A 576,716-nucleotide genomic window follows, 5' to 3' on the forward strand; every position below is an offset into this window, starting at 1 on the left:
GCTGTTTTTTGTTTTTATGTGGTGGTGTTGGAAGTGATGTGAGAATAAAAATACCTCTGGGAAACTCACTAACTTATACTTTTATTCCCAGTGGCCCAGGGCATATTAAAAGCGAATGAGATTGATAATGTGTCAGCACTCCTATTTGCGTCTGATTTATCCTTTGGTCAACCTATTTCAGCTCTCAAAAAAATATATTAAAAGGAGCTTTCTTCAGGACCTCTCTATACTTAATGTGGTGAAAAGTGAAAAAAGTGAGTGGTAAAAATTATAACCACGTGTTGGTCAAGGTGACTAAACAGCAGAGCAGTTTTTATCTTTGGCTGAAATTTGTCAGTGTCAATTGTGGAAGTGAGCCTTTTCAGGGGCCCACTAGTGCAAGGGTTCGCCTTTCTTTGTCCGTTAGTCCCCAGACCAACAAAATAGAGACTGGCACGGAAGCTGTAATATCAAAACAGTTGTTTATTATCACTCATGAGTGGGACTACATCGATACAGAACCCTCGGGCAATGCATGAGGCAGTACAAGGAGTACAGAAACCATGGGTCTTTTATATGCATTAGTTACATTGTCAGCATGAGACCAAGGGGAGGTACTGGCACATACAAGAATAGTTATTGACTAACATGGGCATACAAACATGTCTTGGTCAGCAAAGTGGGAAGGGAGACATTTCTGTTTGCATCAGTTAAAACAGCCTGACATTTACAAACTAAGACAGGTGCATTCTGGCAGCTACAGGCCATTCTGAGCATGCACAAGGCTCTGGCTCCGCACTGAAGAAGTTAATTATAGTTGATGACTCAAGCGAAATACAAGGGCAGGCAACAGTGAAGACGGAAGAAGCTCATGGCTAACACATGACTAACTAAAATGGCTGCCACAACCAAAATGGCTTCAGCTCATGCTAACAGCGACCCTTTTAGCATTAGCTGAAGACATCTCTATGATTTAGAAGGAACAAAGAAAACATATTGCACATCAATTTTCATCATATCGCTAACTTCTTGGTCTAACACATATTGGGCGTTCACATTCTTTACGTTGTGTTTGGTGGGTATACAAGCAGAGATACAAAGGGAACAAAGCGTTGGTCCACATTGTATGCATAAGCAGCATGACAGTAGGATCGCAAATAATATACATAGAATTGTCAACAGTTTCCAGCCCCAGGAAATAAACAATGTCCATAACCAACCAGCTAAAGTCCATATTCCAGAATCAGGATGAATTTCAGCGGCTATCTTATGTAATTTAAAGATTGCATCAAAAACTGAAGGGGCGTGAACAGGGATGTAAACACAGCAACTGCTCCCGGTGATGCGACATTGCACCACCACGGTCAGCCAACACTACGTCGAGGACCATTCTATTTTGGAGCGCCACTATCCTCGCAATTTGCAGCTCTTCTGTGATGTTTCCAAGTGCCATAGCTGTGTGGTTGGTTACAGCCTCTACAACACGTGTCAAACGTCTGATTTTTCAGCTGTTTAAGGCAGCACCAACAAAGAAGTACAGTCCCAAATTGAAATCAACATATTGCTGCAGTGCAGTGTCAGTCTGATCCACCTCTTCATGATTTATTGTCCTCTTAAATCTGTTTTTGGAAACGTCATTGAACAGTTTATAGTCTTTATGATGGGATGCAGGTGCTAAAAACACACGGGGTAACAAAAAGGATATGAAACAGGTACCGGACCAGCCAATGGGTAAGTTGTAATATCCCTTATTTCCACATATGAAGTAGGTATTGTGTGATGACGTAAAACTGCTGTTATTCACTCCAGTAATATTTAATACCAGAGTACAGTCGCTTTTTCCCACTGGAACATTACCAACATTGTTCACACACAGGTCTGCTCGAGCCCAAGTAACAGCTATAAAAAAAGGTCCATTACCCTTGGCAGTTCAAGTGTTTGGAAAAACATAATGTGTAGAGGAATTTCCTCGGCGATACTCCTCCATTTCCCATACAGTTCCTATGGCCTGTTGCTCTCCTTCCTCATCAGGGTAACAGGCTCTGTTTAGCTGAAAGTTCAGTCTTCCTACACCATAGTCAGTGATGTTAGCAACATGAGTAGCCCATAGCAGCACAAACCAGGCTCTGCAGGAGCCGTTGTGTGAAAATGGCAGAGGAATAAAAGGTGTTCCTCCTTTCTTCTGATGAGCTGGCATCACTCCACACACCCAACAGTTGGTTATGTTCGTAGCGTTATGTGTGTGATGCAACATTTGAATGAACATGTTGTTGAAATAAGACTGCCTATGCTTCTGCTCATGATAAGGGAGGGTGAAGTAGTGGTGCTCAATGGGGACAGGAGTAGTGACAGCCAGCAAATTTCGAGCAGGAGCTACCCTCTCTACAACCCAGGTTCTCTGTGAGTTGGAGCATATTTTGGTTGAATGAGGACAAAAAAATAAAAAAATAAAAAAAATAATTGAAGTGAGTCCAATAATGAACATTATCTTTCGATCACAAATTCTTAATTTCTTTTCCGCAGGCATGTTTATCTCGATGTTGATCAACAAAGCAGATCTTCTCACTAAGGTCCTGGGCAGCCGTTGGTTTCTTCACTGAGGTTGAGACGGGTATCGCTATTCGGGTTCCCCCCTTTGCTACTCAGGCTTTCACTAACCCAGGACAGTGACTTAACCAGTCTCTTTCAACAACGAAGTTTTCCGGGGTCGCAGCTGATATCGAGATGTACCAGGGATCGTGTGGTCCGGGAAGACTTCCTAAGGTTCTTCAGGTGACGTAGCTTGGCCTCTCTCTGTGTCCAGGATGTCCCGATAGTCCTTCAGAGAAGCAGGTTCCACCAAGGTGGGCGGTACTTTCTTGCAGTAGGTGGAATGGATCTAGTTTTTCCGATTGGTTACTCGGACTGCAGTTCTGGTCGCCAAGAGCACCTGCTCAGGGCCGCGCCACCTCGGAGCTAGGGAATTGGCTCTCTGGAAGGACTTCATCACGTCAAAGTCACCTGGCCGCATACCATGGCCCTCACCCTTCGACCTGTCAGGAAGAGCATCTTGAACCTGTTGATAAATAGAAGACAAGCTGTCAGTCAATTGAGACAAATAGTCGTTCATCAATATACAAGGTACATCATGTATAGGGCATGGTTTAGGAGTTCCCCAAATATTCATCAGTCTTCCAAATACCACCTCATACAGTGTGAGGCCAGATTGTGTATGTGGCACCGATCTAATGTATAGCAAGGCCAAGGGCAGCGCATCAGGCCATTTCAAAGATGTGGAAGCCTGTATTTTAGCCAACTTAAGCTTGAGGGTAGAATTGTATCGTTCCACTAACCTTGCTGATTGTGGATGGAAAGCTGCATAGAACTTCTGCTTGATTCCCAAACCTTTCATAAGGTACTCTACAACTTGCCCAATGAAATGGGGTCCGTTGTCACTACACAAAACTCGACAAACGCCGAATCTGGGGGAAAACTCTTTTAGGAGCACCTTTGCTGTAGTAAGAGCTATATTATCTTTCGTAGCGTATGCCTCTATCCATTTACTAGAGGCACAGACCACTACTAAAACATACTTCAGGTTATTACAACGTTCTAACTGGATATAATGCATTTTCAGAACCTCAAAAGGTGCAGTTGGTATTGCAAACCCTCCTGTTACCCTTCCAGGATTATACTGGAGACAAATCAGACAAGACTGGACTATCTTTTTAGCCGTGCCGGCAATCTCTGGATGATCCCAAACTTGCGTAAGCAACTTTGCTATGGAAGATGTTCCAGCATGTGCCGGCCCATGTGTCAAGTGAATCATAGGGTGTAAATAGACTGTGTGTAATCTCCACCTGGTCATGTCTTTATTTCTCCAACAGCCCTCATCATCTAATGTTCCCTCCTTGGACCATTGGTCTAGTTCATCAGCAGAGGCAGATCGCTGCATGTCCAGCACTTCTTGCCTGGCATCATGCCAACGTTCAGCCTGTGACTTAACCACATACATGGATGTAGTACTTAGCTGCATTGCAGTCTCACGGGCTGTGTGATCCGCGAAGGCATTGCCCTGTCCTATTTTATCAGTCACTTTCTTGTGCGTGCTACACTTAACAATCGCTACTTTCTTAGGATATGTCAAAGCAGTAAGGAGATTATGTACTAATTGCCCATGCGCTATTTGTGTGATGTAAAGAAGTCTCTTTCCTTCCAGAGTAACCCAAAATCATGAGCCCCTCCAAAAGCATATTGGCAATCGGTGTAGATGTTAACAGACAGGTCTGTGCTAAGCTCACATGCTCTTGTCAGTGCTATCAACTCAGCTGCCTGAGCTGACTTCTGTGGGATGCGAGCTGTCTCAACAACCGTCTGAAGTGTCGTAATTGCATAAGCAGCTGATGTTGTGCCATCGGGCAGCTTCAAACAAGACCCGCCAACCCACAATTCCCCATCAACTTCAGAAAGAGGCATGTCTTGTAGGTCAACCCGACCCTTTGTCTGTTCCTCAGTAAGGAATATACAATCATGAGACTCTTGTGACTGAGACTGAGTAGCTGGAAATGGTAATAGTGTAGCGGGGTTTAAAGTCGAACATCTTTTCAGTGTGATATGAGGGGCCAAGAGTGTCAATTCATATCCTGTCAAGCGAGCACTAGTTAAATGCTGCGTTTTCGTCTGATTTAAAAGGACATCGACTGAATGAGGCACTAACACAAGCAATCTGTGTGATAAGACTATTCCCTCACTTTGACGTATGGACACAGCTGTTGCTGCCACCGCTCAAAAACACCCAGGCAACGCACAGGCGACTGGATCAAGGACAGCTGAGAAATATGCACAAGGACGTTGCTTATCACCGTGTGTCTGTATTAAAACTGAGAGAGCGCAACCATCCCTCTCGTGTACATAAAGTGTGAAGGGCTTAGTGTAGTCTGGTGTTCCTAATACTGGTGCAGAACACAGAGCTTGACGTAACTACTGGAAAGCATCCTGACATTCAGCAGTCCATGGGAGGGGCATCGGAGTGTCTTTAGTCAAAAGGGCCAACAAGGGTTTAACATTGTGAGAAAAGCTAGGGATCCACTGCCTACAGAAGGAAGTAAGGCCAACCAGTGCACGAACATCCTTCTGAGTACCCGGCACAGGCGTGTCTAAAATAGCTTGAATGCGATCTGGTGTGAGTGCACGTCCTTCCTTAGATAGGAAGTGACCTAAATAGGTAACCTGCTGTCTACAATATTGCAATTTCTTCAGAGAAACTTTGTGATGATGAGATGCAAGGAATGATAGTAATGACAGCGTTCCTTCTTCACACTGGCCAGGGGTATCAGCAGCCAACAAGATGTCATTGGCATATTGTATGAGAGCCACCTCTTTTGGTACAGAAAAAGAATCAAGCTGTCTTTTCAATGCCTGGCTATAAATGCTAGGACTCTCTGTATACCCCTGTGGACCTCTACAAAATCTGAAGGAACGATTATTCAGAGTGAAGCCGAACAAATAGCGGCTGTCAGGATGAATAGGTATCGAGAAGAAAGCATTCTTCAAGTCGATTACACTGAATGTAGTTGCAGTCGGAGGAACCATAGTAAGAAGTGTCGTGATGTCAGAGACTACTGGGTATTGGGGCACTACAATCTTATTAACCTCTGGTAAGTCAATGATAAACCTGTATATTTTAGTATCAGGGTCTTTCTTCAGAATGGGAAGGATAGGACTATTACAGATATTGTAAGGGACTTCTTCCATAACCCCCACTCTAATCAGATCTTGAACAATACGTATCAGTGCCACTTCACCTTCTCGAGATATTTTATATTGAGGCAGTTGAGGCAATGAAACACCCTCCTTTACTTGAATATGGACTGGTGGGATAACCATTAGTCCCACATCGATATCTGATGTAGCTCACAAGGTACTAGGTAGTGATGCCAAAGCAATATCTTCTCTAATGAGACAAGACTTCTCAACCATAGGATAGTTATCATTCAAAATAACACGCACACCTTCTGGGGAACAACGTATCATAGCATGAAAATGTTTGAGCATATCGAGACCCACAATGTTGTCCGGCGTGTTAGGGGAAAGCAGAAAAGGACATGCAGCAGAGAACTTATCAACATGAAATGCAAGTGGCTGTGACAGTGGGATAAGGGAAGGTATCCCATCGAATCCTATCGATGTTATCGTTAAGCCAGACAGAGGAGCCCTAGGAACCAATTGTTTAGACAGAGCGCTACGAGTAGCTCCAGTATCAACCAGAAACCGATCAGTAGAACCCAAGATGTTTGCATCGACATAGGGACCCTTCTGATCTACTGGGACTTCAACTGGTTCCTTACCCCATCCTAGGCATTCCTATGCGTAATCACAATCCTTGGGAATATCCATTGAATAATCAGACATTTGATATTGATTCCGCCTTTCAAAAGTATTAGAAAAATTTGGATCGTGTGCAACCGCCTCAAATCTAGGACGACTATCCATGCCTCCCCTATTGCCTGAATTCCCGGGACAACCTCTCATATTTCCTCTACCTCGCTGATACTGCTGACCGCGCAAAAGGGGGCACTCAAAACGCCAATGTCCAATCTCCTTACAATAAGCACACTGATCAGAAGACAAAGTTGCTCGAGGGAAAGGGGGTGCACCAGGACGATACATAGCACGTCCTCCTTTACCACCACCTCTAACTGATGGACCATAGACTTTAGCCAACATAATTTTTGTCTCTAAATCCTTAATCTTTTTATCCTCCTTGCCTTTCGCTTCCAATTCCTGACGCTCATAATACTGGGCCATAGTCAAAAGGGAGACAGGGGAAGACGTAGTCCATGAACTCTCACTGGCCTTTAGGCGACTAGCTATTTCTGGCAACATGTTCGCTACAAATTTGTCAACGAACAGATGCTTGCCTGTGTCATCAGTCAATGACTGCCCACTAATGTCATGGAATGTCTCCTCAAAATGTGTAAAGAAATTAGAAACTGATTCGTCCACTTTCTGCGTACAAGACGCTAATATAGTCCAATCTATCTTTTTAGGAGGTATAAGAGTTTTCAACTTAGTTATTATGGCCTTTGGGAGGTCTAATATCTCTTGTTGCAGTTTCTGTGCAGGTTTCCTTGCTGCATCTATTCTCTCCAATTCCACCCAAATATCTCCGAAAGCCATGTGGTCATCTACTTTCCGAATTGATCGCAACATATCAGGGGGCAAAATAAGCCCCAAAAACCTGTCAATATCAGGCAAAGTCATAGTGCAAGAACTAATAGCCCCTTCAACATCTTAATAAAAAGCAGCCGGATTTTTCCGGGGGGCAAGACAAAGCAGCTTTAAGAGCCATAACATCCGCTCTACTCCGAGGAGTATAAACCCAATTGTAAACAAAATATCCCTTTGCATCAGTTGAATCTTTTTCTGTCACATGTACCCGCACCCCTAGGAGGAACATATAAAGTCGCAGCTTCACACATTGGTTTCCCATGAACTACAGAAATATGGGTTTCCTTATCTGTCCCTGTATCTTCATCATGTGGCACAGGGGTCTGAACTGTTTGTTCAGCTGGAACTGTACCAGCTGTATTTTTCTCCTCTCGCAAACGGAATGCATCAGTTGATAGTTTAACCACTCATCTAATTAAATCGGCCACCTGGGAAGGGAGAAAAAGACCATCATTCAATTGTTTATGATCAGATTTTATATCAGCAGGCTCTAGATCATCGGAATATTTCCTAAAACTAAGTATTACTTCCCCTGTAAACGACTCTGCAAAATATAACTGCTCTGATTCTGGTCATTGCTGAACCATCACTATAAGGTCTGGAGCAGAGGTGGGACCGCAAGCTGCTTTACGAGCAGTGGATCTAAGAGTGACCGCACGCTCGGCAGACAGCAGAGAGCGTATACTTTCTACATCTATCCCTTTCTGACCTGAGAGAGATGCATGGACATCTAAATCGTCCTCGGGCAGAGGGAAAAGTATATGGAGGCGGAGATCGACCGAACAAACTTGAGTCATCCTGAGGTTTATTAAGGACAGGATAAAGGGGGCGCCGGACAGGGTATTGGCCATTTACCTCTAGACGACGCTCCCTAGCCTCTTTCTCTTTCATTTCCTTCATCTCTTTATTTTTCAGTTCCAGCGCTTTCATATAGATATTTTTGCGCTGTTCTTTATCTGCTATAGCTTGCTCTGTTCTCACTCTCTCATGCGCTTCTTTCTCCCACATTCGTACACAGTTAAACATATCTTGTCTGCTTTTATGCTTGAACACACATTGTTCCACATACTGAATCTTTCTAAGATCAAATGACCCATTCAGTGGCCATCGTAAATCAGGATCCTTTCTTGTGTATTTATTCCACAATGCACTATACATTATGGAAGAAATACAGTTTTTAACGTACATGTACCTATTCGGTGTCCCTTCAGGGAGAGGCAGCTGACTTTGTTCTAAATCCATTTTGGTACCTCCAAAAAAGCAACACATCCTACGAAGCGTGCTAGAAACAGGCTTGTCACAAATATTATAGTGAATATAATATTATAACAAAAGGGTACTAATCACAAATACAGTACTGTTCCAAATATTGAAAAGGTCGAGAAAAATCTCCTCATTGCCTGCCTATGTATGTTGCAACGTACATATTACCCAAATTAAGCCAGAATCTTGGCCAAGAACACCAGAAATCAAGAGTGCCGCTATGGTGACCTTACCAAACAAAAGTCTCCAGCCTCCAACTGCCAAGTTCTGAATTTGACCTAATGGTCACTGTAAGATGAACGCCAAAGGGATCTCAGCCGGGACCGGCCACAACCTGGAGGGTCAAATCGGGAAAATCGGAAAAGCACTTTGGTCTGCAAAGACCAGGGTCTCCACGTGCAGCGTACGTCCTCAGCGAGATTCCAAACCTCCGTCAAGACCATTCCATCGGGCAGCCTCGTCTCCGATGAGCCCCACGTGACGGGCACCAATTTGTGGAAGTGAGCCTTTTCAGGGGGCCACCAGTGCAAGGGTTCGCCCTTCTTCGTCCTTTAGTCCTCAGACCTACAAAATAGAGATTGGCACGGAAGCTGTAACATCAAAACAATAGTTTATTATCACTCATGAGTGGGACTCCATCGATACAGAACCCACAGGCAATGTATGAGGCAGTACAAGGAGTACAGAAACCAGGGGGTTTTCATATGCATTAGCTGCATTGTCAGCATGAGACCAAGGGGAGGTACTGGCACGTACAAGAATAGTTATTGACTAACATGGGCATACAAACATGTCTTGGTCAGCAAAGTGGGAGGGGAGACATTTCTGTTTGCATCAGTTAAAACAGCCTGATATTTACAAACTAAGACAGGTGCATTCTGGCAGCTACAGGCCTTTCTGAGCATGCGCAAGGCTCTGGCTCAGCACTGAAGAAGTTAATTATAGTTGATGACTCAAGCGAAATACAAGGGCAGGCACCAGTGAAGACGGAAGAAGCATGGTGTCCCTCACTATGTACGAGATCTCGCGAGATCTCAACATAGGATCCTTGTCATGAATCATGTGGTATGGGGCGCTGCCTATAGATAGCGCGTTCTCCATTGCCACGGTTCTTGGCTTTGTTTCTCCAATCGGGACATTGTATGGCTGTCCCTGGAATTTTGACTTCCTGTTTTACCCACGCAGCATCCCTGCCATGTACCTTGCAGTTACCAGTCTTGTGCCACTGCTGTTCGAAATTGGCCCGCTAAGACTGTCTCCTTGCCCTCAGGAATCCTGTATCTTGGTACACGTAAGTTCCTACCACAGCTTTTTGGATTTGCTCCTCGCTACCTTCTGGCCGGATTTGGCCAGCAACGCTTGTATATAAAACTATTTTTCTTGGTCCGTCCACTGTACGGTAGGTATGCAGGTTTAGTTTACTTAGTTCAAATGTTGTTTTTTCCCATCCCTTTTTCCTAGCATTTTCACCTATGTGTTGCTCCTGATTATCCCTTGGCTAAATTTCAGTGGTGGTCGGCACGGCTCGCGGGGGGATTGGAGGGGACGCAATGTAAAATGTCTTTTTTTTAAATTAACGCTTACCTTGCCACCGAGTCACGCGTCCCTCTGATCCTGCTCTCCTCCGTCGGACTTTAGGAACAGGAAGCACAGCCAGGGTTGGTTGAATGACGTTACAATGCATGCTTTTACCCCGCATGCCGTTATAACGCAAATTTTTACCCTGACTTGCTGTCGGGGTGCACTAGATGTTGGACTAGTATAATTTACTATTCCAACTCCAGTGTGGGGAACAGTAGGAAAGGTGTTGGAGTTAAATCCAACACCTTATACCCCCTGTAACAAGCCATTTGCGTTGTAACCGCATGCGGGGTAAAAGCATGCGTTGTAATGCATCCGTTCTAATGGCTATTTCCAATCTGGGACCCCTGACCAATCACAACGCAACAATGCAGCTTTGTGATTGGTAAGCACCCAGATTCCCCTGACCAATCACAACGCCACGTTGTGATTAAAAGCAGTGAGGCAACGCTCTTTCGCCATAGCGTAGTCGCCACTGCTGCATTTACAGACAAAACAAAAGTGACCCCGCACCGAGCAAAAAAAATATATGTATCTCTCTATAGTATTTCTAGATATCCTAGTATGTCATAACAACAAAGAACTTAGGGACATTTACCAAGCCAGGCGATACAATTATCGCCACTTTAGCGGCAGAAATCTGCTGCTAAAACGGCGATAATGGGCTTGATAATATGCTCAATGGAATTTCAATTGAAGCCCATGTTAGATGTCCTTCACATCTAACATGGGCTTCAATTGGAATTCCATAGAGCATATTATCAAGCCCATTATCGCCGTTTTAGCGGCAGTTTTCTGCCGCTAAAGCGGCGATAATTTTATCGCCTGGCTTGATAATATGCCCCATAGTATCTCAATAAATAGCTTCCCAGAAAAACAAGTTTGACAATCGCACAACTTGATTATAAACAATTTATTCTTTTTTGACTTTCATTCGAAGACACTTTATTCTTTTAAAACATCATGAAATTGCTTGCCGCCAACGCGTTTCATCCCTCATGGGACTTCTTCAGGGCTTACTCAAAACTTTTTGAATGACGATTCATGCCACACGCGAAAATAACAGCAATGACGGAACCAGTTATTGGTAAGACAGATATAAGGGTTTGTGTTCTTCACAATCTAGTATCTTGCTATTAAACCGCAATGCTTTCCAAAAATCTGTTCCCAATGGTTCGTCAATGGTAAAACGATCGGATTATTTGTAGAAACGATAAAGCATCCAATGTTGTCAGCGGTGTGTCCTATACTGGGCATATTCTTCCTAAGCACTTCATGTCACCATAAGTAATTAGCCATAATAAGGTCCATTAGTGGTGGGCATATCTCGTGGCTTTCCCGGCGCAAACATTCCTCCGATTTCGTGCATAATTGGTTTTGTTCCGATCAATGTCCTCTTACACACTGCTGGATGAACTTGTGTGTTCTGGCAGTGATGCTGTTGGTGTCTGTCAACTAAACGATGATGCATCAGGAACGTCAGTGGATTCCTGCTGCAGAGTCTTTGCTTGAGGTGTCTGGGCACTAAAATGACCAATCTGCCGGGGCTGGAATGGCGTCTATGATGTTGGTGACGTTATCCCCTGAGTCCGCAGTGCCTTGTCGGTGGAGCCGCTTCTTGACCATCTCTTGTGCGAGGAACCATGGGTGCTGGAAATGTCGCTGAGGCCCTTGTGCGGGGCTCCCACAATACTGTGTGAACTGTGCAGGGATGCTTGTGGGCCGCCTGGGGGCCACTGCAGGAGACACTGACAGGATCCGACGACATTGTTCGGGCAGCCACCCGGGTGTGTGACTAGATGGTTGGTGGGCTTGCCAACAGGACACAGGGGCACATGGACTCTCAGATAGCCCCGGGATATTTGGTCCCATTCCAATGGGAGTGCCTCAATCTCTTGGGTCTTCTGCAGGTGCAAGGCTCCACCCCGGCGACGATGTCGCTCCTTGGTCGAATGGGGTGATGCACATGGCAGTGATGTTGTGGTTGGCATTGAACCTGGACGATAGGTGGTGGCGACTTGCTGGGAGACAGGATGTCTGGAGGGACTTCGCAGCAACGTATCTTCGTCTTGCTGAGGCTGTTCTTCACCCATGGCAACTGCGGTCAGGAGCAGGGATGCCGTCCGACTTAGACTGCCGACGCTCAGGACTGGACGGTCGCACTGGGAAGCGTTGGAGACGCGGTTCATGCTAGCTGTAGCTTACATTTGGTTCTCCCATTGAGCTGTCTCCAGGGACGTTGGACCGCCTTGGTGGCTGTCTGGTGTCTCTGGGTGCACTCTTGTCTTGTGGTGGTGCGAGTCCTCATTCTTCTCCCCTCGGTCTTTTCAGCACAACTGTGTTCATCTGGTTCTTCACACTGACGGGATTGTCACTCTTCAGTTCTTCCTCAGGGTGCAGTGGCATGCACCATCTTCAAAACAGGCCAGCAGGGCCTATAAACTTCAACGGTCTCTGGACCATGTGGGCAACACTTCCTGTCTCTCTTCTCTCTCTTTGGTGCTGGGTGGCATTCAGCCAAGTGTTGTGTGTTCCCTCTTCAGGGAGCTTCTTGAAGCCCCCACTCCAGGTGTCCCCTCTTCTGGGAATGCCTTCCTCAGGCAGTAGGGAGCTGAGGTGGTGGTGGCGGCTTACCACTTGGAGTGTGCGACTCTCCTCTTGCCTGTATTGGGCCACTGGCGACTCCATTTTGAGGCAGTGTGGGGGAAGACACTTTTCTCTTCTTTCATGATGTGGCATCTTTCCACATTCTCTTTGCTGTGTTGCGGTTGCTTGCCAGTTGGGGACATGCAGCTCTCCTTCTGCCTGTAATGGGCCTATTTATGACGCAGTGTTGGCTCTGGCCCACTGCAAGGCGGTGCTGGTGCAGTGGAGAAGTAGAGGCTCTCCCTTCTGCATTCGGGCCATGCTAGGCCTTTACTTCCCTCACTTCTCTGGGGGAATGCTGGTTGCCTGGCAGGCAACCAGGCTATTTGTACATAATGTAGTCTTTTGGAGGGTGCTCTTGGCTGGCTCCCTGTATGCTTGATTCTTCTTTTCGGAGAGAGGTCGCTCGCTTCCGGTAGGACATGCTTCTCCTCCTTGTGGACCTCTCGTGGTCCCCGTCCCCTCCTCACGGATCCTCTCGGTGCTCCACTACCTGGATGGAGGATCACCTTCTTCCATCTTCTACGCTTGATGGCGTAGTGCCTGCACTGTTGTGGCGCTAGCTCCTGCCTCGGTTCAGGCATGCTTGGCAGGGTCGGTCACCTAGTGTGATACGCTCAATGCTGGGCCAACAGTCACCATTTGGTGCAGCGGCTGGCCGGCTAGCGCAGCCTCTTCCGTTTAGTAGTGCTTCTTCCTTTCAAGGAGAGGTCTCTCTCTCTTCCTGGCTCTTGCCCATGCTGTCAGGTTTCAGGGAGTAGGCTGCAGCGCAGTTTGACTTCATGGTCTTGGTCCTTCTTCATTGGCGCTCTCTCTTGGCACCTTGTACGCCCAGTCCTCTCTTTTCAGGAACTTCTTCTTGGGCGCTGCCTTTAATTTCACTCCGTCGCCTTTACTGTTCTCCTGGCAGCTTACTTGGCGGGGTAGCTTCGGGGTTCTTTACCTTTGCTGGGGTTCACACTCTCTTCCCTTCAGAGCACTGTGCAGCCCACCTGGGGATGTGTGTTGCAGTTTCCCCATTTGTGGTGGCCTCAGATAGCCACTGGGGGCGTGCACAGCGCATATTTTCCATGTGGCTTCCTGTTTTGTGGCTGGACTGCTTGGGGTTTCTCTGAGCTAGTGCATCGCTGGGCTTCTTGGCACTCTTTCAGCAGGGGTTCCCAGTCTCTCCCCCTTTTCGTGCAGCCACTGAAGTGTAGCCAACACGGGCCTGTGGTGCTCCTCGGTTATTTTTATCTATGCTTAGGCTAGCATGCTATTATTCATAATGGTGGCCTACTGTCACTCGGGGGCATGTGGTGCACTCAGCACTAGTCGTGGCTGCCTGTCTCTCAGCCTCTGCCCTTTGTCCTTGTTTGGCAGTTCAGGGTGCGGTGTGGAACTGTGGCCACCAGGTGGCACTGTGGGTGCTTTCAGAGGGGCCTCAGCAGCTTTCCTCTCGCCGCAGGCCCGTTTGACTGTCTTGCCGCAGGGCAGACAGGAATTGGTGGGCCATGGGGGGCGCAGATTTTCTCCTGGCTCTTTGACACGGGCTGCCAGAGGGCAAGTGCAGTCCCTGCACCTATGAGGGTGCTGTCAGTGGGGGGAAACATTCAGTTTTGGTGCAGCCTCAAGTTCTTGGCCATGCACATCTTTCCTGCGGGGATACAGTACTCACTTGCTGGCAGCAAGTCAAGCAGCTGGACGTCCCTCGTCGGGCCGCAGTACTTTTTGCGCCAACAGACTCCTTTCCTCAGGACCAGGTGAGTGAGGATGGGGGCAGGGAGACATTTACAGTGGTGCTGCAGTTCTGTATTATAGTAACTTCCACCTTCAGGCCCTGATATTAGGCGGTAGTTCTCTGAGCTTCATTCCAAAGACCCTCACCAGTTTCACTGGCTGTGGGCAGCGCTACATGAACTTCCTCGCGCTACTCGCTCAGCCTTGCAGCAGGTGTCTGGCAGTAGTTGCGACGTGGCGTGGGAGATGAGCAGACTCTGTTCTCTCCTACTTCCCGGTGGGGCCAAGATCTCTCCTCTTCTTGGGGCGACGTGTAGGCAGTCACTGGCCTGCTACTACGGGTGTGGGCTTCTCCCAGTGCTGGTGCAGCGTTTTCTTCTGTGCAGGCAGAGGCAGGGTTGTACCACTCACCAGTTGCAGCAGGGCAGCCTGTCTTTACTCGTAGGTTCGCCCGGTCGAGCCATCGCCTTCAAACCTCTCATAAGGCGGTGCTGCGGTGGGCCGCTACTGTGCATCAGTGAGTCGCTCTTACGGGCACTGTGACGTAACGGTGGAGCAAACCAACCTCCATGCAGCATTAACATTGGCACCAGGGATGCCACCAGGGATGCCACCAAAGGGTGCCCTTACGTCCCGCCATGTCGGGAGGACGTTCCTCTTCACCCACTCACTGGGACAGACCGTTTCAGGCGCCTCAGCACATTATGACGGGTACATGCACCGGCAATCCTTATTTTGAGAGTCTTGGGGCACAATCCTTTGACAGCGCTGTCCTGCTCTCGACCTCCGGGCACGGCCGCTGTCACCTTTCCACGTGGTAATTGCTTACCCGGTGGCCTGATGTGCAGGCAGGGACACCTTAGACACAGGCTCCACTTTTTCCCATGGCAAGCTTAAGAGCTGCTGCACACCTACACAGGGGCAGACCCGCTCGTCGCCATTGTAGTGATTTGGGAACTAGGCCCACATGCTACTATAATAAGTGACACGGACACAGGATGATAGTAGTTAACTGGCCACAAGCACGTGCACCCGGGCCCTTTTATTAGCAGGGTCACATCACTTGTGACACCTGTGATGGATGGGTGTGGGGTGCACGTGTGTCCACTCCCACAAGGGTGTGGCTGACCGACTCAGTGTCTGCTGAGACACTAGAATGTCTCCAGCACTACACTACCGTATCCAGGACGGTCAGTGACAAAGAGGGGGCATCCCCAGAGTAGAACCGTTCCTCATAGAGTATGCCACGCTGCATTTTGGACGATTGAGCCACAATTAGAAGGGGTCAGAGGGTCCCAGAATTTTGAACCACGACAGAGTGCCAAGTCCCATAATTGGAATTGGGAAGGGACACATGTCCCAGAGTTTGTGTCGTGTATGAGATGGCTGTGTTATATGAAGTCACTCATTATTACAAGTTTGTTGTTGATTGATTGTATGTGAATAAGTCATCCATTGACTTAGTGAATGAATTTGAACCACGACGGAGAGCCATGTCCCATAATAGGAATGGGGAGGGGACATTGGTCCCAGAATTTTGAAACACTGTTGATGTTGTGTATGTGGTGGTGGTTAATGGTTGGGCCACTCATCGGTTTGAGTCGTGCATGAGATGGCTGTGTTTTGTTAAGTCACTCATTATTAGGTATGGTTTGCTGTATTATGTGTGGGAATGTAACACCTATTGTATTGGTGTTTAGGTTTTTGGGTAAGTGTGAGTGGTAGATTTATTGGATGTGCGTGTTGAAGTGTTATGAGGGTGATTGTTTTCTGATCTACGGTGCGCACGTTGTGTCCTGATTTATGTATTGTTTTTAGGTTTGTTCCCCGTATGTTGCTCGTCGTACCGGTCTGGCCAACTGGTGTGATCTATGGCATATGTATGTGGTAGGATGGTGGTTAATTCAGGAAGTGTTGTGATACTTAGGTCAGAATGTGATGTGGTGTGAAATCTGTGTGCGAGATGAGATGTAGTATGATGTGATATGACGTTTCTTTTATGTGAGTTTGATGAGACGTGGTATGGTGTGACGTGGTATGGTGTGACAGGGTATGATGTGGGATGTTTATATTGTAATGCATTATTTTCTTACTATTGGTGCATTGTATTCAATTTCGTGACTATATGTTATTTGCCATATTGTCATTGTTTTATTGTTTCATCTAATTTATTTTACGATGCACTTGTTCCCCGTAAAGAAGGGAGATATGTTGTAACTTATGTTTCCCTGCTGCTCAGCTAGAATGACTGTGGTGTGGAATGTTGGATGGATGGAATGTTGGATGTCTGTGAATGTCAGTTGGGTGTGGGCTGAGCAGCAGGACAGCTGCTCCTGGTGGGGTTTCTCTTGATCACTTAACAACTGGAATAAAGATCTTAACCAATCTACTTAAGAAGATCGGACTATCATTTCATTGATTACAACAACTGCCTTCTCCCCATTATTTTCCCCCTCTTTTCCCCTCAGGGCAAACCGTCCATGCTGCTTATTCAGTGTGGAGGGCTGGCTGGAGTTGAGAGGTAGGACTATCCCCCTTTCTGCAGCTCCTGGTTTACAGGTGAGTGAGACGGCGACATCCAGTATGTTGCAAAAAGTGGTACAAGCTGTACTAATTGGTACTTAGAGGCCATGGGTGGAAAGTGAAAATGGAAAATGAGAAATAAAGAAATACAGATATTAAAACACTGATCAAAATGAACACAATCAGAGCAGAATTAATGAGGCTGTGAAAACCAGTTATATACGGTCCTTACTTGTGTGGATATTGCCCAGACTGCTGGAATCAATTGCCCTGCAAGAATTTCAGAGTATACAGTAAGAAAAGTAGAGTTAGCTGAGCCTCTAAATGCATTCATAAGCGCGCCCCCTTGGTTTATATTAATATTACGTGAATCTTACTGATCCAAGATGGCCACCACTGACGTTGCGATACGTGCCCACGTTGCAGGATGGTGTGGCATACTCGGCCGTGCACGTTGGAGGCTGAAATATGCAGACACAGTGCACGCGTGCCAGAGTGCTGTGGGGGAAGGGCCCGTGAGCCCTGCGCGGGAACCGGGCTCCCTCCACAACATCCGACACTGCAGCAGTGAGAGAAGGGGCGGGGCGAGGATCTGAAGCGAAGGAAGAGCTGTCATACTGGAGCAGGGTAGACGAGTTACATCGGTGGAGGATGTTCCGCGATACATCAGCAGTAGAACGTGGAATCCAGCAAGAGAGTAGACATGTCATGACTGCTCACAGTGCGTGCAGTCAGGCACCCTGTCAGCACGCGCACCATATGAAAATCACAAGAACAGTGCGTGCAGTCAGGCACCCTGTTAGCACGAGCACCATGCAAAGCACAAGAACAGTGCTACAGTGAGCATAGCTTTCCCCTTTTTAAGTTACTTCTGTGTGATATTTCCATGTTTTTATAGAGGATGTTTATGCCATTTCTGTACTGTAAGTTAATAGAACTGATGTTAGGGCACGGAAATATAGAAGTGCATGTACTCATTTGGTCAGAGTACCTGAGAAGAACTAGTACGCTCTCATTGAAAGTATTGCACCAGTACTTAGAGGTTCGGAACAAGTGCAGGTACTCCGTAATTGACAGTTCTGCCCATTTTAAAGCATTACTGGTGACGCCTGTGCAGAGATGGGTGTGTGTGTGAGCGACAGCCCTGTAGGGCCTGGAGCTGTCCTGTGACATGACCACACGGACACCTACATTCCTCCAATTACGAGAGGCCAAGATTCCTCCAGTACAAAACAAAAATCTCAGACTCAATCATTAGGACTGGTGTAGAACTGGAGAACCGATGATAGCTGCAACAGGGTTTTGTTACGCAAGTTCCTTGTTCATCATGATGGTGTTTCATGGTTCAAACACATGCAGAGATGTCCAAGGGGTTAAATGTACATGACACAACAATGTTTCTACAGTTCACAGCTGGCCAACCTTGCTGATTGATACCTTTTATAGTTCATGACTTTTGTCCAACAACTCAATAGGTGCAGCTCTGAAGAAACGTTGCTGGAGTTAGCATTAGTCACGATGCTTGACTTACGAAGATCGTCATTCTCAGATCATCCTCCGAATCCAGTGTCCTTCCATGGAGCAGAGTTGAGTCCATCTCTTTGGTGAAGCCATGTTACTGCATGTGTTAGAGCAGCATGTATTCGCCACTCCAAGGCCACTGATGAGGCACCTCCAAATTTCTTGCGATTCACTCTTTGAGGTGGTTCATTGTCAGAGTGTACTGAAGATTGGATTAGATAAATGGTGGGGTCAGCAGATTTAGCATAGATGGCCGGCTGTCACTTTGGAGTGTTAAGGATGCTTCTTGGCCTTTGGTGTGATATGGCCGGACGCCAGTCAGGTTGTGAGATGTACAGGTGGTAGCAATGTTGCACTTTAAAAAAAAGTGGCAAAATGGTATCACTAGATGGGCCACTCTTAAATAACGTGAATGTCTAAATGTAGGAAGCTGGCTCTGTATATCCTATACCAAAATGCAGTATATTGTGCACAGAGTCCAGTGGAACCCCAAAGGTAGGCAGAGGTAAAATTAGATAGCACCTTACTCTCTATTTGTGGTAGTGTGGGTGAGCAGTAAGGCTTTATCAGAGGGTAGTGTTGAGCAGTTGTACACCCTCAGGCAAGAAATTAAGTCACACTCTCAAAGACTGAACTCAGACCAAGTTGTTTGTATAAAAAATATGTAGTTATTTTATTTCTAGAATCAAGCCAAGCCTGGTGCAGGTAAGTGATGAAATAATACTTTGCAAAATCTTATACAGTGATTTACAGTTGAATGCAGGTTTAAATGCAGTTGGTTGAATTACAGGTAAGTCAACAGTTTGACATTACTTTTTAGTTACTTTATAGATTACTGTGCATGTTACTTTTTAGATCACTTTTTAAATTACTTTTGCTAATCGGTATGATAATCCTAGATAGCACACTGAGACATATCCTAGACAAAAGGTAAGTAATACACTTTTGGTACATTTTCAGTTTTTTAATGTTTCATACAAACTAACTCCACACAAGAATTTTCAAAGAAAAGCAGTCAATGCAATCCTATGGAAGGAAATGAAGTTATCGGTTTGCAGGTAAGTACTGGCTTGTGGGAGTTGGTATTCTGGAGTTAGACCCAGGGTTCCCCCAGGGTCGAGGATGCACTCTCAGAACACTCTCAGCGGCACTTGGGCGGTCGGTTGCCGAGTGCTTAGGCCCAATGTTATCCAATGGAGGATAGGAGGTCCTCCGGTTTGTGGCTGCTCACGAGCAGGACACAAGGTTGTGGGAGAAAAGCCCCTGGTGTTAGGCCCCGGGCAAGGGGGGATCAGTTTTAGCACACAAAGTGCAGCAGCTCAGGGGCGGCTGGGTGCAGGGTGCTGGTTTGGTGTTGGGTGCCCTGTTGTTTTTGATGGGGATTCTCTGGTTGCAACAAACACTGCAGGCTCGGGGACGAAGATCTTCCGGAGGTGCCCACTGGTTGGAGAGGTAAGTTTGGATGCCTGGGGATCCTGGGACACCATCGGTTGGGCCACACAAGGCCGTGGGACGTTGGGTGCAGGGGTGTCTTTAGGCGTCGGGTTTTCTTACTAGCTCCGGTCGCTGTCGGAGGGGGATCCTCCAGAAAGGGTCTGCAGGCGTCAATTGGAGATTCAAGGCATGTCAGAGATCACCAGATCCCAGGTGAGGAATGCCGGGGAAACCTCTTCGTGGTGTTGGGCCACTCTAATTCGGGCCGTGGGCGTCAGGCGTCGGGTGCAGAGTGGTGCAGACTCGTGAATTTGGCTGGAGCCAGAGTCTGTGGGTGAGCAAATCCGGTGCTCACAGGAGACAAAGTCTTGGTTTTTGAAGGCAGGGCAGGTCCTTCGGGTTCTTGAGGGCGCCTGGCTGCAGGACACACTGGGATTTCGCAGGAGGAGTTTGAGGTGCGGACAGGCCGGTAGGGCTGGGGCCAAGTCAGTGGCTGTCCTCCTCTCTTCTTAGTTCAGCTTGGCTTCTTCAGTCTTTCTTCTGGTCGGTTCTTGTCTGAGTAGGCAAGGTTCGGGGTTGCCCTTAAATACTAGATTTAGGGGCGTTACAGGTAGGTAAAGGTCGGGACCAATGGGTCCCTTCCTTGGGGTGGGTACACCCCCTATCATGACCCTCCAGTGGGAGGGGGGCATATGCATCTCTGGTTGGCTGGGTCCCCATCTGCAAGATGGAGGGGACTGAGAGCTGTGCTTCACCTTGCCTCCCCCACCTGAGTGGTGGAGTTGGCAAAGGTGGGCATACCTCCCTTCCTCACTTGGTTTTCCCGTTGATTCTGCCACCCAAAGTGGGGGTCAGAACCGGTGGGGGCCAGTTGCTGGAAGCAGCAAATGGGTGGGGTGGCTCACAAAGGCGGCAAGCCTTTGAAATCTCCCCTTCGTGGACCCTTTCCATCCTGGAGGAGGAGCTTGGCACCTTGTCCCAGGATGTGCATTGTTTCAGACCCCCAAGAGCAGCAGGCTCTCGACCCATAGCTCCAGAAACATGTCTGGTGGTGGCAGCTGGCAAGCAGCCACCTATCCAAGACACTAGTTAGGTCGTTTTTCAGGGGGCAGCTCTAAGATGCTCTCTGAGTGCATTTTTCATTAAATCCTACACTGGCATCAGTGTGTGTTTAATGTGCTGAGAAGTTTGATAACAAACTTCCCAGTTTTCAGTGAAGCCATTATGGTGCTGTGGAGTGCATAATGACAAACTGCCAGTACCATATACTCTTAATGTCATTACTGCACTTACAATGTTTAAGGATTGGCCTAGACACTGTAGGGGTACAGGGCTCATGCACCTGTATCCCCACCCATGGGATAGTGCACCCAGCTAGAGGGGTTGCTGACTTATGCCAGGGCAGTGGGTTGTAGGCATGGCACACAGGGATGTGTGCCATGTTGACTCTTCACTTTGGTCTGCACCAAAACACGCAGCCTGCAATCGCAGTGTGTGTAAAGGAACAGGGCCTCTAAGGGTGGCACAGTAAGTGCTGCAGCCCTAGATGCCTTCCCTGGCCACAGTGCCCTTGGTACATATGGTACCATTTACAAGGGACTGACGTGGCCAAAGAGTGCCAATTGGGGTTTGTCTTAATGCAGTTTTAGTGAAAGAACATACACCCAGGGTACCTGGTTGGCAGGAACCCAGGGCACACTCAAAGTACATTAACAGTTTGGCAAAAAGTGGGGGCAACCATGCAAAAAGAGGGCCTTTTCTTACACTGGATTGTCGCTTGTTGATGTTGGAAGGATTTACTTCACAATGAGACACCTAAGATGATGATTGCATAGTGAAAACTAACCTTTTCACAGTTGCAGAGTAAGTGTTGTAACTTCCACATGTGATTTCCTATCTGTAGTCCACAAATTTCTTGTGGTTGTTTTATGGACCTCAGGTCTGCTATTGCTTCTGAAGGTGCTCTTTCTGATGGTAGCAAGATGAACTGCATATTCAGGAGGGTCTGTAAGTATTTGCTGCTAGACTTCTTTGGCCTGTACAAAACAATGGTGGGTCTTGGTGTGGTTGCCAAGACGTACAAGGTAGCGAGTAACGGTATATGAACAGCTGCTGTGGGAAACTAGGGGTACAAACTTTGCTGCACGTGGGAAGCTTATATCTGATAGTGATATCTAGCCGCAGATTCCTTACCTTTGAATTTCCCAGGTGTCAAACTGGATCGGGAAGATTTTTCTTCGAGCGATACCCCTGTACGCCAGTAGGTGACATCAGTCGGCTCCGCATGGCGTCGTCTGCATCAGAAGTGACATCTGCCTCACTTATATAAGCGTCACCTCAGTGCATTTACATCACTTCTTTTCTTTCCTTTCCGCGCCAGTCAATGCTAATCTGTGAAAAGAGCTACCCTCTGTCACTTTTTGACAAGATTTTTTGACCTTTTGTTGACCTTTTTTTGGTGTGTAGGAAGTCATGTTTAGGAAGACTTCAGGGTTCAAACCGTGCAGCACCTGTCACAGCGCCATGTCAGTGATGTACCCGCATTTGGTTTGTATGTGGTGTCTGGAGTGAGACCACAATTTGAAGTTGTGCTCTGACTGCCGGGCCATGGCTCCCAAGGCTTTGAGGGAGCAGTTCCTAAAGCTGCTTGCGGCCCAGCAGGCGACACCGCATTGCTTGACTCCTCAGAGGTCATGGTCCCAGTCGCGAGAAAGGTCTCCCTCCTCCCCTTTCATTGGCTGACGGAGGAGCCTTGGCATTCAAGCCTCATTCTCTGGAACATGCGCCTGGGTCTCCCCGCTTTTCCTGGAGCCTTATTTCTTGATTGGCCTTACCCTTCCAACACGCCTTTGGGCGCTGGGAGTTAGATGAGGGGTCCAGCGGGTTCTGTGCCAGCAGTTCTGGCCCCAGCACCGAGGGCCCTCCATGGATCCAGGAATGGATCCGGACAGGCACAGGTTGTGCCATTGCGACCTTCCCCAACGTCAATGCTGCTGATACCACTGGTGCCCAACGACGTCGTCAACCCCCTTCTGATTCCCAATGACCCAGAGCCAGTTCCGCATCGACCAACACTGATTCTGGAGCAGACAGGACATTCAGTTCTTAGGTCACTTCCTGAACCTTATTCTAAAGGGCTAGAAATGGGAGAAGATTAAGAGGGGTCGTCGGACCCTTTAGAAGACCAGCCTTACGAGGAAATGGACTGGTATGAGGAATTGGGTGAGGCCAGGGGACTGGATTCTTCTCTAGATACTGGCATGCTTTCTCCCTCTACCGTGGCTACAGAGGAGGGAGTGTCTTATACTTTGGTGGTGCGAAGGGTGGCTGAGGTCCTTGACCTTCAGCTTTCTTCAGTGGCAGTTAAGATTAACATCTTGAAGGAGGTGCTTCAGCCAGAGGTTTCCTCCTCGGAAACCATGCACCCATTTAATGAGGCCCTCACGGACGTGCTACTGGGGACCTGGTCAAAGCCCAGCACAATGACTCCTGTGAATAGGATGGTTGTCCGCCGCCATCGTTTTGCTCCGGGTGACCCAAACATCCTCGCTACCCACACTACCCTGAAGAGCTTGGTAGTCCAAGCCTCTATGTCCCATGACACATTCCCTTTCACTCTCCTGGACTGGGAATCCAAGAGGCTGGACAGTTGGAGCAAGAAAAATTTTTCTTCCACTAGCCTTGCATTGCGGTTGGTAAACACTGCATGCTTATTGGGCCGTTATTCCCACTCTTTGTGGGAAACGGTTGCACAAGTGCTGCCACAAGTCCCGGAGGAGGCGTGGACCATCCTTACCCAACCAGTATCAGATGGGAGAGACGCAGCAAAGTTTGCCATTAGCAGTGATTTAGACACAAACAACTCCCTGAGCACAGCAATTTTATCAACCGTGGCTGTTAAACACCACGCCTGACTGAGAACATCTGGCTTTTCAGAGGATTCCCAGGCCTTGCCCAAGGACATGCACTTTGATGGCACCCGTCCCTTCAGAGACAAGGCAGACACAGCGCTGGATCGCTTTAAGGACTCACGAGCTACAGCCAAGCCCTTGGGCCTCTCAGTGGCCGCACGTCCTCAGTCTGTCTTTTGTGGCTATGAAAGGGGCTTACAGCCGCGCCAGTCATTTCCCACCCACAAAGCCACGCAAGTTCCACAACCCCTGCACGGTTGAGGGCTCGGCTAGTTCCGAACACATGGATCGGGCGGCAAGAGGTCCGGTCAAACCACTACCCCCTGGCAGCTTCAGACTCCCAACCCTCCTAGTCTTGCCCTTCCAGACCATGGATGGCCAGTTGGTGGCAGGATCCGCCATCGCCTCCACCACTGGCAACACATTACATCAGGCAGGTGGGTCCTCCAGATAGTCTGAAGGGGCTACTCCCTCCCCTTTGAGACCATCCCACCCTCCATGCCTCCATCCTACAAACCCCGTATGGAGGATCATTTGATTTTACTCCCAGGAGGAGGTCATGACTCTCTCGGCCAAAGAGGCCATCGAGAGTGTTCTGGCACCAAAGTAGGCTGTGGTTGTTATGGTCCTGAAAAAGGACCAGGGCCTTCGTCCTATCCTAGGCCTATGAGCCCTCAACTACTTCCTCAAAAAGGAAACATTCAAGATTCTCACATTAGCTCAGGTCCTGTCTGCCCTGGACCCAACAGACTCGATGGTAGCGTTGGACTTGCAGGATGCCTATTTTCACATTCCTGTCCTGCTGTCCATCGGCGCTACCTACGGTTTACGGTTGGCTGTGAGCATTTTCAGTTCACCATCCTCACTTTTGGCATTACCAGCGCCCCTCGGATGTTCACCAAGGTGATAGCGGTGGTCGCAGATCATCTTTGCAGATCAGGTGTGCCAGTCTTCCTCTAGCTCGCCCCAGGCTGCCGTATCCCACTTCCATACTATGGCGGACCTCCTGCATTCGCTGAGGTTCACTATCAGCTTGCCGAAATCACACCTGACTCCCTCTCTGATGCTCCTTTTCATTTGGGCAGTTTTGGACACAGTGCAGTTTCCGGCATTTCCTACCAAACGGAAAGTCCAGGATATTCAGGCTACGATTCCAATATTTCAGCCTCTATCATGGACTTTTGTGAGAATGACGCTCTGGCTGCTTGGCCTCATGGCATCCTGCTAGTGATGCATGTCAGATGACATATGCGGACTTTGCAGTGGGGCCTGAAGTTCCAGTGGGGTCAGCAACAGGGAAATGTCTCCGACATGGTCCAGATCTTAGAGGGAACTGCACAAGACCTGCAATTGTGGCTGACAAACTGTAATTGGGTCAGAGGTACACCCCGCTCCCTTCCCCAACCATATCTCCTAGTAGTGACAGATGCGTCACTCCTGGGATGGGGCGACCATCTGGGAGAGGTGGAGAACAGAGGACTCTGGTCTCCGGCGGAATCCAGATGCCACGTCAACATGCTGGAGCTCAGAGTTATCCATTTGGAATTGAAAGCCTTTCTACCCTCCTTCAAGGGAAGGCTAGTGCAGGTGTTCATGGATAACACCACCGCCATGTGGTATTGCAACAAACAGGGTGGGTTGGGGTTCCCTGTGTCTCTTGACTAGGCAGGAACAGCATGTCATATCCCTGGTGGCTCAACACCTGGCAGGTTATCTGCACGCCAGGGCGGACAAACTCAGCTGTCAATGCCTAGTGGGGAAAGCCTTGGTTAGATTTGTTCGCCTCTACCAAGAATGCAGAATGTCAGCAGTTTTGCGCTCTGGTGTTTCCAAGGCGGCTCTCGCTCAGACGCTTTTCATCTCAAGTGGAGCTCAGGGCTCCTGTACGCCTTTCCGCCCATACCACTCCTGCCCAGACTTCTCAAGAATATCAGGAACGACCAGCCCCCAGTCATTCTTGTGGCTCCGGACTGGGTATGGAGAGTCTGGTATCCCGAGCTTCTCCAAATGGGCATCGATCCTCTGATCAGGCTGCCTTTTCAGGAGGATCTTCTGTAGCAGTAGCATGGGAGGCTCGTCCACCCGAACCTGTCACCTCTACGCCTTCTTGTGTGGAGATTGAGCAGCCACAGTTGATAGCCTTCAACCTTCCTGCCGAAGTTTGTAATGTTATTTTGGCAGCCAGGCGTTCCTCCACCAAGAACGTGTACGCCTGCTGATTGAACAAATTTGTAATATATTGTACAGAAAAGTCTATTGACCCTCTGTCTGATTCCCATTCTGATGTTTTGCTTTTTGTTTTTACCCTTGCCCAACAGAAGTCTGTTCTGGACATTCTGAAAGGGTATTGTAGTATCTAGCAGCATCTCATGGAAGCCTGAGATGTTGCTAGGTGCTTAGAATGTTAGGCTCAGGGAAAAGGCAGTTGAGACCAGAGCCTGAACGATGTACAAGCTGTTTGTGGATGGGGTCTTTTATCCTGGATTAAACTTCTTATTCAACTAATTCACATTGTTTGGAGTTGGATTCTACATTTTGGCGACAGAAGGATGGGATTGACAAGCTTGTTTTAAGGAGGAAAAGATAAAGGGAGAAAAAGGACCTCAACACTTACATTTTTTTTTTGGGTGAGAAAAAACATCGTTCCTTATTTTGTTTAAAAGGAACCTGAATTTGATTTGATGGTTCTGACGAACTATGGCTTGGCAGCTTGGTACTTGCTAACAACGTTCGTGGCTGCTGTGTTGTGACTTTCAACCGTGATAAGTGCCTAACGAGTGAAGGCTGGGCTTTATTTGGCACCACTCATCAAGGATTTTATTGGTTGCAAAGACCTGCTTTAGCGTGAGAAGGGACGTTTCTGTGGGGAAGGCATACTTTGTTGTTGTTCGTTAAAAGCTTCAACGCTTCAAAACGGAGTCTCCTTACCGCGGGGCCTTTCTCGAGCTGCTACCATAGCTACCGCTCCACACCTGGAAGCAACGAGCGTCATCAAGCGTCAGTGCTCTCTTGGATGCGCGAAGCAGAGTCATCGCGCATTGGGCCGTGGAACGCAAGTGTGGAACGCACAACGCTGTATCCTGGTTACGGAGACAAACGTCAGCGCTCTCTCAGACGCGCGAAGTGGAGTCATCGCGCATTGGGCCGTGGAACGCAAGTGTGGAACGCACTATCTTCGTGCACTCAGACAAGTGGTGTAACAGTGGTGTAACAGTGGTTCGCACACTTCCTTACAGCGCGAATCACGCTCGTTTTTGGCTATCTGTGGCTGAGCACTTCCTGTCACCCCAGCAATCCGCAGACTGTTGACTTTACATCAAAGGTAAATTTTTTTTTTTTTTTCTCGACGCGGTTTCCAGCGCCTCGCAGGCCTCACGAAGTGATTGATGTACCAGGCAGTAAACAGTTTTGATTGCGTGTCACTTCAGTGATACGCACACTATCAAGGTACTATTGTGGCTGTGTTAACCACAAGTTTACGAGCGTGTCACTTCAGTGATGCGCACACTCTGAAGGTACTTTCGTATGTGTCTCATTTCAATGATACACACACTGGGAAGCTTATATTAGAGCTGTCAAACAGTACTTTAAGACTATCAGAAGCTCTGCAGTGCTTAAGTGGTTTATATTGATGGAACCAGATGAAAAGCTCTTTGTTTTGCCTTGTGATCCCAGATGTTATTGATAAAAATACTAGGGTGAAATAGTAGAGGGACAGATTTTTTTTTGTGTTTTTGTGAAAAAATTTTGTTTAAAAAAAAAAAAGGGGGAAGGTGAGATTCAGGTAAGAATTTGAAGTTTTCGCATTTGAGGGCTAAGTGCAAACATGCAGAACGTAACGGCACCCCCTTTCTTCCTCTCCACCCCGGGAGATCCACCCATAAAGTGGCAAAAATGGCGGAAAGTCTTTGAAAGATATGCCAGGGTGTGTGGAGCCTCCTTGAGTGCCGAAAGGAAAACTGCATTATTGCTTCATTGTTTGGGGTCGGAAGGTCAGGAGGTATTTGACCATCTCCCGGAGCTAGTGGATAGGAATTTGAACGAATATGAGTTATGTGTAGCTATGCTTGATAAACACTACCTACCGAAGGTAAGTACGATACTGGAAAGGTATCATTTCGGTAGGAGGTCACAAATGGAAGAGGAAAGCATAGAAAATTACATTACTGCTTTAAGGAAGTTAGCCTCTTCGTGCAAGTTTGGTGCTACCCTAGACGAACGTATTAGAGATCAGTTTATGTTAGGGTGTAACATTGAACGTGTTAGGGAAGAACTTTGGCAGAAAGACGAGCCAAACTTGGAAGATGTCTTAATCATTGCAAAAAGGATTGAGCATTCATTGAAGTGTGTAGAGGTAATAAAGAAGAATGGAGAGAAAAAAGACAAAGATTCGGTACAAGCAATAAAAGAAAATCCTAAAACTAGCAATGAAAAAAGGGATCATTTTAAGAAAGGTGTCCCTAGTGGAACTGCGGTAAAGTTCGATGCTTCTAAAGTGACATGTTTTCGTTGCGGTAAAATAGGTCATTTAGCAAATGATAAACAATGCCCCGGGTGGAGAGCCACGTGCAGTAAGTGCAAAAGAAAAGGGCATTTTACCGTGGCATGTAAAGAGAGAAATTCTAAGGGAAAGGTTTCTGAAATATATTTTGATGTAGAGGATACTTGTGATTCTTCTAGTGAGGTTGACTGTGGACAGATTCAAATCCAGGCAGTTCAGACTGAGGAAAACAAGAACTGCCCGACTGATGAAATATGTGTTGAAGGCAAGGCTACGAAAGTACTTTTTGACTCTGGTGCTAAAATCACCATAATTTCAAAAGAGTTTTATGTAAAAGAAATCAAAGATAAAATCAGAATTTACTCACCAGACATTAGATCATTTGCTTATGGAGGTGAACCCATCAAGTTGTGTGGGTACTTTTGGGGTTTAATTGAGTATAAAAATAGACTTACCAGTGGGAAAGTTTATATATCACAAAAAGGGGACAGCATTTTAAGCTGGTTTCACCAGAGAGACCTTGGTGTCATGCTAGATCCAAATTCGTCTCCACCTATTTTATTAAAAGAGAATTTTAAGTCTGCATATGTGGCCAAGGTGGATGCAAATTTTGAAAATCAATTTTTGGGTATGCTAACAGAACGCTTTCCCAAAGTTTTCAGCAGTAGCTTAGGCTGTCTTAAAGGTTACACGCATCATATTCGGCTGGTGGAAGGCGCCAACCCGGTGTCTTGCAAGGTCAGGAGTATTCCGGTGGCCGTCAGGGATTTAGTCCAGGCAGAATTGGAAAAATTGAAAAGAGAGGGAATTATTGAAGAAATTGAAGCAACACAATGGCTAGCTCCGGTCGTAGCCGCGAAGAAGGCGGATGGCTCTCTTCGTTTATGTGTGGACCTTAGAGAACTAAACAAGTGTGTGGTAGTCGACAAATATCCGTTACCAAAAATAGCAGACATGTTGATGTTGTTAAAAGGGGCGAAAGTTTTCAGCACAATAGATCTCAGGTCTGCGTACCATCAAATCAAACTGGATGAGTGTTCTAGAGACTTAACAGCGTTTATCACGCCGTTTGGGACGTTTCGTTTCTTGAGACTACCATTTGGGTTGGTCTCGGCAGCCTCGGTGTTTCAGAGGGCACTGGAATCTGTTTTGAAGGGACAACCTGGTGTCAAGGTTTATCAAGATGACATTTTGGTTTTTGGTACAGATGATAATGAACATGATGAGAGAGTATTACAGGTTTTGAAAAGTTTAGATCAGTCGGGATTGACGGTCAAAGTGGAAAAGTGCAAGTTCAAGAGAAGATCGATAGATTATCTAGGTCACACTATTGGAAATGGAGGTGTATTACCTAAGGAAAGCCTAGTAACTGCCATTCGAAACATGCCATCTCCAAGCAATAAAGAGGAGTTATTGAGTTTTTTGGGCATGGCCGAATTCTATAGTAAATTTATTAAGAATTTTGCTTCCCTCTGTGTTTCAATGAGAATGTTACTGCATAAAGGATGTGAGTTTGTTTGGGATGATAAGTGTGAAAAGGAATTTTGTTCACTCAAAAAGGAATTAGATCAAGCGCCCAAACTCAGCAGTTTTGACCCGGACAAGAGATCGGTATTAGTCACGGATGCAAGTGTAAAAGGTTTGGGTGCGGTTTTGGTGCAAAAGCATGATGGACAGGATAATGTCATCTTATTTTTGTCAAGGAGTTTAAGAGGTGCTGAAGTGCGGTATTCAGTTATAGAGAGGGAAGCCTTAGCAGTTTACTGGTCTATAAAGAAGTTGCGAAATTTGCTTTGGGGTGGTACCTTTGAGGTCAGGACAGACCACAAGCCCTTGTGTGAAATATTTAAGAATAAGGGCATAGATGCGATCTCCAGTAGAATTACAAAGTGGGTAGTCGCATTACAAGACTATGAGTTTGACATCAAGTACATCCCAGGTGTACAGAACAAGGTAGCTGATGCTTTGTCAAGATTGGTTGTGTGTGACAATTCAGGTACTGATGAGGAGGATGAAGAGGATGGAGAGATGGTTTGCTCCATTGAAGGGGGAATTATAGAGAAAGAAAGGTGGTTGAGGGCGGTTAGTGAAGATGATGTTTTGTCAAAAGTCAAAGTTTGTGTAAAGGAAGGTTGGAATGTGAAAAGTAAGAATGAGGAGGTGGATAAGTTTTGGCATGTTAAGGATCAACTTGCTGATCATGATGGCTTTCTAGTCAGAGGGGCAAGATTGATTCCTCCCATCTCTCTTAGAGATGAATTAATTTCTTTGGCCCATGATGGGCATCTTGGTATTTCTAAAACCAAGGAATACCTACGTTCCTCCTACTGGTGGCCAGGTATGGATTTGCAAATCGAACGGAAAATAAGAGATTGCATGCAGTGTGCACTTAGTGACAGAGTGAACAAGCCAAGAACACAACCTATGATAGTAAGGGAAAGACCTGATGCTCCTTGGAAGGAGATTGGATTAGACATTTTAGGTCCGATCTCTGTATTGGGCGTTGAGTGGTACATTCTTGTTCTAGTTGATTTTTTTTCTCGCTGGCCAGAAATAGCTATAACGCGGGGAATTGAATCTAAACATGTTAAGGAGTTTTTAAAGAAGATCTTTGATAGAGAAGGTATTCCCAATGTAATACTCACGGACAATGGAGTACAATTGGTCTCGAGGGAGATGGAGGATTTTTTGAGTTCTTATGGTGTTAAACACAAAAGGTCTTCTCTTTATCACCCAGAGACAAATGGACTCGTGGAACGGTTTAATAGGGTTCTTAAGGAAACCATTGAGATGGCAAGGTCAGCGGGTCTAGATTGGAGAGCAGAAGTGTTCAAAAAAGTTAGGGTGTATAGGCTTTCGCCTCATGCTGTCACAAAAAGAACACCTTTTGAGCTGTTTAGGGGTAGGTGTGCCAACTCTTTAGTTACACCTTCCTGGGTAAATGATCTACAGCCTAATCGTTTTAGGGAAAACGAAAAATGTAATTGGAGATTGTTAGAAAAGAAGAAAATTGAGGAGAGAAAGATTTTGCATGATGAAAAGAAATCTGTAAAAAAAACTATAGTGAAGGTAGGGGATTGGGTGCTAATAAAGAATCCCCGTGTGGGGAAAGCTAAAGGAGCTTTCTTAAAACCCATTCAGGTTATTAAGTTGTTTAACAATGCAGTCAAAACGGCTGATCACCGAGTGTGGAACTTGAATAGGGTGGTTGTGGTGAGACAGGACTTTGTTACGGGACTTAAAGAAGTTCCAAGGAATCCAATTTCATTGTCACAAGGGAAAATTCTGCAAGATGAATCCTTGTCACATGCACGGAGATCTTCAAGGATGACTTCTGCTCCAAAGCATCTGAAAGACTTTGTATGTTAATTTTTCTTATGTGTTTTTGGGTTCTATGCTTGATGTAACTTTTACAGGTGTTGTATGTTTTGTTTTTCATTATCTGTAAAGAAGGGAGATGTGTAGTATCTAGCAGCATCTCATGGAAGCCTGAGATGTTGCTAGGTGCTTAGAATGTTAGGCTCAGGGAAAAGGCAGTTGAGACCAGAGCCTGAACGATGTACAAGCTGTTTGTGGATGGGGTCTTTTATCCTGGATTAAACTTCTTATTCAACTAATTCACATTGTTTGGAGTTGGATTCTACAGGTATCTGTCTGCTTTCCTTTGGCTGCCAGACCAACCCTCTTTATATAAGTCACCCATGTACATAGATTCCCGAAAGGCCTTGTACATATGTTCCTACCTTTCCCTTTCATTATGCCTCAGTGGGACCTACATTTGGTTCTCACGTTCCTGATGTGCTCCTTTCGAGCTCCTGCATAATTGCCCCCTCCGACTACTCACCAACAAAACAGCCTTTTTAGTGGCAATCACATCTGCCAGGACGGTGAGCGAGATGCAGGCTTTATCATCCAAGCCTCCATTCTTGACGATCTTCCCTGACAAATTGGTGCTTTGCACTAGCTTTTCTTTTCTTTCTGAAAGTGATAACACCATTCTATGTGGGGTAGTCTGTCACCTTGCCCACTTTCTACACTCCTCCGCATCCCTCTAAAGAAGAGGAGCGACTCTACCGTCTGGACCCAAAAAGAGCGTTGCCGTTCTACCTTGACCACACAAAAAAGTTCCAGGTGGACGACCAACTCTTTGTGGGGTACGTTGGAGTGAAGAAAGGTCATGTGGTACAGAAGAGGATCATCTCACAATTGTTTGTCCTCTGCATAAAGATTTGCTACACTCTGGCAAAGAAGTAGTATCCTGAATGGCTTAAGGGCTCATTCCACCAGAGCTATGGCTGCTACAATTGCGATGCAACATGGAGTCCCAGTCCTGGACATCTGTCAGGCCGCAACGTGGGCATCCCTGCACACGTTTACCAAGCATTACTGCATGGACAGTCAAGTCTACAGGGACGGGCATTTTGGCTGCTCAGTTTTGCATGATTTTCTAGTCTAACCTGTCCCAGTCCCTCCTCAGGGTATGCGTATTGCTTGGGTATCTATTCAAAGTCAAGGAATCTGTGGCTAGATGTCTCTATCAGATTGATAAGTTAATTACCTTCGGTAACACATTATCTAGTAGAGATATTATCTAGCCGCCGATTCCTTACCAACCTACCCATCCTCATACTGTGGACAGGTTTTTAGGGTAAGGGCTAATCCCTTTTTAGGGCCCTAGTTTTCCAAACACATCAAGGTCAGTACACTTAATGGCTCCGCTCTTCCGTCATAGAAAGTCGTGAAAAGTAACTAATGTCAGTGCACCGAGATGGAGCCTCTCTAGGTGAAACGGATGTCTGGCACGAACGACTGCACGTGGAGCCAACCGACACCACCTACCTGCGTAGGGGTATTACTCAAAGAAAAATCTGCCGGATCCAGTCTGATGCCTGGGAAATTCAAAGGTAAGAAATCTGGGGCTAGATCAATGCTTAATCAGATAAGGCGTTACCGAAGGTAAGTAACTTGTCCTTCAGGTTCTCCTGCTAAGCTTTCTCCAAATATTTGTCACTCTTTTTCATTGTCCTGCCTGTTGCGGATGGATGTTTTTGCAGCATACTTTATTAAAGTTTTAGATCTATTATACATCAGTAGCAGAAAAACAGTAACATCCCTTACAGTAGTCCACAGTGAAACAGTTGACATTGGCATCCATGAAATAGTAGTTTTGCATAAAAATAGTCAGATGCATATCTCAAAAAGGCCTCAGTTTATGTAAACATTGGTCATAGACTTTGTCTGGGGATGCACCAGTAGTGGGCATGGGGAGAAGGGGTAAAAAGAAATTATGAAACAATAAATCAAAAAAGAAATGCAAACAAACTGCCACTGAGGTGCAATTACAGACCGTGATAGTGCCCGGGGGGCCTCAGGGTCCCAAGTCACATATAATGTGCCAGCCTGTTGTGGATGGATGCTTGTACTGACAGCCAATGAGACGAGTCCTTGAACATTTTTTCAGTCGTGATTGAACCTGATCAGAAGCCATATCAGCATTCATCTTCTGTTGTATTGCAGTGGAGTACTGGTTCACCAGTGTTGACTGGCTAGTCACTCCCTTAATTATTTTCTTGGGCCTTGGGCACAGCATCGTCTTTGTGGTCAAGCCAAGGGGGCCACTATCCACTATAGTAGTGTTGGCAATGAGGTAGGTCACTTTTCAGGATAAGCAGCTATTCTCCTTGCCCAAAGCATTGTAATGGTCTAGAACAGTTGCAAAACTCCTGAATTGCTTATGCACGTTAACTAACCTGCTTCCTTTTTCTAATAAGATCCTTGTGGAAACTTTTAAGGTCATAAAATAAACAAGATACGGACCCTATTATTTATCTTCTGATAAGTTGTGTGGGTGGGGGCATGGCTTGTACACACAAAATGACAGCAGAATTTTTTTCGAATCCCCAACTCTTGCTTGTAATCTGCTTGCAGCCATTACACTGCAGGCTAGACAGCTGTCTGTTATCGGCCAAGATAGGCAGTGGCATTTGTGTGGTGCTCGTGGGGCCCTCATCAACAGATCTCCGTGGTGAGCTCACTTCGTGTGGTGTGCCGGACCGCTTCAGCTTCATGGATTGGAGAAGAGGAGTCACCGGGCTCTCCCTCCACTCCCTAGACGCAGAACGTCACCCCTGATGGAGGTAGTGTGGACCAGGGGCGCTGCTAGAATGCAGGTCATCACCTCTAATACACAATGTAGTAATCTTATTGTGGTATACCCTGCAATACATGAGCAGGGGTCAGACAAGTGCAACCATGGTTTCAAGGCCCTCTCCACTCTCCAAGCAAACAAGTATGGCCCTTTCAGAGGCACAGAATACTGTGTAACGTAACCTGATTTTGGCTAGCCTTTCTGAGGCGCAAGATGGCAGCAAATCAGCAGTGAATGGAAGGATGGCTCCAGGCCGCAGATCCATGTACCAGCATAGTTGTGCATAACGCGAAACATGTGTTGTCAACTTCAGTGTCTATATCATTTTCAGGCCTTTTCTATGCATTATACTTAAATTACAATAATTTGTTGTATGGCAACTTCAGCTGTTGGTCCCGTGCTTGCTGTGCCACTAGATTCAACCTAGCCTGGCTGACGGGTGATACCCTGAAACCGGCTTCAGGGTGTTTGTTTTCCGGTCCAAGGAGGACATGGCCTGGCAGTGCGGGCTGGACTGTTCCCATGAGGAGCAGGGTCAAGACTGATTTGCATATGGACGAGTCCAAACTGGGGTGGCATAGTGAACAAAAGAACAATGGATCAAACCTAGGGGTGAGTGGTTGAAATGTTTCTGCTCTCTGTCCATCATCTTATTGTGTTTGCTATGTTCGCCCAGAGTGGCCAAGGGTATGTCGTGTTAAAATTAGGCCCCGGCCTCAATATGATGTGTTGGGTCCAATTTCTCTATACCTGTCTGATTACCAGTGTTCAAACAGGCAAATTGATTTCTGAATCTTTTCAAGTGCACACATTAAAGAAATCCAGGTACTCTCCCTTTCAAATGAAAAAAGTGCAGATACTCACCCTTTCAAGTTTAAGAAATGCAGGTACTCTCCCTTTCAAATGAAAAAAGATGCAGGTATTCCCCCTTTCAAATGAAAGAAGTGCAAGTACTCAGTACCTGACCGTACCTGTACATTTAAAGCAGTGCCAAAATTAATAAATGATGTCATTATCGAGGCACTAAGGGGCAGTTTAAGGAGCTGCTTGAAGAACATTCCATCACAGCTGTACATATCAAACGCATCAGTTTGTCCCCAGAGTGCAGCTGCATTAATCCACTTTGGCTTGAGCCCTATAAACTTCCACTGTCGGGCAAATTAAAAGCCCGCCCTTGTCTCAGGCATAACATAGAAGAGCCTCAGAGCGCTGCATCTCAATACTTCTTGGCCTATTTACTTGGTTTTCCATTTAAGGTCTTGAGAGAAGTTGAAACCTAAATAAATTAATTATTGCACCTGATCCAAAGAAGTGGAATTTATGCTAAAATTGGGTTTTAGGACGTTGTGTAGCCGAAACATCATTAGTTTAATTTTACTTGTGTTAACTGATAAACCAGTGCTGGAATATAACACCAAATATATTAAGTACGCTTTGTAAACCTATAAGAGTTGTCAACTCCAAAATGATGTAGTCGGCACACAAAGGTGTCACAATGTTTTCACCACCAATAGTAGTGGCATCATTAACAGAAGAGTCCTCCATTACCATATTCATCCACAGAGAAAATAGCAAGACATCCCATGGGCAAACCTGCTGAACTCCTTTGTGAACACAAAAAGGTCTTGAGGATTCCCCAGCAGTGCCCCATCGAATCCTGGCAAACTTCCTAAGGCAAACTCTAATCAACATCTATAGAATGCCAGGAGGGATGCCCTACTCAGATGGAGAAGACCATAGGGGATGCCTGGGTACATTATTGAAGGCACAGCAGAGATGAATAAATAGAAGATTTCCTTAACACATATTTTGATAATAGAAACATAAATCTAAAAGCCTGGTCTATTCTGCTAGTTTCTTTATTTTTCATAAGCCTGCTTGACAATGAGACAACATGTTTTTTACCCTCCACTCAGTTCTAAAGTTTGGACAATAATGCCCATGCAAACATTTTGCCTATGAGGCTAATGGGTGGATTGTTCGCTGGGTTGTTTCTGTCACTTACCTTAAAAAGAAGGAACATTTCTGCTCCAAAGCAGCAAGCAGAGACTGGTGCTCCATTTAAGATTACTTTGCTCATGAAAGTAGTATATCGACCTCCTAATATGGAATATGGTTTATACAAATCACTATTGCGGCCAGCTGCATTGCCCTTTTTTGGCCTATATATAGCAGACATAGGGCCTGGTTTAGATCTTGGTGGACGGGTTACTCCCATCACAACAGTGACGGATATCCCACCCGCAGAAATATAAATCCTATTATATTACAGAGGACAGGATATCCGTCACCGTTGTGACGGAGTAACCCATCCACCAAGATATAAATCAGGCCCATAATCTCCTCCGGAGTGGATGGCTCAAGTGGATCGATGATAATACGAATGAGAGAACTAGAAGTCACTCTCAGAGCAGAGCACCATACAGCCTCGGTAATAAACAAATTCAGGCTTCCTAGAACTGTTTCTTGCAATAATACGCCAAGAAGAATTTTGATCCCTAGCTTCCATCTGGCATATTCCCGCCCAGTTCTTTTTGTATTCATTTTTGTGTCGAAATCTTTCAGGATCAATTTCATAAGGTGTGGCACCTTTCATTGCTGCAATGAAGGCTGTGATCCAACAGTCATTACCAATACAGTGGTCTCTTACATGGTAAATGCGTTACTGGAATGTGACTTGGACAGGAGCTGAGCAATATATTTTACTAAAGCATTGTGCAGAGCTGTATATTGGTGGAGCTTTAAGCTAATCATGTCTGTTGAGGCTAACAATATGTTCAAAGAATTGTTTCTCAACCAAATAGTAGAGCTTAATTCGACATTCTACCATTTTAGACTCCTGAGGTCAGTCACTACCAAGAGATCTCTTTCTGCAGACATCATGTGCAAACTTTTTAAGCCACTCAGTTGCTCCAGGGAAAGAGTCAAGGTGTTGTGATCCCTTTTCATGCAGTACTGAACTAAGGGGCTCATTTATGAGCCCCTGCGTCACTTTTGCACCACTGGTGCGTCACTTTTTGTGACGCACCAGTGGCGTAAAACATGCGCCATGTCGCGCCATATTTACGAAGTGACGCATCTAGGTAGATGCGTCACTTCGTAAACCCCTGCACTACATTATACCTGCGCCAGGTATAATGTATGCAGGGTGGGCGTACCCCCGCAAGAAAGTGTTGTAAGAGTGGCGCAGCGAAATCTATGAGATTTCACTGTGCCACTACTAGGACGCCAGTGCGTCAAAACCTTACGCCTGCCTCATGGCAGACGTAAGGGTGACGCAGGCCCTTTCACATTTGTAATTGTAATTGTTTTTTGTAAAGCTCGTTATCACCGTACAGTCTCTAAGCGCTTTGAGAGGGTACTGCCTTGGCCCAGGTGGGAGTGGAGTACGTTACCGCGTGCCCCAAGCCTCCTGAAAAGAGTACTGTCTTGAGCTTTTTCCTGAACGGGAGAAGAGAGTGTTCCTTTCGTACATTCTCAGGCAACTTGTTCCAGATTTGAGGGATGCAAGTGGAGAACGCTCTTCCTCCAATGGAGGACAGGCAAGTGCGGGGGCAGACCAGCAGACTGGCCTCCGATGACCGTAGCGTTCTACTTGGGTTGTATTTGGCTAGACTGTCTTTAATATATCTCGGGGCTTGGCCATAGATGGCTTTATGTGCGATGCAGAGGCCTTTAACTTTATCCTCTGCCTGATTGGGAGCCAATGTAACTGGCGAAGGAGAGGGGTGGCATGCGTTTGTCTGGGCACTCTAAAGACCAGTCTGGCGGCATTGTTCATTACTATCTGCAATCTTGCCAGTAGCTTTCCTGGAAGGCCGAGGTAGAGGGAGTTGCCATAGTCTAATCTTGATATAATTAGGGCTGATACAGCTAGTCTAAGGGTGTCAAAAGTGAGAAGGGGGGCCAGTTTGCGTAGCTGTCTCAGCAAGCCTATACAAGTGCCCACTATTGCCGACACCTGTTGAGTCATGGATAGCTTGGCATCGATTTTAATACCCAGGCTTTTTACAGCCAAGGCAGGCTCTGGGCATTTGCCTAGCTCTTGAACCCAAAAGACATTGCTCCAAGGGTTGGCATCAGTGGTGATGGCCAGCACCTCTGTCTTATCTGGGTTGATCTTCAGGGAATTGGCCGTCATCCAGTTGACTGTGAATTTAAGAATGTTCTGAACTCTGGCATGGGCAATTGGAAAATTATCAATCTGAATGATAATTTGGGTATCGTCGGCGTAGTTGGGAGTCTAGTAGGAGGAAGGGTCCAGCTGCTTGAGGCTCTGTTAATTACATGCCAGCCCTGTTGCAAGAGCCCAGTGTTGCAAGTTGGGCCACCTTGAAGAGCCCTTATGCACACTGTAATGGGTTGTCGGCTACTTTAGACTCACAAGGTTGAAGACATTTATTGCATATACTTATTGATTTGGTATTTCACCTCTGCATTCTCAACCCCTTTTAATGGAATACTGCCTAGACTGTGTTCAATTGGAATGTTGTGTATTTGATCTCGAATCTGTTTTACTTGTATATACTGTTGGTGGACAGGAGATAACAGGATGGTGGCAGAGAATCACCATTGACCATGGGCTGTCCAAAAGAATAAAGGTCGAATTAATAAGTAACATGTCTCTGCATAATCACTACAAATTTAGTGATGAGCTCTAAACAGCCTAGCGGATCCATGCTGAGTAGATTGCTGGAATCTGTACAAGTCTAGTTTGAAGGATTTACTGTATCAGAGGAACATTTTGTGAGTGTGACCATTGAGACAAGGAAAGTGGTCTCCACGGCTAGTAGGAAACGTGTTGTCTACTCGGCACAAACCTCATTGAATGGAAAAAAAAACCGAACTCAGTAACAGCTAACTGCAACTGACATGACTCACGATTCTGCACCCCCTTTGTTGCTCGTGCACTCTCTTTGGAGAACCCCTGTGTGTTCCCGGCAGTGCATCGTCATGCTGAAGGACAGAACATGATGATGACACAAACTGATGCACAAAAACGGCGAATTAGCAGTAAGATATAAGGAAACAGGCACAGAAAAGCCTAGCAGGTGCCCCAATCCTCCTGAGACAGTAAGATATAAGGAAACAAGCACAGAAAAGCTTAGCAGTTGCCCCAATCCCCCTGAGACAACTTTTTCTAGCATTCCAACAGGGTCACTCGTACAATGTCCCATCTCCCCTCAACCTGATTCGGAGTATAAAAAACTCAGCTCTTCTCATCCCGGTATGGAGTTTGATAATTTCAGCTCTCAATCGAACAAGACCTACAAAGCCTTGTAATTCGCTATCAGAGACATGAAGAACTTCTCTTATCAGAAAGATGTCTATTAAAGTTAGAGCTCCTACAGAAATCCACTCATGAAACCCATAATAAACCAGTCTATCCCAATGTCATCATCAAACAAATTATACAATCCTCGCAATCAACTCAGATATCTGACAGACTTCGAGATACAAACCCTTTTGCTATCATATGAACCACCCCCTATTCCTCCCACCAAGCTAGACATTTATAACATTCAGCCAGTCCCACTTAATACAAGCAGAACAGCTAAGTCTAGCCACAGAATGCCTAACTGCAACAACCTAAAAAATGTAACCCTATTGCCCAATAAGCAAGACTCGCTAACGATCAAACCACAGCACCCCATTCAATGTCTACTACTTAACTGTCGGTCAGCAAAGAAACATACCGCAGACATAGATGACCTCATTCTAAACCACGAAACTGATGTAACCTAACAGAATCATGGCTATCTGCCTCATCCTCCCCATGCTTAGATCTATTAGTCCCCCCCCCCCCTATTACAGCATTGTGAGACTAGGCAGACTAAGCAAAAAAGGCGGAGGCATCGCCTGTATACATAGATCTGACATTGTTATTACGAAAGTACAATCAGACCCCCTAGAGTCTTGTGAATACCTCGGTTTGTACTTAAGATCCGCAGACAATCAAAGTTGCAAACTTTACGTATTTTACCACCCACCAGGCAAAAATTCCATGTTCATAGATCAGCTGATAGAAATCATAACAGCTAACTCTCCTACACATTCAAATGATATTTTCCTAGGAGACTTCAAACTTCATTGGGAGGAATAATCCGATAATCAGGTCAATCTGCTCAAAGCCTTCCTTGAAGAGCAATCGCTGGTTCAAGAATGCCATCTTCCAACCCACTCTAGAGCCTCCACCTTGGACTGGATCATCTTGAAATAAAAAGCGGTAGATAAAACCGAGATCATGCCTTGCGACTCGTCGGATCATCACATCATTACCTTCCCAATACCCCACTTAAAAACGAAAACCTTCTCGCAATCAATAAAACCCAGAAAATGGGTTTGTGACATCAGAGGGCTCAACATGGAAAATCTCGCAGCATGCTGTGAGAAAGATCTACAACCTCCTAATAACATGGTAGACGTCAGTGACCCAACGGAACACTACAATAATACGACAAGCATAATAGAGGATATAGCCCCTTTAAAACTCAAAAGGATCCGGACAAAGATAAAAACCCCTGGTTTAACGGATCCCTCAACGAAGAAAGACGATCACTCAGACTCACAGAGCGAAAATGGAGACAACACCCTCCTTCACCCCATCTAATCCAACTAAGACAAGCCAGAAAGGCCTACAATAAAAGCATACTTAACTCAAAAAAAGACTTCTTTAGAAAATAATTAGATAATGCAAAAAACAGACCGAGGAAACTCTTCAAACTGCTGAAAGACCAATCCAACAAAATGGCTAAAACTGCACCAACAGCCACAAAATGGATCATTAGTGGTGAAGATTTTTCCTCCTTCTTCAAAGCCAAAACCAAAGCAATGGAAATGGAGCTAAAAAATGCAGCTGAGGACCCCTTGATCAAAAAGAGCACCCCAACTAAGCCGCAATATCAACCATCTCCGGAAATGCCGAAAAATAATGCTGTATGGTCTGAATTTACCCAGTACGTTGAAATTGATATTGCAAAGATTATCTCAACAACAAAACCAAACAATCACTTCAAAGATCCCCTACCTGCAAATTGTTGGTCTACAATCAACCATCTGCTCATCCCCTCATGGACAAAAATTATCAACGCTTCACTATCCCAAGGCTCATTACCAGACTGCCTAAAAACAGGGCAAGTCACTCCAATCATTAAAAAAACCAACTGTTAATCCCTCAGACCTCAACAACTTTAGACCAGTATCTAACATACCCATGCAAGCCAAAGTCTTGGAAAAATGTGTTCATCAACAACTGAGTCAAAATATCTCTGCGTTCAAAATTCTGAATGACTTCCAATCAGGATTCAGACCAAACCACAGCACTAAAACAGCAATTCTACACATTGTGGACGACGCTCTACCTGCCCTTGACCACAACGAAACCTGTCTCCTAAACCTGCTCGACCTCTCATCAGCATTCGACATGGCAAACCATCCCAAACTACTGGAACGCCTGAAAAAAAGGATGGGCCTACAGGGTACAGTCCTAAAATGGTTTAGTTTGTTTCTAGAAAACAGATCGCAAAAAATCATAGTGAACCAATCATTATCTGTTTCATCTAGAAATCTTATCGGAGTTCCACAGGACTCAACATTTTCCCCTGCTCTTTTCAATCTTTACGTAGAACCACTAACAGAAATCCTACAACAGGCAAACATCGCCTTCCACATGTATGCAGATGATACACAGCTTTTTATCAAGATCACATTGATAGAAGAGATCGTTATCATGAACCAGGCACTTAAGAGAACCGTCCAGTGGCTAACTAATAATCACCTCAAGCTTAACCCATATAAAACGGAATTCCTTCTGATCTCCCCCCAGAAAAGCGCCATGAATATCTTGGAGTGAACCAAGCTGATCACGCTGCTTAACTGCACTCCGAGGCTTGTAGACTCAACCAAGTCCCTTGGAATTACTCTAGACAAAAACCTGAACATGCTAACTCACATTAACACGATGGCAAAAAATGCCCGTTTCCATCTAAGCTACCTTAGAAAACTGAAACCTTTCATAAATAACTCAGACCTGAAACAAGCAGTCCAGGCATTAGTCATATCAAGGATCGAGTAGAGTTGCACTACTCTAGCCAGGCTTCCCAAGATTTCAACAGCAACCTTAAAAGCTTGTCTCAACGTGGCCACAAGACTTATAACTGGCTCCAGAAAATTCGACCACACCACCCCTCACTTGAAAGCGCTCAACTGGCTGCCTTACAAAGCAAGAATACAACTAAGAATGGCATGTATCACTCACAAAGCGATACATTACAAAACACCAATGTACCTAGCCCAGAAAATCACACTATTAGGAGGATGCCGAGTTTCCTGGAGTCAAGAAGATCTATTACTGAAACCGGCCCTCTTCCGAAAGAAAATAACTTATGACCGAGTCTTCTCTGGTGCAGTACCAAGAATTTGGAACACACACCCCCGTAACATCAGAAAAATATTGTCCATTTCTGCTTTAAAAAATGAAGCCAAATCCTTTTTTAATGAGCAAATTCCTTCCTTAATTTCAGCAGACTTGATAATTTCAAAGATCCTTCTTTTCTCACACATATGCTAACACACAGTGTCGCATAACCTTTATGTTGGACTGGTATTTATGAGTGTTAACGCACAAATGTTTCCTCTACAAATCAATGTATAGTTACTCAGGTCCTGATATCTCAACTGTTGATAACAATTCGCTATACCCTGATTATTTCTATGAATTCACATATTGTAAGTGTTTTTTCAAGTTTAAAGACATGTAAATGTGAAGCGCTCTGATACCCCTTCTTAGGGTCATGTTCGCGTTATATAAAATATCTAAAATAAAATAAACAATGGAAACCATGTAAGCGCAACGGTTACCAGGATACAACTTGCCACTGACAGGATACAACGTGCTGCTTTTGCACATTAAAACTTAAGCCGAGTGAGTTCAATCTTCCTATCATTGAACGTGCTACTGACATCTGTGGAGACACCGATCTGAGTTGCATTTTATAATGCAAGGACATATATGGAACATACCTCATTATTAAGTGGTATATTTAACATATATTAGAATTTAGTGAGTTTTTTTTTTATTTACCTACAAAGCATTGGATAGACTCTGATGCATCAAGCTTAACATAAAAAAATATATTACACAATTACTTCTTACCTAAACTTTCTAAGTAAATTTACTTTTCTATTTAAATGTAATTTGTACACAATTATGTCTTCAGCAAACATGGCAAACCCACAACTTCTGAATATAATTCCTTCAAGGGAATTTCTTTCACTGTCTGGTGAACTGACCTGGGCAGAATGGAAAGAGTATTTTTTAATTATATTTCCACAATTGAGAATGAAAGTATAGTACTGTCACCTGGAAGAGAAAAGGGTTGTGTGACACTGCCTGTGACAAGAAAGACTACAATATTGATAATCATATGCAAAAATAAAGCATAGACAGGCAGGTGATACTGATGCCTTTGCCAATGCTATCCCTGACAGAGACGATAATTTTTCACAAACTGTGTGCACAGCGAATACACGTTATACTTTGTTTTAGATGAAAACAAGAAAAAAGCAGATCGATGGAAAACTATGTTTCTGCTATAAAGAAATTTGCGATAAACTGCGAGTTTGGCAATTTACAAGATAAAATTGTACATGATCAGGTGATTATGCAAACGAAAAACGAAAGTATATAGGACAATTGTGGATCATTGGAAATTTTCCTTCACATGATGTATTGTATTAGTGAAAAAGCTGAATTATCAGAAAGATGTGTGAAAGCCGCTCTGCATCCAAACACTAAGGGAGTATGTGCTACATGAGATACAATATCTGAAGGAAAAAGAAGTGATAAAGGGGCATATGTATCAAGCCCTTTTCCCATTCGCAAACGGGCCGATTCTCAGAATCGGCCCGTTTGCGAAAGGGAAAAAGCCTTTTGGGATGTATCATCCCAAAAGGCCATCGCAAAATAGGGAATGGCAAAATGTGCGATTCCCTATTTTGCAAATTCATTTAAGGAATCGCAAATTGCGAATCCTTAAATGCAATTCTGGAAGCACCCAAGTTGTGAGAATATACCTTAAGAAATCGCAAATTACCACCAACTTTAAGTTCGTGGTAATTTGCGATTTCCTAGAAAAATGCACTTTTTTGCATTTTTCAAATTGCCATGTGGCGCACACTCATGCCCTTAGGGCATGTATGTGCGCCCCATGTGCCTTTGTGAGTACCTATTGGGTACTCGCAAATGCGAATGCAGGGCTCGAAAAATCTGAAAAATGGTACTAGTCCTGCAGGTCTAGTACCTTGAGTCTCTGAAAGCGGAGCAAATGTGACAAGATAAGAAGATTTAAAGGCATCTTTATTGCTCATTTGCTTTGTGAGCAATAAAAAGTCCTTTAAATCTTGTTATCTTGTCACATTTTCTCCGTTTTCAAAGACAGAAGACAAAAGTTAGTATGTTTTCCTACTTGCCAGAAAGGGCGAGTAGGACCTCAAAATAGCTCAACCTCATTAAATTTACCTCGCAAATGCGAGCGGTCGAGTGGATTTGTCGAGCCCTGGAATGTCTTCTCATTCATTCCTACGGGCCTCTAGGCCGATATGAATGAATGGGAAGGTATTCCTCAATTGCAAATCGCAATTTTCGATTCGCTATTAAGAAATATGTAGGAATCACAATTAATATTGCGAAACCTACATACATTGCCTTTTGCGAGTCCTTAATATCGAATCGCTAAATTTCGCTATTAAGGACTCGCAAAATGGTTTCTTGATACATATGGCTTCTTACCACTGCAGTACTAGACAACACACAGCCAAATTTATTAGATGTCCAGCTCAGAGTGCCAAATGTTTGGATCATAGTCCATGAACAGATATGCCAGTAGGAGAACAAGAAATACCAGTTTTTTTGTGTTGCAGAGAACAATGCTAATTTGTCAGTGAGTGATAGTGAGTTAAAGAGCAAATCTGTAGATTTCACATTGAAAGCTGTGTTAAAGGGAATGAGCATAACTTTTGGAGGCGGGCCTTTGCAGGTCGTAACAAATTTAGTGTATCCGTATGTCATAATTGCGAAAAGAATATGTGAGCAAGAATCTGCATCCAAAATTGGGAGTGAATTACAGCACTCAGACATAAATCCTGAAAGCTACTCTGACAGTAGCATAGAAATGTTGAGATACAGTTCTCTGGTGTTTAAAATAGAGAAGATGTTTGTAGATTGTACATTGCCAAAGATGGTCCATCAGTTTTAAAGTAGAAAGCTTAGAGGGCATTACATATCATACTGGAACATAGTAGTGCAGGTCAGTGGCCTGAGATAACGAGGACACCAGGGTACAGGATTCAGAAAAGTTCCCAAAGGTGATTGGGGACAAAATTGGTATCCTCAAGGGATTTTCACATATAGTTGTACTGAAATACGATGCCCAGCCAAAAATGTATAAAATAGGAAATATATGCTTCATAGTTAAGGATGAGGTAAAAACTGAACTCAGGAAATCGCAATATGTGAAAATCATAGAGCCTATAAAATCATCCAACTGGATTTCACCTTTGGTCATGGAACTCCTGCAAGTGGAAAAATAAGACTGTATTGACCTCAGGTGTTTGAAAGGAGATTATTTTCCCTCATCTCATATTGATGAAATTAAATGCTTTCTTGGAATAGTACTACATAATGGTTTTCAACACTAGATCTTCCTACACCATATCACCAGATCCATTTACATTCTGACAGTCGTTCATTAACTGTTTATTACATAATTTCGTTGTTTTCAATACTGTTGTATGCCTTTTGGATTAGCATCGGCTGCCGCTATTTTCCAAAGGCTTATGACAGAATTGTTTGGTGATATGCCAGGTGTTGTTTCCATTCAAGATGACATCTTAGTTATTGGAAAGAACAAAACAAAGTAAATCATGCAAGATTGAGTAAAGTAATGGGACTGTAGTAGTCGTAAGGGAAATTGCCTCAGTATACCTGGTAGCACGATCCACTACTCCCATTGTTCCACTGTCACCACTGATGTGTAAATTGTGTTTCAGGTTCTGTTGTGGACCAAATCATATGACGGCGCTAGTTGGAGGGCGGTCACAACGAGGACGGCGTGGTTGCAGGATCGGGACCAGGACCAGGCACCTGGGCTGCGGCAGGTTAATGAGCTGGAGGCTGCTGAGAGCTGCAAGGTAGAGTCGCGGCTCGAAAGTGCCCAAGAGCTGTAGGCCTAGACTGACAAGCGAAACGGGGAGAGGATAAAGCTGCGGTTCCTTCCGACTGCAATAAGGTGACAGGCGTTGGGCCGATGTGGTTTGAGCATCGGAGGGGATGGGACGCCACCGTATCTGCCACCAGCTTACCTCCACCTTTACACAGCCACCATGCCCAAAAACCTCAAATCACAAAAACACGGACATTCAATTCCCATTTAAAGTCATATCTACTGCACCTGAACCATTACCAACAGCAAGAGCAATTTAAAAAAAAAACAACCACCAAAAGGGAAGGAGGAGCGGCTGTCGGTGGATCTGACGTTGGCCCGCTATTGGGGGAAAGAGCCATCTGGGGGAACCGCCGGCACGGTGCTGCTGAAACTGCTGGACCAAACCGCTGGATGCAATCACCGCACGCCTCCGCTCACCCAATAGTACCAGTACCTCACTCGCAGCGGGTCTGGGAGCAACCAACGAAGTCAATAGCATCAGAGGGCCTAGGAGGGTCAGCGGAGCAGAGCAGGTCAGGGGAGTCAGCAGTGAAGCAGCCCAGAGCGGTCCGGAGCAGATACAGCCTCAGGACCCAGGGATCCGGAGACCTGGAAACATTAGTGGGGGCCGAGACGAGGAAGAGGTTTTTCCAATCGCTGGGCCAGCTTTTGGGACCAGGAGAGCACAGGTGAGGCAGTGGGAGCTGGGGCAGCCTGCATTACAATGCTGCTCCTGTCCCCTGCGTGTTATCTTACAGGGGGTTGCGTGCTGGGGTTACACCCCCCATCTACCGGCACCCACCTCTGACCTTGACCACCCCACCTTGTTGCTGGTATGAGCATCAAGTGGTCCTTCTATGGACAAAGCGGACCAGGAGGGTCTCTGAGGGGCTCGCACGATAAAGCCTCAGGGGGTCATGGACCAAGGCTCAAGGTCTGAGGTCCAAGGATTGAGGTCTGAGGAAGTGAGAGACCCGAGGCAGTTGGTGTCTGTGGAGGCAGAAGCAGAAGTGGCCGGAGGTAGTCCGGTACGGCTTCCGGCTACTCCATAGCCTGCTACATCATCCCTGCCCCCTACCCTCTTCCACACCGCACCTCCCCCAGCGGCCTCAGTACCGCACCCCCTGAACTTCTACCAGCGCAGGAACTTGGGTTGAGGCAGAAAGCAGAAAGAGACAGACGGTGGAGGTAAACAGCAGCAAGCCGCGAGAAGGAATAAAGCCAAGAGAATTGAAAGACTGTCGACTTAGAATGCTTTGAGATCAGGGAGAGTAAGGCAGCAGGTAGTAACAAAGCCGAACAAAAGATGGATCGCAACTAACAGTGAGGGCACAGGCAAGAAGGAGGAAGAAATGGATGATCAAAGGAACAAATGGACCGAGAACATGTCACCAGCAAGGCCCACAAACCACGTAAGAAACACAGGCATGGATCATGAGGTGCCAGGATAGGCCAACAGCTCTAACACAGCAATGACAGAGAGTGAAAAAGAAAAAGGCTACAACCCCAAAGATGACACCCATAAGAAAGGCCAGGAAAAAAGGCTCACGAGTCATAGGAGCAAGGAAGAGAGCTATGTTCAAGACGCACAGGTGAGGGCACAACCTAACAATATAACAAACTTAAAGGAAGAGGTAGGGCTCTCCGTGATCACCCAACAAATCGAGTCAAGGTCAAAAACAACAACAACCGGGGTGAATGCATCACCTATGCAAGAGTCGCCTACAGTTCTTCCACCCACACCTAAGGCTACCGAGGGAATCAACGACCCCATCAACTAGGCAGTCTGTATAGATGGAGCACAGCACCCCAAAGCATTTTAAACTACAAAGAGTCATCCGGAGAATCATCCCAGGAACAGACACCCCCCCAGATCCTGCGTGGAATCTCTCAATCCCAAACCACCAATAAAAAGCAAGGGTTAATCACACCAAAAATGCAGGAACTTGATCTGAAATTATCTTACCTCACAACAGAAGAATGGGGGGAGCTGGTAGCAGCGTACACCCTGCTTTCTCCAGATGTATCGCAAGGAAAAAACAGCAAGTCACCTGAACCCAACACCAAACAAGACAAAATGCACGAGAAGGATAACATCTGGCCCTCACTACTTAATACCAAGCAATTGTCTGTAAACGCTAAGCAATACCAATCCGACAAAATGGACATTCAACTGTCAGTTCTAAACTCACTCTCTATTTTTGTTGCAAACATTGACACCAAACTGACACCAAACTGGCAGACCTCAATAACCTGAACAGGAGAGCCAAAACACAGTCACAGCTTACCCAGACCAGCTGCACCTGTGTAACAATCGTAGACAAATTGTCAACTCTGCCATCAGCAATGGGTAACATACTAGCCGATATAAGGAAGCCAATCACTAACGAATCAGCTAAAACAACACTGAACATGGAACTGCCGGTCTTTAACCTACCAAACTGGGAGAAACCCGCTGAGAGTCCGAACTTGGAATAAGGACAGACTTATGAGAAGATCCAGCCAATGGAGGAAGAAACCAATAAGTTATTTCCTCAAGGGGAGCAACCACCCGAACGGGGATTCCTGCAATGGTCAGCAAATCTCCACTGGGAAACCCTTCACTGGCAAATATACAAGCCCCTAAACAACAAAGGAAACAGAAGAGAAAGGGTCAGAAACGGAAAATGGATCTATTGAGGGAGACTTTAGGGATACTGCAATTTCATAAGAGCTACAGAATGAACCCAGGCATGAGTCAGCAGGGAACGCCTCTGCAGAAGGACGGCTACCCCCCCTCCCCCGGGGGCGAACCCCTTGCAAGAATCTAACACTGACATAAACCCCAAGGATGAGTCTCAAGAGGGAGAAGGAAATACACAACGGGAACTAGATGCAACCACGGGACCTGGCACAGATCCAGTACGGTCTGGCAAAAAGAACATTCAAGACCCCGTTGGAAGTACTCAACTGACAGTATCACCCAGAGATCATCAGACTCAACCAGAATCATCAACCATCGTGTTTTTTCCTGAGTACAAATCTAACGGCCAGGCAGACATATTAAACAGAGTAAACATCTTACTGCTCCTAACATCAACCATAAGTTTGAAGGACTTAAGTTCTCATGATCTGGAATCAATAGAATTTGTGGAGTCAACAGATCGTCCATAAATCAAAGCAACCAAAGCAGTTTGTGCTTCTCCAGATTTAGCCAAAAGGATCCTGAACGAGCAAGTATTACATAATGTCTGGGCCGCTCAAACTGTTGCCTTTTAACAAACCAAGATTCCCGGAACCCTTGCTAATCGAACCCAAGATCCAGACTAGACCCCGCCATGATCAGTCCAACGTCCGATCGTTCTCAGTGCTGTGGGGGGCTCGTAGCACATCCCGCAGGATTACAGTGCAGCCTGGCTTTAGGACAAATAAAACAGGATCCTCATGTTCACAAGAGTGGGGATCGCTATCCAAGACAATAAACACCAGGAACCACAACCCCTGACAAAACTGGACTACTATACTCAATTCACAAAAATACTTTGAATCTAGACATGGGAAATAAGACCACAGATCCAGAGTTGCAATCATACCTTTGAAAGTTTGATATAATCTCTTTACAAGAGACCTGGTCTGATCAACCAACTCACTTACAAGGATTTAATTTACACCACCTACCTGCCATCAAAAGTGCTAAATTTGGACATTAGCCACAGCGCTAATGAGAAACGTAAACGCTCAGCGCAACTGGCTGACCTGAAATCTCGCCAGGCGGTCTTGGCGGCGCGACTTATCCTTGACCCCAGTCTCTCCCTCCAACGCAATCTACTGCAGACACAACATATACAGCAATATCTCATGGGTGGGGCGAAAGAAATCTGGCTGGTGTCACAACATCAGATATACCAGTGGGGGGACAAATCAAGCAAAGCGCTGTATAGGCTATGCCAGGTAGATAAGTCCCCGCCAATGTCCCAATACTCCGCGGCGCAGACAGCGCCTTACACTCGTCCCCAGAGGCAGTCCCCGGGGAATTTGCACATTATTTCTCCGCATTATATGTGCATCACAAGCAGCTTTCAGCGGCTTTGACAGCTGAATTCGTAAGAGATATTCCCCCCCAGGAGACTCACGGACCAGGTGCAAGATCAACTGGATGCCCCATGACAACAGACGAAATAAGTGCTGCCCTGATCGCTATGGACCCAGGGTGGGCCCCTGGTCACAATGGATTCCCTATGGAATTTCTTAGACCGCACATACACACATTAGGCCCTCATCTACTGGCGGAGATACACGATGTCCTTGAGAAATGTATACTGCCCGAAGATTGGCAGCACGCAGAGATTGTCCTCTTTCTCAAGCCAGGTCGCCCTCCGGAAGATCCCTCCTCGTACCGCCCTATCTCCCTTATTAATTTCGAGCCCAAACTTTTGGGCAAGATCCTTGCTGGCCGCCTGCGGACTTGCATTCAACATCTGATCCACCCGGATTAATTTGGCTTTATGCCCCACCGGGCTACCCGTCATAATATTCGACGGGTTCACAATGCCAAGGAGTTTGATTCCCTTAGCTGGATGTCCCTCTTCCAACTTCCCGAAGCCATCAATTTTGGTCTGCGCTTTCTCGCATATGTCCGCTTCCTTTACACAAACCTAAAGGCCTCGGTCTGCATTGCGGGGCATCGATCGGCCCCCTTCCCTATTCACCGCGGTACAAGACAGAGCTGCCCCTTTTCCCCGCTTTTTTTCGCCCTGGCCGTAGAACCCTTAGCAGCGTGTCTGCGCAGCAACCCGGTACTCCGGGGTTTTGAATGGTCACAGTCAAGATCTGACCGCATAGCGCTGTATGCGGACGATGGCCTTTTCTTTTTGACTGACCCATTGATCTTGGGACCACGCTCCTACAGATCCTCCGTGTGTTTGGGAAGACCAGTGGTCTTCATACTAACCCCTCCAAATCTGTGCTATTTCTGGTGTGTGGGGACCAGGGACATAGAACCTGGGCAAAGCCGGTGTCTCACGCGACAGTGGGCTTCAAATATTGAGCATCTTCATGTCGCTCTGTACAAAGATATAGTGGGCACACAATATCAACCTGCTTGTCACTAATCTCAGGAATATGGTCCTCCCTTCTGCTCTCACTATACGGGCACTCAGCGATATTCAAAATGATCTCTCTACCCAGAATTCTGTACAGGCTGCAGAATTTCCCTCACAATATACCGCAAACCTGGTTTGCGCAAATCAATGCCATACACAATAAATTCCTGTGGAATGGTGGGGTTGTCCGGGTGGCGCTGCATATGTACGCAAAATCAACATACTGCGGCGGCCTCACAGATGCAGATGTAAATGCGTATTATGCGGCCTCCCACTTGCTAATTATAAATGAATGGTGGTATAGCTCCCCAACCAACCCAGCGTTCACGCTCGAAAATGCGGCGATGGAGGGCATCCCCCTTCTTCAGCTCCTATACAGTTCACGGAGCCTAGACTTCTTACTGCCTGCCAGTAGAACAGTGGTCCGGCTCTGGGGAAACACGGTTAGGCAATTGGGGTGGCGTGGCCACCTGACTCAGGTGACCCCACTGTGGCATGGTGCATACCTGCGCCCGGTGACGGCCCTAACAGGATTCTGTAAATGGGACCTGGTGGGCATATCCACTCTGGGAGATTAATGCAGGGCACTACTCGAAAATTCTTCCAACGGCTACAGGAGGAATGCCAGCTGCACAAGACACAATTCTACAAATATCTCCAGTTGCCCACGCACTGGGCCCCCTGATTCTTTCTCTGGATACCCTGCCCAAGTTCCACACCCTGGAGGGCTGCCTCTTAATAGGAGACCTGGGTGCACATAAAATCCGCCAGATCTATCAAACGTTGACGACACACACCCGAACAACACTGCACAAGACTAGAGGGGCATGGCAAGACGACATACCAGACCTGACTGACGATGACTGGGTTTAAGCCCTAGCTAACACTCGGGGCGCGGCAGTGTCATCACGCTGCTGTCTCATACAATTTAAGTACATACATCATGTATACTACACACGATCCCATGCAATGCGAAGGAGAGGAGGGGACTTTCATGTACAGTTTGGAGTTGTACAGCACTAGAGCCTTTCTGGCAGAAGGTCTCGTCCTATCTAGGCAAAGGTATTATTATGGAAATCTCCCATGTGACCCAAAGTTATTTCTACTTCACAGCACTGATGGGACAGGAGGAAACAATTACAAACAGCACCTACTCTTTTTGGCCCTCACTATCGACAAGCGTGACATTGCCCAGCGGTAGAAGGGGACGTCCCCTCCAACAATGGGTGGGTGGAGAAGGGACATGGACAGATGTAGGGGTACAGAGATTGCTGTGTTTCAGGCCTGAGGCTACCCCCAAAAAACACAGGAAAATATGGTCCCGCTGGTTGACATATCGGGCATAGACCTACCTCCCCTTCCATCTCAAGACCCCTGATAAGCATTACCCCCACAAACTAATGATCACTGTACAACCCACACTACAACATGTCATTGTTTGTGCCTGCATTCAGGTAAATTCTTTGAGATTTCTGGGATCTAGCACTTTCTGCGCTATGTTCATGTTGATTTACCTGCAAGTTTTGCAGGAGTTGCGAATGTATGTACTTTTGATTAATCTCGTCTCCAAAATGTAAAAGTAGGGCCACGGCACGGATTGTACCATGAAAACCCAATAAAATATGTTATTTAAAAAAGTGCCAAATTTGGCCACCGTAAAGGCGGTCTCACAACTTACACTTCTATAAAGAGCATCAATGGAGTTGAAGCACTGCCTATCAAACGAGCGCCCCCCAATGCAATACATGTTCTTAGAATAATGACACAAGGGGGGGACAAAAAACAATAACTGGTTCTAATAAACGTATACCTACATCCACGTGATAAGACCATGGGCATTAACCAGCTTGGAGAAGAACTGTTCAAAAGACTAACAGATGAACAAACCACCAACTTCATAATCACCGGTGACTTCAACCTACACATGCTGGACTAAACAGTTGACGATAATCACACAGAAGATCACCCCCTAACTTGGAACATACCAGCACAGGAAGGGAACATTAGAGGAATACATAACAAGCTAGCACAGAAACTTCTTGGGATCCTAGAACAGCTGAGCTTCCGCGCACGAAACTTTTGATTTCCGGGAGACCACCCGCCTGCCGCAACATTCTACAACACAGTAACAAGTACAATAATTGATTACACCTACATCTCCCTTCCACTGCTTGGTAAAGTAGTGGACATCCACATAGGAGCCTTGGACCACAGTGAACACCTGCCACAATAAACTACAATAAAGATGAAGGACACAACTCAATCACTGCCTGTAAACGTACAATCCCCTGTTCACACTACTAACAATAAAAAATTAAAATACAAAACTCACGACCCAGAAAGGCACCTGGCCTTAGCAAAATAACTCTTCCACGAAACTTAAACTGCAGAATCTAATACAGTAGCAAGCTGGGAGAGCTTTACGAAAGCACTAGGAAATGCATACGCAGACAAAAAGGAACAAAAAAACAGGAGTACAACCCATCCTCAAGTCAACCCACCGGTTAACACAATATCTATCACTAAAAATCACATTTGTAAAAGAATAGCTAAGGACAGACGAGAGGGCGCACTGGGCCCTAATGAGAAACCTGCCAATCCTGTTGAAACTCGATCAAAAATATTGGACCGAAGCACTGAAACCAGTCTTCGAAAGAATACTACAAACATCCTCAATTACAGCATCACGGAGGGGCTCCATCATCTCCCCAATATATAAAAAGGGCGACAGGAATGATCCAAAAAACTACCAGTTAGTAGCCCTGTTAAAACAACGCTGCCAAATACTATGCCGGGATAATCTTGCATGAACTAACAAACTGGGCCACAGAAAATGCAGTCATTCCATTAAATCAAACAGGATTTTGCAGGCACATGGGGACCATCACCAATACTCTAACCCTCTCACTGATGTTTGATGCCACAATGGCAGCCAAACAACCTTTGTATGCATGCTTAATTGATTGCAGCTCAGTATTTGACCACATCAACAGAAACTCTCAAAGCTCAACAAAAGCTCTCTAAGCGGACTACCCCGCCATTACTCTTAAAACAGCTAATGCTCTTACACTCAAACACGTGGGTGCAAGTAAAATTGGGTGCAGAAGACTATCTGACAAGGAAGATCACAACAACAGGGCGGAAGCAGGGCTGTGTGTTAGCCTCAACACTGTTTAACCTTTTCATGCCAGATCTGTCAGTCAAACTGGACAAGTGTAATTCACACGCCCCGAAAATGGGGGGCTCGGCCCTCTCAAACATACTATATGTGTTGGACGGGAAACATCGTTTACAACGCGGGGATTACATCGCGATGCCATTACATCGCGGTTTTTACAACGCAAGTCGTTACAACGACTTGCGCTAGATGGCGCTCTAGGACAAGGAATAGTATAATTTACTATCCAACACCTTCCCTACTGTACGTAGACTGAAGTTGGAATAGTAAATTATACTACTCCTAAGTCCTATTCCTTGTCTTAGAGCGCCATCTAGCGCAAGTCGTTGTAACGACTTGCGTTGTCAAAACCGCGATGTAGTGTACCGCGATGTAAATGTATGTGTTGTAACGTCATACATCCGCGTTGGACTCGGGGGCTCGGCCCTCTCAAACATACTATATGCGTTGGACTCGTACTTATCAGCGGAAGTCCACTTAGCCTTCAAAGTTTCCTTGATGCAACATTTAGCTACTTAGAAGAAAATGGACTGAACATCATCCGGGAAAAACCAAAGGTCATGACCGTGAACTCACGTCGAATTAAAGTACCCTACCGCTGGCATCTGGCAACACAACAGCTGGAAGCTGTGCAAGAGTATAAATACTTGGGAGTTATTATTGACAACAAAGGAGATTTTGCTGCCCAAAGAGAAGCCATAAAAAAAAGGGGGACAGGAAAAACCATGGCACTAAGAAATCTAAAACACAAGGTCTCCGGCACAAGCTTCTCCATGCTGACTCAGGTGATTCAGGCAAAACTTATACCATCTATCACCTACGGAAGCGAGGCTATGAGAGGGAGAGATGCAGACACACTGGACCGCACTATATCAAGAGCATTAAGAATGATCTTTGGTCTGCCCTGATACACATCCCCTGCACAACTGAGACTAGAACTCGGGATTCAGAGGCAAGAGTTGGCCCGTAAAGGGGCTTATATCAAAAGTTTGGTATAAGATTAAAAAGGGGGATCCAGGGGCCCTAAACGCCCATCTATTGAAAGAACTGCAAGCCGAGGACATGGGTCTTGCAAGGCGCTCCTGAGAAGACTAATTAGATCAATTAGGTCTACAAGGCCTCTGGGAGACTTCTGGGTCGAGGGAGAGCTTTAAAAGGCTAGTTAACAAAACCATCAAAAGAGTCTCTCTAATGGGGGGCGTGGCCTAGCGATCCAGCATGGTGGACATGAGTTAGGCAAGCTCCGTTCAGCCCAGTTCTAAAATCCTATAAAGATCCTGTTTCGCCAGACAAATTTTATACTAGAGCCCCCTGTGGTGGTTGAGATCTGTGTGGCGGCATCCGTACTCGGAGACAAGTGGAATCTGAGCAGTTTGCGGCGGAGGTTGGGGAGTGTGACAGAGAGGCCTTGTTGGCGGTCCTGCGGCGAGGCCCTTGGTGCAGCCGTGAGAGTAGATGGGAGCGGCGGTCCCGTATTGCCGGGAGCCCAGTGAAGACTTGCAGAGCTCGTGCCTAATTCCTGGCGGCTGGCCGGCTGTGGCGGTGGCAGCAGTGTGGCGGGCAGTTCAGCTTCTGGGACCCGGTGAATACTCCCGCTCGACTTCCCTTTCCCCCATCCTCCTGTCTTCACTACAGCGCTTGGTGGCCTGATCGGGCCGCAAGGGGGGGCATCCGTTCAGAGGGTTGTCCGGACATTGAGCTCCCTCGCCGGGACCGCCGAGGCATATGCTGTGCACTGCTGGTCTGGGGCTGATGCGCTGAGGCCTGGCTGGAGATCGGGGGGGCCAGTGCACGAAGCCTTGTCTCTTGGGCAGCAGCTGGCTGGAGCCAGCGGGACTTGTGAGGGATTACGGCCGTTGGGCGATGTGAGCCCTGTACGACTACCCTGGAGGTAGAGAAGCAGCGACGTCACGGGACTCAGGTGCAATACGGCCTGAGCCTGTATTAAAAAAAGGCCCCAGATTGTTCCAGCGGTGCTCCACGATAAAGGTGAAGAGGCAGCGCTGTGTGTGGGTCCTGGAAGCAGGTGTACATCATGGAAGGCACAGAGACCTGGGCAGCAGCGTGAGGCCCGGCCCGGCCATTTGCAGTGTGTTTGTAGATCACAGCAAGTTGAACAGTGAGTGGAGAATTGGCCAGAGCTCAAAGTGTCCTCTGTGGTGAAGAGCTGGGCCAGAACATCGCTTTGATGGCGGAGATCGGTGTGGGGGTCGGTGGGCCTTCCTGGTCATCTGGAAGTGGTACTTGAAGAGACGGTGAGACACCCATTAAGGGGGGGGGGGAGACACACCTGTCCGCGGAAGCGGCTGGGTTAGTGCCCGGTGCGGCCTGTGGGCGGGAGGTTTCCACCTGTGTCTTGCACTAACAGAGGCCTGCAGCTGCAACAAGCTTAACCAATTGACATTGTGAGAGTGGAGACCGGCAGGCGGCGTGCAGAGTCCCGGTGATTGGAGCTAGAGGTCTGGATGGGGGACGGCTGAACCGCTATTCTGGAAGACGGGCATCAGATTGTCGTCATGATGAAGGACAAACCGGTGGTAGGGTCCGCCAAGCAGAGCTCGTTGGACCGCATTACTGGGCCAGGGGCCTCTTCTGCAGACCAAGGAGGGGCTCAGAGGGTATCCCAGACAATGCCGCGCTCATGGTGGCCATCAGGCAGTCTAGGGCCGCTCTGGAGGCAAATACAGGAGAAGTGGGCTCTGACGTCACTCTCCTGCGGCAAGATCTCCGAAATGCAGAAGAACGCATTACAGAAGCCGAAACCAGAGTCTCTGAAGTGGAGGATTCAGTCACCACACTGCAGAAACGGGTCACATCACTGGAGTCGATTTCTAGAGGCCTGGCCTCACGGGTGGAGGAGGCGTAAAGGCAGGGCCAGAAGGAACAACCTTTGCTTTGTCGGTTTCCCCGAAGGTTTTGAAGCGAGGGAGATGGAACAGTTACTTACTCAGTGGCTGGTGAGCTGGCTCCCTTCGGAATCGTTGTCCGGTTGTTTTGTTATCAAAAGAGCACATAGGGCCCTGATGCAGTAACCGCCCCGTGTGCCAGACCGAGACCTGTCATTGCTAAGATTCTGAATTATCATTAGACTAGTCCAGCAGAAAAGACAATCCTTCATGGCAGCTAAGGCACGTCTCCGTGACCTGAAACTTCCCTATGCATTGCTGTATCCAGCCAAACCACAGGTGGTATATCAGTCCCGTATTCTCTTCTTTGAATCGCCAGAGGAAGTATTCAACTGGACAGATGAGACTGTGAAGCTTAGACGCCGCACGCCACCCAGGTTGGAATCTGATTCATCGTACAGTGAGGTCGTCCGCAAGCCACCCAAGCTCAAAGGCTCCAGGAGGTCGGGATCGAGGCGCCGCTCTAAATCCTGCAGTGATCCTGGTAGATCTACATCTTTGCACCACGGGGGTCTTCGGCATCGTAGCAGTGCCAAGATGTTCTCGGATGGGGAACTGCCGCCTTCTTTTTTTTTTTTAAACATTTTTTATTTGAAGACAATTGCATAGACAATGTAAATACATTCGTTTCTACCATTTCCTCACTCCCTCAATGCACCTCTAGTGCACATGAGTCCAGGGTACTTAAATTTACATGCCACCAGCCTCCCCCTCCAACAAACCCTTGTATGTCTCCGAATAAGGAGTCGCCGTTTCACTCCCGCTATTCTGGTCGCATCTCACCCTTTGTGAATGTTTCTGCATTCATCCCACCTGTGCCCTCTGTCTCTCCCCCCTCAGCTCTATCGTCGGTGAGACACATATATCACCCCTATACTTATTCCATTTTCCCCACTTGTGGTCCCATGTACGTGGGCATCCCCTCCCTTTGAATACCGCTTTCTCGGCGAGCATGGCATTAGCCATGTCTTTAGCCCAATCCCTCAGTAGTGGTATGCTGTCAATTCCCCACCTTTGGGCGATATTCCGCTTAGCCAGACACCACCCCAATGTAACCCATTCTTGCTCAATTTGCGTAAGGTCCGTCACTACCCAGACATTGAGAAGGCATATCGCGGGTGTCGGGTATATAGCTTTGCCACATGTCCTAACCATTTGCCTCGTGACATTAGTCCAATAACTCTGTATGTGGGGACAGTCCCATAAAATATGCAGGAATGTTCCCGTCTGAGCGCATTGTCGAAGGCAGAGCGAGTCGGGTCGCCTATTAAGTTTATGTAATAGAGTAGCATCAAAGTACACTCGGTGTAGGATTTTTAACTGCACCAGGCGAAGACGCATTGGGATAGCCACCTCCCTGGGTGATGATAATGCCTCCTGCCAGTCCTCTTCGGCCAAGTCCCCTAGGTCCCCTTCCCAGGCACTCCTAAGTTTTGACATCGGATCTACCCGATTATTGATTAGTTTACGGTATGTGAGTGATATGGCCTTTCGGATCATTGGGTCTAACAGGAGCCTGTCCTCCAAGAGGGAAGAGTCCGGAATGGGCGCGGTTTTAGTTCGGGCCGATTCTATGGCATGGCTTATCTGCAGGTAGCGAAACCCCTCCAAGGAAGCCAATTGGTATTTGGACTGAAGCTCCTGGAATGTTACCATTTTGCCTTTTTCCCATAGGTCGCTGACTTTGGAAATTCCTATCATTTCCCACTTATCGAATTCCGCCGATGTACTCAGTCTCCCCAGAATATCTGGCTCCCATAGGGGGGGTAGCCTTCGTCAAGCGGCCCCTCCAACCCATCCGCTTATGCACTCCATGCCACACCTCCACCGCGTGCGCCGTCGGGCCAGTAAGTCTCAATTTCTTATGATTGGTGTAGAGGGCTCTATTATAGCCACCTTTCCCCATCAACCAATGATCTGTACGGAAGCTCGGATCATCATGCCTCCCAAACACCCAGCTATTAATGGCCGCCAGTTGCGTGGCCTGGTAATACAGACGCAGGTCCGGCAATCCAATGCCCCCATCATACCATCCCATTGTTAACTTTGTCATGGCTATGCGGGGTGGTTTATTGTCCCACAGAAAATCTCTCAATACCATCACAATCTGAGAAAAATAGGAGTTTGGGATCGGATTGTGCGTATTCTGTAACGCATAAAGAAAGGACGGCAGGGCCAGCATTTTGTATAAGGACGCCCGGTCCAGCAATGTTAGTGGAAGAGATTTCCAGTGTACTACATCTGTTCGAAACCGCCTTAGTACCCCCCTGGAGATTCTTATCGGCAAACAGTGTGGTATTGGTGGTGATAAATATCCCCAAGTAAAGTAAACCCTGGGATGCCACCGGGATATCGTAGCCTCGGGGGCTTCATGGAGGGTCTCCCCACAGGGAATACATCTGGGATTTAGTCCAGTTGATTTGATACCCAGAGTGCGCCCCAAAAATATGGAATATATGGAGTACCCGCCGCAATGAACGGGCCAGAGAGGCAAGATATAGCAAAATAACGTCAGCATATAACGATATCCGGTCCTCGTGGTCTTCTGTCCATCTCATGCCTCTAATCTCTAGGTCCCCCCTTATCCACACCGCCAAGGGCTCAAGAACCAGGGCGAATAGCAGAGGCGACAGTGGACAGCCCTGTCTCGTGCCTCGGCTGAGGGGGAAGGTGGTAGAGCGGTAGTTATTTACCACGACATGGGCCCTGGGCTGTGAATATAGCAACCGGACCCATCCCATGAATTTAGGGCCAAAGCCCATTCGGTCTAAGACTGCAAACATGTACTCCCATGCCACCGTGTCAAACGCCATTTGTGCGTCTAGTGCCAGTAGCACCGCCTCTTCCTCCAAGGTATGTACTCGGCCTATGACTCTGTTAACCCTACGCAAATTACACGCTGTGTTACGTCCCGGCATGAATCCAGACTGATCCGGGTGGATCAATTCTGGTAGGTAGGGGAGCAGTCGATTCGCCAATAGCTTGGCCAATATCTTTGCCTCGATTGCGATCAGAGAGATAGGTCTATATGACTGGCAGGCTTGCCGGGCTTGTGAATTACTACTATCGCCGCCTCACGTATGTCGTCTGGCAGAAGGGCGCGCTCGCAGCTTTCGTTGTACAGGTTGAGAAGGTGAGGCGCTAGCATGGAGGCCATTGGCTTAAGTAACTCGATCGGGAGACCATTGGGGCCCGCCGCTTTTCCAGATCTAACATCTTGTATGGCCTTATGTACTTCCTCAGCGGTCAGCTCCGCCTCTAGCGCCAAGCCATCCTGCGGATAGCCCCCTCACCTCAATAGTTGCTAAAAGATCTGCCGCCCACACCGCCTGAGAGGCGGTTGGGGCCTCATAGATTGTTTTATAGTGCTGAGCGAACGTTTCAGCGATCTCCCGTGGATCAGTAATCAGGGTATCATCCGCCCCCTTGATTGCACGCACCCATCGTGCTGCCTGCTCTCTGCGTTCCAACCAAGCTAATAACTTTTCTGTTCCTTCCCCCTGTTCATAAATGCGATGTCGGCTGGCCAGTATTCTCCCACCTGCCTCCTCCAGCAGCAGCTATTTATAATCATGTCGTTTTAAATTTAGTGAGTGTTGAGTATCCGCATTCGGATCTCGGGAGTTCACCCCTTCGAGTCGAAGAATATCAGTTTCCAACTCCAGTACTCTTCTGCGGCGTTCTGCCCTGTATCCAGCAATCACTGACAACGCTCTACCCTTAATGACCGCCCCAAATGCCCCCCACAGTGTTATCGCTGATGTGACCGAATCAGTGTTTTCTGCAAAATAGTGTTTCGTGTCCGTCCTCAACGCATCCTTAATGTGAGTGACCTTTAGTGCCCATGGTGGAATCCTTATTGGGCCTGGTTGCGGTGGACGTCTCATACCCAGGGTTGCCAATACGGGGGAATGGTCTGAAATCCCACGTGCCAGACATTGGGAGTCTGAAAACTCGTGGATATGCTGTGCATGTGTAAACAGGTAATCTATTCTTGATTGACTCCCGTGGACCCCCGACTGAAACGTGAAATGTGTGTCTCTGATATGCGCCCAACGTCAGACATCTACCAATCCCAGGGCTTCCACAAAGTCACGCAGAGGGGACCCTCTTACTGAGTCCGGTCTAGGGGGGGGATCTATCCACTAGTCCGTCTATCGTCCAATTAAAATCGCCTTCCATCACTAGTGTGCCCATAGGAAGACTTAGAAGCAACGTGGCCACATCTAACAGCGTCCCCCGTTGAAGGCCAGGAGGTGCGTAGACTGAGACCACGTTAAGTACCATCCCCTCCCACGAACCTGTACAAGCTACATAACGCCCCAGCTGGTCTGTCCAGGTTTTATGGAGCACGTATGGACAGTTCTTCCGCAGGAGTATCCCTACCCCCTAGATCCAGACATGAAGCCAGAGTGTGCTAACATTCGGTACCCCTTTCGATCTAGGGCCCTACATGAGTTTCCCTGCAGATGGGTTTCTTGCAGGAGTACAACATCAAGACCCTGGCGATGAACATACTGCGACACCACTCCCCGCTTAATCTTGTCTCCTAACCCGTTGACATTCCATGTGACTAGCCTAAGCCCTTTCCTCGTTGTCATGGGGTTCTGGTCGTAACTGGTCGGCCTGCATCGGGGGCCCTCGATAACCAGGCCCCCTCAGTGGAGAGAGTTGCCTACCCGCTGGACGCTCCATGGTAGCTTTGAGGCACCAAATTCTGTCTGCTGTCGCCTGAACATTCTGCCCCAACCATCCGTGTCTGTCTGCGCTAATGCAAAATATTGCCAACATGCAACTCCCCACACTGCCCTCCCTCCCAACTGAACTCACCTTAAACTTTTGCCTTAAGAACAAACCCCCCTCCCTGCTTCCCTGCATTGCGGACCCAAAACTGCCCGCCACCCCAAACTTGCAGAGTGCCCGTCGCCCTCCCATTAACAGTTCTCGGGGACGCAAGTAACCCCACCCCCTATACGGTCATGCATCTACCCATAGTGTCTCGCCCCCCTCCGCCCGATCCCCGCCCTGACCTCTTGTACCCTCATTTTGGGTCCGGCAACCTCCCTTCATTGGACCCCCATAGCAATCACTGGTATACTTGTTTGATCTTATCGCTCCCCTCACGGACCTAGTCCAGTCCCGAGCTGCTCTGACTCCCCAGGGGACCACTACCCTCAGTGGCATACCGTTAATCATAATGTGTGCAGTGGAACAGCTCCAAAGCAGTTATGACACTTCAGTCCCTGCAGTGTCAGCACCAGTCCAGCCCCTTCCCACCCCCCCACGAGTCCAGGTCCCCTGATCTTAGTGCTGCTTTATTACATTCTCAAACTCCCCAGAGCCCCTCGGTCCCCCAGGCAGGCGGCAAAACCAAAGTGTCTCACCCGGCGCCTGGCTAGCGCCCTGCCGTCGGCTCCTGCGAATCCGTGCCAGAGTGTTCTCGCAAACGCCTATGCTGGCGCCAGTCCACATCGTCGTCCGCTCCCGAGGATGTCTTGTGAGTCTTTTTTTCCACCTTGCGCCAGCCCTCCAGCCATTCCCAGGCCTCCTCCGGCTGGGTAAAGAACCTGGATTTTCCGTTTGTTTCCACACGCAGCTTAGCAGGGAACATCATAGCATATTTTATTTCCTGCTCACGTAGTGCCCGCTTCACTTCCAGGAAGCCACGGCGCTGCCTCTGCACCCTCAGTGTAAAGTCCGGAAAAAACATGATTCGACTGTTCTCTATGGTGAGTGGTGGGGCCGCACGCGCCGTCTGCAGTATCACATCACTGTCCCGGAAATTAAACACCCTCGCCAGCAGTGGTCTTGGCACCGCCCCAGGCTTCGGACGGCCTCCAGGCACACGGTGAGCCTCTCTATTCTGAAACATTTTCAAGTCCTCAACGAACAGGTCCGCCGCCTGCCCTTCCGCTCGCTCCGGTACCCTAATGATGTGGACATTATTCCTGCGCATACGCCCTTCGTAGTCATCCAGCTGCAGGGCCATTGACTCGTGGGAGGAGCTGAGCACCTTGACCTGCTCCTGAAGCCGGGCTGTATCCGCGACCCGGTCCTTAGTTGTACTCTCGACCGTCCCCATTCTCTCTGTCAACTTCTTCATGTTCTCGCGACTCAGTGTCACCTCCGTGGCTACTGTGTCAATTCTCCCCTCCAGGGAGGTCCTTACCGCCATGATTGCCTCCAGCAGCTCCCTATTCGAGGGCTCCGTGGCGTCATCCGGTGCCTCGGCTACTGTTCTGTCCTCCGACTGGTGCTTCTGCCATGCGAATTTATCCAGTTTCGACTGGGTTGCCGTCCGGTTCGCCCTTCCGGTCGCCATCTTTTCCGGTCCTCCGACTCCCCCTCCGATGGACTGGGCACCCCCGCTAATCCCCGTCGCCAGCAGCGAGTGCCCCCACTCGGCCTGTTGGTTTTCGCAGGGGGTGCCTTACTTGGGGCGAGATCTGACAGGCGCCAGCCGCCGGCCCTCGGGGTCAGCCTTCTCCGCGGCGGCTTCCTTCTCAATTGGCAAGTGAGCGCCTCCCCGCCGACTCAGTGTACCAGGCGCCACGGCAGTTCCAATTGCACACAGGCCCCAGCCTGTCTCACAACTCCGGCCAATCAATCCGTACCCTGTCACCGCTTTTCGCTAGCACCCGAATCTTCGGACCGTGGATCCAATCGCCATGGCAGTGCGCAGCCCCCGGCCTTCCCCGCTGGGCCTCCGCCTGCCGCCAGGGACTCAGTAGCTTTAGGGTCACCCCCTCCTCTATGTCGAATCAGTGTCCCCACGGGCTATAGAGGCTCGGGTCCTCAATACCTCACTCCACTGGAGGCCTCTTTATGGCCCTTCGCTGCCAGCTCTCCGCCCGTGGTTTCAAGCTGCGGTCGCCACCCCAGCCGCAAATTCGCTAGTGCAATCAAGTCCCCTCCACTGCAAGCATCAAATTATCTCCAGCTGGGTAGCCTCTTAAATGGACTATCGCCTCCGCTGCACTGGGGCTCTATATGAACTTCTCTAGGCTTCTGGGCTCTCCCTTGGGCCGCCGCTCACCACCACTCCTTCTGCCGCCGAGGCCCAATCATCAATCCCTCAGGCTCCGCTCGCTGTGGCCCCTGGCCCTTCACCACTCTGCTGAGTCTTGCGTGTACTTCGTGTTGGGGGCACACCACCGTTCTGGCAGGCCGCGCCTCGGTGCTATCACGGCTCGAGCACACCTTCGCTCGCCACCCCCCACGCTGGACCATGCCGCATCCCCGACCTCGCGCTGTGCGCCGGCCGCGCTCCTCAGCACTTCCGCCGGCCCGGAGGTCCGCTCTCTTCGGGTCCACAGAGCTCGGTCCGATCGCCGATTTCGATCGGCACCAAAATTACACTAGGGCTCCACGGGTCGCCGGACAGTAGGCTCCCAGCTTCAGGGCATGAATCAGGCCGGCCTGGGCGATGTTTGCACGGATATTGCGGGAGTGGCGCTACGGAGATAAACTACCGAGCGGGCATTCCCGTCGGCAGTTAGCCACCCCCCCCAACTGCTGCCTTCTTGTGTCCAGACCGACTAAATGTGAGCAGGGGCTAGTACCACTGTTCGAATTTCAACAGCTACAGAGAACACCCGTTGACTATGGGCAAATTATTGGGGATCCATTGGACGGGGAGGGCGGCGGCCCCCATTGGGGTCCGCAAGCCACCTCCGCCGCAACAGATACTTCAGCGGTTTTGAGGTATGGGTGGGTTTGGGGATGTTGGAGAATATTTGTTTTATGCTTGCACTACACTTTTGTCACACATGTTTATTATTTGCACACTGGCTCACGGATGTCCCACACTTTGAGGTTCAGGGATCTTTTGATGGCGAGCATTACGGATAGGGTGCGACTCCATGCGGGCGACCTACGAATAATGAGTTGGAATGTCAGAGGGGCTCTGGATAAGGTTAAGAGGGGGGCAATTCTCCAACAGGCTCAACGGCACTGAGCGGATGTTCTGTTGCTTCAGGAGACACACTTAATGGGTACTAAAGCAATGGTTATATCCAGGCGTTTCATTCTGGCTTCACCAGGGGGTCGCATGGAGTCGCGATCTTGTTGCATCATAGAGTCCCCTATAAACATGTTAAGACATGGACGGACCCACAGGGGAGATACATTTTCATTGAAGGCAACATTTACAAGGTTCAGGTGGTTTTGGTTGAGTGTATGCTCCCCCTCCTCTACAATGGGCTTTGGTCGAGCGCCTAACGGCTCTATGGGCAGATATGCCAGAGGGGTTGGCAATAATTGGGGCGGTTGGAATGACGTAATGGACCCAGTGGTTGACAGGTGGAGATCGGGGGATACTCCGCCGTCCATCACAGTACTAAACTGAGCTCCTTAGCGATAGGACTGGGGTGGGTAGATGCCTGGCAGCGGCTGCAAGGAATGGAACTAGGATATACCTATTTTTTGACCTCACATGACTCGTACTCCCGTCTTGACTATTTTTTTGTGCCCTTAAGAGCTGTTGGGAGGGTAAAGGCTGCAGAGATGCTCTCAAGCGGTTTATCCTACCATTCCCCAGTGGTCCTCACGGTGCAACTGGGTCCTGGGAAACCGCCCTTTCGTTGGCGTCTCTCCTCATGGCATCTCGAGGATGAGAAATATCAGGAGCACATGGGGCAGGCAATTGCACATTATTTCGATACAAATATGGGGACGGTGGACGAGGCCGCAACGTTGTGTGAGGCCATGAATTTCACCCAGCGGGAGTGGACATTTCCTTCTGCGCTGCAGCACGTCACACTAGGCGGGAGGCTTTGCTGCGGGCGGAGGCCCACTTGGTGGAACTAGAGCAACGTAGTGGGGGAGGAAGGAAATTTAGTACGCCGACAGCTGGTACAGGCGCGACAAACACATGCAGATACCCTGATGGAAGAGGCCCGTCTTGCGTGGCAAGCGTCCCGTAGCAGAATTTTCCAATGGGGCGACACATCTAGTAAATTGCTGCATAGATTATGCCAAGGGACCTTGCAGCCCCAGGTTCTCTCAAGTATACCAGGCCCAGATGGAGGGGTCTTGAGTGACCCCTCCCTTATAGCTGAGAGTTTTGCACAATACTCTGCAGAGCTTTATGCCCCTAGAGAGCTCTTGCAGGAAGATGCGATCCATCGCTTCCTAGACGACCTACCACCCACCCCCTTTCTGATGATGCGCGAGCAGATCTGGAACTTCCGCTTACGGAGAAGGAGATTTGCTCTGCGTTTGGGGAATTGAATTCGGGAAAGGCGCCGGGTCCGAATGGGTTCCCATGCGAATTCTTTAAGAAATACTTCTCCCAGATGGGGGCACATTATCACCAAGTTCTCAAAGAAGTGAGGGACCGGGGATTTCTGCCGCAGGATTGGAGGCATGCGGAAGTGGTCGTATTAAATAAACCGGTCGGCCTCCGGACCAACAAGCCTCATCTCACTCTTAAACGTAGAGGCCAAGATACTGGCCAAAGTCTAGGCCAATTGCCTCCAACCCCACATAACTACATTGATTCATCCAAATCAGGCGGGCTTTATGCCCCTGTGGGCCAAGCGCCACAACATCCGGCGGGTGCATAATACCATAGCAGCTATTTAGGGAAGTGGAGTGCCGGCTGCCCTTTTGCTGGCAGACATGGATAGGGCGTTTGATTCCCTCCGCTGGGTATACCTATTTGCACTCCTTGATCGACTTACTATAGGCCCGCGATTCTTGGCGTATCTGAAACTGCTGTACACGGATCTCACAGCGTCGGAGCGGGTGGCGGGATCAGCGTCCTCTACATTTTCCGTAGGCAGAGGCACTCGACAGGGGTGTCCTTTGTCGCCATATCTATTTGCGCTAGGTACAAATTGATGCGCAGGTGATGGGGTTCGAGTGGGATCATGGGCTTTCGGACCGCCTTGCCTTATATGCGGACAATGTCCTTTTTTTCCTAACAGACATAAATAGGACAGGACCAAGGCTCCTCCGCATCATGCAAATATTTGGTGAATCATCGGTACTGTATATGAACCCGAGTAAATCTACACTGTGGGGAGGGGCAGATTTGGGTTCCTGGGCTAAGGTGGTACGGGCGTTGACAGAGGGTGTGAAATACCCGGGAGTTTTCCTTTGATAATTGCCGAAAGTAGTTTGGGACAGAAATATAGTCCCGGTCTGGAAACAAACAAGGGAGGATATGAAAACCTGGTCGCATATGCCCCTTTCTATATATGGCAGATCAGCAATTTTTAAAATGGTGTCACTGCCGCGCCTGCTCTAACAATTGCAAAATCATCCGTATCCAGTGCCCCCCCTCGTGGTTTCGCCAGGTGAACGCGGCGCTGGGACATTTCTTGTGGGCAGGGGGATTCTCCAGGGTGGCGCTGAGGACTTGCTTTCAGTCAACATATTTGATGAATGATTGATTGAATGTTTGATTCCAGCTGGAATCAAACATTGGGATTTTTGCAGTATTAACCCCTTCGCTGCGGCACGAATTCCGCCGCAGCGCTGGGGGGGTTTGGGGGCAGCACGGTGCTCATGACGGAATCGCTCCCCTCACGGACCTAGTCCAGTCCCGAGCTGCTCTGACTCCCCAGGGGACCACTACCCTCAGTGGCATACCGTTAATCATAATGTGTGCAGTGGAACAGCTCCAAAGCAGTTATGACACTTCAGTCCCTGCAGTGTCAGCACCAGTCCAGCCCCTTCCCACCCCCCCACGAGTCCAGGTCCCCTGATCTTAGTGCTGCTTTATTACATTCTCAAACTCCCCAGAGCCCCTCGGTCCCCCAGGCAGGCGGCAAAACCAAAGTGTCTCACCCGGCGCCTGGCTAGCGCCCTGCCGTCGGCTCCTGCGAATCCGTGCCAGAGTGTTCTCGCAAACGCCTATGCTGGCGCCAGTCCACATCGTCGTCCGCTCCCGAGGATGTCTTGTGAGTCTTTTTTTCCACCTTGCGCCAGCCCTCCAGCCATTCCCAGGCCTCCTCCGGCTGGGTAAAGAACCTGGATTTTCCGTTTGTTTCCACACGCAGCTTAGCAGGGAACATCATAGCATATTTTATTTCCTGCTCACGTAGTGCCCGCTTCACTTCCAGGAAGCCACGGCGCTGCCTCTGCACCCTCAGTGTAAAGTCCGGAAAAAACATGATTCGACTGTTCTCTATGGTGAGTGGTGGGGCCGCACGCGCCGTCTGCAGAATCACATCACTGTCCCGGAAATTAAACACCCTCGCCAGCAGTGGTCTTGGCACCGCCCCAGGCTTCGGACGGCCTCCAGGCACACGGTGAGCCTCTCTATTCTGAAACATTTTCAAGTCCTCAACGAACAGGTCCGCCGCCTGCCCTTCCGCTCGCTCCGGTACCCTAATGATGTGGACATTATTCCTGCGCATACGCCCTTCGTAGTCATCCAGCTGCAGGGCCATTGACTCGTGGGAGGAGCTGAGCACCTTGACCTGCTCCTGAAGCCGGGCTGTATCCGCGACCCGGTCCTTAGTTGTACTCTCGACCGTCCCCATTCTCTCTGTCAACTTCTTCATGTTCTCGCGACTCAGTGTCACCTCCGTGGCTACTGTGTCAATTCTCCCCTCCAGGGAGGTCCTTACCGCCATGATTGCCTCCAGCAGCTCCCTATTCGAGGGCTCCGTGGCGTCATCCGGTGCCTCGGCTACTGTTCTGTCCTCCGACTGGTGCTTCTGCCATGCGAATTTATCCAGTTTCGACTGGGTTGCCGTCCGGTTCGCCCTTCCGGTCGCCATCTTTTCCGGTCCTCCGACTCCCCCTCCGATGGACTGGGCACCCCCGCTAATCCCCGTCGCCAGCAGCGAGTGCCCCCACTCGGCTTGTTGGTTTTCGCAGGGGGTGCCTTACTTGGGGCGAGATCTGACAGGCGCCAGCCGCCGGCCCTCGGGGTCAGCCTTCTCCGCGGCGGCTTCCTTCTCAATTGGCAAGTGAGCGCCTCCCCGCCGACTCAGTGTACCAGGCGCCACGGCAGTTCCAATTGCACACAGGCCCCAGCCTGTCTCACAACTCCGGCCAATCAATCCGTACCCTGTCACCGCTTTTCGCTAGCACCCGAATCTTCGGACCGTGGATCCAATCGCCATGGCAGTGCGCAGCCCCCGGCCTTCCCCGCTGGGCCTCCGCCTGCCGCCAGGGACTCAGTAGCTTTAGGGTCACCCCCTCCTCTATGTCGAATCAGTGTCCCCACGGGCTATAGAGGCTCGGGTCCTCAATACCTCACTCCACTGGAGGCCTCTTTATGGCCCTTCGCTGCCAGCTCTCCGCCCGTGGTTTCAAGCTGCGGTCGCCACCCCAGCCGCAAATTCGCTAGTGCAATCAAGTCCCCTCCACTGCAAGCATCAAATTATCTCCAGCTGGGTAGCCTCTTAAATGGACTATCGCCTCCGCTGCACTGGGGCTCTATATGAACTTCTCTAGGCTTCTGGGCTCTCCCTTGGGCCGCCGCTCACCACCACTCCTTCTGCCGCCGAGGCCCAATCATCAATCCCTCAGGCTCCGCTCGCTGTGGCCCCTGGCCCTTCACCACTCTGCTGAGTCTTGCGTGTACTTCGTGTTGGGGGCACACCACCGTTCTGGCAGGCCGCGCCTCGGTGCTATCACGGCTCGAGCACACCTTCGCTCGCCACCCCCCACGCTGGACCATGCCGCATCCCCGACCTCGCGCTGCGCGCCGGCCGCGCTCCTCAGCACTTCCGCCGGCCCGGAGGTCCGCTCTCTTCGGGTCCACAGAGCTCGGTCCGATCGCCGATTTCGATCGGCACCAAAATTACACTAGGGCTCCACGGGTCGCCGGACAGTAGGCTCCCAGCTTCAGGGCATGAATCAGGCCGGCCTGGGCGATGTTTGCACGGATATTGCGGGAGTGGCGCTACGGAGATAAACTACCGAGCGGGCATTCCCGTCGGCAGTTAGCCACCCCCCCAACTGCTGCCTTCTTGTGTCCAGACCGACTAAATGTGAGCAGGGGCTAGTACCACTGTTCGAATTTCAACAGCTACAGAGAACACCCGTTGACTATGGGCAAATTATTGGGGATCCATTGGACGGGGAGGGCGGCGGCCCCCATTGGGGTCCGCAAGCCACCTCCGCCGCAACAGATACTTCAGCGGTTTTGAGGTATGGGTGGGTTTGGGGATGTTGGAGAATATTTGTTTTATGCTTGCACTACACTTTTGTCACACATGTTTATTATTTGCACACTGGCTCACGGATGTCCCACACTTTGAGGTTCAGGGATCTTTTGATGGCGAGCATTACGGATAGGGTGCGACTCCATGCGGGCGACCTACGAATAATGAGTTGGAATGTCAGAGGGGCTCTGGATAAGGTTAAGAGGGGGGCAATTCTCCAACAGGCTCAACGGCACTGAGCGGATGTTCTGTTGCTTCAGGAGACACACTTAATGGGTACTAAAGCAATGGTTATATCCAGGCGTTTCATTCTGGCTTCACCAGGGGGTCGCATGGAGTCGCGATCTTGTTGCATCATAGAGTCCCCTATAAACATGTTAAGACATGGACGGACCCACAGGGGAGATACATTTTCATTGAAGGCAACATTTACAAGGTTCAGGTGGTTTTGGTTGAGTGTATGCTCCCCCTCCTCTACAATGGGCTTTGGTCGAGCGCCTAACGGCTCTATGGGCAGATATGCCAGAGGGGTTGGCAATAATTGGGGCGGTTGGAATGACGTAATGGACCCAGTGGTTGACAGGTGGAGATCGGGGGATACTCCGCCGTCCATCACAGTACTAAACTGAGCTCCTTAGCGATAGGACTGGGGTGGGTAGATGCCTGGCAGCGGCTGCAAGGAATGGAACTAGGATATACCTATTTTTTGACCTCACATGACTCGTACTCCCGTCTTGACTATTTTTTTGTGCCCTTAAGAGCTGTTGGGAGGGTAAAGGCTGCAGAGATGCTCTCAAGCGGTTTATCCTACCATTCCCCAGTGGTCCTCACGGTGCAACTGGGTCCTGGGAAACCGCCCTTTCGTTGGCGTCTCTCCTCATGGCATCTCGAGGATGAGAAATATCAGGAGCACATGGGGCAGGCAATTGCACATTATTTCGATACAAATATGGGGACGGTGGACGAGGCCGCAACGTTGTGTGAGGCCATGAATTTCACCCAGCGGGAGTGGACATTTCCTTCTGCGCTGCAGCACGTCACACTAGGCGGGAGGCTTTGCTGCGGGCGGAGGCCCACTTGGTGGAACTAGAGCAACGTAGTGGGGAAGGAAGGAAATTTAGTACGCCGACAGCTGGTACAGGCGCGACAAACACATGCAGATACCCTGATGGAAGAGGCCCGTCTTGCGTGGCAAGCGTCCCGTAGCAGAATTTTCCAATGGGGCGACACATCTAGTAAATTGCTGCATAGATTATGCCAAGGGACCTTGCAGCCCCAGGTTCTCTCAAGTATACCAGGCCCAGATGGAGGGGTCTTGAGTGACCCCTCCCTTATAGCTGAGAGTTTTGCACAATACTTTGCAGAGCTTTATGCCCCTAGAGAGCTCTTGCAGGAAGATGCGATCCATCGCTTCCTAGACGACCTACCACCCACCCCCTTTCTGATGATGCGCGAGCAGATCTGGAACTTCCGCTTACGGAGAAGGAGATTTGCTCTGCGTTTGGGGAATTGAATTCGGGAAAGGCGCCGGGTCCGAATGGGTTCCCATGCGAATTCTTTAAGAAATACTTCTCCCAGATGGGGGCACATTATCACCAAGTTCTCAAAGAAGTGAGGGACCGGGGATTTCTGCCGCAGGATTGGAGGCATGCGGAAGTGGTCGTATTAAATAAACCGGTCGGCCTCCGGACCAACAAGCCTCATCTCACTCTTAAACGTAGAGGCCAAGATACTGGCCAAAGTCTAGGCCAATTGCCTCCAACCCCACATAACTACATTGATTCATCCAAATCAGGCGGGCTTTATGCCCCTGTGGGCCAAGCGCCACAACATCCGGCGGGTGCATAATACCATAGCAGCTATTTAGGGAAGTGGAGTGCCGGCTGCCCTTTTGCTGGCAGACATGGATAGGGCGTTTGATTCCCTCCGCTGGGTATACCTATTTGCACTCCTTGATCGACTTACTATAGGCCCGCGATTCTTGGCGTATCTGAAACTGCTGTACACGGATCTCACAGCGTCGGAGCGGGTGGCGGGATCAGCGTCCTCTACATTTTCCGTAGGCAGAGGCACTCGACAGGGGTGTCCTTTGTCGCCATATCTATTTGCGCTAGGTACAAATTGATGCGCAGGTGATGGGGTTCGAGTGGGATCATGGGCTTTCGGACCGCCTTGCCTTATATGCGGACAATGTCCTTTTTTTCCTAACAGACATAAATAGGACAGGACCAAGGCTCCTCCGCATCATGCAAATATTTGGTGAATCATCGGTACTGTATATGAACCCGAGTAAATCTACACTGTGGGGAGGGGCAGATTTGGGTTCCTGGGCTAAGGTGGTACGGGCGTTGACAGAGGGTGTGAAATACCCGGGAGTTTTCCTTTGATAATTGCCGAAAGTAGTTTGGGACAGAAATATAGTCCCGGTCTGGAAACAAACAAGGGAGGATATGAAAACCTGGTCGCATATGCCCCTTTCTATATATGGCAGATCAGCAATTTTTAAAATGGTGTCACTGCCGCGCCTGCTCTAACAATTGCAAAATCATCCGTATCCAGTGCCCCCCTCGTGGTTTCGCCAGGTGAACGCGGCGCTGGGACATTTCTTGTGGGCAGGGGGATTCTCCAGGGTGGCGCTGAGGACTTGCTTTCAGTCAACATATTTGATGAATGATTGATTGAATGTTTGATTCCAGCTGGAATCAAACATTGGGATTTTTGCAGTATTAACCCCTTCGCTGCGGCACGAATTCCGCCGCAGCGCTGGGGGGGTTTGGGGGCAGCACGGTGGCGCGGTGCTCATGACGGAACCGCGCCGTCATGAGTCACGGGCGAGCTGTGCTCATGACGGCGTGGTTCCGTCACGACTCCGCCCACTCTCTAATTCGCCCGCACAGGCGGGGAATTCGAGCCGCGTGGGAGGAGCGGCCGCTCCATGACGGAACCACGCCGTCATGAGCACACGGTGCCCGTGGCTCATGACGGCGTGGTTCCGTCAAGGGCACACAAGGGGTTAAAGGAATTAAGAAGCAAGAAGGAAGATCTCATTTGTATTTTCTTGTATTAGTAACTTGATCATTCATGTGGAAACACGTTATATACTTACGTAAAATAATTGATTACACGTGTGCTAAGGAGTTATACAATGTACACAAGGCTCAGGCCTGATTTCTGAGGAGTATCGTGGTTCTCCTCACCTTTTAGCACCGTGGGATATTTGATTTCATTATTAGAATATTAAGGCTGACATTCTCTGTGGCGCCTTTCCCTGAGAATAATACCACTACCCTAGCTTTTGGTGGAATAGGCTAACTAGGGAGACCCCGCTGTGGCATAATGGCCGTTTACCGTAGCTGGTGGCGCTAGCTGGATTTCAAGGATGAGACAAATTGGAATCTCCATTTTAGGGGATGTAATGAGAGGCTCGGTACTCAAATCTTTTCAGAATCTCCGGCGAGAATATCATATGCCAAGGACTCAGTTCTATAAATACCTCCAATTTCGGCATGCTCTTTACCCGAGTATTTCGGGGTTGGAGGCCCTCCCGGGGTTCAGTTCGATTGAGGCTACGATTTTCACGGGAGATTTGCAAGATCATAAGGTATCAAAGATTTATCAATCCTTTGTGACCCATAGATCCACTACACTGGATAAACTTAGAGACGCATGGGTTGGGGATGTGGGTGAGCTAGATGGTGATGACTGGGCGGACGCACTAGCCTCCCCTAGAGGGGCAGCGATAACGATTAGATTGCGTCTCATTCAATTTAAATAACTTCAACGGGTTTATTACACTAGGGTCAGGCTCTGGAGGGCGGGTCTGGTGGCTTCCCCGATGTGCCTGCATTGTGGACGAGAAGAGGGGTCCTTAATACATACTATTTGGCATTGTGCGGCGCTCACAAAATTTTGGAGAGGGGTGTTGGCCTGTTTGGCGGAGGTGCTGGGGTGGGAGCTCCCCTCCTCACTGAGATTGACAATTCTGCATATTATGGAGGGTGTAGGTGGCAACATATATGAGGCATTTATTACTACTGGGGCTGACCTTGGCCAAAAGAGATATAGCAAGGCTGTGGAAGGCGACGTCCCCTCCTTATCTCTCGGCATGGAAGAACGGGTTAGACTTTAGCATGGGGTTAGAGATTCCGATATTAAAGGCCAGGGGCTACCCACAAAAATACCCCAAAAAATTGGAAACGATGGGCGGATTACCGAGGCCTGGAATTAGACCCAGTGCCCCCAGTGGACGCATCCGTATCTGCCTTGATCTGTGGGCCACTGGGGTAGGGACTGGATGGGTGGGAAAGGGATGGATTCGCTGAAATGGGCGTAGTGGTGACAGCCGAACTGCAGCAATGGGTTAGTGCAACAAGAGGGGGCGTTCAGGGTGCTTAGGTTATGTTGTGTTTTATGATTTTGTTGATAAAACTGTATAAACAAACTGTCAGTCATTGACCTGCAATGTTTGATGTGGCAAGCGTTTCCTGGTTTAAGGAACACTGCACCGTATGTGACATTTCACACAATAAAAATGTGTTAAATTAAAAACAAATGGAGGACAAATCAACCTTTTTCAGGAGACTACATGGCTGGTTCACTATACAGAGCTACACTAAAGCCATGCCTCAACCATATCTGTGCATTGGCTTTTCGAAAGCTACCAAGGAGAAATTTCTGAGGCACCACCTAGGTATACTACCATCTGCACTTCATCTACCACCACAGCTATGCCCCTTGACTCCATCAACTTGCTGACTCTGTGGGGAAGGAAAGGAAGACATTTCACCCCTGCCCTGTATATGCAGGGAGCTACTAAGTGAATGGAGGGTATTACTCAGACCACTCTTTAATAGCAAAAAAAACCCATTCATGCAGACAAGCGGTGTAAGAAAGTTTCTCTGGAGAGGATGTCCAGCTGAGATAATAGACAAAAAAAAATAACATAAGGCAACACAGTAGAAGAACTGAGCACTCTTCAGGAAAAACATACTGGACAGGGGCCATCCAGGTGAACACCAACACAGTTACGACTTCCATGGAATGCACTACCCAAAAGTATGGAAATGAGCCAATCCAGCAACAACCCAAATTAAATTGCTGCTACCCCCAGGACTTTATCTCAACTACACAAGCTGCACCTGTAAACCCAACTTCTGCTGTTCTGCACATATATTATCATTCTTGTTCCTATTGACTGGGATCAGGGGCCACACTACCTTGGTGACTCCACAAATCTTAATTTTGTACCATTTATTTTAATATTTCTACTATGTAAACTATTGCTACCATAACTTTGCAAGAACCTGGTTACTCCATAAATCATAAACTTGTATTAGAATTTTTAAAACATTTTCCCTCTATTTTATGTAAACTATTGCAACAGTTTTTATTACGTCATGCAAATAAACAATTACTTACACTAATCCTGTTGCAATTAAAAACAACAGTTGAATCTAGAGGTAATACTGGATTGTAGTCCTGTGGTCACTTTTTGTCAGAGTGGTTCAGCAAATGCAAAGTCGTAGACCCCACCGCTGATCCACCAATGTAGGAAGCTGGCTCTTTATATACTATACCAAAGTAAGGTATAGTGTGCACAGAGTCCAGTGAATCCCCAGAGGCTTTTCAAAGGCTATAGTAGATAATACTAATGCTCTCTTTTGTGGTAGTGTGGGCGAGCACTTAGGCTTATCAGAGGGCAGTGCTAAGCATTTTTTTGTACACACACAGGCAAGAAATTATTACACACACTCAGTGACTAAATCCGAAACCAATAGTTTGTAAAAATATTACAGATTTTTATATACTTTATATGACCATAAACACAGATCTAGGATAAATGCTTTCAGAGATATAAATTTGCAAAGTTCAGAGAAATAGCAATAATTCAAGAGTTTAGGTTTTGGCAGACGTACAGCCAATTCAGTGACTGCCGCGGTCACTGCAAGTAAAGGTCTTTGGTTAGAATGCGGGAGACCACCAACACAGTTACCATTGCAGTCGATGGGTAACACACTCTGTCGGGGTGTTTTGGGTCACCACGATCACAGGTAGTTCTTCACTGGTACCTTGAAGGTCTTGGGGTGCCTAGGACAGGGGTACAGCAGGCAGTTTCAGGTCACCTGGATCGGAAGCACCGGAGGTCGTAGGCAGTTGTCTTGGTCATCACCAGTCGAGGTTCGCTACCGTGGATGGAGTAGGGCAGGCCGTCGCGGTTAGGGCAGTCGTGTCCAAGTTGCTACTTTGGGTGCAGTCGACGCCAGCAGCAGGAGAGTGCAAGATCACAAGAGTGGGGCTGTTTCAAGTGTAGGTGGTAAGTGCTGTGAGGAGCCCACACTGAAGGGGTCCGTCACTGGTGTGGAGGCCAACAAAACGTTGCTGCTGCAATTTGAGCGTTGGTGGAGAGTCGTGTCGACACGGTCTGGGCTGGTCTTCACCACTTGGCGGTTTCTTTACCAGTGGTGTGCCGGGGACTACAGCCTCTAGACCAAAGGAAGGTTTGTGGCAATTTGTGAAGACTGGAGGGACTCCAGGGTTCTTGGAGGCCTCGTAGGGTCCAGGAGAGATAGCAGGTTGCAATCGTTGAGTCCTTCAGCTGCTGGCAGGGTTTGTGTAGGTTTCTTTCTGCAGCAGGGCTCAGTTCTTGGTACAGTAGTACGTTTTCTTCTGTTTCTTCTTTTCGGCTGTCAAATCTGAGGATTAAGGTCCAGGGTTGCCCCTAAATACTAGTTTTAGGGGCACTACAGGGGTCAGAAGGTAGCAGCCAATGGGCTACTTACCTTTATGGTGACTACACCCTTTGTAGGCCCACTCTCTCTGGGGAAGGGGCATACCCCTAACCCTATTTGCTAAAATCCACTAAAACAATATGGAGGATTTTCACAGGAGGTGGTCACTTCAGTTCAGGACACCTTAGGAATGGTCCTGGCTAAGAGGGGACACGCCTCTCCTGCTTAACAATTTTACAGCCAACCTTGCAGCCAAAAGTGGGACTTGGTCAGGCGGGCATCTCCACTAGCTGGAGAGGCCCTGGTCAGCATAAAAAAGGGCAGGAAGCCTTTGAGGCTCACTGCCGTTCGCTGCTGTTCCTGCTTGGAGGTAGGTGTGAAGCACCACCACCCAGAGCAGGCTTTGTTTCTGACCCACAAGAGCAAAAGGCTCCCACCTCAGGGGGTCAGAAACATGTCTAGAGGCGGAAAGCTGGTGCAGACCAGTCAAGCACACACTAGTGGTTTGGTAGGTTTGCAGGGGATACCTCTGAGGTGCCCTTTGAGTGCATTTATTATTGAATCCAACACTGGTGTCAACGTGGGCTCATTAATCTGAGATGTTTGATGCCAAACATCTTGGAATTCAGTGCACTTATAATGTCTAAGACTTAGACACTGTAGAGGGTCACTGAGAGGGACTTTGGCCATGGATCCGGAGATCCCCTGTATCATGGCAGTGGTCTTTGATATAGGTGCTGCTCCTTCCCGTAGGCAGATATGCCCTATAGGGGCATATCTGCTCATGCAGGTATGCCTTCACATGAGGTATGGTGCACCCTGCCTTAGGGCTGTAAGGCCTGCTCTGGGGGTAACTTACCTATGCCTCTTGCAGGGCTGGAAGGCCTGGCACACAGAAATGTGTGCCAGGTCAAAAGTTTTATCTGCACCAAAACACGAAGGCTGCAGTGGTAGTATGCTTGTGCTAGGTGAGGGGTGCTGCAGCCCTTAGAAACCCTCTCTGGTCACAATGCCTTTGGCACCACTTGTACCTTTACAATTGTTTCCACAATTGGCACACCTCTGGCCTACATATAATGGGCCTATATGTAGGTCAGAAGTGTGCCAATTGTGGAAACAATGGTACAGTTTTGAGAAATTACACAGGCACTGGGAACCTGGTTAGCAAGAACCCAGTGCACATTCAGAGTAAGGTAAAAAGGGACAAGTAACCATGCTAAAAGGAGTACTTTCCTACAGGCGGGGACTCCTTGCAACCCATGTCCCCGGAGTGCTGTTCCTCTTCTTCGGGATTCCAAGGACTCCACTACTCCTGGTGTTGAAAACATTTTGCCTGGTGTCACACCGGGGTCTGTGGACGAATTCGTTTGTCGTGTTCCCCTGGGCTCGTCATGGGTGGTTTTGCCTTGTTTATCTGCAGTGTTTATCAGACGGGTTAGTTTACTGGCTGTTTATTGATGTTTGCTTTCTCTACTCCTAACTGAGGGGCCATGGGGAAGTGAGGGGGGTAGGGGGTTGCGGGAAGCAGTCTATTTGCACTGTTGTCTTTCTTGGGTGTAGGTTCTCCACCTATTGCTGGCGGCTCCAGCCCCACATGTGCTCCTCCGTTAAGGATCTAGATAGCCTTCTTGCCATTAGAGCGTTCCTTACAGAGTCCGAGGACTGCACCCTTCGAGGTCGCTGGCGGTACCAGCTCTATGCTACTTTCTTATTCTGCCTTCTTGCGGGGCGCTCTTATTTGGATTAGGCCTGAAGTCCCATCTGCTTGCATAGGATGGTTACTGACCCGGAGGATCATTACATACTGGTGCTGGGAAGTCTGGATGGCAGGGATGTTGCCCGAATGTGGATCAATCAGCATTTCTTACCAGTCTGACACCCACCCCTGATTTGTCCCCTATTGGAGGGTGTGACTTTAATTGTGTTGAGGATTTAAGTCTAGATTCTCATCTGCACCTCCGTGGTGCACCTGCGGGCTGGCTGGTGGAGGCGGCTAGATCATGGTCTGGTCAGTGGGATTTAATAGATTGTTGGCGGGTACGTCACCCGGAGGCTCGTGTGTAGTCCTATCGCTCTGGTCTCCATGATCTTAAGGTAAGACTTGGCAGGATTTATGTGTAGAGCACAGCATGATAACGATGCGGGGCTGGAATATTTAGCAAAAACGTATTCTGATAAAGCTTCCGTGCTGGACACGTTTTATTGGTCATCATATAGGCCCTTGTGTGCCTACCTGGTGTTTTGACCTGACACTTTTGGATGATCAAGCTTTCCAAGTTTAATTGGGGGAGCACTTCTCTCAGTACTTGACTGATAATGAGGGTTTGACCTCATTGTAACAGATAATATGGAAGGCTATGAAAGTGGTGATCTGGGGGTATTGTATTCCTAGCAGAGTGGGGGTTTACACTCAGCGCATTCAGTAGCAGGAGGACGTTCAGAATGGGCTGTAACAGACAGTAGATGGCTAGGGACGCTTGCTAGAGGAGCAGGAGAGACTGAGCTCATGGATTGCCTTCCCCATTTTGATTATAAGGCGTATGCAGCTAGGGCGCATGCGGAACAGGATAAGAGGGGCAGGATGGCGGCATGGCTTTTGCAAGGTCGATGGTGGTCAGTTACGAGGCCCTTCAGGGTGAGATGTATTTACACAAAAGGAGCTCAACGCGGTGTTATTGCAGCCCTATCGTGAGTTGTATTCCTCGAGAGCGGTGAACAATGAGGGGGAATTGCTGAATTATATAGCGGATGCGTCTCTGGTGTCCCACAAGTTGGCAATCAACTGGGTGTGGATGTTACCGAGCAGGAGGTTTGAGGAGAGATTAAGGAAATAGTGAGGGGTAAGGTGCCTGATCTCAATTGGTTTCCTTAGAATTTTATGCGGACTTCTTGTCGGTCCGTGTGCCTAGACTTGTGACACTTTTTAACGATTCCCGGCAGTGTGGTCAGTTTCCACACTCGCTGTGGGAAGCAGTTGTTGCGTCGCTCCCTAAGAAAGATAAAGACCCTCTTCTTCTTGATTCCTACTGCCCCCTATCTATGCGTAATGCCGATTACAAAATTGTAAGTAAAATCTTGGCAACTTGGTTACTGCCTAATTTGTGTTCTTTGGTCCATCGGGATCAAACAGGCTTCTTTCCCACAGGTAGCACTATGCCCAGAATCCGTCAATTGTTCCAGGTCTTACACCGTCAGGACCACCTCCCGCCCGAAGCCCTGGTTAACTTGGTTGATATTTGGAAGGTGTTTTACTCGCTCTGCTGGGAATTCCTTTATGCTACGCTTAGCATGGGTGTGGGTTTGCCCTTCGTCAAGTGGGCAAGGCTTCTTTACACTGGCCACCTGCCCAAAATCCATACTAGTGCTTTGATATCGGAGGCCTTTGCGTGGTGCGGGGTACTTGGCAGGGTTACCCCCTATCACCTTTGTCATTTGCATTGGCTATCGAGCCCTTTGGCTGCACGGTTCGCCGGGGACTACATTATCAGGGCTTGAGTACCTATCTCTCTCAGTATGTGGCTGACATGTTATTGTATCTCAGAAGGAGGGATATCGACCTTCTGCAGGCGGTTAAGGCATTATCGGACTTTGCGGCTCATTTAGGACTTGAGGTCAATTGGAACAAGTCCTGTGTTAAAAGCCCCAACGCTGAGGTGGGAGCTTGATATGATATGATACCTTGGTGCGGCTGTTTGCTGCTTCCCAGACTTATTATATGAGAGGAATTTCGGGCAGGTGTTGGCTGAGCTACGTCGCTCCATTGCCTTCTGGTCTACATTGCCTCTCTCGGTCAGTGGCCGCGTGGACGTTTCCAAAATGATCATCTTGCTGTGTCTTCTATATTTGTTTGAGGCACTTCCATTGGAGTTGCCCCCAAAATATTCCGGGAGCTGGATGGTCTGCTTCTCTCGCTTTATTGGGGCATCTTGTGTTGTCCTCTAGAAGTTGCATATGCCTGAGGCTGAGGGGAGGGCCTAGCTGCTACAGACTTGGAATTATATTACTTAGCGGCACTGCTTCAATGGGTGGCGCATTGGCAAGCCTTTCTATGGGATGGTGTGGAAACTGCTGAGGATGGCTCTCCTTCCAAGGATTGCTTATTGGGTTTTCTACTAAAGCCCACTCCTGCTTCTATAGTGCAGTCCTTGAATATCCGGATTTGGACTACGCGTTATGTTTGGGCTCATGCCATATGGCAGACTCACGAGCCACTTCAGCGAGCTTCTTTTGGTAATCCGGCCTTGGGGTCATCCAGGGTGTGGTCTGGTCTCCATGAGTGGCCAGTGAGGGGATTGATGTCCTGGGTAATCTTTTTGTGGAGGAAGAATTGTGTCATTTTTCAGATCTCCGGGAGTCTTGTGATATTCTGGTGGGCCATTTCCTCTTTCATGAAGTCCTGACACGCAAGATATAGGAGCCGTGGTGTGCTGGTGTTGCGGAACCTCCGGAACATGACTGCCTGCATCATCTCGTCCTTATTATGGGTCGCACGAAAGCTTTACATTACTCTATAGAGCTTTGTTGGAGGGGCGCCACCAGCTCTCACGACCCTCTGCTTACATTGGGAGGCAGACTTAGGGACACCACTCTCAGATTCCTCTTGGAGGAAAATACTGGAATCTAGTTCTGAAGTGTATAGAAATGCCTGCTTCAAACGTATTCAGTTCTTTTATTTACACCAGGTCGATTTCAGTCCCCGGCGTATACACGCTATATTTCAGAGTGTTGCCGGTGCGCTGTTGAGGACGCAGATGTTTTTCCACATGGTTTGGTGTTGCCAGATCTTATTACTCTATTGGACAAGAGTCCTCCAGGTGGCTCGGGGAGCCACAGACCGAGACTTTCCTCTGAGTCCTTCATTATGTTTGGTCAGCCTCCAAGAACGCTCGACGACTTGGAAGGTTACTGATCGGTTTTTACATTTGGCCTTGATTCTTGCCTGTAGTCAGCTGACCATGAGCGGGAAGTCGACCTGGGGGTCCTGATGTCTACTACTGGTGGTTAGAGTTGACAAGGTGGGCAGACTGTGAAAGGGAGGCGATTTGTGGGAAGGTACGGAAAGTGCTGATATTACCTGCATGGGATACCATCTTGTTAGCCTGACCGTGAATGGATCGTGGGGGCCGGGTGCTTGCAGATGGTTCCCCTTCTGGCTGGTCCGTACCAGCCTCGGATGCTGGACGCTTAATCTGATTTACATTCCTTAGTGATTTTCCCATCTCTTTGCTTCCTTGCTCTGCTTGTCCCCTCTTGTTGTGTGTGGGGGAACCTCGGATCTATGCTTGGTGGGTTTGCTGGGAGAAGGAGCCCCTGCTTGTCTTTTTCTCTACTCTTAACATTCCTGTTATGTGGGCTTGCTCATCCTTTCTATGATGGAGTATTTCTTCTGCTGGGTATGTTAATACTGTTATTGCCACTCACTGTAGCTGCATTGTGTTATTTAACTTTTGTTGCCATGTCTCTGAGCTAAGCCTGTTTGCAGTTATGTTCTTTTACACATTGGTTTGTTGCAACGTGCTGTAAAAATTCAAAAATATTTGTTTATAAAAAATGTTAAAAGCTACAGAAGGCAGGACATGAGGGGCTTCCACATAACGCAACAAATCACTTTACAATACATTGTTATTTTCACCTAAGAACGTTCTATTCAACTGGTAACCAAGCAAACATAAAAAACTGTTTTTTTTTCTTTTGCATAAAATATTTTAATCATGCCCAAGACATCCTATAAATCATGAAACGTGCCAAAAAACATGCTTACTGACACAATGTAACAAAATCCCATAAAGGACACTTTTGAAAAAACAAATGTTGAGAATTTCTTTTTTTTACAAGAGCAAAATGTAGAACAACAAAAACCAAGACCAGCAATAAAACCAGAAGTTACGCAGTAAGGTGCTAGAGCTAGGAAAGCAATGGGAGTCCTTGTGCAACAATCCTTTATCTGAATTCAAGAACGTAATTGAAACAGAACACATCGCCAAGTTTTTTAGGCCTGTACATGGCCTAGAACTAGCATAGTTAAGTCAACAAGTGTCGTTCATGATGATACATAACTAAGCAAAAACCAAAGGAAATGATGGACGGAGTGTTGAACATTGCAAGCACTCACCCCCAGTCAACTGATCTGGGTTTAATCCATCACCGTTCTTTAGCCCACTCTGCCACCCCAGTTCAGACCTGGCCATATGCAAATCAGTCTGACCCTGTGCCTCATGGGAACAGTCCAGCCCGAACTGCCAAGCCATGTCTTCCCTGGACCGGAATCAAGCATCCTAGGACCGGTTTCTGGCATTTCAGCCGTCTACATAACTTAACCAATATCATTCAAGAATGTAGTGATTGCTTAACACCATTGGTCGTCAAGAGAGGTTGAAGGCTAGATCAAGAAACCAATTTAAGTAGTAACAGTTCCAAGCAAGTCCTCAAGGGACGAGTGGTGTTGCTTTAACTACAGGTATAAAGATATGCCCCAGATCTAGAGAGGACCACCTAGGTTGTAACAGATCCCGCATGGATCAAGTAAGCATGACATGGTAATGCTGGGTGACACTATGCCTTATGGTTCACGTGGTGTCATAAAGGAGTAATTTCAATGCAACAGGAGTATCAGCAGTCAAAAACAACAAATCTCCATGCATAAGCAGTCCCAGGGGGAGAACACTTACAACACATACAACATAACAATGCATTACATGTCCACAACACAGCATCCTCTTCTGTTACTCATTCACTTTCTGCTTGTCTTTGACCATGTACAATACTCCGCTGCCTTTTGGGTACATTTGTGCTATAAAAATACCATATACATACATACAACCCAAGTGGATGTGCAGATGGGAGAATACGGGTATCACTCATGTTTGCCAATCTATTGCAATCCAGAAAGAACACATAGCACAGCAGTGCAATAGGATCTGAAGTCAGTCGCATTTCCCTTGGTTACACCTTCAGCAAGCAGAGTGAGTGTGCTAGCAGCTTGGCTTGATGCACTTTGAGGGTTTCAGTACCAGTCACTCAGAATTTTTTTATATACAGGAATTTCAGTGCTATATGGCCACTTTATCATGATCCTGGAAAAGGAATCACTGGTTTCGCGGGAGTAGTGTCTCTGCAGTAGGATCTGCCAGTCCAGTCTGGCTTCACATTCAGTTGTTTTAAACTACAGTCCTGATGCCACCCAATGGTCGTGTTCTACAGTTTAATGTACTGCATAAAAGTGGGGGTCAGCAAGACTAATGGATCACGGAATGTATCTGAACTGTTTGTGTACTTGTTTCCAGACAGTCAACATGGACCCAACAATCAGGTGATCTAGGGACGTCGACACCGCACAGTAGGCATTTATCAGAAGGACATTATCATGGCAGCCAAGCATCCTCCTCTTAATGTTAGACCATGCCATTGGTTCCTGTGGTGTACCATGGAAGTCAGAAATGTGTGACAATTTGTGGCCCAAATTAGTAGAACACCATGGGATGCAAACTGAAGCCTCTAGACAGATTATGCACCATAGTCGTCTGAGGTCTCAAACTTAGTATTCTGCCTACCCAAATGTATGCCTTAATGACCAAGTTGACTTGTGTCAGCTATGATATGTGAATTTGCAAAAGAAGTGTGCCAAAGATGTTGTAGTACCTGGGTGCCACAGTCATCAAGACAGTGTGCACTATTCTCCACAGTGATGGGTTCAGCTGGGTCAATTTTACAAAGTTATTCTTTGTTTTATATTATGTTTGTCCTTTTTCTCCAGGCCCCTCATTGAAGTCTTTCAGAAAATGGTTTCTCCAGGAGAAACAAACAAAAAAAAAGAATATAGGGCTCAAAACTCTTACTACAGTTTTACTTACAGTCCCCAGTCAGTAGAAAGGGGAGCCAGGCAGAAGACTGAAAAAATCTATGCTATGACACATGTCCGCTTTTTAGATCTGGCATAAGCCAAGATCATATGTTTAAAGAAAATATATAATATACATGTATATTGGACTATTAGTCATCCTCCTTCAACTCTTAGGTTGAGACAATCACATCCTGGAAAAGCACAAATTAGACTTTTTGTGTTATTGGCTTTCTGTTGGCTGTTTGGATGTGTCCTTCTACTTCCTTTTTGGATGCACGATAAACTTTTGTACATTTTCACTATAGCATCAATGTTTCAGATGCTTTTTGAGTGCTTCAATGTGAGCCACTCTACTAGCATATCACTTTTGCACACTAACCTCAACATGGATGAAGTCTTGCAATAACAGCAATAAAAGGAACTATCTCACGAAGCTCCGGGATACACCATTGGGTCAGGCCAGCAGGGCATTCTTTTCATCCTGCAATGATAATACTCCTCTGTTCAGAGGACCCTGTGAAAAGGTGTCCCTCCTTCTGGTTAGGGTGCCCCACAGCTCTATTTCATCCCGGTAATGGGTTCTTCCAACATGTTTTGACATAGCCAATGGCTCTGGCTTACAAGTCATAATTGTTTGTTATTTATTAGCAACCATAGTGCAGTGGGCCCTCAACCCTATGGACATTGAGATGTCCTTTTGCTCATCCATGACAAAGGCAGCTGACACCCTTTATGTGTTCACCAGACAGGTCTTCAATAATCCGAGCCTTGCTATTTGTCCTACTGGCTAAGAAGACTCCTCTCCCTTCTGGGCAGTCCTGCAGCTGCTGTTCTTCCAGGGTAGGGTGCAACAGTGGAGCACTCGTTCTTGTTTCCTGCCCTGAACTGTGCCCTCGAGGCAGCAGTGCACGTGGCAGACGCTGGAAGGTCAAATTTACTATTCTAACGCCAGTCCTAGAATATTTTGGGGAAAGAGCAATTTTCCCCAAAATACTCCAGGAGGCTTGTTTACTATTCTAACTCCTGTCCTGGAATATATTTGGGTAAATTATAAGGGTTGAAAAGTAGTAATTCTGAATTGTAGAAAGTGCTGCCCTGAGACCACAGCTCAGTGCAAAACAAAATATCTTGGAATGTCCAGTGAGGCAGATCCATTGTCCTTAGATTAGAAATAGTCTTGGAGGGACACATCAAAACAGAGTTCTGGTTGGAAGCAGAGTGCCTCTGACACAAAAGTATTTGGTTCCGGTGGGCAGATCTTATTCACTGTTGGAGTCAACAGTGGGAGGCCAACAACAATGAAAATATAAAATATGTTTCACCTTTAATTTATTTATTTTTTTTTTTTTTTTTAAGTACCCTGCTCCACTGCAGGGCACGTTCTCACATGCATTGGTATAAAGAAGGTGGGTGGAGTAGGCGACACCAACTAATCAAAGGGATGTTTATTCCATGAATGGCAGAGGAGTCTCACGAAGTATAGTTCACAAATAGGGGGGCCAGAGATGGCTCCAAACTACCCAAGACACCATTGTGCGAAGTTGGCCTGATGTATGATGTCACTAGTTATAGTGTACACCTTATATCAGTCCAAATACCCTTATGGTGATTGGTTGTAAAGTCAACCTTATAGACCAGCTATCCTAGTGGTAGCATGGACAAGAGCAGTCTTAGGCTAAACTCTGAATGGCATGTGAAGCCAGCTGTGATACCATATATAATCCCTTGAATACCAAATGAAAGGACACCACAACAGATATATATATAAAATAAAGTGTATTTATTCTAAGCAAACCCTCAGCACTCTTTATGAGATTAGAGGTAAGTACAACACAGTCTTATTTAAGCATACATTAAGTCACACAGGTAAGTAATACAGTTAGGCCCTAGGGGCCACGCAAACCATATACTAAGTAAGTGGTATAAGAACCACTGTCACGGAAATAGAATAGGCCTAGGGAATCGCTGGGGCTACACTACACTAGCGTTAGTTAGGAAGTGGGAGGCCCACGGGATTCGTGTGCAGAGTGGAAACACTCACGGGTAATGCGTAAAAGTCAATAGCAATAGTACAGTTTAGAAAACGGTAGATTTAGGACACTTCCGGAGTAGCTAGGAAGTTGAGACTTGAAAACTAGACACTAGGATAGTCACTATCCTGATGAGCACCGGAGTACCCAAGTTACCTAGCCCACAGGCTGCGGGTGCATAGGGGTGAAGATGCGTCGTTTTCGTCGTCGACTCCTATGGATGCCTGAAGAAAGATGCTGACAGGCAGTCAGTGAAGAGTGTCCGGTGGATCCCAAGGCTGGGATCAAGAAGAGAAGAAACCTGCAAGCAGAAGGGACAGAGTCAAGGTCACTAGCCAGTGACCACGTGGAACCAGGAAGGAACCAGGCGATGTCGTGAAGATTGCAGGTGAAGGTGAAGCTTGTCGCTGCAGCCAGGAGGACCAGGAAGCGTCGAGGACGACCAGGACCAGGAGGCGAGCTGTCCCACGAAGGCTCTTGCTGTCGGCGGCGTCGAAGTTGGACTAGGACTCACCAAGCCTTGGCAAGCGGAACCCACGAAGAACGAAGGACTTGCTTCTGGTGCAGACCAGGAAGGTCTGAGGTGCTTCTTCTTTGCAGAGAAGCGGGAGCCAGTCTGGAGGAGCCAAACCAGCGCAGAAGATTTCAGGGTGCGTCGTCACAAAGGCCACTAGCCAGCGGGCAAGCAACCGGACAGACGCGGCAAGCAGGAAAATGCAGAAGGGCCCCACGCAGGACTCGTGGAGTGTGGGGGGCTGATCTTCGGTGCAGATGGTGCTTGGGGTTGGGGCTTCTCAATCCCCGGTGCACAACTTCGAGGGTACCTCAGAAGCTGCGCTTTAAGTTACTAGCCACTTTTTCCAGGTAGCCGGTCCCACGTCGCTCGTCGCCTCCACGGATCTCAGCTCTGCTGCAGATGTGGATCAGGGTCGGAGAAGTCTGGAAGTCAAGGCTCTGGTCAGGCTCTGCAGTCGGTTCCTCGTAGAACGTGGGCAAAGCAAAGGGTAGTCTCTTGATGGTGCCTGTTTGCACAGGGTAGCCACTCCTTGGCTACAAGGGAGATTCTTCAGTCTTCTTCTTTCGTTGAATGTCGAAGGTCCAGAGTTTCTGTTCAGTTTTGCAGGTTCAGGATAATCTAAAGTCTTGAGGCCCAACTCCCACTCTTATACTAATCTGGGGGGCTGGGATACCTGCTAGGTCACGCCTTATGGGTGGGACCTGGGAGGGGGTGGTTACACCCACTTCCCTTTGTCCAGTTTCGCGCCAGAGCTGGGGCTGGAGTGCCCCAGCGCTGGTTTGAACTGGACTATGCAAGGAACACCTTGTGTGCCCCAGGCATGTCTCATTCCTTTCAGCCCACCCTGCCCCAATACACTAAAGGCTGTCTGGGGAGGTGCTAGCACCTCCCCAAGCAGGAAACCTATTGTCCAGGCCTCCCTGGCTGGGATCACTCCCAGCTGCAGGAGGTCAGACTTGTGTCGTGGCAGCAGCATCCATTTTGTGATGCTGAGGCTTTGGTCAGAGGCTAACAGTTGAAGTATGATTTTAACATGTCTTTCCCTCTAGAAGGGGGGAATAATATTCTCATGTCCAGAAATGGCATGGGGGTATTATTCCACAGTGTTAGACACCTTACATGACATGTTTCGATAAAGCCAAACCATAGTTACCATAACCGTCTAAGATTATAAGGCACTTTAAGAGTATATGGTAGGCTATATCATAGAACAGCTATAAGGACAAGGTTCCGAAAGCTGCAGACAGGCTCAGCTCATGCTAGAGCACCATCTCACATGTTACCAAGCACTCTGCCTCCAGGATTGTCAAGGCCTGCCATAGGAGTGACTGATAGGTACACATGTGTCTATATGTAAGTTAGGTATAGGAATACTACACCTAAGCAAGGGGTGATTACACGACCTTGCCCCAGCTGAGTGATCAGCCAGTTGTGTCAGAATGGAAGGCCAGGCCAGGGGTGGCATAATACATGCTGCAGCCCCTGGTAGGCCTAGGGTACACCTATGCCCTGGGTACCTAGGGTACACTGTACAGGGGCCAATAAGGTGATCCTATCCAAATGGGTTATGCACCTAAAGTACATAGTATTAATTTAGAGAGAGAACAGCAGGGCTGTGGGTCTGATTAGCAGGCCCACAGCCACATCTAAGTCGAAAACCAGTAAAGCAAAAGCAAAAAGTGGGGGTGAACATAGAAAGCAGACCCTACTCTCCTACACAACCCCCCCCCCCAAACTTAGGGACATTAAACTAACCTTGACCAGTTGAGTCTTCATGTTCTAAGTGGAAATATCTGGAGAGTCCATCTGCATTGGCATGGTCAGTCCCAGGTCTATGTTCCACTGTGAAGTCCATCCCCTGTAGGGAAATGGACCACCTAAGAAGTTTGGGATTTTCACCCTTCATCTGATTTAGCCACAAGAGGGGCTTATGGTCTGTCTGAATCTTGAAGTGAGTGCCAAACAAGTATGGCCTCAGCTTCTTCAGGGCCCAAACCACAGCAAAGGCCTCCCTCTCAATAGCTGACCAACGTTTCTCTCTAGGGGTCAGCCTTCTACTTATAAAAGCAATGGGCTGGTCTTGACCATCTACATTCAGTTGTGAAAGAACAGCTCCCACACCTAACTCAGAAGCATCTGCCTGGACAATGAACTCTTTGGAGTAGTCTGGACTTTTCAGAATAGGTGCACTGCACATGGCCTGCTTCAGGTCATCAAATGCTTTTTGACAGCTTACTGTCCACTGAACTTTCTTTGGCATCTTCTTGGAGGTCAAGTCATTAAGTGGTGTCACTATGGACCCATAATTCTTAACAAACTTTCTGTAGTACCCAGTCAGGCCCAAGAAAGCTCTGACCTGAGTCTGGGTAGTTGGAGGAGCCCAGTCCTTTATGGTCTGGATCTTGCTCTCCAGTGGTTGAACCTGACCCCCACCAACTAGGTGGCCCAGGTATACAACCTTGCTCTGCCCTATCTGGCACTTAGGGGCCTTGATAGTGAGGCCTGCCTTTTGCAGGGCCTCTAAAACATTCCTCAGGTGGACCAGGTGATCCTCCCAGGTGGAGCTAAAGACAGCAATATCATCAAGATAAGCTGCACAATAATCATCCAACCCAGTATCTTGATTCACCAACCTTTGGAAAGTGGCAGGTGCATTCTTCAAACCAAAGGGCATTACCACAAATTGATAATGTCCTTCTGGGGTCGAGAAAGCAGTTTTGGCCTTTGCACTCTCAGCTAGTCTGATTTGCCAGTAGCCTGCTGTTAGGTCAAATGTGCTCAAAAACTTAGCAGCTGCCAGTCTGTCAATGAGCTCATCTGCCCTAGGTATTGGGTGGGCATCTGTCCTAGTGACAGCATTGAGACCTCTGTAATCCACGCAAAACCTCATCTCTCTCTTACCATCTTGGGTGTGAGGTTTTGGCACAAGGACTACAGGACTAGCCCAAGGGCTCTCTGAAGGTTCAATGACTCCCAGCTCCAACATCTTTTGTACCTCAACTTGTATGCAGTCCCTGACATGGTCAGGTTGCCTGTAGATTTTACTCTTCACAGGCAGACTGTCACCAGTGTCCACCTCATGGGTGCACCAGTTTGTCTGACTTGGGGTCAGAGAGAACATATGTCTGTAGGATTGCAGAACCTGTCTGCAGTCCTGTTGCTGATGGACAGTGAGGCTGTCAGAAAAGACCACACCATCAACTGAGCCATCATCAAGGTTCTGAGTCAACAGGTCAGGGAGAGGGTCACTCTCTTCCTCCTGCCCCTCATCTGTAGCCATGAGTAGCCCCATGTCTGCCCTGTCAACATATGCCTTCAATCTGTTGACATGAAGCACCCTGTGGGGGCTTCTGGGAGTCCCAAGGTCCACCAAGTAGGTGACTTCTCCCTTTTTCTCAACAATAGTGTGGGGTCCAGACCATTTGTCTTGGAGTGCTGCTGGGGCCACTGGCTCCAACACCCACACTTTCTGTCCTGGCTGGTAAACAGTCAGTACAGCCTTTTGGTCATGCCAAGCTTTTTGGAGTTCTTGGCTTGCCTCAAGGTTTTTAGAAGCCTTCTTCATATACTCTGCCATCCTGGAGCGGAGACCAAGTACATAATCCACTATGTCTAGTTTGGGTTGTCTGAGAGGTCTCTCCCATCCTTCCTTCACCAAACACAGGGGTCCTCTTACAGGATGCCCAAACAAAAGCTCAAAAGGGCTGTAGCCAACCCCCTTTTGTGGGACCTCTCTGTAAGCAAACAGAAGGCAGGGTAAAAGGATGTCCCATCTTCGCCTAAGCTTGTCTGGTAATCCTTTTATCATTCCCTTTAGGGTCTTGTTGAATCTCTCAACAAGCCCACTGCACTGTGGGTGATAGGGGGTGGTGAACTTATAGTTAACACCACACTCCTTCCACATTGCAGTCAAGTATCCTGACATGAAGTTGGCACCTCTGTCAGAAATGACCTCCTTTGGAAAGCCCACTCTGGAGAATACTCCAAGCAGGGCCCTTGCCACAACAGGAGCTGTTGTGGTCCTCAGGGGAATTGCTTCTGGGTACCTGGTGGCATGGTCCACTATCACCAGTATGAATCTGTGCCCAGATGCTGTTTGTGGGTCCATTGGTCCTACAATATCTATGCCCACTCTTTCAAAGGGGACCCCCACCACAGGTAGTGGTATGAGGGGGGCCTTTGTGGTGCCACCTGATTTGCCACTGGCTTGGCAGGTGACACAGGAGCGACAAAACTCCTTAGTATCTTCTGACATATGGGGCCAGTGAAAGTGAGGGACAAGCCTGTCCCAAGTCTTGTTCTGGCCTAAATGTCCTGCAAGGGGAATATCATGGGCCAAGGTTAGAAGGAAGCCTCTGAACTTCAGTGGTATGACCAACCTCCTGGATGCACCAGGCTTGGGGTCTCTAGCCTCTGAATACAGTAGCCCTTCATCCCAATACACTCTATGGGTACCTTGAGCATTCCCTGCAGCCTCAGCAGCAGCCAGCTGTCTGAGGGGTTCAAGAGAGGGGCAGTCTAATTGAGCCTGCCTCAGATCTGCCCTTGAAGGTCCCCCTGTCCCAAGAAACTCAACCTGATCAGGTTCAAGTTCTTCTAGGACAGTTCCTTCAGGGCTCTCAGAATCATCCTCCTGGGAGGGCTGATCCACCACCTGAGGCAGGGGGGAAGGCACAGCCTTAACCCTACTGCTCTTTCTCTTGGGTTGTGACTGGTCCATAGTTTCAGGATCCAGCACTTGTTCAGTGGTGCACTTTTTGGCCTGTGACCTGGTCACAGCAAGGACATGTGCATCTATCCCCAGCATTTCTGCATGGGTCCTATACTCCACTTCAGACCGAACTGAAGTTTCAAGATCATTGCCCAGTAAACACTCTACAGGAAGGTCTGAACTAACAACAACTTTCTTGAGGCCAGTTACCCCTCCCCAGGAGAAGTTAACAATAGCCACACTATGGGAGGTAGTGGCATTGCTAGCGTTGGTCACTAGGTAATTCTCACCTAGTATGATCTGTCCAGGGTCCACAAAGGCAGGTGTCACCATTGTGACACTAGCTCCAGTGTCCCTGTAGGCCTGAGCCATTCTTTGGCTGATAAAAGGAGTCTGTCTGTACTTGCCCAGGTTACTGGGGCCTACAGTAGAGGACAAAGCCAAGTCCCCATCACAGATCAGAACAGCCTGAGTAGGTACTCTGACTAGGCCAGAATCCTCCTCAGTTCCCAGGGTTAACCCTACTACACCCTTTTGCTGGGAACCACCACTTACAGCTGAACTAGGGGGTACAGTTGCCTTAGGGGCAATGGTGGCTGGGGGCTTATCCTTTTTGGTGCACTCACTAAACCAATGTGAGTTGGACTTACAATAGTTGCACCATGGTTTCTTTTGGCCATCTTTCTTTTTATCCTTTTTGGGACCACCCTCCCCCTGAGCCTTTTGGGGGCCTGGTGAAGACTTCTGGTCTTTTTGTTTCTGATCATTACCCTTCTGGTCTGCCTTTTTCTGATCACCACCCTGGTTCTGGTTTTTCTGCTTAACTCTAGTCCTGACCCATCTATCTGCCTTCTTTCCCAATTCTTGGGGAGAAGTCAGATCAGAATCAATCAGGTGTTGATGCAATAGCTGGTTTTGACAGTTGTTAAGTATTTGCTCTCTCATGATCAAATTATACAATCCTGTATAGTCCTTAACCTTACTTCCCATTAGCCAGCCTTCCAGAGCCTTAGTGGCACAATCTACAAAGTCAGTCCAGTCCTGAGTCTGTGTCTTCTGGGTATCCCTGAACAACAACCTGTATTGTTCAGTGGTTAGGCCAAACCCATCAATCAGAGCACTCTTCAGGACAGTGTAATTATCTGCATCCTCATCACTAACTGTGAGGAGCTTGTCTCTTCCTTTCTCAGAGAAGGAGAGCCACAAGATAGCTGCCCACTGACTTTGGGGTACCTGCTGTACTTTGCAAGCTCTCTCCAAAGCAGTTATCCATTTGTGGATGTCATCCCCACACTTGTAGGGAGGGACAATCTTGCTCAGGCTTCTATTATCATAGTGCCTGTCTCTATCTCTAGGAATGTTGCTGCCACCAGTGGGTTCTAACCCACTTAACTTTTGTTCTCTAGCCAGAGCAAGCTTCTCTTTGGCAAGGGCAAGTTCTTCCCTCTGAATCCTCAGATTAGCCTCCCTCATTCTGGCTGCATGCTCCTTTCTCTCAGGTGAAGTCATTCCCCTGTGAGAGGAAGCATTAGAGATGCTAGAGACATGGGAGTGGGTGGATTCCCTTGAAGGGGATCTGTCCCTCCTGCTTCTCTGTGTCAGCCTACTTGTGGGTCTGTATGGGGGGACCCCATGCAAACTCCCATGTAAACTTAGGTTAGCCTGGCTAAGTCTTCCTACTTGGCCCTGGCTGTCTACCTCTCCATCTGAAGCCCCATCTGACTCCTCTGTGGTGGGTAGACCCTCCTCTGTACCTAGGGCACCTGCCTGAGATGCCCTAAGAGTATCATACTCCTCTAGGAGTTGTCTTAACTGAAGGAGGGTAGGGTTTGCACCCTGTTTTATTCCTCTGGAGGTACACAAGTGTCTCATCTCCTGGAATGTTAAGGTATCATATCTAGAGGGGGTCTTTTGCAGACCTGATCCTCCTGAGAGAGCATCTACTTGATCTCCTCTCAGAGACATGATCTAGTGAGGGTGTGGTGTGTGCACCTACCTACACTAGTTGTATCTACTAAACCTCTCTAGTAGTTGTAGTCAGGGTGTGTTACTCCCTTCAACCTACCACTACAAAGTCCAGTAGGACTTAAGTATTATAATCTATGTTATATGTACCTAGACAATATCTGTGTGATCTTTCAATTTCAGTATCTCAAGATTACAATGGTATTACAACAGCAAGCTCAGATCCCAACCGCTGCTCACCAATGTGAGAAGTTGGCCTGATGTATGATGTCACTAGTTATAGTGTACACCTTATATCAGTCCAAATACCCTTATGGTGATTGGTTGTAAAGTCAACCTTATAGACCAGCTATCCTAGTGGTAGCATGGACAAGAGCAGTCTTAGGCTAAACTCTGAATGGCATGTGAAGCCAGCTGTGATACCATAAATAATCCCTTGAATACCAAATGAAAGGACACCACAACAGATATATATATAAAATAAAGTGTATTTATTCTAAGCAAACCCTCAGCACTCTTTATGAGATTAGAGGTAAGTACAACACAGTCTTATTTAAGCATACATTAAGTCACACAGGTAAGTAATACAGTTAGGCCCTAGGGGCCACGCAAACCATATACTAAGTAAGTGGTATAAGAACCACTGTCACGGAAATAGAATAGGCCTAGGCCTAGGGAATCGCTGGGGCTACAATACACTAGCGTTAGTTAGGAAGTGGGAGGCCCACGGGATTCGTGTGCAGAGTGGAAACACTCACGCGTAATGCGTAAAAGTCAATAGCAATAGTACAGTTTAGAAAACGGTAGATTTAGGACACTTCCGGAGTAGCTAGGAAGTTGAGACTTGAAAACTAGACACTAGGATAGTCACTATCCTGATGAGCACCGGAGTACCCAAGTTACCTAGCCCACAGGCTGCGGGTGCATAGGGGTGAAGATGCGTCGTTTTCGTCGTCGACTCCTATGGATGCCTGAAGAAAGATGCTGACAGGCAGTCAGTGAAGAGTGTCCGGGGGATCCCAAGGCTGGGATCAAGAAGAGAAGAAACCTGCAAGCAGAAGGGACAGAGTCAAGGTCACTAGCCAGTGACCACGTGGAACCAGGAAGGAACCAGGAAGGAACCAGGCGATGTCGTGAAGATTGCAGGTGAAGGTGAAGCTTGTCGCTGCAGCCAGGAGGACCAGGAAGCGTCGAGGACGACCAGGACCAGGAGGCGAGCTGTCCCACGAAGGCTCTTGCTGTCGGCGGCGTCGAAGTTGGACTAGGACTCACCAAGCCTTGGCAAGCGGAACCTACGAAGAACGAAGGACTTGCTTCTGGTGCAGACCAGGAAGGTCTGGGGTGCTTCTTCTTTGCAGAGAAGCGGGAGCCAGTCTGGAGGAGCCAAACCAGCGCAGAAGATTTCAGGGTGCGTCGTCACAAAGGCCACTAGCCAGCGTGCAAGCAACCGGACAGACGCGGCAAGCAGGAAAATGCAGAAGGGCCCCACGCAGGACTCGTGGAGTGTGGGAGGCTGATCTTCGGTGCAGATGGTGCTTGGGGTTGGGGCTTCTCAATCCCCGGTGCACAACTTCGAGGGTACCTCAGAAGCTGCGCTTTAAGTTACTAGCCACTTTTTCCAGGTAGCCGGTCCCACGTCGCTTGTCGCCTCCACGGATCTCAGCTCTGCTGCAGATGTGGATCAGGGTCGGAGAAGTCTGGAAGTCAAGGCTCTGGTCAGGCTCTGCAGTCGGTTCCTCGTAGAACGTGGGCAAAGCAAAGGGTAGTCTCTTGATGGTGCCTGTTTGCACAGGGTAGCCACTCCTTGGCTACAAGGGAGATTCTTCAGTCTTCTTCTTTCGTCGAATGTCGAAGGTCCAGAGTTTCTGTTCAGTTTTGCAGGTTCAGGATAATCTAAAGTCTTGAGGCCCAACTCCCACTCTTATACTAATCTGGGGGGCTGGGATACCTGCTAGGTCACGCCTTATGGGTGGGACCTGGGAGGGGGTGGTTACACCCACTTCCCTTTGTCCAGTTTCGCGCCAGAGCTGGGGCTGGAGTGCCCCAGCGCCGGTTTGAACTGGACTATGCAAGGAACACCTTGTGTGCCCCAGGCATGTCTCATTCCTTTCAGCCCACCCTGCCCCAATACACTAAAGGCTGTCTGGGGAGGTGCTAGCACTTCCCCAAGCAGGAAACCTATTGTCCAGGCCTCCCTGGCTGGGATCACTCCCAGCTGCAGGAGGTCAGACTTGTGTCGTGGCAGCAGCATCCATTTTGTGATGCTGAGGCTTTGGTCAGAGGCTAACAGTTGAAGTATGATTTTAACATGTCTTTCCCTCTAGAAGGGGGGAATAATATTCTCATGTCCAGAAATGGCATGGGGGTATTATTCCACAGTGTTAGACACCTTACACGACATGTTTCGATAAAGCCAAACCATAGTTACCATAACCGTCTAAGATTATAAGGCACTTTAAGAGTATATGGTAGGCTATATCATAGAACAGCTATAAGGACAAGGTTCCGAAAGCTGCAGACAGGCTCAGCTCATGCTAGAGCACCATCTCACATGTTACCAAGCACTCTGCCTCCAGGATTGTCAAGGCCTGCCATAGGAGTGACTGATAGGTACACATGTGTCTATATGTAAGTTAGGTATAGGAATACTACACCTAAGCAAGGGGTGATTACACGACCTTGCCCCAGCTGAGTGATCAGCCAGTTGTGTCAGAATGGAAGGCCAGGCCAGGGGTGGCATAATACATGCTGCAGCCCCTGGTAGGCCTAGGGTACACCTATGCCCTGGGTACCTAGGGTACACTGTACAGGGGCCAATAAGGTGATCCTATCCAAATGGGTTATGCACCTAAAGTACATAGTATTAATTAAGAGAGAGAACAGCAGGGCTGTGGGTCTGATTAGCAGGCCCACAGCCACATCTAAGTCGAAAACCAGTAAAGCAAAAGCAAAAAGTGGGGGTGAACATAGAAAGCAGACCCTACTCTCCTACAACCATTAGCACAGGTAAGCTATCCAATGGAATATACGGAAGCAGCTCTGCCTGGGAAATGAAAATGCTTAATGCCAGTCTTCGGTTTTCCAACAGGTCCCTGGTCTGGATGTGGAGTGCATGTAGAAATCATTCAAGGGTGAATCTGCCATGGGTTCTCAGAGGTGCAATCCAACGGTTTGCTCGAAGGACAGGAAAGCCAGAATAACCATAATTTTGTTTTCAATTAAATATATACACGCAGAGGGCACTATTAGTATGTCACTTGGGTCATGCATTTCACGCATACCCACAACTGCACAACATACGTTCATAGAGAACTATGTGGTCCTGATAACGAGACTGGATATATCTACCAAAGGGTGAAAAGGCACCTCTCCCAGGGGTACAAGCAAATAGTCCTCAGCCCTTGCTATTCAATTGCCACAAAATACCCATCTCTGCATAGCATGGGAGGGGACCATATGCCCCCTCCACTGGGATTATGGAAACATATTTGCTATCTGCCCAATGCTCTGCTTGGGAGCAACAAATAGGTTGTGCAAATTTTCTGCAGCGTTTCAGATTTGGAGATCTCTTGGTAAAGAATATAAATAACATGCCAGACTAGGAATTGCACAGTGAGACATGATGCCACAGTTAATTATTCATACGGGGTTTCCTTCTCAGCAGCCCTTGCAGTAACAATTTTGGCATTTAAGTATTTATGAAACGTTTCAACTGCTGCAAATTTCAGGGAGGGTAACCCTTACGTTTATATTGGGTAACACCTTCCAGATGCTGTCAGTCTGTTACAGGATATCCCAGTATTTTCTGGGGAATGTAGGTATCCTGATATTGGTATCAGACAAGCCATTTTCAAGGGGGAATATTTAGTTTAATCCGTTATTAAATCATTATAAGATCTGTCACTACTAAAGAACTTTTGTACCAATATGCAGTGTTCAATCACCAATACGGATTGTAATAATCGGATTAAAATGCCTAGGCATATGCTTTAATGATAATTTAATTTATATTGTCCAACATGTACATTAATAAACTTATCATACTATTCTTGTGGATCTACATGCATGGCTTATGCATGTTAGTTTGTTCCATGTAGTAGTTACAAAGGTACCCAGAATTCACCAGGTTAAATGAATGCATTGAGAGATCATCATACAGACCTCATGACTATTAGCACAGTTGTTTTCCTCCAAGTCAATGTAACATGCATTCAAAGAGACAATAAGCAGCGCTTTCTCAGTTACATTACTGTAATAATGTGCGTTTATTAGTAGACTTGCTCTAAATAACAGGCTAATGGGCCACATTTATTTTTACTTGCAAGATATATATGTAAATACTTCTACTCCTTGCCAATTATTTGGAAGAACACACTGGGGGATGAAGAAACCCATCAGTGATTAACAATTTCCACTGGGCAAGCCCACTGCCAGATTTTTGCTTCATGGCCAATTCTAATGTCGACCCTTCAGTCCATTTGCACAAGAACCAGGACACAACATACAGTGTCAGTCACATCCACAGTGACCTTTTGAATATATTGCATGAGGCAGCTTCTTATGGTACCATGAAACTGTCGGGCGCATTTATGTTGATGCGTCACATGTACTGGAGGTAAAATCCTCGAGTACCCTTCACAATCAGCAACATGAGGTTTTATTTTGACTGTGTGTGGACTGCATTTTACCACAGGATTCCTGGTTTCTAATACTGTAGTTGCCTCAGGAAGGCATCTTGCTATATCCTCCCAGAAAAATGATCTTTCTAACTTGTTTGATGGACTACTGAGGCTGGCACGTAAGGGAGGGGTCTAACTGCACTTCACCCTGAAAGTGCTCAGGCCAAAGTGCTTCTTGTGTTGCAAACATAGGAATGAGGTAGGACTATCATCGGTGTCAGAAGACAGCAATAGTGCAGAGGTCAGTTTGTCCCAGGATTATTTTGAAGGCATCCTCAATTGCCTGTGCTCTGCTCAACGGGCTCCTCTACCAAAAGCTGAAGCGGAGGTGGGCTTTCATGTCACTAAACCAATGTGAGTTGGACTTACAATAGTTGCACCATGGTTTCTTTTGGCCATCTTTCTTTTTATCCTTTTTGGGACCACCCTCCCCCTGAGCCTTTTGGGGGCCTGGTGAAGACTTCTGGTCTTTTTGTTTCTGATCATTACCCTTCTGGTCTGCCTTTTTCTGATCACCGCCCTGGTTCTGGTTTTTCTGCTTAACTCTAGTCCTGACCCATCTATCTGCCTTCTTTCCCAATTCTTGGGGAGAAGTCAGATCAGAATCAATCAGGTGTTGATGCAATAGCTGGTTTTGACAGTTGTTAAGTATTTGCTCTCTCATGATCAAATTATACAATCCTGTATAGTCCTTAACCTTACTTCCCATTAGCCAGCCTTCCAGAGCCTTAGTGGCACAATCTACAAAGTCAGTCCAGTCCTGAGTCTGTGTCTTCTGGGTATCCCTGAACAACAACCTGTATTGTTCAGTGGTTAGGCCAAACCCATCAATCAGAGCACTCTTCAGGACAGTGTAATTATCTGCATCCTCATCACTAACTGTGAGGAGCTTGTCTCTTCCTTTCTCAGAGAAGGAGAGCCACAAGATAGCTGCCCACTGACTTTGGGGTACCTGCTGTACTTTGCAAGCTCTCTCCAAAGCAGTTATCCATTTGTGGATGTCATCCCCACACTTCGTAGGGAGGGACAATCTTGCTCAGGCTTCTATTATCATAGTGCCTGTCTCTATCTCTAGGAATGTTGCTGCCACCAGTGGGTTCTAACCCACTTAACTTTTGTTCTCTAGCCAGAGCAAGCTTCTCTTTGGCAAGGGCAAGTTCTTCCCTCTGAATCCTCAGATTAGCCTCCCTCATTCTGGCTGCATGCTCCTTTCTCTCAGGTGAAGTCATTCCCCTGTGAGAGGAAGCATTAGAGATGCTAGAGACATGGGAGTGGATGGATTCCCTTGAAGGGGATCTGTCCCTCCTGCTTCTCTGTGTCAGCCTACTTGTGGGTCTGTATGGGGGGACCCCATGCAAACTCCCATGTAAACTTAGGTTAGCCTGGCTAAGTCTTCCTACTTGGCCCTGGCTGTCTACCTCTCCATCTGAAGCCCCATCTGACTCCTCTGTGGTGGGTAGACCCTCCTCTGTACCTAGGGCACCTGCCTGAGATGCCCTAAGAGTATCATACTCCTCTAGGAGTTGTCTTAACTGAAGGAGGGTAGGGTTTGCACCCTGTTTTATTCCTCTGGAGGTACACAAGTGTCTCATCTCCTGGAATGTTAAGGTATCATATCTAGAGGGGGTCTTTTGCAGACCTGATCCTCCTGAGAGAGCATCTACTTGATCTCCTCTCAGAGACATGATCTAGTGAGGGTGTGGTGTGTGCACCTACCTACACTAGTTGTATCTACTAAACCTCTCTAGTAGTTGTAGTCAGGGTGTGTTACTCCCTTCAACCTACCACTACAAAGTCCAGTAGGACTTAAGTATTATAATCTATGTTATATGTACCTAGACAATATCTGTGTGATCTTTCAATTTAGTATCTCAAGATTACAATGGTATTACAACAGCAAGCTCAGATCCCAACCGCTGCTCACCAATGTGAGAAGTTGGCCTGATGTATGATGTCACTAGTTATAGTGTACACCTTATATCAGTCCAAATACCCTTATGGTGATTGGTTGTAAAGTCAACCTTATAGACCAGCTATCCTAGTGGTAGCATGGACAAGAGCAGTCTTAGGCTAAACTCTGAATGGCATGTGAAGCCAGCTGTGATACCATATATAATCCCTTGAATACCAAATGAAAGGACACCACAACAGATATATATATAAAATAAAGTGTATTTATTCTAAGCAAACCCTCAGCACTCTTTATGAGATTAGAGGTAAGTACAACACAGTCTTATTTAAGCATACATTAAGTCACACAGGTAAGTAATACAGTTAGGCCCTAGGGGCCACGCAAACCATATACTAAGTAAGTGGTATAAGAACCACTGTCACGGAAATAGAATAGGCCTAGGCCTAGGGAATCGCTGGGGCTACAATACACTAGCGTTAGTTAGGAAGTGGGAGGCCCACGGGATTCGTGTGCAGAGTGGAAACACTCACGCGTAATGCGTAAAAGTCAATAGCAATAGTACAGTTTAGAAAACGGTAGATTTAGGACACTTCCGGAGTAGCTAGGAAGTTGAGACTTGAAAACTAGACACTAGGATAGTCACTATCCTGATGAGCACCGGAGTACCCAAGTTACCTAGCCCACAGGCTGCGGGTGCATAGGGGTGAAGATGCGTCGTTTTCGTCGTCGACTCCTATGGATGCCTGAAGAAAGATGCTGACAGGCAGTCAGTGAAGAGTGTCCGGTGGATCCCAAGGCTGGGATCAAGAAGAGAAGAAACCTGCAAGCAGAAGGGACAGAGTCAAGGTCACTAGCCAGTGACCACATGGAACCAGGAAGGAACCAGGAAGGAACCAGGCGATGTCGTGAAGATTGCAGGTGAAGGTGAAGCTTGTCGCTGCAGCCAGGAGGACCAGGAAGCGTCGAGGACGACCAGGACCAGGAGGCGAGCTGTCCCACGAAGGCTCTTGCTGTCGGCGGCGTCGAAGTTGGACTAGGACTCACCAAGCCTTGGCAAGCGGAACCTACGAAGAACGAAGGACTTGCTTCTGGTGCAGACCAGGAAGGTCTGGGGTGCTTCTTCTTTGCAGAGAAGCGGGAGCCAGTCTGGAGGAGCCAAACCAGCGCAGAAGATTTCAGGGTGCGTCGTCACAAAGGCCACTAGCCAGCGGGCAAGCAACCGGACAGACGCGGCAAGCAGGAAAATGCAGAAGGGCCCCACGCAGGACTCGTGGAGTGTGGGGGGCTGATCTTCGGTGCAGATGGTGCTTGGGGTTGGGGCTTCTCAATCCCCGGTGCACAACTTCGAGGGTACCTCAGAAGCTGCGCTTTAAGTTACTAGCCACTTTTTCCAGGTAGCCGGTCCCACGTCGCTCGTCGCCTCCACGGATCTCAGCTCTGCTGCAGATGTGGATCAGGGTCGGAGAAGTCTGGAAGTCAAGGCTCTGGTCAGGCTCTGCAGTCGGTTTCTCGTAGAACGTGGGCAAAGCAAAGGGTAGTCTCTTGATGGTGCCTGTTTGCACAGGGTAGCCACTCCTTGGCTACAAGGGAGATTCTTCAGTCTTCTTCTTTCGTCGAATGTCGAAGGTCCAGAGTTTCTGTTCAGTTTTGCAGGTTCAGGATAATCTAAAGTCTTGAGGCCCAACTCCCACTCTTATACTAATCTGGGGGGCTGGGATACCTGCTAGGTCACGCCTTATGGGTGGGACCTGGGAGGGGGTGGTTACACCCACTTCCCTTTGTCCAGTTTCGCGCCAGAGCTGGGGCTGGAGTGCCCCAGCGCCGGTTTGAACTGGACTATGCAAGGAACACCTTGTGTGCCCCAGGCATGTCTCATTCCTTTCAGCCCACCCTGCCCCAATACACTAAAGGCTGTCTGGGGAGGTGCTAGCACCTCCCAAAGCAGGAAACCTATTGTCCAGGCCTCCCTGGCTGGGATCACTCCCAGCTGCAGGAGGTCAGACTTGTGTCGTGGCAGCAGCATCCATTTTGTGATGCTGAGGCTTTGGTCAGAGGCTAACAGTTGAAGTATGATTTTAACATGTCTTTCCCTCTAGAAGGGGGGAATAATATTCTCATGTCCAGAAATGGCATGGGGGTATTATTCCACAGTGTTAGACACCTTACACGACATGTTTCGATAAAGCCAAACCATAGTTACCATAACCGTCTAAGATTATAAGGCACTTTAAGAGTATATGGTAGGCTATATCATAGAACAGCTATAAGGACAAGGTTCCGAAAGCTGCAGACAGGCTCAGCTCATGCTAGAGCACCATCTCACATGTTACCAAGCACTCTGCCTCCAGGATTGTCAAGGCCTGCCATAGGAGTGACTGATAGGTACACATGTGTCTATATGTAAGTTAGGTATAGGAATACTACACCTAAGCAAGGGGTGATTACACGACCTTGCCCCAGCTGAGTGATCAGCCAGTTGTGTCACAATGGAAGGCCAGGCCAGGGGTGGCATAATACATGCTGCAGCCCCTGGTAGGCCTAGGGTACACCTATGCCCTGGGTACCTAGGGTACACTGTACAGGGGCCAATAAGGTGATCCTATCCAAATGGGTTATGCACCTAAAGTACATAGTATTAATTAAGAGAGAGAACAGCAGGGCTGTGGGTCTGATTAGCAGGCCCACAGCCACATCTAAGTCGAAAACCAGTAAAGCAAAAGCAAAAAGTGGGGGTGAACATAGAAAGCAGACCCTACTCTCCTACAACCATTAGCACAGGTAAGCTATCCAATGGAATATACGGAAGCAGCTCTGCCTGGGAAATGAAAATGCTTAATGCCAGTCTTCGGTTTTCCAACAGGTCCCTGGTCTGGATGTGGAGTGCATGTAGAAATCATTCAAGGGTGAATCTGCCATGGGTTCTCAGAGGTGCAATCCAACGGTTTGCTCGAAGGACAGGAAAGCCAGAATAACCATAATTTTGTTTTCAATTAAATATATACACGCAGAGGGCACTATTAGTATGTCACTTGGGTCATGCATTTCACGCATACCCACAACTGCACAACATACGTTCATAGAGAACTATGTGGTCCTGATAACGAGACTGGATATATCTACCAAAGGGTGAAAAGGCACCTCTCCCAGGGGTACAAGCAAATAGTCCTCAGCCCTTGCTATTCAATTGCCACAAAATACCCATCTCTGCATAGCATGGGAGGGGACCATATGCCCCCTCCACTGGGATTATGGAAACATATTTGCTATCTGCCCAATGCTCTGCTTGGGAGCAACAAATAGGTTGTGCAAATTTTCTGCAGCGTTTCAGATTTGGAGATCTCTTGGTAAAGAATATAAATAACATGCCAGACTAGGAATTGCACAGTGAGACATGATGCCACAGTTAATTATTCATACGGGGTTTCCTTCTCAGCAGCCCTTGCAGTAACAATTTTGGCATTTAAGTATTTATGAAACGTTTCAACTGCTGCAAATTTCAGGGAGGGTAACCCTTACGTTTATATTGGGTAACACCTTCCAGATGCTGTCAGTCTGTTACAGGATATCCCAGTATTTTCTGGGGAATGTAGGTATCCTGATATTGGTATCAGACAAGCCATTTTCAAGGGGGAATATTTAGTTTAATCCGTTATTAAATCATTATAAGATCTGTCACTACTAAAGAACTTTTGTACCAATATGCAGTGTTCAATCACCAATACGGATTGTAATAATCGGATTAAAATGCCTAGGCATATGCTTTAATGATAATTTAATTTATATTGTCCAACATGTACATTAATAAACTTATCATACTATTCTTGTGGATCTACATGCATGGCTTATGCATGTTAGTTTGTTCCATGTAGTAGTTACAAAGGTACCCAGAATTCACCAGGTTAAATGAATGCATTGAGAGATCATCATACAGACCTCATGACTATTAGCACAGTTGTTTTCCTCCAAGTCAATGTAACATGCATTCAAAGAGACAATAAGCAGCGCTTTCTCAGTTACATTACTGTAATAATGTGCGTTTATTAGTAGACTTGCTCTAAATAACAGGCTAATGGGCCACATTTATTTTTACTTGCAAGATATATATGTAAATACTTCTACTCCTTGCCAATTATTTGGAAGAACACACTGGGGATGAAGAAACCCATCAGTGATTAACAATTTCCACTGGGCAACCCCACTGCCAGATTTTTGCTTCATGGCCAATTCTAATGTCGACCCTTCAGTCCATTTGCACAAGAACCAGGACACAACATACAGTGTCAGTCACATCCACAGTGACCTTTTGAATATATTGCATGAGGCAGCTTCTTATGGTACCATGAAACTGTCGGGCGCATTTATGTTGATGCGTCACATGTACTGGAGGTAAAATCCTCGAGTACCCTTCACAATCAGCAACATGAGGTTTTATTTTGACTGTGTGTGGACTGCATTTTACCACAGGATTCCTGGTTTCTAATACTGTAGTTGCCTCAGGAAGGCATCTTGCTATATCCTCCCAGAAAAATGATCTTTCTAACTTGTTTGATGGACTACTGAGGCTGGCACGTAAGGGAGGGGTCTAACTGCACTTCACCCTGAAAGTGCTCAGGCCAAAGTGCTTCTTGTGTTGCAAACATAGGAATGAGGTAGGACTATCATCGGTGTCAGAAGACAGCAATAGTGCAGAGGTCAGTTTGTCCCAGGATGATTTTGAAGGCATCCTCAATTGCCTGTGCTCTGCTCAACGGGCTCCTCTACCAAAAGCTGAAGCGGAGGTGGGCTTTCATGTCACTAAACCAATGTGAGTTGGACTTACAATAGTTGCACCATGGTTTCTTTTGGCCATCTTTCTTTTTATCCTTTTTGGGACCACCCTCCCCCTGAGCCTTTTGGGGGCCTGGTGAAGACTTCTGGTCTTTTTGTTTCTGATCATTACCCTTCTGGTCTGCCTTTTTCTGATCACCGCCCTGGTTCTGGTTTTTCTGCTTAACTCTAGTCCTGACCCATCTATCTGCCTTCTTTCCCAATTCTTGGGGAGAAGTCAGATCAGAATCAATCAGGTGTTGATGCAATAGCTGGTTTTGACAGTTGTTAAGTATTTGCTCTCTCATGATCAAATTATACAATCCTGTATAGTCCTTAACCTTACTTCCCATTAGCCAGCCTTCCAGAGCCTTAGTGGCACAATCTACAAAGTCAGTCCAGTCCTGAGTCTGTGTCTTCTGGGTATCCCTGAACAACAACCTGTATTGTTCAGTGGTTAGGCCAAACCCATCAATCAGAGCACTCTTCAGGACAGTGTAATTATCTGCATCCTCATCACTAACTGTGAGGAGCTTGTCTCTTCCTTTCTCAGAGAAGGAGAGCCACAAGATAGCTGCCCACTGACTTTGGGGTACCTGCTGTACTTTGCAAGCTCTCTCCAAAGCAGTTATCCATTTGTGGATGTCATCCCCACACTTCGTAGGGAGGGACAATCTTGCTCAGGCTTCTATTATCATAGTGCCTGTCTCTATCTCTAGGAATGTTGCTGCCACCAGTGGGTTCTAACCCACTTAACTTTTGTTCTCTAGCCAGAGCAAGCTTCTCTTTGGCAAGGGCAAGTTCTTCCCTCTGAATCCTCAGATTAGCCTCCCTCATTCTGGCTGCATGCTCCTTTCTCTCAGGTGAAGTCATTCCCCTGTGAGAGGAAGCATTAGAGATGCTAGAGACATGGGAGTGGATGGATTCCCTTGAAGGGGATCTGTCCCTCCTGCTTCTCTGTGTCAGCCTACTTGTGGGTCTGTATGGGGGGACCCCATGCAAACTCCCATGTAAACTTAGGTTAGCCTGGCTAAGTCTTCCTACTTGGCCCTGGCTGTCTACCTCTCCATCTGAAGCCCCATCTGACTCCTCTGTGGTGGGTAGACCCTCCTCTGTACCTAGGGCACCTGCCTGAGATGCCCTAAGAGTATCATACTCCTCTAGGAGTTGTCTTAACTGAAGGAGGGTAGGGTTTGCACCCTGTTTTATTCCTCTGGAGGTACACAAGTGTCTCATCTCCTGGAATGTTAAGGTATCATATCTAGAGGGGGTCTTTTGCAGACCTGATCCTCCTGAGAGAGCATCTACTTGATCTCCTCTCAGAGACATGATCTAGTGAGGGTGTGGTGTGTGCACCTACCTACACTAGTTGTATCTACTAAACCTCTCTAGTAGTTGTAGTCAGGGTGTGTTACTCCCTTCAACCTACCACTACAAAGTCCAGTAGGACTTAAGTATTATAATCTATGTTATATGTACCTAGACAATATCTGTGTGATCTTTCAATTTAGTATCTCAAGATTACAATGGTATTACAACAGCAAGCTCAGATCCCAACCGCTGCTCACCAATGTGAGAAGTTGGCCTGATGTATGATGTCACTAGTTATAGTGTACACCTTATATCAGTCCAAATACCCTTATGGTGATTGGTTGTAAAGTCAACCTTATAGACCAGCTATCCTAGTGGTAGCATGGACAAGAGCAGTCTTAGGCTAAACTCTGAATGGCATGTGAAGCCAGCTGTGATACCATATATAATCCCTTGAATACCAAATGAAAGGACACCACAACAGATATATATATAAAATAAAGTGTATTTATTCTAAGCAAACCCTCAGCACTCTTTATGAGATTAGAGGTAAGTACAACACAGTCTTATTTAAGCATACATTAAGTCACACAGGTAAGTAATACAGTTAGGCCCTAGGGGCCACGCAAACCATATACTAAGTAAGTGGTATAAGAACCACTGTCACGGAAATAGAATAGGCCTAGGCCTAGGGAATCGCTGGGGCTACAATACACTAGCGTTAGTTAGGAAGTGGGAGGCCCACGGGATTCGTGTGCAGAGTGGAAACACTCACGCGTAATGCGTAAAAGTCAATAGCAATAGTACAGTTTAGAAAACGGTAGATTTAGGACACTTCCGGAGTAGCTAGGAAGTTGAGACTTGAAAACTAGACACTAGGATAGTCACTATCCTGATGAGCACCGGAGTACCCAAGTTACCTAGCCCACAGGCTGCGGGTGCATAGGGGTGAAGATGCGTCGTTTTCGTCGTCGACTCCTATGGATGCCTGAAGAAAGATGCTGACAGGCAGTCAGTGAAGAGTGTCCGGTGGATCCCAAGGCTGGGATCAAGAAGAGAAGAAACCTGCAAGCAGAAGGGACAGAGTCAAGGTCACTAGCCAGTGACCACATGGAACCAGGAAGGAACCAGGAAGGAACCAGGCGATGTCGTGAAGATTGCAGGTGAAGGTGAAGCTTGTCGCTGCAGCCAGGAGGACCAGGAAGCGTCGAGGACGACCAGGACCAGGAGGCGAGCTGTCCCACGAAGGCTCTTGCTGTCGGCGGCGTCGAAGTTGGACTAGGACTCACCAAGCCTTGGCAAGCGGAACCTACGAAGAACGAAGGACTTGCTTCTGGTGCAGACCAGGAAGGTCTGGGGTGCTTCTTCTTTGCAGAGAAGCGGGAGCCAGTCTGGAGGAGCCAAACCAGCGCAGAAGATTTCAGGGTGCGTCGTCACAAAGGCCACTAGCCAGCGGGCAAGCAACCGGACAGACGCGGCAAGCAGGAAAATGCAGAAGGGCCCCACGCAGGACTCGTGGAGTGTGGGGGGCTGATCTTCGGTGCAGATGGTGCTTGGGGTTGGGGCTTCTCAATCCCCGGTGCACAACTTCGAGGGTACCTCAGAAGCTGCGCTTTAAGTTACTAGCCACTTTTTCCAGGTAGCCGGTCCCACGTCGCTCGTCGCCTCCACGGATCTCAGCTCTGCTGCAGATGTGGATCAGGGTCGGAGAAGTCTGGAAGTCAAGGCTCTGGTCAGGCTCTGCAGTCGGTTCCTCGTAGAACGTGGGCAAAGCAAAGGGTAGTCTCTTGATGGTGCCTGTTTGCACAGGGTAGCCACTCCTTGGCTACAAGGGAGATTCTTCAGTCTTCTTCTTTCGTCGAATGTCGAAGGTCCAGAGTTTCTGTTCAGTTTTGCAGGTTCAGGATAATCTAAAGTCTTGAGGCCCAACTCCCACTCTTATACTAATCTGGGGGGCTGGGATACCTGCTAGGTCACGCCTTATGGGTGGGACCTGGGAGGGGGTGGTTACACCCACTTCCCTTTGTCCAGTTTCGCGCAAAAGCTGGGGCTGGAGTGCCCCAGCGCCGGTTTGAACTGGACTATGCAAGGAACACCTTGTGTGCCCCAGGCATGTCTCATTCCTTTCAGCCCACCCTGCCCCAATACACTAAAGGCTGTCTGGGGAGGTGCTAGCACCTCCCCAAGCAGGAAACCTATTGTCCAGGCCTCCCTGGCTGGGATCACTCCCAGCTGCAGGAGGTCAGACTTGTGTCGTGGCAGCAGCATCCATTTTGTGATGCTGAGGCTTTGGTCAGAGGCTAACAGTTGAAGTATGATTTTAACATGTCTTTCCCTCTAGAAGGGGGGAATAATATTCTCATGTCCAGAAATGGCATGGGGGTATTATTCCACAGTGTTAGACACCTTACACGACATGTTTCGATAAAGCCAAACCATAGTTACCATAACCGTCTAAGATTATAAGGCACTTTAAGAGTATATGGTAGGCTATATCATAGAACAGCTATAAGGACAAGGTTCCGAAAGCTGCAGACAGGCTCAGCTCATGCTAGAGCACCATCTCACATGTTACCAAGCACTCTGCCTCCAGGATTGTCAAGGCCTGCCATAGGAGTGACTGATAGGTACACATGTGTCTATATGTAAGTTAGGTATAGGAATACTACACCTAAGCAAGGGGTGATTACACGACCTTGCCCCAGCTGAGTGATCAGCCAGTTGTGTCACAATGGAAGGCCAGGCCAGGGGTGGCATAATACATGCTGCAGCCCCTGGTAGGCCTAGGGTACACCTATGCCCTGGGTACCTAGGGTACACTGTACAGGGGCCAATAAGGTGATCCTATCCAAATGGGTTATGCACCTAAAGTACATAGTATTAATTAAGAGAGAGAACAGCAGGGCTGTGGGTCTGATTAGCAGGCCCACAGCCACATCTAAGTCGAAAACCAGTAAAGCAAAAGCAAAAAGTGGGGGTGAACATAGAAAGCAGACCCTACTCTCCTACAACCATTAGCACAGGTAAGCTATCCAATGGAATATACGGAAGCAGCTCTGCCTGGGAAATGAAAATGCTTAATGCCAGTCTTCGGTTTTCCAACAGGTCCCTGGTCTGGATGTGGAGTGCATGTAGAAATCATTCAAGGGTGAATCTGCCATGGGTTCTCAGAGGTGCAATCCAACGGTTTGCTCGAAGGACAGGAAAGCCAGAATAACCATAATTTTGTTTTCAATTAAATATATACACGCAGAGGGCACTATTAGTATGTCACTTGGGTCATGCATTTCACGCATACCCACAACTGCACAACATACGTTCATAGAGAACTATGTGGTCCTGATAACGAGACTGGATATATCTACCAAAGGGTGAAAAGGCACCTCTCCCAGGGGTACAAGCAAATAGTCCTCAGCCCTTGCTATTCAATTGCCACAAAATACCCATCTCTGCATAGCATGGGAGGGGACCATATGCCCCCTCCACTGGGATTATGGAAACATATTTGCTATCTGCCCAATGCTCTGCTTGGGAGCAACAAATAGGTTGTGCAAATTTTCTGCAGCGTTTCAGATTTGGAGATCTCTTGGTAAAGAATATAAATAACATGCCAGACTAGGAATTGCACAGTGAGACATGATGCCACAGTTAATTATTCATACGGGGTTTCCTTCTCAGCAGCCCTTGCAGTAACAATTTTGGCATTTAAGTATTTATGAAACGTTTCAACTGCTGCAAATTTCAGGGAGGGTAACCCTTACGTTTATATTGGGTAACACCTTCCAGATGCTGTCAGTCTGTTACAGGATATCCCAGTATTTTCTGGGGAATGTAGGTATCCTGATATTGGTATCAGACAAGCCATTTTCAAGGGGGAATATTTAGTTTAATCCGTTATTAAATCATTATAAGATCTGTCACTACTAAAGAACTTTTGTACCAATATGCAGTGTTCAATCACCAATACGGATTGTAATAATCGGATTAAAATGCCTAGGCATATGCTTTAATGATAATTTAATTTATATTGTCCAACATGTACATTAATAAACTTATCATACTATTCTTGTGGATCTACATGCATGGCTTATGCATGTTAGTTTGTTCCATGTAGTAGTTACAAAGGTACCCAGAATTCACCAGGTTAAATGAATGCATTGAGAGATCATCATACAGACCTCATGACTATTAGCACAGTTGTTTTCCTCCAAGTCAATGTAACATGCATTCAAAGAGACAATAAGCAGCGCTTTCTCAGTTACATTACTGTAATAATGTGCGTTTATTAGTAGACTTGCTCTAAATAACAGGCTAATGGGCCACATTTATTTTTACTTGCAAGATATATATGTAAATACTTCTACTCCTGGCCAGTTATTTGGCAGAACACACTGGGGGATGAAGAAACCCATCAGTGATTAACAATTTCCACTGGGCAACCCCACTGCCAGATTTTTGCTACATGGCCAATTCTAATGTCGACCCTTCAGTCCATTTGCACAAGAACCAGGACACAACATACAGTGTCAGTCACATCCACAGTGACCTTTTGAATATATTGCATGAGGCAGCTTCTTATGGTACCATGAAACAGTCGGGCGCATTTATGTTGATGCGTCACATGTACTGGAGGTAAAATCCTCGAGTACCCTTCACAATCAGCAAACATGAGGTTTTATTTTGACTGTGTGTGGACTGCATTTTACCACAGGATTCCTGGTTTCTAATACTGTAGTTGCCTCAGGAAGGCATCTTGCTATATCCTCCCAGAAAAATGATCTTTCTAACTTGTTTGATGGACTACTGAGGCTGGCACGTAAGGGAGGGGTCTAACTGCACTTCACCCTGAAAGTGCTCAGGCCAAAGTGCTTCTTGTGTTGCAAACATAGGAATGAGGTAGGACTATCATCGGTGTCAGAAGACAGCAATAGTGCAGAGGTCAGTTTGTCCCAGGATGATTTTGAAGGCATCCTCAATTGCCTGTGCTCTGCTCAACGGGCTCCTCTACCAAAAGCTGAAGCAGAGGTGGGCTTTCATGTCTTTTTTGGCAGGTAGACTTGCTAAACTTGGTGAAAGGATTGTGTAACAGGATAAACTGTGGTCTAAATCATTTAAGACAATTTCCAAATCCCAGGTTGGGTTTTATTTGATCATATATACTACAGTGTTCAGAATCCTCAGGGTTCACAAATTGACATTGAATATACGGTCGTGGCACTTGTCCCACGGTATTAGATCACTCCTAGAAAGGTGTAGAGTCGATGCATCATAAGGAGCTTAATTTCTTCAGCATCTCCTATAATCCAATTCCATATCTGGCTGCCTCTCAGTGGTTGCCGGCCAGAAGAGGAAAGAAGCACTTGGAAACCACACTGCCCCTGTTTGTGTGGCGGGGTGGGCAAAAGAACGATGGATTTACCCCAGATCTTTTGACTGGGGGAGAATGTTTGCATTGTCAGCATTCCATCCATCATTTGTTTGCTGTAACACTTTTCGCTTTAAGTGGAATGGGTATGCCCAGACGTGGGTCCCTTGTTTACTGTGCTACTGGATTCAAGCTAGCCTGGCTGAACGGTGACATACCCTGAAACCGGTCCCAGGATGCTTGTTTCCGATCCAGGGAGGACCTGGCCTGGCAGCTCGGTCTGGACTGTTCCCATGGGGCACAGGGTCAAGACTGATTTGCATATGGCTGAGTTCAAACTGGGGTGGCGTAGTGGGCAAAAGAAGGATGGATTTAACCCAGATCTTTTGACTGGGGGAGAATGTTTGCATTGTCAGCATTCCGTCCATCATTTGTTTGCTGAAACCCTGTTCGTGTGATAGCATACTTGTGCATCTTTGCAGTTCTTCACAGTACAACAAATTCCTCAAACATACCGCCCTTTACACATGGCCCATTTATAATGAAAGTAAAAAGGCCCCAGTCTGGTGGAGGTCGCGAAAAGAAACGTACATGGGCAGCAGTGGACAGTTTCACCTCCACCCCCTCACCCCCAAACAAAGATACAGGTAAAGAGGTCTGAGCCTACCCCTGCGACCAAAATATGCTGAAACCACAATCAGTCTTGCATAGCCTGGCACCTTCAGTCTAGCATATGCTAGCTAGAGGGGACAGTAGCTATACTCAGAAAAACACTTTAAATGAACCTCACCCAGCCCTCGGTGATCTCTGCAGGATTGTCAAGTTCATTTTAGGGAAAACGCATGGAAATCATGGACTCATCGATGAATCCATGATAACGTCCTTCTACTCTCTGGTCTGATCTATGATGCATCTGATCTCATGACCGTCCGAAACTTCAAAAAATTGAAAATACCACCATTCTCGGAGGGTAGACTGCAGAAGCTTGTCAATCCCTACAGTGATAAAGACCCCCTGTGAATATTTTTTAAGACGGTTTTGTACATTGCTCTTCATATGGTTCTGGCCCATAATGTATCCAGTTCTAATCCTTTCTCTACCTTTCTGCTGGATTACTTCCTTCTGGCTCAAAACCTTTCATGCAGGCAACCATTTCAATTTGGCTTGTTAAGGTTGTCAGGCACTTTTCATTTTCGACCTGGAACACTGCCCCCTTTATTTGCGATACATTTCCTCCAGAAAACCCTCAAAATTTGTTCTGCTAGGCCCTCCAGTCTCTCCCTTCATTTTTCCATTTGTCTCTTTTAACGCCAATGCAACGGAGCCCCTGAGAGTAAGTACGTTCTACAAGTATCAAATTACTCATTTAAATAAACTAGTGTCCCACACATTATTAATGCAAGTACCCACTTATGTGACCTGTTCAGACCTTTATCTAGAGAGAGACAGTAGGTAATCAATGGTGTATAGGGGATAAGGCCTCTGTCCCATGATTATGAATGTACTGCAACTGCTGCCCGTCACCACACAGCCACCTTAAAGGCGCACTAGTACCCTAACTAATTAGAAAAGGAGTACACTTCCGGTGATCCATCCTCTTCAGAGCTCACCTCAGCAAACAAAAGGACAAACCTAATGATTTTGCCTTTGAAACATGCCACCAGGCCCTAAAAAATAAAGAGTTGCTACTTCCGGTTACTCTCCTCTTCCCAGAATTATGCTTATCAGTCTATGAGCTCACGACTCATGCAGTCGTCAATCTGAGGAGCCGTTGAACGGCTCTGCATGATGCCTGGCTTAGGGGATTCCAGGGAGTTCCGTTACTGCCCGCTGTCCAGCTGTACGATTGCTGGCTACCCTGCTGTGAGGTTGGTGGCTCGTGTACTCTTACAGCTTTGTCAAATTAAAGAGTTTATACCAGAGGTAGGAAGTGTGGAGTGTACTTGGTTATATTCACAACACAAACTGATACTAGGTTTGCTGCAACACTTAACTGCGCCCTCAACACCCCGTGAATAAGTTGCCTCACCAATGGACTTTTTTCTCACATTTTATTAGCATCTTAATGTACTTCATAAACCTGAAACCCCCAAACTTCAAACTGTGTCGAGACCTACGGACATCAGTACCAACCTAGTTGGTTGGCAGAGGCATGGAGGCGCAGTCCACTGAGTATCTTAAGTTAAGAGACATTTGTTTGCATTGCATGGTTATACAGTGATCAACTTCTGCCCAGTTCTAATTCCATCTTGTCTTCCAATCTCTTTTCCCAGCAAACTTCCCACTGCAACCATTTGCTGCACCTTCACAAACATCTTTATGTAGGGAAACCACAAGGGAATGATAAAAGACCTGCACAGCAAAGAGAAACCGCTGCATCCCATGCAGTCCATTTATCATCCAGTCCTTCATCCGTAATACTGTCTTTACATGAATCCTTTCAGACATGGACAGGTTGACATCAAACACAAAACAATCACAGTCTGTCCTGCACACCTCTGGTATTGGGAAGCTCCCGAAAGACTTTAATATGGATAGCAGAGTTGTTTCGTGTTCTGGCCATGGGCTCACCCTCATCCGCCTCAGGTTCCAGATCGTCCACAAGCTCCACAGTAGAGGTACTGGCAGCTACCTGGAGAGCACCAAAACTGTTAGCCTCTAGCTGCAGGGCTATGTTTATGGCACGATTAATGGCAAGTCCCAAACCGTGGATGCAGATGTCATTGAAGTTTCCGCTGTTCAGAAGCTTCTGGCAGCGACTGAGCTGGGCTTTGAAGTCAGTCTTCATGCTGACATAGACGTCATTCTTGCGGCGTGGGAGCTTGTGGGGCAGACGCTTGCGCAGAGTGTACTCCACCTGGTCCATCTCCATTTCGGAGGCGCTGGTAGTCTTGGGCTCTGGGAAAGATGCATAGTTTTCAGCCATGTTTCTAAATGGTATAAAAGAGAATAGCAATCAATAGGCTGCATTACCTGACCTCACCGACAGGTTTCATCTGCTTCATTGGCACTGAAGAAAGTGAATATGAAAGGTAGCCATATCTGTTGGCCAAATGTTTCTACTGATTAAGGGACTAGTTATTCAATGTCTGACAGTGATACTGGCAAGAAGGTTCAGCTAGTTACCGTACTTGCTGCAGACACTGAAAAAACATCTTCCAAACACTGTAGAGGGCTGTAGATGCTTTCTGCACAGCCCTACATATAATTATCTGGTCACTACTATGAAAGTGCAAGATTGCTCACTTGATTCATGCATTTTTTCCAGAGGTCACAATGTCAGATCTTGGTAAATAGTTCAATAAGTTCAACATCTGCTGCAAGCATGTTTGACTCCTTGTAGGGATAACAAACTTTAATTGTTCTTAAAATGAATGACATGGAGTTAGAACATTATATATTAAAAAAATTCCAAAAGGCAACGCCTCCCCAGGACAAATTCAAATAAACTGAGAAATGGGTGTGGATTTATTAGTAGTTCTTTGGGATAATATTAGGTGAGATGAATCATTTCAGCGACTTGAATACATTTTCACTAAGTAAGACAATCTTTCAGTACAGTTTTTCTGTTCAGCAAAACTTCCTAGTTACAGAAGTCTAAATCAAGACACTGTTACACAAAACAAAAGCATCTCTCTCCCTCTCTCACATGCTGAAGGTTTTAGAAGCTAACTACTGGAATTCCACCTTGAATTTGACTACTACTTCCAGTATGTATATCAGTTAAACTCAACACTTCTTTCGTTCCATTATAGGATCATAATCGAGGATTATTCGTCAGGTCCTATTATTGGCTAACTGGAGTGGTCCTGGCCCTCTGGACTGATGAACTACTTGCCTCATTAAATTGGTCTCTAAAAGAAGAAGTTATGCTAACATATCACAGCCAATGGTCAGGAGTGAAATGGGAAATGTTTAATAAATGCATTTAGGCTTTGGTGTGGTTCTTGACAACTCCCGATTAGACGGGACATAGGTATGTATGTGCATGTTTGTTGTGTAACTGCAAGCGAGGGAGGCAGTTACACAAAATCCCGCTAGTCTGCAAATCTTCAGCCAATCTGGCCAATAAATTGGAGATATTAGTTAAAGGTCTCATCTTTATTGTCAGGAGCCCATGTATTGGGTTTCATTGGCAGGAGCCACTGTTTTGCTGCACTCTTAGCTAGCAGCAGACCCAAAGACTCTACTTTGCCTCTCATTTTAGAAAAATTGGTTAAAGGAATAATCCCAATAGATTTTTTTAGGCTCTTAAAATACCATTTACCATGTGTCAACTCAACTTCCCAGAGTTTTCTTAACTTCTTCCCATACCTACATCAAGTGAATGTTGTAAACTCTTCATATCCCACGTTTCTGGTAATTCATCTGTATGTCTGGGTACACTTTATTAAGGAAATCTGGATTCAGATTTTTTTCAGGGGGTGAAATTCCTAACACCCTATGCCCAAGACTTACTGTTTGGGGTCAAAGAACACATTTATTTTGTCCACTGTACAATTAGGCCCAGTTTACTCATTCAAGAAGAAAAATAACTGGCACATTTCAAAAAGCGGCCAGCAGCAAATTGGTCTTGCTTTCATACTTCTGCATGTTTATTTGCATACAATCAAGGGAGCATTATGGGACAATTGTTACATATTGCAAACGTGTACACATTTTCAGACTGAAACCACGGTCTGCGATACAAGCTGGATTCACTGCATTTCCTTAGAGCACTTAGCCTAATAGAGAAAAGGATGTGCATTACTGAACATTCTATACAAGCTCACCAACATAAATAAGCATACAAATCTTGCCTCGGTTGCTGACAATGGCCTTTTACAGATTCATATTGTAAGCTGGCAACTAAATGATTTGTCTCACAGGGATGTTGCCGGCACAGAAGAAATAAAGCAATACTGTGTATTTTGTCACAAAATGAACGGATAAACCGAGATATAAAAAAGTTTTGCTTTCTCAATCTCTGTATGTAAGGTACGCTGACCTAGGGATGTAATTAAATAATCTTTTTACAGAGCATAGATAAAAAAAAAGCGTAGCTGAATCTTAAACATCGGGTATTATTTGCTACAGAACTCATATACGTTTACTACCGATAAACCTAAGTACTGAATTGGTATGTTGGGGAACAAATTCAATCTGTGACACCAAATAATAACTATTTGAGAGTCTGGTTAACTATTTCAGATTCTGTACAGTTGTTCAAGAATCATAGCTTATGCTGCAATTAAAAGTGGCTAGATTGAGGGAATCTGTATGCTTGAAAAAGCAGTTATAGGCTATTTTATGATCTATTTAAAAATAGTTTGGTTTTTAAGTCTTTTTTAATGGGATTTGTAAGTAATAATGTAATTCTTTTTTTTTTACCATTCTTAACCGATTTACAGTTACTCGTGTTCACACCTTTTGAACACCAGAACATGAAGTTAAAATCTACAAGGTTTCAAATGTTATCTTTGCAGGTTACATGCAGATGGTTGCATGGGACACACAACTGGTTGTGCTTTTTTACCGGCACTGGAATTTGCGACCTAATGAATGCATTGGGGGTTCTGCACAAACGGACCGACTACTGCATGCTACTAAGACACAAAGAAGAGATCTGCAGGTTACATGCAATACTTGGCAGTAGTTACGCTAACCGCTTAAGCGATTTCATGAATAAAACATACATTAGATCAAAGGATCTCTATACCAATTTATTAACCCGGAGAACCATCCAATCCAGTTACAACTCAGGATCACAAATCAATGCCTTAGGTGCGCAGTATTTTTTTGCTGTTGTAATAATGCGTATGCATTAGCAGACCATAGGCTGTCACGGTTATCCACTGCACTCGGAGCAGACTAGCGAGATTTAGCCCCAAGTATGTGTGTAGACCTCAGGTCTCACGCACCTCGGGTGACAAAAACTAAACAGATGTGTCGGCTGCTGACTCCCGCGGCTGAAGCCAAGAGGCAGCGCTGCCTTGTTTGATGGAGACGCGGCCCCTCGTGGGGAGATTCTGGTGGGAACCGAGCTCAGAGGACAACCTTTCATATAAGTGATCCGGGTAGTAACGCGCGCGCACGCTGCGTCGGCACACTACGTACGGGGCCTGGAACCGGGAGACACCGGCCTCACTCGTGACCGGCTCCGACCCGATAAGGCGCTGCACTCCTTGGAGCTCCCGCTGCCAGCGCCTGCGGGCCCTCCCACGGGGGCGGGTGACTTGGGTACCTCCGGCGCAGACCGCCTGCCGCCCGGCTCCAACTCAGCCAGAGCCTGCTGTGAGCGAGGCGCTGGAATACTTCAAACTAAGGGAGCCACTTCCGGTGACGAAACCCATCCGGCCCGTACCCAGTGTTTCCAGATTTTTTTTTCTCAACTTTCAAGCCCAAAAGCAACGGAAAAGTAGCCCAAAATAGCCCAATGCTGCCGCTTCATTAACTTATGTGTAGCCTGAGTACAACATTAAAAAATATACTTCTATTTCAAGGATTATATGTTTAGTACCCACATTAATCAGATTACCTATATTTTGTACAATAAAATCAAAGTTGGTCTGTCAATAAAGAAAAATGTTTTGGTAACAAAATATTTGCCTAAGATCACACAACTTAAGCAGGAAGCCCTGATTTATCAAGGCATTCTGGTTTCACTTTGTACCTGTGCATTTTTTGCTGGATTTGTTTAGTGTGAACTGGCACAGAAGGTATTGAAACACTTTACATGAGCCCCAGTTTGATTACAAAAGGTCACATTAATGTTTGCAGGCACCAGGAACACTATATCTATGCACTACTAAGGTGATGCCCCATCCATTTCATAACCACTGGTCCACTTTACAAGGGTAAACATTAGACAACACCTGGAACATACTGGGGAGATAGTAGTAAAGATACATATTGTATAGTAGGGAGAGAAGCCCATTATAAGGCACTGGATAACTGGTATCTATAGCCATATAAATCATAAGCACACTTAACTCTTTTGCCCACAAATTAAACCCTTCTAAACCAAAACAACAACTGCCATGAAAACAATATTAAGAAACCCACTCCGAATAAAGATAGGCGTCTAAATTGGGCTGAGACCCCTCTGTTGAAACATCAAACTGAGGCCGGCAGGGCACTGATGTGGAATTGCTTGGCAGTGGTGATAAACACTGGCAGCTTATTTGTATAAAGAAAACTGCCTTTTCTTGACACACTGGTACTTAAGACTGTGGAATACTTTAGTAATGGAATGTTTTCAAGCAGAGAAGAGAAAGAGGCAGACAGTCTCTCCCTGTGGAAACCCCTCCCAAGCCGGGTCCTCTGAAAGGCCGGTGTGCTCTGGCTATGTAAATGCCTTGTAAAACATCTATTCTATCCAAAGTGTAAATATCACTGCTTTCCAAACCATGTTCATGACATCCCACATCCTTCAATACTCACACTACCCTGATTCTGCTCCTCATCTATATTCCTTGTGCACTGGCAAAGTGCACTTTCAACCAGAAGGGCATCTTGGCACTAAATAACAGATGTTTGTTCTAACCAGACTCAATGGTACTCATTTTGTCCACCTCAAAAGGCTGAGAGGACCCACCTGGGTTTGAACCTGTGACCACGAGGTCAAGCACAGGCCCTGCAGTGGACACATTAGTCCACTAAGCCACCAGAGCCAGCGTGTGTTCACCACTGCGTGCCCTTTCATATCTTCTCTCCACTCCAGTGCAACACATTCCTGGTTCTCAACACCTCGCTCGTTAGGCGAGCAGCAGGGAGGGAGCCACCCACGTGAAAATAACAGAGTGCCGTGACTGGGAAAAAATATGACAGCACCACTGCCCCCCCTCCAGAGAAGCCAGGCTTCTGAACGATTAATGGCGGTGCCTTCCACGCCGTGAACTTGGAAGATAACTCAGTGGGTAGAGTGCACACTGGGGAGAGCGGGGTGTCACTGCACATTAATAGTTTTATTCTGTGCAGAGGAAACTGAATTCTAACTTACCAAAACAGATAGAATTAATTTTGTCACATAATAATGATGCCTATTACACAGGTGCCAATAAACAGTTTGTTGTGTAGGCTATCATGATGAAAAAATTCACAATATATTATGTTTATTTAGCTTGGCATCATCATATAATAAATAAAGTAGTCATTGATGTCAATGAGGGGTAGCGGCTGCTAACCCTGGATAGACCACCGGTGCGACAGCAACAGTAAGGTGTTAAGCCCTATTAACTGTTGTCTGTTGCCACACTTTGACAATTCCCTTGTTGCCACTTATATTTTATTTATTATTGTAAAACTGTATTTCTCTTGTGATGTTTTATTATTGATCTCGTGGACATCGAAGGAGTTTCAAATTTTGAAATAAACTTGACCTGTTCCTTCTAGTTTCCACACTTTGACAAGTTCCTATCAGCACCAAGCAATAGGCTGTGGGAGAGCTAAAAGGAGGGCAGTGAGTCAACAGTGTGATGTTATAAGGGAAGCATGAAGTCACTTCCGGTATTCGTGACATTTTGGTGAATTCCATAGGTCCGCTTCATACCCTGGCCATCGTATCATAACACTGTGCTTCTTGTGACATCAGCAGTGCTTGAAATAGACAGTCAGAGACAAAATCACTCCATAGAGTACCTGTTTGCTGAGAAGTGCTGGTACTCTTCCATTAAAAGTGTTTCATCAGTGCTGATAAGTGCGAGTACTCTCCCTTTCAAATTAAAGAAGTGCATGGTCTCGGTACCGGGCAGTACTTGCCCATTTAAAGCACTGGAGATCACAAGTATCCACAGATCTGATGTCACGGTTACTTTTAGGCGGAATGATGTGCCTGCCTGGCATTAGGGGTGGAATCCACATTAGATGCCTTGTGCCATTTTCACATTCTTCACCCGCCTCTTGCAGCAAGACAGAATGTCTGGCACCACGTACACATTTAATGCAAGAGGTATGTGTTACACCAGAAACCAATAAGGTGAAGTAGCAATAATGTTACTATTAGTTTTGACAGTTTTTACCTCCATGCTGGAGTTGTAATTAATGTTCCATCAGTGTGGCGGGCAGTATTTCTGCACGAGTTCCTTGTGGAGTACATATAACTTTGAAATTCTACCTTGTGTCCCACATTATACTCGTCGATTTAAAAGAACAGTCCAAAAATAAATGTATCACTATCTAGTGCAATGCATAGTTCACTGGCCTGGAAAATGTGAAAATTAATGTTGTAAAATCTCAGCTGTCTAAATTTGCTCAAAGTTATAAGCCCTTGCACATGCGGACGAAGCAATTAAACGTTAAACAGGGTTTCCTCGCCTGTGGGTAAATGCTAGAACCAGCACAGGCTTTCAGGGTTGTGCATCTTTGGGTGGAAATAGAATGCACCAAGGGTTTGGTTACCTACTATTCGATGTTAGAGATGCTCCTACACACCGCTTGACATGGACTTGACTTTTGTATTAGAATTGCTTTATGCTTGCTGCACGGTCGGAAACCTCTACTTGAACGGCGCTTTAGCCACACTGGATGAGGCGCTGACTCTTTTTTGGCCTCCACCACGACAGGTTTTGCAATACGCTAAGATATCTTTATGAATAACTATTGCAAATACATCACCTCGGAGCGCGACTCCTAGTGCACTCCCACACTGCCTCATAATGTACGCTCCCCACCCACACCCCACAAGAGCAAACAAGTGTGCTTCTCGTGAGCAGGCATGCACTGAAGCCTCAATGCACACATTAATGTTCACACCTCCCTTTCACTCACCTTTTAACTGGCTGGGGGCCAGCACAGTCTGCAGAGTTGACTCGAGACGAAAGCCGGAGCCCTTAGGTAAATAAAACAAATGCAGTGAACGGAAAAGGGCTGGGACCGGGAGGAACAGCTGACTGCAGGGCAAGCTGCAAGTTGAAGGAAGAGTAGCACGACATGTGGCAACAGGAGGCCTCAATCAAGGTGGACAGTCTGTGGTCCGTACTAGTCGCAGCAGAGGAAGTTCAAAAGGATGAAGTAGGGGGGGAGCCCCAAAAGAAGAAAGGCAAATAGGAATGGGGCGATCCGGTACCCCGTCCTCCTGCCTGCCTCGCCTGCGCCTGCATAGGACCCGGCACCTGCACCACGTGCAGCGTCAGCGCTCCTCGCGCCCCTGCTCACGGCTCCTCCCACGCCCCAGCACGACATGTGGCAACAGGAGGCCTCAATCATGGTGGACAGTCTATGGTCCGTACTCGTCGCAGCAGAGGAAGTTCAAAAGGATGAAGTAGGGGGAAGCCCCAAAATAAAAAAGGCAAACAGGAATGGGGGCGATCCGGCACTGTACCTGACACGCCCACCATTGATGAACTAATCAGACCCAGGATTGGGTCAAACTAACTCCAAGGCAGCTCAGCACATTACTGGGGGCAGGTCAGTGGTCTTGCAGGACCCTAATTGGGAGAAAATTCCCACCCGCAAAGATATATGGCCCTGCAGGTGTTACTTGTGGGCAAGGGCCGCAGGGCACAGACACCTAAAGTTAGGAAAGGGGTGTGGCAAGGCAACCATGGGCTGCAGTGCGGAGGCGCCGCACATAGCCTTGAATCTGTTGCACACTGGGCGGATTCTAGCCCAAATTTCAGCAGCCCGCCCAACACGATTTTTTCTTGCACAATTGCGCAAAATATCGTCCAATTGTGCAAGAAGTAGCCCAATCTGGCAACACTGCCCATACCCTGTGCCAAGAGCGCATCGCTTCCAAGTCCCGGTGTTACACCGGCGCTTCTCTAGTAGCGCCACTGCGCGTGCTGCTGTGCGACAGTGATTATTGCACTTCCGCCCACGAGAGCCACGTGCACCCCCACTGAATGGATTTTGGATTTGGATTTGGATGTGGATTTATAGAGCGCATAGCTACCCTTGGGCATCCCAGCGCTAAGAGGACCTAGTTTATTCCAAGTGGGGTCGGTGCAGGAAAATGTTTAGGGAAAGAGCCAGGTTTTTAATTTTTTTCGGAATGATAGTAAATTCTGCTCACTCCTCATGGGTAGTGGGAGGGAGTTCCATAGCGTTACTATGTGTTCGCCAAATGCCCATTGTTGGGGCCCCCCACTCCCCAGGGGGAGGGGGATAATGGCTGGACCGGGGGCCTTAGTGGAGGCCACCCCCAGGGAGCAGAGCCCGAACGGCAATGTGCACGATTGGGTGGAGATAAGGGAAGGGAGACAGGGAAGGGGCTGGTCCAGCAGATAATAGTGCTGGGCCAATTCAGCTGTAAATCTAGGTTTAGGAATTCAGCAGGGAGGTGGGGGGAATTTAAGGGTGGCCGTCTGGCAGAGGGCCCTCTTTCTCTTACAAGCATAAGGGGTCGGGGACTGGAGCAGAAGGTCAGCTACGGAAAGGGGAGTGCTCCAGGACACGACCGGGCAGGATGGGAGACGAGGTACTGTCTCACAGCGGTACGCTGGAGCTAGCAGCAAATGAAGAGGCTGGACCTAGCGGGGTGGTCCTGGGAGTGGAGTACCTCGGCGGCCAGGATGCGCAGCAGCTTTGGGCCCGCTTTGCAGCAACAGCAATGGCAAAGAATTGGGAAGGGTGGGAGCTGGCAATGGCTCAAATGCAAGTACACGCCCCCGAAGGTGGTGGACAATGCAAGGACATGGAAGATTGGCAGGGTACGTATTTACAACTAATGGCCATACTTATGCATTGACACGGGGGGAAAAGCGGTGTACGGAAAAGAAAACGAGGGGAAGGGGCGGTTCTGTCGCAGGAACGAAAAAGGCGAGGATGCCACCAGAGGACATAACAAAGGCAATAATGGGGGAGGACTCACAGGCAGCAGCAGCAGCAGTTTTGCACCCATCTGTGCCAAGTAGGCAAATGGTAGAGGACAAAGACCGGTTAAACAAGGAGGGGGCACTAACAATGGACATTAGCCCCTTGGGTGAGTTGTCAGAAGTCATTAAAAAACTCACTCATTGGGGGAGGAGCCTAGCGCGCAACCAAGATGGCCGCGTAGGTGCGAGGCTCCCGAGGACCTCCGCAACCTCCTACATTTATCCTGTATTTATCCTGCCTCGGTTGAGGGGACTGTGTTGGTGAGCCTGAGCTGAGGTGGTACCCGTTTCCCGTTCTCAAATCGGACCTCGGGTGCCGGAGTGAGCAACGATTGAAGTTTGCGGCCTTCTCCTCGCCGGACCCCGGATTTGCGCTGAGGGGTGACCTGGTGGCGAAGTGAACAACAACGGCGGGCTGGGCCTGGTGGGTCGCGTACCCCGCACTTTCGCTTTCACTTTCGCACCCCCTCGCCTTCTCTGCGAGTGAGATCTCGGAGCTCTTTGCGTTGGTGTGGCCTCGCTGGGGGACCCTGCCTGCCTGCCGGCTGTGACCCGCCCCGCCGATCTGGGGTGGCCCCCCTCGGAGCTTGTGGCCCCGATTGCCTGCCCTCTACGGCGTCGCTGGTGCGAGTGTGAGAACGGTGGCGATGGCCACGAAACAAGATGGAGATCGATCAAAGACTAAGTCGACCCGGCGTGGCGCCGCACACCAGTCCAACATCATGGACCGCTATACCCTTCAGAGGGGATCTCCTGGCGGACCACACAAGTCCTCTGAGGGCCCTTCTGATGCTCCGGACTTGCCCACGGATCTGACTCTGCAAGACGTCATGGGCGCCATTGCCGAGATGAAGGCCTCGGTGGGCCAGCGGTTCGATACCCTGGCACACAAGATCGACGCGGTCCTCGTGGATGTTGGCCTGGTGAGGGCTGATCTCTCTAAGACCAACGACCGGGTTGATTCTTTGGCCCACACCGCATCGGGCCTCACGACTGAGGTGGCGGCCCTACAAACGGAGGTGCGCCGACTTCGTCAGGCGAGTGCGCTTATGGATCGGCGCCTTGAGGATTCCGAGAGTCGGGCCCGGAGGAACAACATCCGCATCATCGGGGTGCCCGAGAGACGGGAGGAAGCGGCGGCGGATCTATTTGTGGAAGACCTGATCGCTACCCATCTCCAGCCTCGGGGACTGAGTAAATATTTTGCCGTGGAGAGGGCCCACAGAGTTCCCGGGGGAAGGCCGAAGGTCGGAGCCCCTCCGCGACCTCTCATTGCCCGGATTTTTAACTTTCGGGACAGGGACGCGATCTTGCAAGCCTCCAGACTGCAAGGGCCGATTAAGCTGGAAAATATGGAGGTGAACTTTTACCCTGATTTTACCCAAGCGGTCCAAAAGCAGAGACTGAGCTTCCTGGGGGTCAAGCGCCGACTTCGGGACATGAACCTAAAATATGCCATGCTCTTCCCGGCCAAGCTGCGAGTGGAGGTGGATGGTCGCACGCACTTTTTTGATCGTCCCGAAGCAGCCGGGGACTGGCTGGATACTCTGTCTGGGGATCGTGGTCGGGATGGCGGGGGGGGGGCGGCGGGAGGAGACGGCCCACTGGATCAGGACTGAGGGGTTGATATTGGGCCTCACTCTGGACGACTATGATGCCACTTTCGACTAAGCTTCTGTCTTTGTTCTTTCCTCTCCCATGGAGGTTGTGAGGGGTCTGGAAGGGGTACTCTTCCTCCTCTAGGGGGTCTAGCTAGTTTCATTATATAGGGGCGACAGGCACACTGCAAGTTGGGGGGGCTGTCCGGGCTCATGCAGGGGTGCAGGGAGGGGGGAGTTTTGTTGGGGCGGGTGGGTTGGGGTGGGGTGTTGTTCGTTTACACCACAAGGCAAATGTATCATTGTGTTATCTTTAAAGTGCTCTCTGGGGGACGAGCGATGGCTTCTGTTTATGATGGGGGGTAGGGGACTGAGTTTGTTGTCCTGGAATGTTAATGGACTGGGGGACAGGATAAAACGAGGTGTGGTCCTGCAGTTCTTGAAGCGAATTTCGCCCGATATAGTTTTTCTGCAGGAGACACACCTCATTGGCAACTCCTTTCGTGCTATGAATCGACGGGGCTACCGCCTTGTGGCCCATTCGGGCTTCACGTCTGGTTCAAGGGGTGTGGGAATTATGGTTAAGAACTCGCTCCCGTTGGAGATTGATGAGGTGCTCCATGACGACAGGGGACGCTACACAGTTTTGGTGGGCAGAATGGAGGGCAGAGTGGTTGTTTTTGTGTCAGTATATGTCCCGCCGGGGCTGCAGACGACCACCTTTGCGGACCTGGGGCGCCTCCTCCTTGGCCTTCCGGAGGGGATTCTAGTGGTGGGGGGGGATTTTAATGCTGTGGTTTCTGGAACTGTGGACCGTCACCCCCCTAGGGATCTCCCCCGGGCCCAGGCGTGGTTGCCTGGCCTCTTGGATACCTTGGGGCTGGTGGATTGTTGGCGTTTGAAACATCCCACGCAGCTCCAGTATACCTTCCACTCCGGGGTTCATGGTAGTCTTTCACGGCTAGATTATGTCCTGGTTCCGGCGGCTCATGTGGGGAGGGTGGGAGAGGTGAGCCATTTGGCACGGGGTATCACGGACCACTCCCCGCTCTTGTTGCGCTTTGATATTCTTGCGAGGGGAGAGGGTAGGGTGGTCCCGATTAATCCCTGGTACCTGCGTGACCCCACCATCCGCGCGGAGTTGGTTAAATCCCTTAAGCGCTACTTTGACGAGAATATGGGGTCTGTGTCATCGGCGGTCTCACTGTGGGAGGCGTTCAAGACGGTACACCGAGGAGAGGCCCTGTCCCTTATTTCCCACTCCCGGAGGCGCGAGCAGGAGGAGGTGACCCGTGTTGAAGCTGAGATAACCGAGTTGGAGGGTGATCTAGAATGTGGGGTGACGGATAACAAATTACATGTTCTCCGACTCAAGCAAGCAGCCTATAAGGCCCTCGTCACGGAGGCGGCCAGGGGCCTCAGTAGAGAGCAACAGGGGAGACTGTATGATGTGGGTGATAAGGCTGGTAAATTGCTTGCGTGGCTGGACAAAAAGGAGAGAGCGAGTCGAGTTGTCCCTTTGATTGAGAAACAGAATGGTGTGTGTGTCACTGAACCGGAAGACATTGTTTCTTGCTTTGCAGACTATTTCCGTGGGGTGTATTCCCCGGTGTCCTCCCGCTCTGAAGAGGATTCCCATGCCCTGCTCAGAGATATCGCGCTGCCTTCCCTTTCGGAGGAGGACAGAGTGTCGTTGGACGCCGCTCCAACTTCTGACGAAATTGCCCTCGCCATACGCTCGGTCGCTTCCGGCAGGGCCATGGGTCCTAATGGTCTTCCCATCGAGTTGTATAAATTGCGACCGGATACGCTGGCACCACATCTCCGTGCTATGTTCCTTGCGGCCCACTCGACGGGTTCCCTCCCGCTAGACCAGCGTCTGGCTACAATTGTGGTTATCCACAAGGAGGGGAGGCCGCGGGACCGAGTCACATCCTATCGGCCCATTTCGCTATTGAATGCGGAGCCCAAAATTCTTGCCAAAGTGTTGGCCAATCGGCTGGTCGGCGTAGTGTGTGACTTGATTCACCAAGATCAGTCCGGCTTCATCCCCCATCGCAACACAGCGCTTAACCTGCGGCGTTTGCATGGGGTGCTCGCACGTGTCCCGTACATACGGGAGCCGGGCATCTTGGCGTCCTTGGACGCCACTATGGCGTTTGACACACTGGAATGGCCATATATTTGGGCGACGCTCGCGTAATTTGGGTTTGGCCCTGGGTTTATCAGTTGGGTTAAATTGTTGTACTCTGGCCCGCTGGCACAGGTGGTCGTGAACGGTAGAGTATCGGCTCCATTCGAGCTGGGCAGAGGCACGCGGCAGGGCTGCCCGTTATCGCCGCTCCTTTTCGCGCTCGCCTTGGAGCCCCTGGCGGAGTGGCTGCGGTGGGAACCTTCTATTCGTGGTCTCCGCTGGACCCCCGAGTATGAGGACCGCGTATCTCTCTACGCTGACGATATTCTCCTATACCTGGCTTCCCCACGTAAGTCATTGATAGTACTGGTTGATGTATTGCATTCATTTGGTCTTAACTCCGGCCTTGTCATCAACTGGGCTAAATCGTGCGTCTATGTTCTCTCTGGGGAGGAACCTATCCTTCCGCGGGGCTGTCCTATCCAGATCGCCCCACGGGGATTTCGGTACCTGGGGGTCTTCATTACCCTGGATGCGGAGGCCCGATATAGTCAGAACTTGCTTCCCCCCCTCCAGTGCCTGAAGGAGGATGTCGCACGTTGGAGGCGCTTGCCGCTCTCGCCGCTCGGCCGGGCGGCATTGTTTAAGATGATGTCGCTGCCGCGTTTCCTGTACGCTCTGCAGAACACAATGGACGTCGTCCCGGCGCGCTACTTCCGCGAAGTAGAGAGTTTGCAGCGCCGCCTGTTCTGGGAGGGGAGACCGCGTACCGCACTGGCAAAGCTGACGCTCCCGTGGTATGACGGGGGGATTGCCCTCCCGGATATCAAGCGGTATTATTGGGCCTCCCAGCTGGCTGCGATTAATCACGGCATGTACGGGCCCGCTCTAAACCCGGCCTTTGAAATGGATAAGATGTTGCTGCCGGGTGGTGATTATAACCGTGCGCTTTACTCCAGCTCGCTCGACGCACGTCTGACGGGGCCCACGCGTGTCATGGTACAAGTGTGGCACGCGGCTAATGTAGCGATGGGGTGGAAAGATCGTTTGACCCGGGCGTCGCCACTATACGCAGCTGAGCAGTTGGGCACCCTGTGGACTTCGAAGGGCTTCGAGAGGTGGGACATGATAGGCATCAGCAGGGTGGGTGATCTTTGGACTAGGGGGGGATTCAAAACGTTCGAGATGCTGCAGACAGGGAGTACTTTCGGTATAGGCAGATCCGTCATGCGCTAGGCTCCGTCTTCCCGGATGTTGCCTCCATCCCGGAGTATTCCCCTCTGGAAGACAGAGTGCTAGATGGACATGTACCGGAAAGCACGATTTCACTAATCTATAAAAAACTTATTAATGACCGCGCGGGATTGCTAACTAGCCTTCGTGAGGCATGGGTTGCCGATGGCTTGGAGCTGGACGACGAGGACTGGGTCTCTGCGGTGGCCTCCCCGAAAGAGGTGGCCATACCGGCCCGCCTTCGCTTCGTCCAGCTCAAGATACTCCATAGGGTCTACGTCACGGGGCCAAGGCTATTGCGTATGGGTTATGCTGTGGACGGGCTGTGTAAGCGTGGGTGTGGTTCCTTGGGGACCTTTCTTCATATTTTGTGGGACTGCCCGGAGGTGGAGCGATTCTGGCGTGGTGTGCATGAGGTCCTGCGGGTGGTTACGCGTGTGTCGCTGCCGCCTGAAGCGAGGAGATGCCTTCTGAATGTGTGGGAACCAACCGACTACTCGGCGCCGCAGACGTGGTGGGTGACTCTGGGATACATGGTGGCCAAACGCGATATTGCCCAACTGTGGGGTTCCCAGAGGTCGCCGACCGTCTCGGCCTGGAAGGACAACATGGACTGGTGCATGTTTCGGGAAAAGGTGGTGTATGTTGCGAGAGGTAAGCCTGGGACATGGGTGAAAGTATGGGGCCCCTGGAACGCCTACCGCGGGGGAATCTGTACCCCGCCGTTATTGCCCGATCCGTCTCCGGCCCCGTCCCCTTAGCCGTTTTATCACCCCGGTACCGGGCACTGAGTCCACCTAGTCCCTGTCCTGACCTTTTCCCCCCCTTGATACTCCTATGGATTGGTAGGGTCCCCCTTCTAGGGGAGCACATGTTGCTGTTTCCGATTGTGGGTTGCCTTGTGGATTTGTTTTTTGTTGTTATTTATATCAAAAAGAAACCGTTATATGGGTTCCGGATGGTGTGGCTATCAACGCTGCTAACTCCTGTGCATTTCCCTTTGCCGCAGCATGTGCGCTATTGTTTGTACCATATGCTCCTTCTGTCTGCTAGCGGCCGGCCTGAAGGTTGTAGGCCCATCTGTGTATATTTTTTGAATTTTGTAATAAACGGTTTAAAAAAACAACAAAAAAAAACAAAAAAAAAAAAACTCACTCATTGGCATAGGCACATTGGCAAAAGGGGAGGCAGTAACGGGAGGTTAAGGGATCACGTCAGGCGGAGCACAGGATGGGTCCCCAGTGGAAGTCTGGGAAGGGGGCATTTGGGAGCACGGGGCACATGAGGGGGCAAGAAAGAGCGTATCGGATCAGTTGGTTAACGGTGACGCCATTGCACCGGAGAAGGCTCCCTTGCCGAATGAATCTCAAGCTACTGATATAAACACCACACCATCCAGTAAGGTAGGGGCGGGGGTGCCGGCTGAGACACGCTCCCAAGCATGGCATATCCCACTGGAAGTTAAAGAGAGGGTTTGGAAGAAGGAATTCATAGATATTTTTACTCTACTGGAACATGTGCACAGAGGGGCAGACACATTACGGGGATCCGGGCCTGGCAAAGAGAGCAAAGATAGGAAGAGGATCAGGCAAGAGGAGAATATTATCAACTGGTTGGACGCATTTGCATTTCCGGTAGCCATAATTTTAGAGAAATTTCCGGAGCAAGGTCCATCATTGAATAGGTACAACCAAGCTATCCTGGACAGGTTCAGGCGCTATGGAGGCATGGGGTGGCTGCAATATGATTTAGGTTTTCGACTATGCATGGAGGAGTCACACTCGATGTCTTGGGATCAAAGAGAGGCAAATGAATGGATGGAACAGATGGGGTCCAAAGCAGGTTAGGGTTTAGGGTTAGCTGGGGCAGGTGGTGGTGTACAGCAGTGGAGCACAACACTATTAGGGCAGGGTTGGCAGTCAAACAACACACAGGCACATTCGTTGGCAAATGCTCAATCCGGATTGTGTCAACAACTATTGGCAAGCTTCCCGCAACAGCAGATGGGACAGGTGCCGATTCAACCCGGGATCACCTATGCAGGGACTGGAATTGGGGGGGGTCTCAGTATCAAGGAGCAGGAATTGGGCTGGGTCAGCAGTCCACTTTGGGGGGCGGCAGGCAGCAACATGCTTGGTTAGGTCCCATGCAGCAACAGGCAAGTGGAGGACAGACGCTACAACAGCAATTGGGAACGGCAGGACCACAGTTCACACAGGTGGGGCCTAGCCAGCAGTCAGGCATTGTTTTTCCAATTTCCACCATGCAGGCTGGGGCGCAGCTACCACGGGTCATCAATGGACTATCAAGTTCCCAATTCAGCGGGGGCCATCAGCCCTTGAGGGCAGTGGGGTTCCCAGCTGGCTTGGTGCAGATTACTTCAGGGCAGCAAAGGGAGCAAGGTCAGGGTGGCATGGTGACAACCCAAATTACCCCAGGATCAGTTCAAGGCCAAGGACAGATAATGGGGAGTCACCAGCAGCCGCTCCAGGAGCAGCTGCAGGCATTTCGAGCACAAAGGGGACAGACTAATTCAAGCAGCTGCTGCAGCGTAAGTTGAGGGATAATACCTGTCGCCTGTTCAATGCAGGCAACTGCACCTGGGGGGGCAATGCAAATTTCTGCAAGGGTGCTCACGGTGCAGTGAAGACCATCCAGTTTTTTCATGCAAAGCCCACGCTTGACTTACACCAGGCGCGACTTTCGTGGGTCAGCCATAGTCCGGGCCTGGTAACAAAAGGCCTATCCCTAGTAAACACTTTTGAATCATTACCCAAAGGAAGAGGAGAGGGAACTACTTTTTTGGGGTTTCAAATAAGTGTTTAAAATACCTTACAGTGGCCCGTTAGCAGGCAAGTCATCTAGGAATCTTCGCTCAGCGGAGGAACTTCCAGAAACGGTTGCAGAAAAGATACAAAAAGATCTGCAGCTAGGAAGAATAGCAGGCCCATTTGACACCCCCCTTAAGCAATTTTATTATCTCGCCACTAGGTATTGTTCCCAAAAAGAAGCAGGCAAATACCGAATGATCCACCACCTCTCTTATCCCAAAGGCAACTCAGTAAATGACTGGCTAAACCAGGATATTTGTACATTCTCCTATGCTACATTTGATGAAGCCATCAAGTTAGTCAGCCAGGCGGGGACAGGAGCCCTCATGGCGAAAGCTGATGTAGAATCAGCTTCCAGGCTGTTACCAGTGCATCCCGACAGCTTTCATTTGCTGGGGTTCCAGTTCAGAGGAAAGCTGTACTACAACAGATGCATGCCCATGGGATGTTCAGTTTCATGTGCTTATTTTGAGGCGTTTAGTTCCTTTTTGGAGTGGGCAACAAACAAGGTACAGTCAGTTGGTGGCAAGCTACATTATCTGGATGACTTCTTGTTTGTAGGCAAGGCAAATTCCCCTGAGTGTGCCCAGGCATTGGCAGCCTGCACGATCATATCGCAGGGCTTGGGAGTACCATTGGCAGCAGAAAAAACGGAGGGCCCCACAACTGAGCTAACTTTTTTGCGAATAGAGTTGGATTCCATGGAAGGAGTGTCACGATTTCCAGTGGAAAAGGTACAGGACTTTGCAGCAGCTATTGAAAAGGTATTGGCAAAACAGAAGGCAACATTAAAAGATATCCAGGAGTTAATGGGTAAGCTCAATTTTGCATCCAGGGTCATTCAGGTTGGGCGAGTTTTTTCTAGAAGGCTGGCAGGGACTACAGCTGGCATTACTCAGAAACATCACTTTGTAAGGTTGAATAGGGGGCTGAAACAAGACTTGCCGATGTGGTTGTCTTTTCTAAAAGGTTTCAATGGAGTCAGAATATGGCCATCGCTCTGCACAGCAAATGAGAGGTCGCAACTGTACACAGATGCCTCCAGGCAAGGGGGTTTTGGGGCAATATTGGGATCCGCGTGGTGTGCCGAATAGTGGCCACCTGTTCAGCAACAATGTGGCCTCACACACAATATCACAGCATTAGAACCCTTTCCCATTCTAGTGGCATTGACACTCTGGTCGGATACCTTGGCTAACAAGACATTGGTCATCCGGTCAGGCAATATGGCAGCTGTCCATGCAATTAATAATCAGGCGGCGTCATGTCCCATAGTAGTAGGCTTATTAAGGCATATGGTGAGAATGTGTCTCCAGTATAATATCCAGATAACAGTGAAGCATGTGCAAGGGGTTCAGAACAAGGCAGCTGATGCTCTTTCTTGCCTGCAGTAGGAAAGGTTCCGGGTGGAATGGCCGGAGGCGCAGCAAGAAATGAATATTGGAAACTAATGCATTAGAAGGTCAACTACGAAATATGGCTGAAGAGGGTTTAGCTGTGGGAACAAGGCAACGGTACCGGCGTTGTGTGGACACTTTTTGGAACTTTACAGCTAATGTTTTCGAGCTTCCAGGCAATTTTCAGCAACTGGTGATGCGGGTCAAAGAGTTCGTGGTGTGGGCCAGGGGAGTGGGTAAATCTAGGTCATGGGTGGTAGAGCACCTATCGGCAATAGCATATCATTCAAAGCTAGAGGGTTTGGAGGATCCCACTAAAGGTTTTGTTCTTAGGGAAGCCTTGAAAGGTTGAAAGGGAGGCAACACAGATAGCTTATTTCCAATGGTTGGCCACAGTTTAGCATAAACGGTGACGCCAGCCAATGGAAATAAGGGGCGGGGCTTAAAGCCCTTTTCTAAAAGTACTCATCTGCATTAAATCTCGCCGAGCGAGCTGCACATGTGCGCAGCAATGCTAGATGAGACCTAAAAAGAGATTCCTTTATTTAAAAGCAATCACAGACATGGTTGTCTACTGTCCCCAGCAGGCTGCCATCACTGTGATTTTTGAGATTCCCAATGGGTCACAAACTGAGACCTGCCTCATTAATATTCATGAGGTAGGTCTATTTGCAACCCACTAGGAATCGTGGAAAGTGTAAAACACACTTTCGTATTCTAGTGTTTGCGATGACCAAATAGCGAGTCACAAAACTTCACAATTTGGTAATCACAAACACTAAGCTTCGTACATCTGGCCCTGAGTGTCATGGTAGAACGACAGAGTTTTTCAACAATAAGAAGCAGTGTGACGAAATTGTGTAAGAACATATAGCTGTGTTTTGTATGCTTTCAGTGTGTACTCAACTGTTTCTTAGAGAAAATACAAGCGTGCTTGATAGCATGCAGGAATCCATCCTTGTCAGAAATTGTACACATTGCCAAGGAGAGCTTGAACATTCAAGGCTTTGTCTATGGATGAGTCTAATCCTGGATCATCAGCAAGTGTAATTGGTGACAAAGAGGAGAACTCTAAGTTTGGTTCAAAGAAAAACGTTGCATGTGTTACATGTGGCTTTAAATCACATTTAGGAAATACTCCATATTTTTCCATAATTTGCAAAAGATGTATTTGGTGTAAAATTATAGGACATTTTCAGAGTGCCTGCAGAAGTGGTAATGAAGCATTTCGTTGAAGAAATTGACGAGAGTTGAGCAGCAATTTAATGCTCACTGCTGAAAGTCAATTGGGTAGCATGAATATGGGAACATTTCAAGGTCCACTAGGGAAAGTCCACGTTGTCTAGATGAGTGTGAACACCAGAGGGCACTCCGACTCGCCAATCACAGTCTTATCTAATATTTAATTTGGTGAGCGGGAGCCTTGGGTATTGGAAGGATAGCGAAAACACGGAGTGGAGTGGTCGGAATGCCGAAACGCCGAAGCAGCGAGCAGCGAGGAGGGAGGGGAGCTCCGTTTACATTCTCCGTTAGAGTGCTCCCCTCTAAACCCCTCGAGCCTGAGTCTTATCCTCCCAGCACTGAGAAGATGAACGAGGTGAGCGAGGCTCCCCTGGTCATAATTGCCCCCCGCAGCCTCGCCTTCATCGCCTCCATCCCGGTGAGTGTGGCCGCTGTCAGTCAGTGGCCTCTAAGAGTGTGCCACAAGTGCTTCGCGGAGGCGGCCCGGGTAGCTCTGGGCGCAGCATGCGGACACCTCTTTGGCCCCATTCGCCAATTTTTTCCAAAGAGTACTTCGGCCTTCAAAAGAGCCCATTTGAGGAGCTAATGGGTGAAGGAGCCCCAGAGGGAGAGAAATAGCGCAGACTGGTCAACTACAGGAGTCAATTACTGGCGAAACGTATTGGCCCTAAGAAAGATGTGAAGGTTACATTAATCAACCACATAGTGGAGCCTATGGTCCCCGGTTAACCGCTGAACCTTTCTCCAACCTTCCTCCACCTCCGGGGGTTAGAAGTAAGAGCTTGGACCAGGGGTCCCCAGTCTCAACTAATCCAGCATCTGAGTCCCTTTCTATAGAGCAACCGAAGGAAAGGCAAGGAGTGGCAAGCCAGGACCAGAGAGGTCGCCGGTAGCAGCCCAAGCCCGGCGCATATAGTGGATACTGAGGATTCTTGCACAGGAGTTTCGCACAGGATATCTCTGGATATTGCAGGACAGCAAGACCGCCGCCCAAGGACTCCCTCAAGTTTCCCTCAACACGAGGGAAGGTAAGAGTGCGCGGCTTACAGCTCTGGGCTTAACACCCAACACCTAAAATACATTGAGTGCCTGTAACAGGGGGAGGGGTTTGTCTAAGCTCGCTATTGAACGCTCCCCGCCCCAATCATTTATCCCAGCTGACCTCCCCCCGAGCTCCCACTATAGAAGATCTTATTGCATGTATAACGTAGGCAGCCCCAACAAGCCAGACGGGCCAGCTAATCAGCTCTGAGGGCCAAGAAAGATTTTACCTGTTTCAGACGATCGCAAGCAGTGCAGAAGAATACCCCAACCCTCCAGGTCCAACAACAGGGTGTAAAACATGGTCAAAAAGAGATGCCTGGCTAGAAGTAGCGCAAGGAAGGGTCTAACAGATCACTCAGTTGGAAGCATCACTGGCCCAAACGCCTCTGTTTGCGAGATGACCTACCTCCAATGACTTCTCTCCGCAGCAATCACACATAGGGGGCAGTGGGGGCCGTGGTCCAGTGAGCCAGGTAAGCCCAGTTAGCGTACTCCAGGAGGAATTCTCCAGATACAAACAGCTCACAATAGCCAAAGCCTTACTTTGGCAATCAAATAAAATGAAGTTACAGATTGACCTAATTCAGTCAATAGCAACAACGCTTGCGGACTTAGGAAAAAGGCTTACGCAGATTGAGTTTAAAATTAACCAGATTGACGCGGGCCAGTTTTGCTCATGTACTCAACTGATGGATAAACTGTCCACACGACCAGAAATCTTGTGGGCTTTACTTGACAATGCAAAAAAGAACTGCCCCCGGAATAACCCTCAACCAGACAACATAGCAGTGGCAGCTAGCACCTTTCCACTAACAGCGGAACCAGTAACCTATTTGGCAGCTAGTTCAAATCCAACAACAGTGGAACTAGCTTCCCACCTGGAGTTATCCAGCCAAGGAGAAAATACGGCCACAATCGTCTAAGCCGATGTAAGTACAGATGCCATTACAACCGTAAACTCTGTGAAGAAACTTCCGATAGAAGAGAGCCCCTCTCAGGACATCACAAACCCTCACACATTAGCCTTCGCTCACCAGAAGAGCAAAGTAGAAACAGAAAAAACTATCCAAAAAACAGCGTCTCCAAAAAAGACATCTGGGGATTTAGGCATAGGCTCAACCAAACAACAAGGAAATCCAGTTAAATTATTTTCAACCTTCTATCACAGCTATAAAGGAAGCAAAAATTCCAGCACCACCGAACCCTAAGCCAACGACCTAGGGGCCTGCGATCAGGAAAAGCAACTACCTCTCAAGCCAGAAACCACACAGGGGATCCAAAGAATGCCAATTTCAAATAGTACAAACAGTGGCAACTCAAATGACTCAACGCTGATCTCCCCTAACACCACGGAAACGCAAATGTCTCTCGGTGGAATGACACACGAACAACAGTCTAGGTCAGGAAAATCGATCTCTAATGCAGGAACCCTGACCGCATTACATGGAGCCCACCCTAGAGTTGTCCAGCCTTCAGCTGGCTCACTAATGACGGACAACCAAACTGAACACCCACAGGATACCGAAAATAAAGGCATACCGAATCCGTCTTTAACTAGCAAATCTCTGAAGTCAAACAAGGACACATGGGAGATCGGCTGCAGCTCTTTGCAACACAAACAAGGGACGGCAAACCATAATCATGCCCAACAACATTAATCATATATCCCTACCAGAAAGAGAAAGTACAGCACTCGCCTCCCAGCAACTAGGAGAACTAATACATAATAGTATGAAAAGAGTCGGGCGAATGGCGGAAGAAAAGTCCATGGCCGGCCTAGCATTCACCCCCCACTACACGTCCAAAGGGCCAGCGGATATTCTGAACAGAGGCAGCATTTTAAGACTATTTAAACACATACCATCACTGAACCATCTCACCACTACCGATCTTCAATCGGTAAAATTTGGCCATATCCCGGGCTCAAGAGTACCCGAATCTACCATAACCAACTGGGACTCAGTAACAACTCGAGATGCAATCCTCAAAGAGGCACCAACCTTTGAGGACTGGGGCATTGATCTAGAGCCCATACGACCCCGGAAATACCCATTGGTTCTAACAGAATTCCTCGGAGCCCCCCCAGAGGAAGCATATTGAAGGGAGCCTGGGGAGCCACCCACGATTGGTTAGTTGGGTCCACGGTGGAATCCAACCCCTAAGAATCCATTGCAGTTCAACACATCGGTCCATCACGTGGTAATCAGCAGCACAGGCCCAGGAGGGGTCAATACAGACGCCTACGCCGAGGGCCAGCAATTTCGACATTGTTTCCTAGCACAGTGGAACCTTTTCTCCTCACACCATCGACGTATTCTCAGATAAGTAACCCAGCACCAAAAGATCCATTTTCCATCATCAGTTGGAACGTGGCTGGGCTGGCTTCTACGTTAAAATCAAAACAGGGGTGGGACTTTTTGAAACACCAGCAACATCCTATGTCTCCAGGAGACATGGTCTCTGAACCCCACGACAATATATGGATTTCATGTAATTTTCCATCCAGCCACGCAAACAAGCATTTTCGGGAGGCCCTCTAAGTTCCTCTCGATCTTCCTAAAGCAGGGATATAGGAAGGTGGAATCTTACTGCATGGTTTCCCCCACTTTTTGCCTGGTGTTTTGCTGGTTTTCGAATACAAGTACCCCGGCACTCAAACGTAACAATTCTTTTGCTTTATATCTAACCCTGTTAAGCAAAAAACCTTATTAAGATATAACACTGGTTATAAACAGAGATGGATTCATACAAAAAGGTTATGTGTTTAATTTTTGTCAATGCATGAAATATAGACAAAACATTCTAACAATATAGCTTTGAAATACAGAAGACCATATAGACCCCTTAATTAGACATGAGCTTAGCAGTTGCAGTATCAGTTATGAAGGGTGTCTGAGGCTCTATGGTCTTGATCCCAAGAATGCAACAGCCGACACGTGTTTCGTCACATCAGTGACTTTCTCAAGGCTTAAGACAAGAAAAGGATGTATACAACAGTATAAATCTCTCTGCATTTTGGTTTTTGATGTTTGGAACAGCTACAGGACAAGCAAGATTTTATAATTTATGTAGGCAAGGCTTGCCCATCCGATGACCTCACAAAACTGGCAATCATCTATTGGACAATGCCGAGATATATTGACAAACGATCTAAAAGTTGGTTATGTTTCTATTCGAAAACGAATCGAATAATCTTCCTAACTCCGTACTTCGTACTTAGAAACCTTTCTAACGCAAAGGAGAGCCGAAGCCCATTTCCGGACATTTTGAAAATCTTTTTGCGGGGCCTATCACAGCCCATTCAGGATTTACATATTTTGGACGTTCCCAACAAATGTTAATAAAAATCGAGGGCACAATCGACAACTAGATCTGTTCAAACAACGAGTTCATGACAGGGATGATGTCTCCTTTGAAGCACGAAGTACGGAATCCTTTCACATTGCCCAGTCTGATTATGTACTGGTTACTGATGTGCGATCATTCAAACACTACTACCGTCTTTTTGGTTTTGCTGGTTTTCGACCAGCTAATCAGGACCCCAGTCTATCTGCTTTCTCCCTAAACTGGTTGTTCATGTACTTTAGGTACACTCCAGATTGGATTCTGAGGTACCCTTATCAGTCCCTAGTATATGGTATACTATGTACCCAGGGCATAGACACCCCAGAGGCCTCTCAGGGGCTGCAGCATGTATTATGCCACCCCTGGGACACCATTCAAAATGACACAACAGGTCTGCTGCAGCAGCCTGTGTAAGGTGGTGCATGCACCCCTTACTTAGATATAGGTTCACTATATCTATCCTCATCACTGCACATATTAACCTATCAGTCACCCCTATGGCAGGCCTTATCAATCCTGAAGGCTGGGTTTTATGTGAGAGGGTGCCCATACATGAGCAGAGCCCCTCTGCAGCCTTCGGAATCTATATTCCGGGGTTGTTTGTGATGCAGCCAACCCATATATTCTTAAGTGCATTATAACCTTGCAGTAAATTCCAACTTTAAAGTGGCTGCATGGAAACATGTCGTGTTTGGTGTCAAACACCTTGGAATCATACCTCCACACCAGTAACTGGTGTGGGAGGTATGATTCCGCCCTGCTAGAGGGAGAAATATGACAACACCGGTACACCCGGTACCAGCTTCACAGAACCCTGGCATCAGAAAATGGATGCTGCCAGCCACAGACACGAGTCTGCCCTCCTGCTGCTGGACGAAACTCTGAAAGGAGAGGCTAGACAATAGGTTTCCTGTCACAGGGAGGTGTGACCACCTCCCAGACAGTCTTTAGTGTATTGGGGCTGGGTGGGTGCACTCAGAGAGTGCTTTGATGTCTGCACTGGGGGCACATTTGGTGTCCCTGTGCATAGTACACAATGTTATGGTGGTAGTGATGGATATACCAGTCGCACATCAAATTCAAAGTTGTCTTATTAATTTGCTGTGCCCATCGAGGTAGAAAACATCCCACTACCATGGATGTGACAAAGAACAAGGCCCTCAAGGGGAGACTTGTTACACCAACGTTTTCTTTTACTGGGTACTACCCCGGCACTCTATCGTTAAGGTGGCAATGTCAGCCAAATATTTTCTAGGTTAGATCACATACAACCCTAAGTAACTATACAAATGGCCATTGCTGTCCCCTGAACTACCAACCATTAATGTACTTTGACACTTTTGTAATCCACAAGAAAAGACAGTAATGTCCCAACATATTTTTCTCATTAATATTCATGTAATTTAATAAGTCATAACTTGTTTCAAAAAAGAAAATTATAAACAATTGTCAGCTCTAAATGACGATGACAGAAAATTCTCATTTGCTATGCACAGTGTACAAAGTGAATAATCAATTATACACAATTAAGAAAGCCATTCTCAGTATTCCATTGTTTCATTTGAAAAACACAATGTACACAGTAATTACCCAATAAACACATCTAGTCCTGCGGAGACACACAAGAACCCCGTGTGGGGAGGAGAGTCAGACGTCGCCACCCCATCGAGGAAACAATCCAGAACAGCCAACACGTGTTTCGTTACGTAATGTAACTTTCTCAAGGCTGTAAATGTAATTATCACAGAAGATGCTTATATTAACATGTGAAATCGAACATAATGGTCTTTGTACAAAAATCTGTGCACTAGGGCACGAAGGTGAGTCGTCAGATACATTTCAAAAAGAAGAAGAAGAAAATTCTAAAAAGGAGTTGGTTATAAAGGATAAGTGATCAAAACCTTGGTGTTTTCAATAGTTCCTTTGAGAACCCAAGAAAAGAGGCCAAGAGCAGGAAGTCGCCCAAGAGAACCAATACCACAGTGCAGAGAAGATTTCTAAGAATCGTGTAAGAAAGAAAATAAAGTATGTGACCAAAACTTGCGTACATGTCCAATGACATGTGAGTGGGGTATCATGCAACATCCAAACGTAACCTTCACACTTGAGATAGGTGAGTCATCCCCCAATATCCTAAATAGATGACAGGTACCTTAAGTATTATAATACAGCAAGATGAATTTATATGAGTCCCGATCCAAGTAAGTTGTCGCCCGAAGATCGGCACAATAACTGTATAAAACCTGTATTACTGAGTCACCATCCGGTTGTCTACGGCAGACAAACATAAAGGGAAAAAACAAAAGGTTGTAAAATAAGCATAATGGAGACTGCAGTTAGTCTAATGCATGCCCAAATGTTCAATACACGTACAATGTTCAAGCTAGTGCCTAGTTGTTGTAAGATACCCCTAGTCAAAATGTTAGGTCCCAACAGTAACGATTCCTAGAGGACCATAACGAACATGCCAAGTATCGCAAAACTGGTGCAACTGTGCGCAACGCTGCAGCATTCAGAAACACGTATATGTCACTCTAATCTCATTTATCAAGGAGAGTGCGCAGAAAGATTTCTATCTGGTGGTACTGCAAGCCACAGTCTGGACCTTTGTGATGAAAGAAAGTATAGTACTCACATTAACCAACAGTGTGTGGTTTTACGTCAGAAACACTGTGATAGGTCCCTGGAAAGGGGGCAAGTAACCATATATCAGGAAAACATTTTTTTAAATCTGAGATAACTCAAGATATCAGTATCCACATTCTATTCAACCCGTATCCTCTGAGAACTTACTTCCAAACAGAGTGTACGAGCAGCAATTAGGTCGTCGATCCGTCGGAACTGCCACAGTTATTAGTTGCACATTATATCAGGCCCGTGAGTAATAATACCTAGTAACCCGTGGAGAAAGTGATCACACCCCTCTGGTCATAAACCTTGACCTAAACTGGCCAGGCGCCAGGAGATGAATTACACAATTTAGTTAGGAGATTCAAGTGGCACCCTCACCAACTGCCCCAGGTGGCCAAATGGCTCGAGGATGGGATACTCTGGGCGATGGACCAACCAGGGATCCAAATCCTATCAGCTTGGGACCCAAAGATTAGAACACTGATCGCAACTCTCCAGGGGCACACAGGACCCCGAAAACTAAATTGGCAACATCTTAACCAGCACAATTACCCCCAACAGCAACCGAGCATCAATCATACGCGGAAGAACTTGAGGAAGAGAATCCGTCTGCTCAAATTCAACATTAGATCTGGAAACGTAGCAGCAGTAAAGGAGGCACGGAAAGCCCACAGCAAAAACAGCTGGGCCGTTAAACGAGCAAAACTAGAGGAGGAGCGGAGAAAGATATTTGTGATGCTCAAAGAAGGATTCCTAGCACGGTTCTGGCAGTATGTAAATAAGCTAAAAGCGCCCGGGCCACTGAGGGCAAATGCAGTCTCAGCAACAGTGTGGGAAAACCACGTAAAGGTGTCAGTTCTTAGCTCACAACATCTCAGCCATCTTGGAACCAGCCAGGGCAAAAGTAGAATAACACCAAGCCCCAATTTCATCCATGGAAATAGTAAAGTTAATCAAATCCATGAAGGTGAGCGGAGCACCAGGCCCAAACGGGCTCCCTGCTGGGATTTTACAATCTGCCCCAGGCAGCTGGGTCAAGCTCCTAACCCCTCTGTTTAATACCGCATATACGCTGGGCAAGACACATGAATCCTGGAGAGGCTCAATACTGTGCCCGATCCATAAAAAAGGCAACCTCCTGAACCCAAATAACTACCGTCTAATCGCCTCACTAGACCTGGAGGAAAAAGAGTATGCCCAAATCTTACTGGAAAAGCTGGAAACCTAGGCAGAAGAAAATGAGCTGTTACCTTTTTTCCAAACAGGCTTCCGAGGAGGTACAGCAACTAATGACAACATAATAGCCCTATCAGGTCTCAGCCATCAAGCCTCACAGATGAATCAACCTCCCCTCTTCTGCTGCTTTGTCGATCTCACAGCAGCCTTTGATAAAGTGGACAGACAAGTCCTTTGGAGGAAACTGGCCAACTGGGGCATTCCATCCTTGCTCCTAACGGCCATATTATCTCTGTATTCGGACCTCTGGGTACGTGTGAAAACAGGACCCCAATCTCTGTCTGCAAAAATCTGCACGTCTAGAGGACTGCAGCAGGGGATGAGTTCTTGCCCCTTTACTTTTTAACCTGTACACAGCATATCTTGTCAAGGCCCTCTCCAACAGCTTAGTACTGATTACTCGTACACAAGGTTTCTCTTCGTTCGACAGATCGGAATTTACTTGAAGCATTGGATATTGTGAGATGTGAGACTTGGTGAAAAAATTTCTGGCTGACGGTGACCCGTAAATTCGGGTGTTATGGGACCATGATATTGGCGTTTAAGGACCGAAAATACATGAGAAACGATATTTGAGATTACTACTAGGGATTACACGGAGCTTTTGAAGGTTGAATATATTCCAGTTACTCAGCCCTGAAGAAGTCGTATGGGACACACCCGTAAAACGACGAAACGCGTTGGGATTGGAAGGATCTTACATGAATAATAAAAGAAGAACAGAAGTTCATATGTGTTAATATCGTTTACTGTGTATCTTTATTGTTAACAGCGTGTGCATCAATATTATTGCGTCTCCAACAGCTGTCTGGTACCTCCACGGTTAGGCCACTGCTCGCTACACATCCTTCAATAAGCGGATGACATTCTTATCATGGACCACACCAAAGTAGGACTGCAACGCGCACTGACCAGTTTGCACTCGTACTGCACCGCCAACCATTTAATCCTTATTCAGAAAAAAAAATATTCTGGTACTTGGAAAACAAAAACACAAAAAGTAAATCTCTTGCCTTATAGGAGCTATGACTATCATCTCAGCCCGAAAATACGAATACCTGGGGGTCTGGTTTATAGAAACTGCCCAACCCTCTGCGCACCAAAAAGACATGAACAGGAAAGCGACGGCAATTACCTATGGACTAATCAGATTAAACACTAAGCTAAAAAGTCTGTCAGCAGAGGGCATAAGAAAAGTCACGCAAGCGTCTCTTCTACTAGCACTTTTATATGGTCATCATACGCTTCCAGGGGGTGTTCAGAAAACCTGGAACAGGCTCAGCGTTTGTGCTACAATAAGATCTTCAACTCCCAAAATATCTCTTCAGGGCAAGACTGAGACTGGAGCTCGGATAGCTCTTGGCGCAGACCTTTTAAAATATTACATTCGGATTATTAAAGTTACGGGAAAATCCTTAAAGAACTGCCTCAAAGACATATTTGAGAAAGCCGGATCTCCGTGGCACACTCAGCCCTAGCCACCACAAAAATAAACAAAACAGCACTTGCCTTGCCTCATATCACACATCCCACCTGGAAAAAGTGTATAAACAAGCAAGTTCAAACAATTTCATTCCAGCAAGACCAGGAAACAATAAAAACATCTCGGCCCGATTCACAGAACTAACTTAAGACAAAATCCTAAACTTGCTACCATTTTGGTATTCACAGAAGGCACGTACTCATTTTGGTATTCACAGAAGGCACGTACTCATTTCGGTATTCACAGAAGTTAGGAGTCCTAACTTTAGGACTCCTAAATGCCTTCTGTAAATACCGAAAGTCTTAAAATTTGGATTTTTCTCAGTTTAGTAGTAGTATAGTTAGGACTCCTAACTTTAGGACTCCTAAATGCTTTCTGTGAATACCGAAAGTCTTAAAATTAGGATTTTTCTCAGTTTAGTAGTAGTAAAGTTAGGAGTCCTAACTTTAGGGCTCCTAAACTGAGAAAAATCCTAATTTTAAGACTTTCAGTATTCACAGAAGGCATTTAGGAGTCCTAAAGTTAGGACTCCTAACTTCTGTGAATACCGAAGTGAGTAGGTGTCTTCTGTGAATACCAAAATGAGTAAGTGCCTTCTGTGAATACGAAAATGGTAGTAAGTTTAGGATTTTGTCTTAAGTTAGTTCTGTGAATCGGGCCCCTCCGTTCTTGGCCTCGCTCACCGCATATCTAAACCTGAGCCATACCTCTCAGCGACACTGAACCCAAAGACCCGAAGAGAGAGTCTATACATGCGACTGCTGGCCCTGCCGATGGCAGATTTTAGCCCAGCGTGGGCGCACAAAAAAACAGGGGGGCATGCCGTCTATGTGCTTATAAACGTTAATCATGGCTGCATCTCCTGTGTTGTTGCCCAACCATAGCCAACGTGAGAAGAATCCTATTTAGGGAATTATGAGCAAAAAAGCAAGTACCTGCCTGGAGTATTCGGCCATATGTTTTACTAAAAAAGAACCACATCCTGGCTCGCTGCAGGCGTTTCATACAAAGCATCAGGGATGCACTCTATCCCCGCCCTGGGCCCCGACCTGGCCTTCGGATAGTCCAAAAGGTGTTCCCGGATTATTTAAAAGGGATGCCAGAATGACCCTCAGATTAGACCAGACCAAAGGAGCATTCTTGGCTACCCCTTTCAAGTCGGAGCACTCAGTATAACAACAGGCTGCTGTCCTCACTTTGGAGGAAGGATTAGAGACTGGAACCCCCCAAGAAATATTACTCATTAACCGACCCCTTCAAAGTGATCTAAATCCCCGGGACATCAGCTCCTGAATGGAACACAGAGGAAGCAGGGGAGATCAGGAGGACAGTAATTTTAGGTCCTTGGAGTGGCATCTGGGCGACGGGGCCCGGTCGCAGAGCGCAAGTCTAAATTAAATCCCAAAATAAGCTCAGATTGAATTTAGTAACTCGGACTCTACTAGAACTTTCAACCCTTTCGCCTGTGCTGATTCTGTACTACGGCTACTCCATTTTATGATGTACCAATGTTTTTATTTTTTTAACTTTACTACTGTATTGCAATGGTTTTAATTAACTTCTGCAAGAAATAAATAAATAACAAAATAAATAAAAAACATTGAATTATTTGTGGTGTAACGCTGGTTAAAAAAGTTTGATGTGAACCCCAGAGCATTTTCTCATTTTGAAATAACTATGCTGGGCTATTTTGAGAATCCCCTTACATTTTTGGGTCATTCTATTCACACCAGAATTTATGTGGCAGAAAATGGGCATGATATCATGGCGTGGAAGGTCTGGGAAGACTGGGCATTATACCCAACCCCGGCACTGATCTTGTATTTTGAGATACGCCTATTGTGAGCATGTTGGCTGGGAATGAATGCGTTGACACCCTGTAGAAGCAGCACCAGATAGTTTTTGTCCTCCACTTAGCTTTTGAACATAGGATCTTACTTAAAGCAGGATCCATACGAGTTAAACTATAAAGTGTGTCCAGTACCATTTTGTTTTAGGAACATGTGCAAAAACCTTTAGACACACTATGAAAAGATGGTATCATTGAATCAATTGATTTAATCAGAATGTCTTTTGGCTGTAGTAATCTAATCAAAACTCTGCAGACATTCGCTGGTGAGCAGATTTATGCTGCTTTAATAGGACCATTGTCATTGATTGCCTCCCCCTTCCTAAGATTCAAGAGATGTTGGCCTCTGTTGGTGGTGTTTTTTCTTTCTCGATTATTGATTTAAAATCATCATGACTCAGGGACAGAGCAGGCGAGGTTTGCTTATCCAAAGGCGGCAGACCTGGAGGAAGAACAGAATGAGAACGCTCTTGGCATGGAGAATGTGGAGACTGAATTAATGGGAGACTGCGGATAAGGAGTAGGTGGGTTCGGGTCTTCCAGGTCAGATACAGAAGGCCAGCCAGATGCAGTCGGATCACATCCTGGTTAATCTAAGCGGCCAGGTGGCAGTAGCAGATTGCCTTGGAATAGCTTATTTCTGTAGTTCCTGCTCGCTTGGTTCAGTCATGTTTTATGGCATCTCCCTGCACATTACTTTTTGTTCTACCTTTTCCTCTGTATTTCCTTTTGTTCTTCTTTTGTATGCATCTAAAAAGCTGCCCTCCATTGACTTACCCCTGTGTGTGATATTGGACGCAGCCACCGCTTCTCAGTATCTCCTGGTGCTCCTGAGCTGAGGTAAGGTCACCTTCCAGGGTTTTCTTTTGGCTTTCCCCATCCAGTGCATCAGGTAAGAGCAGGAGGGTTGGGTATTGTTAGGTATTAGTATCCTTGCCTCACCACTATTACTTACCGTCAGCCGTTGTCATAATAGACTTGATGTAACAGGGGTTTCTACAGTTCCTGTAAAGCCCCAATAGAGAGCATGCCAGCCCAAGTCATCTAAAACGCCTCAAAGACACATGACGTCCACTCCAGCATGCCCCTCTTGTTCCCAATCCCCATTTTCCTTCTCATGAATAGTAGGTTTAAGATTCCTGTTCCTCCAAGGTTCAATCCTCCCACAGAGTCATGACCCAGCATCAAGTCAAGTTATCGAAGGAGTCACATGACTTAACAACTGTTGTAACACCTTTTGGTGCCTACAAATAATCAAGACTCTGTTTTGGCTCATCATTAGCCCCCTGCATCTTTTAGAAATTAGTGGACGTGTACCTTCCAAGATGACATTAATATATGCCAGGACCTCTCAAAAGCATGATGTCTAATGCATTTTTGGACAGAATATATAGATACTGGGGGACAGAGGGATGACAGTCAACACAGAAAATGAAAGTTTCTAAGAGAGAAGGTTGACCTCTTGGTTCACTCTATCACTCCCGAAGGTACTCTCAAGACGGATCCATTAGGAAAGCATCCAAACGCCTGGGCAAGGATTCACCTAAGTCTTTTTGAGGCATAAGTGAGTGAGTATTATGCTTGGTTTGTACCCGGCTATGCATGTTATTTGGAACCACCTAGGAAACCAATAGGGAAAAGATAATATTTTTGTGGAATGGAGACCAGGAGATGGCTTTTAATTTGGTCGAGGACATGACAGTCAAAGCACCAGCTCTGGGACCAATTGACTGTAATGGTAAATGTTGGTCACAGTAGATGCCAGTTCGATTGGCTTGGGTGTTGTTCTCACCCAGTGGATTGGGGGAAAAGAACAAATGGTAGCCTTCCTTTCTCGTGCACTCAAAGCCTGTGAAGGGCGTTGGAGCCGGATTGAAAGAGAGACCCTTGCCAGTGTATGGGTGGGCTGTTAAAAGTTCGAAGACAATTGTTATGGGGTCAAGATTTTGATTTGTGTAAAGATCACAAGCCTTTAGTGTACATGATGAATGGGCATGATTTCAAGATTAAAGAATTAAGTCTTCAGTTTAGGTGCATGTCTGGTGGCAAGAATGTACGTGCCGACTGTCTCGAATGCCCTAAGAGGAGTCATCCGAGGAGCCTACCACCGATGTGTGGTTGCCACCGTTGATGCCGCTCAGGTTTGTGAGGGGGCCAGGTCTGAATACTAATGGCTGGGTGCAAGTAAATCCGATTTTTAGACTGACCTGATGAAGAAACAATTGATGATTGGCCATCTGATAGAAATATTGATAAATCTCTAAGAAGCTTTTCTTTGGTGTCTTGTAAAATTGTCGATCTAAGAAAACTTGCTTGTATGGCACGGCTTATTTGTACAACCTGTGGTATTAAGGGATAAACTGATCACAATAGCTGATAGCGGACATCTTGAGACAATTGAAACAAAAGAATTATTAAAAAATGGTATTACTGGCTAGCTACGGATAACACTGTTGATCCGTCTGTAGGCAAGTGCAAGGAATACCGCAGGTCACATAAGTGCTGGAAAGTCACATGAATATGACCACATGTCTGAAAAAACATTTATGCTGGTTCGTACAATCTATTTACTCATGACATGCGTTACTTGATTGTATTAACAGAATATCACTCCAAGTAGGAACATAATAGCTTTGATAACAAATCCACCACTGATGCAGTGATTGGTTTCCTGGGGTACATTTATTGTCGTTGAATAAATTCCACCAGGTATACTGGTCTCTGTCAATACTTCACAGACTCACACCTAAGTGGCGTGGGCGTAGAAGACATCCTCCTGGTTGTGAGTTGGTGATAAAGAAGATGGTTGAAAGACAAGAACAGAGTAAGATATATTATGCTTCAGTGCGCAGAACCGAGAGTAAAAAACCCCAAATAGGGATAGGGTTATTATAAAGAAACCTGTAAAAGTACAAAAAGGAGAGACATTTTTCTCTGAACCTGTACACGTTATGAAGGTTATTAACAGTTGTAGGAAGCCGGCTCTCTATACACTATACCAAAAAGAGGTATAGTGTGCAGAGAGTCCAGTGGATCCCCAGAGGGTAGATAATACTAAAGCTCTCTTTTGTGGTAGCGTGGGCGAGCAGTTAGGCTTATCAGAGGGCAGTGTTAAGCATTTGTTGTACACACAGTGGCAATAAATGACAAACACACTCAATGAATAAATCAATTATTAAAAATAATAGTTATATTTATTTTTCAGAATCACAGAACTTCATATTAGATAAATACGTTTTGCAATAGAAATACTTTTCAATATCAAAAGTGGACACAGTGCAATTTGCAGACTTTGGAATGTTAACCTAAACATTCATTGTGCATATAAGTAACATCGACTTACAAGACCAGTCTTCAGGAGCCACAGTCAGTATTGGGCAAGGTTCAGTTCAGCACCAACAGTACACCGCCAGCGACACAGGGGCGGCAAGGTGCAGGGTGCAATTATGCTGTCAGGGGCCTAATACAACTCAATGAAGAATGGGTCAATCGAACAGAGGCTGCTTACAGGTAACTAGCAGCTTGGGGAGCCAGTGTCTGGGGGTTGAAGCAAGCACTGGGCGGGGTCCAAAGCAGCACCATCACTACACCACCAGTGGCACAGGGGGGGCCGGGTGCAGTGCGCAAACACAGGATCGGGTACCCAATGAAAAGCAATGGAGAGAGGCGAAATTGGAAGAGGGCTGCATGCTCAGGCCGGGATGCTGGTCATAGGAAATCAACAGGTGGAGAGGTAAGTTGCGATGCTCGGTGACGGAGAGACACCTTTGGTCTTCTTCATCGAGGCCCATGGCGGACCAGTGCAGGTTTGTCTTTTGCCGTCGAAAATGGCTTACCGGAGCATGTCGCGGTTAAGGGGGTCTCCGTGCAGAGGCTGCAGGTGACGTTGAGGAGTCGAGGAGGACTCAACCCACGATATACTCAGGCTCTGGAGCGCTCGGGAACCTCACTGGGACTGGTGGGTCATTGGGACTATGGCCGGAGGCGTTGGGTGCAGAGGCGTAACCGGGAACAAGGTTTTCTGGTTCCCAGGTCCCAGAGTCTTCGCTTGAAGATGGTTGCTTTTGAACAGGTCCACTGTTCTTGGGAGAGCTTGATCTTTGTCAAAGGCAGGGAGTCCTTCCAAGGTTTTGGAGGTCACTGGGATGCAGGACGGGTCATCTTATGGGGCAGGATCATCGAGGGCTGCAGTGAGTTCGGTAGGGCTTGGCTAAGTCAGTAGTTCTCTGCAGTCTTCTGTTGCTAGCGAAACTCTGTAGTGTCCGGCTCTTCTTAGGTTGTCAGGAACTGAAGTTCAGAGTCTGGGGATGCCACAAAAATACTAGATTTAGGGGCTGATTGAATAAGTCCCACCATCTTCCAGATGGTGGGCACTGAGAAGTGTACTTCACCTCACCTCCTGCACCTGAGGGGTGGAGTTGACAGAGGGAGGCACACCTCTCGTAGAGTTTTCCTGCCTTTTTTTCTGGCAAAAGGGGGTGAACACGTGAAGGGGGGCCCGCTCCTTCTAACAGGAGAGGCTGGGGTCACGTTACAAAGGCAGCAAGGCCTTTGAAGCTCCCCGCCAGAGATGGCTCTTCCTGACCAGGGGGAGGTGTGGACTCCTCCACAAAAGAAAGGCATTGTTCTTGACCTCTGAGCTCGCAGGCACTCACCCGAAGAGGTCAGAACATTGTCTGGTGGTAGCAGGCTGGCTTTGGCCAGTTGGTGACCACCCTAAGGATTGGTAGGTTTCAGGGAATCCCTCTAAGGGGTCCTTTGTGTGCAATTTATAATAAATCTGACACTGGAATCAGTGCAGGTTTATTATGATGAGATGTTTTGTCCCAAACATCCCATGCTTCAGTGAAGTCATTATGGAGCTGGGGAACTCGTAATAATCAGTGTCCAGCCCATGTACTTACTATGACTTTCCTGGTCACTTACAATATCCAGTAATCAACAAGGATATTGCAGGGGCATATCTGCTCTTGCAGATATGCCTTCACATGAGATATAGTGCACCCTGCCTTAGGACTAAGGCCTTCTAGAGGGGTGGCTTACCTATATCTCATGCAGTGTAGGTGGACATGGCACACAAGGATGTGTGCCATGTGGACTCTTCAGTTTTGTCTGCACCAAGGCACACAGGCTGCAGTTGCAGTGTGCATGTACTTGGTGAGGGATCCCTTCAATTCATGGTGCAGCCCTAAGCGGCCCTCTTTAACCACAAGGCCCTTAGTACCAGGGCTACCTTGTACTAGGGGCTTATATGTGAGCTAAAGTGGTGCCAATTATGGAAACAATAGGTACAGTTTAGGGAAGGAACACTGGTACTGGGAACCTGGTTAGCAGGGACCCAGTACACTTCAGTCAAAGTTACATCAAAAGCCAGGCACAACGTGTGTGGAGGTACTGGAACAGAAACCCAGTCTCCTGCAACAGTGCAGTGCTACTTAAAGATAGGTGTGGTGGAATCAGTATTCAGTAGTATTGCTTAAAGATGGACAGGGATTTGTTTTGGTAGAAGATAAATATGAGGTGATGACTCATCATTGTTGGACCTTAGTGCTATTTTCTGTGGACACAGAAGTACTGGTGGCGCATTGATTGTTGTAGCTCAAGCTGAGTATTTTGACTTTTCAAGCATGGATTCTTCTGCCTCTGTGGATCAAGGTGCCCTTGTGGAAATGTTCCTGCAGATGGAATTGTTGACACAAGCTCCACCAGTGTGTACTCTGGAGTAGAGAATAAGGTCAGGTCTGTCACACCCTCTAGCAGTACTGAAAGACAGGTGAAAATGCCAGCAAGATTTCACAACTATGTACTGCATCGTCAGATGTATGCTATGCAGTTTATTGTGTCTTAGTTGGTTTATATTCATTTCTTAGTTTACAAAAGGGGAATGTTGTGAGGTGATTAACTTAAGGATATTTGAATGCTGTGTGTGTCATTTAGAATGTTCTTAAGGTGACATCCTGCTGTTCTGTTTGGAATGCAATTGATCATTCTTTCCTGGTGTGATTGGTTGTGTTGTGGTTAGATCAGCGGTGGATGCAGACCCTTATGGGCCATGCTATATCTTACATTATCAAGACCTCGGTTCAATGTTCCTGGTGAAGCCTGTTGTGTTTTCTGCATGTGGGCTTCACTACCCCGGCATAAAGGCGATGTTATATATCCCCCGGTATTATAAGGGCAGGAGCTACAAATGAATGACTGATTTGTTTATTTTAGAGATAACATGGCGAATGCCTGGATGGGGCGGTTGCTCTGATGATGTATGAACTGGGACTAGGAATAGGACCCCATGGGTAGCGGCTGGTCTATGTAGTAGAGATTATATAATGGTAAAGCGATATAATGCATATAAAACCAAGGTGTTTATCATATACTATAATGCAGGCAATACAGAAATAAGCTTGAGAAATAAGCTGGATGTGAGTAGGTTTTGGTAAAAACTCATGCAGTCAAGCACAATTTACAAGGAATACAATAACTCTTGAGTGGCCAACCATCACGTTTTCTGTGAGTTTGTCCCACTTTTGAGTAGTCTGTCCTGCTGCCCAAAATGAGCTGTTGCAGCAGGGAATCACATTGCCTGCGTTTTGGCACTCACTGTATGAACAAGAGTGGAGAATATGAGCTGCAAGGTGAGATGCTAGGAATGACCCGGCTGGTGTCCACCTCCCGCTCTTTCAGGTGCCGGGTTGATGGCTGGGAGGAAGGAGTTGCAGGGCAGGAGTCCAACAATTCAACTTAAGGAGCAGGTTCAGCTGCAGAGATGCAACTGCACAGTGTGACCACCTGTTGTTAAACAGCCATGAGTGTGTGAATGAGTACCACGCTGACTTCCTGCACTGGGAGTATGCCTATGGTATCCATTTCTTCCATTAACCCTGTTCCAAAGTGCTCACAGGTTGTCAGATGAGTGAACAGATGTACAGGGAGTATGATCTGGCAAAGATCAAACTATTTGTTAAAATAGGACATCTGTTACTGCTACATTCTACTGCTTGTTCCCAAGGCTATACATATACTATCATATTTAATGCTGATAAATATACCATGAGATTGGATACTGTCCCACAGCACTAGGTGATATCCAGCCCATTTTTTAACCAAACACTTTGTAGCAACTTGTAGAAAAGTTGTCTTTTTAGTGTCTTGCCCTGTATTTTTCATCTCTTTTGGGACCCAATATTTTTGGTGGCTTTAGAACTCTGTGCACTTTAACCCTGATAAAAGTGCCTGTGCTCCTCCTTTAAACGTGGCTGGATTGACATTTTCACAAATGGGATATTGAACTTTATCTGTAAGTCCCTAAATGTCTCTAGTGTACTGCAGCACTTATTGTGCCATGCGATAGAGTAACATTATAAAAAATTACATCAGGCCTACCTTCGTAGCCTGACTGTACCAGTTTAAAGACTGAAATACAACCTGTCGAAGTAAACCATTTTGACAGCACAAATATTAATTAGTAACCCTTATGTAGGCCTTATAGCCCACAAGGCAGAATGCATGGTATTTAAAAGTATGACATGTAGAAATGCAATGTTAACATGTCCTTACAGTGACTGGAACCCAAAAGCTATTTTCACTATGGCAGGCATAGCTGTCCTATGTAGAAAACCAGAGTACAGATTACAATCCTAATACTGTATCTTGGGAATGGGACTAGCTAGAAAAATAATTAAAACGCTATTTGTAATATTTATTACAAATCTAATTCAATGAAAACATTAGATTTGTAATAAATATTAAGAAAAGTGAACTTTTGGAAATTACCCTTTCCCAGCCTGAATGTTCTAGAAGCTAATTTACATTTGCTGTCCAGCTTCTACCGGGCTGGAATTAGCATTTGAATAGGTGTGAAAAAAGTGTGAAATGCCTTTAAGGAGCTGCACAATTGGTCACTGTGATTAACAGGTCGACCTGAATGGGCAGGAATGACTCCTTTGAGGTCAGCAGATTGGTGGAGGTTCTGAGCATCCTTTTTGAAACTACAGTGTGAAATCCTGCTTGAGTGTCAAAGTGTACTTGACAGGTCTTCTGAGTTTACATTTAACATTGGGGCACACTTAAAGGGTACAAAAACAGGATGCTAAGGCAATTATTGTGTATCCACTAACTGATTGCTGGAAAAACCTGCTTTTGTTCTACCAGACGTTTGTCTTTGGGTTTATTGTGGGTACAGTGACTACTCCAAACTAGATTTTAGTGTTAGATGTGGATGGGCACTAGGGTTACCATAATACGCTCCCCCCACACAACCCCAAGAACTTAGAGCCCATGTGGCTGAAGTATTTTGCCATCATGAAAGTGCCCAAAGTGGGAAGCCTTGGTCCCAGGAACTTTCACCCATTGGTTAGGACATGCCTAGGAGTCATTCCCACACATTAGCTTGGAGCAGGCATAAATGTGGCATCTCCAGGCACCCACTTCAGAACACAGCTGGACCTGGTGAAGAACAGAAGAGGACTTGGCCTACTGTCTGTGACCTGAGGGGGCTCTAAAGGACTGTACCTGCTCCCTCTTGTACCCAGGATGAATAAGTGGACTTCAAAGAGCATAAGGCGAACCCCCAGTTGAAGCTAAAGGGATACGACAATCTACAAGAGGCCTTTCCTGCAACTGCCCAGTCAACCAATGGCAACTTGACCTCAAATAGACTCTGCAGTCATCCTCTGACTGACAGTCTGTCAGAAGTGCCTCCCCTGAGGTCCTGGGGGGGGGGGGCTTTAGAAGTGTACTCCTGTGATTGATTAGGACTTAAATGATCAAATAGAAAGTAAAATCTTTGACCAGGACGAACATGGTTGGTGTATCCGACCCGCGCTCCATCATGGTCATCCTCAAATTGCACCTAGGTTCCAGTCTACAGTGACCAGTGACTATCATATGCACTCTGTGCTTTTTGGTGCTATCTCTACGAAAAACTTTAACAATTCAAATCTCAGCTTCCCCTTACTGGATTTTTGTCATTTGGATTTTTACATTTGATTCTATTTCTCTAATTTAGTTTGGGATTTTTATTATTTTGCACTTTGACTTAATCACTGTTTTGGTATTCCATAAATACTTTACACATTGCACTCAGTCAAACCCATCTCCTCCATGCCAAAGCTACCGGGGGATAAACTCCGGTTAATTTAGTCGCTTTAATGGTTCACCCTGACAAGGGTTGAGATTATTCCTTGAGGTGCGTAGTCGCCCACCCCAAATAATTATCCAATTTCTTACACAACTTTTAGAATGATTCTACATACTTCCCAACTCTCCAGAAAAGCAGATGAATACATTCAATAAGTGATTCCTGAGTAGCAAATAATTTGGCCAAATGGGGCCCCTAGACCACATGTGGTTTTGTTTTCTGCTCTCTCTAATGAACTGCCCATCTTGCTAGGAGGGGTCCTGTTTAAGTTGTTTTGTATAACACTTGTTACCCCTATTGAGTCTGTTTTAAATTCAGCCACTGTTTTCACATAATGGTAAAAAGTCATAAGTAGCTCTTTGGGCTCTGTGGCAGTACGAGTTCACTGGGCAGAATCCGTGGGGTATACTGTCCCGGTACTGTCCTGTTTACTTACTGGTAATCTTCATTATCGTTAGCCCTATTCATCCTCATCCCACTCATTCCGCCTCAGGATAGAAGAACAAACAGGAAGTCAAGGCTCAAACTCCGCCCGCCACAGTGGGTGCAATAAAGCCAACGCCTTCCATTATACTTCCTGAAAGACAGCAGTCACTGAGGCTGAGTGCGTCATAACTACTGTGACATGAATGAGTAGGACTATAGAAAATGAAAATTACCATTAAGAAAATGGGGATTTAGCCATACATCCCTCGTCCCTAGCTCAGTCATTACATTTCAGCAGTACCAAAGTTTTGCTTGAGTTCAGGTCTAAAACACGGAAATGTTTAATTATAGTCACTAACCAGTGCTCATCTAGAATTTAATGTATTAGCTTAAAGACCCAGTACATTATAACAAATCAGAACTCAGCACACTGTGTCTGAAGAAATCCTGGATCATTAGTGACTAACAAAGATGTGAGATGTTACGTAAGAGGCTTCATATCAAACTTCCCTGAGAGAAGCTTTCCGAATTTCAGGCCAAGAAGCTGCCATCTCATGATGGATATCCCGTGTGCTGTATTACAAGTTCCATTGGATATAATGGAATTATAATTTGGCGAATGTGAGATCTGTCATGTTAGTGATAGAGTAACCCTGTCCGCCAAACTCGTAATCAGGCCCTAAGTCCCAAACTCAAGAAATGGATCTGAGCAAGAAAGCGAAAAGGGACAACACCATAAAATACAAAAGCCAAATCAGAGTACCCTTAGCAAGGTCAGCATAACAGGCAAAGATGTGGAGAAACCGAAAAAGGGAAAACCATATCAAGCCAATAAAAAAACAGAGTCCAGAGAGCAGCGTAAGGGAAACTGTTAAAGAGGTCAGAATATCAAAGAACCGTAAAAGGGGAAAATAACAATAGCGAGAGATGGGAAACAGTGAACGAACGAGTGACAAAGCAAGAAGCACAAATGTTGCCAGGCAGCTTTCTAAGGTGTTTGTGAGGCTTAAATACTGGGGCTGCCTCTTGTGAACCAGAAACTCTGTCCCTGATCCAGGCTGGCTAGCTGCTCATGGTGGCCGGGCTACCATAGGGCAGTTCACCACAGCCTTACAGATGTTCTGATAGCCGTCCTAATACCTTACCGATTGTAACACCTTCACCCTGCCTTGTCCTTTGAAGAAGCATAAGGAAGCCAATGGTCTATATAGAGAAAGCTGTTTCCACTCTGTAGATTTAACAATGGAACCAGCCTGTCAGGTTCCTAGGAGGTAGTTCCAGTGAAAACCCGCACCATCCCTGAATACCTACACCAGCGAGCAGAGATGGACTAGTGACAGTCATTGGTCATTGGAGTCTGGGGAGATTGAGGGAAAGGGAGGGAGAGAGAAACACCAGACTCAAGCTTGCTTCCAGGTGGAATGGTTTCAGTCAAGGGATGGCACATTGCAATCTCGATGTTAGAGAGGTAGTTTACTGTCACCCCTGAAAAACAAAGAAGGTCAGGTTAGCATATCAAACCGGCAGGAACCAGGGAACCAAGAAGAGGAAGGACTGAAGAACCAAAAAGGAAAACACAACAAAGGTGAGGGACGGATATGAGTAGGTAAATGGGGAGAACCAATGCAACTAATGACATGTTGCGAGGAGAAGACTCTGAGGGGTCAATTCACAGAACTAATCTGAGACAAAATCCTAAACTTACTACTTTTGGTATTCACAGAAGGCATTTTTAAAAAAAAAATCTTTTTTTGACATTCCACAGATACATTAAACTATACAGTTATACAGTAGACATTTCAAAACATATGAGCAGGATGTCTGTAATTTGTGTTTTAGCCCTCCCTTCTGACTACACCCCCCCTCCCAGCCCACCCTAACCAACTCCCCCCCCCACCCCCTCAATGAAACCAAAGAGAGCTAATTGGGGTTACACCTGTAGTTGTTCTAACAAAAGACTTTAAATTACAATCAAAATTAAATCATGATAAGGACTAAACAATTAATGTCTTTACTTTAGTGTTTCCGCTACAAGCTAACTGACATGCATTAATAATATCAAGCTGTGGTCTCGATGGCCCAATTAGTTATTGGAGCCCAGATTTCAAGCCCCCTTTTCTTAGATTTTAAGCCGGATCGTGCATATATCGCTTTCTCCCAGCGGTAAATGGCCAGTAGTTTCCCCAGCCAGCAATATACTGAGGGGGGTTCCTTATCTAGCCAAACAGTGGCCAGACATAACCTCAACACCGCCATCGCCGCGAAGAGCATAGCCTGATTTGGGACTGACATAACTTGCTTGCTTACTCCAAGCATAATAACTTGCGGCGTAAGGTCCACCTCAAATCCCAACATATGTTTCAGATAATTGCCTACTTCTCCAACCAGACTTGCCAATTTCGGACAGGTTGCAAACATATGAACGCTATCTGCAGCATGACAGCTGCAGCGTGAAGAGTGAATCCCAGTAGAGCCGCCCCATTTAAAGATCTGCGCTGGGGTAATGTATAAATTCATCCAGGTTTTAAAACATTGCACTTGTAAGTTAGCCGAGAAGAATGCAGTCTGACTTATTAACAAAGAATCCTCACATTCCCCTACCCCTGCTTGTAGCTGTTCCTACCAGCAATCAGTATGTTTCACAAGATCATCCTCCTTTAAATTGCTAAGTAATTCATACAATTTAGAGATTGATGCAGGAGCCCCGAGAGCCACCTCCAATATAGGAACTTTATGTCCTCTGATTGTTTTCCTAGATAGAAAGTCCCTAACTTGTAAGAACTTTAAAAAATGATTGTTTCCAACCCCAAGTTTCTTCTTAATTATATCAAACGAGTATATTGTGTCATCTGCCATAAGATCACTAATATATCTAATGCCCTTGTCTATCCATATTTTCATATACCAGTCTTGGAAAATTTCCGGTAATAAATCATTATCAGCTAAAGGGGTATATCTATGTATCCTATTCATCTTTAATTTTTTCCTTACTGCCGTCCAAATTTAAAATACGCAAAATCAATGTGTTGCATAAAACAACCCTGGACTTCCTCCCCTAAAACTAACCTATATATTGAGCTATAACATGTTTCCTCTGTTATTGCACTCTCTTTTCCCAGTAATTCTGTCATATGCTGTAAAGCTATGGCCCAATAATAGATCTGGAGATCAGGGACGGACCACCCACCCCGGTCTTTAGATAGAGTCATATATTTTAACGCTCTACGGGGCCGTTTCCCTGCCTACAAGAATTTTGAAATTAATTGATTAAATTCAGAGAACAAGCCCTTGTTAATTTCCACAGGGATAGATCTAAACACATATAAAATTTTGGGCAAAAACAACATCTTTATAACATTGTATCTTCCCAGGAGTGTGAGATAGAGACAGTTCATTCTATCAAAGTCAACTTTAGTCTTATGGAGCAGAGGCTCCAGATTAATTTGTACAATTTCATCTACGTTAGCAGAGATCTCCACCCCAAGATATCTGACATTTCCCACTAAACGAGTATCATTCAGATCTACTCTCGAGTTCTTCACAATCAGTGTCTTGTTTCTATTAAGAAAATAACCTGATATTTTACCAAAATCGAGAGCTTCCTTTTCTACCTCCTTAATAGTCTCCGATGGGTTAGCTGTGATTATGGCCAGATCATCAGCGTAGACTAGCAGCTTTGTATCCCCGCCAATACATTGAATGGCCTGTATCTTATTGTTCTTGACAATTTTACAAATTAAAGGGTCTGTATATAATGCAAAAAATAATAGTGAGCAGGGGCACCCTTGCTGTGTGCCCGAGCAATCTTTATTACATCAGATGTGGCCGACATCAAGGCCATCCTGGCCACAGGAGCCTGATAAATACACCTAATAGCGCCGAGAAGACCTTTTCCCAAACCTTTCCTTTCCATAATAGACCATAGAAAGGGCCAGGAAACCCAGTCGAAAGCTTTTTCCGCATCGAGAAAAATTGCAGCCATTGGGTCTCCTGACACTTTTGTATAGTCAAAAAGCGTAATTATACGACAGATATGCTCAGTCGTGCCCCTCCCTGGTACAAACCCATGTTGGAAAGGGGAAACTAACTTTGTAATAACTGTGGCTCATCTTTTCACTAAGATTTTTGAAAATATTTTAACATCACTGTTTACTAACATAATTGGGCGATACGATCCCAATTCTATGGCTGGTTTTCCTTTTTTTTTTTTAAACTATAATATTGGCGTTATTCCAGGAATCGGGAGAGACCATATCTAATTGTGTTCTGTGAAATACCTCCAGCATTAGTGCCGAAAGTTGAGACTTAAACTTTTTATTAAATTCTCCAGGAATTAAATTGGTGCCCGCGGCTTTACCTGATGGAATTGAATCTATAGCTTCCGTTACCTCATCTAATGTTATTGGCTCATCCAGATTGTCTCTCTCCTCCTTGGATAATAGTCCAAGGCTTAACTCCTTAAGGTAATCCTCTATTTCTTCATCCCCGGCCTGATTATCCTCCGTATATAATCTTTGATAAAAAATTTGAAATGCACCGAGGAAAGCTCCTGGTTCGTTAACCAAACCAGCAACATTATCTCTAATTTCCGTAACCTGGTTTTGGACCGTCTTTTCCCTGGTGCGTACAGCCAGCATATGACCCACTCTCTCACTATTCTCATAAACCCTGCTGCTCCAGGCCAAATATTTCCCAGCCGATATATTAAAAGAAATCTCAGTAATGGCAGATCTAGCCGTAATAATCTTTGATTGAGCCACCACCGGATCACCTCCTACAATCAGGATCTCAATTAACTCATCTTCTGCCTTGGCCAAGACCTCATACAGAGTCTGTAGGTGGATTTTATCCTTTTTTTGGACCCGCCAGCCATATTGTGATGTTTCGCCTCTGACCCCTGCCTTTAGTGTATCACAAACTATGTCTAAGTTAGTACTTCTTAGATTCTCTTTAATAAACCAGGGATCCATTCCCCCAATTCTTATATATACCCCTCTTCAGTTAACAGAGCCCTGTTAAAAGACCACCGTGTCTGTAAGGGTTGGGTCCCGATATTAAATTCTAACAACAGGGGGTTATGGTCTGACATAACTTTAGGGAATTTACTTATTGTACAACCACTTAAAAGTTCGTGTGACACTAGAAAATAATCCAATCTTGCATGTGTTTTGTGAGGAGCAGAAAAGTACGTAAACCCAGGTTCCAGTTCCTTTTTCACCGCCCATACATCTACTAGCCCATGCAATGACTTAAGTTGTGCCAATGATTTAAAAACTCTGGGTTTACAACCGTGATATATTTCCCTACGGGTGGCGACCTGGCAGCTCATATTAATATTCAGATCCCCACACAGGATCAAAGGAAGAGGCCACCCCACTAGCTCCACCTTCAACCAATCAGAAATTGCCGGATCATCCAACACTGAGCCGTACACTGAACAGAGAGTAAGAATTTTGTCACCAAGGCTAAATTGCACAATAGCCCATCTTCCCATTTTATCTACAAGTGTACGTGGAAAACTGCCCATTCCCTTTCGAGCCAGAATTGCCACTCCTTTAGTCCGGGTATCTTGCATTATATTAGCAATAAGTTGGTAGCTGACCATCTCTAGAACCCCCTTCCTACAGCCTTCAATGTGAGTTTCCTGAAGATATAATATATCCACCTTCAAGAATTGGATATCAAAGCTAATTCTCCTTCTTTTTTGGGAGTCGTTTAGCCCACCGATATTGATAGATGCAATACTAATTTTCCCCATTGCGGAATAAATCGTAGTTCCCACATATATAGTGACACCATAAAAACATATACCACATTGAAAAAACCCAGTGCCCCCCTTCGTGCATCAATCCCTCCCTACCTCCCTGCCTCTCTTTGGTTCCTACCACCCCCCCACACCCACCTCCCCTTCCCCCTTAATAAGGCAAAAAAGGTCCACGGACCCTTGTGATGCCTCCTGCATGACGATGCACCCCTAGTCGTCTCCCACCACCTATGAAAAAAAATATGAAGAGGAAAAAGAAAAAAAAGGCATATTTGTAAATGTCTGCAAGTTTCAGCATAAGTTACTTCTTTGCAAGCTCCTGTAGATACTCTTGAGCCTGAATCTCTGAGGAAAATACTCTAATTGAGCCTTTGCAGATAACTTTAAGTCTAGCCGGGTTCATAAAAATACTTCGCATCCTAGCTTCTGGAATGGCGTAATTAATAGACATAGTCTCCATCTCCTCTCCACCGTGGTATGGCAAAAGTCCGGCCGAACAAAGAAAGTGTGACCCGCAGCCGCCCTCCTTGCATTAGGTCTAGCCTTTTCAAATATTGATTGCCGGAGAAGAAAATTGCCGAAAAATATGAGAACAGCTCTTGGTTTCTCATCTTGACCTGCCCTCTTCTTAAGCATCATAGGAAACCGATGCACTCTTTGAACCTCCGCCTCCCAATTACAATGAGCTAGCTCGGGGAAAGCTCTTTAAGCAGCTTCAAAGTAAATCCGCGTATATCATCCCCTTCAGCTTTTTCTGCAATCCCAAGGATTCGGAGGTTATTCCAGCGCTGCCTATTTTCAAAGTCCTCTAATTTCCATAGGACATCAGTCATCCTGCTTTCGTTGGTTGTGGAAAGTTTCTCCGAGGATTACATACTGGCCTCCAATTGACCAACACGTTCTACCAGCACAGTGATACGTTCTGAAATTTCTATACAAGCCTTATTCACCTTACGCACTGCGCCCTGTAATTTTTTGATGGCTAGGTGGGCCCTCTTATGCTCCTGATAAGCTTCCGCCTGAACCTGTTTCAATGTAGCATATATTAGTTCCATCGATGGATGCGGAGCCTGTCCCCCCAAAGCGCCGGTACTTTCTAAGATAGCTTCAGAAGCCTCTGTTTGGATTTTAAGTTGATCCTCCATTCCTCCCTCAAAATGAGAAGCAGAATAGCCCCTTTTCAGCTGACTTAATTGACTATTATCCGAGGTAAAGCCCCTGTCCTTATCAGACTCCCTTGAGCTCTTCTTCTTTCTTCTAATTGGTACATGTTTTTGGGTGTCAGGCTTCACAGGAGGGCTACCGCTTTCTTCCTCAGTAAGGTCATCGTCTGATCCATCTTGACCACTATTATTGGACAGTTCCGATTCATCAGTCAGCGAGTAGAATTTTTCACAGTCAGGTGTGCCTAAGGATCTGCCATCCACTTGGTTAAAAAGCCCTTTTTGCGCTTTAAAAATTGCTGTATGAGGAAATGGCATTCCAGCTTGTACCATATCATTATCTGCCTCTTTCTGAAAAATGCTCTCATCTTGAAGCACCTGCTCAACTATGTCCTGTATTTCTGAGTCATTCTGAGCGGTAATATCAGGACCAATATCAGACTTAGCAGATTCCACTGTCCCTGAGGGATTCACACTTATATTATCAATGTTAATGTTTGCCGCCCCTCCTGTCAGATCCGCTATTTTGGCGCAGTCACTGTTAGCTTTTGAGACAACGCTGCTTTTACCTTTTTTTTACCAGTTTTTCTTCTCTAATGTACTTGGGAGCCCGCGCCCCGCAAACATCCCAGGAACTGTTGGCATTTTGGGCCTGGTAGCCCTCTCAGTCTTTGACTCTCCGGCTTCCATTCCCTCCAAATCCACTTTGAAAGAACCATCCTTGTTCAGGCTGGATTGCAAATTGCCGCTTGACCCCAGGCTGCGATTCAGGTTTTTCGCCTCTGTGGCAGTACGCTGATTCTGTGATGATCCCTTAGCTCCTCCAGTCGTGCTGGGATCTTTTCCGAGCAGTTTCGTTTTTGGCGGCATGTTGACAACAGCAGCAGCAACGCTGCCCGCGGGAGGGTCAGACGTTCCTTTTGCCGATACAATGTATCAGCGGGCCCCTTGAAACCTCAGAAGCAACTCGCGTCTGAGATCCGACGCCGTCGGCTGGAAGAGTTTTAGTGCCCAGGCAGTCCGACTCCCAACCTCCGCTAGAAACCTCATCAGCCAGAGTGTCAGGGCTAATACGGTAAGTTATTACAACCGTTTTCAGTCCATTATCCTGATTTTCCTCCTCAATTAGTTCAAAAAGCAATAGTGGTAGGAGAAGCGACTTCTGCAGCATTTCACGCAGCCGCCATCTTGCCCCGTCTCACAGAAGGCATTTAATAGTAGTAAAGTTAGGACTAATAACTTTACTACTACTAACGAGACAAGATCCTAAACTTACTACTTTTGGTATTCACAGAAGGCATTTAAAAGTAGTAAAGTTAGGACTAATAACTTTACTACTACTAACTTGAGACAAAATCCTAAACTTTCTACTTTTGGTATTCACAGAAGGCATTTAAAAGTAGTAAAGTTAGGACTACTAACTTTACTAATACTAAATGTCTTCTGTGAATACCAAAAGTAGTAAGTTTAGGACTTTGTCTCAGATTAGTTCTGTGAATCGGCCCCTGAATCTTGATTGATCTTAAATAAGATTCTGCCACTGTTGACCCCGATGTGACCTTAACATCAGGAAGTGAGTATGCAAATTCATGCATTTTGTGGTCTAGTGTTCCTGGTCTCATGAGTTTCCATTGACTACTTTTTCACAGTTTCTAGTCCCTGAGCATGCCCTGAATTCTGACACAACTGTGGCATAATCTTTGTGAATGCCCTTGGGGTAGATCTGATTTGACATGGCAGAACCCAGAACTGATAATGCTTTCCCAGGAGAAAGAGTTTTTTCTGACCAAACTATATTGGAATGTAAACATACATCTGTAAAATTGTGTGTTATCATGAAAGCACCTTCGAGAAATGGTGAAATTAGGTATTTCAGATTTACCCTCTAGAAAAGCATTTTCAAGATCTATTTGTTGACGTTCGAAAGGTCTATTCCTACCCTGAATGCTTTTATAAATTTGGAACCCGAAAGATGATTGGATAAGTTCCTCTCCTCTTCTCCTCCTTAGTACCAGGATAATTGCCTTCTTCGTTCTCAGGGGATAGACTGTTGACAACATTGCTTCTTTCTTGACCTGGCTGTGGGGGCATGACATAGATGTGGTCTCATTCTCTGGTGTCTTGAAGATCCCTATTTGAAGCTCCTCTCTGATGACCATCAACAGCCTGGCATCTGAGGTCCATGCTTCCCATGCTGTCCTGAAATTTTGTATTTTTTCTCCAACTAGGCCTTTTCTGGTATAGCTATGAGCCATGTATCTTTCCTCGTAATTAAGGTTTTCCCTTTTGTTGTTTTTACAATTCCTGACTCATTGTCAGTGAAATTGCTCTCCCTCCCTCGCAGCTCCATCATTAAGTGAGGCCTTCCCCAAGCCCCTGCACTCTCGAGTAGTGGTGTTTGAGGCCCTCCTCCACCCGCAGGTTTCACCTGCGCCTCATCCCTGGTGGTCCAGTGGACCTCTGTCTCTATTCTCTTGCTCCGCTTTTTCTCTCCTTTTTCACTCGTGTTTTCCCTCACTTTTATCTCCCCCCTTCACTCTCCTTCTGGGTCTTTCCTCCATTTTTTTTGTTTCCCCCTCATTTCAAGCTCCCCCATTCAGTCTCCTTCTGTGTCTTTCCTCCGTTTTTCACTCGTTTTTTTACCCTCATCTCAATCTCTCCCTTTCACTCTCCTGTGTCCTCTGTGTCTTTCCTCCACTCTTTCTTGCACTTTTTCTGTCATTTTCCCCTCATTTCAAGCTCCCCCCTTCACTCTCCTTCTGTGTCTTTCCTCCGTTTTTCACTCGTTTTTTACCCTCATCTCAAACTCCCCCTTTCACTCTCCTGTGTCCTCTGTGTCTTTCCTCCCCTCTTTCTTGCACTTTTGCTGCCTTATTTGCACTTTTCTCTCTCTGTTTTCCTTTTGCCTTTTTCAGCCCGTTTTCCCTGCCGCTGCTGCCCCCGCGGCCGCTCCCCCCCAGCACGACCAGTGCGACCGGCCCAATCCAGCTTCCCTCCCCGCTCCTGCCTCTCAGCTCTCCAGCCCTCCCCAACCCCTACTTAATGGCGGCCACTGCACGGCCACTGCGCGGCCGCGCCGCTGGGGCACCAAAGGCAAGCTCGTCTGCGCTCGTCCGTGACCCGACTGCGACCAGCGCCAGGAACCCTGGATCTCTGCACTCCCAACGCTACGACCCAGCGGCACTCCACGCTCTCAACCCAGGCCACAACAACAACTGCAAGCTAGCATCGCCAGCCGACACCCACGGACCCTTCAGTTGTCACCGCTGCTGGCACACCTGTAGCACCGCCAAGACCACTGACCCAGCGCAATCCGCCCACAAGAACACAACCGAATCAAAGACCCTGCAATGCATCCTCCTCAACGTCCGATCCCTCCACAAACACGCCACTGAAATCTGGGACCTCATCAACAGCACTACCCCAGACGTAGCATTTTTTACCGAAACCTGGACCACACCACCTCGGGACCGGGCATCGCCATTGCCATTCCCCAAGGATACAAGATATCCAGGAAGGACCACCCCACCCGCCCGGGAGGAGGAATCGCCATCGTGCACAAATCCACTCTCCGCCTGAGCACACTCCCCGACGAGCCCACAGACCTGATGGAACACCTTCACTTCAAGATACTGACCAGCCCTACCTCCACCCTCTGATGAACCCTCATCTACCGACCCCCTCGACCCGTGGACTTTTCGACAACTCCATCACGGACATCATCTCCCCACATGCCATTGCGTCCACCAACTACACCCTACTGGGAGACCTCAACTTCCACCTCGACAACCACCTGGGTCCCACGGACTCAACAGGACACACCCTCAACCCCCTCTTCACAACAGGAAACTCCATCACCTTCAGCCACACCACCGAACTCCCATGGATTGACCATCGATGCGCCCACTTCACCTTCAGAACACCCACCATCCACAGACACCAGCACCTGCTCCCACGAAGAAACTGGACCAGAATCACCGACGACCAGCTAACCTCATCACTCAGCAACTCTACCCCAACCATTGCGGAAAACGACGACACCAACACCGCAGCCCGAACCATGCACAGATGGATCTCCGACAGCGCCAACACCATAGTCCCCTTCAAGAAAAACAACAACACCCATGCCAAGAAAGCTAGATGGTTCACCACCGAACGTCGAGAGTCCAGACGCTGTAGCCACTGCCTCGAAAAGGCCTGGAGGACACCAAATCCACAGAAGCCCACAAAACTTCAGAGCCGCCACCAACGCTCACCACCAACTCATCAGAAAAATGAGGAAAAAAGCAATTGAAGACAGAATCTCCACTCATGCAAACAACAGCAAAGAACTCTTCAACATCATCAAGGAGTTCGCCCAACCCACCAGCGAGTCCACCGACATCCCTCCCTCACGAGACTTCTGCGACAAACTCAGCACCTTTTTCCACCGCAAAATCAAGAACCCCCAAGACAACTTCGACGAAGACAACCAACACACTGAACCCTCACCAAACACCCCCGACACCCTGAAGCCAGCGATCGACAACTGGACAGCCCTCACCACCGAAGACACACTGAAGACGATGAAGTCAATCCACTCCGGGGCCCTCACGGACCCCTACCCCCACCACATTTTCAACAGAGCCGCCAACACCATCGCACCCATGCTCTGCCACACCATCAACCGCCTTGTTCCCTGACGACTGGAAACACGCTGAGATCAACCCCCTCCTGAAGAAACCCTCGGCGGACCCCACCGACCTCAAAAACTACAGACCCATCTCCCTGCTCCTGTTCCCAGCGAAAGTCATCGAGAAAGCCATCAACAACCAACACGCCACATTCATCGAAGAGCACAACATCCTTGACTCCTCCCAATCCGGCTTCAGAAAAAACCACAGTACGGAAATCGCCCTCCTCGCCGCAACAGACGACATCCGTACCTTACTGGACAAAGGAGAAACAGCAGCCCTCATCCTCCTCGACCTCTCAGAGGCGTTTGACACAGTCTCTGACCACACCCTAATACGCAGACTCCACGACGCAGGGATCCAAGACAAGGCCCTCGACTGGATCCGCTCCTTCTTCTCTGGCAGAACGCAGTGGGTCAGACTCCCCCCTTTCCTATCGGACCCTAAACCTACCACCTGCGGAGTCCCCCAGGGGTCCTCCCTCAGCCCTACGCTCTTCACCATCTACATGGCTCCGCTCACCCCCATCGTCAGAACCTACGGACTCAACATTGTGTCATACACAGACGACACCCAACTCATCCTCACCTTATCCAACGAGCCCAACACTGCCAGACACAACTTGCGAGAAGGCATGGTAGCCGTCGCCAAATGGATGAAAAACAGCTGCCTACAACTAAACACCAACAAAACAGAAGTACTCATCATGGGCTCAAACCCAGACGCCTGGAACGACACCTGGTGGCCCCCCGCCCTCGGAAGCCCGCCCACCCCCATGGACCACGCACGCAACCTGGGAATCATCCTGGACTCAGAGCTCAAAATGGACTGCCAGATCAACTCTGTCTCGTCCTCCTGCTTCCACACCCTCCGCCTCCTACGTAAGACCTTCAAATGGATCCCCCTCGAACACAGAAAGACCGTCACTCATGCCCTCGTCACCAGCAGGCTCGACTACGGCAACGCAATCTATGGCGGATTTAACAAAAACCTCCCCCACAAGCTACAGAACATCCAAAACGCCGCCGCAAGACTGGTCCTCAACCTGCCAAGACACTGCCACATCTCCCAGCATCCTGCGCACACTCCAGTGGCTCCCCATTAAAGCTAGAGTCACCTTCAAGATGCTAACCCAGGCTCTCAAGACCCTCCACGACATCGGACCAGCATACCTGAATAGCCGACTCAAATTCCACGCATCCCAAAGGACCCTACGATCAGCCCAGCTCTCCAACGCAGTGGTCGCCGCACCAGAAAGACCAGATCGGGAGGCCGCTTCTTCTCCTTCTCCTTCTGCGCAGCCAGAGCCTGGAACGACCTTCCGCTCCACCTCAGACAGATTACATCGCTCTCCATCTTCGCAACAAACCTCAAAACCTGGCTCTTCGACAGACCCCCTCCTTGATGGACTGGAACCTGCGAATAGCCCCCCCCACTCCTCCCAGCACCTTGAGACCATTACGGGTGAGTAGTCGCGCTTAACAAACACCTGATTTAATTTGATTTGATTTGATTTAAAATTCCTGATTCTTTATTTCTTTAAAATAGACTGTTAATGACCTGAAGCTCTTCTGAATGGTTTATGAAACTAAACCTTAACAGATGCTTGAATAGAAAAGCAGAAAGAACCTGAAGGCTCACGAAATGAAGTGGAATTTTTCTTCTCGTTCATGAGATGATGCAGTCTGTCCACTAGTTCTGATCTAAAACTAATGGTATTCTTTACTAGCCATTTACAGTGCAGCATTCTTCTGGGCAGAGTCAGTATGCCAGTCCGTCAAGAATAAATTCCTCCCTTTGTTATGGTAGCACCATCTACCAGAACCACATCATGCCCTACATCTAAATAGATGTCAGAAGGTAGATGTACTGGTCTTTCTATAGCTTCCACGAACATTGAATGTTCTGAGCCCTCATTTAGTGCTTTAAACAGTTCTTTAAAATCTGGTATAAAGGACTGGTTTGGGCGTGCCGCATACATTTCTAGCTCTCATGGCTAAATTGCACGCCTGTGTAACTTTTCTTACAGGCTGGGTCTATTTTCGAGTCATTCAGATCTTTTAGTATGTTTTCTTCTGCCATGATAGTTCATCCTATTAAGGTAGCCAATTCTTCCAACAGATTGAATTTAGACATAAACATGTAATGTAGATTTACGCTCGGTGTGAGAAGCTGGCTTGGTATATGCGGCACACTTATGTAAGTGGGCACCCTGCACCAATCCAGACAACCCTTATGGTGATTTTAGTGGTCTTAGACAACCTTAGAAAGCTCTCTAAGTGGTAGCTGTGGAGAGCAGCCTTCAGGATTAGTCCAGAAGGATTGTAAAGCAGCTTGTTTTGCCAGAACATAATCTTATTGGTATAGATTAAGTGAAAAATAACCACACAGTGTATTTATAAAAATATGTATTTATTATAAGACACTCACTAACACATACATATATCTCCTAGCCGGATATATACACAATGCACACAATACTTTGCAATAGAATGAGGAAAGTAGCACAGATACACAGTGGTCACTAAGGGGAGACCAAACAATATGCTAAAATGGTGGTATGAATACCACGGCTCAAGTTAAGAATATACCCAGTAGACGTAGAAGTGCCAGGGACCCAAGGAACCACCGAGTTAATTAACCAGGAACCCCACGGAGGCCGTGTGCAGAGTGGGAACACGACCGGAGGTTCAATACAAGTCAATGGGTACTTCGCAGTTGCAGTTTTAAAGAAGAAGGACCCTTTCCAGCGGACCCGGAAGAAACCCAGTGGAAGACAGAAGGTTGGAGAGCCACCCCACCTGTGGATACCCTAGGAACCAGGATACCTACACCAGGGAAGCCGGATGCATAGGTGTGAAGTGGCGTTGGGAACCGCCGTCAAACTCAATGACGGGCTTCAGCAAGATGTTGCTGCTGGAGAAGGTGAAAGTGTTCTCCGGTGGAACCCAAAGGAGGATTCAAGATGAGAAGTACCTGCAAGCAGAGGGGACAGAGTCTATGCCACTCAGGGGTGACCAGGAGGCACGGAAGATGAATGTCCACCAATGTCGAGTGTTTCAGGAGAGCTGACGGTAACCTTGAAACTGCAGCTGTGCGGACCAGGCGATGCTCTGGAAGACCAGGAGCCGTGCGTGAGCTGTTCCACATCGGATGTCGAGAGTTGAGGGGTCGGTGTCCGTCGGGAACACCAACAAGCCGTTGCGACTGCAAACAACATGGGAAGTGAAGAAGGCACAGTGTTGGGACCATCAAGACCCAGGTGACTCACCACAAGCAGGGGAGTCAGGGTAGGCCCGAGCAATCAGGGGAACCCACAGCAATCAAAGGAGACCCTCAGGAGGACCCACAGGCTAGAGGAACTGGAGTCGCAAGAGGACCTCGAGCAGCTCACCAAAACTGCAGGCCCATAGGGTAGCTGATGTGGTGAGGATGAAGATCTTGGTCAAAGGAGATGCTTGAGGCTGGGGCTACTTGGAGCCCAAAGATCTTGGAGGAAGGAAGCCACCATGCCTTTGCAACAGCAAGTCGACGTGGATCACGGGGGTTTGGTTCCTGCGGCTCTGACGAGGGATACTGGCCTCAAACTTGGTGAGAGGACAGGGCAGGCCTCCAGGAATGTGAAGAACTACCACCTGTGTTGCTGAGCCTTTCAGAGTTTGTGGGAGCCCAGGATCAGCAGGCCAGTCAGCTTAGTTGCTGTGCCTGCAGATGCAGGAAAGTGACTCCTTCACTTCAAGGGAGATTCCTTCAGGTGTCTTGGATGCCCACAAGCCTTGGAAGGTTCCTGTATGGAGCACAGTCCCAGATATTGCAGCAGACGAGCAGGGCGACGAGATCAGGAGCAGCAGGAGTCTTCCCAGTTGCAGCCTTGATGCCTAGAGTGAAGTCCAGAGTCCCTAGATGGTTGAAGAAGTCGTGTCTTGAAATGACTCTTCTCCCACGACGAATCTAGGGACACACCCTCAGGTAAGCCCTTATGTACCTTAAGGAAAGGGTTGGGGGGATTCAGGGTTCCCTCCCAGGGGAGGGGTTGGACAGAGGGGAGGATACTTCCATGTCCTTTGTCCAGTTTCAAGCCTGAGCGAGAGCCAAGGGCTCCCTGAGCTGATTTGAACTGGATTATGCAAGGAGGGCACCAAGTGTGCCCTTCAGCAGACTGAGTGGCACTGGCAAGTGCTCCCACTCGACCCCAATACACGAAACCCTGTCTGGGAGGTGGTCACACCTCCCTGTGATAGGATACCTATTGTTCTGCCTTCCCTCGCTTGCGCTTGGCTCAGCAGCAGGAGGGCCGAATCGTGTCTCTGGTCGGCAGTAGCCATGTGGTGCTGTCCGGGTCTAGAAGACTGGTACCGGGAGCACTGAGGGACTCCCGTAGGAGCTTTACAATGCTTGGAATCATACTTCCCACACCGTTGCATTGAATCATGCCTCCCACACTGTACAGTGTGGGGGTATGATTCCAACATATTTGATACCAAACATGACAAGGTTCTTTACAGCCAGTTTAGAGATGGTAATCGCGTAATGATGCATGGGCACTCCACGTATCGTAATGGCTGATGCACTTACAACCCAGGAGAATGGACTTAAAGGTTGTAGGGTAGTCCTGTTCATGCAGGGGCACCCTCACACTTAGAGCTGACCACACTGCCTTCAGGATTGAATGGCCTACGTTAGGGGTGACTCGTAGGTTTTAAGTGCAGTGACCTTAGATATGGGGAACCTATATCTTTCGTAAGGGATGCTAGCACCAGCTTATACAGGCTGCAATGGCAGGCTTGTAGTTACAGTTTGAGTGGTCTCCCATGGGTGGCATAATACATGTTTCAGCTCATGGGGGACCCCTGGTGTACCTATGCCCTGGGTACCTAAGTACCATATACTAGGGGCTGACAAGGTCACACCAGTATCCAATCTGGGATTTACCCAAGCACTTACCATAACCAATCTAGGGGAGAGATCACAGAGACTGGGGTCCTGATTAGCAGAATCCCAGTCAGACTAGTCAGAAAACATCACAGTACCAGACAAAAAGTGGGGGTAACCATGCAGAAGGATTCTACCTTCCTACATTATCCCCCTCCCCCCAAACAAAAGGAGTTAAGGCTAACCTTGCCCAGTTGAGTCTTTATTTCCTAAGTGGCCATATAAGGAAGGTCCTGCACTTGCATGGATACTCCTTATCTTATGGTCCACTGAGAAGTTCCACCCCAGTAGGGTCTTGGAGCCTCTCAAAAGTTTGAGATGTCTACCTGACAGCTGTTTGAGCCAAGAGAGAGGCTTGTGGGGTGGCTGATTGGGGAAGTGAGGCCCTAACAGGGTTGATCTCAACTTCCTCAGAGCAATGGCCACAACATAGGCCTTTCTCTCCATGACTGTCCTGTACTTATCCCTAGGGGTCAACCTGGGATTGCTTATAGCTTTTGGTTGATCCTGTTAGGTTGGAACAATGCAGGGCCAGTTAAGCTTTGGGACAGCCTTGTCCAAGGTTTTACGTTGCCCAACAGAGTCCATTTGGGGCAGGTCACTTGCTAGGTGTAAGAGGGATCCCTCAAATTGCTGAGGAGCATCCACCTCGCTAGCACTACTAGGCTGGGGGTCCCTAATCTGGGGAGGAGGGGATTCCTCTTGGTGGTGGGCCCTGTGGGGATCACTGACATCCTTGGCCTCTGCAGCCGTAGGCTGACTGAGGTCTGGTAGAGAGAGGCAGGATACCTGCTCCAGACTGGGTACCTCCTTGGAAGGTTCCCCTGCCCTTAGTGGCTCTGTCAGGACAGGCCTGACCTTCTCCGGGCAGTTTCTTTGCAAGGGGTAGGGTCAGTTCCCTGAGGAGGGTGACCCTCACCTAAAGTCTGGGGGGGAAAGACTTTCCTTCCTCCCCTGTGCTCTCTGTTGGAGCAGAGTGGGACATTCTTTCAGGCTCCTCTACTCCTGAACTTCGCTGTGGTTCGATTGGGGCCCTAAGGGTCACTCCAACCTTCTCAGGGAGGCCTAATATTTCTAAATGGGCCTTCAGTTCTACCTCAGCCTAAGCTGAAGGTTCCAAATCATTGCCCAAGAGGCAATCTACAAGTACGTTTGGGGACACTGCAACCCTTTTAGAGCCAGTGACCCCCCCCCCTCCCCTCCCCCCAGGCTGAAAATGACTATGGCCATGGGATGATCTGTCCTAACACTATCAGTATTGGTCACCTGGTGCATGTACCCAGGTAAAAGATGAAGTGGGAAAACCAGCATTCCTATCACCATGGTGACACTAGCCCCTGTGTCCCTCCAGGCTACAGCTTTCTGACCATTAATCAGAGGCTCCTGTCTGTACTTGCCCAAGGTATTGGGACTTACAGTAAAAGTGGCAAAGCCCATTCCACCATCACAGACTAAGGTGGCCTGTGGGGGATCGTCTAGGTCAGTATCCACCACCTCAGTACCCCCTAAGAATCCAACTAAACTTCTGGGTGTGCTACTACTTGGGTCACTAAGGGGTGTTGTAGTAGTAGTAGTAGTAGTAGCAGTATCCTTATTGCTGGCCTTGGGGCAATTGGAGCCATATTTCCTGTGGCCTTGCTCTTTGCAAACATAGCAATAAGCTTTCTTTCCAGGGGAAAAAGGTGTTTGGGATCCACCCCCAGAGAAAGACTTTTGGGGACCTTCAGAGGACTTCTCTTTCGACTTATCCCCACCTTTCTCTTGGGTTTTAGAAGTATCTTTCTTCTGGTCACCACCACCACCATGGGTCTTCTGCTTGACCCTGGTGCTGACCTATTTGTCTGCCTTCTTTCCCAATTCTTGGGGAGAGGTCAGCTTAGAGTCCACCAGGTACTGGTGCAGTAGTTGATTCTGACAGTTATTAAGGATGTGCTCCCTCATAATCAAATTGTACAATATTTCATAGTGCTGTACCTTGCTTCCATGAAGCCAGCCTTCCAAAGCCTTAATAGCACTGTCCACAAAATCTACCCAGTCCTGGGTGTGTGCCTTCTGGGTGTTTCTGAACTTAATCCTATACTGTTCAGTGGATAAGCCAAACCCATCTATCAGAACACTCTTCAGTACTGAGTTATTGTCAGCATCCTCTTCTCTAACAGCGAGGAGCTTATCTCTACCTTTGTAAGCAAAGGAGAGCCACAGGATAGCTGCCCTCTGCTCTTGAGGGACCCTCTGAACTTTACAGGCCCTCTCCAAAGCAGTGATCCATTTATGGATATCATTCCCCTTCTGGTAAGGAGGGACTAACCTGCTCAGATTCCTATTGCCAAATGCAGTTTCCCTGATTCTAGGAACACTGTTGCGGCCACTAAGGGACTCTAGTCCCAATTTCATCCTAGTCTTCTGGACCTCTAGGGACTCTTTGTCAAGGGCCAACTTATCTCTCCTGAGCCTTGCTTTCTCAAGTTCAAGTAGTTGGTACTCCCTGTCAAAAGATCTGTCCCTCTAACTAGATATGGAGGTCCTATAGAATGTCATGAAGCATTGGATTCCCTAGAGGAGGATCTAGACCTCCTTGGTCTACTCTGCACCCTCCCAGGAGAAACAAAGTGTGTCTCCTCTGTTCCATCTGCACTATGCCCAGAGGGGTCAGAGATTGGCAGGTTGGACTCTTTGGAGTCCTCCTGCCCATACTCAGAATTGAGATCATCGGGTAGAGCCCCTGATGCTCCCTCTTCAGGAGTATTCCCACCCACATTTTCCTGTTCTTCTGCCCTTACAGGATGCATATGATCCTGGTGCAGCAGCTCTACGAGCAGCTTAATGGATGGGTTACAATCTGTCTTTATCTTTCTAAGACTATACAGGGTCATAGTTCCTGGAACTTTAGACTACTGTACTTAGCAGACTGCGGTACACTGGTATCCCCAACTAAAGACATGGTTCTAGGTGCAGGGTTGTGATGCACCTACCTACCCTAGTGGAAACTAAACTCTCTGAGGTTGAAGAAAGGGTTGTGCTGGACCATTAACTTCCCAACCCTAAGTTCAGTAGAACTTACTTATTCTAAGCTGTATTATATGTGCCTAATATTAGTGATGGGTTTTCAATTAATCCACACCAAGATTATCTGGTAAAACAATGCAGGCTTGAATCCCAACCACTGCACACCAATGCGAGAAGCTGGCTTGGTATATGGTGCACACTTATGCAAGTGGGAACCCTGCACTAATCCAGACAACCCTTATAGTGATTTCAGTGGTTTTAGACAACCTTAGAAAGCTCTCTAAGTGGTAGCTGTGGAAAGCAGCCTTCAGGCTTAGTCCAGGGGGATTGTGAATCAGCTAGTTTTACCAGAACATAATCTTATTGGTATAGATTAAGTAAAAAAGAACCACAGTATATTTATAAAATATGTATTTATTATAAGACACGCACTAACACATACAGATATCTCCAAGCCAGAGATATACACAATGCAAACAATAATTTGCAAAAGAATCAGGTAAGTAGCACAGATACACAGTGGTCACCAGGGGGAGACCAAACCATATACTAAAAAGTAGTATGCGAACCACGAGTCAAGTCAAGACTATACCCAGAAGACGTAGAAGTGCTGGAGACCCAAGGAACCACCCGAGGTAAGTAACCAGGAACCCCGCAGAGGCTGTGTGCAGAGTGGGAACATGACTGCGGGTTCGATAAAAGTCAATGGGTAAGTCGCAGTTGCAGTTTTAAAGAAGAAGGACCCTTCCCAGAGGACCCCGAAGAAACCCTGTGGAAGACAGAAGGTTGGAGAGCCACCCCACCCATGGGTACCCTAGGAATCTGAATACCTACAGCAGGGAAGCTGGGTGCAAAGGTGTGATGTGGCGTCAGAAACTGCAGTCTAACTCAATGGCGGACTTCCGGAAGATGCTGCTGCTGCGGAAGGTGAAAGTGTCCTTGTCCGGTGGAACCCAAAGGTGGATTCAAGCTGAGAAGTACCTGCAATCAGAGGGGACAGAGTCTATGCCACCTAGGGGGGACAAGGAAGCACGGAAGACAAATGATCACTGATGTTGAGTGTTGCAGGAGAGCTGTCAGTGACCTTGAAACTGCAGCTGTGTGGACCAGGCAATTCTGTGGAAGACCAGGAGCCGTGTGCGAGCTGTTCCACATCGGATGTCGAGAGTTGAGGGGTCGGTGTCCGTTGGGAGCACCAACATGCCGTTGCGACTGCAACCAACATGGGAAGTGCAGAAGGCACAGTGTTGGGACCGCAAAGACCCAGGTGACTCACCACAAGAAGGGGAGTCAGGGTAGGCCCCGAGCAATCAGAGGAACCCACAGCAATCAAAGGAGACCCTCAGGAGGACCCACAGGCCGGAGGCGGTGGAGTCGCAAGAGGACCTTGAGCAGCTCATCAAAGATGCAGGCCCATAGTGCAAGTGATGCGGTGAGGACAAAGTTCTTGGACACATGAGATGCTTGATGTTGGGGCTACTTGGAGTCTGTAGATCTTGGAGTAAGGAAGCCACCAAGCCTTTGCAACAGCAAGTCGATGTGGATCAAGGGGGTTTGGTTCCTTGCAACAGCAAGTAGACGCGTGGACAGGGGTTCGGTTCCTGTGGCTCCGACGAGGGATACTGGCCTCAAACTTGGTGAGAGGATAGGGCAGGCCTCGAGGGATGTGAAGAACTACCACCTGTGTTGCTGAGCATTTCGGAGTCTGTGGGAGTGCAGGATCAGCAGACCGGCCAGCTTAGTTGTGGTGCATGCAGATGCAGGGAAGTGACTCCTTCACTTCAAGGGAGATTCCTTCATGTGTCTTGGATGCCCACAGGCCTCGGAAGGATCCTGTATGGAGCACAGGCATGGACGTTTTAGCAGACTAGCAGGATGACATGATCAGGAGCAGCAGGAGTCTTCCCAGTTTTAGCCTTGATGCCCAGAGCGAAGTCCAGCGAAGTCCAGAGTGCCCAGACAGCCGAAGAAGAAGTGGTGTCTTGAAATTATTCTTGTCCCATGACGACTCTAAGGACCCACCCTCAGGTAAGCCCTTAAGTACCCTAAGGACAGGGTTGGGATGATTCAGGGTTCTCTCCCAGGGGAGGGGTCGGACAGTAGGAAGGATACTCCCATGTTCTTTGTCCAGTTTCACACCAGAGTGGGGGCCAACAGCTCCCTGAGCTGGTTTGAACTGGACTATGCAAGGAGGGCACCAAGTGTGCCCTTCAAGAGGACTGAGTGGCACTGGCAAGCACTCCCACCCGGCCCCAATGCACTTAACCCTGTCTGGGAGGTGGTCACATCTCCCTGTGACAGGATACCTATTCTGCCTTCCCCTGCTCGAGCTTGGCTCAGCAGCAGGAAGGCAGAATCGTGTCTCTGGTCGGCAGCAGCCATAGTTTGTTGTCCGGATCTAAAAGACTTGTACCAGGAGCACTGATGGTCTCCGGGAGGAGCTTTACAGTGCATGGAATCATATGTGTGGGGGTATGATTCCAACATGTTTGATACCAAACACAACAGGGTTTGTTACAGCCAGATTGGAGATAGCCATCGCCTAATGACGCATGGCCACTCTATGTATCTGAATGGCTGATGCACTTGCAACCCAAGAGAATGGACTCCGAAGGTTGTAGGGGTGCCCTGCTCATGCAGGGGCACCCTCACACTTAGAACCGAGCACCCTGCATTCAGGATTGAAAGGCCATCCTTAGGGGTGACTTATAGGTTTTAAGGTTTTAAGTGCAGTGACCTCAGATATAAGGAAACATATCTGTTGTAAGTGGTGCTAGCACCAGTTTACACAGGGTGGAATGGCAGGCCTGTAGTCACAGTTTGAGTGATCTCTCATGGGTGGCATAATATATTCTTCAGCCCATGGGAGACCCCTGGTGTACCTATGCTGTAGGTACCTTAGTAGCATCTACTAGGGTCTTTCAAGAGTTCACTAGTAGACAATCTGGAGTGTACCTAAGTACTCATAAGGTCCAATTTAGGGAAGAAGCACAGAGACTGGGGTCCTGTTTAGCAGCATCCCAGTCAGACTAGTCAGTAAAACATAATGACACCAGAAAAAGTTGGGGGTGACCACAAAGGCAGATCCAACTTTCCTACAGGGTTTATCGATTTAAAAGCACCTTTTGATCTTGTTCCAAGGGGCCTCTTGTGGGAGTAATTGAAAAGGCAAGGTGTACCAGACGACCTCCTGGTACAAATAGTCAGACTCCATCAAGACAACTCCACCAGGGCCCGTTGGGGACCTGGGGGTGAACTTATGGATCTAATACCAATCAGAAGGGGGAGTAAGGCAGAGATGTGTGCTGGCACCTGTCCTATTTCCACTTCGTCATTGATGTTGTACAACAATTGCAGCACTGAAACCATGACTCCCCGAAATTAGGAGGGACATCAATACCTGCGCTACTGTTCGCAGATGATACTGTCCTCCTATACCAAATACCAGAGAGGCTGTAAACATTTCTAGAAAGTGTCAATGATTCCTGCAATATAAATGGTCTAGAAATTAATTCTAGCAAGACAAAATATATGGCCGTAAGTCCGCTCAAATCTTTCAGGTAAAATTATTCAGTTCAAAACCAAAAATTGGATTATGTGCCTAATTTTATTTTCTTGAGTATTATATTCGACATGAAAATGTCCTAGAAAGCACATCTAAACAAAGCCAAGACTGCCCTGCTACAAAACTCAATGGCCATTGTAAAAAGGCAAAAATCAACCTAATCTAAAGCAGTGTCACCAGCCTTGGTAGTGTACAAATAAAGGGCACAAACAGCAGCCCTTTATGGGGCGGAATTGTGGGGGGAGGCAACCAGGGACCGCTCCTTATGGACAAAAATAAATTCATAAGAATGTTACTTTACCTACCAAATCGACACCAATGACACAAGTGTATTATGATATTGGCATTAAGAGGATAGAACATCAAGCCACATTAAGACCTACTTTTTTGGGTCCGTTGATGGACCACGGAAGAGCTCCTTCACTACAGTGAGGGATTAAAGGACCTTTGAGAGTTAGACCGCCATGTTAAATTTCCATGGCTCCGTCATATATAGACCTGGTTTAACAAACTGAACCTGAGCTGTTTTTGGGATACCCCCAATTAATTGACAGTCCATTCTAAAATGGTTTTGAAACACTCTTATTGGAAATACGTATTAAATAACTTTCATAGCAACCCCAGAATAGGCAGGCTCACTTCACAATTTCTGAGTGTTTAATTGCTCCCAGGTTTCCAACCTTATTTAGATAATGCACAACCACAATTCTCATTATATATTAAGTTTTGCTTTGATATTCTCCGCACCAAATCAAACATGATTAGATGGACATCTGGTGACACAGCTGAGGGAGAGGCTCTTTGCACATTATGCACTTTAAATGCGGAAGAAAACATCGCACACATGTTGTTCCTTTGTACAGGATATATACCCCCCCCTAGAAAACAATGGATTAAACCCATGTGCTATAATATGGGGTCTAGGAAATATTTAGATACTTTACGAATCAAGAAATCAGACATATATCCCATATTATACTTTTTGCCTTAAGAATATCTCTTTGTAGTAAATTTAGTACGCATGAAAAAAGGCTTAAGATTTTAATGGTTAGATTAAAATACGGCCATTTATTTCTAATAATTGTTTTTAGTGTTATGTAGTTTTAAAGAATTTGTGATATGCTGTGATTGTTTTTAAGATTGATATAGTGCTTTGCATTGTATGAAATACTGTTGTATGCTTTTTAGGTCCAGCCTAGAGTCAGCGCGCATGCGCTGCTCTGCGAGGCTTCTTGTAAAAGAGTATGGAATAGAAGCCCCGTCCACTCTCCGCCCATATTTGTCATTGGCTTGTGTCCTTGTCCTTCGTAAATGCTGGCTTCTGATTCGTTAGTAGGCTTGTTAGTCCCTCCTTAGTACCGCCTTGTCTTCATTCGTAACCTCCCATGGCGGCTGGCCCTTTTACTTCGGTTGTTACAGGGTGCGTGTTATTTAGTCTTGTAAGCACTATTTGTTGCTTTGCCTCTGCTCGTGTACCAGCACAGCGGCCGCTTAATGGATGCCGCACTTCACGATTTGGATTTTCATTGCTCGGTCAAATGCAGCATGTCTAATGCTGTTTATGTATTTATGAACGGCGCTGCTTTAACTTCAAGCGTGGGCCTTTATTTATTTATAAATTCCCCTGCTTTCCATTTAGATTGAAGAAGCCAAGGTGAATGCCGTGCTTCAACATACACTTTTGTTTCTGCACGGCGCCGGCCAGCGAGTGTGGCTTTACTACCCGGCCCCCCCACCAACCTCACCGCCCTGCCAAGGAGAAGCTGCAGCAAATACGAAAAACAAGCATTTGCAATGCAATAGGTCTCGCATTTGTGAGAGTTTAAGCTATTGCATTGTAAATGACAATGCCTTTTATTTATGTTTTAAAAACCAAAACATAAATAAAAGGCAGTGTCATTTACAATGCAAATGGCTCAAACTCGCGTAAATGCGAGACCTATGGCATTGCACATGCTTGTTATTATGGTTTCCAACCGAAATAAAAACTATTTGATGAGGATGGTATGCCGTTGAATTCCGTTGTAGGTGAGATAGCGACATCAAGCGGTAAAACATGGTACTCCAGTCTAGGTTAAAAACAAAAAGCGAAACGAAAACAGCCTAAAACGCGGCATTGGGGGCAAAATCATATTCGGGGATGAAGCTTCCGATAGCGCATACAGCGCACTCATTAACTGATGCGCAATCTGCCGCCTGCGCCCTGTTCCCAGCTGCAGACCTCGGAATGAGAGGTAAGGCGTTGATTGCAGATGTTTACCTCTGTTCCAAGATGCGCCCAACACAAATGTGCACTTTCTTTCTTTGAGGGCACAGACTGCACCCAGTTTCTAGTTTCGCTTTGGGTGTAAACGAGGCATGAGAAGATGGAGTGATATTATTGTGATCAGAGTCATATTAAAAACTTGGGTCTTTTCCTCCTAAATCTCTGAGTACCATCCTCCCTTCCTAGGGCTCAAAAGGACTTTACAGCGCCAGGACTCCCATGGGTAACAGTGCGCTCTATAAGTAGCAATAACATAACATATTGGCCGGGCCTGGCACAGTACCAAGTACTCCTCTGTCAGGGCAAATCGTGTCCCATATACAATGCTGGCAAGAGAACGGCGCGCCCCTCCCAGTCCCCTGGTGTTGCTTTTATCATTCCTTACCACTGGCAAGCCTTGCTGAAGCCGGTGCACATTAAATGGTTCCCTGGCAGTAAGTACCCGGGCCTTGATTACTACACCTGCAAGCAGCGGAGTAAGGGCACTACCGTCATCGTAAGTAACTAAAACAAGTTGCGTCATTTATTTAAAAGTGCTCAAGAGATGTTTTTACCTGCTTTGTATAGCGTGACCTTGGCCCAAGGCCATTAGCGACCTTTTCCCTTTGTGTACAGGGCATGTCGCATCTTCAGTGACAGAGCAATGCTGCTGGCCACAGAAATGAGTAACTTATGCTTTTTCCTTCTGTAAGGGGCACACCATCCTTGAGTGTCCAATAATCGGTGGTTTGTGTATTTCTAAAGCACCTTTAACACTCAGGGGTGTAGCTTGGTCATTAAGAATGGGGAGTGTGAGCATCAGATTTCCCAACAATCATGCTGGTGTATAATGTTTACATTATATGACAAGCAGGGCACATGAAAGGGGCTTAAGCAGTGGCGACTGGTCTGGAACGGGAGTGGCGGGGCAGGGGGGTAAAAAAAAGTAAATTTCACTCTCCTTGGTCACCTTTCCACCACTTCGCTTCCCTGAAAGCAGGAAGTACACAGGCCCCCCTAAGCCAATCATAATGCTGCTGTCATCAGCATGACAGCAGTGTTGTGATTGGTCTGAGTGGCATGGTTCAGCGCTCAGACAGGAAGTGGGAGCTTGTGCATGTTCCCCACCCAGGCTGAGCAGTAAAGCCGGGTGGAAAAAATGCTATGTGCGCATGACTGTTTGGCCGGCTATCTTGGACCGGTCAAACCACCATTTGCACTTAAGTGCACCAACCAGTTTTTCCCCTGCTGGCTGTGACAACGGCCAAGCCCCGCCCCCCCCCAAAACACAGCACAGAAAAATGATAATAACATGTCATTTTATTTTTAGTTTTTAGGTCTCGCTGAGACAGCGAAAGCTGTCTCTTTGAGACATTTTGTAAGTGGGCTTTCAAAAGTGCTACCCACATGGTTTTGCTGGCCTAGGGCTTGAGTGCACGATGGCGTGCACGTGCACAGCTGCTCCTCTGCTTCTTGCATTCCCCCCTCCCTTCTCACCCAACCCTTTGATGCTCTGCTTGATTACTTTCACTTTAGCCGCTTTGACCCTTGCATTCCCCCCTCCCTTCTCACCCAGCCCTTTGATGCTCTGCTCGATTACTTTCACTTTCGCCGCTTTGATGTTTGATCGCAAACGCGATCACTTCCGCTTGGCATAGCCTGTACTTGTTCTCTTTGTCCTCACATATGCTCTTCCCTCTATGTTTTTCACTCTGCCCTCACATGTGCTTTTCCCTCTCCATTTTTCTCTCTTTCCTCACACATGCTATTCCCTCTGTATTTGTCTCTCTTCCCTCACATGTACTCTTCCCTCTGCATTTTTTCTCTATGCTCTCACATGTGCTGTTCGCTCTGTATTTTTTTCTCTGCCCTCGCATGTGTTCTTCTCTCTATATTTTTCTCTCTGCTCTCACATGCTCTCTTCCCTCTATGTTTTTATCTCCGGTCTAACATGCGCCCTACCCTCTGTATTTTTCGGTTTGCTCTCACATGAGCTCTTCCCTCTCTATTTTTCTCTCCTCCCTCACATGGACTCTTCCCTCTGTATTTTTCTCTCTGCCCTCACGTGCTTTTCCCTCTGTATTTTTCTCTCTGCCCTCACATACTCTTCCCTGTATGTTTTCCTCTTTGCCCTCAAGTGCACTCTTCCCTCTGATCACATGCATACACAACTATGCACACATACAAACACACACATGCATTTACACACACATATGAACATATACAAACACACACAGACATGCATAAACATATGCATATACATGCACACCAACACACCAACCCCACATACACATATAAACAAGCACGCACACCAACATACTCAAACACATATACATACACACAAACATACATACACAGACATAGGTATACACACAAACATATGTGTACACATCCATGAAGACAAATGAACACAATGACACACCCATACTTGCACACCAACACACACATGCATACACAAACATATACACATACAAACACACACACATGCATACACACACAGATATATACATATAGACACACACACTATGCACACAAACGCATCTCCCGTACTGTCTCAGGGGAAGAGTCGGTGTCAGCTGTCTCCTAGAGGGAGATCTCGCATGAGACAGTAAGACTCAGAGACATGTGGCGGTGGGGAGAGACAGACATGCCTCCCTTTAATTGTGTTGTTGCAAGATGGTGACTATCTTCTGCCACTGGTGCATTCAGATAAGCGGCAGGAAGTTCGTCGGACACATGCACTGGTTTCAATTTCGAGAAAGTGGGGTGAACGTTTCACAGATCGGGAGTGTGTGTCAACACGTGTTTCTCCTTCACGGCAAGGCCAATCAGTACGTTTTGTTTAACCGTGTGGTCATGAATCCTTTAATTGCATAAGTGAGCGGGTATGGATGTAAACAAAAATGTAACACTAATACCACATTTTCTGTCACTCTTGTGAACAGGTTTGCTGTGAATGTATGAATGAGAATGGGGTTTTAGAATACGTTGCATGGAAAGAGGGTCAACATGGTGTATACGTGTTTTTTAATTTTTTTATAATTTATTTTTTATTGCATGGTTAACGTCATGATATACCGGATTCGGATGCTTCATTGCAGATCAGTTGATTGGCCCGTGGTTATTTACGAGTTTGGAAAATACTTTTGTATTGTTTCGATTCTTTTTGTCTCTGCCCTATCTCTTGGCTGCGTCCTTACTCTCTCCCATCTTCTCTCTCCACCTCTTTGCTACATGTTCTCTCGTAATGTTTTCATTTTCCCCAACTCTCCTCTTTACTCTCTCTAATTCTTTTTTTGCTCCTTTTCTGCCTCTGTCCCTTCTCTCCTCTTTCTTTCCACACCTGTTCCTTCTCTAACCCCACTCCTCTTCCTCTGCCCGCCCCCCATCCCTCTCTCTCGCAGTACTGCAGCATAGGCAGCACCATGTCTCTGATGCCTTCTCAGTGTTGGGCCTGGGGGTGGAGGAGGTAAGTCAGCCCCCCAAGTGAATCCTATTATCAACAGATAGTGAACCTCTATTTACCAACAAGTACGAAGCGGTCTCGGGTGACGGCTGATGCGAACAGTGATCTGCTCTCGGGCCCGGCAGGGCCTGTGTGGTGGGGGCGTTACCTTACACTAGGAGAGGAAGTAAAAGTGATATCCTCCCCTCCCCCCCACTCCACCACTGTCTCTCCTCACCCTCCACCTCTCTCTCTCCTCCACTTCTGATTCCCTTCCAACTCGGTCTCTCCTTACCCTCCACCTCGGTCTCTCCTTACCCTCCACCTCGGTCGCTCCTCACCCTCCACCTCGGTCTCTCCTCACTCTCCACCTCGGTCTCTCCTCACCCTCCACCTCCGTCTCTCCTCACCCTCCACCTCCGTCTCTCCTCACCCTCCACCTCCGTCTCTCCTCACCCTCCACCTCCGCCTCTCCTCACCCTCCAACTCTGTTTCTCCTCACCCTCCACCTCACCCTCCACATGTCTCTCCTCATCCTCCACCTCACCCTCCTCACCCTCCACGTGTCTCCCCTCACCCTCCACGCGTCTCTCCTCACCCTCCACGTGTCTCTCCTCACCCTCCACGTGTCTCTCCTCACCCTCCACACGTGTCTCTCCTCACCCTCCACACGTCTCTCCTCACCCTCCACACGTCTCTCCTGTCTCTCCTCACCCTCCACACCTGTCTCTCCTCACCCTCCACACGTGTCTCTCCTCACCCTCCACACGTGTCTCTCCTCACCCTCCACACGTGTATCTGCTCACCCTCCACACGTGTCTCTGCTCACCCTCCACATGTGTCTCTGCTCACCCTCCATGTGTCTCTCCTCACCCTCCACACGTCTCTCCTCACCCTCCACATGTCTCTCCTCACCCTCCACCTCTCTCTCTCCTCCACTTCTGATTCCCTTCCAACTCGGTCTCTCCTTACCCTCCACCTCGGTCTCTCCTTACCCTCCACCTCGGTCTCTCCTTACCCTCCACCTCGGTCTCTCCTCACCCTCCACCTCGGTCTCTCCTCACTCTCCACCTCGGTCTCTCCTCACCCTCCACCTCCGTCTCTCCTCACCCTCCACCTCCGTCTCTCCTCACCCTCCACCTCCGTCTCTCCTCACCCTCCACCTCCGTCTCTCCTCACCCTCCAACTCTGTTTCTCCTCACCCTCCACCTCACCCTCCACGTGTCTCTCCTCACCCTCCACCTCACCCTCCTCACCCTCCACGTGTCTCTCCTCACCCTCCACGCGTCTCTCCTCACCCTCCACGTGTCTCTCCTCACCCTCCACGTGTCTCTCCTCACCCTCCACACGTGTCTCTCCTCACCCTCCACACGTCTCTCCTCACCCTCCACACGTCTCTCCTGTCTCTCCTCACCCTCCACACCTGTCTCTCCTCACCCTCCACACGTGTCTCTCCTCACCCTCCACACGTGTCTCTCCTCACCCTCCACACACGTGTATCTGCTCACCCTCCACACGTGTCTCTGCCGACCCTCCACATGTGTCTCTGCTCACCCTCCATGTGTCTCTCCTCACCCTCCACACGTCTCTCCTCACCCTCCACATGTCTCTCCTCACACTCCACACGTCTCTCCTCACCCTCCACACATCTCTCTCCTCACCCTCCACCTCACCCTCCACATGTGTCTCTCCTCACCCTCCGTGTCTCTCCTCACCCTCCACGTGTCTCTCCTCATCCTCCACGTGTCTCTCCTCACCCTCCACGTGTCTCTCCTCACCCTCCACGTGTCTCTCCTCACCCTCCATGTCTCTCCTCACCCTCCACGTGTCTCTCCTCACCTTCCACGTGTCTCTCCTCACCCTCCACGTGTCTCTACTCGCCCTCCACACGTCTCTTCTCACCCTCCACACGTGTCTCTCCTCACCCTCCACACGTGTCTCTCCTCACCCTCCACACGTGTCTCTCCTCACCCTCCACGTCTCTCCTCACCCTCCACACGTGTCTCTCCTCACCCTTCACACGTGTCTCTCCTCACCCTCCACACGTGTCTCCTCACCCTCCGCCTCACCCTCCACATGTGTCTCCTTCTCACCCTCCACATGTGTCTCCTCCTCACGCTCCACAGGTGTCTCCTCCTCACGCTCCACATGTGTCTCTCCTCACCCTCCACACGTGTCTCTCCTCACCCTCCACACGTGTCTCTCCTCACCCTACACGTGTCTCTCCTCACCCTCCACGTGTCTCTCCTCACCCTCCACGTGTCTCTGCTGCACGCCTCACACTGCTGCATGCCACACACTGCTGCACGCCTCACACTGCTGCACGCCTCACACTGCTGCACGCCTCACACTGCTGCATGCCACACACTGCTGCATGCTGCTGCACGCCACACACTGCTGCACGCCTCACACTGCTGCACGCCACACACTGCCACACACTGCTGCACGCCACACACTGCTGCACGCCGCACACTGCCACACACTGCTGCACGCCGCACACTGCTGCACGCCGCACACTGCTGCACGCCACACACTGCTGCATGCAACACTGCTACACGAAACATTGCTGCATACCACACACTGCTGCACGGCACACACTGATGCAACCGGCACACTGCTGCACGCCACACACTGCTGCACCTTGCTGCATTACTCACTGCTGCATGCTGCACGACACTGCTGCACGCAGCACACTGCTGCATGCAGCACACTGCTGCACGCCGCACACTGCTGCACGCCGCTGCACGCCACAGTGCTGCATGCCTCACACTGCTACACGAAACACTGCTGCACGCCGCACACTGCTGCACGCCGCACACTGCTGCACACCGCACACTGCTGCATGTCGCACACTACTGCACGCCTCACACTGCTGCACGCCTCACACTGCTGCACGCCTCACACTGTTGCACGCTGCACACTGCTGCACTCCACACACTGCTTTTATGCGAGTTTATGCTACTGACATTGTAAATGACAATGCCTTTTATTTGTTTTAAAACCAAAACATAAATAAAAGGCATTGTAATTTTACAATGCCAATAGCTCAAACTCTTATAAATGCGAGACCTATTGCATTGCAAATGCTTGTTTATACTGCTGAAGAGCAGTGGGGCAACATTCCTCCGCCTTATTGGAGGAGCTGTCGCTGGTGGAAAGGGAGAGGAATGCGGATTGGAAGGAGTACTAAGTGAGAGACACAATATTTTGTAGAATAACATTTTTTAGGACTTTCAAAACAGAGATGAGAGAGTGTGCATGCAGAAATCCGAGGTGAAATCCGACCGACACCTTACTGTACCGAACTGAAAGCACCTGTACCAACTATTCATCAGAAAATACATTTATTAGGGGGTGTAACAACACCCCAAACAACCCCCCTTAAGCTACGTCCCTGTTAACACTCATCTTTACTATAAGCAGATAATGTGTATATTTCCAGTTTCCATCTGTTTGGTTTTGTGTGTTCTAGGCCACGTCATTAGTTACATAGGCCACGCCTCATGTAAGGGTTTCCTAATTACGGGTCGTTGCCAAGCGCCAGTTAGAGACCTTTTCATCCCACTCAAAGCCCTGTAGACAGGTGTATCATTAGGGCTCCCGACGAACCTTCCTCGCTCTGTTGAGGTTGGACCGAGCATCTCACCCATTCCAGGCCTTGTCCGGGGCTGTCTCCCAGCAGGTCAATGAAAGGATCTACAGCCACAGAAACAACCAGCACAATATCAAAGCTGGTTTTACTGAGGATTAACATGATGAATATGGTTTTTGATTGACACAAACTTAACATAAACCCTTTCAAGGTATGCTCGACCTTTGTAAAGTTTCATTGTCCTTGCCATTAGGTCACTGTGCTTTTCTTCACCAAGTCCCTGGGCGCTCCAGCCTATATGTATGTGTTGGTGAGCTCTAGATCTTCTATAGAACCATCCTACACCCTACACCATACACCCTACACCCTACACCATACACCCTACACCCTACACCATACACCCTACACCCTACACCCTACACCCTACATCCTACACCCTACGCCCTACACCCTACATCCTACACCCTACACCCTAGGGCTTCTTGCCGGACAGGAGAATGTGGAACTTTCCTAAGGAACAACAGCAATGAAAGATCCTCTGCTCGCCAGAGGAACGAACGTCTTCAGTAGTTTCTTCAAATGATCTCAGTATTTCAGTAATTCTTTTATTCTTCAGCTTATGCTACAGCACATTATTAATATCCAATTAGACATATACACCTGTATAGATACAATAATAGCATCAAAACATTCATAATATAGAGATTAAAAACTACACTCGAGTAAAAGGGAGCTCCCCTCCCCCACTAATTGAGCTGCCCACTTACAGAGTACATTGTACTCAACCCAAACACAGCATTGCAATCCTTCTGTCTTATGCATCATGCATGCTGCAGAAATGGTTTTACCAGTGCTAATATGTAGGGGGATCCTGCAGGATCCTGGATCTGGCAGCAATTATTGAGTCGGGTCGAGGTTCTGTCCGGCCCGAGTGAAATATGTTGAATTTGTCTCTCCGCAATTTGCCACCACCAGGACACAGTTCAGCAGCGCCCGCGCGTTGTCCGCTTCTTGTTCGGGGCAGCAATATGCAGGCAACAAGGGGGCTCTCTTGTTTTAGATTCAAGCTGGGCCCAAAACAAAGGCATAATTTAAAGGGCCATCAACCCTCCCTTTATTTGAGTATAAGCCTGGTTGTGAGCTATGTGGAGTCTAACATGTACACGCCAATGCAATGGAGGGGAAACAAAGGCACCCAGCTTGGTATCACTTCACAAGTACTTAAGAGAAACAATGATTTGGAAGCAAGCTTTCGACTTCGCTCAACCTCTGTATATAAGAGATATGCACGCACTCTAACAGTGTCAGATCTATGGGTCTGTATGAGTATTTGCACGAATAACAATATAAATAGCACTTACTAATTTCTTTTTTTTAATTCATTTATAGCGCTATTCTTTCCAATGTAGGGTGTTATAGCGCTTTTACATCACCTGCACACATTCTACATTGACAATAAATCATACAAATATGTAAATCAGTGTACAGGATGTTACATAGGACAGTGAGGACTTCAAGGTGTAGGAGTCAAACACACTGTCTTTACTGTTAGGGATTATGAGCCAGATGTACAACCCTTTTTTGCGGCTGCAAACGGGAGATCCTCCCGTTTGCCGAACCAAAAAAGGGTATTAGCATGTACAAATGCTATTTTGCGACTCACTGACTCGCAAAATAGTATTTGTGACTCTTACTATTAGGAAGGGGCTTCCCTTCCTAATAGCGAGTCTACATGCTATGTACTAATGTTTTGGCCGCAAAACACTCGTAATTTACCACCTACTTCAAGTAGGTAGTAAACCACTCGCAAAAGGGAAGGGGTCCAGGAGACCCCTTCCCCTTTGTGAGTATGTGGGAAAATATTTTTTAAGAGCAGGCAGTGCTCCCAGAGACCACCGCCTGCCCTTAAAAAATGAAACGAAAACGTTTCTTTTTTACATTCTTTTAAATGTATCTTGTTTTCCTTCAAGGAAAACTGGCTGCATTTAAAAAAACAAAAAGATGCTTTATTAAAAAGCAGTCCCAGACATGGTGATCTGCTGAGCCCAGCAGGCCACCATCCCTGGGAGGGCTGGCATTCCCAATGGGCTCGCAAATTGCGAGAGGCTCATTAATATTAATGAGCCTTGTAATTTGCGACCCCATTGGGAATCGCAAGACAGTATAATAACACTGTTGTACATGCATAATAGCGCCTTGCAAATTGCGAGTCGCAAAAGACTCGCAATTTGCGGGGCGCTATTTTGCACGTCGTACACGTGGCTCTATATGTTAAGAGTGCGTTGTCCAGTGAAACATAGAGTCATGATTTAAAACGTAACACAGTGCTTGGGGTTCTTTGTACGAATAAGACTTTTTTATAACCAAAGAAAACCTTTTTTAGTAGCCTTATAATATCAACGGATTGAGAAAGAACAGTCAGGTTCTAAAACCATGCCTTGCAGTCGGCATGCAGGGCCTTGATGCCGGTTCACAGCTCAATGCGCTGTTTTAGAAAGACTGCAATCTATCAACTGCAAGTAATGAACAGATCTCTGTGTCAAGGCAGTGACCACTTACCCATCTACACAAAATCTGTCATCTGCATGTTCCACAATGTGCTTTGCTGGAGACAAACGAATCCACTGTGCTAGGCTATGAGCCAGAACTGTGCGAGGGATGTCAGATAAGGCCTACAGTCGTCTTTACGTCCTTCTTGTCAAAGAGGAAAGCCAGAGTAGAGCCAGACTGGAGGATGCATGGACTATGCCTGTGAAGTACTGGGTCCCTCAGGCATCCTGTCTCTCATTGTTTCTCTCAATCTTTCTGCACAGCACCAATCAGAGCTGAAAGTTGAATTCTGGTGCTGTGCAGGTGACACTCAGGTGGTGTTCCAATCCATGCAGGATCTGTAGAAGGGCTGCAAGAGAGCTGCAAAAATAAGGGTGGACGAATATCAGGGTTTAGTCTTAATGAGGCTAAGACTGAATATGTAATTGTTGGTACAGCTGACTGGCTGAAAGGTAGTCTCCAGATCAGGGGGCAGATTTACAAGCCCCTTGCGACACTTGTACGCTGCCGTTGTGTCACTTTTGTGACGGCGTGGCGTCGTAAACAATGCGCCACGTTGCAACACATTCACAACATGACGCATCTAGGGAGATGCGTCACGTTGTAAAGCCCTGCGCTACGTTATACCTGCGTCAGGTATAATGTATGCAGGGTGGGCATTCCGACGCAAGAAAGCCTTGTAAAAGTGACTCAGTGAAATCTACAAGATTTCACGGTGTCACTTCTACGACGCCACTGCATCAAAACCTTATGCCTGCTTGAAGCAGGCATAAGGAGTGACGCAACATAATAGGAATAGGCATTCCTGAGCATTGCTGGAGTTGTGTCGTGCTTGGAACACGATTCCAGCAATGCGTTGCCTTTACGCCAACAGATGCGTCACGCATCTGTCAATCCTCGCATCTGTCAATCCTTGCGCCACGGTGCGCTGCATTGTAAATGCGACGCATTCATGGTGGAGCAAGGTTTTTTTTGCGTGACGCAAATGAAATGACGCATCTCTGCTAATATGCAGAGATGCGCCAGTTCTTGTAAATCTGCCCCCAGGTACTTTAAAGGTTGGTGATTCAGGAATTGCTGTACTGTATAAGGTGCAGACACCGAAGGCCACGTTCGACTACCATCAGTCTGTGAAGTCACATATGTGATACCACCTCTTTAGTTAATTACCACCAGCAGCTATGAAGAAGATAGGACATTAGAAAAGACAATGATCGCCAGAGCCACAATTGGAAAAAACATTGATCTGTTTTTGTCTATTTTTGTTCCCCCTTTTTGTTTGTTGTTTTTTGCTATCTAAGTTGTGGTGTTATCACTTGCATTTGTGTGATATTCCTACATTATTGATTTAAAGGATTGATGTATAAATCTTATATGCTATGTACTGAATAATAAAGTATTAAAAAAAAAGATTTTAGTAACTTGTTTCTGTTCTATATCTCCTAAAACATGCACCCAGAGCGTCCGCAATCTACAGCGGACGGATCATACAAGCCCCTCATTCTAGAAGCTTCAATTAATTTATGTAGCCTTAAGAATACATTTCAAAAGCACATGACTTATTATCTGTTAAGGCGACAGTGTGTTGGAGACAGTGGTTTGTACTAGACCAAGCAACCAAGATCCTAAGACCATCTCAGAAAAAATATCCATTCTACTCAAAAGTATTAGGAAAACGCAACTGCTTGTTCCTAGAGGACCCCATCACCTGTTGCTCTTAGGCACATGGACATCTTCTGTCCTTTGGAAGTCGTTGAAACCCCAGTTCTGAGCAGATGTTCACTGCGCTGGCAGCAATGTGTAGTTTTAGCACTTTGTAGACGCATTTGATTGATTATGAAGTTCCCCAGAGGACAAGAATATTTACATTATTCACATTTGGGGTACATGCCAGGTGGTGGGACAGTTGACCACCTATAAAAGACACCTGCCTTCACCGCCACAGCGATCTGTGGTCCTGGGAGAATATGCAATCAAGGATGACACATTGGACATTTTCTCTCTTGGCTATGCAGGGGCCCCTGTCTGAGGGGCCCAGAGTTTCTGAGGTGGCCTACTTCCAGCACCTCAGGTTTGGATGGGTGTGTTTAAACCTATACGCCAGCATGCATCTCATAATGACTAACACACAGTACCTGAGCTTAGTCTCACGTAGTTTGGGAGTGATATAAGAATTGATCATCAGTAGTCTGGGATTGGAATGCACACTTGTGTAATTGAGTTGCCTCGGGGTTCGATGACATCAGGTTGCCGAAGAGTGGGGCCCTGGTGTGGTTGTCAATGAAGGTGGGAAAGCTTTGAGTGGGTGATGTTCGACATCCATGCCCAGGAAGGTCTTGACATCTATCAATATCGCACTTGGTGAAGCCCTCTATTTTGGACTTAGAAACCGTTATGGAAGTCAACTCCCTCAGCTGGGCAATCCAGAAGGTTGTGTAAAACCAGCAATTCAATGTTGTTGACTTCTTCTCAGTGTTGGTCCCAGTCTTCTGTTGGTTTTTCAGAGAAAAAGTTGTCAAAAACTTTTTAAGTCCCAGATTTTGAAGTTAGGGCAGGAGGAGTACACCTATGTAAGGGCCCCAGGACCTTAGGCACAGCACTTACGCGTGATGACTCACAGTAGGAGTATCCATCAGCAGGGTCGAGGAACTAATTGAAGAAAAAAATCATCAAGACGCCAAAGAAATCCAGCACCAATTCATAAACATAGACTGTATTTTTATGTATTTTTACACACCACAATGAAAAAGATCCACTTGAGGGTTCACTAGATATATCATTTAAAAGGTACAGTAATCACTCAACCGCAAACTAAAACATTTGGGGTAGTTGTAATGCGGTCCCTTAGAGTCACTTTGGGTGACCAACTTCAGTAGGGAGCCATTCAAGGGGACCAGCAAGGTCTTCAGAAACAGTTACCTCAGCAGGTGAAGCAGTCTTCTGTCAGTTCCAGGCACGTTTATCCTGTGCATGGCTTTCCAATGGAAGTGGTTCTGGTGCAAGGGATGAACAATTGTTACTTACCTGTAAACAGGTGGTTCTCCAGTATTGGTGTCTTTCATAGATTCACATGCTTGAATATTCCCCGTCGTCGGAGTGGGAGTCCCACGGTAAATAAAATAGCAATATATATATAGTATCCTATACATAAATAATCACATAAATAGGGCTATACAGGTGTAAAGTTAGCAAGTTAGTAGCCCAAAGTCTTCAGCCCGCCACCAACAACTGCTGTGGAGCCCCTGAGACCAAGACCTGATGCACACAGTTACACCCGACTTTGCTGAGCCCGGGAGTGTCATCAGAGTGCAGTTGGAACCTCCAAAGAATGAGGTAGAGACCCAGGAAGGACTGGCCTGTGACTGCCATACTGGATGACCGGTAGTCCAGTGGCGACCGGACTTCTGCCAGCACCAAGAGGACTTTGAGGGATATTGACCCTGTGACCAGGATAACCTCACCCCCTTTGTGGGCTGAGGAGTAGTCACAGCAAGACCTCCATCAACCACATTGCCTCCATGGCATCCTTTGAGTTTCTTCTGCATCCTTCTTCTCCAGTATTAGGGTGTCTTTCATAGATTCACATGCTTGAATATTCCCCGTCGTCGGAGTGGGAGTCCCACGGTAAATAAAATAGCAATATATATATAGTATCCTATACATAAATAATCACATAAATAGGGCTATACAGGTGTAAAAACACCAATAATGTACCTATATGAAAACTCCATAGGGATACATGGAGAGAGAAAAAAGACATTTGCAGTCTATACTGTCATTATGTTAGTCCGAACTCCGGCCAATCAGGCGCCAGCACCTCTCCAGAACCTTCTCCTCAGAGCTCCTCACCTCAGATTTTCGTAGCACCAAAGTGACTTTAGAGTGTATGAGGAGAAGAGAGCCTCTGAAGGGAGGAGGGAGGGTCGCATGTGAATCTATGAAAGACACCAATACTGGAGAACCACCTGTTTACAGGTAAGTAACAATTGTTCTTCTCCAGTATTAGGGTGTCTTTCATAGATTCACATGCTTGAATATAGAATAGCTAGCAGTAACAATTATCATTGTTTCCATAGTTATAACAGCACTAAACAGTTGTAATGCCAGTCAATATCCTTATATATATGATATTATTGAATATCTATATAAGTGTAAATGAACCATTATCTCAACAGTAAATGGAAACAATATGGAGGAGGGAAGGAAGAGGCTCACCTTATTTAAAAAGATTGCGTAGCACTGCCTGTCCCACTGCAGCGTCCTCCTCGCTTAAAGTTGCCAAGCAGTAGTGCTTCGTAAACGTGTGTCTGGTCGACCACGTAGCTGCTCTGCAGATGTGTTGCACAGGTACTCCAGCAAATAAGGCAGTAGATGATGATACTGCCCTAGTCGAGTGTGCTCTCACTGAAGACTGCAGAGGTTTGTTTGCCTTTTGGTGGCAGAAAACAATAGCTGCCGAAATCCAGCGTGCAATCGTCGGCTTAGTAACCTGACGTCCTTTATGACAGCGTCCATACGCTATAAAGAGTTGATCAGATTTTCGAAACAAAGCTGTCTTACTGATGTAGAACTTTAAACATCGCTTCACGTCCAAAGAATGCAATCTTTGCTCTGCAGGTGTCTGAGGATTAGCAAAGAAAGTCTTTAATATCACTGGCTCGTTAATATGAAAATCAGTAGGCACCTTGGGTAGGAATGATGGATTGGTACGCAACACTACAGCATCCGGTTTGAACTGCAGGAACGGAGGTTTGATGGTAAAAGCATGAATGTCACTGACACGACGTGCAGACGTTAGTGCCAGAAGTAGGGCCACCTTCCAAGATAGATATTTTAAGTCAGCCTTGTGAATGGGCTCGAACGGTGGTCTCATCAATTGCGCCAACACAATGTTAAGATGCCACAACGGAGGAGGGCGTCGAATTGGCGGAAATTTTCGAAATAAGCCTTTAAAGAATTGACGGATTATTCTTGAGGAACAAAGGGAATTTGATCCATCCTGTCGGAAACGGGAAATTGCCGCTAGGAAAACCCGCAAGGTTGCGTGAGACAGTCCAGAACTAGCTAGGTGCAAGAAGAATGGTAGTAATTGGTGCGCCGTGGAATGTATCGGGTGGACTCCATTAGAAGCACACCAGTGGCAGAACCTTTTCCATTTAAACTTGTACGTCCTGATCGTAGAGGGTGCTCTTGCTTGGGCCAAAATATCCCTACAATCCTGTGGGATGTCTAAATGGGCGAACTCATGGTGTTCAGGTTCCAGGCCGATAAGCTCAGTGAGGAGGGATTCGGATGACAGATTCTCCCTTCGCTCATCGTGAGCAGATCTGCCCGATGTTGCAGGAGGATTGGTTGGCATTGGGACAGCAGGAGCAGTTCTGAGAACCACGCCTGTCGGGGCCAGCGTGGGGCTATTAGAATCAGGTGGCAAGGTTGTCTCTTCATCTTCCAAAAGGTATGAGGGGAATTGGAGGAAAGGCGTACGCAAATAGATTGCACCAGTTTATCAAAAGGGCATTCCCCTGCAATTCTTTGTGGGGATGCCAGCTTGCATAATTCCGGCATTTCCGGTTCTCCGGCGTAGCAAAGAGATCCAGTTGCGGACGACCCCATAGTTGGAATATCCTCTCTAGAGTGGGTTGGTGTAATTCCCACTCGTGGGTTGATGAGGAGGACCTGCTCAGGGAATCCGCTAGGACATTGGATACTCCTGGTAGATGTACTGCTGTAATCATGATTTGATGACTGAGAGACCAGTCCCAAATTCTTTGAGCCAACCTGGACAGACTTGGGGATTTTGTTCCGCCCTGTTTGTTCACATAGTGCATACAGGTTGTGTTGTCTGTCTGTATTAGCACTGATTCTTCTTGGATCAAGGGTAGAAATGACTTTAGAGCGAGGTAAATCGCCATTAACTCCAACCTGTTGATGTGCCAAGTTCTTTGATGTGTTGACCATCTCCCTTTTACCGAGAGATCCTCCAAATGCGCGCCCCATCCCTCTAATGAGGCGTCTGTCGTGATTGTCCTGTCCGGCGGCACCGACAGAAAAGACGTGCCTTCTGTCAAGTTGGCTGGATTTGTCCACCATACGAGTGCTGACCTCATTTGATCTGTGACACGTACCCTGTCGTGGAAAGAACCCGTTACTTGACGCCACTGAACATCCAGTGCTTCCTGAATAGGACGTGTCCTCAGCCTGCAATGAGGAACCAAGGCAATGGAGGATGACGCCATCCCCAGAAACGATTTTAACAATCTCACAGAAACTGACTCTTTTGACCTGATCAAAGCAACCAGCTGTAGAATCTTTTGCAGGCGCTCTTGTGAGAGGAACGCTCTTGCTGATACCGTTTCCAGAGTTGCTCCCAGAAAATCCCTTTGCTGAGCAGGATGAAGTTGGGATTTCGCTGCATTTATGGACAGCCCTAATGAGCGAAACACGTCCTGGCACAGAAATATGTGTTGTCGCAGGTGAGTGCTTGACTGAGATTTCAGGAGAAAATCGTCCAGATATGGAAAAATTTGCACTCCCTGGAGTCGCAGAAACGCTATCACTGGAGCTAGTACCTTCGTGAACACACGAGGGGCCGAGCGCAGGCCAAACGGTAACACCTTGAATTGGTAATCGTGTTGACCCACTCAAACGCAGGAACTTCCGATGCCTTTGTAATATAGGAATATGAAAATAGGCATCCTGGAGATCGATTGTTGCCATGAAATCTTCCTGCGAGAGTAAACGCAAGATGTCTACTAGCGTCATCATACGAAAGGATTGGCTCTTTAGGTATTTGTTTAGTGCCCTTAGATCGAGGATGGGCCTCCACTCTCCGTTTTTCTTTGTGATCAGAAAGAATCGGGAATAAAACCCCTTTCCCCTCTGAGATATTGGCACCAATTCTACAGCTCCCTTTTGCTTTAGAAGTCGAATTTGATGTAAAAGTTCTTTCATGTGAGCTGGTGGTGGTCCGGAGGGTGGTGTGGAAGGAGGGAATTTGGTGAATTCTAAGGCGTGCCCTTTTTTCACAATGTCCAAAACCCAACGGTCCCTTGTGATGGAGGACCATTGAGAAAAGAACAGAGAGATTCGACCTCCAACCTTGCATGTCCGGAACGAGTCACTGCCTTTTAGACGCGTTTCCTCTGTATGAGGATTTCCCTCTATACGACTTGGAGGCCTGCTGTCGTGATGATTGCTGTTGCTGGCCATACGAATAACGGTTGGATCCTTGATTATAGGGTCTGTTTTGATTATTGCCCCTTCGAAAATTGGAGGAGGTGCCGCGTCCGCGTGCACCACGAAAATTCTGCCTTTGAAATTGTAGATTTCCTAAAGATCTAGCTGTCTCAGTATCCTTCTTTATGGACTGGAGTGCCTCATCAACGTGACTTCCAAATAACGCCTCGCCGTCATAAGCCATGTTAAGGATCATGGACTGTACCTCCTGACGAAAGGATGTTGATCTTAACCATCCTTGCCTGCGCAGAACAGCCGCTCCGGCAAGCTGACAGAAACCCGTGCAGGCGATGTCTACTGCACAATCAATTATCTCCGCCGATGCAGCTTCTCCCTCTTGGAGCAACTTCATTGCTTCCCCCTTAGATGGCTCCGGCAACTCTTGCAGTACATCTGAAATATCAGCCCACACTTGTCGGTCATAACGACCCAAGATGGCCAAGGCATTAGCTGCTCTAACCACAGTAGAGGCCATTGAGGAGAACTTACGCCCTATGGCATCCATTCGACGTCCGTCACGATCCGGTGGTGCGGTGATAGTCGACGCAGGATTTTTCGCCTTACGTTGCGCTGCCTGCGTAACGACTGACTCAGGTTTAGCCTGACCCGTGAGGCATGCTGGGGTTCCTATTGGTGCCTTATATTTCTTTTCTAATCGAGGTACCTGTGCCAGTAAGGTATTCGGTGTTTGCATCAACTTCTTGCCTTCTTCCCAAATAAATTCCACAATAGGAATAGCATGAGTCTGTTTAAAAGGTTGACTCTTGAAATCATAAAGGAAACAATCTTCCTCTCTGCGCTCCGTTGTTAGTTTAAAACGGTGCGACGCCCTCTCCATTAGTTGGTGAAAATTCGCTATGTCCACTGGAGGTGAATCCCCTGTTACTATCTGAGAGGGGGATGGTGTTTGCGCTTGGTAATTGTCCCACTCCGCCATATCATCGTCATCGTTATCCACATCCCCATTATCATCTGGGATTTCACCCTCTTCTGTTTCTTGAGGGACTTCCTCCGCAGGTTCATAGTGAGGCAACAACCTCTCTGGAACCTGTCTTGGTGGTGCAGACGGTAGCAGAGGTAAAGGACTTACAATTGGTATCGGTGGTATAGTTGCCGGAACCACAGGAGTTGCCGACACCTCAGAACGTTGTGGAGATAGAGGAAACCGTTGGTTATAGTCGTCCAACATACGTTGGAGATTAGTTATGAGCGACAATGGAAGAGTCGCCGTTGTATGCTTCGCAGGGACCTGCTGCCTGTAAACTGGATCTTCATCCTCACTGCTGTCATCCTGGCACTTAATTATTAAGTCGGATGGGCTTTGCGCCGTTCCAAAAGACTCCGGTAAACCCTCGGACTCCTGATCAGAATCCGTAGCAAATAAAGGTGATGGAGGCTGCGCATCCTCTACAGGAATACTCTGTTCCTGCCTATCGAGGCTAACACCAGTTGGTAATGGTGTCAAAGGAAACCCAGTGGATGATGAAAGCGACGCTGAAGTTGCGTGAGGTAGCTGTTCCCTCCTTGACCCTTGGGCAGATGATATCCTGTTCACCTTTATCTTTATGAAAGAACCTGCCGTCGACTGGTGCATGGTATGCACTGCGGACGTCTTCGGAGAAGGCCTCGTCGACGGAGCTATTATCAAAGGAACGATGGTCGACGGAACAGTCGTCGACGGAATCTGTGTCAACGAACTCGACGTCGACGGAGCCGCCGTCGACGGAGCCGCCGTCGACGGAGCCGTCACCGACGAGGCTTTAGTCGACGAGGCTTTAGTCGACGAAGCCACCGTCGACGATCCCGTCGACGGGATCTTCTTCTTCTTCGTCGACGGGGTGGACGCCGACGAGGTCGACGACGTCTTCGTCGACGACACGGTTAGCGTCGACGGTACTTTTACCTTCTTCGTCGACGACGATGTAATGGGCAAAATAGAAGTCACCGCCCTTGTAGTGCTGATGGTCACCGTCGACGAGGATAGCGTCGACAGAACACTCGTCGACGACGAGGCAGCTGAAGTCGTCGTCAGAGTCACCGTCGACGAACCTGATACTGCAGATCTCGTCGTCGGCAGCATCGTCGACGAGGCGGCCAGTCTTTTTCCTGAGGACTGGGAAGTAGACGCCTCTACAGCCTGAGAACTATGTCCCGAAGGCGACAAAACAGTAGGTGAGACAGCAGATGTGACAGCTGTCAGAGTCAAAGACAGTTTCTTTTTCTTCAGGAATGGAGATGGTAACTCCTGCACACTACTGCGCTTAGAGGCTGTCTGAGAACGGCCAGAAAGAAGACTTTCCATGTCTGAAACTGGGTCTTCTTTATCCTTGAGTCTCTGTAGCCATATTAAGAGACGGCCTTCTCTGTCTTTTAAAGTCTTTGTAGAAAAGGTTCTACAAAACTTACATTTTGCCACTTCATGATCTGGGTACAAACAGTAAATACACTTACTGTGTGGGTCCTCAGAAAATAAACGCAGCTTTCCACACGAAGAACAAGGTCTAAACAAAGAACTCTTACTTGAAGACATTCTGACTGACTAGAAAAACTGAGCAGAGCTCAGGGAGACTCCCTGTCACACGACGTGCGGTAGAAAATCTGAGGTGAGGAGCTCTGAGGAGAAGGTTCTGGAGAGGTGCTGGCGCCTGATTGGCCGGAGTTCGGACTAACATAATGACAGTGATAGACTGCAAATGTCTTTTTTCTCTCTCCATGTATCCCTATGGAGTTTTCATATAGGTACATTATTCGTGTTTTTACACCTGTATAGCCCTATTTATGTGATTATTTATGTATAGGATACTATATATATATTGCTATTTTATTTACCGTGGGACTCCCACTCCGACGACGGGGAATATTCAAGCATGTGAATCTATGAAAGACACCCTAATACTGGAGAAGAAGGATGCAGAAGAAACTCAAAGGATGCCATGGAGGCAATGTGGTTGATGGAGGTCTTGCTGTGACTACTCCTCAGCCCACAAAGGGGGTGAGGTTATCCTGGTCACAGGGTCAATATCCCTCAAAGTCCTCTTGGTGCTGGCAGAAGTCCGGTCGCCACTGGACTACCGGTCATCCAGTATGGCAGTCACAGGCCAGTCCTTCCTGGGTCTCTACCTCATTCTTTGGAGGTTCCAACTGCACTCTGATGACACTCCCGGGCTCAGCAAAGTTGGGTGTAACTGTGTGCATCAGGTCTTGGTCTCAGGGGCTCCACAGCAGTTGTTGGTGGCGGGCTGAAGACTTTGGGCTACTAACTTGCTCTAGCAGTCTTATTCAGCTGTTGTGTCCCTGTGCTGTGAACAGGAGGCCAGTCAGCTGGCCCTTGAAGTCTCTTGGCTTTGGCAGGATTCTTGAGATTGCTTCTTCTTGAGCAGGGCACAACAGGCACAGTCCCTCTGCTTTGCTAGCCACCAGGTGCCGCAGGTGCAGTCCACAATGGTGCAGCCACTCTTTTTGGCAGTTCCTAGGTGCAGCAGGGCAGTACTTCCTCGGTCCTTCTTCCAGTCCAATTGAGATCTGAGTTTGAGGTGCCATACATATGCTTAAAAAATGACCTCAGGGCAAGATAAAGTTGTTAGCCAATTGGCTACCAGGTTCCCCCCCACCCGATGACCACTTCGGGTGAGGTATGGCATCTGGGCATCGCAGGATGCACCATTCTGCCCATTACAATATGGCAGGACCCCTCTCGCCGGCACGTGGTACTACCTAGCCGAACCCAGAGGTATAGCTTCCAAGGGGGATACCTGGCCATGGAAAACTGGTTTAGCAACCAATTTCCCCTCACCCGTCCCTAGTGGCAGCCTGTCTGCCATTACTTTAAATTACCAAGTCAGGCTAGTAGTTTAGACTGCTCTTCCAGCCTGAAAATGGCAGTCTCGGAGTCTCGTTTTACTCGTGTCACACCTGGGGTGGCATAACCAGTGCTGCAATTTCTAGGGTTTACCCTCTAACTTGCATGCCAATTTTACCCTGGGTACCATTTACAAGGAGCTTACAGGTAAGTTAGCTTAGTCAATTGTGTATGAGCCAATTCAACATACCTGTTTAAGGGTAAGGGCACAGGCACTGGGGCCTGGTTAACAGGCCTCAGTGCACCATCAGAGTTGAAACACTAGCAGCATCAGTCCAAAAACTTGGGGGTGACCATAGAAACAGAGCCATTTTCTTACAGTGATGATTAAATGGATGTGAGACTGAAGCTTAAGATGGCTGAGAGGTAGACTCTTACTGAACTGCTTAGGAGTCTGGAATTTACACACATAAAGAATAATACATTTGGTAAGGATGAGCTGATAGCGGGTCAATACCATGCTGTGTCCACTAGATTCATAAACACTTCTGTTTAGGTGTGCATATTTGTGATGATACTCAAGCATAAGCAATCAATGATCTGCAGTGAGGAGGTATGTTTAGACAGACAAATTGTTAGGGCTGTGGAGCCTGACTGTCAAAGTAATAGGTGTTGTGGCATATCACACATAGATTAATTCTGAATGAATGTCAAGGAAAATTTAGGAACTGCAGAAGTGGTGTACCAATTCTGCCTAAATGACCCTGGGCCCGATGTAAATGTTGGCGGACAGGGAACTCCGTCCCCGCCAACATTATGGTCCACTCGTCCAATTTTGATTCAGGCAGACCATAGTTTGATGACGGCGGAGACTACTCAAACTCCTCCGATGGGCCGGCAGAGTAAGGGCCATCTCAGTTTGGCTGTATATTTGCCCACCTAATTTAGATGGGAGGACATACAGCTGTTTTATAATACCTGTCACTGCCAGGAAAAGTTTGGCAGTAAGTGGCATTGAAAAGTGCTCAGTGCCCCTCTTGCCATTAGAACAAACTCCCATGGCGAGGAGAAGATTCAGTTTTTTTATTTTCAAAAAGAAAATCTTGCTTTGGGATTAAAAAAATAAAAATAAAGGAAAAATTGTAAGTTTGCCCAATAGCTCCATCATGTTGATGGAGCCGTCTGTCAAAATGACATGCATTGACAGGATCCGAGGTGATGGTGGTTCCTGCCAATACTGGAAATGCCCACTGGGCCTGCAAATATTTCTAAATTTGGCAGGCGAGGACTCTCTCAGGGTGACGGTGTAATTTACTTTGTTGCCCAGATGGAGTTAACTCCCTCTGCCAAAATATAAATTAGGCCCTTTGTGATTATCATGGCTAGTGTACCCCTTTCTCTTCGAATGCTACTGATCGCTCACGGTAAATGGTGAAAAGGTGCAGCCAATATCCTGCATCCCGCAACACTCAAAAGTACTTCTTTGTCAGCTCTGGTTGTTAAGAACTAGTAAATCACACAACCTCTTATAGCGAGTATATCTAGGTCTGGATATTCCAATCCTGGAGAATTCTCTGAGTTGACAGAAAGTCTACCTCCCATTCATGACACTCTTGTTTCAGCCTGTTTTATGTATTCTTATTTGTTGCCTATCACCTGGAAGTGTTATGTGGATAGCGCAATGTCATGCATGATTACTCAATTCCACAGCTACAAGACCACTTATGATAGGAGATCTTACTCTCACCTGCTCCTTGAAGTAGAAGACAGGCATTGTGTTGGTTTTCACTGGCCTGGCTACAGTGGAGGATTGTTCTTCCCATGGTGGTTTGTTCTTGGCCCCAAAATATTTTGAAGTAGCAATAGTCTTTGTTTCCCTGATGTCCTCTAAAGGAAAACCCCTGTGAGGAGCTCCACGAACACACCTGTGGAAGCTTCTGTTGTGCGAAGTATGTGTGCGAAGGATACTGAAGTGAAGGCCTTCTGTGAGCATGTGTTTGTGATGCAGCCACCGAAGTGCGTCTGATGTTAGATTCTTCCCCAGGGGAGGGTTTCCGGGAGTTTGGCACAATGTGCAATGGTGTAGCTATGCGATTGACCAGGAGGAGAGTTCAGCACAGGGAACCTCAGGAGGTCCGATGGTTTAATTCAGAATGTACTAGAGCACATAAAGAATTAAAAAAGGGCGCTCCATGCTACACCGCGCAATAGTGTGTTGGTTAAAGTTGCAAGGCATAAGTTTAAACTTATGATTGAGGAAAGAAAAGCTGATATGAGACGCTCAGAATGGGAAGATCTGGAGAGAGCGGGAGCCCTAAAAGATACAAGAAAATTCTGGGAAGTCATTACCCGTCCGTTTTTTACCGAAGAAGTGAGGCAGAGAGACTCAATCATTTTGTCAGATGCTTGGGTAGCTCATTTGACCAGTATTTTTAACCCGCTAGGCAAGAGGGTAGAAAATATCACTAAGTCACCCAACTTAGTCTATCCATCACAGTACCTGAGGTAAAAGAGGCAATAGCACAGGGGATCTGTTTGAAAGCGCCAGGTCCAGATGGGGTGCCCCTCGACCTTGTTAAAACCAATTCTAAATTGTGGGCACCACTGTTGATGAATGTTTTTAAGGCAGCTATCATTGGTCCCATGCCCGCATCCTGGAAAGAGGCTCTAGTGGTCCCTGTTTTTAAAAAGGGCAATAGAAGTGACCCTGCATGTTACAGACCAATTTCACTCATTGATGCCACGGTTAAGGTGCTGGGCAGTGTCCTTGTAGGAAGGTGGATATCTGACTATGGTTACCCCCAACTTTTTGCCTAGTGTCTAGCTGGTTTTTCGACTTAGTTGGCCTGAGATCCTGCCATTCAGGGTCTCAGGCTGTCTGCTCTCTCTTTAAAATGGACTCCATGTGCCCTAGGTACATAACCAATTGGTAAGGATCACCTTATTGGACCCTGTACAGTGTACCCTAGGTACCCAGGGCATAGGTGTACCCTAGGCCTCCCAGGGGCTGCAGCATGTATTATGCCACCCCTGGTCTGGCCTTCCAATCAGACACAACTGGCTGATCACTCAGCTGGGGCAAGGTCGTGTAATCACCCCTTGCTTAGATATAGTATGCCTATATCTACCCTTATATATAGACACATGTGTACCTATCAGTCACTCCTATGGCAGGCCTTAACAATCCTGGAGGCAGAGTGCTTGGTAACATGTGAGATGGTGCTCTAGCATGAGCTGAGCCTGTCTGCAGCTTTCGGAACCATGTCCTTATAGCTGTTCTATGATATAGCCTACCATATACTCTTAAAGTGCCTTATAATCTTAAACGGTTATGGTAACTATGGTTTGGCTTTATCAAAACATGTTGTGTAAGGTGTCTAACACTTTGGAATAATACCCCCATACCATTACTGGTGATGAGGATATTATTCCTCCCTTCTAGAGGGAGAGACATGTTAAAATCCTACTTTGCTGTTAGCCTCTGACCAAAGCCTCAGCATCACAAAATGGATGCTGCTGCCACGACACAAGTCTGACCTCCTGCAGCTGGGAGTGATCCCAGCCAGGGAGGCCTGGACAATAGGTTTCCTGCTTGGGGAGGTGCTAGCACCTCCCCAGACAGCCTTTAGTGTATTGGGGCAGGGTGGGCTGAAAGGAATGAGACATGCCTGGGGCACACAAGGTGTTCCTTGCATAGTCCGGTTCAAACCGGCGCTGGGGCACTCCAGCCCCAGCTCTGGCGCGAAACTGGACAAAGGGAAGTGGGTGTAACCACCCCCTCCCAGGTCCCACGCATAAGGCGTGACCTAGCAGGTATCCCAGCCCCCCAGATTAGTATAAGAGTGGGAGTTGGGCCTCAAGACTTTAGATTATCCTGAACCTGCAACTTGAACAGAAACTCAGGACCTTCGACATTCGACGAAAGAAGAAGACTGAAGAATCTCCCTTGTGGCCAAGGAGTGGCTACCCTGTGCAAACAGGCACCATCAAGAGACTACCCTTTGCTTTGCTCACGTTCTACGAGGAACCGACTGCAGAGCCCGACCAGAGCCTTGACTTCCAGACTTCTCCGACCCTGATCCACATCCACAGCAAAGCTGAGATCCGTGGAGGCGACGAGCGACGTGGGACCGGCTACCTGGGAAAAGTGGCTAGTAACTTAGAGCGCAGCTTCTGAGGCACCCTCGAAGTTGTGCACCGGGGATTGAGAAGCCCCAACCCCAAGCACCAACTGCACCGAAGATCAGCCCCCCACACTCCACGAGTCCTGCGTGGGGCCCTTCTGCATTTTCCTGCTTGCCGCGTCTGTCCGGTTGCTTGCCCGCTGGCTGGTGGCCTTTGTGACGACGCTCCCTGAAATCTTCTGCGCTGGTTTGGCTCCTCCAGACTGGCTCCCGCTTCTCTGCAAAGAAGAAGCACCCCAGACCTTCCTGGTCTGCACCAGAAGCAAGTCCTCCGTTCTTCGTGGGTTCAGCTTGCCAAGGCCTGGTGAGTCCTAGTCCAACTTCGACGCCGCCGACAGCAAGAGCCTTCGTGGGACAGCTCGCCTCCTGGTCCTGGTCATCCTCAACGCTTCCTGGTCCTCCTGGCTGCAGCGACAAGCTTCACCTTCACCTGCAATCTTCACGACATCGCCTGGTTCCTTCCTGGTTCCACGTGGTCACTGGCTAGTGACCTTGACTTCTGCTTGCAGGTCTCCTCTCTTCTTGATCCCAGCCTTGGGATCCACCGGACACTCTTCACTGACTGCCTGTCAGCATCTTTCTTCAGGCATCCATAGGAGTCGACGACGAAAACCGACGCATCTTCACCCCTATGCACCCACAGCCTGTGGGCTAGGTAACTTGGGTACTCCGGTGCTCATCAGGATAGTGACTATCCTAGTGTCTAGTTTTCCAGTCTAAACTTCCTAGCTACTCCGGAAGTGTCCTAAATCTACCGTTTTCTAAACTGTACTATTGCTAGTGACTTTTACGCATTACGCGTGAGTGTTTCCACTCTGCACACGAATCCCGTGGGCCTCCCACTTCCTAACTAACGCTAGTGTAGTGTAGCCCCAGCGATTCCCTAGGCCTAGGCCTATTCTATTTCCGTGACAGTGGTCCTTATACCACTTACTTAGTATATGGTTTGCGTGGCCCCTAGGGCCTAACTGTATTACTTACCTGTGTGACTTAATGTATGCTTAAATAAGACTGTGTTGTACTTACCTCTAATCTCATAAAGAGTGCTGAGGGTTTGACTAGAATAAATACACTTTATTTTATATATATATCTGTTGTGGTGTCCTTTCATTTGGTATTCAAGGGATTATATATGGTATCACAGCTGGCTTCACATGCCATTCAGAGTTTAGCCTAAGACTGCTCTTGTCCATGCTACCACTAGGATAGCTGGTCTATAAGGTTGACTTTACAACCAATCACCATAAGGGTATTTGGACTGATATAAGGTGTACACTAGAACTAGTGACATCATACATCAGGCCAACTTCTCACAGTCCTCCTTACCTGTTAGGAGACCTGGGCAAGCACTGTAGGGGTCCTGTCTAAAATGCAATATGGGTTTAGGAGGGGATTAGGCACGACCAAGCAATGCCTTAACCTCTCCTTAATTATTAACAAATACACGAAGACAGGAAGGGTTCAATCCACTTGGCCTTCATGGATCTGCCCAGTGCCTTTGATACAGTTAATCAGGAGAAACTGTGGGCCGTGATGAAAGATATGGGCGTAGAAGAAGCATTGGTATCCCTCCTCCATAGGTTAAACCTCGGTTGCCGTAAGATAAGGCACCCGAGGGGAAAACAACTGAGCTGATTGCATCAACAGAGGGATTTCGCCCAGGGTGTACCTTAGCCCCCTTCTTGCTTTTAATATATACTAACTTTTTGGAAGCCAGTTTATTAAGTAGGAAGCTTGGTTTTCCTAATATTGGTAGCAAATATGTCCCTTATGAAGACGACACAGTGTTAATGGCAACGACAGCCAATAGTCTTCATAAATTCTTCAATATTTTTACTGATTTTATGTCCTCACTCGACCTCGAAGTTAATTTTACTAAATCATATATAATGGTATGTGGTCCCAAGACTACAAGAACTAGGAACTTTCTCGTGTGCGGCAAGAAAATATGAAAAGTAGACAATTATTTGTATCTGGGCAATCTATATAATAACCAGTTGAATTGGGAACCACTTGTCATAGCAAGAGCCCATCTTACAAAAAGGGCTGTTGATGGGCTATTTCGTTTGGCACGCAGATTGGGCCACAAGCCAGTGAGGGAATTAATCACTATATATAAAGCAACATGTCTTCCAATTGTAACATATGGGGCAGGGGTTTGGGGACACCACATGAGCCGCCAGCTACAAACATTGGAATATACATTTACGAAAAGGTTATTGATGACCCCGAATAGTGCCTCCAACTGTCTATGCCATCAGGAACTAGAGTTTGTAGAAGATCACATATCTAGTGCTCCGCTGTTTCTATGGGTAAAAATCTGGCTCTCAGAAGTGTTAATGTTCGCACGCAAACTAATTACTGATTGCCAAAATCTGGCTAATGCCCAAAAAATACCATGGCTTCGCTTTGTGAGGGACACTTATCATGAGATAGGGCTGGGGCATTATTATGACAACCCGGGAAATATCCCATCAAATGCTAAAGCCATTATTAAAGAGGCGTTCTTTTCGAGGGCCAATTCACGCCATCTTCTCCAAGACGAAATGGGTCCACTACTGTTGCCCCTTGCCCCGCTGCAATATTATTTAACTTTTACTACTGATTTGCAGACTAGATTTTACTTAACTAGATTCCGTTTATGCACTGTGCACTTCTTATTGGCATTTCCACGTCAAGGAGGGTGGGTTGATAAGCTCACACCCTGTCAGTGTGACAATTTAACGAGCCAAGCACTATGCACTTTACGTTATTCTGCACTTTATATGAAATGGGGAGGAGTAGATTTCTAGTTCCATTATTAAGGAAAATCGGTCCATGCACACGTTGATGGTTTTAACTTTTTGCACTCACTGGCTGCCCCTGATATCTGTATTGCGGTAGCCAATTATATACAAGTTTAGTTGGCTATCGGAAAACGATATGAAATAAGTGCACCTGCATAATGAAGGGATTTTCTGTATGTTGCCATAAAAGGACTATTTTAGATCAATAAATATTACCATGTTGCTCTAATGTAATTACTGTGTGTAAATAATTTGTATCTTTCTGGTATTTTATGATTTATTCTTCTCTCAATGTATTGTCTGTAGCTGTTAAATACACTGTGAACATTTTTTTGTAAACTTTTATGGCTCTGTCGAACCGAATAAAGTTGTTTTTGACTTGACTTGACTTGATGGGAGATCTTACTCTTAACTGCTCCTTGAAGTAGATAGAAGACAGGCATTCTGTTGATGATTTTCACTGGCCTGGCTACAGTGGGGGTTTGTTCTTGGCCTCAAAATATTATGAAGTAGCAATAGTCTTTGTTTGCCAGAAGTCCTTTAAAGAAAAACCCCTGCGAGGATCTCCACGAGGATCTCCACGCACACACCTGTGGAAGCTTCTGTTGTGCGAAGTATGTGTGGCAGAGGGATCCTGACGTGAAGGCCTTCAGTCAGCATGTGTTTGTGCTGCAGCCACCGAAGGGCTGTTTAAACTGTGGTGTGATAGGCAGGGTATTGTCCACTGATGTGTTGACATGTAGCCCCTGTCAACTTAGCTCTCACTGAATTGGTTGTAAGCCGCATAAAGTTATCAAGCTACTGGAAGACATCAGTCAAAAATATGACTTTTAAAGGCATGCTGTGCAAGCAGAAAGCTTAGCACAAGTTGCTAAGCATAGTAACACAGTACATAATTATATACAAAACAATCAAAATCAGAATTAAGCCAAGAATAAACGTAAGCTTCAATGAGTGAGTTCCATTTGTCCGTGGTATTCAGACCTTAGGTGGTTGCTGAACATTTCATAATCCATTTGGGCTCACATCTGTTAAGCAAACTCTGTAAATCACCTCCTCTGGGGGTAATTTCACATGGTCAGCCACTTCTCATGCAAACGACATTTCTGAATGGCTTACAAATCCACTCATTTCTGCACTTTTTGTTATTTCAGAATGATTCTTTTGAGTTTGTTTGGTAGTGACGCCTTTCAATGGTAAGTAGTGTTCAGTATTAGTCTTGGAAACCCAACCCAACCCCTACGGCTGCCCTACTAGATTTACCCTGTACTGTTGGTCCTTTCAAATGTCATAATTGTTCTGTCTGACAAACTATAGGCACAAAAATGTTCGTTCATGACGTCACACATACTTTAACTGACTTTACAAACAGTAACTCAGCTCATGTTGTATATGCGATCAAATGTCCGTGCAATCACATTGACATAGGACAACCGACCCAAAAAGGATAAGACAGGATAATGCAACATGAATCATCAAGTCGTCGAAGTAGAATCCCAAAGTTCTTAAATTGAAATGAGCACCAATACCCCTGGACATCCGGGAGTGTCAGGCCACGAGCCTTCCTTCTTAACTTTTTCCACGCGAGTCTGCTTCCTTTAGAAGCCCAGATAAAGCTGTTTAATTTTCCTTGAAACTCTAGGTCAAATATTTTGGAAAAGAGAGTCTACGTTTATCAAATTAAAAGGTTCATTTGGGTAAAATGTACCTACAATTAGGTTCACTCGATCACATATTTTTAAAGGGAGGTTACCCCATCTCTTGAGTAGCCCATCTATTTCTTTAATCACCCTTCTTGTATTGTCCTTCGATATTTCTTCAAATTGTTCCTGATATCCAGGTATCTCCGCTTGGATTGGCTTTTGTACATAGTGTTTCTCAAGTTCCAGTCCATTATCTCAGTCTTTGATTTATTTATCAAGTACCCAGAGAATCTCCCAAATACCTCCGTTATTTGTTCCATACAAAGTACCGCTTTACTAGGATCTTTAATATTATCAGCATAGACGCCAATTATATTTTTATAATACTTGGACTCAAATGGGATTATCCCTTTGTCTCTGCTAAAACCCTGAGACAGGGGCTCTAGATATTGATCAAAAAGTAGCAGAGAGGGAGGACATCCCTGTTGGGTCTCCCTGGAGATGCTCATTTTCTGGCTAGGCTTCCAATAAGTAGGATCTGCGCGGAAGGTGGATTGTGCAATTTATTAATTCCTTCTATAAATGCTGGGGGGGGACTAAATATTACAAATGGCTCCCAGAGATAAGCCCAGTTGACTATCAAATGCTTTAGCTGCATCTGTTGTTTTTCCTGCTAGCGGGTTTGAAATTGCAACAGCCAAATCAATGGAGGATATTAGAAGGTGTGTTGAATCATGCAATTGCCTACCCGGCACAAAGCCTTTCCGGTCAGTATGTATGATGCAAGTAATGACCGTTGCAAACCTGAGAGAATGCCGGCAAACATTTCATAAGCATTGTTAAGTTTGGATATCTGTCTGGCTGAATTGACATTTTTTTAGGTTTTAATATTGGCAAGGCAGTGGATTTATTTCAGGAGGACGGGTCGCCGATTTATTCATATAGACTGAGTTAAATGGATCCTTTCAAACAAGAACTATGATCTCTTCCAAGACTTTATAAAATTAACTTGGAAATGCATACAGGCCTGCAGCTTTACCATTACCTGACTTGTTCATTTGCACTCCTGTCCGGCTCAAGGGCAGTGCAACTAGTGCGGCCGCACTGGGCGCTGACCTACAGGGGGGGCAATGACCTCGGGGGGGGCTCTGTGTTTAACAATAACATATGATTCAAAAGCACCTGCTGCAGAGTTCCTTGCGCGTCCAGCTTTCAGGCAGCAATAAAAATGTCATGATAAATCTTGTGATTAATGTTCCTGCTGGAAAGAGAGGTCGAGGATTTATCTGGTGGCAGTACGGACTTCCCATAAAGTAGCGCAGAGGGTTAATATGCCTGCTACAGAGAACAGATCTGTATTTTATGTGGATAGCTGAGTGGATTAGTAGAGCCAGCCATTACTAGTGCTTTAAAACAAATGAAATGTATTTGAGAGAGGGTCAATGGAGACATGAGGGGTACTTTTGCTGGGTGGTAGTGTGCGAATCCAAGGAGGTCAAAGGGGGGGGCCACAAAATGTTGTCGCACCAGGCGCCACCAGCGCTAAAGCCGGCCCTGTTTGCGCTGATATATATTTTCTATGCTCATTTCCTCTAAAAGACCTTTCTTCTCCTCCCCTAACTGTTTTTCTTTTAGTTACTCTGGCAGCTCTGGGCTGTCTACAGCAGTGGTTTGTGTATGCAATGTTTTAAACACACTTAAAACACATGCCTCAAAATGAGCCGGATCCTCTGAAGTTACCTTTTTTTTCACAGTTAATTCACTAATATGATTTCTCCCTCTTTTGTAGGCCAAAAGTCTGCCATTTCGCTCCCCGAATTCAAAATGCGCCAGAATGATTGCTTGCCACTTTTCTTATGTCTGTTTTCTATTAACTGCTTAAAAATATAAAAGTATTCTGCCTGTCTACCAATTGTTGCTTCAGTCTGTAGTTCTTCTTCCAAGGTGAATTGCAACAGGACCCTTTCTAGTTCTCCTGTTTATGTCTCAAGCTACCTGGCATCTTGTGCTCTTTGGATTTTGTTTGCCACCTGCTTGCTAGGATAGCACGTATATTACGCCTTATATAGGCATCCCAAACAATACCAAGTTTGTCAGTCTTAAGATTGGTCTTAAAGTATTGCCATTCTCTACCTCTTGATCTCGGATTACTTACAGGTCGAGTTCTGTTTACTGTCCACCTAGTGTTGGTCCTAGTTTCCAGAAATCGCAATATTAGCAAGACAGCTGAATGATCTGAGCAGTGTGCTGGTATATGTGTAACCTCTTCTATATTATCTGCTATTATATTGTCAACAAGAAAGAAATCCAGCCTTCATAAGGTATATCCTGTTTTAATGCAGATTTTTTCCCCGCTAGATATTGCACAGACCAAAATCCTCCATTAGATATCTTAGCTCCCTCCTTACTTTAGCACTGTTTATCTTCCAACCGCGATTAGACCAGTCTAATTCCCCATCTAACAGATTATTAAAATATCCACCCAGTAGGATTCGGGTGGGGAAGTTCAATACATTGAAAGCAAAGGTACTAAGTGGAGAAGTGTCATCATCGTTTGGGCTGTAACATCTAGCAAATGTAAAATTTGTCTCCCCGACTACTACATTTCTCAGTGATCCATCAGCAAGATGCATCTGTTTTGAAAACAGGCGTTTAAAGCTGTTTTTTACTTTATTACAAACACCCCCCTCTTTGAGCACATGGATCGGTCTGTGCTTGCTACTTTATGTACCCAACTTAATTTACTGAAGCATGCCTCACATGCAAATGAAGTCAGATGCGTCTCTTGTAGTAGCAAGAGCTGAGCCTCACTATCTTGTAAGCACTGACTTATCATCCTTTGCTTTTTATGTGAAGGACATTGACTTTCCATGTTAATTGTTTCCGTTTTCAACTTATCCCCATCAACCTTTTATTGTGCTGCCTGTCCTTCTCCCCCTTCCCCCCATTCAGTGTAATGTAGATATGCTCAAAGCCAATCTGATTGTAAATGAGGTAAAGTGTTTTGTTTTTATTCCACTATGCTCCCCACCAAGTGTCCTTCCTCTGGGAACCCTCCCAAAGTCACGTTGCCTAAAGTTATAGTCCTTTTTTATATCTCTGCCCTGGGGATGACAATTCAATATTGCAAAACCTCCCCCAGATGAACACATAGAAAGAAAAAAGAGATGACAACTCTCTTGACTATATATTATGTCTGTCTATTGACTGCACCAGTCTTAACAACTTGATTTTATTGGGAAAATGCTCCATGCCCCCCTCCATTCTAAACTGACCTCTGGATATTTTTGAGCAGCTCATCTACTTGCTCTGCCTTCCCGATGGCATGTAGATCATTTTTTAACATAACCTTCAGCATAGCAGGAAACCTTAACCCCAGCTTTTCTCCAAGCTTCTGCAGTCTTCTCATCCGCTGACCAAGCTCCTTCTGCTGTTGTTCTGTAGCTCTCCATATGTCTGACCTAACGGTGTATGTGACATCTCTGCCCTCCAGCATTTTGGCTTTTAAAGCTAGTCCCAGAATCTGCTCTTAAGCTGTATACGTCAACAGGTTTTGAGTCTTAAGGTGTTCCTTTAGATTCTTTGGGCTTCTTTCTCCAGATCTACCTCAGGATTTCCATTAAGAATTCCATCCCAGAGGAGATTGATCACAAGGCCCCTAAGATCTGAGCCCTCAACACCCTGTGGGAAGCTCTAAATTCTTAAGTTATTTTGTCGAGAATGATTTTCCAGCCTCTCGAGATCTTTAGATAAACTCAGAGTTTGTTGTTTTCAGCATTGATTGGTGACCACACGCATACTATCCTTCTCCTCGGGTCCCCTGACTCCCTGTTGATCCTCTTCTGGTACAGGTCCCGCACACTGAAGGACAGCTGACTAAGCCCTTAATTTGAAACCAGAATGTCTGTGGTATGATCAAACCTGTGGCTGGTGTCACGGGTGCACGCATCCTCTGATCATCAAGCAGTTAGCTTGCCAAGTCCATCCTTATACTGTGTTTGCTCCACTACAAAAACATTTTTTTGTGGTCCATACATTACAGTCATAAGGATATATCAGCGTATCTGTTTAACTTTCACGACGACACTAGGTATACATTGAATATACATTTTGCAACACTCTGTAGAGGTGATTGTGTTATTGTGTCTCTGAATAATGGAAATGCCATTCAACAGGTTTATATTGAGTTTTATTTTGCAATTGGGTTATATAGATACATATTTACATAGTTAAAGATATAAAATAAGTACATCCCAGCCCGTAAAGTCTTTTTGTTTCCCATAATGCTTCCACATATGTAACTATTCATATGGACATGAATTTAGAGTTGCCTGGTAATGGAACTTCTTCCAATTTCATGAGGATTTTGCATTACATCCAAAAATTGGAGAATTTTGTGGCACCACCCACTCTAAATCAGTACGTGAGACTCTGATTCTGTCTTTGTTTCCCTTTATGACTGCCTCCCTGTGTCTGTCCCGTGCCCCTTTCATTGGGCACACCAGAGCCACTAGTGAATGGGTTGGACCATTGCACAACAGTATTTCCTGATCAGTAGGTACAGCTTCTTTTTCATGGGTAAGGAGCTCTGTTTCTCCCAGCACAGTGAAGCCAAGCTGCCTTAGTCTGTGGCAGTCAGCAGGGCACCACAGTATAACTGTTTTGTCAAATGGTAATAGAAAGTACATTTTCAGCCTTCGTGTAGAAAAGGCAGAACCATGGTACAGAAATAGGATCAGCTACTTAAGCCACATCATCCGTTTCTCTACCAAAAACATGAACCCCAAAAAGAGCTCTTCGAAGGCACCAGCATCGCCAGGACTTGATTCTGGTAAAGCCCAGCTCTGCTGAGGCACTTTAATCCTGGCTACTTTACCAGCCCAAGCGAATGTATCAAATACGACAGCAATTGTGTGTAGACCGCAGAGCCAGACCTGCTGCTGAATTCAATGTGAGCAAGGGTGTGCAAACAGAGGGCTCTTGCATCATAGGGTTTTCTCCTCCAGAAAAGACTCTCTGCCCTAGAAATCAGTTTGCTGTTTTGTCTGTCTGATTCTGAGGAATTGCTGCAGTGGGTCACCCTCTTCTAAGCACTTGACTCCGGGATGTGTGAGGTCCGGCGCACCAAGGTGATCCGGGTGGGGTCTTGGGTCCCTTCGACAACGATCTCTTTAGGTGTTTCTCTCCTGGTGAAGGTCCCCTTCACAGAGCCATGTACTGCATCCTTCAACTGAAAACAGACAGGAAAAGATAGGCAATGTCAGAAAAGCAGGGTTAGGAAGACTGCAGCAACATCTGAACAGCCCATGAGCATTATCCCAGAAGGAAAACAGTGTAAAGGCCCCAGCGTCAGCAATGTCATGGAAGGTTGTCAGTGTTAGGGCCACTGCAGTGCTATCCTTTGGTGACAATTAGACAGGGCCTTCATCAATGTTACACAAGGTTGTTAGCAAAGCAAGATAAGGCTTGCTGACAGTTCTGCTTGAGTGATCTCTTGGCAATGTTAGCCATAGTTAGTAGCAGGATAGCAGTATTAGAAAGTGCCTTCATGAGTGTTCTACTGGGGTGTCAAGAATGGTAGAGGAGTCATTCAGCAGTGCAAAGTAGGATTGTCCATTGGCACACGTATTGATTTTAAATTGAAATACTTAGCCATTTACTTAAACAGCAGTTCTTCCATTCATACATTCAGCTGTCAAATGGTTGAGAAGATAACATGAAATTCTTTCTCCAGCTGGCATTGTGAGCAGTTCAAGAATAGTTGTGGAAACAATCATCTCTGCCCAGGGGGCACAAAGGGAATTCCTAGAGGTTATAAAATACCCTTAGTTTCAAAAAAGAAGGTTGAAACGGTAGACTATTGGCGGAGGAATGCGTATGCGTAAGAGAAGGTGCGGTCCATCCTGAGACACCTTCCAATATAAATGAAGGGTCATTTATCTACTTTGATCACAATCCTTAAGGAAATTAAACAAAGAGCCCAAAAGGCACAAGGGCATTGTTTGAGCTAAAGCCCGCTCCCCCAAGGAATCTCAGGAGGGGGAATCAGAGTGAGCCTGGCACATGGCAAGAAGGCATAAATGTCCATGCTAAAAAAACTTACAGCAATGAACCCTGTGGATAGAGTCTAAATATCTTCATTGGAAAGGGTGCAGGACATAATCCAAGGAGGAGTACTGCACAGCATGAAGGAAATGGGCACTTTGAACCAACAAGGATCTACTTTGGAAGCACAGAGGGGAAACCTGAGTGCAGAAGCCAACTGGAGGAACCATTCTGAATAGTTTGCAGTTGGTTTTTTCACTCACCTTGTGACAAAACTTGGGTAGTTTGACCTGAAATAGAGGTCATTGCCTCTGACGTCTGCTCTTGGCTGCTATAAGCATCTCAAGAGGCTTTGAAATTAACTGTGCAGAGCTGGCTTTAAAAGTACATGCAATCAGATTGTGATCAACAGGGCCCCCAGGTCCTTTACATGGGGGGCCCTTGGGTGAAGGGCTGGGTGCTGTGGAATTATTAAACCTGGGCAAGAGGACATCGCGACTCATAGTTGATTAAAAGACAACTACTGAAGTATGTTGAGAGCCAAGGGGCATACCTGAACACTTCAGCTCCATTCCAGTCTCTGCATCTGCAGCACACCTATTTCCTGCCTTTGCCCCTGCAGCCCTATCATGACCTATTTTTCAGAGCAGCGATGCAATAAACTACTAACTAGGGGTCATGCCACTGTCCTATATGTACTTAAACTGCCCATCTCTTTGCCCTTTGCCACATTTACACATTTGCTTCTGATCTCTAAGCAGTAAGTGAGGCGAGGTGAAGGTAATATGTGAGAGATGCTGAGAGAGAGTAAGTGACGGAGTAGTTGTGAAAGGGTTTAAAATGTGTGCATTAGTGAGTGGGATGGAGACCAAGGCCTCAGTAGTAGTATTAGTAGTAGTAGTAGTAGTAAAGTAGTAGTAGTAATAAAGTTTGGACTTCTAACTTTACTACTTCTAAATGCCTTTTGTGAATACTGAAAGTTGTAAAGTTAGGATTTTGTCTCAGTTTAGTAGTAGTAAAGTTAGGAGTCCTAACTTTACTACTACTAAATGCCTTCTCTGAATACCAAAAGTAGTAAGTTTAGGATATTATCTCAGATTAGTTCTGTGAAGAAGCCCGATGACATTTCAGACATTTTTTAAGCAATGCTTTTTATTATTTAAACACTTTTATAACAAGTATGAGAAGGGTTCCAGTAGCCCTAAAAGTCTGGGCACATCACTGAGAAAGTTGTGCACACTCGCAAGTCGTTGCCTCACATAGAGAAAAAAAATGACAGGGAACATTGGGTCCAGTGTCTGCAACCTGATGGATACCTTTACTGTCTCAGGCCTCAGCTTGTAATATCAGTATCTTAGGATAGTGAGTAAATCACACTGGCCATAGCACCCAGGGCAGCAGCACTGACATTCTGAGCAGCCTCCTGGTGCAATGAGCTGACCCAGGCCTATTAAGCAGCCCTGGTCTATGTGAGGAGCGCAACTGAAAATGCATTGAGTGACCCCAGGTTGATTTGGGTAGCACCTCTTCATGTACCTGGAGCGACCTTAGCATATATGTGTGTCGTTTATGACCATTAACAAGCTAACATATTGAGCTGAACTCTGACTCATTTGAGCAGAATCTGTGTGAGGCTATTAAATTTAAACTCTCATTATCAGCCTGGCGTATGAAGCTTTTTTTCGATCAGTTCTGCGAATTAGGAGGCCGTTTGCAACAGCAGAAAGGCCTATTAGAATGAACAAAGCACAAAATGTGATTTGGTAATACATTATAGAATCACAATTTGGGTTTGTGTCCAAAGTCTGAATCGGTATTTGGAAGGGGCGTGTTTAGGGCATCCCTTCCAAATACCAAATTGAATTGGTATATATTAAAGTTTTGCATATCCAGTAGTAAAACATTAATACTTTACGACAACACACATGTAGTTGTAAGCCTTTTGTAAACTGGAAGGGGTCCCCAAGGGACCCCTTCCCCTTTGACAATGTTGAGAAAATATTTTTTAAGAGTAGGCAGTGGTCCTATGTGACCAGTATTTTGGGACCATTGCTTTGTACATCTGGCCCTATGCGCTATACTTTGATATAAAGGGCAGCACCATAGAATATCCATAGAATACTGGATCCACACGCTCAGATCGAACCAACCGGCGACATACAGAGCGGCTTAAGCTCATTCAATGTACCCTGCAAAACTGAAGGACCTAGCACACTTCTTTGACAATCCAGATGAAGTGTGGGAATGGCTGAAGATCTGAGGGGAGATGATACCACCACACTCCGGCCTCAACCAAAAACGTACCTGGGGCACCCGTGTCAGGGAAGGGTCCTGCTGCCACAATCTGTCCTGGGGGCGGTCCCAACACCACCCCACAGTTTGTGAGGACGGCACCATGCAACTCAGTACAGTGGACATTCTGCTAGCGGCCGATGGCATTGAATTGTGGGCCCCAAGTGTTGATGCATTAGAGGGAAAGTGGCTACTGCTCCCCTTTTGTTGATACATTGGTGAGCTGTGCATACGAGTGGGGGGATTAGATTGATGGCTGTAGTGAGATAAGGCGGAGATCGGCTGCAGTGTGACTCCTTGGGATACCAACCATTGATGTGCTGCCTGCAGGGGTGTGTCATTCCACGCCACTGCAATCGGTAGGGCACAAGTGAATATTGGCGGCACAAGCTCAGGGATGTCTGGATGCAGAACAGTCTCATCTGCAGGTAAATGACTGGCAGGGAAGCTGATCTGTGAGTGAGTTAGCTGGTCCCTGTTGACTTGCTTGGATGCTTTGCATGTCCTGGCACATGTGTGGGGTGGGCTTAGATAGTCACAAGTTTTAGCGATGTTTGTCCATCGGGGAGGGGTTTGTTATGCATTGCACGTTTTTGTTTTACAGTTGGCAGCAATTAGTGGGTACTCTGCATGGCAGGAAGTTGGAAGGGAACTACTACACGGCACACATTATGACATGATGAGGGCTGACCGTAGACTCTTGACATGGAATTTCAGAGGGTTAGGGACATACACTAAGCAGTATAGGGTACTCACCTTTTGAAGTGGCATAAAATCTCCTTAGCCTGCTTGCAGGAAACACACTTAGATGACGCAAGTGCTACATGCCTTGCAAAGAAATTCAGGGGGCAGGTATTCCACTCCTCCTACTTGCCATACGCCAGGGACACACTAATCTGGGTAGTGCCCAGTGTCCCATTCTCCCAAACATATATTGAGGCTGTTGTGGGAGGTCGATTTGTCCTGTTGTGGGGGACCCTGGACAGACGTCACTTGACAATCCTGAGCAGCTATGCCCCGAACAATGACGACTCTGCGTTTTTTAAAAAAACATACAAGACCTGCTACTGAACAATGTGGACATGCCACTTCTGTGACTCGGTGACTTTAATTGCATTCTAGACATTGACCTGTAGAGGGTGCCCCCTAGGACTGGTAACAAACATTTAATGACCACCGCGCTTAGTGAAGGGATGCTAAACCAGGGGTTTGTGGATTTTGGCTGATGAGCCACCCAGCGAGGCGGGTATATACCTATTCTCTCTGCCACGCGCAATACATACAGTAGACTGGACAGTATACTGGTGGCAGGATTCCCGCAGCTGGAAGACATTAAGGTGACCCACTTGACGTGTTTCCTGTCGAACCACTTCCCTGTAAGCTGTGCCTTACAGTGGGGTGACTCTGGGCGGAATCCTTGATCCTGGAGGATGTCAGCTGACACACACTTGATATCGGTGGATGACACCAGTGTTGCCACCAGGGCTGGGATAGTGGGCTTCTTTTAACAGCACTTGCAGTGAGTGTATGCCGCAGATCCTGCTATAATCCCAGACTGCTACGTACCATTCCTGTAGGTCCTGGACCTCCCACGACTTGCGTCACTGGCAGCGGAGTCCCTCAACGCCCCTATTGGACTGGAGGAGCTACGCACAGCACTGAGTTTGTTACCATGAGCCAAGGCGCAGCGCGGTGATGGCTTTCAGCGCGAGTTCTATCAGGTGTTCTCAAAGACAGTCACGCAGGGTCTCCTGAAGGTCCTCTTGCAGGTGCACAACAGCATAGTCCTGTCCCCATCAATGTGGGAGGGCGAGATCTGCATGTTCCTTAAACCAGGCGGAGTTGAGTATGACCCTGCCGTTTATAGGCCACTCACCATGATTAACGCTGATGTAAAAATACTATGCAAGTTACTCGCTAACCACCTGGCACCCCATATGACTCAGCTAGTACACAAAAATCAGTGTGGGTTCATCCCGGGCTGGAACACCGGCATGAATCTCGGATGTCTCGCCCATGTCATACATGAACTGCAGCACCTGGACAAAGAGCTGGTGATGGTCTCCATTAACCTAGAAAAGGCCTTTGACACGGTAGACTTGGGCTACCTGCGTGAAGTGCTAACAGCTATGGGTCTTTGCCTAAAATAGCAGGGGTGGGTTGAGTTGCTCTATACTGATACCAGCGCATGAGTCTGAGCAGGGCGAACCCGCTCGAAGTTGTGGGCGTTGGAGAGCGGGACACAGCAGGCCTGTCCCCTGTTGCCCTCCTGTTCGTGTTAGAACCCCTGGCGATCTGGGCACGTTGTGTTTGGTTGGACTGGAGCATACGGCTGGGTGACGCTCGCCACATCATATTGCTCTATGCGGACGACGCGCTTTTCTAAATTGCCATCGCATGCGTAGCACAGCCCATGCTGTTGCAACTCTCAGATGAGTTTGGGAACTTGTCTGCTCTCCGCCTCCACTGTAATACGTCCTTACTCTTTTCATTGACAGCACTGGTCTCTACGCTATTAGATCACCTTCCGAGCCTTGGCCTGCGTTGGGAACTGGCGACTTTCAATATTTGGAGATGCCGGTGGCTCACAATGAAACACTGCAGCTACGCCTTAATAAGGACAATAATGAGCACACTGGCTGTGTCCAAAATGGTGGTGTTGCGGCGATGCCTGTAAACGTTGCAGAACTCACCCTGACCCATGCCTCAGAAAGTCTTTAACCACTGAATTTTGTACTTACATCACTATTGTGGGCGGGCTGGCGCAGTAAAGTAGCCCTGACCACGTTTACCCAACGGTACGAGGAAGGGGGTTTGGTTTTGCCAAGGCTTGATCTGTAGTATTACACCGCACATCTAGAACATGTGGCCTGGTGGCTGGATGAGGGGGACAATTAGGGGAAGCATGTACTGGCAGGATCAGTGGAGGCAGACCGCCTCCCTGTGGTATTAATGGAGGGGGTGGGAGTCGATAGGAACCTCCTCTTTGTTGTTCGCCAGATGGCGCACATATGGCAATTCTATGTAGAAGTAGTTCTGAGGTGCGCCTCCATTTATCAAGAACTACCTCTCTGGATACTAGCGCCAGTTCGGCAGATGATGGACAATATGTCCTTTCAGGCCTGGAGGGATGGTGGGTGTGCACTATTGGGAAATGCATCCTGGTGAGTTTTTCATCACATTTGAACAAGTCTGTGAAGACTATATGCTGGGACCGGGACATTTCCTCCATCACGCTGGACTGACAGAGATGGTCAAACGGACCTGGCCCTCATTCCCCACTGCACCCCAGTCCACGTGTACTCTGGACGTCTTATTGCTCTGTGGCACGGGTAGACATCTGATCACACGAGAGGACATGGCTGGTCCACCGTCCTGGGCGCGTGCTGCGTGGAAGTCAGACCTGGACTCTAATTTGGATGACACTACATGGACGAGTATCTGCAAACTCACACATGCGGTGTCTTGCCACACCTGCTTTAAGCTGGTGCACTACAATTTCCTCCATAGGGCATATATGACTCCCAAGAGTGTCCACCGAATATCCCCCACTCAACAGGTGCCCATGCTGCAACTCCAGCGGGGTGGACTTCATGCACCTGGCATGAAGATGCCAAATGGTGCAGGACTTCTGGGTACAGGTAATGACAGACCTCCAGCAGGCCACGCACTTGCGAATTGATCATACAGCATTACACTGTTTGCTGGGCTATGTTAAAAGACCGAAGGGCCCTAAGATGATCTACAAATTCCTGCAATTGGCGTTAGTTCTGGCCAGGCGCAGAGTGGCCATCACATTGACAGGGCAGCGTGCCCCTGTAGTTGACCAGTAGCATAGGGATATCCAGGAGCTGGCACTGGCTGAAGAGGTGCACATGAAGCTGAGTAGGCGTGATGATAAACTGGAGGATAACATCCTGGTATGGTGGGATATGTGCAACACGTTTCTAGACCTGTGTAAAGACTCAGAGTCTGATGACAGCGATGACACAACTGTAATTGTGGGTGATGACACAAAACCAGGCGGTGGGGGGTAGGTCTATCCGCAGCAATGCTAGGGTGTTCACGATCCGTGTTTGGTGTGTAGACTCGCAAAATTGAGAGATAGAGAAAGGTTGCCCAAGCGTTTGTTACTTGAACGATGATCCTTTCCATCATGACCTGCCGTGTATAATGTTTAATGTTGCCCGTACTGCTGTCTATTGTTCTTTAAAACAGAAAAATAAAGGTTTATAAAAAAAAACCATTTAATAACTGGATCTCATACTGTACCAACACACTGGCTCCCCTGAGGAAAATTAGGCAAGCTAGAAGTAATGCTTAAGCTGGCTGGTACACAGAAGATTTAAGAAACTTCAACCGTCACAGTTAACAGCTAGAGAGAAGATGGACAACCAGTCAAGACAGCACCTCAAGAGACACCTACAAATGTGCTCTCAGAAGGTATCATGCCTAGATCAAAGAAGCTAGAAAAGCAACCCTCACATTGAGACTGGAATCCTGCTCCAACTCTAGCAAAGAACTTTTCAGCATTGTCAGAGAATTGGCCAACCCTTGGTCTAACACCAACACCATCACCCCCTCGCAGGACCTCTGCAACAGCCTCTCCGACTTCTTCCATAACAAAATACTCAAGATTTATAGTAACTTCACACCTCAACTCACCGAAGAAGACCTCATCGGGACACTGCCAACAACTCACAAATAATGCCCATCAACAAACAAAATGGAGCCACTCACCACAGAAGAAACTGCTGGAATTATGAAGACCATTCATTCAGGGGCCCCCACTGACCCCTGCCCTCACCACATCTTCAACCCGGGAAGAACATTGATCAGCACCAACCTCACCGCCATCATCAACACCTCGATTCTTGGCAGAACCTTCCCAGATAACTTGAAACACGTAAAGGTCACAACTCTACCGGAAAATCCTCAGCAGATACAGAAGAACTCAGCAGCTACAGGCCCATCTTCCTCCTACCATTACCGTCCAAAGTCATGGAGAAAGAGATCAGCAGGCAACTCTCTTCACCCCTAAAGCAGCCTCTCCTCCTGGACATCACTCAGTCAGAATTCCGCAGCAACCACAGCACAGAAATCGCCCTCTTGGCAGCAACAGATGACATCGGACTATCATGGACAGAGGGGAAACCACCATCTTCCTTGGCCTCTCAGTAGCCTTCTACACCGTATCCCACAGTACCCTCATCTCTAGACTTCATGACCAAGGAATTCAGGGATCTGCTTTAAGAAAGATCACCTCCTTCCTCTCCAACAGAACACAGCAGGTCAGACTCCCCCCTTACACCTCCAAACCCAAGAAGCTCATCTGTGGAGTCCCCCAAGGATCCTCCCTTAGCCCAACCCTTTTTAACGTGTACATGGCACCCCTCACCCACATCATAAGAGCCCACAACATCAACATTTTCTCCTATGTCGACAACACAAAGCTCATCCTCTCCCTCACCGATGAGAAAAACACCACCAGAATCAACGTAATCTCCTCCATGATCAATGTGGCCAACAGGATGCGGGGGGACTGCCTAGAACTCAACACGGACAAAACGAAGATCCTGATGTTCAGAAACAGGAGCTTCCCATGGGGCTCCTCCTTATGGCCAGCTGAACTGGGACTCAAACCCACCCACACAGAACACGCCAGAAACCTCAGTAACATTTTAGAAGATAAACTCGCCATGAATAAACAGGTGAACGCAGTGACCTTATCCTGCTTCCTCATTCTCATAATGCTCTGCAAAATTTTCAAATGGTTCCCCATGCACATGTGGCACTCTGGCACCCAGACCCTCATAACCAGCATACTTGACTATGGTAATGTGCTCTACATCCGCATCTGAAATCAGCTCACTCACTTACTCCAGACCATCCAAAACACCACCGCCAGACTCATACAAGACATTCCCAGAGGCACCCACATCACTCCCTACCTCACTGAACTACACTGGCTAAACATCCAGCAACGATGACAATTCAAGTTGCTCGTCCACGCCTACAAAGCCCTCCACAACACCGGACCTGCTTGCCTCAATGACTGCCTTCACCTCTACCATCCAACCAGACAGCTACGCCCAGCATAACTCACCCTTGGACGTGTCCCCCGTATGCGCCTATGCAAGTCAGGAACGTGCGCCTTATCCTACATTGCTGCCAAGACCTGGAATCAGCTCCCTCAATTTCTGAAAAAAACCGAAGACCTGGCTGTTCAACTAGGAGCTCCATCCAATCTACTTTCCTGCTCCAATGCCTGGATACCCTCACGGGTGATAAGTTGTGTGATACAAATTGACCAAACATAACATAAAATAATGTACATGGGACGTTCCTGGCTTGTGAAAGTACCAGTGCTGATGGAATATTAACTATAACAGGAAAACTGGACTGAGAAACACTGCGTGAGTCTGTATACTGTGACTGTATGTTAGTTTTCATGCTGCAGGACTCCAGATCGAATTATTCCTAGTGGGGCACACTGTATCACTTAAAGCACTGCTTCTCCTTTGACGGATATGAAACAAGTGCTATGCTGGGGGGGCACAACATATATATTTGATGCTATGAAGGAAATTAGTTCTGGGTAGACTGGCAGCCAATGAAGGATAGGAAAATGAAATTACTTTTAGTTAGAACTGCTTCTAAAGCCTCTTGCATTCTGACCCCTACATTTGGAAAATTGTGTTGACAAATGAGCATTTAGCCAAGTATTTTTTCAAAATGTTGTTGGTGAGGGACATGCCACCTACATGTCTCAAGGGACAGACTTGTTTGCTGCATGTGAAGGCTAGTATTTAAAAAAAAGGTTGTGGGATGCTATAAGTTCCAGTTTACAAACCAGCTAGGGACAACAATGCGTTTTGAGACTTCAAGGAAATATTGTTTGCTGAATTCAGGATGAAGCAACCAGGGTTGATTGCAAGGCCTTCTCTGCAGCCATAAACTCATCAGAAGCTCTAGATAAGCAGATTATTTTTGCATCTGAAAAGTCCAAGCAAAGCAGGCATGCTGAGGTGTGGCACCTCTTTAACTGTTCATGTAAAATAGTTTGTGGGCTCAATATATGTGGTAAAAAACAAAATATTAGAATAACACATACCTCCTTAAGGCTCACCACGCCAACCAGTCTCCCCGTTGATGTGACATATGCTATCCTCAGTCCCAGCAAGTTGAAAAGGTCATAACACTGTAGCCAGAAATCAGAGTAAGCAAAGTTAACGTTAAACCTTCTAATGGAAGTGCAGACAAAGCTGCATCTGCTGATGGTATGATCTCATGCTGAATTATATTTCGGTGAACATAGTCTACGGCATGTAATATAGTCTGCTGCAACGCCGGGTGTGTTCTATCCCGTTTTACCTCAAAGCAGCAACAAAGATAACATCAGGAAACAACATTTCACATATAATACAGGAAAACACATTACATCATCAGAGGAGCAGTGTACTACTTTATCATCAGAGGAGCACTCCCAGTCAATGTTCTACGGTATCATCAAAGGAGCACTCCCAGCCAGAGTCCTATTGTATCATCAGAGGAGCAATCCCAGCCAGTGTCCTATGTATCATCAGAGGAGCAGTTCCAGCCATAGTCACGATGCATCATCAGAGGAACAGTCCCAGCCAATGTTCTATTGTATCATCAGAGGAGCACTCTCAGCCAGTGTCTTATTGGATCATCAGAGGAGCAGTACCAGCCAAAGTTCTATTGCATCATCAGAGGAACAGTCCTAGCCAAAGTCATGATGCATCATCAGAGGAACAGTCCCAGCCAATGTTCTATTGTATCATCAGAGGAGCACTCCCAGCCAGTGTCCTATTGGATCATCAGAGGAGCAGTCCCAGCCAAAGTTCTATTGCATCATCAGAGGAACAGTCCCAGCCAGAGTCATGATGCACCATCAGAGGAACAGTCCCAGCCAAAGTTCTATTGCATCATCAGAGGAGCAGTCCCAGCCAATGTTTATTGCATCATCAGAGAACAACTCCCATTCAGAATCATGATGCATCATCAGAGGAGCGCTCCCAAGCAATGTTCTATGGCATCATCAGAGGAGCACTCTGAATTTTTAAGTTCTCGCTGGTGTGTCAACACCATTTATGTGTTCTGTTAGATGTATAGCTGCCATCAGAGTTTTTCAGAGCAGTAAAATAAAAGGGGGAGTGGGATAGTGGGCAGCTTTTATTGTATTCCTCTGTAAATATTATAAGATTCTGAAAGAAAGCCTCCTCAGCTCACTTGTGCTGTATGGGCATCATTTAGTCAGATAGCCTTGTCGAATTTCACTTCCTAATCCCACTCTATGTATTGTATGAATTGTGCAGTCCCATATGATCCGAGCGAACACCTTTTTGGTGCCGAGGGACAATGTTAGCGTTTCTACCTTTGCATCTTTAGAGATCCATCGTAGGTGTGATAGTATTCTCATGTCATTTCTTGAGGACCTACCTAGGGCGAGTAATATCTGCGTTTTGGCGAATAAGCGATGGGGCGACTATTCACCAACACTTTATATGGATAATGAGTAGTAAACTGGGGCAGTAGTTACTGCAGTGAAGAGAATCCGAGGATCCCTGGCAGGTTTGGTTATCAATGCTTTATTTGATATAGCTGTCAGCCAGCCTTTTGTGTCTGCTTCCTTGAAGTCTTCATATCTTCATTTTTGATGTCTTCCTTACACCACTTATAAAATTTGCTTGGGAAGGTATTGTCTGCTTCTGCTTTGTTATAAGACAAATCGTTTGCGGCAGTTGCAATTTCAACCTTAGTGATTTCACCTTTAATCTTACTTTATCCTTGAGTTTCAGGAGGTCTAAAACTTGAAAGAATCATTCCTCCATCTCCCCATCACCTACAGCTTCTGAGCTATATAGCTTTCTGTAGTAAGCAGAAAACCCATCAGCTATTTCCTGTGGTAGGTGCACTATATTCCTTTCAGCTTAGATGGTTGGTATGGCTACTGCTCTTGTTGTATGAGTTGCACTGCCAGCAGCCTGCCTGTTGTTTCAGCACGTTCATAGTGACAGGCTTTATGATGGTATAGTGTGTATTCGGCTCTTGAAGTGTAAACGGTATTAAGTGCCAGTTTGGCTGTCTCTAGCTCTTACCTGTTGCTATCTGCAAGAGTCATTGTATAAACCGGTGTTAATAATTTTACATCCCTTTAATCTTTCTTCTGTTCGCTTGATATGACTAAACCTCTCATGATTTGTTCCAATTATCGCTTCCCAAGCTGCACAAAGGACTTGCTGAGAACTCACTGATTCTTTGTTCTCTCCAAAGTAGGTCTGAACATTGACTAGTTTACATCATGAAACGTTCAGTGTCCATGGTTTACAACTGATACCGTAAGTCCCCATTCTAATAGTAACCTAGTGTGTGTGTTGTCTTATTGGGAGTCTTTAGGAGTCAATAAAATTTTAGAAGTCAGTGAATGTGATATGAGGACATAGTCTATTCTCGAATGGGTTTTATGTACATTTGATAGAATAGTGTATTCTTTATCAATGGGATGGATAAGGTACTTTATGTCTAAGAGGCCCTGGTCTTCCTGTAGTCCTCTCATCTCATCATTGCTCTGTCTGATTTGTTAGGGGTATCTATTGGCCTGGTCCCATCAAGGACTGGGCCTAGCACTAGATTGCAATCTCCACCTTGAATCTTCTGTGTTGACCCAAACTCAGAAAGCATCTTGGATAATCTGGAAATAAAGATTATTTTTGGGAAGTTGGGGCCACAGACTGATCCAACTAGGACTCTCTTTTTCCTTATGAGCATTTAGGTGAATTATTATCATCCTTCATTGTCTGTCTATGTCTCAGACAGCGTAAAGGGTAGGGACATATGTTTCACTAATATAGCCGGTTTGCATTTTTCTGAGATATTGGGTTTAGCTGATGGTTCTTTGGTGTCAGCAGGTAATCTGCTTTGATAGATAAGTCTGTCCCACCCAGTCACTTTTTAATTTCTCTGATTCAGATTGTGATAGGTGGGTTTCTTCGTCAGGCCTGCCCCCTCTGTTCTCACTGCAATTGCTTCCAGTGTAGCAGAAAGACAGGCTGATGTACTGCACAGAGAAATAAGGGAACAGTCTTCATGCCCCCTCTCTCCCAGAGAGAACTGTTAAGGAGTGGGGACAAGTTAGAGGTCTGTAATATATCTATGGCATCTGTGACTACTGCTTTGTCTGGGGTTGGGAGAGTGGAGAAATCCCGGCCTTGGGCTTCTATAGTGAAAATGCATATCCAGACTTCTGTGGAGGAGGACAAAAGTCTATCCCTGGTTCCCCAGATTAAAATGCCTGTTTCTAATACCCTGTTGGAGAAGAATCAGCTGTGCCTTAGGATTCTCTGTGTGGTATCAGTTGAGTTTGCTGTGAGATGTCCAGTCTGATTACTCTTTGACAGCTAGGAAGTCTTCCTCTGACGTCACCATGCTAGAAGTGAAAAGAGCCCCTTGACTCTCCATATAAAACATAGCGGCATGCATCATGCCACAGAGCATGTTTATTCTGTAGTTGCAGTGTGGCATGTCAGTGGAGATTTACTCTAACAGTTGCACTTATTAAGGACATGTAACACCTACAACTAAAACAAAAACAAGAAAGTGATTGTGCTGCTACAGCCCACCTGGTACAGAGTCTCCTTCTCCACCAGTCTGTAGGGTGCCGGGTCAATGATCAGGTCCTCCATGTGCACTGTCTCCTGTAGCTGGCGGCATTCCCACTCTTCCACCTGCAGCAGAAGTAGAAGACCTTTGAGTGCTGGAGTAAGGCGGTAACTGGGTAAATTAGCTAGGTGACTGTCAGAAGGACATTTAGAATGTCTTGTGATTAGAAATTAGAAAGAAAGTGAGCTGGTAAAGTGAGTTGGGTGATACAATCGGGGGATCGAGGAGCCAAGATGCCGTCAGGGTTTAGTAGTTAGGAAGCAGCTGAATGTCATAGATAAAGTGGGTGAGTAACAAGACACTCATTGGACCATGTCACCTCAAGCACCTTCCATCCCACTTTCATTTGCTTCCAGAGAGCCCACAGAGGACTGTCCTAGATATTAGGTCTAGGCAGCTCCCAGTGCCGAAGGTGCAAGGTTCACAATGGTGTGTCCCCAAACAGCAAAGATCCTTATTTGGTTGGGATAGAGAACATGAATGCCATACATTGGGGTATGTCTCGGGAAGCTGAGGGCTTTGATGAATTATTTTAATAATTTAAGTGAGAAATTGGAAGATGTTTAGTTTGAAAATAAAGCCAATACATTTGGCCGATACTATTAGATATACTTTTATGATTGATTTATGTGAAGCCTCTAACACACTTTTTAATACAAACTCTTAACTCACTGGAAGGCTCTCACTCCATAAGCTCTTTAACATGTTTGACTTGAGCCAAATGAGAGGAAGACGATCCTTTGTATGTAAAGCATAAGAAATAGTGAGCTTCCTGTAGGGGTTTGACTCTTTCCTCTGCTTGGCCCTTGTGGTCCTCATGCTGAGCTGCTGCCATTTTTAGTCAGCTGGGGGAGAAAGATGGGCATAAAGTTGAGCTGGGAACAGTGATGATAGTAACGTGAAGGAGTCCATGGATTTATCTGCAGTAAGTAAAGCATTTGCGCTCTTTCATAATAAGAATGACTTGTGTTGTATGTTCTGTATGCACCACGCTTCATCTGTTTCTAAGAGCCGTACATACCAGAAGTTATCATGACCCAGTTTATGGTTCTCGATTTACTTCCCTACAGAGTGATGGAAGATTTGCCTTACTGGGATTCAAACTCATGACCTTCAGCACACCGCATTTTGTCAGCAGCTAGTGCTCACCTCACTGGGCTGCCCTCTGGCTTTCCCGGAGTATCTTCACATTTCTAAGTACATTTGAAGCAATTAGGAAGCAGACAGAAATTTGGGAGATGGTAACAGGGTAGAGATAAGCCAGATTTAATATAGTAAGCTGCAAAGAAGGCAGAATAGACCAAAAGGAGCAAAGCTGGCATCCAAAGGATAATGCCTAAAAAGGCCTGGGATGCGGCTCCAGGTGAAATCCAAATGATAGCTCTGTGGTAAATCACAGATTTCTTCTGAGCTCTCGTGAAATTAAATCTTACACTTTGGGAGAAAGGGAATTCCTGATAACAATGCAAGAATCAACCCAGTGTACAGCATAGAATGTAGCTTGATATTTGGAGAATGTCCACTGTAGGGAACGAGAAGTCTGGTAGACAGTCCCATTTCTACAAAGAGGTCATTACAAGGACCCAAAGCCCCTAATCCGCACACTGCAGATCCAGAAATGGAGAGATCTATCTGCGGAATAGCAATCTTCATGCAGAAGAGTTTTGATGGTCTTGCATCTCAGGGTCCTGACTCACCTTATTTAAGGAATAGTGACTAAGTAGCTAGCGTTCCAGATGGGCAATCGATGCTCACAGACAGGTTCTAATTTATATGAACATCAGGGATGCTCAGATGGCGAGGCTGCCCAGCTTGGAGAAATTAGTGCAAGAAACCATCAGAATCATTTTCAGATGTTACATTAGACCAAAATCACCATTGTTAGCATATATTTAAACCTCATTACGCAACAAATAATCTTTGCGTGGACCTGCCCGCTGTAGGATGAATGACAAAATGTCACAACGAGATTGAGTATAGGGGTAGAACAAAGAAAATTTGGGGAGAAAGTCACTTTCTTTGAATATCTTTTCAGGTCGGGGTAATCAGCACTGTTTTGACTGGAGGATTCGGCCTTCTTCTCCTCCAGCTTTACTTTAGGGTTCAGGCAACCCACATCCATCTTGTATTCGGGGCTGTTTAAGTCTGCTGACATGAACTGGAGCAGGTGAGCTAACTACAGGTGAATTGTCAAGAAAACAGTGCTTCTCTTCACCTGGTTCTATGCAAAGTTCTCCATGAGCATCAGATGTAGTTGGAGAAGTACCAGTTTTAGGCTCTCATCTCCAACTTTACACCTCACACACAGAACAGAGATACCGTCTCAATATGTAGGTGGGAAAGCACTGGTAATGTTTGGTAGAAGATAGATCGTTTCCCATAGTTATTCATTGTCATCTCAAGACAATGTGTACTGAGGAGGGGTCAATTTCTGGAACATTTGCCAACAGAGGGAGATTCATTTGCTCTTGAATCTCTGTAAGGGAGAGGAGAAATCCTGCTTTGTTGGTTTTCAGTGGTCGGTGGTGAAAGAATGCTTTGCTGTGTCGGAGCAGAAGGCAAGATCTGGCCTGATAGGCACTCCCAAGAAAGAGATGGACCAACAGGCTGATGCTCGCTTGACGTAAGATCCTTGAAGGCTGGCACGAGTGGCAAGCAATGGAAAGTACCACTTATTAAAGCAAAGAGGGAAACAGACTTAAGATGCTCCCCAGGCATACACACTAAGTTGTTTGAACTTTCTGGGCTCTGGCCTCAGTAACAGTTCAGCCAAGAAATATTTCCCTTTTTTATCCTGACATAACCTACGTGCTAGCGATGTCCCCCGTAGTGTGACCCGAGGAGGATGGGACAGCTGAAAAGGGCATGAGGAAACCCTTCGATGTCCAGCTCAACGTTTGCTATGAAGCAGTAAATGTGAAAGGTACGCATGGCTTCATAATTAGTAAAATCACTTTAAATGGTATTTTGAGAATTCTCTTTGTGTTTATATCTCATTTATGTGTTGTTTTTGGATAGTGCTCACAAAGGGGGGAGGCGCTTCAGAGTGTGGAATTGGCCTCTTGAGAGCTTTATGAATGGAATATTAAGTAGGTAATATTAAGATACATCAGCATTGTGGCCAAAACATCAAGGAACAAAATAGCAGGATACCTAACTCCACCTATATGATGATCTATATCTATATATATCTATATCTTCAATGTAAGTAGATGTGGAGTTAGTGGAGTGAGAATCGTACATCCATACATACGCACCTATATGGACCTTCCTCGATATTTTGGTGCTAGATATTCCGGCTCCAATATTAAGTCTTCGCCACATCGCCCATCCAGGACTACAACAGTCCTATGACCAAGACCACAGCTCCACCAAAAAGGTAATGAACTTGGGTCTGATGGGACAGACAATATTTATACTTCTTAACTTTATAGGTTTCTTTTCTGAGTTCTGGAAAAGTTTTGTTTTTACCCATCCCGGAGCTTTCTTTACTTCCTGCACTTTCTTTCACCTGATGCTTTAGGCTATTGTAGTCCTCTTCCTTGTGTGAAGGTTTTGAAATTGTGGGCATGTTTATGTTTTGGCGGTGTTTGCATCATTATTATTTACGTAACTGGTTTTGAAGTGATATTTGTGTTGTTGCTAAGCCCCCCCCCCCCAATAAAAGGTAAAAGAAATGGCTTGGCCTAAGGGTTTAAAGGGACAGACAGGGTCATTGAGACATGTCAGAAAGGATGTGGAGCGGACATTACAAGCACATGTAGTCGGGGTGAGAGATAAAATTAGAGAGGCATTTACGTGGAAGGTAATGGGTAGATGTTAGGAAGGATTTGGCGTGGGGTGAAGTGGGGTAAACAGACGTGAGAGAGAGGCGGTGGAGTGGTGATGTAAAAAAGGACACACTTACCAAAAGTGCTTTGTCAACACTATTCATTCACAACATCATTTTACATTTACAAACCATTTCCAACAAATGATTCCCTGAACAACCACATTTAGAGAGAGCTCCAAGCACCTGGTCCCTTGTCTGCCCCCAAACACCACCAATTAAAGAAAGAACCAATGGCAGCAGAGAAGAGAGAATGAGACGCACCACACGAGAAGAGGAGGATGGAATAAACCCCAAACCTTTGCGGATTTAACTCTTTCAGTGCTGGCCAGATTAAACAAGTGGAGGGATGCGCTCTATGATGAGGCCTCGTGCTTTGATCTGCCAATGATGAGGCCCCTTGTAGACCCTGCACAGAGCTGATGAAATGTGGACTGTCACTGCCGTAGAGCCACACATATAGGGCCATATGTACAAACACATTTTCCCATAGATACAGAATGGGTAAATCCCTTTGATAGATTTGGCCCTTATTCCTGTGTTACTGCCAAAGACCTGTTGGTAGGGCAATCCCAGCGGGCACTTTACCACTACCGGGCCCCCTCTCTTAGGGACAGTAACACATGGAGAACAAAGATGTAAAATGGCTGGGTGACCTCTGGATCAGCAGTGGGAGACTCTCTCAGGAGACATGCTGAAGGACAATGCAACGGTGCTTGTAAATGGGGAACGGCCATCTCAGCACAGGTGGCAACGAGTGTGCAGGTAACAGAGACTTCACTGGAAGCAAACAGCGTGTAGGTAACAGGGAACAGTATGTGCACCCCACTTCTTGTTCTGGATGCACTTAAAGAGTTAACCGCGCCGTGGGCTTGGAAAAATCCCTCAGACAAACCTACCCCATACTGTATAGGGTTAAAAGAAACAAGGAATAGCGGTGAGTGTGAGGTGGAGAAAACATAAGTAACTTCAACTGAAAGTGGGATAATCAAAGCACCCCAACCTGTAGCACTAAGTCACACAAACTAGTTGACAGTAGTTCCTTAAAGCACCATAATAAAGATAATTTCTGAGTGAAATGGGCAGTATCAAATACATGTCTTGCAAAGTCACCAACATCTAACCAGCAGCTACCTCACCTGAGACGAAGAGTGTGCTCCTAAGAAAAGCACCCTTCTCGCTCCGTAGGAAGATGCCAGTGTAAGGAGGATAGTTAGTAAACACGCTAGATAAGTATCCTTTGACTCTCTCATGAAAAATGAACTGGGGTAACTGCTTCCTGCTGTGCATGATGGGATACTGGAGGGCTGTGAGCCCTTAAAGGTGCAGTGTCAGTTTAATGCTGGCTTTGGTGCAGTGTATATGTCTACACAGACCTGATTCCTTCCACCCCATTTCCGTAGAAAAAAGGTTTGTTAATTAGTTTTTTTTTTTTAAAGAAAGGTTTGTTTTGATAATATTATCAATTTGACGACTATAAAAGTAAATTAAAGGAATTGGCCGATTTAAGATTATATATGAAAATGTGGACTTCCGGAAGTAAGGTGAAAATGGAACACAAAGGAAGATAGAGGTGCTCCAGGAACCAGCACTTGGGTGGGGCTAGTCAGTGCTTATGATCATCAACGGAGATCCCCTGAAGGAGAAATATATTTACAAATACCTTTCTTCCACTGATGATTTCAATTCCAGGGTCTATAACTTGTGATGGTGCGGTCAAACCGCACTCAAAAATTACAGCACCTGATGTGTCAGTAATTCTGGGTGCGGTATAACCCCACAATTTTAATGTGGGACTAATACAGATCCTTGCACTAGGGAAATGATATTGCTGTGTTAGGTAAGGAAGCTTACTATCCAAAAATCCTGTTATAGGCTTCCTCTGTGTGATCTCACAGTCACATGGTTCTCCAAAACTCTCAAAACATAGACTCATCCTTGACATAGCCACACGGATGAGGAGGCCATCTGTAGACCTATGGTATTTGCAGTAAGCCCTCTCCGCCCACGCCAAATGCACCTCCTGTCACTAAATACAAGCTCTCCTTGCATAGAATCCCACAAGCAAATCTGTATACTCTGCAGAAAGAAAGATAGCTGTATGCTATTTAAAGGTGGTGCACCCTGCCCAGAGATATCTTTCCATGAACTTGGGAATTCACCACTGAATTCATGATGGATTAGACCATCACATCCTTGGTTATCGGAGGAAAGAAGAAGCTTATTACCTGTCACAAGTGTTCTTCCAATGGTATCTTCTCCTCCCTTCATCCATGTGTGTGTGTGTGTGAGTGTGTTTGTGTTTGTTGCCAAAATGGTCCGAAATACTTGAGCAGATTTAAAGGCAATACTCAAAGAGCACTTGAAAATGTATCTCATCAACCACATTCTGACACTTTTCCCACATATAATATGTGCATGAGCCACAAGCTCCAATCCTAGTGGATTGTATGTCAGAATATCATATACAGAAATATTGTCTGACATAAATATTGTGTCCTAAGGTTCATTTACAAAAATATCATCCCATTGTCTTTTATTAACTCCAATGGAGAATATTTTGTAGATGATATTTCAGACACGATATTTATATATTTCTGGTACCACAGCTTCTCCATGTCAGATTTAAGTCGCAAAGAGAGCACCACCTAAATAGTAATATCTACACCTCACAGACGTGAATCTATGACTGCATCAACACTGGAGAGATGCAGCTCCCAGTGGTTGACACGTGAATCTATGACAGCATTAACACTGCAGAGATGCAGCTCCCAGTGGGTGACACGTGAATCTATGACTGCATCAACACTGGAGAGATGCAGCTCCCAGTGGGTGACACGTGAATCTATGACTGCATCAACACTGCAGAGATGCAGCTCCCAGTGGGTGACACGTGAATCTATGACTGCATCAACACTGGAGAGATGCAGCTCCCAGTGGGTGACACGTGAATCTATGACTGCATCAACACTGGTGAGATGCAGCTGCCAGTGGGTGACACGTCAATCTATGACTGCATCAACACTGCAGAGATGCAGCTCCCAGTGGGTGACACGTCAAATCTATGTCGTCTATGACTGCATCAACACTGGAGAGATGCAGCTCCCAGTGGGTGACACGTGAATCTATGACTGCATCAACACTGGAGAGATGCAGCTCCCAGTGCGTGACACGTGAATCTATGACTGCATTAACACTGGAGAGATGCAGCTCCCAGTGGGTGACACGTCAATCTATGACAGCATCAACACTGCAGAGATGCAGCTCCCAGTGGGTGACACGTCAAATCTATGTCAATCTGTGACTGCATCAACACTGGAGAGATGCAGCTCCCAGTGGGTGACACGTGAATCTATGACTGCATCAACACTGGAGAGATGCAGCTCCCAGTGGGTCACTCGTGAATCTATGACTGCATCAACACTGGAGAGATGCAGCTCCCAGTGGGTGACACGTGAATCTATGACTGCATCAACACTGGAGAGATGCAGCTCCCAGTGGGTGACACGTGAATCTATGACTGCATCAACACTGGTGAGATGCAGCTCCCAGTGGGTGACACGTCAATCTATGACTGCATCAACACTGCAGAGATGCAGCTCCCAGTGGGTGACACGTCAATCTATGACTGCATCAACACTGGAGAGATGCAGCTCCCAGTGGGTGACACGTCAATCTATGACTGCATCAACACTGGAGAGATGCAGCTCCCAGTGGGTCACTCGTGAATCTATGACTGCATCAACACTGGAGAGATGCAGCTCCCAGTGGGTGACACGTGAATCTATGACTGCATCAACACTGGAGAGATGCAGCTCCCAGTGGGTGACACGTGAATCTATGACTGCATCAACACTGGTGAGATGCAGCTCCCAGTGGGTGACACGTCAATCTATGACTGCATCAACACTGGAGAGATGCAGCTCCCAGTGGGTCACTCGTGAATCTATGACTGCATCAACACTGGAGAGATGCAGCTCCCAGTGGGTGACACGTGAAACTATGACTGCATCAACACTGGAGAGATGCAGCTCCCAGTGGGAGACACGTGAATCTATGACTGCATCTACACTGCTGAGATGCAGCTCCAGGTATGTAATTTTTGGATTTTATATATAGTCACTTGAAAAGGATGCAAAATAATGATCACCCATGAAGATGTGACATTGGAACTCTACCAAAACAGTGTCTTAAACACAACTGTCCCACTTGTATCTCAGCTGTGGGTATCTGAGTCCAAGCCGCAGTGTTTAGTGTAACTCTGCAGCATTATCCGGATCCTGCGCTGCAGAGAAATGTCTGCATCAAAAGTCATGTCACCACCTTGTCCTTCGTGGTGTTTGTAAATATGGGTATTTACACAGCAGAAACCAAGCTGTAAGACAATGGAGAGGTAAAAGTGATGGCAACTTTGACTGGCATCCAAATGGGAAAGCTGTCTTTTTGACATCATAGCATTGTAGGAGATCAAATGGATTACTTCCGGTCAATATGTTCCTTTAAGGGAGAGTGATCACCTTCTTCTTGAAAGTGTTTGATGTTTTTTCTTAATTGCATTTCTTGTTTCAGGTCTCCCAATTTTCTGATTGCAAGTACTGGATTCACTACACAGGGTCTTGATTTTGCCTGCTGTGAAGGGTGGTGGTTGGTGGTGACAGCCTTGATTATGACACAGGTTGCTGTGAAGAAGTGAGCTCGCTCCTCCTTCTAGGGTACTTTCCTAATCCTTGGTGCCAGCATCTAATGTACGATACAAACCATCCTGCGATATCCCAACAGACAGAGATGGTCGCACCACAGACAATGTATTTGCCTTCTTAAATTCCTTTGTTATATCTCCCTTATAATATTCACATCTCTATTGATGTGATTACGTGTGCTCTGGTATACGATCATTGCTTATAGCATGAGATAAAGAACAATATCCTGTGGACCATAGTTTATTAGATGCTGTAAATAACTTCAATTAGAAGTTGCACCAGCAAATAATGGGGCATAATATGGAGATGTTGGTGCTTACCACACCAAAATAGGCATATTCCAGCATTTTCTTGGCCCTTTGGCCTGGTAAATATTAGAAGGTTTGCTGGGCTTCAAAGTGCAAAACCGTCGTTTTTCTTAGTGGTGATTGGATATTTGAGAATAGGTCTGTTGTCATTGACATCCTCAATCTGAGGCCTTAGCTGCATCTCTTGTGGTCAGTATTGTCAACACTGAGGCAAAGAGACTTTTGTTGCCATTGTCTCATTGATATGGTAAATAGAAAGGGACCTCGCCAATGAAGGAAGATGCCTTTGGAGGCACCTGCTTCAATGTTGAGCTCAGTGGCAGAAGTGGGCCAAAAAGAGACATTTGTTGACTAGATTGTTCAGACTAAAGATAACAGTTTACAGATTTTGCAGACGTAGAATGTCGCTCGAAATTGAGACAAACTTTACGGATGGGCATCATGCACATGGCAAGGTCACATAGCCTTCTTCTCCCTTTAATGCTCATTAATCCTCTTTTCTACATTTCGCCTTGTGTTGTAATTTCTGAAGTTCATGTGGGAGGATCTTTGAAGAGTGTAAGAAAGCCTCCCACTCATTTGGCCAAGATAGAAGTCGACACATCCTTTGATGCAAGCTTTGTCTGTATACTCTGCAGCACTTTCTCTCTGTGCAATCCCAACAATTGTTCTTGAACTGCAAGCGCCTACATTTTACTGTCTTTCTTGGCCCACATAATTGTCTCATAGGGAAATGTATTTCACAGAAAAGAGGTGCTTCAAATGTTCTGCTCATCGGTCTGGGCAATACTACATTTAGGGCCAGATATATTATTGCACTGATCACAAAAACTGGTTGCAATTTGCGACCAGTATTTTTGAGACCAGTGTGGAATTTCATGAAACGAACCATGTGCTATTAGGTTAGTACATAAAACTCCAATTCGAAGTGGGTTACAACCTGACCTACCTCATTAATATTTATGAGGCAGGTCTTAAATTGCTACTTGGTTCACTTGGGCACACTTACAAGGACGGTGGACTGTAAGGGTCAGCAGGATACCATTTATGTGTTTGTGTTAAGATAAAGTAAACACATTTCAAATGCAGCTCGGCTTTCTTAAAGAAAACACGGCTGCTTTTCACAAAGGTTTTCTATTTTTGGGATACATTGAGGGTTGGCAGTGGTTCCCCACCCTACTGCCAACTCCCACTGAAACTTAAACAAAAATTGACCCTTTGCGGATCGGTCACCTCCTCCTTTGAAGAGTCTGTAACTTTGCAATGCTTTGCTACCAGAATTCCAGTCGCAAACCGGTGACACATCTGAAAGTCCTCAACAGGACCCTTCCAAATTTGGATGTAGTATCCTGTTGCGCACCCATTTTACGATTCTATAAACCTTTACCAACTTCTAAAATGGGTTTGATACTTAATATATTTTAGGGTTGGCAAACCCACATATAATCAGTTGCATTCTTGTTTGCGAATCTTCTCCTAAACTTGTGTTGTGAAAAAAAGGATGGTGGCACTAAAAAGGTGTTGCTCCAGATAGGGTGCATGGGGCTATGGTATAGAAAGAATCTGCCTCTGAATTAAAAGTGGATGGGTGGTCAGGCAATAAGAGTCCCCATCATGAAGTCTTGCATATGTACCAAATAAGTTGATTTAAAACCCTGCCTGCAGTGGGATTAAAACCTCTGTTTCCAGAGTATGAATTCTAAATCCAGTCTCCTCGGGCCATTATCGCTCACAGATTTTACAAGTGGTCACAGCATAGCATGGGGTCGATGGATTCGTGCTCTGGGCCTTCCTGGACAACACTGCTTTCCCACAGGATCGACCTTCCTTGCGAGGTGCAATTCTTTCTATTTTTGATGAGCAGGCACGTTGGAGCAGATTAAGGCAAAACGTTCTCCAAACTAGTCTGTATCCCCCTATTGGGTCAAACTCTTAGGAGCTGACAGAAGACCAGGAGGTTGACCTCAATTTCTGATCTTCACCTCAGCAGCAAAGATCAATAGAGAACTGTTTGAAAAAAATCTCTCCTTTGGTAGAGCTATAAAAACCTCCAAGTGAGCATATTTTTGCACAGGAGTCTTGGCAGAGTTATAAAAACCTTCAAGTGAGCTTGTTTTTGCACCGGAGTCTTGGTAGAGTTATAAAAGCCTTCAAGTGAGCTTGTTTTTGCACCGGAATCTTGGTTTTTGCACCAGAGTTTTGGCAAAGTTATAAAAACCTTCAAGTGAGTATGTTTTTGCACAGGAGTCTTGGCAGAGTTCTAAAAACCTTCAAGTGAGCTTGTTTTTGCACCGGAGTCTTGGTAGAGTTATAAAAACCTTCAAGTGAGCTTGTTTTTGCACCGGAGTCTTGGTAGAGTTATAAAAACCTTCAAGTGAGCATGTTTTTGCACCGGAGTCTTGGTAGAGTTATAAAAACCTTCAAGTGAGCTTGTTTTTGCACCGGAATCTTGGTTTTTGCACCAGAGTTTTGGCAAAGTTATAAAAACCTTAAAGTGAGTATGTTTTTGCACAGGAGTCTTGGCAGAGTTCTAAAAACCTTCAAGTGAGCTTGTTTTTGCACCGGAGTCTTGGTAGAGTTATAAAAACCTTCAAGTGAGCTTGTTTTTGCACCGGAGTCTTGGTAGAGTTTTAAAAACATTCAAGTGAGCTTGTTTTTGCACCGGAGTCTTGGTAGAGTTATAAAAACCGTCAAGTGAGCTTGTTTTTGCACAGTAGTCTTGGTAGAGTTATAAAAACCTTCAAGTGAGCTTGTTTTTGCACCGAGGTCTTGGTAGAGTTATAAAAACCTTCAAGTGAGCATGTTTTTGCACCGGAGTCTTGGTAGAGTTATAAAAACCTTCAAGTGAGCTTGTTTTTGCACCGGAGTCTTGGTTTTTGCACCAGAGTTTTGGCAAAGTTATAAAAACCTTCAAGTGAGTATGTTTTTGCACAGGAGTCTTGGCAGAGTTCTAAAAACCTTCAAGTGAGCTTGTTTTTGCACCGGAGTCTTGGTAGAGTTCTAAAAACCTTCAAGTGAGCTTGTTTTTGCACCGTAGTCTTGGTAGAGTTATAAAAACCTTCAAGTGAGCATAGGTTTGCACTGGACTCTTGGTAGAGTTATAAAAACCTTCAAGTGAGCTTGTTGTTGCACCGGAGTCTTGGTAGAGTTATAAAAACCTTCAAGTGAGCTTGTTTTTGCACCGGAGTCTTGAGAGAGTTATAAGAATCTTCAAGTGGGCTTGTTTTTGCACTGGAGTCTTGGCAGGGTTATAAAAACCTTCAAGTGAGCTTGTTTTTGCACTGGAGCCTTGGTAGAGTTATAAAACCTTCAAGTGAGCTTGTTTTTGCACCAGAGTCTTGGTAGAGTTATAAAAACCTTCAAGTGAGCACGTTTCTGCACCAGAGTCTTGGTAGAGTTATAAAAACCTTCAAGTGAGCTTGTTTTTGCACCGGAGTCTTGGCAGGGTTATAAAAACCTCTAAATTAGCTTGTTTTTGCACCGGAGTCTTGGTAGAGTTATAAAAACCTCCAAGTGAGCTTGTTTTTGCACCGGAGTCTTGGCAGTTATAAAAACCTTCAAGTGAGGATGTTTTTGCAGCGGAGTCTTGTCAGAGTTATAAAAACCTTCAAGTGAGCATGTTTTTGCACCGGAGTCTTGGCAGAGTTATAAAAGCCTTCAAGTGACCATGTTTTTGCACCGGAGTCTTGGCAGAGTTATAAAAACCTTCAAGTGAGCTTGTTTTTGCACCGGAGTCTTGGCAGAGTTATAAAAAACTTCAAGTGAGCATGGTTTTGCACCGGAGTCTTGGCAGAGTTATAAAAACCGTCAAGTGAGCTTGTTTTTGCACCATAGTCATGGTAGAGTTATAAAAACCTTCAAGTGAGAATGGTTTTGCACCGTAGTCTTGGTAGAGCTATAAAAACCTCCAAGTGAGCATGTTTTTGCACAGGAGTCTTGGCAGAGTTATAAAAACCTTCAAGTGAGCATGTTTTTGCACAGGAGTCTTGGTAGAGTTATAAAAACCTTCAAGTGAGCTTGTTTTTGCACAGTAGTCTTGGTAGAGTTATAAAAACCTTCAAGTGAGCTTGTTTTTGCACCGGAGTCTTGGTAGAGTTATGAAAACCTTCAAGTGAGCATGTTTTTGCACCGGAGTCTTGGTAGAGTTATAAAAACCTTCAAGTGAGCTTGTTTTTGCACCGGAGTCTTGGTTTTTGCACCAGAGTTTTGGCAAAGTTATAAAAACCTTCAAGTGAGTATGTTTTTGCACAGGAGTCTAGGCATAGTTCTAAAAACCTTCAAGTGAGCTTGTTTTTGCACCGGAGTCTTGGTAGAGTTATAAAAACCTTCAAGTGAGCTTGTTTTTGCACCGTAGTCTTGGTAGAGTTATAAAAACCTTCAAGTGAGCATAGTTTTGCACTGGACTCTTGGTAGAGTTATAACAACCTTCAAGTGAGCTTGTTGTTGCACCGGAGTCTTGGTAGAGTTATAAAAACCTTCAAGTGAGCTTGTTTTTGCACCGGAGTCTTGAGAGAGTTATCGGACCCTTCAAGTGAGCTTGTTTTTGCACTGGAGTCTTGGCAGGGTTATAAAAACCTTCAAGTGAGCTTGTTTTTGCACTGGAGCCTTGGTAGAGTTATAAAACCTTCAAGTGAGCTTGTTTTTGCACCGCAGTCTTGGTAGAGTTATAAAAACCTTCAAGTGAGCACGTTTCTGCACCAGAGTCATGGTAGAGTTATAAAAACCTTCATGTGTGCTTGTTTTTGCACCGGAGTCTTGGTAGAGTTATAAAAACCTTCAAGTGAGCTTGTTTTTGCACCGGAGTCTTGGTAGAGTTATAAAAACTTCAAGTGAGCTTGTTTTTGCACCGGAGTCTTGGTAGAGTTATAAAAACATTCAAGTGAGCTTGTTTTTGCACCGGAGTCTTGGTAGAGTTTTAAAAACATTCAAGTGAGCCTGTTTTTGCACCGGAGTCTTGGTAGAGTTATAAAAACCGTCAAGTGAGCTTGTTTTTGCACCATAGTCTTGGTAGAGTTATAAAAACCTCCAAGTGAGCTTGTTTTTGCACCGCAGTCTTGGTAGAGTTATAAAAACCTTCAAGTGAGCACGTTTCTGCACCAGAGTCATGGTAGAGTTATAAAAACATTCAAGTGAGCTTGTTTTTGCACCGGAGTCTTGGTAGAGTTATAAAAACCGTCAAGTGAGCTTGTTTTTGCACCATAGTCTTGGTAGAGTTATAAAAACCTCTAAATGAGCTTGTTTTTGCACCGGAGTCTTGGTAGAGTTATAAAAACCTCCAAGTGAGCTTGTTTTTGCACCGGAGTCTTGGTAGAGTTTTAAAAACATTCAAGTGAGCTTGTTTTTGCACCGGAGTCTTGGTAGAGTTATAAAAACCTCCAAGTGAGCTTGTTTTTGCACCGGAGTCTTGGTAGAGTTTTAAAAACATTCAAGTGAGCTTGTTTTTGCACCGGAGTCTTGGTAGAGTTATAAAAACCGTCAAGTGAGCTTGTTTTTGCACCGGAGTCTTGGTAGAGTTATAAAAACCTTCAAGCGTGCACCGTTAGTGTTTCAGCACCAATCAACAATCAGCCCAATGTGGAGGTCCTGGCTGCTGCCGTTTCAGAGACATTGTTATGACTGGAATGAAATTCCTTGGCATCAAGCTCTTTGCAGATGCAATAATGAATGTTTGGGCATTTAGGGTAAGTGTCACCCTATGTGTGTGAGCTCCAGTATTTTTTTTTTATCAAGTTCTTACTACATGAGGACAGTAAAAGTAGCAAAGCCAAGCACAAAGTTCTCCGGCACAGCCACGTATTCATCAGCGCTTCTGGTCTGGGATTGTTCTCTGTGGACAATGTTCTCTGTGGACAATCTCTCAGGCAGCTGCTTAGTCAGTTCCTTCTAACAAATGTCCAAAATATTTAGAAGGTTTCACCGTGGGTACTGCCAACCCCAAACATACTCTGGAAGAAACCAACATTTGGTCCTGGGTCCGGCCAAATCTCCACATCATCTTGTTAGAGCTGACACACATTGATCCTGTTCTCCAGGAATTTCTCCATCCTTTTTGGGCTATGCCCTTTTCACATACCAATGGAGGCTTATCATTACCTGCAATCCTTTCTATGAGTGTGGTTTAGAGGGAAACTGCTCATTCATTGAATGAACAATGTTTTTTCTAAAACCTTAATCGATTTAAAATTGGGAATAAATGAAACAAATTGATCTAAATTTAAATTAGTAACCAAATACTCGTCTAGTACTGTAAATTATAAAAAGTTTATCTAAACAGGTACCTAAAAATAAGGCATAGCTAAAAATTATAAGTTACAAAATTCATATCAATATTTGTAGGCAAATTAAGGCATATCTACCTCTGTAAAAAAATCAAAACGCACCCAAAACTGAAACAAATTAGCCCATGGTCACGTAAAACTGCAACTAATGTGAAAAGCTTTTATTTAAATGTGCAAGTAAATTAAAATTTGATGATCCAAAATAAAAAAATAAGTAAATGGCTTCTATTTCATTTATTTTTATTGGGATAATTAAAAGAAATACTAAGGCAAGTCCCGCAATGCTTGTATCATTGTCACTCTCCCTAGTACTGTTGTCGCGTGTGGGATTAGTATGAAGACTATCTTTCCTATTGGACCAGGGAATCCATCATTGGTACTTAAGGGCTGTATCCATGCCCAATGTAAGGATACTCATATGGGATGTTTCAATTAATTTAAATAGTGTGGGCTATCCCGTAAATGTACCATGGACCGCCCCTCCAGGCAGCACCCCGGCATTAGGAAGTCATAAGGATAGAGAGGCATTATTTTGTTGTGAGTAACCACGACACCAATCCACCGACACCAACCACACCACCTCCTTGACACCAATCATGGCACCTGTGTTCATTTGCCTTCCCTGTACACAGATTTCCTCTCACCTCTCTTACAGTCTGGGAATCATGCACCTCCCTTCCATCCTGCAAAGGAAACTGATGGTTAACAGGCTGCTCAGCCTTGGGCGAACAGACACAATATGATGGACTGGCACCCACAGAGAAGAGGCACCAAATGCAGTGCTGTGAATTAAGACAAGTTTAGGCCCACCTATGTTAATCTGGGTTCAAACAGGGTTGAAAGCAAGCAGAAGTAAATTACATGAACTCACATACAGAACTACAACAAAACATTCTCAAAGCAAAACCATTTTTTTCTTTTACAAATGAGAAAATGTTGCTTCAGATGAAAATGCGAGAGGTGGATTTTTCTAAAAGCCCAGTGGTAGATATGACACAAGTTTATAAGGGAAGAGTGAGAGAAAAGAAAGATGTGTTGTTTGAGCGATGGAGAAATGAGCACAGACAATAACAAAGGTCACATCTGTAGAATGATGAAAAACATAAGAGAACAAGGCAAGGGCAAGACAATAAAAAGAAGCCCGATACTTCCTGCGGTACCCCAGTGTTGGTATATTTAGTCATATGTTGGAATCATTCTTTGTCGTCGATCTGGGAGTGTGACAGTGATTTACAATTCCAATGTACAACATCAATATACTCGAAAGGCTTTAAATCATGGTTATTTGATGGCCCAATCCCCTACTGGAAAAGCCCCAAACCACAGGGAATGAGGTGCAAGTGCACCAAACTTCATTCCTTCACGAGGCCACCAAAACTCAAAATTCGAGCACAAGTGTGCATGAATGAAGAGTGTGTGGGCCTCAAGGGGGATGAGGGATGACTGCATATGAATCTATGAAAGATACCAGAAGAACTGTAGTTACAGGTAAGTAACTTGTATCTTCTCCAGCATTGGATCCTTCAAAGATTCACATGCTTGTATCAGAACAGCAAGCAGAACGACGAATGCAGCACGCACATATCGCAGCAGAAGGTGGGAAATGAGGCTCACCTTAACGGAATAGATGATGAATCACTGCCTGTCCTACCACTGACTCTCTTGCAGCCTCAGGTTCTATGCAGTAGTGTTTGTGAAAGTGTTGCTGCTCTTTGAAGTGGTTCCTATACATCAATCTCCAAGTGATAGCCTTGCGTAGATCGCTGCCATCACTGCCAGCCCATTAGACCTGGAAAAATTGGGAATCATGCTCGTTCCTGGTGCAGATCCTCATTTAAGGCTTTCTAACATACCTGTGGCACATGTTCAGGTTGTAAGTCAACCAGATTCGGCATTTTGCTGTTCAGATTTTCTGAAATGTTTAGAAAAGAAGTTGGGTATGTAAAGAATTATGTACACATTATTAATTTTTTTTTTAAATGCTGTGCCTGTAGCACACAAGATCCGCCCTGTATCTTTAAATGTGGGGGATGAGCTGAAAATATGTTTGGAGCGAATGTTAAGTGGAGGTATTATTGTGTGTAAGCTGAATCTTCAGAGTGGGTGAGTCCCTTTGTGATAGTTCGAAAAAAGGATGGAAATATCAGGTTGCGTGCAGATTTGCGAAGCCTGAAAAAGAATATTGTGGTGGAGAGTCATCGACTACGAAAGGTGCAGGAACTGTTGGCACAATTGGAGTTGCATCCTATTTTTCTTTAATGGACTTAAAATCAGCTTACTATCAAATCCCATTGGATGAACAGTCCCAAAGTCTCACTACGTTTGTCACACCTTTTGGTACATGCAAATTTACTAAATTACCCTTTGGCCTGGCATCAGCAGCCAGCGTTTTCAGAGACTTATGGATACCATTCTGGAAGGTATTGTAGGTGTTCAGGCCTCTCAGGATTTTGTTTTGGTTTTCGCAAAAACATTGGATGAACATGACAAAATCATGAAGTCTTTGTGTTCCAAATTCAGGGAAGATGGGATTATCCTTAGAGGAGATAAATGCAAGTTCTTTGTACATAGTGTTAAGTATTTGGGTCACACCATCAGTTTGAAAGGTATCTCCCCAAAGCATTCTCTCATTAAAGCCATTCAAGATGCACTACCTCCCAGGGATAAGGACTCGCTCTGGGCTTTTCTTGGATTGGAGGAGTATTACTCATGTTTTGTAAATGGATATGCTTACATAGTACAACCCTTAAGGGACCTGCCCAAGAAAGGTGTAAAATACATATGGACTGATGGTGTTCAGAAAGCTTTCCAAAATGTTGAGGATCTGATTGCATCTGCACGAGCGTTATCACCATTTGTGGCTGGAAACAAGAGTATGATTTCGGTTGATGCCAGCCAGGTGGGGTTGGGAGCAGTGTTAACAAAGTTTGTTCTAGGTAAAGGGCATACTATTGCGTTTGCTTCACGGTCATTGTCTCTAGCAGAGACACAGTATAGCACTATTGAGCGTGAGGCTTTACAATGTTCATGGGCAGTGGAGTGTTTTAATACTTTTGTATGGGGTACACATTTTGAAATGTTTACCTACTATAAGCCTTTGTTAAATCTTCTTAATGGCAATGGTTCAGCCCGCCTAGTCAGAATCTTAAAAAATTTCAGGAGTGCAATTTCACTTTGAAATATATTCCTGGAGGAAGAAAAGTAAGGGTTGATTGGCTTTCAATGTTGCCTGTACAAGAATGTATATCGGATGATTTACCTTTGAGTGAGTGTGTTGTGGCTCTGGTGGAGGACATCGTTTGTAATTCAGGACCGATTTCACATAGCAAGTGGTTGGAAGCTGTTAATGCGGATGCTGTTTTGATGAAGGTCAAGAAAAAAGGGGAGTTAGGCCCAGGGGACGAGGCGCAGGCAGGGCTGTATTATTGTGGTCAAGAAAGGGAATAAGCCTGTACCTCACGTTCTTTATAAGCGTTAATAGTTTAGCTTTATGGCCAAACACATTGCTTTTTGTTTGAACCAGTATTTTATTTATACCTTTTTATTTTACAAATTATTTTCGTTCTTCATTCATTATTTCAGCATGAAAAAGACAAGTGTCTAGTCATATCTATATTGTGTACATAATCATTTACAATACATCGTGAATGAACATAAATGATAAAACATTACTATACGACAAACATACTATACGAAATACATCACAATCACCATTTATATGAAAAGGAAAAAACATCCAATACATAGATACTCTGACACCAAGATTGGTGATAGACTAAAATAATGATCCTAGACTTTCTTGTAATGTCTGTGTCAGGCATCAGTGATTACACAGGGAAAGTTTTAGTTTCTCTGAAAGGGGGATTATTTCCTCAGTTCACAGGCTTGAATTGAATTCGTCATTCCTCTGTGTTTTTATCATGTGCCGACGCGTTTCAAATCCTGGGCGTTGAGTACCAGGACTCTCGTCAGGGCTTTTGAATTTTAGCAGCATTGATATTTTCTGTAATAGATGTATAACACAAAACAGTTTGAATTATTTACGGGGCTCCTTTCCTTCTCTCCTTTATTTCACTATTTTTCATTGTCTCAATATAGAATCAATTGTACCCGAGAAGTGATGGTTATCTTCTCATCGGGTTTTTAACAACCGCAGAAGGAGCTACCACTCATTTGAAGAGCTTTCTGTTGAAAACAGAGGAGGACAAGATGGCGGCTTGAACGCGCCGCTGAGCGGCAGCACTGTGTGATGCTCCCTCTCTCTCCCTCACTGTGAGGTCCCAGACTATGCCGGAGGAGAGAATTATGGAGAAGCTATGGAGAAAATCTAAGAACTTGGAAATTCGAGAATAGATCGGAATTGGAGAAGCGGGAAAAGCGAGGCGAAAAAAAAATTCTAAACAACTAACCGGTCCTTTCTCTTTGCCCGCTGACTTTGCTGCTGTGCGCTGAATCGGATGCTGCGGTTCCTGCTGGGTAGCTGTAGGTGGAGGTGGAGGCTTCTTTTCACTCAGCCAACGAGTGTTTTGGGCGCTGCCGGAGCCGTGGGTTCACAGGGCTTACTGCCTGATCACCTTGAGACCGGGCTGGCGGCTAGCTCAGCTTCTGACATTTTCCACGATTCCCGCATTTATAGAGGGGAGAAGATACGGTCCGCTTCCACTATTCACGCTATGGCACCGAAGAACGCCCACAGAACGGGTCGGGCTGGGAAAGGTCTTGCCTTTGAAAACTCCGCTTCCAAGGGAAACAATGTTGCTGCTGTAACGGCTCCCCCAGCGGCTCTCTCTGCGGCTTCGTCGGAAGTGCCAGCAGAACATGCTGGGAGAGTGGAGAAAGCAGTAGCATCGGCGGTTCCTGGTAAGCTGATTATCCGCCCTTCTTTATTACTGGTAGATACACAAGACAAACCTGGCTCTATACCTAGTGTTGAAACCAATACTGCCTCTGCTAACCCGTTGGTTCCCCCCTTATCTTTGAGACATAATGACGCCATACTTCCAATCGGCACCGATATTAATACTGGGTATGGGAGGAAACTAAGTCAACAACAACAACAACTGGACGATGATTGCAGGTTTAATAAAGAAATAAACTCAGCTTCATCTAATATGAATCAGCTAAAATCTCCCGAACTGGTGGGGGGAGAGAAATTGACGGTTGATATAGCGGAAATGGCGGATACTGTGAACCCGTTTGTCTGTACCTCTGGGGCTGACCAGACACAGGTATCTATAGAACTGAGCCCGGCTACATCTATATTACCCATTGTGGGGGTACAAACTATCCTTACAGAAGACGAAGCAAACTATAGGGAAATTGAGGACTGTATGGTTGATGAAAATGAGGATTCGGTTGAAGAAATTGAGGAGGATGCGTCTAGATCCCCTTCGCGTTATCCTGGTCCTAAAAAAGGAAAATCAAAGGCGAAATATAAAACCAAGAAAGGCAAGACTCTTAATATCTCTGCTCTGTCTGCTGTAAACTCAGGGCATAAAACCCGTGGTAAAATTATTTTAGATGAGAGTCCTTTACGAAGGTGGATACAGGCAAAAGGAGGAGTCAAGACTATGGCCCTGCGTCTCTCAGGTACTAACTCTGCTGAAGTAGAAGAGTATTTAAAAAAAGGCTCTATAGTACCTGGAGACTCAACAATGCAACCAACTTCAACTGATCTATCTGTAGCTTCGATGGATAGCCCACTTATTGAATCTCATGTCTCCTCGTCTTTCACTGCAGCAACTGACACTATTGATTTGGGCTCTCAACATTTGCCCTCAGTGCCTTCAATGCCTGCAAGTATTCCAAGTGCCTTAAATGCTCCAGATGCTTCAAATGCACTGTTTGCTCAAAGTCAAGAGAACGTAGAATGTAGCCTTTCTTTGTTTGATCAAATTTTAAAGATTCTGACTGATAACAGAGATGAAGCACAACAACATTTCTTACAGCTTAGGGAGGATAATTGTCAACTACAAAGGTCCTTGGAAGAAGCTACTAACAAGTTCGGAATAATCACTCAGGAAGTCGCGGAGTTACAACAAAGAGTTGCAGGCATTGAGGAAACATCTGTGCGAGTAGAGACTCTATCCAGCCAACATGATGTGCAGATATCTACCCTTCAGACTAAGCTTGAGGATATGGAAAACCGTCAAAGGAGGCAAAATCTTCGACTTTTTGGCATAGCGGAAGGCTTAGAAGGTGCTGACCCGCGGACCTTTATGGTGAATCTCTTTCACAAAGCTTTTCCCGATTTATCAGATTGGGATTGGGATTCCCAGCTACAAAGGGTCCATAGACTTCCTCTTGTTCAAAGAAATAAGGAGAACAAGTTTCCAAGGCCCTTTTTGATCTATTTCGGTAATTACTTCCTAAGGCAAGCAGTTTCTTCCAAGGCTAAACCGCATACTCCGATTAAAGTTGAGAATGTAACGTTTTTTGTTAGGTCTGATTTGAGTAAAGCTACCATGGACAAACGGTGGAAGCTGCGACAGCTTATTGACCCTTTCAAATCTTTGGGTGGGCAGGTGTTCTTGCAGGAACCTGCCCGTTTAAAAGTAATTAAAGGGGGCCATACTTATACTTTCACCGATGTTAGAGAAGCTGAGATTGCATTATCGAATTTTGGTAAATAACTGGCTTCTACGTATATCATTATTTACTTAAAAACTTTTCGTAGATTGGTGGAATTATACTTGTAATGTCTTGTATCAAAATTAGGCTACTAATATAGCTCTCTCTTGGTATTTTTTTTCTGCCCTTAAGTTTCTCGTATTTAGCTCTTTCTTCTTTTTCTCTCCTTTTAGCTCTCTATTATCTTTGATTTTCTACCTGGGACTCTCTCCTTCTTAGGAGTGGATGGAGGGAGGGAGGGAGCTACCTAATGCTGCCCCTCTATTAGGCTACCAAACAACGGCAGCATGTAGCAAGGGGGTGCTCTCCCCAATAGGGATTGGGGGAAGGTCCTGGCTTGGGTGGGTCTGGAGGAGGGGTTCACGGGTATTGGTGAAAAATGTTAAAAATGACAACACTATGACAATAATCTTTGAAAATAATAAAAAAGAAATGCTGATATATATTTTTTTTCTCTTTTCAAAAAAAAAAAGTCTAAACTTAGTTGTTTAATATGGAATGTCTCGGGCCTTAATTGCAAAAATAAGAGACGATTAGTACAAGAAGAGCTTAAATTGTACAATCCCCACTTAGTCTTAATCACTGAGACACATATTTGCTACAAAGATAGGAATTTGTTAAGGCTAGCAGGGTATGAGGTTATCGCATGTACAACCCTAAATGCTACTATCAGAGGGGTTGCCATTTTAAAACAAAGACAGCTGAAACTAAATATTATCAAAACGGCTGTAGATAAAAGGGGCCGGTGGATAATTATGCAATTCCACTTGGAAAACTGTAAATATGTAATATGCTCTGTATATGGATCTAATGTCGACGATCCTTACATCTTTGATTGGCTAAATATGGAGCTTTTGGAAGGGGAAGGAGAACTTTTAATTGGAGGTGATTTTAATTGTATAATTGACTATGCCATAGATACTACTAAACATACTGGTTTTCAACGTATGCGGAAGACACGTGCGGCAATTTTAGAGCTAGGTCGGCTACACAATATAAAAGATACTTGGCGAACTCTTCACCCTAAAATACCAGGGTATACGTATTACTCTGCACCTCATAAATTATGTTCCCGGATAGACATGATCTGGGCTTCTGATAGGATATTAGAATCTAGCACTATTGAAATATGCCCCAGACTCACATCAGATCATAACCCCATTCTTTTTATTTTTCAAACAGTCACCAGAACTCAAGATACTAGATTATTCTCCTTTCCGAGATATCTTTTTTCTGATTCAGAATTCATTTTACAACTTAAAAAGCACGTTTCGGAATTTATTGATACGAATCTTGATTCTACTTCTTTAATTTATGTATGGGACGCTTGTAAAGCTAGTATAAGGGGATTTACTCAACAATATGTTTTTACACAAAACTCTAAACTTCGTAAAGATAATAAGAATATTATCACTAAAATTCTATCTCTGGAAAATCAACTAGCAGATGCTTTAATACAAAACACTTCAGATGGAGATAAAGTAAGACTGGAGCTAATCAGTCTTCGATCTGCTACTAAAAACGTTCTCAGAGAACGAGCCACTGTAAAATTGCAGAAATTTAAAATCTCTCAATATGAGAGTGGTGATAAAATAGGTAAGATTCTGGCTTATAAAATTGCAGATAATAAAGCTAATACAATAATTAAATGTATTAAAGGTCCCAATAATATTATTTATGACCAAACTAGGGACATTATAACACAATTTGTTAAATACTATAGCCATTTATACACTCCAGAAAATATTCCTACTTTACACAACATTCGAGCGTACATTGGTAACAATGTTACTAATAATATAATGGTAGAACATAGTCGGCAATTAGCAGAGAATGTCACTCTTGCTGAGATTAGAAAGGCAGTAGCGTCTCTTCCGTCGGGCAAAGCTTCAGGCGAGGACACACTTCCCATAGAATTCTATAAAATCTGTCTCGATGAAATACTCCCCCTTTTTCGTTTAGTAATCAACTCAATAGATCAAACAGGGAAAGTTCCAGATTCTTGGAACTCAGCTAAAATAGTTTTTTTCCTCAAAAAAAACAAACCCGCTGAAGAATGTAGTTCATACCGGCCCATATCTTTAATTAATGTCGACGCCAAAATTTTCTCTAAAATACTTGCACTTCGATTAGCCCCTTTTATGCCCGAATTAGTTAATCCACAACAACATGGATTTATTACAGGACGGGATACTACGGCCCACGTCAATATGGCAATTACTGCTTTTGATATAGTAGCGGTTAATTCCACCCAACTCGGTATGATACTCTTAGATGCTGAAAAGGCATTTGACCGAGTTGGTTGGGATTATCTCTGGACTGTAATGCGGGCTTATGGCTTTAATGGTAGATATTTAAAATGGATACAGGCCCTATATAATTTGCCAACCGCCAAAATTAGCTATGCAGGTATGATTTCCCCAAGTTTTAAAATACTTAGGGGCACGAGGCAAGGGTGTCCGCTTTCACCTTTATTATTTGCACTCTCTATGGAACCTTTTATAAATGCATTATCACTTCAATCACATATTATTCCATTACAACTTGGTTCTAATTCCCTAAAAATTACTGCTTACGCAGACGACATCGCTATTTATTCTACTGATGTAGAAAAAGCTCTTACTGCGATTATAGAAGAATCTAATGCTTTTGGAGTAATCTCAGGATACAAATTAAACTTAAGTAAAACACAAGTTGTATTAAACTATAAATCATTGACCCCTGTTCAAGGTACTTGCCGGGTGGCGACGTATTTAGGCATTAAAATTTCTGCTAAAGTAAGCGATATAAAAAACCTGAATTATGACGCATTATTGAAAGAAACAGCTCGCGTACTCAAAAAATGGCACAAAATACCTTTAAGCCTTATAGGCCGGATTAATTTAATTAAAATGAAGATTTTGCCTAAATTTATGTACTTATTTAGGTCTATACCCTTATGTTTAAATAATCCATTTTTTAAGAAACTAGATGGGATTTTAAGCAGCTATATTTGGGGATATAAGAAAGCTAGAAGATCGCTTGCCCTGCTTAAATTACCAATGGATAAGGGCGGTTTAAACTTCCCCGATTTTAAATTATATTTTTTGGCAACTTTTGTCGGCCGTTTGCGTAGCTTATTTTTTATCAATAATCAATACTATTACCACCAACTTATGTTAGGCAATGACTCTAATTGCTTTCTTGCAAGAGTTAACGACCCAAACTACTTCAAAATGTTTAAATTTAAGACTGCGAGAGAGACAGTTGCGGTTTGGAAAACTTTATTAACAACATGCAAGACCTCTTTTTTTCATCCTAAGCTTGATCTGTGGGGTAATCCTGGGCTACCGGATATATTCAACGATGGACGTGGGACCGCATGGGCTAATTTAGGAATTAATTTGCTAGGTGATTTATATGGTAACCAGGGATTTTTAGATTTCGCAACACTTAAATTTCTTTTTAACTTAACGGATGGTATGCGATTTAAATATATGCAAATTAGAGATTTTTTGGTTGGTAAAATGAAAATCAATCAAATCTTAGACTCAGATTTATGGGCATGTTTCTATTCAAAAAATCAGAAGTCAGTAATTAGTAAGGGTTATAAATGTTTAATTAACTTCAAAGAAGATAATTGTCCAAAAATTGCTCTGAAATGGGCTTCTAGATTAGGGACTAATATTACTCCCACTAAGATCTCGGCGTCACTTTGTAATATCAACAAAGTAGTACAATCTTCAAGCCTGAGGATTCAGTTATATAAAACTATTTGTTCTTTATATTATACACCGTTTAGAATTTCTAAGTGGACTTTAAATCCTACATTAAGTTCTCGTTCTAAGTGTCCCAAATGTGATCTTGTCGCGGCTGATATCATTCATATATTTTTTTCTTGCCCAGTGTTGTCTGAGTTCTGGTCCGGATTTGAAAATATTTTGTTGCAAAAACAAATTGCTCTTGGTCCTCTTTCACCATTGTTCATACTACTAGATATACAATCTGAGAACTGTCCACAAAAAGATTTATTAACTGTACTAGTCTCCTGTGCTCGACTGACAATTGCCAGGTTATGGATATCTCAGAAACCCCCACATATCATGGAATGGTGGTTTTTAGTTAATGAAATTTATTCTATGGAACGTGCTATTGCCAAAACGAGGGGATTGAAATCTATGATAAAATTTGAAAAAATTTGGGGAACTTTTCTTTAAGCTTACTCTTTGCCAATACGTCTTTAATGTGTATTTATATGTACGGCTTATTGGATATCAAATGTACATGTTATCAGCTAATCTTTTGTTTTGTGTTGTCAATAAAAAAATATTTAAAAAAAAAAAAAAAAAAAAAAATTAAAACAGAGGAGACTGTCAGGGGTGTCGATTTTAAACTGATGTATTCAAAGGTTTCTGTTATTTTTAGCTATTTTCTACCTTTAGCTCTTCTTTTTAGTCTCTTTCTTTCCCTCGCTGGTTTATGTGGCAAGTTACGTATGTAACGTCCTAAAAAGTATATTTTGATGAAGGTGGCATCTTTTGTCAAGAATGGTTGGCCAGAGGAGAGAAATGTGGAGGTGGTGTTACGTTCAAGAATTATCTGTTGTCAATGGTGTGATGGTCAGGGCTGATCCTTGTGTACCACCTTCTTCGTTACATGACGTTTTGAGAATTGAGGCTCGTGAGGGGCATTTGGGTGTGTCCAGTACCTGCAACGCCCTTTAACAATTCTATTGGTGGCCTCGTCTAGAGAGGCACAGGTGCAGAAGTATGTGAATAATTATTCAGGATCCTTGGTATCTGACAAACATTGAAGATCACTTGAAACACCACTTATTCCAGTTGCTTTTCCTGAAGAGGCGTGGGCCAAGGTCACTTTGGATTTTGTGGGCCCGTTTGATCTGCTACAGGCCACGCGGAGGTATATGATGGATCACATTGATTATTACTCGAAATGGGTATATTTTGAGTTCACAGCACATCCTGACACGGTTTCTGTCCTGATTCAGTTGTGAAGCTTTCGCGACTGGTGTTTTTGCTGGAAGATGGTCCCAAGGAAATCGTTACTGATAATGGCATGCATTTTGGGTCAGTAAAAATGAAAACGTTTTTGGAAAGTCATCAAATAGATCAAATTAAAGTTGCACTGTACTCACTGTCAGCCAACGGTCTGGTAGAAAGCATGAATAGGTTTTTAAAGGAAGGAGTCCAGTCGGCTTTTACTATAGGCGAAGAAGTGAAAGAATTTATGTGTAGGAAAGTTTGGTCATATTTGGTTATGACACATAGGACTTTGGGAGTGCGCCCTTTTGTGTTGTTGCGTGAAAGACTTCCCAGGTGAGCTATTTATCCAGAGTGTGTCAGATTGTTAAGTAAGAAACGGTTTGAGACTATGGATGCCACTGTTTTTGAGGAAAGTAGAAGAAAAACAGAGTTGAACCAAGGAGTTTTATGACGGTAAATTGAAATTGAAATTGTAAGATGTGGCTGTTGGGGACTGGGTTTTGGTCAGGATTCCCACAAGGGTAAGAAAAGGTCAGTCAAGATGGTCTGCACCAGTTGTGATAGACAGAGTTTCGAAAGGATCTGTGTTTTTGTATGGAAAGGGATTGTGGAGTAAAAGAGTTTTAGTTAATGGTACGTGTGAACAAGCGCAGAAGATTAGGCAAATCAGAGCCTTGGAGAATGATGATACCTGTGATTTTGATGTGAAAAATGTTGGAAGATGGCCTTGCAGATTCGCGATCGCAGGTTCCCTACACAGACGGGTGTAAAGCTGATGTGGCTCGCAATTCAGGCAATGAATGTTCTCAAACGCAGAAAGGTGGCATATCCATCATTGAGTGTGTTCAACTTCCCTCTGCTCGTACGGATGTGTGGGGTGGTGTTGTGAGTGTCCCAGCTGGTGAGTTTGTTGGTGTGGCTGCACAGGCTCAGCATGTTGGTGGGTCTTCTCAGTTCCAGATCAGGTGCAGGAGGAGTTCTACAGCCAATGTGGGCATGCCTGCTAGGTTCAAAGACTATTTGGTATCTTAAGATTTCAATTCTTTGGTTTCTGCTTTAACTTTAAGTTTGCGTTGGTTTAGGTTTATTTTTGTTGTTTTGTTACTCTTTTCCCTTTGTTTTGTTTTGTTTATTTATGTAAGGGGTAGGGTGGGGTATCATGTATGCTGTGTTATTCATGTTGACTTTGGGTGTGCTTGCGTGTGAGCGCGTGGGCACTGTTGTCTCTTGCACGTGTTCACTGCTGCACACAAGGATTAACTCAATATTAAACATGGCTGTTGGGTTGTATTATTGTTTGAGGTTGCATCCTCGAGCTATTTCTGCTTTTATTTGAAATGTTATGTCGATGTATATATGCTGCAGGTGCTTCAGTTAAGTCAATTGCTGTCTGACCACTGAAGTCGAGGGCTTTGTTTTTACTTGGAATAAAAGAAGCAGTTTTTTCTAAAGAAGCTTTCTTGTCTTGGATTTCTTACCTCACACTATTGGTAGTGAGTGGGAAGAGTCTCACTAGCAAAGATGGCATTTCTACCATATTGTTTAGATGCAAGAATATCTCAGGGTTGGGCAAGGTCACTTTTTGCAATATGTGTGCGTATCCCAGACTGTCAGAGAAATTCGATGTACGTTCCCCGAAGCGGCAAAATCCATGTAGACCATGGCAATAATGCTTATCTAGGCACAATGTTCAAGATTACTGCCTAACATTTACAGCGCACTGGGAGAGGATGAGGGTAGGGAGGGATCGCGGCAATAGCCCACAGAAGATGGACAACAAGCATTGATGAACCACTCACCGAGCAGGAACAGGCCGAAGCCTTCCAGTGGGTCAAAATGATATGTAGTAATGCCAGCTTCAAACTGGTGCAATGCCACGCGGTGCCAGTGAACTTTTTACCCCTGACATGTTGGTGCTCCTCGGTCCAAGTGTCTGGTCTGAAGTGCTGGTGTCCCACAGCGAACCACAGAGGGATTTCCTGAAGTGTCTGTAAAGCAATGCCTGCTAGGGTTGCTCCCTTACAAAGAAAGGGGTATAATAAAAAAGAAGCTTGCAGCCTTGGGGGGGGGGGATAGTACTGGCCAACAGGCAGACTTGCCAACCACTGGCTGAGCTTGCAACCACCAAAGGGTAGCAGCTGGGTGAAAGATAAGTTTAAATGGTCATTGGCGGAAGAAGGCCAAATAAAAAAGAAAGGAGAGATGAGAAACTCGCTGAGGACCGAGGCGAATGGACGAGAGCGCTATAAACCTACAGACCCGCCAGATGCCAGGCCACCATGATCTAAGGTTACGTAAACTAAGTGTCTCAGCACATAAAGAAAACTAGTCAAAACCACTATAGAACAATGCACATTGTTATAGGGAAACACGCAAAACAAAGCGATGGCAACAGTTATCGTGAAACTATATCAAATGAAGCAGTCGCGCAGTAGTGAATGTAGCACTGAATATTTATACATTCAATAGGTGAAAATGGCACATGGAATGGGCCGTCCTGTGAGGGCCTTACCTTAAAAAATGCACAGTTTTAGCAATGCTGCAGATACAAGAAGATATCAATAAAATGGTACATCTGTATCGTATACATAAATCAAGACTATAATGTGCCAAATGTTTGATTTTCTGTGTGATGTTAATGTGATCTGGCATGTACTGTTTAATCATGTCAAAATGTAATAAAGAGATTTTCCACCAAAAAACAAAGGATTCTGTCAAGTATTAGGTATCTACCAGTGCTCACATACATAACTATTTCTGCACGCAGAAATGGATCATGAAAGTGCAGTTGTGTGGTCGAAAACGTTGCTTTTCCCATTTTCTGCACATAAAGAACCCCAATCATTAGCAATTCCAATGCTGAGAAGCTACACACAAAATGATGCAGAATACCCATGAACCTTTACGGATGAACACCCCCGCTGCGGGATGAAAACGAACCCCACTTGGTACTAGATTTACTCCCATGGAAGCTGCCCCACACTTACTGAATGTCCATGTGAACAAATCACAATTGAAAGGCCACATCCCACCCTTCATGAGTCTGTGAATTAGGGCTGGGGTTTTGGCCTCCTGCATTCCATTTTTGCGCGTGTAAATTGAACTGCGGTGCGTAGCATGATCTGCGAATCAGGCTCAGTGAGTTTAGATCCTGAGGGCAGGATTCACAAAAGTACTCATGTCGGAGGCCCTGTAGTCGTTGAGGAGTCTTGGCCCTTGGGGCGGAATCTCCGCAATCAATCTCATTGCGAAGATTTCACCCCGAATGAGGACACTCCCCCACAACAGCGGGGCCTCCGCCACGAGTGTGGAGGGCCTCATCCACAAAGGGCCTACGCACTCGTGGCGGAGGCCTCGCAGTCGTGGTGGGACCTCTGTACAATAGTTTCCCATTGCAGAGGTCCCGTTGCGAGTGCGGGGCCCCGCCACGACTTCGAGGCCTCCGCCACGAGTGTGTGGGCCCTTTGTGAATCAGGCCCTATGGACCTAATTCACAATCAACCTCCGCAGTCTCGGCGGAGGCCTCGCAGTCGCGGCGGAGGGCTCGCAGTCGCGACGGAGGCCTCGCAGTCTCGGCGGAGGCCTTGCAGTCGCGGCGGAGGCCTCGCAGTCTCGGCGGAGACCTCGCAGTCGCAACGGAGGCCTCGCAGTCCCGGTGGAGTTCACGCACTCGTGGCGGGACCTCTGCAATGGGTAACTGCTGTACGGGGGTTCCGCCACGAGTGCGAGGCCTCTGGTGCGACTGCGGAGGCCATTTGTGAATTAGGCCCTCAGTGTTTAAAAAACACAGAAAACAGCAGGATTATATCTTAATCCAAAAAACTCAACAGCACACATGATTTTCTCCTTTATTTCTTGAGAGGGAGCAGTTCAATAAAATAAGGGCACAAAAAATAACAGAGTTTAGGACCACAGAAGACAGACAGATGATTTCTACTAGTGTGCATTTGAGGAAAACAAAGCCCACCTTAACAGCCTTGAAGTCTTGGGGGCATTTAGAACCCACCAGTAAACATGGTGTCATTGGCCCCTGGCGGTAATTCCAATGACACTAGCACCAGCATGTTCTCTAACGTCAGAGATGTGTTTACCAGCTGGCTGTGGCTCGTTAGAGGTCTCACGGTACTACTGGCACAGTGGCAATGCTCAGCCACTAACCCGATTACAGGATATCCCACCTGAGTTGCCAAGTTCTAGGACATCTCTGTGGTCTGGCTTCAGGTTCTATGTTTCCAAAGGACCCTTTCTCTGTCACTATTACTTGTTAACCAAGTGCTGTAGACAATACAGAGCTGACTTGAAAATGGAGGAAAGTAGCTGTGGTGCATGAACCAGCCCTGGACGTTGAGGGGTTTCTAGCAGCCTGTTGGGTCCTGGGAGGTCGGGTGAATGAGAAAGAAGTAAAAAACTCAAAAGGTGAATTTACTGAGGCTTTTCCATCCCGATGAGGATGAAATGTATTGTAAATAATATGACACTCTTGCTTTTATAATGGGTTTTGTGGCATCAATGCCCCCACTCCCAAAGTAACCAGTGCCTTACCATGGTGTAGTACTGCAAACGTTTCTTGCTGCTCTTCCTGCGCCTTCCATCACGGAATATTCGTGCATGCTGTAGAGGTGAAAATAGTGAACAAGTCACGTGGGGCTGTGTCTTAATCAACACTGCTTTGACCCTCATTACCAGTTAGGGGGATTTCCAGCAGCTGCAGTTATTATTACGGGTCAGGATCGCTGTAAAGAATTCTATTACGATTTAGAGCTCCAAGAATGGGGAATAACTGTCCAGATATGGAATTACCATCCAGAATTCTGCACGGTAATCCAAGGTTGCAGACATTCATCCATAGCGGCAGACATTCTTCCTAAGCAGCGGGCATTCCTCCAAAGCAGCAGACATTCATCCATTGAACTCGTCCATAGCAGCAGAAACTCCTCCAATAAGCAAACATTCATCAGTATCAGCAGCCATTTATTCATCCATAGCAAAAGACCCTCTTTCAAAGCAGGACACATATCCTAAGTAGCAGACATTGATCCATAGCAGTAGACATTCTTCTTAAGCAGCGGGCATTCATCCAAAGTAGCAGACATTCATCCATTGAACTCGTCCATAGCAGCAGAAACTCCTCCAATCAGCAAACATTCATCAGTATCAGCAGCCATTCATTCATCCATAGCAAAAGACCCTCTTTCAAAGTAGGAGACACTTTCTAAAGTAACAGACACTTACACAAAGCAGTGGGCAGTCTTCAAAAGCAGCAAGGGATTATCCAAAGCAGCAGACACTAATTCACAGAGCTCGTCCATAGCAACAGAAACACTTCCAAAGCAGCATAAACTCATCATTAGTACCAGCCATTCAGCCCTAGCAGCAAACCCTCTTTCAAAGCAGCGGACACTAATTCACAGAGCCAACCATAGCAACAGAAACACTTCCAAAGCAGTAGAAACTCATCATTAGTAGCAGCTATTCGGCCCTAGCAGCCAAAGCCTCTTTCAAAGCAGCAGACACTTATCCAAAGCAGCAGACTTTCATCCTTAGCAACAGACATTCTTCTCAAGCAGCAGACACTCATCAAAAACAGCATATGCTCATCCAAACTGGTATACATTCACACATAGCGACAAACACTGTTCCCAAGCAGCATACATTCATCCAAAGCAGTAGACATTCATTCTTTGAGTTCATCCACAGCAGCAGCAATTTCTCCAAGCAGCAAACACTTCTTCAAGTGAAGGACACTCATGGAAGCAGCAGGCAGTCTTCTGGAGCAGCACATAATGATCTAAAGCGGTGGACACTAATCCACAGAGCTTATCCACACCAGCAGAAACTCTTTCAAATGAGCAGACACTCATCAGCAGAAGTAGCCATTCAGTTATAGCAGCAGACCTTTTTCCAAAACAACAGACACTTATCCAAAGCAATGGACACTTATCCAAAGCAGTAGAAACTCATTCTTAGCAGCAGTCACTCATCCTTAGCAGCAGACACTCGTCCTAAGCAGCAGGCATTCACCCATTGTAGCAGGAACTCTTTCAAAGCAGCAGACACTCATCCATAGCAGCATTCATTCATACATAGCAGCAAGTACTCTTTCAAAACTCTTACAATGCAGCAGACACTTATCCAAAGGGGCAGACTTTCATCCATAGCAGCAGACATTTTTGTCAGGCAGCAGATGCTCACCAAGTGGTAGACATTCTTCCATAGCGTCACAGTCTTCCTAAGCAGCAGACATTCATCCACTGAGTTTATCTCAATAGCAGCAGACACTCTTCCAAAGCAGCCGACACTCTTCCACAGCAGGAGGCATTCATCAACTGAGTTCATTTCATTAGCAGCAGACACTCTTCCACAGGAGACAGTCTTCTAGTGCATTCTTCAACTATCGCAACCAACACTCATTTATCCAAACCTTTCCTTGATGGCAAGAGTCATACGACTCAGGCACCAGCCACTCTTTCAACTAACCACGTGTCACTAAGTCACCTAGCAAACCTCAAGCGGCTTCCTTTGGATGACTAAACACTGGTAGTCTGAACTGTGAGCTATGCCTTCAAAAATGCAAACTTATGTCCCAACTACAGGCTTTGAGATGTCATGCATACTCACCTCTGTATTTCTCTGAGGCCTACATCCTAGAGTATGTTATGTGAATTTGTGAAGCGCACTATCACCAGCAAGGCTATCCTGGCGCTGAGCGAGTGTGTGTGCCTGGATCGGCCTATGGTAGGGCTAGGAACGCACACTATATGAAAAAATAATTTGAATGCCGCCTCCACATGGCCTCACTCAGTGATATAGGTTTTTGATAGGCCTGAACTGCCAAAGCTATTTTTTACAGTTTTTTTACATTTTTGTTGTATTTTTCCTCCAAACTGAATAAGCTTTTCCATGGAGTCATCTGGGTGACCATTGAGCCATACATTGCATCTGGATCCACAAATGTAAAGTAATCACTGAATTCAATAGCAGTAAACATATGACTATCTCTATTTAAGGGGAAACTCAGGTAGTCAGTGTCCAATGCTCCTCAAGATTCTAATCTCATCTTGTCTCTCCTCTCTTTTCTAGAAACATCTCTCCAAAATTCCTAAGACAAGTGGTGTTCCAAAGTGGTTAAGGGTCATCAAGAGCCACCATGTGCCACTGTCTGACCCATCACCATATTTTGTTTAGTTCATTGTGGGTCTGAGCAATCAGGCTCCTGCAGTCTGTCATACCTCATCGTTTACTCAAGCCTTACACTCACTCACTCACTCACTCACTCACTCACTCACTCACTCACTCACTCACTCACTCACTCATCACTTGTTTTGATTCACCCTTACTCACCGCTTCATTATCGCTCACTATGGTGTCATCTGCGCTGCAAGTCCCATCACCAAGCTCTGTGTTTTCTAGGTTCTCTGAAAAGGCAGAAGAAGACAGACACTTGTCAGAATGGTGTGGAATAACTGAGTCACTGATGAGAGAAATAATGTCCCGTACTTGTAATCCTAGTTCTGCATCGTAGGCATCTTCGTTGATAGTCACGTGCGTTGAATGGGGTACCTTAGAATACCCCTATTCAACCATTATGACAAAACTTTAAAAATATGGACTCCTGTATCACCTGGTCAGACTTGTATTTCCTAATTATTTCTTTCTTTGTTTTATTGTTTGTGGTTGTATACAACGTGAATATGGCCCTAAAGCATTAGAGTACTTTACATGAGCACCAAAATATGCTAACCATTTTTTTAGCTACAGGGAAAGTAAAGACCTGATTTAGTTCGGTGGATGGGTGCCTCATCACAAACATGACAGATGTCCCGCACACCTTATTACAAGCGCATTATATCCTACAAAAAGGCCGATGGGATATCCGTCACGTATGTGAAGGAGTAGCACGTCTGTCAAACTCTAAATCCGGCCTAAGTTATTTTCCTAGAATCACAGGCTGTTCACTGAGGCCGGGATTCAAACCCAGAATTACCAATTGAAAACACATTCATAAATCGACTTTGCAACACAGTACCTTCCCTCTGTCATAAATGTCATGGAAATAATCAATCTAGGGAAAATGTGAGGAAAGGAGCCTGAAAGGCAGCATGGAGTGACATGTTTCCATAATTGAGGATTAAGAGTGCTTCTGGATCTCACATGCTGGAGGGGGATTATTCAGTGTTTATGACTATCAATGAACATCCTATGGGGTAGGGAGATGTGTTTCCAGCATAACTTTGTCTTACTCATGTACAGTGTTGTGTGCTAAGAGTTCAATCGCAAGCATCAACTTTTATGGGAACTGATGCCCTGCTTGGGTCTTCTCCTGGTTTTGCCTGTGACTGATGGTGGCCTTGGCACTGGCTGCAATGGAGGAGATTAGTGGCGGCCTGATTTAGCCTGCTGGGGGGCTTCGCCTGCGCGGGGCAGGCACTTTTTAAGTCACTCTTAATGGTTCCAATCTCCTGCTTTATTCATTTTAGGAATTGTTGATGAAAGTCTTGGGAGATGGTCAACACAAGGGAAGGGTCTGGTGTTCTTTCTGGAGATGAACTAGAAAATCCCGTTGGCTTATCACCTTTGCCGTCTTTTGACCCTTTGGATGTCGAAATGTATTTTTATTATTTCATCTCTGCTGCCTGTGTTATGTTATGTGAATTTATTTTACAAATTTTGTAGAGCTCAGTAAATACCCTAAAATTGCGTCCTGGTGCTATGATCAGCATAAAGGCTAGCAGGAGACTATTATTTAAACAGCCAGGTCTTCAGCTTCTTGTGGCTGATGAGTGGACAAGGTGGGATTCTAAACGGGGAAGGGAGGTTGTTCCACAGCTTAGGAGCAAGGTAATCGAAGGCTACCCATCCAGATCTAGAATTCTTGATTCGTGGCATGACAGCACAGAAGAAGAAGTGCGGAGAGTATGTGGCGATGGCATAACTCACATTTCATACTGAGGTAGGTAAGTCCTGCTCCTTAAACTGTCTGTGAGTTATACATAGAAATTTGAAGACAGACCTTTGCTTTACTGGCAGTAAATTAAGTTCCTAGACTTTTGTGAGGAATATTTTGAATATAACATGCTGCCACATTTTGATTTATTTGAAGATGTTGCACCTGATAGTCAGGTCATCCTAGATGAAGGGACATGCTTTAATCCACTGTAGTTGTAAGAAGTGCCTGTACCACTGTTCTCCTGGTAGACAGAGAAAGCAGTGTAAAAATATTTTCCAGGGTTTGGAAAACCGTGAAGCACAAGGCTGACAGAGATGTGATATGTTTGGCAAAAGAGAGATTATCAGCAATGAAGAAGCCAAGATTTCTGGCAAACAGACTTGTGTTGGGGTAAGGCCTAATTCTGGTGGCCGCCAAACAGGTTACCAAAGTAGAGAAGGCTTGCTGAAGTCTAATACCTCTGTTGTATCAGCATTGATCTATTTCCCCTTAGCTACAGTTGACATGCATCTGGAGAACTGAGCTTGAGTGGTCAAAGGATTGTTGGATGTTGTAATAATAATTTGGTGTTGTCTGCGTATGATAAGTTCGAAACCAAAACTGCACGCTAATGGACCTGGGGGAGACCTAAACATTAAACAAAGAGGAGGTCAACGAGGAGCTGTGCAGTACCTGGCAAGTTAGAGGGGTAGGAATTGAGAAAAAAATTGGAATAGATACAGATTGTGCTTTTATACGCCCAAAAGAGCAAAGCCATCTTAGAGCCACACTGCTGATTGTTAGGTTGGAAGGCCTGGAGAGATGGATGGAGTGTGACACTGTATCAAACAAGGCTGATAAGTTCAAACGGATCAGTGTGGCAGAGTCACAATGATACAAGGTCATTTTGGTGTTATCGGTGGCTGCCAGAAGGTTGTCTCAGTATTATGTAAGACACGAATGCCTGATTGAGAATGGTCTAGAAAGTTATTGAATTGAAGAAATTCAACAAATCATTCTACAAGACTTTGGTGGCGATGGAAAGTAAAGATCTGGGATGATAATTGCTCAGCTGTTTGCGGATGACATTGGGTTTCTTCAGTAGTGTAGTGTTGCATGAGATGAGCATGATTCCAGGTTGGAGGCAAAGTAGCTGTAGAAAGGGAAAGATTGCAGATTTCTTTTTTAATTGGATTAACCACATTGAAAATTTGAGTAAGAATGCAGGGGGGGGGGGCAGGGGTCTGAGGGGAAGCCTGGCTTGATGGCTGTGAGGGCAGAAGATGTGTCTTCATCAAAATAGGGTCTGGGAGAATGTAATAGAATGATGTGGGAAGCCGCTGGGTCTTCCTCAGAGCTAGGGAATGAGTCAGGAGGCGGCTGAGGCAAGAAATAGACTAAAGTTTGTCCATTTGCTTGTGAAAGCAGAAGGAGAGGTTGGAGCAGAGATCCTGGGGGGGGGGGGGGGCTGGATTGTGTTGTTGTAAGCACTAGGATCCATAAAATGTAGGATCCATAAAATCTTTACCAATAGAGAAAAGAGTTTTTGAAGAATTCTCAGCAGTTTCAATAGCAGAAGAGTAATAGAAGGATCATGCCGTAACAACTTGCTTTTGGTGTATTTTTATGGTCTTTTTGTTCGGCTTGTATTCAGGATCATATATTTTCCACCATAGGCACTCCACAACCATAAACTGGCGTATCGATTTACAAACGGTCTCAGAATACCACGTGACTGAGGTGGTGGAATTCACTGGTAGATATGTGTCTAGTGCACTCATGGTCCACTTATTGTAGCTATTGGAGACTTTTTTGATGCATGAACCAATTATAGGAGGTGCTTGGATCGCGGTGCCACAGCGTACATAGCTAGGTTTACATGAATGGTAAGAAAAAATGGCAGAGGATTGCATCTTGGAAGGGGTTTTTGCCACACAGGATTTATGCCTGGTCTGTTCCCCAGCCGGCCAGGCCACCATATCCGTAGTATTTCATTGATAACATCTCCTTGGAAGGACACTCTTTTTCAGACCTTAAATGCAACGCAGCTGCCAAGTACTAAGACCTCTTCACCAGTGAGGATGCAGATTTGTTGTGATATCTCTGGAGGTCAGTTGAAAGTCCTGCAAAACATTTGAATGAAAACTCTCTTTTCAATGTTTAGGAGATTGGTGACCAGTACTCCACATTTGAGGAATGATTTCAAGCCAAACAAAACCGCACGTCTTTGTACCTGATAGGGGACAGACATCTCCTCCGCCGTTGTTGTGGATTTTAATCTGTGGCAGCTAGTGAAAATACACCAGGTGTACAGTTCTGAGCCTGTGTGGTCAAAGTTTCTCTGTATTATGCCACCCATGACAGACCGCTCAAATTGTGACTACAGGCCTGCCATTGCAGCCTGTGTAAGATGGTGCTAGCACCACTTACGACAGATATACGGTTTCTTATATCTGAGGTCACTGCACTTAAAACCTATAAGTCACCCCTAAGGCAGGTCTTTCAGTCTAAGTGTGAAGGTGCCCATGTATGAGCAGGACACCCCTACAACCTTCTGAGCCCATTCTTCCGGGTTTTAAGTGCATCAGCCATTAAGATACATAGAGTGGCCATGCGTCATTACGCGATGACCATCTCTAAACTGGCTGTAATGAACCCTGTTGTGTTTGATATCAAACATGTTGGAATCATTTACAGTGTGTGGGTATGATGCCATGCTCTGTAAAGCTCCTCCGGGAGGCCCTCAGTACTCCCAGTACCTGTCTTCTAGATGCGGACAGCAAACTATGACTGCTGCCGACCAGAGACGTGATTATGCCCTCCTGCTGCTGAGCCAAGCTCGAGCAGAGGAGGGCAGGACAATAGGTATCCTATCACAGGGAGGTGTGACCCCCTCCCAGACAGGACTTAGAGTATTAGGACACAGTGGAGGCGCTTGCCAGCACCACTGAGAATGCTTGAAGAGCTCATTTGGTGCCCTCCCTGCATACTCCAGTCCAAACCAGTACAGGGAGCCGGTGGCTCCTGCTCTGGCGTGAACCTGGACAAAGGACATGGGAGTATTCTCCCCCCTGTCTAGCCGCTCCTCTGGGAGGGACCCTGAATTGTTCCAACCCTTTCCTTAGGTTACTTAATGGCTTATCTATGCGTGGGGTCCATAGATTCATTGTGGGATAAGATTCAGATCACATACCATTTCAACTTAGACCGTCTGGGCACTCTGGACCTCGCTGGCCTTTGCGTTGGGAACCGAGACTGCAACTGGGAAGACTCCTGCTGCTCCTGGTCTCATCATCCTGCAAGTCTGCTGCAATGTCTGCGCCTCTGCTCCATACAGGTTGTTCACGGGACCTGTAGACATCCAAGACACCTGAAGGAATCCCCCTTGGAGTGAAGGAGTCACTCCCTTGCATCTGCAGGCACGCAACACAGAGGACTGGTCTGCTGATCCTGGGCTCCCACGGACTCCAAAAGGCTCAGCAACACAGGTGGTAGTTCTGCAACTCCCTTGAGGCTTGCACTGTCTTCTCACCGAGTTTGAGGCCTCCGCGGGGTTTCTTCAGGGTCCCCTGGAAATGGTCCTTTTTCTTTAAAATCGCAACAGCGACTTGCTTATTGACTAACATTGAGCATGTGGTCGTGTTCCCACTCTGCACACGGCCTCCGTGGTGTTCCTAGATACTCACCTTGGGTGGTTTCTTGGGTCCCCAGCACTTCTACGTCTTTTGGGTCCATTCTCAACTTAGGTCGTGGTTCACATTCCACTATTTTAGAATATGGTTTGGTCTCCCCCTGGAGACCACTTTGTATTCTGTTCTATTTACTTATTCTAGTGACAAATTATAGTGTATATTGTATTGTCTCTCCAGGTAGGAGATAATACATTGTGTTAGTGAGTGTTAATGATAAATACATATTTTTATAACTACACTGTGTGGATCTTTTTCACTCAACCTATACCATAAGATTAGGTACTGGTAAACCAAGCTGCTTTACACTCCTGGACTAAGCCTGAAGGCTGCTCTCCACAGCTACCACTTAGGGAGCTTTCTAAGGATGTCTAAGACCACTAAAATCACCATAAGGGTTGTCTGGATTAGTGCAAGGTGCTACACTTACATCAGTCAGTCAGTCAGTCAGGGGGTTTAAAGTGCGCTACTCACCCGTGAGGGTCTCAAGGCGCTGGTGGGGGGGAGGAGTGGGGGTGCAGCTCCTGTTCATCGGAAGAGCCCGGTCTTGAGGCTTTTCCTGAAGGTGTGCAGAGTGTGTGCCTGAACCCCACTGTAGGATGGCCCAAGGAGGCAAGCTTCCTCTCTTCAACCAACTGAATTCGGGCAAAGAGCCCCATCCGGAAGGGAGACAGCAAAAGTTCTCAAAGTGACAGCTAGATTTTGGGGAAGCTTGTTCAGACCGTACCTAGCACCACCGGTGGGAAAGGAGGGGGAGCAGGACAAGAGGACACCCCGTAGTCAGGTCTCAGCCGCCCGCTCTGGCGAAGTGGAATGAGTGCTTTATTTCCCTGATTTATTAACAATAGTGGTAACGAGGAAAGAAAGGAGAGTCAGATGGGCCAGGATTGTACAAAGCATACATAATGTAACACAACATAACAGAACAGAAGAGAACTGAACATAACATAACAGAAAAGAGCATAACATAACATAACAGAGCAGAACATAACAGAAAAGAACATAACAGAAAGCAGAAGATAACATTGCAGAAAAGAACATAGCAAAACAGACGATAACGTAACATAACAGAAGTTAACATAACAGAAGATAACAGAACAGAACAGAACAGAACAGAACAGAATAGAGGTTAACATAACAGAACAGAAGACAACATAACAGAACAGAAGTTAACATAACAACACAGGAGATAACATAACAGACCAGAAGTTAACATAACAGAACAGAAGTTAACAGAAGTTAACAGAACAGAAGTTAACAGAACAGAGGATAACATAACAGAAAAGAACAGCAGATAATATAACAGAAAACAGCATAACAGAACAGAAGATAACATAACATAAGATAACATAACAGAGCAGAACAGAACAGAACAGAACAGAACAGACCATAAAAGCATTTTATTCCCCACTGTTGGCTCTGCTATAGATTCACTGAGCAGAGTGACAAGCAGACACCATCCAGTGGAAGGCGGCACTGAGCTAGCAGTCTTTTACTTATGCTTTTAAATACAGATTTAACACCTTGCACATTTATATGACTGGGTTTGTATATAACGCATATTTGCCAACTACCTGCGACTCAGGACTTCTTCGTCATTGAGTGTTAGTGGCTCTGTTTTGTTGCACACAGATTACAAGTGGCTGCTGTGCACGTCCATCAAGAGGATATGGGAGCAAGACCGTGAGTGCAGCTGATATCTTAGTGACAGAAGTCTCCAACAGATGACTGTCTTTGGAGCAGTGTTCCCTTTGGAATCAGATACACAAGTCGTACACAGTTACATCACTTTTGTAATGGTGGCTGTGACTCTCTCCCATTAATAACTTACTGCCCTTGTACAATTAATATGTTCACAGACCGTGGAGTAGAAACTCAAGTATTAAGAAAGATAGAAGGTACTTTGTTTGACATTAAAACCTTTGCATTTCTTGAGCATATGAGTCAACCAGAGGGAGGAGGGCAGTTGGTAAAGATAGCTCTCAGAGACTAAAAAGACATTGTCAGGGGTCTATGAACCTCCTTACAAAGTTTGCACCTTTCCTTAAATCAAGAATCCAGTCGCTCTTACCGTCTTGCTGCAGTCTTTGTATGGTGGCTCCATTCTCGCTCTGAATCTGTAGGTAAGAGGGAGTTCAGTTAGCTTTCTCAATGAAATGCAGCTAGAGCACATTGTTTCCCCACAGCTCTCAGGCCCCTCCCCTGCCCATCTCCCAGGAGGAGGCGGGGCACTGGAACAGTTTGCACCCAGCCCTCGCTCCTGCTACAAAATGCATTGAAATGAATGACAAGTGCAGGCCTGGCCATTGATGATGACACAGCTAACAGCAGCTGCACGGCTAGGTGGCGCCTTCTCTTGCACTGTGGTTAAACATTGACCTAAGGCCCTCATTTAGAGTTTGGCAGGCAGCCCACTGTCCGCAAGGGCGGCGGAGGTAATAACCTTCACTCTCCAGGTGGACTACCACCCGCCGTATTTAGGTAACAGATCTCTGTGCATTCAGAGGAGCTTTTACTGCTGTTAGAAAGGTGAGCTGTTAGTATTAATGGAAGGTACACCCAAAGGGAGTACAGCGAGTGCCGAAATACAACCAAGACTAGGGATAATTTGGTTTTGTGGCTAGAAACTGCTATAACCACTGGTGGACCTGGCCCTTTTAGGAGGGTGTCCCCCAGATGATTGCCTTCTATTGCTAAACCCGTTTTTGTTGGTATTAGGACTCTATGCACATTTTCCCTGCTAACTAGTGATGAAGTGCTTATGCTCTCACCCTAAAACATGGCACAGTGGGCTTGCTACATCTGATTGGCCCATTTAATTTACTACATGTACCTAGGGCAAGTAAATAAATAAAATGCTACTAGCGGGCCTGCAGCACACATTGTGCCACTCACTGAAGTAGCTTTTCAAAATATGTCTCAGGCCTGTTACTGCAGCTTGCATTGCAGTTTTGAACTGCCATGACCTAAACCTTCCTTTTAAATACATATGAGTCACTCCTAAGGGAGGCCCTAAAGGTACCCAGGGCAAGGTACGTTCTATTTAAAAGCAGGACATGTGGGTTTAAGTTTTACATGTCCTGGTAGTGAAAAACTACTAAATATATTTTTAGGTCTCGCCTAGCGAAAGCAGCGCATGCGGTGCTCTCGCTATTAAAAGTTCCTTTGGACTCGATTCTGCCGAGGGCTTGAATGCACGCGTCTGCATGGACAAACATGGCTACTACCCCTCTACTACCCCACTACCCGTCTACTCCTCTACTATCCCTCTACTACCCTACTATCCCTCTACTACCCCAATACACCTTTACTACCCCAATACCCCAATATCCCTCTACTATCCCAATACCCCAATACCCCTCTACTACCCCAATAACCCTCTACTATCCCACTACACCTCTACTACCCCAATACCCCACTACTACCCCAATACCCCACTACTACCCCAATACCCCTCTACTACCCCATTACTACCCCTCTACCTACCCCTCTACCCCCCTCTACTACCCCTCTACTACCTTTACTCTCTATCCCTCTCTACCCCTCTAACCCTCTACCCCTCTACCTCTCCCTCTCTCTACCTCTATCTCTCTCTACCTCTATCTCTCTCTACTTCTACCTCTCTCTACCTCCCTATGCGCACACATTTGCATATATATATATATATATATATATATATATATATATATATATATATATATATATATATATATATATATATATATATATATATATATATATATATATATATATATATATATATATATGCATATATATGCATATATATGCATATGCATTTATTATAAAAGATTTATTAAAATTGGTGCAGAGGTCTAGGTCTGCCATAAAAGATACAAAGCCCCCAACTAAAGTGCGCAGTGCGTTCGGAGTGCGGCCCATAAGGACTGCATCATCCGCGTATAAAAGCGCGGGAAGTACATTTCCATTAATTTTTGGTACGTCATTATGGAGTTCTGATAGGGCATTATGTAATTCTTTTATATAAAGAATAAATAGTAGAGGGGCCAGTACACATCCCTGTCTGACCCCTCTACCAATAACAATGTCCCCTGAGACCTCCCCATCATTACTAATCCTTACCCGTGCCTTCAAGTGCCTATGCAAATGTGCCAAAAAGTGAACCAGAGCCTCGTCCAACCCATAGTTTAAAAGGACCGACCACAAGCGTGACCTGTTGACAAAATCGAACGCTGAGGTGAGGTCCATAAAGGCCAAATAAATAGGTGACTTCTGTGCTATTGTGTACTTGCCAATAATAAGATTTAGGTTAAGACACTGTTCGATTGTTCCCAGTTTGCTTATTTTGTGTCCTAATTTTGTTAAACACGACCCTTCCTAGGATTTTTAGGTTATTATCAATTAGAGAGATCGGTCTGTAGCCGCTAGGATTAGGTCAATCTCCTTTTTTAAAAATGGGCACGATAATGCTGGTGGACCATGTACTTGGGATAAAGGTGTTTGTTAAGTTGTTAAAAACATTACATAAAATAATGATTTGTGGCCCAAAAAAACACTGTATTAATTCAATAACCTCAGGCCATGAACGCCTACTACGCACTCGCACTTTTCCCTATTTGGGCATAGTATTTTCTGACGCTCATGCTGCCCACAGCAGAAGTAAGTTTTTAAAAGCAACTAATTCTATCTTGAGACTTCCTCAACCTAAACAGGCAGAGTTAGTTTTACCCTTAATGAAGATTTATAAATCGCAGTGTATCCCCACCGCCACATATGGCGCTGAAGTCTGGGGTTTTACAAATTGCAGTGGGATCCAAAGAGAGGAAAATAGATTTTGCAGGAAACTTCTAGGGGCCCAAATTTCCTCCCCGAACTATGTATGTCATAAGGAACTAAATTTGCGTTATATAGAAGCTTTCATTAGGTCACGCCCAGCTATATTTTGACAAAAAATATGGCTAAACCCAGCGGGAACCCTAACAAGGGAGATCATTGTAGGCTGCCTTAACAGCGACAAGGGAGGATCCATACCCTGGCTTTTCGCTGTTAGAAAAAGCTTAACCAGCGTGAACCTTGAACGTATCTTCTTAAACCCATTAGCATTAGAGGGTATGAATAAGAGAGCCCTCATGGGTTTATTGTATGAATCTTACAACAACGAAAGACACGCCACAGAGCGTCTAAAACCTTCAGTCGCTGGGTACATGTCCCGACTGGAGTTAAATAGCCCTCAAACACATATACCATCTAAATAACTTTTGAAGAATATTGGTCGCTGGGAGAGCAGCCTGCTTTTTCGCCTTAGGGACGCCACCTTAAAATACTCACTTTGCTTCCCCCTGGGATTTAACATTAATCTTGAGCAAATGCCCTGTCCGTGTGGCACCGGCAGCAACCAAACGGTAGTACACTACTTATTCTTTTGCAATTTTTACGGAAAGTACACAAAACAATACTTGATTCCGTATTTTAAGGCATTTGTTAACATTGAGTATAGTACAGCGCATCTTGAGATCCTTAGACTCGAAAGCGACGATTTGATTTTTCGTGTCAGCTCGTTCCTGAGAGCAGCAGTCCGCTCACGTACCTCTATGAGCAATTTTTAATGTGTTAAGGGCAGTCAAACACATAATATTGTTCTTCCGTATACAGTTACTTCTATCCTCTTAGCTGAACATCAATTAAAGTGCTATTTGTAGGGCGGAAAATATTAAAAGCTTAAAATTCAATTGCACTTATACTATGCTGCTAAAACTGTTTATAACCAATTGCACTTTACCTTATTATGATGTTGCTGCTATATGTCTGTCCAACCCTTTTAATGTACTAATTTTTTAACGCTGCTATTTGTTTATCAATTTGTAAATTTTAATCATGATTTTGTTGTCGTATATTATGCCTTTTAATGTTGTACACAACTGTAATCTTTTTTACTGGAAGTTCCTTTTAACCAAAGCCTTTATGCACCGTGCTTTTTAACAAGAATTGTATTTTTGTTGGTGGTGTTTGAACTGTGCTTTTATGGATATCTGTATCCGAATAAAGATTATTGAATTGAATTGAATATGCATTTATATATATGTATGTGTATATACATACATACATATATAGATATGCAGGAAATACAAATATAAATGCATGCATACATATACATATACATATATGCATACAAATGCATGTTATGTACATGAAAGTTTGAATAACACTAATAAAAGCAAAGCTAAAAAGCAACCTAATTACAAACAGAATTGCTTTAACTTAAACGAGGGAGAGACCTATTGCATTTTCAATGCTTGTTCACTACTGTAAGGCATATCTTTCCCATTACCTGACTTGGAGTTACCTTATTACATTTAATAAGTGCTAACTTTTGATTGGGAGCAGGTGGAAATGTCATGTTTAGATTCAGATGAATTGTATTTCAAAATCCTCTTTAATAGTAAGGGTGGGTTTTAAGTCACAGCTCTGAAAATGCCTCTTTTAGAAAGTTGACATTTTCCTGTCCTAACCATTTCTGTGCCCCTGCCAGGGTCCTGTGTCACCTGACTGTGAATGGCTCTGCTGTTTGGGTTTGTGTGTTCCTGCCAGACAGCTAAACAAAGGGGATTGGGTGTAGGCAGGATGAGCCCAGTGCTTAATTTGTGCCGGTGCTTTCCGGTGCTCAGCACCGGTACTTTATTGTCAGGGCCGGGGCTATACATTTCTTTCAGGAGGCAGTGGTGGTGAACGTAATTTTTCAAAAATACAGACACAGAGTGAGACGGCTTTACTTTTCCCACGTCGTCTGTGCTGCTCAGCCTCTCACTCTCACCCATTCGAAAACGCATGAACTTCTGGCTGGCTGGTGACTCAATTTCAACTCTCAAGCTTTCACTAATAATAAAAAAAAAGCAAACAGGGCTCTCCACGGGCTGTCTTTATTTCCGCGGTTACCATGTCTTCCTCTTCCCCCTCCCTCAGAGCAAGTTAAAGAGCCCCTTCCCCTCCCTCAGAGCAAGTTCGAGAGCCCCTTCAGGAGCGGAAGAAGGCTGGACTCTTAATGCCTCTTACCTGTCACATACGCCTTCAGCAGCTCCCTATTGGTTAATGAAGGTCTAGGGAGTTGCTCAGCCGAAACTGAAACTCCAGGTCGAGATTACTCCAGCCACGCACACGACAATTTCTTTCAGGATGCTGAGAAGCTTGTTTATGAATATTGAACCTGCCCGGGCAGTCGGGTCCATCCAGGAGGAATAAGTTATGAATGGCTCTACTCACCACAGGTACCAATTGTTTTAAAATGTGAGGCATGATGCAGGCAGTGATCCTTTACTGCTTGTATTACATAGGATACATAGCTTTATGGAGCTAATACTCAGGAAATCACAGTGCCGATAGTGTGCACATGGAATTTCAGAACTCGAGTTTTACCTCTTAAACACTGCATGCGGGGGTAAACCTCTTATTTTTTCACCCTTCTGATCCTCCTGCTCTTTCTTTTGCTCCACCCTTGGGCCTCTTGTGCTGAACCGAGGTCGCTCCGCGCTTCTCCTCTTCCCCCCTTCACAATCGAGGCTTGCAGTGAAGCACCTTCATTCCTCTTGTCATGCAATTCTTGGGCCCTCCCTTCACAAGGTACTTTCTGTCTCTTTCATCCGGTGCCTCTGCACTGCTATTCTCGGCCTCTAATGTCTGAACCAGCTCTACATTTAAGCACCTTACTTTTTCTGTGGGGCTCTCATGCAGCCTACAGGCCCACCCCCATCACTTTCCTTTTCATGAGCCCTTAATTCCTAAACCACTACCTGCACTACGCACTTGTCTTCCCCCTATTATGGCTTCGATTTATTCCTTCACCAGCACCTGAGAAACAGAGGCCAGAAAAAGAAAACAAAACGTGCAAGGCAGAGTTTGCTTTTGCAGGCAGGTTTGCAGTGATACATTTACCACAAACTAAAAGCCTAAGCCTTACTGTCATTAATACGATGTCACCAAAACCTTGCCCTTGGAACTATGAGGGGCGTTAGAAGCTGTTATGTGCAGCACCAAGTATCACTTTAAAGCAGCACTGGGGCGCTAGACTGAGGGTGATTTCTTTAAGTCAGGACAAAAGCCATCCATTGACATCTGCTACGAGATGCGACCTTAGGCTCTCATAGAGACTATAGCCAGGGCCACTGGAATTATGTGACTGAGCCACCGTGGCGATTTTCACATGATTATAGATTTGCCTCACAGTGGAAACCTCTTTGTAAAGCTGGACTAGACTACCTTCAGTTGCTTATTGCTGTATTTGGATACTAAACTAGTACTGCGTTGCAAGTAATGCCCACAGAGTGTTAGCAAGTTTAAAAATGATGCAACAATAAACTAATTCTATCACAAAATGTGCTGCATTGTGTTGCATATTTTTCCTTTTACTTGCCACGTAATTTACTCAACCCTGCCTCATAATTTGGCCCTCTCCTTCCGCATAATTCCAGTGGCCCTAACTATAGCTCTGGTCTCACTTACAACAGGCAAGCCCACAGGCGTTCCAATATCCCACATTTGATCTAATTTACAACAATAACAGGCAAGTCTCTGAAAGCTCTTTTTGTCCCTTCTACTGCCAGCAACAACTATTAAAGTTCGGGTTAAACACAGTGCTCCTGTGCTGTTTAGCAATTTGAAGGTCAGAGGATAACTTCATATCAGCTTAGCATAATTTAATGTCTCCTTGTCCTTTGGATAAAACAGTCTTTAAAACCTGCCCTTGCGAGAAATCTTGCTGTCGGGCGTTGGGCGATATGAATCACCCACCGCTGATTTAACTCGAGTCAGCAACAACATTCCCTAAGACCGACCCTAGAAACGTTACCCCTTCCACTTAACACAGGCCTGATTACAGTGCTCATTAGAACCTTGCGTGGTGAGATAAAAACGGAATAGTGTTTTTTTTCGTAGAAAATGTAACAGTTCAAATCCAGACATACACTTTGCCGCCCTTTTTTCTTTTACTTTACACAAATCCTAATAGTTGGAATAGCCATGAATACAAAATGCTGTATTTTACTTTAGTAATAGCACTTAAGGTTCTGCAGCATCCCTCCCTCGCCCCCAAATACATGTAAGCTGATTTGGCCATAAAGAAGTTTTAAAAAACTGCTTTGACACTGCACTGTTTCATTCTATTTTGAATAACAACACAGCCAGAATGGACTTTGGCCACATGTGCTGTGAGTTTCATTAATGTTCTTAAGTGTAAGACACATTTGTGTGGTTTTTTTTATTCAATTCGAATTTTTTTTTTTTAAAAGACTAATACCAATATATAGACTTAGTGTGATTTTCCTTCATTTTTCAGTTGCAAGGTTACTGTTTGATTGTTACAAAATGTATTGATTCATTAAACGTTTTAAGTGGTAAAATGACAGAATGCAAAACTAGTACTCAAATCGAGCAGAGCGTATTTGGCTGTTTCAAGTGTTTTGTGCATGTGTAATATTGTGTGTAGTGCATTTTGTACAGTTGAGTTTATTAACCTTCAAATGTCATGTGTACATGAAAACAAAGCAGGATGGTATCAACATTCAAATTATTTTGGTCCATTGTCTCTTCTTCTATGCATCCTGTCAAACATAGACCTCTTTATAGTCTGTTGTCAATTGTATTCTGTGCTGGTTGGGGTTTGACAGCTACATCATTGTGTATTACCTTCATGTTAGGGAGCAAAAGGCCCTGTTGTATGTTGGGAACATTATTTTAAGGGCTAAGGGGTGTCAATTGGAGTAAGAGGTATTCGGTTTATTCCAATTTACAATGCACTTGTGAGAGTAAATCCCTTTCTAGAGACTTGTCTCTCCTCCAACTCTCCTTTAACTCCACCCAAGCCTCATCTTACTACTTTGATCTCCCTAATAAACCTTTCTAGATTCTTCCCTCCTCTATCCCTCCCTCGACCCATCTCAAACCTTGTTTTACTACTATGATCTCCTAAATAACACTTTCTAGGTGCTTCCCTTTTCTATCCCTCCATTATACCATTCAATGAAACTAACAGACTTAAATGTCCATCGCTCAAATTAGCATACATTTCCCTATATTAACTCTCCACTAATCCTTTTTGGGTTCCGGAGTAGCGTGCTACTCACAGAAAAGTGCTTTGACGCCTCGACAGGAGTTGAAGCGCTATATAAATACAATTACAATATTGGTCATATTACAGGACTGAATGATGTGCATACATCATTACAGGTTGTGCATATACCAGGGAGGTGCATATTGTGCCTCTAGCAGAGTCAATATATTCTTTATGTGATAGATGCTTTGATAGTGGGCTTGTACCTCTGAGCTCTGTAATGTCATGTATGCTTTGGCAACAAAATGTACATATATCAGTGGCAAATTCCCCAAATTCTCAGAGCAAAAGAATTGAGAAGTGTGTAAGGAGTGATACTGTCTTTTAGTAAAAGATTGGTTCGGGGCAGTTTAGGGTCAAGCCTGGGGAGGCACAAAATACAACAGAAGATGATAGTCATATCAGAATTACTTTAGAGTCAGGTCTTTAATGGTCAGAAAAAAATCATTATCTTTGGTTCCAAAAGTCATGACATCCAGTTTCTTTTGCGGTTTTGCCTTGATTTTATTAAGATATCCTTTCCAAAGAGCTTGAGACCAGCACGTTTCAAGTCAACCATCATATTAATACGGTAAGAATTCAAATTGGGTATTACATGTGGCTTTCAGCCAAGCCAGTTCAGGATGTGGGTGGAGCCAGTGAAGGAAGTGGGTGGAGCCATGGGAAGTGGGTGTGGCCTCCCACAAAAATGTGAGCACCTGCACTTCATATTTTACAAATTAAGCACTGGATGAGCCATCCTGGCTAGATTGCTGGGGGTGGAGCTGTTCCCTGCCCCACTTACATTTCAAAGGGCTGCTTCCAGCACACACACACCAAGGAACCTGACACTAGTCTTTTGTCACCCCAGAATTCTTAAAACCTTGACAGGGAAGGGAAGAACTTTAATGAATCCGATATGGGTGTAGCCTAGATGATTTACCCAATTCAAAGGCTGTCCCCAGAGATAAAGAGAGGACTCTCACAAAACGTCTTCAGTGCACTCCTGTATCTATGGAAATTACAGAAGAAGGACTACCTTGTTCCAGAGGACTGGATTGGTGCTTGAGGCTTGCCTTTTCCCCCAGAGGACTGACCTACTGCTTGAGGCCTGCCTTGTTCTCTGCAAAGGAAGACTGGACCTGCTCCCTTCATCCCATGGTACCTGAGTGACTCTAAAGTTTAGTTGACTGACCTCCTATTCTAAGCTACAGGGACACAACAAGCTCCAGAGGCACCCCACAACTTCCTAGCTAACCTTCTGCAACTGGACCTGCCTGAGCCATTCTGGCCTCTGCTAGAGTGAATCCCTGATCCCGAGAGGTACCTTCCCAGGTCCAGGACCCTTGGCTGAAATCAGAGTACACTCTTCTACAAGAAAATGAGAAATTCTGAAGCTGTGGTCTCTTCAAGCTAGTTTTGAGACCATGTTAGTCTCACTGACAAAGTTACCTTCTCAATCCTACAAATAGCGCAAATTAAAAACACAGTATTTACTAAAGTAGATGCATGTCTTTTTAGTTACCAAAACTATTTTAACTGGGTTGCTGGAATGCTAAGTCAGGGGTGTGTGCACCCATCACCTAACCATATACAACCATTATGTCCCAAACATAGTCATGTACAATTACAGCTCCAAATACCCAGGCACTTACAGTGAATGCTCAGACATTCTGCAATATTGATCTCCTGCTCAACCCACGTTTGTTATGTAAACCATGGATCTCATAATACAAATAACATAAGGAAAGTTGAACACATGATCATTGATAATATTAATGTGCTGTGTTTTAAAGTTAGTTTATATACACCTACTGATGTCAATGATAAAAAAAATCTATCAAACAATACAGGATCTTATTACACATGGGAGCCTGCTATCCCTGTAAAAAAGCCAGTCTCTAATTGCCTAATTGCAAGGAACGTGTGACATCTCTAGTCACCCGTAATAATGAAATAACATAGCTGCTGAACAGTAATAAGTTATTACAGTCGAGTTGTGATGTCATAATGCCTGCTACCAGAGCCAGCAACCAACGGGGAAGGCAGGTCATATAGCATCATTACACCAGAACTTATAGAACGAAAAGTAAAACTTGTTTTTCATTCTTCTGATCTTTTTCCTCAAGGAACAGTGATGAGCAGAAAGGAAATATTCAAAGGAATGTGGTTTTATGCAGACTAAAGATCATTGCAGGAAAAATAGAATATCTCTGCAGTTATCTGCACGTAGTGAGCCCCATCTTTGTTTTAATCTGACTTACATTAAACTGATTCTAATATCTTTTTGCGACAAATTAATAGCTGCTTTTTGATGTCTTTAATTTCACATAGATTCTACCTTTATTCTTCATGTCTGCCACTATACTATCTCTTACATATGAAAGAACAAGATACTAAGGAATTAAGCATTGGGAAGGAAGGGTAACTGGTGTAATAATGTATTATAAGGAATAAAAAATGCCCACTGTTGTACAACCTAAGGATAATGTAAGTCACCTTGGAGTTCGGTGACTTAAGAAAAGAACTCAGCATTCGGCCTCATTACTCTATATGGTCAAGTAACTCCTCAGTATGGAAGGGAGCAAGCACTTTGTCTAGTATATAAAGTGTAACATGTGACACAAAGCTTGCCCTTGCTTTGATAGATTGATGAAAGCTAATGATATAAAGAGCAGAACATTGTAATGCATGCACCTCGCTTTCTGTACCCAGTGCAACATCCCAAGCTGAGCCCGGCTTACTTTTCCTACAATGCCTATTCTTTGTGAGTGTACTGCAGTTTGATGTTCTGCGTGAGAACTCCCACTCTGCCAAACTTGAGTGGTACTATCTTACTTACCTACTGTCATTAATATGGATTTTATGTAAAAGTTCTTTTGGTGGATAACGAATATTTAAAGTTGCGTAACTCCGTCACATTCATGTTATTGACTTAGGAAGGTAGAACGGTTGAGTAGGGTTACTGGGTATACCAGCACTTCTCTGCTCAGCTCCTGTACTTTTAATGGGACAGTACTATCACCTTTTCAAAAAGCAGAGTAGGTGTGCGAGTGGCTGTATTGGAGAGTGAGTGGGTGTGCCAATGGATGTATGGGTGAGTGAGTAGCTGTGTGAGTGGCTGTATGGGTGGGTGAGCAGGTATGTGAGTGACTACATCGGTGAGTGAGTGGGTGTCTGAATGACTGTATGAATGAGTGACTGGGTGTGTAAGTGACTGTATGGGTGAGTGACTGGGTGTTTGAGTGGGTTGGTTTGTGAGTGGTTGTATTGGAGAATGAGTGTCTGAATGAATTGCTGTAAGGATGAGTGAGCAGATGTGTGAGTGCTTGTATGGTTGTGGGAATGGGTATGTTAGTGGTTGTGTGGGTGTGTGAGTGCTTGTAAGGATGCGTGACTGGCTCTGTTGAGAGACTGTATGGGTCAGTGAGTGAGTGTGTGGGTGACTGTACAGGTAAATAAGTGGGTGTGTGAGTAGCTGGATGGGTGAGTGACTGGTTGTATGAATACTCTATAGGTGAGTGAGTGGTTTTGTGAGTGGCTGTATGAGTGAGTCAGTGGGTGTGTGAGTGGCTCTATGGATGAGTGAGTGGTTGTGTGAGTACTTGTACGGGTTAGTGAGTGGGTATGTGAATGGTTGTGTGGGTGTGTGAGTGGGTGTATGAGAGGTTGTATAGGGTGTGAGTGGGTGTGTGAGTGGTTCTGTGGATGATGCCATCAGTGATGTTATCAGTGGTGTCACTGACCATGTCATGAGTGATGTAATATGGGAAGTCCTAAGCAGTGCATTGCGGGGGTGTAAGTTATAATTAGCTCGGATAACTATAACTTCTGAATTTCACTGGATTTGTACGAGTGAAATCTAACAAGTATAGAGAGGGATTCCCAGGCGAAAAACTTGAAAAGACACTATGCTAATTATGGCGCATGTGAATAACAGCCCATATGTTAGAACATGTACATGTACATTGCTAGAAGTACCCTATTTCCCTTGGTTGTGACAAGGGGTCCCCCTCACTCTCATTCTTAAACCCGAGTGAAATCTAAGCCTAACTATAACGTCCCTGTAACCTGTTTTTTTCAGTGAATTTCTAAGGTTTTTAAATTCTACTTCCTAATTATAACATCCCTATAACCTTTAGTTTTTTTAATGAATTTCAATAGTTTTTTTAACTAGAAGTCGCGTTTGCAGAGTGGTAGATAAAGGGGTGGGGGGCTCTGACTAGCTCTCAGGAATCCTGCTGAGTCAGACTTACTGGAGGTAACAGGAGGGCTTCTGGGACCCCAAGAACCCTCAACATCCAAGAGGATTTCATCCTCCAATCAGCAGTGTGCCAGGAGGTACGTTTTCAGAGTGGTGGAGAAAGGGGGCGTGGCCTCTGAAGATCTCACCGAAATTTCGCTGTATGGGACTTACTGGATGTAACAGGAGGGTCTGTTGGCCCCAAAGGACACTCTAGAGACAAGGGTACTTCATCCCCCAACCAGCAGTGTGCGCCAGGATGTGCGTTTGCAGAGTGGTGGAGAAAGGGGGTGGGGCCTCCGAAGACCTCTCAGCAATTTCACTTTATAGGACTTTCTGGAGGTAATAGGAGGGCTAGTTGACCCCGAAGGACCCTCAGCATCCAAGGGGACTTCATCCCCCAACCAGCAGTGCCCCAAGAGGAGCATTTGCTGAGTGGTGGAGAAAGGGAGCATGGCTCCCGAAGACCTCTCAGCTATCCCGCTGTGTGAGACTTACCGGAGGTAACAGGAGGGCTTGTTGGCTCCCAAGGACCCTCTCGAGTCAAGTGGACTTCATCCCCCAACCAGCAGTGTGCCAGGAGGCACATTGTCAGGGAAATGGAGAAATGGGGCGTGGCTTCCGAAGTCCTCTCAGCAACCCTGCTGTTTGTGACCTACTGGAGGTAACAGGAGGGCTTGTTGGCCCCCAAGGACCCCCTGCATCGAAGAGGACTTCATCTCCCAACCAGTTGAGCACCAGGAGGCATGTTTGCAGAGTGGTGGTGAAAGGGGGCAAGGCTTCCGGTGACTTGCTGGCCATTTATGTTCTTAATTTGTCTTTATTTATTAGGTGAGGGGGGCTGCGTGCCCCCCTTTCCCTGGGCCAATTTCACCCTTGGCACCCTTCCTCCCAGGGCCAGGCTTTTTTCAATGGGGGTGGTGGGTAGGATCTTTCCAATGACTTGCTGGTGTTTTTTTTTTCTTAATTTCTTTTTATGTATTAGGGGAAGGGGACCACGCTGCTCCTTCCTGGGGCAGATTTGGGAGCCGGGGACCCCATCCCCTTAGGGCCCAGCCTTTATTTTTTGTTTATGTTTTGAAAATTAAAGTTCCTGTGCTGATTTTGGCTCCAGAGACCCCATCCCCCAGGGCCCACCCTCTATTGTGGGTGCCCTGGGCCCACCCAGTGCTGCAGAAACAAATGATGTCCATCCCACTTAGGGCAAAAAGTGCTGCGGCAACAAATGATGGATGGAATGTTGAATAAATCAAACATTCACCCCCCAGTCGAAAGACCTGGGTTAAATCCATTGTTCTTTTGCTAACTACGCCACCCTAGTTTGGACCCTGCCATATGCAAATAAGGCTTGACCCTGCTGCTCATGGGAACAGTCAAGCTGTTATTTGTTCCGTATTCCGTCCATCATATGTGTGTCTTTTGCTTTCTTGGCCAAAGTGCGCCGAGTATGTCCAGATGTGAGTCCTGGGCTCACTGTGCCACTGAAATCAAGCAGGCTGACTGATGAAGGGTGATACTCCGAAACCTGTCCCGGGATGCTTGTTTCTGGTCCAGGGAGGATCTGGCTTGGCAGTCCGGGGTGGACTGTTCCCCGGGAGGGGGGGGCCCATGCGTCCCTCTCCCTTATTATTAAAATGCTCCCAGGACAAGGCCCACCTGGGTGGCAATTACTAACGAAGCGAGGGAGCTCGCGCTTCGTTTATTCAAATATTTTCAGCTGAAAATTAAAGAGAAAAAATGCTTTTTTTGGCCCCGTGTGACCTCCCCCCAAAGTGGCCAAGGGGATCAGGGTATTTCCACACTGGCCCCTGTTCCTTTAAAAAAAAAACTTTTGCCTGGTTTGAAGTGTTGGCAGACAATCAGATCTCAGCACAAGATTGTGAGGGTTTGGAGATCCTCCGCGACCCTATATATACAACTGGAGATTCCTTTAAATTACTCCACAACTACTGAAAAGATTTACACCAATCACAAGAAGACACTTACCTGGATCAACAGCTACCTTCCTGCCAAATTTGGTGTAATTCTGTTCAACAGTTCAGGCAGTAGTCGTGTCTAAGGTTCCTATGAAAATTAACATGGGCAGCATGCTTTTTGGGACTCTGCTTTTTCCCAGCCCCCGCTTGATGGATCACCCCAAAACTTTTAAGACAGCAGCTGAATTGAGCGTCAAACTAGTTTTGAAACTTTTCGCAAGGATTTATCAAAGGAGGCCAAAGGTTTTGGCAATTGAAAAAACGCTCTTCTTATGTAAACTACTCCAGGAATGGATCGGGGTGGGGGGCCAAGCTGCAGGTGGCCCCCTCAGCACACTACTTAGGTTTGAGAGCTTTGGATTAAATCAGGAGCTGTCCCCCTTTGTGTACCTTGCAGGGGGGCCCCATCAACTTTCGTTACGCCACTGACGAGGAAGATCCCATCAACAACACCCCCTTAGGTGCAGGCATCTGTGCCTTTGTTCAGGCAACCCAAGGTGTGGCAGAAAACTTTCTTTAAGCCCCTGGTTCCATCTTGACCCACAGACCGGGATCCGTCATCCAGCTGAGATAGCTATAATCAGCCAGATAAGATGATGTGTTCCGTCAGCATTCTGGCAATTTTCCTCATGACCTGCACACTAGTGAAGGACAAGAATCATCCAACTGTAACCAACCAACACCTCTTGTAGCCAGCCGGAGCTCCAAAACGCTTACATCACATATAAAGGTCACCTGGACAGTGTGAGGTTCTTGCATGTGCTGTTGTTGAACAGTGCAGCCCCAAATGTGGTTCCTCACCTCTGCTTGACTTCATGGCCCTCAAAGAGTCCCTGAACATTCTAAAGAAACTGCATAGACAGTAAGATAGCCACCCAGAAACCCTGTCCATGAATGGAAGCATCATTTGGATCTTCAACCTGCTTCTCCTGGAAGTAACAACCCCTTTTCCTGCTAGGCACAAGAAGGTTTATGAAAAGGTGACTGTGCAGAGTACGCAAAATGCCAGAGAACTACTAAAAGGCCAGAGCATACTTACTTATAGTTTCTTACAGTCTTGCCTCTTTTTAGAAAAATCATACCACTGCTGGGACGTTTTGTTTCTTGCGCAAGATTTTTAAGCTCTTTGAACAAGTCATTCTGCCCCAAGAGTAAGCCTTGACTGCTCAGCTGGACCTATATTAAAAAAAGGTATTCATACAGATCCATGTACTTAAAGGCTCAATTTTTTTATTAATTTGACCGTCTTGGGCAGTGTTATATTCAATAGGATTGAGCTTTGAACAGAACAGGGCATTCTGACTACTTGCCAATATGGGGTCAGGGAGGGGCTGGGTACAATGAAGCAGTGACTAAACGTGCAGGTTATAGTCAGAAAATAAACCTTTTCTAGGGGCTGCCCACTGTACCTGGCTTTCATGGACCTCTATAGTGCCTTGGACTGGGTAATCAGTTGAATCTATGGTCAATACTATCCCATATGGGGACAGATTCATTCCCGGTTAATTATTATTTGCGCTACCCAATGATATGACTTGGAGTTAGATTTGGTGCCTTGGGGGAATGCGGTGATCCTTCTACACTGGAGAGAGGGGTACGGGAGGGCTGCCCACTGGCCCCTATGCTGTTCTCTGTCATATATATTAATAGTCCTAATTCCGAACTAGTGGAGAAGTGTCTAGATGTGCCCACTGTTATTTCTGTAGCTACCCGGCACTATTGTAAGCGGATGACACTGCCTTCAAATCTTTCATTGCTGATCCAGGCCTGTAAATTAATTATTCGAAGTCACAGACTAGGGCTTGTGGCAAAATCAACAATATTCATATGCGGCCCGTCTCTGTGCAGGTGAACAAGTTACTGAGGATTTCCAGTTTTCCCTATTTACGGGTTACCTTCGACAGATCTCACTCTGGCTTATTGACAACTCAATTAGAAGACAAAGGTTATCTCAGTCGGTTGGGGCTTTATTTAATCTCATTCCATCTTTGGGAGGGAAACCGCTACTATTGTTTTTTTATATTTATAAAGCCAAATGTGTCCCAATCCTAGTTATGGCACTGGCTTATAGGGTTACTTAAATACAGCGTCCTTACAGATTGAAGGAACCCGGTTTCACCAATGTCTACTTTCCATTCCACTTGGAAGCTCCTGTTTTATCTGTCTTGAGAAGCTGGGTCTCCCTTACATTGAGGACTCTCCTAAGTTGCCCCATTGTTATTCTGGCTATCTGTGGGGTTGACGAGAGTGTATCTTTCAATCGCGAGATTATCAATGATTGCTTAAAATGCAATTGTTGGTTTGATATTCCAAGGCAGGAGTGTACTTCTATTGGTCGAATTGTGCTTTTTGAATGGCATTCTGGTATCAAGAATGATATTTCATGGACTAAGAGTACATTCTCATTCATGAGACAAACTACATGGGATCCTTTTGAATTTAGAAATCTAGCATTAGGCAGTACTTAGTGCTGAAGACTTCTCCTCCGGTGATTGGGAGCGAGCTTTGTTCTGATATAGGTCTGGCACTTTTCCCTCCATGTTATGTTTCCCTTTGGGTCGGTAGGCAACTAACACTATTACTATTTGCCTGTGTGATGAGAATGTATATTTTATGTTTCGTATACTAAAAGGTTTTTAATTGCACTTTTAAAATCACCGAATTTAAAAAGTGCTCATCTGCATTAAACTTTCTACAATTATGAATTGCTATCGAAGTTTGTTTGGCTTCTGGTTCCTTTTTAAATATGCTGTGCGCTGCAGGAATTCCGTGCCTAATTAAATGACGGGTATGGTTTAATCACTTTAAATGATTTTTATGGTTTTTGTATGTACTTTTATAGATTATCTGAGTTATAATCAAATATAGTTTATGATAATGGTTGCTCAAATCAAAGCATAAATATAAGGTATTTGGTATTTAAGTGAACTCACAGTAATAGCTAATACCTGTGTTTTCAAGGACAGTGGCACTACTTGTTAGAAGGATTGTCAAACTGCCTTTGAGTTAAACAGGACCTGTAGACGTCTCGTCTTCATGCTTCAACACCCTGCGCATGCTTCGAAAGATCTTCCGGTGGATCCCCACCGAGACCAGGAAGACGGTCACCCAGGCCCTCGTCACCAGTCGGCTGGACTACGGGAACGCCCTCTACACCGGCACCGCCGCCAAACTCCAGAAGAAACTCCAACGGATCCAGAACGCCTCAGCACGACTCATCCTGGACATCCCCCGACACAGCCACATCTCCGGACATCTGAGAGACCTGCACTGGCTCCCCGTCAACAAACGAATCACGTTCCGACTCCTCACCCACGCACACAAGGCCCTCCACGACCTGGGCCCCAAGTTCCTCAACAGCCGCCTGACCTTCCACAAGCCCACCCGCCAGCTCCGCTCCGCCAGCCTCGCTCTCGCCACCGTCCCCCGCATCCGCAGAGCCACTGCCGGAGGAAGATCCTTCTCCTACCTGGCAGCCAAGACATGGAACTCCCTCCCCATCCACCTCCGGACAACGCAAGACCATCTCGCCTTCAGGAAGCAACTCAAGACCTGGCTGTTCGAGCAGTAGCGTTCCCCCCCCCAGCGCCTTAAGACCCTCCGGGTGAGCAGTGCGCTATACAAATGCCTATGATTGATTGATTGATTGATAGAACTCCACTGACAGGTAAGCGTGTCACCGAGCCATGTCTGATGTTGCTCCACCCTGTCAAATTACTTAAGTGAAGTTTTGAACTGTGTGAAGAAGTAGCTTTTAAAAAAAATAAAAAACAAGATTTTGAGAAAATGAACGCTGCCTCAACGATGGCATCTGAGGACAGAGGTCCCTCTACAATAAGGTGCAGCAATGCATTCTTTGCGGTGAACACTCACGGTTAGATCATTGGACACTTTGGTACCAGCTGTGGTCTGGTCGAGCAGATACTGGAGGCGTCGCTCTGTGCTCAGCTGCTCGGACAGAAGCTTGGCCAAATGTTTTCTCTTGATGGAGCCCAGAAGGATTTTTGTACCTGGGAAGCAACAAATTCCAACATATTATAAAGAAAAGAAAAGAAAAAAGAAAAAAAGAGGCAACAAAACAATAATTTTTTCACAGTGTAAATACATACCATACCTCACATGCATCAATACATATTTAGAAGCAAATGGTATTAGTGACCAGCATTAGGAAAACAAGCATTGGCAATGCCAATAGGTTTGGCTTATGAACAGAAGTGCTTTTTTTTCATTGATGGGTTTAAGCACTCAATAGGTCATCATACGTGCCCTCTGTGACTCATCGTTGCATACATTTAATCATTTATCCATCCATCCATTGTCATATTCTTGCATTCATCATCCGACACGTTTTGAATAAAACACACACACTCAACAACATATGAAAGATAAATTAAAAGAATACAAGTAGAATAAAGAAAACATGCTCCTGTATAAACATGGTGGGCATTGGCTTGAACTAACAAAACTAAATATAACAGCGGGTGTACATCTTGCAGAGGTATTGCACATAGTCTTTCACTGTTTTACAATTCCAACATCACCGCCATATTTATGACCCACATGTTCGCCATCTTGGAACGGTAAAACAATGATACACTCTGGACAACAGCATTCCAAAATAGTTGCCTGGTTTAGAGAAAGTGGCCATGTGAGATGTAGCGCACTGAAGAAGACATGAGCTGCAAGCAGGCAACCCTTTAATATTGCCTAGAGATGCTCTTAAGCCAAATTAAAATAAAAAAGAGGAGAAGCAAAGAAATGAAAGGAGAATTATTGAAGGAGAAAACAGAAAACTAATGAACTTGCCACCCGCCCTGACAGTGAAGTGCATTCATTTCAGGTGGTTGTGCACATGTGATCAGAAAGTGACCTCATTCGAAGAGCCAAATACTGGTGTGGACTACTAAAGCATTATCCCAGGCAGTACACCATCATGGATGGAAGCACAGTGTAAAAGACATTCAGTGAGATCAATGGCAGAAGAAGGCTGACACATCTACACCAAGATCCTGGCAGAAGGCTAAGCCATCATGTCTTCCCTGGAGATTCTAGCAAGAATTATTAGAGTTGGAATGTTCTACCTCTCTCCCCCAGAGTTTATCAGAGGGGGTAACCAATACCAAAATCCTTCCCTAGAAAAGTAATATGTGAAATTTAATTTAACAAAATACCTATCTGTAGGTTGTTAGACAGAGTAATAACAGTCTACTCTTAAATGCCTATCTACTTTAACTTTTCTTAAGCAATTTGTTAGGCCTACTGCTGCTATTGTATCTTTTCATTATAAACAATCAAGCGATGACCTTCATCATTTGCTGGTCACCATAGCCAGCACAGACCTACTGTGTTGGCATAAGCTTTCCTGCAAGACAATGATCAGGTATACAGTCATAACATTAGAAATATGTACAAAGTTACAGTTACCAAAACAATATAATATCCCTTATAATAGAGCCTATTAAGGATTACCAAGATGCAAATTTCTGTCCCGATGGCTTTTCAGTGGGTGCCTAAAACCCTTACCTACAATGGTAATCCGTGAGATTCTTTGTAAAAAAAATGCCTGCCTAGAGGCTTTATCACAATGGTATAACTAGCAACCCTTAAAAGGCTATTGCCTTTAACACATGCTTTTCACAATAGGCACGTCAGGCCTATGTGGTTTGTTATAGCCTTCCATTATAAACAGATCGCACCTGAGGACTCTGACATAACTTTTCCCAGTGAACCAATAAAGTCTGTAACCCGGTCTAAAGCCTTCATTATTGGCTTGATACTATAACCAACACAGGCCTCCTGAAATGTGCATACGCTGACAACCATCATGCATATAATTATAAAATGACAAATATTGAGAAAAATTGTTTCTACAATAATCTACAACCCCTCGCAATAGGGCCTAACAAAAATCATCACAGTGAAACTATTCTACTCCCAGGGGTTGTCAGAGTGGGTGACCAACACCGAAACACCTGCCTGATGTGGTAATCCTTGAGATTACATGTAAAAAAATATCTGTCTACAGCCTGTAACATAGTGTGATAAGAATCCATTCTTAGAGGCCTATCGGCTTTACCATATGCTGTTAACAATAAATAAGCCAGGCCTACCAATTTTGTCATAACTTTTCATGATGAACAGCCCAAACCAATGGCATCTTGCATAACTTTTCCCTCTGCACCAATCAGACCTTTAGGTGATATTATTGACTTGTCACCATAACCAACTCAGGCCTACTGTACTGAGCGTAAGCTTTCCCACAAGACGACCATCAGCATAGTCATAAAATTACGTTGCATACAAAATTACAATTGGCAAATCAATTATTACAGTGCATAATTTCTATAACCACTGTTTGTCAGAGGCGGTAACCAACACTAAAATCCTTGCCTGCTAAGATAATATGTGAGATTCCATGTAACAAAATACCTATATTCTGGCTCTTATACAGAGCAACAACAATCCACCCTTAAATGCCTATTGACTTTAGCGTATGCTTTTCACAAAAAATACATCAGGTAGACTGCATTTTTCATTGCATTTCATAATAAACAGAGCAGGACTATAGCCATGATCGTTGCCTTACCACCATAACCAACTCAGTGGTTGTCATGCCACGCGATTTAGCCCCTGCAGGTGGCAAGTATATAAGGGGCAAAGAGCGTATACACACCGCTTCGCGTTCTTGCATCGAGCCCCATTTCCGTCACAAGCGCTGTTGCCTGACTTCCTGTTTTGTTCGTTCCGGTTTCCTGTTTGGTGTCGGGGACGTTCCTCGGCGCTGGTGGTTGTAGCGTGTGGATCCTGTCGTTACTGACAGTGGAAGGTGTCCTCGCTCTTCAGGATATTCACGAGGGTTGCTCCTGGTTATGGCATCTTCACCCAAGTAAGGTCGGCTGGGTGGTTGGAGTTCCAGGGGTTTCCTGTCTCGCGTTTCCTCGTGTTGAGAGGTCTGACATTGACGGAGCGCTTTCTTCATTCCTAGCGCTGTCTAGCGAGGTGTCCTCTGTCATTCGCCTAGCTGGTCCATGTGTTATTCTTGAATATCATTTAGTATTGTTTTTGCCTGTTGTTAAGGTACTCCAAGTTTGGATTAGCTGGAGTCTTTTCCTTTGGCCGGTTTTCACGCCCCCAGTATACTTTCCTCCAGTCACCTTTACATCCATTCCCTTCATCATCCGGAATAGCTACCTGGAATCCGGTGGTGATATATTGCGAGGACCACTGAGCAGGGGGGTTAGGTTTCCCGCTCTTCTAATCACCAAGCCAGGTACTAGCTCTTCCCCGCCTTCCTCAGGTGTTACAGGGATACTCTACCTTCCCAGGAGAATAATCTTGATATACTTATTCCTTACAGCTGCACCCTAAGGAACTACTACTTAGATCACACCTGTTGGTTCATACAGACTTCTACTTAGCAGCAGAAGAAATACCGGTAGGTGTTGGGGGACCAAGGAAGTAGGAACACAGGGTGGGCGTTACAGAGGTATACCACTAACTACCTTTATCTTACAGCGGGGAAATCTACTTGTTTGCCTTGTGGAGATCTCTTACGCTCCTGTTGTTCCTCCTGACGACATCACCTATCCAGACCTACCGGATCCCCCCACCTATCCTTGTTTTGTTTCCCTGTTTTCCCCAGTGGATTCCTCGCACTCTAGAGTTTGATAGAGTCGGGGAGACACGGGGGACGGCTGTGGACTCATCTACACGACTCCAGACGCTCCTGCAGAATATCCGCGATCCTTACAGTGGTGATCATTGAATATATGCTTTGCCACACTCACAATATGAGCACTCTTCAGTGGACGCACACAACACCGGCCCAGTCACATCCTACAGCACTACTAACGCACTTTTGAAATTAAAATGTAACTAATTCAAATATGTTAAATTATAATTTTATTTTATAGATTTAAAAAAAAATCACATCTAAAGTACATTATTCAGCGATTGGCACCACTTGTTGCTGCAAACTCTGGCGGGCGGGTGCCTCCATTCATGAGAGTGAATGCTCATATTGTACGCAGTCAACAAAAATCCGAAGGGCACTCAAGGGAGTTTAAAATGCTTTATTTACCTCGTGACAGCAAACAGACGCGTTTCGGCTAACAAGCCTTGACCGCTGTGCGAGTGTGTTGCTTCCCAATCCCTTAAATAAAAAACTGAAAACCTCAGCTGGGGAGTCCGTCTTGGACTAGTCAAAGAGTTTCGTAAACACAATTCATTATTGGTTACATGAGATATGTTCCCCCAGTTTGCAACAGAAATGTGCCATTATGGTGTCGATACTTAAGCAAGGTTCAAACATGTATTACTGGTTAACTGGTATCACAATAAAACCTATAATTCATTAAGGTCAATATAAACTTCATATACAACCATCAAAGCTCAATCACTAGACTGTGATATCAAATACGGGGGAACTGGTTAAATAAATCAAAACCAATTTCATAAATTCAAATTAAATCGATTTCAAATTCATAATTCAAAATCCAAAAGACCCCAAGTCTTTCCACAAGCCATTTTTAGATGCACATGTGTCTATGACGCTATTCAAAAGTCAATTAATAGATAGTAAAGAGTAAAGCCCTAATGGGCAAACCATTGCAAAGCCGAACATGTGATTGACTCTACTTCACCTCCACTGCCTTAAGCCTTTATGCAGCAAATAATGCACATCTGCTGGCCCAAATGTACCGCTAATTCCTCATCGCTTTTGAGCCCTCGTGGAATCTTTGTCTGCAATGTAATAATATATCTGGTCTCATGTCTACGTGATGTCATGGCCATATCACCTGCTCTCTTGTTGGGAAGTATACAATTCAGGCAGAAAGACCCAAGAAGGTTGCAGTTACTGGAATGAAATGCTTGGAAGTATCTGGCCACTGGGTATGATAGATGGCCTTTGGTTATAAACTTAGTTGTATGTATTGTACTTCCAATGGATTGTTCACCCAGTTGTTTACCCAGGGATTATCTTGGTCAGTAAGGTTTGGGGAGGGGGGATGAGCTTGAGATTTCACAACAATCACCCTGGGATACAATGTTAAAATAAATGATTGGACAAGCAGGGAACATGCGAGGAGCTAAAGAAGCAATGGAAGGGGAGAGTTATGCGGATTGCTAGAAGTACTAACTGAGAGAAACACAATATGAATAATCAACATTTTTTAGGGCTTTCAAAACAGCGATGAGAGAGTGTGTGTGTGTTTTTGTCAGTGTGAATGTAAAAATCCCACTGACACCTCACCATACCCAACTGAAAGTACCTATACACAACTATTCATCTGAAAATGCATTCTTTTTCGGGCAGTTTAATACTCCAGACACCCTCCCTGAAGCTACGCCCAAGTGTTTACCGCAAAGACAGGTCAAGTGATACACAGTGTAATCAGAATTGTATTGATGTGAGACAGCGTTGTCTTCCCTGGTACTCTGTACCTTGTCACATTGCTGATGCTTTTTCATGCATGGGTAAAAGCCTGACTCTGAAATGTTTTGTTGAGTGTTACGTTTGGTTGAGGAATGATGCACACCGGGTGATCTCGGAGAGAGGTACTCCTGTATGTCACTCGTGGATGTACATCGAGAGTGTGTCCGATGCGATTATCTAAATATATGCCAATTTCTGAGAAATATGTTGCATAGCTGGGCAGTATCTGCTGAAACTGTGGTTGTGAGACTAGCCCTAGGTGTATATTCCTGTTTGACTTTGCCTAATAACAATTCCTGATGTGACTGTTGCATGACCCTTTTCTTTCGCTTTCTCCAGTACGGAAACCATAACCCCCCTGATTCCAAATCTTGTGGCCATCTCACCCTGGATTCTTTCAAAGTCTTCATTGTTACTAAAGAGAAGTAGGGTGAAGTGCATTGAGCACGAATAAATAACCAGAAGATTGAGCAATGTTGTAAACCAGAGAACTGAACAAATAGTCCTCTCTTTAAATATTAAATAACCATTCTTTTGTTATCCTTTTTACTTGCAATTCAAATTTTTGTCATCTTTGTTTCTCTGGTTTTGATTTTAGCTTCACATTTTCAGACACACTGACCTAACTAATCTATACAAGACAAGTATTGTTGAGTTGGAAGAAAGCGACCTGTGGGTCAGCACCAAGCAGCAACCATCTTGAGGCTTTAGAGGTGTTCAGTTGGCCCCTAGTGGGTTACTGTTATGTTGAAGCTTTCCAGACTTTTTTAGACATTGCTATTTGTCCAGTATGGAATTGTGAGCATGGGAACAAGTCTGCATTGGGAAATTGCAAATTTTTTCTACATGGGGAAAACATTTTCCTTTTGTTCAAACCCCCTGGCCTACACCACTAGGAAATTCAGAGGCTTCCCTTTTACCTTCCCAGCCTGAAAGTGACTTACTCCAGTCCTTTACAAGGGAAAATCTGTCACCGTTTCTAGGGAAGGAAAGGTTCAGAGGGAAGTCTGCGAATACCACAAACTGACATGTGAGGAACTTACTCCAGCGTAATTGTACTCAGTCATATCATACAATTGTGTGAGAGTAAATTGTTTTACATCTGCAAGGTATCCTTTAGTGAATACATAGCAAGTGTATATCTATCCATTTTTGTACTTACACCTATGTTCAGAGCTCAAACTACCTTAGTGAATCAGACCTGGGGTATTTCTGTGGCTCTCCAGCTTATCATCTAACATGATGGTGGTCTGTAAGTTTAGTCTGAACATACAGCTGGCTTAGAATGTCCTAGAATAAAACGACTTGGCATATTTGAACAGCTGACCCTACCTAGTTTTCGTCCCCTGTTGAAGACTCTCTCTGATCCCCTGTAACTGCTCTAGTTTTGAAACATCAAGGTTCTCCACATATCAAAGGTTTTTGTGCATGGCCTGCTGTAGGTTGACACAGTCACTTTTCCACAGTCACGGCAGCACCAGTGCAGAAGTGTTAATACCTATGGTTAATGGGCGGCATAAGATAAAATATGGGTTGGAGGCATCATGAGGAGGATACATCTCAAGAGGTGAGTGTCCGAGTTTTTCCTCGCTCATGCTGAAGCCTGTGTACGGCTGTGTTCTGGGTAGTACTGGTGCTTTTACATGGGTTAGCCTTACTAACTTTATGTGGTAGGGGATGACGGACATGCAGCCTCCCATTCTTCTGCTCACCTTGGGAGTCCACCAGTGGAAACTGCTTCAGGTCTGACGCTTTCAGGAGGTCGCGGATGTCTTTGTACTTGAAGCCCTTCACCAGGTATTTCAGGTCAGTGATCATGAAATCTTCTGCATAGATGTCGTGAGCTCTGGAAAAATTAAACATAAGAACCAACTCTCATAAGACAGGAATAAGACATTTTTTGATAACTAACCTAAAACCTTAAAATTCAAAGCACAAACTTTAACTGAGTAGTTTTTTTTCACGACTTATGCCTTCACAGGCAGAACTAAAACTAGGTATTGTGAATCTTGGCAGAGCTAGGCGATGTTCAGCTGTGAAGTACAATTTCAACATTGCAAGGCAGACTCACCCTGTTTTCCCAAATGTAAGTTTAGGGAGGTATGGCAGCTTTTTGACGATGATGATGCCATCGAAGAAGGAAGGCTGGGACCGCTGGCTTATAGCATTGGCAATCAACACAGCAATCAAGACAGGCAGAATGTGTGACATCTGTCCAGTGAGCTCAAACACCAGAACTGCTGTGGAGATGGTGTGTGTCACAGCCCCGGAGAACGCAGCGGCACCTAGGACGAGAAGAGCAGGAATCACAGTCACCAGACATTTTATCAAACTTGTTTCAAGTTGCTAAGAAGCAGATTGCTGTGTCAATGTAAACATACTCAACAGTTTTAGATTTCTAGATCTAAAGATGGACAGATAGTCCTACTTGGAAAAGGTCCTACAATAATTGAAAGAGAAATAAAGAAAATTCCCTTTTGCAGTCTATGTTCAAGCTTCTGTCCCTTACCGTCAGGTGTTTGCAGGCAATGATGGACAAAAAAACAGACATTACACAGTCCATCCTAAATAGGACAGACAGGGTAATGTTCCTCCTCTGAAGGCCCCTATTCTGCCGGGCCATTGGAGGAAGTTTTCTGTTGACAGAGCTAGCGGGGGCTCTGCTGATGTAAAAGTTGACATTCGGCCAATCCCGAATGAGGTGGGCAGACCGAGGGTTTAGTAGGCAGGGTACTCCGTTGCATCTGTGAGTATCCTGTACACTAAACTCTATATCGGGCCCTTAGTATCTTTAGTAGATTGTCACGCTTTGAATAGCTCCCCTCATTAAGCAAAGCATCTCTGTACATTTAACTTAGACTATTCAAGAATCACATTTAATACTTTAACATATACACATACGTATTTTGGATGTTTTGTTCTGAGCATTGAGTTTGATAGCTTCTAGACATTTGTTTTGAAGGTCATCTTTACATTCTAAGTGTGCCACACACACAAAAAGCTTCATCAAAGACATCAAGACTATTCTAAAAGACTTCCTGGGGCTAACCATAGCATTAAACCCTATATTAGTTCTATAGGGGATAGACAAGACCTCACATGGCATATTGAGCAGGGAGGAAAGTGCCCTTATGTTTCTTCTGTTACTTATAGCAATGCTGGAAATTTGTAAATGCTGGATAGATCCATATCCCCAAATATGTTACAGACTGGATTAAAGCTGTGAAATGGGCTTGGTGCCTAGATATGGAATGTAAGTCTGGAAGACCACCCAAGGTAAGGGCCGATTTCACCTAACCTAGGGAAGAATCTTGGATAGAACCATGAGCTCCTATGATTACACCAAGGCACTGTGTAGGTGGGGCCAATTGTGAATGCAACAGACCATGAGGCAGACAGAAAGAATAAAAACTGCCTGAGATTTGCAGACGCTATGGTGATATGAGGACAACAAAAATGCCATGACTGGAGAACTATAGTTACAAGTAGGTAACATGTTCTACTTAAGCACTGAAGTTTATTCATAAATGTACATGTTTTGATCGGGAATAGCAAACAGCATTTAGCCATTGAGAATAGGTTGTGATGCTCACCTTAATGTCACAACACAGGCTGCATAGCATTGCCTGCCTGTAGGAAAGTGGGTTTCTGTTGCAGTAACCCCCCCCACCTTTTTGCCAGATTTCTGATGCACTTTCACTTGCCATACCATGGGTCCCTGCCAATCGGGTTCCCAGGGCCTGTGTTCTTTCCCAAAAGTGTACCTTTGTACCCCCAATTGGCACCTCTCTAGCCACATGTAAGTCTCTTGTAAAAGGTACCATGTATACCAAGGGCACTGTGCCCAGAGAAGGCCTCTAAGGGCTGCAGCACATATTATGCCACCCTTAGAGATCCTGTACCATAACACACACACACTGCCATTGCAGGCTGCATGTTTGTTGGTGCAGAGAAAAGTGAAGAGTCGACATGGCACACATGCCTGTGTAAGAGAAAGGGTTCCCTTAAGGCACAAATAAAAACAGGTATAAAATAATGTACCTTATAACTTAACAAATACATACAACAAAATATGGAAAAGTTAAAAGTTCATTTATTTGAATATATTAAAACACAGTCATTAGGGATAACTAGACTAAATCCCTGAACTAAAACAAGATAAAATTGAGACAATATATATAATTGCGACCTGCACAATTACAAGCAGACAGAACAGTTACAACACACATTTGTTGGATACAGGTTTGTATATTCTTTCTCCGCTCTAATGACACCAGAGTAGTATCACTACCAAATCAGCGTATCTATTATGGTGTTGGAGACTTGAATTATACGCTTTAGGTTGCGTCGACGCGTTTCGGTGATAACTCCTTCTTATAATCACCTTTATCAAGACATAAAATTTGTCTGCCAGAACCAGAGGGTATGTAAAATCGCCCCTGGGATAATATTGACGAACCTTTATAGGGATCACTTCACGTTTCCTAATTGGAGCGTGGGCTTCTGTAGTCGCCTTATACAATGCTGCTGGTAGAAGTATATTTCTGTTTCTGTTCTGAATAAATGCGATCTTTTGTTGTCCCCCTGAACATGGAAGACCAAGGTAAATTGGTTGTGTTGTAGACCATAAGTGTTATATGCAATCAGGCCAAAATTGCCATGTATAAATATAAATATCACGAATTCTCCACTTCTGGCGGGTTATGTTACAGGAGGTTGTGGTTATAATTCTCTTTTAGGCTTCACAAAGATAACCTATGATATATGGCCAAATATAATGAGAGTCTACCTAGTTAGTAGATAAAGGTTCTGCTCTCTATAAGGGTCCGAGTCGTGTGTCTTGCCTGCAACACACTGCTTATGGTATAGGTAAGACACCCCTCTAGCTTGGTGCACTATACCAAGGTGCATGAGCCCTGTACCCCTGCAGGTACAGGTCCATTCTTTGACATTGTAAGTGTAGTAAAGCCATCAAGAGTATATGGTCTGGGATTTTGTCATTACCATAATGGCTTTACTGAATTATGGGAAGTTTGGTAGCAAACTTATCAGCATAATAAACCCATACTGGGATTTATTACGCAATGCACTCAGAGGGCATCTTAGAGATGCCCCCTGAAAAACGACCAGACTCTGGTGGGTTCCCTGACTGGTAAAAACCAGCCTGCCACCACGAGACATGTTTCTGTCCCCCTGGGGTGCAAGCATTCACTCCCTAAGCCCAGAAACAAAGCCTTTCCTGGGTGGAGGTGTTCACACCTCCTCCAAGTCAGGAAGAGCCATCTGTGGCAGGGGAGCTTCAAAGGCCCTGCCACCTTTTACGAAACCCCCAGCCTCTACTGCGATCAGAAGCAGGCCTCCTTCCTGTCTCACCCCCCTTTCGGTGGAAAGACAGGTGGGAAAAATTAGAGCAGCTCAGAAGGTGTGCCCACCTCTGCCAACCCCGCCCCTCAGGTGGGGAAGGCGAGGTGAAGCCCACTCTTCAATGCCCACCATCTTGCAGATGGTAGGCTCTCTCCAATCAGGTTTAGGGACTGTGCCCACTCCCCCATGTGGGGTGAGCACACCAAGGGTGTAGTCACCCTAAGGCCAGTAGCCCATTGGCTACTGACCTTGAGACCCCAAAAGCAGCCTCCTAAATACAGTATTTTGGGGTCAGCCCTAAACCCAGAAGCAGATTCCCGCAACCTACGAAGAAGAAAGATGAAAGAAGATGCCCAGCAGAGGACCCTGCAGAGAAGAACTGACTTGGCCCCAGCCCTACCAGCCCGTCTGCTGATTCCAGAGATCCTGTGCCAAAAGTCGCCTTGTCCTGCAGTCAGCAACCTCCAGAACCCCTGGGAGGACTACCTGCCTTCAACAATGACCGGATGTCCTGTGAATAGCAGCTCTGTTCAAAAGATTTACCCAAGAAAGACTCTGAGTCTGCTGAAGACAAAGAAACCCGATGCCTGGAACCAACACTGCACCCAACGCCTACAGCCCAAGTCCGAGTGGCTCACCGGTCCCAGCGAGGTCCCCGAGCGCTCCAGAGTTCAAGTCCAACATGCGTTGACCCCTCAAGGACTCCCCAACTTTGCCTGCAGCCTTTGCACAGAAATCCCTTCCCCCCCCCCAACTGTGAATGACCCTGTAAGGTGAAATCTGACTTCAAAAGGGACTCCTGCATCCGGCTTTCCGTGCGCCCTGGAGAAGAGGACCTGATATGCACCTATGTGCCTGAGTCCTCCAACTTACCTACCCAGCTGTTGGTTCCTCCCAGAAGACATCCTGGACTGAGCCTGCAGCCAAAAACCAAAACCAGCAATCCCCATTGAAAACAACAGGTCACCTGACGCCAAAATAGCACCCTGCACCGTCTGCCCCTGTACCGCTGTGGGTGCACTTTGTGTGCTAACTTGAACCCCCCTTTGCCCTGAGCTTAATTCCAGGAGCCTCTCTCCCTTAACCTTATGACCTAAAGCCACCAACTGAAGGCCCCCTATCCCTCATTGGATAACATTGGGCCTCAGCACTCTGCACCCAGCCGCCCTAGCGCCGCCCTAGCGCCGCCAAAGGTGCTCTTTGAGTGCATCCTTGACCCTGGGGGAACCCTGGTTTTACCCCAGAAATTCAACTCCCAAGACTGAGTAATTACCTTAAAACCGATAACGTGATTTTCTCCTATAGGACTGCATTGACTGCTTTTCTGTGAAAAAAGTTCTAAGTGTGGAGTTGAAAAGTGTATGAAAATCTAAGAAACTGTGTTTTGGTAAAAACTGACTTACCTTTTATGCTGGAAATTTCCCAGTGTGATATCTAGGCATATCACACATGAGTAGAAAAAATAATCCTGAAAAGTAATCTGTAAAGTAATCCAAAAAGTAACTGCAAAGTAATTTCAATTGTTTCTAAACATTTGACCTACCTGTAAAAAAACCAATCTCATTCAATTGTATTCAACTGCTTATTCTTGCTATGTACCATTACACTTACCTGTGCCAGGCCTTGCTTGGTTCGAGAAATAAAATACAACTAAATAATATTTTTATACAAAACAAATTGGTCAGATTTCAGTCTTTGAGTGCGTGAAATCATTTCTTGCCTCTGTGTGTACAATAAATGCTAAACACTACCCTCTGATAAAACCTTACTGCTCGCCTACACTACCACAAATAGGGAGTAAGGTGCTATCTACTTTTACCTCTGCCTACCTTTGGGGATCCACTGTACTCTGTGCACACTATACCTCACTTTGATATAGTATATACAGAGTCAGCTTCCTACAAAGCCCCATTTGTGCTTCAACTCTGGAACAAGCAGTATTGCTTGGCAAAGGTGCGTGGCTTTCACTGTGTATCTGTTTTACAAATGTCTAGAATTAGCACCCCTGTATATGGTGTCATGATTGCTGTCAGTCCTCTTGTTGATAAAGCAACCACTCTTCCCACTGTTCTCCTGTAGCTTTATTGTGGCAACAAAGCTACGGACAGAGAAATCCATGAGGCAACTTTCTGCTGAGAGATATTTGTCCCTTCAAAGTTGTATAAAGGCATCAGGGAGCTTGCGTATTTTCTACAGTTCCTTTGTCCTCTCTATGTAACAGCAACAGACTCTTCACATTTAGTGTAGGAGGAGACCTTTTCTCCAGGAAAAAAGACTTCTGAAAGAACATAGGTCAAGACATCATTAGGGTCAAACAGAATGGAAATGTGCATTCATCTATAGATTAAGGTTGTCTATAAGAAGCTTGGTAGGCTTCTTTAGTTGCGAATGTGTGTAATGTGTTGATATACCTTGCACTAGTAATTGCAAAAATCAAATCAGCCTTTCAAGACATGAACTTAAGTATAACTTGTTTGTGGCGTTTGACGTCTGTCCCATAAACTTCAACGTTTTTATATTAATCTCTCAAGATTGTGCTGAATTTATGTTGGAGGAAAGGGTCTCAACAACCCTTTAAAAACAACTATTCTGTTTGAGGGCAAGGGGGGTGTATCTGTAGATCTTCTGCATGTATACATTGCCAAAAGGTGTTGTGTGGTCCCTGCACTGTGAACATCTACCGTACTTGGGTTCTGTAAAGATTCAGTCACCCTTCTCATTGACGTGGGGCTCTGTCAGGTCACTTGACTTACAATTGTGTTGAATGGAGGAAATCACCCTCCTGGACTGTCCACTTCTATTGCAACGGGCTGCGTGAGGGATCAAAGATGCAAACCTTCATCCTCAAGGTCTCCGAATATAGCAAATGGTTGTCATGTTGTCTGTAAATAGCCTGTTTAGTTTTCTTTGGATACTTGGCAGAAAGGTCTGAAGCCCTAGACGCAAGGTCTTGTGCCTCACTACAAGAATGCACACAGACATGTCTGCCAATGTCCAGTAACCCTTTGTGGTCAGGCTCTCCATGTGTGCTCTGACTCCTGACAGCAATGTACTTTTGATCTTCATTACTTGCTGTTTTGGCCACAAGAAGTCCAAGTCTACCATATATTTGCCCTCATCGGACTGGTATGGTGGTGTCAATGTGAGGTGATCATCCAACCTCCTAGCTGTGTTCCACAACTTGGCATCCAGTTCTTCCTGAGCAGTTTTCATTTATAGTCTGCAACGCGGGACCAAGGCAAACAGGAGGACCCGGCTCTGAAAAACGATTCCTATTTGCACAGTGAGTGAATACGCTTTGTTAGACCATCCTGGCCTTGTGGCACCATGCATGGATCCTCTGCCTGAAGGTGCAACACTCAACTATGTCATGTTGAGATCGGCTTGCAGCAATCAAAGACTTTGTGTTGTGGCAGATAATAAATGGTGGATATCTACCAATTCTACTAGAGTAATGGTAAGGCTTAAGGTGGTGTGCACTGCAGCTGACGTTTGTCTGCTTTTATTAGTCAGCTGTCCAGTCTCAGTGACATCCATACATAGCCTTGGAGCTGAACTGGTAGGGTTGTCCATCAGTCCTACAATTATCTCCTCAAAAATATTTGCTCATTCTGTTTAGTTTTGTAACTCTCAGAACAAAAGGAGAAGTTCTGTGATAAGGCTTAGCTAATCTGTTGCTTAGTGAAAAATAACTTTTTCCTTAAGAGTTAGCTGGGAGGTGCGGACATGGGCTTTCTGACAACAGCACCCTTTGAAGGCAAATGCAGAGGTGAAAACAAAAGTCACAGCTACTGAAAGCTCTTGCTCAGGTGAAAGAAAGTGATTTCTGTCACATTGTATTGGTAATTTAAGTTAATGAGAACAATTTGTGCATAACCATCTATCTCGCTGTAGGAACCATTACTGCATGCTCCAGAAGTTACTATTCTCTCCTACTAACCACTTAGGCAATATTTCTCTCTCTTCTTTTGACAGTTGACTTTTCATGTGTACTTTTTCAATTATTGTTATTCCTCTTCATGCTGTCCCATTCTTGTTTTTAGGTCTCGGCTGGCGATAGCAGCGCGCATGCGCAGCGCGGCATTCGAGAACTTCTTGAAATCAATACAGATTCCGAAGCTCTCGGAGGCAGAGTTGAAGCCCTGCCCATCTTTTTAAGTGGTTCACGTCATCTTGCATGCAAAACGCTGGCTTCTGATTGTAAAGGAGCTTCATAGACCCTCTTTGTTGCCGCCTTGTCTCCTTTTGGCCCCGCCCACCGGGATTGGATCGTTTACCGGCGGCGTGACACTCTCTCCTTCATTAGTCCCCACGCACTTTTTTCTTCTCACTCAGCTTTGGCAAAGTCAGCCGCATGTTTATTTTCGTATCGCGCTTTCAATTAAAGTGAAAGCGGGATGCGAAAATAAACACGCGGCTGCCTTTGCGGTACCGCGCTTGTTTCTGGACAGCAGCAGCAGAATTTTGGTCACGCCCCCACAGGTCGTATTCGAAGTTGCGTGGGTGTTGTTGCGGTGAGTCGCCCCTCCGGGATCCTGTTGTCCCGGTGTACCCCCCCCATCTCCGGTGGCTGGAGTGGAGTTGCCCGCGCCCAATGCCCCCGCCGTCACACATTGCCTGCCAGCAGCTCTTGACCATGCCCCGCGGCTGGTGCTTGACTGGGGTGCAGCGCAAGGCATGGGGGAGAGGTGTGTGGTTGACTCTTCTTCCCTCTGTGGCGGCTTGGGATTTGTAAACGATGGGGAACGGTAGGGTTGAGGGGCCGCGGGCTTTCCTCGGCTTGTCTTGGTGGGGGCGGCACGTCTGGTGGCTGCTGCGGCCCCTGGGCCTTGTGGCTTGCGCCTCTGCTACCCTGCAGCGCCGTGCACAGGACAGGCGGCTTTGGACGAAAGGCGATGCTTGCAAGTGCACTGGCAGCATCTAAAAATAAGTGGCGTGAGCATCCCTATAATCGCTGCCCTTGAGAGCAGGGTACAACGATAAGGCCTACCTAAGCAGCAGGCATACGTTTCCGAGCGGGATAGTGGAAATGGTGGTGCCAAGCCAAGCCATAAAGTGTTCTCACAATGCAATGTCTGCTACATCGCGATAGTAAGTGCGCCTGAATGTCCGATACACAACGCTCCAGGCCTACGTGCGTTGTGCTGAAATCGGGGCATGGCTGGGGGCACGTTCCTGACTGGTGAGCAGGGGTCTGGACTGCGCTTTATGTCGCCTTTCCCCCTTGTCGCTCCTGATCGGGCACTTTCCCCAGTCCCTCAACATCCCAGGGGCTGCCTGAGCACTGATAAATCTGTGGGCAGACCGCGGTCCCCTGGCTGCGAAGGCTCCAGTTTGGGGCCGAAGGCATTGAGTGGAACTTTGGGCTGCTGAGGTGCTGGGAAAGTTTAGAGCTATGGGAGGCAGGATGGGGCGCAGCCGCTCTGCCAGTGTGGGGTTCTTTGGTGCTGCTGCAGGTCCGACGTTTGAATAAAAAAAATAAACATAGAAAAAGAATGCATGTCTGCCCTTAAGAGTCTCCTCTTATTTAGAAGTTCAGCATGGCGGCAAGTTGTCGCTAGGCATGGGTCGGGGTACGTGCTAGGGACTTCATTCCAATTTAGCATGCCCAGCGAAGGACAAATAAGCTTAAAACCGAAAAGCAAGAGCCTAGGTTCTAGGCAGAGGCTTGCTAGGTAGAAATGCGGCTTATCAGCGAGCGAGAGCAGCCGAATATGGCACTGACTGAGGAACAACGTTTGAGTCTCACCATCGGCTCACCATTCTGGGTTTCTGTGTGTCCGATGACTACATCATTCGCAGGAGTACACTAGAAGGGATGTCTGTGTAAATAACAATGCCTATTATTTATGTTTTGGTTTTTAAAACATAAATAAAAGCCATTGTCATTTAAAATGCCAATAGCTCAAACTTGCGTAAAGGCGAGACCTATTGCATTGCAAATGCTTGTTATTTTATATTTGCTCTCACATTTTTCTTGTCTCTGCATGAAGTGCTTTTAAGGCCATTACGCCTTGATGCACTATACAAAACTACAAAAATAAAACAAATTCACTCTTTTGACCAAAAGTACTTCTAAACATGACTAGCCTAATATGGTAGTTCTTCACATAGAAGCTAGATTTAGCTAATTTGAAATAAAGGTTTAAAAGTTATGGTACCATTTTCAGTGCCGCAACAGAACATGTGTAGATATTTTCAACAGTGCCCCTAAACTCTATATTGACGTGTTTATTTCTTAAGCACTTGAGAAGGAGAGAGTGTTTTTTTTATTTTCATTGTTAAATAGAAGGTAATTAGCTCACAATCTACCATTAGTTTTCCATGCAGCTCCTTTCCTTCGTTCCACATTTTCCCTCTCAGAACAGAGACTGATTTGTTTTTAGAGGGATGACTGGTCATTAGAGTAAGTGTGCTGTTTTTAATAAGTTGTGAGTTTTGGTGAGTGGATACAACTGCAGAGCTGTTCCAAAGTGTTGCTGTATTGCCTGCGTTTTTATGAATGCTAATTGCCCAGTGTTAGAAATTGAGGTTTCTGATTGGCAGAGTATACACCCTGTCCAAACAGGAGCCACAATCCCAGTCAGGGTACGTCAGATACACAACCTAAATTAACCTGTGTTCACCCTCTGGTAGCTTGGTACAGAACAGTCAGGCTTAACTTAAGAGGCAAAGTGTAAAGTACTTGTGCAACACTTTATTTACAATACTACTGTGAAAATGCCACATAAAGGCTCCACTCCAGTTTAGAATGATAGAGAATATTTATGTGAGTAAAAGAAGACCAAAACAACAAAAATCCTATCAATAGAAGTCAAGATATGGATCTTTAAAGATTAAATCCCAAAACAGTGCTTAGAAGTCAATAGTGCTAAAAGTTACTTGAGGTTGCGCTAAACCGGGTCAAATCTGAAAAGGCAAGCCAACAGCGATAGAGCACGGGTCGGATACATTTCCAGACGGGTCAGCTGAAGTTTTACCTTCTCAAGTTGAGCCAAGAGTCCCGTTCACGGGGACGGAGTTCGCCAGGAGCACTGTGAGCATTGGTGGCACAGGTTCAGGGGGCGCGAAGAGCCACCGGGTGCTGCAGAAAGATGGCCTGGGGCGTTGCTGTTGCAAGCGGCAATACCGCTGTGCGAAGAGATGAACTTTAAGGGTGGGCGGAATTTGTGAAATTGACTTTCGCAAATTATCGCGAAATTGCACAAAATCTCCGCGAGCATGCGAAACTTTCGCGAAGATGCCGGGTTTGCTTTTCCAGCCCGTTCGCGATGTGTTTTTGCGTGCTCGCGGGGAAATATATCTCCAACTTTCCCATGCGGTCGCTAATGGGCGCGGCCATCTTGTTCGCGATGCTTATTTCCTGTTCGCGATCGCAATGACGTGTTCGCGATCGCAAACTCTCACGGGATAGCGCGACCGGCTACCAACAATCCAACATCTTGTGGCACGCGCGAACGGATAGGAAAACTCGTCGGCGAATGCAGGGACCCGGTAAGTCGCGCCCGCGAGAATGCATTTTTAAAGCGCGAACAAGAAAAATACTTCCGTTTCGCGGCAGGTTGCGAAAGTTTTGACATTTTCGCGCTCTCCGCGGAAAGCGAAAATGTCAAAATATCACAAATTCCGCGAACGGAACGAAATTTACCGCCCAGGCTTAATGAACTTGTGCCCGCTTGCACTGATCCTTTGAGCGAGCAACGCAGTTCCAGAGTGAATGGGCCAGTTTGCGATCTCGAAGAGACCAAAAGCTTGATTTAAGTCCCAGGACTAGAGGGGGCAGCTTAAGCAAGGGTAGGATCACAGATGGCAAAGTCCAACAGCACCAGCAGAGTTAACATAAGTATTTTGTGTCCCTGGGACTTCAGAAAACAGGAGGCACACCCTTGGAGAATCTTGGGTTCAGTATGTAGAGAGCAGGTCCAGTCCCTCTCACTCCCAGGCAAGAAGCAGCAGGCCAACACAGCAGAGCAGGTAGCAAAGTGGCAGTCCCTTCTTCAGCACAGCATCTCTTCTTCCAGGCAGAATGTCCTTGGTTCTGCTAGAGTTCTGATTTGGTGGTATCAGTGCCTTTGAAGTTGGGGTGGGGGCTCCATCAAGGAGTCCTTTGAAGATCACAAGGTCCCTGCCTTTCCTGCCCTGGCTGCAGACACTACAGGGAGGTAGGCATCTCTTTGTGTGGGCACAGGCACAACCCTATTTAGGTGCAAGTGTCAGCTCCTCTCTCCCAATCTACCACAGGATGGCCTATCAGCCTGGTGATGTACCATCAGGATGCAAATGCCACAACCCTTTTCCCTTTTTGTGACTGTCTAGAGATGTCACATAGCCCATAGGGACATTGTTGTTTTTCACTAACTTAGCATGATCACATTGCAGCTTGCCTGCTGCTTTTGCGCACGTTACTACACGTCTTTATTTTTGCAATACTCCAATGACTGCTTTCACATGAGAACTCATCGCTGTGTTCACACTCTGCATGTTCCTGGGATTTTGACTGAGCATTATGTGCAAGGTCGAACAACAATGCCCCTTGTAATTTTGTTCTAGCCAGACCTTAGCCCTTGGACAAAACATACTGATGCAGCTGTTGTTTGGCCAATGTAATTGGGTTTTTAGTGGGGTACATGAATAGGTGACACACACTTGGACAGGGAGCTTTCCAGGGAGAAGAGCGAGACAGCACCTATGATGTAGATCTACCATCTATAGGCAGAGGTATGGGGTCTGCTGACAAAGCCCAGAGATGCTCTAATGTATAATACTTTTTCTTAGCAAGGGGAGGGAGGTTAGGCTCTATTTTTTTTTTAATGACATCTCCCTTCATGATTTATGGACTAGCTGCAATGCTGACTGTTTTTATACTATGCATTTTCCTGCTTGCTGTGGCACATATACTGCATGTTAGGGCATGTTAGTTAAAATAAATATTTTAAACTATTTCATGTCTCTGTCAGATCTTATTGTGGACGAGTGCAAGAGTGTGAGCAAAAGAGTGTGTCTTGCAACCGTGATTCCTGAGAGAGTCTGGAGTGTAGTGTTCTGGGGAGTCTAATCACTTGTTTCTCTGTGAGTGAGTAGGAGAGCAAGTGAGACACTATAGCTAGTCAGTCCTGAGCTGGTGGGCACTAAGGTGATAGGAAGACCCACTCCCTATACACCAAGGTCCCATAATCCTGCGCATAGTTCTGTGTCTGTGCAGAATCCCTGCAACAGAGGGAATGCATAAAACCCAGCGTGGACCCAACCCAGACGCATATTCAGAGACAGGCAGAGGCAAAGAATGGTTAAAGTAAAAAAAATACCAACTTTCTAAAAGTGGCATTTTCAGACTTACAATTTAAGATTCAACTTCACCATAAGTTGTGATTTTAAATTGAGTCTAGAGACACCAAACTTCAAATTTCTATCTGCTCTCAATTGAAAATTACACTTAAAAGCTGTTTAAGGCAATACCAATGATATCCTATTGGAGAGTTGGCCCTTACAGTTCTTAAAACCGAATTTAAGAGTATTTCACTACCAGGACATATAAAACTTAAACGTACATGTCCTACTTTTTAAATACACTGCACCCTGCCCATGGGGCTACCTAGGGCCTAGCTTAGGAGTGACTTAACATATAATAAAAAGGAAGGTTTAGGCTTGGCAAGTAGATTAACTTGCCAGGTCGAAATGGCAGTTTAGAACTGCACACATAGGCTCCCCAGTGGCATGCCTCAACCATGTTTAAAGGGCTACTGAAGTGGGTGGTACAATCAGGCCTGCCCACCACAGCCTACAGCAAAGGGAAATGGGTCAGCCGACTACAGCTCTTGGTTCTCTTGATTGTAAGCAATGACATTTTGCTCTTGCATATGTGCACGTCCTCCTAAAAAGTAGCCTACTTCAGCGCAAGGGCTGGTCAATCATTTTCCGTTTTCATCTCCATTTTGTATTTCTTTTTATTTATTCTTGCAGTGGTTTATTTTTTATTTTGTTTTGTTTTGCAAACATGTGTGCCACCCTTAAGACTGCTGTATTTTTCATTGTATTACTTTTCACCATTGCAGAAAAGAAAACAAAAATAACAGATTGGAAATCAAAAAGTGCAATAAAGGAATCATAAAGAAGCAAGCCTTCTCAAGCTGTGCACCTGGGATTTGGACAGCATCAGACTAGAAACACTCCTTCACTTCATCATATTAGAAAGAAGCTGGAAATACAGAACACCTCATCCACCAAGAGTAAAAAGCACTGTGCTCCTTCCCACAACTTAGCCCAACTGGAACAGAATTCCCCCGCCCCACTGTACTGGATCCTCAATTGTCACTTCTGCTGTGCTTGTACAGTGATCTGTTGCTTGTTTCCTGGGTTTGTGCTATATTATGCTTAATACATATATTGATACACTTTAGAGAGAAACAGAGCTAAAGGGAAAGACTTAGATCTACATGGGGAAAACATGGGATGAGAAGGACTTCAATTCATGGCCTAAACAGACATTATTGCGTTGAAAAACTAGATATAGCACTGAGCCTACAACGAATCCTAGACATCTGTACAGAAACAGATGAACCGTGTGAGTGTTTGGAAATTGTGACTTTAAGACTGTATACAATCAGTAATGTAAGCAAGGAACATACCTGCCAGGGCATATCCAGATGGAGTGATTTTGATGTTGATGCCCTCAGAAATGATTCCTTCCGGGAATATCTTTGCCATGATCTCACCGTACAGCCTTCCGAGTCCTGCCCCTGAAAAGACAGGCCCACTTGGTAACACTAATGAAAGGTAGTAGCAGCACTGGAAAGATGGCAGGCTGCAGTTAGTTAGACAGCGATCTCACATTACATCCCATAGTAAATATGGACTTAATAGTAGTCTGATATCTGTTCGATGGGCAATATCTGGACTAACTATACTTTAAAAAAAAGACATTTTTATTGGGTTTTGTAGATCATAACAAAAAGGGCACAAATGGGTGCCCAGTGCAAACAAGGAAACATAGCGGAAGGACAATAGTAAAGCAGATATTTCCACAATAGTGAATGAGGACAATGGGAGAAAAAACATCGATACATCTGCAAATTGGTGGACATGGCAAGTCAAAGTATTCACATTAATGATTTAGTTATAAAGAGGAAGCATCAGCCTCATCAAAGATATCCAGTCCACAATATGTGATCCAACCACCCCACACCTTACGAAACTTACATGGACACCCACTTTCTTATAAGTTACACTTTCCGCTGCCATGTAGAGTTCCATTCCCCTTCTCCATTCAGCCATGGTAGGTATGTCAGGGGCTCCCCCAATGTTTAGCCAGGTCCCTTTTAGCTAACACTAAACCCAAGTTGCACAACATTAGTTTCATCCGTGAGAGGTCTAGATCATTGGGTATGCCTAAAAGCACGTACTTAGGATCCTCAGGTAGTGACGTCCCTAGTATTGTGCTGAGTTCCAGAAGTGGATTTTGCCCGAGTGAATGAATGACTGGGAATCTCCATAGTATGTGAAGGAAGTCCCCTCGACTCCCCCTACAGCGCAGGTACTCTGGAGAAACGGATCTACCATCTCTATGGAGGCAGACCCTATGCAGGATTTTGAATTGGATAAGTCGCAGTCTAGATTTAATCGCAACCTCTCGTGGGACCATTAACGCTGCCTCCCAATCAAGGTCTTCTAGTTCACCAACATCATTTCCCATGTGGACTGTAGTTTCAGTAGGGTAGATTATTGTTAATGGTTTTGTACATGTAAGAGACTGCTTTCTCCTGAAATTCACCCATTAAGAGCCTACCCTCCAGGGAAGCATACTCTGAGAGGTCTGAAGGGATATTTTCTGCTTTCCAGGCATGTGTGAGCTGTACATATATATAGTGATTGATGTCTGTCATGGAGTTGGAATTCCTTCTGTAGGGACGCCAAGGGCAATAAGGTTCCCCCTTCAATCAGGGCACCCACTTTGGAGATACCAAAATGGTCCCAGTCAGCAAACCCATTCAATTTCCCTATTTCTTTAAGGCATCGTCCCACCCACAGTGGAGTTTCCCGGGTGATCTTTTGCTTCCATCCAAGACAGGTGCTAGCTCTGCTCCACGATTCAAGAGTCACTTGGGTAGCTAATAATAGACTTCTTGTTCCTATCCCCCTATAGAAATAGTGATAGTATGAGCGCATTTGAAATTGCATTCTTTCTAAAGCGTAGGTGGGGGGATCGCCATCTACATGGCCCCAGTCGTTTATTGCTATCAAACGGGATGCCCAGTAGTAAACCTGGATATCCGGAAGGTCTACCCGTCCGTTATATGAATTGCGCTGTAGCATTCAGAGAGCTACTCTAGGGTGCCCGTCATTCCACAGTAATTTCCTAAGTCCACTATCAATCAGACTGGTGCATTTTCTGAAATGCTGGAAGAAGCCTGACTAGTGGATCTTCTAGATTATGCAGTTGAGTTATGTCATGGACTTCTGATGCTAGCCACTTTGGGACTGTTTTAACCCTTCTCCTCTGCATTGATTTTAGCTGTGAAGGTCCGCTCTCATCATGGGGGCGAGTATCTTTTCCTTGCAGTGGCATTGCGCCTTTACTCGTTGGGAAAGAGGGGCGATATTTGTAATCCATTCTGTTTTGGTGGGCAAGCCCAACAGCAACTTCCAGCCTCATTTGGACCTAAAGGTTCAGAAAAAATACTTGCTTCAGTAGCCCTTCAAGAAATCCATTTTGCAAAACATTTTGCCTCTGATCCATTTGGGGGTCATATGAGCGTTCCTCAAACTCAAAAATGCTTATTATAATTTGCCAATACACTCTAACCATCAGAGCTAATTATAATTTTGGAGGCCATTGCTACCAGTTCCAGGTTCTGCCAGGGTTTGCACCAAGATAACTTGCTTGCTTGGTTGTTTTTTGCAGGTGCAAGGGGTTTGTGCATTTCCTTATTTCGATGATTGACTCACAGCTACATTTTCTTTTACCATGGCCGTGGAAGATATTTGCTTCGTGTTTAAGATGCTGCACGATCATGGCTTTTGATTTGCCTTTCAGACGTTCCATTTTCAGTCATTGCAAGACCAGACTTTCATTGGTGCCCCGTTTTGCACAGACTCGGAGAAGGTGTTCTTACCAGTAAAGGGGGGTCATTCAACCCCAGTCCCATCTGCCCTGTCTATTGTTGACGGTTCTGCCACCATGGTCCGGGTGAAAGAGTCAGCTGTGACCTTGTGGTTCCTTGGCCTCACCCGCACCTCAAGCCTCTGGTGACTTTCATTCTCCGTTTTTAGCTTTGGGGCCTACAAAGATCCACTAGTTGCATTTGAGCCCTTAAAGTTATCACTGTCTTTGTCGATGAATAGAGAACACACTGCTTCGCAGTGTGTCCCTGGGTCGTCCTAAAGGTGGGACAGTCATTCAACAAGAGGGAATTGAGTGTAAATTTAGAGTGGGTTTTTTATTGGGTTTTGTGTGACATAGGAGGAAAGTAAAGTGCCTGTCTGCTGGATAAGAACTCACCTCATGTGTACATGGAGTAATGTAGATTACCAGTAAGTACTCAATTCAATTCAATTCAAATTCTTTATTCAGTCAAATAAAAATAGACCATAAAATATCTGATATAATTCCATAATATAACAATAATACAAGTACAAATTTACATTAATTTAAATAAAGTTAAAAGTATGAGTGCATCAAGTAAGTACTCTAAATGCATTGTCATTGATGATGCCATGATAGAGCATTTATTGGACTCAAATTTGGTAAACGCCTTTCTGCAACACTAAGATTTACAGCACTGTATATTCCTGAGGAGCTAGAAGGAAATTTAAAAAAGGTTGCATTTGAAATATGTGTAGTTTGAATCACTTAGTTCCATTTGTTAACAGTCTATATAGTTCACAGTTAGTTTACAAATGCCTGTGGATAAAAAAATATGTTAAAACTGCTTTCGTTACAGCCTTGACCTAGCCATAATTCTGAATTTGGCCATTACCTTGCCTTGGTATTACCTCAACTGGAACCATTTCCTTAAAGTCTTGTCCCACCATTACCTCAACTGGAATCATTTAGTTTAAGTCTGGTCCCACCATTACTTTAAACTGAGACCACTTACTTTAAGTCAAGCCTGACTATTACCTCATCTGGGTAAATTTACTTTAAGGCCATCCTGACCATTACTTCAACTGGGAGCATATCTTACATCTTGCCCCACCATTACCTCAACTGGGACTCTTTATGTTAAGTGTAGTCCCACCATTACTTCAATTGGAATCATTGACTTTAAGTCTAGTCTCACTATTACCGTTACTGCGACCGTTCACTTTAAGTCTAGTACCAACCAATTTTGTTCAGCCAACCCGGGGTAATGAATCAATAAATAAATCCAGCATTTGTAAAGTGTGAACTACTCACCCCTAAGGGTCTCAAAGCGTAGGGGGCATCAAGGAGATGAAGTGATCTATTGCCTAGAGTCACATGGTGCTGAGCTGAGCTACCGCCAGTGCCGGGGATCGAACTGTGAGCGCTGCGCTCTGGAGTCAGCCACACATCTCCCTTGTATGTGGAATGATGTAAGCTCACAAAACGTTCGTTTTTCAAACCAAATGATTCTAAGTAAATATTTTGAAGTTAAACATTTCTAACTAAATTAATCCACTGCAGAGTTTGAAGTTTTAGGTTAAGCAGCACTTTCTACATGTGCATATGTAAGCAGGCAGAGAAAGCATGCCTTCAAACCTCCTGTCCACACATGCAACTTATAGGCTGAAAATGATGGACCTTAAACATTGTGTATTCTTGTACTACGCTTCCCCAAATTAGAGGTAGTGATGTGTGTTGGAGTGCAGTATATTAAACTCAGAAGATCTACCCAGACATCCATGTGAATGCAAGTCATGTACTCTGGGCACAGAAAGATGGAAGTGATCTTCAAACTCAATAGGCAGACAGATTACAAATGATCAATCTCCCAGGCTTGCTTCCAGTGTGCATGTGAGGGAGTCCCTGCACCAACACTTGTATCCTGATGAAAGGTTCATACGTGCTCTTACCATATACAAACACAGGCAGGAAATACCCAGCTGGAACAGTCATGGTAGTCGCAAAGAGAAGCAGGAAAAACTGCAAAGAGACAAACATGAAGACTATGAATATAAGGCGTGGGCTGCAGCACTGTTCCCACATATCTACTGTTCATGCTACAAAACATCTACCATAAACAACCATCATCAAAGCAAGGCTGTGAGCCACCCAAATGCCACTGAGAGGGCTCAACGGGGTACATGCAGCTATACCCTCACAAGGCGGGTGGTCGGGATTGAATGGACAGGTACCATAGCAAGAGTGGAGCCCTCCAGGGAACGGTCAACGACTGAATGGACATAGAGCTAAGCTTCTTGTCCCACATGGAGTAGTCCCGCCACAGGGGACAAGGGGTAAGGAACAGTGATGCAGAATGTGCCTGTAATGGATACACATTGTGATGCAAACCACTGGATAACTCCGTAGTCTCAACAAAGAAACCCTACCCCACTATGATTCTGCAGTGTTTTCAGAACTTGCTCTTGATACATACTTTTTAGCCTTAGAGGCCAAATTATTCTATAATCTGCATTTAATCCTGGCCGTTGCTTTGAGGGAAATGGCTAAGTATTGGATTTTTTCATGGGGACCTCATCTTTTCTTTCACCTTCTGATTTCAGTGTAAGACATTACCCTCAAGATTTTAAGCAGCAGTAAAACATAGCACAATGAACACTGGGGTAGTCAAAACACTTGCTGAAAGTCAGCCTGGTACATAAAACGCTGCGCCGAAGAAGCGTTTCTCCTTTAGTCACATCTTCTGGAGATTCACATGCCAAAATGTCTCTCTTTTACTAGACTCTTCTATACGTTCATGTGCTTGAGAGCTTACAGTCCTGAGTCCTGGGAAGGATTCTAATGCTCTGTAAGAAATTACTTTATTTACTAAATATTTTGTAAACAACTTAACAAGCCAATTGTGTATCCTGGGGACCTTGGTTTGTTTCCAAAAACACCCTGGTACCACCCTGGTCCAAGCTCACATTTGGAATAGCAGTTTCAAGCCCCTTCCTGTCATCTCCTTCCATGCTCTGCTTTCAGGCCCAGTGATGGAACACTTGGCCCGGGGAATCCTATAATATCCTTTATGGCCACCAGGACTTTCTTCTAGTAGATTTACACCTTAAAGCTGTCCCAACAAACATGTATGGGGTGATCCATTTACCCGCATCCCCTCCAACAGACCTGGGAACAAATTGAGCATTTTTTCAGGTGCCATGTACCACCCTGCCATGGCTTTTATCACTGATTTCCTATGTGTCACTGCATCTATCCAGAACTGTCCCCAAGCCTCGTAATTTAGTTCCTTGCCTAATGTTTTTATTCACTTTTTCATATAACCCTATTGTTCTTGTTCTTGTGGGCCACTAAGCAATTTATACAGGTCAGAGATAAAACTCTTGAGGCATGCATAGGTAGTGATGAACTTCAGAAAGGCGGTTTTGTCTCTTTTAGCCGCTTCCTTGTCCACAAAAGCCCACAAAAACCCTGTAAAGCATCTATTTCTACTCTTTCTATGCCTTGAAGCCGTCCCCTTCTTGGGCTGTCCTTAAGTCCAAATTGCCAATGCCTGGTGTGATTGGTGATGGAAACAGGTTTAACTCTTTCGTGACAGCTATCACATCCCTGATCGCTAGCGGTGTACAGAATATTTGAATGTACCACAATGATCATAGCCTACTGCTTCTGGGCAACCATACCATGTCCCACAATGGGCTCTGTCCATTGGAGTGCAGTGTCTGTTTGAATATTTCAAAGACCGTTCGCCTATTATTAGAAGTTGTGCCGCAGTATAAAAGTCCTTTATTACTTAGAAACTCTAAGTCTCTCCTGTTTCTAGATGCTGTCACCAATTTTGTTGCCCATCATAGTGGTTTCTCCTGCCTTACAAAGTCCATCAAGGCCTTTTGGATTGTATGGAACATTGTGTTATCAATTCTGATTGGGAGTGCACTGAACACGTACAGTAGTCAAGGTATCGCTGACATTTTGACCCCCGCTTTCCTACACAACAAAAGGTATACAGGCGTTTCCATTTGAGATCTGTCCTGCTGGCCTTTAACTTAGGGGTTTAAGTGGATTCCTTCAACTTGCTAACTCAGGGTTTTATGTATATACCTAAGTAATTGAGTTTCTTTTACACTCTCTTGAAAAGAGTGACAGTTGACAAACTCTGTTTAGTTACCCTGTTCAGCCCTGTCAGCAGCAACTCCGAGTTGTCCATATATATTAGATATTCAAAGACCTCTCCAAACTTCCGATGTAAGCTCAGCAGGTGAACTGCCCCAAGTGGCTCCATCATGTATGTTAAGACATCATCTCCAAAGAGTGACATCTTAAGTTTGTACCACAAAACTAATGTCGCTTATTCCTGCTGCTGTTCTCGTGACTATTGCTAGTGGTTCTATGGCATACTTGAGTAAGAGGGAGTACATCGGGTGTCCTTGGGGTCATGTAATGTTTGGACTTGAACCTCATTGAGTCACCCCTCTTTAGGTGTGTTTTCTGTAGGAGAACTACTTCTGCCTTTCATTCCTCTAGTCCTCAGCACACTCTTTCCCTTTTTGCCTGGGAATTTATTCCCCAAACATTATATACAAAGCTTGAATTTCCTATGTCCATGTTGCTTTCCTCCTGTTTCCTGACCCAAACCTAGTTTGTGTGTGGTTTGTCTGTGTTCCTAATTCTACCCACTCCACTAGAAACCCTATCTCCACAACGTGCCTGAAACATGAAGCATCTTAAGTTCGACAGCTTTCCATACAAACCAAATGAAAGCTTACTTCAATGAGGATGAAAGCCATAGGCTCTGGCAATGTCCACCTCAATGTCTGGGAAGGTACAGTTAGGCCCTCATCTCATAACAGTTTGTTACAATGTGCCCTGAAGGAATATGTTCTCTCAGCATACTTACATTTTTGTTGTTCAATTGTCCCTGCCTTGTCTGTTGGCCTGTGCCTGTTAGTTATGAAGACTATAACACCACATCTTTTCATCTGTACTTTCCTTGATGGTGACCTCGTTTATGCTGTTCTATTCTATTCTATTCTATTCTATTCTATAATGATTTATAAAGCGCATGGCTACCACACTGGGGCTTCCCAAACAGATGGAGCATAGGAATGGAAAATAAAAATAGCCATGTTTTGAACAGACTTCTTAACTTCTCGAATGAGGTACATACATGAAGCTTTAGGCGGAAAGAGCTCCACAATTTGGATCCCAAAAAGGCAAAGGAACACGCTCCTTGCCTCGCTTGTTTCACTCGGGGAATCGCAGCAACATTTTGACTACCTGAGTGTAGAGTAGAGTTAGAGGTGCATGGAACCACATCCTGTCTTAATGCTGTCACCTCTTCATGAGATTCACTTTCAGGTCTTCTTTCCATTTCCTCCTTAGATCTCTTATTTTGGTCAGGCTAGGTTCCATTTATGCAGCGCCCTTTTGATGTCTTTAGCATTTAGTGACATTTACTATGCAAGACAACTCTCTTCAGTACAGGGAATCCAAAGAGAGCTGAGTTCTCTCACGCTCTTATCCTCTTTTTGCTTCATGGTGTTACCGCTCTTTGCTGGACTGCCCTCACACCATGGTTCATAACCCAGGCTTTACTTTTGACCTCTACATGTGGTAAGCTCAACACACCAGGGGATTTGGTGCCTCCTCCCCATGTCTATCATATCTTTCTCACAATGCATTTTCTCCTCTTCAGATGTTTTCTGTCCTTGGTGGTGTTATGCGTTCCCTATGGCATGAACTAGCCACCATCTTCACCTACCCAAAGTTCCTCAGTTTTCTTCCAGATGCTGATATTTCCCTCACGGGTGTCTTGATGTCCCCTGCTGCTGTGTGCTAAATTTTCTATTAAGCCATCTTCAACTCTTTCTGCTAATGCTCCCAGGCACCGCCGCACCAGAGCGCCTCTCCTCGATTGCCACCCAATGTGCCACTACCGCACACTGGCCTGCAGCACTCCCAATCCACGACCTGCTTTTATCTGCCAGTGTTTGCTTGTGCCACACAGTGTCCGAGCACCACCATGCGTACATACCTCTGCTGTGATAGCTTTCACTGCTGTTTGATGTCTCCGGCTTCAGGTGCTGTCAGTCCGGAGTGGTCGCCTAGCCTTCGGTGCCATCTTGTGCTGGCCTGTATCAGAGTGCTGGATTTTACAATTCGTTGCTGGGCCCAGAGTGGCCAAGGTCCTGTCCTTTCACGGGAGCCTGAGTGAGATGCAACCACCATCTTGGTTGCTCGACACGGATCTTCTTACATGAATATTTTATGTAAATAAGGTGAGTTACATGATCATTGTTCCATGCCCTCTTACAGTCTATTTAGGGAGTTTGGAATGTCGGCATCTTCGTCCGCTTGCCATTTGTTATTTGGATGTCGGAAATTCATTAAGAAGCTTGCCACTGGGCCTGATCAAGGAACTAAGTCCAAGATGTTGTCCCCTCAATCCAGAGCGTACCTTAACTTTCTGGATTTTATACTGTGGGAATGTGGGAACCCTGACCAGCATGTGAAACTAATAAACATTTTGAAGGGAATGCAATGTACTGCCTCTGCCTCTAAATGTGTGGATAAATCATATTTTCTTCATGGTCAAGGACCACTCCTGATTCCACACCTAAATGCTCCCCTGATACAGTGCTGTGCAGCATTTCTATGCACAGTGGAGTTGAGGGTGCTAAAATAAATATTCCATGGAAGGAAGGCATAGTTTGGTTAAAGATGAGAACGTATTACTGAGAATCAGTGGCCGGGAGAGAGTGAGCCACTACCTTTGTGGGTGTTTGCCACTGATGCACTCAGGAAGCCCAATAAAGCATGTTGTAACATCTACTGCTATCAGCAGTGTCGCACCTACCTTGAGGACGACAAAGAAGGTCAACATCTCCAGGCTGGAGAGGCCTGGATGGGTCCACTGCAGCCAGGTATCGTTGTATGTAGGGTTGGGAGGTTGCCTGGTGCTGTTTGTCACCGATAGCTCTTCAATACCCCAGGTCACGTTGTTGAAAAATGTCTCCAAATGCTCCTTCATGGAAAGCTAAGAGTAGGAAAAGAGAGAGTCACATCCCCACGCGAAGCAGAGAAGAACATATTGCTGCCCATTGCGGTGAAAGACAATGTTCATGTAATGCTAATTGTCCATCATGGGTCTCATCATTAAACTAACAAATGTTGAATAGCACCATCCATTTGTGGGTTTCAGAAGCACTTTTATAAAGAGAAACTTCCCTTTCTCAAAAATACTCTTATTTTAGTTATGTATGGGTCTAGCTATCAGGGAAGAGGTGTGGCGCCGTGGCCAGGGCGACTGACTCCGGAATCTGGGGCTCACGGTTCGATCCCCGGAGCCGGCGTCAGATCAGCGCAGCACCATGTGACTCTGGGCAATAGCTTGCTTAATCTTCCCTACGGCCCCCAGCGCCTAGAGACCCTTACGGGTGATTGTCCGCGCTTCACAAATGTGGATTATTAGAGCCTTCACTGGATTTCGTTTTTCGTCCGCACCCCCTCCCAAATTACGATTAGGAATAGAAACTATGCTCCAATCTAAACACTAGAGCTAAAGTGCTCCTTACACGTTGCCCCTTTGTCATCAGACCGCCAGGGAGTGAGGGAGAACAGGGCAAGGCTCACTCAGGGGTGTGGGGTGGGTTGGAAACTCAGGACTCCATTACACCTGCCAGCATTTTCACTCTTAAATAGAAAATACTTTAATTTACACACAATTAAGTACTGACTACAAATGTACACAATAAAAACCAGGGGGCATATCTACAAGGCGGCGATATAAAATTTTTGCCACTTTTGCGGCCGTTTTCGGCCGAAAAGCAGCGATAATTTTATCGCCTAATTAGCAAGGCCACGCTATCGCGTGAAACCTTGCCTTGCGCCTGAATTTCTAACACCCATCTTTGCATCTCTAATGAGATGCAAAGTGGGCGTTCCTCCCCAGGAAAATGGGAGCAGCATAGCGACAAGAAAAGTAGCGATAACCTCTGTTATCGCTACTTTCCTTACGCCTGCTTTGAAACTGACTTAGCCATGATATCCTATGGAAGGTGGATATCATGGCTAAGTAGGTGAGGCCCTATCAGCAAGCTATCGCCAAACTTTGTGGGACTATCGCTGGGTTTCCAGCGATAATCTCACGTTTGGCAGTTAGCGCTAGAATTTTTATCGCTTTTGAGATAAGCGTTGCTATTAGCACGCTATCTCAGCGATAAAAATTCACGCTAGCCGGTGATAATTATCCTAGCGCTAAGTACGCTTAGCGATAATTATCGCCGGTTGTTGCTGATATGCCCCCAGGTCTCTGTAGCCTCTCTTAAGTTCGAGACCGGTGTAAGTAGGTCATTGCTAATGTAAAGCCCTGTAAATTGCCCGCGTTGTTTTGTCAGAGTTCACAGTGTAAAACCCCTGACGAGAACCCTCGAGATTACTTAGTGCTGGCAGGCATTCACCATATATTCTACTTTTTAAAGTTGGAAAAAGATGAAAAGTCTTCATTTTCTGATGTGCCAGAAGTTGAAAATGGTCATACATATTAAGAGGGAGAGTCTGTGTCATTAAGAAGGGAGACATGCAGCCCATGCGATTTTTAGAAGATTAATACATATCATGACTGCTGGTCTGGTCATACAATATAAGCAGAAGATGATGTCAAGCCTAAGAGCTCTATCAGATGACCACAGAATGGCTTATATTGGCCACATGTATGTGCCTGAATGCAATAGAGTTCTGTGCTCCTCCGTTTGGCTGCTGTTCCTACAGGTGGTCATGGTAAGCCAAAACACAGAGAAACATTGATTGAACAATTTGTGCATGAATGGAAACCATTTTCAGTTCTAACCCAACTGCTTCTATTGCTTTCCCCTGGTGTAAATTTAAGAGACTACACCATTGGAGGGCCTCCACATTAGTTTAACGGGGCATAGAAAACCTTGTATCTTTGCTTTCTGTACTCTAATGCGGACACCGCCTCTTCTCTGAAATCTATGCAAGCTCGCTAAAGACAATGCGCTCAATTTTTCACAGGAGTAAGTTTTTAAGAAAGGCGTCCATGATAACTTCAGATTGAAGACTATGTCATGATATATATTCCAACATTGCTTTAAGTTATTGAAAAACCAACAAGGTCCGAAGCACCCTTATATCTTTGATACACCAAAGGTTAATGTTAGCAGTATTCATTCCTAGCTGAGTTCCTTTCACATAGATACAAAGGTCTTGAAGTCCAAAGGCTGAGTGGTCCACCAGTAAAAGATCATTCGCATAAAACAGGGCTTGTCTTCTTGTCGACCCATGTCATGGTGGACTGGTAATTATTGATATCAAATAGGAAAGGATATTGTTTGTAAAGTCAGTAAATCGATAAGGAACTTAACACATCTGGGTCTTACTCCAGAATGAATATTAATCTGATAGTGATCATTCACGCGCCACACGATTAACAATTTAGTCCACAGTCTGTCTCTTTGTAAATGGTCATAAGCTTCGGAAAAATCTATAGAAACTCGGCACAGTGGCGGGTGACCTCTTTATGTGACACACTATAGGTAAGGAGGCTGGTATAGCCGATGGGAATCTCTCTCCTCCTTCGCGATGCCTAGATTCGAGCAGCAATAAGCTGTAGACGTTTATTAGGATTGAACCCCATAAGCTCTGCAGAAGAAAACAACATCCTAAACGAGGCAGACCCAGACGGTCTTGTGCCCACACCAACATCTGACAAATTCATGGGAAGCTATGAATTGGCAGAGTTTATTAGGAAGATACAACTGAAAGCACACTTTTCTGAACAGGAGGATGATATAAAAGAACACTGGGCTGTGTAAAAGGTCCACATTAGTCCCGACTCTTCAAACCATTCCAGAAATCATAGCCTTTGACCAGGCAGTGATAAAGGACAAAGACGCCCTGGACATCAACAACATATAAAGCTTCATCAACATCACCAATAAGGAACTTGAGTCTCTGAGGAAGCTTAAACGGAATGACATAATCATCATAAACCCCTTCGATAAAGGTGGGGAAACCAATAGTGCAGGCCACCTCTACCTACCTTAGAGATACTAAGGGATTACAACTTCTGAAGGACTTGCCTTTCAGTCCCCAAGTAGAACTCCCTGTGGGGTTTGAGAACGAGGCTGAGTATGAGCAAACGCGGGAAGTAAGACCCTGAGCATCACAGAAGAACTATTATGTTCCCGGAACTGGGAATATATATCACCTCCTCATTTTATCATTGAATTAATGTGACTGGCCCTCACACGCAATTATTTCCAGGTTGAGGACACCTTATACCTCCAAACACATAGTACTTTGATGGGTACTATCTTTATTCCCAGAGTGCTGAGTCTTTATGTACATATACTTGAGGAAGAACACATCTTTACTAACTCCAACCTTTTCAGAGACCAGATATGTGTGTGGAAAACATATATTGATGACTTCCTGATTATTTGAAATGGAAAAATAGACATTGCTCTTAAACTCATCCAGTGGCTAAATACTTAAATCCCTGTTCTGAAATGTACTCATTCACCGAAAAATTCAGACTTGACATTTTTGGATCTACGCATCACTCTTCATGCAGGTACATTAAGCATGGGCGTTTTTAGTAAACCTACAGACAGAATCATCTGTTGCTATTTGACAATTTACACCAAAGATGCCCAGAGAGAATGTACCCTTTGGTCAATTTCTTACACTCTGGGGAAACTCTCCCAAATGAGAGGACTTTGAGAAACATGCAGATACATGAACAAGGAAGATCTAAAATAGGGATTATCAACAGGGGCTCATAAAAGGGGCACAAACAAGAGATTCCAATAAAAACCGAGATGCCTTACTTTAGAACCATATAAAACTGGAACTGGACAGACTTACTTGTGTTACCACGTAAACTACACTGACTCATTTCGTCAAATACACTGTCAATAAATGCTGGCATATCCTAAACTCTGTCAGTTATTCCTAGAAAAACCCATGTTTTTAGTTCGCAGAGAACTCTGTAGCCACTTGGTACACGCCATACCCAAAAGAGTGCCCACTGCAAACAGTCTTCCACCTCATGGGATTTACCACCACTAACAGCAGCGTCCCCTGAGGCAAGTGCGGTACACGCTATCTTTCTACACCAACCAAAACCAGTGACTTTGGCATGGGGACCCTGTGGAGACGTATGGAACTCAAGTACTGTAATACACATGATCACCTGTCCATGGAGGCTCAAGTATATCGGAATGACCACCAAGGGTCGCGCACGTATCTGTGAACACAAAAGCACTATCAGATGTAAAAAACTATCAACTAGAACGACTAACCATTCTTTGGAAGCAGGAAACACTGAGGATGGTTTTCACTGGGTCATTACAGAACAACTCTCTCGTAACACACCTGACCTTCTGAGTCGGTTACCGGACAGAGGACAGCGATGTGAAACCCGCTCGGGCACTCACATATCAGGGATGAATAATGAGGCCCCTCTTTGCAGAATGTAACTCTGTCTCATTCTGGATATTTGCTTCTTACATTCTGTGACATCCTGTGAACATCTGGGTCCCTTCTTTCAGCCATATGTTTCACCAGGTCCCCACAATTTTACAATAATCAGCGGCTTACAACTTAGTATATGATGGGTAATTCTTCTACACAGAGTTTGGGAGCGTGAATGTGCTTCATCTTTGTTTCAGCACCCAGCCATAAAAAGCCAACATTTTTACTGTGAAACACTGCTCTTAACGACAATTGTAGGACAGGAGCAGGCTGCCTTCTTCTACAAATACGACTGTATTCTGTACTTTTGAGTATAATGCCAGTACTTTTACAGAGAAATAAAATTTTGATGATAAACCGAGAATAGTTAGAAGCACTCGACACTGAATAGCGGAGGTATTTCCTGTGCTTTCGATGTATAGGGATGTGGAAATATGCATCTTGAAGATCCAGAGAGTTTAGGTAATCTCCCCCCTGGGTCATCAGGAGTACTTCTTGGAGCATAATTATGCAAAGACTGCTTTTTCATGAACTTCTTCAGACCTCTGTAGTCTAGAATCGGTCTCAATGGTCCTCTTTTCTTCTCTATCAAAGAGAATCTGGAATAAAATCTCTGTTTTTCTGGGATTTTAGGACCATCTCTATCGCTCTCTTGAGGAGCATAATTTCCTTTCGTAGCACTCTCAAGCGAAGGCGATTTTCCTTCTTGCGCGGGCAGACAGGTGGTTTCTATACAAATTCCAATGTATGTCCTAAGTGTACTATCTGCAGTCTGATGTTATGGACTCCCATGAGGGGGCAAAGGGTACATTTTGCCCCTCACGTCCTGAGATTGGGTTGTTAGGTGGGCAGCTACGGAGAATCAAGTTCTCTTCTGGTGCTGTTGGAGAGCGACCGAGAGGTGTTCCTTTTCTGTCCGTGCGCTCTGCCTTACCCTTGTCTTTGGTTTCGGTTAGGTGTATAACCCTGGTCATATTTGGTTTGTCATGGGGGTTAAATGATTGGTGCCTGAAAAGTTTCTGCATTGGGACATCAATACTGCAGTACTCCTATGGATTTTGCCCGCCTTGTCTGTCCTAATGTTTTGTAGGGCATCGTCCACATTGTTTCCAAACAGAGTGAATCCGTCAAATGATGTATTGAGGATCTTTGCTTGGACCTCTGGATGGAAAGCTGTAGATCTCAGCCATCCCTTCCTTCTCAAAACAGCTGCACCTGCCAGCTGGCAGAATCCTGCATAGGACATGTCGATTGAGGCCTCAATGATAGCTGCAGATGTTGTTACTCCTTCTATGACAATTGCCTTTGCAGTTTCTTTTTGTCGTCCGGGATGAGGTGAAGTAGTGGCAGGATGTTATGCCACATCTGGCGATTGTAATGGCCTAATAATGCTCGCCACCTTTGAACTAATCCTGCAGTCCAAGTTATCCATCCATTGGCTGTCTATGTCCAGAGGTCCTGATGATGGCGTGATCTGGTTCATTGATCTGCGTTGGGCCACTGATGTTATGACAGAGTCTGGTTTTGGATGACACATACAGCAGACAGAGGAAAAATCTGGGGCCCTGTACTTTTTCTCCAGTCGTGGTGTCACTGCTGGAACCATAGCTAGGGTTTTCATCAATCCCATGCCTACTGCCCAGACCAAGTCCAGTTTGGGTATGGAGTGTGTGGTCTTGCACGGCTGTTCTTTAAAGTCACAAAGAAAGTATTGCTGCTTCACTTATGTCTTTGGTAAATTGTATATTTGGCAGCTCTCTACATCAATGCTCGAAACCGGGCTATGTTGTCCAGGGGTTGAATCTGCTTGGGTCGGTGATTTGTACCCCTGTTTGGGTATGATTTAACTCATTCATCATTATCTCTGCCATCTCCCTGTGGGAGTTTAACTTCTTCAGCTTTCAAATCCAAATACATAGAATCTGATGAGACTTCACCCCCATGTCCCTAGGACTTGAAGACAGAAATGCATTAGACACCTACAAGACTTCTGGGTCTCTACCGTAATGAGGAGGACCATATGAGCGAAGAAGGTTGTCAGCTAAGAAGGTCACTCAGGGGTGTTACAAAGGCCCCCGCAGCCAGCATAGTGCGGGGGCCCCCAGGCTTACCCATCACTGGAGGGGGCCCCATCAGCCTCTACTGATGGTAGTGTGAGGTGCCCCTTCATCATAATTTGCAGGGGAGCCCACTAACATTTTCTTACGCCACTGAGGACAGTGGCTATTAATCATACCCCGATAAGTTTCCTTTTCATCTAGGTCTTCCTCAAACTCAGGGAGATACTGCACATCCAGTTGTGTAGGACTGTAGGCAGTCTCAGCGGTGTCTTGGTCGCTGAGATCTGCCTCAAGTTCAGATTCCAGAATCCGGATGGGCAAGTTTGTTGTCACCTTGATGGTAAAAAAAGTGGCTGTAGGAAAGCCCATAGTGGATGAAGTTGTTGTCGACAGCATCCCGTTGACATGCTATTTTGATGGTGTTGTAGATGGCATTGTCATCCACAGCAGCAGGAAGGTCATCTTTGGAGTGGTTGTCAAAGGTGTAATCGTCAACTATGGTATCGCCATCAATGGTGCTGTCATTGTTGACGGCATCATTGTCGACCATGAGCTCTTCACAGTCATCGAAGCGGCTTGTCCCATGGGTAACAATGGGAATGCAACTAATGACAATGGTCTTGTCATCACTGATAAGGCTGACTTAAAAGTCACCAGTGATGTCCCCAGGAGAGCCAGGACATCATCAGAATTTGGATTTCCATGCTCTTTTTTTTCCAGAGGTTGGTGTTCGTCCTTCCTGAACTGTTTTTCAGAGGAAACTCCGTTTTTTTCTTGTGAGGAGGTGGCTGCAGGTGCTTTAGAGAACAAATACAGATCTGGAAACTCAACATGTTTACTTTTTTTGCGATGTCTTCATGGAAATACTTGCTGAAGCACTTTTTACAGTATCATCCCCAGATGAGGGGGCATCCTTCTTTAAAGGGTATTTATCTTCTTCTCCAAGACAAATAGTGTAAGCCTTCTCTTCCCATTCTTCCGAGTCTTACGAGGAAATGTCCTACAAATGTCACAGTGTGAAGGCTTGTGCTTTGGATAAAGGCAACACATGCATTGTTCATTTGGCCATCAGTAAAGATCTTTTTGTGCACAGGTAGAGCAGGATTTGAAAATAGATTTTTTTTCTCTGTCAATCATGATGACAATTGGTGAGAGAGGAAAGGTCTCCCTGGCCCAGAAACCTGAGATTATTCCGAAAGGATTTATCCTAAAAACAAGTTACAATTGTCTGAACATTGAAGGTAGCACAGGTTGAGTCCTAGGGTTGACCAGAAAAGGTAGCAGAAGAGGTAGGAGCAAACCTGTACTTGGGGACTCTCTCACACATCATTTGTAGTAAACATCTATGCTATGGTGGCCTCTACAGGCAGTAAGAGAGCTATCAATTCTACCTCATTGACTGAAGTTAGGTTTATTTCAAATGATGTGGATGTGCTACTAAACATACACAATTTCTGAGGAGTTTGGCCATTTTAACACTGTTTACTACTATTCAAGATTACCAGGGATTCCCAGCCTGATGACGGGGAATGATTTTAAGCCTGTGAAAGAACCAGTGCTGGAGAAAGTGTGCTCTATCTATACTTAGAGTAGACTGTTGTGGGCTTTGGGTCAGCCACTTGCTCCTGACTGGGCGGCTTTTTGCCTATCTCATTTTCCTGCTTCTTATTTGCTGACCTTCCTCCCTGTTCTTTGCTTTTCCTGCCTCTGGAGCATTTCTTCTTTTCGAGCTTGTGTCTTTCACTGCTTGCACTCAGGGATCTACATTTTTTCGTCTTCTTCTAGCACTCAATGCAAGTGCGTGTGCTTTCTTGCTCTCTCCTCATGTGGTCCTTTCTCTCTTCATTTTCCCTCTCACACTCTCCGTGTTGTTCTCCACCTCTTCCAGCTATTCATTGTTGCTTCTTGTAGCGTATACAACAATAAAAAAGAGCCCAAGGGCCCACTCCTGAGTTGATCCTACAGCTTCCCTGCTACCTCAGCCACTGGACAGCATTGACTTCCTCCCCATAGCTCACCTGCTTCTCGATGGCTCCCCTGTCCCTCACAGGTACATTCTTTTTAAACATAAGAATGGTTTGAGGGCCCCGCAGCTCCAATGGCTGCAGGCCTGCTCCTTTCTTAACGCATGCCTTCCTGCATACTTTCTTCATTTCCGTATTTATCAATCCATAATAGGTGCCCTTTATCTCTGAACGGAAAATAAAATGGCGACTGCCTCATGCCGCATGCGCACTCACGTGGGATGGCATGTGCGTTCATACACATAACCATGTTTTTAATTTAATTTTATTTTTTTGGGCCAATGTTGCTCAGCATCAGCAAATAAGCATTTTTTCTTTTTACCGACAATCCACCATCAGCAAAAAACATTAGCAAAGCCAACAGCTCTACATTGCGTTTAAAAGGCGCGACCCATTGGGTTTGTCAATGCTTGTTTAGTATTGCTGCCTTTCTGCACCCATCCTATTTCATGCCTTTCGACCTGGTTTTTTAGTTTTAATAACGTCAACCAGAAATAATATTTTAGCTTCAATTTTCCTTTTGTTTCCATTGCTTTTTCTACTTGACTTAAAAAATGAAAATAATAATAAAAGTAGTTAACGGTGCTTACTGCAAAGGCATGCCTGTATACATTGTTTTAGAGCCTCTTGCCTGGAGATGAGATATAGTTGTAATGGTTGTGGGAAACAATGTTGATTCCACGATAGAAACAATACATTTTAGGCAGCTGCAACTCATGAAGTGGAGATCAAAGAATTGCAGGAAATGTGGAGACATTTTGAGCACAGGTAAAAATTGAATAAAATGGACAAAGAACGTGGTCTCTGCTTACCCGAGATGCGATGTACTGCCCAAGGCCGTGTGGGAAGGTGATACTGGACAGAACGAGTGCAACAAAGCCAGCGTACAAGATTTTGCTGTGGATACAAACACCAACACACGTGAGTTCCTCTCTGTGGATAGAAACCTCGGACACATTTGAGATCATTTCGATTTCCGTTGTCAGGACAGATCTGTATCACTTTTACTGACCTCTTCAGCACCAAACCCAGGGAGTCTACCCAGCGCCTGAATTCACGAGGCCCCACATGGAGGTAAAATCACTGGGGTTGGGAGAAGATATCCAAGGCATGGCCCTCACATCAGTGGAAACATTAGAAATATTCGGAAACATTATGAGACAAACGAGCACAGTCAAGGGGATCGGTTTATGGGGTCAGGTTTCCTGGAGGGAAGTTCCAGAGGGACTGACCCAGCACACAGGAGGCCCATCCTTTCAGAGATTTGACAGAAGCGATTATTTGTATAATAACGATAAAAGCTTGTAGAATAAAAAAAAGATACTATGCTAAGAATGTGGATGTATAAATATGCATGTAAGGCACACACGTCGAAAGAAAGACATACATGACATCATATGACACAGAGGGATGGGCGGCACCATGGACAGATGACAGCTGCCTGTGTCTGCATGGTTGCGGATTACTGGCAGTATCTTATGGGGGAACCCTTAGCCCACCTTCCAATGCAGGCTTTGTCGTATAAACAGAACACTGAATCTGTCACCCCTTAGATGATTGGCTGCTGGGGGTTCCAAGATATCTTTCTGCTCTTTTTAACTAGTATGTGCCAGACAGGACTCCCAGATCCTCTTCAGGTAGAAAAGTGACCATCCTCCGGTTTCGCAAAGTTAGATGGGTAGGCCGGTCTATCTCCATGGCTGCTGCCAGGTTATGGAACACTTTGCCTGTTCACATTGCTAAGCTTGACATATTTATCAAGTTCAAAAAATCTTTGAAAAACTGGCAATTTTAATCTTAATTCTTCATGCACTGTTGCTGTTGGTGGGCTTTGCCTCTTCAGTCTAGCGCCTAGATAACCGTGGGTTCAACATGCTCTATAAATGCAAATTTCACTTCACTATAGATTTTAGTAATCCACAAGGATGCAAAAGACTGAAAAAATATATTTGAGAAAATTATTATTTTTTAAAATATGGCGCACTCTCCCCGTTCTTCAACTATAGACTATTAACAAGCATCTGCAAAGCAATAGGTCACTCATTTACACAAGTTTGAGCTATTGGCATTGTAAATGACAATGCCTTTTATTTATGTGTTGGTTTTTAAAACATAAATAAAATGCCGATAGCTTAGAATCTCGCAAATGCGAGACCTATTGCATTCCAAATGCTTGAAGGCATCGCTGAGCTGCCCCCTTCTGTCTCCCATGGCCCCCGAAGAGCTCCCTGTTTTCTACGAGTTAAATAAACAAGCTGATGATCACAGCTGCGCACGAGAGACCCTTCTGCAGCAACTCATTAAAGAAAATAGTGCTTACAGACTAAAGAAGACGTACAGTGTAACAACCAAAGTAAAAGGGCCAGTCCTCATGGGAGGTTACAAATGAAGAAAAGGCGGTACTAAGGAGGGACTAACAAGCCTAATAACAAATCAGAAGCTAGTATTTATGAAGGACAATGACACAAGCCAATACAGCATGGTTCCAGGCTCTACCTAAAAAATGAACACAGAGATGTCCAACATAACAACAATACCACAGTTGCTCAACAGGAGAAAAAAGCGAACAGACTCACTTGTTGGTCAGAAACTTCTTAATGGATGCGGTGTTCTCCAGGAAGAGCAGCAGGTTGCGGTGGCAGAAAAGGTATGCGCAGCACAGGCAGCCGCAGACCACTCTGTAAAAAGGGAAGACAAATATAGCTGGTCAGAGGACACACTAGCCTGTGTTGATCATGCTGCACGTGGCCTAGGTGAGCTTGACCGGAAGTGTCCTCGCCATTTATATGTCTGCTTCTCCCGGAAGTAGCATCATTTCTATGCTTCCCCTGAAAAGTGGAGGGGAGGCATAGAAATACCCCAACTATTGTGTGGCAGGATGATTTTCTATTTTAATTCTAGTGTTCAAATATGTGGGGAAAGCATTTTTTGGGGGTCTTTGCCCCAGCTCGACAGGCAGAAAGACTAGAAACATATATAGGCATGTTAGGGCTCATGCGTCCGCCCGCTCAGTAACGATGGCAGGTAGCGTCACTTAGGGGACCGAGCCACTGTTCACAAACAGTGTTCAGTAAGGCATTTGTGCACCACCACTCTATACTTAATCTCTTAATCTCTTGACGCCCGGCAGTTGGCTGAAGCCGACTACACCTGTGCAAAAGAAAATGGACTACAAGGTGATTGCAGTAACAAGGTGGCTGCAGAATATCAAGAAGGGCCCAAGGCAAGAGTTTGAAGATGCAGAATCATCTCCGTAGAGCTTGGAATCGACGCTCAGTAGTTGTGGCAAGTGGATGAAGATGCTGGCAGGGAAATAAACCAAGAATGTCCAATAAAAGAAATCCAAGCATCCAGAGTCCCCTTCTAGAGTCCATACTGAAGGCAATCACAAGGTATCAGAGCCAGGCCTCCTTTCTAGAATGTTACTATTCAAAGGCAGCAAAGCGCTTCAACGCTTCGTCAAGGGTAGTAAGTGCAATATAAATACCATTTACAATTACAGGGGTACAAGAGAAATAGCCCCCTCCTAAAGGCCCAATTCTTAAGGGAATTTCAGTAGTATTGAGAGAGGTGGTCCTTTTGGAACCGCAGCACTAACCACACAGCTTCGTCTTGCAGAAGCCCACATTACTCTATAGGTTTTGCAAGAGTCACCTGCAGAGGCCCAGCACACTAAAGAAGTGAGGGCCACATTTACCAAGGGCTTGCTTTGCCCTTGCGTCAGGCAAGGCAATGCCAGCCTGTAACTGGGATTTACTATGCCATGCAAAGCCACCTTGCATGGCTACGTGGTTTAGTAAATCCAACATAACGCAAGGCCGCGCATTTTTCTGCCTTGCGTTACCCTGCTGCAGGGTAGCATTCCATGGGTGGAGGGTGGACGTTCCTACGCATACAACCATGGATTCTGGCGCATTCCCAAATTTAAAAGGGACAGTAAACATGGGAATGAGTCAAAATGCTACGACTCTCAGACCCAGGCATAAAGAGGAGAAATATTTGTATTTCTCCTCATTACTTTCTTTTTTAGGTCAAAGCCTACCAGACAGTGCAGCTCTCTGGTTTGCCTTCAACATCTTGGTGACATTTGGAATGCTTCCTTGGGAATGTAATCCGCCCATTGCTTATCATTGGCTTTGTGGTTTGTAATTCACATTTGCTTGCTTTCTATTTGCTGTCTCAGTTTGTTCTAGGCTATCCAGCTTGAGTTTGTCCCTTCCATTGCCTGAACCTATTTACTGTATTCTTCCTCAAGTGCTCGATTTTTGTAAATAGGCCTTTAAATATTGTTCTTATCTTGTCACATTTGCTATGCATTCAAAGACAGAGGTCAATTGACAGGCTCTGCTTTCCAGGGAGCATGGTGTTTACTTTTCTTTCAGTGACTTCAAAAGTGAGAGGATTTATGTGACAATCATGCTGGCTAATGAGGGTGTGTTTGGGGAAGGCTGTACAGTGTTATTTTGTTTTCTAGAGCACAACATAAATTAAATATCTGTAAATGAACTGTGCAGATATTTCAGAATATATCAGAATCAGAAAAGCATAAATGAAGCACATTATTTGGTGTGGTGGAAACACATATTTTATTAGGATCAAAACTAATCAATACACTAGGTGATGACATTTCCACACATTATTGTTTTTGTGCTGTATACTTAGATCAGTAAAACTATATATCTGTGCAAATGTAATGGTCATTTCAATTGAGGATGTGTTGTCTGTAATGGCAGTTTGCTACCAAACCATGCATAGTTCACTTTACCTCACTACACTCTACTCTGTACAACTCCACACCACGGTAGTCTACTATACACCACTCAACACTATCCCACTCCACTCCATGCCTCTCCACACTGAGTCACTTCACTCTACTCTGCACCACTCCACTTTACGTCACTTCACTCTACATCACTCTACGCCTCTCTACTCTTGACCACTCTACTCTATTCCAATGCACTCTACCCCACAATACTTTACTATGCACCACTGCACTCTTTGCCACTGCACTCCACACCACTCCACTTTGCGCCACTCCACTCTATGCCACTCTATTCTTGAACACTGCACTCTGTGCCACTGCATTCTAGGCCAATGTGCCCTACTCTGTAACACACCACAATACACCAGTGCACTCAATGTCAATCCACTCTACGCCCCTCTAATCTTCTCTGCACTCTACACCACTGTACTCTAATGTGCACCACTCCACTCTACTCTGAAACAATCTACTCTACACGACTACACTCACTTGGCGCCACTGCACTCAGCGCCACTCCACTCGTGGCCAATCCACTCTACTGTGGGCCACTGCGCTCTACTCTGCAACATTGCACTCTACGCCAATGCACTCTACACCACTTTACTCAAAACCAACGCACACTTTGCCACTGCACTCTATGCCAATCTACTCTTCACCATTGCACTCTATGCCATTATTCTCTACTCTGCAATACTTTATGCCACTGCACTATATGCCGCTGCACTTTATGGTATTGTACTTTTTGTCACTGATCTCTACACCCCTTTGCATCACTCTACTCTATGCCACTCTACTCTGCACCACTCTACACCACTGCACGCCATGCCAATTCACTCTAGGCAACACACAGTCTAGTCTACAACCCTGCACTTTCTGCCACTGAACTCTATACCATTATACACTGCACTCTAATCTGCACCATTCTACTCTGTACCACTCTATTCAATGCCTCTTCACTCTAGGCCACTCTACTCTGCAACACTGCACTCTATGCCATTCTTCTCTGCACCACTGCACTCCATGCCACTGCACTCTACTCTGCACCATTCTACTGCGCTCTACATCAGTGCACTATACTCTACACCAATCCACTTTAGGCCACTCCAATCTAATCTGCACCACTGTACTCTACGCCACTGCACTTTTCTCCGAAAAAATCTATTCTACCTCACAGCACTCTATGCCACTCCATTCCACTTTGCACCATTCCAATCTATGGAACTCCACTCCACTGCAAACTACCCTGCACCACTCCACTCAACAGCACTTTATTCTACGCAGCTGCACTCTACGCCAGTGCTCTCAACGCCAATGCACGCTACACCACTGGCCTGTAAACCACTATATTTTGCAACACTCTATTCTATGCCACTGCAATCTATGCCATTCCACTCTACACCATTGCGCCCCACGTCACTTTACTATGCACTACTCTACACCACTGCACTCTACACCAATGCACTGTATACCACTCTAAAATGCTCTACTCTGCAACACTGAACTCTCCGTCACCAAACTCTATGCCACTCTACCCTCTACCACTCTACTCTGTGCCCCTGCACTCTACTCTGCAACACTCTATGCCACTCTACTGCACTCTACCCAAATGCACTTTATGACACTACACTTCACACCACTCTATTCTACTGTGCATCACTGCACTCTATGACACTGCACTCTACACTACTCCAGTCTTGGCCACTCTACTCTACTCTGCACCACTCCACTCTACGCCACTCTACTCTGAACCACTGAACTCTACGCCAATACATTTAACATCACTTTACTCAAAACCAATGCTCTCTACGGCAACTACACTGCACCATCCCACTCTGCACTACCATACTCCACTCTGCAATACTCTATGCCTCTGCATACTACGCCACTGCACACTACGCCGTTCTACACCAATCCACTCTATGTCACTGCACTCTACGCCACTCTAGTCTACTTTGTATTCATGTACTCTACGGCACTGCACTCTGCACCACTCTAATCTGTACCACTTTACTCTGCACAACTCTAATCTGCACTGCTGTACTGTATGCCCCTGCACTCTTCGACACTCTGCTCTGCAAGACTGCACTCTCTGCCACTGAACTCAATGCCACTATACTCTGCACCACTTCACTCTATGCTAGTGCACGCTATGCCACTGCCTGCTACACCACTCTACACCATTACACTCTACATCACTCTACTCCACTCTACAACACTTTACTGCACTCTATGCCACTCTACAACACTTCTCCATTCTATGATGCTCTATGTAGCTCCCTCTATGCCACTTCATGCCGCTTTACTCCTCTCTATTCTACAACACACTATTCTCCACTCCACTCTATGCCACTCCACTCAATGAAACTCGATGCCACTCCACACCACTCTGCTCTACACCAATCCACTCAACAATAATCTACTCCACTCTATGCCATTACACTCTCCTATATTACTCCACTGTATGCCACTCCACTGTTTGACAATCTACTCTGCTCTATGCCACTCTACTGTACAACACTCTACTCCACTCTATGCAACACCCTCTATGCACTCCACTCTGCTCTTAACCTGTCCATGACACTCTACTTCACTCAACCCAATTCCGCTCTATGCCCCGCCACTCTACGACACTCTACTCCCTCCACGACACTCCACAACACTCTACAGGTCTGAATTTTTTTTAAAATATGTTTTTATTAGTTCCAAAACAAACAAACGTATTCAATCATGATCAGGATACAAAGGCGAACTGGTGCTCATTTATCAACAACATACTCTGGTCGCACCCAAGTACAAGTTACATAGCCATAGCCAACAGATACTGTGTACCATTCCTCGAAGTAATAGCACCAATTGACACCCAGATTGTTGAGAAGCAAACATATTAGTAATGGCCAGTTATCAATGAGATACATAAGAGCAGTACCTGAGCGGCACGCTGTAAGAATACCAAATGAACCTAACCCCCCACCCTCTTATCCCTCCCCCCTCCCCAGCGTGTCACACAGAGCAAAATTTATGATAACAGCAGGGTGTAGCACAAACAACCACAATAGAGATATGCTGCAGTGTTTACCAGGGAATTCTGTAGCGACAGAGGTAGATGTGATCAGGGATACAATAGGTACAGACAGCAAGGAATTGACTATACATTAGTCAGGGTGAAACAGCCAAGTCTCCAGCCGTGGGGTCTACATCCAGAGCAGCGTCCGGGGCTTTCAGTAAGGTTACTAGTGCTTCCCAAGCCCTCGTGGCCTTCAAAGCTTTCTCGCTATTCGCTCGGCTAGCAAGCTGTAATCTAACAGTGCCCTCACATTCCGCCCATTTAAGGAGGTCAGCTTTCCACCTCTGAACACTTGGGCCCCGCCTGGATTTCCAAAGTGCTGTAATGTCTCTTTTAGCCAAAAGAAGGCCCAAGTCCAAAAATGTACTAGTGATCTTGTTCTTGGATGTGTGGGGGAACCAGTGAAGCAGACAAGGGCCTATAGTGGGTTCTATCTCTCTCTCAGTAGTGTGGCACAATAGCGGAACTACCTCCTCCCAATACTTCCCAAGCTGGGGGCAGGCCCACATCATGTGGCGGAAATCCGCACCCTCCGTGTTGCATCACGGGCACAGCGCTGTATCCGTGCCAAAGTAAGTGTTAATTTTTTCTGGGGTGAGGTACAGCCTATGCAGTATAAAAAAAGTGCATTAGCTGGAAACAGGCATTTCGAGAGCTTGTCCACGCCCGTTTAACCAGCTCAGCCCACACCTTCTCGGGGATCTCTTCGTCTAAGTCCTCCTCCCACTTCTGCAGCAGCGCCAGCAACGGAGTCAGTGCCTCGTGCGCCATACGCCTATATAGGCAGGTGTCTGCATTAAAGGTTCCTGCCGCTAATACTACATACTGGCAAGCCATGGAGGGTTGCGGTTCAGACGACCCTTCTCTCCAATGCTTTGGATGGCCACGACAAGGGCCGAGTGGAGCAGAAAGTCCCGCGAGGCAGGTCGTATCTGTCCTGAAATGCATTGAAGGGAAGCAGGGTGCTATCCTCATATAGGTCCCCTAATGCATACAGACCCTTCTCCCTCTAGTCGGTCAGCGCGGTTCAGCTGCCCTGTGTGGTAGAGCAGTGCATGGCCAAAGGGATCTCAGGGGCATAGGAATGCGCAATCTGCTCTCTCCTCTGACTCCTGTTCCAACAAAGCCGAAACATTCGTAACTCGTTAGTGAGTGTCTTGAGCCACAGTGGCACCTGTAAAATATTTCGAGCTAGTACCTGCCCAGGGGCCGCCCATCGTCCCGCTCGTCCGGTCCTCGAAATTCCAGTGCTACTGCTTGGGTAAGCCACACTAATTGGGTCGCCAAATAGTATGTCACAAAGTCAGGCACCGCCAGTCCACCGTCAGCCTTCAGCCTCATTAGGGTTTTCAGCGCCACCCATCGTCTGCCAGCAGCCCAGAGAAAACCCGTGATCATCGATTGAAGCTGTTTAAAAATCGACGCAGGTATCCAGACTGGCAGGGTTCGAAAATAATACAGTAGCCTAGGAACTGCCACCATTTTAAGGAGGGCCACTCGGCTGGCCACCGAGAGAGGTAAGATCCCCCAAAATTCCAGGTTGCTTTTAAGGGCCCGGATGGCTCTACCCACATTACCCTCTGTAAGAAAGTGGCTCTGTATATACTGTTCCCAAATAGGTACAGTGTGCACAGAGTCCACAGTCCCTAGAGGTTTGGCAGAGGCTAAAGTCAGATATAACCTTACACTCTAAAGTGGTAGCTTGGTCGATCAGTAAGGCAGTATCAGAGGGCAATGTAAAGCATTTGTTGTACACACTCAGTCAGCAAATGTTCTCACACACTCAAAAACTGAACTCTAGGCCAATGGTTTGTATATAAAAATATATAGTAGTTTTATTTTAGAACCAACAATAGGTATCAAAATATACTTTCTCAGAATGAGATGCTTTAGTTAAATACTTTTCAATAGGCAATAGACTTTTGAATGCAATAGTTACAGTTGTTGCAATAGGCAACACATTTTCAAGCACAATAATACATTGAGCTCAACGGGAATTTCTAGTTAAATGCAATTGATTACTTTTTGGATTACTTTTCTTACCACAGGACTGGATCCTAGATTCAGTCCTGGGACATCTCCTGTAAACAGTTAAGTAAAAACGTATTGGTTACAGTTGTGATTTTTAAGGAATATTATTGTATTTTAAAAGTTGACAAACTTTTTCACATAGAATCCCCAATGTTATCCAATGGGAAGAAATTCACTTAGCAGGTAAGTGGGGTTATCGTTACTTTTTCTAACTCAGTGTTGGTTCCTTGATCCAGCACTGGTGCATCTCCTGTAAACAGTTGAAAGAATGTGTTTTTGTTATACAGGTGATTTTTAGCAAATATTTGTAAGTTTCAAAAATCGACACTTAGAAGAATTTCTGGCAAAAACCAGGCAATGTTATCCTATGGAGGAAAATCAAGTTATAGGTAAGTACGGTTGTAATTACTTTTCAGGGTCAGTGCTGGGCACCAAGATCCAGCACTGGGATCTCTCCTAATAACAGGTGAGTAAATTTATTTTCGTAATTCGGCTGATTTTAGGTGATTATTTTTAAATTTCAAAAATCGACACAGTAGAATCAAGTGAGTTATCGGCTTTTGGGTAAGTACTCGACTGGCAGAGTTAAGGTTCTGAGCATAGACTCAGGGGTCTCCCAGGGTCAGGTAAGTACAGTTGTTACACCCTCAGCGGCACTGGGGCAGCCGGTTGCAAAGAGAGTTAGGCCCAATGTTATCCTATGGCGGGCGGGGGGCCTTTGGTTGGTGGCTGCTGGCTAGCAGGCCGCACGGCTGTGGGAGCTGGGCTCCTGGTCACTTGCTCAGGGCAAATGGGGAAGTAGTTGAGGATAGGTGTTGCACTCCCAGGGGCACTCTGGCGGCTGGGTGCACGGTGCTTTTGAGCTGTCGGGATCTCAATGGATTTCTATGGAGAAGATACAAAACGAACAAAGGCTGCAAGCTCGGGGACGAAGATTCTTCAGGTGCGACCACCACTTTGAGAGGTAAGTTAGGTAGTTGGAGGATAGGTAGACATCCAGGAGATGGGCACAGGGGGCCGCAGGGCGCCGGGTGCAGGGGTGCCTTTTGGCGTTGGGAAATCTTACCCTCAGCTGGTCGCGGTTGAAGGGGTCCCTGGTTCTGAGGCTGCAGGCGTCGTCAGGAGCGTCGAGGTGGGTCCTTGGGTGCTGGATTCTGGGTCAAAGTTGCCAGGGGGACGCCCTCGAGGGGTTTGTCCGCACAGACCAGGCTTGGCGGGTGCAGAGTGTGCAGGGTTCGTGGTTCCTGGCTAGTGCCAGGGGTTGTTGCTTTTTGTTGCGCAGGGCCACTGCTCGTGGGAGTCCCAGTTTCTTTAGAGTTACAAGGCAGTCAGGTCGTCCAGGGTTTTTGAGGTTGCTGACCACTGGAGACGCCGGTGGTTTAGATGGAGCAGGTTCGAGGGTCGACAGGCCTGTAGGGCTGGGGCCAAATCAGTTGGTGTCTTCCTGTTGTTAGCAGCTGCGTGGCAGGTCTTCTTGTTTCTTGATCTTCTTTCTTGTTTCGGATTCGGGATCTGAGGAAGGAAGGTTCAGGGTGCCCATAAATACTAAATTTAGGGGCGTTACAGGTAGGTAAAGGGCAGGGACCAATGGGTCCCTTCCCTGGAGTGGGTACACCCCCTATCCTACCACTCTCCTGTGGGAGGGGGGCAGTAGCCTAGTTCTGATTGGGCAGGGCTTGCCATCTTCAAGAAGGCAAGAGCCCGGAGATGTGCTTCACCTCGCCTCCCCTACCTGAGGGGTGGGGTTGGCAGAGGCTGGCACACCCCCTTTCCTCCCTTGGGGTTTCCCGCCAGTCTTTCCGCCAGAGTGGGGGTCAGAACCGATGGGGCCAGTTGCAGCAAGCACCCCGCTTCCAGTCATAGCTTGCCACAGGGAACCCCCGTTACAACTCTTCAAGGATGGGGCAAGGCGCTCCAGCAGCGCCGCATCGGTGGAGCTCCGCCCACCTCACCAGCTGTAAAATGGCGTCAGCCGCAATGCGAGCTATCCCAGCGAGCAGCGAGTAACCTCTGGGCCGTATTTCTAGGTGAGGGGCCCCTCTGGAGTCCCATATAATAGAAAGGCCCCCGAAACAGTCGTCAGAAGTTGAGGCAACAGCAATTTAATCAGAATAATGCATTGGGCCTGTGCGGAGCTCTGAGCTCACGAGCCACGCCCCCCTCTACACGGCTCCATGCCACTTCATGACACTCCACTTCACTTCAGTCACTCCATGCCACTTTCCTCTACTCTACTTACGTTCAGCTCGTACGGTAATTAGTGCAAGTGGGCCTGCATTGGCTCTGCGCAGCACGCAGTGCGCCAGCGCAAGCAGGCAGCACAAGTGCACCCGATCTTTGTAAATGTGATGCATTTCTAATGTCTCCCTTTCACACAGTGCAGCAAGTTGCCGTGCGTTGCTGCGCTGCATTGCTTGAAATGTTTGTAAATCTGCCCTGTATCACTCTGCCTGGTGTGCTGATGTGTTGGGGGTTGTTTATAGATGCCTGGTTGCTGGATGGTGAAAGAAACCAGCAGAAGACTCTCTCCACTGCACAACCTCCCCCTTGAATGTCTATAGGATACAGTTATGATGAGAGGCATCAATACCCCCTCTCCACATTTAGTTCCCGCCCTCTCACACTTGGATTAGATTGTCATCCTACTATGTCTATTGATCTTCAAGATACTGTTGAAGAGGTTGCATGTGCAGTCTTGCATTTGGGACAGTGGAGATGCACATCACCATTGTTCTCAGAAGGCAGAAATGTGTCTATATTTTCGTTGGTCTTTACATTGTTTTCTAAACTGATGCCATTCTCTCTTTCGTAAGAAGCACTTTCTTTAGTGATCAGAGTTGCTCTTAAGACAGAATTTGAGTTAGGGTTGTGGCAGACTTCTGCAAGGTGATGTGTAGACCCAGAAAATGCATCAAGGAGATGGACTAAAGATGCAGTTTCTTCTCCACTGGACTGTCTACTGTAATGAGCCAGTCATCTGGATCTATGTAGACGAAGATCTTTTGATGTCATAGATAGACAGCCACTACTGCCATACACTTTTGTGTTACAAGGTTTGTAGCACAGATATCAACCTGAAGGGGAGCACTGAATACTGGAAATAATATTTGCCCACATCCAACTGCAGACATGTTGTGTGTTCCTTGCCACTGGAAAGCAGTGGGCACAAACATCCAAGTTCCTTCCTGGAGATGGGGAAATATCTGATAAAATACAAGCTCATGGAATTTCTCTCTTCTTCTCCACTTGAGGGTGAGCCTTAAACCTAGAATTGTATGAACACACCAATTCCATTGTTTGTTTCTTCATCAGACACATAATTTCCTGGTGCAAGTTGTGATGTCCATGTTGGTAGAACCGATGGAGAAGGAACCGTGAAGTGTAGCTATCTCATATAACAATCAGCACCGAACTGTCACCTCTGTTTTCCACCAACGGGATTGAACCATACACATGGCATTGATAATATGGACAACCCTTATGGAGGAATTGTAATTCAAAAAATGCTTCCATTCCTTCAGACTAATGGCTTTACTTTTTCAGCATAGTTTTTCAATTGCAGTATTTCCTCCTCCGCTTGTTGGCCAAACACATCTAAGCCAAATAATGGCAGGTCCAGTATTTTTAGCTCAGCATCAGGCTTCAGGGTAGTGAGCCACAGCCAGGAAACTGTTCTTGAAGTGATGCCATGACAGAAGCCTGGAACTGCAAGCTCGGTAAACAGTCGCACTAATCATTGATTTTTTTTTTTTTTTTTTGTAAAATATGTTTATTAACATTTGAGATCATGCAAGCATATTATAGTCAGCAATCAACACTGACGTAAAACCTCCAAATGGACAGCTTTCCTAGTACAGCCATGCCCAGTGGTACCTGATGACATACTCTCTGAATTATCGCTCCCCCTATACACCTTGCAATATAGCCTCCAGTAATTCCACCATCAAATCTCCATGCAAGGTCATGTTACAGGCATATGAATAGTAGAGCCCTCACTCAACAGGTCCAGTGCATAATCAATACAACTAATCCTAAATCGATCATCTATACCGTAAAACATCCCCGCCCCCCTCCCTCCACCCACTTCCCACAACTCCTCCGGCATGACTTATTGGCTGACTATATATCAAGGCACTCAGTTCCTTGTAAAGTACCCCGTATTCTTCCCTACCACAGGACCACTGAGAACCCAAGTGAGGCAGTGTCTTATCCCCCCTGCACCCCTCTAACCCGATACAGTAGAGGATTGACTCTGCACCTGCCCATTCTCCAAGGCCTCATCCCCATTAGAGTCTGCAGCTTTCAATAGTACTGCCAGTGTCCCCCAGGCATGGGCTGACTCCAATGCCCTGTCGCTATGAGCACGGGTGGCCGCCTGCAATCTAATAATCATTTCACAGTCTGGCCACCGGGTAAAGTCCGCCCTCCACTTCTGTAACCTCGGCCCACGCTGCGTCTTCCAATTAGCAGTAATTTCCCGCTTGGGCAGCACCAGCCCTAGATCTATAAATTTACTGGTTATTTTAGTCTTTGAAGTGTGAGGGAACCAGTGTAACAAACACGGACCCACGCCAAATTCGATCTCCCTGTCTGTAATAGTGCAGAGTAAGGACCACACCTCCCACCAGTAATCCCTAATCCGAGGGCAGCTCCACAGCATATGGAGGAAGTCAGCTCCCTCTACTCGACATCGGGGGCAGGACGCCATGAGCGTGTGAAAGTAGCGTTGGATCTTGACTGGGGTAAGATAGGCTCTGTGCAAAATAAAAGGCCGCACTAATCATTGATGAGGAGAAAGACGCTGGCACCACTTCAAATCCTGTTTGAGGTCTTTAAAGGGCTTATCTGCAATTTTCTGACCTGTTTCCCATTGGGAACAATTGTATCTCCATAAGAGGGCTGTCACTCTGGTGAACTTCCTGGGTGTGGAAGATGTATCTCAACTTCCTGCCTATTTCATTAGGAATCCAACGGTAATCCCAGTGGGGCTGGTAGCAGGGTTTACCAGTCCCATTAGCATTTCAAGATCTGCAGTATCTCCCGGGCCCGGTGTGTGATTTACCAAGATAGTTCAGCTGCTGAAAAATGGGGAATTTGTTTGGTGCTCCCTGTTTCCTTATGGGTTAGGCTATCCTCTGGTTCCAGATTGTAATAGATGGTAATAGTAACCCCTGGAATTAACCATGCCTTGGGGATGGGGCTGCCCAGTCATACAGAGGCCCTAACATGGAGAGTAGGGAGACAGGTGACATGGTCACCCCGCCCTGTAGCGGCTCAAAGAACACCTTTCCACTGTCCCACCTAAACTAGTTCCTTTTCCTAACCTCACATCCTTCATGTCCCTCTGAGGAACAACTTGTTAACTTTCTCATTTTGTTACTTCAGAAAAGATTTATTCGATTTACCTACTACGTATCAGTTTTGAGAATCATTAAACTTTTATTAAAACATGCTTTATTGTAAAATTTGCATACAATATATTCAATGAAAGAACTATTAATTGCGTTAAGGATCTGCAGATTCCACCTTTGTGTCTGGATCTCAATAGATCACCGTTTCTAATTTTTAATTTGTTCTCACACCCCCATTCTTGCACTCCACACTCAAAGACTGTGAAAACTCTGAAGGGTTTATTTCATCTCATAATGCAAAGGCTTCTTACTCACCCTAAAATGGCATAGGAGAGGAATTCAGGAAGGTCAAAAGGGAACTCCACCCTCCAGCTGGTAGTGAAGAGAACAGCAACAGTTTCTGCAGGGAAAACAGGGTCGAGAAAGGCATACTGTTACATGTAAGAATAGTTATCCGGTGAAGACGTCTCCTAGTGCAACCGCCTGTCAGTGGAGAAGGCCCTCAGAGCTATTTTAAAGCTTTACAACTATTAATGCAATTCCATGCCCAGGGCCATTGGAACCAAGCTACAGACCACCAGAGAGCCCCAAACGGGCTAAACCGGTCCTGGTTTGCTTGTGTTTATGTTCAAGCAGGACCTGGGCTGGCGGTTCGGGCTGGACTGTTCCATGAGGAGCAGGGTCAAGACTCATTAGCATATGGATGGGTCTAATCTGAGGTGAGCCGGATGAGCAAAAGAACGATGGGTTGGAATGCTACCCTGAGCAATTGCCAGTGGTTAAACATATTGCAAACATTTCTGCCATCACCTTTTATGTAATTGATGATTCCTGTTTTTCCAGTCATCACTTCTCCACAAACATTATGTGTGGCATGAGATGACTTCCCTACTCTGATGAGGCTCTTCTCGAAACAAATCCCCCAGAATCTGTCTGCATACCCTGCGCCTCCAGCTTCGCACATTGTAAAAGCCTCCGTCTCTCAAGGGTTCTTTCCTTCCTCCTTCATCAGGGCTCACATTGCACCTCTATTGAAAACGGTTCATATCAGAGGACCCTCAGTGGTGGCGAACGAGAGACCGTCACGAAAAGTCCCTCGATTGGCAAACCGCAGCTGCACAGCGGCATGTTAATACCAAGACTACTACTCTTAATAAGAACAATCATGTAATCATAATAAGAGTTATTGTTATTTTTATTATTGTTCCTGTCTGCCCAACTATTTTCATCTGTAGCAGCTCAGTGTGGGAATACACGTTTCTCTATTGCCTCCCCCTTAACACTCTACGACTCTGCCAAGTCTGCAAAGGGGCAAAATAAACAATAAATACATAATGAGGTGAAATGGATAAAGCCAATGCAAAGAACAACTTCATAATAAGCAACAGTATAACAATTAAATACAGTTCAAAGAACAAAATATGACGAGGAGCAAATGACAAAAGCCATAAAAAGCCCCCCCTGGAACCAAGACTCTATATCAGATATAAGAACAAGAGTAATATTAGTGGGTGCCATTAACAGTAGCCTTGAAGGCGGCATCAACATCACAAAGAGCCATGGACAAGAGTTATATTAGCAAAAATAACCAGGAAGGAGTATCTATGATAAAGACATCTCCATCAGAAACATCTGCATCACAAGGGCAATGTTAGCAGGAGTTATTTGTTATTAATATCAGCCCATGAAAAGGCATCTAAAAAAACATCTGTCTCAGAAACAATTGCCAAACTCGGTTAAAAGTCATTCATTTCTATGTCAACCCACAAAACCAGAGTAATAAAGCATAGGACGATACATAAAAAGTTAAGACATTTTAAAGCAATTATTTTTGAACAAAAGTAGTTGAGGAACAGATGCAAGTGAACCACGGCGTTCGCGCCAAGGTCTCCGCAGACACTGAGATGAAGCAGAAGCAGACCTGGAGGTGCCCACTGTGGTCAGGCCCGCAGCAGCCTGAGACTTCTGAATGTCTTCATGGCCATTTCCCTTTAGGGCTTCCATACAGTGTGCAGAAAAATAAGGAATGAGATTCGTCTTCCACCTTCTCCATGCAATTCTAACAAGTTCTGGCTGGACCAGAAGAAGAGCCCCAGCCATGTGTGAATGATGCAGCTGGAGGCCCCTGGTCTAAGCTTCACGGGGCCTATTGGCAGTGTTTTTTGCCCGGGGCCCCCCAAATCCTTAAGATGACTCTGCTTCCACATCAGGGTGAGCCTGTTTTAAAGCCGTTGCTGACATTTTCTTCTGAAAAGTCTCTACCGGATACGGTAATAAAATGATACATTTTGGATAGAAGAAGAACATAGACTCCAGCACGTTTAAAAGCAATGCAAGATGCTACCCCTTTTCTATTTTCACCACAGTTTGTATGTCTGTTCTGTTCACTGCTGTAACAGCAAACTGACATGATGTACCTCTGCCCAGATCTAACTCAACAACAAGTATTCTTGATGTCCCAGACAGTGCAAAGGTCACCAGGTCAATTGTCAGCTGTGCCAGGTCAAAACCCAGTTAAGTTGTAAATACACTAACCCTCCATAACTAGACCCATAAATCCACAGGAGCCGAGAGTCGACTGGAACACATGGTCCTTGTGGCCAGCAACATCTCTTGGACAAGGAAAGAGCATACAAATAACAGACTCTTAGAATAAACTTCTGCAGCCTTTGCAGATGTGTTGCTTGTGCCAATAATGGTATCAGTGTCGCGCCCACAAAGCATGGAAATAGAGACAGCCTTATAGCAAGGTGCTGCCTTGTAGTCCAGTGAGACCTTTGGCGGCAGCCAACTTACGCTGAAGATCAACCAGCTGGATTTAGATTCTGAGCAATCCCGCGGCGGGAAGCCAGACAGTCTCATGGGAGACCAGGATTGAGATACGTAGCAGTGGGTAAGTCATGCCCGGACAGCATGGCTGACCTCCTGTCACTTCAGTTATTCATGATCTCATAATTGCATCTTCATGAACAACATAATTAATGTTCCCATGGGCTGAACATTTTCACTGAGCACTGGAACTGCATCTCCCCCGCATTTTAAATGGGGCAGGATAACTAAGGGGAGGGCAGCCGGGATCTCAGCCTTTTTTGGGGATACATCCTGTTACCGCTCTTCTATATAGAGTATGTGCTCCAAGTGAGACAGATGAAGACTTTAACAAAGAGGAGGTCTTGAAGCTCTTGAAATTCATAATCATTACTGAGTGGCCAGAGCTCAAACAAGTAGAAGATACTCTTCACCAAAGAATGAGTCTTGTGATCATCTTGCACGTTCTCCGCGTTGGATAATGGGTTTCTTATTCTCAAGTTCTGGGTCCTCCACTGCTTACTGTCAGAAAAACTCTGTTGATTACATCTTTAAATTGCTGGCCTCAACTCTTTCACTCTTGAACATCTTCTTGGTACCAGTCGGTGCCAGATGTTCGCGAAGGCTGCTTCCATGTCAGCAGAGTGGATGTAAAATGCTCATTTGCACATGGTGCGGCTGAAGGAGGAAAAGGCTAGAGCGCTTGGCCATGAGGGCTTCAATGCAGAATGCAGACTGAGGGCTTATCTCCATGCGTGGCTAATATGTCTTCGGAAGTAGACTATATGCACGCAGAGTTTCCCTATCTCTATTGCCTCTAGTAGACTGAGCTATTATCCTTCCAGGTAGGAGAAGTGGAAATAACATCTGGCTGCATTCGTCTTTCATCTTGTTGTCGGTTCTTAGAGCCGGGGAATAATTATAATCATGCCTTTTGAAAAACGTTTATTTGCAATAGGAAACAATTGCTGTTTGATGGCTTCTTTACATTTCTCAATTTTAACTTTGATTGATGGTAAGAAACCACTTTCTGCTAATTGCAGGAGTACCAATAGCACCTTATATGGAAGAAGATGAAGAGTGTGTGAACCTTTACTCCTGCACCAGAGGCAGAATCTTTTCAATCTACCTTTGTCGAACGCTCTTGTACACAAAGCGCTGGTCAGTCTGACAACTCTCATATAGTTTGGATAGATATCCAAGTGTCCATTATTTAATAACTCAGGGGGCAGACTTCTACGAACTTGTAGCTGATGCTCTGCCTGTTCTCTTTTGTCATCAGTGGAGGCGGAGCTTGAACTTGGTGCATGGCTGGACTCAAAGGAGGATTCTTTCTTCATAACACTTTGTAGGGATGGACAGTGCTAGATAATGGCTTCCGGCTGCACAGTATGAGTCCTAATAATTTGGCGGGAAAGATTCTACTTGATTTGAACTCATTTGGGTCCTTGTGTTTATCCTTGGATAGCTCCGCTTAGTCAAAGCGAGTCACTGCTCAGCCTTTTGTGTCTTCCAATGAAAGACCAATATCCACTGAAAGTTACAGACTGTAGCAATACAGAGCGAGATTGGGAGGACCTGCAGTGCAAACAACAATCTATTGAGAAAGACCATCTTGATACTGAAGATCTGCTACACCAAGAGATCCTGGATTGACTCCACCTTTGTAAGTCAGTGAAAAGGGGTCTCAGTAGAGACGGAATACCATGAGGACCTGTGTACTCAGAGGCATGGGTGATAAGTAGGGCCAGAAACGTGATATTATTCTGCGCCAAACTGTATTCGGTATTGGTGTCTGCTAAATAAATTCCACTTGGGCAACAAACATCATTATTTTGCCTGGATGATGAGAAGGACTGAAACATCAGTGAAGCTTCACAAAGCATATACAAGACTCGTGTAAGTGCACGTGGGTGTCCGCTACCTCCATGAAATAGATAGTAATGTTTGCATAGAAGGCAATCTGGTGTTCAGGCCCCTCTCATGCAGCACACTTACAAAATGAGAATACGTTACTAAGCTGTGAATGCAGCTCTTCAGCATTGATATATGGCACAGATTGACATCCTTGGATTAGTCTTGGTCAACAGGCTCAGAATCCGCAGGAGGCTGGAGCCTGGAGACAGGGAATGGTTCAAACATGTGAATCCATGAAACATCCAGTGCTGCAGATGAAAACATTACTTACCTGTAACTGCCGGGTGTCAGTTTTTTTTTCCATAGATTATAGGTTTAGTTAAGCTTGAGTAGTCTTAACATTTGTCCTCGCTCTCTTTTGGAGTTTTTGCAGTCGAACACTAAAATGACCACAACACAGTCTTCCACCAAAGTTTAGGGTAATCCCTGGACATACCTTTCATACTGATTTTGCTTCCCCAGGGAGCCGTGCTTCAGTCTGGGAGGCTTAGGAAGCTGCTTTTAATTTTGCAGATTCAGTAGAACTTTAAGCCCCAGATGCTTCTTCATGATGTGCATCCTCCAAGGACCTTTAAACTGTGGTGGTGGGGAGCACACTGCCAGCCTGCTAGCAACAGTGCTCCTGTTGCATTATGGCAAAAAATGAGGATGGCCAACACTGGCTGCACCACCATTGAGAGGCGAACACTTAATTGGCTGTGAGTATAAACACCATTGAGAACTGCAATTACCAGAATGCATCGGGACAACTAGTACTCGCAGGCTGACAATGTGCTCACCCACCCTACTGTTTGAAATCCCATTAGGTTGAACTATGTATCAGTAAGTAGAAGCAGTGGCACATATCCATCATCTGATGTGTTACAAAGGCAAACTGTACGTTATGCAATTAACTGTTTATTTACAAGACCCTATTCAGGTACATGGGGAAATAATTCTTGTTCGCCATCCTTTTGCTACTGAATGGGTGTGAGTGGGGGGATCCTCAGCTTCTACCAACCCTCCAGACTCCTGCGATCTGCCTTCCTCTCCCTCAAACCCCCCACCGAAGCAACAGTGGAGGACGGTACTACTATACCTCGCTGCAAAGTCCTGGAACACCCTCCATCTCTGTCCCTCACCCTCTCTTTAGGAGTTCAGAAGAGGACTCAAGACCTGGATATTCAACTGAGGCCACCTGAGCAGCTAGGATCTCAGCACCTGGATACCCTAGCGGTTCATTTGCTACGCTGTACAAATCCCAATTGATTGATTGACAACCTGTCTGTCCTGAAACCCATCAGGAACCCTTGGTGAGACCTGGACAAAAGCCACATACCTCTTTCTTTGTTCACCACAGCCAACAGGCGGAACATCAGGGCGGAGCATGTGGCCGCAAAGAAGCCTCTCCAGTAATTGCGAACAGCGAAATGCGTGGCTGTGGTCTCCACACTGAAGAGGACACCTAGGAAAGCAAAGAGAGAGAGGTGATGAGAAGGCAGGGTGCGCAGCATGGTCTGCAGACTCTTGGAATTACAAATGTGATATCTTGATAATATGTATTGACTGTGATTCACACAAACCAAATCTATGGCCGGATCACAAAACATTTTTGATTGGTAGTTTTTCATGTCCTTGGTGGTAATTAAGACTGTGATTGGTGCTAACACTTTTCCCAATCGTATTATGAACAGATTTCTGGAGGTGGCAATATGTGACAAGAATAAGAAGGCAATATGTGACAAGAATGTTTTTGCATATTTGTTTTGTGGCATTTTGCTGTGGTGGTGACATTTATTTTGTGTGGTGTTGTACTTTTGTACAGCATAATTGCAATGTGATGTTGCTGTTTTTTACTGTGGATGTTGTGTTTTGTTCACCTTTTGACTGTTTTGCTGTGCTGTACCCAGGGCTTTAAGTGGGCCGGGTCCTGCCGGTGCTCAGCACTGGCAGTTCTAAAAAGCAGGTGCTGAGACGGGTCCCTAGCGGGCTCTCCCTTTTTGCCCTCACTCTCAGGATGAAAACAAAATCTCAACTCTTTAGCAGTACCACCCTCCACTGCCTTTGTTGTAACTTCAAATAGACTCGTTATAGCTCTTTCACAATCTCATTTCAGAACTGAAGCATTTTCAGTATTCTATACAATGAAGCCATAGTTGTTGCTTATTTATTTGGCGCCACTAACAGCCAACAGTCCTGGCTTGTTGTAGGTGTAGTGTTACTTGTATTATATATCTAGATGCAATGACAGAAGCAGCAAAATACCAGTCGGACGGCACACTATGCCAAGCACAGATTTTTAGCTTCCATGTTTTAGGCCAACGCCTCTTTGAGACACCCCCCACCCCCAGTTTTTTCATCCCTACTAAGGCCCTGGCTGTACCTGTTATCTTTTAATTGTATGATGTTGTTGCTTTGTGTGTGTGTGTTTTTTTTGTCTACTCTAGTCATGTGCTCAAATGCCGCCACAATCCCAGCCAGTTTCAGCACATGCCTTTGAAGTTCCATTGACAAAGAAGCATTTACCTCTCTCTTTGGTAGTAAAATACCATTTAAGACCATTTAAGACACGAGTGAGTCCAACATGTGGCAGAAATCTGTCCTAAATGAACCCTCCCAGCGCTCACTTTATACAGTTACAACGTGAGTCATCACAAAGCGTGCCATTACAACGCGGTCGTTACAACGACCGCGTTGTTACCACGCAAAGCCATTACTACGCAAGTCATTACATCGACTTGCAGTAGATGGCGCGCTGACATTGGAAATGTATAATTTACTATTCCAACTCCAGCCTACGTAACAGTAGGGAAGGTGTTGGTATAGTAAACTATACTATTTCTAATGTTAGCATGTAATGACTTGCGAAGTAATGGCATTGCGTGGTAACAACGCGGTCGTTGTAGCGACCGCGTTGTAATGGCATCGCAATGTGATGCCCGTGTTGTAGTGGCTGTTTCCCGTGATAGCGACTCCTGGTTCTTTGCTACTCTCTGTCAGAGATACGCCCTATGGGCCTTGGGGGCAAAATCCAAATGTGTGACATTATGAGCACCACTTGCACCACAAGCACTGCAGAAAGCTGAGCTCCGAGTGAGAACGTCTCACCGAGGCCTAAACTTTGCCTCTTGCTTACATTCTTCATGTTTGTCTCACCCTGGATGCTTGGAAACGAGAGGTTAGCTTTTGTCAAAAGGTGCTGGCAACGGTGGGCCCAGAACTGTAGCATCCTCTGAGCAGAAGGCATTGTGAACTGCAGGAATATGTATAGAAGCACAGAATGACGGGCTATGATACACCAATGAAAAGCAATGCCAAAAGCGACTCATAGCAGGAAACTCTACGTGCACTCTCTCTCTCTCTCTCGCTCTCTCTCTCTCTCTCTCTCACAGTCTCTCTCTCTCTCTCTCTCTCTCTCTCTCTCACTCTGTCAAATCCTCATCTCTTTCTACTATATATCTCTTTCGTCCTTTCTCACTTTATTTCTCTACCTCTCTTTCCCTTCAGGTCTCTTTCCCTATATTCTCTCAGGTCTCTCTGATTGTCTATTCCTCTCTCTTTACCCGTTTTTCGCTCGCTCTCTCTCTCTCTCTCTCTCTCACTGCCTAGGTTTCTTTCTTTCCCACTACCCTTTCTGTCTGTAACTCTTTCGCTAACCATTTCTCTACTATTCTATCTCTCTTATATATTGCCACCTCTTTCACTCATTCTGCTCCTGCCTCCCTGTCTCTGAATCTTTCTCTTTCACTCTTCCATCACACTATTTGAACCTTTTGTTTACTTTTCTCTTTTGCCCTCTCTTTATTATCTCTCCCCTCCCATTTCGCTCATCTGCTCTCTTCTCTTTCTCTCATCCTTTGGCTTTTCTGTCAACATCTAAGCCTCTCTCTCTTTCCCTCTCCCCCTCTCTTTCACTATATTCCCTCTACCCTCTCATTCTTTTTCTCTCTCTCTTTCTTTCTCTGTCGCCCGCTCTACCTCTCTGAATCTCGCTATGGAAATGTAACTGAGGCCGGATTAGTGATGTATACTCCTAACCCCAGTTTCTCTTCATAGGAAGTGTGAGGGACTGCACTGACCTATCCTCTTCTCAGTCATATGGCAGTAATACTGTCCTCAAAACCAAACATGCATGAAAAGGAATGTAAAAATAAATGCATTGCCTTCCACAAACAACATATTGACCAGATAGCCGCTTGTGATGGCGGGTAAAAGGAGCAAAAGTTACTTACTTGTAACTACAGTTCTCCAACTTTGGTATGTATCATAGATTCACGAGCTCGAATATTCCCTATTGTCAGGCTGGGAAACCTCGGTAGTCAATGTCAATACAGCAGTGTTTCCATACACTCAAATATAATTGAAATCAGATATCGAAATTATGTAATCTTTCCACCTCATTTTGTGGCCCAAACAATGGGGTGGAGAGATACAGAGCTCCAGCTCCCCACAGAGGCAGAGCTGTTCAGAGCTTCGCTGCTTGTCAAGTACTATAAACAATAAAGCCTCATAACCGTGGCGGTGGGTGGCTTGGAGGAGAGTCTACGAGAGGTACTAAAAGTGGGGAGCGGCAGTTATGGGTACATTGCTTTTTCCTCTCCAACATTCAATCTTTCTTAGAATGAACAGCTAGAATATAGCTTGAATAATGACTTTCAAGGAAGTACAAATTCACCTGATCAGCTCCAAAAATATGGAACTCACTACCGCCATCAATGAGGGCAATCACCTCATATCATTTCTTCAAGACAGAAGTTCAAGCTTTACTTCTAGACAGAAATGTGACATAAGAGAATTGACTTTGAACTGTTCATTCACAACTTTGTATATTGTACCCTACTATTCTTTGCATCACTTGTTTCGATTCTATGAAAAGCGTTTCATAATATGATACTGTATCCTACTATTTTGTACCCCATTTTATACTGTATCATTCTTTTTTTGTAACCCGCTTTTTGACTCCAATGTACGACATTTCTTTAGAGACTTATGCCTTACTGTACCACCACCCTCATTGAACTCTGTCTTTGTACAGCGCTCTGATACCTCGATGGTCATGTTCGCGCTTTATAAAAGACTATAAATAAAATGAAATAAATAAAGTGATACTCAGAAGCATGAAATGGTAATAAGGCTCACATTAGTTGAACCAGTTGCACTGATACACTTGCCCCACTGACATCTCTAATGTCATCTGGGCGTTGAGGCAGTGTTACTTCATGAAAGTGCGTGTAGATGCCCAAGTTGCTACCTTGCTGATGTCTGCAGCTGTCACTCCTGCGAAGACGGCAGCTGTTGTCACCACGTCTATGTGACATAAACATTGTTCTTATGAACTACGCAAGCTAGCTGGTGAAGGAAACATTGTTGTTATGAACAATGCAAGCTAGCTGGTGAAGGAAACATTGTTCTAATGAACTATGCGAGCTAGCTGGTGAAGGAAACATTGTTCTAATGAACTATGCGAGCTAGCTGGTGAAGGAAACATTGTTCTTATGAGCTGTGCGAGCTAGCTGGTGAAGGAAACATTGTTCTTATGAACTATGCGAGCTAGCTGGTGAAGGAAACATTGTTCTTATGAGCTGTGCGAGCTAGCTGGTGAAGGAAACATTGTTCTTATGAACTATGCGAGCTAGCTGGCAAAGTAAACATTGTTCTTATGAACTATGCAAGCTAGCTGGTGAAGGAAACATTGTTGTTATGAACGATGCGAGCTAGCTGGTGAAGGAAACATTGTTCTTATGAACTGTGCGAGTTAGCTGGTGAAGTAAACATTGTTCTTATGAACCATGCAAGCTAGCTGGTGAAGGAAACATTGTTGTTATGAACGATGCGAGCTAGCTGGTGAAGGAAACATTGTTCTAATGAACTATGCGAGCTAGCTGGTGAAGGAAACATTATTCTTTTGAACTATGCGAGCTAGCTAGTGAAGTAAACATTGTTCTTATGAACTGTGCTAGCTAGCTGGTGCAGAAAACATTGTTCTTATGAACTATGCGAGCTAGCTGGTGAAGTAAAAATTGTTCTTATGAACTATGCAAGCTAGCTGGCGAAGAAACATTGTTCTTATGAACTATGCGAGCTAGCTGGTCAAGGAAACATTGTTCTTATGAACGATGCAAGCTAGCTGGTGAAGGAAACATTGTTCTTATGAACTATGCGAGCTAGCTAGTGAAGTAAACATTGTTCTTATGAACTGTGCTAGCTAGCTGGTGAAGGAAACATTGTTCTTATGAACTATGCGGGCTAGCTAGTGAAGTAAACATTGTTCTTATGAACTGTGCTAGCTAGCTGGTGAAGGAAACATTGTTCTTATGAACTATGCGAGCTAGCTGGTGAAGGAAACATTGTTCTTATGAACTATGCGAGCTAGCTGGTAAAGGAAACATTGTTCTTATGAACTACGCGAGCTAGCTGGTGAAGGAAACATTGTTCTTATAAACTACGCGAGCTAGCTGGTGAAGGAAACATTGTTCTAATGAACTACGCGAGCTAGCTAGTGAAGTAAACATTGTTCTTATGAACTGTGCTAGCTAGCTGGTGAAGGAAACATTGTTCTTATGAACTACGCGATCTAGCTAGTGAAGTAAACATTGTTCTTATGAACTATGCGAGCTAGCTGGTGAAGTAAACATTGTTCTTATGAACGATGCGAGCTAGCTGGTGAAGGAAACATTGTTCTTATGAACGAAGCGAGCTAGCTGGTGAAGGAAACATTGTTCTTATGAACTACACGAGCTAGCTGGTGAAGGAAACATTGTTCTAATGAACTACGCAAGCTAGCTGGTGAAGGAAACATTGTTCTTATGAACGATGCGAGCTAGCTAGTAAAGTAAACATTGTTCTTATGAACTGTGCTAGCTAGCTGGTGAAGGAAACATTGTTCTTATGAACTATGCGAGCTAGCTGGCGAAGTAAATATTGTTCTTATGAACTATGCGAGCTAGCTGGTGAAGGAAACATTGTTCTTATGAACGATGCGAGCTAGCTGGTGAAGGAAACATTGTTCTTATGAACGATGCGAGCTAGCTGGTGAAGGAAACATTGTTCTTATGAACTATGCGAGCTAACTAGTGAAGTAAACATTGCTCTTATGAACTGTACTAGCTGGCTGGTGAAGGAAACATTGTTCTTATGAACTATGCGGGCTAGCTAGTGAAGTAAACATTGTTCTTATGAACTGTGCTAGCTAGCTAGTGAAGTAAACATTGTTCTCATGAACTGTGCTAGCTAGCTGGGGAAGGAAACATTGTTCTTATGAACTATGCGAGCGAGCAGATGAAGGAAACATTGTTCTAATGAACTATGCGAGCTAGCTGGTAAAGGAAACATTGTTCTTATGAACTACGTGAGCTAGCTGGTGAAGGAAACATTGTTCTTATGAACAACGCGAGCTAGCTGGTGAAGGAAACATTGTTCTTATGAACTATGCGAGCTAGCTGGTGAAGGAAACATTGTTCTTATGAACTACGCAAGCTAGCTAGTGAAGTAAACATTGTTCTTATGAACTGTGCTAGCTAGCTGGTGAAGGAAACATTGTTCTTATGAACTACGCGATCTAGCTAGCGAAGTAAACATTGTTCTTATAAACTATGCGAGCTAGCTGGTGTAGGAAACATTGTCCGTGAGAAAACTGACAGACTTTCTGTAGCAATGCACAGTAGTAGCAGTGACCATAATTGCAGTTTAAAAGAACCACTTTTGGTGTTATATATGTTCTTTTCCCCACATGTTACCTTGCGGTGGTGAATGCCCTTCCCATCCCTGGTTACTTCTGGTCAAATCATTTTTGATTTACTAAAATTCACACTATAAGGATTTGATTACAAAAGGTGATAGGTTCCTTCACAGAGAGGGTTATTGTTCTGATGTTCTATGAACGCTGGTGGGTAGTTCTCTTTGGGCGGAAACATATCGACTGCTTAACAGAGTTTGTAGATTTTCTCTGGATTTTTAATCTACAGACTTGGGACACAAAGCACACAGTCCACCAGCAGGTAGTTTTAGCTGTTTCCCTTTCTGTTCCCTCTCTGTCATTACACTTAAGGACGCCTTCACTTCATTACCAGTATACATAGGCTTCAAAGAGCTTCACTAATTTTAGGGTTAGAGCCTACATTGGCACCTCACCCTTGCCTATGTGAGGAGGAGCCTTATGAACAAGCATGCCACCTCAGGGTGAGGGGTGAGGGTTTCTGTCCTAAGAAAAGAACATTCTCCACACAACTAACTCAACAGGTTTCTGTCTTTTCTCTTGCACATAGAGTACTGGTTGTTTTTGATTCCTCTGTCCCTACAACCCTAAAAGCAGCCCCCTGATGCTCTGCTGGGCAGATGTTTTATCTGTGTCCCGTATGACCAGCCCAGCCCTGGATTCACTGGAGTTGCTGCTGGTGGCAGTGGAGATGTCTGAAAATCAGGGAGTACCTAGGCTGGTCTGATGACAGTGAAGGGGTGGCTTTGTGGACCAAATTTACACTTATAGGATTATGAAAAGCCAGTGTATGGGTACCCTTTTAGAAGAAATGGAGAACGTGTCAAGCAATTCTCTTAAACCAGGCCCATAAAAACATGTTAATTCAGATTGCACTCATCTGTTTGGGGAGCCGTAAGCTAGATCAGAGTTTTGTGCATTTTATGAGAAGCATTTTTCCCCACTTTTTGTCTAATAATTTCTGCTAATTATAGAAGCATCTGCAACATTTCTATGCCACCTGGTGTGGTGAGAACCAGCGTGTCAGCACCATGCTCCGCTTCTTACACAGACGTTTAAAGCTACATTTCCCTTGTGTGTGAAAGTGATCATCTTCATTTGGGGGCCTTAGAGTCAGAGGTACAGAAATCATCAGAGAGAAAGTCTTGAAGGTTTGGGTCCTCGTTTAGGCGATAAGTGGTAAATCCACAATTCCTGGTCAGCGAGCCAACAAATTAACACGGATAGCAGAGATAGAGCCGAGCTAAGGGTCTGGCTTGGCTGTTAGAGCCCGTGCATGAGCCAAGCCCTTAAAATGCTTCCTATGATCATACAACAAACACCATATAAAATACGATAAAGTCTATTCAAAATTCAAAAAAGCGTATTTCTGTTAACACATGGAAGCTTTGACATTAATACATCGTTTTACAACACTGCACTGAGAAGTGCTGATTAAAAGTAATAGTTTTTAAACACGAACCATCAGTGAACTAAGAGGCAAGAAAGTTGGCATGTGAACCCAGTACGTGGCCCAGATTACTATAGAGCAACATAATAGTCTATTAAATCAATTTAACTTGATCAGGGAAGGTAATCCACGTTTTCTGGTTTAATGTTGTAGAAATCAGCTAGTAAATGAGTATAGTCATAGTCATAGGATTTTGTGGAGCGCGCATATCACCCGTGGGTCTCAAATCGCTGGCCTAAGCCCTAGAGTGGGAAGGAAAGGGAGTGGAGGGAACCAGCAGGGAGAAGAAAGATCAGAACAGCCAGGTTTTTAGATTTTTACGAAACTGTCTGTGGTTGGTTTCCATACGTGGCTGCAATGGGAGCGAATTCCACAGAGTAGGGGCAAGGTACCAGAAGGATCTGCCGCCGTTCCTGGCGGTGTGAATCTTAAAGGGGGTGAGAAGATATTAGGTTGAGGGTCTGAGTGTTCTGGTAGGTTGATATCGGATTAGTTTTTTGGCAAGATAGAATGGTCCGTTCCCATAGATGGTTTTGTGGACCAGGCAATTGATCTTAAAATGGATGCATTTCCTGATGGGAAGCCAGTGGAGAGCTCTCAGTCTTGGTGCCGACAGGGCCCGTGAAGGTAGATTTAATACAAGTCTGGCAGCTGTGTTTTGTAGCCCCTGGAGTTTGGTAAGAAGCTCTGCATTGATGGAAGCCATCAGGACATTTCCGTAATAAAGCCGACTGATGATTAGTCCTTGGACCAGCGGCATCCTGGATACAACTGGGATCCATTGGAAGATCTTACGAAGACTACGCATTAGTCCATAGCAGATGCCCGTCACATGATTAACATTGTCTGTCATAGGCAGGTTATTATCGATCATCACCCCAAGGTTACGGACCACCGGTTTGGGAGATGGACAAGGGCCGAGATTGGGAGGCCACCAATCGTTGGACCACAGAGCCTGGGTTCCCAAAAAGAATGATCTCCGTCTTGCTGGCATTGAGTTGCAGATGATTAGTTTGCATCCAGATGCTGATGTCGGACATGCACTTCATAAATCGGAGTTTGGTGTCCGTTAGATCTGGGCCGAGAGTGATCAGTAGTTGTGTGTCGTCTGCGTACGACACAGTGTCGAAACTATGCGATCTGATCTCTCTAGCTAGGGGTGCCATGTATAGGTTGAAAAGCGTGGGGCTTAGAATGGAGCCCTGGGGTACTCCTTTGTCTATCTTGGTTGCGAGAGACAAGGGTACCAATGTGTACCTTCGAAGTTCGATCAGTTAGGTAGCTCCTGAGCCAGTTCAAGGCAGTACCCCTGATTCCCAGCTCTCAAAGACGGTTCACTAGAGTCCCGTGGGAGATGGTGTCAAAGGCGGCCGATAGATTGAGTAGGACCAGCATGGCTGACTGACTGGAGTCCAGGGAGAGTCTAATGTTGTCAACTACCTCTATCAGTGAGGTTTCCGTGCTGTGAGCCGCCCGAAACCCAGATTGGGAAGGGTCCAACAGTTTATTACTCTCTTGGAGAGTGGAGAGTTGCCTGTTGATTAGGGACTCCAGGACTTTCCTAAAAGTTGGGGGAAGGGACTTGGGCCGATAGGTGTTTGGTTCCTTGGGGTCCAAGGTGGGCTTTTTTAGAATAGGCTTCACCACAGCCGCTTTCCAATTTGTGGGAGCCGTTGAATGACATAAGGATAAACTGTGGAGGTCAGTAAGGCCTGCCAGAAGAGCCAGTCCAATAATGGACAGAATGTGAGGTGAGAGTGCATTGGCGCGGGGAGCCTGATTTGATCTTAGAGAGGGCAGTACTTACATCCTCTTGTGTGAATTCGGTGAATGCATTTAGAAAAGTTGGAGTGGATGCGTGATCGCAGTCCGGCAGGTGGTGCAGATGTTCACATGGCTCGTTAGGAAAAAGGCTGTGGATGGTGTTGATCTTTTCCTCAAAGAAAGTGGACAGAGCGTCCACCGAACCTTGTAAGGCAGGGTGCTCGGACTGGCAGGATGAGGGACTGGTAAATCCCTTTAATATTTTATAGAGTTCTTTGCGTGAGTTGGAGGCCTTATTTATTCTGTCGCCTATATAGTTTTTTTTAGCTCTTTAGATATGATCAAGGTAACGTCTATGTATAATATATAGGCCTGCCTGTCTTCTGTACTTTTGGAGTTCCTCCATTTTCGTTCAGCTTTCCTACTCGCTAGTTTATCAGATTTTAAGGCAGCAGTAAACCAAGGTGACATTTTATGATTGCGTTTGACTGTAGTCAGGGGGGGCGATAATGTCAAGGGCCTGGGTGCTTGCCTTCTCGAAGGTTTCAACTGCGGAATTTATGTTGTCTGTGTTAGTATAGAGCAGGGTACTGAAGTGCGGAGAGAGAGTAGCTAAGCTGACTTGCTTCCAGAGCCTGCTCCGCTTCTGTTCTCTGCTGGGGTTGCTGTAAGTGGGAACGCACTGTTGAGAGAATTTTAATAAATGATGGTCTGACCAAAGGACTAGAATAGGGGGCTCCACTTTGATATGAGGGGTGTTGGTAAACAGGAGGTCGAGAGTATGACCTGCTGGATGGGTGGGGCCAGCCACCAACTGATGAAGACCCAGAGTGTTTGGACTAGAAATCAGTAGGCTGGTGTTGGTGTCAGATAGGAGTTCGGCATGAAAGTTGAAATCACTGATTAAGAGAAAATTGTCGGCCGCTAGTACATGAGTGCAATAGTCTCTATAAAATGATTGGTAAAATTGGTTTTAGCGCCGGGGGCCTGTAGACTAAGGCACCTCTCCATTCTAAAAATACAGAGTTCTGCCCATTCCAAGAGGAAGGTTTCCAGTATGCTAATGTTAGAATGGGCCCTGAATGCAATTGCTTGGCTGCCACCTCTCTTATTGTTCCTATAGAGTCTGATCAACTGATAGTCCAAGGGGAATGCGATCATGATGTCAGGAAGGGCAGACTCCTGGAGAGAAGTTTCGGTGACGAAGAAGAAGTCGGATTTCTCGGAGTCTAGTAGGTTCCATATTTTGAGAGCATGTCTTGGGATTGAAAGGGTGTTGCAATATAACCCTGTTCAATGTTTAGGTAGGTCTATCAGATTACAGCCTGCAGAGTTGATCGGGCATGGCTTAATTTGGGGGGGCGGTTTGATTACAGCATTTCCTGCCTCATCATTGGAAGGGCATACTGCCGGGGAGGGTGTTGTGAACCTCTCTGGGGAACAGGCCATGCTTAATGCTCTGAGTTCTTTGCCCGAATAGTGTAGAATAGCCATGGGTACGGGCAGAGGTAAGGATAAACAAGTGAGGAGAGGAGTGTGTGACTGGGGAAGAAGGCAGCAGGGGATCGGACAGGGTGTCCGGCATCCGGCGATGGTCAGGCGCGGACGGGCGCAGACGAGCTTAGCATTGGCGCACCTTCGGCACACCGCTGGTGCGCCGCTGTGCGCGCCGCATTAAATCCTGGCTTATGAAGAGGAGGAGGGAAGGGCTGGAAAGGCGGCAGCGACTAGAACGCTGACTGAATTATGCACTTACTTCCGGTGGAAGTGGAAACAAAATGAGATGCAGGTCCCTCCGCTCAAGCGGCACAAGCCATGGCGCAACGGGGGCAGCAAAACAGAGTCGAGAGGAAAAAGAGTATCTACTTGACATTCCTTATGCTGAAGATTCGTTTTTATGTCTTTGTCCATTTTCTGCAGTTTTTATGTAGCGTGAATGCGACCCTAAGGTATTGGAGGGCTTTACATAACCACCGGTAACGTTACACAAGGTAAGGGCAGGAATGAGCCGTATTTAACATTATACGGCTCATTCCTGTCCTTTCCTTGTGCTGGTGCACTCTGGCTGCCTAGCCCCTATGCAGGCAACTTTGTGTCTTGGTGCAAGGGGACCTTCGTTGTAGGCAGGATTGTTTTTATGCAGGAAGGGACACCTTCCTGCACAAAAACAATCCTCAGAGGTATTTTCCTCATTCTATGTGTGCTGCTTCCTGCAGCACACGTAAAAAGAGGAAAAAATAAGGAGAAATACATATATTTCTCCGTGCTACGCCTCACCTAGGGAGGCATAGCATTTTGACGCATTCCCAGGTCTACCAGTAATAGTAAATCTTGGATGCGCCAAAATCCATGGGTGGATGCGTGGAAACACCCATGCTATGCCTCCCGGGACAGAATAGGGCAAGAAAGCAATTCACGCAGCCATGCGTTACTCCAGATGTATCAAGCCAAGGTCGCCTTGCGTGGCTTGGTGAATCTCACTTAGGCTTTGCGTCGCCCTTGCGCCAGGTTGCATGGAGCGAGAATGATGCCAACCCTTGATAAATCTGGCCCTCTATGTTTAAGGGGATGGGGAGATTAAGTGATTTACCCAGAATCACTAGTTGTTGCTGAGCCGGCGTGGAGACTCGAACGCGAATGTCCAGTTCCAAAGGGCCCGATTCACAGAACTAACAAGACAAAATCCTAAACTTACTACTTTTGGTATTCACAGAAGGCATTTAGTAGTAGTAAAGTTAGGATTTTGTCTTAAATTTGACTTAAGACAAACTTAAGACAGACTTAAGACAGACTTAAGACAGACTTAAGAAAGACTTAAGTTAGGATTTTGTCTTAAGTTTGTCTTAAGTCTGTCTTAAGTTTGTCTTAAGTCAAATTTAAGACAAAATCCTGACTTTACTACTTATAAATAGGGCTCCCGGTTTTATGGTATTTATATTTTTGTCATTTCCGTCTGTATTTATCCATATTTATTTTTTGCAAATTTTACCTGTATTTATCCATATTTATTTTAGGTTTTGTGAAAAAATGAAGCTGAAATGTGTGTATTTCTGCATTTATTTAACCAGTTAATGTGCACTTGTGCCTGAACACCTGACAGGTTTCAATGATCTAAACACATTCTGGTGGTAAAATATGCACTTGTAAGAAAATCTATACATTTTAGTATCAAGGTTGTGCAAATCTCCTGCTGTTTAAGGCTCATTATTAATATCCCTATTTTTTTTTATCTCTTTGCCTATCAATCCGCACAGTTAGTGGCCTGGCAGTCATGATTGACAGCCTTTAGAATCACTCAAAAACAACCCAATTTCCGTTTTTATCTACATTTAAAAATAAATACAGACTGGAAAATAAATGGTTTTCTGTCTGTATTTATCTGTAAAAATCAGTAAAAACGGAATATAGGGAGCCTTACTTATAAATGCCTTCTGTGAATACCAAAAGTAGTACGTTTCGGATTTTGTTTTAAGTTAGTTCTGTGAATCGGCCCCAAAGTCTGCAGCTCTGGCAGTAACGCCACATCCTGGTTAGTAAGTGCGAGGGTGGCAGACAGAAGCCACATGAAAGCTTGGCTCGTCATGGGCTCCAGGCTGCTACAGGACCTTGAGCCGAGCCAGAGCCAAGCTGCAGGCTCCAGCCTTCAGTGGCTCGCCCACCTCTTTATTTGTTTGTAAAAAATTAGCCCAAGCCTTTTCTGGAAATGCCGTGAAGAGGAGTGGTATCACTTGTATTTTTGGCTGTAAGAATATCACTTTTGTCCACAGACGAAAATGCTGTTAAATGCTTAGAAAGCCATTTCTGCGCATTGACCATGATTATGTCACTCCCGCTCTTCTCTAAACGAGTGCCTCGGAGTTAGCTGATTGCTTGGGACTGTGAGTCGCTCATCGGGGACGGGTTTTAGTTTCCCATTCTGGGCCTTGTCGTCCTGATTTCAGAGTGAGATAATCTGGACTGCAGGCGCCACAAAGAAGGACATTTTAAAACCAAGACTATGAACGACTGGCGGAAGGATCTGGTAAACTACCCTGGAGAGCTCTGGCGGCGCTGAGGATGGATACTCGATCTCAGTCTGCAATACACAATGCTGGCGCTGTGAAAAGCTAATGGCTATAGCAGCAGTAAATGTTTTGTTGTCCGCGGAGCTTTAGTGCCACCTAGTGGTAGCATTCTGGCTGCGTTTAGGCGGCATTTATAAGTTCTCACATTCAGACATGGAAGAGTTTGTCGGGTCCTTGTTTGATCGGGGCTGGGTTCTGACACCGTGGAGAGAGAAAAGACACCACGTGTCGGTGCTGAAGAGGCGCAAAGCTTACACCTACTGACCCTATGGGAAACCCCGGGATATCTTCATCACACATACCAAAGGCCTGAAACAGAGTTCACATAAGTACAGGCAGGGCTTTAAGTGGGATGAACAAACTGGAGGGTCGCTCAAAGGGGTGTGGCCAATGTAATTAAGGGCGTGGCTTAAAAGCACTTGAACTAAAAAATCTGTGTTTAGCATAGTGTGCCGCCAGACTTGTATTTTGCTGTTTGTCATTGCATCTAGATATAATACAACAAGTAACATCATACCTACAAGTCAGGACTATTGGCTTTGTCAATGGTTGCTAGTTGCATAAGAAAAGTAAGCAGCAACTATGGCTTGTATATAATATTGAAAAAGTTTCCACTTAGAGCCCTGGTTACACCAGGACAGTGTTGCTGCTCCTGAGTTCAAAAAAAGAAGGGAAATCCAGAGAGAAAATTACTCTCTTTAAAGGATTCCCTTCCCCTACAACGCTCACCTGGCATGACGTCATGCCGTAACTTCTCCACTAGTGAGAAGTGACCAGTGTGAGCATGCGCACATGATGTGCCTACGGTCACTGCAGTCCGGAAAACACGGACCGCCTGTGCCCACACAACAGAGCCCGATAGAGACCCGTTTCGAGGCCCTCTTAAAAAAACTGCCGGTGCTCAGCACCGGTGAGACCCGGCCCACTTAAAGCCCTGAGGACAGGTCGCATGGCTTTCAAAAACGCTCCTTAATAATGCACAACATGATTATATCCAGGATCTAAATGGGAATAAAAGAAGAACTCGAAATGTTTTCTGATGTAAAATATATCAGGCAACCTGTAAAAATAAACCCCCATAGAAGGTAGGTCCTAAAGCTCTCCTTCACTGACTGGAGAGAAAACTGTGATGTATCAGGTGTTCTGGATATCTGTATAGCCACTAGTCGCCCGGGGGGCTGCCCTGGCGCTGAAGCTGGAGAGCTGTATGGGGCGAGCCAGGGTCAGGGCTAGGTGAAGAGGCAGGTCTTCAATTGCATGTGTAATTTAAGCACTGAGGGGAGGCTCTGGTGTGCCGCTCCTTCCAGGCTTTAGATGTGAGGTAGGAGAAGGCAGGAATGCCGGATCTGGTTCTGTGTGGGCGCGGGTGGGGGAAGGGTGCAAGTGGGCTGGACGGAAATGTACAAGTAGGAGTTTGGCATCTGGCAGTTATTTCGAAGTGTGTGGTTGTTGAGGTATGTGGGGCCAATGTTGTGCAGGGTTTTGCAGAGGCGGCTGGCATGACTTGCGGGTAAGAGGGGCGATTGGGGGTCACGCAGGGAGGGGTTCGCTTGGGGAGAGGGCTAATTAAAAAAAAAATGTAATTGAATTTACCATCTCCTGTCCTGCGTCGCGTCACGTCTCCTGTCTCCTCTCCATTCAGGAAGCAGGCAGCCTCCCTCCCCTCCCTAAAGCCAATCACAACGCTGTAATGGCAGCGTTGTGATTGGCTAGGACGCCGACCCCACAGGTGTCTATGGGGAGGCCATTTTCTCTATTTCGGCTGCATGAAGCCTACATAGAGAAAATGCAGAGTGTGCATGACTGATTTGGTCAAACAGTCAGCGCCCACAACAGTGGGCTAGCCACTCCTACCCGGCCTGGAGCAGGAACGCTCGCCCACCTGTCCCCAACCAAACCCTGCTTTCTGCTTTCTTGCAGTGCGAGAAACAGAAACATAAAATGGTATTTAAAATACCATTTTATGTTTCTGCTTTTCGCACTACGAGAAAGCAGTGAGGCGACGCGCCTCCCCCCACATGGAGGAGCCGCCCCTGGGGTTTTGTTTGTGTGTGCCAATAGTTTAAAGAGCGCTTATTTTTGGATTGGGAGGTTGTTAGAGGTGTGGGTGATGTCAGTGCAGAGTGGGAGGTTGAGGTTGATGTTGAGTCTGGCCGCTGAGTTTTCTATGGTCTGGAGTCTTCTGGCCACTACAGCGTTTATTTCCGACATAGAGTGCATTGCCGTGGTCTAGTTTGCTGGAGATGAGGGCTTGGGTGACGGTTCTGCGAGTGCTGGTGGGGATCCATTTGAAGATCTTCTGAGCATCTTCAGTGTGCGAAAGCAGTATATGGAGACTGCGTTCCCTAGGCAAGTCACGATGAGTTTGTTTTCCAACACTATTCCAGGGTTCTTTGAGTAGGTTGCCAGGTGGGGTGTGGGTATGAGTTAGACAGACCACCATTGAGAGTCCAAGAGTGACTTGTCCTTGCCAAATATTACTACTTGTATGTGTTGCTTTTGAGGCCGTTGGTTTTCATTCATCTGGTGACTTCCGTCATGCAGGCATTGAAATTAGCACAGGTGTTTGACATCTTGTTGTAGAGTGATGAGCTTGGTGCCATCAGCATAGGATATGACATTGATTATGTGGACAAGTGTGATGTTGGCTAGTCGTGTCATTTAGGTGTTGAACAGAGTGGAGCTGCTTGAGAAACCCTGTGGCACTCAGATGAAGTTGATGGTGTCTGAGGTGAAGGAGGCCAGGCTGACCAACTGGGTGCTGCCTGTCAGGAAGAAGCATATCCAACAAAGTGCGGCTCGCTGGATGATGATTTTGCTCAGTGATGGATAAGGATGGGGTGGGAGATGATTTCGAAGGCTGTGGAAAGGTCCAGTAGGATGTGAGCAGCGGTGTCATCTCTGTCCATAATTGTCAGATGTTGTCCGTGGTGGCGATGAGGGCGTGGTATGAAGGAGGTGGTTGTAGTTGAGGTGGGTGGCTAGGTATTTGTTTAGCATTTTTTCTATGATTTGTATCGGGTAGGGTAGCAGGGAGATAGACTGGTGGTTGGCTAGAGTATTCGTGTCTGTTGAGAGTTTCTTGAGGAGGGGGATGTGGCATCTTTCCAGGCATCTGAGTAGGTAGCTATGATGATTGAGTCATTCAGGATTGGGTTGAGTGCTACACTGATGAGGCCAAAGGTGAGAGCAGGGGCCCAGGGTGCTCCAGAGTGTATATACTGCAGGGTTGTCGTGTTTTTTCGAATAATGATGGTGGGCCGTGTGGGAAGGGCGGTCCTCTGGGTGTTGGTTGAGATGGGCAGGAGGGCTGCAAGGCTGAAAGGGTCCAGTTGTTGCTCGAAGTCCTCAGAGATGCTGGTAATCTTGTTGCTGAGGAAAAGGGATCGCTGGGCACAGTGGTCCCGAGAGGGGGGTACACTGGTGGAGCTTGCTGCCGGAGAGGTGAAGTCTTTGACTATGGCGAAGATTTCCTTGGCGCTAATGATGCTGCTTTCAATGAGGTTTGTGAACGCAGAGAGTTTGGTGGTGCTGATTTGCTGGTGGTAGCTATCTGTGAGAGCTAGGGCACCCCTATCCGTGAGAGCTAGGGCACCGCTATCTGTGAGAGCCAGGGCACCGCTATCTGTGAGACCTAGGGCACCGCTATCTGTGAGAGCTAGGGCACCGCTATCTGTGAGACCTAGGGCACGGCTATCTGTGAGAGCGAGGGCACCGCTATCTGTGAGAGCTAGGGCACCGCTATCCGTGAGAGCTAGGGCACCGCTATCTGTGAGAGCCAGGGCACCGCTATCTATGAGAGCTAGGGCACCGCTATCTATGAGAGCGAGGGCACCGCGATCTGTGAGAGCTAGGGCACCCCTATCTGTGAGAGCGAGGGCACCGCTATCTGTGAGAGCTAGGGCACCCCTATCTGTGAGAGCTAGGGCACCGCTATCTGTGAGAGCTAGGGCACCGCTATCTGTGAGACCTGGGGCACCGCTATCTGTGAGAGCTAGGGCACCGCTATCTGTGAGACCTAGGGCACGGCTATCTGTGAGAGCGAGGGCACCGCTATCTGTGAGAGCTAGGGCACCGCTATCCGTGAGAGCTAGGGCACCGCTATCTGTGAGAGCCAGGGCACCGCTATCTATGAGAGCTAGGGCACCGCTATCTATGAGAGCGAGGGCACCGCGATCTGTGAGAGCTAGGGCACCCCTATCTGTGAGAGCGAGGGCACCGCTATCTGTGAGAGCTAGGGCACCCCTATCTGTGAGAGCTAGGGCACCGCTATCTGTGAGAGCTAGGGCACCGCTATCTGTGAGACCTAGGGCACCGCTATCTGTGAGAGCTAGGGCACCGCTATCTGTGAGAGCTAGGGCACCGCTATCTGTGAGATCTAGGGCACCGCTATCTGTGAGAGCTGGGGCACTGCTATCTGTGAGAGCTAGGGCACCGCTATCTGTGAGAGCTAGGGCACCCCTATCTGTGAGAGCTAGGGCACCGCTATCTGTGAGAGCTAGGGCACCGCTATCTGTGAGACCAGGGCACCGCTATCTGTGAGAGCTAGGGCACCGCTATCTGTGAGAGCTAGGGCACCGCTATCTGTGAGAGCTAGGGCACCGCTATCTGTGAGAGCTAGGGCACCGCTATCTGTGAGAGCTAGGGCACCCCTATATGTGAGAGCTAGGGCACTGCTATCTGTGAGAGCTAGGGCACCCCTATCTGTGAGAGCTAGGGCACCGCTATCTGTGAGAGCTAGGGCAACCCTATCTGTGAGAGCTACCGCTATCTGTGAGAGCTAGGGCACCGCTATCTGTGAGACCAGGGCACCGCTATCTGTGAGAGCTAGGGCACCGCTATCTGTGAGAGCTAGGGCACCACTATCTGTGAGATCTAGGGCACCGCTATCTGTGAGAGCTAGGGCACTGCTATCTGTGAGAGCTAGGGCACCGCTATCTGTGAGAGCTAGGGCACCCCTATCTGTGAGAGCTAGGGCACCGCTATCTGTGAGAGCTATGGCACCGCTATCTGTGAGACCAGGGCACCGCTATCTGTGAGACCTAGGGCACCGCTATCTGTGAGAGCTAGGGCACCGCTATCTGTGAGAGCTAGGGCACCGCTATCTGTGAGAGCTAGGGCACCGCTATCTGTGAGAGCTAGGGCACCCCTATCTGTGAGAGCTAGGGCACCCCTATCTGTGAGAGCTAGGGCACTGCTATCTGTGAGAGCTAGGGCACCGCTATCTGTGAGAGCTAGGGCACCACTATCTGTGAGAGCTAGGGCACTGCTATCTGTGAGAGCTAGGGGACTGCTAGAGCATGCTTACGTAGGTCCGAAGGGCAGGGACTTAAGAATAGATAACGTTAGCAGTATGGTAATCCATTACGTACCCCAAAATAGCACTCTATGTATGTAGCCTTACAATATTTTTTAGAATTTTCAGGGATAACTGATACAGTTTTAATGTCAGTGCTCTGGCGCAGCAACATGGTGCCCTGACTCACCCTATACAATTCCTCCCAATTGATCTGGCCAGATTACTCTAAGTGCTTCCTGTTGCTGCTGATGTGAGTGTCTTTTTTTGCATATGTTGTACAGCAGCTTTTTGTTCAGTCGTTAATCAACCAATTCTTGTTTTCCTTTTACGTAATTCAAGGGCTCTGTTACTTGTTGCAATTATTTTTCGTGCCTTATTTTCTTATAATGTACTAAATGAGAGAATGTGTTAATTGCACGTGTGCACCGAGTCGGCTCCATGCATTTTAAGCTTTAGTTCTTCACCGTCTTTGTTACAGGACAATAGGGATTTTCACGCAAACAATGAGAAATGAACTTGTGTCACTCACTTAAGGGTGGAAGCATTTATGACCCCTGCTCTTTGAAGTTTAATAATTAAGTAAATACAGGGTAATGTCAGGATCAGTGATTAGTTGCCAGCAATAGGTGGGGTCAGACCCCGTTCAGGGGCCAGGGAAGACAGGGGTACTGGGCCCCCTCTGTGGGTAACCACTGGTGTTCTGGGCCCCCTCTCTGGGTAACCACTGGTGTTCTGGGCCCCCTCTGTGGGTAACCACTGGTGTTCTGGGCCCCCTCTGTGGGTAACCACTGGTGTTCTGGACCCCCTCTGTGGGTAACCACTGGTGTTCTGGGCCCCCTCGTGGGTAACCACTGGTGTTCTGGGCCCCCTCGTGGGTAACCCCTGGTGTTCTGGGCCCCCTCTGTGGGTAACCACTAGTGTTCTGGACCCCCTCTGTGGGTAACCACTGGTGTTCTGGGCCCCCTCTGTGGGTAACCACTGGTGTTCTGGGCCCCCTCGTGGGTAACCACTGGTGTTCTGGGGCCCCTCTGTGGGTAACCACTGGTGTTCTGGGCCCCCTCTGTGGGTAACCACTGGTGTTCTGGGGCCCCTCTGTGGGTAACCACTGGTGTTCTGGTACCCCTCTGTGGGTAACCACTGGTGTTCTGGTACCCCTCTGTGGGTAACCACTGGTGTTCTGCGGCCCCTCTGTGGGTAACCACTGGTGTTCTGGGCCCCCTCTGTGAGTAACCACTGGTGTTCTGGGCCCCCTCTGTGGGTAACCACTGGTGTTCTGGGCCCCCTCTGTGGGTAACTACTGGTGTTCTGGGCCCCCTCTGTGGGTAACCACTGGTGTTCTGGGCCCCCTCTGTGGGTAACCACTGGTGTTCTGGGCCCCCTCTGTGAGTAACCGCTGGTGTTCTGGGCCCCCTCTGTGGGTAACCACTGGTGTTCTGGACCCCCTCTGTGGGTAACCACTGGTGTTCTGGGCCCCCTGGTGTTCTGGGCCCCCTCTGTGGGTAACCACTGGTGTTCTGGGCCCCCTCGTGGGTAACCACTGGTGTTCTGGGGCCCTCTGTGGGTAACCACTGGTGTTCTGGGCCTCCTCTGTGGGTAACCACTGGTGTTCTGGGCCCCCTCTGTGGGTAACCACTGGTGTTCTGGGGCCCCTCTGTGGGTAACCACTGGTGTTCTGGTACCCCTCTGTGGGTAACCACTGATGTTCTGGTACCCCTCTGTGGGTAACCACTGGTGTTCTGGGGCCCCTCTGTGGGTAACCACTGGTGTTCTGGGCCCCCTCTGTGGGTAACCACTGGTGTTCTGGGCCCCCTCTGTGGGCAACCACTGGTGTTCTGGGCCCCTTCTGTGGGTAACCACTGGTGTTCTGGGGCCCCTCTGTGGGTAACCACTGGTGTTCTGGACCCCCTCTGTGGGTAACCACTGGTGTTCTGGGCCCCCTGGTGTTCTGGGCCCCCTCTGTGGGTAACCACTGGTGTTCTGGGCCCCCTCGTGGGTAACCACTGGTGTTCTGGGGCCCTCTGTGGGTAACCACTGGTGTTCTGGGCCTCCTCTGTGGGTAACCACTGGTGTTCTGGGCCCCCTCTGTGGGTAACCACTGGTGTTCTGGGGCCCCTCTGTGGGTAACCACTGGTGTTCTGGTACCCCTCTGTGGGTAACCACTGGTGTTCTGGTACCCCTCTGTGGGTAACCACTGGTGTTCTGGGGCCCCTCTGTGGGTAACCACTGGTGTTCTGGGCCCCCTCTGTGAGTAACCACTGGTGTTATGGGCCCCCTCTGTGGGTAACCACTGGTGTTCTGGGCCCCCTCTGTGGGTAACCACTGGTGTTCTGGGGCCCCTCTGTGGGTAACCACTGGTGTTCTGGTACCCCTCTGTGGGTAACCACTGGTGTTCTGGGGCCCCTCTGTGGGTAACCACTGGTGTTCTGGGGCCCCTCTGTGAGTAACCACTGGTGTTCTGGGCCCCCTCTGTGGGTAACCACTGGTGTTCTGGGCCCCCTCTGTGGGTAACCACTGGTGTTCTGGGCTTGTAGAATCCGTCCTTTGGGAGACGGGCTATCTGTGTTACTTATCATGGAACACTGCAGCTCTTCTCCTTAGACAATGAAGCAGCTAGAACTGGGGAAGGTTCTGACCCACTTTTTTTAAACAATATTTTCAGACAGGGAATGTGGAGCCACTGTTTGGGATTAGAAGCCGTGTTTGCCTGGTACCGCTTCATTGTTAATTGTTCTCTACAGCGCAGACAGCCTATTCTTTGTCCAAGAGAAGGCTCTTCGCGTGATGTAATGATGACGCTGGAGTAGCTACAACATGAGCACAATACATGTGAACCTCTGCACCTGGCCCTCATCAGCCTTCCAGGATGGACCATTCAGAGGACAAAAAGGGCTCAGGATCTTCCCAGAAATTTCTCTCCACTGGCAACTTTCTGTGCTGACTCATCCACATTCCCCCACCCCCATTAACCAATTGGCAGTGCCCAGGAAGAACTAATCAGACACCCCTTGCTAAAAATAATACACAACATTTCTAAAGGCAGTCCTGTCTCCATCCCGCCACACTTTTGTGTCTAGAATTCCACCCTCCTTGTCAGTCGTGCAGGCAATCTACTTCCACTGTCTGGAGCAGTTCCACCCTCCATCTTGTGCCATGTCAGGAGGGGCAATCCAAAATGTACCCCATTGGTAACAGATTACATCCATGCTCAAAAACAATTTGGAATCCTGCTACACACTGTGCACGGGAGGGAGTTCAGATTGTGTTTGTTGCGAATGAAGTCCAATAACAGGAGTTGGAGGTTTCTCCTCGAACCACTATCTTCTGTATCCTCTTTCCCACCGAACCAACTCTAGGACTGTGGGCTCTGTGTCTCTGCTGTCTTATACAGAGTGCAACACAATGGACGACAAAACAGCGTTGAATACCCGCAGCTGGTGCAGGGCAGGCTGGGCTCCTCAGTGCAACAACCCTCGAATGAATGCCCCTAGTGTGTCACTGGGTGTCTTCTATAGAATGTACACAGATACCAATCAGGTGGGCATGTCAAGCCTGGTGCCCTTGAAGAAAGAGAAGAAGATCGAATGTGTGAGGGGACCCATGCTGTGTCTCACATACTATACGGCTGCTTTATCAGGCCTCTTCATACTCGCTCGCAAAGTATCTGTTGGTCCCAAGAAGTCGCGAACCTGAATACTTTCTACCTCTGACCACAGGAATGCACAGTTGGTTGTAAAAACTTGGGACGTAAGGTAGCGATACAAATAGCTTTATTCGACAATATGTCATAAAAGCACAGACAATACATATAACACAAACAATTAAATAGAACCTAAGTTTACACATGTTAAGAAGTTATTAAATACAGTTCATTATTGTCGAGTAATTCATCATAAAATTCATATATAACCACATTAAAAAAGTTTTCCTAAAAACCAGCAATAATAAAACCATCCTACATTATTTAACTAGCAGCTAGGATTGTGCAAAACGTGTCCGTATAATCCAGGCCCCTCTTAAAAATTTTGCTACAGCAATAGCTATACAAGGGGAGCAATCTGACTCCAGTATCCTCATGGCTTCGATATGCCGTCGTGTACCCATGTTTGAGCAAATGGGTTTCAACCACTTGCGTCTTGGACAAGTGTAAAGGGGACATACAAAAAATAAGTGAACAATTCACTCAGCCATATCAGGACACTTGGTGCATTTGTCATCTGGAGATTGCACCCATCTGCAAGTAAAAGCTTTAACTGGCAGTGATCTTACCCTAAACTGAAAAAACAGTTTGCAGTCTAGGGGACTTGCAATAATATCCCAGTAGGATTCACACCATGGTTTAGACTTAAATGTTAGAAAACAGCCTGTAAGGTTAGTATTCATATTGGCAGAATGAAGTGTTGAAAGAACCATTTCCCAATATGTGGCTTTCAGTTGCTTTTTTGATGGAAAGAATGTTGAATCCGGTGCTTCCCATAATGAATTGAGGTCTAATTTTATTTATAAGCGACCTAATCTCGCTAAGCCAATGGATTTTGTGGAATCGATTAGCCCGAATTACGTCCTTCAGAGCTTGAGCATAATGTAAGAGTTCTGGTGTGGTCCAGATTCGCCTCCAATATAGGAGAAGAGGAACAGTTGGAGTACTTTGGGGGACGCCAGCTAAACTACGTAGGATTTTGTTTTCTGCTTTGGACAGCTGGCTCAGGTTGTTAAACCCCCATAATTCTGACCCATACAAGGTGGCACTCAATACTTTCATATTATATACCTCCAATGCAGGGGTGATTGGTTTAGTGAGAGAAGATTTAAATGTGGACAATAAAACGCCCGCATGCTGATGGAATTTTAAAGTTGCCATATCCAGGTGACGATTCCAACACATAATACTCTGGAGTAGAATTCCTAAGTATGTAAAAGCCTCTACTTGCTCTAAAGGAGTATTATTTAGTATGATGCTACCTCTAAAGGATTTATGTGGATTAATAGACATGAACTTTGTTTTCGATGTATTAATTACAAGTCCACGCTCCTGACAAAAATCACCAAAGGCATTATCTGCCTTCTGTAGCCCGCTAGGAGTCCTTGAAATAATCATCGTATCGTCCGCAAACATGAGGACACGTACATGTTCCCCGGCTATTACAGGGGCGTCAGTGGGGGAGCTACGAAGATGGTTGACTATTCCGTTTATGTATAATGAAAATAGGGTGGGGGCCAGGACACAACCCTGCCGAACACCACGCTCAACAGGGAATGTGTCCGTGACCTCCCCCTGCGCCCCCCATCTGATTCTAGCAAAATTGCCCTCATGCAAGCGGACGAGAATAGTCAGTAACTCCGGGGTCATCCCCAGTTCAGCAAGGACTCTCCAAAGTTTGCAACGGGGAACCAAGTCAAAGGCCGATTTTAAATCTACAAAAACTGCGTAGAGCGACCCTTTAGTTAAAACCACATTCCTCCAATAGAGCATAATAAAATAAAAAACCTGATCTACAGAACTGGTACAGGGGCGAAAACCAGCTTGATATGGGGATAACATGGTATCTCCCTTAATCCAAGATTGCACTTTATTTAAAACTAATCGACCCACCGGTTTTTTGCGCAGAGTCAATAAGACTGATGGGTCTATAGTTACTTGGGAGGGATTTGTCACCTTTCTTAAAAACCGGGGTGATTTCTGCTCCCTTCCAGGATATTGGGATTGGAGCACCCCTGGCCACTGCATTTGCTAGAATTAAAAAAATTGGCACCAGGTTGATCTGTCACTCAAAAAAACATCAGCCGGAATGCCATCCATACCTGGGGCTCTGCCCCCTGTCACACAATCCAATGCCAGGCTGACATCGGTAATAGTAAATACCTGGGTTTGATAGAATATTTCTCGTGGTAATGGACACTCCTCCTCACCTAAGCTGCGAGCATATTGGGGTTTAAAAAAGTCTAGCCATTGGGTCTGGGCAACATTATTATGGGGAGGTTCCGCATAAACTCCTCTATCCCATTTTATGATGTTCCAAAACTGCTTGGAGTCTTTAGCTGCACAAGCATGTTTCAAATCCTGCCACCTCTCCTCATCCCATTGTTTTTTCGCCACTTGTTGAACAGATCTATATTGATCTCTCGCCTCTCTTATTTTGGTAGGGTTCCTTGTCCTTAGTGCAGAACTTAGATTGTGCCGAGCAGACTTGCAATGTGTGTTATACCACTTAGCCTTTATTTGCTCTGCGCCTCTTTTTCCTGGGTTCCCATCCCTCACAAAAAAAGTTTTAAGTCTAGAAAAGAGGAGAGACTATGTCTCTGTCATGATGGTGGAAAAGGCTGGATCACTGCTTTGGATCTTGAGTCGGGCCAGTTCACCCACAACCTCTGCTTTTAGCGCATCCATTTTTCCAGGATCCTCCTAGAGTTTACTCCACTTGATCCGACGCTGGTTGTTGGAAGCAACTATATCTAACGTGACTAACCCTTCTCTTGTGCGTTCAGCTCTGTCCCCCTTTTGAACTTGGAATTTCGAACAGAGGGAGTTATGATCGCTTTCCAACCGGGTTTCAATGACCATATCTATTAAACAGTGCCATATCCTTAAGTCCACCAGGAGATAGTCAATACGACTACTATTCCTTCCGTTATCAAACGTATTGGCTCCCTGTGTGTCTGAGGGAGTTCTCCCGTTTGCTGCTCTAAGACCTCTTTCTAAACACAACGCTTTTAATTGAATAGCTATGGAGGACCATCTTTTTATTACGGGAATTTCCAATTTAGGTACTCCCCATCTAAGGTCCTGCTCCTCAGAGAGGTCCTGGTCCTCAAGGCCTAGTGGTTCGTAGGTGGTGTTAAAATCCCCTCCTACTATAATAAAAATCTGTTCTGAGAGGGCTCCCAGTCTGGTATCAAGGGCTGCAATTACCTCTGAGCTATGCCCCCTTAATATCCCCCTAGCATATACGTTAAAAATAGCCACCCTGTGGCCATTGGGCCATTCTAATTCAATCATCAAAATATCCTTTTCCCTAAACTCCGCCTGTACAACCTTACAGCACAAACTCTGTCGAACCCAAATCACCAATCCCCTGCAGGCCAGCCCTTTGGAATTTTTGCGGCTGGAACATAAAAATTGAGATATCCCAGGCGACATATAGGAGTAGTAGACCAGGTCTCCTGAAAAATGGTAATATCATATCGGTCTATGAATCTACACCACTCCGGGGACTCAATCTTGTTAGCCAAGCCCGCAATATTCCACGAGAGCAGGGTTAAATCTACCATTTGTTGTAGAGAGGTATTGAAGATGGAGGAACTCTCCTTTCCTTCTTTATAAACACCCTCCTCCGTTAGAATCTGATTAGATATGTTAAACCTGGAAGATTGGGAATTCAACATAGTGCTAGTCATTGTAGTACATCCCTCATTCATTCTATGTTTATGATTTATGCCTGAAGGGAACTTAGCATCGTGGGTTAGACCCAGGTTGGCAGGCTGACATACTTTAGAGTAGGGGGGTATAGTGAGATCTTGGCGTGTGACATTATTACCCAAGGTCCTGTTGTTAACAACACCATTGCTCAGGGAATTATTACCTATAGATTTTGATTGTTCATCCTGAAGTCAATCACAATCTTCCATATTGGTAAGAGCCCCAAACCTGTTCCTTGTACTTATTCCATCCCACAGAGGTACTGTTCGCCTCCAAATTGAATTGTGGATATGCAAATTTTTCACCCAAAACCTATGAGAGTTTCTTGTGTGTCCAAGTTCTCCATAGAAAAAGTCCAATGTCAAGGGTTTTATCATCGACTCTCTGTGTTGTGGGGGAAATAGATTATCCAATATATTTATCAACACATGGGGACTGGAAAAGTTTATAGCTATACAGTCACACTTAACCCCTTCAGTGCCACGCCCTTTCCCCGCCCTGTGCCGGCCGTTACATTAGCGGGCGGGGTTTATGACGAGCTGGACTCGTCATGGGCACAGCGCAACCGCGGCCCATGACGAGTCCAGCTCGTCATGGGCACTGAAGAGGTTAAGACATTTCTTTTGATTACCAAGCCATGGGACCCTTCTAGCCATTATAATTTCACTTGCCAATTTTTGCCTACCCTCTCTGGATATCCTCATGTTATTGGTTAACCAATGCGTTGCTTTATTAATAAGAGTGGATGTTGATTCCACCTGACCTGGACCCAGGGATGGAGCATTGGCCAAAACAAGTACCAAGGGGAAAGCCTCTGGGATAAACTGGAATGGTTCTCCCTCTAATGGTGGCTCATAATTAACCACCAGGACATACCCATCTGTCACAGAATTAGCTGGTGGAGCCTCTTTCTCTGTTATTATGCTGTCACCAGTGGTTGGTTCTAGATCCTTTACCATTAGAGTAGAACCTTCATTCTCAGGAAGGACGCATGGATTAGAGCGACTTAGAGGTGTTTTCTTTTTCTCCGCCAGTCTCTTGTTAATAGTAATTGGTTGCCTATCAGCCTCCTGCGAACCAGACATAGGTTGTCTGAGGGAAGGGATAGCTTGGGATGCTATCCCAATATTCCGTTCTAAAGCAGACACCTTTTCTTCTATGGAAGTCAATCTGATCATAATAGGTGCTAAGGCGGTGTCTAGTTTCTCTTGAAAAATCACTGAAAGGGAACTAGATAAATCCTCTAGGGAAGGATAGATATTTGGTGACGATTGGTCAGATACTTTAAGTATGGTTTTTGATACCCGACCTCTCTTTTGTTGTATAGCTTTGCTAGTACGTCCCAACCCACCAGCCCTAGTACGTCGTTTCAACATAGGTGAAGGAGATAGACTAGTCAATACATCTCTATTACTATCACGAGACATTTCAATAAGGGAATGATCACAATTTTCCTGGGGGACGCCAGATGAGTTTACTTGACTAATGAGGGCCCGGGGAATACCTGGCGATGTGATTGATACCAGGGGAGTAGTGCTTTCTACCCTTTCTCCACCTGTGGGATCAATAATGCAAATTGGGTCCAATGAAAGCCTTCGTTCTGTTCTTTCAATTTCATCATTTAACAAAGTCGAGACCTTCACCAGAAATGAATCCAACGTTGCTACTCCCCCTCCATTAGATTTTTCCAAGTCAAGACGCTTTTTCCCCATAGTTTTACAGGTTTATGGAGCTTTGCTTGGTACAATACCTCTTTTTCTTGCAGATGACAGGGGGGTGGCCCAGCCCAGCCTCGTCCTGCCCCGGACGGCCACAGACGGCCCGCCCTTTGCCCGGGATTCGCCCGGCGCGACCCACGCGCGATCACGCGACGCGGGGCCTGTCGGTGATTTATGGCGCCTCCGGGCGCGGGAACAGCGGTGCTGAGCAGGCTGGGAGGTGTAGTCTCTCTCCTTCCTCCGCTCAGCGGCCGCTGGCTGGACTACTACGGCGGCGGGAGGGAGGGTGATGAAGGCAGCAGCTTTCAGGTAAGTTTCCCCCTGGAAAACACAGCGCCCCTGATTTTACTATCAAGGGAGTTGCTTTTAACCTTCCCAGGTTTTATACGTATTCCTTTTACTTGGTAAATTTGGAAAGCCGTACAGTTAAAGGAGGTTACAGATTTAGGGGATCCTTCTGATGCTTGAATTTTAGACTGCTTTTCTTTTTTCCCCCACTTGTGGCCTTCACTGAGCCCCCAAAAACCTCCAAAATCGCTCTTCTCTGCTCCAGGGAGCAAACCTGTTTCTCCGGTTTCTCCTGTACTCTCGCAAGCTGTCTTGCCTCCTTCACTGACACAGGCGCTGTCTCTGAAAGTATCCCGTCCGGTGAAGAGGAGACAGGGGGAGGCAGAGAAGGCAGCAACAGAGGGGGAGCAAGCTCCTTGAAGACAGACTCCAGCTTTCTCCTGCTGCTGTTGCTGGCGCTGCCTCCGTCGACCCAGAGGAGCCCGCGCGCTGCCGCTATGCGGCCCCTCTGAAGCTCCAGGGCGGCCTCGTCTCAGCGTGACAGGCGGGAGGAGCAGCCAGAGCCAGAGGCACCGTAGCACATTCCAGGCTGGTGCACCCCCAACAACAAGAGGGCCAAGAAGGGCAAAGAAGCGACCCCAAAAACCCTTCGACTTCTCAAGATCTCATCGAGACCAGGTAAGGCGGTATTCTGCTACGGGACAGGAGAGTGCAGCTCCGGGTGCAAGCAGCATGTTCCATGCACAACAATTATTTTCAAATGAAGATGTGTCTAGATTGGGGAGCTCGAGGAGACGTGTCACAAGTACAGCAGTGAAAGAGGATGCCACATGAGTATGACATTTGAATGATATTGTTATAACATTTTATGTATAGGTCTCCCTTCCAAAATGGCGCCTACATATCTTGCAAAACCAGACTAGTTAGCAGCATTATTGCGATCCTTTTGCGCTACTGAAAATAGTCCCAATCTTACTAAATGGGTGTAGACGTAGCCCAAAAGTCAGATAAGTGCCTTTAATGATTAAAAAGCAATACAACGTTTAACAAAAACCAAACAAGTATGCTTGCAGAGTTAGGTGCAAGTCTGAAAGTAATGAGAAATCTGTTTGTGAAAGCAATCTTGTTTGTGTCACACATTTAATTAGGTACTTTATCTGACTATACAGATTGTGAAGTTAAACTGTATTGTGTGAGTATAACCTCTGTGTGTTTCTGTTGCCGCCTGCTGCCATCGCGGCCCAGAATGCTGCACCACTACAGTGGCGGCAAGGAGGAGCCGGCCCCACTACACACATCCTGCAGGCACACACCACCATCACGGGGAGAGCATACTTTCCACCCCCTGATCGGATTGGGCACACCACATCCTCCTCTTTTTAGGTCTCGCCTGGCGTAAGACTGCGCAGACATGCGCAGTCTCGCTGGCGAGATTTAATGACTTTAGTAGATTTCTTTAGTGGGCTTTAAGCCCCGCCCCTCTTTTCCATTGGCTGGCGTCACCGTTTATGCTAAACGGTGGCCAGCCATTGGAAAAGAGCGTCTAGTGGCGTACACTTTTCTCTTTTAGAGCTGTCCCAATTGGACTGGCTGCCCCGACTTACTGCTGGCATAAAAGTTTTTTTTTTATGGGGCCAAACACATGGCCCCATAAAGATAAGGAACCAGTCATGCGAGACAGTCCAACTGAGATGCTCTAAAAGAGAGTTGTTGTTAGCGTTGCAGCGCGCGCCTGCAGTGTCGGGGACACGGGCTCACTCATCCCGGTCCGGCAACTGCTCCGCTGGCTTGTTTTTTACAGACCGATCAATGTGAGAGCGACACTTAAGTGATACAGAGGGCAGGCGTTGAATGAACAGCATATGCAGGTTTAGCCACGCCTTTCTAGATAGCATCACTCAGGCACATATAACAGAAACATCGGAGTCTGCTTCAACGCACACTAGGCGTATATAGGCGCAGCGCACAAAGTACCATCTCAAATTAACATGAATGAAAATGATAATGGACCTAAAGATATCTGGACTTTTCACCAACATGCGCAAGTGCTTACTGTTGGCATCCCAACAACAGAAGTGACATGCGCCACTGTGGCATGCTAAAGGGCGCCGAGCATTACCTCCTCCTGGAAGGACGGCGGGGATCTGCAGAGCGGCAGGAAAGAAGCTCCGTACACCTCCCTCCACCTCACATTCAAACCCCGGCAAAATGGCGCATTTCTGACCTCACCACGCAGGCGCAGTGCGGCGTGCCTGGAATCCTGATGCAAACTCCCTTGACCGTAATGTGACATCAACACTTTCTTTCTGTTTCTCCTTTCATTGAACCGCATTTCGGGTGGGCATCCCAATGATACCTTTCTCTCGCCTTTTCCTGTCCTCTCTCTGCCCTGTGCTTTTCGCACCCTCTCCCCTCTCCCCCCTCCTTCACTGCTATTCCTTCCCCTCCTGTGCTTCGAGTGTCACATCTTGTAAACCGAGAGGCAGAGGGCAGGCCTCCTGGCCCTGCATAGGATCATGAGACCGGCAGGAGGTCTGAAGCAGTGTTTGCAATTTCGCCTCTTCGCTCGCAGGGCCCCATCTCACGTCTCCATAGCGCGCTCGCCTCTCTCATTCATTTCGAGATCCTGCTTTGATATTTGTGCTTCTCTTTTGTCACATTTTATCGACTTCCTTTCTTTTACACTAGCTATTCTCTGCCTCATATATCATTTGAATGAATGAATGAATGAATGAACAATACCGTTCCTCCCCATCTTTCTGTCACGGCCTCTGACTCTATTTCACTTCTTTCCCTCTCTCTTTTCCCTGCTTCTTGATTCCAACCTGTCTCTACGTTTAACTCACCCCCCTGCAGCTTTGTCTTCGCTCTCACCTTGAGGTCTCATCTCTCTTCAGTCTGTCTCTGTAACCATGTACTGATTCTCTCTCTCTCTCTCTACCTCTTTCTTTCTCTCATCTCTCTCACACTCTACTAACAACCATCCTACTTTTCTCGGTCATGCCTCTTCCGTCATTCACCCCAGTGTCATCCTAGGGGTTTCAAGGGCCCTGGGCAAGGAATAATTTTGGGGCCCGGGTCGGGAAATAAATGGATTTTTATTACCTATTTTTGACTACTTCAAGCTTACCTGATGCCAAACAATATTGGTATAAACTTTAACTTCAACAGAAAAACAAATATATGTCTTTCCTGTGACACCAAAATCCCTAAACAAGCATTGAAAATGCAATAGGCCTCGCCTTTAATTAAGTTAAAGCCATTTGCTTTGCTATATAATACCATTAGCAAAGCAAATGGCTTTAACTTAATAAAAGGCGAGGCCTATTGAATTTTCAATGCTTGTTCAACTAAGCTGTCGCCCACTCAGTTTGCTCCCACTTGTACGCGGCCCGTTTGATGGAACTTGCTGTTCTGAGCAGCCGTTTCCAGTATGGCAAGGCTCCAGGCTCCTCGCCTACAAGCCCTGACGCCTTGTCGCGCATTGCTACCCGGCACCATCTACAGACATCTGCCTCGTGGAGAGTGATGCAGTCTCCCTAGTTTTCTCAGTGTCACTACGCCCTCCTGCACTGCCTGCACTGTCCCCAACAGCACCTCTACGCCTGCTATCCGCACCTGCTCTTTGCCATGAGTGCTGCTCAACAAGACAATGCGCAGACCACACCAAACCAGTAAGATCCACCCACACCTCCTCTGCAGCGCCTCAGCCGCAATGCTTCATGCCAGCTTACGTCATTGGGGGGTTGTCCAACCCTTTAGCAACTTTCATTGAGCTCAGCGACTGTGGCTCTGTGGTGGTTCACTTGGGTTGTACGCCTGAACAGCTATTTCTAAGTCATCGAGGAGATGGATGGTGAGACAAAACATAGGGAGGAGACTCAATGCATATTTTGACCCCCAGATGAACCCTGACATTGAGAGATTTAAACTGCACCATGCCCAACAGCATTGAGTGTAGTCATAATTGCAACTAGAGCCAAATTTCGGGAGGGCAACTAAACATTTCGGGTGAAGGCTAATTTTTCCAGCAATAGGCAGAGTGGAGATGAAGGGATCAAGAAACAACAAAGCCTCGTTAACAAGTAAACGGTCTTTTAAAGACCTGTGAAGTACTCGGGTGCAGCTGCGAAAAGCTCAAAACTGTTGGTGTGTGTGCCCGGGGAGTTGTCTCATCCCCGGCTGACACACACAACGGGGGGATGTGGGGAGGAGGGGGTGGGGGCTGAAGCCCTTTGAGCCCTATGGGCATTGCGCGCCTGGGTGTAGTCAATTGACCTGTTCTATGCCCATCTGCAGGTGCTTGCAAGCACCTGTACCGAAGATGACATGCAAAATGAAGTGTGTGCCCAAATTATTCAGGGCTGCTGGTCAGCTGCGCTGTGACGCCACATCTTTCGTCACCCTAATGTTCCGCAGGATGAGATCCTGACTCTTGCCCATAAGCTGTCGAATGACTGCATTCCACAAGCTGACGACTACACCAAACCCACACCACAACCCATCAAAGTGGAAGCAGCAGCCACACTCTTGAAAGACCCCCTTGGCGAAGTACAACCAGACCGCTCCACACAGGAAACCTCATCAAAGACTCCTGCGGTTACTGTGAGTTCTCCCTGTACCCGCTTCTCGAGTACAGGGAGAACTCACAGTAACTGCAGGAGCTTCTCGAGTGTCCAGCTAGGCGCAAGACCTGTTCCTCCTGCCAACGCCCCAACTACTTTTCAAAATTCTGTCTCCAATGGTGGTTGCGATCAAGCCAAAAATAATCAGGGTGCATCCACATCTGTATCAACATGTGCCTTCCCAGTAGGACCGTCTCCCACTATTGATTACCTGATCGCCTACATACCCACACTACTACAAAGAAAGTTGTTAGTGCTTGCCTAATTTAGCTTCTCCTATACCTCTGGGCTCACATAGAAAAAGAGGCCCTTGTCATCAAGCTGACGTCATTTGAGGATAGTTAGGGGTCACAGCTGTGTACTCTAGTTTGCTCTCTGCTACTTCTGGCACTTCCTTTGATACTCATGGCCTCAGAGGGGCAAAATGTATGCCTCTTCTGAGTCTAGGGGTCGCAGAGAAAGTGCTAGGATTAGCAGGGAGCAAGTTAGAGGTTGCAACTGCGACCCCTAACTAGCCTCCAATGACGTCCATGGGGCTGCCCCACCCTCTTCAACATTTATTATGATACCTCTGGGCAACATCGCCATAACCCACAGACTCAACATAATATCCTACACCGATGACACACTACTCTCCCTGTCCTAAGATACCAAGACCAGCTTCCACAGCTGCATGGCAGACGGCACCAACTGGATAAAAGGCAACTGCCTGAAGCTCAACTCAGAAAAGACAGAGGTACTGATTTTCAGAAACAAAAGCTCCCCATGGGACGCATCCTGTTGGCCCTCAGAACGTGGACCGCGCTAGGAACCTATGTATCATTCTGGTAAACAAGCTAACCATGATGACTCAGGTCAACTCTGTCTCCTCCTCTTGCTTCTTCATGCTCTGCGTGCTTATTAAGATATTCAAATGGCTACCCCAAAGCTCAAGACACACCAATACCTCAGGCCCTCATCTCCAGCCGACTGCACTACGGCAGCGTGCTCTATGCAGGGATTACAGCCCACCTCCTCAGACGATTACAGACCATACAGAATGCCACAGCCAGACTTGTCCTGGATCTATCTAGATAAACTCGCATCACCCCCTAAATCAGGGAACTACACTAGGTCCCTGTACAGAAGAGATGCCAGTTCAAGGTCCTGACCCACACATCTGCGGAACTGCCTTCTTGAACCATCGCCTGAACTTCTATCAGCCCACCAGACATCTCCACTCCATGTCCCTTTCTCTAACCCTTATCCCCTGCATCCGACGTAGCAGATACGAAGGTGGCTTCTTCTCTAAACCTAGCAGCGAAGACATGGAATGAGCTACCCTTTGATCTTCGGACCTCTCTATCTCTTCCAGAGTTCCGAATGTCCCTGAAGAACTGGCTATGCGGCTAAGCAACTGGAACCTTCCAGCGCCCGGATACCCTCACAGGTTACAAGGAGCACTCTACTATCTACTGATTGATTGATTGATTGATTGATTGCCACCATTTTCACCTTTACCTCTATGGTAGGCCTTTCAAGGTCATAACTGATCACAAATCACTAAAACTGCTGCTGCCACCCAACATCTGATTCCCTATCTCCTGTGTCTGGCGTGAATGAATATGCACACTGGATCGCTAAAGTCGGCTGTCCCAAGTTGATCGCCCTCCATTGACCTTACCTGCACCACCTCCTCCAACCCGTGCCTCCAAAAGACCCTGCAAGCAACCAAATCCAGCACTTGGCAAGACTAATCAAACATTTCTACATATACACTCTGAGATTCAATGGATTACCTCCAACGGGGGCCACGAAGCAGCACGCCACTCCCACAGCAGCAGCAGCGATCAGCATCTCGTACTTCCTGGCAGGATTCTAGGCACAAAGCAGATCTCACTCTCACATCTCTGCTTATATTTATTGCAGAATCTCTTACAATATTTACATGTTATATATCAATTCATTGCAAAAATCTCACTGCTCAATAGTACACACGCTCAATTTCCTCTGTGTGTTGTTTTAGCACCTTTTCAAGTGAAGTGGAAATATACCAGTGAGGGTACTCACTGTTCCAGAACACCTGTTCAATAATTAGAAAGGTGAATAATCTTCCATTAAGAAAATTAAGCTCCTTGTGAGTAGTGCAGGTACCCTCCCTTTTAAATTAAAGAAGTGCAGGTGCTCCCTGTTCCAGAAGACCTGTTTACTACTAAGAAATGTGAGAACTCTTCCATTAACAGTTCTGAGCCCCTGGTGAGTAGTGCAGGTACTGGCAGTGCCTGCCCATTTAAAACACTGCAGTTTTCTAAGATTTCTGCTTAGCGCAGGGAACCACCTGCATTCCCAGTGGCTCATATATGTTGGTCTGTTCTGTGTGGCTGTTGTCCGTCTGCCAGACTGTTTTTTTTTCCAGACGTTGTGAGGTGGGCGAGACAACATGGATGCAAAACTGCTTCCTGGCTTCCATTCTGGGCTGCCAGTGTTTGCATGCCCTGCAGAACCCAGCCGTCTTCCCTTTCGTGGCTCACCCCACATAGGCCTTCAGCTTTCTATGCTGATGCAGCCTCTGTGGGAGATGAATTCATTGTGCAGTGCTGTCAGGGGACTCTAATCTGACTTTACTATAGTAACATAGGGCCAGATATGCAAAGCATGTTTGAGGGCGCCAAAAATGCTTTTTTTAATGTACAGACCTCAAATTTAGCAAGTTACTGAATCACAATGTGGGTTTGCAAACCAATACAAATTTGGTAATTGGAAGGGGCATGTTTAAAATACCGAATGGTAGTGCTATGATTTCATGTTTTGCGACCGAATTCCAGTGGCAAAGCATTAATATTTTACCACTTCTTCCAAAGAGGTGGTAACCCATCGTAAATGGAAAGCAGACCCCAGGGGACCCCTCTCCCTTTGAGAATGTTAACAAATATTTTTTGAAGAGCAGGCAGTGGTCCTACTCTTAAAAAATAATCTTTTCGAATCACTTCCCATTTGTTAAAAGGAGAATAGGCTGCATTAAAAAAAATGCTTTATTCAAAGGCAGTCACAGACATGGTGGTCTGCTCACACCAGGAGGCCACCATCTCTTTGATGGCTATTATTCCAAATGGGTTGCAAACTGTGACTTACCTCATTAATATTCATGAACCACTAATTAAAAGTAGAAAGTTTTCACTCATAAATAATAGTGATTTTCTAGTTGCGATTCGCAGAAAATCACAATTTGTAAGTCGCTATCTCCAAATTTTGTACATTTGGCCCATAATCCCTTAAACCATTAAACGGCAACATTTCCACACAGGGTAAGTTGGTACACAGTGACTTTCAGCGAGAATTGCTTTTCTATTAAAGAGAAGAGACCACATCATTCACACAGTCTAGGATGAAGGAGAGGACAAGAAATGGATTAATAAGAGAAAATGAGGAACACTGCTGTAAAAATGTTCGTTGCGAAAGAAGACAAAATCAAAGTTACCTCCTTTGTCCCAGCAAACTTCACCATGATCTTCCCCAGCAGCGTGGCCAGAATGGCAGAAATGTGAACAAAGGGACCCTGCAACGGAACACGAGAGGAGGGAAATGAAGACTGAACGCCAACATAGCAGGTAATATCAAACCCTCATCTTGGTCAGTGGCATAACGAAACTTGAGGGGACCCACCTGCAAAGTACATGGAGACGCCCTCCCGGAGGGGATCCCCTGGAGATCAGGGGCCCCATGGAGCTCGGAGGCCCCCACACACTGTGTGAGTTGTGGGGGCTAATGTTACGTCACCGACCTTGGTGCCAAGTGGGCTAATGCTGACCCTCGCTCGCTAATCATGAGAGCTTAGCCATAATGCTAAAAACAATTGAGGGTGGATTTAATATTGTTTAGCACACAGCAGAGCGATAAGCAAAGTTGCTGGGCTGAGTAGCTCTTGGGCTAGAGAGGATCGCAAACCCATATTATCATGTCAGGGTAATGTCAGATATTTAGGTCAGTGTAAAGCACTACTGGTTTTTAATAGAAGCCGCCATGATTAGCTGTTATACAATGTTAGGTGTTTGTAGTACGTGCGCATTGAGCATGACAATGCATACATAGGGTTCTAATTAACGGATGAAGTCTACTGTCACTGGCGCTGCTGGCATCATAGCGCTTGACTTTATTGTAAATTCATATTTAAATCTCCATGGCTCTGTGATCCTTCAGATTCAACAAGTGTATTCTTTCAGACTCAACACATATCTAGTGCTGCTGCTCTCTTTCTCGGTGCTGGTGCACAAAAAAAGATGCTTGGTGCCCTGAAAATGGGGCATAGTATGCAACTTTTGGTGTTTATCAGTTTCCCCAGGGAAGCAATGGTGTTATGTCCTTAACTATGCTTCTCATACACACAGCAGCGTGCCCTAGTGGCCTGAGCTGCTCTTCTCATCTTTGCTTCTCATACAAATAGCAGCGTGCCCTAGTGGCCTGAGCTGCTCTTCTCATCTCTGCTTCTCATACACATAGCAGCGTGCCCTAGTGGCCTGAGCCGCTCCTCTCATCTCTGCTTCTCATACACACAGCAGCGTGCCCTAGTGGCCTGAGCTGCTCTTCTCATCTTTGCTTCTCATACAAACAGCAGCGTACCTTATTGGCCTGAGCTGCTCTTCTCACCTATGGTTCCCATCCACACAGCAGCGTGCCCTAGCAGCCTGCGACACTCTTCTCATCTCTGCTTCTCATACAAACAGCAGCGTGCCCTAGCGGCCTGGGATGCTCTTCTCATCTCTGCTTCTCATACAAACAGCAGCGTGCCCTAGCGGCCTGAGACGCTCTTCTCATCTTTGCTTCTCATACAAACAGCAGCGTGCCCTAGCGGCCTGGGATGCTCTTCTCATCTCTGCTTCTCATATACATAGCAGCATGTCCTAGTGGCCTGAGCCGCTCCTCTCATCACTGCTTCTCATTCACATAGCAGCGTGCTCTAGCGGCCTGAGATGCTTTTCTCATCTCTGCTTCTCATACACATAGCAGCGTGCCCTAGCGGCCTGAGATGCTCCTCTCATCTCTGCTTCTCATTCACATAGCAGCGTGCCCTAGTGGTCTGAGCCGCTCCTCTCATCTCTGCTTCTCATTCACATAGCAGCGTGCCCTAGCATCCTGAGACACTCCTCTAATCTCTGCTTCTCATTCACATAGCAGCGTGCCCTAGCATCCCGAGACACTCTTCTCATCTCTGCTTCTCATACAAACAGCAGCGTGCCCTAGCGGCCTGAGATGCTCCTCTCATCTCTGCTTCTCATTCACATAGCAGCGTGCCCTAGTGGTCTGAGCCGCTCCTCTCATCTCTGCTTCTCATACACATAGCAGTGTGCCCTAGCATCCTGAGACACTCCTCTAATCTCTGCTTCTCATTCACATAGCAGCGTGCCCTAGCGGTCTGAGCCGCTCCTCTCATCTCTGCTTCTCATACACATAGCAGTGTGCCCTAGCATCCTGAGACACTCCTCTAATCTCTGCTTCTCATTCACATAGCAGCGTGCCCTAGCATCCCGAGACACTCTTCTCATCTCTGCTTCTCATACAAACAGCAGTGTGCCCTAGTGGCCTGAGCTGCTCCTCTCATCTCTGCTTCTCATTCACATAGCAGCGTGCCCATGCGGCCTGCGACACTCTTCTCATCTCTGCTTCTCATACAAACAGCAGTGTGCCCTAGTGGCCTGAGCTGCTCCTCTCATCTCTGCTTCTCATTCACATAGCAGCGTGCCCTAGCGGCCTGAGATGCTATTCTCATCTTTGCTTTTCATACAAACAGCAGCGTGCCCTAGTGGCCTGAGATGCTACTCTCATCTCTGCTTCTCATACACATAGCAGCGTGCCCTAGCGGCCTGAGATGCTCCTCTCATCTCTGCTTCTCATACAAATAGCAGCGTGCCCTAGCGGCCTGAGACGCTCTTCTCATCTTTGCTTCTCATACAAACAGCAGTGTGCCTTAGCGGCCTGAAATGCTCCTCTCATCTTTGTTTCTCATACACATAGCAGCGTGCTCTAGTGGCCTGAGCCGCTCCTCTCATCTCTGCTTCTCATACACATAGCAGCGTGCCCTAGCAGCCTGCGACACTCTTCTCATCTCTGCTTCTCATACAAACAGCAGCGTGCCCTAGTGGCCTGAGCTGCTCTTCTCATCTCTGCTTCTCATACACATAGCAGCGTGCCCAAGCGGCCTGCGACACTCTTCTCATCTCTGCTTCTCATACAAACAGCAGCGTGCCCTAGTGGCCTGAGCTGCTCTTCTCATCTTTGCTTCTCATACACATAACAGCATGCCCTAGCAGCCTGCGACACTCTTATCATCTTTGCTTCTCATACACATAGCAGCGTGCCCTAGCGGCCTGAAACGCTCTTCTCATCTTTGCTTCTCATACAAACAGCAGTGTGCCCTAGTGGCCTGAGCTGCTCCTCTCATCTCTGCTTCTCATTCACACAGCAGCGTGCCCTAGCAGCCTGCGACACTCTTCTCATCTCTGCTTCTCATACAAACAGCAGTGTGCCCTAGTGGCCTGAGCTGCTCCTCTCATCTCTGCTTCTCATACACATAGCAGCGTGCCCTAGAGGCCTGAGACGCTCTTCTCATCTTTGCTTCTCATACAAACAGCAGTGTGCCCTAGTGGCCTGAGCTGCTCCTCTCATCTCTGCTTCTCATACACATAGCAGCGTGCCCTAGCGGCCTGAGATGCTCCTCTCATCTCTGCTTCTCATACAAACAGCAGCGTGCCCTAGTGGCCTGAGCTGCTCTTCTCATCTCTGCTTCTCATACACATAGCAGCGTGCCCAAGCGGCCTGCGACACTCTTCTCATCTCTGCTTCTCATACAAACAGCAGCGTGCCCTAGTGGCCTGAGCTGCTCTTCTCATCTTTGCTTCTCATACAAACAGCAGTGTGCCCTAGTGGCCTGAGATGCTCCTCTCATCTCTGCTTCTCATTCACATAGCAGCGTGCCCTAGCAGCCTGCGACACTCTTCTCATCTCTGCTTCTCATACAAACAGCAGCGTGCCCTAGTGGCCTGAGCTGCTCTTCTCATCTCTGCTTCTCATACACATAGCAGCGTGCCCTAGCGGCCTGAGACACTCTTCTCATCTTTGCTTCTCATACACATAGCAGCGTGCCCTAGAGGCCTGAGACGCTCTTCTCATCTTTGCTTCTCATACAAACAGCAGTGTGCCCTAGTGGCTTGAGATGCTCCTCTCATCTCTGCTTCTCATACACATAGCAGCGTGCCCAAGCGGCCTGAGATGCTCCTCTCATCTCTGCTTCTCATACACATAGCAGTGTGCCCAAGCGGCCTGAGATGCTCCTCTCATCTCTGCTTCTCATACACATAGCAGCGCGCCCTAGCGGCCTGAGACGCTCTTCTCATCTTTGCTTCTCATACAAACAGCAGCGTGCCCTAGTGGCCTGAGATGCTCCTCTCATCTCTGCTTCTAATACACATAGCAGTGTGCCCAAGCGGCCTGAGATGCTCCTCTCATCTCTGCTTCTCATACACATAGCAGTGTGCCCAAGCGGCCTGAGATGCTCCTCTCATCTCTGCTTCTCATACACATAGCAGCGCGCCCTAGCGGCCTGAGACGCTCTTCTCATCTTTGCTTCTCATACAAACAGCAGTGTGCCCTAGTGGCCTGAGATGCTCCTCTAATCTCTGCTTCTAATACACATAGCAGTGTGCCCAAGCGGCCTGAGATGCTCCTCTCATCTCTGCTTCTCATACACATAGCAGCGTGCCCTAGCGGCCTGAGCTGCTCTTCTCATCTCTGCTTCTCATACACATAGCAGCGTGCCCTAGCGGCCTGAGACGCTCTTCTCATCTTTGCTTCTCATACAAACAGCAGTGTGCCCTAGTGGCCTGAGATGCTCTTCTCACCTCTGGTTCCCATACACATAGCAGTGTGCTGTAGTAGACTTTGCCACTCTTCTCAGCTCTGCTTCCCAAACACATAGCCGTATGCCTAGACAAGAGTGGCGTTGAGCTTTGATGTATGAAGCTGTTCTTACAGGTGTTGGGTCACACTGTAAGAGTTAATATCCATCAAGAAGAGATGCCACTTCAAACTGCTTGCATACCTACGAAGCCGTCCACAACTCAGGACCTGAATACCTGAACAACGACTGACTTTTCACCACCCCACCAGACACCTGTGTTCGTCCTCCCTGGCCTCACCTTCGTCCCCTGGATCCAGCGCACTCGAGCCGGAGGACGAGCCTCCTCCCACCTCGCTGCCTAAGCCTGGAACGACCTCCCCATCCGCCTCCGAACCTCCACCCCCCTCGCCAAATTCAGGAGCGGCCTCAAGACCAGGATGTTTGAGTAGCTCCCCCCTCCCACGCAGTGCCTGGATACCCCTGTGGTGATTAACGCGATTTACAAATACTGATTCATTGAATATTACCATGCCTCTATGCCACTCACATGCCACTTAGCCATGGACAGGGGTGATGTTGGGCATGTTACTTGGCTGTAGCCAGTGGTTCTTCCAGATGCTGGGTCACAGTGGATGAGATAATATTACCATGCCTCTATGCCACTCACATGCCACTTAACCATGGACAGGGGTGATGTTGGGCATGTTACCTGGCTGTAGCCAGTGGTTCTTCCAGATGCTGGGTCACAGTGGATGAGATAATATTACCATGCCTCTATGCCACTCACATGCCACTTAGCCATGGGCAGGGGTGATGTTGGGCATGTTACCTGGCTGTAGCCAGCGGTTCTTCCAGATGCTGGGTCACAGTGGATGATTTAATATTACCATGCCTCGATGCCACACGCATGCCACTTTGCCCAGGACGGCAGTAACGTCAGAGGACAGGGTGTCCCATTGTCATGTTTCGCCCCTTAAGACACCCTTCAAACACTCACCACTTTGCCCAGGAAGATGGTGCTGCCCGCTGCCAGGGTGCAGATGACGCCGATGTACTTGGCAATGAAGGTTTTGAAGGTGAAGAACTCTGCCAGGACCACGCCTCGCAGTGTGACTTTGAGTTCTGGGATCCCAGACCCTGGGGAGGAAAGGGAAAAACAGAGTGGGAGAAATGTAGGGAGAGGTCGGGAGTACAGGCAGGGGAGCGCAAGGGCAGGGAAAAGGGGGTAGAGAACACGAGAGAAAGAGAACTGGAGAGTGACGAGGAAACACATGAAAGGAGCGTGGGGAGCAAAAATACAGTCTTGTGGAGAGAGAGGTGAGGCAACAATAACAAAGAGAGCGAGGATGAAAAGTGAGGGTAGCATGATTAGGTAGAATCCGAGAGGGTCAAAATAAGAGAACGAGAAATGTGTTGCAAGAGAGGGAGGGCAAAGAATGAAGAGAGAAACTGAGGGAGAGAAAAGGTTGTAGAAAGACGAAGATGATCTAGGAGCCAGGGAGAAAGGAATGGAAAACGGAAGAAGAAGGAGCAAGAGGCAAGAGGTAGAACCATGGACACGGAATGAAAGAAAGGTGCGCATTGGGAAAGAAAGTAACAATGGAACACAAAATGGGAGAGAGGCAAAACAGTGGGAGGCGTTCCATGAGTGTTGCGGTGGGTTTTCCAGAGTTTGCTGCTGCCCCAGATTTACAAAGTGATGTAAACCTGGGGAAGCACCAAATCCGTACTCCTCCCGAGGTGAGGCGTGACAATGAGAAATATGTTCATTCCTCCTCGTTTTTTACTCTTTCCATGTAGTCCGCGTTCTGCAGCACACCTAGGAAGAGTAAAACGCCTGTGTCCCTTCATGCAGCAAAAACAATCCTTCCTGCAAGGGAGGCACGCTTGCACCATGGAGTAAGGGTGCCTACGTTGACGCTAGGCTGCCAAAACAGCGCCAGCACAGGCAGAAAGGACAGGCATGCACTTATTGTTCAAGTATGGTATATTCCTGCCCTATCACTTTGACGTAGGGCTGTGCAGCAAGGTGCCTTGCTGCTCTACCCTACGCTAACATGCCATAAATCAGGCCCTTCCACTATTAGGGTCTGTGCACACTTTGGGTGATGTGCACAGGATGCAGCCAGCAATATATATTCGCCACATACGTGCCCAGTCAGTGTGCGAGGGAATGACAGGTGTGAAAGAGACCCAACAGTGTGTTTTACATGACACATCTGTGCTGGTGTCCAATTTCCAAACAGAGGGCCAGGGACTTGTAAGAGGCTGTCTGGGCCAAACCTAGGGCCAGATGTACGAAACATTTTTGTGCACACAAATGGTCAGAGTCTCAGAATCGTGCCATTTGCGAATGCAAAAATGTCTTTTCAGATGTATCCAGCCTAAATTGTGATTCGGTAACCTGCTACTGAATCACAATTTTGGTTTGCAAATTGTTATGTTTGAAGAGGTGTGTTTAGGGCGTCACTTCCAAACACCAATTCATATTGGTATGTATGAATGTTTTGCGACCGAAATGCAGTCACAAAACATTTGCACTTTAACGCCAACTAAAAGTTGGTGGTAATCCATTCAGAAATGGGAAAGGGTCCCCACCACCTTGAGACCCTTACGGGTAAGTATTAGTGCTTTACAAGCTCTTGATTTATTAATTGATTGAAGGGGTCCATGAGGGACCCCATCCCCTTTGAGAATGAAAGAAAAAATGAATGTAACCGTTTCATTTTTTTTTTTTTAAACGCAGCCCGTTTTCCTTAAAGGAAAATGGGCTGTGATTTAAAAAAAATGCTTCATTTAAAAGCAATCACCGTCATTGTCATCTGCTGACCCCAGCAGGCCACCATTCATGTGATGGCAGCGAGTCGCAGTGGGTCACAAATTGAAACATACCTCATTAATATTCATGCGGTAGGTCTATTTGCAATCCACTATGAATCGCTATTTTAGGTATAGGGGCTTAATAACCCCTTTGTACATTAATGATAGAGATTACCACATAGTGATTCACAATTAATCACTATTTGGTAATCCCTATTACGATTCTTAGAACATCTAGCCCCTAGAGAACAGAGAGAGATGCGCCAGATAGTGGAGCGCAGCACCACAGGAGCAATGACAACTTCGCTTGCGCTGCTGCTAGTGCACGCTATGTAACTCCACACCATGCCAGCCTCTCGTGTACTACACGGAATGTGATGAGAGATGATAACCCTATTACCAAAACACTGACGGCCTGTTTGTATGTAAATATGATGTCTTCTGGGGATGACTTGCGCCCTCCTCACTCTGCCCTTTCTCACTTTACTCTAGCTAGCCATCTCCTCCCACACTCCAAGCACCTTAAGTGGTGGACAAGGAGCTAAAAGCAGCCATGGAAAATGTGTGGTTGTCAAGCTGGATACCTGATCATTCCTCCGTCTCGCAACAGCTGACAGCAGCCATTTCTTCCTCAGCCTGCTGAGTTTTTTACCTGTATCCCAAGATGCAACAAAAAGAAAAAGAGAACGAGAAAAGGATTGAAAATAAGAAAAGAAAAAAGGAGAGAAAGAAAAGGAAAGAGTGCAAGAAAAAAGACAATAAGAAAGAAATATAAAAAGAGACATTGAGAAAAGGATCAGCATGGAGGAAGAAAATGTACACTAAGTAAAAAAAGAGATAGAATAACAGAAGAGGAAAAAAGAAGACAAATACACATGACAAGTCTGAAAGGAGGGAAAGAAGTAGATAAAGAAAGAGGCAGGAAAAAAGAAAGGTAGGTATAGTTTCTTTCCTGTAACTCCGGTTGTCATAAGGGTATTTCCATGATTGTCATAGACGTAGAATATTCCCACCTGCCTGTGGGGGGCCCTGGAGCTCTTTTTCCAATATGTCATTTTAAGTGCTGAAGTTCGACTTTCTTCAGGAAGGCCTTGAATAGTCACTTACGAAAGTCAATATGAAGCCTAACAGATAAGCTACAGTGGTCAGAGTTCTTCATCTTGATGTCACAAAAGGGAGATAGGCCAAAGAATCATGCAGAAATGTATGTAAAGTTTGAAGAATAACAGGAAACATCTTTCACAAACCCCCTTTTGTAATGTGAGAGAAGTATGAGGAAGGGCAGAGCAGTGTAGCCCATAGCCTGGCATTATGAAGGAAGAAAAGGGAGACTGTACCTTTAAGAATCCTGGGACACCAGTAGCCCATCATGCTCATTTAGAGGCAGTTACCGCAGTTCTTTTTTATAAGCAGTACTAGCTGAATTATAGCAGAGCATGAAAGTGTCTGTGTAATCACCCGGGGAGGAGGGAGGGCTGCTTATGGATATCATGGAAATACCCCTATGAGAGAACTGGAGTTACAGTTAAGAAACAAAACCTTCTCTCAGGGGATTTCCATAAATAGCAAAAAGCATAGAATAGAGAAGAAAGCCCATTCCCCCTTATGTCGGTGGAGTAGACAGAACAATAATGAGATAAGCAATCAAGCAAAGAGATTCCTGAGGGATGCCTGTCCCACTTAAGCATCTGCTCTCGCACCAGAGTTGAGGCAGTAATGTTTAGTGAATTTGTGGCCTGGTCTCCATGTAGCAGCTTTGCAGATATCTGCCAATGGGATATTTCTCATCAGGGCAGTAGTAGCAGCCTTGCCCCTAGTGAATTGCACTCTGGGTTTACCAGTAAGAGCCTTGTTAGCTAGCTGATAGAAAAAAGTATACAGTAACAATCCACCTCAAAACGGACAGTTAAGAGGGGGAAAGTCCTGTGCGAACTGGGCCATAATTCATGAATAGTTGCTGAGATTTGCAAATGGATTTAGTTTTATCTAGATAAAACTTTAAGACCCTTTTCACATGCAGAGAGTGAAGTGCTCTCTCTGCTGGAGTAGATAGATTTTGAAAGAAAGTGGGTAAAGAAATAACCTGGTTTATGTAAAAATAAGAAATGACTTTAGGGAGGAATTTAGGATGGGTCCTCATCACTACCTTGGATGAATGGAAAACTGTGTATGGCTCATGAGCACAAAAGGCCTGTATCTCGATAACCCTGTCCGCAGTGAGGTTTTGCAGAGCAGCTTTATGTATGGTGTTAGACTTGGAATCTTTTGGCGTGTTTCCCCTAAGTTTTTGCTTTCTGACCTCCCGGTTTTGACTCTGTTTTTGCTGGCTTAGTGTCTCTGCACACTTTCTCACTGCTAATCAGTGTTAAACTGCAAGTGCTCCTGTTGTAAATTGTGTTATGGATTGGTGTTTCCATGATTGGCATATTTGATTTACGTGTCAGTCCCTAGTAAAGTGCACTGAATGTGCCAGGGCCTGTAAATCAAATGCTGTTAGTGGGCTGCAGCACTGGATTGTGTCACCCACACAAGTAGCCTGTAAATTTAACTCTGGCCTGCCATTGCAGAGCCTGTGTGTCTGGGACTGCCATATCCACTTGGCAAGTGTGCCCACTTGCCAGGCCCAAACCTTCCCTTTTCTTACATGTCAGTCACCCCTAAGGTAGGCCCAAGGTACCCCTGTGGGCAGGGTGCAGTGTATGTGAAAGGTAGGACATACCCTGGTGTGTGTAGCATGTCCTGATAGTGGATTACTGCCAATTTTGTTTTTCACTATTGGAAGGCTACCTGTTCCCATAGGTTAGAATGGGGAGTTTGTTTATAACATCTTATTAACATAACTGGCCCTGGGACCAAGGTAGAGAAATAAAGTTTAGCATGCCTGAACTCAGAATCTAAAGATGCAACTTTTAGTGAAGGTGATATTTCCATTCGGTATTTGAAAATACCCCTTTTAGAAAGTAGGTATTTTCTTGCTCAGCCATCTGGTAGGCCTCTGCTGGGTTTGTGGATTGACCATCTGGTTTTGGGATGACAGGGGCTGGTGGGGAGTAGTGGCTCCAGAGAGTCTAGGTGGGTCAGGAAAGGGCTATATAGTCCTGGGTTGCATTTAGAGTAGGGGTAGGAAAATTACCTTTCGCCTGAATGGGCCTGGTTTGCTTCTGACAATGCCGTCTCCACCTCCTGCCAGGAAGCTACACCAGAGGGGGACAAACTGGTTCTGGCTGGGCACAGACACCTTCTGCCTAAGGGGACAAAGGATTTTGGGCTATAAAAAGTGGGGCCCAAACCCCCGAACTTTAGAACTCTTTTGGACCAAGAAGACTGCCAAGAAGAAATGCTGGTGAAGCTGTGAGGGGGAACTGCCACTTACTGAGGGATTTACTGTGTTGGCCTGCAGTGGCTGCTTCTGTCTTGGGCAGTGAAAGGACTGGACTGAACTTTCTACAACTTCAGTCTTTCAGTATTTCCAAGGGCTTGAGGTAGAGCTTGCCCCCGGTTCAAGAAGTCACAGGAACAGCAAAGACTTCAAGTTCTTCTGCCATCAGCACTGGGGACTGTGTGTTTTGTGCTGCAACAGAAGATAAAGCAACCCGACGCCGTCTACGACACCGCGGCTGACTCCGTGTCATGAAGGCACCGCAGAGGGCACCGCTGCAATGCCGCACCGTAACCCTGGTCTCACCGACGATGCCATCTGCCGCTGGGTCCGAGCTGCTGCTCGCACCGCGACCTGTGGGCACCGCACTCCGCACAGCCTCCCTTTTCGACGCCACCTTGGAATCCCCGATGACATCGCTTCACGCTGAAATCGATGCCGCTGCTTGCACCGTGGTTCAAGGGAACCCCTCATAAAGTTACACGATGCACCGCCCTCATCCCACACCGCAGCCTTGGACTACTGACGCCGGCGGCATCGACTCCAGTTTGTCAGCCATCGACAGCGCTTCAGCAACGATGACGCCGCTGCTTGCACCGTGACACGCCACCACCGTGACGAGCAACGCATCACTTTGCACTGTGACCCTGGTCTCACCAACGATGTCACCTTATGCTGCTACTAAGCCGCTGCTCGCACCGTGACCTTTGCATCACAGCATCCGACGCCTGCCGACGCCAGCACTCCTGACTCCGCGAGCAGTTCGATCTGCAACGCGTGCGACTTCAAGGGCTCGACGACTCCTGCACCGACCTCTGGAACCGACGCCTGCGGACGCCGTGCTTTCGGAGCTCAACGAGAGATCGACGACGCCCTGCAGTTCTAAAGGTACTGATTTGCCGGTCTTCCCGACACCTTAGCTGGCCCATGACGCCGCGATCAGCCAGAACTGTTTGGATTTGTTTGTTCACGACGCTATGATAGCCCCGGAAGGAGCTATTGACTTCAAGGAACTTTATTTCAAGGTTATTTTGATAACTGAAGATTTCTAAAGTACTGGATTGTGGATTTGTATCGTTTTTGGTCTTGTCTTAAGTATATAAAAATATTGAATATTTTCCTAAACTGGTGTGGTGTCCTTTTGTAGTGCTTACACTGTGTTACTGTTGGTTATGTGCAAATGCATTACACACTGCCTCTAAGATAAGCCTGACTGCTCGTGCCAAGCTACCAAGGGGGTGAGCAGGGGTTATTTTAGGAGTATAAATCCCTTATCCTGATTAGGAAGAAGGGTCCCTATTGCAACAATGGTACCTACCTCTGCCAACTAGAGACCCCCATTTCTAACATATAGGCTCAGAAGGAGGCTGCATGAGACGTGAAAGAATCACGTTGAGTTCCCATGGTGGAGACAGATGTCTAACAGGGGGAAAAGACCATCTTTAACCCTTCCAAGAAATCTTTACTGACAGGAATCTAAAATAAAGAATTTGTGAAGGACTTTTCCTGTATGAAATGAGAGCCACAAGGTGGACTCTAATGGAGGAAAAGTGCAAGCCAGATTTAGCAAGGTGCAATAAATATGGAAGAATAACATCCTCCTAACAAGAGGTATGGTCTATCTGTTTGGATGAACATCAAGCACACAATCTTCTCCATTTAAATGCATATGCAGCCCTTGTGGCGGGCTGCTTCACCTCTTTCAGAATTTCCATACAGTCCTGAGGAAGATTCAGGTGGCTATATTGTACTAGCTCAGAAGCCATGCTGCCATATTTAAGGAGGAGAGGTTGGGGTGTAAGATTTGTCCTCTAAATTTCAATAAGAGGTCTGGCCTGTAGGGCAGCCTGAGATGCGGAGGGAGCGACTGGTGAAACAGGTTAGTGAACAAAAATTGTCTCTGCAGCAATGTGGATCATCTTGGCTGTTGTGGATGTGAGTTTGAGCAGGACTGCCTGGATCAGGGGAATTGATGGAAAGGCGTAAAGAAATTTGTTGGACCAGTTGATCCACAGAGCCTCCCCCAACGACTCTGGATGGTAAAACCTGAGAGCGAAGTTGTGGCATTTTTTGTTTTCTGCTGTGGCGAAAAGCTCGATAGAATGTGTGCCCCACATGCGGAAGATATCTTGAATGACATCTCCGTTTAACACCCACTTGGGATTCTTGCCGAGAACCCTGCTGAGCGCATCTGCTTGGATATTCTGGAAGATGCGTGTCTGTTATCTTCTGATTCCTGGCAATGAGCCAGTGCCAGATCGACTGGGCAGCTTGTGACAGGGCTCTGATCCTTGTTCCCCCCTGCTTGTTCAGGTAGTGCATGGTGGTTGTGTTGTCCATCTGAACAAGCAGGGTGTTGGTGGTGAAAGGCACGTGAAGTTGTTTTAGCACTAGATAAACTGCGCAGCTTTCAAGGAGGTTGATGTGGTATGTCCCCTCCTTTGAAGACCATGAGCCTTGTATCTGTAGGTGACCCATGTGGGCTTCCCAGCCAAGCAGGGAACCATCAGTCACAAAGGTCTTAGTGGGATCTTGTTGGTGAAATGGCATCCCCTGCAGGTGATTGGTCGGTGAGCACCACCACTTGAGTGATTTAATGGCATGTAGAGACAAAGTGATCCTGTCCTTCCAGGTTCCTGACAGTTGGTCCCACTCGTCCTCTAGACACTCTTGGAGAGGACGCATGTGGAGGCGAGCGTTGGGAGTGAGAAAAATGCTGGAGGTCATCGAGCCGAGAAGTGAAAAGACTGTGTGCACTGTTGGACGGCACATTGTCTGAAGATTGTGACACTTCTAAAGAATGGATAAGTGTCGCTCCTCTGAGGACAAAGCTTTCCATGAACTGTGTTGATAGTAACTCCTAAGTAGTGCAACTTCTGGACTGGAGTTGACGTGAACTTGGGAAAATTGATCTGAAGTCCCAAGCCATGAAGGAGCTCGCATGTCCATTTGAAATGCAGTTGGCCTTCTGGAAAGGACGATGCCTTGATTAACCACTCATGGGTAGACAAAGATTCAGTGCTTTGAAAGATGTGCTGCTACCACAGCCATGCACTTGGAGAAAGTTCTGGGTGCTGACTTCAGACCAAAGGCTAGGATGGTGCATTGTTAGTGGTCCCCCCTCATGACAAATCTTGGGAACATGAAAGTATTCATTATGCAGGTCGATGGAACACAGCCAGTCTCACTGGCGAAGTTGTGGGAATATTTGGTGTAAAGCCGGCATTTTGAACTTTTCCCTGCAAATCCATTTATTGGTGAGCCTGAGGCCGAGATGAACTCCTGTTTGTCTGTCTTGTTTTTATAAATCTTTTTATTAAAGAAACAATAAACAATAATACAATAAAAACATCAACGCAAAAAGAAGACCAGTTGTTGAAATGAGCATATCACATAAAGTAGACATGTTGTACATGTAATCAATAAACTAAAAAGAAACAATACAGATAATGATACGGGCAAACAGTGACGTTAAATCATTAAAGTGTCTCTTTATCAAAGTTGAATGGGGAATCATCGTCAAAGGGGGTGCACAAAAACCCTCTGGTTTCGTTCCAGGGGCCCCATATTTTAGTCCATTTGTCTGGGCATCCCCTGCTCTCGTATACCACCCCCTTGGCCTGCATGCCTGTTTGTCTTTCTTTAGCAATACAAAGTACCGGGAGTAAATGTTCCCCGATTACTTCCTTCTTTGACAGATCAAGGTGGGAAGCAGATGCCTTTGGTGGGATGGACGGTGGTGGGGAAGTAAACCTGAGAGAATAGCCATTCTTTTCAATATTCAAGACCCAGGAGTCTGTTGTAATTTGTTGCCACTCTTCCAGATAATTTGAGATGCTTTCCCCTACCGGAGTGGGTAACGGAAGAGGGGGAAGGGAGGGTTCAGGGGTTTGAAGCTGATGGTTGTCAGCCTCCTTGGTTGGTTTGTTGCGCCAAACGCCCCCTCTGTTGTTTGTGTTTGGGTTAGTAGGACCTTTGGTATTGTTGGTGGGGTCCCACAGTGGAATACAGTACGTTACAACGTGATGTATCAGATCGCGTGCTTTTACAACGCGGTCGTTACAACGACTGCGTTGTTAGTACGCGATGCATTTACATCGCAAGTCATTACAACGACTTGCTGAGGGGGAAGGGCTGGATTTAGGAATAGTGTTATTTACTATTCCTACTCCAGTTTGTGCAACAGTAGGGAAGGTGTTGGAATTAATTTCCAATACCTCAGCGCCCCCTACAGCAAGTCATTGTAATGACTTGCGATGTAAATGCATCGCGCACTAACAACGTGGTCGTTGTAACAACCACGTTTTAATAGTCTTGTGTGGTAATGACAGCGTTGTAAACACTGTTTCCCCTCCCAGTCTGCCACGAAGGGGTTTGAACCCTCCGAGATGAAAACCGGTAGTAGGGTCGAAACAATCTGCGTTGTTCCTTAGATTTTTCAAGCCCTACAGCTTTTAGGGTTTCCATTTCCGTTTTCATCCGTGCCATTTCATCATCAGCATGAGAGCCGAACAGTGTGGAACCAGAGAATGGCAGTCTTTGGATACACAGCTGAGCGTTTGGCATTAATGATGACAGTCGGAGCCAGGCATGCTTGTGCAAGGACACTCCCTGGTGTAACTGTGTGCTGCTAGAAGAGAGGAGTCCGAAGACACACTGATGGACCATGGTCCATGGCCCCATCTTGGACGATCTCTAAAAGGTCTTACAGTTGATCTCGTGGAGGTGATCTGCGAAATGAAGACTGGAGTCCCATAATGCCCCGTCATATCTTACCAAGAGGGCAGTTGCACTGTCCGCCTTAATGGATGTATCCGCACTGTTGCAGACCTTGCTACCTGAGGAATCCAGTCTTCTGCTCTCCTTATCATGTGGCAGAAGGTGTAGTGGCGTGAGATTTCCGGGCAGCCAGAATTACTACAGAATCAGGTGGTGGATCTAATCGCAGAAATAACAGATCCTGATCTGGGGACGATGCTTCTTCTGGAGCATGGAGGGAGCAGAATTTGTCGGTGCTGGAGTCAGAAACAAGTCCATGGCTGGCTCAAGTAGACCAGGCACTAGTGGTAACAAAGGTCGGGAGGTCGATAGCTGGTGGAGCGCCTCAAAAATAACTGAAGTCGATGGCATTGGAACTGCCATGGGAATGTTCAGTTTGGCTGCACCTCACACCAGAACCATCAATCGGTGAGGTGCAAGGTTGAGGAGAGTCTGACAAGGTGGGAGAATAGTCTCTGGTAGAAGATGATGTATCCCCATCATGACGGTGTGATCGTGATCTATAGCGTGACCTATGCCTTGAACAAGAGTGCCTCGATCTGGTGGAAGAGCGACCAGATGCATGAGGGCCGTGACGTGGGCGATGGCATGACCTTGACCGTGAATGTGGTTTGGGAGCTGAAGATGCAGGCACTTGAGGCACCCACGGAGGTGGAATGATAGGTGCTGGCAGTGATGGCTGTGCCGGCAACACTGGAGGCATTGGGACCACTGGAGGTGGAGGACCTGGCAAAGGCAGCGGAGGATACAAAGGCAGCGCCGGGGCCAATGGAGAATGAGGTATGGGAGACAGAGGCAGCTCTGTCAGACAAGGAGATCGAGAGCATTCTGATGATGAATAAATATGCCTTCTTTTAGAGGTTTTCTGAGATCTTCACGACGTCGAGGTACTCTTCGATGTCGATCTCCGTGTCCTCTGTCTAGACCTTGAGGTTGACCGGCTTCTCAGCGTTGATATGTCCAGTCGACGTTTGGATCTCAACGTAGGTCGACGCCTTCTTGGTGACGGCAAGTCCGAATCCATCGACGCCAATGAACTTCTCGACGTCGCTCTTGTAGGTCTCGACGTTGAGCGACGACGCTTATGCGACGTCGAGCCAGTCCGTGATGGCGAACATGTCACACCGTACCACCCTAGACATTGATCTCCTCAACGCCGACAGGGACTGATATCGTTTTTGACCTGAAAAAAGCCTCTCAGACCTTCTACGACCACTGGAGGCTGAGGGAAGAGCTCTGATGGAAAAATTACTTTCCCCTCGCTCAGTGGTCCCACCGGCTTCCTAATGGCACCATCTCTCATCTTTACCGTGCAGGCAAATCTTCTCTCTGACACAGGGTACGGCTGAATTTTTTTTGCAGAGGTCACAGGAGGCAGGCAGACAGATGATACAGACCTCGTGGGGGTCTGTTTTGGTCTTTTTCCTACCACAGCAGGGAGATTTATCAAAAAGAGAAGGCATTTTAAAGCAGGAAATTGCCTGTGTTCTGTCGGAAAAAATCACACACTGACAGAGAAAGACAAAAGACTTTGAGCGAGACAGTTGTCACTGATATATGAAGTACTTTTGTGAAGAAAAACCTAAAAAGGGTCAAGTTCAGTGCTTCATGGGTCCTGTCAGCAGGAGATGGAAAAAAGAACTGAGGTAACTGCCTCTGACTGAGCATGATGGGATACTGGATGTCCCAAGATTTTTAAAGGTACAGTCTCCTTTTTCTTTTTTATAGTGGTAGCCTATGGGCTACACTGCTCTGCACTTCTTCGTACATCTCTCTCATTACGAAAGGGGGCTTGTGAAAGATTTTTCCTGTTATTCTTCAAAATTCACATGCATTTCTGCATGTTTCTTTGGACTATCTCACTTTTGTGAAATCAAGATGAAGAACTTTGATCACTGTAGCCTATCTTTTAGGCTGTATTTTGACTTTCTAAAGTGAATATTCAAGGGTTTCCTGAAGAAAGACGAACTTCAGCACTTAAGATGACATATTGGAAAAAGTGCTGTTGGGTCCCCTGCAGCCAGCCCGTAATATTCTACACTTATGAATGTCATGAAAACACCCCTACAAGAGGAGAAGAGAAAAAAAGAAAGCAAGAACAAGGGGAAGAAAGAAAGAAATGAGAGCAAAAAAGAAACAAAGGAAAGACGTTTTGAAAGAAAGAATGAGAGAAAGAAGGGTGAAGAAAGAAGAAGAAATTAGAGAAAAAGGAATGAAACAGAGAAAAAAGAGGCAAATTAAAGAAAATGCAAAAGAAGTAAAAAGAAAGAAAGAAATAAGGTGAGAAAATGGAAAAAAGGAGAAAAGTATTTGAAGAAATGAGAAAAAAAAGAAAAAGTATGGAAAAATACCAAGATAAAATAAAGACGAGAAGAAAAAGGAAAAAGAAAGAAAACTAATGCAAGACTGAAAATGAGAGAACGAATGAAAGAAGCAGAGATAGAAATAATTAAAGAAAAATATTGACAAAAGAGAGAAAGGAGAAAAAGAGAGAAAGCTAGAAAGAGGGGAGAAAGGAAATTCAGAAAGAATGAGCGAAAGACACAAAAGCAAGCAAAAAAGAAAGATGGAGAAGGAAGAAGAGGTGAGAAAGAACAGGGAAAAGAAGTAAAGAGAATAATTTTTCAGAAGAAGATAGATTACAGCTTCCAAAGCATCACAGAAAAAGCCACAGTGTTTTTAATAAGTGCCTTAGCAGATGGCAGCCGTATATTCTCAAAACTGCCGAGAGGCAATCTGTAAGCTCCTGGTAACTGGTGATTAACCTGTTCAAGGCCCTATGCTAAAAGTTCTCTTTTTTCCAACATTCTACCAGATAATTCAGCTCTCATTCAGGAAGTGTTTGAAAATCTCTGTTCAGAGAACCATTCAGTGGCTGCATCATTGTTAGGACACGTGCGTTGGTGCTGACAATTGTCTGGATTGTGGATACTGAGGCTGCCTATTCTTGATTCCAGCTCATGCCCCTTTCTAAATCTACCAGACACTGACTGTCCCTTTATCTCACACTGGCATGTTCTTTTCCATTCCGCCCTTGGTCACTGTTTTTATGTTTTACTCTTTTCATTCCTTTGTGTTTTTCTCTCTCTTGCACTGGATCAAAGTTTGCTAAGGAAAAATAAGAGCTGGTCCCCAAACAGAGTGCTGGTGGGCCCAATCTGCAACCACCGGCTCAAATTAAGCACTGGTTAGGCTGCTGCCTTCCATCAGACCATTTCTGGCCATGGTCTTCACACAACTCCTGGAATAAAGTCGATGGCACCCAGCCACCCCTGTTCCATCTAAAGCTTGAGTTCCTCCCTGAGGTGTCGTTGGCATGTGCCCTCATGGCACATTCTGCACCCCACTACCAGGTTAGTTGCGATCGTCCCACACTCCCTCTTGCACTCAATCTTGTAAGAGACCATAAAGCACAGTAAAAGACACATGTAAAATCATAAATTAATAAAAAATATACCCCAGCAATGCACACTGGAGTGATGATAGGAAATACCCCAGTACCCTGCTTTGCCGCTAGGTCTTCTGAATGTGTGGCACACATAATCTTTGAAAAACCGAACAGTGTATGCAAAGAAAGTCGATTTTTATCACTGTCCTGCACACGGTCGGCTTCAACATAAAGGAAGCTGGTGGCTGATCGTGGTTAGTTGGGTGGAAAGAATCGAACCACGTCCTCACCTAGCTACAAGTTCTGAACATCAGAAACCACCCTGAGCTTCAGAGACCTGCTGCCACTTTTATTAAATACCTTGGCTCCACGACCCACTTTGGGATTTAAGGTTTTAATCCTAGAACCCGCTGTCATGAAATAAAGACAAAGGGGGGTCTTGGTAAATGATGCGCATGTCCTACAGTCTGGGGCAGTACACCATCAGGCTAGGCTGGGGCACTAGCCACTGGGATGGTGAGCGCTCATCCGCCTACTGAGGCATGCTTCATCATCGGGCTCCCCTCCTGGTGCTGGGAGGCATCCCGGGACCTCCTATCAGATTGTGCTATGCAAGTACAAGTAGCATTGGAGAGGCTTTTGTGAATGAACTAGGAGTTCAGCTAACCCCCACTTTGAGGAGGAATAGCCCTCTCTCTCCTCACCCAACCCTGTTTTTGTATATGGACTGGGAACTGTCAAAAATGTTAACAGTTGACTAGGAATACAAAGTTTGACTTAGTTCTTTTTTTTACTCACGGGCAAAAGTACCCGTGAAACGCTTTTTCACTAGAGGAGAACATTAAAAATGTAAAGGCTGTTCCATCTCTGCGGCTGAACATCTAGCTGTAAAGGGAAATATTGACACATGGTTCCAACCATTCTTCTGAAATCCCTTCCAGCAATGCTGGTCACTCATTACCTGCTGCCTGTGGTGAGATGTACTTGGCGACCCCGGCAGAGACCATCATCAGCAGCACGTGGTAGAGGACCCAGGAGAAGTACTGCAGGTACCGGTAGCTCTCCAAGGTGTCGTACACCCAAAGGTTAGCTGGAAACAAGGGAAAGGAGATGTTAGAAATTAATGGCAGCCATGGCACACTGACTCCTACCCTCTGCCTGGCAACTACTTCCCCCCTCCTGAGACTCTCAATCCACACCCGGACTCTTCTCCCCACCTCACGGAACTGCTCCAGTCCCCATAGACCAATGGATGGTCATTCGAAGGCTGTTCCTTCACGCTGAAGTCTTGTCCACTCTCTGAGGCTGGGATGGGTCTAGGGCCGAGACAGTCCTGTGTGTTGGTAATCGTAATTATTACCTGTTACTTCAGTCAACGTGAGGTTTTAATCTCGCTGCTTGGACAAATCCCCTTGTGCACTTGTTCTGCTGGTGGTGTCTGTCCACCTGGACAGCATGCAGTGGTTTTACTTTCCCTGCTTGGATTCAACCCCTTGGCTCGTGGTGACTACCCAGCCGGCCAGCATGTGGTGTTTTTTTTCTCTCACTGCTTGGATTTAAACCCTTGTGCTAGTGTTCTGCCGGTAGTGACTAGCTGGACAGCAAGTGGTGGTTTTAATCTCGTTTAGTGGGTTTACCCCTTGTGCTCACGTTGTGCTGGTGATGACCATCCAAATGAACATCAAGTGGTGGTTTTAATCTCGCTGCTTGGACAAATCCCCTTGTGCACTTGTTCTGCTGGTGGTGTCTGTCCACCTGGACAGCATGCAGTGGTTTTACTTTCCCTGCTTGGATTCAACCCCTTGGCTCGTGGTGACTACCCAGCTGGAGAGCATGTGGTGTTTTTTTTCTCACACTGCTTGGATTGAACCCCTTGTGCTAGTGTTCTGCCGGTAGTGACTAGCTGGACAGCATGTGGTGGTTTTAAACTCCTTTTTTGGATTTAACTCCTTGTGCTGACGTTGTGCTGGTGGTGTCTGTCCACATGGACAGCATGCACTAGTTTTAATCTCACTGCTTGGATTTAACCCCTTGTGCTCTTGTTCTGCTGGTGGTGGCTATCTAGCTGGACAGTATGTGGTGGTTTTAAACTCCTTTTTTGGATTTAAGTCCTTGTGCTGACGTTGTGCTGGTGGTGACCATCCAAATGAACATCATGTGGTGGTTTTAATCTCACCGCTTGGAGTTAACCCCTTGTTCATGGGTTCTGCTGGTAGTGACTATCCACCTGCTTTAATGTAACCCCTTTTGCTGGTGGTGACTATCCACCTGGACAGCATGCGCTGATTTTACTCTCACTGCTTGGATTTAACCCCTTGTGCTCATGTTCTGCTGGTGGTGTCTGTCCACCTAGACAGCATACACTAGTTTTAATCTCACTGCTTGGATTTAACCCCTTGTGCTCTTGTTCTGCTGGTGGTGGCTATCTAGCTGGACAGCATGTGGTGGTTTAAACTCCTTTTTTGGATTTAACTCCTTGTGCTCATGTTGTGCTGGTGGTGACCATCTAAGTGAACATCATGTGGTGGTTTTAATCTCACCGCTTGGAGTTAACCCCATGTTTGTGGATTCTGCTTGTGGTGACTATCCACCTGCTTGAGTTTAACCCCTTCTGCTGGTGGTGATCCACCTGGACAGCATGCGCTGATTTTACTCTCACTGCTTGGATTTAACCTCTTGTGCTCGTGTTCTGCTGGTAGGGACTATCCAGCTGGACAGCTTGTGATTTTAAACTCACCACTTGGATCTACCCAGCTGTGCGTGTGTTCTGCTAGTGGTGACTTTTCACCTCTACCGCATGTACTAGTCTTACTCTCACTGCTTGGATTTAACCCCTTGTGCTCTTGTTCTGCTGGTGGTAGCTATCCAGCTGGACAGCATGCACTAGTTTTACTCTCGCTGCTTGGATTTAACCCCTTGTTCGTGGGTTCTGCTGGTGGTGACTATCCACCTGCTTGAATGTAATTCCTTCTGCTGGTGGTGACCATCCAACTGGACAGCATGCACCAGTCTTACTCTCACTGCTTGGATTTAAACCCTAGTGCTCTTGTTCTGCTGGTGGTGGCTATCTAGCCGGCCAGCATGTGGTGGCTTTTATATCACTGCTTGGATTGAACCCCTTGTGCTCTTGTTCTGCTGCTGGTGGCTATCTAGCTGGACAGTATATGGTGGTTTTAAACTCCTTTTTTGGATTTAACTCCTTGTGCTGACGTTGTGCTGGTGGTGACCATCCAAATGAACATCATGTGGTGGTTTTAATCTCACCGCTTGGAGTTAACCCCTTGTTCATGGGTTCTGCTGGTAGTGACTATCCACCTGCTTGAATGTAACCCCTTTTGCTGGTGGTGACTATCCACCTGGACAGCATGCGCTGATTTTACTCTCACTGCTTGGATTTAACCCCTTGTGCTCTTGTTCTGCTGGTGGTGGCTATCTAGCTGGACAGCATGTGGTGGTTTAAACTCCTTTTTTGGATTTAACTCCTTGTGCTCATGTTGTGCTGGTGGTAACCATCTAAGTGAACATCATGTGGTGGTTTTAATCTCACCGCTTGGAGTTAACCCCATGTTTGTGGGTTCTGCTGGTGGTGACCATCCACCTGGACAGCATGCGCTGATTTTACTCTCACTGCTTGGATTTAACCTCTTGTGCTCGTGTTCTGCTGGTAGGGACTATCCAGCTGGACAGCTTGTGGTGATTTTAAACTCACCACTTGGATCTACCCAGCTGTACGTGTGTTCTGCTGGTGGTGACTATTCACCTCTACCGCATGTACTAGTCTTACTCTCACTGCTTGGATTTTTCCCCTTGTGCTCTTGTTCTGCTGGTGGTAGCTATCCAGCTGGACAGCATGCACTAGTTTTACTCTCGCTGCTTGGATTTAACCCCTTGTTCGTGGGTTCTGCTGGTGGTGACTATCCACCTGCTTGAATGTAATTCCTTCTGCTGGTGGTGACCATCCAACTGGACAGCATGCACCAGTCTTACTCTCACTGCTTGGATTTAAACCCTAGTGCTCTTGTTCTGCTGGTGGTGGCTATCGAGCCGGCCAGCATGTGGTGGCTTTTATCTCACTGCTTGGATTGAACCCCTTGTGCTCTTGTTCTGCTGGTGGTGGCTATCTAGCTGGACAGTATGTGGTGGTTTTAAACTCCTTTTTTGGATTTAACTCCTTGTGCTGACGTTGTGCTGGTGGTGACCATCCAAATGAACATCATGTGGTGGTTTTAATCTCACCGCTTGGAGTTAACCCCTTGTTCATGGGTTCTGCTGGTAGTGACTATCCACCTGCTTTAATGTAACCCCTTTTGCTGGTGGTGACTATCCACCTGGACAGCATGCGCCGATTTTACTCTCACTGCTTGGATTTAACCCCTTGTGCTCATGTTCTGCTGGTGGTGTCTGTCCACATGGACAGCATGCACTAGTTTTAATCTCACTGCTTGGACATATCCCCTTGCGCTCATGTTCTGCTGGTGGTGTCTGTCCACCTGGACAGCATGCACTAGTTTTAATCTCACTGCTTGGATTTAACCCCTTGTGCTCTTGTTCTGCTGGTGGTGGCTATCTAGCTGGACAGTATATGGTGGTTTTAAACTCCTTTTTTGGATTTAAGTCCTTGTGCTGACGTTGTGCTGGTGGTGACCATCCAAATGAACATCATGTGGTGGTTTTAATCTCACCGCTTGGAGTTAACCCCTTGTTCATGGGTTCTGCTGGTAGTGACTATCCACCTGCTTGAATGTAACCCCTTTTGCTGGTGGTGACTATCCACCTGGACAGCATGCGCTGATTTTACTCTCACTGCTTGGATTTAACCCCTTGTGCTCATGTTCTGCTGGTGGTGTTTGTCCACCTGGACAGCATGCACTAGTTTTACTCTCACTGCTTAGATTTCAACCCTAGTGCTCTTGTTCTGCTGGTGGAGGCTATCTAGCTGGACAGCATGTGGTGGTTTTAAACTCTTTTTTGGATTTAACTCCTTGTGCTGACGTTGTGCTGGTGGTGGCTATCTAAGTGAACATCATGTGGTGGTTTTAATCTCACCGCTTGGAGTTAACCCCTTGTTCGTGGATTCAGCTGGTGGTGACTATCCACCTGCTTGAGTTTAACCCCTTCTGCTGGTGGTTACCATCCACCTGGACAGCATGTGCTGCATTGTGTTAGAATTGTATTAAGGCCCTCGCGATCACACCTTTATGGTAAGAAGTGGCGAGATATTGTGTGATGTTTTCTATGGCATCTCCCAGACCTCAGAATTGTTCTCTGTCTTTCTCTGTATGTAACCGTACTTGTACAGTGAAGCCTAGGTAGGAAGCAATGGAGCGCTATCACTTCTCCTTCTCTGTCTCTGTCTCATGCGCTCTCACTTTTTTCCTCACTCTCTCTCCCTCTCTCTTTCTCTCTCTCTTTCCAGCTCACCCCCTTCCATCTTGTGACTGTCTATGAGTATTTTTCTCTCTGTTATATGCCTAGGTACTAGCCGCTGACTGTCTTATAGCCCAACTAACTTTCAATATCTGATTTATTAGAAGCATTATTTTATTATCTATTTAAGTGTCTGTATCTATCTCACCATTTCCGTAGGCTCAGCGGGAGACTTTTCAACGCAATAAAATAAGTAAATGATGGAGGTGGAAAGGTATTTAGGGCCTGATTTCAATCTTGGCGGATGGGATACTCCGTCACAACGGTGCCGGATATCCCATCCGCCAAAATAAAAATCCCATTGGATATTATAGGATTTATATTTCGGTGGACAGGATATCCGTCACCGTTGTGATGGAGTATCCCATCCCCCGAGATCTAAATCAGGCCCTTAGATGTAGATATCATTTTCCAGTGCCTGTTTTTTCATGGACTCGTATTGAAATATATCTCATTGCCGGGTAGAGAAGCCTCAGCACAATTAAAATTGCAGTATTAACAGTTACATTTAATTCAATTTCCTACCCACCCCATTTAGAGCCTTTTATACCTTGAGATGCTGCCAGGTGCCATCTTCAGCTACTAAAGTGCATGTGGACTACATTTTTGCACTGTTGATGGGGGTGCGTGCAGTGGGTCGCAGGTGGACCTATGAAGATGCCAACCCTGGAGACCTGCAGTTACTGGTACCTATCCTGCCCGTCTCATGTCTTGAATCTTTTATAGATGCGCACGCCTTTGGATGGAAGAGATTCACAGGCATTTGGACAGAGAAGCAAGGGGCAGGGCTGGATCGTCTATTTATTCCATCGGGCACTGCCCCTGGGGTGGAGCCACTGGAAGCCACTTTTGATGGTCCAGGGCCATTGCCTCTGTCTAGAGATCCCTGGTGTTTTTGGCATCAGGATCAGCAGGTAAAAAGAGAAAGATGCTGGAAAGGAGGAAATAGGAAGTCGACCGCCCTAGCCATTAGGCCAACTCCTCTCCCCAATTTCTAATATAGTAATATTAATTTATTGTTTCAAGGTGGCCTACAGTCATTTCAAGTAGTAAATGTTAAAATATATATATTCATTGCAGCAAGCAGCCCAGTAGAATTTTGCAAAAAACACACTATAAAGCAGGGAGTGGGGAACAGAAGGCAAGGGGCAGGAGAACATGAGACGAGCTGGGGGGCGCGGAGGGCTTTGATGAGAATGGGGAGAGAACATCTTTCTCAGAGGAATGGGCAGGAAACAAAATATCAAATCATGCAGAGGGTGAAAGGACTCGGTCAGAGGTGGATGGGCACAGAACCAGCTGTGAGAATGAGGTAAGAGAGAGAACCGGCTTCGAGCTAGTCTGAGATCAATGCAGCAAGAATGTGGCTGGGAGAAGAGCACAGAAAGCCATTGGTTTGAAGCGGTGGATGTTAAAGTGTTGGGTACAATAGGTCTGTCGGCAACAGATGCATTTTTTGGTGTTTTGTATGCAAGACTGAAATTGAGAAAATTAATTGTGGAACAATTTCTAAGCATATACAAGTATATTCTCCGTTGCATATTATGTAAACTAGAGAAAATATTGTGAAACTAAATTGTTTGGTCTCTTGCAAGGTAAATTTGCTGCATCTTATATTAGACTTGCAGCAAATATGCTGGGAATTGATTTGAATATGTTTGATTTTGCCTTACCAGTACACAGTTTCCGTATTATATCCTACTGTCTCTTACTAGTGGGAAAGTCGCGTGCCCCCTCCTGAAGCCAGATCCGTGAAGGTAACAAAGTAAGCCAGGCAGAAGTTGGCTGCATGTGAGCCTGTCCCAGGACAGTGTTCCTTTCTCTGGCAGAGAGAGACAGAAAAGTACAAACTATTCCAGCTCCAGCCGAACCCACAAGGAAACAATTGTCAGTGTAAACCTGGTTAAACTGCAAGTGGGACTCCCAGCATGATGCTGCTCTGTGCCAGGGCCAACAAACCCACTGGCGCAGCGCGTGCCAGCCAGCTCTGCCTTGGCACCTTGACTAAGGGGCAGAAGGGAGCATTTAATGGTAACATCTCTTTCGTGTGACGCGGAGTGCGCTGGAGCGCCCATGGTCCACTGTTGTGTTAACAAAGCGGTAACAAAGGACCCCCTGTGGTCCCACAGCGCAGCTAGTTACCACTGCTGTGGGGGTGGGGCCACAGATGGCGGCACTTACTTCTGACTATTTGTGAGACAAATCTCAGGGGTCCCCCGACCCCAGGGGCATGGAACTCTGCAGGAACCTGGGTGAGAGGCCAAACAACTCCAGTGCAAGTCCTCATGGAGCCTCAGGTTGAATGGCAGGTTGCCATGTGGGTGCCCCCACCGTTCGTGGCAAGGTGGGTGCTCCTAGTAACCGTCTTGCGGCCTCTTGCGATGGTGCTGTGAGACCGACACTTACAGTGGCCTCAATGTAAGACCGGCCTTGGGGCACAGGAACACATGCAGGGCACACGTGAGAGCGCTTGAGGGAGGAGCTGCTGGCGGCTAATGACTGGTGCCAGAACCCAGGAAAGGGTCCAAGAGGGGCAGTGAGGAGCCATGGTGGGCAGCAGGCACTGTAAGCCCACCGGGGGCTGTGCGAGGACTGTGAGGAGCACTGTGGTGGGCTTCCCGCCCAAAGGCGGCAGCAAACATGGCTTTATTTCCGAGGCCTCCAACGCTACAGTGGCATTGGCCACTCTCTATACTGAGCTACAAATGTGGGCACTACAATGAGAGTCAACTGCATCAAAAGTAAAAACAAAGACCTTCTGCTCCTGGGAAGTGATCCTTTGTAGAGCGATAGATCACCGAACTGGACCACAGAAACCCCAAATCACCCCCACACATGCGAGGGGCAGGGCAATGAACTGTGCCCACAGCACAAATGACAAGGATAAAGGGGACATGAAAAGGTCCTAAGTTCTGTCTCAGGGCCCTTTCGAAGGGCTCATCAGATGCCAAGCAGCACTGGTGGAAGAACAGCACAGGGCACCGTCGTTCCAGACACACCTATAAGAGGCAGCCTAAAAAACCCAAATCACCCCCACACATGCGAGGGGCAGGGCAATGAACTGGGCCCACAGCACAAATGACAAGGATAAAGGGGACATGAAAAGGTCCTAAGTTCTGTCTCAGGGCCCTTTCGAAGGGCTCATCAGATGCCAAGCAGCACTGGTGGAAGAACAGCACAGGGCACCGTCGTTCCAGACACACCTATAAGAGGCAGCCTAAAAAACCCAAATCACCCCCACACATGCGAGGGGCTGGGCAATGAACTGGGCCCACAGCACAAATGACAAGGATAAAGGGGACATGAAAAGGTCCTAAGTTCTGTCTCAGGGCCCTTTCGAAGGGCTCATCAGATGCCAAGCAGCACTGGTGGAAGAACAGCACAGGGCACCGTCGTTCCAGACACACCTATAAGAGGCAGCCTAAAAACCCCAAATCACCCCCACACATGCGAGGGGCTGGGCAATGAACTGTGCCCACAGCACAAATGACAAGGATAAAGGGGACATGAAAAGGTCCTAAGTTCTGTCTCAGGGCCCTTTCGAAGGGCTCATCAGATGCCAAGCAGCACTGGTGGAAGAACAGCACAGGGCACCGTCGTTCCAGACACACCTATAAGAGGCAGCCTAAAAGCAGTTAACCACCACCTCGTTTTGTCATATTTGAAGAAAGGCGCCTTGGTGTGGCCGCACACCGTATTCTACATCAGAGTCCATGTTGGAGTGAAGCAGGCTCAATTTAAGGCCATCTGCGACGAGAGACTCCCCACGCATGTCAGCTCAGACAGGTCTGTTAACATCACAGGGAAGAAGACATCAGAGGCTCGCTATCCGCATCAGTCCACACCCACAGCTGGCTAGTCAGCCGCAGACAGCCACCAACTGACTGCAGAAGAGCGCGTGAGTACATTCACCTCGAGATATCAGACTGTAAAAGGACCTCTCAACAACAACCACAATTTACCTTCACCCTCATTTACAGAAACCACCTCTAAATATTGAAAATACTCTCTAACAATCTCAAACGACAGACTAAAACCAACCAAGCTAAAAACAGACACAGTCGAATGATGGCGGGCTATTTTCAGATGAAAGGACGCCCACTTAGGGAAAGTGATGTAAAGCCACGGAAATGGTAGTGACACCAATACGAACAACATAACCTAACATAACCAAAAAGGTGAAAATAAGGGAGGGGAATAAGGAGGCAGAGAGGTGTGCAAAAAGCAATGTGGGAAACATGCCACCACACCCCTCTACAAAAAATGATAATACAAAATTAAAAACTGAAAAGAGATACGAAGAAACAATGCAACAGACAGTGTCTGGAAGGGAGAAGTTGCCTCAGCTCAGCCATAAGCCCACAGCTAGCCCTGACAACGAATCTGTTTGTCAGCAAAGTCGTCCCGGTTTCAGCTGAGTTACCGACGTTTAGCCCGAGTAAAATGCATTTTGGAAGAAAGCAGAATTTAGGTACTCTGACAGTTTAGTCTCACTCTTGACATCTCTGCCACTAGACCACGGTAGTTTGGTTTTCAGATCACACGCCCGTTCACCAAGTTGTGGTACTCAGTCGAGTCCTAGGACGCTCATACCTTCCATCTGCAGCATTCATGCCAGGGCAGAGGCATGCACAAGAAACCATGAGGCAGTGCTTCATTTCAACCGGTGGTTTCCGGTGCTCGGCACCGGCATTTAATTGTACAGAACAGAGCTTATGACAATCTGACACAAGGTGGTGCTGTCTGGCTAATTTAGAGATGACCACAACAACAGTCAATTATTAATTTAATATACATAAAAAATGACATATTGCTTTGGGGGCCTGGAATAGTCTGGATTGTCACACCAGTAGAAGTGTGAGGGTTAGTAGTTGTGTTGGTGCAGTCACTGGCAGCACGGCAGGGGCAATGTGTGGTGCAAGCTGCAGTGATCTCCTGCGAGAGCTCTGGCACTTATGTTTTTTACAAAGTAAGCACTGCCATGAGGCAGGGAGGAAACAGGAGGAATCCTCCTCATATTTACGTCTTCCCTCAGACTACCAGCAACTCTAAATCAACTCTGTGATCCTCTATGTAGATTTGAATTACAGTCGTTTTCCCTATGTACCCTTTTTGTGTGATTATAGACACATTTATTGGGTGTTCCTCACTCCACTCACTCACTACAAGTGTGCACTCCACAAACTGAATAACCCCCATTATGAAGGGCCACCTCAACACAATACAACAAATGTGCAATCCCACCATGTGCATGGAAAGCAGGGGCATGGTTTATAGTGGATGGCTGGGTACCAGATCTTTGACATTATGAGCAATAATCTGGATTCCATGTGGTTGAGGTACTGAACAAGGCTGGAATCTGTGCCAAGCCGGCATCACAGAGAAGAACCATCTCCTACAACATAACAAAGATGACAGTCTTAAGACTCACCGCTCCAAAACTTGATATGACAGTAGAACTGCCCCCACCACATGTCAAAGATGGCGTCCTTAAGTACCACAGCACAGAACGGGACTTGGCGTAGGTGTACCTTTTGACGAATGTGCGACTAAAAAGGACCCCGTCTCCTCTGTGACCATGACGCTGGTATCCCCAAAACTATAGGGTTGCAAGGACAGATTATGTAGCTACAGGTAGGAAAATATGGTAGGACCCAAGTACAAATCCACCGTAAATCAACCGTACAAATTCTATTTAGAATTTGTTTAGGTTTTCCACGTAAGGATCCATATGCCCTAATGAATGCCCCAGACCTTTTAGGCTAGCAATAGTGGGCAGAAACATGTTGGCAATATCTTGGGTGTGAAGTCATTATACTCCAGTACCCAACCCTTTTCATTTTTAATCTTACCTAGAGTCCCACTAATAAAGGTAGACTTCCCCAGGGACTCTAAGGTATTTTTAAAATTTTCATCTAAATCCCCTGTTACATGGTGTTTAGTAAGATTTATGCAAGAACGCCCTCCTAATTAGTCAGTCTTCGAAGAAATTGAGTCCGCCCGGGTGGTACTGTCCTACCAGGGTTGGGAGAGGATTCCTATGATAAGGCATGACACTAATAAGTGTGTGAGGTTTCCTCTTCCATTAAGGATGATTTTTTTCGTAAAACATGAATCTAAGCTTGTAGTCCTGCAAAGTTTGCATTTGCACCAGAGTGTTACAGCAAACAAATGATGGACGAAATGCTGACAATGCAGACATTCTCCCCCAGTCAAAAGATCTGGGTTAAATCCATCGTTCTTTTGCCCACTACGCCACCCCAGTGTGGACCCAGCCATATGCAAATCAGTCTTGACCCTGTGCCCCATGGGAACAGTCAAGACCAAACTGCCAGGACAGGTCCTCCCTGGACCGGAAACAAGCATCCTGGGACCGGTTTCAGGATATGTCACCCTTCTTCAGCCAGGCTAGCTTGAATCTTGCACCAGAGCCAATAATCTTGGTACTCTGAGTACTTGTTTCTGTGTATCACTGTCACCGTACACCTACGTTGTGTTAATTGTCCTTAAGTAAGACTCACCTCTCTTTTACTTAAGGTGACAGAAAAACCTCCTCCTCCTACCAGTGCTTAATTTGTAAAAAAAAAAAAAAAAGTGCCAGGGACCCTAGCAGGAGGCCACTGCAGCTCGTACCACCATTACCCCTGCCAGAGCTGCCAATGACCGTACCAACACAACTACTGACCACCACACTCCTACAAGTGTGACAGTCTGACTATTCTAGTTCCCCAAAGCTATAAGAATAACTTGGGTGGCAGGTATTAGTCCTTTTTAATATATATTGAATTAGTAAACAACTTTTGTTGTGCTCCTCTCTGAATCAGACAAACAGTGCCACCATGTGGCAGACTCTTCATAAGTGCTAGTGTTGACAATTAAGTGCTGGTGGCGAGCACCGGAAACCACTGGCTCAAATTAGGCGCTGCCTATCACGTGTCAAAGATGGTGGCCTTCAGTGTAACTCACCTCTCTCAACCTGACAAGACAGAAGATCCTCCTCGTATCATAAGATGGACTTCTTAAGTGAAGCGCCCATTCTGTAATACTTAATGTGACTGAAGAAACTCCTCCAACCACCTGTCAAAGATGGAGGACATAAGCATGACTCACCACTCTCACTATGACATGACAGAAGAACCTCCTGCTATCACACATCAAAGATGGCGTCTTTAATCAACTCTCTGAAACATAATGAGACAGAAGAACCTCCTTGTATTACCTGTCAAAGATGGTGGACTTAAGTGTGACTCACCTCTCTCAATCTGGCATGACAGAAGAAACTTCTTGTATAATAAGGTGTCGTACTTAAGTGAAGCTCATCTCTTGTAAAACGAATGTGGAGCTCACCTCTTGTGACACAATACCCACCTTCAACCACCTGTCAAAGATGGAGGACATACCATGACTCACCTCTACTCACCTCTCTCAATCTGACTTGACAGAAGAACCCTATTGTATCACATATCAAAGAAGGTGTCCAAAAAGCACACCTCTCTAAAACTTAAGGGCATATGTAATCACTTATTTTGATGTTCTGGTGGCGTTAACTCCTTAACCTTATTTACAAGGCAGCGTTAAGTCACATTTTGTGGCTTAACGGCGCCTTGTAAATAATGCCCCTATTCATGCAGCACTTAGCATAAAAGGGGCGTGCAATGGGTGTTGCAGTGAGCATTCTGCCGCAACACCCTCTGTTTTTGACGCTGCCACATATTTACAATCTGTGGAGCAGCGCCAAAAATAAGCTCAGGAAATACCTGGTCTTAAACAGGCGATACGAGGAGAATTGTTTTATTTCTCTTCGTATATTGCCCTTTCCTTGTGTGCTGCATTGTGCAGCACACATGGATTGAGCAAATAGCCTGATAAGTTTGTTTATGTGCAAGAAGGTGTCCCTTCCTGTGCTGGAGCAGAGTTTTCTGTTGAAAATCTATTGGGTTTTTAAAAGCTCTGGTTTGTCTATTTGTCGATAATTAAAAATATTAATTCATAATTACTAATTATTTGTTTTGTGTAAATGTTCTGATTAACCAATACGTTCTAATAAGAGAAAACTATACGTGGGGATGCGTTTGTGTGCTTATTAATAATGTGCATGTTTATTAAATAAATGTTGCTGAGGGCTGTTTATTTTAAAGCACAAAACGGTTTTTAAATGTCGTGTACTAATGCTTTTCTTGTGTTGCAAAGGCTAGATAATTACATACACATAAGGGTATTAGTGGGGTTAACACTGTTTAATCACTATGCTGTGGTAACGTTGTTTTTGTCTCTTTTAATTAAGATGATACGTTTTGGCCTAGTAGAAAAATGGCTGCCGTTTAAAGCCTACATTCGAGTGATGAAATTTTGATGAGAAGGCCTTGCTGAACTTGGTCGAGAGTCATCTGACCACAGTCTTCGCCTGGTTTAGAAATTTTCTGTGAGGACAGCAGCTCTGGGCGAACATCCAAGTGCATCAGAGTGTCCTTGGAGGACAAGGGAGCCACAATGAACTTTGTGATCACAATGCTGGTTCCGAGGAAATGCGGATGTAAAAAGAAACATTTGCAAATCTGAGTCCTCTTCTTCCGTTTTTTTATTTTTGTGATTTTCTGAGCGGAGATTTTCCAAATGTAGCGATGCTACATCCTTTCCTTCTCGCTCTGCTCAGCGATTCAGCGGACGTTTTAAACATTTTATGTTGCCTTCTTTTGTTAGATTTATTATAAATATTGTTAGCCTAGAGAGGGTCTATGCCACTTCTTCCCAAACCTGCGTTGGTGAGGATCGATACTGTGAGGACGGCAACTTGAGAGACTTCTAACGAGAGACCTGTCCTGACCCATTTTGACATTTAGCTAGAATAGGTAATTATGAGAATAATGATTTACTTTGAATTGATTTTCCATTTGAACTAATTTTTAAGATAAAGTATCATAATTTTAAAATACAGTGTTGGTGGTTATTTCTTGTCAATCATTGAGTACTCTATTTTGATTATTGTTGTTTAGATTGTTGTTTAAATCATGACTCAAGACAGTACCAATTAGGTCTTATCGACCTTGATGCAGATGCAGGGTGTTTAGAAGGGTTTTCTTTCTACAGGTTTAGTGGTAATAGAGTAATTGAGTGTATGTTAGTGAAATGGGCCCAAGTGTATGGTGAGTGTATGTGCGTGTAACTGTGAATTTACTCTATCCGTGGAAGTAAGGAGGATTTGTATACCCTGATCTGGATCAATTTCCTGGTAGCAGAATTTGATGGTTATGGAGATTGTCTTGATTTGATTAGATTGCTTGTACATTAGCTTTTGATTTATTGATTATTGATTGATGTTGGTATATGTACTAATATTATATGTTGGAGTCGTCATGTTGAGTTTTATGTAGTGCTTCTGGAACTTGGGAGCTAGTAGCAGTTCCGTAGAAGGGCAGAGGGAAGTATATACTGCTCTCGGGAAAGACGGGATTGTTGGTCCTGTATGTATGCAGGAAAAACGTGTGACAATTGAAGTTGCGCGTCACATTGTCTGGGTTCGGAATCAGTGACATTAGTGTGTTACTACTAGATATATTTCTGGTATATAAGGAGTGCGTATGGTAGCGAAGGTTATCTGTGAAACTCTGGTTTTAAGTCCCAGGGATCCGTAAGGTTCACCGTTAAAGCTTATCGCGGGAGAAGTAATAGGTATTCTCTAAGCTTGTTTGAAGGACTGGGCAGAGGTAAGCTGCTTGGTTAACGTGTGTTATAATTCTGTAGTAGGGCAGATTGTTCGCTGTTCTCGGGAAAGCAGGATTCTGTGTGTATGTACTAAATTTTCTTGTATGATTGTGCGTGAATGTATAAGTATTTAGTTGATTGTAAGACTCTTTTGGACAAGTCCTAGAGGAAACAGTTAATGAATGCATGATAGAAGGGCAGAGTAGAGGATGTGCTACTGTGTCAACGAAAGTATTAATTCCGTACTGAAACAGAAGTGAGTGAAAGACGGGATTCTTGTGAAATAGATTTTCTTTACTATTCTATGGTTAGCGAAGCAGACAATGGAGATGTTTATATGTTGTAACTAATAGATTTTGTAGAATTTGACACGACGTCTACTGAGAAGGTTTTGTAAAGGAGGGGTAGACGAGTGACAGGAGACAAGAGAGACTGCAGCGACTGCTGACGTTATACAGACCGCGCTCTGATTGGATAGTGGATCAGTACAGTGCTCGCGCTAGGATTGGTGCATTGGTGTGAGCCGCTCAAGGATTGGAAAGAGTCACTCTGTATTCTAGTGACGTAGACGCTCCAGGATTGGTGCGTTAGTGTGAGTCGTGCTGTTATTGGACAAAACATCGTATTAGTTAGTTGTAATACGGAAGGGATTAGAAGGCTTTGGTAAACGTTAAAATGTATTACCAAGAAGAGAAAAAGAAAAAAACCTTGTTCGGAAAAATCAAAAAGTGGTTTGACAAGGATAAAGATGTTAAAACAAGAGAGGGTGAATTGTTACCTCCATCGAAAACGCCTGCATCCTTCATGGCTGCGAAATATGGGTATCATACCTGTATATGGTTGGAGAATTGGGTTAGGTATACTAAAGAAGATGGTGTCTTAGCATTCCCGGAACATGGTTCATTTAATCTGGCCGTGTTGAAAAATTTACGGGAAAAGATGTTGTGTCTTGACCCAAGACCAAGGCCGACACAGTTTGAGGCTCTAGTGGAATGGGAAGAGGAAGTACATGAGCGAGAAAAGCAGAGATGGCGGGATGCTAGTATGTCAGAGGGATTATATCCTATGAGAACAGTTGAGGAGAGGGTTCCTGAGGCAGAAGTGAAAAGATATGGAGTTAATGAGTATGAGGATGAGGTCTTGAATGACATGATTTACAAGAGACCACCTCCATATAGACCAGAACCAGAAGAGAGCACACCAGTTGTTTCTCCGATAAGAGATACATTGCGTATCATTGAGACAGAAATTGTGACACCTGAGTTAAGAAGTGGAAATCCTTTCAGGGAAAAGGAGAGAGAGAAAAGATGTGGTGACGAGAATATGAGAGAATTAGCCAGAACTACATCGGAGCTGACTGAAAAGATTAGAGAGTTGACAAAGAATCTGGAAGCTGTTACGGTGCCTGTAACAATAGGTCCGGTTATGCCTGTTTTTGATAAGCAGAGGATAGGTGAAAATGGTTTGGTGATTCCATATGTTGGGAATAAAATAACAAGTTTGGCTGGTCCCTCAGGAGATTCAGGGAAAAGGACAGAAAATGATGATTTGAGACAATCCAGACATGACACATGTAGTGAAGGATTAGAGGTACAGTCTAATTCGAGATTGGATGCTAGTGAAGCTAGTTGTTCAGGGATGCCGATTTTAGAACTGCAGAAGAAAGTGGTTCCAGTGAGAAAATCTACTGAAATAACAGCTGAGGATTTGAATGAATGGATGAAAGTTCTTCAAAAAAGGGATAAAGATTCACAGGCAATTGATGTGGCTAGGTTACGTGTAGAATTAGAGGAGCTTGTTGCAGGGACAGTTCCTACAGAAATTCTCAAAAATCATCATGATGGTGAGTTGTTGTTTATGTGTAAGAATATCACTTGGAGAGCTAGAAATACACATGACAGGTTGAGAGCAGTAGCGAATGAACAGGGAGTTGACATTGATAAGGTGAAAGCTTTGCAGAAGTCTTACAGGATGGATTTCACGGATAAAGACATTGAAAATCTGAATGGAGCTGGTAGAACAGGACAGATTAAGGAAATGGTCGCATTGTTGCGAAGATGGGGTGATGTAGAAAAGTGGAAGGATAGGTGGTACAAGAAAAGGGAAGAATCAGGAGACAGGACTTATTCAGCATTTCCTGTGAGAGAAAAAGAGAAAACAGTGGATACTTATCCTATGAGAGAAATACCTGGAGGAGGATATGTACATGTTCCATGGACCAGACAGGATATTTTATCATTTACGAATGATTTCCCTCGACTGAGAGAAAAGCCCGTCGAGTCGTACAGGCAGGTAGACAGGTTTGTGAAATTGTCAAAAGTGCTGTGGATTGACCTGAATAGTCTGTTTGATATAATTGTTCCAGCAGACTTGTGGACTGAGTGTAAAATAGTTGTGAGTTGGCCTACTGAGGAATATCCAAGAGATCAGAGAACAGGAGCACCAGATCCAGAGGTAATGAGAAAATATGATCAGGTGATGGTATACCTGAAAAGTAAAGTACCTCCAAAAGAAACAGACTGGGTTAAGATAGATCGACCACATCAGGAAGCAAAAGAATCAGTTCATGCTTTTTATGAGAGGCTGATACTGGCTTTTAAACAATTCAGTGGAGATGAACACCTGGGTGACAAAGATTTGAGTCATTTTGTATACAGATTTGTATATGGCCTGAGACCTGAGATTAGTGAGAGAATTCGTGAGCATACAGTGGATTGGCAGAGTAAGAAAATAGATGAGATTTTGAGACATGCAAAATACTTCAGTGATGAAATTGAAGCAAAACAGAGAAAGCTGAAAGAAAAAGCAATGTGGGCACAAGTAAAAGTTGCGGAAAGACAAGAAGCACAGTTGGTGGAACAGGCGAATAATACAGGAAACAATTCAGGGAATAGACCCAGGTATGCAGGGAAAGGAAAGGGAAATCTTGAGGAAGCAAAAAAGAAGTTCCCGTGTCACAACTGTGGCCAACTGGGACATTGGAGATCTGAATGTACAAATCCACCATTAGTGAATAATGAGGGTAAACCCTTAAATCAACAGGTGCAGAACGAAGGGAATAATCGACAGCAGCAACAACCTTCTGTTGTGAGACAGCAGAGTCAAGAGCCAAAACCGCCCTTGCCGCAGAATAGAGGGTCACAAAAGTACAATCAGGATTCAGGATTCTACAATGATGAGCAGGTAAACAAACAAAGACGTTCTAACCAGGTACAACAGTACTTGTTAAAGAATGAAGGGAGTGAGTCTGAGGGTGATTATTGACGGTGCCGAAGAGAGGAGGAAGAGTGCATACTTGGTGCAACTCTAGAAATAGACCAGGCAGGACCATTTGTGGATGGGAAAATAAATGAAGAAAGTGTTACTTTTTTAGTAGACACAGGTGCGACAAGATCAACTGTCAGGTCAGCAGATATTAGAAATCTTCCTCTCTCGGATGAAGCAATCCAAGTAGTTGGTGTAGCAAATACACAAATCAGGACACGTCTTACTGAACCAGTAAGAGTACAAATAGGGAAATTTTCAGACATGCACAGATTTATTGTCTGTGACACTAGTCCAGTGAACTTGTTAGGCAGGGATCTGCTTTGTAAGATGAACTGTACAATTTTTTGTACACCGGATGGAATAGCTTTTGAAACACCAGATGAGGATGTTTTGTACCGAATGACTCTAGGAAATAGAGAGAGTGAAATAGTTGGTGCATATGCTGTGTTTGATCCGGAAGATTTGCCACACGAGTTGAGAGACACAGTAAAAAGAACAGTTTGGGATTTTACTGGAGAGGATGTGGGATTGATGAATAATGTAGATCCAGTGAAAATTTCAGTGAAAGAGGGAATTACTTATCCTAACATTCCTCAGTACAAAATGACACCAGAAATAATTGAGGGAATAACTCCTATTATTGAGAAAATGATTCAGCAAGGAGTTTTGAGAGAACTACTGAGTAGTCCGTGTAATTCGCCGATAATGGGGCTAAAGAAGCCTAATGGGAAATTCAGGATTGTACAGGATTTGAGAAAAGTTAACAAAATTGGGGTGGCATGTTGTCCCATTTTGCCAAATCCGTCAGTGATTTTGTATCAGATTCCACATGATGCTGAGTGGTATACAGTGATTGATTTGTGTCATGCTTTCTTTTCAATTCCATTGCATCATGACAGCCAACCGATTTTTGCATTTAGGTTTGGCCAGCGTATTTTAGCATGGTGTCGTAACCCACAGGGGTATACAGAGAGTCCTTCGATATTCAATCAGTTATTGAAAAAGTCATTGGAGAGTTTGATCATGCCTGAAAACTCAGTACTAGTGCAGTATATTGATGACCTACTTGTGGCATCAAAGACACGTGAAGCTTGTGAAGTAGATACCATAGCTTTACTAAATCATCTGGCAGATGGAGGGTTAAAGGTATCTCCAGCCAAATTGCAATTTTGCAAGAAAGAGGTGCATTATCTTGGACACAATATTGAAAAAGGTCTGAGAAAGGTGACTGATGACAGGATCAAAATCATCAGAGAAATGAAGGCCCCAAAGACCCAGAGGGAAGTTAGAATGTTCCTGGGTATGGTGGGTTATTGTCGTCAGTGGATAATCAATTTTTCCCTGATAGCAAAGCCACTGATTAAGCTGACAAAAAGTGAGATGACAGACCCATTGGAACTAGATGGAGAACAAATGGCAGCATTTGAGGAGCTGAAGAGCAGAATGTGTGAAGCACCTGCTTTGGGTATGCCAGACTACGAAAAAGAGTTTGAGTTGTACTGCAGTGAGAGAAATGGTTGTGCACTTTCAGTGTTAATCCAGAAACATGGACTACTGAGAAGGCCTATTGCGTACTTCTCATCGACACTTGACCCTGTAGCTGTGGGTTTACCAGGTTGTCTGAAATCTGTGGCTGCAACATGCAGAAGTCTGGAACAGAGTGAGGGAATCATAATGGGACATCCTGTAAGGGTATTCGTACCTCATAATGTGGCAATTCTTTTGACAAGAAGCAGAACTCAGTACATGTCACATAGTCGGCTGACTAAATATGAGAAAGTCATTTTGGGAGCATCAAATGTGACTCTTGAGAGATGTGTGAATGTGAATCCAGCGACATTGTTGCCAGATATTGAAAATGTGGGTGTGAAGACAGAAGATGATCACGATTGTTTAGATGTGCTGGATTACTGTACAAAACCGAGACCAGACATAAGGGATCTTCCCTTGCTTGAGAGTGATCATGTGCTGTTTGTGGATGGATCATGTCTAAGGAATGATGAGGGTGTGCTGAGTGCGGCATATGCAGTGTGCAAGGTTTCAGAAGTAATGGAAGCATCATCATTGAAAGGAGTGAAATCTGCACAAGTTGCTGAATTGGTGGCATTGACAAAAGCTTGTGAAATTGGGAAAGATTTGAGAGTGACTGTGATGACTGATAGTCAGTATGGATTTGGAGTTGTGCATGATTTTGGCCAGCTTTGGCTGCAGAGAGGTTTCTTGACGTCGAGTGGGACTCCAATAAAGAATGCTGAAGTGATTGGGAAATTACTTGAGGCGATACAGCTGCCTAAAGAATTAGCAGTTGTGAAATGTGCTGCTCATGGACAAGGAGATGATTTTGTAACTGTTGGAAATAGATATGCAAATGACATTGCTCAGTATTGTGCGAAAAATAACCAATCGATTAATCGGGAACGAGAAGGGGAAATGTCTTTTTGTTCTGTGATGTTTACTAATATCCTAGAAACGTGGGATGAAGTGAAACAGTTGCAGGATGAGGCAGGAAAGGAAGAAAAGAAGGACTGGATCAAGGCAGGTTGTGCCCCAAGAGAAACAGACCATGTTTGGGTCAATAGAGATGGCAGACCAGTCATGCCTAATTCCATGTTGTCGACAATGGCAAGGATGTATCATGGCCAGGGACATTTGGGAAGGGATGCGATGATCAGGTCTTTTAAACAGACTTGGTACAATGCAAAGTTTAGGACAATTGCAGAAAGCATCTGTCAAAGATGTTTGATTTGCCAGCAATTTAACACTGGGAAAAAGACAGTGGTGAGTCTGGGAACGATAGGCAGAGAAGGTGGTCCTTTCACGAGAATGCAGATTGATTTCATTGAAATGCCCCAAGTGAACAGACTAAGGTATGTTCTAGTGGTAGTCTGTTTGTTTTCAAGATGGGTGGAGGCCTATCCGACTAGGAGAAATGATGGAATAACAGTGGCAAAGTTACTGTTAAGAGAGCTGATTCCTAGGTACGGGTTTCCAGTGACGATTGAGTCTGATAGAGGTGGACACTTCTATAATGAGCTCATGAGTTTGATTTGTGAAGCATTGGGCATACAGCAAAAGCTACATTGTGCTTACAGGCCAGAGGCTTCTGGTGTGGTTGAGCAGATGAACGGCACAATCAAGAACAGGATTGGTAAGATGTGTTTAGCCACTGGAATGAAATGGCCTGATGTCTTGCCTCTAGTGCTAATGACTATTAGATCTACTCCAGATAGAACTACTGGTTTAAGTCCACACGAAATCTTAATGGGACGTGCAATGCGTCATGCATTTGTACCTGTCAATAAGTTGATGACAATAACTGATGACATGATTTTGGATTACTGTAAAGGCCTGGCTGACGCAGTTCATTCTGTGTTTCACCAGGTTGGAGAAGAAGCTACCACACTTGAGAAGAAACAAGCTCATGATCTGAGTCCAGGGGACTGGGTGAGGATTAAAGTGCACAGAAGAAGAAATTGCTTGGTTCCAAGGTGGGGAAGGCCGAGACAAGTCATTCTGACTACGACAACTGCAGTGAAGTGTGCTGGTGTGAAAAACTGGGTACATGCGAGTCATACTCTGAGAGTTCCAAACCCAAAAGAAGGGACTGGTAAGGAGTATTTTGAAGAGTCAGATTCCAGTGATGATGAAGACGAAGAACAAGTGAGAAAGAATCAGAGTTCAGAAAAAGAAGCAGAAAAGGCTTCAAGAGAACCATTGAGAGTCTCAGAAGGGAGATCAGATTCTGTAAGAGAGCCTGAAGTTCCAAAAAGCAGAGGAGGAAAAAGAAGAGAAAAGAGCAATTCCACAGAGATTACTCCTGAATCAGAAGAGGAGATTGAGATTGAAGAACCACTTGAAATTACACCTGAAGAAGTAGGGTCAGAAGAAGATAGAGAGGGACAGATTGCGGAAGACCCCCGAGGAGGTGTAGGGAACATTCTTGACAAGCTAGGTGAAGGGACAAGTAGACAGCAAGAAGATTGCGTGTCGGAGACCCGAGGAGGGACAGAAATAGGGAAGTCTCAAATAGTGGTGAAAAAGACTGTGGAGCGAAAGAAAACTGCTGAAGAACAAGAGGCATTTGAAACAGAATCAGATGAAAGTGAAAATGAGAAATCAGAAGGTCGAGTTCTGAGAAAGAGAACTTGGATTGGAGAAAGAAATAATAAAGAAATAAGGCCGAAAAAGGCTATAAGAGGAGATCTTTGGCCTAACAACAGAATAAAGAAGCTGAGATACAGACTGATAAGAGCAAATACCTCGAAAGCTGAACAAGTGAATGAGGTATCGAGTCAGAATCCAGCAAAAGGTGAAAAGCGAAAAGAGTCAAAAGAACCAGAGGAGATCAAGAGGATAAGAAAACCTAACCAGAAGTATAGGTCGCCGGAATGGACGTACGTGGCACTGTCTGAAGGTGAAGAGGCAGAAAGTCAGGGAAATCCAGAGGAGGCCATACGTGAAGTGGTTGAGGAAGGTACAGGTGAAATCCTGAAAGTAATCTTGACTGACATTGGAGAAAAGTCGGATACTGAGGATGATGTTGGAGATCTAATACAATTTGATGTCGAAGAAGTTGAAGTGAAGAATGACAAGTATCCAAATTGAGTGAACAGAAGAATTCACTTGGATTGAGTGAACAGAAGAATTCACTTGGAGAAAAGTGAAAAGAAGAAAGTCTGAAAATTAATTGTTTGAAAAATCCAGAGTTCAAGAAATTTCAGTAGTGGAGTAGTATAGGCTAAGTCAAAAGACAAGGTCAAAGTAGTAAAATGGCTAACATAGAGAATAATCAAAGTAGATGTGCCTTTTTGAAAAGATGGTGTAGAATGTGCTGTTGCTGTACTGCATTATTAATGCTGTTATGGGGTGTATTAGCTTTATTAGTTACTTTTAGAGTTACAATAGGTACATTTGAGATGCATACAGAGAATGTGACAAATGCAGAGAAGAGCTCACAAAAAGTAGTTCCAACTAGAGTTAGTAATACTTACATACATAAAGATAGGTCAATTAATGATTTTTCTAGTAATGTTTTTTCGAAATTGTTATATGAATATGTGAAGACAATGGAAGTTAGGGATTGCTACGTATGTATGCAGTTACCTGCATCCGTTTCAGAGGGTGTTACTTATCACCATTTACCAGCTACGTATGGAATTTCATGTAGTGTATTAAGTAGTGTTTTTTATTTGTTAGGGAAAATAGATTATGAGATGTCTAACAAAGATAGTATTTTTGGGCACTTGCCTATGAACAAAAAGTTGAATCCAGCTAAAGAAGCTAACATTTTTGGTGAGATTTTTATTGAAAAAGAAGAATTAACATTAGATTACATTTTTAAGAATAATTTAACTTGCAGTCTGAAAGAAGAGGAAAAAGCTTTCCTAAACATGGTAGAGGAAAGAAGAATGAGCATGCATGAGAAAGCAGGGAAATACAAAGTGAGTGAGACAATTTGGGACATTGAGATGGGAAAAGAATTGAGAAATGGAGCTAGTCCAACTTTAGCTTTAGATGCACCACAGAAGGGTAAGCTGTGCATTACAAGAAGGAAATCCCAATATGATACATATTTTGTTGGGACTAGTGAATGTCATGATACATACTTCATTGCAACAGGATGGGGTTTCAGAGGTGGAGAAGATCCAGTTTTCCCAGGAGTGTATTATGTTTGTGGGAACAAGGCTTATTACAAGTTGCCTGACCATTGGTATGGCACGTGTTATGTGGGCCTGGTCTTTCCAAAGATTTTTCATATAGATAGAATAGAAGATGTAGAACATATTAATTTACTAACACGTTTTAAGAGAGAAACTTGGTCAGAAATAGTGGGTGACATTTTTGGAGCTTTAATTCCAGCAGTGGGAATTTCTTTGAATGCTTATGGAATTCGGAAACTGTCAACAGTGGTTGATCGCTTATCGACAAATACCGCTGGAGGGTTTCTTTTGGTGAATACGGAATTGATTGCCGTACGTGCCATGTCTATGCAAAATCGACTTGCCCTTGATATTCTATTAGCTAAGGAGGGTGGAGTTTGTGGAATGCTGAAAGTTCAACATTGTTGCACTTACATTCCTGACGAAAGCAAAGACCTGAAGGTCTATATCAAAAATATTACTGATTTGCATGAAGAATTAGTACCACTAGAAGCTGAAAGTATTTGGACTAAAATAGCTAATAAAATAGTTGCTGTTAAGAATTTTATTGCAAAAATAGGTAGTACTATTATAGGTAAGATATTGTTTCCTTTGACTTGTATAATTGTTGCTTTATTGATACTAAGATTGGTGTGTGTGTGTTGTAAAAACAGGGGAGGGAAAAAGAAATTAATTAAAAGAAATAATGAAAAGAGAAATAAAAGGTTGAAAAGAGAACCACAAGAAATAGAATTAGAAGAATTGAGGGAGAGTGTTTATTTGGAAACAAAGAGGGATGATGAAAGGGAGTCTGGTGTCTAGTGTTGTGTAAAAGAAAAAGACATTTCCAGTTTCTCCTAAAAATTGGGATTAAATTCTACTAAATTTTTTTTTGGGTTGTTTATTTGGTGATAAAATCACCAAAGGGGGGATTGCTGGAGCAGAGTTTTCTGTTGAAAATCTATTGGGTTTTTACAAGCTCTGGTTTGTCTATTTGTCGATAATTAAAAATATTAATTCATAATTACTAATTATTTGTTTTGTGTAAATGTTCTGATTAACCAATACGTTCTAATAAGAGAAAACTATACGTGGGGATGCGTTTGTGTGCTTATTAATAATGTGCATGTTTATTAAATAAATGTTGCTGAGTGCTGTTTATTTTAAAGCACAAAACCGTTTTTAAATGTTGTGTACTAATGCTTTTCTTGTGTTGCAAAGGCTAGATAATTACATACACATAAGGGTATTAGTGGGGTTAACACTGTTTAATCACTATGCTGTGGTAACGTTGTTTTTGTCTCTTTTAATTAAGATGATACGTTTTGGCCTAGTAGAAAAATGGCTGTCGTTTAAAGCCTACATTCGAGTGATGAAATTTTGATGAGAAGGCCTTGCTGAACTTGGTCGAGAGTCATTTGACCACAGTCTTCGCCTGGTTTAGAAATTTTCCGTGAGGACAGCAGCTCTGGGCGAACATCCAAGTGCATCAGAGTGTCCTTGGAGGACAAGGGAGCCACAATGAACTTTGTGATCACAATGCTGGTTCCGAGGAAATGCGGATGTAAAAAGAAACATTTGCAAATCTGAGTCCTCTTCTTCCGTTTTTTTATTTTTGTGATTTTCTGAGCGGAGATTTTCCAAATGTAGCAATGCTACATCCTTTCCTTCTCGCTCTGCTCAGCGGTTCAGCGGACGTTTTAAACATTTTATGTTGCCTTCTTTTGTTAGATTTATTATAAATATTGTTAGCCTAGAGAGGGTCTATGCCACTTCTTCCCAAACCTGCGTTGGTGAGGATCGATACTGTGAGGACGGCGACTTGAGAGACTTCTAACGAGAGACCTGTCCTGACCCATTTTGACATTTAGCTAGAATAGGTAATTATGAGAATAATGATTTACTTTGAATTGATTTTCCATTTGAACTAATCATAATTTTAAAATACAGTGTTGGTGGTTATTTCTTGTCAATCATTGAGTACTCTATTTTGATTATTGTTGTTTAGATTGTTGTTTAAATCATGACTCAAGACAGTACCAATTAGGTCTTATCGACCTTGATGCAGATGCAGGGTGTTTAGAAGGGTTTTCTTTCTACAGGTTTAGTGGTAATAGAGTAATTGAGTGTATGTTAGTGAAATGGGCCCAAGTGTATGGTGAGTGTATGTGCATGTAACTGTGAATTTACTCTATCCGTGGAAGTAAGGAGGATTTGTATACCCTGATCTGGATCACCTGCACTTAAACAATCACCCCTGCAGCTCAGGCTCCCTAGCGAAATGGCGCTAGGGTGCCTTCACTGGCGCTAGGCAGCTTTTATAGTACCAGCACTAGGGAAAATGCAGTGGTGCATATTTTTGCAAGTACAGCGCATCCCTGCATTTTAAAATTGTCAGAGTGCGGCGTTACCAATTTTGGAGTAACACCGAGCTCTGCCAGTTTATTGTAAATATGCCCCTTAATGTGACAGAAGCGCCTCTTCATATTGCTGTGAACCTTCTTGTATCATAAGGTGGTGTCCTTAAATGAAACTCATCTCTTGTGAAGCTTAACGTGACACCACGCGGCAAAGATGGAAGGCATAAGCGTAACTCACCTCTTTCAAACCGACCTGACAAAGGCCTCCTTGAATAGTGTATCAAAGATGGCGCCCTCCAGTGGGACTCACATCTCTGATAGTTAATGTTGCGGATGAACCTCCTCCTCCTACAGGTCATAGGTGGCGGCATCCCGGGAGACTCACCTCTCTGGAACTTGGAAATGATGACGTCCAGGCTGAAGCTGATGGTGGCCATGCAGATGCCCAGGAGAAAGAGGAAGATCCAATCTTCGCCAAACTTCACGACTTGCTTCCGGATGGATAGGCCCACAGCTGGAAAGGGAATGCATCTTAGTAAAGTCGAGGCAGGAAATAATGCACTACCTTCTCTATACAGGGGTCGCTACAATGCTTGTCTTACAAGTTACAGCTCATCAGGACAGCACCTTCTCTATACAGGGGTCACTACAGTGCTTGTCTTACAAGTTACAGCTCATCAGGACAGCACCTTCTCTATACAGGGGTCTCTACAGTGCTTGTCTTACAAGTTACAGCTCATCAGGACAGAACCTTCTCTATACAGGGGTCACTACAGTGCTTGTTTTACAAGTTACAGCTCATCAGGACAGCACCTTCTCTATACGGGGGTCACTACAGTGCGTGTCTTACATGTTACAGCTCGTCAGGACAGTACCTTCTCTATACAGGGGTCACTACAGTGCTTGTCTTACAAGTTACAGCTCAGCAGGACAGCACCTTCTCTATACAGGGGTCGCTACAGTGCTTGTCTTACAAGTTACAGCTCATCAGGACAGAACCTTCTCTATACAGGGGTCACTACAGTGCTTGTCTTACATGTTACAGCTCATCAGGACAGCACCTTCTCTATACAGGGGTCACTACAGCGCGTGGCTTACATGTTACAGCTCATCAGGACAGTAGGTACCAGATGGACTGAGCCAGTCCCTTCCCCTCTGTAATGGCCTGCTTGTATTAGTATTAGGGTTGGTGTTTCGTTTATGTAGATGTCAGTGTACCTGTATTTGGAGACGTCATTTCCTTCTTAGAAGTGCACGCACTTGTGGCGGTGTATTGTATGCGAAGTGCCCCCAACAGTGTGCTGTTTAGAGCACGTGGCCCTGTCTATCCTGGAACAGACGTTTTTGCTGTCTAGCTCAAACGTCAGAATATTTTTTTAATAGTAACTCTTTGCTAGGGAGTTTATGAAACACTTTCCACAGATTTAATTCCTCGTTCCTTCCCTTCAGTGCTGGTACGGTTGTCACAGCGAGGGCGCTGGCCACTTGTGCCACCTCACTAAAGGCACGAGAAGTTTCAACAACTGATGTGTTAAGGTGCACCAGGGTTGTCATTCTTACCCAGTAAATATGGCACTTTCTACATCTCTTAATAACACTATAACGCGCCAAAACCCTTTCTGATGAGAACAACAACCCTTTAGTCATCTCTCCTTGGTAATTTGGAGAAAATAAAAGGGTACAAATGTAGCTTTTAAAACTATATTTTCTTAAAATACTAATTAAACATGGTATGGTCAGTGCCATTATAGACAGCATGTTCTCCTTTTAAATGCTGTGAAATCAGCACTAACAACTAATGGGAAGGCAAATCAAATCACCCTGAGCTAAGATTCAGATCTTAATTACTTATTAGAACACCAGAATATTGGGAGCTCCACTGAAGACACTGGATGCTCCGGGCTTCTAAAGGCCATTAGAAGCCCGGAGCTCCAACATTCTAATGTTGTCCTTCACAGCTGTTGCTGTGAACATAGGCCTCACGTAGCCCGAGGGGATTTCAATCCCGTGGGGCTCCGTGAGGCCTTTGTTTGATTTGATACAATATTTTGCCCTCTAGTGGCTGAATATTCTATTAGCCTAATAGCCCTCTGTAGCTGGGCTATACCGGCATAAAAATCCCACTCCCTTGTTAAAGGCCTCATCTTTGGCTAGGCCCTTTAACGCTGGAGTGGGCCTTTAATGGCCAGAATAGCCCGCTACAGAGGGCTATAAGGCTGTATTACAGCATCTATCAATATCTGTCTTTTAAAGACAGACTAAAAGTGGCCCCTCAGAAGTGCATGTGCCCAAATGATAATCTGGGTGCACAAAACACATCCACTCAGCGCTCTACTCTTCACTCGGAGCTGACTCAGCACTCTTTGCCTAATAGTAGCCAGGCCCTTCCAATGTTATTATCTTGATAAATGACATACTCACTAATTCTATTCTGAAACTCTCCACAACTCAGAGACCTTCTAATGATAGTACCTCAATTCATTCACCCACAGTCATGTTCTTGATGAAACATGGACTTACATACACTCTTGCTCATGATAATGCCCAAAGTGTGCCCTCATAATCGCATTCCCTACTGTGCAGCAGATGCAGTTCCAAAGACTTTAATGTATGGATAGGAAACCTTGTCTGGCCAGTTGAAACTTTGAATGACACATGTGAATGTTTGGGTAGCATCATAGTAGCTGTTGAAGTGAAACCCCGAAACCGGTCCTAGGATGCTTGGTTCCAGTCCAGGGAGGACCTGGCCAGGCAGTTCGGGCTGGACTGTACCCATGAGCTACATGGTCAAGACTGATTTGCATATGGCTGGGTTCAAACTGGAATGGCACGGTGAGCAAAAAAACGATGAACTTAGGCCCAGATCTCTGTACTGTATGACATTGTTCAGCATTCTGTCCATCAATTGGTGTTTTTGAAGCGAAACATTAAGCAACAGCAGATATAATAACAAATCATACATACTGTCTAAAGAGAAAAGGTACCCCGAAAGAACACTGTGCACCCTTTGAAAATAGCCCCATATTCTTACAGTGCATAATGTTATAATGACTTCAACATTCTATGACAAACAAAACGGGGTGGATGGAATACTTGAATTAAGCTCCGCCACTGCTAATACTCGTGCAGTATTATCATCATTTTTTGTACCTCGGTGAGTGATCTCAGACAGGTGCCAACCTCATGAAGCACATTTGGCACTCCACAAATCTCTTACCAAAAAAGAGATCTCTCAGGCTGGCACCATTACCCAGAGCTGGAACCTGGCTAAGCCAGGGAGATTAAAGACCGCTGTTAGATGCCCTTTACCAGGGAGAAGAGCTGAGCTGCACCCGCCTCTTACCAAACAGGAAACTCTTCTATCGCCCATAGCTTTCAAGTGTGGCTCTAAGGACTTTATAATAACTTCTTTTTATAAAGCTCTTGATATGTGATTTTGTTGTTTCTAGGCAGTGTAAATAATGTTTGTTACTACTACCAAATTTAATGGTACTCAATTCATTTACCCCTTAAGGATGAAAAACTGAGTTGGCGTTGCGGGATTCGAATTTGGGATTTGCAGCCAACACAAAGGCCAGTGACAAGTGCTGAACTCACTAAGCCTAGCAATACCTAGATGTGCTGAATATTCCCAAATGTTATGGTGCTACCAATTCTTCATTTTTGATACAATTAGTCACCATTAATCACCTAACATGGCTGAGCTTCTGTTGCAAAAGTATCATTTTACAAATATCCAAACTGTTCCCTAACTAAACTTCAGATTGCAGCTAACCATTTGTTTTGTAGCGCCCACATGTGTGATGAGTTTGAGGCAGTTTGTTCCCTATGCCATAGGCATAGAAGAGTTCTTCGGTTGTGTAAGTGGTAGTAGGTAGACCAGCAGGCAAGTGTCAATGAATATTTTACACGGTTTGGTAGCTCAGTGGCCTTCATGGACATCCTTCAAAGTGCTGCCTCTGCAAATACCGGGAAAATACCAATATCATAAAAATAATATTATATATTGCTATGGAGTGAAATGTATACCATTAAGGCATTGGACTTGTTATAATGTCACAAAATATGATGCTAAACACACACACTGATTTCTGTAATTATGGTTTTCGAACGGTGTGCATCAAACAAAACCCAGCTCCTTTATTTGGTTTATTTGGACTTTTCTTAAATAATCTATGTTCCTGGCACGCTTCAGTATTCAGAGGTACCATTGGCACAGCAGGGGGGGGGGGGCTTCATGGGAGACCACCAGGGTCTGAAACTCTTCAGGCCTTATGAGGGTGACAAAAGGCAGGCATGCGCTGTGGAACCCATGTAGGGCGTGATGTGAGGACCAGCAGCGGCAGGAGCTAAAGGTTAAATCTGGGTAGGACCACCTATGTGAATTTGGATACCTCTGAAATACTTTTCTCCTTTTCCTTTGCTCTTGCCAGAATGTAATTAATTTCAAGCTAAAAAAAAAATACTCTCACATTTTGGTCACAGGCATGCATAGAAACAGAGCTGTATTCTACTAAAATAGCAGCCGTTTGTTAGAAAATGTTGTTCTTTGTTTAAGTTTCATTTATGCCAAATTACTTAAATATACTGTTTTAACAACGATTTTTAAAAGAGAATATCATGTACCGTTTTCCTGAATCTACTTCCAAGATATGAGGGGTGCTGCAACACATGCCGTACCCCAAATTCCAGTGCAAGTGTCTCTGAGTACTCCCTCTACTGTCTATCGTGAGGCCAGACTTTCTGAAGTCGAGCTTGGCAGCTCCAAATTCCCAGAAGATGGTGATAATTCAGTCAGAAAATTGCATGCCTTTGGAGTGAACTCAGATGTGTTCAGGAAGATCTATTTTGATATTACCATGATTGGAGAATTAAAGGTAATATGCAACCTAACTTTACTGCTGGACTTTTCTGCCCATATTACCTGTGTGTTGCAAACATGGCTTTCCTAGTAATGTTTTATCAAGAGTAACCAAATTAAGGGATTGCTGCATTTTACGTATTAAGAACAATAACATTAAACATTCCAAACAATGCTGATGATGTGTTTCATTTTTAGGTCAAGCATAGACAGTGCTTGCGCTATCGCTTAGCTACCTGTTGTATATGCTTTGTGGGGTTCAACTCCGCCCGTTGCTTGCCATTGCTTTTTATTTGTCTATGCCAATGTCCTTTAAAAATCCTTGCTTGCTAGTGCCTCTTTGTCCCTCTTTTTTCTCTTCTGTTCCTCTCACGGAGCAGGGACTAACTACTGCATCATTAAGCCTGCTCTGTTAATGTTTGCCTGTGTTCAGCTTCGATGCCTTAGCTGCTTACATTTTATTACAGCATTCCTCACTCCCATCTCCTCTTAATGCCACAGTTGTGTTAATGCTGCCTCCTGCTCCACTGCTTGTCTGTTTAAAGCCTTTTTTTTCAATTTTGCATGTCGACCATCAGTTGGGCTTCTTTCGGTAAAATATTATTTCACTATATCACTTTACGGGGGATTGGGTTTGTACCTTTTGTCTTGGCGCACTTTTTTTGTTTTGTTTCAGAGTGCATGGGTTTTCCTGCCTCAGCGTGGCACCTGCTTCATGGATACTGCACTTTATCTTTTACAGACGCTCACTTTCCACCCCGTTATTTACAGAACAGCAGCAGTGAAAAGAGCTCCATTGTTCCCCCATCCATACCATTTGTTTTGCTTGCCCTCGTTTTTATTTCTTGTCATGTCCCACACTATTTTAATTCACTTTTTCTCCATTAAGTTTGGTGATTGGTTAAAAAAAATGAGCCATCCCCCTCAAACACAGTTCACTTGTCACTTAAGAATCCCACACCCTTCATCCCCATTCATCCCATGCACTGGAAGATATCGCCTCATGGACAACATAAGTAGTACTCCGGCGCACATGAGTTGGTGGTGCAGCTTCTGTGCATTCTGCAACTAACGGGCGTACAAGCTTATCGGAATTGTGAAACACAAGCAGGAGCTCAATCAGCTGTAGAATCTTTTACGAAATGCAGCACATGTACTTTTTGTCAGCAAATAAATGTGTGTGTTGTATGAGGTTCCCATACAACAATTTGTTATGTTGCTTTCCAGAGGCAGTGTTACATTGATATACAGGAAAAACAGAAAAAGACTGAGAAGCAGGGAAAGATACAGCTAATATTAATTCTGTGAATTACATCAGTTAATCTTAGACACAGCTCGAACATTACAAGATCTTTCTTTTATTGGATCCCTCCAATGCACCACATAACATAATCACACTCCACATAATACCACTCAGTGCCTCATAATTACACAACACATAATTACACTCTACTCAATACATCATAAATACCCCACATAAATGCACTCTATACACCATACCAACAATCCATATGAATGCACTCCACACCACAACGCTTAATTCCAATACGCATAATTTCGCTCAACACCACACAGTTCCACAGCACACAATTCAACTCCACAAATTTCCAATACACACCACAGATTTCCACATCATGCCATGAAATTTAAAAGCACACCACATAAATCAACTCCACAACATGCAATCACAATACCATTCCACATAATTAACTCCATAACACACATTATCACTCTACATAATTCCAGTACACTTAATACCATTTAATTATTATCTACATAATTCCACAACACACAATGCCACATATTTCCACTACACAACTTAATACCACATAATTCCATGCCACACAATTCCACTACAAACAATTCCAATGCAACACACCTCTCATTCGCACTTTCTCTACCACCTCTCACCTCGCAATCCCACTGCCCACTCCCATCCCTCCCTCACACTCCGTCTCCTCTCTATAGTGCCTTCTCAGACATGCTTCCTTACTGTACCTGCTCACGCTGTGCACTGGTCAACCTCTCACCTCCCACCCCTCCCTGGGTGCCTCTACCACTCGTCCCTCTATCAGTCACACACATACTCTCTCACCCCCTCTGTTGCTCTTACGCATTCTTCCCACCTCACTCATGTGTTTGACTTTAGGTGTTCAAGCACAGTTTCTTTCCTGTGCCTTTTCAAGGCTTGCGTCCATCAAACCCATGCTCTCCTCCGCTTCTAAGGGTGTCTTCTCCATTCACAGGGGCTCTCTCTTTATGCGTCTGTCACCTGCTCTCCCCTTATTTTTCTCTTTCTCACACACTCTTTCTGCTCCTCTGACTCGAGTTCATTCACCACTTTCTGCATAAACTACCTATCCCTCTCTTCCTTTCTATCTATTTGGTGCAGCTCTGATCCCTGTCTATTCACCATGCCACATAATTCCACTACACAATTATACTCCACACCACACAATTTCACCCCACACAATTCCACAACTAACAATCCCAATAAATACCAATATAATTCCACTCCACACCACATACATCCACTACACTCCAAACCAAAACTCATAGGTAAAAACATTGTCATTTACAATGCCAATAGCTCAAACTCTCGCAAATGCAAGACCTATTGCATTGCAAATGCTTTCTAGGTTTTGCCAACAGACAGCTTTATCTGTCTGTTGTGAAAGACCTATTGTCTCTAATACATTAACATATATAGATAGGGAGGCAGGACCACAGGGCCCATAAATGGCAACCATCATGTGGTGTTTAAGACTGAATTCATGCTTTTCTTCCAACCACGACCTCTGAGTAGGGTACAAGGCTCCACGGTCGGTAAGCCATCCAATCCATGCAGGGGTTGAACTTCAGCTCAAATCTGGGACGGAACTCAGGTGGCCAGGCCACGACCCTCTGCGCCTGGTTGAGAGGCCAAGTTGCAGTGCAAAGTGACGAGCGGTGACAAGTCCTGTGGCTGCTTTCCCTGAGGAGTGAGAGGCCAGAGGTAGTTGGGGCTGCCAGGAGTGGACAGAAGGAAATGGTAGCAGAGATTTGCAGAGCATCGTGGTTGGCCAGTCACAAGGTGTGATGTCACCTACTGGCTGGGTAAGAGTGTTCTGGCAGTGGAAACAAGCTGGGGATGTATGCCCGCCAGCAGCACCATGCTAGTACTGAAGACATCAGGACAACAGCAGTTGAGGAGTGTGAGGTGCTGACCGCTCGCTCGGTGGCAGGACTGAAGAAGCACCCAGGTGAGAGGTGTGTAGCCTGTAGATGGATCTTCAAGTTGATAAATAGGGGAGGTGGATCTTCAGGTTTGATAAATAGGGGAGGTGTATCTTCAGCTTTGATAAATAGGGGAGGCGGATCTTCAGCTTTGATAAATAGGGGAGGCGGATCTTCAGGTTTGACAAATAGGGGAGGCGGATCTTCAGGTATGATAAATAGGGGAGGCGGATCTTCAGGTTTGATAAATAGGGGAGCTGGATCTTCAGCTTTCATAAACAGGGAAGGTGGATCTTCAGGTTTGATAATTAGGTGAGGCGGATCTTCAGGTATGATAAATAGGGGAGGCGGATCTTCAGGTTTGATAAATAGGGGAGGCGGATCTTCAGGATTGATAAATAGGGGGGGGCGGATCTTCAGGTTTGATAAATAGGGGAGGCAGCTCTTCGGGTTTGATAAATAGGGGCGGTGTATCTTCAGGTTTGATAAATAGGGGAGCTGGATCTTCAGGTTTGATAAATAGGGGAGGGGGTTCTTCAGGTTTGATAAATAGGGGAGCTGGATCTTCGGGTTTGATAAATAGGGGAGCTGGATCTTTGGGTTTGATAAATAGGGGAGCTGGATCTTCTGGTTTGATAAATAGGGGAGGTGGATCTCCGGGTTTGATAAATAGGGGAGGTGGATCTTAAGGTTTGATAAATAGGGGAGCTGGATCTTTGGGTTTGATAAATAGGGGAGTTGGATCTTTAGCTTTGATAAATAGGGGAGTTGGATCTTTAGCTTTGATAAATAGGGGAGCTGGATCTTCGGGTTTGATAAATAGGGGAGGCGGATCTTCGGGTTTGATAAATAGGGGAGGCGGATCTTCAGGTTTGATAAATAGGGGAGCTGGATCTTCAGGTTTGATAAATAGGGGAGCTGGATCTTCAGGTTTGATACATAGGGGAGGCAGATCTTCAGGTTTGATAAATAGGGGAGGCGGATCTTCAGCTTTGATAAATAGGGGAGGCGGATCTTCAGCTTTGACAAATAGGGGAGGCGGATCTTCAGGTTTGATAAATAGGGGAGGCGGATCTTCAGGTTTGAAAAATAGGGGAGCTGGATCTCCAGCTTTTATAAATAGGGAAGGTGGATCTTCAGGTTTGATAATTAGGGGAGGCGGATCTTCAGGTTTGATAAATAGGGGAGGCGGATCTTCAGGATTGATAAATAGGAGCGGCGGATCTTCAGTTTTGATAAATAGGGGAGGCGGCTCTTCTGGTTTGATAAATTGGGGCGGCGGATCTTCAGGTTTGATAAATAGGAGAGCTGGATCTTCGGGTTTGATAAATAGGGGAGGGGGATCTTCAGGTTTGATAAATAGGGGAGCTGGATCTTCAGGTTTGATAAATAGGCGAGGTGGATCTTTGGGTTTGATAAATAGGGGAGCTGGATCTTCGGGTTTGATAAATAGGGAAGGGAATCTTCGGGTTTGATAAATAGGGGAGCTGGATCTTCGGGTTTGATAAATAGGGGAGGTGGATCTCCGGGTTTGATAAATAGGGGAGCTGGATCTTAAGGTTTGATAAATAGGGGAGCTGGATCTTCAGGTTTGATAAATAGGCGAGGTGGATCTTTGGGTTTGATAAATAGGGGAGCTGGAGCTTCGGGTTTGATAAATAGGGAAGGGGATCTTCGGGTTTGATAAATAGGGGAGCTGGATCTTCGGGTTTGATTGGGCACTGTGGCTCACCCGGCACTGCGGCACACTCGGCACTGCTACACATTTGGCACTGCGGCACACCTGGCACTGTGGCGCACTCAGCACTGCGGCACACCTGGCATTGAGGCACACCCGGCACTGTGGCACACCTGGTACTGCGGCACACCCGGAATTGTGCCGGACCAGGCATTGCGGCAAATTCAGCACTGCGGCACACTAGGCACTGCAGTACACTTGGAACTGCGGCACACCAGGCACTGGGGCACACCCACCACTGCGGCACACCCGCCACTGCGGCACAGTCGGCACTGCGGCACACTCGGCAGTGCGGCACACCAGGCACTGTGGCACACCCAGCACTGGGGCACACCCGGCACTGTGGCATACTCTGCACTGCGGCACACTTGGCACTGCGGTACACCAGGCACTGCGGCACAACTGGCATTGTGGCACACTCTGCACTGCGGCACACTTGGCACTGTGGTACACCCGGCACTGCGGCACACTCCACACTGCGGCACACTCGGCACTGCGGAACACCCGGCTCTGCGGCACACCCGGCACTGCTGCTCACTCGGCACTGCGGCACACCCGGCACTGCTGCGCACTCGGCACTGCGGCACACCTGGCATTGCGGCACACCCGGCACTGTGGCAAACTCAGCACTGCGGCACACCAGGCACTGTGGCACACCAGGCATGGCGTCACACTCGGCACTCATCTTTTGTCACCATTAAGTCGGTGAGAGCACTTTTGGAGTAAAGATCCTTCAGAGCGGAGACCTTTTTGAAATGCAGTGGGCCACCTGCCACAAGGCAAGTGGAAGGAGTGGCCTACGAGGGGTCTAAATTGTGCCCTAAATGCCTCAATGCCCCGAGAGACAGGGTGGAAATGCCCTGAGGACCAGTAAAACTCATAGAGCTTAAGGTATGACATCTAGAAGACGCACAACCCTGGCAATAACTTACAGGACAGACATATACTGATAGAGGACATCAGAACTGAACAACTCTGTGTGAAATGAGCAACATATACTTTGTTAAGAACTGCTTTTCACCCTTGATCGGGGCCTGGCTTGTACTCTGGCTGTCCTGTGTCTGGCTGCAGCGTCCAACACTGTTGACCACATTGTTCTGCTTAACCATTGACAACAAGCACCAGAATCCCTGGGACTGCCATTCTCTTGTTCAAGTTACGCTTCTCTCCCACCTTTGTGAAATTCCTACCTGTGGCTTCTTACACAGATGAAGTGTCCCACCAACCAATCCTCTTCAACGTTTACATGATCCAGCTCACATACATCAAAAGCACCCTTCACATCAGCCATCAAGTGTACACAGCAGACACTCAAGCACACCTAAACCTGGCGGGTGGATCTGGGGCCTTCCACCAACGGGCAATGCCTGAACTCCATGCAACAATGGATGAAACTCGACTGGATTTGCCTCCAGGAGGAGAGAACTGCCATCTGCTTCTGGGCCCAGTGAGTCCCAGCCATTCCTGTGACCAGACAGCTACACCTGTGTGTGTTATCCCCTGTGTGACCACAGTGCTCTAGGTGCTTTACTATAAATAAACTATAGATCTATAAAGGCTGCTTGAATGAAAAAAGTAAAGACTATGGTGAAACCAGGTACATGCACCCAACCACCTTCTTTCAAGGTGAAACTTTGGACAGACAGAAAACCCTCAAGATGAAACAAGAGAAAATACACAGCTCTACAGTAAAAAACCAGAACAATCCAGATACAGAACAGACACCATGGGTTGAAACCAGTAGTATTCACACCGCCTCAGTAGTCACCGAGGGACAGACATGAGACTCTGAGGTGAAACCAGTACAATCCAGACCTCATCAGGACTCGTGACCTTGAGGTGAACACAAGAATATTCAGATCCCATCAGGGGTCACTGAGGGACAGACATGAGACTCTGAGGTGAAACCAGTAATATCCAGACCTCCTCAGGACTCATAAGACCCCGAGGTGGAACCAAGAATATTCAGATCCCCTCAGGGGCCACTGAGGGACAGACATGAGACTCTGAGGTGAAACCAGTAATATCCAAACCTCCTCAGGACTTGTGACCTTGAAGTGAAACCAATAATATTTAGAGCCCCTCAGGGGTCACTGAGGGACAGACATGAGAGACTGAGGAGAAACCAGTAATATCCAAACCTCCTCAGGACTCATGAGACCCTGAGGTGAAACCAATAATATCCAGAGCCCCTCAGGGGTCACTGAGGGACAGACATGAGACTCTGAGGCAATACAAGTATTATTCAGACCTCCTCGGGACTCATGAGACCCTGAGGTGAAACCAATAATATTCAGAGCACCTCAGGGGTCACTGAGGGACATACATGAGACTCTGAGGTGAAACCAATATTATCCAGACCTCCTCAGGACTTATGAGACCTTGAGGTAAACCCAAGAATATTCAGAGGACCTCAGGGATCACTGAGGGAGTGACATGAGTCTCTGAGGTGAAACCTGTACTATCCAGACCTCTTCAGGACTCATGAGACCCTGAGGTGAAACCAATAATTTTCAGAGCCCCTCAGGGGTCACTCAGGGACAGACATGAGACTCTGAGGCAATACAAGTATTATTCAGACCTCCTCGGGATTCATGAGACCCTGAGGTGAAACCAATAATATTCAGAGCCCCTCAGGGGTCACTGAGGGACAGACATGAGAGACTGAGGCAATACAAGTATTATTCAGACCTCCTCGGGATTCATGAGACCCTGAGGTGAAACCAATAATATTCCGAGCCCCTCAGGGGTCACTGAGGGACAGACATGAGAGACTGAGGTGAAACCAGTACTATCCAGACCTCTTCAGGATTCATGATCCTGTGTTGAAACAAATAATATTCAGATCCCCTCAGGGGTCGCTCAGGGCCAGACATGAGACTCTGAGGAAATACAAGTATTATTCAGACCTTCTCAGGACTCATGAGACCCTGAGGTGAAACCAATAATATTCAGAGCCCCTCAGGGGTCACTGAGGGACAGACGTGAGACTCTGAGGTGAAACCAGTAATATCCAGACCTCCTCGGGACTCATAAGACCTCGAGGTGGAACCACGAATATTTAGATCCCCTCAGGGGCCACTGAGGGACTGACATGAGACTCTGAGGTGAAAACAGTAATATCCAGACCTCCTCAGGACTCATAAGACCTCGAGGTGGAACCACGAATATTCAGATCCCCTCAGGGGCCACTGAGGGACAGACATGAGACTCTGAGGTGAAACCAGTAATATCCAAACCTCCTCAGGACTTGTGACCTTGAAGTGAAACCAATATTATTCAGAGCCCCTCAGGGGTCACTGAGGGACAGACATGAGACTCTGAGACAATACAAGTATTATTCAGACCTCCTCGGGACTCATGAGACCCTGAGGTGAAACCAATAATATTCAGAGCACCTCAGGGGTCACTGAGGGACAGACATGAGACTCTGAGGTGAAACCAATATTATCCAGACCTCCTCAGGACTCATGAGACCCTGAGGTGAAACCAATAATTTTCCGAGCCCCTCGGGGTCACTGAGGGACAGACGAGACTCTGAGGTGAAACCAGTACTATCCAGACCCCCCAAGGACTTGTGACCTTGAGGTGAACCCAAGAATATTCAGAGGACCTCAGGGATCACTTAGGGAGTGACATGAGTCTCTGAGGTGAAACCTGTACTATCCAGACCTCTTCAGGACTCATGAGACCCTGAGGTGAAACCAATAATATCTAGAGCCCCTCAGGGGTCACTGAGGGACAGACATGAGAGACTGAGGTGAAACCAGTACTATCCAGACCTCTTCAGGATTCATAATCCTGTGTTGAAACAAATAATATTCAGAGCCCCTCAGGGGTCACTCAGGGACAGACATGAGACTCTGAGGCAATACAAGTATTATTCAGACCTTCTCAGGACTCATGAGACCCTGAGGTGAAACCAATAATTTTCAGAGCCCCTCAGGGGTCACTGAGGGACAGACGGGAGACTCTGATGTGAAACCAGTAATATCCAAACCTCCTCAGGACTTGTGACCTTGAAGTGAAACCAATAATATTCAGAGCACCTCAGGGGTCACTGAGGGACAGACATGAGACTATGAGGTGAAACCAGTACTATCCAGACCTCCTCAGGACTCGTGACCCTGAGGTGAAACCAATAATATTCAGAGCCCCTCAGCGGTCCCTGAGGGACAGACGTGAGACTCTGAGGTGAAACCAGTAATATCCAGACCTCTTCAGGACTCATGAGACCCTGAGGTGAAACCAATAATATTCAGAACACCTTAAGGGTCAATGAGGGACAGACACAAGACTGAAGTGAAACCACTATTATCGAGACCTCCTCAGGACTCAGGAGACCTTATGTTGAAACCAATAATATTCAGAGCCCCTCAGTGGTCAGTCACTCAGGTACAGGCATGAGACTCTGAGGTGAAACCAGTATTATTGAGACCTCCTCAGGACTCACAAGACCTTATGTTGAAACCAATGATATTCAAAGCCGCTCAGGGGTCAGTCACTCAGGGACAGACATGAGACTCTGAGGTGAAACCAATAATATTCAGAGCACCTCAGGGGTCAGTCACTCAGGGACAGACATGAGACTCTGAGGTGAAACCAGTATTATCCAGACCTCCTCAGGACTCGTGATCCTGAGGTGAAACCAATAATATTCAGAGCCCCTCAGGGGTCACTGAGGGACAGGCATGAGATTCTGAGGTGAAACCAATAATATTCAGAGCACCTTAAGGGTCAATGAGGGACAGACATGAGACTATGAGGCGAAACCAGTATTATCCAGACCTCTTCAGGACTCATGAGTTTCTGCTTTAAAACCAATAATATTTGGAGCACCGCAGGAGTCACTGAGGGACAGACATGAGACTCTGAGGCGATACCACTAATATTTAGAGCCCCTCAGGGGTCACTGAGGGACAGACATGAGACTATGAGGCAAAACCAGTATTTTTCTGGCCTTCCAGGACTCATGAGACCTCGAGGTGAAACCAATAATATTCAGAGCACCTCAGGGGTCACTGAGGGACAGACATGAGACTTTGAGGTGAAACCAGTATTATCCAGACCTCCTCAGGACTCGTGAGACCCTGAGGTGAAACCAATAATATTCAGAGCCCGTCAGGGGTCACTCAGGGACAGACATGAAACTCTGAGGTGAAACCAATAATATTCAGAGCACCTCAGGGGTCAGTCACTCAGGGACAGACATGAGACTATGAGGCGAAACCAGTATTTTTCCGACCTTTCAGGACTCATGAGACCCTGAGGTGAAACCAATAATATTCAGAGCACCTCAGGGGTCACCAGGGCCAGACTGGGATCACAAACCAACCTTGGCAATTGGGTCTGACCGGCCCTGGGAGTGGGTTTCGGGGCGGGGAGAGCTGGCAGGAACACTGCTGATGTGTACGCTTTTGTTACAAGAGGCCGATTTTGCAGCACTGCTGCAAAACTGGCCCCCAGTAAACAAAATGGCCCCCATCAGTTCAAAACCAGCCCCCACCTTTCCGGCTCACTGGAAAAACGCCTGGTGCCCGCTATGGCCAGTCTGGCTCTGGGGGTCACTCAGGGACAGACATGAGACTATGAGGCGAAACCAATATTATCCAGACCTTCTCAGGACTCATGAGACCCTGAGGTGAAACCAATAATATTCAGAGCCCCTCGGGGGTCACTGAGGGACAGACATGAGACTCTGAGGTGAAACCAATATTATCCAGACCTCCTCAGGACTCATAAGACCCTGAGGTGAAACCAATAATATTCAGAGCCCCTCAGGGGTCACTCAGGGACAGACATGAGACTCTGAGGTGAAACCAATAATATTCAGATTCCCTCAGGGGTCAGTCACTCAGGGACAGACGTGAGACCCTGAGGTGAATCCAATCATATTCAGAACACCCCAGCGGTCCCTGAGGGACAGACGTGAGGCTCTGAGGTGAAACCGGTATTATCCAGACCTCCTCAGGACTCATGAGACCCTGAGGTGAAACCAATAATATTCAGAGCCCCTCAGGGGTCAGTCACTCAGGGACAGACATGAAGCTCTGAGGTGAAACCAATATTATCCAGACCTTCTCAGGACTCATGAGCCCCTGTCCTGAAACCAATCATATTCAGAACACCTCAGCGGTCACTGAGGGACAGACATGAGACTCTGAGGTGAAACCAATAATATTCAGAGCCCCTCAGGGGTCAGTCACTCAGGGACAGACATGAAGCTCTGAGGTGAAACCAATATTATCCAGACCTTCTCAGGACTCATGAGCCCCTGTCCTGAAACCAATCATATTCAGAACACCTCAGCGGTCACTGAGGGACAGACATGAGACTCTGAGGTGAAACTAATAATATTCAGAGCCCCTCAGGGGTCAGTCACTCAGGGACAGACATGAAGCTCTGAGGTGAAACCAATATTATCCAGACCTTCTCAGGACTCATGAGCCCCTGTCCTGAAACCAATCATATTCAGAACACCTCAGCGGTCACTGAGGGACAGACATGAGACTCTGAGGTGAAACCAATAATATTCAGAGCACCTCAGGGGTCACTGAGGGACAGACATGAGACTCTGAGGTGAAACCAATATTATCCAGACCTCCTCAGGACTCATAAGACCCTGAGGTGAAACCAATAATATTCAGAGCCCCTCAGGGGTCACTCAGGGACAGACATGAGACTCTGAGGTGAAACCAATAATATTCAGATTCCCTCAGGGGTCAGTCACTCAGGGACAGACGTGAGACCCTGAGGTGAATCCAATCATATTCAGAACACCCCAGCGGTCCCTGAGGGACAGACGTGAGGCTCTGAGGTGAAACCGGTATTATCCAGACCTCCTCAGGACTCATGAGACCCTGATGTGAAACCAATAATATTCAGAGCCCCTCAGGGGTCAGTCACTCAGGGACAGACATGAAGCTCTGAGGTGAAACCAATATTATCCAGACCTTCTCAGGACTCATGAGCCCCTGTCCTGAAACCAATCATATTCAGAACACCTCAGCGGTCACTGAGGGACAGACATGAGACTCTGAGGTGAAACCAATAATATTCAGAGCCCCTCAGGGGTCAGTCACTCAGGGACAGACATGAAGCTCTGAGGTGAAACCAATATTATCCAGACCTTCTCAGGACTCATGAGCCCCTGTCCTGAAACCATTCATATTCAGAACACCTCAGCGGTCACTGAGGGACAGACATGAGACTCTGAGGTGAAACCAATAATATTCAGAGCCCCTCAGGGGTCAGTCACTCAGGGACAGACATGAAGCTCTGAGGTGAAACCAATATTATCCAGACCTTCTCAGGACTCATGAGCCCCTGTCCTGAAACCAATCATATTCAGAACACCTCAGCGGTCACTGAGGGACAGACATGAGACTCTGAGGTGAAACCAATAATATTCAGAGCCCCTCAGGGGTCAGTCACTCAGGGACAGACATGAAGCTCTGAGGTGAAACCAATATTATCCAGACCTTCTCAGGACTCATGAGCCCCTGTCCTGAAACCAATCATATTCAGAACACCTCAGCGGTCACTGAGGGACAGACATGAGACTCTGAGGTGAAACCAATAATATTCAGAGCACCTCAGGGGTCACTGAGGGACAGACATGAGACTCTGAGGTGAAACCAGCATTATCCAGACCTCCTCAGAGACCCTGAAGGTAACAGGTAAGCTGTAAGGACGCCCCATATATCTTTGGGGTGTGAGGGTTCAGGTAGTTCTTCTGCATATGTTTCTAATTGATCTTTACAGTAGATTATGCCCGCAATCCATTATTTGCAGTGTGGGCGCTTTCCATGTACCCCATTAGATTGCCACCTGTCTTTTAGCCAATAACAATGGCACTTTTGCCGGTTTACGCGCTGTTGGCCATACTGCTTCCACAAAACCAAGGAGACATACATGTGGCTGCATCTCTATATGCTACAGTATCGTGTTGGAGAAGGCATCAGTAATCTTTGTCCAATACTAATGCATTGGAAGGCAGTCCCATGCTAAGTGTATGAAATCTGCTTCAGGTGCTCCACGTCTCTCACTACACGCATCCTCCCTCAGCCCAAACCAATATAGTTTTGCGGGGGGTGTAATACAATTGATGTGGGTATTTAAAGTGCATTATACGTACATTTCTGTTAGAGGTTAGCATACTTGTTTGGGAGTGTTAGAGCCGGCACATTCTGGTTGGCTGAAGGGATGCCCCCAGACAGGCACAACCTACCGCTTCCGTCAAGGGTGGGTGATTACACTCGATGTATATCCTGTGCTCACCCTTGGGTAGCTTGGCAGTGAGCAGTCAGGCTTATTTCAGAGGCTATGTTTAAGGCAAAGGCACAGCAGTCACTTACGATAAATACACTGAGCGTCACAAAAGAAACTTCACACAGGATATATGTAAAAGTATGTATTGAACACATAATCTAACTCCCCCATACAGAAGCACCCTTATGCGGTGCGACACACTTTCCAACCCAGGCCTGCCCTAGCAGGCTCGATACATGGTTGGCAGGCTATCCGGTGGTTGTCACACTCAGTGGTACGAAAGTCAAAAGTTTTGGAGTAAATTCCCCTAAGAAGGGCCATGTTCAACAGGAAGCAACAGAGCCTCCAGGCAGCCAGCCGGTGTCAGCGACGAGTCTAATATCATATTCCCTTTGGCCAGTGACATATCAGGTGTTATTGTCTTGTCACTCTGCATAGAGGTGCATAATTTGGTGATTAGACCTTTTCATGTAGTAGCGGTCAGTAGTGTATGTGTAGCGCGTTCAAGGTTGGGGGTTCATTTGGAATTAGGGAAATCATGCCTGACCTGGGATACTCTTCTTCTTCTGATACCACTTTGGGGGCGATTCCAGCGCTTTACAAATCCCATACATACACATGCCTTCACAGCAGCACAGACTCAATAATATATGAAAGTCAGCCGAGGGGTATGGCATTGTGATCTGGGTATGTCCCTAGTGTTATGAATTTCCCTCCCAGACAGAAGTCTTTCCTACTCTAAAGATGGGCCTCGTTGAGAATCTCAGACTCGTTCGGTTTGTGTGTCTCAACATTGCTTGGTAATAGATTCATGGAAGTTCTGGTGTGTAAATTGGTTCTATATGAGCACGTGCGCATAGTCAGCACCAACCTGTCCTAGTGCAATAGATTGTGTTGAATTCTGTCCTCGCAGTGTTATCTCCTTATGCAGTAAGATAGCTTCTAACGGGGTCGGGCTGACGATGCCATTTTCTACTGCTATGTGTTGTAAGCGGGCATGAGGGAGATACCAGTAGTGTGCGAAGTGTGCCTAGTATAGTTCCAGGTCTGGAGTGCCAAAAGCGCCCAACACATATGGAAGGGTGAGCACCTCCCATCTTATCCTGGTTGTTTCCCTGTCCATGCCAACTTTATTAGTTGTAGGTTAAGTGTTTTGAAGAAATATTGTGGTTGTATAATGGGGATATTGACAAAAAGGTAGAGAAATGTTGGCAATTTCACCATTTTCATTATGGCTGTTCTATCTGCCATAGACAATGTTAGCCTGATCCATCTTTGTATCTGATCCTCTAGTTGTGATATGGCCTGGCTATAGTTATTTGTTAGTATCAGGTCAGGGCCCCCATGTATCCAGACACCTAGATATTTGACAGGTTCTGCATTCCATTGTGCGGAGAATCATAGCTCAAGTGTTTGGTGTCCAGGGATAGTGGGAAGACTGTAGATTTGTCCCAGCTAATACTCAATCCCGAGTATTGCCCACATTGGATGAAGTCCCATGTTATCTGTGCCAAGTGGGTTGCTGGATCTTGCACATAGAGCGCCATGTCATCAGCATACATCAATATGGCCGACGGCCTCAATGTGACATTCAGGGCCGAGGCGGAGTATTGCTGTCCAATCACACAGGTCAGTGGCTCCAGCGCAAGCACAAACAGCAATGGGGAGAGGAGGCGCCTTGTCGTGTTCCTCTATGTATGTTTCTTGAGGCAGATATGTGTCCATGAACCTGTACGCGAGCAGCAGGGGTGGTGTATTTGTAGAGTTTGCAAGCAATCCTATTCTACGCAGGATTGTGAATATATCTGCCCATTCTAAGGAATCAAATGCTTTTGCAGCATCAAGTAGCACTGCTGCTGCAGCTAAGCTGGGGTCCAGCTGATGTAGAATTGGAAAGACTGTGTAGATTATGTGCCCCACATCTTGTTGGCACAAACCCAGACTGTTCTAGCAGTACCAGTTTAGGAAGGATGGATGAAGGTGGTTAGCGAATATTTTTGCTAGCATCTTTACTTACGTATTTATGAAGTAGTGGTCTGTATGACTCACAATGTTCCGGCGCTTTGTTGGGCTTCAAAAGAGCAATAATGAGATGAGTGCCTCCCTGAGTGTTGTGGGCAATGTTTGCCTAATCCAGTCTTCTGCATATAGCACGCAGAGGTGTGGTGCAAGTATGGTATCGAATTCCTTCCAGGAAGTCAGCAAAGTTCATCAGCATCGAAGCAGTGTCATAATGCTCTGCACCACTGAGGGATATCGTTTTGACAAAATGTGTGGTAGCCCAGGGCATCTTTAGTATGTTAGCTAGATTCCTCCCAGGCTGCCCTCCCTCTTCATATGCCCGCACCACTGCTCGTCTGGCTCCAGCTGCGTCATTGTACTCTGTGGTACAAAAGGGGGTGGTGATGGACGGAGCATCAGAACCAATCAAACACTCACACCCAGTCAACAGATCTGGGTTTGATCCATCACCGTTCTTTAGCCCACTCTGCCACCCCAGTTCAAACATGGCCATATGCAAATCAGTCTGACCCTGTGCCGCATGGGAACAGTCCAGCCCGAACTGCCAAGCCATGCCCTCCCTGGAACGGAAACAAGCTTCCTAGGACCGGTTTCTGGCATTTCAGCCGTCTTCAGCCAGGCTTGCTTGAATCCAGTGGCAAAGTGAGCAAGGGACTCACGTCTGAGCATACCCTGCCAACTTATGGCGAACAAAGCGGTACAAAAGGGGCTGGTGATGGACGGAGCATCAGAACCAATCAAACACTCACACCCAGTCAACAGATCTGGGTTTGATCCATCACCATTCTTTAGCCCACTCTGCCACCCCAGTTCAAACATGGCCATATGCAAATCAGTCTGACCCTGTGCCGCATGGGAACAGTCCAGCCCGAACTGCCAAGCCATGCCCTCCCTGGAACGGAAACAAGCTTCCTAGGACCGGTTTCTGGCATTTCAGCCGTCTTCAGCCAGGCTTGCTTGAATCCAGTGGCAAAGTGAGCAAGGGACTCACGTCTGAGCATACCCTGCCAACTTATGGCGAACAAAGCGGTACAAAAGGGGGTGGTGATGGACGGAGCATCAGAACCAATCAAACACTCACACCCAGTCAACAGATCTGGGTTTGATCCATCACCATTCTTTAACCCACTCTGCCACCCCAGTTCAAACATGGCCATATGCAAATCAGTCTGACCCTGTGCCGCATGGGAACAGTCCAGCCCGAACTGCCAAGCCATGCCCTCCCTGGAACGGAAACAAGCTTCCTAGGACCGGTTTCTGGCATTTCAGCCGTCTTCAGCCAGGCTTGCTTGAATCCAGTGGCAAAGTGAGCAAGGGACTCACGTCTGAGCATACCCTGCCAACTTATGGCGAACAAAGCGGTACAAAAGGGGGTGGTGATGGACGGAGCATCTGAACCAATCAAACACTCACACCCAGTCAATAGATCTGGGTTTGATCCATCACCATTCTTTAGCCCACTCTGCCACCCCAGTTCAAACATGGCCATATGCAAATCAGTCTGACCCTGTGCCGCATGGGAACAGTCCAGCCCGAACTGCCAAGCCATGCCCTCCCTGGAACGGAAACAAGCTTCCTAGGACCGGTTTCTGGCATTTCAGCCGTCTTCAGCCAGGCTTGCTTGAATCCAGTGGCAAAGTGAGCAAGGGACTCACGTCTGAGCATCCTCTGTGACTTGTTTCCTAATTGCAGCTAGAACATTGGGGCGTGGACAGGATTCATACCTGTGCTGTAGTGTTTGCATTTTGCATTCTATGGTGTGTCATTGTGCTTTTAGCTCTCTCAGGATGCCTGCCTGCTTGCTAATACAGAGTTCCCTGATAGTGACTTTGAACTCTTCCCAGAGTCTGTCTACACTGTCTACGGAGCCCATACCATCTCAAACATGTGTGGTGATCCCGGATCGGAGCTACTCTCCGAACACCGGACCCAGCAGGGCTGTTGCCCGGGACCACCATGCGAATGGGGCAGGGGTATAAGCAGGGATTTTTATCTCAAGTCGGACTGGTGCATGATCCGATAAGATCTTGGGTATGTGTGTAATGCCATGCACCCAAACACTGATGTCCTGGATTAACCAATAATCAGGTTCGGACCAAGAGCCACTGACGCCGGATGTGATTGTGCCCTCTCGACGCTCTGGGCTTTTAAGTCTCCATAGATCTACCAACCCATGTTCTTCCATACTGGCCCGAATAGCTGTAGTTAATGTCTTACCATGCCAATTCGTTGTGGCCGATCTGTCTAATAAAGGGATTAGATAACGTGTTACGGTCACCTCAACATAGTTTAGTTTTTATCGTAATTTTTTTCCAGAGTAATGTGTAGCACTTTGGGATGTTCGTATTCGAGCTGTACGTGTTAACTAGGGTGATGTGCCCTATAGGTGATGTGACCATATAGCATGCCCTGAATAATCAATCACAAAGCGTCATTAGTTGTCAGAGTATGTTTGCATGTTCATAAATGGAATTCCCTTCTTAATGAGAATTATGATGCCCTGCAGTCTGAGGGGTAGGAAGATGCAACCTTATTCTCTGCATTGTGCGTTAGACGAGTCTCCTGCAAGAGACAGATGTTCATATTGTGGCAGTGTAAGTCAGCTATCCCTTGTTGTGTGTTCAGGGATTGTTTAAGCCCCTGACATACTAGCATAGCATTGATGTATGATCCATAGGTGTGCATGTCATTGTACTCTGTTACTACTTAGTGTCGGATCTTAGATGTCTGTGGTGCGTCAGCTATAATCAGTATAAAGGGGTTTGCAACAATGCTGGAGTTCAACACACAATATTTTTTCGCTTCCCACCGTCCTCCAGCATCAGCATCCCAATCATGCCAACATCATTTCCTTTGCCCCAAAAGAACATAGTAAAAGGATACAATGAATTTTCAACATTCAATTCCCCAACATCAGTCATTGATCGGGGTATTTCTGTGGAAGGTCACCATAGTCCTGATCGCTACCTCCGATCTTGCATCTTGCAGAGGTGACCAGGGAGCAGAAAGGGCAATCTGGGTATGTCATCTTAGCAATGGTTTCAGCTGGGGATGTCAGAAGATCCAGCCCTGAAGTGAGTATTTTACCGCAGTGTCAGCCATTTATGGTGTTCTGTTTCAGCGTCCCAGTGCAATATCCAAGAGCATGGTTATCTAGTAGTTGCTATCAGTCAGGGTTCTTCTTCATCCTTCATCATTTGTGAAGTCCCCCATGTTGTCTTGCTGCTTAGAGAGTATTTTTAGATATGTTTATGCTGTCTTGGGATTTGTGAATATCTTCTGTTGGCCATGCTGATCTATGCAGAGGCATGCTGGGTATAGTATGGCATAGGAAATTCCTGCTTTTTGTAGAAGACTCTTAAAAGGGAGGAATTCTCTACGTGCCGCTTGTATCACCACTGTGTAGTCAGAGAAGAAAGCAATATTGTTCCTTTGGTAGTTGAGGTATTTCTTTTGCCTAGCTAGTCTGAGCACCCTATTTCAATTTCTAAAAATCAGGAGCTTTGCTATAATGCGGCATGGAGGCGCCCCTGGCGACGTCCGCGCCATCAGAGATCAATGAGCTTGCTCCACCACTAGCAGATTGGAGAGGTTCTCAGCCCCAAATAGAGATGTCAGCCTTCTTTCTACATACTGCTTGATCCTGCCGGTGTTTGTTGATTCCAGAATCTCCATGATGCGCAGGTTATTATGGCACACACGTGCTTCAAGATCTTCCTTTTTGACTTGGAACACTGCCTGTACTTTTTCAATACTTAAGAATTTAGGCCTGTAGCATTGTTGTTAGGTCTTTCTCATTTAAAGCCTAAGTCTTAAGTGGTGGGCTTACGTTATCATCCATGGTGCCATCCTACGGAGGTCTCTCTTGCCTCACACAGGAGGCGGGACTGGTTGCGGTTAGTCTTCCCCATATATGGTTCCGGTGTGGGAGAGATGCAGGATAAAAGGTGACAAATGAGCCAATGGTTGGCAGGCACAATGTCCACCAGATATATTCAATTTGTCGACAGCGGGAAAAGCATCTACTTTTTTAGCAATTCTTATGTGTGTATGCTGTAGTGTTTTGTGGGCCGTATGCAGTTAATATACAATGCTCATTTGGGTGGCGCCCTGCAGTCTGGCTAGTGCGAGGGCCAGTCAATGTCTCATGTGTCCTCCAACATGACTGTTCCTGGGGGCAGTAGTCGCCCAACACTGCTCGGCTGACACCATACCCATCGACTTCACTGCAGGAGCAGCCCGTATCACAGGCAGTAAAGTCCAATCTCAAGGCCCGTCTATACTGTGTGCCTGCTAGTGGGAATAACACCTGGCTCACGGCACACAACCCACCCAGACTAAGCCACCTCATTATTCCTTCCTCTTCTCCTCTCGGATTCGGATAGTCTGCCGGCCTCGAAGGCTGAGTGGCAACACAGGCACATCTCCTCGGAGGCCAACCAACCAAGAGCCCCGTGCCTGCAGACCCTGATCAGCAGCCAACGCCGTGAAACCCCGGGGAGCAGGGACCTAAAGCCAAAATTCATTTAAATTCCTTTAGATCTCAACAAAAGCAGACACTTAGATTCATGCCTGCATCTACACATTATATTATCCTTCTGTTTGGCTGCATTCAGCCAGATTACAGCATATTTGTCATAGAGTTTTGGCCGGCCATCAGAGCGGCACTGAAGTGTGGCCATATTGCCGTGGGCTCTGTAGAGTCCCCAGCTTGTCCCAACTCTTGCATATGGGCCTGAAGCCATGTGCGGCAGAGTCCGGCCTTTTAGATCAGCTTACCGTTAACACCTATAGATGATTGTTGCTGGAAATGCTGCAAAGTTCGTCTCAGGTCACAGTACCACTCACAGGCACACAGGTTCATGAACTGTGTACTGCATTGACCAGGATGCAAAGGGGCAAACTATGCTGGGATGTGAGGCAATGTGCTCCCAACCTCCTTTCTACATTAAGAACAGCACTGCTGCACATTTTGAATTACATGAATCACATGCTTGATAAACACTGCACCAATCTTCCTACCCTGTACCAATTTGTTAGCATATAGAATTTTTATTTACTCAAACTGCGTGTTCTTGAGACTGCGTTGTGTTCAAAGCACTTTATTTATTGCACCATGCACTTTATTATTTTCAGCCAGTAATATTTTTAAGTACCCTTACTGCATGTGATTTGTAGTGTGCTTTGCTTGCTGCATTTTAATCTTTGTAATTGTTGTTTTAAATTGCAACTCTTTATTGAGCTGTCTTTAATTCTTATTGTTGCACTTTTCATATATTTTAATGAACTAAAGCATAATAAATATATTTACACTGCCTCAGGAGTTACTGAAGGGACAGCCAGATTAGCTTCTACACAGAACTTTCCAGTTAGTATGTGAACCATATGCAACTGGATGGGTAGCAATTGTCTTGAACATATATCTAAAATCATGAGGCACTGATAGTAAATATAAGGTATAATTTCTGGACTAATGGCATACATACTCAGATGGGGGTTCTCCCCTCGCCACCAAATAACTAGATGTCTGGGATTGAAACTGATGAAAAACTCTATATGGTAACCCATATAACCTCTCCAACCCCTACCTTTCTTCCGCATGAGACTACAGTGGAAAATTAGGTCTTTCTTGAATGAAAGTGGGAAGGGACGGGCTGTTTCCATATGTACATTTATACAGACATGTAGGCACTCTAGTTATAGTTAGGAATCCCAGCGATAAAAATTACTTGGATTTTTGACTTTTAATGACGTTGCACCCCTTTGATGAATCTCCATGAAACTTTGCAGACCTATTGTTTTTTCTACATTGATGGCTGATGCAATGTTTCACGGTTATTGATCAAGGGGGTGCAAAGAAAAAATCGGGGGTCCCAAAACGCGATTTTCCAACAATGCATTTTTCATAGCCTTTGTATTTGCGCGTAGCGCCCAAGAGACCAGTCGAATTTTCAAGATATTTGCAGGATTATAGATTATGGTGTACGGATGCTCCTTTTTGACACTAGAGGTAGGGAGGGTAGGTAATTTTAAAACTATGAGGCATTTAAACTTAGTGGTATGTGAGGCTGCAAAAATACCGTGTGCACGGTACTGGCTGATGGAAAGGCAGTATATGATTGGGTAATACCTTTACAAAAGTAAATGCAAAAAGAACAGATGGTGAATGGAATGCTGAGCGAATCAAACATTCACATCCTGTCATTGATCTGGGTTCCATTTATCATTTTTTTGCACGCCACGCCGTTCCAGTTTAGAACTATCAAATGCAAATCAGTCTTGACCCTGCTCCCCATGGGAACAGTCCAGCCCGAATTGCCAGGCCAGGTCCTCCCTGGACCAGGAACAAGCATCCTGGGACCGGTTTCAGGGTATCACCCCTCATTAGCCAGGCTACATTGAATCTGGTAGAGTAGCAAGCAAGGGACTCACGCCTGGGCATACCCTTCTCACTTAGGGCAGCAAAGGCAAAAAGAACAGATGATGGACAGAATGCTGAACAAATCAAACATTCGCCCCCAGTCACAGAGCTAGGTTAAATTAATTGTTTTTTTGCACACCAAACCATTCCAGTTTAGACCCAGCCATATGCAAATCAGTCTTATCCCTGCTCCCCATGGAAACAGTCCAGCCCAAACTGCCAGGCCAGGTCCTTCCTGGACCAGAAACAAGCATCCTTGGACGGGGTTCGGGGTATCATTCCTCATCAGCAAGGCTAGCTTGAAACTGGTGGCATAGCGAGCATGGGACACATGTCTGGGCATAACCTTCCTACTTAGGCCAACAAAATCAAAACGAACAAATGATGGATGGAATGCTGAACAAATTAAACATTCACCCCCAGTCACAGATCTGGGATAGTCCCATTGTTTTTGGTACGATACGCCATTCCAGTTTAGACCCAGCCATATGCAAATCAGTCTTGACCCTGCTCCCCATGGAAACAGTCCAGCCTGAACCGCCAGGCCAGGTCCTTCCTGGACCAGAAACAAGCATCCTGGTACCGGGTCCAGGGTATCACTCCTCATCAGCAAGGCTAGCTTGAAACTGGAGGCGTAGCGAGCATGGGACACACGTCTGGGTATACACTTCCCTCTCCATGCCACTCCACCCAACAGCTTTCTGTGCCACTCCACTCTACAATATAGCACTCCACTCTATGCTACTCCACGGTATGCCACTCCACTCAATGCCACTCCACTCAACACCACTCCACTCTACACCACTCCACTCTAAGCCACTCTATGCCACTTCACTGTACGGTATTACACTCTGCGCCACTCCACTGTATGCCATTACACTGTACGCCATTCTACGCTAATCCACTAGATTCTACGCGACTTCACTATATGCCACTCAACTTTACGCCACTCTATGCCACTTTACTCTACGCCATTCCAATCACTCTATGCCACTTCTCTCTACACAACTCTATTGTATGATATGCCACTGTACACAATTACACTCGACGATATTCAACTCTATGCCACTTGACTCTACACCCTAGTATGGAACTCCACTCTATGCAACTCCACTATACACTACTGCACTGTACGTTATTCCACTCTATGCCACTCTTCTCTATGCTATTACAATCTACGCCACTTGGCTCTTACCACTCTACTCTGTGCCATTACACTGTACGCCACTTCACTACACTCAACTCAACTGTACAACCCCCTCCCCCACTTTACAGTATTCCAATTTACGGCACATAACTCTATGCCACTCTTCTATTCTAAACGATTCCACAATATGCCACACCACTCTGCTTCACTGTACGACACTACACTGTACGACAGTGTACTCTATAACACTCCAACTAACCACACTACACTCAGCGAAACTATGATTTGAAACACTTTTTATTAGAAAATAAAAACTATTGAAATTCAATGAAAGAAACAAAGGTTGACGATCCCATCCCAGGGCCAAATACAATTAAATAGGAGAGGAGGGCATACAGCCCCCCTCTCTAAGCCTTAGAAAGCCACAGCCATATCTCTCCAGGGCCAAATACAATAAAAAACAGGAGGGGGCTCCACTCGTCCCCTTCCCCAAGCCTTTTGGGCACCCTGGGACCCTATCACCCGAGGCAACAATGTAAGGGGAGGGGGCCCTGCAGGCTCCCTTCCTGAACCTTACTAGCCCCTGGGATCCCATCCCTGGGGTCATACTAATAAAAAAGGGGAGTGTGACCCCCCTCCTGAGACGCATTAGCCCCTGGGCACTCCAGCACCCAGGGCTTTATATTTTTAAAAGTCAGGGGCACATGTGGCCCCCTCCTTGGGCCTCATTAGGCCCTGGGGACCCTATCCCCTAGGACCACATTTTTTTAAAGGGCAGGGGGCCGCGTGGACTCTCTCCCCCAGCCTCATTAGGCCTTGGTGATCCCATACACCAGGGCATTAGGTACTTTAAAGGAGAAGGGGGCCCATGTGGCCCCTCCCAAAGCCTCATTAGGCCCTGGGGACCCCATCCCCCAGAACCTTAAGTATTTTATAGGGTAGAGGGGCCATGTGGCCCCTTTCCACGAGCCTTATTAGGCCCTGAGGACCCCATCCCCAGGGCCTTTTTTTTAGTTTAAGGGGAGGGGGCTATGTGGTCTCTGCTCCCTGAGCCTTATTAGGCACTGGGGACTCCATCGGCCAGGGCCTTTTTTTTAAATTAAAGGTAGGGGAGGCATGTGTTCCCCCTAACTAAGTCTTATGAGGCCCTGGGGACCCTATCCCTAGGTTGTTTCTCTTTTTAAGGGGAGAAGGGCTGCAGGGCCTCTCTCCTGAGTCTCATTAGGCCTTGGAGATATCATTCCCCAGGGGCTAACGCATTTTAATGGGAGAGGGGGCCCAGAAGGCTCCCCTCCCCAAGCCTCATTAGGTCCTAGGGACACCATCCCCCAGGGCCTCATATATATATATATATATAATCAACTGACGGTCACCAGTAGGTAGTTTAGTTGGGCTTAGTGTCTATAGGAAAAGCTTTTTTTTGGCCAATACCTTGGCGCCGTTTGACGAATCTTCCCGAAATTTTCAAAGCTAGTATGACAGTCGGTTTAGCTCATGTTTTGAAAGTTTTGGGGTGATTTGCCAAGTGAGGGCAGAGAAGAAGGGGGGTTCCAAAACGTATTTTCCCCAAGCAATTTTCCATAGGGATATTAGATACGACTACAACCCAAACAGCTGGACGGAATGACACCAAATTTGGCAGAAAGGTAGCTTCTGGTGCAGAAAGTGAGCTTTTTATGAATTTATGTAAATATGTTCAGTAATTTTTGAGATATTAATAAAATAATTTTTAATATACAAAAAAAATCCAAATTTGTATATATAGGGACGCAAATGCTTTACGAACCCTCCCAATCTCATGCTGAGATCTGATTGGCTGCCAACACTTCAACCAGGAAGTGTTGGCAGCCATCTTGGTATGTGGCTTCAGACGAGTCCCACAAAAATGTTTTAATAAAAGAAAGGGAGCAGGATAGTAATACTCTGACCCCTTAGCTCTAGTCATGGGGTCCCAGAGGATCCCGACAGGGCCAAAAAGCACTTTAAAAAACAAATTTTCCAGTAAAAATGCAACGGAGCAGTGAATCTGCAGCAATTTTTTTTAAAAAACAAGCACTGTCTCCGCCACTTGAAATACAGCCTCTGGGTGGGCCAGGTCTTCGGGCATTTTTTTTAAAAAGGAGGGGGTGTGCACCTGGCCACCCTCCTGATGCTTATTGAACCCCGGGGACCACCATCACCCCGTTGCTAAAGAAATATTAATTAAGGGGCCGCGTGGACCCCCTGAGCCCTGGGGACCACCACTTTTCCAGGGCTGAATAGCACCCACAAGTCAGTCCGCCACAGTGGGATTGCTCATACCTCGTTGGAGGCCCTGCCCCCTTTCTCAACCACTCTGTGAAGAGGCATTATGACGCACTGCTATTTGTGTGTTAAAGTACCCTTGGCTGCTGAGGGTCATTGGGGGCCAACAACCCCTATTGTTGCCTTTATTGTTGCCACAAGTAAGTCCCTTACAGTGGGATTCCTGAGACCTCCTCAGATGCCCCGCCCCCTTTGTCAACCACTCTGCACAGGGGCCTCCTGGTGCACTACTGGTTGGGGGATGAAGTCCACTTGGCTGCTAAAGGTCATTGGGGGCCAAAAACCCTATTGTTGCCACAAGAAAGTTCCCTACAGCAGGATTGCTCTGACCTCGAATGAGGCCCTGCCCCCTTTCTCAAGCACTCTGCAAAGGGGCCTCCTGGTGCACAACTGGTTGGGGGATGACATCGAAGGGTGAGCATGCAGGTAAAGTCTGTCCACCAGTGGCTCCAAGCAGAGTGTGGAGTGACAACTCTATCAGCAAAGTTAAGTTTCATGCCCACCCCTATCTAAGACACACACCCACTCACAGACCCACTCAGAGACTCATATACCCACTTACAGCCCACTTATACTCTCTCACACCCACTTACAAATCTACTCAGACACTCATACATCCACAAAGACTCATTCACTCACTCACACACTTAGGGTCCAATTATGCGTTTCGGTGGTGCAGGGGCACGCAGTATGTCACTGTGGCACACCCACACCGCCGAAACTTGTTGTCGCCTGCCTGCCAGATTACGACTTCAAAGTGGTCTGGTGAGCGGGCAGCGGTCCCAGGGCGGTACCTCATTCAAAGGCAACAGTGCCATTTAAAAAGGCACCACAGTGGGAACACCTCACATGATTCCTGCACAGCATGGACTCGAAACTCCATGCCATGCATGAACTGTTGAGCATGCAAAAAGGGGGGCATGTGTTATGCCCCTTGTGTTCATACACAACATAGGAGGCACAGGGGGCACTAGAGCCCCCTTTGTTTCCTCTCCTCCAGAGTTTACATAGAGTAAAAACCTCCTTGTAAACCCTGGAGGAGAGGAAACTCGTAAAATGTTTGGTGGGACCGCAGTGATCCTGCCAACCATATTGCGGCCTCCTGACCGCCACGCCACCTCCAGGAAACAGCAAGATCAGTGCTCCCAGGGCGGTCCAACTGCCCAACTCATAATGGGGCGGTCGGTCCAGCAACCAATGCAGTGGTGGCTGGGCCGCTACTAATGCACCCCCTCAAGTCTGGCGGTCCTTAGACCGCCAGACTCATAATTAGTGTCTTAGTGCCAAAGGTTAGTGGTTACAGTTAGGAACTAAAATTAAAAAGACCTTACAAGTTCACTTAAAAAATCAAACGTTACAGGGATGTTATCGTTAGGATATAGAGTTTAAAAAACTTTGAAATTCACAAAAAAAACTAAGATTACAGGGACGTTATAGTTAGGCTCAGATTCACTCGTATAAAACCAGCAAAATTCAGCAGTTATAGTTACCTGAGCTAACTATAAGTTATGCCCCCGCATTACACTTCTTATGACATCACATATTACACCATTCATGACATGGTCAGTGACATCACTGATGACATCACTGATGACATCTCAAATAACATTAGTGATGACATCACTGATGAAATCTCAAATTACATCACTGATAACATCATCCACAGAACCACTCACACGCCCATACAACCTCTCATATGCCCACTCACACACCCATACAACCGCTCACATACCCATTCACAGGCCCACACAAATACTTACACAGCCACACACTAATCCGTAGAGCCACTCACACACCCACTCAGTCACTCATAAATGCTCATCATGCAACCAGTCACTCACACATAAAGCCACTCACACAGCCACACACTCACCCATACAGCTACTGACACACCCAGTTATTAACCTATACAGCCACTCACACACCCACTCACTCACCCAAACAGTCACTCAACAGAGACTCTTACTCACCCATACAACCACTCACACACACACAACCATACAATACATACCCATTCACACATCTATACAACTACTCACACAGCCACTCACTCACCCATACAGCCCATCCCAAAGACACTCACTCTTCCATACAGCCACTCACACACCAACTCACTTAACCAAACACTCACTCAAACAGCCACTCACTCAACGATACAGCCACTTACACACCCAGCCACCCACTCATACAGTCATTCTGGCACCCACTCACTCACCCATACAGTCATTGATACACTCACTCATCCACCCATACAGCCACTCACAAGGCCACTCACTCACCCACCAATACAGCCACTCACACACCCACTCAATAACCTCTACAGTCACTCAGACACCCATTCAGACACGGATGCACACAGTCATACAGCAACTCACATGAACTATATTAAAAAAGGAATCACTCATTAGTAGTACACAAAGTATACTAACTTAACTTTTGTGGTACCTCAGTATATACGTTTAACACGCAAAAACATTTAGACAACACTCACAATCACTGGACGATAGCATCAGTGATGTTATCAGTGATTTCATTTGAGATGTCGTCCGTGAGACCATGTCATGAGTGATGTAATATGTGAGGTCATAAACAGTGCATTGCAGGGGCATACGTTATAGTTATCTCAGGTAACTATAAATTCTGAAATTCACTGGTTTTGTATGAGAGAAACCTGAGCCATACACACAGCCAAACACACACTCAATCGTCCATATAGCCCCTCACAAAAGCACTCACTAACCCATACAGCCACTGACTCACCCACTCACTCATCCATGCAGGCAGTCGCATACCCACTCACGCACCCACACAGATATTCATACGCCCATACAGGTACTCAGACAACCAATCAATCACCCATGCAGCCACTCACGTACCCACTCACCAACCAATACAGCCACTTAGACACCAACTGACAGACTGATACAGACATTCAGACAACCTAATCACTCACCCATACATTTACTGAGACACCTAATCATCAACTTATATAGTCTGTCATGCACCCACTGAATCATCCATACAGGCACTTATACACCCACTGATTCATCAATACACCTTGGTATATATATTTAACACTCCCAAATCTTTTAAAAACACTCAGAGGCACTGGATGATGTCATCAGTGATGTCATTTGAGATGTCATGAGTGATGTAATATGAATATGTGAGGTCATAAGCAGTGCATTGCGGGGGCATGAGCTAGAGTTAGCTCAGTTAACTATAACTGCTGAATTTCTCTGGTTTTGTACAAGTGAAACCCGAGCTTAACTATAACGTCTCTGTAACCTTTGTTTTTGTGTGTGTGGGTATATATATATATATATATATATATATATATATATATATATATATTACCTACTGGCGGTCGCCAGTAGGTAGTTATAGTTAGGACCACGTTTCCATAGGAAAACCTCAACATTCTATTTTAAATAACTTTGGCGCCGGTCGACGAATCCTCGCGAATTTCTCAAAATAGGTGGGGCGCTACGCTCCGCTCCTACCCTGAAAGTCTCGGGGGGATCCGTCAAGCGGGGGCTGAGATAAAAGGGGGGTCCCAAAACGCGTTTTTCCCATGCATTTTTCCATAGGACCTTTAGAACGAGCTACAGCCCGAACGGCTGAACAGAATTACTCAAAATTTGGCAGAGAGGTAGTCCCTAGGTCAAGGAAGTGCCTTTTGTAGGTTTGGTGTAAATCTGTTCAGTAGATTCTGAGAAAATAGCCTTTAAATCAATATATATATCTGAGCCCGCTTACGGTACGCTTACCGTACGCTTACGGTAAGCGTACGGTGGCGTGCGCGAGCGCGATTCTGATTGGCTCTTAGATCTTAGTAAACATTCGAATCGGCCGAAACCAGGAAGCGGCGGCCGCCATTTTCTGTGTTTCACTCTGAAAAAAAAAGAGTGAAAACAAGAAAAGGGGGCAATGAGGAGAGTTACAGACCCCCTTACATTTGTGAGGGGGTCAAAGAAGGACTGTAAAGTACAAAACAAACATTTATTGATTTTTAAAAAAAATCACGGGGTACGCGTACGGTCAGCTTACGGTAAGCGTACGGAAGAAACATGGCGTGCGCGAAGGAGATTCTGATTGGCCCATAGATCTTAGTAAACATTCGAATCGGCCGAAACCAGGAAGCGGCGGCCGCCATTTTGTGTGTTTCACTCAGAAAAAAAACAGAGAAAACAAGGAAAGGGGGCAATGAGGAGAGTTACAGACCCCCTAACATTTGTAAGGGGGTCAAAGAAGGACAGAAAAGTACAAAAAAAACATTTATTGATTTTAAAAAAAATCACGGGGTACGCGTACCGTAAGCTTACGGTAAGCGTACGGTAAAAAAAAAAAAAAAAAAAAAATGAAAAGCAGATTTAAGAGTTTGCTCTTCATATGTCCTCCATGTGCGCACGGTGCGCGAAGCGCATCGTGCGTTCATGGCCCATCTAGCGTAATGTGGGCACGCGGTGCGCGAAGCGCACCGCGTGCTCACTGTGCGCGCACGGTGCGTGAAGCGCACCGTGCGCGCATGGAACGAAATGCGTTAAGTGGGCGCGCACGCCACAAATGGCGTAAAGTAACTTAGCATTTAAAAAACCGTACAAATTCACTGAAAAAACCATAGGTTTCACACATGTTATAGTTAGCTGGACATTTTACTGATAAAAAACCAATGAAATTCCCCCGTTATAGTTACTGTAGGCAACTATAACTCACGCGACCGTAATCCTCTGCTGATGACATATGTGTCTTTATGAAAAAAAAATATTTGTAATATATGTATAGCTAAAATTTAATGGAAGAAGACATGGGCAAATAAGTGTCTAAATACAGTATTAGCATCAGCAGAGGATTGCGGTCGCGTGAGTTATAGTTGCCTACAGTAACTATAACGGGGGAATTTCATTGGTTTTTTATCAGTAAAATGTCCAGCTAACTATAACATGTGTGAAACCTATGGTTTTTTCAGTGAATATATATATATATATATATATATATATATATATATATATATATTCACTGAAAAAACCATAGGTTTCACACATGTTATAGTTAGCTGGAAATTTTACTGATAAAAAACCAATGAAATTCCCCCGTTATAGTTAGTGCAGGCAACTATAACTCACGCGACCGCAATCCTCTGCTGATGCTAATACTGTATTTAGACTCTTATTTGCCCATGTCTTCTTCCATACATTTTTAGCTATACATATATTACAAATATTTTTTTTTCATAAAGACACATATGTCATCAGCAGAAGATTGCGGTCGCGTGAGTTATAGTTGCCTGCACTAACTATAACGGGGGAATTTCATTGGTTTTTTATCAGTAAAATTTCCAGCTAACTATAACATGTGTGAAACCTATGGTTTTTTCAGTGAATTTGCAAGGTTTTTTAAATGCTAATTCCTAACTATAACGTGTGTGAAACCTATGGTTTTTTCAGTGAATTTGTACGGTTTTTTAAATGCTAAGTTACTTTACGCCATTCGTGGCGTGCGCGCCCACTTAACGCAGTTCGTTCCGTGCGCGCACGGTGCGCTTCGCGCACCGTGCGCGCACAGTGAGCACGCACCGCGCGCCCACTTTACGCAGTTAGTGCCGTGCACGCACGGTGGGCACGCGGTGCGATGACAAGGCAAGAAAGCACGTCAACAAATCTGTTTCTGCTTTCGTGACTATGGTATGGGTGCCATTTACCACAACAACTTGCGTTATGACATGCAAGACATTTATAGAGGAGATGGTGTGCACTTCAATGATGAAGGGAACAGAGTCTTCCTCTTGAACCTTAGACTCTGCATCGGTACTTACTTGTAGGTACCACTAAAAAATCATTTCATAAACACAACGGCTCTTTTTAGAGCCCCCTAATATCTAAACACTTAAATCTGATTTTCATTTTTTTTTTTTTTTTTTCTACCGTACGCTTACCGTAAGCTTACCGTACGCGTACCCCGTGATTTTTTTTAAAATCAATAAATGTTTTCTTTGTACTTTACAGTCCTTCTTTGACCCCCTCACAAATGTAAGGGGGTCTGTAACTCTCCTCATTGCCCCCTTTTCTTGTTTTCACTCTTTTTTTTCTGAGTGAAATACACAAAATGGCGGCCGCCGCTTCCTGGTTTCGGCCGATTCGAATGTTTACTAAGATCTAAGAGCCAATCAGAATCGCGCTCGCGCACGCCACCGTACGCTTACGGTAAGCGTACGGTAAGCGTACCGTAAGCGGGCTCAGATATATATATTGATTTAAAGGCTATTTTCTCAGAATCTACTGAACAGATTTACACCAAACCTACAAAAGGCACTTCCTTGACCTAGGGACTACCTCTCTGCCAAATTTCGAGTAATTCTGTTCAGCCGTTCGGGCTGTAGCTCGTTCTAAAGGTCCTATGGAAAAATGCATGGGGAAAACGCGTTTTGGGACCCCCCTTTTATCTCAGCCCCCGCTTGACGGATCCCCCCGAGACTTTCAGGGTAGGAGCGGAGCGTAGCGCCCCACCTATTTTGAGAAATTCGCGAGGATTCATCGACCGGCGCCAAAGTTATTCAAAATAGAATGTTGAGGTTTTCCTATGGAAAAGGGGTCCTAACTATAACTACCTACTGGCGACCGCCAGTAGGTAATATATATATATATATATATATATATATATATATATGTATATATATATATATATAGATGTATATAGATAGATAGATAGATAGATAGATAGATAGATAGATAGATAGATAGATAGATAGATAGATAGATAGATAGATAGATAGATAGATAGATAGATAGATAGATAGATAGATAGATAGATAGATAGATAGATAGATAGATAGATAGATAGATAGAGATATATATATTATCTACTGGTGGTCGGTATTTAAGTGAATATAGCTATATATAGATAGATAGATAAATATAGATAGATATATAGCTATGTATATATATATAATTATATTATATATATCAATCTATCGATATATATATCTATCGATCTATCTATATATCTATATAAATAGATGTATTTATATATATATGAATATATGTCATGTGATCAAGGGCTTACGGGCCCGAAACGCGTCATGGCGGCATTTACTGCGGGAAAAATAAAGTAATTAAGCACAAAGTTGGTGTCCGTTTCCTACTTTGGAAGGTCTAGCAGTGCGATTCTTCCGGATCAGTTGGATTTCGACGATATGAATATATATATATATATTCACTTAAAAAACCATAGGTTTCACACATGTTATAGTTAGCTGGACATTTCACTCGTGAAAAACCATTGAAATTCCCCCGTTATAGTTAGTGCAGGCAACTATAACTCACGCGACCTCAATCCTCTGCTGATGACGTCAGATATTACATCACTGTATTTAGACACTTATTTACCCATGTCTTCTTCCATTAATTTTTAGCTATACATATATTACAAATATTTTTTTTTCAGAAAGACACATATGTCATCAGTGATGTAATATCTGACGTCATCAGCAGAGGATTGAGGTCGCGTGAGTTATAGTTGCCTGCACTAACTATAACGGGGGAATTTCAATGGTTTTTCACGAGTGAAATGTCCAGCTAACTATAACATGTGTGAAACCTATGGTTTTTTAAGTGAATTTGCAAGGTTTTTTAAATGCTAATTCCTAACTATAACGTGTGTGAAACCTATGTTTTTTTCAGTGAATTTGTACGGTTTTTTAAATGCTAAGTTATATATTTGTTTTTTTTAATTTTTCAAGGTTTTTCACCGTGCGCGTACCGGACGTGCACGGTGCACTTCGCGCACCGCGCACCCACGTTACGCAGTTCGCGGAATTTTTCCGTTTCTACCGTACGCGCACTCTACGCGTACTCCGCAATTTTTAGCAAAAATATTAAAGGAAATTTTGACCCTTGGGGGTCCTTCTGGGACCCCCTGACAAAGGCTAGGGGGTCAGGAACTGTCCACCCTGCCCCCTTTTCACGTTCTCCACCTTTGTTTTTCACCCCCTCAGACTGCAAGAGACAAAATGGCGGCCGACACTTCCTGGTTTCGACCGACTCGAATGTTTACTAAGATCTAACAACCAATCAGAATCGCGCTCACGCACGGCAGCGTGCGCGTACGGTAAGTTTTACCGTACGCGCACGGTGCGCGCTTACAGATATATATATGCTTTTAAATGCTATTTTCTCAGGAAATACTGAACAGATTTACACCAGACCTGCAAAAGACACATCCCTGACCTGAGGACTACCTCTCTGCCAAATTTCAAGTAATTCTGTTCAGCCGTTCGGGCTGTAGCTTGGACTAAAGGTCCTATGGAAGAATGCATGGGGAAAACGCGTTTTGGGACCCCCCCTTTTTCTCAGCCCCCGCTTAACGAATCCCCCCGAGACTTTCAGGGAAGGAGCGGAGCGGAGCGCCCCACCTATTTTGAAAATTTCATGAGGATTCGTCAATCGGCGCCAAAGTTATTCCAAATAGAATGTTGCGGATTTCCTATGGAAACACGATCCTAACTATAACTATCTACTGGCGACCGCTAGTAGATAATATATATATATATATATATATTTTTTTTTCTTTCTACCGTACGCGTACAGTAAGCTTACCGTAGGCGCATCACGCGATTTTTAAAAAAAAAATTTAAATGTATTTTTCATACTTTTATGACCTTCTTGGACCCCCTTACAAACGCTAGGGGGTCTGAAACTCTCTTCGTTGCCCCCTTTCCACGTTCTCCTCCTTTGTTTATCAGTGTGAGACACACAAAATGGCGGCCGACACTTCCTGATTTCGACCGATTCGAATGTTTACAGTCATGTAACCACCAATCAGAATTAAACTCGCGCACGGCAGCGTGCGCGTACGGTAAGCTTACCGTACGCGCTCGGAGCGCGCCTATTGATATATATATTGATTTAAATGCTATTTTCTCAGCACATACTGAACAGATTTACACCAGACCTACAAAAGGCACATCCCTGACCTGAGGACTACCTTTCTGCCAAATTTCAAGTAATTCTGTTCAGCCGTTCGGGCTGTAGCTTGGACTAAAGGTCCTATGGAAAAATGCATGGGGAAAACACGTTTTGGGACCCCCCTTTTTCTCAGCCCCCGCTTGACGAATCCCCCCGAGACTTTCAGGGTAGGAGCGGAGCGCTCCACCTATTTTGAAAATTTCGCCAGGATTCGTCAATCTGCGCCAAAGTTATTCAAAATAGAATGTTGCGGATTTCCTATGGAAACACGGTCCTAACTATAACTACCTACTGGCGAGCGCCAGTAGGTAAAATATATATATATATATATATATATATATATATATATATATAATGCAAAAAAGAAGCAGGCGCTCCTGTATAGAGCACCTTCAACACTCTAGATCTGCTTACCTCAAATGTCTGCTTTTCTATTGAAGTCTTTAAGTGTAGGATTAGCATAGTGCCATCCACACCAAGATAGAAAGTGACAAATTATTTTGCCATTTCTACAGCAAAGTCTTAAGCATGGGACTAGCACAGTGCTGTCCATGTCGAGCTGTAAACTGACAAAACCCTTTTACCACTCCAGGCACAGTATTACAGCTTTGAATTGGTAAACCACCAACCAAGCCAACCTGAAATGAATAAAAGCAACCCCTGGCACTTGTTTCGCTCTCATTAGAGCTATTCAGGGAGGTAGAGCTTTGTCCAGACGCAAGGGAGCACTCAGTATAAGTCAAAACAATATCCTTTCAGGCATAGAGTGACGCATAATGTATGCAAAAAAGAAGCAGAGAGCTCTGGGTAGTTATTAAGTTTAGGTGGAAAGTAGCTCCTGTATAGAGCACCCTCAACACCAGCGACACTCTAGATCTGCTCACCTCAAATGTCTGCTTTTTTATCAAAGTCAAGTCAAGTCAAAAGGCAACGTTTACTTAGACCGTTGGTCTTCAAACAGCATAAAAACAACATAAAAACATCTCTCATAAATAGTCTAAAACTCATCACAATTCTATTGTTAATTCCATTGAATAGATACCCTTTATATAATGTAATAAAGGCGTCCCCAAATGCCCATACAATAAATATCATAATAGCATTATTTCATGATGTAAACATTACCAGCACATCCCTACTAAAAACAGAATAAAGTTTAAAAATGATTTCAAAATGTATGTTAATAAATAAATCTAGAAGGGTAAATTTCATACTTTAAATTCACTATAAGTCTAGTTCAATTCATATCTTTGTTCACGAGATCATTTTCCATAAAACAGCTTTTTACAGCCTTCATATATCTACTGATTGCAATAGCAATGTCAAGTTTGGGCATATCGGTAAGAAGCTCTATAGCGTGGGCCTGTGATTCAATGCCGTACTTTAAAAACATAGGCCACAGGAATAATTTCCGCTGGGCTAGCACTGGCATACAATCAACTAATATATGCGGAATATCACATTTTGTTCCTAGCATGCATTTACAATTGCCACCGGACTGCATCATTACTGCTCTTATTTTGTCAGTTATTCTCCAAGGGTTGATGCCAATTCCTAATCTTAAAATTTCGCACCTGAGCCAATAATTAGGTAAGGTATCAAGGTACGGGTACCAGGCATCGTCCTGCCAGGTCATACTCATAAATTGTACCGATTTTTTCTTGCTCTATCCAAGTCTTCAAGCATAGGATTAGCACAGTGCCATCCACACCGAGATAGAAAGGGACAAAGTCTTTTGCCATTCCCTACATCAGAGTCTTTAAGCATAGGACTAGCCCAGTGCCATCCACGCTGAGATAGAAAGGGACAAAGACTTTTGCCATTCCCTACATCAGAGTCTTTAAGCATAGGACTAGCACAGTGCCATCCACGCCGAGATAGAAAGGGACAAAGTCTTTTGCCATTCCCTACATCAGAGTCTTTAAGCATAGGACTAGCACAGTGCCATCCACGCTGAGATAGAAAGGGACAAAGACTTTTGCCATTCCCTACATCAGAGTCTTTAAGCATAGGACTAGCACAGTGCCATCCACGCCGAGATAGAAAGGGACAAAGTCTTTTGCCATTCCCTACATCAGAGTCTTTAAGCATAGGACTAGCACAGTGCCATCCACGCTGAGATAGAAAGGGACAAAGACTTTTGCCATTCCCTACATCAGAGTCTTTAAGCATAGGACTAGCACCGTGCTGTCCATACCGAGCTGCAAAATGACAAAAGCCTTTTACCATTCCAGGCACAGTATTACAGCTGACACCACAGAGGGCAGGAGGAAAGAGGCAGGGGCACACACACAGGCAATTAAAGGTAGGGGGAGGTGGGCAGTGGCAGCACGTTGACAACGCATGGCAGGGGAGAGAGGCAGTGGAAGCACAACAGACTGCAGAGGGAAGGTGGGGGGCAAGGGCATTCACAGTGGAAAAGGAGGGCAGGGGCAGCAAGCTGACAAATGATTCTAGGCAGCAGGGGCAGTGGCAGCACAACAGACCACAGAGCGCATGATGGCAGAGCAGGGACATGCACACACACAATTTACTGCGAGGAGGAGGGGACAGGACAGCAAGATGACTGGGGGTAGCAGGGGCAGTGGCAACACAATAACCCACAGAGGACAGAAGGAAGAAGGCAGGGGTAAACACATGGACAAAGGAGGGCAGAGGGAGGAGGCAGGAGCAGCAAGTTGACCAGGGAGGGCAGGTAGCAGGGGCAGTGGCAGCACAACGGATCATAGAGGGCAGGGGGGAGGGTCAGGTGCAGCAAGCTGTCCAGCAAGGGCAGGCAGCAGGGGCAATGGCAGTACAACAGACTATTGAGGGTGGAAGAGAGGGGGAAGGGACGCTCACATAGTCAGCAGAGGGAGGGGAAAGGGGGTCAGGAGCAGCAAGTTGACCATGCGGGGCAGACAGGAGTGACAGTGAAAGCGCAACAGACGGTGGAGGGCAGGAGGAGGTGTGTAGGGGCACACACACCCGCAATATAGGGTAGAGGCAGGGGGACATAGGCAGCTGGCGGAACAGAGAGGGCAGTGGCAGCACAATGGATGAGGAGAGCAGAATGGAGGGTCAGGGCCAAGCACTCGGACAGCGTTAGGGCCACTACTAGCAAAACAGACGGCGGAGGGCAGGAGGCAAGGTCAGGTGCACGCACATGAACATTATGAATATAATGATATACATTCACTGCATGTATGTATGTTTCGATATTAGCATACTACTTGTATGTATATATGTATGTGTTGGTACTAGCAGCACACTCTATGTATGTAAGTTTGAATGCATTGGTTAGTATACCTCACCGATGTATGTTTGTATGTATGTATGTATTGCTATTAGTACACGGCATGTGTATGTTTGCATTTATGTACTGACACGAGTATAAATAATGTACGTTTAAATGTGTGTGTTTGCATGCATTTACTCATATTAGTTTACTACATGTATGTATATATGTATGTATGATAGTATGTATGTATGCTAGCACTGAACGGTGCACGTGGTCCCGAAGTTATCACTCCAGTTCGTTTACGAGGCGCAGCTCATACATGAGGCGCTTCTCGTGCTTAAAAGGCGCTGCTGGAGAGGGCGGTGCGAGGGGAGCTGGGTGACACCATCCTGGGTTGTAGGGGGGGGGGTAGCGGAGGAGGATGGGTGGGTGGGCGGATGGAAACCCTGTCGTTTTGTGGTGTAAGTATGTCCCATTGCCGTCCTCCCTTACCTCAACACCCATACTGAGTCAGTAGAGCCGGAGACACTTTTAGACACTGGCGAAAATAGTGTATGTAGGTGAATACATTCTAAGCCATCCTTGAGCACACGTGATGCGTAAACTAATGGCTGTATGCACGCGCGCACTCTGGCAGAACGCACACGTTCCAGTGCCCAGGATGCAATAATCTCATGTGGAGACACATGTTCCCACGGCCGCTTCCAGCCACAGAAAGGTGGCAATGACTCGCCAGGGTCGGGTACTCACGTTTCAGGACGCCCAGCAGCCGCTTGCCCACTCTCCGGCCCAGGCCCTCTCTCTCCTTGCCGTAGTAGCTGAAGTCCCCCTCCGTCATCTCGCTCTCGGCCTTGCTCTCCAGGCGCCGGTCCCTGGTCATGGGCTCCACCGGGGCCATCTCCTGCTCCTTGGGCTCCTTCTTATCGCGCCGGAAGAGTCCCATGGCAGCGCAGCGGAGGGCGTGCAGCGCCGAGGAGGGCGTGCAGCGCCGGGGAGGGCGTGCAGCGCTATCTGCAGACCGAGGTAGCCTCTGACCCTTCACCTTCCAGGTGTGCAGTGCTGGGGATGGTGTCTGCAGAGGGAGCTTGTCCCTGACCCTTGGCCTTCCAGGGGGTGCACTGCCTACGTGGCAGCGCTGAGGCTGGCGTGCTGGGGAGGCTACCTCTGACTCGCTCTCAGGGGTCGCTGGGGACGGTGGACAGCGCAGGAGCGGGCCTGTCCCTTCAGCGTCCAGGGGGCAGCTCTGCCCAGGTTGCCTCGCTGGGGCTGGCGTGCTGGGGAGGCTACCTCTGACTCGCTCTCAGGGGTCGCTGGGGACGGTGGACAGCGCAGGAGCGGGCCTGTCCCTTCAGCTTCCAGGGGGCAGCTCTGCCCAGGTTGCCGCGCTGAGGCTGGTGTGCTGGGAAGGCTACCTCTGACTCGCTCTCAGGGGGTGCTCTGCCCAGGTGTGCAGCGCTGGGGACGGTGGACAGCGCAGGAGCGGGCCTGTCCCTTCAGCTTCCAGGGGGCAGCTCTGCCCAGGTTGCCTCGCTGAGGCTGGTGTGCTGAGGAGTCTACCGCTGACCTTTCCACCTTCTAGATGCCTACTCTGTCCTCACCCCAGAGCATGTGTGCAGGGCGATACCCCTCCGTGGCGCGTTCACCTGCCAGAGGCCGGCTGTGCCCTGTTTATACCCACCCCCGGGGGCGGCTGGATCCGTCCGGTCCACCCCTTCCCAGGAAGAGGCCCATGATTGCATTTCGAGGCACAGGTTTGTTTCAGCGAGGTGTTTACAGAACAAGCTTTGTGACACAGTGTTATCAGTGCAACAACACTACCTGTCCCGAGCAGGCGCGAGGAGGGAGGAGAGGGGGCCAAGAAGAAAGGAAGGAGGAGAGAGAAAGGGGAGGGGGCAGGAGCATGAGAAAGGGAGAGATAAGGAGGAGAGAAAGAGGAAATGATTCGGGAATGGGGTGGGGGTCAAGGGATAAGATGAAGGAAATCATAAGCGAGTGGGCGGCTCCAGGACAGGTTCAAAGAGGCAAAACCAGTGCTTTAAATGGGCCGGTGCTGTGCGGTACGGAGTACCGGCACTTTTTTTTTTGAGAGAGTACCGGCCTTTCTCAAGAGAATTGTCATTCTTTTTATTGGAGTGTTAGAAACAAGCAGGGACTCTGATACAGAGTACCTGCGCTTCTTTTTTGCCATTTCAAGCACTGCGGGAAACTAAGGTAGATCACTTCGGTGAGAAAGCTCAGTGGGTCCGATTCGAGTTGCGGATATGTGGACGTGACTGCCAGCCGCAGGTTCCAATCCTGGCGGGGCTGGTCTCGCCTCTCACTTCCGAGAAACGGGCACGGTTCGGTTGGTTACAAACAGTAGTACCAAAAACAACTCTGCGTGCCTTGGTTTAGGCTTATTATCTGTTAGGCAAAAGGAGGCCTGAACCCCAGCTCCAAAGCCAGCATGTATTACAGGAGAGCTTCCAGATGAGCACACAGCCTGCAAAGACGCTGAACCAAGCAACAAAGAGGTCAGCGACCCTCAACATCAAACCCAAAGCTCTAAAGAGACGTGAACCTGCTAAAGACGGCTTAAGGTGGCCTTACCAGTGCTTGCTGGAGGACAGAGGTCGGGCGGGACAGAAACAGCGCCACGAATGAACCACTGCAGTTCCAGCTCCTTTCCAGGGCGACGAATGGCCGTGCTGTGATCCAGCGCCAGGCCTCTGCAGAGACCACCCAGCGGTCTATCGCTGCAGCCTTCAAAGACCCCCGAATTTAGCCAGGCGCCTTTCGGGATGTCCTGGGGAGAGTGTAGAAAGCTGCGAAGGACATTAAACATCAGATATGTATTTTAGAGCTGTTCTATTTACTGCCTTGGTTATTTTCCTGTCGTCACTTCTCGCAGTCCAGTCTCTTCAGTGGTCGCGTGGTTGTGTTTCCTGCACTGCTATCATGTCTAGAGTTTCTTCGTCGGGGGCCCAGCTGTGCCACCATACAGTAAAGTGGTGTAGGTATCACAGCAGCTTGGTAAACAAATCTTCAAGTAGATATGACAGACAACCAGTAGGTTCACAGCAGAGGTTTATTGAAAGCACCTCATCCATAAGCAGCTGGTCAGCAACTGCCAGATGAGACACATAACTAATTACATTCCAAGTTCTATGTTCCATAGAACTTTCAGAGCATGGATAAAATGAAGGAAGACACCACACATCTCCCTTCCGATAATGAAGTGTACAGAAACACCAGGGAACAATATACAAAGAAAAGAGAACATTATAATTTCATGAAACTGAGAAAGGTGCTAGTTAACATAGTCTTTAAGATAAGATGGCATAGTGGTCTTTCGTACACTAGGTCTAAGGTCCGGACGAGTCAACTTATTAGTCAATAGATCTCTCCTTACCATCCATTTCCAATTTGGGATGAGATTTGCGAAATAACCCCACGACTCAAATTCTAAATTCTTCCATCCTCCAATTTGACAGCATTTAAAAAACATTTGTTACATGAATGGGTTTTGTGTATTTGGACCAGGACTTAGCACCTATAGGAGCCTTCAGACGCACCAAATCACCTACACTTTTAGCAACCTGCTTTACCCTTTTTCTTTCATCAAAATGTTTTTTATTCTTAAACTGTAATCTTTCTTCTCTTAGCCTCCAAGCACCAACACTATTATCTTTGATCCCTTTACCCCAAGCCATCCAACCTGCACACAATTTGGTGTTGGGAGTCCTTCCTTTAAAAGGAGACTTTCGAGTAGAAATGCGAGGTATAAAGCGATGTGCCAGATACATTTTTGTGACTCCTCTTTCTAATTTAGGAAATTCACTCTGGACAGTTCAGTGTTCTCTTTTATCACTCTATTGAATCTTTCAACACATCCCATTGGCCTCGGGATGATAAATTGCACACCTTTTGTGTTGAATGCCACGTCAGTAAGAAATCATTCATCTGCTTGGAACATAATTGGGGTCCATTATCTGACAAAAGCGTTCTTGGAAAACCTTCCCTTTTGAAAACGTCCTGCAAAAAGGAAATTACACAAGCAGAAGTAACATCAGGCACACAGGAAACCTCCACCCATCTAGAGTATAGATCATTCAAAACTATCAAATAAGGAGTAGCATGTTCACCAGTAAGTGGCCCAACTATATCTATGGTGATATCCTCCCAGGGACTATTTGGTAAACTTCGACAAACCATGGGCATGGTCCGAGGGGTACGAATGTTATCACTGAGCTTACATTGCATGCACTCCCTAATCTCACGCTCTATCTTCAAATCCATACCAGGCCACCAGAAACTAGCTCTCAACTTCTCCTTGGTTTTCACTATACCCAAGTGTCCCTGATGTGCTTCTTCCATAAGTTTTTTCTTTAAAAATGAAGAAGGCGTCAACTTTGTGCTTCTTAACAGAATTCCATTGTCGACAGCCAATTGATCAGCAATCCTTCGCCAAGTTTTAGACAAGGACTTATCAAACACATCTTTCGATTGTATCATGTTTATACATTTCATCAACTCACAATCTTTTTGCATCTCTTCTTTCCACTCATCCTCATTTATAATGCCTGAGGTTATTTCACAGACACTGACTTCATCCTCCAGGACATCTTCCATTATCTGTTCTTCTTCCACATCACATACCAAGCGGGACAGGCAATCAGCAGTTAAATTGTCAACAACTGGCAGGTGTTCAACCTCAAAATTAAAATCCTGTAGGCCAATTACCCAAAACCTTATCCTTGAGGGAATTAAATCCAGACCTTTCTTGGAAAAGATTTATTTGAGTGGTTTGTGATCAGAACATACTTTAAAATAAGTTCCCAAAATAAAATTACGAAACTTATTCGAAGCCCAGTAAATAGCTAACGCCTCTTTTTCAATTACAGAATAATTTAACTCTGCTCCACGTAAACTTCTTGATGCACAAGCAATGAGATGTTCCTTACCATCCCTAGTGTGTTTTAAAATTGCACCTGAAACCCTTAGAGCTGACATCTATCACCACTGTAGTTTCCATCCCTGGAATATAGGCCTGCAATTTAGGAGCATCTTTCAAGTTCCCTTTTATCTCTAAGAATTCATCCTGACATTCTTGCGACCATATAAACTCTTTGTTCATACCAAGAAGCTGCCTCAAGTTATTGGATTTGCTTGCCAAATTATTTATGAATTTGCCATAATACTCAACCACTCCCAAGAATACAACTTTCTCTTTTTTTTTCGGTGAAGCTAATTTGAGAATTGTTTCCACTAATTCCTTCTTTGGAATAACACCTGTGGATGTGATATGATGTCCCAAATAGTTTACTTCTTGAACCCAAAACTTACATTTCTCAAATTTCAAAGTGAGGCCAGCTTTTTCAAGTTTCTCCAGAACTTGTCTCTCTCTGATATCATGTTCTTGCTGAGTTGAACCAAATATTAATAAGTCATCTTGGTAGCATTTTACCCCTTTCACTCCTTTTAAAATAGAAGACATCACCCTCTGAAAGACTGAGGCTGCAGACACTAGACCAAATGGCATTCTCTTATACTTGAACGCACCCATGGGAGTGATAAATGCCATCAGGTCTTGCGAGTTCTGAGTTAGCTCTATCTGGTGATATGCTTGCGTAAGGTCTAGAGCAGGGGTCGATCGCGAGCTACCGGTAGCTCGCCGACTCCCTGGGAGTAGCTCACGCCGCCATTTATTTATTAAGGCCTCACTCGGAGCTCTGGCATCTATTTATTATCCATTCCTTCTCTTTGAAGGCCTTTTATGAGTGCTTGCCCGCCATCACCCAAACTAGCAGCTCAGATTGGCTGAAACAGAGCTTAGCTGGAGCGGGGTGGGCAGAAGAACATGACTTTATTCCAGAACTCCGGAACAGGCTGGAACTGCACCACCTGCTATTTCCAGGCTGTCACCGCACTTTATATTCTGCACGACATGAGCGCAGATAATCAGGACGAAACGCCTGACAGCTGTAATGCCGCTGGCGCAAGCACTATTGCCCTACTGCCCTTTCCGAGAACTGCAGCAACTGCCTTTCGATCCTGCACGGAGCGGAGCACAGTAGCAGATTGGTAAGCGAGCCCCAGTAGCTGAATAGTAAGTTAATGCAGATCAGTGCATTTTAGACCCTTTGGTTTGAACGTGCGTGGCTGTACATGCAATACACCCTCTGCCAAAAAAAAAAGAAATCGGAGTAAATCGCTGCCTAGTTTGAATGATTGTACAATACCTAATCAAGCTACTAATAGTAGGAAGACCAAACATGCGCCGACCAAACATGTGCCGCGGGGAGCACTGTCCTCCTCTTCATTTTAAAATTGCGTGCAGCTGAAAAACATGCACCAATAACTTTAATCATAATATTTCAGCAAATGTTCTGTTTTATGTTTAATAACCCTGCTGCCTTTTTCAGCAAAGGCCTACTTGCAATTGCTGGGGATTATCGGATTCAAAGATGTAGTTTTTGAATTCAAGAAAGAAGCATGTGGGAAAAAGCACTATGAATGCAAGTCAAAACGCTATTCCCCTTGCTGTCCTCTAGCTGAAATGCAATTTCTTAGTGGTCTTGTGATGGTAATTTATGAGACATAAATCAGTATTAAATTAAGTAATGCATTTAATTTTCCCTTTTTTAGTTACCAAGTGCTGAGTCAGACAACAGACAGCCCCAGCCGCCGACAGGCCAGCCCCAACGACGAGCAGTCTGAGTTCATGCGAGACAGAAGTGAAGATATGCATTCTCAGAGTTATTTAATCTGCTTTCTCTGTCAGCAAATAGATTAATGAAAAGAGGATCAGCACGTACACAGAGAGATAGGCATAGAGGGGGCAGGAAGTGGGTGCAGTCACTAAACAGACAGAAAATTAATTAGCAGTTCTTTCAGAAAAGGACAATCAAAGCATGAGACCGGGTCTACAGCCACTGTTTGTAACCTTGAAATGCATCATCCGATCACGCAGATTAGAACTGGAAAAACCTCAAGGCACTGTTCCTGACTGCCACAGCAGGTGCTCTGCCCCATGAGCAACCTTAGTAAGACTGACCTAAGCGCTCTTCTCAGGACTGAAGCCTCTGTCCTGCAGGATGCCTCACAGAGCTCTATTATTGGTAACAGGTGCTTTAATCCCCCGATCTATCTTACTTTCATTGGAACTAATGAGAGCCATAGGTTAATGCAGATTAGTGAAAGAGGTGCATTGGTCTCCGATGTATATTCTAGAACAGTAAACTGTGATCTGCAGGTAGGGAGATGCCCTGCGTTAAGCTATTTAACCATCATGGTGCAGCAAGAACTGGTAACCTGCGGGTTCCATCCGGTAGCCCTGCAGCAAGCGCACTAACCTCCTGAGCTTTTATACTGGGTTTGAACCTGCGACCTTAAGGCTGTATCTCTATCTCTGCAGCAGGCGCATTAACACATATACACATTTCTGCAGAAGGTACATTAATCCACTGAGTTTGCTGCTATGAAACCATTGCATGACCAGCAGGCATGCATTGCCATTTGAAAATAAATGAAACTAGGAATGCCACCTTTCCAAATACAGGACATTTATTGTTTTAATAGTCTGCAAAGGCCTGGACATGAAGGAAAATCATATGTATTAATTTGTAACATAACTTTTCTCCCTTTGTATATTTGATAACGAAAAAAAGGGAGGAATTTTGTTGCAGCATTTTCATAGTGCTTACTAACCCAATGTATGGCACTGAAGTACTTACCTACATGGAGAGCAAGCAATGGCATGTGTAGGGTGGGTGATTGCAAGTGTTTTCTTAGGTTTCTGATCCTGTGTGGGAAGTGTTTCCATGTCTTGACTGATGAACACCAAAGTGCGGTTATCATGTTATGGGACGCAGCCCAGTGGATGATGATGTGTGAGACAGCCTTAAAGTCAATGACGCTGGGCGTGAGGGGTCTCAGAAAAATGTGTGAGTTGCTTAGCCTTTAGTAGCTCAATATGATTTTCACTGATCAGAAGTACCTCTCCCTACAGAAAAGGTTGGAGACCCCTGGTCTAGAGTTGTGAAAAACGTAGCACCACTTAATATTGACATAATCTCGTCTATGTTTGACAGGGAAAATGTATCTACTATTACCTCCTTGTTGAGTGACCTGAGGTCCACACATATTCTGATGTCACCATTTGGCTTGTTAGCAACAACAACTGGTGCCAACCACTTTGGTGCTTCCAAAGGAGTAATGATCGCTTGTTTGAGAAGTTTTTCTAATTCCTGTTCAACCTTCTCCTGTATAGCAATAGGAATTCCCCTTACTTTAGCCACTGAGGACACAGCCCCACTTCTCAGTCTGATACAGTGCTTATACCCTTTTAAGCACCCTAAGTCTTCTTTAAATAAATGAGGAAATTCTCTCACAAAACCACTTGATTTGCTTTCAACCCCTTGAACTTGTACCTGAGGTTCAGCATTGGGATTTAACATAACATCCAATAAACCCTGGTGTGGCCAACCAAGTAAACCATCACCTTGTTTGGATACATACATTTTCCCCACAATCAACTTCTTTTCCGTCTCAATGCAAGCATTAAAATACCCCAACATGCTAATGGGTTGGCCACCATATCCTCCTGGCTTTCCACCCATTTTATGTAAGCAGTTTGTATCCTGAAACCACTTGCAGAAGGTTTCTTTTGAAATAATAGTGAGATGGGAGCATGAGGCAAATGTAATCTCCAGATCAACCCCATCAATTCTTACACTTCCAATAGGATGATCAGTTTGTTTTGTTTCACTAACTTGACAAATTACCTCTTTTATATCCTTTTTTTGAAAACTTCTCTGTTTAGATCTACAAAATCTTATAAAATGTCCCTTCTTTCCACAACCATGACAGACAATGCTTAAAGCAGGACAGATTTTAGAATTAGCTTTCTTTGTGGCCGGATCTCCCACAACGAAAACATTCAAATGACATTTTTGAAACATCCTCCTTCACAACCTCTTTAGAGAGTGTTCTTTCATTATTTACAAGACATATATTTTCTTGTACCTCTTCTACAATAGGTTGTGTTTTACTTTTCTCACATTTTAATTCTGTAACACATTTTAACATGTGATTCACCCTATTTTCTATGGAAAGTACTTCTTCCAATGGAGGTTCATCCTTAAGCCACAGCTCTTCGCAAATTTTATCCTCTCTACACTTCAAAACAAATTGATCTCAAATTCGTTCCTCATTAGCCACCCCAAACCTACAACTTGATGCCAACTTTCTCAAACCAGTTAAATAATGTTCAACTGATTCCTCCTTTACCTGCTCCCTTAACCCAAAGTGGTACCTTTCCATAATTGTGCTCAATCTGGGCAAATAATGCTTATCCTATTGTAAAATGCATATCTCATATTCGTTTAACCCTCCCTGTTCTTCTGTAGGTAGATCAGGTAAGTTTTCTAACACCTCTTAACCTTCACCACCAAGACAGATTAATGGCAAGGAATACTTCCTTTCTGCACTCAAGTTTGTACCGCAGACCCTTGCATAATGTCTAAAAAAAATGTTCCACTTGCTCCATTTCACAACTGGTTCTCCTGGACTGTTTAAAAAAATGGCGGTGCTGGCATGATTCACTTTCTTCTTTTTTACCAGTGCAGCAGAACTAACACAAGATTGTAAGCTGAAACTCCAGAGAAAAGAACAAACAAAATAACAATTTTGTTTTAATCAAACAAAATGCCTTATGTACGTCACCAGCACCTTATCCAGTTTTTAGATATTATTTTGTTATTTAGTCTTCTTTCTTCATATGGTGAGCCTATCACCGATGAAGACACAGGTGTGCCTATCGCCGTAGGCAAATGGTTCCTATATTAAGTGTTTTCACTGTTTAATATAAGTAAATTGTGTTTATAACAACCAGGGACTGATTGGTGTGCGCATCACCGAGACATCACTATTTAAAAAAACAAAAACATTCTCCTGCGCACTTGTCATATGTTTCTTCTCTTGTTGTGTTCAGACTACGTCGAATAAAGTTTCAATTGAAAAAATTCTTCCTAGTGTGCGTGCCACGATGCCTCTCCTCCGGGATATTCACGTGACACAAAGGTTCCTAATTGGCTTCCCTGCCGAGCACTTATCTGACAGGTTTTTAATTGGTTTCCCTGTTAAAGACGTAGTACACCTTGTTTCTGGTAGGCTTGCCAAGATCTGTCTGTGTACAAAAGGCTATTACCGGTCTCTGCGCAGACAACAACTAATCAGGTAAGTAACCTTTATCTGTTACTGTTTTGTTAGCAAAGCCTTGTTGTGAGAAGTTGGCCTGGTATATGATGTTCACTAGTTAAAGTGACCACCTTGTACCATGCCAAGCAACCCTTATGGTGTGGTTGTAAGTCAACCTTTTCGGACTAGCTGCCCTAGTGGTAGCGTAGGCTAAGCAGTCTTTGAGGCTAAACTCGTGAAACGTGTTAAGCAAGCTGTTTTACCAAATGCAACCCCCTTTTATACCAATGAAAGGACACCACACAGATATATATTCAAAATATATATGTATTTATTTCTCAAAGTAACCCCTAGTCTCTTTATGAGCACAGGAGCACAAATCGTCAAACAAGATTACAGTAGAATACACAGAAGTTGCACTTTATATGGATAGGCCCTGGTGGCCGCTCAAACCATATACTAAAATAGTGGTATAAGTACCACGAACAGAAAAGGGAAAAGGCCTAGGGCCTCTAGAATCGCTGGGCCTACAAGGAGCTAACTTCAGTTAGTGACCAGGAGGTCCACGGGTTGCGTGTGCAGAGCAAATAGTCACACGCGAGCTCCCATAGGTTTTCAATGGGTGCGTAAAAAGTACAAAGTTACTGCAAAGAGGATCTTCCGGATGGACTAGGAACTTAAGATTGGAAACACAGACACTAGAGATGATTCTCTACACTTGGGTACCGGAGTGCCAGCTTTACCTCACCCACAGGAAGCGGGTGCCTAGGCGTCGAAGTGCGTCGGGTTTCTTCTATCTGTTCAATGGAGCCTGTGGACAAAGATGCTGCAGGCGGCCGGTCCGGAAGAGATGCGGTGGATCCAAGAGTGGATCGGAGATGTTGAAGACCTGTAAGCAGAGGGGACAGTGTTCACAGTCACTAGCCAGTGACCAGCGTGGCACCAGGTGGGTACCAGGCGATGTCGGGTGCAAACAGGAAGAAAGGTGTAGCTTGTCTCTGCAGCCACGTGGTCCCTGAAGGTCGACGACGTCCAGGAGTCAAGTCACGAGCTGTCCCACGCAGGCTCTCGCTGTCGGCGGTGTCGGCGACTTGATTGAAGCAAACAAGCCTTGGCAAAAGCAATTGTTGTGGAAAACGAAATAAGCTGATGGTTCTGACCAGCAAGGTCAGAGGGATTGCTCCTTTGGAGGGGAGCAAGGGCCAGTCTGGAGCAACCAGACCAGCGGTGTAATTCTTGAAGTTCGTCGCCAAGATGGCCACTAGCCAGCGGGCCAGCAACCGGTTAGGCGCGTCGAGTGGCAAAATGCAGAAGGGCCCCACGCAGATTGTGGAGATTCTGGAGGGCTCACCTTTGGTGCAGATGCTGCTCGGGTGTTGGGCTTCTCAGATCCCAAAGCACAACTCGGAGGGAGCCTCGGTTGTTGCGCTTGCAGCTTGTCGTGGTCTTTTCAAGATGGCTGGCTCCACGTGTCTCGGTGCCTCCACGGGTCTCCTCTTCTCAGGGACTGTGGATCGGGCGGTGAGAGGTCTGGAGGTCCAGGTCTTGTCAGTCTCTGGGATCGGGCTCCGGCGGGAGGCGGCGGCAAAGCAGATGTTGATTCGCTGGATGGTACTTGCGTTAGCAAGGTGGTCACTCCCTGACCACAGGGGAGATTGGCTTCAGTCCTCTGTGCGGCAGAGCGTCGAAGTTCCCGTCTTCTTCTTAGTTTCAAGTTGATTCCAGGATGTCTGAAGTCTTAGGACACAGCTCCTACCTTTAAGCGGATTCTAGGGGCCGGACTACCTGCTAGGTCCCTCCCTAAGGGTGGGACCAGGAAGGGGGTGGTTACACCCCCAATCCTTTGTCCAGCTCGCCCCAGGCCCGGGACTGGTGTGCCCCAGGACCGGATTGAACTGGCATATGCACCGAGGCTCCTTGTGAGCCTCAGGCATGTCTGGTTTCTTTCAAGCCCTACCTGACCAATACACAAAATCCTGTCTGGGGTGGTGCACGCACCTCCCCTGGCAGGAAACCCTTTGTCCACGTCTCCCAAGCTGGAAGGACTCCCAGCAGCAGGAGGGCAGACTTGTGTCTGTGGTGGCAGCATCCATTTTGTGGAGCTGAGGCTATGTCTGATTTTACCCGGGTTTCAGGTACTGTACATGTCGTGTCCCTCTAGAAGGGTGGAATGCTAACCCCGTCGCCAGAATTGGCGAGGGGTTAGTATTCCAATTCGTATGACACCTTACTCGACATGTTTTGATAAAGCCAAACCAAAGATAGCATTTAACCGCGAGGTTCATAATGCACTTAAGAGTATATGGTATGACGATATCTGGAAACAGTAGAAGGAAGTTGTTCCGACCCCTGCAGACAGGCTCAGCTCATGCCAGAGCACCATCTCACATGGAACCAAGCACTCTGCCTTCAGGATTGTTAAGGCCTGCCATAGGAGTGACTTATAGGTTACCAGGTGTCCCATTTAAGGTTAGATATAGGTATACTACACCTAAGTAAGAGGTGGTTACACCAATTTACCCCAGCTGAGTGATCAGCCAGTTGTGTCAAATTTGTTAGGCCAAGCCTGGGGTGGCATAATACATGCTTCAGCCCCTGGCAGGCCTTAGATACACCAATGCCCTGGGTACCTAGTGTACACTGGTACAGGGGCTGACAGGGTGATCCACTTCCAATTGGTTGTGCACCTAGGGTGCATAGTTTTAATTTAGTAGAGAGAACAGCAGGCTGGGGGTCTGATTGGCAGGCCCACAGCCTCAATATGTCGAAAACCAGTGAAGCAAAAAGCAAAAATTTGGGGTGACCATAGGATAGCAGACCCTACTCTCCTACACAACCCCCCCCCAAACGCAGGGACATTAAACATTAAACTAGCCTTGACCAGTCTCGTCTTCATGTCCTAAGTGGAAGTACCTGGAGAGACCATCTGCATTCCCATGGTCAGTACCTGGCCGGTGCTCCACTGTAAAGTCCATCCCCTGTAGGGAAATGGACCACCTAAGCAGTTTGGGGTTTTCACCCTTCATCTGATTTAGCCACAAGAGGGGCTTATGGTCGGTCTGAATCTTGAAGTGAGTGCCAAACAAGTATGGCCTCAGCTTCTTCAGGGCCCACACCACAGCAAAGGCCTCCCTCTCAATAGCTGACCAATTCTTCTCTCTGGGGGTCAACCTTCTGCTAATAAAAGCAATGGCTTGGTCTTGACCATCTACATTAAGTTGTGACAGCACAGCTCCCACACCCAACTCAGAAGCATCTGTTTGGACAATAAACTCTTTGGAGTAGTCAGGACTTTTCAGGATAGGTGCAGAGCACATGGCCTCCTTCAGGTCATCAAATGCCTTTTGACAGCTTACTGTCCACTGAACCTTTTTGGGCATCTTCTTGGATGTCAGATCATTAAGAGGAGTCACAATGGACCCATAGTTCTTAACAAACTTCCTGTAGTACCCAGTCAAGCCCAAGAAAGCTCGAACTTGAGTCTGGGTGGTTGGAGGAGACCAGTCCTTGATGGATTGTATCTTACTCTCCAGTGGTTGAACTTGGCCTCCACCTACAAGGTGGCCCAAATACACAACCTTACTCTGCCCTATCTGGCACTTAGTAGCCTTGATAGTGAGGCCTGCCCTTTGCAGGGCCTCAAGAGCCTTCTTCAGGTGGATCAGGTGATCCTCCCAGGTGGAGCTAAAGACAGCAATGTCATCAAGATATGCTGCACAAAAGTCATCCAACCCAGTAAGGACTTGGTTCACCAGCCTTTGGAAGGTGGCAGGTGCATTCTTCAGACCAAAGGGCATCACCACAAATTGATAATGCCCACCTGGGGTTGAGAATGCTGTTTTGGCCTTAGACTCCCCAGCTAATCTGATTTGCCAATAGCCAGCTGTCAAGTCAAATGTGCTCAAAAACTTAGCAGAAGCTAGTTTGTCTATGAGCTCATCTGCCCTTGGAATAGGGTGTGCATCTGTCCTGGTGACAGCATTGAGACCCCTGTAGTCCACACAGAACCTCATCTCTCTCTTGCCATCTTTGGTGTGAGGTTTGGGGACCAGAACCACTGGGCTAGCCCAGGGGCTCTCTGAGGGTTCAATGACACCTAATTCCAGCATTTTATGTACCTCAGCCTTTATACAGTCCCTGACGTGGTCAGGTTGTCTGTAAAGCTGGTTCTTTACAGGCAGACTGTCACCAGTGTCCACCACATGGGTACACCAGTCAGTTTGGCTAGGTATTAGGGAAAACAGATGTTGGAATGATTTTAGAACTTGTCTACATTCAGTCTGCTGATGGGCAGTGAGGTTGCCTCCAAGGGTCACTCCTTCAACTGAGCCATCTTCAGGGTTCTGAGACAACAGGTCTGGGAGAGGGTCACTCTCTTCCTCCTGTCCCTCATCTGTAGCCATGAGCAAGCCCATGTCTGCCCTGTCAACATATGCTTTTAACCTGTTGACATGGAGTACCCTGTGGGGACTCCTGGGAGTTCCTAGGTCCACCAAGTAGGTGACCTCTCCCTTCTTTTCCAGGATTGTATGGGGTCCAGACCATTTGTCTTGGAGTGCTGCTGGGGCCACTGGCTCCAACACCCATACCTTCTGTCCTGGCTGAAACTCAACCAAGACAGCCTTTTGGTCATGCCAAGCTTTCTGTAAGGCCTGGCTTGCCTCAAGGTTTTTGGATGCCTTCTCCATGTACTCAGCCATCCTGGAGCGGAGACCAAGTACATAGTCCACTATGTCTTGTTTAGGCTTTTTGAGAGGTAACTCCCATCCTTCCTTCACTAAACACAGTGGGCCTCTTACAGGGTGCCCAAACAACAATTCAAAGGGGCTGTAGCCAACCCCCTTTTGTGGGACCTCTCTGTAAGCAAACAGAAGGCAGGGTAGAAGGATGTCCCATCTTCGCCTGAGCTTTTCAGGTAATCCTTTGATCATACCCTTTAGGGTCTTGTTGAATCTCTCAACAAGCCCATTGCATTGTGGGTGATAAGGGGTGGTGAACTTGTAGTTGACACCACATTCCTTCCACATAGCTGTCAAGTATCCTGACATGAAGTTGGTACCCCTGTCAGATACTACCTCCTTAGGAAACCCCACTCTGGAGAATACTCCCAGCAGGGCCCTGGCCACAACAGGTGCTGTAGTGGTCCTAAGGGGAATTGCCTCTGGATACCTGGTGGCATGATCCACTACCACCAGAATAAATCTGTGCCCAGATGCAGTGGGAGGATCCATGGGACCCACTATGTCTATTCCCACTCTTTCAAAGGGGACCCCCACCACAGGTAGTGGTATTAGGGGGGCCTTTGTTGTGCCACCTGATTTGCCACTGGCTTGGCAGGTCACACAGGAGCGACAAAACTCCTTGGTATCTTCATTCATGTGAGGCCAGTGAAAGTGAGGGACAAGCCTGTCCCAAGTCTTGTTCTGGCCAAAGTGTCCTGCTAAAGGAATATCATGGGCCAAGGTAAGAAGGAAGCCCCTAAATTGCAGAGGTATAACCAACCTCCTGGTTGCACCAGGCTTGGGGTCTCTAGCCTCTGAATAAAGGAGCCCATCATCCCAATACACTTTATGGGTACCTTGAGCATTCCCAGCAGCCTCAGCAGCAGCCAGCTGTCTGAGGGGTTCAAGAGAGGGACAGGATAACTGAGCCTGCCTCAAGTCAGCCCTGGAAGGTCCCCCTGTCCCCAGAAACTCAACCTGATCAGGTTCAAGCTCTTCAGGGACAGTTCCTTCAGGGTTCTCTAGATCAGCTTCCTGGGAAGGTTGATCATCACTCTGAGGCAGGGGGAAGGCACAGCCTTGACCCTCCTGTTCTTCTTCTTGGTAGGTGCTTGGTCCATTGTTCCAGGATCCAAGACCTGTGGTTCAGTAAGGCACTTTTTGGCCTGTGACCTGGTCACAGCAAGGACATGTGGTGATATACCTAACATCTCTGCATGTGTCCTGTACTCCACTTCAGACCATAGAGAACTCGCTAGGTCATTGCCCAACAAACATTCTACTGGGAGGTCTGCACTAACCACAACCCTTTTGAGGCCAGTTACCCCTCCCCATGAGAAGTTAACAACTGCCACACTATGTGAAGTAGTGGCATTGCTGGCATTGGTCACCAGGTAATTCTCACCTGGTATGTACTGTCCAGGATCCACAAAGCCTGGTGTCACCATAGTGACACTGGCACATGTGTCCCTGTAGGCTTGAGCCACTTTTTCATTAATTAAAGGAGTCTGTCTGTACTTGCCCAGGTTGCTGGGGCTCACAGTCAGGGACAAATCAATGTCCCCATCACAGATCAGGACTGCCTGTGTCAGGGTTCTGTCTAAGTCAGAATCTCCTTCAGTTCCCATAGTGATTCCCACTACACCCTTTGTCTGGGGACCAACACTGCTAACAGTAGTACTGGGAGCAGGTGCCTTAGGGGCAACAGTGTTGGGGGCTCCACCCTTTTTGCAATCACTAGTCCAGTGAGTTGTATTCTTGCAATGATTGCACCAGGGTTTCTTTTGACCTTCTTTCTTCTTTTTGGACTGTTGGGACCCACCCTCCTTAGCAGTAGTTTGGGGCCCTGTTGAAGACTTCTGGTCTTTAGGTTTCTGATCTCCACCCTTTTGGTCTGTTTTCTTCTGATCACCCCTTGGCCCTGGTTCTGGTTCTTTTGCTTAACCCTGGTTCTGACCCATTTGTCTGCCTTCTTTCCCAATTCTTGGGGAGAGGTCAGATCAGAGTCAACCAAGTGTTGATGCAGTTGCTGGTTTTGACAGTTATTTAAAATCTGTTCTCTCATCATCAAATTATACAATCCTGTAAAATCAGATACCTTAATTCCCAGCAACCAACCCTCCAAAGCCTTAGTGGCACACTCAATGTATTCAGACCAGTCCTGAGTCTGTGTCTTCTGGGTGTCTCTGAACATTAACCTGTACTGTTCAGTGGTTAAGCCTAACCCATCAACTAGGACACTCTTCAGGACTCTGTAATTTCTGACATCCTCTTCTCTAACAGTGAGGAGTCTATCTCTGCCTCTCCCCTCGAAGGAGAGCCATAAGATTGCTGCCACTGGTCTTCAGGAACCTGCTGTACTTTGCAGGCTCTCTCAAGAGCAGTTATCCATTTGTGGATATCATCCCCACTTTTGTAGGGGGGCACAACCTTGGACAGGTTCCTATTATCAAAGACCCTATCTTTGTCCCTAGGGACAATGCTGCCACCAGTGGGTATAGACCCACTCTCTCTAGGTTGCCTAGCCTTGTTCAGTTTCTCTTCCATCAGGGCTACTTCTAGCTCCTGCTTCCTGATCCTCAGCTGGGCTTCCTGCATTCTGGCCTCATGCTCCCTCCTCTGAGGGGTGGTCATCCTTCTCCTGGAGTGAAGTTGAGAGCCTCTAGAGGTATGAGAAGCATTAGATTCACCTGAGTGATTCCTTTGCCTCCCAGACCTCTGGTTAAGTCCACTGGGGTGATCCAATGGGATGATCCCATTGTCAGTCCCCAATAGCCTTAGTTTAGCTGGGCCAAGTATAACACTTGGCACTGGGCTAGTTCTCCCTTCATCCTCACTCACATCTGAATCCCCACCACTTTCCTCCTCTGTAGTATGGTGCTCATCTAAGGGATGGCTATTGGAAATGGGTACTTCAGTGGCATCTTCAGAAGGGGGGCCTCCTGTTCCTGTCCCTAAGGGGGCTAACTGGGAAGCTTTCTCAAGCTCTTTCTGATTTTCATCATTCTGTAAGAGTTCTCTGAGCTCAGCAGAGGTAGGGTTCTTGGGCTGTTTAAGGCCTCTAAGAGTTGCCAAATGCCTGAGCTCATTCTGATTTAGGGTAGCAAAGATGGATGGTGCCCTCTGGGGGTCACTCTCAACAGAGATGGGTACCTTGGACCCCTCTGCCCCAGCCATTGCTCTTAAGTGTGGGTGGATGTGTTGCAATCTACCTACACTTGGGTTTACCTACTAAACCTATCTAGTAGTTGTAGTCAGGGTGTGCTACTCCCTTTGCTCTACAACAACTAAGTTCAGTAGAACTTAAGTATATCTAATCTTGTTTTATATGTACCTATAGGTACCTATGTGATCTTTCAATTGGTAACCAAGAGATTACAATGGTAAAACACAGCAAGCTCAAATCCCACCGCTGCTCACCAATGTGAGAAGTTGGCCTGGTATATGATGTTCACTAGTTAAAGTGACCACCTTGTACCATGCCAAGCAACCCTTATGGTGTGGTTGTAAGTCAACCTTTTCGGACTAGCTGCCCTAGTGGTAGCGTTGGCTAAGCAGTCTTTGAGGCTAAACTCGTGAAACGTGTTAAGCAAGCTGTTTTACCAAATGCAACCCCCTTTTATACCAATGAAAGGACACCACACAGATATATATTCAAAATATATATGTATTTATTTCTCAAAGTAACCCCTAGTCTCTTTATGAGCACAGGAGCACAAATCGTCAAACAAGATTACAGTAGAATACACAGAAGTTGCACTTTATATGGATAGGCCCTGGTGGCCGCTCAAACCATATACTAAAATAGTGGTATAAGTACCACGAACAGAAAAGGGAAAAGGCCTAGGGCCTCTAGAATCGCTGGGCCTACAAGGAGCTAACTTCAGTTAGTGACCAGGAGGTCCACGGGTTGCGTGTGCAGAGCAAATAGTCACACGCGAGCTCCCATAGGTTTTCAATGGGTGCGTAAAAAGTACAAAGTTACTGCAAAGAGGATCTTCCGGATGGACTAGGAACTTAAGATTGGAAACACAGACACTAGAGATGATTCTCTACACTTGGGCACCGGAGTGCCAGCTTTACCTCACCCACAGGAAGCGGGTGCCTAGGCGTCGAAGTGCGTCGGGTTTCTTCTATCTGTTCAATGGAGCCTGTGGACAAAGATGCTGCAGGCGGCCGGTCCGGAAGAGATGCGGTGGATCCAAGAGTGGATCGGAGATGTTGAAGACCTGTAAGCAGAGGGGACAGTGTTCACAGTCACTAGCCAGTGACCAGCGTGGCACCAGGTGGGTACCAGGCGATGTCGGGTGCAAACAGGAAGAAAGGTGTAGCTTGTCTCTGCAGCCACGTGGTCCCTGAAGGTCAACGACGTCCAGGAGTCAAGTCACGAGCTGTCCCACGCAGGTTCTCACTGTCGGCCGTGTCGGCGACTTGATTGAAGCAAACAAGCCTTGGCAAAAGCAATTGTTGTGGAAAACAAAATAAGCTGATGGTTCTGACCAGCAAGGTCAGAGGGATTGCTCCTTTGGAGGGGAGCAAGGGCCAGTCTGGAGCAACCAGACCAGTGGTGTAATTCTTGAAGTTCGTCGCCAAGATGGCCACTAGCCAGCGGGCCAGCAACCGGTTAGGCGCGTCAAGTGGCAAAATGCAGAAGGGCCCCACGCAGATCGTGGAGATGCTGGAGGGCTCACCTTTGGTGCAGATGCTGCTCGGGTGTTGGGCTTCTCAGATCTCAAAGCACAACTCGGAGGGAGCCTCGGTTGTTGCGCTTGCAGCTTGTCGTGGTCTTTTCAAGATGGCTGGCTCCACGTGTCTCGGTGCCTCCACGGGTCTCCTCTTCTCAGGGACTGTGGATCGGGCGGTGAGAGGTCTGGAGGTCCAGGTCTTGTCAGTCTCTGGGCTCGGTCTCCGGAGGGAGGTGGCGGCAAAGCAGACGTTGATTCGCTGGATGGTAATTGCGTTAGCAAGGTGGTCACTCCCTGACCACAGGGGAGATTGGCTTCAGTCCTCTGTGCGGCAGAGCGTCGAAGTTCCCGTCTTCTTCTTAGTTTCAAGTTGATTCCAGGATGTCTGAAGTCTTAGGACACAGCTCCTACCTTTAAGCGGATTCTAGGGGCCTGACTACCTGCTAGGTCCCTCCCTAAGGGTGGGACCAGGAAGGGGGGTGGTTACACCCCCAATCCTTTGTCCAGCTCGTCCCAGGCCTGGGACTGGTGTGCCCCAGGACCGGATTGAACTGGCATATGCACCGAGGCTCCTTGTGAGCCTCAGGCATGTCTGGTTTCTTTCAAGCCCTACCTGACCAATACACAAAATCCTGTCTGGGGTGGTGCACGCACCTCCCCTGGCAGGAAACCCTTTGTCCACGTCTCCCAAGCTGGAAGGACTCCCAGCAGCAGGAGGGCAGACTTGTGTCTGTGGTGGCAGCATCCATTTTGTGGAGCTGAGGCTATGTCTGATTTTACCCGGGTTTCAGGTACTGTACATGTCGTGTCCCTCTAGAAGGGTGGAATGCTAGCCCCGTCGCCAGAATTGGCGAGGGGTTAGTATTCCAATTCGTATGACACCTTACTCGACATGTTTTGATAAAGCCAAACCAAAGATAGCATTTAACCACGAGGTTCATAATGCACTTAAGAGTATATGGTATGACGATATCTGGAAACAGTAGAAGGAAGTTGTTCCGACCCCTGCAGACAGGCTCAGCTCATGCCAGAGCACCATCTCACATGGAACCAAGCACTCTGCCTTCAGGATTGTTAAGGCCTGCCATAGGAGTGACTTATAGGTTACCAGGTGTCCCATTTAAGGTTAGATATAGGTATACTACACCTAAGTAAGAGGTGGTTACACCAACTTACCCCAGCTGAGTGATCAGCCAGTTGTGTCAAATTTGTTAGGCCAAGCCTGGGGTGGCATAATACATGCTTCAGCCCCTGGCAGGCCTTAGATACACCAATGCCCTGGGTACCTAGTGTACACTGGTACAGGGGCTGACAGGGTGATCCACTTCCAATTGGTTATGCACCTAGGGTGCATAGTTTTAATTTAGTAGAGAGAACAGCAGGCTGGGGGTCTGATTGGCAGGCCCACAGCCTCAATATGTCGAAAACCAGTGAAGCAAAAAGCAAAAATTTGGGGTGACCATAGGATAGCAGACCCTACTCTCCTACACTTGTTATGTCAAAAGATTGCACTTGAGACTGTGCGTCTCACATTACTTGTATGGTTTTGACCAGCGCCAATAGTTGAGACAACACGTCTCTTTCTAAAATTCTGATGCGCAGACAACACTTCAGTTGTTGTGCCCCTTGAGCCAATCACTCGCTGTGCTTTCCTCGTGTCGATCGTACGCTGAGCAGACAGTGCCTCAAGTAATTCTGTCTCCCGCGCAGTGAACCCTCACGCGCCAACCGCTCGCCGACTCCTCGCGCTGTGTTAGCGTTTGAAGTGTGCTCGCTGCATCCACGCACGGCACCCTTTAACTGTCGTGCTTCTTGTTTATGCCACACACAACCCCCAAGTAAATGAAATAAACAGTACCTTGCGGGTCCGATCCACCCGAAAACCTTGGAAATGTGTTTCAAACTTGCGCTCTCTTCTTCTAAGCACGTACTTTATGGGATTCACTATTTTACAACAGCGACCGCATTCTTCATTTAATCCCGTCTTGATGTTGAGGTGCTCCGTCTGCTTTAGTCAAAAACACGTCCCTCGCTCGTCGCCAGTGAAAGATCTTCAAGTAGATATGACAGACAACCAGTAGGTTCACAGCAGAGGTTTATTGAAAGCACCTCATCCATGAGCAGCTGGTCAGCAACTGCCAGATAAGACACATAACTAAATACATTCCAAGTTCTATGTTCCATAGAACTTTCATAGCATGAATGAAATTAAGGAAGACACCACACTTGGACCAGTAGCCCCTGCTCAGAGGGATTGCCCAAACCGGAAAGATTTTTGCCAGGGCAACTAAATGGACGTTGGCAGCTGGTGGAAGGCACTGCCTCAGTGACACTGTATCTCGTCACAGATCCTGTGAAAGAACTAAGGGCCTCTCACATTCTCCCCGGTCGATTAAAACTGCAAAGCTTTCTAAATAGGGCATTTTACACACCCAACTTCACACAACCTGACACCACACACCTCAAGTGGTCAAAGAAAGCCACTTTACATATCATGGACCTCTGTCCTGACAAAGGCCCCAGACCCATGAGGCGAGAAACATGTCACCACAATGTCACAAAGGCCATGACTAGCTCTCTTGTTTTTAGTTTTGCTACAGAGAGGCAGCGCACAAAAGGTATTAACTGTGATGCAATTTTAATTATTAGGGTCCCCCTGAGCTTCCACAAACCTGAAGCGCAGAAATAGTTTTCTTCATTAATCGTTATAAAAGAGAGCGCTAGACTCATTGTGGTCGTGACTCTGGTGGGTCCTACAGACCTCTCTTCGAGCACTCCATATTTAGTGGAGCACACCTCATTAGAAATGTACATTACCGAGCTGAGCAGCGACACACCGGACTGGACATCTTCTTACTCAAGAGTATCACACAGTAAGCATCAACTGAGGCAAGGGAAATTCGATAAAAACACACATATCGCTGTCATGATACCTACAGTAGCTTTTGTGTTTTCTGTTATTCTGTCACCTACCATGGTTGCAGAGGTGGAACTGATTTTTTGAGAGGGGTATCAGAGGACATGAACATGCTTTGGAAAGCTAGCAGTCTGCTGACCCTCTGCTCAGCCAGGCCTAACACAAGTCCTGATCCCTCAGCACATCCAGGTCTAACACAAGACCCTATCCCTCTGCCCATCCAGATCTAACACAAGACCCTATCCCTCTGCTCATCCAGGTCTAACACAAGACCCTATCCCTTTGCCCATCGAGGCCTAACACAATTCCCTACCCGTCAGCCCATCCAGGTCTAACACAAGGCCCTATCCCTCAGCCCTCAAGACCCTTTCTCTCTCACTGTCCAAGGACTAACACAAAGCCCTATCCCTCAGCCCATTGTACAGGCCTAACACAAGGCCTGATCTCTCAGCCCACCGAAGGCCTAACACAAGGCCATATCCCTCAGCCCATCCAGGTCTAACACAAGGCTTGATCCCTCAGCCCACCCAGGCCTAACACAATGTCCTCTCCCTCAGTATAAGTATAAGTATAAAGAAGCATATTAAGCGCTCGAATGCCAATGGCGTCTTGGCCCTGAAGTGTGTAAGCACGGCAGAATGAGGGCTGATAGCTACTAAAGGTTAAACAGCCGGAATTTCAGGGCTTTCGCAAGGCCACAGGTAGTTTATTCCATAATTGGGTTGCACAACTAGAAAATGAGCTGTCACCCCATCTGGCCCATCTATGTCTAGAAGTACAAATAAGGCCAAGATTGGCCGATCGTAGATCTCGCGGGGGTATAGAGCCTGAACCTGTCCTGACAGTCCACAGAGCCCCCACCATAATGTGCCTTGTGCACCAGGCAGAGTGCCTTAAACGCGATTCTCTGCTGAAAAGGGAGCCAGTGTAATGACCTTCTTCCATTGGAGGTAGGGTGACCTTTTGGAAGCTTTAAAACAACACGGACAGCAGCGTTCTGCAGTGATTGAATTTTACTGATCTGATGCTTATCGATGCCCAGGAACATCGCATTACAGTAATCTAATCTGGACATGAAGAGGGCAGCCATTACCGTCTTCTGAAGTGCCCGGGGAATGAAGGGGAAGATTTTGCGCAGGGTCTTGAGCAGGAAAAAGCAAGCTGAAGTTAAGCTGTTCACCTGAGCTGACATGTTCAGTTTATTATCAAAAATCACCCCAAGATACCTCACCTTTCTTACAGGTAGAGGACATTCCCCCGCCTCTAGTGGCCACCACAGATCGCTCCACATTGGGGTCCATTCCCAAATTCAATAACTTCTGTTTTCTCCGTATTGATCTTTAGAAAACTGGCTCATCCACTCCATGACGTCCTTCAGACAAGCATGGAATCTTGCCGCTGTTAGCTCCGGTCTATCGGATACAGATATCACCAATTGCGAATCGTCCGCATAAGACACAAAGGTAAAACCATGTTTCCTCCCTACTCTGGCCAACGGCCTCACATAAACATTGAACAGGGTAGGGGTCAAAGCTGAGCCTTGTGGGATGCTGCAGGGCAGGTTGAAATTGCCCAATTGTAGACCCTCCCAGTTCAGACTTTGTTTTCTGTCGTCCAGAAACGAGGAGAGGAGAACTATACGGCTAAAGCCCGCTCGCTAATCCCTACCTCCTTTAGTCGCCGCACCAACACCGTATAGTTAACGGTGTCGAATGCGGCTGACAAATCAAGGAGAACAAGGATTTCCCTCCCTCCCCCATCAACTGCAGCCCGAATTCCCTCTGCTGCAGCGATTAGGGCAGACTCAGTGGAGTGTTTTGGACAAAAGCCATGTTGAGACGGATCAAGCAGGCTGTTGCTGTCCAAATACTCAGTTAATGTTGTGTTCATTGATCAATGACCTTGGCTACTAATGGCAGACCCGAGATTGGCTGATAGTTTTTGAATTCAGAGGGCTCCAACATGGCTTTCTTAAGAATCGGCCTAACACTGGCTGTTTTCCAGGCGATAGGATAGATCCCGGATGCCAGGACTTGATTAATCAAGGAGGTAAGAGTATAACTAATCCTCTCCGCTGCCAGATGCATGATCGGCGGGGGGCAGGGATCAAAGGCTGAGCCCTATTTTATACATTTTAAAATATCTGTTACCACCTCTTCAGATAAGGGACCAAAACTAGTTAGGCTACATAATACATTCTCCTCATTCCGGGGGAGCTGCTGTGTGCCTGATAAGAAGTTTAGAGTTGATGAGATATTGTCTGCACCTTATTGTGAAAGAAGACTGCCAGCTGATTACAACAATCCTGATCGGGATTGAACAGGCTACCCTGCTGGGGTTTGGCCAAAAAGGACACGGATTAAAAAAGTTCTTTAGCAGAGTTCCCCGCATCCTGGATTTTCAGAGTGAAGTTTGCTCTCTTAGTTGTCAGAATGGCCTCTTTGTATTTATTCAAGGCCCTATTATAGGCGTCTTTACTGACCCTACTATAATCCACTCTCCAGAGACGCTCGTACCTTCTGCATTCAACTTTTAATCGTTTAAGCTCCGGGCCATACCACGGTGCACCTGAAGGGCGCCTGTTAAGTGTGCGGTATGCTCAGGAGCGACACAGTTGACCGCTTCCTGGATCCATTCATTAAACTGAGCTGCTGCCACCTCATTATTTTTATCTAGGGTTGGGGGGAAAGGATCAGGAGCGGCCGTTAGGCCGGTACTAGTTATCTTATTCCATCGCCGAAACGTAACCTTGGTGGATTTGTGAGGAGTACAGCTCCCAATTGACCTAGCCCTGACCTCAAAGAATACTGCTTTGTGGTCGGTCCAGGGAAGTGCTTCTACCCCACAGAGAGAGATATCAGGATGGTTGGAAAACAATCCATCTAGAGTATGGCCTCCTTTATGTGTAGGCTCAGATACTAACTGATTCAGGCCATAGGCTGCCATAAAGTCTAAGAGTCTGGCAGTATCAGCATTAGTGCCCAGCTCCAAGTGGTAGTTAATATCACCAAGTATTGAATAAAATTTGGAGTCCGTACAGGATTCCATATAAGACAGAAGGGCCGGTGGAAAGGCGGCTCTAGAGCCCGGCGGCCGATAGACCAGCAGGCCTTGAAATACAGTCACATCTTTAAGCCTAATGCAAAATTGCATTGCTTCGGCGTGGAGGTCCGCCACTGCTCTCACCTGGAATCCGGAACTGAGGTTGCGTCCGTCCAGGTCTCGGTTAAGAAAACCATGTCGGGGTTATGTGTGTTTAGAAACATTTCAAGTTTGTGTTTGTGTTTCACGACCGAGCATGCTTTTAAAAGAATGACCATAAGCCTATTTACTGAGATAAGCTCCGGTCTTATGGCCGGAACTTGTTCATCACCAATACGGGAAATGACAGGTGGCCGAAAACCCTATCTGTTACCACTTTCGGAATGGCAAGCTGTCCCGCCCTTCCTCCCACTATTCCCACCAGTATTCACGCCCATTGAAAAATGGCAGTGTGTGCAAAGGAGCATTCCCGACTCATCATCAAGGTTAAACAAGGCGCAGTCCCTACAGCGCTGCGCCCGGAGCTTCAACAGCATCCGTGATGTATAACGTACGGGCCTGACATGACCAGGGGTCCTGGCCACGGGCACGTTCCGGGCGCTGACGGGCGCAGACGGGCTTGCCTTTGGCATGCCCGCTGCACATGCCCGTGGCGCGCTTGCGCCAGCATGAGTTTTAAGGGATTAGTCAGGGGAAAAACTAGAGCGCTAACCCAATGGAGGTGGGCCCGATCGCATGGACGGGCACCGCAGATTGAGTGATCCAAGTGTTACACGGGAGAAAGTGTTAAAAAGCAGTTAAAAACCTTACAAGTTTAAAAATCACACAATAGAACACTCTCGCAGCCCGAGCTAAGCGTTTCAACAGCACTCAAGCGCTCAGCCCATCCCGGTCTAAAATAAGACCCTATCCCTCAACCCATCTAGGCCTACACAAGGCTTTATCCCTCAGGCCTTAAGACCCTTTCTCTCTGCCTATCCAAGGACTAACACAAGGCCCTATCCCTCAGCCCATCGTCCAAGTCCAACACAAGGCCTGATCCCTCAGCCCACCCAAGGCCTAACACAAGGCCATATCCCTCAGCCCATCCAAGCCTAACACAAGGCCCTATCCCTAAGCCCATAGTCTAGGCCTAACACAAGGCCTGATCCCTCAGCCCACCCAAGGCCTAATAGAAGGCCATATCCCTCAGTCCATCCAGGTCTTACACAAGGCCCGATCCCTCTGCCCATCCAGGTCTAACACAAGACCCTGTCCCTCAGCCTATCCAGGCCTAACACATGATCCTTTCCCTCAGCCCACCCAGGCCTATCACAAGGACCTAGTTCTTAACCCACCCAGGCCTAACCCAAGGCCTGATCCCTCAGCCCACCCAAGCCTAGCACAAGGCCCAATCCCTCTGCCCATGCAGGTCTAACACAATACCCTATCCTTCAGCCCATCCAGGCCTAACACAAGCCTCTATTCCTCAGCTCTCAAGACCCTTCCTCTCTGCCTATCCAAGGACTAACACAAGGCCCTATCCCTCATCCCTTTGTCCAGGCTTAACACAAGGTCCTATCCCTCAGTCAGTCCAAGGCCTAAAACAAGGACCCTTCGCCCAGCCCATCCAGGTCTAACCCAAGGCCTAATCCTTCAGCCCACCATATGCCTAACACAAGGCCCTATCCCTCAGCCCATCCATGTCTAACAGAAGGCCTGATCCCTAAGCCCACCCTATGCCTAACACAAGGCCCTATCCCGCAGCCCATCAAGGTCTAACACAAGACCCTATCCCTTAGCCCATTGATCCATCACCTATAACAAGGCCCTGTCCCTCAGCCCATCCATGCCTAACACAAGGCTCTATCCCTCAGCCCATCAAGGTCTAACACAAGACCCTATCCCTCAGCCCTCAATACCCTTCCTCTCTGCCTATCGAAGGACTAACACAAGGCCCTCTCCCTCATCCCTTTGTCCAGGCTTAACACAATGTCCTATCCCTCAGTTCGTCCAAGGCCTAAAACAAGGCCCTATCCCTCAGCCCATCCAAGTCTAACACAAGGCCTAATCCTTCAGCCCACCCTAAGCCTAACACAAGGCCCTATCCCTCAGCTCATCCAGGTCTAATACAAGGCACTATCCCTCAGCCCATCCAGGTCTAACAGAAGGCCTGATCCCTCAGCCCACCCTATGCCTAACACAAGACCCTATCCCGCAGCCTATCCAGGTCTAACACAAGACCCTATCCCTTAGCCCATCGATCCATCACCTAAAACAAGGCCCTATCCCTCAGCCCATCCCGGCCTAACACAAGGCTCTATCCTTCAGCCCATCCATGTCTAACACAAGACCCTATCCCTCAGCCTATCCAGCCTATCCAGGCCTAATACAGGACCCTATTCCACAGCCCATCCAGGCCTAACACAAGACCCTATCCCTCAGCCCATCCAGGCCTAACACAAGACCCTGTCCCTCAGCCCATCCAGGCCTAACACAAGATTCTATCCCTCAGGACTTCCAGACCTAACACAAGGCCCTATCCCTCAGCCCATCCAAGGCCTCACACAGGCCCTGTCCCTCAGCCCATTAAGGTCTAGCACAAGGCCCTATCCCTCAGCCCATCCAAGGCCTCACACAGGCCCTGTCCCTCAGCCCATCCAGGCCTAACACAAGGCCCTATCCCTCAGCCCATCCAGGCTAACACTAGTCCAACCCGTCAGCTCATCGCGCCCTACCACCAGCCAGTACCAACTCATCAAGGAGAAAAAGCAGCACTTACCCCTTAGCCCAGCCAGTGCTAATCGCAGACTCTAACCCTTAGCCCACCAGAGTATTTCACTTGGGTCTTGTACAGCCATGTGTGTCTTTCGCCTGGATTGGCTGGCAGGGGGTTAGGGCTCGATGGGCTGAGGAGTAGGGGATTGTTTTTATGGGAAGATGGGCTGTGGGGAGGGACTGGTGTTAGCCCTGAGTGGCTGAGGGGTTGGGATGGTGTTAGGTCTGGATGGGCAGAGGGTCAGCCTATTGATGTTAGGACTGGATGTCTGAGGGTTGAGGCAAAGAGGCAGCTGTTAGGGTAGATGGGTTGATGAACGTCCAGAATGTGTTGAATTGAAAGTTGCTCTGAGGGAGTGCAATACAGTTTTCATGCAGTACCCTCAAGTATTAGAATAGCTCTTCCGCCAATATATTCTCAGAATATTGTCCAGTAAATTAATAGTTTGACGCCATTGCCATAATAACCTAGATTTTTAAACTTTATTTTTATAACGAGAAGCATTGAACAATCCCTCCACGGCATCAGAGGACAGCATGTCACGGTTCTCTTATGTTTCTCCCTTAAAGAAGTCAAGTCAAGTCAAAAAACACTTTATTAGATTAAATAAAAATCATAAAAGTATACTATACAGTTATACAGTTAAAAAGTTTTAAAATTTCCAGAACATTTTATGCAGGTAAAAAAAATTTGAATATTAAAATACATTAGCAATAAATCCACACAAGCTAGAATTTGATAACAAAATATAACAAGGTGCATAATCCCAGTATTTCATGTATTATAGGCTGGTTAAATAAAATTATCTCATACAGTACTCGAATATGCGGTTACAACACCAGGACCTGCATTTGGGTTGAGTCTTTTTCTTCTACCCCGAATACAGGCAATCAGGAAATTGGCTACGCCAAACATTACTAAAGGGGTCTCCATTAATTGGAGATAGCACAAAGCGGGTTTAAACTGTACAAACCCCTTAAAGAAGAGAATGTCTTTACATTACAATGATAGAACAAATCGCCCTCCGCCTTCCTCACTATCTTTCTAGGTGGAAACTGTCCACCATGATGTGACTTGGCACCGTGTCACCGAGGCCACTGCGCCTTCCCCTCTCAGTGACTCCCATCCAAAGCATAGTCGTGGTATTGTCTTTAGTAAACACCTTCACCCAGGGTATCGACTATTGTATTAATGTTATCTGTCCTTATTTGCATCCTAGCTTTCTCGTTTTCATCTCTCCTTACCTTTTTAGGTCTCGCCTCAGCCAGCGCGCATGCGCTGCTCTGCGAGGCTTCTAGTAAGGGATTTAAACTAGGAGCACACGCTCGTGCACGTGCTTTTTTTTTTGCTTCCTCGCTATAGGCCCTTGCGTGCGTCTTTCTAAGAAAGACAGCACGCAATTGGCCAAAGGCGGGTGCATGTCCCGCCTTCTCTCCACTCTGGCCTAGGGAGCTCGGGGGCGAGCAGCAGAGCGGCCGGATGCCAGCTGCATTCCTGGCATTCCTTCGCAGCCACGCTTGTTTAATTAGAAGCTTGTTTTGTGTTTATTTTACACTCTTTTGTTTACCGTGCAGTGACCACTGGAGGGCAGCAGAGCGACGCGCTGACTTCTAGCTGTGGTATTTGAAGCCGCATGTGATCTTGCGCAAAACGTGCTCTAACAACCCTCAAGAATATGTTCTGGCTGCCTTGAAGTTGGTGCTTTGAGATCTGTAACTCGCGCTTGTTCGAATGGTTTGCCCGTGTGAGGGGAGGGAGGCTGCAGGGGAGGGGATAAGGGGGAGGTAAAGTTATGACTCATGCGGGCATTCACAAGGGATACGTCACTTTTTTCTTCCCATAGATCACATCTTTTATACTTTGCTGAACTGTGATTCATATTGCGGACACCAGGGGCAAGTCACACACTGCTCTCGTACCTCATATCACACCTTGCACAGGCTGCGGAGCTGCGATTTGTGCTTGAGGGAATGTCTGTGGTTTTGCCACCTCTCCTCGCAGCTTGTGTGTGTTACTACAGAGCTGTGACTCGTGCCCTGCAGCGCCAGGTACTGGTGCTTCCCTCTGCACTGGTCTAGACCCCCTCTTCATCACAGCTGCTCGTGGAGGGGCAGTATTGCTCCTCGGCGCCTTATGGAAGTAGATAGAATATGCTGTCAGAAGGAGACCGCTGGCCACGCCGTCAGCTGCCCCAGCCCACCAGAAAAGACCCGCAAGATGTCCGACTTTAGTGGTCCCTGCTGTCCAGCGCTGTTTCTCTCTTTCTGTTATAGTCCACCCTTATCGTTTGTATTATTTTGCTATGTTTTTGTGTCACCTCCTCCGCTACAGGGGGCCTTATACTTTCACCGCCCTTTCTGACAAACTTATTTTGAAATGTTCCTTGTGAGCCCCTCCCCTTTTCACCCCCAGTAGCTTCAGCAGCCACACGCCCTGTGTCAAAGCCGACTGAATCTCCACAGCACAATAAGGTTTGCACCGGAGCATGTCTACGCTTCCCTTCTCTACACATTGATGCATAACTGATCAGTGTAGCTTTTTTTATTTTTTTTACCTGTTTGTGCATTTTTATTATCATGATTTCGCGCTTGCTGGTAGTAGCAGAATGCGTAAAAACCCGAGCGCTATTCACACTCTACGTGTAATCTAAGCTGTTAAAAAAACATGCACAAAAAAGATCCGTGCCCGTTTGTAGCACCGCACCAACCGGGGCCCTCAGGACTCGGGTCGTGCCCTTCACTCACAGAAGCGTCACCTATTCAACCCGCAGCATCCGGGACTGTTGTTTTTACTCGTGTTCCTTCATCACATCTTGTTAATTTGTAGAATAAATAAGCAACAGGCTTTTTAATTTACACATCTTATAACTTGATAAAGTGATTATAAACTTCATGAAAACAGGAGAGGGTTCGGAATTAAGTATCTCCGGTTGCAGTTCTGGACAGCATGCTACAATAAAACAAAAAGCCAGGCAGGCCAACATGTCCTAAACCGTTGTATTTTATGGCACATTGGGTTTTGTTTCATAGAAAGGGCACATGGTCGTGGTTAAGGTGCTTGCATTCGAATCCTGTTAGATCAACTTGACCTGCTTGTTTAACTCTGGATTACAATTAGAATTAGCAGTCTGCATACCTGCCAATTTACCAATAAATTTCACAGTGTGAGAAGGGGGCAGGGCCTCTTGCCGAAAGCTACTTTTGAGGCACACTTCCCTACACCAAACCCCCACTAAAAAAACAAGCATTGGCATATCCAATAGGTCTTGCCTTTGGGACCTTATAAGTGTTTAGCCATGCAACAGTTGGTGTTGCACCAAGGATATTGTGCTGGATAATTAAACACTTAGAAGGTGCCAAAGGCGAGACCTATTGGCTATGCCAATGCTTGTTTTATACGGATTTCCTGTGCAATCGTCCACTCTTTAGGCCTTTTTTTCTCAATTACCTCTCTGAGCTGAGAAACCCAGAATATTTAACAGAATGTTATTGATTTTAGAATTAGACCAGAGAGTAAGTGGTATGCTGGGGCATAGATGGTGTCTTCCCATATACAGAATATTTTCAGATACTAGTTACAACATGGCACATTTTCGAAGAACACAGTTTTTATCTATTCACATAGATCCCTGCTAGCTGTCCTTCCCAGAGTGCCCAGGCTGCTAATTTTGATATTCTGTGCCTCTTTCATCTTTGTCTTTCCCAAAGACATCACCTGCTCAATGAATTTAAATAGGAAGTATTTTGTATGCACTTGTTCTGAAATGTAATATCTCTGAGTAATGTTATGAACTTTAGGTCTGGATCCTTACGTTTCAGTGTGGTGCCACTGTTTAACTTCTGGGTGCTTGAGTGATGTCGAGGGCAGGTCAGATTCTTGGAGTGATACCCCAGTCTGGATCAGCCAGGTAGTGACGTCATTGCTTGGCCTGAGAGTTCTGCAATGAAGCCCCAGTAAGGGCAGGTGGTTTGAAGTGAGGCCCAAGTCTTACCTCAGGCGCCTGGAGGGATGCCACAGTATAACCTCACACTCCTGGGCTGACGTCATGGTCAGAGGTCAGATTCCTGGAGTAGGGTCGCAGTCTAACTTCTTGATCCTAGAGAGAGGTCTCAGTCAGGTCAGATTCCTAGAGTGATGCTGCAGTCAGATCACAGGTTCCTGGATAAACATCACATGAGGACCTCAGATTCAAGTGACGGTGATGTCTAAGGTCAGGCTTGTGTTGTTTGAAGTCAGACTCATTAGTACACACTATACTTCTAAAGTTACTACAGCTAAGAAGGGCCTAAAAAGCTGCAAATATACTCCAGCTCAGACATGTAATAAGTCCAGCACCACACATGGCCAACCACGGGTACTGCAACACCGTCCCAAAGATCATAATGGAGGAACGGATTTAAAATAAAATAGCACTCCATGGGAAATAATATTAAAATAAATCAATTTAATTTGACTTCTTTAAAATACAAATACATTTATTCAAATGTTGAAAATGATATACAAATAAATCATAATTGTTATTCTAATTTAAAATATTTTAATAACTATTAAAATTATAAAAAATGTAAACTTTAATTTAAACAAAATGGGATGATTTTAAGTTAATTGTGTACTTACCTTTTGATATGTTTTAATACATAATAAATCAATGTAAGTATTTTACTTTAGGTGGGATTTTTGAAAAAGAAACCTTAAATAAAAACAAAAGTTAATTTCATGTATTTACATCAAATAAATATTTAATTCAAAAATAATTTACTGGTGCACTTAAATTTTAAAATTTTGTTCACATTGAAAATAAATATATTACATTAATTTGCATTAATATATAACATACAAATATTATACTTTTCTTTAAAGTTTAATACATGTTCTGAAATGTTGCCTTACACTTTACCATAGGACGGTCTCCGCTCTGGTGGCTGTGATCTCCACCCACATGTGAAAAGGTGCAAGCAGCAACTTTAAACTCATAAATTAGGCTACACCCCGTGGTTTTAGGGAGTGGTGACATGTAAGTCTACATTTTGTAGTATGTTATGTTACGTACGTTACGTTATGTTATGTTATGTGATGTTAATGAGATTTATAACTTGCAAACTCACCCAAAAAAGGTATTGTAGCTTGGTGAAAAAAAGGACATTTTGCCTTAAGTCCAGAAGTGAGCAAATCAAAATGGGTAGCTTTTCATATTTTATCTAAATATCGACAGGAAGTCTATTATACAAAGGAAAAGGTAGAGTTTGTTCTAGTAGAATGCAGCCAAGTAGGAGAAAGAGCGACCTCCCTTTCTGAGGAGTCTGATATGGGGAACAGAAGCCAACTTCACAGAGGATGAGTGTTGGAGGTGAGGAAGTTGATAGAAGGTGACCTTAGAATCTAAGTACGTTAAGTGCCTGATGAGTATTACAAAGTAGTTTGAATAGGTCACTTTTGAAGTTTGGTACCTAATGTAGGGATCTGAGAAGAGGTGTGCTGGGAGTACAGGTAAGGAGTTTGAACACAAGTAGAGCTGCAGTGTTCTGAATAATCAGGAATATTGACATAGAGAGAGTGTTGCCATAGTCGAGGCTGCTAGTTAGCAGAGCTCGGAATACTAATTTACAAACAGTCACCCAGGCCCTGGTCAGCAGCAGGCTCGACTACAGAAACACCCTCTATGCCGGAACCTCGTCCAAGCTCATCAGCAGACTACAGAGAATCCAGAATGCTTCTGCACGCCTGATCCTCGACGTCCCACGTCGCGACCACATCACCCCCCACCTGAAGAACCTGCACTGGCTCCCCGTCGACAAAAGAATCTCCTTCAAGTTCCTGATCCACGCACACAAGGCACTCCACAAAACCGGCCCAGCCTATCTCAACAGCCGACTCTCCTTCTACGTACCCAACAGAAAACGTCGCTCCGCTGACCACGTCCTGGCCACGGTCCCACGCATACGGAGAACTTCTTCCGGAGGCAGATCCTTCTCCCATCGAGCCGCCAAGATCTGGAACACCCTCCCCCTCCACCTACGTCAAACCGAAGACCTGCTGACCTTCAGGAGACAACTTAAGACTTGGCTCTTCGACCACTAACAGCCCCCCCCATCCCTCCCAGCGCCTTGAAACCCGCCCGGGTATGTAGTGCGCTTTACAAAGTTACTTGATTGATTGATTGATACAAGTATCAAAGGGTAGCCATGGGACATGGAAGCACTTTGCGGCTGAATACGCCTTGTGGTGAGACATGGTTGTGGGGCTTTGGCACTGCTTATATCTAGTTAACACTGGCTGGGGGCTGTGCTGGCTGTGGCGGCCTAGGGGAACATCATGTGGTCTCCCTGAGGTCTGTGTGCAGTGGTGACCCCATGACTGCTGTGGTACACAATGCATTATTACAGTCACATATGAGAAGTCCCTCAGAACTGCTCTCCATGGGTAAGGGAGACCCCTAGCAAAGTAAGCTGCTCTTTGAGCTGTAGAAAACAGTACACAGATCTACCTAAGACTCACATATGGAAGGCGGTCCTGTTGGAACTTCCCTCCATGAAACGCAGTAAGGGGCAGGCACCATTTAACTGGAACTTAAAGCTGGCCTGCAGTCAATCGACACCAAAAGCAATTCCATGTCCTCCAGATTGGACAGTTTAATGGTTTGCTTGGACAGACAGAATGTGAGATTGAGTGGGGCTGAGAGACGAATTTCCAATGTAGAGGACAACACCATTGCGACTACAGACTAGCAAAATAAATTGGAAAAGCTATTACATGTCACTGGGGCCAAAAATGAAGACCTCGAAGCATGCTCGCACTGCAGCAACATTATAATAATTAGAGTAGCTGAATTCACCAATGTGGGTTGGCTTGACACCTTTGTTGAGGGGCTTCTTGGTAACCTTTTTGGCAGATCCAGCTTCAAGGAAATGTTCATGGAAGAGCGTGCACATTCAATCCCTGGGGCTTGGCACTCCGCTAGGGCCCCTTCGAGACCCATCATAGTCAACATACTAAACTATTGAGACCAGGACACTGAGCTGAGGCTAGCAAGAGAGAAAGGGCCATTACAATATCAAGGCACTGTGCTGTTATGTACCTGAACTCACCGAGGTGGTTAAAAATGCGAGACGCAACTTCCAGAACTTGAAGCACACTCTACGGCACAAGATAATTTGCTATTGAATGCAGCATCCAGCTCACCTGAAAATAGATCATGAGGGGTGCACTAAGATCGTCTCCAATCCTGCAGATGCAGCAAAGTATTGCAAATTTCACTTCAATGGAAAACGATCACTTACACAGTCGAATGGGTCTCATTCCCCTAGTGACCCATACATGCAGTCAGGCCTCGCTGAAGCATACTAGTATCGAAACATGGTATTTCCATGGCAACATAACCCAGTAATTTCCACCTAGGCATCTCATGATCACTGCCCTGATTGTGCAGGTTGTACGTTGGGAACAATTTGGTTGTCTGTTGAGTGGGGTGTTAACCCTGCTTAAGCAACAACCACAATCCCTTGGTGCGGATCTCGGTAGGAGTGCCCACGCGGCAACCGACAGGGGGATACTTTTAGGGACATTGTAAAGCTTTTATCTGCTGATTACATGTTTTTACCTTTTTAAAAACATTTTAACGCTGATCGCTATTCTGCACGGTTTGCCCATTTCTGAGGCTTCTTACCTGCCTCCTCGTCCCAGTCCACCGTGGCAGGCTGCTGATTGTGTGGAGGGCGGGGTTGGCAGCAACGCTTAATTAATTGCACATCTGACGCTGGAGTGGGTGGAGCTATTTTAACCCACGCTTCCTATTTAAGTTGATGGGACAGCATACGCGCAGCGGATCTCGATAGGACTGCTCACACGGCTACCGACAGGGGGATACTTTGAGGGACATTGTAAAGCTTTTATCTGTTGATTACATGTTTTTACCTTTTTAAAACATTTTAACGTTGATCGCTATTCTGCACGTTTTGCACATTTCTGAGGCTTCTTACCTGCCTCCTCGTCCCGGTCCACTGCGTCAGGCTGGCGATTGTGTGAAGGGCGGGTTTGGCAGCAAAGCTTAATTAATTGCACATCTGACGCTGGAGTGGGCGGAGCTATTTTAATGCACGCTTCCTATTTAAGTTGATGAGACAGAAGACGCGCAGCGGTGCACCGCTGGCATGCCAAAGGCAAGCCCGTCTGTGCCCGTCCGCATCCGGCCCACGTCCAGCGCCAGCTATGCTGCCCAACCTGATTCATTAACTAGGACTGTCTGGTCCAGGGAGCAACTGCTTGAGTTGGCTTTGGGAGGCTGCCCCCGGCCGGCCTGTTTTGACCCATGTTCCCTGGAACTAGAGGGACAAGGTGAGGAGCTGTGTTGTAAGTCCTGTTCCTTCACACTGGATAGAAAGGGGATTCTGGAAAGTGGTTGTAAGGGCAAAGGCACAGCAATGTCCTCTAAAGCACACACTCCAGCCGCTAGGCCCAACATTAAGGCATGTCTAATCAATTGTAGATCCCTCCCCAAACATACAGATGTTATCTGGCTCACACTTGAATCATATACCCGGTGCCTCATGTTTCTTACTGAAACATGGTTAAGAGAAAGCTCTAATCCTGATATTATGTTGGCCGTTCCAGAAGGTTACAGAATAACCACAGTTAACCGGACAGGCAATAGAGTGGGGGGCGGGCTCGCTGTGATCCTGAGAGCCAACTGGGAGATCTCAAATAAAAGGATTGAACGGACAGGAATAATTGAAGCAATGTCCTTCAGTATTAAAATCTCTTCCACCTTCACTGTGGCAGGAGTGCTAGTCTACAGACCCCCTGACTCCGTGTCAACTGAGCTGCTGGAGCTTTGCGACCTGATTGCTGATCTCTCACTGAGACACGCCAATTATATAGTCCTGGGCGACTTTAATGTCCATATGGACAATGACAGCTGTCTTCTGGCCTCCCAGCTGGCCGATTCAATGAAGGGACTAAACCTTAACCAAAAGGTTGCCTCTGCCACTCATAAAGCTGGCCATATGCTAGATCTTATCTTTACCAACGGCCCTACGCTAGAAGTGGAAGACCTATTCCTATTACATGGTCAGATCACAGCCTAATACCGTTTAACCTCATTAGTTTCAGTTGCAATGATCCATCGAGATCGAAATACGAAGATAGAAGAAACTGGAGGAGAGTCTATTGGTCCAGCACTATCAAATACTCCCATGCTGCCCACAGGGGAACCCAGCTGTGATGCCTCCACCTTCAACCTTTGATTTACCGCAGCCCTTGACACAATAGCCCCTATTAAAAGAAAGAAATAAACCTTCTGCCCCTTGGTTCACAACTGAACCCTGCTTGGCGAAAAGCCTCTGTAAGAAGCTGGAGCGGGTCTGGCAGAAAACTTACGATGCAGAGACTAAGAGTGCTTACAGAACAGCACAAAAATAATTCCATCAGCTAAAGCGCAACACCATCAGGGCCTTCGTGGCTGACCAAATCAACACCTCTGACAACTCTGCTAAAGAGGATTTTAAGATTGTTCAGGCATTCATTGAACCAGGGGCCTTGAAAAGTACCATAGCGCCTACAGCCACCTTGTGTGAATATCTCTCGAAGTTCTTCCAGGAGAAAGTTCAGGCAATATACTCTACTTTCACTCAGACAGGGTCTTCTGACTTGCCTCCAACTAGCCTTCACCACCCAGGCCCTTGAGCTGAATTCCACCCGTTTAGATCTGAAGCATCCCTTACAGAACTGAACAAAGTCAAATCTGGATCTCCTATTGACCCTTGTCCGGCTAAGTTCTTTAAGCTTCTGGCCCCGCTACTCAATCCCTCACTAAACCAGATCTGGAACACATATTTGAATTCAGGCATCTATCCATCCACTTGGAAAACAGCACTGGTCCAGCCAATCCTCAAGAAAGCAGAAGCAGACCTGGCAGAACTTAAAACTTTTAGGCCTATACCCCTCCTGCCAGCACCGGCTAAGATTCTTGAGAAGGAAGTGCAGAGACAATTATCGGAATTTCTTTAATCCAACAACCTGCTCCATGACTCCCAGTCGGGATTCAGGTCAGGTTATAGCACAGAGACAGCTCTGCTTGAGGTGGCAGAAACGATACGTGGAACTCTGGATCAGGGTAGCTATGCAATGTTAGTGCTGTTGGATTTGTCCGCAGCTTTTGACACGGTCTCACACCTGATCCTCCTAGAGAGGCTTGAGCAGATGGGAGTGATGGGTACCACCTTAGCCTGGTTCCGCTCCTTTCTAGAGGGCTGCTCCCAGAAAATTCTGCTCAGCCCCCATGTCTCTTCTGATCGCCCTTTAGTCTGTGGAGTTCCTCAGCCCGACCCTTTTTAATGTTTACCTTGCCCCCCTGGCCTCACTTGTCGAGCAACATTGTGTAAAGGCTGTCTCATATGCTGATGATACCCTACTTGTGTTCTCTTTTAGGGATCACTCTGAGGTAGCTTTCACCAACTTCAAACAGTGTCTGATTAACATCTCATCCTGGATGACTGACAACTGTTTGAAGTTAAATACTGACAAAGCGGAAGTTCTGTTTTTTAATCTGCCGTCCCCTCCACGAGCTGATCTTTGGTGGCCAACAGAACTCAACCCTCCTCCTCTCCCAGTCTCATCTGCTAGAAATCTGGGGTTTAAATTTGATTCTACCCTCTTGTGCAAAGCTCAGATATGTCAAGTCTCATCGTCATGGACCGTAAGAAAACATTGGTCCACACAATGATCACCTCACAACTAGACTACACCAACTGTCTGTATCTGGGTCTCCCAGGCTATTTGATCAGGAAATTGCAGGTCATTCAGAATGGGGCCGCCAGGCTCATCAGAAATGTGGCACTCCGCCACCACATCTCCTCCCATCTGCGCAGCCTACACTGGTTACCTGTTAAGAGGAGGATAGAGTTCAAGGCTCTGACACTTGCCTACAGGGCTACCAGAGATACTGGCCCCCAATACCTGAAGCTCAGACTTCCTAAATACAACCAGACTAGGACTCTGAGGTCTAATCACCAGGAACTCTTAGCCATCCTCAGCTTAAAAAAAGCCAGGCTTGGTGGCCGATCGTTCGCTTTTAAAACTGCTTCTCTTTGGAACTCCATGCCGGAGCACCTACGAAAGGCCAAATCAGAACCGTTATTTAGGAAGACTCTGAAGACCTGGCTTTTTGGCCTACCTTAAAGATATCCCTACCAGTCACTACCACCCTGCACCCGCTGTTAGCACCGGGACACCTCTGTTGGAGGTAGCTGTGTGCTTTACAAGTTGCAATAATAATAATAATAATAATAATAATCCCTGTAAGGGTGAACCACAAAAGTCACTAAATTAACCTGTGTTTAACCCTCTGGTAGCTTGGCACAAAAGCAGTTAGGCTTAACTTCGAGGCAATGTGTAAAGTATATATGCAACACACAAACTGTACAAAAGTAAAAAAACAATGTAAGAAAAATCCCACACCAGTTTAGAAAAATAACGTACATTTAAATGCATGTTATTACATCTAATGTACAAAAATAAGCGGACATTCAGTTGCACAACACTAGGTCAGAGTAAAAAAATATGGCCAGCCGCGACAGAGTGTGGGTCAATCAATCAATCAATCATGGAATTTATATCGTGCACTACTCACCCGGAAGGGTCTCAAGGCGCCTGGGGGAGGGGGTCTGCTACTGCTCGAACAGCCAGGTCTTGAGCTGTTTTCTGAAGGCGAGGTGGTCCTGGGTCAGCCGCAGGTGGACGGGCAGGGAGTTCCATGTCTTAGCCACCAGGTAGGAGAAGGATCTTCCTCCGGCGGTGGCTCTCTGGATGCGAGGGACGACGGCGAGGGCGAGGTTCGCGGATCGTAGCTGGTGGGTGGGCGTGTAGAAGTTCAGGCGGTCGTTGAGGTACCTTGGGCCTAGGTCGTGGAGGGATTTGTGTGCGTGGGTGAGGAGTCTGAACGTGAACCTCTTGTTGACAGGGAGCCAGTGTAGGTCTCTCATGTGGCTCGAGATGTGGCTGCGTCGGGGGACGTCCAGGATGAGTCGGGCGGAGGCGTTCTGGATGCGCTGAAGTCTTTTCTGAAGCTTGGCTGTTGTACCGGCGTAGAGGGTGTTTCCGTAGTCTAGTCTGCTGGTGACGAGGGCCTGGGTGACCGTCTTCCTGGTCTCGGTCGGGATCCAACGGAAGATCTTGCGGAGCATGCGGAGGTTGTGGAAGCAAGATGAGGAGACGGCGTTGACTTGTCTGGTCATCGATAGGGAGGAGTCCAGGATGACGCCCAAGTTGCGTGCGTGGTCCGTTGGCTTGGGTGAGGTTCCTAGGGTCAGGGGCCACCAGGAGTCGTCCCATGCGGAGGGCGACGGTCCCAGGATGAGGACTTCTGTCTTGTCCATGTTCAATTTAAGGCGGCTGGTGTTCATCTATTCGGCGACGTCTTTCCTCCCTTCGTGTAGGCTGGCTTTGGCGGTGTCGGGGTCTCTGGTGAGGGAGAGAATCAACTGGGTGTCATCGGCTTAGGAAATGATGTTGAGGTTGTGTTGGCGTGCGATGGCAGTGAGGGGTTTCATGTAGATGTTGAAGAGAGTGGGGCTGAGCGACGATCCTTGCGGGACGCCGCAGATGACTTCGGTGGCCTCAGAGCGGAACGGAGGGAGGTGTACTCTCTGTGTTCTGCCGGAGAGGTATGAGATGATCCATTCCAGAGCCTTCCCTTGGATGCCGGTGTCATTGAGGCGTTGGACTATGGTGCGGTGGCAGACAGTGTCAAATGCTGCGGAGAGATCTAGGAGGATGAGTGCCGTTGTTTCACCGTTGTCGAGCAGGGCTCGGATGTCGTCGGTGGCTGCGATGAGGGCGGTCTCGGTGCTGTAGTTGGCTCTGAACCCGGACTGCGATGGGTCGAGGGATCCGTTCGTCTCGAGGAAGGCGGCCAGTTGCTTGTTGACGACCTTCTCGATGACTTTGGCAGGGAAGGGAAGGAGCGAGATGGGGCGGAAGTTCTTGAGGTCGGTCGGGTCTGCTGTTGGTTTCTTCAGCAGAGCGCTGAGCTCGGCGTGCTTCCAGCTCTCCGGGAAGGTGGCTGTGTCGAAGGAGGTGTTGATGATGTCTCGGAGGTGGGGTGCGATGGTAGCGGCGGCCTTGTTGAAGACATGGTGGGTGCACGGGTCTGTCGGAGATCCGGAGTGGATGGTGGTCATCATGCGTGTCGTGTCATCGGTGGTCACCTCGGTCCATGTCTGGAGGATGGCGGCGGGGTGCGGGTCGGATACAAAGAGTGGTTGGACCTAGCCTGCGCTTACCTTCGGACATGGAAGACATTTGAAGAAAAATGTTTTGAGAAGGTACATTTTAGTGCAGCGAGGCTGTAGGTGGTGCTCGAGGAGGAGTTGTCATCATCGGGGAGCCGATGGACAAAGTCACGGTGAAGATTTCTATGTTTTGACTTAGTCTCTTTTTTGGAAGCTGGAAATTTCCAGCGGGACGAGGCTGGCGGCTGTAACCGACAAAAGTTTCCATAAGGCTGGATACCCCTTTGGCGAAGGACCTCTGAACAGGATTTGCTGCAGTGGAGAAGAATGTAGCGGGAGCTGTCGTGAAGTCAGGCTGACCGACGATGCATCTTGGGTGGATAGATGAGTAGATTAGTACCTGTCTCCTCCCTGTTTCCAGAGCAGTTTTTAGCCCAAAAATGTCTATGTCCCAAGTTTTGAATTTTGGCTATCTAGGTACTTTTAGCACCACCGCCAAGGGTACAGGATGGAGGGGCACCACTTGGGGAGTTAGGATTCGCTCAGGCTGGGTCCAAGTGTGGGTTCAAGATGGTTGGTGCCTTTTCTGTCCCTGAGGCACTGATCAGAAGGCCAACCAACTAGCCCTTGGATGCACTCTGGTAATCCTGGGTTCAGCAGTAAAACAGGGCTCAAACAGCAGGGCAGGCCTCTAAGGGTTCAAGGCATCCTTTAGGAAGCAAAACAGTCCTTCCAGGTGCAGTCTTCTGAAATACACAGAAGGCCACAGCAACAGGCAGTCCTCTGACAGTCCTTCGGCAGGTCCAGAAAGTGAACTGAAGTGTGGGTCTGAGGGTCTTATTTTTATGTTTAACTTTGTTTTATTGACATTTTGCAAGAAGGAAACCACACACACAATGGGTACCCCCACACCCAAATCACAATGTATTCCCACCTCCCTGCCAATCCTGCAATCAAAATCGTCTATGTGGAGGCACTCGAGTGTCCATAGAGTGCGGCTGTGGGGTTGGTCTTTGTCATAACATAGTGCGAGGTTTGCCCCCCTCGACCATGTCAGAAATTTAACATACCAATAACTCCCCCTTTCCCACCCCTAAACTGGTGTGCTTAAGGCCTGTCTCAGCTGTGACCCATACGGGGAATGCTAAACTGCTAGCCATTCAGGTAGCCTCTCCTGTCTCACACGACTCCTTGAGTCGGAGAAGTCGAAGATACTTCGGGCAGGTCACTTCATTCATTTCCGTAGCCAACAGGGATACCGAGGGCCGCCAAGCTGTTTTAAATCCCTCTTCGGTGTTAGTAAGGGAAGCATGGATCTTTTCCATTCCTAAGATGTACCACAGCCTGTGTAACCATCCTGTGTATGACGGTCGAGTCCGCGTCCCCCAATATGATAAGATGTGTTGAACTGCCACCCCTAAAGCCAGCCCCATTTGTTTCCCCCAGATGGATTTCAGGGGGTAAGTTAGTGGGTTAGTGTGAGAAGTTGGCCTGGCATATGCTGTCCACTAGTTATAGGGGACACCTTGCACCAGTCCAATTCGACTCTTAAGGTGATAGGTTAAAAGACAACCTTTAAGGAAAGCTATCCTAGTGGTAGCTGTGGAGAGCAGCCTTCAGGCTAAGTCTTGAAGGAGTGTTAAGCTTATTGTTTTACCATGGATAACATCTTGAATGACCAAATGAAAGAGTAGTTCACACAGGTATATATTCAAAATATATGTATTTATTCTAAGAACAAATCCCACTAGTCTCTTGAGAGGCTGGAGGTAAAGATACAATTCAATAAAGCATTTAAACAACAATAAATAGCTCTGGAATCACAGTGCCCCATGGGGGGACCAAACCATATATTAAAAAAGTGGTATAAGAACCACGACAGCTCTGCAGACAGTGCCTAGGGCACTTAGGGTCGCTGGCCCCTTACGAAACCACCCAAGGTAGTGAGGAAGGGGACCCACGGGAGACGGGTGCAGTGTTTAAACTACAGTCGGGATCTCTATTAAACCCTATGGGAAATGTCGCGGTTGGAAATTACAGGAATCTGGACACTTCTAGCAGGAATTCAAGTTCAGGAGCTTAGAGTTAAGCTTTTGGAGGGCCCACACCCACGACAGTACCGAGGTACCACTGTTACCTGCCCCAGGGAAGCCAGGTGCATAGGTCGTTTTCGATGTCAGGTCGCGATCTCGTTTTCAATGGAAAAAGGTGAAGAACTGCTGCTGGCGTGAAGCGTCGTCAATGTCGTGCAGATTGAAGATGTAGATCTTGACGGAAAGGACCTGAAAGCAGAGGGAACAGAGTCTGGGTCACTAGCCAGTGACCAGGGAGCTCAGGAGAAAGGGCCCTTCAATGTCGGGTGCTTCCAGGTTGAAGACGGGTAGCTTGGATCAGCAGCCACGGGGTCCAGGAGGCTTCAAGGAAGGCCAGCTTCTGGAGGGCGACTGTCCCACAAAGGATGAAGGTCGCTGCCGTGTTAGTGTCCGGATTGGATCCACTAAGTCATGGCAACCGCAACCCACGCAAGGATCACGAAACAGCTACGGTGCAGACTCACGAGGTCTGAGCGAGGTCTCCAGCGAGGAGACTGTAGAGCAGGCCTGGAGCAACCAGGGGAGCCCTTTAAAGTAAAGATTGACCTCTGCTAGGGCCCACCAGTCGATAGACAGGGGACCACGGGAGGCGGCAATTTGGAGTTCGAAATGCTGAGAGGTTGGCTCAATAATGGGCCAAAGCACAACTTCCCCACTGGTCGGGGTCTTGTGCTGTGCAAGAGGTGGCCGGTGTCCTGGGGTATTGGGGATCTCGGCACCCACGGGGTCCACGGTGCTGAGCTTTGCTGTGCACACTCACTGGCCTCTGGGATGCTTGGAAACCCACCTCAGGGTAGGCAGAAGTCTTCGATGTCTGTAGGAGCAGTGGAGTTCCAACCGGGTCACTTGCAGTGTTTCAGGTGCCTGCCAAGCAGGGGGGTAACTCCTTTACCCCAAGGGAGATTTCTTCATTCAGCTGTGCGGCAGATCGTCGAAGGTTCAAGTCTTTGAAGTCCAAGATTAATCTGAGGCTCTGGGGACCCTGCACCCACCTTTATCCAGAGATTAGGGGAGTGTCTGAATCAGAGCCCATCAATGAGAGTTCAGGCAGGAAAGGGTGGCTACACCCTCTCCCCTTTGTGTGTTTTCCCACCTGGGCAGGGGACAGGATGCCCCTGAACCGGTTCGAGGCGGTGTATGCAAAAGTAGGCACTGGAGAAACCTACGTGAAACTTTGAAAGATATCCTATGGTGCACCCACCCAGTTCCAATCCACATAGTCTGTCTGGGGAGGTGGTAACACCGCCCTGCAACAAGATCCCTATTGTTCAGCTGCCATGGCTGGAGTTCTGCCCAGCAACAGGCAGCCAGAGTCGTGTGGGTGGCGGGTAGCATCCATTTTGTACTACGTGTGCACTTTTAAATTGGTGTTTAAAATCTTCCGATTTACCATATCACCCCTCTAGCAGGGGGGAATCATGCCCTCACTCCCATGGCTGGATTGGGGGTATGATTCCACGATGTTTGACACCAAACATGACATGGTTCTGTGCAGCCACTCTCAAGTTATCACGCTATCGCGATTACTTATAATGCGGTTAAGAGTATATGGTATGGCTGCACTACACACAACCCAGTAATAGTTTTTATGAAGGTTGCAGAGGGGCCCTACTCAGGTAGGGGTTCCCCCTCACACATATCTCAGCACCCTGCCTTGTAGGATTAGCAAGGCCTGCCTTAGGGGTGACCAATGAGGATATATCTCGCTCCTTCCTTTCCCCGCCAAAGTCATCGAGAAGGTCGTCAACAAGCAACTGGCAGCCTTCCTCGAGACGAACGGATCCCTCGACCCATCACAGTCCGGATTCAGAGCCAACCACAGCACCGAGACCGCCCTCATCGCAGCCACCGACGACATCCGAGCCCTGCTCGACAACGGCGAAACAGCGGCACTCATCCTCCTAGACCTCTCCGCAGCATTTGACACTGTCTGCCACCGCACACTAGTCCAACGCCTCAACGACACCGGCATCCAAGGGAAGGCTCTGGAATGGATCATCTCATACCTCTCCGGCAGAACACAGAGAGTACGCCTCCCTCCATTCCGCTCCGAGGCCACCGAAGTCATCTGCGGCGTCCCGCAAGGATCGTCGCTCAGCCCCACTCTCTTCAACATCCACATGAAACCCCTCGCTGCCATCGCACGCCAACACAACCTCAACATCATTTCCTAAGCCGATGACACCCAGCTAATTCTCTCCCTCTCCAGAGACCCCGACACCGCCAAAGCCAGCCTGCACGAAGGGATGACAGACGTCGCTGAATGGATGAACATCAGCCGCCTGAAACTGAACACGGACAAGACAGAAGTCCTCATCCTGGGACCATCACCCTCCGCATGGGACGACTCCTGGTGGCCCCCGGCACTAGGCACCGCACCTGAACCGACGGACCACGCACGCAACTTGAGCGTCATACTGGACTCCTCCCTATCGATGACCAGACAAGTCAACGCCGTCTCCTCAGCTTGCTTCCACAACCTCCGCATGCTCCGAAAGATCTTCCGATGGATCCCGACCGAGACCAGGAAGACGGTCACCCACGCTCTCGTCACCAGCAGACTAGACTATGGAAACACCCTCTACGCCGGTACTACAGCCAAGCTTCAGAAAAGACTTCAGCGTATCCAGAACGCCTCCGCCCGACTCATCCTGGACGTCCCCCGACGCAGCCACATCTCGTGCCACCTGAGAGACCTGCACTGGCTCCCTGTCAACAAGAGGATCACGTTCAGACTCCTCACCCACGCACACAAGTCCCTCCACGACCTAGGCCCAGGGTACCTCAACAGCCGCCTCACCTTCTACACGCCCACCCGCCGGCTACGTTCCGCTAACCTCGCCCTCGCCCTCGCCGTCGTCCCTCGCATCCAGAGAGCCACCGCTGGAGGAAGGTCATTCTCCTACCTGGCAGCTAAGACTTGGAACTCCCTACCCGTCCACCTGCGGATGACCCAGGACCACCTCGCCTTCAGGAAACAGCTCAAGACCTGGCTGTTCGAGCAGTAGCAGACCCCCTTCCCCAAGCGCCTTGAGACCCTTACGGGTGAGTAGTGCGCGATATAAGTTCCATGATTGATTGATTGATTGATTGATATATGTGTTGTATTTAAGTGGGATACAGGATACCTATATCACTGTAAGGGGTGCAAGCACCACTTTACCCAGACTACAGTAGTGGTCTGGTGGTGTCAGTTTGTATGGCTGTCCCAGGGGTGGCACAATAAGTGCTGCAGCCCCTGGTAGGCCTCTGAGGGACCCATGCCCTGGGTACCTAGGGTACCATCTACAAGGGGCTATTAGGGTGTCCTCAGTATCCAATTGGTATGTACCTAAAGTACTCACATCAGTTTAGAGAGGAAGCAGATAGGCTGGGGTCCCGGATAGCAGGATCCCAGCCAGACTAGTCAAAAACCATTCAAACACCAGGAAAAAAATGGGGGCAACCATATAGTCAGATTCCACCTTCCTACAGTTATGCAGCCCCAGCACCACATAAGTGGAAAACCGCGGTATCTCAGTCTCAAACTGTCTATCAATGTCCTCTAAAATCTTGGTCCAATAACACGCCAGTTCATTACAGTCCCATAGCAGGTGTACTAGAGTGCCATCTTCTTTGCATCCTCGCCAACACGTCGAGCTACGGTCCGGGTTCCTCTTATGCAAACGGGCTGGCGTCAAGTACCAGTAAGTGGCTACCTTGACCGTGGATTCCCTGCTGGCGGTGTTGCATGCCGTATGATTGGCCCTATAATATATGTCCCTCCACTCTTTCTCTGTAAGCTCCCTCCCCAATTCCCTCGCCTACCGTTTCTGGCCGGCAGTGGGTAGCGAAGAGGCTGGAGGTCTCAGCATGCTATACAATTCAGAGATAATTTTCTTGTTTGTATGTTTCGTTCCCAGCCATTTTTCGTATTTTTGTGTCCTGCTCACTTTAAGCCGTACTTTTGGCTGGAGGAGCCAGTGGCGGAGTTGGAAGTACCAGAACTGATCCGATTCCAGAATGGCATACATTTGTCGCACCTCCGAAAACAGGAGTTTCTCATTCAAATCGAATAAGTGCCCCGCCGCCTTGGAATCCGGGTTCCACCACGCCAAACACGCTCCCTCCTCGGACTAAACTCCCGGTTATCAAATAAGGGAGTCATAGGTGAGGGGAAGGACGTCAACCCTCGTCTGACGGCCACCCCATCCCATACTCGCAGCAAGGAATCCGTTATGGGCGAGCCCCTGAGGTTCAGTGGTCTATGCGCTTTCTTCAAGAAGGGAACCTTCCACAGGGGGAGTTTCGCCAGCGCCCTGTCCTGGAACAACCACCTCTTCTCAGATTCCGGTCAACTCCACTCTACCAAGTATCTATGCTGTGCTGCTCTAAAATAGTCCAATACATTCAGGATCCCCAGCCCATACGAACTGCTGTATTACCTGTTGTAGCTTATAGAGAGTCCCCGATGGGGGCCAGACCAGCAGCGTCTGGAATAAGTAAAGAGCCCTAGGGAGAATGGACATCTTGATCGCAGCGACATGCCCCGGCAGCCACAGTTGGTGATGCTTCCATTGCTGAAGGTCCCTCCGGATCTGAGTGAGTAACTTGGAGTAGTTTAGCGTGACTGTTGGTGATATAGATGGGGCTAGATGCAGCCCCAGATATGGGACCGAGTCCTGAACCTGTATCCCCCCAAAGAGTGCCACCCCCCCCCCCAAGAGCCCTCTCCGGCGGCCCACCCGAAGAGTCATGGACTTTCCTACATTTACTCAAAAACCAGAGACCTGGCCAAAGGACTCCAGTTCATGTAAAAATGACTGTACTGTTTGCTCTGGCTTTTCAAGGGTCGCAAGGATATCATCGGCATATAACCTCACGGAGTGTCTCTCCTCACCAAATGGGATGCCCAGAATATAAGGGTTGTCTCTTATCTTCTGTGCCAATGGTTCAATATAAAGCACAAAGAGGAGGGGTGAAAGCGGGCACCCCTGCCTCGTGCCACGTTGGATCTCAAAAGGGCTAGAAGCTATCCCACTGACCCTAATTGTCGCTGTGGGTGCACTGTAACAGCTCGCCACCTAAGCCCTGAACCGGACCCCGAAACCAAAGTGAGCCAGAGTCTTATCCAGGAAGCCCCAGTCCACTCTGTCAAATGACTTTTCGGCATCGACCGACAGTAAGAGAGCATCCATCTTCATACGGTGGGCTTTATCAACGAGATGTAGAATGCGTTTGGTGTTGTCACTGCTCTGCCGGATGTGTGTAAAACCTGATTGATCCGGTTCAATGACGCCGGGCATCAGGGGACCCAGCCTAGCCGCCAAGTCCCCAGTGAACAACTTCTGGTCAATATTGAGGAGGGATACCGGGCAGTAGAAGCCGCATTGAGTTTTATCCTTCCCGAGTTCGGGAAGCACCACTATAGCGGCCGCTAACATATCAGGAGAGATTGTCTCGGAATCAGTAAAGGAGTTAAAAAGCTGCGTCAGAACCGGGGCTAGAAGTGGACAAAAGAACTTGTAAAAACCAGCTAAAAAACCGTCTGGCCCTGGTGATTTCAAAAGCTTGAGGCGAGAATTGCCCCTCTCACTTCTTCTATCCTGATTGGTGCCTCTAAGGTCTCCGCCCCTTCCCTGTTCAGTGCGGTTGTGGTTACTCCTTGTAAATAGGAGTCCACCTCAGGACCCGGGTGGGGGTCCCTCCGATAAAGGGCTGAGTAAAATTCCTGAAAGGCCTCCGCAATCTCAGCATCGCCTTCTACCCTCTCCCCTTTAGCATTCTGGAGAGCCTGGACTTTCATCTGCTGGGTGCGAGCCCTAAGCTTACTCGCCAACATACGCCCCGTCTTGTCTCCCCCGATATAGTAGTAGTGCTTGAGCCGGAGGGCCACATATTCAGCCCTATCTAAGTTGAGCCCTGCCAATTGTGCCCTTGCCGCCTTTAGTTGGCCCCAAACCCTGGGCGCACCTGTCCTGCCATGGACCCTTTCCAGTTCCAGCACTTGCGCCGTGAGAAGTTCCCGCTTGTCTTTGCGCTCCCTAATTTCATCTGCTGAAATAGCTATCAGTTTTCCCCACACCTCCGCCTTAAGCGCCCCCCATAAAGTAGCTAGGGAAGTGTCAGGGGTGTCGTTCAACGCTAGGTAGTCTGTAATGCATTTGTGAATTTGTTGAGTCACTCCCTCACTGCGCAACATGCTTTCTTGAAGTCGCCAACACCCTTTCTGTCTATGTGTTGGGGGCACCTTGATAATCACCGTCACTGCGTTGTGGTCGGATAGCGCTGCTGGGATGATGTTCACTACGTCCACTAACTCATTCTATTCCGTGGAGCCTAACAGGTAGTCCAGTCAGGCATAGGTGCGATGAGCATGGGAATAGAATGAAAATTGTAAGGATTGGGGATGAGCTACCCGCCACATGTCCACCAGCTCCCTCGACTGCAGCCATTCCTTCCCTGCATTGGACAACGCTCCCGTTTGGCCGTAGCGATGACTGGACCTGTCCATCGCAGCGTCCATGACGAGATGCAGATCCCCACCTACCATTATCTGCCACTCTTGTGAGCTCAGAACCTCAGAGAGAGATGCGGCCAGGAACCTCTCTTGGCCCGAATTGGGTGCATATATAGATCTCACCACTAGGGACACGCCCCCCCACCCACAACCTATAGGTTAAGAAGCGACCCTTAACTTCCACCACTTTGTCCCCCACTTTTCCCGCAAATCGATTGGCGACCAATATGGCCACCATCGCTTTCTTGTTTGTCGTGGAAGAAAAGAATTGTTGGGGAAAGGCCCGAGACTTCATCCGATGCCAATCTTTGGGGAGGAGATGGGTCTCCTGAAGGAGACACACATCAGCCCCCAGGTTCACCAAATAGGACAATATGGATCTTCGTTTGAAAGGGTTGTTAAGCCCCTTCACATTGAGGGTGACTACCTGGAGGGTGGAATGTGACATGGGACCATTGTGAGACCTGCCTGTGTCATCTGCGTGCACCTGCCCCCCTCATGTGCGTACGTATCCCCTGTTGCCGCTACGTTAAGTGGCTCTGACTCTAGCCCCTGTTGCCCCGCCCGTCTCTGCAGCACACCAGTTCCCCCCTCCCCCTCCCTAACCCCAACTGAGAAGCCCCAATCCCCCAACATTGTCCATTGCCCGCCACCCAAAGACGCAGGCACTTGGAGAAAAGAGAAATAGGGAGCATTTGTGGTCCAAGTTTCCCCGCCCCCAAGCTCCCAGCAGCTTCCCCCGATCAACCTAACTACAATGCGTATGTTTGCCCCATATGAAGTCTTGATCCGTCCGAGGATGCTGTGTCCTTGAGGACCGTTTCCAGAGCCGCCTGTCTCTCCTGCGCTGTAGGGTCCGGCCCTAGACGGGAAGCAGGCGATCTTCACCGCCCCACTCTCTGCCACTTTTCCCCCGATGGCCTCCGCTCTCAACCGGCCGCCTCCTCCGGGCCCTGATGCTCCAAGCCGAGTGTTGGAAGGCGTTCCCCGGGGAGGCGGCGGAATGTGTTCCTGACCACCCTGAGGCCCACCTTTCCCAGAGTTAGGCCGAGCAAGAGCAGGGAGGCCCTTCCTGGAAGGGTCTCGCACCTAGGATCGCACACGCTACGCTTCTCTCTTCTGCGGATAGAGGGACACCACACAGTAAATTGTTGCAAGATAATAAGCTTTTATCGGTGGTTATCAGGGATCTTTATGATCCGGCAGGCAGGTGCAGGATTAATTATGCAAAAGTTGGTCGCACACTGCTCGTCACACCAGCAAGTTGCCCCAAAGGACTGTGGTAAATGTAGTGGCGACGGCGGGTACGCCTATGCCACGATGTGTAAAAAGAACAGTATGTGTTGCGTTAGCCATCCCTGGACACGTGTTTCGAGGTAGTTGCCTCTCGTCAGCAGGGAGCAGGTCAGTGTAAAGGGGTGCCGTGTGGACTGCCAAAATGTAATTAAAACAGGTCAAGTACCTCTCATGGCGCGCAGGTGCAGATCCAAGGCTCGTCAGCCCGTTGGCTCAAGGGAGCCGTAATAAATTATGCAAAAGTTGGTCGCACACTGCTCGTCACACCAGCAAGTTGCCCCAAAGGACTGTGGTAAATGTAGTGGCGACGGCGGGTACGCCTATGCCACGACGCCTTCTTAGCCTTGAGCTCGATTTCTTTTAGGCTACGTTCGTGCTCTAGTTGGAGTTTTTTCTCGTCGTGTTCTCTCTGTCGTTTCTTTTCCTCTAGTTCTCGTTGTAGGCGTAACTGTTCCACCGCCAGTTTTTTCTCAGCCAGCTTTAGCTCTCCTTCGATTTTTAATTTTGCTAGTTCTAGTTCGTGGTTGCGATCTCTTTCTCGGTCCGCTAGTTCCTCTGGGGATATGCCCCTCTCGGGGGCGCCGTTCCTCCCCGGGTTGCTTCGTGGTTCGTTGGGAGGTTCTCCTTCTGTTTGTGTCCGGGGAGTTTCTGCCTCGACCCAGGTTTTTAATGCCCCCTGGAAGTCCTCTTTCGTGCTTAGTCCGGTGGTAGCGATTCCAAAGTCTTTGCAAAATTGTTTCAGTTCTCGGTGTGTATAAGATTCTAACTGGTCTTTTTGGAATGCCGTGCTCGGGTTGGTGCCTGCGGCACCTAGGGAAGTTTCTCCTTCCATCCTTCTTGGTAGTGCGTATGTCGTCTACTGCACGATCTCTAGGTGTTGGCTCGGATCCCGTCGCCTGCCACCAAATGTTGGAAGGCGTTCCCCGGGGAGGCTGCGGAATGTGTTCCTGACCACCCTGAGGCCCACCTTTCCCAGAGTTAGGCCGAGCAAGAGCAGGGAGGCCCTTCCTGGAAGGGTCTCGCACCTAGGATCGCACACGCTACGCTTCTCTCTTCTGCGGATAGAGGGACACCACACAGTAAATCGTTGCAAGATAATAAGCTTTTATCGGTGGTTATCAGGGATCTTTATGATCCGGCAGGCAGGTGCAGGATTAATGCCACAAGCGGCAGCGATCTTATGATGGAGGGAAAAGGGGTAGCGGGACAGTCTTTCAATCAGTGTCTCTGCGAGGTATCCGGCGCCCAGCTCTCAATCCTCGAGCTGAGGGGATGTTGCTTCTCTCGGCGATCTCTGCCGATTCTCTTGGAGGAGCGGGCCGCGAGTCACTCAGCAGGCACCGGAGGGTCTTAGTTCAGGGAGCCGCGACGGCGTCAGCAGGGCTCAGATGGTTCAGAGTTCGGGGAGCCGCGACAGCGTCAGCAGGGCTCAGATGGTTCAGAGTTCGGGGAGCCGCGACAGCGTCAGCAGGGCTCAGATGGTTCAGAGTTCGGGGAGCCGCGACAGCATCAGCAGGGCTCAGATGGTTCAGAGTTCGGGTAGCGTTCTTCTGTTCGGGGAGCGATCGAGCCGCGACCAAGTCCGCAGGCTCGCGTCAGTCCAGGTCTTCTCTGCCTCTCGTCCCTTCAGCACCCCTTGTTATACTCCCCCTCCTCTTTGAAGTCCGGAGTCCTCGCGGAGAGGGGTCTGGTGCCTGGGGGGCGGTGTGTCGGGGTTTCCTGTCGCTCGGCCCCTTGATCTGTTCAGGTGGGTCTGGGACGGACTCCAGACACTCAGCAGGCGAGGCGCCCGCTCACCGGGGGCCTGGTGGTCGATCGAAACCTCCCTCGGGGGAGAGACCAGAGGTGTGACAGGGTCGGCGCCTCTCTGTCTGGTTTGGTGGGGGGGATTTCGTTCTCCCTCCGCCGGGCATGCGTGTTGGGGATCTGGTCGGCCCTCGGGATGTTGGTCCACGGAAGCCGGGAGGCCGTGCCCACGAGGTTCGGCGTGGTTGTAGTGTAACTTGCTGGTCGGGAGGGCCCACGCCACGAGGCCGGTCTCACACGTGCCCCCCCCAGCTGAAAGGCGGGGAGAACTACCCATCCACTTGGGAGTTCTCCTCGCTGAAGCGGAAGAATCGGGACAGGCCGTCCGCGTTGGCGTGGTCAGTCCCGGGGCGATGTTCCACAGTGAAATCCATCCCCTGGAGAGAGATGGACCAGCGTAGCAGCTTGGGGTTTTCCCCTCGCATCTGCATCACCCACCGCAGGGGTCGATGATCTGTTTGCACTCGGAAGTGTGTTCCGAACAAGTAGGGCCGTAGCTTTTTGAGGGCCCAGACTACTGCGAACGTCTCTCGTTCAATTGTGCTCCACCGCTGTTCCCGGGGCAGTAACCTTCGGCTGATGAAGGCTATGGGCTGATCTATGCCTTTGTCGTCGTACTGTGAGAGGACTGCCCCGATGCCGTGTTCCGAGGCGTCCGTCTGGACCACAAACTCCTGGGCGTAGTCGGGTGCTTTGAGCACTGGAGCCGCGCACATTGCGGCCTTTAGGGTGTCGAACGCCTTCTGGCAGGAGGGAGTCCAGTGTATTTTCTTGGGGTGTATTTTGGAGGTTAGTTCTGTGAGAGGGCCCGCGATGCTGCCATAGTTTTTAATAAACCTTCGGTAGTAGCCGGTGAGGCCCAGGAAGGCCCGGACTTCCGTTTGGGTTGCAGGGGGTTCCCAGGACAAGATGGCGTCGATCTTTGGCTGGAGGGGGGTGACCTGCCCACTCCCCACCTGGTGCCCCAGATAGGTTACGGAGCCGTGCCCAATTTGACATTTGCTAGCTTTGACGGTGAGGCCGGCTCGGCGCAGAGCCAGCAGGACTTGACGGAGGTGCTGGAGGTGCTCGGTCCATTGGGAGCTGAAGACCGCTATGTCCTCGAGGTATGCTGCGCTGAACCCCTCTAGTCCGGACAGGACCCTGTTCACCAGCCGCTGGAAGGTGGCCGGGGCATTTTTCATTCCGAACGGCATCACCCTAAAGCGGTAGTGCCCATCCGGGGTGGAGAAGGCGGAGCGCTCCTTGGCTCCCTCGGTGAGGGCAATCTGCCAGTACCCACTGGTCAGGTCGAAGGTGCTGAGGTAGCGGGCGGCCCCAAGGCGGTCAATGAGTTCGTCGGCACGGGGGATAGGGTGAGCGTCTGCTCGGGTGACCGCATTGAGGCCTCGGTAGTCCACGCAAAACCTCAGCTCGGGGGCAACACCCGGGGTAGTCGCTTTCGGAACCAGGACTACCGGGCTGGCCCAGGGGCTGTCGGAGGGTTCAATCACCCGAGGTCTAACATCTTTGCCACCTCAGTCTGGATGCAGGTCCGGACCCAATCAGGGACCCAGTAGGCCCGATGTCTCACTGGCGGGCTGTCTCCGGTGTCCACGTCGTGGACACACCAGCTGGTGACCCCGGGGGTCAGGGAGAAGAGGTCCGCGAACTGCCCTAGTAGCTGGCGGCAGTCGTCGGTCTGTTGGGCTGTGAGGGCGGACGACAGTCTCACTCCCTCCACGGATCCATCGGTTTCCTTCGCCCCCAGGGGGTCTGGAAGGGGCTCGGTGTCTTCTTCGGCCCCATCGTCGGTGGCCAGGAGTAGACTTAATTCGGTCCGTACAAAGTGGGGCTTGAGGCGGTTCACGTGGAGAACCCGGAGGGGGTTCCGCGGGGACTGCACATCGATGAGATATGTGACTTGGCTCTTCTGCTCGACCACCTTGAAGGGCCCAGTCCATTTATCTTGGAGAGCGCAGGGTCTCACCGGGGCCATGACCCAGACTTGTTGGCCCGGCTGAAACTCGACCAGCGTAGCATTCTGGTCATACCAGCGCTTCATTTCTTCTTGACTGGCCTCGAGGTTTGCTTCTGCGAGTTCCCTGAATTTTCGGGTCTGGTTGCGGAGCGCCAAGATGTATCGGAACACGTCCGGAGGGGTCCCCCGGGGGGTTGTTTCCCACCCCTCCTTGACCAGGCTCAGGGGTCCTCGGACGGGGTGTCCATATAATAGTTCGAATGGGCTGAACCCCAGGGATTTTTGGGGAACCTACCGGTAGGCGAACAGGAGACATGGGAGGAGGACGTCCCACCTCCGGCGTAGGGGTTCCTCGAGGCCCATGATCATTCCTTTCAGCGTTTTGTTAAAGCGTTCGACTAGTCCGTTTCCTTGGGGGTGGTACGGGGTGGTGAATTTGTACGATACTCCGCACTGCTGCCAGAGGGATTTCATATAACGGGAGATGAAGTTCGTACCCCGGTCACTCACGACTTCGCGGGGGAACCCCATGCGGGAGAAGATCCCCATCAAGGCCCAGCCCACCACGGGGGCCGTCACGGTGCGGAGAGGGATGGCCTCGGGGTAACGGGTGGCATGATCCACTAGGACGAGGATGAACCGGTGGCCCTGGGCGGTCTTGGGGTCCAGCGGTCCCACAAGGTCGATTCCTACCCGCTCAAAAGGGGTACTGACGGCGGGGAAGGGCTGTAGCGGAGCCTTGCGCTTGCCCCCACTCTTTCCGCTGGCCTGGCACGTGGGGCAGGATTTGCAGTGGGCCTCCACATTTGCTCGCATCTTGGGCCAATAGAAGTGGGTGACGAGCCGTTGGTAGGTCTTATCTTGGCCTAAGTGTCCGGCCAGGGGTACATCATGGGCCAGGCCCAGGAGGAGACTTCGGAAGCGTAGGGGTACCACTAGTACCCGGGCCGATCCCAACTCGGCCGACTTCTGTTCGCTGTACAGGAGGCCGTCCTCCCAGTATACCCAGTGGGTGCCAGTCTGGTCGCCTGCTGCTTGGGCCTCGGCCTGTTGTCGGGGTCCGATGGGGGACGGGCAGGTGGATTGTTCTTGGCAGAATTCTTCACGGGAGGGGCCCCCTTCGCAGGGCCACTGGGCCAGTTCTGGCAGGTCCTCGAGGTGAGTCAGGGTTTCGGGGTCGGAAGGCACTGACCCTTCGTCGGGAGCGGTCGGCTCGTCCAGAAGGGGGTCGTTGGCCTCTGGTGGTGTATTCTGGATCTCGGGGGTGGTGGCGGTGTCTAGCGGCATGGGCTCTTCCCCCTCGGAGGGAGGTGCCCGGAGAGTCATTGAGCGCGTGGTGGCGCATACCCACTCGGGGAGGCCCATCATCTCGAGGTGGGCTCTTCGTTCCACTTGTCCCCACGGGGAGTTCTCAAGGTTATTGCCCAGGAGGCAGTCCACGGGCTGGGAGGTTCGGACCGCCACCTTTAACTTGCCGGTGACTCCCCCCCATTCGAAGGGGACTAGGGCCATCCGACAGAGGCTCTCGGAATTGTCTGAGGAGATGACGGGGCAAAAGGCGCCAGGCAGGATCTGATCCTCGGAGATCAGGTGACAATGAACCGCCGTGACACTCGCCCCCGTATCCCGGAGGCCCTCGATGCGGTGACCGTTGACCGTCACCTGCTGTCGGTACTTCTTCGTGTTGGCGGGCAGGGACGTTCCGGGGACCATCTCTCGATCCCCTAGGGAGACCAAGGCCATGGCGGCTGGTTCCCATTCTTCAGAGTCTTCTATCTCTTCCCCCAGGGCTACGGAGGCCATCTGTCGAGTCGGCGGGGTTGTTGTGGTGGACCGCTGGTACAGGGGACACTGGGGGTCGCTGGCATAGTGTCCGGTCTGTTGGCAGCGGAAGCAGGTGATCCTCACTCGGGGCCCCGGCCTCCCTGGTGGCCCGGTGCTGGCCGGAGGTGGAGCTGAAAAGGGCGGAGATTGTCCTCTGGGAGGGCTGAGCGGGGATCCCCCCGGAAGCTCCCTTTGCCGGCCTTGATTCCCTCCGCCCCTCTGGCGGGGGGGTCCCTGACTGTGGCGACCGTAGTCCCCCACGGGGCCCCGGGAGGCCCGGGTGTTCACCCATCAGTCAGCCTCGACGGCCAGTTTTCGAGGGTCTGTGAGTTTGCTGTCCAGGAGGTGCTGGCGCAGCTCTACGAAGCAATTCGCGGACAAGTGTTCCCATGCGATTAGGTCGAACAGCTCCTCGAAGGTGGAGACCTTGCTGCCCTTGATCCATCCGTCCAAGGCCCGGCTGTAGAAGTTCACGTACTCCACCCAGGTGGTACCGGGTATCTTTTTACAGTCTCTAAACCGTTGCCGGTACATTTCAGGGGTGAGCCCATATCTGGCTACTAGAGCCTCTTTCATGTGACTGTAGGAGTTCATCACGGTGGAGGGCAGGTCCAGCAGGGTATCTCTCCCCTCGCTCAGGAACCGGCCCCACAGCCCAGCCCCCCAGTCCTTCTGCGGGACTCGGTGGGAGGTCATGGCGACTTCGTAGGCCTTGAACCATTGCTGAATATCGTCGTTCTTCTAGTATTCTTTCACCACATCTTTGGGGATGTGGACCTTTGGTTCCACGGTGGAGGAGATGGGTTGGGTTTCCGAGGGTCGGGCCTCCGCCTTCTTAGCCTTGAGCTCGATTTCTTTTAGGCTACGTTCGTGCTCTAGTTGGAGTTTTTTCTCGTCGTGTTCTCTCTGTCGTTTCTTTTCCTCTAGTTCTCCTTGTAGGCGTAACTGTTCCACCGCCAGTTTTTTCTCAGCCAGCTTTAGCTCTCCTTCGATTTTTAATTTTGCTAGTTCTAGTTCGTGGTTGCGATCTCTTTCTCGGTCCGCTAGTTCCTCTGGGGATAGGCCCCTCTCGGGGGCGCCGTTCCTCCCTGGGTTGCTTCGTGGTTCGTTGGGAGGTTCTCCTTCTGTTTGTGTCCGGGGAGTTTCTGCCTCGACCCAGGTTTTTAATGCCCCCTGGAAGTCCTCTTTCGTGCTTAGTCCGGTGGTAGCGATTCCAAAGTCTTTGCAAAATTGTTTCAGTTCTCGGTGTGTATAAGATTCTAACTGGTCTTTTTGGAATGCCGTGCTCGGGTTGGTGCCTGCGGCACCTAGGGAAGTTTCTCCTTCCATCCTTCTTGGTAGTGCGTATGTCGTCTACTGCACGATCTCTAGGTGTTGGCTCGGATCCCGTCGCCTGCCACCAAATGTTGGAAGGCGTTCCCCGGGGAGGCTGCGGAATGTGTTCCTGACCACCCTGAGGCCCACCTTTCCCAGAGTTAGGCCGAGCAAGAGCAGGGAGGCCCTTCCTGGAAGGGTCTCGCACCTAGGATCGCACACGCTACGCTTCTCTCTTCTGCGGATAGAGGGACACCACACAGTAAATCGTTGCAAGATAATAAGCTTTTATCGGTGGTTATCAGGGATCTTTATGATCCGGCAGGCAGGTGCAGGATTAATGCCACAAGCGGCAGCGATCTTATGATGGAGGGAAAAGGGGTAGCGGGACAGTCTTTCAATCAGTGTCTCTGCGAGGTATCCGGCGCCCAGCTCTCAATCCTCGAGCTGAGGGGATGTTGCTTCTCTCGGCGATCTCTGCCGATTCTCTTGGAGGAGCGGGCCGCGAGTCACTCAGCAGGCACCGGAGGGTCTTAGTTCAGGGAGCCGCGACGGCGTCAGCAGGGCTCAGATGGTTCAGAGTTCGGGGAGCCGCGACAGCGTCAGCAGGGCTCAGATGGTTCAGAGTTCGGGGAGCCGCGACAGCGTCAGCAGGGCTCAGATGGTTCAGAGTTCGGGGAGCCGCGACAGCGTCAGCAGGGCTCAGATGGTTCAGAGTTCGGGTAGCGTTCTTCTGTTCGGGGAGCGATCGAGCCGCGACCAAGTCCGCAGGCTCTCGTCAGTCCAGGTCTTCTCTGCCTCTCGTCCCTTCAGCACCCCTTGTTATACTCCCCCTCCTCTTTGAAGTCCGGAGTCCTCGCGGAGAGGGGTCTGGTGCCTGGGGGGCGGTGTGTCGGGGTTTCCTGTCGCTCGGCCCCTTGATCTGTTCAGGTGGATCTGGGAGGGACTCCAGACACTCAGCAAGCGAGGCGCCAGCTCACCGGGGGCCTGGTGGTCGATCGAACCCTCCCTCGGGGGAGAGACCAGAGGTGTGACAGGGTTGGCGCCTCTCGGTCTGGTTTGGGGGGGGGGGGTTTCGTTCTCCCTCGGCCGGGCATGCGTGTTGGGGATCTGGTCGGCCCTCGGGATGTTGGTCCACGGAAGCCGGGAGGCCGTGCCCACGAGGTTCGGCGTGGTTGTAGTGTAACTTGCTGGTCGGGAGGGCCCACGCCACGAGGCCGGTCTCACACTGAGGATCTTACAAGCTTCTTGGAGAGATCGGAGTTGGTACAGCTTGCCGTTCCATTTGAAAATCAAGCGAAAAGGATGGTTTCAAGAGTAAGCCACCCCTTGTTCTCTCAGGTGCGCAGTCACCCCTTTAAACTCCCTCCTTTTCTGCAAAGTTTTGGCGGCCAGGTCCTGGTAGAGTGCTATGGAGTGCCCTTGGTATTTTACCAGTTGTTTCGCCCTGGCCTCTCGCAATATGCGTTCCTTGAGGGGGAAATCTGAAAGGAAGGCTAAGATGTCCGGTGGGGGGGCGGGAGCCCCTCGCCTCAAGCCCACTCGGTGCGCTTGGTCAATGCGGATTTCAAAGTCCTGCGGCACTCCCAGAATGTCTCGGAACATCCCTTGCAGATATTGAGCCATGTCAGACCCCTCTGCGTCCAAAGGAACACCCCGTACATGGATGTTATTCCACCTCTAGCGGTTTTCGAGGTCCTCCGTGTGTGCCTGTAACTCAATCTGTTGCTCCCTTAAGTGAATCACCTCCTGTTGAAGCTGTTCTACTTCCCCGTCCTTGGTCAGCTCTTGGTCCTCTATGGCTGCTACTCTTTTGCCAATCGCATCTACTTCATGGCAGATCTCCTTCACTTCCCCCGCAACCTCGCTTTTGAGTGTCTGGAAATCCTCCTTCAGAGTATTAAAGAGCAACTCCAGGAAGGAGTGAGTGATCGGGACTTCACCCTCCTCCAAGTCCAGCTGTGATTTTGGTGCTGGGGACGATCGCCCCCCCCCCCCTTCAACCCCGATAGGGAGCCTTTGGAGAGCATCTCCTTCAATGACCGTTCCTTCTTCCCTCTCACCGAGGACATATCGGGCCGGGTTCCAACAGAGGGTCGCACCTCCTCGCTTTCAGAGCTAGCACCAGGCATCCGCACCCTTCTGCACCTCGGGCCTCCTGTCCGCCCGTACCCACCAGCCGATATGTCTGGCCGGAGGGTCGACTCCCTCGATGTGTCGCTCGTCGCTGTCCGAGCCCGCCTGCTTCTTGGTAGGCCCTCTGTCTCCCTGCTGCGTGCACCCATACCAGCAGGGGTGCCACCCTGGACTGTAGCCTCGGAAGATCACCGGCCACACTGTCACAGCAATGGCAGTTAGGCCAGATGGGGCCCCTGTCCAGGTGGTGTTAGACCGCAACAAACCCCCTCTATGCCGTGGCCCTTCCAGTCGGGACCGGGTCGGAGGGCCCACCGATCGCTTCCAGCACAAGTTGCGTTTCTACCAATGGCCCTCTCTGTTGTCCCCGGGCCTGGGTGTCATGGGCTCCCTCAGGAAGATCAGGACGTGAGTCCCTCCCTCAATGGCATGCCCAGTGTTTCGCAGGGCGATGTTGCGCTTTCTACCCGCTGCTCTCACCTATGCCCGGCCCCTCAGCCAGCCGCTTGAAGGCGTCTCTGTGTCTCCGACAAGCGATGTCACTGGCGGAGTATCCGCCGCCTTTACCCGCTGCGTGGCGGTTCTGCTCACCTCCGCCTCACCTCAGTACTCGCTGCAGCAAACGCGGTCCCTCTGGCTCCGTAGACTGCCAGAAACGCAAGACCCCTCGCTTGACCCTCCAACCGCTGTGGTACGCCGGGCCAACCAGCATCCCCAGTCGCCATCGCGCTAGGTCTGCCGCACTCCTGGAGGTGGTTAGCAGTAGTAGCAGGTCTGACTGGGACCAGGCATTATGGCCACTGCCCTCTGCGCACCCCTGAAAGGCTCTACTGTGCCTCTACCAGGTGATGTCACTGGCCGAACACCCGTACGCACCGCACCGCACGGCGGCTCTGCCTCCCGCTGCCTCACTTCGGGGCTCACCGCTGCTGGCGCAGCCTCTCCGGCTCCGATGACCGCAGGGGCGCGAGGCTCTCTACCTGACCTGCCAGCCGCTGTGGAGGTGCCGGGCACCCCAGCATGCCCAGCCGTCGTTGCTCTGCTTCCAACTGGTATGTAGTCAGCTTGCGAGGCCAGGCCACCACTCCCCTGGGCGCGGCTAGTCGTGGCAGTAGATGCTGCCGGGTCCGGGCGCCATTTTCTCGCTCCACTGCTCCGTGTCTTCGGGCCGTCTGTAAACACAGATCGAGCACCCAACCCCACAATGCACACTAACAAGGCTGCCCCTCAACTGCCTCTCACGTTTCCACCGGCAATCGAAGCCCTCATGGAGTCTAAAGCGCTGGAATGACCGGGCGAAATAGCCGGGAGCGGGGAGACACCGGGAAATGCGACTCACCAGTCCACCATCTTGGCCACGCCCCGGGTCCTATTTTTATACCTGTTTCATCATTTGAAGTGGGAGACATTTCTAGAAAATGTCCCTTGAAGTCCTTGGAGTTTCTTGCCTCTCCTGGTCTGGCTTCAAGCTGGTTGCATGAACAATGCAGTGGTGACAAGTTCTTTGTGTGAAGGCAGGGCATAGCCTATTCAGTTGCAAGTGGGGCTAGCTCTGCCCCTCCATCCTGTAAGTTGATGGGCCATCCAGGTACACCTAATCCCTCAATTATGTGGCTGTTTTGGAGGAATAAACAAATCTCAGCTGCTAACTACACCCAGTCATGTGACCCAGGAACAGGTTGCAGGCACCAAATAGGGCTAGAAAATGGCATCTTAAAAGTGGCATTTTCAAAAGTGTAAATTGAAATCTGACTTTACATTAAAGATGATTTTAAATTACAATTTCTCAAACATTAAATAAAAACATTGTACCTGTTTCCAATCAAAAGATAGCACTTATTAAATGTAATAAGGCAACCCAATGTTATTCTATGGGAGAAGTAGGCATCACAGTAGTGGAAAACGAATTTAGCAGTTTTTTAACTACTAGGACAGGTAAACCTTAAGACTACATTGTCCAACCTTTTAATTAGCATGAATTCAGCCCTATGGGATACCTGAGGCCTACTTTAGCGATGGCATATAGGAAATTAAAGAGGGGAAGTTAAGGCTTGGCAAGAGGGTTATATTGCCAAGTCGAATTGGCAGCTTAAAACTGCATTCAGGCTGTAATGGCAGACCTGGGAAATGTTTTAAGGAGCTACTTAAGTGGGTGGCACAATAGTTGCTGCAGTCCCACTGGTAGCACTTAAGGTACAGACCCTGAGTAAATCGTATACCACTTTACTAGGGACTTATAAGTAATTTAAATAAACCAATCAGGTGTAAGCCAATGTCACTGTGTTTTAGGGAGTGAGCACAAGCACTTTAGCACTGGTTAGCAGCAATAAAATGTACCAATTCCTAAGGGCACCAAAAACGAATTTAGCAAAAACTGGAGGGGAAAGACAAAACGTTTGGGGACGACCCTGCAGAGAGGGCCAAGTCCAACAGATGTGTCTACATCTTACTTGTATTTTTATTGGCCACAGTTGAGATTGTCACTACAGATTGCTTTTATGGTCCACTGTAAGCTGTTGGATATTACAGTTAGTCAATGCATTCTTCTTACAGTATTTGCTACTATGTTGGCTAAGTTGCGGTGCATTGCTACCCCTATGCTGTGTGTCGACTCTACCAATGTTTGGGTCTTTGGTATGGGGATATCACTGGGAGCTCAGTGTGGGTGGGTGGAGAAAAACATCTTGCAAACTATATCTATCATTTGGCATAGACCACCACTACTGGACATGATCACTACATATCCATCACACTATAGGATACATGCATGGCAATAAGGACTAGTAGGTTGCTGATACTTTTAACTTGGACTATTAGATATTAGATTACCTGGCTCAACAAGATATTAACGTGGTCTGCTTGCGGGAGACTCATTTACCGCCCAGAGACACACAAAGCTTTGCTTTCAGGTGGGGCAGAATCAGATATTTTCTTTTCTATAGTTTATATGCATGGGGCGTATGCAATTTGATACATAGTAGCGTAAAATTAAATTGCAGACAACATGCAAACCCAACCTGTCATTATCGTGTGCTGGATGGAGCAGTGGAAGATCAACCAGTAATGATAGTGAATCCATATGTCCACAATATGGATGCACCAGAATGTTTGGGGATTTGATTATAGTGTTGGGCACAAAACTAGACTGGTTTCTATCCAAAGAGCGCCACAAAACCACTCTCATAATGTACAATAATGGTGATGATGGACCAACATTATTTAATAGAGACATAGCATTGTTGCCATGGACAGAAGCGGGAGTATACTGTTTACTCGGCACCACACAGGACACAATCCTGCATAGATCACTGGTTGACCTCAGGCAAAGTAATGTCCTAGGTTCCTAACATCACTCGCCTTCAAGCCACGCTCTTAGACTATTCACTGGTTAAACTCCAGTTCGCTGTACCATGTTCTACATTCCGCATTCCGAAGCCCTGTTGGCAATTTCGCATTGAGGCATTGATAGACCAGGTATTTCAGAGGAAGGTTCAGGAAGCGATAGGAATACGGGATCTGTGACAACACAAGCACCATTGTGGGAGGCCTTCATGGTCTATATTCACGGCATCATAGCTATTCGGGTAGGAAAATTAAAAGATATACGCTCCAAAATGACACGAGTGGAACAGACAAGTAAGGAGTTGGAGGGGAATTCACCACAGAGATCGAATAGGGAATATTTACATGAACAATACAAGCTTTTATAGTTTTACGTATATCTGGTGGACAGAGAAGTGACTTACATAGGTAAATAACCTGAGATGGACATTACAGGGAGGGTGAAAGACCTGGTTGGACCCTAGGCAAACTCCCACTGCAGAACCGCAGCACGCAGTTGCAGGTACCAGACGGTAACACACCGATAAAAGAAAATGAAGACATATTAGGGGAGCTGCTTCATTATTATCAGCAGCTATGCAGCTCACATTTGTCAGAAATACAGGACTCTATCTGATACATTTAGATCAACTAATAATTGTGTAGATGGAGGACAGTCATGGACAGTTTTGCGGTCACCCTCTCGCACCATATGAAAAAATAGTGGCTGTTGAGGAGTTGAAAGGATACAAAGTACCGGGAACAAATGGATAGATCTGAGAATTTTACCAAGAATATAAACTTTCACGAATCCCTCATCTGCTAAGAGTATATGCGGTCTTGTTAGAAGCTGGAATGCTCCTATTGTCACTTCGAGAGGCTGTGATCGTGTTATTATTAACACCCAGAAAAGACCCCAGGTTCAGTTCCTCCTACAGGCTGCTGTTGCACTTGAATTCAGAAAATAAAATCCTGGCTAAAATCATAGCAAGTTGGGTATTCCTACTGACGGAACAATTAATTTCCCTGGTCCAATCAGGCTTTGTGCTACACTAATCGGCAATAATCAGTCTTTACAATTCTTTCCGCACTCCATCAGAGGGTTGTCTGATCGAGAAGCAGCGGTTGTACTGCTGGACACCAAGAAGGCACTTGACTCTCCAGAGTGGTTCTTCTTGATGGAAGTAGGCATTTCCAAGAACTTTATAAAACTGATAAGACTCTTAGACTCTCAGCTGGTTGCCCAGATCTGTGTCAATGGCTTGATATCTGACCCTTTGCCGTTACCAGTGGTACCAGCCAAGCCTGTCCCTTATCACTGCTCTTGATTACATTAGCCATTAACTCATTAGCTAGGCAACTCCAGGAGAGGCATAAGTGGCCATCGTTTCATACCAGCAGCCTGCTGCTTGCAATGTATGCAGATGACATGCTGCTGCTGATCAGAGAAGCCTCCCAGCATCTCTCACCCATAATACGGGAAGTTATCAGATTTGGCCGTTACTTAGGGCTCACTATTAATTGAGCAAAGTCTGAAATATTTCCTCCCATGGAATGCGGCTATAAGGTAAATTTAGTCTATCCTGTGTGATGGGTGATAGATGAATACAAATATCTGGAAATCAGGCCGCACAGAGATAAATATATCAACCTCTAGCTGAATTATGGACATTGGTGGACAGACTATCCACACACGTAGAGGGCTGGATAAAATTACTGTTGTCTCTAGTGGGCAGGATCTCTATCATTAAAATGGTGGTTCTTCCCAGGCTGATCTATCTTTTTGTTGGTTACTGAAATGGGTGGCAGACTCTGGGCTTTAGTGCTACAGTGGTCAGGGCCCAAAGTTGATAGTGACACGTGCCTCATAAACGGCTACACCCAGAAGCCATTGTGAAGTACAAGTTTAAGGAGTTGATAGAGGACTGGGCTTTCTTAATGAGTTTGTCGTAAGTGGAATAATTTCCAGAAATCAATGATCATTTCCAAACAAGGTGTTTTTATTTCTAAATTTCACACATGAAGCAACAAACAGCCGCCACGTGTTTCGCCCGTGTGACCCGATGGCCGTGGACTTTCTCAAGGCAAATAGTCGTCGCTGGTAATCCAATCCCGTGGCAGTCATATGTGGCGGTCTCTGAGGTCCCAATCCCTATCACAAAGAGCTTATTCACCACACTAAGGGGCCTGATAATCAGGCTTCTAGGGACAGGGTAGCAGCCCCACATTAGCTGGGACACACTCACATTGCCTTATGAAAAGGAGGTTACAAGGTGCCAGGCATAAAGTTATATTATCTAGTGGCACAGTGCCATTTCTCTAGACATCTGGACACCAGACTCTCATATTTGAAACTGAAACGTGGCCAAACAGAGGGCATCCATTGCAAGCACTCTTACTCGAAGGTATCCCAAGGGACCCAAGACAGATCAAGACCATTGTGACCACATGTTGGGCTTGGAAAAAGCTAGGTACACAAACAGATTTTCCACTATTGTATTCTCCAGCAATCCCCTTGACACAAACCATTTACTTCCCTTAGTTTCATAACAGCTTGCAAACACTACTCTAGTGAAAACTAGGGGTCAGTGATCTGGATGAGCTTCATTCACAAGGAGTACTCGTGTCAATAGAAAACTTAGAGCAGGAGTCTAGACTTACTCCGTTAGATCACTACACATATATCAGAATAAACATAATGCAGAGGACAAATACTTTCAGGAGGAAGTCAAAGAATATGTACCACTAATCCTACTCATTTGCTCCTCTGATGTAAAAAGTTGGGTCTCCTTTCTACTTGTATATTACGTTGCGGAAACATCATGATACACGATGTAGACTCACATGGAAGATGGACTTAATATCACCATCACAGATAAGCAATAGAGGTACTGGTGGTATCCATGAATCACCAACACCAATGGCTCCATTTGAAATACTTCCACAGTGCTTACATTACACCTGAGAGACAGGCTAGGATAGATGCCACTAGACATCACTACTACCTTTGATGCAATGCAGGAGTCTGCAGGAATCTAAGGGAATCTACCATATTGCATGGTCATGTCCTCCCATAGGGTCATTTTTGGCAGGAAGTAATAGACACAACCACTCTAATCACTGGCTAGACCATTGACCCACAACCTTTGACTGTGCTGCTGGGATATGTTAAAACTAAATCCCTAAACTACACCTAGAAAACCGTGGGTCTATAAAAGTGAGCACCTACCAGAACAGAAAAACTCTTCTTAATTTTAGAAAAGTCCTCTTCAAGAGGACAGAATCCCATCACCCACCGAGGTGGCATGCTTCATCATTTGGGATCTCCTCTTAGTTGTAAAACCTAGTGCAACCAAGGGCTACAACCTTCCTAAAAGAGGAAGGGAGCTCACGGATGTTTTAAAGAGATGGAATCCACTATGATCCCATAGATGTGAAGCAATGAGTGTTTTTAATGGTGATGGTGATGGTTGCAGTGCATGTGAATTTGTGTGCGTGATAAAATTGGCTACCGGGACACAAAACAATTTTAATAAGCGCTGTCCAGGTGCCAAATTTAAAAACATTGGAAATGCAGTTTTAAATAATAACTGCATTTGCACTGTTTTTAACTTTGACAGCTGGACAGCGCTTATTAAAATAGTTTTTTGTCCCGGTCGCCAATTTTATCACGCACACCAATTCACATGTACTGCAACCATCACCATTAAAAACACTCATTGCTTCACATCTATGGCATCATAATGGATTCCATCTAAAACCACCTCTTTAAAACATCCGTGAGCTGTAAGTTGAATATAAACTGTACTGTGGTGTATGCAACTAGCCCTTGGCGTCACTCTGGTAGTCCTGGGTGCGGCAAAAAATAGGGCTCCAACAGCAGGTCAGTCCTCTGAGGGTTCAAGGCAGCTTTCAGGCAGCCAAACAGTCCTTAGTGGTGCAGCCTAGCAGTCTTCCAAAGTACACAGTAGGTCACAGCAGCAGGCAGTCTTCTGAAAGTCCTTCTGCAGGTCCGAAAAGTTGAAATGAAGTGTGGGTTTGATGATCCTATTTTTATACGAAATGCTTCCTCTGAAGTAGGAGACGTTTCTAGAGAATCCCCCTTAAAGTCCGTGAAGTTTCCTGCCTCCCCTGGCCTGGCTTCAAGCTGGTCTGCTTGAGCAATGCAGTGGTGAGAAGTGCTTTGTGTGAAGGCAGGGCACAGTTAATTCAGCTGCAAGTGGGGCTGTGCCCAGCCCTCCCCATCCTGCCAGTTGATGGCTCATAGCAATGCTATCTGTAAATTGAACATAAACTGTATTACAATGTATGTACCTTGATCTATGTTGCTTTACCAGTGACACCATATATGTGGTTTGCTTAAGAAATGCAAATACTGGCATGAGGCAAAAACTGGAATGCCCTACCTTTGTTCCTCCGTGTGCTACTTTCAGAGAGCCTCATCTGGAAAGACATTAAAACTTTGCTCTTCCAACTGTGAGCTAATATTTCTCTTTCATGTTTCCTGACCCTTTCTGCCCTCCTTCTTCCCTTTTACCGTTTTTGTTGTCCGTAAGAGCAGCTGTAGCGCAGGGACACACCAGTGGTATAACCAGGCACTTTATAAATGCTATAATAATAATAATAATAATAATAATAATAATAATAATAAATAAAACCTTTAAAAAAACTCCTCTTACTAGTCTCTCGATAACACTACACCGTGGCCACACGATTTCTCCCCTGACTGATGGGCAACGAGGAAGAAAGGAGAGGGCACATGCATTGTCATCTATGGATCATAAAATCTATCAATGTGACTCAAATTCTCTACCCAGTCCTTGCTGCAGCAGAGAAGCATCAGGTCAGTTGGTTAGTGCAACGTGAGTAATCAGAGAGACTCACATGTCTAGATCAGCTCTACATTGATAACCCTTGGTCTGAGACTTAATAAATCCTTAGACGTCTCTGGTTGGGCAGAGCAGAAAACTCTTTTCACTCTGAATTATCTTCTGCACTCTCTGCAGCTCATGCCTTTTGAGACTTGTGATCCGGCTCAGGTCAGGAAAGACGCCCACTTTAATTCCTAAATCCCTCAAATCCCTCAAATCCAATTGTTCTACAGCCTCATTGATCCACCGGCTTCAGGCTCTCACTTTAGTGTCCAAATCCTCAGTTTTGGGCTTCAAGTGGGTGACAGTATTAACTGCCCATTTTTCAAAGAGCTTTCTCTGTCTTTTTCTTTTGTTTCTTCCTCTCAGATTTCAACAAAGAGATGCGTATATTTAAACTGTACCCCACCTTCTCATTGCTTACTACTCTTCCATTGATGTCAACTAATACTTTCTTTAGCGGGGATATTTTGGCTGCAGTACATTGATTGAATCTGTGTAAATCCAGCAACAAGGACATAATTAATTTCATCACCCTTGAGAAGCTCAGGCCAGCACCAGCAGGCTCCTAGGGTTCCTCCTCATGAGTCACCCTGAAAGATGTAGCCTTTGGCTCAAGACAAGCCCTTGTCTTTTTGTTTCTTCTGCTTACTACACGGAAAATATCTCATAGTCACTGAGTCGCCACATACGCAATCTGCATTGTCCTGTGGGGCGCTCTAAGCCCCCGCCAATTACTTTGTTGGGGTCTGATTAAAAGTCATCCTGTTGGAGAGTCCAGGGCACCAGAGCACCCACCTTTCTCTCCTATGTGACCATCTTTCTCCAAGGCTTACAGTAGTCACTCCCGCATCCAGCACCAGGAAAGACTCAGGCATTGGTCCGCAGTGGGGTCTTCTAATCCACTCTCCTCCACCACTCCTACTACAAGCACCATCAGCCTTCAGTCAGGGCCAGTGCCATCTTCTGCACCTCAGACTGCCAGAGCAAGGAGAGTACTTAGATTATTGTATAAGATGTTGGCCCTTCACTCTAGAGAGTGACCCAGGTCTGGCTGCCACTCCGCCTTTGGCATTCTCTGTCCCTGTATCCAACGTCTTAGAGTCATACCATGGCCCTTGGAAAGTGATCCTTACAAGAGATTGCAAGAAAGGAGGCGATTTCAGAGCTCTGTCAGCCTGCCCCCCTACTTTGTATTTTAGGAGGGTTCTTTCATTAATGTGGGAGGATTTTTGTGCATGTCTAAAATTGTAGATTATTAACAACGTGCAGTTTATGGATCTTCATTTGAATTTACATGCGTACACCTTTTTGGTTCTTTTGCCTTTGAAACAACTTTGCAATGACATGTTAAAGTGCCCTTACTTGGGTCATGCTCGATAGTCCTGAGTTTGATCTCAAAGGCATCTTATTAAAAAAGGATGTTTTACCCTGCATGCTCACTGTTAATTACTTCTGCAGCACAGAATCAGACAAAGACATTTCTGTTTATTTCCATTGACGCTGTTCTCGAAGAAAACTTTTCCTTCATGGCTCAGTAATGTTGCAACCACTCAACGTCTTTGCCACTAGCTCGTTGTATTGCTTACATTCACAATAGTTCACTGTTGTTTTGTTACTAGTTTGTCCGGTGTTTGAACAAAATGTCAACCTAAAAATATCAGGTGACAGAAAAACTGGAAATTAAATATCGTAACACAAATTTCGTGATGCAGAAAGATCGTTGACAAGAATATTGTTTTTTGAGGTATCTAATATCATTGTAAATAACATTGATGTTTCTTATTGTCGTCTTGACTAATATAGTGGTTAAAAATATTGTTTTTTACTAATTTGAATGTGATTTAGTTGATATATTAATTTCATGTGTTAATATTGTTTACAAATATGTTTTTTAAGTATAGCTTGTAATTTTAAGTGATTTCGATTTTTTTAAATTAATTTTTAATAATAATTTGTAGTGTGGTAATGGGTTGTTGGGTTTGTGGATGGATAGGGTGGAAGTTAATTAGGTATTATATAATTAAGAACTATTTAATAAACTTTAATTAATTATATGATTGATCTTTATTATTTATTTGATGTAATACTGATTTATTTTCACTATATCTATTTGAGGGCTGTTAGATTTGTAGGGGTATAGGGTAAGAAGTTAATTAAATAATAATTAACAATTAATTATTAATTGTTAAATTGAATTTTAATTATGTACTTGATGGAATATGTAGTATCCTGTGTATGTAATTATCCTGTTACCTTCTCCCTAGCTACTCAACCAGTGTGAATGTGCTGTGTTGGAATGTTGGTGTGATGGACATGAATGGAATGTTTGGGTGCCTGTGAGGTGATGCGTGACAATTGGAGTATGGGCTGAATAGCAGGCCGGCTGTTCCTGGTGGGGCTGCTTCACATGAACTTTACAACTTATTACTAAAACTTAATAAATCAACTGAAACTACATCTCGGCAACTGGACTTACTACATATTTTTGGCGACGAGGATTGGATACAAACCCACGCGTGCAAAGCACAATGTATTAGCAAAGGGTGACTTACACACAGTCAAACAAAACATGTAGCACAGGGTGACACAGCATCAAATCATACCTCAAGTAAGGGTGTGAGACATGACCATTAGCAAAGGGACAGGTACCCACTAGACATCCCTCATGTAAGGGTTAGAAACTAACCTAAAGAAGTGGAGTTATAGACCATAAAGACATCCCTCATGTAAGGGTCTAAAGTAACCAGTGTAAATGGGACTGGCACCCATTTAGCCACCCCTCATGTAAGGGTCAGAAATTAATAGAAATGGGACTTGTCAACGATATTGTTTACCACTATATTGTGTCAGTGATCCAGTTTGTCCTGCCATCTCCAGATGACATTACGATAGAGGGACTTAATCAATATTTATGTAGTGGGATAGTGGTTAGATGGTAAAGGCAATGTGATGTTTAATTATTGTGTGCTCTGATTTGTCAAAAGTGTATTTCTTTTGCTGAAATCGTTATAAATTTGCAGTTTTAGTTATTTTCTATGCGAATGTTTCCTATATACACCCTCAAATTAGGGGGTGAGGCAGAAGGCTTATTGATGCGACTATGGATGCTGTGCAATTTCTTACTGATTTTGTTGCTAATTGGGACTTAGAATATTTCCGATTTTGCCAATAACTTTGATTTGATATAGCTATAGACCTTCGTGGCAATGATCTTAAGCATCTGAATTTATAGAGGAATTCTGTCCTAAAACTCACTTATTGAGTCTGTCCTAACTTAATTAACTGTATTTTGTGGTATGTTTTGTGGTGCCTTGCCTCTGGATTTATTGCCTCATGAAACTGAGGTTTAACACCATCCCAGACCCATCCACATTTGGCGTGCTACTGAGGTGTCTTTTTGAGTGTAAGAATTTACGGTTTGCCTCCACCCACAACATTATGGTACCGGAGGATGGTTGCGAGATAAGAGCACATCCTATCTACTTTAGGGATTTCGTTTAGCCCTGTCCTTAGTCAGATTGTTGTTGCAGTAGGATTTTCCTAGTGGATTCTTTGCTGAATTCCTGAGGCTGCAATGCTATTCCTGTATAAAGAGAATTGAAAGTAAAATAGGGTGGAATGAGTCTTGAGATTGAGATTGATTTGGTGTGCTGATGATGCATTTTGGTGTTTTGTTTGAGAATGCGGTTCTTATTGAGTGATGAATTATTATTCTGCTTGTGAGGCTTTTGGTTGTGTGATGTTTATTCTTGGTACAATTGGTGGTTTAATTACTGGGATTTTGATGCATTTGTCTCATTTGTAATTTGCATCAAAGAACTTTGGGTTATTTATTAGTTAGTTTGCTACTGGAATCGTTGTCATTCAAGATCTTGAGATGTTGTTGCATTTGTCTTAAAAAATATAATATGTTTTGCGAGGCACTGCATTCACATAGGGATTTTTCTGAACTAACAAGTTCTGTTTAAGGGTTTGCGTGTCTAATTTAGGTTGATATTATTTGCTCTTCAGTGCACAGGAGTAAGTACACTAGCCAGAACTGGATTGCAGCTGGACAGGAGTCTGTTTTAGTGTAAATTGTGTCTGACAAGTGCTGTGGAAGTACTGATCTTGTTTCTTTTGATTGTGAGATTTCTTTTTGTTTGACTTGTTGATTTTCTCCAGTCTAGGTTGAACAGATAAGATCTATATTTGTTTATTTGTATGTGTTTAGTCAAAAAGACTGTGTATTGTTTTCCCATTCTCAGAAAAAGCCTGGTTGCAATTAGTGAGCCAGTTGCAGAGTTGCACTGGGTTCAGTGAGACATCACCAGAGTCACGCTGTCATTGGTTTGTTGCATTCAAAATCACACTGTAATTGGTTGATAAGGGTGAAAGAGAGAAACAAAATAAAGAACAGGATTCAGATGAGGAGGCTAACTTTTTTAATGATCTTTTGAACTCCAGACCTGCTCCATACACTGATAGTATATGAAGACAGGTGAAGGTCTCCACAGTAGTACCTGATATGGGTGCAGTGGGGGAACAAATGAGTGCACAGACACAAGGATTGACTGTGTTTGCAGTAGTGGATGTGAGTACAACAGCAAGTGCACCATTTCAGAATATATGAATAACTTTGTCAAGCCCTATTACTGCTGCTGTCACAACTTCTGTTTCTACTGATGTGTCTGCTACTGTTCCTGACCCTCTGAGGGAAAGGAAAATGAATATTGGACTTTTAAGGGTAATGTCACATAACGCAGATGAAATTAGATAATTGATCAAGGAAGCAGTAAGGTGTGAGAATGAAGCATATGATAAACTTGATGAATCAATTGATGAATATGAGGTTGATATCAGCAGAATGAGGAATTGTCATAGAATTTTCAAATGGTTTTTGAGTGAAGCTATTAAAAAAATTGGACTTCGTGATTTTGCAAGCTCAAGGATTTAGTTGAGAAAACTAAAGAACAGAGATAATTATAGAAGTACAAAGAAAAGTGGAAGAAGAAAGTTACTACTAAAAATAAAAGTACAGACACAGAGAAGAAGACAAGGGTGATCATTAGTGATTCAGATCCAGAAACAGTATTAGAATTTCTTTTTAGAGAAGTGCATGGTGGGAGCTATTTCATACAATACGCCTGTAGCTCCTGTGTTGCAGCACAACATATGAAACAATATACCTTACAATCAAGGGTACTAACAGAATCCATTGATTCTAAATAATTATTTTCCTCAGTTCTTGCCAGAAACAAATTCATGATGACGGTGCATGAAGGGGGAGGAGGACTGCATGCTTTGTGCAGTCCTAAATGTAGACCAGAGTGGTCCACATGTCGATGGTGAGGTGAATATTCAACCCGTATTATTCTTGATTGATACTGGGGCTACCCGCTCCACTGTTTGTTCTGTGGAGGTTCTAAACCTCATTCTTTTGACAAGAGAAGTCCACGTTATAGACATTAGGAATAAACAGATTGTTAAACCGTTAGCGCAGATGCTCCCATTAAAATTGGATCAATGAAGAACAATCACCAGCTTATATTATGTGATTTGAAACCTGTTAATTTGCTTGGCAGGGATTTGCTCCGCAAAATGAACTCCATAATGGTGGTGCAATTGAAACTCAAGGTGAAGATTCAGGGGCAAATGTGCAAGCCCCCATTGCCACCACACGTCACTTTTATTGACGTTGTGGTGGTGATAAGGGTTGCACCTTATTTGGAAGGCAGCGTTAAGCCACTTAACGTGGCTTAATGCTGCCTAGTAAATAAGGCTCTCTTTCACGCTATGGTTAGCATGAAAGGGTTGGGCAGTGGGTGTTGCGGTGGGCGTTCCACAGCAACACCCATTGTTTTTTACGCTGCCCCCTATGTACATGGGTGGCATACATAGGAGGTCCCTCTTCCTGTGCGTAAACAATCTAAAACAAAATGCAATTTTGTGACGTTCATGTGTGCTGCATGAAGCAGCACACATGTAAGTAACAAAATGCCATTTCAGAGTTGTTTATGTGCATGAAGGGATGCCTTCCTACACATGAACAATCCTCCCCTGCACACAGACACCCATGCACTATGGTGCAAGGGTGTCTACGTTGGCGCTACACTGCTAAGTGTAGCACCATTGCAGGGGGAAATATCATTGTGAATATGGTGCAACCTTGCATTTCAGAAGTGGCGGAGAGAGGCGGAGAGAGGTGTTAAGCCTGGAAGGCTAATGCCTCCTTCCGCCACTTCCTTGTACATATCCCCCTCAGTGTTTAAAATCAAATCACAAGACTCAAGATTTAAATAGTTCCCAGTTCTTACAAAAGCTGATCTGCCTCCTGATTTAAGACAGACTGTCAAAAAAATGGTATGGGATTTTACAGGTAAAGAGAGAGGAGCAATCAAATGTGCCAAACCATTCAAAATTCAGGTAAAACCCAAATATGTTTATCCTAATGCAAACTTTCAAAAGAAGTAGAGGAAGAAATGAAGCTTGTCATAGATAAAATGGCGGAGTAAAGTATTCTTCGAGAGATACTTGGTAGTCCTTGCAATTCTCCTTAAAGTTGGGTGGTATCCAATCCTGCTGTAATATTGTTTCAGATTCCTGAGAACGCAGAATGGTATACTCCATTCCTCTGCATGATAGTCTTTTTGCACTTCAATTAAAAAATAAAGTTGTTGTTTGGCTTTGAATTCCACAGGGGTATACTGAAATTTGATTGATTTATAGTCAAGCACTGAAGAAAGATTTGAAGGATTTGCAGTTGCTCTGTAATTCAGTCTTGGTCCAACATATGGATGATCTACTGGAAACATCAAGGACGAAAGAAGACTGTAAACGAGTTACAATTTACACTTCTGTATCATCGTACTGAGAATGATCACAGGTTTCACATACAAAGATGCCATTTTATAAAAAGGAGGTGATATATCTTGGTTATCACATTGAAAAAGAAGCAAGGAAAATCTCAAAAGAACGCGTTTCTGCAATCCTAAAGAGGAATTCCCCAACCCCCTAGAGGGAGGAGAGGATGTTCCTGTAAATAACTGGCTGCTGTTGTCAGTGGATTTCAGACATTTCCCTTACTGTGAAGCCTTTTGAAGGCAAACTCACAGTGATATCAAAGATTCAGTACAATTTAATGAAGAGTGTATGGAGGCCTTCCAAGAAAGGAGAGAAATGTGTGTAGTACACATGCCCTTGGAATGCCTGATTATGATAAGAGATTTTCCATTTTCTGCCTCGGGAACCAGGACATGACTGTGTCAATTTTACAGAATTTGTACCAAGACCCGTATGGAAGATATTCCTCTTGAAATGGCTCACCAACTTTGTTTGTAGATGGTTCTTTTATCAGAGACCATCTTGGAGCACTGAAAGCTGTTTATGCAGTCTGTCCCATTTCTGAAAAAATTGAGGTATCATACCTGCCTAACATAACTTCAGCACAACTGGCAGAGTTCATTGCACTGACAGGAGCTTGTTGACTTGCAGATTAATTGAAAGTGACACTTTATACAGGCAAATAGCATGGATTTGTAGTGGTACATGATTTTGGGTAGTTGTGTTGTTGATGGTGACCTCAGCTAGGCCAACCAGTGCAAGGGGTTCGCCCTTCTCTGCACAGAGTCCTCAGACCAATAGGAAGAAGTTGGCACAGAAACTGGAATAGAAAATACAAAGTTTAATAAACCTCATGAGGTGGAACTACATTCACACAGCACCCTTCGGTGTTGAGTGAAGTAGCACACTGAACAGACGAAGCATGGTCCTTTTATTCCCACACAGGGGCTGAACAAGGCAGTACAAGTACACATGAGAAGAGTTATGCACATAGATTGTCATACAGAAACTGCACAGTCAACAAGTAGGAGGAGTAATAAGTTGCTGACATTAGTTAGAACAGCCTGACAGTTCTATACTAGAAACAGGTGCACTCTACTAGCTAAGCACATCTGTGCATGTGCAAGACTCTGGGAGAGAGAAACAGCAAATGTCCAGCACATAGCTAACTAAAACGGCTGCCAAGTACAAAATGGCTTTCAGCTCATGCTAAGAGATTAATGCAATCTTCAACAGATGGTCCTTTTAGCATGAGCTAAAGACATTCCCATAATCCAGTAGGAAATATGCATATTAATTTTTTTCATAAATTTATCAATATCCTAATTCATTGCTTGGTGGGCATTTCTCATTCTAAATATTGTTAAGTGGGTATGTATAAGGTATAAGCAGGAGTACAAAGGGAACAGAGCATTGGGTCATATAGATAGCAGGAGAGAGTAATTACTATTATCAGAAACAGAACTATTAGCTTTCTAGTCCTAAGCAAATCCTAGAACCATCCAGTAAAAACATTTTCAAGACTCCTATGCATTTCAGTGACCATCAATTTCAACTTCAAAATAGCCAACAGCACATATCTAATAAAAACATTTTCACTAGACTTTTCCAGTGTTTCCTTTATGAGGGCTAGAGTATCAATCAAGGAAAGGGTAAAGTAACATTTGTCAATTGCTCAGCTGAACTTTTCTCTCACAGAATAAACATTATTCCTAATACAATTATGAAAGCAGTCAGACATATTATTACAAAAATGATCCTGGATCCAGAGGACCAGGAGGACCACACAGGACCATGAGAATTAGGATGAAGAGCTGGAAAGGGTTGCTCCTCCTCAAAAATGGGACGACCAATGGGGTACATTTTCAACAAAAAAGAAAAGGAAGTCCTTGGGAAATTAAAGCCGCTGTACAACCAACCAGAGGGGAGTCTTCTCCCTGTGTCCGTTTGAGCCTCACAGGCAGGCTCTTGTTGTTTCCACGGTGGAGCTGCAAAACTCGCAACTCAGGAATCACGGCCCAGTTTCAAGGGAAAAGTTTGTTCTTTCAGGATAGGGAAATCACCCACCAGGGCAAATGCTCTCAGCGATCCTGTCCAGTGTCTCAGGCAGTGCACCAGTTTTCTTCATTTCAATCTAACAGGCACCAGAGACACAGCACCTGTACCCTGAACTCAAGTCCTTCCCTAACTCCTGTATTGCTCTGCTGGCACACTGCTCTTTCGTTGGGGCCATTGATTGCATTCAGTGTGCCCAGGTATCTCTTGACCAACAAAGGTGAAAACTTTACAGCCACTTTGGGACCAGGATTCAGAGGCCTGATGCTAGGATCTCTGAAGCAACCTTTGTTTCAAAGGGGGTTACATCAAGCAAAAACTTTCTCGCCTTCCTGGTCGGTCTGTGACTCTCGGCTGGGCATCAAAAACTTGATCCATGATTTCTCCTTTCTGATTTGTGACCCCGTCTTTCGCCCAAGACAGTGGCAGGGGTACACACTTCACATCCCAGTGCTTCCGGGCTTCAGCCTTCACTGAGGTCCTGGTTGCCAGCAATGCCTGTGCTGGTCACCTTCACTTTGACTTCAAGCTGGACTGGTGCTGACTCTCCAAGCTGGATCTGATGTCCGCGCCCCTCTGGCAATGGTTGTAAGGCAGCAAATATCTATTGGTGGACAGAACAAAAGGTCTTTAGACAAGGCACAGAAATAATGTATCAACAGAGAGGATAGTCTCAGAATACTTCCTAGTCTAGGGACGCCCCATATATTAGCAAGGCACCCAAGAACCACTTTCATCTATGTGAGAGTAAAAAAAAACAACAGCCTCGACCTATTGGCAAGTATAAAAGGAACTCTTTGGTGAACTGACAAGAGTAATACGTCACCCAATCCCAAGCAGCCAAGGAAGTCTGTGTTCATTTACTAAATTCTGAGGAAAAGAGAAAAGCAATACAGACATACTCCAAATCCTTACATCTGTATATTCTTATCTTAATCATCTAAAGACCCTCAAGAAAAAAGGAAATGCTCTACACTTTTACTCATAGACTTTGCATTACTTGTACAGGACTGCAGACACTTCTAAAATGATTTCTCTTAATAAAAGCACCTACATTGTATGCTTAGGACCATGCTCTCATGTTATAGGAGCAACAGGAAAATCTAAAACTGCTAATTTAACAGGGATTCCTATTACATAAAGAACTAAAAAACTTCAACATAATGGGTACATTTTCTCCAGCAGAACATCTTGTGAGAAACAGACTCCTATAAAACAATATTTTCCTCAAAAATGTTTGCTAAGGATCACATGGGCATCTTCCCTACATTCTACTTGTTCACAATCCAAACTATGCAACATCAGCTCTAGTAAGGACTATCAGTTTATTTACACAGACTAGCTAATAAAAACTAGCAATGCCCTTGCAAAACTGTATGTAGCATGAGAATAACAAACAATAGTGGTGTTATCACCTGAGAATTTTAGAACAAAAACTACCCACAGCTAGTTCCCCTTAAAGATCAAATAAGGAAACAGCAATCTAGATTTTATTAATGCTAACAATGTTTAAAACAGTATTACTGAATAGCCAATTAAATGTCTCATGACTATTTCACAGACAGTTTAGACAGGCTCAAAAGAAATTAGGAAAAAGAGAGAGAAAACATAAATTTGCCTACCCTTAATTTGTAGGGGAGCTAGCCTCCTTCCCCCATTTTTGACAGTAGGAACCCTGTAACAGGTTTCATTCTGTCAACACTATCAACCCCAATTTGTAGCAACTGGGCATAAACAAACTCTGAGGAGCTAAATAGCACATTGAGCTAGCTAAAGAACATATTCCTTTAGCAAATGTACAGGTGTAACACGAGGGCACATGAATTCAAACTAAATCCCATTGCTTCCTTAATTCAGCCCTAAAAGCATTAGTGCTATACATATATGGCAGAGCCATTGTCTTAATAAGAGCTCACATATACCATTATACTACTCTGTTAATATGAGTGCACAAAAACTTGCTTTTGCAAAAAAAAAGTAAGCAAAACCTCTTTCTGTCCCTGCCCTGCCATTTCGTCTTTCAAATGTCGAAATGTCAAAGCAAATCTTGCGCTGAGCCCTGCTTCTAAATGTAGAACTTCGACCTTTAACCTATTTGCAGCTGTTCCATCTTGAGTGCAAGGTTTTCATGCAGTTTTACTTTTACCAATTCAAAGTGACCCTGGAGACTGAGAGCTCAACAGCAAAACCCACTCCATTCCTGTCTACCAGCAATTCAGAGGTAAGCTTAATAACTTCTGCCAGTTCTTTTGTACATATTTATATATGTAAGCAGTGTGCTGAGTGCTTGCGTAGCAGCATAGATGTCAACTATTCATTCTATGCTTACATATGTGCATTTACTGTAGCCTGAGGCAGTTTAAAAGCTGCTCTGATTGGAATAACCTCATTTAAATAGTGAATTTTACTAAATTTCGACTTTGATGTTTGGGGCACTTAAAAATGAATATCCTACAATGATTTTGCATAATAGTCATCCCCAGAATGTCCTGTACATATCCCAGAGATGTGGCATCAGAAATGTATAATGTATACCCTTATAAAAATGAGTTTAGTATGCCTGGGTAAAGTGACATTTCACATGTAAGTGACCCCCTATTGCTGTATAGCATGGCTTAAATTCAATTTGGATGCAAGGAGGTCACAGCATCATTATTAGGCATTATAAATATTAAAAAACGAATTTAATGCACCTATTTTAAATAACATTTTTTATATAATCAAAATATATAAAAAAAAAAAAAAAATCCAATAATTTTGATGAGTCCACATATGACAAGCAAGCTGCATCCCTTGCCTATCATATTTAAACACATTCATTCATAGCCCTAAGAACAGAAACCTAATTTGAAAGTCTGCGCCACTTTTAAAGGACAGTCATTATTATTTAACATCAAAAACCACTCTTATCCTTATTTAAAAAGGCATTAAGAAAAGAAAGCCCTACTGTCAATCTGTCCTCTGTTTATCAAAAATAATGAAACTATATTTCTAACTTTTAAAACAGCAGTCTGAAATGCAGGATTTTACACCGTGTTTGACTTCAGCTGTTTTCTGTGGCCGGAGTCAGAAATACCCACGTGCTGACACAGCTGCTTGACACGTAAAGGCGTCGAATTCACACGCCTTTCAAGTCAGCCTTTCGAGCCAGCCAGCACAAATCTGTCGTTCTGTAATGTGTATTCAGGTCAGCAACAACCAACTCACTCAGATAATGTGAATGCCTGTTAATACCTAATACAGAAGAATAAATGCTGTGATATTTTGTATCTTTAATTTTATCTATTGCAAAACACATAATTTCGTTTTTTTTTAAGCTTTTTTATTCCTATTAAATGTGGATTCTAATTTTATCTTTTATATTGTGGCAATTTGCACACATGTATAGTGTCTTACTCTGTCAATTTAATGATAGCGTGCAGCTATTTAGCATATATTATATAATTCATTGCTGGATTCTTTTAAAATGTATTTTATTTTAATGATATTTGGCATAACAGAATGACGAGAAAAAAAAACATTGAGCTCATTCCAGACATTTTCAAAACGATGTCATACACATAATACAGGGCACTTAAGGCTAGCCATTCTTGCACCAAGAGCGCAATCGCTACTTACTCACACAAGTACCACTAATGACAAACCACAGACATTTAAACACACATTTAACCCGCAGATCAACACTTAGGACAGAAACAATAGACAGCCCACAGACTGTACTTAAACCAAACCATTTGAAAATACTAGTTGTAAGTCATATTCACTAGATTTGGCTGGCAGAACACCAAGAAAAAAAATGCTCTGCATATCACCACTTATGAATGTTACTAAGTGCACAGACCAGGATCCTTTCTATGTACATATTTAGTTCCTCGGGGTACTAGTCACCAAAGAAGAAATACTTTTTTATACCTAAACCTAGTTAAGTATCCCCTCTAGGGGAGCCGGCTAATTATATACAAGTTTAAAAATGGTACATCCAAGAAAGCAACACATTCATAAATTCACCTGGGGGAAAACAAAAAAGACCATCACGCATTTGCTTACAATTAACTGCTTTGTTCTTCAGCTCTAATGCTTTCACATAAATGTTCTTTCGCTGTTCTTTTTCAATCAAGGCTTGCTCACGCTTCATTCGTTCACGCACTTCTTTATCCCACATTCGTACACAATCAAACATCTCTTGCCTAGTCTTTCGCTTAAACATACATTGTTCCACATACTCAATCTTTCGTAAATCAAATGACCCATACATAGGCCAACGCAACTCAGGATCCTTACGAGTGTATTTATTCCATAATGCACTGTACATTATAAAAGAAAGACCATACTTAATATACATATCCCTATTAGGCGTTCCCTCCGGGGGGCCGGTTGTGCTTCATCTAGTCTCAAATTGGTACCACTACAAAAGCAACACATCCTATGAAGTGTGCTAAAAACAGGCATGCCAAAAATAGTGCAGAATATGCAGTATTATAATCAAAGTAGCACTTAAGGTACCTTTAGTATGATGTGCCGTTCAAATCAATTCAGATAGAGAAAATTCTCCTCATTACCTGCCTATATAAATTGCAATCCATATATAAATCTCATAACAAACCAAGTTGGCCAACACCAATTCCAAAATCCAAAAGCCACAGTAAGTGTTACTAAACTACCTTACCAATCCCATGCATCAAAACCAACAGCAAGCGCCACAGAAGGGCACTTACCAATCACTTGGTGCCCAGGTTCCAACTGCCAAGTTCTAAAATTGACCAAATGGTCACTGCACGGCGAATCAACAGAAGAGATCTCAGTCGAGGACCGGCACCACCTGGATGGTCAGATCAGAAAGAAAGGAAAAACGCCGTGGTTGCCAAGACTTTGGTCTCATCGGGCAGCGATCGCGTCCAGAGCGAGATTCCAATCCTTCGTCGCGAGCAATCCTTTGGACATCCGAGTCACCGATGAGCCCCAGTAGTTGGGCGCCAATTTGTTGATGGTGACCTCAGCTAGGCCTACCAGTGCAAGGGGTTCGCCCTTCTCTGCACAGAGTCCTCAGACCAATAGGAAGAAGTTGGCACAGAAACTGGAATAGAAAATACAAAGTTTAATAAACCTCATGAGGTGGAACTACATTCACACAGCACCCTTCGGTGTTGAGTGAAGTAGCACACTGAACAGAAGAAGCATGGTCTTTTTATACCCACACAGGGGCTGAAAAAGGCAGTACAAGTACACATGAGAAGAGTTATGCACATAGATGGTCATACAGAAACTGCACAGTCAACAAGTAGGAGGAGTAATAAGTTGCTGACATAAGTTAGAACAGCCTGACAGTTCTATACTAGGAACAGGTGCACTCTACTAGCTAAGCACATCTGCGCATGTGCAAGACTCTGGGAGAGGGAAACAGCAAATGTCCAGCACATAGCTAAGTAAAATGGCGGCCAAGTACAAAATGGCTTTCAGCTCATGCTAAGAGATTAATGCAATCTTCAACAGTGTTGGCATCAAAATGACAGCCAAAATAGACTGCAGTGGTCAGGTGTAACACCCATAAGGCTGTTGATCACATGGTAACATTGGAAAAATATGCTGATCAAGAGGCAAAATACTGAGCACTTGAAAATACAACTGTAAGATCAAATGAATAAACTACATTGCAGAACAGAATTAAACAAAAGAAAGCGTCGTCAAAAATGCAAATTATGTAAATTATCTTCTATTAAATCTAGTATAGATCACATTAAGCAAGTTGAGGGACCTCCAGGAGGAGGTGCCAGAAGAAGAAAAAGAGAGCTGGCATTGTTAGGTTATATAAAGAGATTTAATGACATTTTGGATTACTCCTGAATATAAATATGTCCTGCCTGATTCTATGTTACATTCCATGGCCCGTTATTTGCACACCCAAAAACAGGGGAACCAATGACCAGGACTTTTTAAAAGTACTAGTTTAATACCAAATTCAGAGATGTCGTAGAAGATCTATGTCACAGGTGTATAATTTGTCAAAGAAAGAAGGTAAAGAGAACTAAAATGGCCTAAAATATGTTTTTGTGCCTGTCTGCATATTCTCTAAATGTGTTGAGGCCTACCCAACCCGGAAATGTGTTGTTGAGAGTTGCAAAGGGAATTAATTCCATGTTTTGAGACAGACTATGCAACTCATTCTAAAAATGAGATGCTTAAATTAATTTGTACAGCTATCCAGATTGAACAGAAATGTCATTGTAGTTATTATCCTAAATCATCTGGCATTGTTGAGAAAATAAATAGGACCATAAAAAACCAGCTGCCTAAAGTATGTGCATCCACTAATTTGAAATGACCCGATGGTCATCCTCTTGTTCTCATGAGCATTAGAACTACTGCAGACAAATAGACCCGACTCCTGCCCCATGAAGCATTAATGGGCAGAGCCATGAAGATTGCCTACATACCTCAGCAACTCTTGTGTCAATAACTATGATGACATTGTGTTAGATTACTGCAAGGGTCTGGCTCATGTGGTTATAAATAAACCACTGTGGTTCTGGATGCTGGATGCTGGCTGCTAAGAAGTTTCTTCAGGAATAAATCTACCTTTTGTACTACTCCACCTACTAAACCTATTTACTACAACTTAATAAGCTTTAATGGGTGTGAGATAGCACCTTTAACAGATTGTGAGATTAAATATTCCCATGACTTTGGCAAAGTGGTACCATCCACAGCCATAACCTCCTCTAAGCATCAGAGGCGAATTGCCCTATTGCATATGTATTTTAAAGACAGGACAGATACTTTTAACTTTTACATGCCTTGGTAGTGAAAAACTTCCAACTTCATTTTTCACTACTGCAAGGCCTATCTCTCTCATAGGATAACATTGGACTTACCTTAATGCATCTTTTAAGTGTCAGTCCCGATTGTGAAGAGAAAGAGAGGAGGGGAGAGGAGTTGGCCTAACGGCTAGGGCGCTCGACCTCGGACCTGGGGAACTGGGTTCGAGTTTCTGTAATGACGCAGAACATCCTGTGATTCTCGGCAAAATCACTTAATCTCCCCGTGCCTAACAAAAAGTGAATGTGTGTCCTCATGTAACGTAACTGGTGCTATGTAAAGCACTCTGATACCTGATTGGATTCGGGTCAAGTTCGTGCTATATAAAACTCTGCAAAAAAAATAAAAAAATAAAAAGACTTTCCAAATTTGGTGTCACTGGACTCACAATTTGAAATCACACCTTTTGGTGAGGTAGGATTTTAAGTAACAGTTTATCAAATACCACTATTAGAAAGTTGGCATTTACTAACTTTAGCCATTTGGTGCCTGCTGCCTGTCTCTTTTCAGTTTGGGTGACAACTGGACTTTGTGTATTCCCTCTAGACAGCTACACACAAAGGAAACTTAGGTGGGCCATCCTGGGTGGTGAGAGGGAGGAGCTGGGCACAGCCTCATACTTACACCTTAATATGCTGTGTCCTGTCCACACAAAAAGGGTTGCATACTCCCCTCGAGTGAGTCTAGACTCAGGGCAGGAAGGCAGGCCTTCTGTGCATTTCTAAAGCTTTCTTTAAAGTCTCTGCCACTTCAAAGGCACAACTGGGTATAAGTACTGGACCACTGACACCATGACTTCAATACACTTTTGGACCTATGAAGGCCCTGCCAGGAAGAAGAACTGCTCCTTAATACCAGCTTTTGACACTGAGTTTTCTAGACGAAAACCTGTAACTTTACATTCACACCAAACAGGTCTTCCCAAACGGAGGCATGTACTACCATCACTCTCCGCTACCAGCCCCATAATCCATTCCGCCACCCGACACCCTTTCATGTGTTGTCGATAAGCGGTCTCTCATTACAAATGTAAACATGAATTTCCGGAATTTGAAGAATGTTATTCTTTGGACATTATCCTTGTTACACAACCCTGGGCTGATCCCACATTGGGCCCTGATTTATGAATTGCCATTTCAGTGGGCTATAATATTTCTAGACTGGACCGGCCTGCTAAACACAGGGGTGGGCTAGCAATCCTTTTTAGGGCCCATCTTAAAGCATCATCTCAGCCTATTATCCATCTGGACTGTGAAGCCCTTATGTTCAGTTTTAAATTGAGCAATTGGTCACCTTCAATGGAATTCTAATCTATCGGCCCTCAGGGCCCAGAGCAAAATTCATCCAACCCTTAATCAAGTTCACTGAATGTGTGGCTCTCCCTAACTTTACAATCCTGGGAGATTTTTAGTTTCACTCAGAGATCTCAGCCTATCAAGACACTGAACACCTAGTTGACATGCTGCTTTCCTTTAAACTGACTCAAATATTTATTGCAGCAACCCATCTAGCAAATCACACCCTAAATGAGTTTTTTACCAGTGATAGTGAGCTACGTTTTGAGAAAATCCTGCCCCTCATGTGGACTGATGACAAAGCATTGTTTCTCTCGCTCATGGTCCCTACTAATATCAGCAGGAACCTACTGTACCTACTTTGACTAATTTCAACTCCTGGAAAAATACAGACAACACTGAACTACAGAATACTATTTTGAATGGCCAACCCTTACTTGAAAATTATATTGATACAGCCACTGCTAACTATATGTACTGGGTTGACTTCCCAGTCTCTCAGCTAGCCCTTGTAAAGATGATCAAAAACCATAGAAAGGGGGGGTCGTGGCTTGCGACCGGCAAAGATGGCCGCAGCCTAAGGGAGCTCCGGCGACCGCCAGATATTCCCCGCTAAATCCGGCCACTTATCCGGCATCACCGTCGTTAAGAAACGACGACGGGAGCACAGTGAGACCTTGAGAGGCCGCAGCCGAAGTTTCGGCCCGAAAATCGCAACCGGAGCCGCCGTAGACGTGGGGGCGGATCCGGGGCCTGGATCGGAGGCCTGAGCCGGGGCCTCGAGTGACCTGGTGCCCGCCTATGAGGGAGGCGAGATCCGCGATACGCGCGCAGACCCCGAAGGGATTGGAGACGCGCGACGTCAAGACACAGTGACCGGAAAGCGGACCGGCCCGAAACAACGCCAACACTGAGGTACAGTGTGCTTGAAGTCCGGAGCGGCTTGGAGACTGGAGCGGATGCCGCGGAGTGCCGCAGTGGCGGAGGGGGCTGCTGGACATGAACTTGAGCTGCACTGGGGACAGAATCGGCGCTGGGGCTGCGGACTGACGAGAGGGCTGTGGTGGGTGTGCTGCCCTTGGCAAATCTGCACGGGTAGAGCGCGAGGACAACCATCGGCTGTAAGGGCGCCGAAGCACCCCAAGGCAGGATCGGTGGGGCGGCCATAACAGAAACGGAAGGGTGGAGGTGCGGAGAGGGCGCCCCGGCAACGCCAGCACCCCCCTCCAAACTCAGCGTCCAGTGCAGCTGGAAGAGCCGGAGGGCCACACACGAAGGCCAGCACGATACAGTGGGACTGAGTCGCATTCCCGGGAAGGAAGTGGGTTCAGCTGGTGGACTCGACGGCAAAACCACGAGGGCGGGCCACTGCCCACTTCCCCATCAAGGTTAGTCCAGCGTGGGGAGCGCGGCAGACTCTACCGCCGGGACGCCTTCTGAGTGCTGGCGCAGTGGGAAACCCGACAGGCCGCACGTGGGGCGACAGCCTTGTGGCAGGCAGCGGCGATTACCGACTGCGGCAGAGTACATCCTGATACAATGGGCGGCAAGGGCCCATGCACGAATGCCCAGGGCAAACGCCTATGCAAAAGAAGCGATGACGACCGGGCCTACCAATGAGCCGCAGGTGCATGCAGCGAACCAGGGGGAGACGAGTAAGGTGACGCTTGAAGACATTATGGCCGCGCTTTCTCAGGTTCAATCCACAGTGGGCACCATATCAACAGATGTGTCTTTTCTGAGGGCCGACTTTCAAAAGATGGCGGCCAGAGTCACGGAGGTGGAGCAAACGATGAAATCCCTGGTCGGGGATACCACAGCGCTGCTTAAGAGGGTGACACACCTTGAGGCTGAGAACAAAACTATGGCGGCGAAGCTCGACGATCAGGAAGGGCGCTCCCGCCGCAATAACGTCCGAATTACGGGCCTTCCTGAGAGTGAAGGGGGACAGGCCATGGACCTCTGTGTTGAAGACCTCGTCAAGACACGACTCCAGCCAAAGGGCTTGTCCGCCTTCTTCTCTGTCGAACGGGCACATAGGGTACCGGGTGGTCGACCTAAACCCGGGGCGCCCCCAAGGCCGGTGTTAGCCCGCATCTTCAACTTCCGTGACCGGGATGCCATTTTACAAACTGCGAGAGTGGCCCCACCAATACGGGTGCACAATTCGCTCATCTCCTTTTTTCCGGACTTCACGGATGCGGTCAGAGGCTTCATTGAGATAAAAAGGGATCTCCGAAGTAAGGGCCTGGTGTACTCAATGCTATTTCCGGCGAAATTGCGGATAGTAGCTGATGGAAAAACGTGGTTCTTTGATCGTCCGGAGGAGGCCCGAGATTGGCTTGACGGGTGGCGACAGGTGGAAGGACCTCAGCGATCAGGCAAGCAGCAGCAGCGGCAAAGAGTGGAGGAGATCCCCGAAGATCCTGAATGGACGCGAGTGGGAGGCGAGGCACGGGCGGCAGAGACGGAGCACTGAGAGGAGACACCAGGGTTTGAACATACTGGCGCGCGCAGAGATAGACTCTGGTGGTAGTATGCTGCTGTCCGAGTGGAGGGTGGGGGGGGTCATCCGTGATCTTCCACACATGATAAGCGGGCGGACGAGGATCTACCGATGAAGGGTACATATGGCGGCCTCAGACAGGTCGCGATGAACACTGGCTCTAAGGAAGGGGATAGACTGTGGTGACCACCGGACTTCCCAACCCGACACGCAAGTACTGTTACTGGGAATGGGTATAGAGTGCTCTGCAAAGTTGGGGTGGTGGGTAGTTTTAAGTCCGTCTAGCAGGGAGGCAGGGTGGGGGGTGGAGGGTGGGGTGTTATTGTTGAGGTTTGGTTCTATGTTTTCAAGCTGTGTATGTAGGCACTTGGTATTGATATGTCCTCACATGAGAATGGTACAGACTCCTGGCAAAACTAGTCGGCCCCTGGAGCGTGGGTTGGGATCGGTATGTCAATGTCGCACTCGCAGTTGATTCCGCAAGGGCAAGGGGCGGGTAACAAGGTTCGCTCCCTTACACTGATGACGTGGAATGTACGGGGCCTGGGGGATAAAATCAAGAGGGGGCTGGTGCTGCAGTGTATTAAACGTAGCTCCCCGGCTATAGCCCTGCTGCAGGAAACGCATATCCCAGGAAATACATGCAAGGCGATGGATAGATGGGGGTTCAGAATGGCGGTACACTCAGAGTTCACGTCGGGATCTAGGGGAGTGGGTATCTTAATACGTAAACAATCGCCGCTAATAATACACAAGACAAAGACGGACACAAACGGCCGCTTTGCGGCGCTGGTGGGACAGTGGGAAGGGCATCCCGTCAACATTGTGTCGAGCTATGTTCCCCCGGCGCTGCAGGCGGTTACGCTTCCGGCCCTGAGTGAGTTCCTCCTTGATCTCCCGGAGGGAGAGCTGCTGATTGGAGGGGACTTTAACGACGTGGTGGACAGAGATATGGATCGGCACCCGGTGAGGGGGCGGGCGGGGGGGGGGGCTCGGCTCAGGGGGTTTCTGGAGGCAATGGGACTGGTGGACGCCTGGCGTCATCGACACCGCTCGGAGCGTCAGTTCACTTTCCACTCTGCGGCACATAACAGTCTGTCAAGGATAGACCACTTTGTGGCCTCCCCGGAGAGCCTCAGACACGTGGACTCAGTGGACATTAAGCTTAGAGGTATATCAGATCACTCACCAGTGGTATTAACATACACGTATCGTCAGAGGGGACAGCAGCGAATATTCCCCATATTTCCTGGCTATCTGAAAGTTCCTGGGATTATGAAAGCCATCAGCAAATCCACAAAGCACTACTTCCGGGAAAATGTCGGGTCGGTTGGCTCCCCGTCCACCCTATGGGAGGCCTATAAAACTGTGCTCCGAGGACAGGTAATCTCCGCAATATCGGGCCATAAACGTGAGCAGTGGAGGGAACTCGATGCCTTGGAATCAGACCTCCGAGAGGCAGACACAGGTTATTCTCGGGACCCGACTCCCGATGCGGCCTGCGCCCTGCGCCACCAACAACAATTGTATAGAGAACATCTGAAGGGGGTGACTACGCTTGGCCTGTCAGCCACACAACATAAAATATACGAGGTCGGTGATAAGGCAGGGAAGTTATTAGCATGGCTCGATAAAAAGGAGAGGGATAGGAAATGGATAGCACAGATTAGACTACCGGATAGCACGCTGAGTGCTGAACCACGAGCCATCATCCACAGGCTGGCACAACACTTTCAGCAGGTGTACACGTCACAATCAGCGATGACACTGTATGAAGCGCTGACCTATATTGAGGATATAGCGATGCCCAAGCTCACCCCTGAGGCAGCCCTCACACTGGAGGCGGATCTGACGACGGAAGAGCTCCTGAGGCGACTGCATGGAGTGATGGCACGTGTGCTTTATCTTCAGGAACCGGCAGTTATCCTCTCACTGGACGCCCGTGTGGCGTTTGATATGGTGGAGTGGCCCTTCCTATTTGCGGTGCTCGCGCATTTGGGATTTGGCCCACGGTTCTGTGCGTGGGTGCGCCTACTCTACACAAAGCCGCTGGCCCACGTAGCAGATAACGGCCATATCTTCCCACTGTCTCGGGGCACGCGTCAGGGTTGTCCGCTGTCACCGTTGCTGTTTGCGCTAGTGCTTGAGCCACTGGCGGCATGGATCCGGTGGGAACCGCAGATACGCGGACTGCGATGGACAGCGGACTGGGAAGATCGCATATCGCTCTATGCGGATGATGTTCTGCTTTACCTGGCCTCACCCAGACGCTCCATCCTGGTACTTCTCAATTTATGTGAACAATTTGGTCGCGCATCAGGGTACACTATCAATTGGTCCAAATCAATACTCTTTGTGCTACGGGGCCCGCCGCCGCAGCTACCGGGAGATTGTCCACTGCAGCTCTCAGCGGCGGGATTTCGATATTTGGGAATCTATATTACAGCGGATCCCGCTGAATTCCTTAAGCACAATCTCCTACCACCCCTGGAGCGCCTCGCAAGAGACGCCGCCCACTGGGGGACTCTCCCCCTAACGCTGCTGGGGAAGGCAGCCCTTTTTAAGATGATGGCACTGCCCCGATTCCTATATGCCCTCGAAAACGTGCCGTACCCGGTGCCGCCCACGTATTTTCAACGCATTCCGGCTCAGGTCACGGGGCTACTGTGGGGAAACAAACCGGCGCGCATAGCGCAACACAAGCTAAATAGCGGGTGGTTTGATGGGGGCATTGCGCTACCGAACATCCAGCTCTATTACAGGGCGGCGCATTTGAAAATCATTAATCAATGGGTGCATGCTCCGCAGACGAATCCCGCTTATAAGGCAGATAGATATGGGATCGGGAAGAAGGGCATGATGTTGGCACTTTATAACAAACAGCGTACACCACGGCTGCTCGGACCCACTCAACAGACGGTAAACATCTGGCATGAAGCGCACAGAAAGCTGGGATGGGCAGGACGAATAACACAGCTCACCCCGCTGTGGGTGACCCGACGGCTGGGTAACTTGGGGCAGTGCAAGGGCTTTGACAAGTGGGATGCAATTGGAATATCAACAGTGGGTGATTTGTGGCACAAGGGAGGGATCGCCACATTCGAGCATCTCAGGGTGCAATTTGACCTGGTGCCCACTGAGCACTTTTGATACATTCAGATTCAGCATGCGATGCAGGCGGCCATACCACCTGGCACGAAGGTCCCGGAAGCCACCCCCTTGGAAGACAGGCTTCTGACAGATTGTATGTATAAGCGCGCCATTTCTTTCACATATAAAAAGCTAGTTAACAACCTCCCCGACCCTCATGAGGCGCTCAGGGGAAAATGGGAGCGAGAGGTTGGCGATTTCGAGAACCATGAATGGCGGGAGGCGTTGGCATCACCGCGGGAGGTGGGGATACCATCCAGGCTAAAACTGGCACAACTAAAAATCTTACATAGAACTTATTATACTAGACGCATCTTATGCACAATAGGGTCGGCGTCACATCCATACTGCCTGAGACGCTGCGGAGAGGAGGGCACCTTCCTTCATACCCTGTGGGACTGCCCCAGGATAGTGGAGTATTGGGTAAAAGTGATGAGGACCATATCGCAAGTGGTGGAAGTATCATTGACGCCCGAGCCTCGAAGATGCATTTTAAACATATGGGAGCCAAATGACCTCACGCGCCCAGCACAGGCTTGGGCAACACTGGGAATAATGGTGGCGAAGCGCAACATTGCACAAAAGTGTGGGGGGGGGGGCAAGAAACGCCATCACTGGCCGCATGGTGTGGAGATCTCGATTTGGCTATGGTGGCAGAGAAAGCGGTGTTTATAAATCGGGGCTCTCAGGGGAAGTGGACCACGATATGGGGGGCATGGAATAAATATAGGGGATACATTTGTGAACCCCCAGCACCCGAAGCGGAAGAGGACTTAGATGATGAAAGTGGAGAAGAGCTGGAGCTGTAGTGTGGGGACAGGCGTCAGCCAAAGGACGGATGTACGACTTTACAAAACCAAGTGTTATCATTTGCATTACTGTCAGGAAATGGTTTATATGTATTTGTATCGATATGTCAGAAAGATATGTGCCTTGAATATGAAAATAATAAAAACAGTTTAAAAAAAAAAACGTAGAAAGGCAATCTCTGCCCCTTGGTACTCAAAATAACTAAAAGCATTAAAACGTAAATGCAGATGTCAGGAACAAATATGGAGATGAAACTTTTGCTCGGATGAAAAACATAAACACAAACCACTAATATGCAACTATAAGTTCATGATAATTGACAGAAAAATCTAGATATTTTACAGATAAAATTAATTCCGCTAAAAACTCTTCTAAAGAGTTAGTTATTTAAAACTGCGAAAACTCTGTCCAATTGCAATGCTAATAACACCATGGAACCCAACCAATCCCTGTGCAACAAACTAGCCAACTTTTTTCAATCAAAGGTTAATATAATCTTCAATGAATTTACCTCTAACCTGAATGGCAAGTCCACTCTGTCCAGAAATGATAGGTGAATGTTCTATCCAATATTGTTTCCGCATTCTCCCCTCTCACCAGTGATAAGGTTGCTAATCTTATTGCCGTGCCCCTACAATTCCATGTCCCCTAGTGTGCTCCACAGCATCTCTGGGGTGGTAGCAGTTCATCTATCTGATTTACTAAACAAGATTCTGATCTCAGGGCACTTCCTTCAGCCTGGAAGAAGGCAGCGGTTCTTGCCCTACTCAGGAAACCTTCCATTGACCGACAAGATGTGGCAGACTATCGACCTATTCCTTTAACAGCCAAGATTCTTGAGAAGGCCATGAATGTGGAACTCATGGCTTTCCTTGATGGACATAGTCTTCTGGATTATTCTCAGTTTCGTTTTAGATCCCATCAGTTTACTGAGTCAACCCTTGCAGGTGCTACGGAAGAATTAGATCCATACTTGATAAGGGTGGTAAAGCAGCTCTAATTCATCTGGACTCAACGGCTGCGTTCGATACCGTCAACCATTCACTGCTATTCGACCTGCTGGAGCCTATCGGCATCAGGGACTCTGCCCTTCCCCATTTAAATACATTTTTAGCAGATAGAGAACAAGTGGTAACTTTGGACGATTTTGTTTCTGAGCCTTTTTCCCTTCCATATGAGATACCCCCAGGGATCATCATTGAGCCCCCCTCTTTTTAATATTGTCACCCCTTTGGTAAACCTGATTCAATCCTATAGTTTCTCTGTGATTTCCTATGCCGACGACAGGCAGATTGTATTTTCAGTCTTGTGTAATGTCAAACAGGTTGCCAAACAGTTCAACAAATGTATGGCGTAAAGAAACTAAACTCAGATAAGACCGAGGTACTCTTATTCTGGTCGAACACATCCTTTTGGACTGTTTCTTGGTGGCCACAAACTCTAGGCCCACCCTAGGCCCACCCCCTCTGTAGTAAATAAGGCTAAAAACCTAGGTGTCCCCTTTGACGGAAAACTGTCTTTTCTGGATCAAATAAATCAGGTAACCTCTTCTTGATTTTTCCTGCTAAGAATTTTGAGGAAGATGTTTACTTTCATTCCTCCAGAGCTTCAAAAAACATTCATTAATGCCTTGGTCATCTCTAGGATTGACTATTGCAATGCTATGTTGTAGGTATCAAAAAATGTTTGCCTTACAAGCTCCAAACTCTCCAGAATGCTGCGGTCCAGCTACTTATGAAAATCCCCAAATTTAACTGGGTCTCTCAAATGATCACTGACCTTCACTCACTTCCAGTTCAGGAGCGGGTGAATTTTAAGGCTCTGTGCATGGCACACAAGGCTCGTCACAATGATGGCCTTTATTTCTTTAAAAAGGCATTTCAATGGTATACCCCCAGCACCCGCTTCGATCCATCACAGTCAAAATGATGGTCATTTCCAGATTCACCAAAGCCCACTGGAGTGGCAGACGTTTTTTTCTTTGACCCCTAGAAAACTGTGGAATTCTGTGCCCTTTCAGCTTAGAGCACAATCTGAATTGCAACAATTTAGGAAACAGCTAAAACGTGGCCCTTCACAAGCTCTTTATTGCATTAGGTCTTCCTTATGGGCTTGTTGTTTGACATTAACACCAAGACGCCTTTGGGCTTTCGCCATGCTGCTTTGAATTTTCCTGCCTGGGTGAGAAGGACTGGACATGCATCAATTGAACCCAGAGTGACTCCAAGTGCTTGCTTGCTTGCCTCCTGTTGTAAGTCTCAGGGACATCAAAGACTTCAACTCACTCTGCCACGACACCTGGACTTCACTTGCTGCAATTCTTGCCCTGCCACGTTGTGCTAACCCAATCCTGGGCACTTGGAAGTGGGTATAAAGTGCTGATTCAAGTAGAACTGTTGTATCCTCATCGGAACTGGCGCATCTTTACCCTTGCATTGATCAGAACCACTGCATCCTTGTGGAAGTGTGGAGTGGAGTGGCACTCGGACAAGCGCATCGCCTTTGGAATCAACACAGCCTCTGCTGCGGGAGCAATAGCTTTGTATCGCATTTGGAACCAGTGCATCACACTCAGAACCGCCGCCTCGACGCCATTGCGTAGAAATCTCGTTCACTGTGTGGTTCAACACCGATGCATCACTTCAGCTGTGCCTCGCATCTTCTTCTTCATCCACGCAAATCAAGGATCAAGGTACTTTTGTTCAGCAAGCCAAAGTGGGTCCCTGCATCCAGCCCACACTCCATCACAGTCGGCCTGAACCTATAACTTTGTCCCGGTCCAGCGCAACCAGATATCCCAATATGGGATTATTGCTTCTAAGAGCTAGTTTTACATTTAATCTTTGAAAATTCATATCTCGACTTCCATTTGTTGGATATTTGTTGTTGTGGTCGTTTTTTATTTATAGAATTAAGCTCCATTCTTCTAACCAGGTGAGGAGTCTTTTTTTGGTGGTTTTCCTGTATTACTGTTTGAAGTGTTGCACAAATACTTTACACATTGCCTCTTAGGTTAAGCCTGACTGCTCAGTGCCAAGCTACCAGAGGGTGCGCACAGAATAATTTAGAGTGTGTTTTGTCTTACCCTGACTCGGACTGTGGTTCCTGCTTGGACAGGGTGAAAACCTCTGCCAACCAGAAACCCATTTTCTTAACAGGGTCCCAGTTCCATGTTGTACTTATGAAATGCTTATACTTTTAGGGCTCGCGCCCTGCGCTGCACAGTGCCACAGTGCTCGCGCAGGCGAGAGCCCTTTTGTCCGGGGTTTGAAAACGGACCCTGGAATCGCACACGCTCGTGCGTGTGCTTTTCCTGTTGGGTTCCGCTATTGGGCTTCGTGTGCATGTTTTTTGTAACAGAGCATGCAATAGGCCAAAGGCGGGTGCATTGCTCCGCCCATGGCCTATTGGTGTCTGTTACGTGCACCAAAGCCCATATGCTTTCAATTATCGTGCCCAGACACGGGTGCGATAATTGAAAACATATGGCTCGCAGTGGCACGCGCGCACCACTCATTTTCAATGCCGGCAATTCAGTAATGCAACTCAATTTTCGTGGGCAAAAATATAGCAAATAGAGCAGATTCAGGCGTTACTGAAATACCCTAATTGAAATACTTGGATAAGGCGACCAGGACGAGAAAAATTCCTATTTACTTGTTGCCATTAATAGGAGCATGCAACAAAGCATATCGATTGCGTGCCCAAAACTGAAGCCCAGAAGTCGCGAACGGAAACTACAATAGGTGCTGACTATGAGCGTAAAGAAGAAATTAATGCAATGGATCGCCTGACTCTAACATGTCTGCCGTTGTGCTACCAACCTACGTGCATATAATTTGTAATTGATAGCATGTACAGCGGGTAAAACCAGCAAGCACAAGGAGGACCTAGGTTGGGGCCATGTGAGACTGCACCTGTAGAACAAAGCATCTACAGTTTTATTAATGTACAACCACAGACTACAGAATGCCGATTTTTGACCGTCCTTAATATGGCCGCTGCAGAGGACACGGCTCCTCCTACATTATCAGGCGTCCTAAAGGAACCGTGGGCTGGTTTCGTTATTCTGTTCTGTCTTCCTCTTTGGAGGCCGTCCGTGTGTCTTCGATTAATTGTGAAGGACATCGATTCTGTGTGTTTCCTCTGCTGCGGAAGGTACACCAGGATGCTGATGATGGCTTCGGTGACCGGATTGAGAAGCCAGTTTGGTTTCTGTGTGAGCAGGACAGTAGCTTCCTCTGCGGCAGCAGGTATGGCATGTGTTAGAGAGGTCTAGGGCTTTGTTGATGTACAGGTCTGCAGAGCAACGGTGTGTGCGGAGTCCGTGCAATGTATTTTTTTTAGGTCTGGTTATAGACTTTAGTTGATTTTATTCGCCTCTTGTTCTGAATTATTCAAAAATGTAATATTAGTAAAGAGAAAGTGGGACATGCAGTAAGTAGTATAAATACAGTGGGGGATTGAATCAGCCCACTTCTGCCATTAGTTTTCATGGTTTGTCTTTCGCTGTAAGGTTCTGACCGTAATAACTTTGGTTCAGGCAATTCCACTTGTCATACATGCCAACTTTACTAGTCATACCCTGCCAATTATAATTTTTGGGGCTTGTCTATATACCTCTTGGTTACAGAGTATTAGGCCGTTTTCTCCAAAATGATAAACTAGAGTCCTGTATCGGGTTTCCAGAAGAATAAGGGATTTGATTCTTTTGAAAAACATGTTTTTGAGGGAAATACTTGATCTCTGAATCTAAAAAACCCATTAAGTGCCTCTGAGCAGTGAAGGTGTTTCACTCGTACAATTTACGGATTCTCAAACTGGCATAGTTTTGTTGAATGACCCAAGTACCACTAAAGGCAAAAAGCTGAATTTGCATTTTCATATGACACTGTCTTGTCTGTCTCATTTGCATGGCTGTGTCCTCCCTGGGGTTGGCTGCCTCATTTATTTTAATGCTGAGCTCTTTATGTCAGAAGGAACGTGGAGGGTGGAGGATAGTTGGTTGCGATTTATTAAGTGTGGAAGAAAATGGTTCATTTTTTATTAACGTTGGCCATTTTTGATCTTGAATTTGTTAATGACAAAAATGTAAAGCATATTTCTATATTTTGCCGTTCTTACTGTCATTGTTACGTCCTAGTTTGTGTCTGTAAACTGAACTAAGCTAGTGTATCATGCCATCACAACAAACAATGGATTACTTATAGACCTTATGTATACAATGCAATAGGTCTCGCATTTTCAAAACTTTGACCTATTGGTATTGTAAATAACAATATCTTTTATTATTGCAGGTTTTTTAAACATAAATAAAAGGCATTGTAATTTACAATGGCAATCGCTCAAAATCTCGCAAATGCGAGACCTATTGCATTACAAATACTTGTCTCTTTTGAAAAGGAAGCATTGAGGCAAAGAGGCCTATCTTTTATAGTAAAAGGTGTGTGTGTGTGTTTTTGCATATGAAGATGTGTTTAATGTATAGCTGTGTGGAGGCAGAGTGAGTGTTGCTACAGAGTGAGGGCCATTATGAGGGGTGGTATTTGGATGTTGTGTGGGTTGGGGAAACTGATGCTTGGGGTGGAATTACTGTTTTGGGGAGCGGTAGAGCAGTGATTTTGGTGTTGTAATTCTGTGGTGTGAGAGATAGTATGGGTGAATGGAGAGGCAGTTAGTTGAGATCGCATAGCAACGTGTTGGTGGTGGGTCATATTGGTGTGCTGATTTTGCAGTCGTATAGTACTGGACATGCTAGAGGGGGTGGGATGGGGGTGCAGGGTTGGGGATCATGAAGATTGGAAGCAGGTTCCAATGATCACTCCTCTGGACCCAGCCCTTTCAATCCCCAAATATTGCAACCTTCCTAATATATAATTCTTGCATTTCAATTTCTTTACACCTCATTTTCATTTTCGGAATTCAATTCCACTGGTATTAAATGTGACGTATCTTTGCCTGGCTGGGTATTAACAAGAAAACGTGAATACATGCGTGGCCATTCATAGACTGGGACACTCTCAATCTAACAGCAACTGGAATCACAAATGGACCCACAAACAAGGGTTGCAATTTAGAGGATTTTTTTGTATGTATTTTTTTCAAGCATTTGCACAACATACTGAGGTGTAGGGATTATTTTCTGATTAGTATAAAATGTATAAGCCTATTTAGATTTTTCCAACGCTTCCTGTGCTGATTTCTGAATGTCCAGAAACTGAGTTAAGTGTAGGCAAAGACTGATTAAGAGGAAATATACCAGGAAGATGGCCATATTAGAACAAATGGTGAAATGCCAATAGACAAATACTCTGTGTTATTAAGTTAATTGTGCCAACACATCTTGCTCCAGTCATCTTCCTGTGCTAATGTTTGGTATCTCAAATACTGTTCAACACATTACTTCAATCTTTCTATCGGTCCATCTGTTTGAAGATGATAGCCAGTAAATGGACAAACTTCCATGACTAATTACTTACATAGACCAGATTTATAAATAAACTGATACCATGTATCAGTGATCAACGTCTGGGAACATCACTCATATTAATGTTATGTTCTGAAAAATATATGTAACTCTTTGGCTGAAAGTGAACCAGGCAATGACATAAAATCTTTCATTTGAGTCGAAGAATGCACAACCACTACAAGTACTAAGTGACCTTGGCTCTTGTGTAATAAAATTCACTGCTATTGTATGCCACGGTCTGGTTAGACCCGGTAAAAGGTCTCAATAAACCTACAGGTTTACTATATGAACTCGAGACTTGAGCACACATTGAATATGTTTTTATATAACTTTAAACATCATAAAACAATTTCAGCCACCACAAATATGTTTATAGTGCTAACAAAATCTTAGAAGTTCTTGGATGTTCAGCCACTCTTGAATGATGAAGTCAGCTCACAGTCTGTTTCCCTAACTGGTCTGATTGAAAATATGCATCCTTTTCAAGATATAACAAGTCATCTTTTTATGTTGATTTTCTTGTTACTTTACCCAAACCTCTATTTGGTAGTAACTTTTCAGATATTAATCTGTATAAATTAAAGCAACGGAATGATCAAGCAACCCCTTTTGAGGTGAAATTAATGTAATTTCTTTGGTCTCCTGATTTTCATTCTCCAAATGATCTTGCCATGATATGTCACCAGCCTTTTCAATCTTTTGGCCTGGTTTATATATTGTACAAACCTATGGTTCGCTGTACAGGTTACTCCATTGTGTTTGTGACAAATAGCCTGTCCGCCAAACCCAATCAGGCCCTTAGCGCAGAAACCCATCCTCCACTCCTCCCCGTCTGTGGTTTTAACCAGGTGGCATGCTTTCTTGAGATCTAACTTTGTGAATATTGTAACATTTCATACAGAGTATTTCCCACCATAATTCTATTGAGGCCGCTGTAGTCGACTTATACTCTCACCTCTCTCCGTCTCTTAAGTACAAAAATAATTGGAAAAAGGCTGGACGTTGAGGAAGACCCATAAGACTATTAGTCAGGTATTCAAATTAATTCTTCTGGTTCTAAATCAATTTGCAATCATAACTTCTGTGCAAGAGTAACACGGTTGCTTTCCTTTTATTAAAAACAGCATTACATTCCTGATGACATGGTGGTTAACAAAATAGCACACCCAATCACTGGCAATATACCCACTTTTGCAAGTACTCTAGAGGAACAATTTCCATAAAAGTTCATGAAAGTAAACAAGTACCCTAACAAAATCAGAATTTAACTGAACCATCCTGAAAGCCCAATCAATACTAGGATTATTTAAAGTCACCCAAGGCTCATTTAAAAGTGGTACTTTAAATTCAATAAAAGTTACATTAAAATTAAGTTAAATATAAATTTAAATGTGGTAATTGAAATTAATAATTCTTGATGAAATGGATTCACATTTAATATAATAATAATAATAATAATAATAATAATAATAATAATAATAATAATAATAATAAGTATATATAAGGTAAACGTTTATAAATATAATAATATAAAATAATATACATAATGATATAAAATATTACAAAACAATAATAATAATAATAATTATAAGAATAACAGATTTCTTTGGATTTCCAGCTCACAACTCTAGAAGTGCTAAGTGTATAAGTGGAGTCACTGCAGAACAAGAATATGTGAAAAACTTGGTATCTCTCATGGAGGATGGCAATGCTCATGAATTTGAATTCTCAGCATCTGGGGACAAAGGCACCGAACTGGCATCTTTCTTCTATGTCTTCAAACCTTTACCTGTCTTCTGTTTAATAGATACTTATTCAGCATGAAGTTATTGATCCTCTTATTCAGCTACACATAACGTCTTGTTGTAATGCAGTAATGATCTCTGAGATCTGCGACAGATGAGTGTGCGGATCCATCTCCCAGATTAGATTATCAAAGGGAAAGGCAATCTGCTGGTTTGAACTAATCTTATGCACAGAGTCCAAGAAGAGAAATGCTCTTTTCTATCTCTCACCACTCCCAACAGTGAACATATATACAGAGATAAAAGGGCCAGTGATAGAGGTTGAGAAAGGGTACATGGGATAAGAGAGAAAACAGAGACGTAGGACGCCTCCACTTCTGTGGCATCACGCCACTGGCCAATAAGGTCTACAAAATGTGGTAAAGTTCTACAAGGTAAAGTGATAGCTTAGGTGTTTTGTCACGCAGAGAACAAACCATAGCTACTATTGGGAATGGAAATACCTGATCTTTATCTGTGTGTTACCAACTCTCTGTAGTTTGTTATGGAACTAGTAATAGCTCAAAATCAATCATACAAACAATACGTATTTCAAAAGTAACACCTGTGTATATGCTTCTCTATGCTTCTTATAACTACCTCAAGCATCGTCACTACACACTCTCTTCTTCTCCAGGATTCACGTTATTTTCCTTCTACTGCTTCTTGAAAGAGAGATGATAAAGGCGACCTCCCTCAGAAGTCTCACCATAGCCTTCCAGATTCACTGAGAGAAAGGTGAAGAGATACCAAGCAATGCACCAACAAAATTGCGTAAGATGGCAGAGGCAACTTAGAGGTACCTAAGAGAGAAAAAAGATAACATGTTAAACTTAGAGGTACCTAAGAGAGAAAAAAGATAACATGTTAAACAAAAATCTCTAAAATGAAAACACACAATGAAAATACGAACACAAGAATTCCCACTAAAAGTCAGAAGGAAAGAAAGAAGGAAAGTCAGAAGGAAAGCCTAACAGAAGAACTTGAATTAAAACACAGATAGTAGAAACAAGGGAATGAAGTGCAGTGTGCAAAGAATATTACAATTTGATATCTTTAAGTGCTGAGACGAACAGAGGATTACACTTTACGGGCCTAATTCATAAACTGCCTCCGCAGTTGTGGCAGAGGCCTCACTGTCGCTGCGGGGGTGCCGCATTCGTAGCGGGACCTACAAACATCAATTGTGGATGTCCCGAACATCAGTTTCCAATTGTGGAGGTACCGCCACGAGTGCGGGACCAACGCCGTGACTGTGAGGTATCCGCATTGACTGAGGAGGCTGTTTATGAATCAGGCTATAAGTCTTTATATAGGAAAGGAGGCATAACAGTTGTGAAGATGAATTATAGTCGAAGGCTTAAAAGTTGTAAACTGTCTGTGAGGCCCCCCAAACATAATTACAGATGCCCGGGGAGGTGGCAGTCCCTAGGGCAGCGTGGGGGGTGCAGGAGCCCCCCCACACATTTTATATTAAAGCCCCGGGGAGGTGGGGGACCCCGGGACTGCAGGGGGGCCAGGGCCCCTGCGCATAAATAATAAAGCCCAGGAAGGTGGTGGTCCCCGGGACTGCGGGGGCCCCGGCGGGCCCCTGCTACATACATCAGGATTGCCCCCGTGACCTGGCCCACCCAGGAGCTTTAAAAAACAGAGCGCGGGAGCCCGCACTTCGTTTTTTTTTTCAATGTTCAGACAGAGTCGCGCACCCGGCGTAACTATGGCCGAAAACTGAAAAATATGCTTGTTTTAGGCCCTGGGGGTCTCTGTGGGGCCCCATGACCAGGTCTAGGGGGTCAGGGGGATTTTACCCTGCCCCCTTTTCTTCTTTTTTAATGTTTATCTCACCTTTTTCCTTCTCCCTCGGTACCGAGTCACAAGATGGCTGCCAACACTTCCTGGTTAGAGCAAGCTCGTGCTTGGGAGGGCTCAGCTAATCAGATCTCCCGATTCTCAAATATCTATCCCTGTAAATCTTTAAATATCTCAAAAACTACTGAACGGATTTATACCATTTAAAAAAAGGTGTGCTTTCTGGACCGTTTTGGGACCTCCCTTTTTTCTCAGCCCCACTTCACGAATCATCCCGAAACTTTTAAGACAGTTGCTGACTTGAGTGAACAATTCGTTTTGAAAATCTCGTGAAGATTCGTCAAACGGCGCCAAAGTTATTGGCAAATCAAAAAACGCTTTTCCTATTCTAACTATGGGTTCTAACTATGACTGCCTACTGGCGACCGCCATCGTCATGTGATCAAGGGCGGGATCGCCTGAAACGTGTCACGGCAGACTGGCAATAAAATAAAACACAGCACGATGCTTGGGTCCACTCTTGTTTTTTCCTGGAGGTTAAGTTGGAGCGCCTTATGAGTTGATATATATATATATATATATTGCTGCTTCGAAACACCAGTCAGGTGCACTCGCAGGCGGGTGCTTCTTCGTGCGGGGGTGTACCCGCATTCAAATATT

The 576,716-nt window shown here is 46.3% G+C and overlaps 2 protein-coding genes across 4 annotated transcripts; both read right to left on the bottom strand.

The window, feature by feature from the left end:
• Nucleotides 1-114,827: 114,827 nt before the first annotated feature.
• Nucleotides 114,828-119,124, bottom strand: POP7 (POP7 ribonuclease P/MRP subunit). 2 transcript variants are annotated; one of them, XM_085637352.1, is made up of 2 exons: nucleotides 118,891-119,124; nucleotides 114,828-115,724 (listed from the first exon to the last, which is right to left on the bottom strand). In XM_085637352.1, the coding sequence occupies exon 2, from the start codon at nucleotides 115,718-115,720 to the stop codon at nucleotides 115,271-115,273; it is 450 nt and encodes a 149-aa protein (XP_085493478.1). In that variant the 5' UTR covers nucleotides 115,721-115,724; nucleotides 118,891-119,124; the 3' UTR covers nucleotides 114,828-115,270. The 2 variants fall into 2 exon arrangements, with proteins under 2 accessions (XP_085493478.1, XP_085493477.1); XM_085637351.1 differs by having other exon boundaries at nucleotides 114,838-115,724; nucleotides 118,695-119,101.
• Nucleotides 119,125-214,928: 95,804 nt separating this feature from the next.
• On the bottom strand, nucleotides 214,929-475,536 carry LOC146782882 (chloride channel protein ClC-Kb-like). 2 transcript variants are annotated; one of them, XM_085637369.1, is made up of 23 exons: nucleotides 474,646-475,536; nucleotides 432,118-432,246; nucleotides 406,299-406,427; nucleotides 391,969-392,108; nucleotides 386,559-386,636; nucleotides 384,880-384,958; nucleotides 350,105-350,230; nucleotides 344,377-344,461; nucleotides 331,430-331,531; nucleotides 329,666-329,750; nucleotides 320,130-320,309; nucleotides 315,226-315,295; nucleotides 310,821-310,931; nucleotides 296,903-297,116; nucleotides 296,544-296,677; nucleotides 289,269-289,405; nucleotides 271,191-271,236; nucleotides 263,846-263,919; nucleotides 261,047-261,115; nucleotides 245,537-245,575; nucleotides 229,738-229,842; nucleotides 226,209-226,295; nucleotides 214,929-215,987 (listed from the first exon to the last, which is right to left on the bottom strand). In XM_085637369.1, the coding sequence occupies exons 1-23, from the start codon at nucleotides 474,836-474,838 to the stop codon at nucleotides 215,844-215,846; spliced, it is 2,556 nt and encodes an 851-aa protein (XP_085493495.1). In that variant the 5' UTR covers nucleotides 474,839-475,536; the 3' UTR covers nucleotides 214,929-215,843. The 2 variants fall into 2 exon arrangements, with proteins under 2 accessions (XP_085493495.1, XP_085493496.1); XM_085637370.1 differs by lacking the exon at nucleotides 245,537-245,575.
• Between the last annotated feature and the right edge of the window lie 101,180 nt (nucleotides 475,537-576,716).

This window comes from Triturus cristatus, chromosome 12 (assembly GCF_964204655.1).
Source record: "Triturus cristatus chromosome 12, aTriCri1.1, whole genome shotgun sequence".
In the NCBI taxonomy this organism is placed as follows: domain Eukaryota; kingdom Metazoa; phylum Chordata; class Amphibia; order Caudata; family Salamandridae; genus Triturus; species Triturus cristatus.

Coding starts and splice junctions, on each gene's coding strand:
- LOC146782882 (XM_085637369.1), bottom strand. CDS start 474,838: ATGGGACTCTTCCGGCGCGATAAGAAGGAGCCCAAGGAGCAGGAGATG. Junction 329,751..331,429: donor AAGAAGTTTCTGACCAACAA/GTGAGTCTGTTC, acceptor TTGTATCCACAG/CAAAATCTTGTACGCTGGCT. Junction 310,932..315,225: donor CCTGCCTGTGTTTGTATATG/GTAAGAGCACGT, acceptor CTGTCTTTTCAG/GGGCAGGACTCGGAAGGCTG.
- POP7 (XM_085637351.1), bottom strand. CDS start 118,837: ATGAAAGGTTGTCCTCTGAGCTCGGTTCCCACCAGAATCTCCCCACGA. Junction 115,725..118,694: donor TTTAGTTTTTGTCACCCGAG/GTGCGTGAGACC, acceptor TATACCATTTAG/AAACATGGCTGAAAACTATG.